This window comes from Salminus brasiliensis, chromosome 10 (genome assembly GCF_030463535.1).
Source record: "Salminus brasiliensis chromosome 10, fSalBra1.hap2, whole genome shotgun sequence".
Classification (NCBI taxonomy): domain Eukaryota; kingdom Metazoa; phylum Chordata; class Actinopteri; order Characiformes; family Bryconidae; genus Salminus; species Salminus brasiliensis.
Genome location: NC_132887.1, coordinates 31,406,285 through 31,875,775, shown reverse-complemented (window position 1 = coordinate 31,875,775; position 469,491 = coordinate 31,406,285). Strand labels below are relative to the sequence as shown.

Here is a 469,491-nt window from a genome sequence, read left to right as displayed (position 1 = left end):
AGGACCTCTATTCCAGGCTCCTTAGCACGTTCAATGGATGGCGCCTTTTTGAACACCACCTGTTCCCTTCCCAGCAATTTCCATTAGTGCAGCAAGCACTGCACATGCACCTTTCATGAATGTTTTGTGGAACCTAGAGGAATCCTATTTTTTCGGCGGGCCAAATGAAAGCCGAATGAAGATGTCAGAAGGCAAGTTCTATGATTCATGGCTGCTACAAAACACAGGCTGCACATTCTGCAGTAGATCTACAGGCTTAGGACTGTCTAACCACAAGTCAGAAATCCCAAGCACGATGATCTGTTACAAATGATCTTTTCCTAAAAAAAACAATGATTTGATTATTTGACTATTTATCATTTTCATTCATTATGCCTTCAGCTTATGAAGACTGGGAGAAGACGTTTTGGCCTTTTGGTGTTGAAGTTCGGGTGGCTTCTGCATTGGTAGAAGTCCCCCCTCTGATATGTGGAGTCAGGAATGATAGATGGTAGGTTAGAGATGGAATTTATATAGAACGTTAGATTAGGGATGAGGACCTTCAGGCATGTTTCTCCTCCCAAAATTCAATTATATCATATCCACTTAAAAAACAGCTGCCAGCAAAACTGGTTAACGATGTAAGTTTTTACCATCTCTCAAGCCTCTCAAGTATCTGTTTTTTATTTCGTGGAGAACAGTTGCAGATGTACCACAACAAAAACACACAGGTAAATGCAGCAAGGACTTCTGCAGTTACCGGGAAATGCTGTGTATGCTTCACGCCTATGCCCTTGACCTTCCTATTTAATTGTGAGGGTGTGTGGTGGGCTTGGTCAGACTGATCACACCTAGTCACCAGTTTGATGTCCTGCAGTAAAGCATTGATTTTCCCAAGGCTTCTTTGCCTAAAGACCTCTTTGAAAAGCAACCAATTTTCAACTTACTTTTTAGGTACTGTTCATTTTTAGGCCACAAGACTCTCATTTCTTCTGCTTTATGATACAGGTGAATGATAGGGCTCGTGTCCCAGTGCTAGATTAATGCTGTTCTATGTTTTATTCTTCTTTTTTTTGCCTCTTTCTTGTTAATCTGGCGCTATAGCCTCGAAACTGTAGCGACTGTAGTTCCATCACTTCTCCGCTTTCTCTTTCTCTGTTCAGCCAATTCTCTTATCTCACCTAGTTTCATTACTCTAGCAAACCTGGTAGTTCAACTTATCAGCCCAAAACATCTGCACCACAGAGGCACAGAGGAAAGAGAGCCTCCAGAGAGCACTGTGAAATAATGTATCTTGAATTACAGGACACTGTGTTATTAATCACTGTGTTATTAATCAGCACCCCCCCCCCTTTTCACACACACACACACACACACTACAGTTTCCGACGAATGACTTCTTTAAAGAGGAATAGAAGAGTTGTCTTTGTTTAATCTTCGCCTTCCAGCAATATTCTTCAACAATGATCTGAAATATGACAATTATGTACTGTCTATATTTTTGTACAGGGGGCTACAGCACACAAATGTAAGATCTTCCCACAATCCCAGAATGTACAATTTAGGATTAGCTGGAAGATAATCCTTGTCACAAAAACTGTAGAGCGCCTCATAGCTCACGTCAGAACGTCTGGACAAGCATTTCATAATGATGGACTGCTTGGATTTTTACCGTCTCACAAGAACAAATTGCTTTGTGATAAGAATAGAGAAGCTGTTTACTCAAATGGCAATGGCGCTGTAGGCGTTTACATAATCAAAATGAGAAATGATTCTCAGTGGAGAAGAATACACAATCCTTCTAGCCACTGGAAGCAAATTAGGCATACTAATTCTGTCCACTTAATATAACTGAATTGATACGGCACTCATCCATACTGCACTGCCCTCTGTGCTGTCACTTTAAACACTTCTTGGTGCAATGATAATAAAAGTCTCTGAACCACCAACACAGTTAGTCTGTAACACCCGGAACCACAGTTAGAGTGAACACAAAGGACGAATACAGGCCGATTCTCAGTTTGCGCTCTTGCCTGTACTTGTGTTCCTGTGTTGTTGTGAAATGTCTTCAGTTGAAACCCAAGTACTGTTCCATTCACAATTCTCGTTCCGCCCGTTCTATGACGTGACGACCCCACAATGCATAACACAAAACACATCTCCACCAGAACTGATTACTGCGGTGTGTTTTATTTGCAAAACAGAAACCAAGTAAGAGTTTTAGTCCTGTCCGAATGCACCATGTTAGCCATTGTTTCTGACCAAAAAAATAACCTTGTTATATTAATCCTGTCCGAATCGTCATGTGGGTATATATTATATCATATTCTGTGTAATTCGTCAAGCATTTCTTCAAGTATTGAGGTGCTCGAGGTGACATTGGCACAGACACCTTGCTCGTTCAAGCCTGTGGCAAACCTCAAGTACAACACAAGTACAAATCCAGAAGGTGAGCCAAAGGACTCCTCAGAGGTGAGACACTCAAGTTAAATTCATTGTGTAGCACAGCCTAGAAGCGACACACATATTATGAACTACTACTTTACTTCTACTTTAGCAGTGGTCATAGGATGCTTTTTTAGAGGTGGCGGCAATGCGGAAGCAACCACTCTTATCAGTCATTTATGCCGTGATTTCTAATCAGTCACACATTTTACAGACATCCTGTTGAAAAATGATATTACTCCACCTCCCCATGCAAAACTAATCCTGTCCGAATAGGGCTAAACACTTGCAAAGCTTCAACTATGCCTCGAATCACATATACACCCAATAGCTACTCTAGCTCATCCTAAAGGTGTGCAATTGTGTGCCAGCTCTCTAGAAAACACAATTCTATTGCTGTTTGGACCCGTGCTTGGCATTGGACATGGCGACATAGGCTCAGGTGAAGTTGGTCCAGATTGCTGTATTGGCAACGCTTTTACGGAGAAGTGTGCGCAACTGAATGCCAGTAGGCCTTTATTCTGTAAAAACCTGTCCAGGCACAACCGATGAAAATTAGCGCATTAGCAAACTGACATGGAAACTGAAATGTTGATTAATGTGCGCTGTTCCTGGTAAATAAATAAATAAATAAAATAAATGCAGAGACGATCAGTTTGTGCTGCTTTAGCCCAGAATCATGTGAATACTAAGTACTCAACCACCATGCTGTCCACCAGCATGCTTTTTTTTTTCATGGCAGACCAATATTCTGGAAATTCTGGTAGTTGATTTACTTTAATCAGAGCTTGCTCCTACCCATATCTTACTAAACGATCGTCAAATCTCAGACAGGAGGGAGCTCTGCCAAGCATTTAATACCCATTTTGCAGCTGCTGAAAGCTTATTTGACAATGCAAATACCAACATCCCCCCTAATGTAATACATACACTCACTGCCTTAAGCCATGGTCTCTTTACAGTTTACTCTTTGTCTTCTCATCTAGTAGCTAAAGCCCTCAACACCATCAAGACTTCTAAAAAAGGTTGGAGCCCTTTTGTTCTGAAGCTTGCGACCTCAGTCATTTTTACTCTCTATTGTATCAAGAAGAATTCCCAGATCTTAAAAGTTTAGGCTGATATAAAAATGATCATGCTTAGCCAAAAGACATTTCTCTATGCAAATTCAATCCCTTTAGATTACCAATCTGGTTTTAAAGAAAAGCATAGCACAGTTTCTGCCACTACAGTCATTCTAGATTCTAGATCTAGATTCTCTTCACTTCCATAGATAGAAAGAAACATCTTTATTAAAGCAGTCATCTTTATTAATCTCTCTAAAGCTGATCATCTAAAGTTGATCATCCCCTACTTTTAAAAAAAGAAACAAAAAAATCAGCTTTGACCATAATCCAATTAACTGGATCAACAATTACCTCTCTGATAACAACGCCTGGCTCTGGAACAAAGTTAATCCGAACTACTACCAATCACCAAGGGTGACCCTCAAGGATCAATTGTTGGACTAATGTAGTTACTGACATTGTCGCCTCCATTGTTGACTGTAAAATAAATTAATATTTTGAAGTCTCAATTCTGTACTGCTCTGCTGGCCGCATTTATGGTGGATAAATATTATTTTAATTTATGCTGTTTTGTAGATCATCTGACTTTGAATATTTTAGCACCATGTTAACAAGCTTACAGTTAAACAGTCAGAAACTCCTGAAAGTGTCCTGTATCGAAACCCAAAACACACAAGGAAAATAAATATTGAAGCAGCACTTGTCTGCTCTGGGTTATGGCGATGTGATATACAGACATGCATCAGCAACTACACTTAAACGTAAAGTTAAAACTCTATATATCACTCTGTTTTAAGATTACTGGTGACCCCTACGGTACACATCACTGTCACTGTCACTGGCTTCTTTTTATCTTTAAAGCAGTTATAGGCCACCATAGGCTACCATATATCACAACAATGCTCAATGAAAATAGCACAACTTACCAGACTCGCGTCAGTTACTGGATCACCTTTCATGAACTGGGAAAATCAGCTTTTAGCTACAGTGCACCAATGAGCTGAAATGTACTATCCCAATCTAATCCCCTCCACACAGCCTGCAACCGTTATATTTCATTTTAGTTCATATTTTATATGATTTTGTTTTTATCTATTTTATTTTAGCTATTTTTAATGACTGCTTAGCTATGTTATTTAATATGCATGTTTTTGCTCTTTTTTACTGTTAAATTTTTGCTACATTTGTACTGGGTTTTTTTTTTTTTTTGGTTTATGGTTAAATTGAAAGATTTCTACTCTTATAATCTACAATATTCTACTCTATAATGGGTCCTAATTGTTTTACATCTTACTTGCTTAATGTTTTCTATGTGTGCGTCCATCTGGAAGAATTAGTGCAGTGCAAATTGGCCGAGGGGCACGAATTGGGTAAAGATAGTGCTGGGTCTGCGGTTGTAGTGTTGCTGCCCTCACCTGCTAACTCGATCTCCCTACTCCTTGCTGGCTAACAGTCTAATGCTAGCACTGAGTTAGCATGTTCAGCCAGTGTAGCTCAGCGGGCAGCAGATGCAAATTGTGTAGCGACATTCTCTTTCTCTATTTCTCTCTCTCCTGCCGCTGTCTGTAGAGCTGTACTACTTAAGGGCCCACAGGATCACATGGTCCACAGGCTTGCCAGTTTGCTCTTGTTCACTCTGCAAAAACACCTGCATAGTGCAGAAAAGCTTACATTCCATGTTATGTTGAATCCCATTCTCATGCTGCAACATTGTAAAATGCTGTTAACAGTACAACTGCTTTGTAAAAACACGGACATGGACAAGCATAGCAATGCAGCTTATGCATTTTGTCTGGGACATTTCTGTGTTCCAACTCCCTGCTTTGCCCCTGACTGTGATATTGGACTGTGTTTTTGCATTTGGTGCCTGTTCTCAATAAAGCCTGCCTATGGATCCTGCAAAACTGCTTGGCTCTGCGTTGTTACAGAATGTTTTGCTACGCCCTGATCCATGACAAGACTTCTGTAAACTCACTAATTTCTCCAGTTCAAAGAATGCCATTGTTGACTCCTCCCCCCAAACAGCATGACCAGTCAACTTCATAAATCTATTCAACTCAGTCAAATATAAAGTATGTCTTTATTATTACACCCAAACCGTGTTTAAATGTGTATAACATGATTATACTGACTATAATCAATATAATAAATATAATATAATGTTAATAATGTTAGCTGCACATACACACACAACAACATGTCATCTGAAAACTATATTAATGCCACATTCTTCTTTTTCTCTTTTTTTATGTGTCAACATTTATTTTGTTATATTAATAGGCACTACATATTTTTACATAATGTAACAAATAACAGCACCAATAGAAAGTCAAATAAAAAAATAATCTAAACATAAATAATGAAAATAATAAATATTATATGTGTGGGCATCCTTTCTTGCAATTCAAGGAAATTGCTTTATAGGGCTCCACTTGGCCATCTTTGTTTATCTTTTAGATCTCCTTAGCTCTGTTTCTGTGTACTTATTACATGCAATATTTATAATAGTGTTATTGTGGTTTTTTTAATGTGTTGCTGCTACTTGGCCAGGGCCAGAGTACCTCATTTTGTTCCCTTTCATGTACAACTATATTTAGTGTGTTATTATGTTTGCATATGTCACGTAGCATGTGTATATATATTATAAGGTAAACTGCGCCAATAAACAGTATGCTTTAGAACTGCAGTAGATGTTAACTTACTCAAATATGCATGTGCATGTTTGATATGCAAACTTCTGCACTAGACTGCACAGATATTATTATTATAGAATTATTTTGATATATACATACAAAGGTATTGTATACATTTTATATTTGTTTCATAGTACAGTTTACAATTATTATTCCGCTGTCATGTCTATAGAACAAATGGATCCCTTCCCTTGCTCCCGGAGAGTGAGCAGAACCTGGCTTTTAGCTGTAGCTGGCTGAACCAGTGCAGGCCACCGACAGAAGCTCTTTGTGAGCATGTCAGGTGTTTGCGAGTTCACATAGTACTTTAGTTTTGGATGTTTTGGGAAACAATAATTTATTAACAGACATTCTTACTAGTTAATAAAATGCTTAGCATTACAAAGCTTTTGGGAAACTCACCCCATGTCAGATATACAAGGATTTTCACACATATAATCTCATAAGGAAAAGAGAGTGAGAAGAGGACAGCAGTGTTTGTGACATCAACAGGGCATTATGAATATATGGTTATGTTTTAAGGTTTGGTCTCTGAACACAGAGCCGGGCCAAGGCATACTTGAATTATGCGGCTGCTTAGGGCACCAATGCCACCAGCCCACCACCGCACCCCCTGAAGAGCACCAAGATGATGAAAAAATGGTATTTCACAGGTAAACACGATTTTATATTATTTTTTCTATAGTTGGCACACCAATACTAGTTTAATCAATTCCTGCTGTTGGCTGCTGACACTGTGGCATATTGCAGCATATCTCTCTCTCTTGGCAAATCGCTCTTAGAAAATAATAATTTTTTTTTTAATACCAGCTGCCGCTTTAGGCTTCCTTTTTTGTTTTCTTTTTTCTTGCCCAGGGAAAAGGGGAATTAAGCAATATGCAGAAGTGGTCGGAGTTAGGAGACCTGTCGATAAGAGCTGCCTTCCTCACACTTTTGCACATCTATTCAAAATTTTAAGAAAAATGAAATTAAACTGGTTAACTTGTTAACTGTAAATGCAGTGTCTTCTCTGATGATGTTACTGAACACGTATACACCACTCTGTATTTAAAAGTGAAATGAGAACATTTTTGTGAGTTTGATACCCCTGTGAGGTAAAAAAGCAATAGCCAGAATGACACCGATATGATGTAAGCTAATTATGAATAATGCTATTGATGGTGGGTACGTTACACACACAGTGTGCCCTGTGGAATGATGAAGCATCTGGTGCTGAGGTGGTGTCTCTCTGATGTCCCGGCTGTGGATTAATGGATAAGCATAGCGAGAAGCTGGGAAGCTGCAATTCCCAACCTGTCCACCAGAGGTCTTTGTACCCTGAATATTGAACTGCTACCCTGGGAATGACTCGTTCGCACACACCTGTCTCTCATGTCCCTCATGAGAGGAGTGCTCACTCCACGCACCTTGTGAAGTCTTGTTTAACTAGCATTTCTCTCAGATTTCTTTTTTTGTCTCCGTTGTTTTTTTACTTAGATATTTCATTTTTGGACTTTGTGTCCTTTTGTCCTGCACTTTACATTTCACAGTCTTTTCTGGTCTCAGATGTTTTTGTCCTCGACTTTGATATTGGACTGTGTTCTTGCCTTTGTTGCCAGTTCTAAATAAAGCCTCATGGATCCTGGAAACCTGCCTGACTCTACACTGTTGCAGTTTATGTTGGCACGTCCTAAAGCAACCAGCACTTCACCCAGCACATCCTAAAGCAACCAGCACTTCACCCAGCACACCCTAAAGCAACCGGCACCAGACACATTCTCAAGCTGCCGGTACCTTATCTGTCACTTTTATTGCCACCGGCACTTCACCTGGCACATCCTAAAAGCGCTGGCATTTTATTCTATACATCTTAGAGCAGTCGGCAGTTCACCCAGCACACTCTAAAGCAGTTGGCACTTCACCCAGAACATTTTAAAGCAGTCGGCACTTCATCTCGCACATCTTAAAGCAGCATCTACCTCAAAGTAATCAGAGGAGCCCCCAGCTGACCCTTCACAGTTCAAAGAAGTTTTTGCTCAATAAACCGTAGCTGCCAGGATCTGTTGGAGGACTTATTTTGTGGTTTGGCCTCTGCGTTTTGGAGATTTCAGAAGGTAAGATGTTTCAGTCACTTTATTTCTTATGAACTTCTTAACAAACATGGTTTAGGCTATAGTTTAGGCTTATAACACTTAGCTTAAGCAGGTATTAACCTGTCTGGCTAAATTTGTACCTATATTTGAGTGATGTATAGCATTGTTGTTGTTTTTTTTGTGTCGGAAGACACACTGAACACATTCAACACTGTTACTTATTGAGCATTGAGTGCATGGTTTATGTTACATAGTTAGAGTAGAGTGGTTGTAAGTAGAATTATGTACAATGTATGCAGTTTTGAATATTGTAAAAAATAATGAACAAAGCCTTGTGGTCTGATTGGGCCTGGACACAGGCTGGAGGCAGAGGGTGTTGAGCAAAAATCTAGCACCGAAGGGGACTTTATTGAAATGTCTGGCCACCAACAGCAGGGAAACAGCTTTAGCAAAGCAGAGAGAAGAATGAGGGGCAGTCTGGTTAAGGAGAGGGTTGCAGGGCCGTGTTCTCCTGGTAGATGTTGTCCGTGGGTTCAGCGAAAGCACATATGTCGCCTTTGAGCTGCGAGTGAGTGCCATCAGGTAAGTTCATTAGCGCGAGCCAGCCATGCGTGGTTTGTCGGTCCCGCCCTCTGGCCGCGTAGCTTGCTGGGCAATTCACAACAGAGGTGCTGAACAGTAAGTCTTGGCCTGCAGCACCATGGACAGCGCAGGCATTCCGGGAAGCCGGCCCCCTCGGCCACAGCCTAAATACAACACTTTACACACTATGGAATTTCAGATCTATGGACAGAAGTAAAGAAAGGGAAACGGTAATCTAAATATTAGTTTGTAGCCAAAGCCATTTCTTCCTTGAACCTGTGGAAGCCTTCTTTCTTTGCTGGATCAAGAAGGATTCCTCGATTGACAAATAGAAGACATTTAAGAACAGTCACCTGTTAGGTGAGCAATAATTTAAGAAGTTTTTTACTGTAAAGAATTTCTCTACAGTATGTATTCCAAAGTAATTTGGCATAACGGATTTAAATTTTAAGATATATTATCTTTAGGAGCTCAGAAATACAGGTGCTGTGAATGTCTACTGTTGAGGTATTTTCTGTCCAGCTATGTCCAGCCTTAAGAAATTATTTAAATAATGGCCTCTGTCAGTCTCTGTCAGGTAGTGGGGAAGGCATTATGAATGACTTTAAATGTGGTTTAATTTACAATTAACAAGAAGGTCAACATTTTTCCCCTGTCCTCTAGAAGCTCTATTTGTGACCTAACAAACTCTCAATCTTTCATTATATTGTTAATAGGTCTAGAATTACTTGCAACATTTGTAGGTGAGATCTTTTAACGCTAGGATTTAAGACTTTAAGTAAAATTTATTTGTATAGCGCTTTTTACAACTGTTGTTGTCAGAAATAGCTTTATATAATTAGTAATTATTAAAAGACAGAAAAAAAGAAAAAGAAATGGGAACATGGAAAATCGAAGACCCCCAGTGAGAAATCCAACGGCGACAGTGGCAAACTCCCTCAGAGCTGGAGGAAGAAACTCATAAGGGGGACCCATCCTCCTCTGGTCAGAACTATTTATAAATTATTGGTAAAACTTATCAAACCACCTATACTGTTGAACTGATCATATGTACAATATATTTATAATAATCATGGTGTAGTTTAACTTATAGTTAACTTATATAGTCATGGCAGTGATGGTTAGAGTAATGCGAGTAATGATAGTTAATAGTGGTAATATAAAAAGTGGCAGATAGTTAAGAATCCATTTAGGTTTGAACATGGTGATTAGGCAGGTAGCAGTGTTAGGACCGTTAGGTGGCAGCTGGTCTGATGCAGGTAGAGATGGCCCCAGTCTTCCAGCAGGTCGGGCTGGATGAGTGGGTGACCATTTACTCTGAGAAGGTAAAGAGACAGAGAACCCCTGGACCAGCAACCTTTATCTAAGGGGAAACATTAAATTCCAAAAGCTAAACTAAACAGATTAACTTTTCAGCTTAGATTTAAAGATTGTGACTGTGTCTGAGTCCCGAACATTATCTGGAAGGTTATTCCAGAGTTGGGGGGCTTTATAAGAAAAGACTCTTCCCCCTGCTGAGGTTTTCTGAATTTTGAAAAAAACTACTAAGAAGCCTGCACCCTAAGATCTTCTGAACATGTGCAGAAATATTTGAGTCGTTCCTTTTTGTTTCAACCTTATTTAATTGGAAAAGTCTTTGCTTCAATGTCAATTTTATGCAGTTCATACATTGACACATCAAATCTACAGTATAGGACAGTTACCCAGGAAAAGAACCTATATCTGCATGTCGTCTGCTAAATAAACAATGATGTTGTCCTGTTGAAAGCATTTACATGGTCCAAGGATTAATCCTTATGTTTGAAAAATCTCCAAGACAGCCAGCTGAAGTGCCAGGTGAAAGCTAGCATGAGTCTTCCAAATCACATAAAGCCAGCCAACTGCTTCCTTTCAAACTGTCACTAATATGAAACGTCATTGGACAGCTAAAAGCATTTGGCTAGCATTGGCCAGTGATGATCTCTTGAATTCCCAGCCTTGACATCACTAGGAACTCACAATGTTCACAATGACAGTCAATGTTTAGCTTGCTCTGCCACCTAAACATTTTACACTTTGACATAATTGAATATTGAAATAGAAAAGGCTAATTGTACAACTTCACAAGATGTAGCAGAGGTAAAAAAACAAATGATGAATAAAATCATAATCAGCACATATGAGTAATGAATCATTGTACATTTACTTTATGTATTATTTTTGTTCATTCATCCTTTTTTTCTTCTTCTTTCTCCTCTATTTTCTTTTCATTTTTTATTTGAATTGCAGTATCATTGTTAAAATTGTGGAAAGGTTTGTAATGTGAAAATCCTATAAATAAATGTATATGTAAAAAAAAAAAAAAATTGTTCACGTCTACCAGAGATTATAACAGTGTACTTTTTTAGCCTACTAGCTCCTCCCTATATTCACACTTATATTTTCCACCTGTTTGACCTAAATATCAGCAAATGTTCTCCAAAGTCTCAAAGTTTGCTCACTATCATCAGAGAGCTGCTCAGGTTCATGGAGTTGTGTAATAGGGAAGGCCTAGCTTAGCCACCCTATTTGGATGCAGCTAAATTGAAGGGGAAAATGCTCTCATCCAATCATATCCTCAGATGTCAGATGGCTTTCAGAAGGACCATAAAAGAGAGTGAGGTGCTCTGAAGAGAAGGAGAAATCAAGGAGGGCGCATCGTCTGAGGAGTATTTATTATAAACACTGCCTGGAGAGCACCTTTGAGTCAAGAACACTCTTTAGTCATTTTCACTCCCAGCATGTACGCTCATCGCCGCCATCGTCGGGTCCAGCTCTCAGAATTAAGTACTCCTCATGGACTCTATTTTGGTACGCACACACACACACACACACACACACACACACAAAGATGTACAATGCAGTCATATGCCTACTATAAACAGCTATGTGTATGAATATACAAGCAAGTTGTAATGCTGCATGATATGGTATAATATTTTTTTTGTTTACAATTAGTACATTTATATAAGATTCTTAGCCTTTTGGTTTGGATGTCATTTTCCCTACCCTTTTTATTATTTTTTTTTAATACACATGAATGAAAATGCAGTTCTTTCAGAAATTTGTTGAGAAGGACCTGAGTTGACTTTTAAAAGCAATTCTTGCCTGAAAGCAAGGCTTTATTCTCAAGCTGTGAAACCCGCCAGCCGTGTTCCTTCAGTTACGTCTTTCGACAACAATTCGGATGTGAATTTCCTGTAGACAGGACAGATTTTTGCCACTGCTGGTAGAAAGTTGTGACCTTAAGTTCTGATACACCTTCAGCTAAAAATTCAGCTACTTCCTTTGCACAATGACCTTTTCAAACTATAAATCCTGCTGCACACCGCCATCTGCAGGTGCCTGAGGTTACTATGACTTTAAATGCGCAAGATGACTCATTTTTGGTCTGGGGAGCTTATTTGTGCCATTTAACACTAAGCCTTATTACACACTAAGGTGTGTTACTCAGTAACTACAGGGACTTCTGTACAAACTGGTGGGGCTAATCCTTTTTAAAATGCATCCGACATCTGGTTCCAGCCACTACCATTTATAACTATTCTGTCTTGGAATGTTTTTTCTGGAATGGCACATTCTACATTAAATTACACTCAATTACTGTAATTGCATCTTCTCATAACACAGGAATTAGAAAAATCATTTCTTTGCATAATCTTTGGGTCACTGTACAGTATTTGATCCTACTTCCCCAATTATATTTTACCACATGGCTAGTGACATTATTTTCCCTCCAGTAAAACCTAATAAAAGAAGGAGTGAAGTTTATTTATATAGCACTTTTCACAATGCATGAGATCTGGGTTCAAGTTCCAAGTCAGCAAGCACATGGCAATAGTGGCAAAGAAAAACCAAACCAAAATTTAAAAGGGGGAAAAGGGGAAGCTTTATAAAACAAAGAAATAATGAATGGAAACAGTAATGAAAAATGAAAAAAGAAATAAGAGAACTGAGCCTAATAATACACAAAAGACAACCAGTGATTCATGTTTAAAGCCTTATCAGAGGAATGAAAATTAGATCTACGAATGCCATGCTGACTTCTTAAACAGCCTATGGCCCGCCATTACTGAATAATATGTCTTTGTGTGTAATAAGCTTTACTGTGTTAAGGGGTTAATATGCATATGTAAAGTACACGGTATAATTAGTAGTAACAGTTGTACTCTTTGCAGGGATCAGTTCTATCATAGATATGAGTGGAGCATGCTGGTGGGTTTTTCTGGCTTAGCCAGAGGTACATGCAGATAACTCCATAGCAGTCATGTTAGACCTGGGGGACAGGCAGCAGGGACACCCAATCAACGTCAATCTCATGCTCGGATCAACTCAGACAGGAGGGTGGTTGAGCTTGTCAAAAAGAAACACACAGACAGTGAGACTGGTCCAGTGCGGATAGTGACTCTGGCAGGCCTTGCTATAACAGCCGAATTAGAGGGAGAGCCAGAGGGAAAAACAGGCTTGAGGATTTCCTGAGACATCAACGCCTCTTTGCCACACCTTTAACAACTGAGTGAACGCATGAGAATGAGAGCAGCAGGACGACAGAACCAACATGTCAGTTAACCAGAAATCTGTGAACCCCAAGATTTGTACCCTTTATCTAAAGGGGAGGCTTGGTACCAAAGGCTTGTAAGTAAGGTAAGTAAGTTCTCAGCCTAGACATAAAAACTGAGATCTACATCTGAGTCACAAACAATGACTGGAATATCATTTCCAAAACTGTGGAGCTTTGTACGTCTTCCCCCTGACAGTTCATAAGAGGAGATGAAGTACGGATCTGACATCAGCCAATGTAGTTTGATAATACTTAACCACCAGTAGTAACACAAATTGTGAATACTAGAGGTCCTAGAATAGAACCTACTGGGATGCCGTATTTGAGCATTGTGTAGATGCTGCATCATTTACAAAGTCACAGTGATCTCTCAGGTATGAGCTGACTCAGGACTGGGCCAATCCTGTGATCTCAACCAGCAAAATGGTGTGTCTATAGTGTTATCTATCTATCTATCTATCTATCTATCTATCTATAGGACTTGGGAAGAACCTCCTTCTCATCCTATCTGTATTGGCTCTGGTTTTGCAAAAGCATTTGCATTTCCCTGACTGCAGACTGCAACAGAGGGTGAATAGATGGATGCCCTCTTATGATGTTCCTAGCCTTGTTCCAGCACTGCTTGCTGCACATGGACTGCAGGTCAAGAAGTTCAACCTGAATGATAGGCACAGCTAAACGCACCACCCATCTGGAGAGTCTGTCTGTCCTGCTTGGTGCTGTTCCCGAATCAGGCTCCCCATAAGGATGCTTCAGATGGGGCAGGTGTAAAAGTTTCACAGAACCTTGGAGGGCAGTCTGAAGTCTCTTTTGTTTGTTTTGTAAGTACTTGGGTATGAAGGGACAATTTGACCTTGCTCTGTAAATGGATAGCTCATGTGGATCCAGTTTAGGTTTCCTGATCCACAGGTTTTGGTCTATAGTCAACACAGAGAGGAGTTTAGTATTGCTAAAAGAGGCTTGAATATTTTGGGCAACATTTCCTCGAGTAAGCTTATAGGAACTGGATAAGGAAGAAAGTGTGGTTTCAAAAATGTTAGTTTAATACAATAAAGGTTTCTTATATTTAAAAAAAAGTCCTGCTACTGCTAAATGGAATGATGGGCTGGTCCCTGAGCATCAGGATTATATCTGGATGAGGCCAAGGCACATATAAAGACAAGTGTAAACACACCCAAGATGCATTTAAATCAGATAGAATACAAATTTGATCACTCAAACCACTTCAGGAGGTGGTCTGAGACGCATTGGAGCCACATGTTATAGCAGAGTAAACTCACCTGTCCCTCCAAGACACATTCGACAACCAAAACTCCTTCCAGTACAACTGAAACACCAGTAATAATTAATCTTATGTATTGTGTGGCGCACCCCTGAGGAAAGGAGTGTGTCCACCATGACCAGGTAGGCAACACAAACACAGACCTCAAGACTCACCAACCTTTATTTGACTCACCAGCCCCAATGTTTTACCACGTTTCGCCCTCTCCCATGTAGGGCTGAGCAGGCCCTTATATGTCGTCACCTGGGCAGTGTAGGTTGGGTCTCTCCCACCTCCTCACAGCCACAATTGTTACTAGGCTGCAGACTGGAACATTTCTAGCTTTCAGACTAATTGTTTTTACAGCCTGGATGTGATCAGTGGATCTACCAAGTGATTGTGGCCTGAGGGGGTGGCCTTGTGTTAAGCAGAGTAATCCCCACCTCTTTAAGATTAAACTTGATCATTTCTGACTGCTGCGCATGAATGCCATTAGCACCTTACATTTACATTTACATTTATGGCATTTAGCTGACGCTCTTATCCAGAGCGACTTACAAGGTTACTGGTATTACAGAGGTGGGCCAGTGTAGTGTTAGGAGTCTTGCCCAAGGACTCTTATTGGTGTAGCGCAGCATAGTCACCCAGACCAGGAATCGAACCCCAGTCTCCCACATGGTGTGGTAGCTCAGTGGCAGGTAGTGGTGTTATCTGTTGCGCCACACCAACCACACCGCACCTTCATGCACAACTATCCTAGGAGAGAGAGAGAGACTTGTTGTCAATCTATTAAAGTGTCTTAATCACAACAATATTGTGTAATTATTTTTGATAAAATGCTAGCTAACACGTCCTTGGATTTCTGGGTGGGTGAACTAATAAAAGTGTGTTTTGCCTAATAAACTGGCTATTATCTTAGACTATCTCAGAGTAGTTTTGAGAACACAGCAAAGCTCATACAAAGAAGCTCTAATAGAAAAATGGTAAAGCTAAATGGATAAGATAAATGGATGATCAGTCATTGGTCTGGATTAAGCGTAGAGCTAAGAGAGGAGCAGCTGTGTGTGTGTGAGCGAGAGAGAGATGAGGGAGGAGTAAGACAATGAAAGTTAGTTATGAGATTTAATCCATATTTAAGCATAAATAAAGTGTAATCTACCCTCTGAGCTCAACAGAACATTAAACCACTAATACCTCACTAGGCTTTGTAAAGAGAGTGACCTATGGAAGGACGTTGGGGCCAGATTTGGTTAGATGATAAAATTGTTTTAAAAAAGGTTAATGCCTTTGAGTTTGTAGTATAGATTTCAGTGCCAAAGAGCAGCTATACTCCCGCCAGGCAATTTTAACAGTGTGTGTGTTCAAACACACACGGCCTTTGTCCTTTCTCTTTCTGATGAATGCACTGACCTTGGATAAGATTTCTCACAGCTTCTACAAACCATTAAAAGCTACTTCAGCTGATATACAGTACCATGGGTACTGTATATCATTCACACTCTGCTCTCATCCACTACTGTACATTACTCAAACTCTCCTAAAGCCTTTGGGACCACAGCGCCATCTAGTGGAATTCTATCACCATGGAAGGACACTTACAAGAGCTGTATTAGAGTCCCTTTATAGCAAGTCCCTTTATTTTTCTGTTCATATCCAGGCCTTTGCTTGAATGCCTCCATCATTTTTGTTTGATATTTCTGTTTACCTTTTTTTTATTATTTTTTTAATTAGTTTTCTTTAATTGTACTTGTTTCCTTGTTTTCAGATAAGCTTTGTTATTTTTTTCCATTTTATACTTTAACTTTTATTTCCTGTTTTGTTTTGTTTTTTTTTAATTGCATAGTCCACGGAAAGAACAGCTCTTCTGACAGTAGTTTGCTGTAGGCTGACAGGTTTAGCTAGCAGCATCATATCAAAGGATCGTGCTGCAGAATTTGCTGAGTCATGCAGCAAAACCTCCAGCATGCTCTTCATATGCTAATGGGAAAAGTATTACCTGTTCTGCATTTTTTGCTTCAGACCATGTGCTTTAGAGACACAACACACCTTCTTACACCTTGGTTTCAAAGATTAGCAAAGTGGAATTGGATCAGAAGGAAAACGGCCCAAAGAATTGATTTCAAGGAATCTCAAAAAATATCAAAAGCACTGATATTACAGTGATGTTGACTCTGTAATGATGACAATATGTGTATGTTTTTTTTCCTAAGCAATTGACCAGGCCTTATATGATTTACAACCTGAAAGAATGAAAGCCTGACTGACCTGAAGCTTTTCTCTGTGACCACAGTGACACCTGGTGGAGGTCTACGATCATGGCAGCTGTATAAAAGACCAGTGAATTTATAGCAATGTTTACATGCATCATAGCCATAATTGGGGTGAATGTGATTTCATCAAGTAAGACATGTTCCAGAATCAGGATCCTTCCATTCCATTTTACCAATTGCTGCCATGTGATGTCCTTTACTGCCAAGTGTCTGCCAAGTTTATACTGAGCTGCTGGGAAACTCCCTCCAGAACACTCTGGTTGGTTTCTTTCCGCACTGCTAAGCTATTCTGGAGGCATTAGTAGACTTTCACTCCCTTTTCTTACTATTTCAGATAAACTGTATGTAGAACATAATCGTACAGTTTCATAATATGGCTTTAGCACGTGTATTAGGGAGCCCAAAAAAAAGCAGTGCCCTTGACCAGAGCCTTGTCTGTGTTTACACTGACCTTATGTTAGTCACTTAATCAGATAGGCCTCAACGGCCCTCATCTCCATCTGTTTGGCTTGAAAAGCATGCTGGATTCCAGTGTGCGCTGTCACAACCCAAGCTCAGTGCAAATTGACCCTCGCCTGCTCGACCTCCCTGCTCCTCGCTGGCCAGCAGGCTAACACTAGCCCTGAGTGAGCATGTTTAGCCAGTGTAGATATACTGTAAGTGTGTGACTTTGGGTAGCCTTTTGGGCCTTGACTGTTAGTTTATCTGCCTCAAAACGAGAGCCAGCGACATCAACTAGCTGTAAGACATCCTGAGCTTTTCAGCTTAACTTGTACAGCAAAACACGACTGTACTGCATTGGTTAATTAAGAGACTTGGTTAATTAAGTAGTTAGTGGAATCCAGTGTGTTGAGAGAAGGAAAAGCAACAGATGTGCAAGGCAGGGTGCCTCTGCATTGTGGAGCAGGTGTCTTGCTGGTTAGCTAACGTAAGCTACTCTACACTGAACCACCCTCCCGCCTCACTGGCCACACCTGCCACATACAAAAGCTAATGGTAGCGCCTTAACGTTTTGTGAGCATCTGCCGGCAGCACAGATTGCTACTGTCTACATGATCCTCGTCCCCTGTACGGTTTGCACTGCCCATGCGAATCGGGTAGCGACATTCACCCTGCGTTGCTGTGGGCGAGAAACTATTCTGTGCCACCAGAAAAACTTCACAACCAAAAACATGCTAAAACAAGAGTTTACCTTAAAAATACTGGTAAAAATAGAGGGAATTAGCACACACAAAGCTGTCCACCTGAATAATGCCTTTAACTGCTTGACTGACAAGAATAGCTGAGAAAATTAAAGCTTTGGGTGAACCTCTTTTAGAGCAATATATGTAATACTGGTTAGCAGCAGTTAGCCATGACCTAAGCGCAGGTAGTGACTGATAAACTCATTATAAGCTCATCTCAAATAACTTACACTCTACTATTCGCACATATCACTTCTCTATGAAGAAGCTAAATAGCTCCTATTTTGGTAAAATGCTAATGTCCCCCTAGACGCAGGAGTCTGATACCAGCACTGGCCAAACCCCACTGAATCTGTAAAGAAATGCTGATGTTGATGTTAAGTTCCTTTGAGCAGCATGTTGCTCATCACTTTTTAGAAGTAAAATTGCTCAGCAAAAAGGGCCTAAAAAGTTGAGCAAGTCTACCAGCTTAGGCGGGATGAGGCAAATATACATTTACCAGATATGCTGTGGTTGTATGAGCAGTTCATTTATATTCATATTAAATATTTTGTCAGACCCGTGACCTGTGGCTAAAAAAAAGAATCTAGCCCCATAGCCAGACCCTGAACACACCCCTGGCCTCCACATCTGGAGAGACAGAGACAGCTGCCATGAACATACAGGTAAAGGTGCACGTATTTGTCACTGTACAGTGTACACTGTACAGTGAAATGTGTCCTCCGCATTTAACCCATCTGGTAGTGAACACACACACACACACACACACACACACACACACACACACCCAGAGCGGTGGGCAGCCAACTTCAGCCCCCGGGGAGCAGAGAGGGTAAAGGGCCTTGCTCAAGGGCCCAACAGCGGCAGCTTGCCGAGCCCGGGAATCGAACCCACAACGCTGTTATCGATAACCCGGCACTCTAACCGCTGAGCCACCACTGCCCCTACGCCACTACGCCATAGTCATATACGGATGGCTTTGGGGTTTTTTAATTGTACTATTTGCAGAAAAGGGGTAGTTAGTTATGGTTAGTAGATTGCAGCAGCCAGCCCTCTCTGATGGCCAAAACAAGCACAATGCGAATGGCACAGTTAAAAACAGGGACATTTCAGATGGCATGCTATAAACAAAAGGAACTGTCCCTAGAAAACAGGGATCATTAACACAACAACAAGCCCTACAAGCTTACCAAGCTGGGCCATTTTATGAATTATGAATTATAAGACAGAGCATTGTTTAGTTACTACTTCCTTAATCAGCTTATACTAATATTATGTGTTTTGTAGCTACTAGTCTGCTAAGCTAACTAGGCCAATGTTGGCTGGCTGGCTGAATTAGCTTGTTAGGCTAAAAAGGTTCAGCTTTGTGCTACTAACCTGCTAAGTTAGGTAGTGTGATGGTAGCTGGCTGGCCAAAAATAGGTTATTTAGAGGTTACATATCTGTTCACACCCTTAGCCTGATACTTGGTTGATGCACCTTTGGCAGCAATTACAGCTTCAAGGTGTCTTGGGAAAGTTGATACAATCTTGGCACACTTGTTTCTGGACATTTTCCCATTTACTTGGCATATTCTTGTGTGAGATCCCTCAGGTTGGATGGGGAGCCTTGGAACACAGCCATTTTTAGCTCTTACCACAGATGTTCAATTGGATTCAGGTCTGGGCTTTGGCTGGGCCATTTAAGGACATTCATAGACTTTCTCCAAAGAGCCACTCTCTTATTCTCTTGGCTATGTACTTCGGGCTGTTGTCATGATAATAGGCAAAACCTTCGCTCCAGTTTGAGGTCCAGAGCGGTCTGTGGAAGGTTTTCTTCAAGGATCTCGGTTTACTAAGCTGTATTCATCTTTCTGCCTATCAGTACTACTCGCCACGGTCCCGCTGCTGCAAAACATCCCCACATCATGATGCTGGCCAAGACCCGTTTTCCCTCAATTGCTCAGTTTGGCAGGGTGGCCAGATCTAAGAAGATTCTTGTTGGTCCAAACTTCCCCAATTAACAAAAGATGGTGACCACTGAATTTACCATAGGTGGACTCCAATTAAGTTGTAGAAACATCTCAGGCAGTATCAGTGAAACCAGAATGCACCTCCGCTCACTTTTTGGTGTAATCCACACGTGAGTAGAATTTTTATAAATTCACAATGTCTAGTAACCTGCTTCCACTGTCATTGTGGGCTACCCTGTGTAGACTTTTGTGACACAAAATGAACTCAGTCTATTGTAGAATCCGTCTGTAACTTAATAAAACCTGGAGAAAGTGAAAGGGGTGTGCAGACTGTCTGGCTTGACTGTAGCCATGAACAGCCTTTACCTTTACCTTTATCCCAACTCAGTACCCAGGTAATTCAGACACGGGAGCACCCAGAAACACTGGTGTCCATCCACCCCACCATTCACAAACCTGAGCGATTGCGTGTGACAGCTCTAGCATCTCAGTTTACCACAATTTCCTGTGTTCATGAATCTTATGAGAAACATGAATTACCAAATGCTAAACTAAACAGATGTGTTTTCAGCCTGGACATGAAGATTGAGACTGTGTCTGAGCCCCAAACATTATCTGGGAGGTTATTCCAGGGGGCTTTACAAGAAAAGGCTAATCTCCGTGCTGAGGCTTTCTATATATTGGGAACTAGTACGAAGCCAGCACCCTGTGATCTAAGCAATCGTGATGGTTCATCATAGGAAATGAGATCTCGCAGGTATTCTGGAGTGAGGCTTTGTCTGCCAATAGTAGAATTGTATAATTAATACGGAATTTAACTGGAAGCCAATGCATTGCAGCATTTTGAACACTGAGTTGAAATTTACTGGAGTTTACAGAATAGCTGGATAACAGTGCATTGCAATAGTTCAGCTTTGTGGTAATAAAAGCACATACTCATTTTTCTGCATCAGGCAGGGATATGGTATTTCTTAGCTTGGCAATGTTCCAAACATGTAGAAAAAAAGATGTTCTAGTAATATTAAGAGGTTTGATTACAACTAGGAAGACTTCCTTTAGTAGGTTTGAAGGAATTGCATAGAGCGTGCAGGTTGTATAATTTGAATTATTTTCTCTGGTTCTAGCTGTGAAAGTGGGTAAAATGCTTACAGCCTTTCTTCTTCAACAGGTTTTGCACTAAATCAGCCACACCAGGTGACAGACAAGTTGGATTTAATAGTGAGGGTTGGATTTGTTGTCTAATATATTTTTTTTTTACAGAAAATGTCCATAAAACCATAGCTGGTGAATATAGCTGGAACCTGAGGTTTGGTTCATATTATTGATAGGTATTTTTGAATCTGTTAGTTAATCTACCAAGGTCCACTGGGTTCGATGGAGAGTAGACTGAGGTCAATAAGTCTAGGAGGTTTTCAATAAGTTGCATTGCCGTAAGTGGTGTTATTGAACGCTTCAGACAATATTGTGGGAGTATGCATACATTTTGACCTCATATGAACCTCATATGAAATTAGATAATGGGCACAGACTACTGATCTTTTAGGAAGAATATTTAGGTTATGGATGCTACCACCAAGGGTCAAAATTAAACCAGGGAATGGTTGCAGTTTTGTGTAGGCCCCATTATGTTTTGGGTAATGCAGACAGACTCCAAGACCAATGCAAATGCCTTTCTTAAAGAGTCATCTGCCTTTTTAAAATGAACATTAAAATCTCCTACAATTATTACTTTATCACTGCAGCAAAATCTATCACAAAATTCTTTCAAAATTGAGTAGGGGCCTGGAGGTCTATGAATACTGATGAATAAGAATGTGTTCATATGTTAGATTGTGTTCTTGTGTTAGGTTACACATACTCAACCTCCTCTGCCTGATGATCTTGGGCAGTGTAAAAAAATTATAATCTGCATGGGGTGGCTTCATTCAGTGCTGAATACTGAGAGAATATCTAAGTTTGCAGACTGACTAAAAGACTATGGGCTATGCTGCATGAAAGTAAGGGTACCCATAAGACCAGGCTTGCAACCAAACTTTAAGCAATTGTCCATGAAGCCCACTTGTTTTTCCAAACACTACTGTAAGCCTCAGCGCAGCACATCACTGGGATGGGGCCAGAGCTTGTTGCAGCATCGGACATTGTCTCAGTTCAATCACCTCCTTATTATCACCCTTAGTCACTTCAGACTGTCGCAAACTAATATTGTTGGCCCCTACATAAATGACTATGCTCGAATATCGCAGCACCGTCTGCTTCCCCCATGTAAAAAAATACATAGAACTAATAACCACAAGACCAATGCAGAAGTAAGCTGAGCATGCTGCAATAACAAACTAACTAATGGATATAAGCTGGTATTATGAGTATTATTATATTGGTATATTAATGTGCGCCTCCTCCAGCAGTAATGATGTAAGAAGACGCATTTCAAATGCCAGGCAACAGCTATGCATTTTGGTAATCCTTCGTGATCAGATCATACACAGATCATACTTTTTAAATGGTTTATTTCTTCTCCCATTTTAACATCCAATATTATTTCTGCCAGTATGTTTAACATGAGGTATGGCTCATCCTTGACACAGAAGTCCAGCTTTCACTTTTTGTGAAAGTATCATCACATGCATGTTATTACCTAAAAGGCCGCAAAATATGTGCCGATCAGCCCATCAATCTACAGTGCTGGGCCTACGCCAAAGTTCCCCCTGGCAGTTTTGTGTACTTGTGAGCTGGTTCATGTGCTTTCGTTTAGTGAAGTCAAGTAAGATTTATTTGTATAGCACTTTTTACAACTGTTGTTGTCACAAAGCAGCTTTACATAATCAGTAATTAGTAACAGATAGGAAAAAGGAAAAATAAATAACATAAAAAGACATGAAAAATCTAAGACCCCCAGTGAGCAAGCCAACTGCAAGGGAATATCAAGGTATATTTGTAAATATCAAGAACTAGAGTTAACATCATGAGAACACTGACAACTGTCTGTCCCACAGAAATACCATGTGTTTGCACACCCACAGTCTTAACGCTTGGAAGAGAGTGTTAACTTCTGTTTCGGTCAGTAACAGTTCGGTTACATAAGCTAACAGAAGCTCACAGTGGCTAAAAATGAGTAGGGACTTGGAGGGACAACTACCAAGGCCAAGGCCAAGGATGCTCTTTGGGACCCCCAGCCATGGAACAGCTGTGGCATCATTATAGATCAAACCTGCAAACCCCTGAGGATTGGGCCAACGTTAAGGCTGCTGCACCACTCAGGAGCCCAAAACTACAGTTTTCATATTTGTTTTTTGATGCTCTCAGTCTGAAGAGTTTAACACTAACATGTTCATGGCCATCTTGAATTGATTGTTTTTGCAAGGTCATAAAATGTATTGCATATATTTATCTATTCAGTCTATAGAAATTTAGCCCTGCCCATTTATCAGGTTCATACACTTTAACCAATTTCAAATTCAAGGACTTTCCATGACTTTTCAAGTACCAAAAAACTATTTCCAGGACAAAAAATGTTCCCATAATATGTTTACAGGAATGTTTAGTCCACGCTAGTAGTTAACATAATGCATGTTCATAATACCACGGCCAAAACTGTGCATGGTCATATACAGTGGGGAGAACAAGTATTTGATACACTGCTGATTTGTCAGGTTTTCCCACTTGCAAAGCATGTAAAAGACTGTAATTTTTATCATAGGTACTCTTCAACTGTGAGTGATGGAATCTAAAACAAAAATCCAGAAAAATACATTGTATGATTTTTAAATAATTAATTTCCATTTTATTGTGGGAAATAAGTATTTGATCATCTATCAACCAGTAAGAATTTTGGCTCTCACAGACATGTTACTTTTTCTTTAAGAAGCCCTCCTGTTCTCCACTCATTACCTGTATTAACTGCACCTGTTTGAACTCGTTACCTGTATAAAAGACACCTGTCCACACACTCAGTCAGACTCCAGCATCTCCACAATGCCCAAGACCAGAGAGCTTTGTAAGGACATCAGGGATAAAATTGTAGACCTGCACAAGGTTGGGATGGGCTACAGGACAATAGGCAAGCAGCTTGGTGAGAAGGCAACAACTGTTGGTGCAATTATTAGAAAATGGAAGAAATGCAAAATAACGGATAATCTCCCTCGGTCTGGGGCGCCATGCAAGATCTCACCTCGTGGAGCATCAATGATCTTGAGGAAGGTGAGGAATGAGCCCAGAATTACATGGCAGGACCTGGTCAATGACCTGAATAGAGCTGGGACCACAGTCTCAAAGAAAACAATCAGTAACACTCTACGCCGTCAAGGATTAAAATCCTGCAGTGCACGCAAGGTGCCCTTCCTCAAGCCAACGCATGTCAAAGCCCGTCTGAAGTTTGCAAATGACCATCTGAATGATCCAGAGGAGGAATGGGAGAAGGTCATGTGGTCTGATGAGACAAAAATAGAACTTTTTGGTTTAAACTCCACTCGTCATGTTTGGAGGAAGAAGAATGATGAGTACAACCCCAAGAACACCATCCCAACCGTGAAGCATGGCGGTGGAAACATCATTCTTTGGGGATGCTTTTCTGCAAAGGGGACAGGACGACTGCACCGTATTGTGGGAAGGATGGATGGGGCCATGTATCGTGAGATTTTGGCCAACAACCTCCTTCCCTCAGTAAGAGCACTGAAGATGGGTCGTGGCTGGGTCTTCCAGCATGATAACGACCCAAAACACACAGCCAGGGCAACTAAAGAGTGGCTCCGTAGGAAACATCTTAAGGTCCTGGAGAGGCCTAGCCAGTCTCCAGACCTGAATCCAATAGAAATTCTTTGGAGGGAGCTTAAAGTCCGTGTGGCCCAGCGACAGCCACGAAACCTGAAGGCTCTGGAGGAGATCTGTATGGAGGAGTGGGCCAAAATCCCTGCTGCAGTGTGTGCAAACCTTGTCAAGAACTACAGGAAACATCTCATCTCTGTAATTGCAAACAAAGGTTTCTGTACCAAATATTAAGTTTCTTTTTCTGGTGTATCAAATACTTATTTCCCACAATAAAATGGAAATTAATTATTTAAAAATCATACAATGTATTTTTCTGGATTTTTGTTTTAGATTCCATCACTCACAGTTGAAGAGTACCTATGATAAAAATTACAGTCTTCTACATGCTTTGCAAGTGGGAAAACCTGAAAAATCAGCAGTGTATCAAATACTTGTTCTCCCCACTGTAAAATATGGGCATCGATTGGTCATGTGAAAAATTATGCTACTACAAAAGATTGTTATATTTTTATATTATAATATAAAATGACAACAGGAGCTCATTACAATATGTTCCATGACTTTTAAATACTTTTTTCAATTTTGTTATTTTTCAAGGACTATTCAGTACTGGATTTTAGCATGTTTATTTTCAATGACTTTCCAGGGTTTCCAGGACCCGTATGAACCCGAATTCATGCTGAAGTTCTAAAAGATGCTTCAGCTTGGCTCGTTAAGGCATAAAACAGAATGTGGAAATGATCATGTAAAATAATTTGAAATGATCTCTGGAACATTATCCCACACATACATTTCTAAAAGAAAAACTTCCAGGGTTCAAAATTAATGATGTGCACAAAGACAGTTATTTCGGTCCTTCTGTTCTGTGGCATGAATGACATGGACTCTGCTGTTCGTCAGCAAGTGCAGTTTGTAAATCAGACCAGTAAGAGCAGAACTGGGGCCCAGGCAAGGATCCAGAACCACTAAGCGCTTGAGATGGGCCATCTGTGCAAGATGCAGAAACTCTGTCTCAGGAACATTGTGGTGCCTAGGAGAACAAGAGCATTAACAATTTAGTGACATAATTTAGTAACACACAAGCCAGTCTTGAGGTCTATTGCTTGTAACAGAAAATGGCATCTGACCTTATTTTCAGGGTCTGAACTTTGGGGAAAAGCTGAGGAACCTCTGCTAAAAGGTTTTGCCTTTCACGGCAGCAGAGGTCCAAGTGAAGGCACAAGAGATCAGGGAGTTGTTGCGCCATCTCCCTCACAGCCTTCAACTCTGCCACCACTCCTTTGAGGGACAAGCTGTGCACTGTCCTAGGTACTGAGTTTGAATAGGCCCCAAGCGGATGTCCCCCTGTTTAAAAAAAGTAAAAGAAATATCAGGTCAGATTAATCACTCTCACTCATTCTCCCTAAAAGCCATTTATGCAATATCTGAAGTTTAATGGGACGTTTGGAGATTTGGATTCCAGCCATCCCAGTGAAACAGATTAGTTCATATAGCATCTTGTGGCAATTATTTACTTTTACTGCTTGCCATTGCCATGTGGAAACAATGGCCCTTTAAATTGTGTGCCTGATTACAATATAGTAATATATATATTTTTCTTTTTCTATTACACAACTGATCACATTTTGTTTTTCCATGATGAAGCTTGCCATGTGAAGGCCTGCCAACTCTGAAAGTGTGTGTATAATTCAATATTTGTTTAAAACAAACTATGGGTAAAAAATAAAATATGAAATATGTGCAAGATGGTTCTTTGCAGACTGCGATTTCATTGGTGGCCATAACTACAACATATCTGTTGTATTTACTAAAGCCACCAGTGAATCTACATGTGTCCTGAGTAAAAAGTAATGTTGATGTAAAAAAAAAAATCTGTTTTTGTAAAGACTTGTAAAGGTTTGCCTCACAACACCTAGTTTGTACCCCTCCCCCATGAACAGATTTAGAAACATTTATTTAGATTTAGATAAAAATAGATTTAGGTTTTTAGATTTAGAAAACATCTTATTCCCAAAACCTCCTCAGACCTGTGGTAAAACACTGCCCTCAGCATCAGGCAGTGTATTCATAACCGTGTGCTGTAATAACAGTAGAGCTACTGTATGACAGCTTTTAATGAAACACTTCAGCCCACTGTCACCACTACTGTGAACAATTGTGGGGAGTCTAAATATCATACAAGAAACTGTGCATGACTTAGCAATGTAATTATATCATATTTTTAATCTGTAGAATGAAGCATGTTTACTGCACATCATTTCATTTTTAATGCAAACTGTTTGTGAGAGCAAAAAAAAGAAAAAGGGTTGAATTTTTTTTTGTGTCTATATTGATTTTTCATTGGATCTTCCTCATAACTCAGACAACAACAATGGAACTTTGCACAGCACTGAATAATAAAGAAAATTTAGGTTAACCCTAAAAAGGGGGAATAGAGTATACTGAAATTTGAAATACTGTTTATTATAAATACTAAATGAGCAATCCCATTAAAAGCACACACTGTTTTTTCCCCTACTGTTTAATTTTAAGAGCCATTTGTGCAGAAATCTGGTTCATTCCAAATATCAGTATCAGCTTTAAACAGCTTTATATACAGCACATACTGCTGTGTGCTGTTGTGTTCATACTCACGAGAGATGCTGAGCTCTGAGAGGAGTGGAAGTGTTGACATCCATGTTTTGAGGTGACACAGGCATGACTCTGGAGCCCAATCTCTATACTGAACCGTCAGACCTTTAAGGCAGGAAAAGCTCTGAAGGGCTACCGGAGAGAGGATGGGGTCCATGTAGTTCAGCAACTCAAGACTGGTCAGGCCTAGAGTATCACACTTCAGCTCTCCTGTGTTCAGAGAAACTTGATTAGGTCCTTCTCACATTATGAGTTTCCTCATATTTACCACCTAACCCCCTACTAAATAAAACCTATCATCCTATGATCATGTCAATTCTATGTGACTACATATACATGTGATTAATGCTGTATTCGTGTGCTAGTCTGTCAAGTGCCTTGTTGTCGGAGGGTCATAAAAATGGCGGCTAATGCAGTGTTACCCCTTAACGCTCCAAGGCTTATTACACACTAAGGCACAGGGACTTCTGTACAAACAGGTAGGACTACTCTTTGGTAATAACACTTTCGTATAATAACACTACAGTATTAAAGACAACCTCCTCTAACTCCACTCCCACAGTGCTTTGCGACCTGTGGGAAACACTAAACAGCAAGCGTTGACATGCTTTTCAGAAATTAATTTAATTAATCTTTTTTATATTATTTTTTATTTCACTGGCTGTTTGGCAGCTAGATATTTCATTCCTATTCTAAAAAATGTCCCCATGGATTATTTTCATTAACACATTTCCAAAATGCTTATGTACATCTGTTAGGTACATCCAGCAATTACACATTGTGGAGTTTATTTGATGGGAGCACAAGCTTTTTTGCAGGATTGTGTAACTTTTGGATTTTAGAAATCCTTTGAGCTACCAGATCGGGGTGCCTACTTTGCATAAAAAAAGTGTTCCCAGATAAATCTTTGTGTCTGGAGTCATGGCTCATGGTCTAGTGTTCTACATTTTGGTATACTACCACTGCTCTCACACAAAGAAAAACCAGGTGTGTCATAGTTTTCATTGTACTTAGGCAAGTGATGAGCATAGTGGTGGCGTAGCATCTCACATACCCTGGCGGCTCAGTTAGAGCTCCGGACTATTGATGACAGGGTTGTGGGTTCAATACCTGGGCTCGGCAAGCTGCCACTGTGGGGCCCTGGAGCAAGGCCCTTCACCTGCTCTGCTCCCCAGGCGCAGCAACAATGGCTGCCCACCGCTCCGGGCATGTGTGTTCACTGTCCACTGTGTGTGTGCGTGATGACTAGTGGGTATGTGTGTGGTCACTTCACAGATGGGTTAATTCCATCTGTGTCCAATACAAATGGTGAGGGTCTTGTCTTGTCTTGCTATACATCGTGGACCCCTAGGAAGAAACTTGGCCTCTAGAGTTTATGCCGGTTTTGTGTGATCACGTGATAAAATGTAAAACTTTATTTCACCATATCACAGATCAGATATGTTAAAAGTGTAAAAATGAACGAACTGTGATACAAAAGTAATTTTAATATCACAAAGTAGAAACGTACACGTGTGCGTGAGAGTCCTGTGTTTTCTCTGTAAGGGCGACTCTTATACTTACCAGGTTGCCAGTTTGCTTTAGTAGGACAGAAGTAATCACTGGGCAGAGGTTCCTGCATCGTTGGCATTTTTAAGGACAGGCGCTTTAGGTTTGGCAGACAACGTAATAATTTGTGAAGAGCTGCCTTAGGAATTGGTTTATTACTTTCATGGTAATAAAACGATGTGAGGTTAGTGAGCTGGGACACAGCATTAGTAACGTCCGCTCCAGGGGCGCAAACGACCTCACAGAAACTGATGTGTGTGAGCTGGAGCAGTGGTGTTAGTGACCCCACCAGGTTTGGACATCGACAGTGGCGAATTTCGAGCCGCTTCAGCTTCTTAAATTGACCGAGTCCCTCAAAAGCTGCTGGATCACAACACATGCGAATAGTGAGCGAGTCCAGCCAGGGTAAACGACGCGCAAGCTCAGTCCACTCCCTCATGCCGCCTGCCTTTAACATCACAGCCGAGCTAATCTTCCGCTTGCCGAGAGTTCTCCAGAAATGAGACTTGTACGAGGTCATCTTTTCTAGACACACCGTGCTGTTCCTCCACATCGCGGGCCGGTCTATCAGCCTCTTGAAAAGTCTGCAGCTCGTGCGAACGCTGAGTTTGTCAGCAGGGGAGAGGAGCTCAAACACACAGAGCCAGACTTCCTCCGGTAGCCCAACATCTACCATTATCTTTTCCAGCTGATTAACTGTAGCTACGCTAGATAAACATGTACATGTCAGTATCTCCACGTGTGATATTCTCTTCCAGTAGATTACTAACACAGCCAGCAACCTACACACACACACACACACACACACACACACACACACGCTACTAGTAAATAGGCATGTACAACTCGTGAAGGATTCGTTCTAGTGAGCCGGCTCTTTTTAGTAACTAGATCCGTTTAACCGATTCACACTAAACCTTGTGTAGCATCTACGCAGTACTGTACGTCTGCACTATGTGAAGGTTGAATTCCATTTTTCAGACCATGTCAGACCTTTAACTTAAAATCGTATACTACGTGCTAACATATTAAGACCAAACTCTCTGCTTCTGTTTTGATTGCTTAAAAACGACTCGAAGGAGTCGGTTCAGTAGAACCGAGTCGTCAAAATCTACTTCCTGGCGGACATGACGCCATTAGCCCGTGTTTGGAAAATTCAAAAGACCCGCTCGCTGCTCGGAGTCGAGTCTGAAGTTGCTGTTGCTGCTTGGAAGAGCTATGTAAGTTTTTCCCTCAGACAATAACAGCTAATCTGATACGTTTATCTTGCGATACATCAATTATATATGGCGATATTGGTTATTTATAGAACGCGTGTGTTAGGGCGTACTGGTTGGTTTTAGTGCTAGGTTGTTAGCTGGCTAGCCATCTAGCGCTAACTGACTAGTTAGCTAACAACCTAACGCTAGCACTAAACTTGACCAGTACGCCATACACACGCGTTCTATAAATAACCAATATCGCCATATATAATCGCCAATATATAATAGATTGAGAACCTGGATGCTTAACGGCGTTACTGGACAGGCAGGTTTCCAGTGTGCTGTTATTGTGTGGCCTTGTTGTTCCCTTATGTAGCTAGCTAATTGCGTTCCCTATATAATTGACTCGAGTGACACTGTAAGTTAATATACTAGCTAGCTAGTTAACGTCTGCTAACTTTTAGATGTTCCGTAGCTAGCTAGTATAGAAGCTAGCTCGCCTAGCTAGCGCTAGTTATGCTAAAATGTTTAATGGGCGATTGGCTAACTGACTAAAGCCGAGGAGTTAGCTATAACGTTAGCTAGCTAGCGTCTCCCACTACTTCTTAGTAAGAAATACCCTAGATGTATACAAATTGCAGGCTATTACAGGGATATCTTAAATTACATCCAGGCCAACAGGTTGCTTAGGAGCAAGTGAAAGCATGTCATGCAAAACCCTTAATGGAAGTTTTGGGGGTTTCCATTCATTGTGAAATTTGGCACAATCTAAAGAACAGACAGATTCCATTTTTGTCAAAAAGAAAAGCAAAACTGGAGATACAAGGTTTTAGTACGACAGCAATGAAATATTTTGTCCTGTTTGGTCTAATGTTAGTCAGCTTAATTTGACCTGTTTTGAAGCTCTTAGGTTGTCTAGTTTGGTATGCACTAACTGTAATCTAGATTGTACATGGGGGCAGTGGTGGCTTAGCGGTGAGAGCACCGGGCTATTGATGACAGGGTTGTGGGTTTGGTACCCGGGCTTGTGTGTGTGTGTGTGTGTGTTAACTGCACAAATGGATTAAAGACAGGCAAAATATCTTGTGTCTAACACAAATGGTGAATATGGTTGTTTTTTTCTTTTCTTAACCCTTATTCTACTTCTTCTGTTCCCAGACTCCTGGCATGCTGATGAATCGCACTAAATGATCAGGTCTGGCTGCTTTGCTTCCAAACCAATGTATCATTCATCAGCTGAATATCACACAGTTCCAGAGCGCCGTGAACTTTATCATGGCACTCCTGGACGACAGACTTCAAGGATTGCTCATGCCGCCCATTCTTCTGAAATTGCTGTGGCTTCAGACAGAAGAACTGAACTTCAGGCTCCAATGGTGCTAAACTCAACGGTGCAGCATGCAGCTGAGTTGGGGCCGCATGTTCCCTGTGAGCTGAGCAGCATCAACTCCACGGCGGTAGATCACCCACTTCCTGAGCACCAATCAGCTGTTCCTGCACTGAAACAGCTCACTGACACACCAGCCAAGGTGTTTGCCAGGCTGAAAGCAAAAGTTCAACAACAGAATTTCGAGGAGTGCAGAGAGGATGCACCAAACGGACAGATGGACTCCTTACACCTAAGGATGGAGCAGTCACTGGCTGAAGATGCCATGCAGGAAGATCAAGAAACATATGTGCTCACACTTTCACCTCCCGAGTCCACAAACATGGCATGGCAAGTAGGAGACCCATCACCACCTGAAGAACCTGCTGCAAATGTAGGAGGACAAGGACAAAGGAGTGATGCTGTTTTGTTTCATGGTTAGTTGTTTTACATTCCAAATCCCAGACTGTTGTTCTTTGCTCATAAGCAGACAGGTTGTATAAACAAGCCATTTGCCTAAATTGCCTTTGTTGCTGTTGTTTCCTCAGAGCCAGTCATTTTGTTAGAGAGACTTCCCACTGAAAATGTTTTTACACCAAAGAAAGTGCAGCAGAAGAAGCATGGAGCAAGTCGTGGCAGGAATTTGAAGGATATACAAACTGGTAAGCATATGATAATTACTTTATTTTTATTATGCTTTACTTTTTAAGTAAGTGTAGTCAATTGGCATGTTTTTTTCTGAGCATATAAGGGATATCCGTGAAACATGAAGACCAACACACCTCCTGCTTCCTTAAAGAAGCATTAGTCCAAATTCAAAAATTAGGGATGTCCCTTGGGCCAGAGTATCGCAATGCTGACTCTTAGATAATCTAAACTTTAAAATGACTGTTTTTAAAAACTATAGTGTTTATATTTTTTGTAGTCTGGCTGGCCTGCATAAACAGTGTCTGTGTGGTGGTACACACTTTAAATAATACACTTTAAATATTTAAATAATATCTGTTGCTGTTTGTGGATTACTTGTGTAGGACTGAACAAGCTGTGATTTGTTTTTGTAAGGTGTGCGCATTAAACAGCAGAAAATAGACAAACAATTTATAGAGGAGTGGTTTAAATCATTATTTTCTGGCATATTAACTGACAAAACTCTTAACTGCAGGCACATTTACAATAAAACTCTGCGCTAAGCTGAAGTCTTACCCAAACATTCTGTTCCATTTGCCACCTGCAGCAGTGAGGAACTTTATTTATTAAAAACTACAGTAAACATTGTTCATTTGGGATTTTGTGTGTGAACAACACAAAGAGCTTTATTTTAACTGATAAGTGTAGTGAGGTTAGTGAACCAAAATCAGGCTTCTATTTCTAACACTCCATTCCCCCTTAAATAGTGCAGCAGTTATTGTATACATTTCATCAGCAGATTTAAGGTGGAACTGAAAGCTTAAGCAAGAGGACAACTTCTGCCTTGTGTTGGCTGCTAACTACTTAGAACATCACAAAGAAATACTCATTAATGTCTACGGTGGTTTTCGATGTCCTCACGGCATCGGAAAGTCGTGTGTGTGTATGTATGTATGTGTATGTGTGTGTATATATATATATATATATATATATATATATATGCGCATATATGCAAATCAAGAAGGCTGGCTGTACAGTTATGAAGGATATAAGTGTCTTATTGTTCCTGAATTAAAAACTCGCATTTCCGAATTGTTTTCTCAAAGCTCAGTGTATTGTCTGTATTGCTGTTTACGGCACTTGATTTTGTGAGATTTTACTGTCTAGGAAAGTGTGTAGCAATTACTAAGTGGTTTTGTATTTTTTTCTTTTTCTTTTCAGAGCCTTACGTTTTGTTGGAGCGCTTGTCTGCTGAAGAGTCATCAGTTCCGATGGGAAGGATGAAGCAGATGCATGTTAGGACTTGTCTCAGTAATTCACAACATATTGGAAGTAAAGGTACTTTTTTCCCTCCTTGTCTAGAGTAAAGAATAAGAACTTATTCCTCAGATGCCTTCCGTTATTCTTATCAGTCTTGTTGAATTGTAGGCTGTCATGGTGTATTTGGTGACGCGAGCATAAGGGATGATCTGGAAGATGGAATTGAGGAGAAAGAAAATTGTACAGTGGATGTGACCCACACCGTAACTGCAAACAGCCAGGCAGTGCCACAAAGACCAGAGCATACGGCCGGTAGACCTGGTGGCCCTTTAGAACCACCCCCTCAGGGCTTTCCTAATGTGCTGGATGATTCTCTTCTACAGCATTCTCCTCGTATCTCAATACCTCGAAAGCAAGCTGCAGTCTTTAAGTCAAAGCCACAAAATAGAATGGAAGAAATGGAAGAAGTGCCGGATGCAAGGGCCAGCGTAAGTAGAGATTATTGACTGCTTGTTTGATTTGACTAGTCAGTCAGCATTTCTAAACCTAAGCAGACTTGGTAAAGTGTTGGGAATGTTTAAAATTTGTAATGCAATTCTTCAAAATATGAAAACAAGGGTTTAATAATAAAAATAATAATGGTGAAGAAAGCACTTTATTTTTATGGTCCTCTGTGGAGGTTAGATACTCTAGTTGTCTTTATGCATTATGCAATAATTGGTGTTGGGCTCACCCCCTCCCTCCTAAGCTCCCACTGCAGTTGGTGGTATTTAATTAATGTTCTCCATACTGTTGTATAACAAAAGCTTACTCCTGTGGGCAGCTATAAATATGAATTGACAAGCTAAACTATACAGTACTGGCATTTGAAGCGAAGGCAGTATATGGACTGCAGTAGAGTAGTATTACAGGATTTTACACAAACATGACTAGGGTTGCCCAGTGTGACCCAGTTTGAGGTCTTGAGCTCCACCAAAAATACATAGTGCAGCAGCCAGGCGTGTCTGGCCTGGAGTAAAGATAACCCAGGTGGCATTCTCCATATTACAAGTCAGTCATCAAAATGCGTAGTCAGATTGCAACTAAATATTTATTAAACTCAACTGAGTTTCATCCCTAAACCTAATACCAGCCTTAATTCAGCTGAAAACTAACACCTAATCCTACATGTGACTCCATAACACTTGTTAATCAAATGGATTTGATTCAATAGTTTATTCAGCGTTTGTAATATATTGAGGACCATTAAAATGTGAGTGTGAGCATAATGATGACAATAAGTAGCTGTTTCCTACTTTCTTCCTTGTAGTCCATAATTCTTTGTCTCTATTCTGATTTTTAGGTGAAGGGGATTCATTTACGAGAATGGGTCTTGAAGTTGCAACAAAACAAAGACCTTGTTGTTGATGGTGTTCGTGTGTAAGTTTATTTATTTCATAAAAGATAATCAAAAAAATCTGGTGTGAATCTAAAAATCTGGAATGAAAAACACGTACAACACTCCTAATATTTTAGCCATCAGGCAGAATCCTGGTTGGACATTTCACCACTCTTCTTGGCAGCATCAATAGAATAGTTACTTACTAGTTACTACTTCTTACAGGAGATTTTACTTTTGTTGATTTCCTGGCAGGTCAACATATTCATGATAGAGTTGAGGTAGGGTTGGGCAGTATGACCAAACATGTGTATCACTAATTTGTTTTTGTTTTTTTAAACACAGTGCACTTCACACTGTATCGTGGATTGTTTTTGTTTTATTTATTGCATGACTGGGACAAGGTTCATAGCTCATTCTGTTTTTCAAGAGTGCATAGAATATACAATAATTTTAAAAATCTACATCATGAAATTGAAAGACTTTTTTTTTCGCAATACATGATTTTTATAAATTACTATTCAGATACTCTATTGTACTGAGTACAGTGATTTTTTTTTTATTTATTTATTTTTTTTTTTATTCAACATCTGCTGCACTTAATCTAATTAAACCAGTCTAATTACACTGTTATAATGTAATAAAACCTGCAGCTGATCAGTGTTTATTAGAAAAGCATATCACAATACAATAAAATATTGTCATATTACCCAGCTCTAATATAAAGAAACTAGTATGCATTAAACAATTATAGTTACAGTTCCCATGTTTCGTAATGCTGTAGAATTAAAACTGTTTGGCATCCCACCCAGGGAGAGAGGGTGAGAGCGAGAGAGCAGCAGAGAAGCAGAGAGTGCAATAGTGAGTTGTTGGATAAAGCTCTGTTTGTGTACTACGTGATTGTGGCTAAAGTGTCACACATACTCTGCTGGTTGGCGACCTCCCCCAAAGTATGTGGTGTTCAAGTGTAGAATTTGTATTTTGTAGCCATTCATGAGAACCTTTATGCAGACCAGGGAGGTGTTGATGCTAGTAATAGAGGTAATCATTAGACTGAGGGGAGAAAAAACAAAACACATTGTAAGAGGAAACTAACTTTAGATGTGTCTTGGAACATTCTTAAAACCAGAATAATGCATCTGAGAACCCAGCAACACAAAAAGGCCTCATTTAGTTAACTTATTAACATTCTCGAGAAGGTAGGTCCCGAAGTCCACAAAAAAGATGGCTTCATAAAAAGCAAACAGTTGGTTTACTTTTAGATGCAAGTCATTTGTAATGCTCAAGAACAGAAGGGTCAGATGTTCTGGAACAAGGTTTCCGTAGCTTTCCACCATCTATCAAATATGGTGGAAGCTTTGTCATGGGCATGTATGCCTGCCATTGAAACCAGTGAATCTTGATATGGTTATTGTTAAAAGCAGTAAAAGAAATTCTATTTACTTGTACTCATGTTCAGCCAAATACTGTGAGACTGAAGTTTTTGCTTTGTAGTGCAGATGAATAATAACCCAAAACTCAACCCTGAATCTTTCTGAGACAAAGGAATGGAATGTTCTTAAACAGCACAATAAGTTGCCTGACCTCAGCCCAGTTGAATCTTTATTACACTGAAAGCAAAACTGAAAGGAGGAAGACCCTAAAGCAAATGACAGCTTTGGATTGAAACAGTAAAACCTCTTGAGGCATGAAATCCCTTGAATTAAAAGTACCTCTTTGTGTGTTTGTCCAAGTCTCTGACGGTACAGGACCTAAACTGCCTAAAAAGCTCCTAAACTGTTGAGACATTGTTTTTGTTAAACTTATTAAATTAAAGTTGAAAGGCTGTACTTCAACCACATTTCATTTGAAATCAATTGAGGTGGGGGACAGAGGCAAAATTGTGAAAATGGTTACAGTCCAAATGCTTATGGACCTGACTATATGCATGTGTCACTTTGTTTCTGTTCTGTTTTCCATAGAGACAACAAGATACCTTGGCACAGCAGCTGCATCACTGAAAGAATTTCAAGTAATGTGGTTAAGACTGCATCTGGCAGTACCTATGTTCTTATTGGCAAGATGTCACACAACCACAATTCCCGTAAGCACACCAGTAATTCTATCCAGGTTCTCCCTTATTATTATTTGCAAATTCTGCTTAAGTGCTTTCTTAACCTAACGCAAATGATTTCTGTTTCCCCCACAGAATTTCCTTTGTGGTTTTTGAAAAAGTTTATTTTTGGGTTTCCAGAAATGTGGAAGGAACACTTGAATACATTTTTAGCAGACCAAGGAAGGTATGTTTGAAGATATAATTTTGACTTATGTCTTGAATTATATAATGTTGATTTAAGCTTTGTCTGTCCATCTATTTTGTGAGTGTGTATTTATAACTGCAGTGATTAAAAAATGTCTAATTCATTTTTAGATTCAGAAAAACTCAGAAGAGGAACACCTCTGCACCTTGTGAGCAGTCAAAGAAATTGCCCTCAAAGAAACAGATTTCCAGACAACCTAAGCCTAAGGACCCTGTAACTCGTGAGTCTCCTGAATGGAAGAATGCACATTAATCTTTCATAATAGTTTAGCCAAGATGTTTGCATGTTTAACAGTTGCATCTGTAACACGGAAGAGAGTTTAATGTAAACATAAAAATTGCCTGGTCGAAATTTTAAATTGCAAAATGGTTAAAGTAATGAATCAATTTAAGGCGCATGTTTTTAATGTATTTCCATATTGCAGCTTCTGTTAGCCCTGCTGACAGTGCCCAGCCTCACAGTGCAACGGTTTCCCGCAGTGGCAGGCTTATCAAGCCTCCTCTTGAGTACTGGAGAGGAGGCAGGATAATTATAGACTCGGACATGAATGTTACTATCCATGAGGATTACGCGTCAACCTCCATTTTGTTCACGGTAGAGGATTGTTGTCCATTTAGATTTTTCACATTGGAGAAATTTATAAGCAGATTGTTTAAGCTCTGTGTTTCCTCTAATTTTATCATTGTGTTTTTAAGCCTAGAAGAAAAACGGTTGTAATTGCAAAGTCACAAAAAAATTTGAAAGACCAGGCAAGTGTGTCTAAACCTCCAGCTGAAGGTACGTATGCTGTAAAATGCAGCATTTCTTTTTGTAATTAATCAGATGGCTTTTATTTTTCTCAATTGTGTGTGTCCTGTGTTACAGACACTCAAAATGTCAGTGAAGAAGAAATGATTGCACCAAGAAGACGGGTCAGACAACGCAAGTCGTCTCAAAAGAGGCTTCAGGGGACCAAAGCGTTAGAAAGTGGTTCTCAAAAGTCTCAGGATTCTGCCTCCAGTTCTGACTCTGCTCCTCACCGTGCCACAAAACAACCCCCTACTCAACCGACACAGCCTGAGAGACTCTATTTGAGGAGAGGGCGGTCGTATTCTCGAGGGAAAACCTCTACTGGCTCAGAGTGTGAGGTGTCTGAGGTTGACCCAGGAACACTGGGCTCTATGCTGGTCCCAAATGCTCGGTCCTCGCCGGAAGATGGTACTTTTGCACTCCATGGCTCTGAAAGGGCCCAAAAGACCAGGCCTATTCGGAGGCCTCTGAAAAGAGCACTTCGGAGTGAGTCATTTTCAGTTGCATGTTCGAACTCTGATGAGACAAGTTCACCTAACACGCTTTCCAGAGTCCCGAATAGTGCGGAGTCAAATGATGTGTTCACTCCTCCTGACCCACCAAAGGCACGCAGAAAGAAAGGTTTAACAACCCGTAAAACCAAACCGCTTCCACCTGCAACTCCTTCTTCTGAGGCAGAGGATTCTGATTTCCTTATTGAGCAAGAAAAGAATCGAAATCTGAAAAAATATCCACTGAGAGAAAGAAGAGTTCCCCAGAAATATGATAGTTACATCTTGAAAGCAGACCGTGTCTCTTCCCACCTGGAAATACGAGACCAAAAGAAGGCACAACGCATGCCAAAGAAGACGAGACGAAGAAATGTTTTGGGAGCATCTGAAAAGGAAGCCAATGAACTGACCTCTCCAGAGAACACGCATTCTGAGCAGTCAAATGAGGTGGAGTATACTCAGTCGGCTGTGCCAGAAAACTCTGATAAGAAACAAAAAACATCAAAGAGGGGCAAAGCATGTGACAAAAACAAACACAGTGAGAGTGAACAAACTGCAGCAGATGGGAAATGGACAGAGAAAGAACTTCAAAAACTTCATGAGTAAGCCATCCTGTATTTACACACACAGCTGTGAGAAACTTCTAAAATAGCCTGAACATGGTTCATAATTTCATTTATTACAGTGAACAAAACAAAAAAGAGATTTATTTTAACTGATAAGAACTGATAAGAGACTGTTCACTAAAAATGATTTTGCTAGTGTTTCTTAACAGCATGTCTTATCAAAGTTGTAGAGCTGTATTATTAAAAGAAACTATTGAATTTGTCAGCAGCATGGCACTTGGAGAAGTGTGTGTCTGTGTGTGTGTGTTCGTGTGTGTCAGTCAGCACTTCTCTACAGAATTCTCTACATCACAAATTTGTGAATTGTCATTGGCCAGGTGTATACATGTAGGCAACCCTGCTAACTACATTGTTTGGATATATATTGAGAAGATTACCAAGATGTCAATGTGTATCTTTTTGCCCAGGGCTGTTACTTCATTACCCAAGCACAAGAGTGGATACTGGGTAAATGTTGCATTGGTTGTTGGCACCCGGTCAGCTGAGGAGTGCCAGGAACAGTATACTGCACATTACCAAACTCGTGGGAGACCAAGAGGAAAGCAAAAGGAAAAGGCTTCCAAATCACATGAGCCAGGTAATTATTTTTTTGACTGCACCTCTATTATACATATTCCAATTATAAAGTAGGTTTAGGGTTTATTCAAATAATTTGTAAACGTATTTGGACTTCTAATACCATATGTGAGATGTTACAAATGTATCTCTTCTTACAGGAAAGGAAGCAGCAAAGATTACTGCCAAGGTTGGAACACTTAAGAGGAGAAAACAGATGTGGGAGTTCTTGGATCACATGCCAAAAGATGACCATGATGATGTCTTCACTGGCTCACCAATGCGCAGTAAACAAATTAAGGTAAAAACCTCCGCTCTTATTTATATTTTACTGTCCTTTTTCACCCTCATTTTTAGTCATTTTACCACTATCAAACTATACCACCAGTGCTGGGAGGGTGAAAGATAGCATGTCTTAAATAAGAACCCATGTCCCTCTGAACTGCGGCTAATGCACAATCAATGGACAGCTTAATGTGATTAGGGAGAGCACTAACTGTCAGTTTTGTTACATGAGCTGGCAGAGCGAGGCTAGTTGTGCTCTCTGGTACTCCAGATTCCCAGGTCTGATTGATTTCTAATTAAAACATTTAAAGTATCACTATTGATCTTTCTTTCTTTCAGTCTATCAGTATAACCTGATACAGACTAGATCTGTACTTCCCAAACCATCCTAAAAGTATTCTTAAAGAAAACTTGACTGTGTTGAGGTGTGAAATATTGGTTTGTCGTATCCCAGCTCATTCTACTGATTAAGAACCTAACAAAGGCATCCTCAGGTTTTCAACACTTCCTGGAAAAAGCTGTCCCCAAATGTTTTAGATTAGAAACCAAATACAATTACAATAAAGAAGAACATAAGGAAGTTTGTCTGATTGTTCCCTTTCAGCCTGAAGTTATTAAATGACCCACATCAAGTACACTGTTCTTCAATGTATAGAACTGACAATTATTCAGATTCTGAGCTACTAGAAGTGACTTACTGGATGAGTGAAGACCATGCTTAACGCGAGTGTACATATTCATATTCTTATGATGTGTAATGTCTGAAACGTATTGTAAATGTTTATGTCCCTAAGAACCCTTTACACTTTCCAGTAGTAGTAAAAGTAATTGTTCTGTTTCTTTTCACTTCTTTTGGAATTGAGTTTGTGTTAGCGTTTGGTCCAGTTAAACAATTAGTCTTCCACCGCCTGAATTTTCAGTAAAAGTAAAGCCAGAGAAGCCTTCTATAGTGCTGGCGATATTGTCAGTAAAATACTTTTTTGATTGTGATTACTCATTACCAGTACTCCCTTAAGGACAACTGTGCTGAAATGCGCCGGTGTGCTGGAAAGTTACAAAAATGTATGTAACTTGCATGCTTTTGATAAGAAGAAGCTTAAGATTTATTAATTGATTTTGTTTCTGTGTTTTGTTTATTTAACATTGCAGTTGCCTGTGTGGTCTACAAATGGAGATGAGCCAGACTTCAACCAGCTACCAAATCCCCAGACCCCTAGCTCGGGCACATTTGGTGCAAATTCAGTAAAAACACCTCAGTGTTTGCACATTACTCCAGGGATGTTGGGGTCTGTCAATAGGTACAATCTTTAGTTGTAGATAATCATTGAACATTTGTTAGCAATAGGTGTCAAGTAAATTGAATGTTGCCCAGAAAAAGTTAACCTTTTTGCGTCACTGGTTATATAAATAAAATACTTGCTGACTGTAAATAAGGACTCACAGAAATGCCAAATTTCTAATGTGTGTCTTAATCTTGTATAAAGAGTTTCTTTTGATCCAAACAACATTCAACATGCATAGTCTATCTGCATAAAGAGGTGTGTTAGAAATATGTCTAGTTTCTCCTGTTTTTTTATTGTTTTTGTTTAAGGCACAACAATGATAAGTATATCTACCAACTACAGAAGATAAAAAGACAAGGCAACCAAGGCAGAAAAGCTAGCCCGAAGGTATGTATGACTTTCAAAAGTACCAGTCTCCGTTGTCCTTTTTGATAAAAAAACAAACAAAAAAAAAAACACAACATTGATGACGTTGATTTGTTCTGTGTTTGTTGGAGTAACTATTTAAACCAAAAAAATACTTTTTACTATTATTACTAATATTTGTATTTATTTTTTTAATAAATAAAAGGAGAAGTTTACGCCAGTTCCATCAGTGAGAAAAACCAAGAAGAGATGTGTCGGTAGGTGAACCGTTACAAAGCAAAACCATCTACTGTTGGCTGTGAATGAAATGAAATCATTTGTGCTTAGAATTTCTCATTAACAATCTTTCAGCTTAATGCATACTAAAATGCATTGCCAGTCACATTACTCGGCAACAGATGTTAACAAACACTAGATGTTCAGCCGACATTATTTCATTTATGTATTTTTCTTATTTTTATTTTATTTTTAATACAATTTCTTTTCTTTTTTTTGCTGGCTAACTTGTTCCACAGTTTGAGATCAACACTGTTTCAACTGGAACAGTGGGTGGAGCCTTTGTTTATAAAGTGTTATCTTCAATCATAAAAACACAACTGTTATTGCCATAAAAAAAAAAGAAATCCAAAGCAAATCAACTTAATGATGCTGTAGCCACCACCACTATCTAAAACGGTCTCGCCTTAATGTTCATGTAGCCTATCAGCTGCCTGGAAGTGGGAATCACTTAAAGCAACAATGTGTTAAAATAACAGCTTCAAAATTATTTTGATGGTACACTGACTTGTAATTGAGAGGTCAGAACGCTGCACTATAAAAGACTTAAACAGGACACTTCTTGTGAGAACTGCTTAATGCTGCATATTTGTGTAAAATCCTGTAATCGTACTCTACCGCCTCATCCACATGCTTCTTTCAATTTGGATGCTGATTCTGTATCTCAGCATGTATGAACATGTGCCATGAGTGGGAACTCAGTTTATTACTGCAGTGTGAAATTACTTTTACCTGTAGGGGGAGCCGAAGAGCAACAAATACCAATTCTCCATAATGCTGTTTTAAGCTGTGTAACAATTCTTCAGAATGCACTTCTCTACTCCAGTAATCGATCAGAGATCAGTGGATTCCTTAAAGTACTCAAACTGGACCTATTGATTCTGGATCCCGTGGTCTATTGGCTGAATACTTTACACTTGTCTGAAGCTAAAATGCGCTGTGATGTTTACCCTTACTCTGCTTCATCCATGCAGGCTGCCCTGTCAAAGTTTCCACAAAGGGTTTCCTGGAAAATCCTTTCATTTAGAGACTAGTTTTCCAGTCATTGAGACATGAGCAAAAACATAAGATTCAAAATAAGTGTAAAACTGGGCTATTAAGCCAGTACATAATATATATTTTAGTCACTGATTTAATCTGATGTTATGTTAAATTAGCAGTATGCGATTATGCTCTTGGTAAAGTGTAATTAACTTTTAAATTACTGCTATAAATCCAAAGAACCGGCAGCTGAAAAAAGCATGTGGACTGACGAGGTACTAGTCATACTACAGGATAGGTTTTGCAGCAAAAAGTTTCATGCAGGTTCACTAAAGTTACACAGCAGGTGTATTTGGACTGGGGAGGCATTGACAACGATGCCATTGTCCCTATAACGAGGTACAGAAATGAGTGAGGCTGGTATAATAAGCAGAATTGTTACATACTGTTGCTTTAACTGTTGGAAGACATGCTTATATTGAGGTTTTGGAAAACCTTTTGGGTAGAGTCTTTGCTAAGTCACTTAATTTAGTTAATGTGGAGAATAGTTGTCTAAGCAATCGGCCCAAACTTAAGATTGTCCTCCTTTCTTTTTTTTCAGCTGAAGATGATAACTTCGTTGTGTGGAATATGCTGTCTGACAAAGATCTTCCATCAACAAGAGGCGATGAGGAGGACGAGGAGGATGATTATTTCATGGAAGAATACTAGGAAAAATCTATATACTCAGATGTGATCTCATTGGTCTCACAGTCCGCTATTCCTGCAGTTCCGGAAGTGTTTTGGATATTATTTATAAAAAAAAAAAGTCAAAATAATGCAGCTGTAAAGTTTGAGTTTGTTCCTGTAAATCAGATAACTGTACATATTTAAGTGAAACAGTTTTAAAGCCCTTTTTTAATTTTTGATGTCTTTTGGATTTGTTTACTAAATCTATTACGTTTTAAATTTCTGTTCAAAAAAGGTTCAAATTTCATAATTGTGAATAATGTTAATAAAAATAAACAAGATATAAAAGATATGTCCTCTGCTGCATTGTTTGATTTCTTTTTAGGCAAACCTATTTTATTTGGATGTAATGTTATTGATTTCTTTATTTATTTTGGAGAAGTAGTGAACACAGCCTCTGTAGCTAATCAAACAAAAAATAATAATTATGTACAGTTACTCTGCCTTTTATTATGCCAGAATCATCAGTGTGGCCTGTGCAAATGTATTGGCACTTTTTAGGCAATTATCATTATTTTTTTATAAAATAAATAAATGGTTTCAGGCCTTTATTAGTAAATCAGGACTGAGGCATGTCACTAGTTGTAACTGGAATTGCAGTTGGAATCTTCCATGTTACCTCTAACTAGTTATGTGTGAAAGACTGTTCATTTATTAAGGAAAATGCAAAAACCCAGTTATTTTATCAGTCCACAGCACTTCTAGGTGTTTTCATTATATGACTTCTATAAAGTTTTTTTTTTTTTTTTTTTTTCTACAAACACCACACTCTTGAGTTGCATGTCTACAGTTTCCCTGAACTGCTATTCCTCAATAGCAGTACACACTGTTAAAAACAAATTTTCTTTTACTTTTCACTTTGTATTTGTTTAAACAGAAAACTTCTATAATTAAAAAAAATAATAAAAAAATCTTAGGATAGTTGACCCTGAGAATTTTCCCACTGTGGGACTAATCAAGGATGATCTTATCTTAAAAAAGTAGCATGCAAGAATGTTTTTCTAAAAAGCTAGATCTATGTGGTTGTTGGAGGAAAATGTGCAAAACAAGGTGATTTAGGGTGGTCTGTGGTAGCATGTATGGTAGTAATTGTAGATAACAGTTTAGTGGAAAGAGAATTTACAAAAATAAAATATATTTTACTAAGGATTTTTAAGGCTGAAACATGGTGGTGTTACCTAGTGACCACTGGATATAGGTGAGGTAGAAGCTAAAACTTGGTGGTTAACCAGAGATACTACAGTGCATTTGGGGTAAACACATACCATGAGGAAGTGATTATAGACATTGTGCCTCTTTTGTGTCCTCTTGTGCAAAAATGACATTGTTGACTGTGGATCAATCAGACACATCACAAAAATGTTAAACAAGCTGAGTATTAAATGAAAAGAAATGCATTTTATAGTCAGGTCCACCTAATGCACAGTGGTTATTTTAAGAAACCACCTCAGAAATGACATTTGAGACCCTTAAAACTCACAGCCCAAATCTGCTTACGTGTAACAGTTTGTCATTTGAAAAAGTAAATAAGAAAGAAAAATCTGCAAATAAGCAAACACTTAAAAAAAAATAATTAAAAAAAAAATGAGCGAAAGGATTTGGGGAAAGAATCTGCAAATAAGCAAAAAAATAGGAAACAAATTAAGGAAAGGAATCTCAAATATTAGTGAATACATTTTACATCAATTGTAAAAAAAAACAAAAAAAAAAAAACAAATAAGACTTAAATCTGCAAATAAGCAAAAATATTAGGAAAATAATTAACAAAACAAATCTTCAAAAATGGGTGAAAAAAATCTGCAAATAAGCCAAAAAAGCTGAGCTTTTGCATCAGTTAGGGTTAGGGCGACGATGCAGGAACTCTGATAGCTCCACAATGCGCCCCAAATACTCCCACTTTACACAACACCTCTGCCCAGTTCACACCAGCTTCTGATCCACTGACACTCATTAACCAAAAACTAGTCGTGAAGGACGTCGATGAAGGTCGTCAAATAGCTTGACCGGCAGCGGCAGGAATCAACAAGCTAACCTCATCTCCTACGGTGGAGTTTAAGGGAATCCCTTCCTTATTTTTTCCAGAGGATTCCCCTCACATACAACCCGAGACAGGAAGCAGGGTTCCCCCTGGTGGACACGCTGGATCTGAAGGGTTTCCGTGGCTCGCAGTCTGTAGGGGTCTGTCTCCTCTCTCAGTTTGAGAGATACTGTCGCCTGAAGCATATGCTGTCTTCGTCTGTCGTGTTTGGTGGGATTACGAAACCAGAAGAAGTGCAGATATCTCGTCCCACAAGAGAATAGCAAACATATACGGCAAGTAATACACAAGTAAACGTTGCTGTGTTTGTGTTTAAATTCCAGAAAGAGGGAGTTAGTTAGTTAGCTAGTTGGCTAACTCTTAGTGCTAGCTATTAGCATTCTCCAACATATCTGTGGACCTGGGATGAGGGACGCCAGCTAGCTCTCTTGACACGGGTCGTGTAAAGTATGGACACTATTAGTTAACTTATACGTGCAACTGCCTTCATATTAAAACATATTGTTACTTAACTGGCTTGTTTAATTGAATGTAGCTACAATTACCTGATATGCTAAAACAACAGAGCCGCAACTTTCTTCTTAGCGAGCTAACCAACCAACCAGCTAGCTAGCTAAGCTGCAGTGTGGGCGTCTGAGGACGTATTAGCTACACAGTTCAGGTGTCTGACCAGCGAGAGATCCCCTAGCTAGTCTCCACTGTGTTTGACATTCGTCCCCTAGTATGTTGGGATTTATTCGTAGGCATCTTAGCTAGGGCTAGCTATATATTTCTATGTGTGGTGTGGTTTAACACAACAACGCAACCTAACGTCGTGTCGTGTTAAAATTCAGACAGGTGCCCACAGTAACGGGGTCAGAGACCTAGCTAGCTAACATAGCTGCTGGACTGCTGCAGTTCAACCAGATGAGCAGCCAAGTGGCTACTGCGCTTTCCTTTTTTCTAAGATTCCTCCTAAGGAGTTGCATGTTGTCTGTGGAAGCTTGTTTTCTCCAGTGTATTCACAGTGAGAAGCCTTCTTGTCCTTGAGGGTAAACGTTAGGGACGGTGCCGTTAGGGACGGTGCCGGTAGGGACGGTGCCGGTAGGGACGGTGCCGGTAGGGACGGTGCCGGTAGGGACGGTTGGTGGGTAGAATGTAGATATCTAGGTGGACCGTGTGCTCGTCTCTATCGCTGCTGTTGCTGTTGCAGAGAGGGGAAGGCAGCTTTGCAGACTGCATTATTCATAGCTGTGTCAGATAAGTTTACTTGTTGGCTGTTCAGATGGATGTTGTCCCTCACAACCACAACCACAACCACAGTTTCATGTTTGGTTTAATCTGAAAGGGTTTAAACTAGGGATGCACCTATATCGCCTACTTTTTCCACTTCCGATACCAGGTTTGCAAGTATCTGCCCATACTGAGTACCGATACCAACTCTGACTTAAATACTCAGTAGATGGCTATTCTGATATTTATATTTGTATTTTATATTTGTTTCTTTTCCCAAATAAGATATAATAAGCTTGAAATTACGGGGCAGTGGTGGCTCAGCGGTTAGAGCACCGGGATATCGATAACAGGGTTGTGGGTTCAATTCCCGGGCTCGGCAAGCTGCCACTGTTGGGCCCTTGAGCAAGGCTCTCTGCTCCCTCTCTGCTCCCCGGGCGCTGGAGTTGGCTGCCCACTGCTCTGGGTGTGTGTGTGTGTACTCACTGCCCCTAACACGTGTGTGAGTGTGTGTTCACTACCAGATGGGTTAAATGCGGAGGACACATTTCGCTGTACACTGTACAGTGACAAATACGTGCACCTTTACCTTTACTTTACCTTTATAACAGCATTTACTGGTGGAGGAACTGCACATTTCAAAAGTATTAGAGTTATGAACAAATTTTAATTGCCACAACGCAGAAACATGTGCAAGTAAGGAAGCATAATCTTACTAGCTAAGCTTTTTAATCAGTGTTTAAATTCACATTTCAGTGCTTATGCAGCAATTTCACCTTCAAGTCCACGTCTCTGTGTAAAAAGCTACCAAATCTTAAACTAGCTGCTTAAACTTAACTTTTGGTTTCAGAACCAAACAAAAACACCACATGAAACCAAAAAGTGCTGTAAATGTTAAAGTGTCTGTTTGATGGTATTAACTATTTATGACTGTCTTTTACTGGTTGTTTAAATGTTTGTTTTCATAACAAAGTATGTGAACAAAAAATGTAGGGTGTCCGTAAGTTTCATGGTATCAGTGCTCTCTACTGCCGATACATGTTTAAGCACGATAATATTGTTGCACATGCGTCCTGTGCATCTTTGCTACAACAACTGAAATGCAGGGTGCGTTTCCAGCACCTGAAAGTGGCCTCAGGGCACGCATTACACCTTACAACCCATAGGTGAGGTTAAATGCAATAGACTGGGGTCCTTAAAAATTCTGACAAAATGATGGAGAAACACATTTAATTCAGTTGAATAAGTGTCTAAAACATTTATTTTTGTCAGATTTATTTTTAAACAGAGAGTTAAAGAACTGCCAGTAAAATGATTCTGCTAACCATGGATCTCCAAAATTGCAGCTTCACTGTTTTTATTTTTTTGTTTGTTTGTTTGTTTTTGGGGTTTTTTTTTAATGAAAGTGGAAAGTTGAGTTCTGAATATTGCTTCAACGTTTTGCCCCCTAGATGTCTCAATTTCCTGATGCTTACACAATCCTTCCATATCATTCGCCGCATCACTTTCCGCTGATCTCTTTCAGGAACGATGCAGTGAGCGCTGGTGCCAGGAGCATTGACTCAGCAGGTCTGAGGTCCTTTGGAGAGCTGTAGCGGGAAGGAGGATGGAGCAGGCCCACAGTCTGCTGCTGAATGAGGATGCCTGCGGCCGCCTAGGGGAGCACCAGAGGGCCGAGTTTGTTTTTGAATGGCTGCGATTTCTGAAGAAGCTGCTTCCTGCCGCAGACAGGGTGAGTGGAGAATGGGCAGCTTGCTGAGACAATGAGTGTGCTGTTGGACAGAAATGCAGAGTCTCTCATTCTCTCTCAGACACACAGAGATGAGACGGGGCCACCTGTTTTGCTGCCAGACCCCCCCCCCCTTCTCTTCCCTGAGCAAGACTTCTATCAATCTGGCTCTGTCTGTCTGTTTAGACCGAGAATGGGTTTACTTGAGCAGCATCTTTTGTCATGCTTTTGTAATGTAATGCAGTTTGTTTTAATGGGAGCTTTGTTTGTAGCTTTGTGTCTCATCAGGACTGATGATGTGATGTTAATAGTATATCTTTTGTTGGGATATGAACTAAAACTGAGTAGTCAACAGAACTGGATTTAGGGCGGTGATGTATTTGTAAATATTTGTGTACAAGAGTTTGGGCTTTTAGCCAAATAACACATTTTGATTGTGTGATTGAAATGTAGTCAACAGTCTCCATAGCTAATCAGACATACAAGCACAATGCACAGTTACTCTGTCTTTCATAACATAAATAAAGAAACCTAAACATCAGTCTGGCCTGTGCAAACCTTTAAAGACCCTGACCTCTCTAAAGGCTCAGATTTCCAATTGTAATTAGTAGCAAAGTTTCAAAGGCATAACACAGCAGCATGAGCACCTGAAAAGAAATCACACAGGCACTATACTAGACTAAGGACCCCCCCACAAGCAGCAATTTAGAGTTTAAGACTTCTACCCAGTGCAGATGCAGACAGTGTAGCACTGGACCGTCCGCATTGCTCAATGTTCATACCTCCTGCACCACTGACCCTGGCGATCACGTACTTCTGCTCTACTGACTGTTAAATTAGTTTGCATTCAAAATATAGACCTTATTTACAGTTTTGTCCAAATAAAATAAATTAACAAAAAATCAATAGAAAGTTGAGGGTCAAAAAAAAGAAAGGTGTAGTTGAGTCAATAGTGGTGCTTTGATCTATAATCTACATAGAGGAGTTATAAAAGGAAGCCTTACCTGTGAGATTGTCAAGTTCAACACACTCTCTGGTTGAAAGCGCATCATTAAAAGATTATCAGGATTGTCACCTGGTATTGGGTCGAGTTTAGAGTTAGAGGTTAGAGCAAGTGTTGGGTCTAGCATTAGGTAAAATAAAGTGAATCTTTAACCATAAACGCTTAAATTGGAGGTATTGTAATTTGTAAATTAACCTAATTTTCTATGCAGTAGTTGGTTGGTTAGAGTTTTCACCAGCCCCTGCCTGATTACACACTGATACCAGGAAACCTTAAGAAAAATGAAGGCCCAAGTAACTAAAAAATTATTTGCCGTGTTGCTACAGTTCATTAGAGTGGCAATGTGCTTATTTATCAAGTTGCATACAGTTAAAAATCCACTGACAATCTTGTTGTTCATTGTGTCCTTATAAAATGCCTCATTTCAGTATGTGTAATTGTGAAAGTATGAGATTAACATAAGAAATAATAGAAAATGACACTACTCATGCATGCAACAGTCCTACTAGAGGGAATTTGTAATGTCACACATTCTTAGTTCTTATTATTAATCTGTACCCTGATATAAACAACTGTTTAACACTGTTGACTCTATTTTCAGTCGTATTGCACCGTGCTTTTGCTGTATGGTCTGGATACAGAAAATGTCACGCTACACACACTCATATCTTGTGAATGTCAGGTTTTATTCTTTTTAGTTGGAAGTTTATTGCTGACAGGTTGTTTAAGCGCTGACTAACAGGGAGGCTTTGCATTCACTGCTTAAATCTACGCTTTACAGCTTCATACATCTTCAGAGTCAGAGCAGTTTGTATATTTTGTTTTTGCAAAGACAGCTCTAATGAATAGGGGTGAGGAGTAAGAGGATGAGTGTATTGTTTATATAGTTATATATATTATATAGTTTATTTATAGTAATGAATGTCAGTTTCAATTACTTTACTATTTCTGTAAAAATACTATGTATGTATGTATGACAGGCGGATGTGAGGAAGAACCAGAAGCAGCTAGCCGAGCAGCTCACAGCTATTCTAACAGGTTCTCCTGGTCCATCCACACGCTGGCTGTTGGCTCACTGTCTGGCTCTGCTGTACAGAGTGGGCGACTCATTCACCTCCAGCCTCACTGTGGACCGCTGCAATGACATAATTCGCAGCAAGGATGACTCGCCCAGCTTCCTGCCCACTCGACTGTGAGTTGTGTCAGAAATCAACTTCGCCACACTCAGACCTTGCTGTCCTATGCACACGTTGGACAATTGTTGGTACCCCTTGGTTAATGAAAGAAAAACCCACAGTGGTCACAGAAATAACTTGAATCTGACAAAAGTAATAATAAATAAAAATGCTATAAAATGACCAATGAAAGACATTGTTTTTCAATCATACTTCAACAGAATTCTTTTAAAAATTAAACTTATGAAACAGGCCTTGACAGAAATGATGGTACCCTTAACTTAATATTTTGTTGCACAACCTTTTGAGGCAATCACTGCAATCAAATGATTTCTGTAACTGTCATTAAGACTTCTGCACCTCTCAGCAGGTATTTTGGCCCACTCCTCATGAGCAGACTGCTCCAGTTGTCTCAGGTTTGAAGGGTGCCTTTTCCAGACAGCATGTTTCAGCTCCTTCCAAAGATGCTCAATAGGATTTAGGTCAGGGCTCATAAAAGGCCACTTCAGAATAGTCCAATGTTTCCCTCTTAGCCATCCTTGGGTGTTTTTAGCTGTGTGTTTTGGGTCATTATCATCAATAGTGGTGATATTAATAGTGGCAGACAGCCACGAGTCCATCTAGGTTTCAACACGGCCACCAAACAGGCAGCAGCGGCAGGCGGGAGAGCCGCCGGTCCGCCATGGGTGGTGGCGGGTGGGGAGGCCAGCTGGCCGGACTGGTAGGTGGCAGCTGGTTTGACGCAGGTAGAGGGGACCTCAGCGGGCAATCTTCCAGCAGGTCGGGCTGGGTGGCCATTTACTCGGAGAAGGTAAAAAGAGAAAGAGAAAGTTAGTTCTGGGAGGAATTTTATGGAGGGCGGAGAATGTTGAGCATCAGCATCAGAGTATGTCTGACGACTCCGGCAGGTCTGATTATAACAGCCCAATTAAAAGGAGAGAGCCAGAAGGTAACACAGACACGGGAGCACCCTGAGAACACCAGCATCTATCTGCTCCACCGTCAACAAACCTGAGTGATCGCGTGTAAGCAGCGAGACGACAGCTCCAGCATCTCAGTGTACGACAATTCCCTGGGTCCGCGAACCCCTGGACCTTCAACTTTTATCTAAGAAACGTTAATTACCAAAAGCTAAACTAAACATATAAGTTTTCAGCTTTGATTTAAAGATTAAGACTGTTTGAGTCCCAAACATTATCTGGAAGGTTATTCCAGAGTTGAGGGGCTTTATAAGAAAAGGCTCTTCCCCCTGCTGAGGTTTTCTGAATTTTGGGCATGAGTAAGAGGCCAGCACCCTGAGATCTAAGTAGTCTCACTAAACCAGGAATGATGGAAGCATCAGCCAAGTCTAACATTAAGTCAGATAGTTTATATCTAGTGTCTTTTGAACAAGGAGAACCTCGGTTTTGTCACTGTTGAGGAGAAGAAAGTTATGTGACATCCAGAGTTTTATATCCTTTACACAGTCCTCCATTTTCTGTAGTCTAAATTTATCGTCAGGTTTGGCTGATATATAGAGCTGTGTGTCATCTGCATAGAAATGGAAATTAACGCCATGTCTGCTTATAACTGAGCCCAGTGGTAACATGTATAATGTAAATAATAGCGGTCCTAAAATTGAGCCTTGCGGAACTCCATATCTTACTTCTGCGTAGTTTGAAGATAAATCTTTTATCTTTACGAATTGATAGCGTCCCGTTAGATATGATTGGTCCCTGTGATTCCAACCATTTTCTCTAATATTTCAAGTAATATAGTATGATCTATTGTATCAAAGGCTGCACTAAGGTCTAGTAGGACTCTTACTACTCTACTATTATAACTTTGTCGCTGCACACTGCCAAGTCTGCAGCAAAATTACTAAATTCTTTTAAAAATTCAGAATAGGGCCCTGGAGGCCTATAAATATTAAACAGTGTGAATGCATTTTTATTTGTGGCTGGGTTTAAAATATTGATGTAGAGAATCTCAAAAGAAGTGAAGGTGTTAGTGTTTTTGAATAATCTCTAGTGTATTCTGGTAGATTATGCATACTCCACCTCCTCTGCCTGATAATCTAGGGCTATGTATATATTTATATCCTGTGGGGGTGGATTCATTTAGTGCTATATATTGATCAGGTCTAATCCAGGTTTCAGTGAGGCAGAAAACGTCTAGTTTCTGATCACATATAATTTCATTTACGATCACTGCATTCGAGGTTAGTGATCTAATGTTAAGTAGGCCGAGCTTTAGGTCTGAGGTGCTGCTGTTTTCATTTGATTGCGAGAATTTAACACTGATTAAATTATTAAAACAAGCTGATCTAGATGTTCTATGTTTGGGTTTAATTCGGGGCACAGACACAGTCTCAATATGGTGAAACCTGGGTGACTCCTCAAAGCAGCTCGCAGACGGTCGGTTTAGCCTATCTGTCTGCGGCCTGGTCCTGGCTCTGGATGGTCAATATATATAGGCCCACTGACTGATTACAAGATTGTAGACACCTATGATGCTAAATAGTGGACACACATTGATTTAACATGTCCCTTTGGTCACATTATTTTCAGGGGTACCATAATTTTTGTCCAGACCTGTTTCATGAGGTTTTTTTTTTTATAATTCTGTTGAAGCATGGTTCAAAATTAATGTTGGATTTTCATTTGTTCATTTTATTGGATTTTAGATTACCTGTGTAATTCAGTAGCATTAATAAGTAAACGGTGCTGTTGTCTTACAGGGCAGCTGTGGCCTGTCTGGGAGCTATGTATGAGCAGCTGGGACGTCTCCTCATCAGCTCATTTAAAGAGACAGTGGCAAATCTTCTGAAATCCTTGAAAAGTGCAGAGGTAAGAATTGAACAGAGATTCTGGGCCTAGTTTCTGAGTAAATTCCCTTATTTCTTCCTTTCCTGCTGTGAGTTGAGTGTTTACCCAAAGTGATGATTTACAGCTTTGACAATTGCAATATATTAATTCTGTTTTTTTAAGTCTTCTCTGATGTCTAATGTCCCATTCTGTGTCTGAAGTATCTGAAGTCTGAAGTGTCTTGTCTTTTTTACAGCATATTTTGTCACAAAGCAGCTTTATAGAAATCTAGGTTTTCTAGAAAATAGGTTTGAAGGAGCACTCATTGTATAGATGATCCAGGAAACAATGGTTAAATGGTCTCTTAGAAGACTGGTCTTAGGGGTGCTGTAGCGAGGTCTGTCAAGTCGTTGCTGGTCAAATTCGGATTTAGGGGACCTGTGCTGAGGGCAGCCATAAAGGAATTGACTAGGAGTAGCTGAGAGATCTAGTCAGTGGTTGTGGATAAGAAGGGCTGGGGTGGGGGATGGGCAGGGTGTTACTGCAGGTGTGGTATGTGGGGAGATATGGAGGGTGGTGAGATTATGCTGTGTAGCATTATCAAAGTTGTGATTAATCTCACAAAGTTCTGTGAAGTAAGCTTTGAGGAGAGTGGGTCTGAGACGCCAGACTTCACTGTTAATCCTTTCGGAGGAAGATGTGGGCTTAATTCAGCAAAACATTGACATAGGGAGGTGCCTACCTGATGACCTGATAGTGACTGATTAAGTGTAGGGGTGAAGGGAAGATTATATGTCACTTTAACATGTTTGTGTAAACTCGCTGATTGGATAACAGACACAGCAACCTTAAGTATTAGGTGTAGGATCTTTCGTTATTTTGTGAATTGTTTAACAGCAAAAGCTAAATGTGTGACAATAGAAAATGTTGCTGATTGAATCATAAACGGACACAGCAACATAGGAGGGGAGGTGACTACCTGATGGAGCTTGAGAGTAGTGGGTGATTAGTGAATGGTGGTAAGGGATGAGCTTGGCCCTATGTGTTACCCTAATTTTTAGGTGGAACATTTTGTCTGTAATATTTCTCCTGGAAGATCTGGAGTGCTGCTGGTTAGATCTATACCAGGTACTATGACAACCCAGTAGTTAAAGTGGAACAGTTGCATTTGGCTATTTAATTAGTATCAGAAGGTGGTTTGCCTGAGTAAGTACAGCATTTACTGTCAAAACCCTTTTACAAGTAATCTCCTTACAAACTTACAACAGACAGGCAGCCCTTGACCAACCAGAAATACAGAACCAGCCACAGTGTCTAGAGATGTGTGTGTTGCCAGATTCAGTGTAAAGCAACTGGGGAAAAAAACAAATAATTTGAACTGAAGTTCTTGTTGGAAGACAGAAGAGAAAAGGTAGCAACATGAATGAGAACCACAGTTTGTGAAGGAAAGTATTTGTTTGTGTAGTCATGGGAGCCCTCTTTCCCCTAAATCTGTGATGGCTGTAATTAAATACAACCGTATGTCAAGATCAAACTGCACAGTAGTGTCTTTCACAAAGGTCACCATGTCTGATTAGTCAGTCATGGAGCCATCATTTTATTGTCGTGTCTTGGTCGCAACAATAAAATGGACTTGGACTTACAGCATAATTTGACACCAACCAGTCATCGTTTACAGTCTTGTGTAACTTCATAGTTCGTTGGGGAGCAGAAATTGCCAGTCATGACTACAGAAGCCTTCATTGGCTGGGGTGGGGGGGAGGGGGTGACATTAGCAGACCTGTTGCTGGGTGTTGTGAAGAGGACAATATGGGCTGTCTTACTTTAAGCAGTGGTGTTAACATGTTACGAGCATAGTCAACTGTATATTTGGAAATTAACCACTTTCTACTGTGGCTACAACAGATTCCCAGTAGCAGGAATGCTGTTTCAATTACTGGGAATAATGGCATAACCAGCTACTCATCGTGTTGCTGATGTTCCTTCACTGTTTCTTGTCTGTAATGCTGTGACTGCGGGTTCAGACGTGCAAACATACCAGTCCTTCTTGATTTAAGACATGATTTTATTAGGGCTTTCAAATAGCACAAGAAGTATAGACTGCAAAATGTCCTGATTTTTGTTCTGCTTAGGGCTGCTTAGAGAGCTGAAACATTGGTCAAGGCTATTAATCAGCATGTACAAGGAGTACAGTAGGAAGTTAAAGCCAGATTTTTCCAGAATTTCTCCCAGTGCTTAATTTGTTTATTAAGCAATAGATTATGACTTGTCTGTGAAGTAAATCTGCTTTTGATTGTGTGTTTCCAGTCTCAGGGACGCCATGAAATCATGCTGTGTATAGAAAAGATTCTGAAGGGTTTGGGGGTGAGCGCAGTGCCCTGTCACAGAGACATCTACAAAGCCACACGTGCCTGCCTAACTGATCGTTCTATGGCTGTTCGCTGTGCTGCCGCAAAGGTTTTATTCCAATCCACTGCCTCTAAACATATTTATATCCATGTATTTATTACTATTGATTGATTGTATTTTGCGTGTTTGGTAGCTTTGAGTGACGTGTGCTGTGCATGTGTTCTCAGTGCCTGTTGGAGCTGCAGAGAGAAGCAGTGTTCCTGTGGTCCACAGAGCTGGAGAATGTGGCCTCACTCTGTTTTAGAGCCTTTGAGGGCTCCAACTATGACGTTCGTGTTTGTGTTTCCAAGCTGCTGGGCGCCTTGTTAGCCTCTGCACTTGAACCCAAACAAGCCATAGGTAGGCTGAGCTTATTTAATAATGTTGGCTGAACTAATTAAGTATTCACTGAATTTACTGAAAGTGTTTTACAGGCAACCTGATAACCTGGACTATGGAAATATGGAGCATCTTAGAAGTCAAGTCAAGTCAAGTCAAATTTATTTGTATAGCGCTTTTTACAACTGTTGTCGTCACAAAGCAGCTTTACATAATTAGTACTTAATAAAGGACAGAGACAGAGAAGAAAGAAGGAATAACATGAAGGGTCAAAGACCCCCGTGAGCAAGCCAATGGCGACAGTGGCAAGGAAAAACTCCCTCAGAGCTGGAGGAAGAAACCTTGGGAGGAACCAAGACTCACAAGGGGGACCCGACCCATCCTCCTCTGGCCAGACTATTTTAAACGATGATAATGATAAAAATTACCAAAGCAGATACAACAGAAATTTGATAGTGGTGATATTAATAGTGTCAGACAGGCACGAGTCCATCTAGGTTTCGGCACGGCCACCAAACAGGCAGCAGCGGCAGGCGGGTGAGCCATGGGTGGTGGCGGGTTGGGGGGGACCCGCTGGCCGGACTGGTAGGTGGCAGCTGGTTAGATGCAGGTAGAGGGGACCTCAGCGGGCAATCTTCCTGCAGGTCGGGCTGGGTGGCCATTTACTCGAAGAAGGTAAAGAGAGAAAAGTTAGTTCTAAGAGAAATTTTATGGAGTGCAGAGAATGTTGAGAATCAGCATCTGGGTATGTCTGACGACTCCGGCAGGTGTGATTATCACAGCATAATTAAAAGGAGAGAGCCAGAAGGTAACACGGACACGGGCGTACCCTGAGAACACCAGCATCTATCTGCTCCACCGTCAACAAACCTGAGTGATCACGTGTAAGCAGCGAGACGACAGCTCCAGCATCTCAGGGTACTACAATTCCCTGGGTCCGTGAACCCCTGGACCTGCAGCCCTTATCTAAGAAACATTAATTACCAAAAGCTAAACTAAACATAGAAGTTTTCAGCTTAGATTTAAAGATTGAGACTGTGTCTGAGTCCCGAACATTATCTGGAAGGTTATTTCAGAGCTGGGGGGCTTTATAAGAAAAGGCTCTTCCCCCTGCTGAGGTTTTCTGAATTTTGGGCACGAGTAAGAGGCCAACACCCTGAGATCTAAGTAGTCTTGATGGTTCGTAATATACTATAAGATCCTGCAGGTACTCAGGAGCGAGGCCATGTAGGGCCTTATATGTTAATAGAAGAATTTTGTATTCAATATGGAATTTAACTGGGAGCCAATGAAGTGCTGATAGAACTGGACTGATATGGTCAAATTTTCTAGTTTTAGTAAGGACCCTGGCTGCAGCATTTTGCACCAGCTGAAGTTTATTGAGGTTCCTGCTGGAACAACCTGACAGTAGTGCGTTACAATAATCTAGCCTTGGTAATAAAAGCGTGTACTAGCTTTTCTGCATCTTGTAGTGATAAGGAGTTTCTTAGTTTGGAGATGTTCCTAAGCTGCATAAAGGCTGTCCTACTAATATTAGCTATATGTTGCTCAAATGATAAATCTGAGTCGAATGTGATGCCAAGATTTTTATCTGCTAAACCAGGAATGATGGAAGCATCAGCCAAGTCTAACATTAAGTCAGATAGTTTATATCTAGTGTCTTTTGAACAAGGAGAACCTCGGTTTTGTCACTGTTGAGGAGAAGAAAGTTATGTGACATCCAGAGTTTTATATCCTTTACACAGTCCTCCATTTTCTGTAGTCTAAATTTATCGTCAGGTTTGGCTGATATATAGAGCTGTGTGTCATCTGCATAGAAATGGAAATTAACGCCATGTCTGCTTATAACTGAGCCCAGTGGTAACATGTATAATGTAAATAATAGTGGTCCTAAAATTGAGCCTTGCGGAACTCCATATCTTCTGCGTAGTTTGAAGATAAATCTTTTATCTTTACAAATTGAAAGCGTCCCGTTAGATATGATTGGAACCATGATAGGGCTGTCCCTGTGATTCCAACCATTTTCTCTAATCTTTCTAGTAATATAGAATGATCTATTGTATCAAAGGCTGCACTAAGGTCTAGTAGGACTAATAAAGATACGTAGCCTTGATCAGAGGCAAGAAGGAGATCATTCGTAATCTTCACTTGGGCTGTCTCTGTGCTGTGATTGGGTCTAAATCCAGACTGGAATTTCTCATACATGTAATTTTTACTCCGGTATAAGCAGAGTTGTTGGGCCACAGCTTTTTCTAATATCTTTGATAAGAATGTTAAGTTTGAGATGGGTCTATAATTAGATAATATGCTAGGATCAAGATTTGGTTTCTTGATAAAAGGTTTTATAACTGCTATTTTAAGGGTTTGGGGTACATGCCCAAGGCTAAGGGATGAATTTACAATTATTAAAAGAGGTCCGATTATAATTGGGAGAATTTCTTTTAGCAATTTAGAGGGAATCGGGTAGAGTGTACATGTTGTACAATTAGCTGTGGATATAATTTTTTCTAGTTCAGGCTGTGGAAGTGGGTAGAAGGCTTCCAGCCTTTGTTCTACAACTAAGTTATGTTCTAAAGCAACTACATCAGGTGACGGCCATGTTTGATTTAATAAGCAGGGTTGGATCTGTTGTCTAATATTTTCTATTTTATTATTAAAATAGTCCATAAAAACATGACTGGTTAAAGATGTTGGAATCTGGGGTTGAGTATCTGCCTGGCTTTTAGTAAGTTTAGAGATCTCATTAAAAAGAACTCTGGGATTGTTTTTGTTTTTCTCGATCAGCGAGGCCAGATACACTGAGCGAGCTTTAATGAGTGCCTTTCTATATTGACTTAGGCTTTCCTTCCACGCAGAGTTGAACACCTCTAGTTTGGTCGTCCGCCATTAACGCTCTAGTTTCCGCACTGTTTGTTTTAAGGTACGAGTATGATCACTGTACCACGGTGCGAGCCTTTTTTGCCTCATCATTTTATTTTTAAATGGTGCTACTTTGTCTAAGGTTGATCGAAGGGTATTCTCTAGATCGTTTGTTAATTTAACTAGCTCCGTTTGGTCTGACAGAGTGTAAGCTAAGGTCGATAGGGGTCATTGGTCATTGGTGTTATTGTGCGCTTTAGGCAGTGTTGGTTAGATGTAGCTCAAAGGAGATTAGATAATGGTCTGATATTACTGAGCTTTGAGGTAGAATATTTAGCTGATCAATGCGAACACCCAGGGTCAGGACTAAATCTAGGGTATGATTACAGTAATGTGTGGGTCCAGTTATGTTTTGTATAATGCCAACAGAATCTAAAATTGATACAAACACCTTTGTTAATGGATCGTCTGCTTTTTCAAAGTGAATATTAAAGTCTCCTACTATTATAACTTTGTTGCTGCACACTGCCAAGTCTGCAGCAAAATTACTAAATTCTTTTAAAAATTCAGAGTAGGGCCCTGGAAGCCGCCTTCTGCAGTCTAAATTTCAAAAGAATCACAGCACAAACGCCCCTTTATTATGTCGTCCTTCCACTGTCCTGCTTTCAGTCTTATTTGAGTACTTGGCAGCAATTAAATAGATTGAGAGTTATGCAGACCAAACAGCCCTAGCTGCTGTCAGCTATGGTGTGATGAGCACTTGAGCCACTTTTGTTTAGTATTTGTATGCTCTAAATTTTTCATCAGCATGACTTGAACTATCTTTATTGTGCTGATGACACTCTTATTTTTACATTTCATCTACGCTTAAAATTGTTAGGATGTATATATAAATCTCCCTTTCAACATCCAAAGAATTTGACCCTTCCTTTCTAGAAAAGCAACCTAGGCACTTGTTCAGTCTCATCATTTCAAGACTTGATTACTGCAACTCCCCTCTGGCTGGTCTCTCTTTACGCACCATCAGTCCCCTGCAATTAATGCAGAATGCAGCAGCCATGTAGCTGCGTTCTCTTCACTGGCTTCCTGTAGCTGCTGCCCGCATCAGATTCAAAACCCTGACGCTGGCCTACAAAGCCAAGAATGGACCAGCCCCTCCATACTTGATGGCAATGGTCAAAAGCCGATCAGTACCAATAGCCCTTCGAGTTTCAAGTTCAGCTCTGCTTGACACACCACCCCTTAAGATCCACGATCCACGGAAAACAAGTGTACAAGCTTTTTTCTGTCCTGGCATCGAAGTGGGGGAACAAATAAATGTGTGTGTATATATATATATATATATATATATATATATATATATATATATATATATATATATATATTTGTTTATTGGTTTTGTTGCATTTCTACTTTTCTCCATTCAAGGACATTTGTTCATGTTAGATTGTATGTTTGTAGGTGCTGAGCATTTCATATGTTTTCTGAAACATTAATATGATTAATATTATTGACACCATGATACTTATTTATATGCAAGTATCCCACATGGTATCTCATATTTTCCTTCCTGCCTTTGTTTCCCCCTCCAGCTCCCAGGCCAGGCTCCAAGCGAAGCTGCCTGGAGGAGGTGATGGAACTGGTGTCTGGCGGTTTCCTGCGAGGTTGTTCAGGCTTCCTGCGAGCCAGTGGGGACATACTGAAGGGCACAAGCTCTGTCAGCCGAGACGTGCGCGTGGGCATCACACAGGTCAATCACTGTTCATGAAATGTCCTTAACCCTCATATAGATTTAGAACAAAATACAAATGAGACACTTTAACTATCTTTCTTCATAAGATATTATAATAAATACATTACTTATAAAAGTATCAGTGAATGAATGGGAATCAAAGAGTGTACTGTTTTCTTGTTATTTGTAAGAGGTTTGGCTTGCTTGCAATGTTGTAATACACTAACTGAAAGCAACTATACATTTTAAGGAAAAACAGTAAGCAAAAATTTCAAAATTTAAATTGATACATCAGAATGTTGTATCTTATGTCAGTGTTTCTCAACCCTGGTGATTTCTCAGCTTCTAACACACATGATTTGACAAATTGGCCCTTTAATTAGACCTTTCAGAGTTGCAGGGGGTGTGTAAAAGCAGGGAATCCACTAAATTGTGCAAAAAAGGGTCCCTCCGGGACCAGGGTTGAGAAGCTACATTATGCTGTATTGATCGTAACAACTGCATTATTGGTGTGTTTTTTTGTTTTGTATTGTTTTTTTAGCATAAATACTTTATGCCAACTTATAATACATTAGTCCACAGCCAGTTTTATAAATTTAAAAAAAATTTCTTCTTCCTTTAGGCATGTGTGGTATTCATTTCCACTCTTGGTGGGGCATGGCTAGAGGCAAATTTCTCCTCTCTTCTGTCTCTCCTCATGGAGCTGGTGTCTCACACTCGAGCTAGCCAAAGCCTAGTCGACGCCATCTGCTGCCGACGCTGTGTTTCCTTCATCCTGCGAGCCTCTGTGGGCAGCCTTCTGGGAGAGAAGGCTCAGATAGCAGCTGCTAAGGAGATCTGCCAGGCCATCAGTAAACAAAAGAAGGCTTTAGGTGAGTGTCACTACAAAACAAATGTTCATTTTTTAATGTATTTTTTAAAGAATAATAGAAAGACAAATGAAGGGACAATAGTTGGATTTTGTCTTGTGTGGTTAATAGCAGATAAACTTGAAGTGTTCAAATAAATATGCTAGATTTATGGGGCAGTTTCAAATTAAAGGCCAAAGCAAATGGCTGTAATTTTGTTGTATGCTTGTTTCTATCAGACATGGCATTGTATGAGGGGAACGTGGAGACTCGGGTGAGCAGCGTAGATGTGGGAACCAGTCAGCATGTGCTGGTGTGTGCCCTGCTGGAGCTGGGCAGTGTGCTTCAAGACCTTTGCTCCAGTGCTGCCCCACTACTGCATGACTCCAGCATAGGTCTGTCACACATGCTGCAGGACACAATCATAAAATATTTCCTCTTAGAAACATGACGATCTACTTTTATGTAAAAATGAAAAAGGAACAAAAATGCTTTGTTATTCTATTTATAATAATATTATACTACATATTCAGTATTTCATGTATGGGTTGCCTAGCTGGGAACCAGAAAGTGTTGTCCTCTGGTTCCACCTTGGCCTCCTATATCAATGCACACCAGGGTCAGTGAGAGACCAGTAAGGTTTAAACTTGGGCCCCATCTGTGTTGTACTTCATATGGAGCCTGGATGTGTCCCATGTGAGATTACATGGGCTTTAAACATGGGCCCCATTTAGGAAGCCCAACTGGGTCCCAGTGAAAACGTGTATGTACAAACCAGCTCAGAGCCCATGCCCACCTGGAACCCACCCAACACCCACATTAGCAAGTTGGCTGGGATTGCAGTTTATGGCAATAGTGATAAATATTCAATTGCCTAGCCCTACTGAGATGATGTGGTTTTCTGCAGTGCTTTTGGTGCATGATCAGACTTCTGAGGTCTGAATAGGGACAAGCAAAGGCTTCAGAATATCTGGGATATTTTAGGCAGTGAGGCAAATTTCATCTGCGTGTCTCTGTTAGTGACCCCAAAAATGACTGTCATTTTTTTAAAAGAGGGGACAGCTGGGAATACTAATGAATAAGTGGGTCAAAGGAGGGGAGACAGACCAATGTAAACAGAGCCATGTACTATAAGACACATGGCAGACCAAGACAAAACAAGTACAGCTAGACTGGGAAAGAAGCAGAACAGGGAGGTGAAAACCAAACAAAGGACATACACGAGGTAAAGGCTGACAAGAACATAGCAAGTGAAATTGGATACATCCACTATAATTTAGTGAATTTACAAAATGAAACCATGAAAAGTTGCCTACATGTCATTATTTTGAATTTGCACAATAATGTTCAGTCGTGTTTGTACTGATATTGATGATTAGGTTTGGAGAGGCTAAAATAGTGGGTGTGACTGAAATGGCTCCCATGTTACATTTTCGGGTACTGTTGAGTATGTTGGCCATTTTCCCCTCAAGTATCGTAAAGTGGAATTCAGGCATAATTCTGAAGGCCATATACTATAAATTACAAGTTCATTGTGAGGGGATTAAACATCTGAGCTCACTACATCAGCTGAATGTGGACCATTATATATTATGAGTCTCCTTACTGAGCAACAGATCTGACGCTAGACTTCTCGATTTCTAAGCAACATAACGGTCAAAGATTATTCCATGACTTTATTCCAATATTTACTGATTTCAGAATTCATGTGTGTACCGAACTTTAACAGCTCAGGGTCTTTTGATCAGTGTTTTTATGCAACTTCTGTCTCACAGAAAGATGAATAAGGTAACTGGGTTTGGATAAGTACACCTGTGTCAAGAGGTACCGAATGCCATAAAGCATCTTTCTGTATTCCTAATGGAGGTCAAGTGAAGTCAAGTCAAATTTATTGTATAGCGCTTTATACAACTGTTGTCACAAAGCAGCTTTACATAATTACTAATTAGTGAAAGACCGAGACAAAAAAGAAATAATGTAAGAAGACATGAAGCATCAAAGACCCCAGTGAGCAGCCAACAGTGACAGTGGCAAGGAAAAACTCCTTCAGAGCTGGAGGAAGAAACCTTGGGAGAAACCAAGACTCACGAGGGGGACCCATCCTCCTCTGGTCAGAAGTATTTAAACATTATTGATAAAAGATCATAATTATAATATATTAATCATTGTGTAGGTAGTTAATAGTGGTGATGTTTATAGTGGCAGATAGTTAAGAGTCCATTTAGGTTTTAGCATGGTCATTAGACAGGTAGCAGTGGTTGCAGGGTGTGCCGCTGGTCTGGTATGGGTGGTAGTGAGTGGGGGGCAGGTACGCAGGTAGAGGGGACCACAGCGGGCAGTCTTCCAGCAGGTCGGGCCGGCCATTTACTCGGAGAAGGTAAAACTGTAACAGCCTCAAGGAGAAGAGCCAGAAGGTAACACAGACACAGGAGCGCCCTGAAACGCTAGCGTCCATCTGCTCCAGCGTCCACAAACCTGAGTGATCGTGTGCAAGCAGCGAGACGACAGCTCCAGACTCTCAGTGTGCTAAAATTCCCTGTGTCGAACCCCTGGACCAGCAACCTCTATCTAAGGGGAAACATTAATTACCAAAAGCTAAACTAAACAGATGAGTTTTCAGCTTAGATTTAAAGATTGTGTCTAAGCCCCAAACATTATCTGGAAGGTTATTCCAGAGTTGGGGGGGCTTTACAAGAAAAGGCTCTTCCCCCTGCTGAGAATTTCTGAATTTTTGGAACTACTAGGAAGCCAGCACCCTGAGATCTAAGTAATCTTGATGGTTCGGACTATGTAATAAGATCCCGCAGGTACTCAGGAGCGAGGGCATGTAGGGCTTTATATGTTAATAGAAGCATTTTGTATTCAATACGAAATTTAACCAGGAGCCAATGAAGTGCTGATAGAACTGGACTGATATGGTCAAATTTTCTAGTTTTAGTATGGCTGCAGCATGTTCAATCAGCTGAAGTTTATTGAGGTTCCTGCTGGAACAACCTGACAAAAGTGCATTACAGTAATCTAGCCTTGAGGTAATAAAAGCGTGTACTACCTTTTCTGCAACCTGTAGAGATGTGGAGTTTCTTAGTTTGTCAGTGTTCCTAAGCTGCATAAAGCCTGTCCTAATATTAGCTATATGCTCAAATGATCGATCTGAATCGAATATGATGCCAGGATTTTTAGCTGCTAGACTGGGAATAATGGAAACATCAGTCTAACAATAAGTTTATTTCTAGTGTCTTTTGGACATAAAAGGAGAACCTCGGTTTTGTCACTGTTAAGAAGAAGGAAGGTATGTGAAATTATGTGGGATAGTTTTAAATCCTTTACACAGTCCTCCATTTTCTGTAATCTAAATGTATTGTCAGGTTTGGCTGATATAGAGCAGTGTTTCATCTGCATAACAATGGAAATTAACTGCGTCCAGTGGTAACATGAATAATGTAAATAATAGCGGTCCTAAAATTGAGCCTTGCGGAACTCCATATCTTACTTCTGTGTAATTTGAAGATAAATCTTTAATCTTTACAAACTGATAGCGTCACGTTATATAGGATTTGAACTACGATAGGGCTGTTCCTGTGATTCCAAACATTTTCTCTAATCTTTTTATTAATATAGTATGATCTATTGTATCAAAGGCTGCACTAAAGTCTAGTAGGGCTAATAAAGATACATAGCCTTGATCAGAGGCAAGAAGGAGATCATTTGTAATCTTCACTAGGGCTGTCTCTGTGCTGTGATTGAGTCTGAATCCAGATTGGAATTTCTCATATATGTCATTTTTACTCAGGTATAAGCAAAGTTGTTGGGCCACAGCTTTTTCTAATATCTTGGATATAAATGTTAAGTTTGAGATGGGTCTGTAATTAGACAATACACTAGGATGAAGATTTGGTTTCTTGATTAAAGGTTTTATGACTGCTAATTTAAGGGTTTTGGAGACATGCCCTAAGCTAAGGAATGAATTTACAATTGTTAAAAGAGGTCTGAGTATAATTGGGAGTATTTCTTTTAGAAGTTCTTTTAGAGGTGTCTTAGTGTGGTCAGGATGATGGATTGCTAAGCGAGCTTGCAGCACTGTTTAACATTATCAGCTATTTTCCTATTACCAGCTTGCTAAATAAGTAGAGCATTTTAATGGACCATTAATCTAAGCCATCAACGTCCCCAGAATGAGGCAGAGGTTTCCAGACTTTTCCATCTTGAAACACTATAGTATATTATCTTTTTCTATATAATCTTTTTAATATCTTCACAGTAGTAGTCTGTTTTGAGGCATAATGCTTTTGGTTTAACAGTTTTCTTTTTCTGGTTACCACTGTGGTTTTTTTTTGTTGTTCTTACCATGTATAAAAACAAGGCACGATGATTAACTATATTGTTTAATAAGCATTTTGCTTATTCTCTCTCTTTCAGGGATGTTGGACACTGTGCTTTCTGTGCTTCTTCACTCCAGCGTATCAGCCCGCCTGGCCGCAGCTTGGTGCTTGCGCTGTGTGGCCGTGGCAATACCCGCTCAAGTAGCATTATTGCTGGACCGCTGTTTAGAAAGACTTAATGCACTGAAGTCCTGTCCTGAGGCTGTGGCTGGGTACAGCGCTGCCATTGCTGCCCTGCTTGGTGCTGTACAGCACTGCCCACTGGGTATACCGCATGCCAAAGGCAAGGTATGAAATTTGAACTCCATGTATAGTATTATATTAAACAGTGTTTCTGTATCAATTGGACCTTTTATGTTTATTGTGATCGTGCACTGATGTAATCAGGAGAATGGATCTTTCACCGCCATTAATACAGATTCTTGCATAATGCTCCTTTAATAGCTTGAGTACTTTGAAACAGGTTGTGATGGGCCTTGCCGAAGATCTTCTACGTTCTGCTTCCCAGAACAGTCGGATATCTATCCAGCGAACTCAGGGAGGCTGGCTCCTACTCAGTGCTCTAACTACCTTGGGTAAACACAAACTGCACACCCACTGTCAGAACATATGTGGAATTTATGGAAGCAATTTTGAACAAGTAACATATTTTTAGTACATACTACAAACCGACTACCAAACTACCAAAATGCAACAGTTAATATAACTAATAACTGTATGGAGGCTAAGACTCTGTCTGAAGCCTAATAAATGCTGCCTACTTTGGCAGTATTTGAAAGCAGGAAGGTACTTCGGGTTGTTTGAAATTAATACTTGTAGCTACACCAACCTTTTACGGATAAGATTAGACATTGCTGGTTCTCTTGGACTGCGCTGTATATCACTGTCAGCTCCAAAGTTGCTTCTGTAGAACAGGACCATTTGAGATTTGCTGAATGGACAGTGCATTGATGTATTGTCCGATTTAATTTAATATATTTTAATATATATAATATATTTTATTTCTTTTTAATATGTTAATCACCCTGGTGAGAAAAGCAGTTTGCTCAGTAGAAATGAATGGTATGTGTGTGTGTATATGGCATCATGTTTCCTTGCTCAGAGTTGTGATTTAAAACTTTTTTATTAGGACCCACTGTAGTGGAGCATCACCTGTCCAGAATGCTGCTGTTATGGAAATGTGCCTTCCCTCAGTCAGTTAAGGAGCTGGACAGCGAACTGAGACGTGGAGACTCTTTTACCTGGCAGGTGACTTTGGAGGGCCGCTCAGGAGCGCTGTGTGGTAAGTTTTGTTTTTTAGTAGGCCAAAGAACTTCGTCTAAAATTGATCGCGCCTGGCAAGCAATGACAAATGCCCTTCTAGGACTCTGGTTGCATATTAAGCATGCTGTGGCCTCTTCTTAACAACATAGCCTACAATTAGTGATAGCTGTGACCAAAATTACTGAGTGAGAATCCTATAAAATAACTGAGTAGGGTACAATAACGACCAACACTTGCGTTATGTTCGACCCCTAACGCCTGGCCCTACCTATTAAAATGACACCGGACTGCCCATAACATGATGCACTACAATTTTTAAAAAACTTTTTTTTTTTTTTAAAAAGGAAACGTGTTTTTGTGTTTCCTGCAGCAATGAAGAACTTTGTGGTGAACTGCAGAGACCTCCTCAGTGATGATGTAATTTGTCGACTGCTTCCTCTCCTTTCCTGTGCTGTGGCTCTGCTTACTCAGTGAGTGAAACTAGATTACCAGACCCAAATGAGAAGAAAATGAGACATGTATACACATAGGATAACAACTGTGTAGGTGCTAGTTAACTTTTATCTTATTACTGAATAAGAATTTTCTTTTTTGTGTCATTTTCCTTTCTTGTATTAAAGGTTGCCTTCTCTGGTCAAATCTTATGGGAACCAGCTCAAAAATGCCGGCACTGTTTTTCAGTTGAGAGTGTATGAGATTCTTGCACTATTGCCACCCAAGAGTTATGAAGGTATGAGCTGTAAAGCTGTTGTGTTATTATGCATTGCTGCATGGTGCTGAATACTATGCATTTCTAAAGGAGGACTGGCATACACAATCAACTGACTGACCATGTATTTGGCTGGAGTCCTCATTAGTCATGTTAATGACTACAAAACTGAATCAATACTTTATTGTTCAGCATCTTTATTGTAATTTGGAAATGTCAGGCATGATTATAAAAGTGTTCTGGTTCTGTTGCCACAGAAAATTTTGGAACAGTGCTGAAACTGCTGCTGAATGACTTGACTGGCCCAGAAAACATGGCATGTGCTGAGCTATACTTGTTACCCCCTCTGTGCCACAATCAGGACCTGGCTCTGATTGGTCCTGCTCTTCAGGACATGGACCAGCACTACATCGAGGAGCAGGTCAGCTTTTGTCCTCAAATTGTCACCTAATGGTTGTTGTGAGCATTTTTGAAATTTCTGTATACATTTGCCAAACACTTGATGTTGAACACTGTACTAATACTGGGTGGGACCACAAGAAGTTGTAAACATGTCTTTGAGAGACTGCTCCATGATTATACGATTGTCACGGAGTTCTTGCTGATTTTTTCTGACTTTCATGCTATGAATCTCCCATTCTACCACATTCCAAAATTGTTATGGATTCAGGTGACTGGAAAGGCCACTGAAAAACACTGGACATATTTGTCATGTTCATAAAATCAGTTTAAGACTACTTTTGCTTTGTTACATTACCATGATTGTAGTAACTTTTAGAAGATGGTCATGAAGGCCCAAAGTGTGCCAAAAACATTTCCCACAGCTTTCACCACCTCCAACAGCCTGGACTGTTGCCACAATACAGGTTGGGTCTATAGATTTATACTGTTGCTGCCAAATTCTGACCCTGCTATCTGTGTGCCTACTCAAAAATCTTGATTCATCAGATCATGCTACATGTGTCCAATAGTTAACTGTCCTGTCTTGGTGAGCCTGTACCCTCTGCAGCCTCAGCTTTCAGTTTTTGGCTGACTGAAGGGAAACCTGTTGTATTGTGTTTTTTACATTTAGGTGCATTAGAGCTAGGTAAACACTAAAAAGTGCAGTCCACGATTGGGAAATGCAATTATTCAAGTCTAGCACATTTTATTTTTTTGTGTCACATTGATCTTTCTGAATGCTAGACTCCTAAGTCATATTGCAGTAAAATTGTGTCCATCCACAGCTACATGGAGGCAGTATAGGAGGAGGAAGTTTAGAGTACGACCCTTTCACCATCTTTGAGAAGGATCAGGAGGTTCCTGCACCCCTTCCACCAGCTGCTGCCCTCACCTCTGCTGCAGTCCAGCTGTTTGGGGTCATTTTCCCCCATCTGGCCATCCAACAGAGGTATTGGGCAAACCAATGTTGCGTCACAACAACAAATGAAGCTTACATCCAAGTGGACACTGCATGGTATCAAACCTAAGTGTAATCTGATGTGTATTGGGTGATATGATGGTTTATTAGGTGTATTTCTATTTAAATGTATGTGTGAATACCATATTTTAGTGCCAATAAGTCTGTTTAAAGTTAGTTTTTTTCTTAAAATTTCTGTGGCTACTGCACCTTTCCTTCCACGATGTACATTTGGCTTCTTTCACAGACTTTGCATGATAATAAGAACAGTAATTTTCCTTCAAACTCTACAGTGTGTTATACATTCGTACAACGCCTCTCTAAGACGAGTCAAATTCAGTTTAATAGTTAAGCTTCGTGCTTAGTGCCACTCACTCACACTGAGGGTGTTTTTTATGGAAAAAAGTCAAAGGAAATAAGTACCACTGTTTTTGCAGTTTAACAGCTAGTCCCAAGTTCTGTTTTACAATGGCACTTATAACCATCTTGTGTCTTAGGGCTCAGGTACTGGAGCAGTTCTGTGAGTGCGTGAGGCAGCTGAAAGGTACTCGGCAGCTGATAGTCCACATCCATGTGACTGCTGCTTTTTGCTGCACTTTGAAGGTAAGCGATTGTTGCATACAAACGCCTGCTGAATAGTTTCAAACTCATTTTATCTAGAACCTTTCCAGTCCCAGTTGGCCTGTTTGATAACTCTGAAGACATGTAGACCTAAAGGTTGTACCACAGTAATTACTTAACCTTTTATTATGGATCCTTATATAACCATGATCTTGTATGACGTTCACCAGGTTTTTGACCTAAAAAGACAAACACAACTGCAACATTTTTAGTGAATGTTAATGCTCGGTTACTTTATATTTGGTCAACTTCTTCAGACACTGCTGCTTTGACCAAGCAAACCTGGATAGCAAATGTGCCTGAAAAAAGATTCTCTCCGAAAACCATTCCTTTGACTCTGCTGCTCTGTCCGCTAAAGGTGTGTGATTTCAGGAACACGGGCTGTGCTGTGGTGTTTAGCGTATTGGCTAACTTATCTTAAAATAACACCAGTTGAAGTGGTTTAGCTAGTCTCGTAAATGGGAAAAAAAGAAACATTTGTGCTACTTGTGCAACATACAGCCCCCATTTACCACCTCTAGTAATACTGCATACCGCGGTAATACTTTTGAGAAGGTATGACTATATGAAAAAAAAAAAAAGTGTTGTGTGTGTGTGGGTTTTTTTTTTTTGTTTTGTTTTGTTTTTTGTTTTGTGCCTTTTAGTTCATGCACATGCGGTCTGGGTACGTCTGTGCACCAGCTTCAAGAGTGATATTTTATTTTATTTTATTTTATTTATTTATTTAATAGCTAAATAAACCTTAATTGGATTGTTTAAGCAAGTTCTCGTTCTCTTTGTTTCGCTAGAATTTGACATTGGGTCATGAAACATTGGGTCCAGAGGAGGTGCAGAAGCCAAGTCTCTCTCTCCTGATTGGGGCACTGGAGAGTTCGAACCGTCTGCTGCGCTGTGTAGCTGCTGAGGGTCTAGCCCGACTAGCACAGGTCCTTAATGACCCCAATTTCACAGTCTCCTTAGCGCTGATGAGCTTTGACCGGTGAGTGTCTTCTGCCCGAAAGTTTACATTGACAGTTTGCAGACTTCAGTCTTGTGTTCTTGTCTGACATTTTCATAAACTCAACAGTTTCTGGCGTGATTGCTTAAAAAAAGGACAATCCTTATATAACACAGGTGCCCAGTCATTTCCTCAAATGACCAATGTTGCTGCAAATTCCAACAAGCCAGAGCACACCTTATTCCAAACAGGTGTCTTCGCGTTCAATGATCATATGCCTTCACACTGGCCCATTTAACAGGAGGGCCCTTTACACAATCAGTTTAATAAAGTTATGTTATAAACAAACAGGTGATTTATATATTCTTTAAAGCCTGAACCATCAAATAACTTTTTCTGTCTTTAAAACTGGAGTGTTTGACTTTCTGACCAATTATAAAAAAAAAAAACTCTTTGTGCAAGTGCATGTGTGACTTTTATTGTGTATCATATTTGATCCAGAATGTATTGCTAATTGCAGATATTTTTGATCTGAAACACAGAACACAAAATTATGTAACCCTGTATACCTTGAGTTGCTTTGAAAAAAACTTGTATAATCCACCAGGGATTTGTTTTATTGCGTATGTCATTTATTAATATATTTAATATTATTCATATATTTTTATTGTTTACGTATTATTTATGAATTGTGTTCTGTAACATCACCCTTATGTTAGAGGTGTGAAAATGTGAAACCATTACTCCTTCCATGTACCCTAATGCCAGATTGAAGACAGCAAGGGATGCCATCACACGCACAGGCCATTCCCTGGCTCTGGGTGCACTGTACCGCTACTTGGGAGGCATCAGCTCCCCCCAGCACCTCACTGCTTGTGTAGGGGTCCTCTTCACACTTTCCCAGGACAACACATCACCAGAAGTCCAGGTAGGGCACCAGACCCTGTTAGATTATAGATAATTTAGATAAGTTATTTAGATAAGTTATTTTCCAATGGGGTCTGTCAAAAAGTCATACACTGTGTTCAGAGGATATTGTCTTTCCTGTAGATGTGGTCTCTTCATTCTTTATCCGCTGTGGTGGACCTGGCAGGGCCTCTCTATCGCAGTCACGTGGAGGCCAGCTTGACTTTGGTGCTGAGGCTGCTTCTCATGACGCCCCACACACATGTGGAGGTGCAGCAGAGCCTTGGACGCTGCCTCAATGCTCTCATCACATCTCTGGGGCCTGACCTACAAGGTTCTCACCGCCATGCATTCTTCCACTTTCTCCTTTAGTGCAACGCACCAAGCCTTTCTGACATTCGCCACATGTAATCTATTTCAGCATCTGTAATGTACAGCAAGTGAAATGTGTTGTATTATGATTGAGACTAGGCTCTTGTATCTTCTCCTAACTTCTCTTAACTTTTACTCCACACATGTCACAAAATCACAGTGTTCATCACTTTGTTCATACTTGGAAGCAAGTATTACTTTTGTACAATCTTCAGGTTAAAAACTATTTGCCATCAGCGGCCGGAGTGCAAATTAGCAGTGACTGTTTACACTTTGCAAATTAGCAGTGGCTGTTTACACTTTGCCTTAACATTTGTTTTTGGTGATAGAATCATGTTCAGATTTCTCCTGATCACATGAAATACCAGGTGTAAACACGTCCAAGATGCTGTGTGTTCCCTTGTAGTTTAATAGGGAGAATAGTGTCTCTATTGTTGCTACTCCGGGCCCGGCACACTTTTAACTGCACTGTGTGTGTGTGTGTGTGCGCATGCGCAGTGGGGACAAAAAGGAAGTTCTCCCACTTAGAAAGATGAGAGCTCTGTAATTTCCATCATAGGTACACTTCAACTATGAGAGACAAAATGAGAAAAAAAAATCCAGGAAATCACATTGTAGGATTTAAAAAGAATTCATTTGTAAATTATGGTGGTTAATTAAGTATTTGGTCAGTAACAAAAGCAACTCAATACTTTGTAACATAACCTTTGTTGGCAATGACAGAGGTCAAAAGTTTCCAGTACAGGTTTGCACACACTGTAGCTGGTATTTTGTCCCATTCCTCCATGCAGATCTCCTCTAGAACAATGATGTTTTGGGGCTGTCGCTGGGCCGAGTGGTATGTTTGAGATTATTGTCATGCTGGAAGACCCAGCCATGTGCTCTCACTGATGAAAGAAGGAATTTGCTTACAACCTCACGATACATGGCCCCGTTCATTCTTCCCTTAACACAGATTAGTCGTCCTGTCCCCTTTGCAGAAAAATGGCCCCAAAACATGATGTTTCCATCCCCCATGCTTCACAGTAGGTATGTTGTTCTTGGGATGCAACTCAGCATTCTTCTTCCTCCAAACACAACAAGTTAAATTTTTACCAAAAAGTTCTATTTTGGTTTCATTTGATCACATGATATTCTCCCAATCCTCTTCTGGCTTATCTATATGCTCTCTGGCAAACTTCAGACGAGTCTGGACATGTATTGGCTTAAGCAGGGGGATACGCCTGGCACTGCAGAATTTGAGTCAGTCTCGGCGTAGTGTGTTACTGATGGTAGCCTTTGTTACTTTGGTCCCAGCTTTCTGCAGGTCATTCATCAGGTCCCTCTAATTCTGGGATTTTTGTTCACCGTTCTCATGATCATTTTGACGCCACAGGATGAGATCTTGTGTGGGGCCCCAGATCGAGGGAGACTATCAATGGTCTTCCATTTTCTTGCTCCCACAGTTGATTTATTCACACCAGCTTGTTTGCCTATTGTAGATTTACTCGTCCAAGCCTGGTGCAGGTCTACAATTTTCTTCCTGGTGTCCTTCGACAGCTCTTTGGTCTTGGCCATGGTTAAGTTTGGAGTCTATTTGAGGCTGTGGACCATTTGAGGACCAGCTCTGTGTGTTCTTAAAGCTCCTGCTGCAGCGAGAAAATTATTCGGTATCTACACTGGACGATTAAGAAACAGTTTCTGTGTGAAATACTGCCACACCCTAGATGCACACGGGCGTTTTTCTTTGTAGCTGCAGCTTACGCGCCAGATAAATGTTTGCTTTTTGTGGGCTTGGCCATCTTTGTGAGGCATTGACGCACGTTATGCAAATTGGCATAATTTAGTAATCGATTATGTCAATTACGTGGACGCATCACCCCAGCCCTATTCTAAGGGGGCCCAAAAGCAGGAAATAACAATTCCTACCATCTATTGTTCCACCTCATTGTTGAATCTCCTACCACTCCTAAAAAAAACATTCCCCCTCTTTCAGAGCCAGGTGTAAACAGAGTCATGGTGGAAGATATTTATTTATTTATTTATTTTTCTTTCCCTTCCTTAGCCATATATACACAATTCATCATAGTCACTGATTATTGTCTCAAAGCAGAAATATCATTGTTGAGTAGGTTGACATTGCACTGACTTCAAATCTTCAAACTCGCCAAAACAAGCACCTTATGCTGTATCTGACGCATACACTGTAATAACGTGATTCTAAATCCGACCCTGTTGTTTTGTGTTCTTTACAGGTGAGGGTCCAGGTGTTTGTGTGGTGAGGAATTCGTGTTTAGTGGGCTGTGCAGTGATGCAGGATAGTCCAGACTGTCTGGTGCAGGCCCAGGCCATTACCTGCCTGCAGCAGCTGCACATGTTTTCACCTCGCCACGTCAACCTGGCTACCCTGGTGCCCAGCCTCTGCGTAAGTACACACTGCGTACGCTCCACAAAGCTGTCTGTCTGTCAAATTGCACACTTACTCACATGGACATACAGCACATGCCGATAATCCTGAAACATGCACAGAAGTGCTCTTTTGTTTAAACTTGTTATAGCAACTACCATGTTTACTTTAAGTGTTGGCTCATTAGGTGTTAGAAAGTACTAGTATTATTGATTGGCAGTGTTACTGCACTGATTCAGACTTAACCAGAGTGGAGTTCTTCCATTCAGCTAGAGTTTTCATGACCATGCTGTTTTCTACTCTCTCGTGCAGGAGATCTTGTTGGATTATTCTGTGTTGGTAGGTCACCCCCCCAGCCAGGCTGCAGTTTGTTTGCTCATTCTCTCTCTCTCTCTCTCTCTCTCTCTCTCTCTCTCTCTCTCTCTCTCTCTCTCTCTCTCTCTCTCTCTCTCTCTCTCTCTCTCTCTCTCTCTCTCTCTCTCTCTCTCTGTCTTTGGCTGTGTCTCTTTCTTTCTCTTCTTGTGTTCACAGTATTCCTAATGCAGACTAACCCAAAACAGGCCCTCTGGTTTTGAGCATGAGCTGTCACAACCTCTCACTTCAGGGCTAATGCCAGGGATTAATTTGGTTAAACAACCAAACCAGTCTTCTGTATCCTACTTAAACCAGCACTATGTCTACTTGGCTGGTTGTAATATGTTATTATAAGCAACTTGGTTGAGAACATGTTGCTTACGCAAGTTGTTCTACACTCTTCCTAGCTGGTAATACCGAGGGATGTTTGTAAGAATCCTTTAATTTCAGAAAAGTAACCCTCCCAACACAGCCGAATGTGGCGTTAAGTGTCTGGCACAATGACGAGTGGTATATCTCTGGGCATTCCTGACTCAATGCCTGTGAAGGCCTAGGCGTTATACACTGTACTTTAACTGCAGTGTTTATTATACCAGCGTTAGGACTGTGCCCTCGGTAGTCTAAGATTGTCAGTCTGTAAAGGTGTATGACCATGTGTTCAGCTCACAGTATGATGTCCGGCAGAGCAAGTACTCACTGCTATATAATGCAGTGTTAAAAAAATAAATAAAAAATTTATTAGGTTGTCCTATGCTTATTATTATGGCTATTTAACTATACGGTTATTGGTAATATTATTTGGATGTAGAAACAAACCTTGGCAGTAGCCCTGCTCCCTTACTTACACTTTCCCTCTCTGTACAGAAATTGGATTTGTTGGGGATCGGTTGAGTCTCACAGGATTAACTGCATCTTGGCTGCCACTTAAGTGCTGGCCGTGGTAGACTACTGCCACTCCTGTTTTTTTTTTTCTGTGTGTTTCTGTATATCTCTATCATTGTTAGCGCTCACTTGAGGCCTTGCTGTTCATAATATAAAATGCACAGTAATGCTTTTTTTCTCAAATGATCTTTGTTTCTGTCTCTGTTTATCTACGCATGCACGCAGGTAAATCTGTGCAGCTTGTACCTGTCCCTGCGGCGGGCAGTGGTGGCATGTTTGCGGCAGCTGGCTCAGCGTGAAACTGTGGAGGTGTCTGAGCATGCTGTGGCCCTGGTAAAGGAGCTGCCTCGCAGAGACAACACGCAACTGGGTGAGTCAACATCCCCACCAATACTGTCACTTTTGTCGTATCATCGCTTCCGTGGCCCTGCTTCCTGTTACTGTAGTGCTTCTTTAGTACTCCTTTTTTCTTTTTAATGAGGGTCCTTGTTTTGTATTTTAGTTTTTGTGCTGAGATCCACTTATTATACTTGTCAGTGTACACACAATTAATTTTTGCCTCTCTTTATCGCTTAGAATTATACAGACTGTTTTTTTTGTTACTGTGCTTGTAAGACTGTTATGTTATATAATGTGTTTTGGCTTGGCTTTACTGTGTTTCAATCAGAAAGTACTTCTTATAAAAATACAATAAACGAGAGTGCTAAACTGCTGTAAGCCAAATTGGAAGATTTATAGAAATCACAAAAAACTAAAGCAACATTATGTAGCATTTTTACTTTAAAATAGTGGGTTCAGAATCATTGTGATGCTCCATTTATTTGTAATGGGGGAAAATGTTGTCCCGGTCATTCTTACACCAGGTTCAGCACGCTGCTAACTGCACTATGAAACTTTGGTGAGACGAGCAGGACCAAGAAAGTCATATTAACATAGAATCCTATAATTTTACTCTACCACGACAGGCCTCCTTCACTTTCAGTGACTCTCAATAGAGCTTGTCTGTTTGTGCAGTCTCAAAGGGCAAATTACACATCCCATCTGTAGGCAGAGCTCAAGAGCAGAAAATGTTTGCATAGCGTTGCTTTAAAAGGGCTGTTTTGCAGTTAGTTACAGTGCTTTGCAAAAGTATTCGAACTTTTGGCCCCACCTCAACCTTTTGCCAAATTTCAGGCTTCAAACATAAATATATGAAAATCTTCCTTGCTAAACAGCTCGAGCCCAGTGAGGTTGGATGGAGAGCATTTGTGAAGTGTGAGTTTTCAGCTCTTTACACAGATTCTTGATTGGATTCAGGTCTGGACTTTGACTTGGCCATTCTAACACCTGGATACGTTTATTTGTGAACCATTCCATTGTAGATTTTGCTTTATGTTTTGGATCATTGTCTTGTTGGAAGATAAATCGTCCCAGTCTCAGGTCTTTTGCAGACTCCCAACAGGTTTTCTTCCAGAATAGTCCTGTATTTGGCTCCATCCATCTTCCCATCAATTTTAACCACCTTCCTTGTCCCTGCTGAAGAAAAGCAGGCCCAAACCATGATGCTGCCACCACCATGTTGGACAGTGGGGATGGTGTGTTCAGGGTGATGAGCTGTGTTGCTTTTACGCCAAACATAACGTTTTGCATTGTGGCCAAAAAGTTCGATTTTGGTTTCATCTGACCAGAGCACCTTCTTCCACATGTTTGGTGTGTCTCCCAGGTGGCTTGTGGCAAACTTTAAACAAGACTTTTTATGGATATCTTTGAGAAATGGCTTTCTTTTTGCCACTCCATATAGGCCAGATTTGTGCAGTGGACGACTGATTGTTGTTCTATGGACAGTCTCCCACCTCGGCTGTATATCTCTGCAGTTCATCCAGAGTGATCATGGGCCTCTTGGCTGCATCTCTGATCAGTCTTCTCCTTGTTTGAGCTGAAAGTTTAGAGGGACGGCCGGGTCTTGGTAGATTTGCAGTGGTCTGATACTCCTTCCATTTCAATATGATCGCTTGCAAAGTGCTCCTTGAGATGTTTAAAGCTTGGGAAATGTGTTTTTGTATCCAAATCTGGCTTTAAACTTCTCCACAACAGTATCTTGGACCTGCCTGGTGTGTTCCTTGGTCTTCATGATGCTATCTGCGCTTTAAACAGAACTCTAAGACTATCACAGAGCAGGTGCATTTATACGGAGACTTGATTACACACCGGTGGATTCTATTTATCATCATCAGTCATTTAGGTCAACATTGGATCATTCAGAGATCCTCACTGAACTTCTGGAGTGAATTTGCTGCACTGAAAGTAGAGGGGTCGAATAATATTGCACGCCCCACTTTTCAGTTTTTTTATTTCTAAAAAAAGTTTAAAATATCCAATAAATTTCGTTCCACTTCATGATTGTGTCCCACTTGTTGATTCTTCACAAAAAATTACAATTTCATATCTTTATGTTTGAAGCCTGAAATGTGGAAAAAGGTTGAAAAGTTCAAGGGGGCCAAATACCTTTGCAAGGCACTGTAGTTTCCAGTTATGGACTGTATGGGCTGCGGAGTGAGTGAGAGGTTTGAAACTTTACCAGTGTTTGATCTCGTAGAGAATAATAACATAATCAATAAGAGAAGACAAGATAATTGTCCTCAGCATACATGTTGAACCTGATTGTTTTGATATTTTATCTGGCTCTTGCAGATGTGACTATCAAAGAGGTTGGTCTAGAGGGAGCTCTATTCAGCCTGCTGGATCGGGAGTCAGACCCCCGGCTCCGGCGAGATATCAAGGACACGCTGGTCCACATGATGAGTTCCGCTGCCGAGAGTGAGCTGGCCCACTGGCTGAAGCTCTGCAAGGATGTGCTATCCGCCTCCTCAGGTGAGTTCTATTTTTAACAAAACTGAAAATTCAGCAATTATTGTGTTTGTGGTAAATACAACACATGAACATGCATACACAAAAATACTACGTACTCCAAACACCTGCCATGCTGTATCAAACATAAAAAACAGCATTATGTAGTCTTTAAATCAGTATAATGCTCCACTGGCTTGTTGTAGGATGAATAGTGTCTCCATCATTGCCACTTTGTCATTTGGCATGCCGACTTCTGTGATATATAACTTTGGTAACTCAGGACTTGCGAGAGTTACGTAAACAATGTAACCAAAGTCATATTCATTTCAAATCTCTTAGCTAATGTATGTTTAAAGCATGTCCATTAGGGGTGTCTTAAGATGTAAATTCCACTTCCTGACTGTAGGAGGAGCCCAGGAGCAAGAAATGCCAATTTTTGCATACTGCTGCTTTAAAGCTCTAAAATCATACACACTTTCAGATAGAATTTGTGCTCAGCCAACAGGTGAGTAATCCACCTGTAACAAAGCACAGTACTATGCAGAATCTGCATTTGACACTGTCCCTTTAATGGACAAAGGTCCATTAAAAAGTGTACTTAACATGTTAATTTACAAGCACATTAACCATGGCATTTGAAAATGCCTTTGAAAATGCCTCTCATCCGACCATGATGTGTATCACGGGGGGTCTTTGATCCTTCATGTTATTTCTTCTTTCTTCTCTGTCTCTGTCCTTTATTAAGTACTAATTATGTAAAGCTGCTTTGTGATGACAACAGTTGTAAAAAGCGCTATACAAATAAATCTGACTTGACTTGACTATTGGGTGCTTGTCTTCCTTCAAGACTCTGCAGCAGTGTCCCTAGTGGAGACTAATCAGGAAGAGTATACTGATGACTGCTCAGCCTTCCATGCCAAGCGTGAACACAGTGGACCTTTCAACAACCTGCGCTGGTCCACACGTGTGTTTGCAGTTGAGTGTGTGTGCCGCATCATAGTACAATGTGAGAACGGAGATCCAGCTCACTTTGACATGGTACTGGCTCAGGAGCAGCGTTTGCACGAGTCCACAGGTCAGAGGCCGTTCTGCCTGAAAAAGCTTTGGGTTATACAAATTCTCCTTGAGTCTTTGTCTCTGTTCAGGACATTTTCATAGATATTCTGTCTTGTTTAATAAACTTATTCTGTCTTGTTTTTGCTCTTTGTAGTGAGACCATTCTAGTTAATGTTACTATAAATTGATGTTACTATCTCAAACCTGCCACTGTCTGTCACACTCATCTACATCTCTTGCTTCCTAGATTTCCTGGTTCTTCATTTGGCCAATTTGGTGCGCATGGCTTTCATGTCAGCTACAGACCACAGCGAGCAGCTTCGGCTAGCTGGCTTACAGATGCTGTTGGTGATCATTCGCAAATTTGCCAGCATTCCTGAGCCTGAGTTTCCTGGGCACGTCATTCTTGAACAGTACCAGGCCAATGTAAGAGTTCAGGTTCAATACGTATGACAAATTGAGCAGTTAACACTGCAAGTGGGTTTAGCCCATGATGTATCTGGCTTTGATTCAGCGATCATGAGCGAGAGTGAGAGCAAATCTAGATTAGTTAGTGGTTAGATCACCAGGACCCAGATGGGGCACCCCTGCTCTAAAATATGCAGTGAAGTAGTGCTTTAGGTCTAGGATTGAAAGAAACTTGTGGAGTATGAGAGCTTGTTTGTTATTTTTGGATTCAGCAGAGAGAGAGGGAGCGTGCACATAAGAGAACAGTCTTTGCTACATTATATCAGGTTGTGTGTGTGCTTACTTAACACTGCCTTTGTCTAGCTTGACAAAACTAATTAGTTATTAGATGTTTATTGTACACCTGACACTTAACTTGCCTTTTAATTATAGAGGGTATTCATGTGACCTCACAGGTAGTGGGAGTTGCCTACTGAGTGGCAAAAGACTCAGTGGTAGCATTAGCGTTCAGTGTGAATGCTGCTAAAACACAAAGACATCAAAAATGAGACAGCTGTTGTGCGATTGACTGTACAAATTCAGTAAGAATTCTGAGCTATCCTTTTACAGACTTCAAAAAGTAAAGACAAACTGGAATCCAGGCACTGAAACGTGTAGTAGCGCACTGTTTGGTGAATTAAACAACATTGTTTGATAAAATAGGAAAGCAAGTAAACCTGGATATAGCATTAAACTAAATGTGCCTGAAAACAGTGGAAAACGCTCCTGAGACCCATTCACTCTCAGATATGAGGCTTAATCCTCTAAACGAGTGTAATTTGAGCCTCAGTCAGCTCGACGTTCCTGGCTACACAATTGGTTCTTTGGTAAATAGATTGATGGCTGTCAAATCCAACTACCTCTAACTTGAGCAGATAATGGCTTGTTTCATTCCCGGTTTGGTCGTTTCCAGCCAAAGCAGCCCTGTTGCAGAATGTTTTGTCACTCAGTCCGATTAAAGGGGGTGTGTTCCAGCTGGAATGTGAAAGCAATATATACCCTCTATTAAAAATAGAAATCTTTGCTGCAGGTTAGTTGTTCATCTTTTATAACTTGAATTTAGAGCTAATTTAAGTGTTTGTTTTATTCTTGTTACCTTTGCATATTATCTTGAAAGTATGTTATACTTACAGACTTTTTCATTTGAAGGTGGGAGCTGCTCTCAGACCTGCCTTTAGTGCAGATGCCCCTCCTGATGTCACAGCTAAAGCCTGTCAGGTGTGGCCCTTTAATTCAGCTTACATGGTTCATGGTACATGGTGTTTTTGTTCTCTGTTTTAAGTTTGTCTCCCCTTGACTAATTGACACACTGCTGAGCAGAAAGCTCACAGTTCACTAATGGTGTAATGGAATGTAAGCGAGCTCAAATGCAACTGTATGCTATGTGGCTGTCATTTGAAAAGGATAATCTTAAATTCACTTGGCAAACATGACACTCCACTTAGGTCTCCTTAAGCTTGCGCTTTTTTTTTTTTTTTTTTTTTTTTTTTTTAAAGATAAGTTGAATTCACTTGGGGTCTATTTGACCTACTTTTTCAGGCTAAGCTTTAGCTGTTTACCACAGTCCTTAAAAGAGCTCTTTCACAGGTTGCCTCGGGAGCACTGAGTTTATTTTTGTTGCGGTTGCTTTGATTGCTGTGCAGGTTTGCAGTGCATGGATCTCCAGTGGGGTCGTCAGTGATCTCCGGGACCTAAGGAGGGTACACCAGCTCCTGGCATCCTCGCTGGTCAAGGTTCAGGCGGGGCGAGATGTACCCAGCTCCCTCTATAATGAGAGCGCTTTCACCATGGAGACGCTGGCTGTGCTCAAAGCCTGGGCAGAGGTGAGGAGAACTTGGGGTTTTGTTGGTGCTTCATTCCCTGACCTACATTCTAGCCTGGTAGGAACAAGCCTGAGTCTTGTGAGTTTTCACTACAATCTCTGTGTATCGAATCTGGTGCTCTCCCACTAGCTAGATGGGCCTAGACTGCATGTAGGTTCCAAAAGCTCCAGCCTGTTTTGCATTCCTCTTTCTATGCCCTGTGTTTATGCCTTCATTTATATCAACTGACCCCAAAACCAGAACAATTTCTTGGTCATATTAAAATGGTTTGTATAGGTGTGGTAGTGTGGGTTGTGTGGACAAGCGCTTGGCATACAGCGATTTGGTGGTGATTTGGTGGTAAAAAAGCTTCCCTCAAAACCAGGTATGGAGTTCCAAAAGATGTAGTGCTTATTTATTGCCCCCAAATTCGACAAACACAAAACAAACAGCCATCAGCTATATACACTATATACACACTTCAGATTGGAGGTACGTCCGTCTCTGTACACACCCTCAACACAGCCTCTTCACTCCTAATCATCGGGCCGGCGCTACAGGAGTGCAGGACAGTCCAAGACAGCCAGACTGTTTATGCAACAGTTTATGCATGCATATATATATATACACACAGTTGAAACCAGAAGTTTACATACACTATATAAAACGACATACCATTTTTGTTTCTTTTTCTTTCTTTTTTTTCACAAATTGTCTGACAATTTAGAATAAACTTTTCCTGTTTTAAATCAATTAGATTACCAAAATTATTTCTATTTGCTAAATGACAGAATAATAAGAGAGGGAGATTTTTTTAAGGCTCATCCTTAATGCAATTTCCAGAGGACTGAAGGTGCCCCTTCATCTGTACAAACAACTATACGCAAGTACAAACAAGATGGGAATGTCCAGCCATCATATTGCTCAGGAAGGAGACTGATTCTGTGTCCCAGAGATGAACGTGCTTTGGTCCGAAATGTGCATATCAACCCAAGAACAAAAGCAAAAGACCTTGTGAAGATGCTGGCTGAAGCTAGTAAGGCATGTGCGAGCAAGGCAGCCTACAAACATGGCTCAGTTACACCAGTTCCCTCATTCCACCTCTCATTATTCTGGCATTTAGCAAATGGAAAAAATATAGTATACTTATTAGATATTTGTAAGATTGGCGGTAAATGGAGGAACTGCAAAATAAGAATTTAATTGTACAGTGTACTGCTCGTTTTTACTGTGCACATGACAACAAACTCTTGAATCTTGGTAGAACGCTACCACTGGTTTAGAAGGTTAGAAGGTTTACTCAGCCTCAAACCTTAAAAGTCTCTGGAGTATAAGTACTCGGCCAACAATGTTCTGTTCTTTTGAGACACACTAAGCCCCTTGGTTCTTCAAAGCCCTCCCTTCTGTCCATTCACCATTCTACCCCTTATATAGTCAACTTTTAGGTTATATCCTGTGCTAAACAGATGGGTTAATCTGGTATTGTTAAAGCTGTAAAATTCATTTAATCCACTTTAAGGCTGTCAGACATTGTTAAATAGTGACATTCTCTTGTTTGTTTGTTTATTAGTTTCTAGTTTAGGACTATCATCACTGCAGCTTAAATTTGAAAATTAAATGCAAGTAAAAGCTGCTGTGCTAAGGCAAGTTTATTTGATTACAGCCAGCTTACCTGTGCTGTTTAGACTGTAATGCAGAAATGTAAAGCAATTTCTGAATTGTTCATACAGTTTACACACTTCTGCTGTTAGCAAGATAGTTGGTAATATGCTAAATACAAGGTTGTAGACAGCGATAACAGCATTCCAACGGTTTGTTCAGGTCAGGTCGAATAGATCAGTGTATATGAAAATTTATCCAAGTAACAGGCTCTGGCATCCATGCTCTGTATAGTGTCCTCTTGTTTTTCTTCAACTTGTGAGGTTGCGTCAGTGCTACTGATGACAATACAGTGTGTGCAGAATTATTAGGCAAGTTGTATTTGAGAGGATTCTTTTTATTATTGAACAACAACTATGTTCTCAATCAATCTTAGGAGGATATCTGTTTGTGCAGGTATGCCTTGTCTATTACGCAAATATGTTTAGACAAGCCCCTCTGCATTTTTTTATTTTTTTTGTGTATATAAAATGTGGAATTATTTGTAACCTATACTTTTTCATTTAGATTTTTAACGTTTTGCTTACTGACTGTTTTTTATTACTCCCTCAATGAGCCTTGTTTTCATTGTCAGGCACAGTCACATGAAATGTTGCATAAAAAAATTGATGCCACATAAATGCTCATAAATGCACATAAATACAGACATTGCCCACAAAAATTATTCAGATTTACTCTTCCCTTTTTAATGCTTTGCAGATGATTGTGATCCAGCAAAACTATCCTTGCCTGGTCATGTTTATTTTGTTCCAGGTGTATATTGTGGCGGTGGAGAGCACCAAGCAGAAGGAGACTCCCATTGGGCGGCACCAGGAGCAGCATCAAGAACAGTGCGAGGATCCTGAAGCTGCTGGACCAGCAGGAGACGGACTACTGAAGCTGGTGCAGGGTGACTTGGCAACACTGAGCCGCCTGTGGCTAGCTGCACTGCAGGACTATGCGCTGCTAACGCTGCCTTCAGCCTATGCCAGCCAGCTTCCCAACACAGGTGCTAACAAAGAACATGGCAGAACATGGCAAAAGAAGCATTTGCTGGCAGATGTGAAAAAACCAATTTGACCAGATGTTACACCCAGAAGACATTGGTTATGTTCTTAGGTTTTGTGAGGATAAGAGTGATGAGAATAATACATGCTCTGTGTGTCTCAGGGGGCTCATTCTATACTGCAGAGACAGTGGAAGAGGCGCGTCCACACTACTTTGTCGCCTGGGCTCCAATCCTGCATGCCACTGCTCTCTGGCTCAACAGCACAGAGTTCATCATGGTGGATGAGGGACCCGCAAATCTCTCCAGGCCTGTAACCCCCACCTCCATGGGTCAGTCCACCACTTTGGCCAGCATCAAGTCCCCGGAGGACATAAACACTGAACGTCTTAACCTCATTCTGGGTGAGGAGCTTGTTCAGGTTGTTGTTGACAACCTAAATACAAAGAAATATTGAGTATTGACTTTAGCTCCATTTCAGAGTTGTTATTATTATTATTGTTATTGTTATTGTTATTGTTATAATTTAGCTTTATTTTATTTATCACGAACATCATACACTACACAACTACTAGTGAAATGCTTTGATAACTGTACGGACAAATAAAACCATAAGGATCAGTAGATTAAAATAAACTAAAAAAAAATAAAAATATATACAGATGTGCTAGTACACCCCCTTTATTTCTATGTCTGTATGGACATTTGGTGTTTTTTATCAATATTGAGAGATGGAGGTAATTAACTAAACCAATAAAAATGCAGAAATGTCCTTAAGATAAGATAAAATAATCCTTTATTAGTCCCACAGTGGAGAAATTCAGTGTCGCAGCAGAAAGGGATAGCAAGACACTCAGTTACAAAAATGTAGATAAATAAATTACACTTTACACACAATATAAATAAGAAATAAAAAAGCAATAACAATATTATTTACAGCCTTATTGCACATGACTCCTAATTGCACATGTGGGGGCTCCCTGCACTCCAAAGGACCTCAATCTCCTCAGTAGGTAGAGTCTGCTCTGGCCTTTCTTTTAGAGTGCAGCAGTGTTGACTGACCAGTCCAGTTTGATGAACACCTAGGTATTTATAAGAGTCCACACTCTCTACCTGTGGAAATCCACCACCTGTTCTTTGGTCTTTCCTGCATTTATCTGAAGGTGGTTCTGCAGACACCAGTCCACAAAGTCCTGAATATGTTCTCTGTACTCGCTGTCCTCCGTTCCTTGAGAGGCTTCTGTGCTACTGACCACCATATCAGAGACACAGTCCCGTGCCCTCACATACTGTGGTCGGTTGGTGAGGTAGTCCAGTATCCAGTTCGACAGGTGACTGTACACTCCACTATGTCCCAGCTTGTCCTTTAGGAGCCCTGGCTGTATGGTGTTAAAAGCACTGGAGATTTCACTGGAGATCTCACTCCAGGTGAGAAAGAGCTCTGTGTAGAAGATGGATAACCGCATCATCCACCCCGACACAAGGCTGGTAGGCAAACTGAAGAGGGTCCATGGATGGGCTCACCAGAGGGCGAATGTGGTTAAGGACCAGCCTCTCCAGTGACTTCATCAGATGAGAAGTCAGTGCCACCGGCCTGTAGGTCGTTTGGGTGCTGTGTTTTTGGCACAGGTACCACACAAGATGTTTTCCACAGCTGTGGTACTCTTCCCAATTTCAGGCTCATGTTGAACATATGCTCAACTACCCTGCACAGCTGATCTGCGCAGGACTTGAGGAGCCTGGCACTGAATCCATCAGAACCTGTAGCTTTCTTTGTCTTGATCTTTCTCAGCTCATTTCTCACCTGGGTTGTTGTGAAGGACAGGTTGGAGCAGGGGGGCTGGGTGCTGGAATGTGTGAATGGGAGGTTGGTGCTGCCAGACGATGAGCCAGTGGGGGAAGACTGTGAGCTAAACGTTGTGAGAGAGGGGGGAGGACAGCATGATGGTAGTGCTGCTGAGTGGGGATACAGCAGGTGTCTGTGTAGAGGGGGAGGGCTAGGTGATTGATCAAATCTGTTGAAAAATAGATTGAGATCATTCACCCACTTTTGGTCCCCCACCACCTGGGAGTTGGACTTTGTGTGGCCAGAAATGGTTTGAAGGCCTTTCCACACTCCCCTGACGTTGTTCTGCTGCAACTGTTCCTACAGCTTCTTCCTGTAGCTGGCTTTTCCCTCCCTGATCTTCCTTCTCAGTTCCCTCTGCACAGCTTTCAGCTCATCCTTATCATGAGATCTGAAGACCCTCTTTTTGTCTTTTAGGAGAGCTTTTATATCTGGATTAATCTATGGCTTGTTGTTGGAAAAACACCGAACAGTCTTGGTGGGGACAGTGTTCTCCACACAGAAGTTGACACAGTCTGTAATGCAGTGAGTGAGATTGTCAATGTCCTCCCCATTAGGATCACACAGTTCTTCCTACACCAGTGTTTGGAAGCCCTTCAGAGCCTCTTCAGACTCCTTAGACTATTTCTTCACTGTACGGGTGACAGCTGGTCCTCTATGTACAATGGGTTTGTACACAGGCAGAAGATGAACCAGATTGTGATCAGATCTTCCAAGGGGAGGGAGAGGAGATGAATTGTATGCCTCCTTTGTGTTGGCAAAAACAGGTCCAGTATTTTCATGTCTCTGGTGTGGCAGGTTACATACTGGGAAACGGTGGACAGAGAAACATGAATTGAAGTCTCCAGAGATAAGAAGGAGGGCCTGCGGGTGCTGTGTCTGCAGCCTGCACACAGCTGAGTGCAGGACATCACAAGCCGAGTCAGCGTTAGCAGGGGGGGGGGTATGCAGCTATCATAATAACAGATAGTATGTAATTATGTCATAGAAATGCATTTTCTTATGAGAAAAAAGTTATATATCCTAATAACTAATTTCCTTCCTTGGCTGAAATAGCTTCAGTTAGACATTTTCTATAATGATCTACCAATCTCTGACATCAACTGGGAGAAAGTGTTTCCCACTAATCCGTGCAGAATACTTTGAGCTGTGTGACATTTCAGCTTTAGTTTGTAAACAGATGGTCTCACATTTTCCTCCATAAAGAATTCCTAGTGGAGTCTATGTTGGAGAGCTCTCAAGGCCATACTGCAGAAAAGCAGCCCCAAGCTATGTCCACCTCCATGCATTACAGTTGATATGGGTTCATATGCTCAAATGCTATGTCTGGTTTACGCAAAACATGTCTTTTGTTACTGCATCCAATGCAAATTTGTTCCTGGTTTTGCTCTAGGTGTTCTCTGGAAACGGTTGTCCTCCTTGCACACCTCCTATGATAATCAGTGATCCTGCTATGACATTCAAGGATTGTTGGAGACGTCTTTATGAATTTTATGGTCTACTGTTGGACTGAACTTGTTAGGATGGTCTGACCTAGCGTTTGAAATAGTAAAAAAATGTGGGGATATCCTGACTTTTTCCTTAGTAATAGTATTTTTTATTGATAACATTTTACAAATGCATTTGATGACTTTAGTTAAATGTGGTAAGTTATGCATATATATGCTTGTATTCATGTTGGACTTTGTCCAACTTACAGATTCAGGGCCTGAATGGCCTGTGGTGAAAAAGCTCATCCTCTCTGTGTTTGCTTTCAGTGAAAGTACTTCCCTGACTACCTTATTATGATTGTTATTGTTGTTGTTATTATTATTATTATTGTTGTTAATGGCTCTGTTAATTAATGTTCTCTGCCTTCACATATGTAGGTATCAGTGTAGAGTTCCTGTGCTCACCCCACTCTCAGAACCAAATGGAGAACATCACCTCATGTCTTTACGCCCTGCAGGCCTTACTTGATGTGCCTTGGCCCCGTTCAAAAGTGGGCAATGACCAGGTACGGTGCCCTGTTTTGTTTCTTGTATCTGTCTACTTTTTCATAGTTCTCAGTCTGACAGTCAGAGTCTGTCTGTCTGTAGGCACTGAGCGTGGAGCTTCTCAGTGTGCTGCACAGGCTGATCGTGACACGGGAATCCCCAGGGATTCAGCTAGCTGTGCTAGAGCTGGTGCGGCAAGTGGTGTGCGCGGCTCAGGAGCATGTCAAAGAGAAACGGCACAGTGCAGAAGGTAAGGCCTGAGCACATAAACAGGCACTAAGAAAGGTCAATACATGGCTGGATTTAATCACATCAAGTGAAAGTATTTTGCTGTATGGTTTATTGGCTTATTTGTGTTGTTGCTTGTGTACTTGCTTGCGATTTTAGATCTGCAGATAACTGAACACCCTCTGTACATTACAGAAAATAAAATTGAGGAAAAAAGGAGCTGTTTGGCCAGGAATGCCAACACTAGCTTATAGTAACCCTCAATTAGCTTGTAAGACCTTTATATGACAACCTTGGCTCTGTCTGTTCTGTCCAGTGGATGACGGTGCTGCTGAGAAGGAGACGGTGCCAGAGTTCGGAGAGGGTCGAGACACAGGTGGACTAGTCCCTGGGAAGTCTCTTGTTTTTGGAGCTCTGGAGCTTTGTCTCTGTACCCTGGTCCGAAAGTTACCACAGCTCAGTCCACGGCTGTCGGGCAGCCCCAATGGGCAAGGAGGCATGCCCTGGTCCCTCAACGACAATGACTGCAGGCTAGTCACTTCTGCTTTGGGGATCCTCTCGGAGTTGCCTTCCATCTGCTCGCCTGAGGGTAAGAGAGATATCTAGATTACGATATTACAGTTTAAAGGTGCCATACAATTTTAGATCCATTCAAATAGTTTGTTAAGTAAAAGAATTAAGCTAATTAAAAGCTATATTGACAATATGTGTGGTTTAATTTTGTATGGTCATTTTTAATATTAAATTAGAACTAAAGTATCCAATATCATAAGTTCTAAGTTCATAAGTTAAGTGCTAAAATCACCAATAAAAGTAAATGATAATTATGGTAGTCTCCTATTTTACTTCAACAAATTTCACTGTGCTGCACCATCTAGGTAGATAGCAGAAAGGATGAACAGATAATACAGCATTTCCTTCAACAACCATAACCCAGATTGCTCCTATAGTGCATGTGATATAGTATAGTATAAGTGTAAATATTACACTTAAAATGTGGCGCCCTCTATGAATGTAGTTTAGTTTTCAGTGTGTATTCTGGTTATTTGGTGGTTATGAATGTGTTATGGAGAGTCACTACTGTTTTATCAGGTAGCGTGTCCGTGTTGCCTACGGTGTTGTATCTGCTGTTGGGGGTGCTAAAAGAAGTGGTGAAGGACTCTGGTTCTACAAGCAGAGGAGTGCTGGTGTCCGGAGCTCTGCAGGCACTGCGAAATGTCTTGTCATCTCCCATGAGCAGAGCTGAGAAGAGTCGTGCTGCTTGGGTCGAGCTGCTGCGATCTGCTCTCAGTACGCTGCTGGAGAGCTGGGATACAGGTAGTGTGCACACGCTCATCTCTGCATCTATTCTGATCACAAATAAAAAGTATAGATATTCTGTACTGTAAAAACACATGTACATTGGTGTAAACTTTGCCAGCTACTAATATATATTTAATCCATGTTTTAAATGCTAAATATGACTTAACTCTTCTAGACAGACAACTGTTTGAGAGAAAACAGATTGAAAAAAAAATACTGAGCCTTAGATCTGTTGTTTGTCTTTCCTAGATAAGACAGTGGCTGTTGTAGATGAGGTCACCTTGTTGACAGCACTCACCATCTTCCTGCTGTCTGCCAGTGCTGAGGTCACCACTGTCGAGCCACTGCAGTCACTCTGCGTCAGCAAATTCCAAGCCAGTCTTGAGTCCAAAGACCCCATGGTGAGGAAGAGAGTATTGCTACAGAACACAGCAGAGAATATAGCATTTCATCAAATAAGGGAAAGCAAAGACTTGAGATTTATTTAACTAAAGTTAATAAGTGTGTGTGTGTAACTTAATATATATTTTTAATATACAGCTTGTATAATAACACATTATGTGTAAACAGTTTACACATTTTGTTCCCTTTTGGACCCTCGATGTGACTGTTCCCTCTATAGGTGCTGAGTAGGAGTTACCAGTTGTTGGCGTCAGTGTTTCAGGGTCCAACAGCAGTAGCCGGGCCATTTATCCAGGCACTGGGTAAACCGCTAATGGCTCATTTGCAGCAAGTGGAGAAGAGTCGCCCTCAGACAGCTGCTGAGCTCCAGGCAGTGCAGGATGGAGTCCGAGCAATGGAAGCACTGGTGCTTGCTGCGGAGGAAACTCACCGTCAGTATTTCTCAAAGTGTTTGACTTTAGTTAAGTTAGTTATGTGGATTTGCCCTATGCAGGTCTGTTTTTGAGGGTACCTTGAGTTTATCTACAGTGATCATCTGGGCCTGTAGAGGCTAAACTCTCTTAGGTGTTTAGCCTCTACTGGCTGAGACGCTCTATTACCTTATCTATATTTAACATGTAATATTTGTTTGCAAATAAGCCCAAAATTCTTAAGTATTCAACTGTATATTCTAAAAAATAAAAACTTTTTTATATAATTTAAATTTCTAAACTTTAGACTAAACTCTGTGACCACTTAAAAGCATTGACTTCAAATTGCATAGTCAAAAAGTCAAAGACTAGATGCATTTACATAGTAGTTGTCTATATTCTATATTGCAATATAATAAAGTTGGACGGTTTTGATGTATACACTATAGGAACAAAAGTATTGGGACACCTGCTTATTTATTGTTTCTTCCAAAAATGATGGAGCGGCATCGTTCCAGAGAACACAGTTCCACTGTTCCACAGCTCAATGCTGGAGACTTTAAACCCTTCCAGGCCCTAGACCCCTGGGCATGATGCCAATAGGTTAATTTTTGTCTGCTCCAAAGTGTCCTGTTCTATCTGCAATACTTCTCAACAGAGACAGGATGAGCTGTTGCACATCTGTGTCAGCAATGGGAGCAACCTAAAGTAGCAGAATGTGTTTCGTTAGAAGTATCCACAAACATTAGGACATATAATCTGTCGTGGTATAGTGAATTGATTATTTTTACATTTTTAGGACTCCAAATAGAAACTGAAAAGGAAACAGTGAACACATGTTTGTATTTTACTATGTGTGTTCGTGTGGCTGCGTGTGTGCCAGCCAACCGTCGCTACAGCCAAGCGTCTGTGATGCATACATTTGCGCTTAATTTACTTTAGTTTCAGCTTGACCGTATGAGCCGTATTAACTGATGTTAACACTCATAAGGATGCACAGCACAGCCGTCAAATATTAGTTCTAGCGGCATGTAACATGCTGGACGTCACAGAAGAGAATAAATTTTTTTTACAGACGTGTATGTTAATGCCTTTTTTATGCAGGACATCATAGTCAGACACACTGGGAATACATTTAAGTGAATATATAAATGGATTCCAGCCAAAGTATATCCAGATGTAATTCAGACATGAAACACATGTTTATGCATGGTGTGAAAAGCTCCTTGTGTACTTGTGATCTTTTCAGAGAGCAGAAACTGGGTCACATAGATAGCAAGTTGGCCTTAGAAGAGGGTTTACGGTGACCATTGAGACGAAAATGAAGGAACAAATATATTTATTTAAATCATTTCAACACACCACTAAACTTCCGCTTAAACTAAGAATAGGGTGCTGCTAAAAACGTTCTGATCTGAAATATGGTGAACCTAGACAAAGAGCGTCCAATTAAGCAAATGATGCAAAAGCATTATCGTTTTTATTTATTGAGCAAAATTATCCACCACTACATATCTTTGTTTGTGAAGAAGTGTGCTTTCAGTAACTGGTGTGAGCCCATTGAACAGTAATGACTGCCAAATGTTTCTGAGCAGATTGGAGGAAATTTGGCCCATTTCTCCTTACAAAACTGCTTTAACTCTGCTGAGCTTCTTGCATGAACTGCTCGGTTTAGGTCCATCTACAGCATTTCAAATGATTTAAAGTCTGGACAACTTTTTCATTCCAAAATATTGAATTTCACCTGCATGAACCATTTCTTTGTAGACTTACTTATGTGCTTAGGTTCACGGTTTGTTGCGTGCCCCACTTACAATTAAGCTTCAGTTCACACACGGCCCCACGAACCGCACAGATGTCTTTGTGAATTTAAGGGCCAATACAGTTATTGGAAGCATCCTTGGAGACTCCAGTGCTGAAATTCCTTTATTTGTATGTCATCTGCCTTACGCTGGATTGGTGGAGGCCAAATGCTTTGATAAATGATAATGATTTGGTAAACTTTGAAAATTATTAGAAATCTACTTTGTTTGAGCCATTTTCACTTCAGCACACAGGTTTATGGAATACCAGACTTTTGATTGTGAAAAACACAAGTTTATGTTCTGGAAACTGGCCTGCTAATCTCATCTTTTAGGCGTGTTAAGTCCTTACCCTCCTAGTGTCGGGAGCATTGCCAGTGCTGGGGGAGATAAATACAAGCGAGTTAATTGGCAGTAATAGAGAAAATTTCAACAACCAGATTAACAGGAAAAAAGGCCAGAAAAGAAAACCAAACAGATTAGTACTGTTCTCTCTATGTGCAGTGGAGAGGAGGGAGACAAGGACATTATTGTTACCATAGCAACACCATGCAAATATAATCTTTGAGTGCTCCGCATGTGGACACTTCGTATGACTGCGTGCACCAAACCATGATGCCTGTACCTTGACTGTTCATACGTACCAAGTGTTTTATATGACCCTGAACATTGCTGCTGTCTCATGGTACAGGTCCCCAGTTGGTGGCTGTCCTATTACCCATCCTGGTCTCCTTCTTGCTGGACGAGAACACTCTGGGCTCAGCGTCTGTGGCTTCCCGCTCTCTACACGAGTCTGCTCTGAGAGACCTGATGCGGCTTGGGCCCCAGCATTCCAGTGTCTTCAAAGCGCTCATGGCTTCTGCTCCCCACATGAAGGCCCGGCTAGAGGCAGCCATCAAGGGCAACCAGGAGAGTGTGAGAGCCAAATCTACACCAGCTCATGTCCCTAGCAAAAATGCCCCCAGCATCCAACTCAAGACCAACTTCCTGTGAATCTTAAAATGTTTTTAGAAAAATTTGAAGTAATCCTGCTTCTTAGACGGTGGGTTGTTCTGATGTTAGTATTGATTTTAAAACGGCATTAACCTCTGTGAGGAACTTTTAATCAGGATACCGTTAGTGAAGGTTTTGTTTTAATACACTGTGACTTTTTTTTTCTTTACTATTTTACTTCTCACCTGCAGATAAACTTCAGATGTCGTTCATATTTATCATAATGTAAATTGTAATATCTGAATACCTCAGTAATGTTCTCAGTCTGGCAAATAGCAACTGGTTGTGAGAAGACTGGTGTGCTTGCTTTTACCCAGTATTTCCTAATCTTGCTCCTGGAGGACGTCAGCATTTTAAATTGTAGTGGTTTTAGTGTACACTGTTGTATTATGCCTGGAGCACATGGGTTTCATGTTCAGTGTGCCATAGCAGGGAAAAACACTTAAACAGTGCAATGCAGGACCAAGATTAAGAAATGCTGTTCCAGTTCATGTAGACACATGTATCATTTATAGTCTTGTGGCACCTTAGTATCAACTTTCAGCTAAAGCCTGATTCATAACCACACATTTTCATATCACTACAGAACTAACTACTCCTCTGGGAGCTCATTTGCCAGCATTCTTTGGAATTACACCACTGCATTTTTTTAAAGCAGTACTAATACAGTTCTGTGCATTTTCAGCACAAACTAATTCCTCTTTAAATGCATGGACATACTACAGCCTGGAATCACTGCACTGTATTGATACAATGCACTGTATTGCTCCATTTACAGCTCCCTTTGTAAAAGCTACTGCACTAACACTTGCACTGCAACCTCCATGTAGTCAGGCGTGGTGTTGCGCTATTCCTTCAACTCTTTAGTGACGCATCGACAACGGATTACTCTTCATAGGTTTTAACATTTTGCACTGCTGGTTGTTGACTAGAATGTAAAGGATAAAATGATAAAAGTGATTTAAGGTTGTTTTAATCTTACAATTGCTTCTGATGACCGTCTTATTTAGACAGTTGAGGCAGAGCTGAGGTGGGGAAGCTGAGGTGCTTTTCCTGCTCAAATGCACACCTCTCCTGTTAACAGGTTTATTTGTTGTGTTGGAGCAGGGAAGTTGCACAGCAAACTACGCTCCCCTCAGATCGCCACCCCTGCCTTAGATGGTACAGAATCCAGGCTTTACTAATCAATCTGATGAATTGTAACTGACCCATAAGGGGGTGAATTAATACTGTATTTGTAACCATACCACATTTTGTATCCTGTAAAATGAACCGAAACATGGTACAACATTAACGGTTATTTTCTGATGACATGTTTGGAAGTATAAAGCAAATTTTCTGTCAATATTAAAACAGTTAATCAATGTTTGTTTGTATCTTGGTTTCTTGCTTGCCGTTTTTATATATCTGAAATAACTACACATTACATCACATTCAAAATGAATTACAGATCAGTACAGCACAAAAATCTCAGTTCAGACCTGAAGAGCAAGCTGACCACTATGGCCCAGCCATGCCACTTTGCCATCCGTGGTCGGAGTCCGAGAGCGCTCAATTGGCCGTGGTCTCTCCGGGTGGGTAGATGGCGCTTTCTCTCCTCATTACTCTTAAGCAATGTTAGCTGGTGCAGTGCAGCTTGGGACCTGGCTCTGTCCTCCAAGTATGTTGACTACCCGACAATGTAACATCGGGCGCAGTTTGAAAGAGGTGGTGGCTGATTTCACATGACTTCCTTACCTTTCTACTGTCAGGAGCATTCCTTGTGCTAGGGAAAGCTACAGATGGGTTAATTCAATAGGCAAGATTCAATAAACAAATTAAAAAGATCTGACAGTGTTTCTCATATTGTACCTCCACTGTTCAGCGTTCGTTGGAGAGTTAGAATGTAAATACAAATTTACAAGTGAAAATTTACAAATGTCATTGAGTAAATTAATATTCAAACAGTGCAAATACTGTGTATCTCTTAGTGTAGCTCAACACACACAGCCACAATTAGGGGGAAGACTGCTGACTTGTCCGTTGACACCCTAAAGAAGGTCATTGCAGAAAGGCTGGCTGTTTGTAGAGTGCTATAAACAAAAACTTGGTGGGAAAAAGGAGCATGAGCAACAGGAATGACTGCAGCCTTGAGAGGATTGTCAAGAAAAGTCTAATTAAGGATTTGGACTGAGACTAGATTCAGTGCATCAGGAGCCACCACACACAGATGTCTCTAAGAAAGGGACTACAACTGCTGCTTTCCCAATATCAACCCACTCCTGAACCAGAGACAGGGTCAGAAGAACTGTACTGTTGCTCAGTTGCTTAAAGTCCTCTTTTCAGATGAATGTAATGTTTACATTTTATTTGGAAATTAAGTTCCTAGAGTCTGGATGAAGAGTGGAAAGGCACAAAACCCAAAGTGGCTGAGGTCCAGTGTGAAGGTGTGAGGCTGCCATGTTATCTGCTGGTGTTGGCCCACTGTATTTTATCAAATTTAAAGTCTACCAGGATATTTTAGAGCACTTCAGGCTTCAAGACAACCATATATACCATTTGTGACAGACACAGATGGAATTTGGCTTCCGCTTTTATCCCATCCGTGCAGAGAACACACAGTGGACAGTGAGCCCACGTGCCCGGAGCGGTGGGCAGCCATTGCTGTGGTGCCCGGGGAGCAGACAGGGTAAAGGGCCTTGCTCAAAGACCCGACAGTGGCAGTGACTTTTTCAGCAGCACTTGGTGCCTGTCCACAGTGCCAAAATGACTACCAATAGTTTACAAACCTCGACCTAACAATACAGACAAGTTAAAAGCCACCATGAAAGCCACCGTGGGCTTCAACTGTTCATTTGTTTTCTTTCACTATTGTCCGGAATGAATTGTACAGATAAATTGCAGAACCACTAGGCATCCCTGCAGTGTCTCATCAATCCTGAAGCCACTGAACATCTGGCTTAAAAATCCAACCAAACTAGCGTCAGCGCTTAAAACAGACTGTTCCCAAAAGTCCAACCCAATGCAGCTGTAGTTAAAAAAAAAAAAGTTTTCCACCTTCGACATACACCATTAGTCGAATAAAGTGAGAGCAGCAAAATCTCAGATTACCTCAGCAAATCAGCCATTTGCCCTTATCCTGATGTCACATTTAATGTTTTAGATCAAATATATTTTTTTATATAATAAATAATATAGGTTCTATAAAGGCTATATAAATATAAAGACTCTGGATGTCAGACACCAGTAATAAAAATAATGATATGCGTGCTTGTCAGGCTAGGAACTCTAACCTACCATTTGGGGGGATGTAATGCTACATCAGCATTTAGTTAAAGTTTAAATAAAATAAAAATGGATAGATAAACTATTTTTCTGAAACTGACATTCATGTTCACTACTGAGAAGCTGAACCAATTGATTTTTTAAAACAAACACGGTAAATTAATTTCAGTATTTACATGATGTATTTATTTATATAATATTACACGTTTCTGGTGTGTTGAATATTTCTTCTAGATCTTCTGTGTTAAATGATAATGTGATGTGTTTTTAATGTGCAAATATTTCCTTCTCTCTCGTTGTTATAGAAACGATCCGTTCAATGAATCAAAAACCCCAATCAAGACATCATTGATTCAGAACACAATTCTGTTCAAGGAGAGTCTGATGTTACGGCGGCAGCATATTCGGAATACATAAACCAGTCTGCAAAGATAAAGATGAATGAAGATGAATTTGGAAGTTGATATTAATAAATTACTATTGTGGTATTATATTGCGTGTCTATATAAAAGTTACATTGCAAAAAAAACCTTAAAGTCCAGTTTTATTAGAACAGGGTCACTTAAAACACAGCCAGGCGTCGATAACGTGTAGGTGTTAAAAAACAAGAAGTTTGATTCATTAGCACGTGTGAATCGGTTCGACCGATTTAATAAAAAAGAACCGGTTCAGACGTACTACTCGTTTAGAAGACGGGACAGCGCTAGTTTCCCCCGACGGCTCTCCATTTCAGTCCGAGTCGCCTCCGCCGTTCACTGTGACCTCTACGCGTGTATATAAAAGAGAGGGGATGAAGAATCAGTAGCTGTTGTTGTAGTTTGTCAGTTGCTGCGTTCGTGGGGTAAATTAACAACTCGTATTCTTCGTCTTCTTCTCGGCGGCTGGGGAAAGACGAGAGGTGAGTGTTGTATCCTCTCAGTTGTGAGGCCGCAGGTTTCCTGAGTTTTCGCTGACAGAAGCGCCGAGGCCTCCGGCTTCGCGCAGAACTTCGTGCTCCGGGATCTCTTAGTAAACACAAGGCCGAGTTTGGTCGACTTCAGCGTTAACTCAGACTTAGGGCTGTTGTCACCTTTGTCGATTAAGGTATATTAGACCTTGGTCACTAGTTGTATGTGTTTATATCGGAGTTTGTTGGGCTGGTTTCTCCGTGGTGTCGGTTAGTTTATTTAGCTAGCACTAACAAGCTCGTTAACGTTAGCTAATCCTACCAGTCAACGCTAGCTAGCGGCGCCCGGGTAGCTAGCTAGCACCTTCGTCGAAATTAAACGACTTGAACAGTTTGTCGAAGGACAAACGACTGTATCTATTTCAGCTGAACGACTGGCAGATTTGTGTAGAACTAAATATATATATTTATGTAAAAATATATATCTAAAACGGCGGTCCGTGTTGCCGCAAAGGAATGCCTGGTTAGCTAGCTAGTGCTAGCATTAGCTAGCAAAGGCCGGACCGGCGTCGAGTTCTATTAGTACTGACTGCTAGCGCTGTGTGGTTATGGGTATATTTATCGGATTAAAGACGGGTTTTCTCGACTTTTTTCAGTTTTATGCACTACATGAGCCGCTGAACTTTAGAATGGTATAAAACATGTTTTATTATTAACAACGGTGTTTGTGGCTCGCTAGCTGCCATGGCTGTATCAAGTGACAACCGTTTGTTTGTCTGAACTGGCAGTTATCGGTACTGACACTGTAGCGCTGTTAACTTCGCGATCTTAGCTGCGTTGGTCCGTGCTGGCTGGGTTGTTTTTTAGTAATAGACTCCTTATTCACATTTCTGTAACTAGCGATCACAACATATCGGTCTCAAAGAATGTAGCTAGCTAACTAGCTAGCTAGCTAGCTAAAAGCTTAACGATCATGACTGTGGGTCTAGCTTATTCGCACTCTCACTGGAAGTAACTTCATAGCACTAGGCTAGATAAACGAAATAAAGTTGCTCGACAGTGCCGACCTGTTTATAACTAGCTAACGTTGGCTAATGTTATCTGATCACACACTAGCTAGCTAAACAGTGTGACCTAATTTTAGGTGGTTGCATATTTTGCACGTTATTAACGACAGCTTTTCCCATCGGTCAAGCTCGGGGGTGTTTTAGGACTGTAGAAATAGTCTAGCGCCTTGGGTTTTGTGGCCGGTTTATTTAACACATCGTGGCACGTTAAGCTGGTATCATGATGACAGCGGCTGCAATCAAGTGTCTGCTTGAGTCATCGAGTTGGAGGAGGATTACAAAGGCCAGTCTGTTCACTTGACTTGGACTTTAAGTGCTTTTAAGTAACTTGGCTTCGAATGACAGTTTTTTTTTTTTTACGTTTCTAAAGTAATGTACATGTCAAGTTTTAAACGTTTAACAGCTAAGGGTATGGTAAGTTAGTCTTGCTTTCTGAGTACTGTTCTCACCCACGTGAGCTCTGCCCACTGTCTTGCGGGTAAATTTTATTAGATCTTTGACACTCCTGTAGGCTTGGTGTTTTTGAAACGATCTGATGGATTTCAATCTTGTTTTTAAAAATATATTTATTTTATGCTGTTATTCAAGATGACATTCAGTTATTATTTAACTCTTCGTGAGCTTTCACATAGATGAATAAAACAGTAAAAAAATAAGATTTCATGCAGTTAAAATGTCAGGGGTAGATCAGTGTAATGTAAAGAATGAGATTCTTAATGGTTTGTTTTTTTTGATGCCTTCCTAGGATAAAACTTAGAAAAGTTGTTGTTTTAATAAAGAGGTATGTAGTCAGTTTTGTAATTTAACAATCCTGCCAGTGACAGCCATTCATACTTCAGCAGGAAACCTTGTCCATAAGCTTCACTCAGGCTACTTAAACTACTCTACAAACACGCAGGGTTAAATACACAGCAGACAGAACCTCAGTTTGTGTGCTGTTGGGTTAGATTACATGTTTGGATTGGATTAATTGGATAGTATTAATAAAACAAAGAAATAATGAGACTTGTGTTGTGCCCTTCACTTGCCCAAGGTTGCTTTACAATTGCAAGGGGGGAAAGAAAAATCCCATAAGTATCCCATCCAGCCTTTTTCTGCTTCTGGTCCCATACTGCCAAATTGGTGGCTATATACTGTCTGTATTTCATAGTTTTAGGATAGTCTTCTATCTTGTTGAGTTTTATTTGACTTGTTTTTTTGTTTTTGTAAAGAAATATTGGTGAGTAACTTCCCTTCAGTTGTTGCTGTTTGTCAGATCTCATTTTACTTAAGAGTAAGTCAGTGTAGAATAAATGTCAGACCACATTTATGATTAAAGCTGGGGATTCCTAGTGTTCCAAAGTTTAAAATTTGATAAGATCCTTAACATTACTATGATAATTGTCCTTTTTAACATACTTCACAGCATCTCAAATGAAATCTAATTAGTATTCTCATGCTGTCCATGCAGCAAGTTGGAAAGCTACGTTCCAAGTTGTGAAACTTTGAAAGTCTGTGAAACTATGCAAGCGTGTATCACAATCACAATAATTACTTTATTCAGAGCTCTGTTAAACATTGGCCTGCTCCAAAGTCTCTTGGAAGAACTATTCCAGCTACCACATCTTAGAACACCACATAGAACAATGTGAGAAAAGGACCAGGCTGGTTGTTTACATAGTAATAACTTGATTTCCCCAATATGGTTCAGTGTCCAGGATTGTAGCTTTGTTTTCACCACTAACAATATACTGACTCAGTTGTTAGAACTCCGAATGTCCTTCCTGCTGGCAGGTAATTTGTTGATAAGTGGATGTCTGTTGTCTGTGTCTAAGAGGATGGTGGCTCTACCTCCAGCCTGTATATAGCTTCCAGGCTCTAACAAAGGGAATCTTTTTTTTTTTTTTTTTGCCCCCACCCCCCTCATTTAAACACTGCTTTCCCTGTTGATCTGTTTTTACTGTCATGTGTTGTATTTCCTCAGAATCTACTGTTCAAGTGAGAATGTGATTATTAAGTGAAGACTGTGATTTAGCTTGGTTAGAATGTCTTGTGGGAACATGGTAATAATAATGTTGTTGTTAATAATAATAATAATCAATTTTAAACTATCTTTGTCACTTTCCTTTAAGGTGAAGACTTCATGAGCCAACAGGAGGACCAGTGACTGCCCCCATTCTTTTCTCTTTTATTACTGGCGGATGCTGTGACTGGGTACCAGGTGGACAGGGTAGCAGCGCGTCATGGCGGACGTGGACCCGGACACACTGCTGGAGTGGCTGCAGATGGGGCAGGGCGATGAGCGTGACATGCAGCTCATCGCCTTGGAGCAGCTCTGCATGCTACTACTCATGTCAGATAATGTTGACCGCTGCTTTGAAACGTGAGTCTTGTACTTTTGGATAAGTGTATGGTTTGTAAAATGTTGGAGAGTGTAGTTTGACTTGTGGATTGAGTTGGGTTTCTCAATGCACATATGGCTCTCTGCCTGTCCATTATTCTCATTTATGCGGTGTCCCCAGGTGTCCTCCACGGACATTTCTCCCAGCCTTGTGTAAGATCTTCTTGGATGAAAGTGCCCCCGACAACGTTCTGGAGGTGACTGCCCGGGCAATCACCTACTATCTGGATGTGTCTGCTGAGTGCACGCGCAGGATTGTTGGTGTGGATGGGGCCATCAAGGCACTCTGTAACCGACTGGTAGTGGTTGAACTCAACAATAGGACCAGCAGAGACTTGGCTGAGCAGTGTGTAAAGGTACTTTCTCTCTCTGCTAGTAGATTATTTTGTGTGTGTGCATTCAATCCAACGAGTGACTGCCCAGACAGTGAAAAGTATGTCTCCAATGTCCACCAATTATGGAGGTCTGTAAACATATTTAGTAATTGCATGTCTTCTCATTTTTGACATCACGGGTGGGCAATGTGGCAAACCTATCTGAAGTATGCAATTCAATATGTACCATTAATGACAGATTTAAGTGTTGTAGAACTAAAGTTAAAACTCTGTAAGCAGCAGAATCCTAAGGATTGTTAATCCAATCATAATCCATGTTCAGTAGAGCAGATCTGTGCTGGGTTATGGGTGACTGTGGACCTGTGGTGAAAAGAAGGATTATTTTTAATACCCAAGTTTGACTCCCTGTGATTTCCTTGCTTCTCAGGTACTTGAGCTGATCTGTACGCGGGAGTCTGGTGCTGTGTTTGAGGCTGGAGGGCTGAACTGTGTGCTGAGCTTCATTAGGGACAGCGGGCACCTAGTGCATAAGGACACTCTGCACTCTGCGATGGCTGTGGTCTCTCGGCTGTGCAGTAAGATGGAGCCGCAGGACTCCTCCCTGGAGACCTGTGTGGAGTCCCTTTCCAGCCTGCTTAAGCACGAAGACCACCAGGTAATGTCTGCAATTGTTAAATGTGGTTCAGGACGTGGCATTGTTCATTACCAAGTCAATTTAAATAGTGAATATAAAATAACTGTGAATAACTTAATATGCTGAATTTGCTTCACAATTCAAAATTAAGGTTTCAGTAAAGCAACACTGAATACTGAGAATAGATCTTTTGACCTACCTTTTGTAAGTGATCATTTAACATATGATTTGTTGTTCCAGGTTTCAGATGGAGCCCTGCGGTGCTTTGCCTCGCTGGCAGACCGCTTCACTCGACGTGGGGTAGACCCAGCTCCATTGGCCAAGCATGGGCTCACAGAGGAGCTATTGTCCCGCATGGCTGCAGCAGGAGGCACAGCTACTGGACCCTCCTCCACCTGTAAACCTGGCCGAACCTCTACTGGAGCTGCTCCCTCTGCTGCTGACTCCAAACTCAGTAACCAAGTGTCCACTATTGTCAGCCTGCTTTCCACGCTGTGCAGGGGCTCGCCACTGGTCACTCATGTAAGTGACACTGTACAGACTTGTCAGAAACCCTGTATGTAGAACATGTAGTAGTGAGTAGTGAGGAAAGCTTTGTTTGCAAATCCATTGTAGATAGTTTCATTTTTGGCTAAAAAATGCTTTAACTAGTATACTTGTCTGTCCTGCCTATGTGTGGGGAAAACACTACTGCTAGACTTTCAATAGAAATTTTGTTTTCTGGTTGTATTCTAAATGATTGAGAATAATTTGCAAGTTTAAATTTATTGTATATTAGAATAAATACTAAAGCTGTTAGAAATGTCTTTTCTAAATCTGGTGCTGAAATAAACCACTGTCTTTCCTCAGGATCTGCTGCGCTCAGAGCTGCCTGATTCCATGGAGAGTGCCCTACAAGGTGATGAGCGTTGTGTGCTGGACACTATGCGGCTGGTGGATCTTCTGCTGGTGCTGCTGTTTGAGGGCCGCAAGGCACTGCCCAAGTCCACTGCTGGCTCCACTGGCCGCATCCCAGGCTTGCGGCGTCTTGACAGTTCCGGCGAGCGATCTCACCGACAGCTCATCGACTGTATCCGCAGCAAAGACACCGATGCACTCATCGATGCTATTGACACCGGAGGTGAGTTTTTTTTTTTTTTTTTTTTTTTTGGGTACTCTGAGGAAGCACATTCTTCTGCACATTGAACTGATGACTATGTGCAGAAGTGTTCATTGTAGGTGGTTAAATATGTCTGGGCCATGTTAATGGTTGGTTATTTTTTTGAGACTCTTTCTTGCTATTTATTTTGTCTATTTATTTTGTTTCTATTGTCTTAGCATTTGAAGTGAATTTTATGGATGATGTAGGACAGACACTTTTGAATTGGGCCTCTGCTTTTGGCACACAAGAAATGGTGAGTTGTTTTGTGTCCTTTAATTTCTGCATGTTGTAATGTTCCTTAAAGCATCTATATTTAATATATTTAATTGAAATCTTAGGAGGTGTGTTTTCAGTTAATGAAGCAATGCAGAGTGAAGCTGTTTGTGTCTGTCGTACACAAACAGCTTTATCTGGCATGACTAGTTCTTTTACTAGGATACCATGTAGTGTTTGTGCAAAGAGCAATGCCAACTGGTAAAACTCTGATTAGGCCCAATGTGTGAAAGGAGCTTTAGTAAAGGTTGCACAAGGTTAAGAAGTAAAATAAAAATGACTAAGGTCACCATGGTGCATGTTATGAATGCCATATTTAATCAGGCTCAATAAATAAAGACCTTATAAAAGTGCTGCTGAACTTTAATTTCCTCAAGCATTCCGCAGCTTTTTAAAAAGTTTTTAATGTGTGCTGTCTCTTCTCTGGTTATATCTGTCTGTGCTCTTGCCTGTGCTTTAGGTGGAGTTTTTGTGTGAGAGAGGTGCTGATGTTAACAGGGGTCAGAGGTCATCCTCATTGCATTATGCTGCCTGTTTTGGACGACCACAAGTAGCCAAGGTAAAAGGAGCTGTCCTTGTTGCACCTGCTTCTAAATATTTCATCTCATGCCGTTTGATATCTGATTTGTGATGTCATTCCCTTCCCCCGTTGTAGACTTTACTCCGCCATGGAGCAAACCCTGACCTAAGGGATGAAGATGGTAAAACTCCACTGGACAAAGCCAGGGAAAGGGGGCACAGTGAGGTTGTTGCAATCCTGCAGTCTCCTGGTGAGTTCCAGTACTATATTTATGCATTGTAAAGGTTTTATTTTTGCTTCATGGGCCTTCGTCGTTTCCTACCCTGATGTAAAAAAAAAAAAAAAAAAAAAACACACACATGACCTTTCATTACAGGAGATTGGATGTGTCCTGTGAACAAGGGGGATGACAAGAAAAAGAAGGATGTCAATAAGGAAGAAGAGGAGGGTAGTGAACCAAAAGGAGACCCTGAGATGGCTCCCATCTATCTGAAGAGACTGCTTCCAGTATTTGCACAAACGTTTCAGCAAACCATGCTGCCTTCAATAAGGTTAATGGTTTTACACAGCTTTGTTGCACTCTAATGAAGGTCTGGCTTAACTGAGCTGGTGTTATGGTTGTGTTTAATGCATGTGGTACTACATTTGGAAAGTTACAGCATTGTGACTGATTGCTTACATGGTCACTGGTTCAGTTGTTACAAAGACTTTGAGCACATCTAATCATAAAACATGGTTACTTGTGGTCAAAATACCAAAGCTTTGTTTCTCTTAATTGCAGGAAAGCTAGTTTAGCTCTGATTAGGAAGATGGTTCACTACAGTTCTGAAGTGCTGCTTAAGGAAGTGTGTGACTCGGATGCTGGACACAACCTGCCCACCGTCCTAGTGGAGATCACTGCTACCGTGCTGGATCAGGAGGTCAGTGCTCATTGTGGCTTATCCTGTCTGTTTTTGCTTATTGCTCTGATTTTAAGCTACGTCTATGTGTTTAGCCTTTTTGCCAAACTTGGTCATAGTCTCAATGTCCTTTCACAGTACAGATGTTCTGTAGTCATGTCTTTGGAATGTGTAGGCCATGTATATGTGAATTGAGCCAAGATTCCCTTCTTTCCCTCACAGGATGACGATGATGGTCACTTGCTGGCCCTGCAGATCATTAGAGATCTGGTTGATAAGGGTGGGGATGTGTTCTTGGACCAGCTGGCTAGATTGGGTGTTATCAATAAAGTTTCCACTTTGGCAGGACCCACCTCAGATGATGAGAATGAAGAGGAAACCAAACCAGAGAAGGTCAATATTAACTTTTGTGTAATTGTTTTGCATTATTCAGTTAGAGAAATTACATCAAATGCACAACTGCATGTTTTGGTCAATGTGTGATTTCAGTTCTGAGTGTGAAATTTCCTTTTGGTTTTTACATATAGAAAAATACATGCCTGTTATTTCAGGAGGATGAACCCCAGGAGGATGCTAAAGAGATTCAGCAGGGCAAGCCCTACCACTGGCGGGACTGGTCAATCATCAGGGGCAGGGATTGCCTTTATATCTGGAGTGACGCTGCTGCACTGGAGCTCTCCAATGGCAGCAATGGCTGGTTTCGCTTTATCCTGGATGGCAAATTGGCCACCATGTACTCCAGTGGCAGTCCAGAGGGCGGGTCTGATAGTTCAGGTAAGCTCTCCTTTCTGCTATTGTGTGAATAAATGAATTGCTGTGACTGAGCAGGACATACCCTGTGTAGCTCTGCTTGCTTGACAGTTCTCTTGTTGTTGTTTATGATTCAACAAAATGGTGGAAGTGGACTTTTTCCATACTAGACTTGGTTCACAAACCTAGTACTATTACTTTGTAATTGCACGTGCATGTGTATTTGCTTCCACCAGAGAGCCGCAGTGAGTTTCTGGAAAAGCTCCAGCGTGCCAGAAGTCAGGTGAAACCAGTCACAGCAAGCCAACCTGTCCTTTCAACACTAGGACCTACAAAACTCACAGTAGGAAACTGGTCCCTTACGTGCCTGAAGGAGGGTGAAATTGCCATTCATAACTCTGATGGGCAACAGGCCACCATCTTGAAAGAGGATCTGCCAGGCTTTGTGTTTGAATCCAACCGCGGCACCAAGCACTCCTTCACTGCTGAGACGTCACTAGGTGAGGTGCACAGTGAAATATGCAATTGTTTTGTTTGGGTTGTATGTGGGTAGTGTAGCTGTAGTGTGAGCTGTAGGGTAACTGTTTCTTTACTATTTCAGGGTCAGAGTTTGTTACTGGCTGGACTGGAAAACGTGGAAGAAAGCTTAAGTCCAAATTGGAAAAAACAAAACAAAAGGTGTCTGTTTTCTTGCTTGTTTGTATATTCATGATTTTGAGGTGTTTAGGATGCAAGTTTGAAGCTTTTGTAACTTTTAGTAAGCATGTTCTTTTGGCTTTTTAAAGACCGCATTGCCCTGACTACGTTTACATGCACACAAAGTAGCCTGACCTGTGTAACTCCTTCATTCACTCACTGTTCCTGCCCAACCCTCATCGGTCAAATTTTAAGGCTCATTCTCTCCGCAAAAGTGTCACTTTAGCCTTTGTATGATTTGTGTTCCTGTCATGCTGCTGTCCAATTTTTCCTTCCTCCCATTGTGCTGCAAGTGGCCACTTAAACAACTCTGTTGTGAGTTTGTTAAAACAGTACTGAAACAGGACCTTTGTTTGGTAGGAAAGCCTGTCTACACATGCTGCTACTAGTTTAAACATACAAAATAATGCACACCCATCATGGACTACATCCAGTAGTCTGACTTGCTCTTTGTCACTTGTGGTGCGCCATCTAGTATGCTTGGGATAATTTGGGGTGGTGATCATCCAACAAGAGAATGGGACTCTGGAGCAATCAAATCCTCACTGCAGTGCCCTAAAATCTAGTAGAGGTTTAGAACCAGGTAGTAGAACCAGGCTTTCCCTGGTTAGTAGAGACAGTTACTCCAACAGAAGCAGGATAAACTAATTTGCCTTTGGTTATCCACAGCCTAGTTGATCAGTGGTTTCCCATGTCAGTGACGGGTGTTCATACCAGTTTCTCTTTTTCAATAAACACAAGTTCTCATGTTACTCATAGTGAAAAATACTTAGCTTTTCATACAAAAGAAAATGGGCAGTTGGCACAAAATAAAAATAATGTGTAAAATAACACTAGCATACCACTGTTGCCTTTTTTGTGCTGATTGTCGTGAGAGTGCAGGGTAGTACTTTGAACTGTATTGCAGATTAATAAAGATTAATATTATTTATTTGGTCGCAGCAACTGGTAGAAAATGTCCTGTGTCCATTTCAAATGCAGTGGTGTATGAGATGACTCTCTTTTCGCTGACTTTTATTCTCTCTTTCCCTTGGTAGGTGAAAACTATGGCCAGAGACTTGTATGATGACCATTTTAAAGCTGTGGAAAGTATGCCCCGAGGTGTAGTTGTCACATTGAGGAACATTGCCACTCAGCTGGAGTCTGCCTGGGAGCTGCATACTAACAGACAAGTATAAAGACCTTCTCACACTGCACTTAAACCATTTCTTTTTAATTGACAAACGTTGAGATGTAAAAGAATTCTGCTTATTACAGCATTTATGGAACTCTTTTGCTCTTACAGTGTATAGAGGGTGAAAATACGTGGCGTGACCTCATGAAGACAGCTTTAGAAAATTTGATTGTGGTTCTCAAGGACGAGAATACAATCTCTCCCTATGAAATGTGCAGCAGTGGCCTTGTGCAAGCACTTTTTACTGTTCTTAATAATGTAAGTGACTTTAAATTGTTGTAGTCCTTCTGTTTTGTGTGCTTTTTGTGTTAGTAACAGTCTTTTGTCTTAACAGAGTGTGGAACTTGACATGAAGCATGATTGTAAGCCATTGATGGAAAGAATAAATGTGTTTAAGACTGCATTCAGTGAAAATGAAGACGATGAAAGGTAGGAGGTCTCTTTTTAACAAAAACACCTTTTTATTTATTTGACGTCCCCAATTTCTTTTACATGTCTCTTAATTTTGTTTTCTAGCCGACCCGCAGTTGCCTTAATCCGTAAACTGATCGCAGTCCTGGAGTCAATAGAACGGCTACCTCTTCACTTGTATGATACGCCTGGCTCAACATACAACTTGCAGGTATACCTCTTTGCCAAAATCATGGTTTAACATTTAAATAGTAGAACATGCAAAAGTTCTTGTTTATGTATTTAGTGTGTTGTGAAACAAGATCTAGAATACACTTTTTGATTTTTGCCTGTCAGATTCTGACCAGGAGGCTACGTTTTCGGTTGGAACGTGCTCCAGGGGAGACAGCTCTGATTGATCGGACTGGCAGGATGCTGAAGATGGAACCTCTGGCTACCGTCGAGTCACTGGAGCAATACCTGCTGAAAATGGTGATTTGTTGGCTTTTTTTTCTTGTCTCTCCTTTACTCTTTTCATAGTCAGTGTAATTTATTGTGCAGTTTTGTTCATAACTGTAACTGTTCATCCCCCAGGTGGCGAAGCAGTGGTATGACTTCGACAGGTCCTCCTTCATTTTTGTTAGGAAGCTGCGTGAAGGTCAAAGCTTCACTTTCCGACACCAGCATGATTTTGATGAGAATGGTATTGTGTACTGGATTGGCACGAATGCAAAGTGAGTCTCTCTTTCTGAATCCTCTCTAGCAGGCTGTGCTCTACTTTCTCTGTCATCAGAATTAATGCTGTGAGAATTTTGTATAGAATTATGGTATGTCATCTTTTTTTTTTGGTGTACTACTGATCTGTACCTAGGACTGCATATGAGTGGGTGAACCCTGCTGCTTATGGCCTGGTTGTGGTGACCTCCTCTGAGGGCAGAAATCTGCCCTATGGTCGGCTGGAGGACATCCTGAGCAGAGACAGCTCTGCCCTCAACTGCCACACCAATGATGACAAAAATGCCTGGTTTGCTGTAGACCTGGGCCTGTGGGTCATCCCCTCAGCCTACACCCTTCGCCATGCCCGTGGCTATGGCCGTTCTGCCCTCCGCAACTGGGTATTCCAAGTGTCCAAAGATGGCCAAAACTGGATGACCCTCTACACCCACGTGGATGATGGCAGCCTTAACGAACCTGGGTATGTCTCCTGTCCTTGTTCACAATCTTAGGCTCCCTACATACCTAGTTTTTGCCTGAACTTGATGAACCGTTGTAATCGCCATGTTGGTTACATCTCCATCTACTGACCGGCATCTGATGACAAGCATTTGTGGGCTTTGTGCTTTAGGTCTACTGCTACATGGCCTCTGGACCCACCAAAAGATGAGAAGCAAGGGTGGAGACACATTCGAATAAAGCAGATGGGGAAGAATGCCAGTGGGCAAACTCACTACCTTTCCCTGTCTGGACTGGAGATATATGGCACTGTCAATGGGGTGTGTGAAGATCAACTTGGTAAGGAAAGGCTATAAATCATAATAGTTTTGTTTATAATGAAGTTGAAAGACCCATGCCATGGACTGCTCAGTGATGTTAGGGTAGCACCATTGTACAGAAGTACCATGAGATGAGGGGGGAAGATTACAATGTATGGGCTTGTGCCTCAACGCAACTCCAAACTCGCTTTTAACCTGGAGGAATATTACTCTTTGGAGGTGGACAAGGGTCACCTAAAGCTAGTTTGCTTTTTAATGAATCAGTCTGTGTGTTTAGGTAAAGCGGTGAAGGAAGCAGAAGCCAATCTGCGCAGACAGAGGAGGCTCTTCCGCTCTCAGGTGATGAAATACATAGTTCCTGGGGCCCGGGTGGTGCGTGGCATTGACTGGAAGTGGAGGGACCAGGATGGTAACCCTACTGGAGAGGGCACTGTGACTGGAGAAGCCCACAATGGTGAGCGGTCACTTGTAATGCCTTCTTGACGGTGCATGGGAATCCCAATGTCTTTGCCTTTCATATAAACCCCTTAGTAATCTCTGTAGTTGTAAACAAATGCATGTCAAAATGCTTGCACTTGACTATTCTTTAGGTACTTGTAGCAGACTGGGCAGTATTTTAAGAAACAATTTGGAATGTGCTTATGTATTTTGGAGTCAGCAGTGTCATTTTTTTTGGTGTGTTTGTGTGGTTTTGTTTATTTATTTATTATTTTTTTTTAATCAAACAAATTGTGAACATCAAGTGCATTTGCATGTGTTGTGGAGCTTTGAGTAAATTTCCTATTAATAAATGTGAGGGGGGATAGCTATGTATTTACTGACTATATATATATATATTACATCTTTGAATTTACCTGATGATAGTCTATATATGTAGCTGAATTGGCTCCAGAATCTGTTTTTCCAGCCTGGCCAAGAGGAGGCCTGCCTTTTACACCAGCCCTTTTTCTTAAGCTGTCCTAAAATAACTAGACTGGTACAGATATGAATGAACTCGTCTGAATCAAATTTTCTTCCTGTGTGACTTCCTTCTGTGGTGCTTTCTTTCTTGCTTCTGTCCCACATTAACAACTTTTTATTAAAAACAGTTATTCTGCCTTTTTAAAGACCTCCTGAGGAATTAGATTGCTATTCCGTTCTACTATCTTAAGACTGTCATTGCATACTTTTTATGTTTTGAATAGTTTGCTATTTTGAAGTGCAACCCTCCCCCCCCTCCCCCCCAACTTAACAGGTAACATGTCTTTATCCTACTTGAATAATCTACTTTGTCACTCTTGAATTCTTTTGGGCAGCCATGTTTCAGTGTGTAAAATACCCTTTTAACCCAACTGTCTCCATCAATTAAGCCAAGCGCATGTTGATGTCACAATTTGCAAGCTCTCAATGGACTCCATTGCAAGTGTATTTTACATTTGACAAATATATTCTTTAGTTTCTTTCCTCAAGTGGCTTATTAGCTTGGCATTTGCAAAATCTATTGCTTTTATTTATTTTTGTCATTTTCTGTGCCTCATTCCTACTCCACTGCTTCACCTGGACCAGAACCTTTTTGTTTTTATTTATTTGTATTTGTTTTTGGTTCTTTTGGAATGAGACATTTTAGGCTCTATCTACATTTCTCCATGTAGTTTTCTGCTGCTCTTTGAAGGGGGGAAATTGGTCTGTATGGCGTCTCTGGTCCAGCGTCGAGCAATGCTGCTGTCTGACTTGCTGCTGTCTTTCTCCGCTCTCTTGCTGGGTCTCACTCGTTCATATCCCCCCTTCCTTCCCCTCCTCTTCCAGGCTGGATTGATGTTACCTGGGATGCCGGTGGTTCAAACTCGTACCGTATGGGTGCAGAAGGGAAGTTTGACCTCAAGCTTGCGCCAGGGTACGACCCTGAGTCAGCGCCATCACCCAAACCTGTCTCATCCACTGTTACAGGCACACCGCAGTCCTGGAGCAGCCTGGTGAAAAATAACTGTCCGGACAAGGGCGGCTCGTCCTCGGCGGCGGGGGCCAGCTCCTCCAGCCGGAAGGGTAGTAGCAGCTCGGTGTGGAGTGTGGCCAGCAGCAGTGATATCAGCCTGAGCTCTGCACGTGTGGAGCGCAGGGTGGAGGGCCTTTTGGAGCAGGGGGTTGGTGTCAGCGGAGGAGCGCCAGGGGCAGAGGGTCAAGAGCCAGTCGTAGTGCTTTCCTCCGCCGAGGCTGGTTCTGGCTCCAGCACCAGTACACTCACCGCCGAGGCAGGAAGCGAAAGCGCAGATCGCAAAACACCAGCACCTGACGGGACCCTGCGTCAGTCTGCCGAGTCAGCTGCCATGTCTATGGGACTGGTTAGCGTCAGCTCGCCTGATGTCAGCTCAGTATCTGAGTCGTCCAGCAAGGATGCAGCATCCCAGAGACCCCTGTGTTCAGCCACCAGCGCGCGGCTATCGGTCAGCTCTCTCCTGGCGGCTGGAGCCCCCATGAGTTCCAGCGCTAGTGTGCCCAACCTGTCATCACGTGAAGCCAGCTTGATGGAGTCATTTGTGCGGCGGGCACCAAACATGTCCCGCACCAATGCCACCAACAACATGAACTTGAGCCGTAGCAGTAGCGACAATAACACCAACACACTGGGCCGCAATGTCATGGGGACTGCCAGTGAGTACCTTTTTGCTCTCCAGTCCACCGTGAGTTTAATTAGGGGTAGAAATAGGATTTTAAGCTTGAGTGAAATACATGACATTTAATGATGGAGATCATTATGCAATCACCTTATTGCACTTGATGCGCTATAGATGTAGTTTTACTCTAGACAGTAGACCTAGGAGTTTTTTCAAGGGGAATGACTGAAGACGAGCTTGCTTCACTCTGGGCAATAAAATGAGTAACAGGAATGTGGCTTTGTACCTGCAGCTTGGGTAGCTGGCAAAGCTAACTGGCTTCTCCATCAGACTCTGCAAGCTACTAACTCTAGTTCTGTTAGTACCAAGCAGTATTTGGCTACTATATTTTAGTAAGGTGTAGTGCTTGTAAAGCAACGCTTCCTCAAAGGAAACTATATAATAATGGTGTTGTGATATGAGGGCTCCGTTTAGTCTTTTGAAAACAGTAGGAAGTGGCGTGGGTTTGATTTGTCATATTGGACACTAAATCCTTGCTACTCAGTGCTACTACAGCGTTCAATGTTTGTCCCAGCCCTCAGTTTGCTGGTCCTCAACTCAGAACGGGACCCACTGTAATCAGCTGTTAGACTGCGTGGTTTGATCAATTATCTATACACACTGACTGGAGCCCTCAGTAGAGTTACTTGAGCGCTCATGACTTTTATTTGGCAAGCAATACATGTCGAGAATTCAAAATCATACTGGAAATGTGTTTTACGCATGTTTAGAGTGCGCTTTTGTTAACTTGCTTCTTTTTCTTTTGGAGACTAATAGCATTTTTGGTTGTGTTTTTGTTTGCAGCCTCTCCTCTCATGGGTGCACAGAGCTTTCCTAACCTTACAACTACTGGTACCACCTCAACTGTTACAATGTCCACCTCCATAGTAACCAGCAGCAATAATGTAGCCACGGCAACTACAGGTTTGTCCGTCGGCCAGTTGCTCAGTAACACGCTGACGACCAGCCTGACCTCAACATCTAGCGAGAGCGACACAGGTCAGGAGGCTGAGTTTTCCCTCTATGGTAGGCCATGCTAGATTTATTTACCTACCGAAACCGGTCTTCCCTTCTCCCTACCTGTATCCTCCTAATCAGCGCTAAACTTAATTCATTTTTTGGTCCCTGCCTATTAATCCTCATTCTGATGGTTACACCATTACTAATCTTGTGTGGTCTTGTTCTGCACATTGCAGACTCTTTTGAACATTAGAGTTGTGGTGTAAAATGCTTTTATCCTGTGTTTTCTTTCTTTTTTTTATTATTTATTATTATTTATTTTTATATTATTTTTTTTTATTTTCTTCCTCAGACTTCTTGGATAGCTGCCGGGCAAACACGTTGCTCGCTGAATTGGACGATGAAGAAGACTTGCCTGAGCCAGATGACGACGACGACGAGAATGAGGATGACAATCAGGAGGACCAGGAGTATGAGGAAGTTCTGGTACGGTCCAGGGTCAACCTTGGTTACCACGTTCATATTCATAGGGTAAAACCTGTTGTAGTTTCAATAACAGTACAGTGCCACTCTTTAGTTGTTGAGTTTAGATTTTTTTTTTTTTTTTTTCCCCTTCCTGTCCCTTTTGTGGTAATCACAATTCAGCGTTTTGTTTTTGTTCATTTTTCATAGATTTTTACAGTGCGTTTTTTTTTTTTTTTTTTATTTATTTTTTTATTATATTGAATGCTGTTTTCTGTTAGCCTGTTTTGTATAAAAGCATGCTTGTGGTTAAATGGGGAAAAAAGCCTGTGTTGCATGTACATTTATTGAGGCGTAATGCTGTACATAAATGCTGTGGTACTCAATGGTGACCTGGCAGGAGGAAGAGGAATATGAAACCAAAGGCGGCAGGCGCAGGACCTGGGATGATGACTTTGTGCTGAAGCGACAGTTCTCCGCTCTAGTGCCTGCATTTGACCCCAGACCTGGGCGGACCAATGTTCAGCAAACCACTGACCTGGAGATCCCTACCCCAGGTTATTCACTTTGCATCTCCTATACTGCTGAATTGCAGCTTTTATTAGTTGTTGGGTGTTTTCTTCCCTGTATAAAATTTACTTTCACTTCTTGACAAGGCTTTTGCCAAGCTTAAGCTCAAGCATGCTTAGGTTTTGGTCAAAGCACAATACACCTGTTGTATGCAAAATGGCAAAAATATTATGATGTGGGTTATTTGATTCTTGCAGGAACCCCTCGCTCAGAAGTACAAGAGGAGGTGGAGTGTGCACCCTCCCCTCACTTGGCTCTCATCCTGAAGGTGGCAGGGCTGGGAACCACACGGGAAGTAGAACTACCTCTCTCCAACTACAAGTCCACCATCTTTTACTACGTCCAAAAGCTGCTTCAGCTCTCTTGTAACGGCAGCATCAAATCTGACAAGCTTCGACGCATCTGGGAGCCCACATACACGTGAGTGGGGTGTTTTTTGAAATAATATACAGCGGTGTTTTGTTTGTGGATCTTTTTTGAGATTCTACTATTTTTATCAGGCATCTTGTACTCCAGCCATGTTTCTTGTGTTATAGGATAATGTACAGAGAGCTGAAGGACTCTGACAAAGAGAAAGAAAGTGGAAAGATGGTAAGATTTTACCTGCTCTTTTCTTCTTCCTCACCCAGTCTTTATCTATCTCTTTCAGTCACTCTTTTCAGCCCAGCTCATTATAATCCTGCCTGTGATTTTTATTTTTTTTTCTGTGGCTGTTCACAATGTGTAAGTGCTCCTCCTCAATAGACTGTCAGCGTCACTAACCTTAAAGCTAGGAGCTTTTGTGGGAGGGAGGTGGGGGATGACCCTGGTGGTTAATCTTGATAATTGCACGGGCCTCTTAGTAGTTAATCCTATTGTAATGCATGTGTACTGCGTGAGACTTTACAATCAGGAAAGACCAACATTTGGTTCTTCCTGTTGTAGGGTTGCTGGTCTGTAGAGCATGTGGAACAGTACCTTGGCACAGATGAATTACCAAAGAATGACTTGATAACCTACATGCAGAAGAATGCAGACTCAACTTTCCTGCGCCACTGGAAATTAACCGGCACTAATAAAAGTATTAGGAAAAACAGAAATTGTTCGCAGCTCATAGCTGCATACAAGGTATAGAATGGCATCGGATGTACTTGTATCTCTATACATCTTTATTTATCTTTTTTTTTTTTTTTTTTTTTTTTTTTTTCCCAATTTTTTCAAAACTATTTATTTATTGTTCCCCTCTTCTTGGTTTGTCACTTGTGTAGCCACCTTTTAAGATGGTTGTATTTGTCGTCTTGTAACTTTTAATGCCTAATGTGTTTGAATATCGTATCATGCTAGACATAAACTGGCCTCATTTGTGAGTAGTTTGTGGTGTGTTTTGTTTTGTTTTTTTGTTTTTGTTTTCTCATAAAGCATTTTTTAATTTATTTTTTGTGAGAATGCAGTAACTGCTTTGTACAGTATGTTATCCCCGGTTTAGTGTATGGTAGAAAAATAACAGGCTGGGGAGGGAGAACCGTGGCTTTCACACCTTAATTTTGTCCCCATTCGGCTTTCACAGGATTTCTGCGAGCGAGGCTGCAGGTCGACGGGACTTGGCTCAGGCTCCTTGTCGGCCACTCAGAGCTGTGACATTCTGAGCGGAACACGGGAGCAGGCACAGGCCAAGGCTGGCTCGGGTCAGAGCGCCTGTGGCGTGGAGGACGTCCTGCAGCTCCTACGCATCCTCTTCATCATTGGTGGAGAGCCTTTAGCCGGTCGCACGCTACAAGAAGGTAGGCTGTTATCCCCCAGATACACAGCAATACTGTGCTTAGTGGTGTCATTTTGTGTGGTCATTAGGGTGGTTTCATTTATTGCTATTCTTTTTTTTTTTTTTTTTTAAGAAGGCATGAACGCTTTTAGAATTGTGTTCTGTCAATGTGTTGAACATAAAATTAAAATTGAATGTTGATCAGGCTTTAGGGGAAAAAATTAATCATTTTTTTCTTGCCTAGATATTGATGATCTACAGTTCAATGCATCTCCTGAAGAGTTCACCAGCAAAAAAATTACAACCAAAATTCTGCAGCAGATTGAGGTAGTTATTCTCTGTATTAATTTGAAATCCTTTTAGTTTTAACTCACTTGACTTGGACAATAAAGTATGTTTTTCATGATTATTAGTCTTGCTGAATTGCTGAATGTTCCTTACCTAGCATAAAATGTTTTATATATTAAGCTCCTATGTGGCATTACTTTTTTTTTTTTATACCTTGAAACCTAACTAGATAACTAGTCACTTTTTTTTCTTGTAATAATACTGCGCAGGAGTGTTGCTATTCTTTGTCATTTACTGTAATGTGGTGTGATGTTTTTGTGCCTTTAGGAGCCACTGGCTTTGGCTAGTGGAGCTCTCCCAGACTGGTGTGAACAGTTAACCAGCAAGTGTCCTTTCCTCATCCCCTTTGAAACCCGGCAGCTTTTCTTTACCTGCACTGCATTTGGAGCCTCCAGGTCTGTGATCTCTTGGTTACAGTATCGTAGTAAGTTATATCATGAGATCTTGGCCAAATTACAAGCCAAGGTCTACCTTGCACGTTGTCTCATCACCTGGATCAGCTGGAATTTGACACCTTTTATCTGATTTTTAATTTTGTGTTAAGCAGCATAATAAAGGATTTGTGTCTGTTGCATGTGTCTAGGGCAATAGTCTGGCTCCAGAACCGGAGAGAGGCCACTATGGAGCGTTCGCGGCCATCCACTACAGTGCGGCGGGATGACCCTGGCGAGTTTCGGGTGGGCCGCCTCAAACATGAGCGTGTAAAGGTGCCACGTGGAGAGACCATGATGGAGTGGGCTGAGAGTGTCATGCAGATCCATGCTGACAGAAAGTCTGTGTTGGAGGTAAAATCTCTTGAAGTAACCACAGTTTTCTTTGAAAGAGTGTTTTATATTGCACTGTACATTAGTTTACAGTATTTGTCAGGAGGAAACCACATCGTTTAGTTTGTTTGCCAAGACTGCAAAATATTACCTGTTGTCCATCTGCAGGTGGAGTTCCAGGGAGAGGAGGGCACTGGTTTGGGGCCCACACTAGAGTTTTATGCCCTTGTAGCTGCTGAGTTCCAAAGGACGTCACTGGGCATTTGGCTCTGTGACGATGACTTCCCAGATGACGAGTCGCGTCAGGCAAGTGCCTGTTTCTGAATACTTTTTTTTTTTAAGAGAAGTTTAGTCATCTGTGGATAGTCTACTAAAGATCATGTGGATGTATAAATCATTGTGTGTTTTGTATGTTTCTCAGGTGGATCTAGGAGGAGGTCTGAAACCCCCTGGCTATTACGTACAACGCTCCTGCGGCCTTTTCCCTGCCCCGTTCCCCCAGGACAATGACGAATTGGAGCGCATTACCAAACTGTTCCTCTTTCTGGGCATCTTCCTGGCCAAGTGCATCCAGGACAACAGGCTTGTGGACTTGCCCATCTCCCAGCCCTTTTTCAAGCTGCTGTGTATGGGAGACATTAAGAGTAACATGAGTAAGCTCCTGTATCAGAACAATGGGGACTTGGACCACCGCTTCTCTGAGATCCAGTTGGAGGCCTCCACAGAGGAGGGTCAAGACACTTATTCGATGGGCAGCTTTGATGAGGACTCGAAATCTGAGTTCATTCTTGACCCGCCAAAGCCCAAACCCCCTGCCTGGTACCACGGCATCCTGACCTGGGAGGATTTTGAACTTGTGAACCCTCACAGAGCACGGTTCCTGAAAGAGGTGAAGGATCTGGCAGTAAAGAGGAGGCAAATCCTAGGCAATAAGAGCCTTTCAGAGGATGAGAAGAACACTCGACTACAGGATCTAATGCTGAAGAACCCTATGGGCTCTGGCCCCCCACTCAGTGTAGAAGATCTGGGGTGGGCAACTAATTCCTGCAAACATATAACATGATATAATATTGACTTGGCATTTTTATTTTTGTCTCAATCATTTTCACACTCATGAATTGCTTCTTTTTGTATTTAGGTTAAATTTCCAGTTCTGTCCTTCATCCAAAGTACATGGCTTCTCAGCGGTGGACCTTAAGTCCAATGGAGATGATGAGGTAAGAAACTGAGCTAGTGGTTTGGGTTTGTTTATCCAATTTTACAAATTGTGCATATATATTGTGCAAATAATATGCACAGCATATATAGACAGTATAATAGATGTATCACTGGCTGTTTTTAAAGGGGCACAGTAGAGGTTATCTAGAACCAGTTTGTCTGATTTGTTGTAAAAATTGGAAACTGACTGTTTTTCTGGCCAGATAAAGTGTATCCACATAGAATTGATGACCCCTCACTAAGATAAATAAGGTCACTCAGAGTTGTTTGATGTGCAGTTTAACCCTTTTACTGAAGTAATTTGACAAGAAGTTACAATGTTAACATTTATTTTTATTTGTTTCCTACATTACCAGTAAATTGGCATATCTAAATGTTATTTTACATTCTGAATGTACCTCCCTGCCACAAATGGATTATAAAAAGACAGTGTTATAATTAGGCTTTTGACCTAAAGTGTATGAGCTACAGAGTGTTTAGACTGTACCTCCAAGTTGTAACAGAAAATGACTATGAAATGGTTAAAGTAGGGATGTCCCAATCAAGGTTTATTTTTTATTTTAATTTATTTATTTTTTTAACCCCCATTTTATGAGTCTCTTAATGCTGGCTATCGGCTGTTACCAACCCAGTCTTTGTGTTTCTAGAAGTAATACAGTCCCACAACTTAGGTTGTGAGACCAAAACGGAAAAATAGTTCATGTCAGAAGAGAATGATTTTTAACCAAACAAACTTTTTTTTTAGCTGCTTTTCTGTGTACCGTTTGTTAGCAGAGTCATGTTTACAGCACACCTTTTAGGCTAAGTTTTCCTCTTTCCCAAGCTTTCCATTCCAATAATGCAGCAGTTGCGTTCTACTGTTGAAATGCACACAATGTAATTGTGGCACTATTTAAGGTGGAATGGAGAGCTTCAATTGGAACCAGCTTTAGCTTTTCTTTTGGCTACTAAATGGTAATGTCACCGCACTGATCAGTTCAAATAAAGCTGTCTAGGATGAAGTTTGTCTGCAGCAGCTGAGGATCATGTCTATTAATGGCACCTAAATGATGCCAGATGGCACTCTGCTTCAGCAAACTTAAGGACTGAAGGTGGATTGGAACCTTAATTGCTGAGACCCGATCCATTAAAAATGCCTGGAACGTCATTCAGAGAGTCACTGGAATAGAATATTGGGACATTTCTAATCTAGGAAACTTTGTATCACTACTGTGAAAAATTCTGACTAAGAGTATTTCATATTAAACTGCTAGGGTTTATGTTTATACCATAAGCGCTTAATTATTAAATGGATGGACTTTCTCTCGCTGACATTTGACAGGCTCAAGATTCAATCGTGTGTGTGTGTGTGTGTGTGTGTGTGTGTGTGTGTGTGTGTGTGTGTGTGTGTGTGTGTGTGTGTGTGTTAATATGTATATAAATATCAGATGGTTACCATGGACAATGCAGAGGAATATGTGGAGCTGATGTTTGACTTCTGTATGCACACCGGAATCCAGAAGCAAATGGAGGCCTTTAGAGGTAAGATCATGGTGTGAAATCCTTCAATCCCTGAAGCTATTTGATGTATGGTGCGGCCTTTGTCCTGTTCAGCTGTTTTGGTTTTGAATAAGAGCTGGGGGGGGGGTGTGAAGCAGTCAGCTAACCTCAAATCAGTGCAGATTTAGTCATTTTTGTAGCTGAACACATGATCTCTGGTACACCTATACAGTATAGGTGTACAGTAACTGACTAGTCCAATAATTGTTATTGATCTGCAAGGAAATGGAAAGTGACCACAATGGCATAGTTTTCACTAGAATTATTTGGCATGTCTGTGTCAGAAAGGTCTTGTTTTCCAATTATAGGGCACTGAGGATCTTGTACAGAAATACTTGCATAAAGGGCTCTAAACTAATTGTTTAAATGTTTAATTTATTTGCATCAGTCACCATAAACCTAAACAAAATCTTTTGTATTGGTCATTTTGCTTTCACTTTCTTATGATCCACACAGGCTGTCATAACTGTTCTGAAGCACCATTTGCATACCAGTTTACCATAACCTGCACTGCTAGTGAGACCTACTCCCTAACAGTGCGGTTTATGGTAAACTGGAACAGTGCCAACTATATTTTATCTGTACGGGGGTTTCATGGAAGGTGGGGTTATTACCGCAGTGATTCCAGCACCTTTTACCTTCTGTAAAATGAGCCATAAACTTTAGGTTTTATGCCAGTGGCATGTTGGTAATTCTTCAGTTCAGCTTTTTTTGTTTTTTGCAAGTGTTTCTCAAGTGTGGATTAAATTAGTATTATTAATCCCAAATACTAGTCACTATTATAAAATGCATATGTTTGCATGTTTTATTATCGTATGTTTATTTCGACATGTTTATCTTGGTATTGTGACACTAGTGGTAATTTTAGCTGCGAATTACCAATTCAATGCAAAAGAATTTAGGCTAAACGTTTCTGCTTGTTTGACCATTCTATTCTCTATTTTAAAAGCAGCCATAATCTGCAAAGTATCTCAACATGCACAGTAGCTTTTACTGTCAAGAATTCGCGTATTCAGAGGGTTTTTGTGTCATGTTGTGCACTTTGGAGTCGATGCAGCGTTTTGTCTTAATATTTTATTGACCCAGCAATCCTCACAATCCACAACATGACCAAGATCAAAGGTCATGGAATCACTAAAGGAAACTGGTGGGATCCCTGTAATGATCCATTACAACTGCATCTTATGTCTCCGTAGCTTCTCATTTTATCACCAATGAGTGGCAGATATGGCTAAGCTGGTAAAGAATGAAGCAGAGCTAAGGAAAGGCACTAAGAAAGAACTGGGTAAATTCATACATGTGAAATGCTATGCGCACACATTAAACCTGGTGCTGACATTGCCCACTGTGCTCATGGTTTTTCCATCGCAGCCCTACTGTCAAACCTTCCAGTTGTCTAATTACAGATATTGGAAGTAAATGTGTTTTGGATCATCAGATAACTTGCTTTTAAAGGTCCAAGTAGAATCACACAGACTTTTTATCGCAGAATAGCCTTCTGAATCGCAATCGACTCCTGAGGTGCCAAGATAGTCCCACCCTTAATAGTAAAAAAAATGAGCTGGTAAACAGGAACACATTTAATGAAAACCTTTTCTTAAATAGTCTTTATTTATCATGGGTTTTCCCCCTTTTGAATTACAAATTGCAAAAATGGGATTTTAAAACTAAACCATTCTCTGATGCATGGTGATCTAAAGTAGTGGTATTGAGGGAGGTGGGGGCTGGTGTGTGTTACTGGGTTGAGAATAGCTTATGGACCAAAACTATCAATCTATTAGTGGTCCTGTGGTCAGAAATTAACCACTGATAAAGTCTACAGGTTAGCTTACATGCATCATTCATGGTGGGGGGAAAAAAAGATGAGATATAGTCTGTAACCGCACGCCTGGCAGGTAGCCTTTATCAACACAGTAAGCATGTTAAAGTGGACAGTAAGTGTTTAAAAGCCCCAGCAGCAGTGCTGTTCCTGATGGTCTTGCCTGGTGGAGGTTACACTCTTGTTGGCCCAGTAACTGGATGATCATCATTTTTCATTATGCGTTACATGGAATAATTGGTTCTTTTCCTTCTCCTTTTTCTCTTGTCAGTTTGTAAAGTGTCCCTAAAAGTGTTGGCTTGTTGCATTAATAAATAAGTGTGTTGTCTGGTTCTGGTGCAGAGGGCTTCAATAGGGTGTTCCCTATGGAGAAACTGAGCTCCTTCAGTCATAAAGAGGTCCAGATGATCCTGTGTGGGAACCAGTCTCCATCCTGGACAGCCGAGGACATTGTCAACTACACCGAGCCCAAACTGGGATACACTCGGGACAGGTGTGCAGTCCATCTAAATGAGGATTTTTATTCTCTTATGAAGACTTTCCTTGTTTAACATTAGTTTCCTACTTCTGATTAATGGCCCCTTTTTCTTTGTAGTATTTATTGCATTGTTAAGCAACCCTGAGATTGTGAAAGATGATTATCAATAATAATTAATAATAACAGTTATTATTATTATTATTAGAGTCCTAGTAACATTTGCCAGCGTAACCTGAATAAAGCCCAGTTAGTAAATGCTCAGTTAGACATTTTAAAATTTCAAACCTAAATGAAAGACCTTTAACTGATTCTCTTTGCCATTTTTATTATAGTCCTGGGTTCCTACGTTTTGTGCGAGTTCTATGTGGAATGTCCTCAGATGAGAGGAAGGCCTTCCTCCAGTTCACAACAGGCTGCTCAACACTGCCTCCTGGTGGACTAGCCAACTTGCACCCTCGTCTCACAATAGTCCGCAAGGTATGTAGCCTGATGTCTTCAGTTTCAGTTAACTTGGACTGCAATTATCAGATCAGGGTTTATATATATATATATATATATATATATATATATATATATATATATATATATATATATATATATATATATATATATATATATATATATATATATTAATCAAACTATTTTTTTTAACTTTTACTAAACTCCTTGTCTTTTCACATCTAGGTGGATGCAACAGATGCCAGCTATCCCTCTGTAAACACATGCGTGCACTACCTGAAGTTACCAGAGTATTCCTCTGAGGAGATAATGCGAGAGCGCCTTCTCGCTGCAACCATGGAAAAGGGCTTCCACCTCAACTGAGCATGCTCACCCTGCACCACTGACCAACTCCCTGAACTGATGAAGCCTGTTGTGTTTTGTTGCAGAAAAAAGAAAAAAAAAAATACAAAAGCTGTGCTCGTCAATGAAATCTCCCCCTCCTCTATACAGTCCACACATTTACACCCATAACCAAAAAGGAGTCCCATTCTCAGCTCACTAGCTACTGAAACAGATTTAGGGCCATGCCCCTGCCTATCTTGCCACAGACTCCTCATTGCCTCTTCATGGGGCACTGCACTGCTTTAAGGGCTCGAGCCACAGGTAGCCAAGGGCAGTTTCTCCTCATGTCCTGCGTTTACTCTCCTAGCCCGGCTCAGAGCATCTATGTAAAGTTCAGTATAGGCTTTCCTTTCAAATTCCGGCGTAGCACCATCTCTGGCCCTGGTTTTCCTGATAGGGGGGCACAAGCACCTGCTTCTGTAGAGCTAACTGTAGAGTGTTTGGGTATTTCCAGGTTTTAAGTTTTACTAGTGCCTGCATTATTTGAAGTATTAGGACCCCCCCCCCCCCCCCCTCTTATCTTTCAGCATACAATCATGCACAGGTTTTCTTTTTATTTTCCTCCCTCCTTTGTTACTGTGTATGTTTCAGTTGTTCATCACCCCACTAAAAGGATAAACGTCCCTGAGTGCATTTGTGTAATTTTACAATAAAGCTATAGAGACAAAAAAAAAAACACTGGTTCTATGTGCTAGGCACATTTAAAAAGAAAAAAAGAAAGAAAAAAGCAAGCTATGCTTCTCATTGTATTTTCTTTGTATATTATAAACATTTATTTAACTCAAGTTGCAGTTTGAAGTAAACAAATATTTTCAAATGTGTATGCTCCAAAATAATCATTAAAATGTTTGCAAAGTATGAATTAGATCGGTTTGTTCTTCTGTTTGTGTTGGTTGGTTGGTTTATTTATTTATTTATTTATTTAAAGACTGGTATGAGCATGTGTTTAGAGATTGTTTTTGTTGATGTTTATTATTCCACAGCTTATTTCTGCCTTAAAGCAACTCCCACAGACCAAACCGTAAGGTGTGGAGACATGATGTGGTCAACTGGTAGTTCTCCTTCCTGCTACTCGGGTGCATGATGCCCTCAAGATGGTGTTAAAGAGCATGTAACCTAGTTTTTTTTTTTTTTGTTTGTTTTTGTTTTTCCCTTCTTAAGAGCTTGTAGGCAAAACATTTTAATATTTTGTTTTTTAAATTCTTGGAAAATGTCTGATTGCATCATATTTGGTCTTGCTGCACACCTTTTAGAGTTTGTAGGCAAATAATCACAATGGTGATTTTCTGTGATATCATCACATTGGTCAAAAAGAAAGACATTCCTGTACCAGAGTTATAACATTTTTGGTCAGTGAAATTAGAGAGCCTACTTTTCATTGAGTCACAGGAATTTACAGACACATTCTTGTCCCCACCCCCAATACTGGCCTTGTATAGTAACTTGATGGCAAATTCTAGGACCTTTTGCCAGTTTGCCCTGAATATAATCAGTAAATCATACCTAGTGTCAAGCAGGTAAACAACTCAGGCATATGATGTTTAAAAGTAACTGCTTTATATCCTGTAATGTAAACACCCATGTTATCTGTCTGTACAAGCATGCGTCCATGTCTTGCTTTACAACTTTAAAAATATATAAAAGAAATCACTGGCAAAAACATGGCAAAAAGACAAGTGTTTTAAAGGCCTTCATCCATATAATCAAGACCACGTTCAATATGAATAAAAAAAATAACTTAAAACAATCATTAGGTTCAAATAATCCCAACATCTTTATAGGAAGTAGATGTTTTAGTCAGCTTTCTGCCATCTTGTCCAAAGCCAGTAGTGGTGCCAGGATTCGGTTCCTGTTGGTCTCCACCACATGTCCATTCAGGATCATCTCGTCAAGAATAATGTGCACCTTCTCCAAATTGAACATTATCTGATACTGAATTAAGAAATAATTAACAGTTGTTACAAAACTACAAATGATGAGATGTCCAAATATTAGTTCTGGATACCCCACAATTAACATGTTTCAGAGACACAACTGATTCACCTTAGATTGCTTTGTGGACTACGGTTCCAAAATGATATATGCAAATATATGTAAATATAAAAGGTATTTTTGGGGGGAGGGGGGGTTAACATAGGTAAAGCGCCCTTCTCAAGCAGTGTATGTTTCAGACAAAAAAAATGCTGGCAAAAATGTTTGTTTTGTAACATCCCATTCTCTTATTCTCTGTTACTAGAGTAAACTTACTCATATTAAATAATTGGATTCAAGAGAAAACAGCATCTACAAAATTTCATAGGAATTATTATGATTGTGAGTTAGTGAATTATAAGGTAATATCTATAACCAGATTCACAGTATGAAGATAAATCAGGCATGTTTATTTGTATTTATCACAACAATATTCTGTGATCATTTATGATTAATCACAAGTTAAGATTTTTTTACATTAAATAACTTAAACAACAGCACTAATACGTTACTAGGCCCTATAAAGAGAGTGACCTACGAGAGAAAGTTGGGGCCAAACCTGGTAAAATAATTAATGATCATTTTTCTGAGATCAGTTAACATAGCAATGCTGAACATGAGCAACACAAAACTACTACACTTACATTTCTAAGAGTTAAAGGGGCTAAATACAACCCCAATAGTGACATGGATGCTTTAACCAAGGGAAGTGGTCACTGTTGCATTGATAAAGACATATTTAGAGAGACATTTGAGTCAGAACTGATGTAGTTATCCAACAACTGACATGACTAGTGACCAAACTAGTGATGTTGTGAGATAAAAGTTAAATGCCACAAAATTTTAAAGGATACATCCAGTTCACTCTGCAAAGAAAACAGAGAACGCCGTCAGTGGGGTGACATGGTGGACAAACGTAGGCTCATTAAAGGCTTTTTTCTCTTTAGCATCAGCTTCAACTTACCACCCGGCTAAAATACTTGTCGAGCACCTCAATAAAGTTGTGGACAAGCTCGTAAATGGAGAGTTCATTCTGTGCAGTACATAAAATACATTCATGTGAATGACACGAATGAATGATCGTCACTAACAGTGTAATGGTCTGTAAAGTGGTTTCATCTGTATTACATGAAGAACTCACTTCATTGTCGGTGATGCCGACTACAATAAAAAGAGCTGCATACTGACGATACACCAGTTTGTAATCCTTGTACTCCACAAATGAGCACTGGAAAAGAAGGACACGAGAGAAAACAATCACCAGATGAAACAACATCAGCTTAAAGCCCCCCAGAACTCCAGGTAAGTGCACAAGTCAGCACTTCGCAAACTGTTTGGAGGTTTCTGTTTTGTCTCTGCAATTTTTGTCAAATCACATCACATTTGGTCTTTGGATGCACATCTTGAGTTTGACACAACAACATCCTTGCACTCTTCCAATCAACAACAGGTTACATCTGATTAGCAGCAATAACTGCAAATGCATGTTTTCTTAATTAGTTTCACAACACCAATGGACGACTCCTGGCCCTCCCCTCCCATCAGAGCTGCTTTAGCTCAGGGGTCCAGTCACAAAAACATTTTAACAGGGGTAGATCGAGACTTGATAGAGACTGGATAGAGAAAAGCTCTTATTTTTAATCTTTGTGAGGTTGGTTTGCTTGTGTGCTTTGGATCACCGTCTTGTTGCATGGCCCAATGATGCTTCAGCATTAGCTCACAGACAGGTGACCTGATATTCTCCACCATGCTTCATGGTTGGTATGAGGTTCACACTTTTAAATGCAGAACACTTTCATTTCACAGCACACAACTCTAGTCTGAACTAGTATGAGGCCTTTATATGCAAAGTTCCAAGATCCTCCCATGTATGTGTGGCTTTTTCAATCTGTGCCTTTAAAAGTACTATCTATTGACACCCAATAGCCACTGGGCCTTGCCTAAATAATGAACACTTGGTTTATCCAGTTATTAACATCTTCAACAGCCAACATAACGTTTAATTGTTTGCAATAATTGCATTGTGATTATCATAATCACTAGGGATTTTAAGAAACAGGGTAGTGGCCTTCTGAATTTGCTGGTATTTAACTACACACATTTTTCACTCTACCAGTTAAATGTTTCCCATGCCACTGGCTGCAACACAAGCCTATAGCATGATCAATGTCCAAAGTCCATGCTTAACAGTGGGAGAAGTGTTCCTTTAATGAAATTCCTTTGAAATGAAATACCTTTGCTGATTTCTGGTGAGCATGCAAGAGGGTTTTCTTCTGAAGACGCACTTTCCTGACATTAACTTGTCCTGCACCATTTCTGTTACCTGACTTTTCTTAATTACATTATGAACTGAGTAAAACAACTACCTGAAAACACTGTTCTTTATCTTTATACAGCCTTCTTCTGCTTTGTGGGCATCAGTTAGTGGAGTCTATGGCTGCTGCTATGGCTGCGCCGATGCTTGAGGAGCTCTGAAATCTGCATCAGCTGAGCTAATGGTGGCTGTAAACTAGCTAGAGCCATAGCAAGCGAATTAAAGTCTGAGCCCTTGGTAGAAAAAATGAGCTCAAATCTCTTGTGTCAATACTTTTGCATTATGCTACTTTTCTGGCAAATTAAAATGAAACAAAACAACAATTATACTCCAATGTTACTAAAAATATTAAAACGGATGTTTAAACTTTAACTTTTGGAGAATACTTCATCCTTTACTCACGTAACTACTTAACAGCGATAGGAATTTTGACCAAAATCTGCCTCCTGATGGAGCATCTTCTTATTAATGTTTAAGGAGATGTGGGGCTTTAGTGGTGCTTCAAGTTAGCTAGTCAACATTAAAAGTGATATTAAATGAAAAACTAAACATATAGAAATGTTTAACTTATACATGTGCATTTCATAGTAGGTTTGAGAGAACAATGTATGTACATGTGAGAGTTCAGTGGTGCACTGTGGGCAGGAACCTCACCGGTGGGTGCATGTGTGGAACACTAAGAAACCGGTCCAGCCCTGAATGCTTGATTTGTTACAGTGTATGCGTTTTGCTGGCATGGTTTGTGTCCATTTCACCCTATGCTCTGCATTTTTTTATACATATTTATAGCTATTTTTGGCTGGGCTGTAGGTTATTGCACATCTAATATGAAAACAGTGATTTCTGCATGTCTAGGATGCCCTGCTATATTTTTAGTCATCATCCAATACATTGTATGGCTAATTCTGCTTCATTGTAATACTGGTTACAAACAGTTTGTGTTTAATATTATTTACTACACTGTATTGTATATTATAGACTCCGATATACACTCAGATCAGCCATAACATTAATACTGCCTGCCTAATCTTGAATGGGTCACCCTTGTGCCGCCACAACAGATCCAACCATTCATAGCATGAACTCCACAACACTGCTGAAAGTGTCCTGTAGTATCGGACACCAAGATGTTAGCAGCAGATCCTTAAAGTCCTATAAGTTGTTAGGTGGGGCCTCCATGACCATCAGTGAGTCTTGGGCGGCCATGACCATGTCCAATGACCTGGGTGCCCTAGGTCCCCTTTTTTGGAGCATTTCAGGTAGGCACTGACCACTGCACAAGACCTGCCTGATTCTGTTTTGAGATGACCCAGTCATCTAGCCGTCACAGTCTGGCTCTTGTCAAAGTGGTTCAGATTTTTATGCTTGCCTATTTGTCCTCCTTTTAATACATCACCTTTAAGAACTGACTGCTCACCTGCTGCCAAACACATCCCACTTCTTGACTGATGCCACTGTAAATGTTGATAATCAAGAGTTTTCACTTCACCGGTACTAATGTTATGGCCAATTGGTGTATATGAGAATCATTATAGCAGTAGTCGTCTTTGCCACGCAATTATGTTCATTATAATATACAATAAAAATGAAAAATGAGAAAGAAAAAGCATGAGACTTACCTCCTCTTTTTTGCGGAAAAGACAGCCCTTGACAACATCTGCCTCCAAAGCGGCCCTCTTTCCTATGTCTACATGCTCGTAGTACTTTGACAGGCGGGTCTGCCCCTGTTTATTGACCATCAGAAGGAACTTGATCATGGTCACTGGGGAAGGTGCCCACCACTAAAAATAACTGGAATTAGAAAGAAACAAAGAAGATAGACCGTTAATGCAGCTGTAACCTTTACACTTTTCATGTGTTTTTTTTTTGGTAATGTACCCAATTTACTGATTTAGCCTCGGTATGTATGTGGTTTTTAATGCCACAATTAATTATGATTTTATTGTTATTGTGTCTAGGAACACAGTCTTGTTTTTACGACTGTGTAACTGTCTGCGCAGGCGCAGTGGCGTTGCTGTGTTCTGTGTTCGGCCGATAGAGAGCAGGGCTGGGTGAGCCTCCCGTCATGCAGCGCGAGCTGAATCCCCCTGTCGCCCGCAGTGAGGAGACTCTCATCCAGGGAGCGGACTAATGGCGGCCGGCGGAGCCGTGCGCTCACTCTGAGCCCGCAACACACACTGCGTCCACCGCCACGGACCAATCCATACAAGCCCGTACTGGGGCGAGCGGTTTTTATCGACGGCGAAGGGGGCGGGGGATCGGCGAGAGCGCACTTGTGGTTCTGCGGCGACTTATAGCTGGACATTGCTATTTTTAAAAAAAAATGGATGAACACCCCGGCGGAGGAGGAGCAGGAGGAGGAATGGCCACCGCCAGACAGCAGCAAGCGCCGCAGCAGGGGAACCATAACGCCGTTAATCCCCCGATCGGACCCGGTGGGACGGCGCCCGCGGTCCAGCAACAGGACGAAATGCCGCGGCCGCAGCAGTACACGATCCCGGGAATCCTGCACTACATTCAGCACGAGTGGGCCCGATTCGAGATGGAGAGGGCGCACTGGGAAGTGGAGCGGGCCGAGCTGCAGGTATCGGTTTAGCACTCGTGCTAGCGAGATTTGCTAATACGTTAGCTTTAGCCGGCTAAGTGAGCTCATGTTCAGCTGTGGAGAACAAGGCTCGCCCTGTAGCGAGAACCGCCGCAATCGAGTCGTGTCATGGTTCTGCGAGAAATACAGACGTAGTTATTATCTGGTCAACTTTCCCTGCTAACTGGGTCAGGAGTGAAGAGCGCCGGAGTCGAACCGAGCGATGCAGTTTATTAGTGATTATTTCCACGGAGAAATGCGTGACCGTGTTCTTTTTGCGCACCTTACCCACGCGTGGAACTACCGTGTGGGATCTTCCCGTTGGCGTGCTGTTCTTCTGAGCCGATACCGTTCGCCCTCCGCTGTGGAAACCCAGAGGAAACCGCTCCTCACGCAGCCCAGCTGACTTTGTCAACTAATCTCCCGTTCAGCCATTTTGTTGTGGTCATCATGGCGTCGGCGTGGTTCAGATCTCTTTTTTTTTTTTATTATTAAGCTAAAGCCCGTTAGCTATTCGTTGCGGGGGCTTCACGCCATTTTTACCGGTTTAGAACATTAGGAACAGGCTGATCTGGACTTATCGGGATCAGAGCAGCAGACTGATTGACACTCATTCAAAATCTCGACCAGATGAAGTGTTGTGTCGTTGATAGCTGGGTTATAGCTAGCTAGCATGTTAGCCGCCGTGCTTCACACTGCTAACATGCTAACGTCTGCGCTGGAGAGGACTTTCTACAAACCAGTGAAGTGTTTAGTTGCCTTAAGATGATGTAAAAAACAAACAAAAAAAAAACCTTAATACAATGAAACAATTATGGCTGGTTAATTTCTTAATTTCACAGGATTTGTGGCAGCGAGCTAGCTAGCTAGCTAGCTAGCTTCAGGGCTGTCGGTGTTGTGTTTCGGTGCTGTCTGAAGCGAATGGCTTCATGGTAGCTAGTTTTTGCTGTGATGTCCAGCGAACACGTAAGCACTGCTACATTTAAGCCACATTTAAAATCAGAAACACCACGATAGAAAGTCATGCAGTTAACCAGTTTCGTCAAACTCAACCGTTTTACTATAAGATCTATTAAGACGCTGTCCAGGAATAGCTGTCTGCTGTCATTGTAAGAGACCGTCCCCTTTTGACAGACAGACAAACCTTTCCCAAACCACCCATAGCTAACTCCCATAGCCACTTCACAACCCGGAGGCACAGTGATGCTACAGTGCAGGCTGGTCTGCCTCTCTGTGACAGGTAAAGGTGGATGTTCAGGGTTTTGTGTGAATGAGAGGTATGAGAAGGTGCTGAACGCATGTGACAGGAGGTAGTGATGTAATGCAGTGTACACACAATACCCAGCTCTGTAGGATCAAGCTGAGGAGGATGTAAGGTTGTCACCACCTCTGTGTGGACTTGTTCTCCGACGAATACCTTCAGGATGACGCCCATCCTAGCCTAACCCTGGTCCGCAGACTCCATTAGGTTTGGCTCAGCATGAGCTGTTTTAACGTCCCCAATGCTTCACTCCTTTGGAATGAATGGTCAGTTCAGGGAAGGCCGTCAGCCCCTAATTTAAAGATAGAAGTTAATAAAGTGGCAGGTCTTTGAAGGGTTATGATCAGGTTCAGGCATATGCTCCTTGCATTGTGTTTATGTATGACAGAGAGAGAGAGAAGACTATACAGGCCTAATGGATTTGGGGCTGCCCTAATATTATCGCAATGGGTGGCTCGTCATCAGGCAGGAAGCGATGCGAAGACCATCTTATATGGCTGTTCTGTTTTTTCAAGAGCAGAGCTGCTTGCTGAGGCATCCTTGGAAGTAACACCAACGATGCCACTGACTTGATATCTGGGTTAGATCAAGGTTTGTAGGTCATGGCAGCAAAGTGAGCTACTGATTCTTCTGCTCCGACCAAAGAGACAAAATGACCCAGCTCTGTTTGATTGTTCACACTGTAGATGCATCATGAGGATGACACTTGGATATCCCTGTTGGGACGATGACCTGTCATTAGCCAGACTTTGATTTAACCAGAGATGCAAACTGTATGAACATCAAAATTAACCTCAAAGTACACAATCTATGTGTCAAGGTTGTTTGGCCCATTATTTTATATACAAGTTGTCCTGAGTTTATTAGGCCATGATGAGCCCGTGGGCACTTGTACTGCAATTGAAAAAGGATTACAGGATGTTTAGCTTTAAGAAGGTTCAGGACTTGTGTTTGGTGTCCAGTCAAGACAGAGGACAGCCCTTACTAAAGGAGGTCGCATTAAGGGACTCCTTTAGTAACTCCTAGTTTGTAAAGTACTGTTGTGAAACTTAGATGACACATTTTCACACAATTTCCTGCACATCCTTAGTGTTAAATTCTTAATGTTAAAGATTTCACAGTGACGCAGCCTGCCAAAGAAATGCTGATGGGCTAGCATGAATAAATTAGGACTAGCTCACTGAGATTTGAACAGTCTCCGAAGCTGCGTTTAAACTGGTTGGTAGGAATTGGGTTTTAAGGTTAGGAAGGCCTATGGAATCAGTGGATTGCCTGTGTAAGTTCATCACATGCAGATTAGCCCGCTAAGGATGCTGCTAGTTCCCTATGATTACTGAAACTAGTCGCCACATTCGAGGTCGGGCCTAATTCCCTGTAAGGTATCAGTAGTGGTTTATCTCAGTCATTTTGTTTATTTAGGGATGAGACATGTACAGACCTGAAAACCTAAGCCCTTCTCTGACATGCCTGACTGTAGTAGGGGGCTGGTGTGGGGAGCTGTTGTTGATGAATGATCGGATACTTAACAAGAATGTGCTCTTGACTCACATTAGATATCACAGTGCGCCTAAATCCAGGCCGTGGTTTCGGTACACAGTAGGGATGGAACGGTGCGTTTACAAATCAGCCCATCGCAATGATGAAGTGTGACTGTGTGCGTTGTGGGAATGTGACTGCATCATGTGGTTTTGTTAATTCTGTCTAATGCAGTTTTCATAGTTGGAACACCAACCATTTGCAAACAACCAGCATCAGTAAACCATCCTTTTAAGCTTGTTCATGTTCTGCAGCACACTGTCCCTTCCTACCAGCTCTAGTCTGGATATAGCCATTATTTCTCATATTTTACACTTCGTTCAGAGTATTTATAAAAAAAAAAAAAAAAAAAAGCTGAAAAGTTTTAATTTAGCAGTCATTAAGTATATCATCTGTTGAAAAAGATCTCCAAAATGACATCTCTACAGGAGAAGGCAAAAACCCTCGTAACTTTCAATCCCTTGTATGATCCGAGTAGCTTAATGCTGAGTATCTGTGGAATAGGTCTGATCTTTGTGTTTCTTTAAATAGTACAGTCATGCCATGTAGAGACAGTGAGCTGCTAATTAACACTGAAGTACAGTCACCTATATATATATATACACACACTGTGACAGTTTAGGCTGATTATTTTTTTTGGTAGCTGACTATCTCTAACAAGAGGTGTGTGTGTGTGTGTGTGTGTGTGTGTGTGTGTGTGTGTGTGTGTGTGTGTGTGTGTGTGTGTGTGTGTGTGTGTGTGTGTGTGTGTGTGTATCTGCCCCTTCCTAGTATGGGTCATGGTCCTGAGACTACCCCCATGAACAGGGTGCCAGTCTATCGCAGGGTACCTCTCACACGCAGGCCACTTAGCCCAGCCAATTCACATCCAGTTATTTTTGGGAGGTGAGAGGAAACCAAAGTACCCGGAGAAAACCCGGCGTGGAAACAGGAAGAACACGTCAAACTCCCCACAGACATTGACCGGAGCGGGGTACCCACAACCCCAGGCCCCCTGGAACCGCACTGTGCTTCACTTAAAATCTCACATTCTACTATGATCTATGATGAAACCGTTTTGTTAGCTTACTGCGGCAGGCTGTGAGTAATGTCTGTGAATACCAGGCTTGTTCAAGTATATTCAGGCGATATCTGATCCATTAAAATACTGCTTTATAAAATAAAGCTTTCTCTTCTGGTCAAATTGAAGCAGTTAGTTGTGTGGTAAAAGACTCATGGACACCAACCTTCAATGAAAGCCCAGCTACAAACTGAAAACTCAACAACTAACCAAAGCGTGAGTCTAAAGTTAGCAGTAATAAGACTTTTAACAATTATTAAAATAAATAAAAAGATCAGAGAAGAATCAGAGAAGCCCTGAATTTCGTACTGAATATGCTTTAATACAGTCAATTAGTAGTCCCACAACAAATGAGTTGAGGACATTCTAAAAACACCAGAGCTGACTAAAAGGATGTTTCTTAAAGTACATCAGTAGTGACAGATTCTTAAAACTACTATTCAGGAACTATTCTGTACAGACTAGTGGATTGTCAGTATTGAATGGTAGGCTTTTATGTTAACTGCTACTGCTAAAATGATATTAAACAAAATAGTAAGAAAATGATTATATTAACCTATAATGTTGCACCGATGCCAGTAAGTAGCAGCAATGGATAGCACTAATACCATAAAGCTTATGGACACCCTATTTTTATGCTGTGGCAGTTTTAATTTTTTCATAGCGATGAAACTTATCTTATTTGAGAAAAGATTAAAAAAAAAGTGTAATACTATAAATATCAGGCTTTATATCCATCGGTATCGGTGCATCTTTTATAATAACCATTATAAATAAAACTATTATAAAAAGGCATAAAGATGATAAACAGACACAATGTAGTCAGGTTTTTTGTGTTTTTTCATGGAGATTTAAAGCTGGAAAAAAACGAATGATGTGTTTTCAGTTTTAGGATGCTTTGGTTAAGATGCCTCACCTCCCCCCCACCCCCTGTACAAAGCGCTGTCTAACACATCAGTCCAAAAAAGGCCATAGTTGTTCACGTGCAGTATATTCATGCTCCTCAACCCATGACCCAGTCTCGTTCTCATTTACTTATCCTTACAAATCACACTTTCACAAGCATCACACTCATTCATTTTTGCCTTCCATCTCCATTTCTAACCCTGTTCCCATATGTCTGTCCCATAGATCTAAATGCAGATTCCTATTTAAGGACTGTCCAGATGAGCGCTTTTGGTTGTGCCTTGTTGTTGTCTCTGTTCTAATAATGGACGTTGATCATTTCCTCTCACGTTGATAATTTCCTCTTACCATGTTGATGCCTAATCCTGAGCACTTTTTGTGGATCCAGCTGAAGCACTTTAATGGAAATGTAAAAGCTCTACCTCATCATATTCCTAAGTGCTTGGCAGTGAATTTCTTCTTTGAGGAGAGAGGAGGGGGTGGTTGATGGTCAGTCTGTTTTATGAGTAGCTCCTGCTCTCTGTCCTGTCATATTTGTAGTATTGACAGTGAAGATCCCTGTAAGACGCTTTCCTTTTTTTCAAATGATCTGTTGGATTTCCTCTTGCATAAAAGCAAACCCAGAAATGAGATTTTTCAGTGTTGGAGACCCTCTGAGCACTCTCAGAAAGGAACGTCATGAGCCATTTATTTCTGCACCTTTCTGGGCCCTGTGCTTTACCGACGCAGTCCAAGAGCTTGCTCTGTGAATCCCCGTTATCTGACAGCTGTATGAAGCAATGCGTCATGCATTGGCGAGGGTTATTCTTACCTCAACTTCTGAGTCCTGCTTCTATGCAAGACTCTAGATTTGGGCACTGACCTCACCAGATTTTCTCTGGGCTGATAATTAGGACTCTCTCAATGGAGTGAATCACACAGTGTTTGTGTGTGTGAAGAATCAGAGGGTTCAGCACTAAATGGCAATGCTGGTGTGCTTCTACAGAATCCTCTTGTGCTTGGAACATGAGGGTTGTTTTAGCCTTAAGTAAAGTGGTAGATATCTAAGATCATAGTTGAGGCCACAGTTGTGTCTTGTATAGCATGGGCTTTGGTGTGTCAGGCTGTACACGGGCAAAAGACAAGAGCAAACAGCTGTGTCTGTGAAGCGACTCCTGTCCAAGTACGTCATGGCTGTGCTCGTTACTCTTGACTTGTCACTAACCCCTCTGTACTTTATGGTTGTAGTCCTGAGTGTGATATTTATCCGAATTTTCTGTGTAGGAAATATGAAATCAGTGACGTTATGGTGTTGAGAATTAGGTATCTAGTTATTTTACAAGGGTTAGAAAAGCATTAGTGATTTCTTCATTTACACTGTTAAAAGTATAAGATCCTTTGGAGGCTCTTCAGTCTAAAACTGTGGAGGAACCTCTTATGGTTCTTTGAAGAAGAAAAAGGTTTCCTAAAGGTTCGTCAAAGCACCATAAGAGGTTCCTCCACAGTTTCAAACTGAAAAACCTCCAAAAGTTCCTCAAAGATGTAAAAATGTACTAATGCTTTTCTAATCCCTTTAGCTTGAGGAGGTCTGTAAGAGATGGTATGTTTTAACATTCGCTTAAATACAAAAATAATATCGTGAAGTTGTATTGATAAATGGGAAGGGTTTTGTCTTTCTTCCCTCGAAGGACATCTTATATGAAAACTAGAGAAGGAGAGAAATCCTTTGCACACGTGTGTGTGTGTGTGTGTGTGTGTGTGTGTGTGTGTGTGTGTGTGTGTGTGTGTGTGTGTGTGTAATTACACTGAGACAGTGTACTGAAAAAGATCTTTTTAGGCTGAGAAGGTGTGTAAAAGAGGGTTTGTTTTAACATTCGCTCAAATACAAAATAATACCATGCAGTTGTATTGAAAAATGGGAAGGGTTTTGTCTTTCTTCCCTCGATGGACGTCTTGCACTGAGCTGCAGGTTCAGTCGAAAGTATACAAGTGTATGCAAGAACTCGATTAGGAAAGTCCCAATACCAGAAACTTAGTAGTCAGTCCCAGTACCACTGAAATTGGGATTGAGTTCTTCTCTCTTTAAGTAAAAATTTACTTTCATTTACAACAAAACAATATTGTGCCAAATCAAATTAACTTTATGGAAATATTTATTAATTAGGAAAAAAAGCAAATAGCCTATATATACTAACAAGCCAAATTAGGATCATTATAAAAAAATAAATCGGAAAGTCTGTGTTCTGAAACCCACTAAGCCTGTTATGGCACAGCATGTTAACAGTGGTGCCCAGCCCAGACATTAAACACAGACAGGTAAACTTGTTTATTAGGTAACCGTGAAGTGCGACCTGTCCATCAATAGTTATACATCAGTAACCGCTGTCTTGTATAAAGTATAAAAAATATAGTTCCCTATCTCCTTCTTCCCCACGTATATGCATGTTGTGCTGACTCGTACTGTGTCAGCTGTGGTACTTTCCTTTCGGTACCGTAGAAAACCAGTACCGTCATGTTTTTAGAATGTTGGTATCAATTTGGTACCGAAGTATCAGTTCTCATGACATCCCTACACATGCTAAACGTCTGCAGAGATCATCATCCTCATCATCAAGACCCAGAGCTGACCTCTAAACTCTCTAACCTTTAAACTGCATGTTGTGCGAAACTGCTCGACCCAGAACTAGCCAAAATGTATGGGATGCAGCGGTTAGTCAACAGTAGTGTCCGACCTTAAAATCAAACTGGTAAACCTGAACAGCATCGGCATATAACCATAAAGTGCAGCCTAACGATTGCTAGTAACTGCTTCCTTGTGTGAAGGCTCAGTGGTGTTCTGACCAGCGAACTGAACCACGCTTTAAATGGGGGCAGGATGACGTAATACAGCATTACGATCATGTTTACTTTACACCCTAAAATGTTAATTTTCTGAATGTTCTGGTTTGAACCCTGCTTCCTAGTGCACTGCACAGTGTACTCATTCACGAAACGTGCAGTTACGTTCACGGGTACCAGAAGTATAATTCGAATTTTAAAAAGAACTGACGGTACTGCTTTCTTACTCAGCACTGCTTGAGACATGGTCTGTGTAGTGACTCAGAAGACCAGGTGGACCACCAGTGCAGTTACAGGGGGGTCTCAGGAAGGTCTGTTTAGTGAATTCGCACCACTGTGTTGTTCTTCGCTTGAAGTGTACTGCTGCCTTTACTGTATCGTCATGATGTTTGAGAGATGTGAGGTGTTCCTCCTGTTTAAGAAACTATGAGCAGTAGAGCTGTGTGGTGTATCGGTAAGAGTTTACCATGGTAGTAAAATTTTCAGATAGTTTACCAACTTTTGATGTCTGAGGAAAATGAGTTGCACTTGCTTTCTGTTGCATTTATTGAGCATCACTTTTAAAGCAGGCAGAAATGAGTCGGGATGTTTGGTCTTAATCGAAGTTTAGTCCAATGCAGTGGTTTCTGTTGGACACCGGTCATATACTGTAACTTTAGCTGAGTTACAGTATATGTGCAAAAGGGTCACAATGTCTTTTTCTGAGCTCGATGTGGATATTGTCAGTATTGCTACAACACTGATCTACCACATGTTTCATGTAAAGAGAGCAGAATTAATTCTGGTTACGTGTCTTGAATGCAGTATGTGAATGACACTGATTTTGAACATTTACGATCTCTTTATTAAAAGATTTAGTTTAGATCTCTTTATATCATCTTTAGTAAATCTGTTTAAACGACGGAGTTGACTGACGTGGTTCAAATTGATATTTCTGTTTCTTCCTCAAGACAGGGACCTGCATTAGAGCTGGGCAATATGACATAATTATTATAAATATTGTTATTGTGGTACACTATATGCTTTTATGAGTGTGTCCTGAATATTGTTATTACCTGCACGTTTCATGACAGAGTGTAATCAGTCTACTTTAATTCAATGGAGTGAAGCATATTTTGAGAACAAATCACGGTACTCTGTATGAAAGTTTGTATGAAAAGACAAAATCACTTTAGAAGGTTCCTCTGCAGTTTCAAACTGAAGAACCTCAAGGATCTTATACTTTTAACGGAGCACCTGGCCTCACAACCCAAACCCATCAGTATTCACAGTATTAATCTGTTTTGTATCTTTTAAGTGAAGAATTGAGGATGTAGAGGCAGCCTATTGCTGCAGCCCTCTCGGCCTTTTACGTCTTTGACTTGACCAGCTAAACAGACTTGGTTCTCTTAAGTGACCAGAAGCCAAATTTTCAGGGGGTAGTGTGGTTATCTATAAATACCCCTCCTCTTTGCCCACCCCCTCACACCAGTTAGCCTTCAAGAGGGCTCGAGTTGCACAGCTGCTGTCTCTCAATAATGTTAAAGTGTGAGGGAGGGCTCTAGGCCTTTGGGTCATTGCCCACTTGCTCTGCCATGTGCTGCTTAACCTTTACATTTTCACAAACAAAGTTTTATATCCATGGTCAGAATTTAATTAGAGCGCTCCGCCCTTTTAATTTTCAATAAGCCGTCCGATTTGGCGTAAAAAAAAAAAGAAAGAAATGGAGAGAACTTTTCCTCATTCATCTTAACTCCACATCTGGGTTTTTAGCATAAAGATCAACCGTCTGCTAAAGATCACCAGTGATGGCCACCCTGGAGGGAGTGGTCAGTAGGTGTTTTGATTGCCAGAATGAAGAATTTAATTTGATGCATTTTTCAATGCATCAAAAATGAAAGTCACTCTAGCCACAAGCTAATGCACTAGCCCCAAGCTAACACACTAGCTATGCAGGTCCTGGCTGTTGAGTTATCCTTTGCTTAATAACTTTTTTTTTCTGTCTTGCAGGCTCGAATAGCATTCCTCCAAGGAGAGAGAAAGGGTCAAGAAAATTTAAAAAACGACCTCGTTAGAAGAATAAAAATGTTAGAATATGCATTAAAGCAAGAAAGGTATGTAGTGATTGCAATATTAACATACACATATACACATTTAAAAAATCATTTCAGCACACTCTATGGATAAGTTTTGGTGTATTTGTTTGTTGCTTGTGTGCACAAACTGAATGGTCTGTGTTCATTCTCTGCAGAGCAAAATACCATAAATTAAAATATGGCACAGAACTAAATCAAGGTGAAGTCAAAATGCCCAGCTTCGAATCAGGTAAGTGCATTTATTTGTTTGTTTGTTTATTAATTTATTTGGTGTAAATGAGTGACTTAAATAAATAATAAAAATAAAAAAAATACTAGCACAGTGTACAAGTTGTTTCACATTATTATTGATCTTCATCCCAGAAGATACCAAAGACACAGAGGTGCCCGCTGTACCACAGAACAGTCAGTTAACCTGGAAACAAGGCCGGCAACTCCTAAGACAGTGAGTTTTGTCAAAAGCTTTTTTCTGAATTGTGTGGTGTGCATGTCGTTGTGGTGTGCTCAGATTTACACAAAGAAAATCAACAAAAAGTAATTTGCCCAGGGGTGCTCCAACCTTGGCATAAGACTGGTCAAGATTTTTTGTTGACTGTAGCAGTTTTTTGCTACATGCTGTGATATTAACTCTAGTCTGCAATGTTTACTCTTTCTGAGGAGCTGAAATTTCCTGCACAATTTTTAAATCTCTCCATACCTCCTACAAACGCAGACAACTGGGCCTGTCACGATACTTATGTTATGGACTTATCTTACAATATACGGACATGACCTCAGTATTGCCCATTGTAGTTACTTGCTTGTATTTTAGCCAGATGCGCTTTTGTGTTCTCTTGTCCGCTCTCTGTCAGAGGCAAGGACGAGTCTGTGTGCAGATAGCGACATCTATCTTTTGCGTTCAGTAAGCAATACATTAACATTGGCTCCTCCATACACTCCCCCCCCCTCCATCCTTCCCTCATACATCAGCTTGCATGTAAACCATGGGTTAACTGCCAAAGCTTAACCCTAATAGTGTAGAATACAGTTTTACTCAAGCAGTACACTGACATGACTTGTTTGAGACAAAAAGGGTCCTAATAAACAACAAGCGGGCCACAATGTGCACTACAAAGGGAATAGGGAGTGATTTGAGATGGAGCCCTGGTAGAGTAAATGCTTTGTATGCTGTTTTTTGGAACCGTCTTTCCCGGGACAGTGACTGGTTACGCTACATTGCCACCACGCCACTAATGCCGAAATTGCAATTAGAAACCTGTATATGTCTGTAGGTGTACTTGTTCAGTTTTAGACTTGGTGAAATAATTTTCAGTTTGTGTATCAATTATTATTATTTAATATTATTATTATTTATTTTTAAAATATATATTTTTATTAACTTGTCAGCGTTTAGCAATACTGCGATGAAGCTGATAACCGTGATTTTAATTTGCCTCAATAATTCAGCTACATTATTACATTATCACCCAAGTTTATGCTGTTGAATGTGTTATATATAGATAATTGGTCCCAGGTAATGTTTCTTTTAGTAATTTCAGCTTTTCTGTCTTTGCCAGATATCTTCAAGAAGTAGGTTACACAGACACAATATTGGACGTGCGGTCGCAACGAGTGCGGTCCTTACTAGGGTTGTCTGGCTCAGAGCAGAATGGCTCAGTGGAAACTAAGAACCTGGAGCAGATCCTTAATGGAGGAGAGTCTCCAGCCAAAAGAAAGGGACAAGAGATGAAAAGGTACAAGTACTAACCCAAACACAAACAAACTGTTGCTAATTGCAGACTTATGCAATGTATTAGTTCTGATGTGTCTCTTTGCTTGCCTTACAGGAATCCAGGAGATGTCCTGGAGACATTTAATTTCTTAGAAAATGCTGATGATAGTGATGAAGAGGAGGATGAAGAGGGGGATTTGATGGAAGATATTTCAAACAGGACTGACAAACAAAGAATAAAGAAACATAAAATGAAGGTGAGCATCAGGAGAGGATTGTCATGTGTCTGAAATCTATCTGCCTGTATCGACCTGTACAGAGAATGCTAGCATTCTTCCCAAAAGGTTTGAAGCAAACTGCCTATATATTTGAGCAGCTGTTGAGCACTAAGGCTATGTTCAGGCTGATTTTTGGCATCCGGATTGATTTGTGATAGTCTGGACAGCCAAAAACCACATGAAATCCACATTTGGAGGTGATTTCGAATGCGAGTCTCTATTGCGTCACTCACAATAGGACAGACAGCGTCCACATCAAATCCAGAGGGACTTCCATCACCCCTGTTTCTTCTGCAAAAGCAATGACCTTATATGAGGAGACCGGCCACAGTTTGGAATAACTGTTTATGGATGAATTCCCGCCCTTCAGCTTTCTGGTTACGCTGTGAGCAGTGGAGGGTTGAAGTGCTAGTGGAAATCTGCCCAAGCTTATTAGTTAAAAAAATCGTGTTTTTGTGCGTTTTTGAGCCTAAGATTTTTGCCGAAGTTTTTGAAACAGTAATCTGACCTTCATTTTCCAGTATCTTGGTCTCTCTCCTCGTTCATAGAAATAGGAGTATGGTCTTCAGTGACTGGAAAAACTGCTCGGCAAAGATGGCAGCCAAGGAACAGACTTGCCTGTAAGGACTTTGATGTGCCTATTCTGTTAACACAGCAACCCATGCAGGACACGCAAATTCGATCTGGTCACTTGCGAATTACCATGTGGGCAGTCCTCTCACCAGATCTGATGTGAGGAACAAATCGGATTTGCCTGCAGTCTGAACTAGCCCAATAATCAGGCAAGGCAGTTGACTCCATTGGCTGGCTAGCACCATGCGGTGTCATCAGTGGCAGAGGAAACACTGGCCACTGCACTTGTCGAAACATAACTGAGCTCCTCAGGAAATATGCACAGGCACTCAAATGTTTGGGCATCCCCAAACCCAGACGTTCCACCGTTCCTGTTAACTGTTATAATGCAAATAGAGAAAACTGATCATTAAAAATAGATGTCTTCTTATAGCCTTTCTTCTGCTTTCAGAGTGCTAGACATAATACACCAATCTTTTGGTTTTAAGCAGAATAAGAGGGCAGAGCCCAGTAACCTGAATGAGCCAGCATGTCGACTTTGTTTAAAAAGAGTGGTTTGATTTATGTATTTTATGATTAAAGTTTTTCCCATTACTGTTCTCAATTTTTGAATTATCAAAAGTTAATAGCTCTTTAAAAAGGCGTTAACCTCCAAAAAAAGGTTATTGTGACTGGGCTTTGACCATCATGAAAAGCATGTTTCATCTTTACCGTTATGTCTTTTGGAAAGCAGTTCATCCTCTTCTTACTTAACTATTCACAAAGATGGACATTTTGATTAGGGGGTTCCCACTTTTATAAGCCACTGTTTAGAAGACCCTTATTGCCTCAGTTTTAGCACAAAACTAATTTTTTTTAATTTTTTCTTGTTTCCTTTCTCAAGTCTTAATGCACTGGCTTTTGTCTGTTATGCAAAACTCATTGCTGGTTTTATTTTACATCTAGACACAGCAGTCAGTAGTCCTGTGAGCTGTAGCATGAGTGAATGCCTCACAGTAGTATTTACTGCTCAACAGGGAAAACCGGTGATATACATTCTTAAATTTAGTTTAATGTTGTTGGAGGTTTATTTATATTTATTTATTTATTTATTTAAAGTGCACAGGTTACAAAAAATGGCTCAAAAATTGAGTTCTGAACGAGCTCTGATATGAAAGAAGGCCCAAGTAATGTTGCATTCTCAATACCTGCTACTTGTGTTTTTTGCCCTTTTTAGATTGTGATTGACTTTCATGGACAAATGAAATGTTGATGTCAATGCCTTCTTTTCAATCAGTTGCTCATCACTGCATCACTGGTCACTGCTTTAACTTGGAGCTTTTTAAAATGACCATAATGTCCTGCACTCACCCACTGCTGTCTAAAACGCTGTGAAAATGAAGTGCTTACTGTTGATCTAGCTTCTGAAATACTTGTTTGTGGCCCTTTTTTTTTAATTTTTTTTTTTAAATTGGTGAAATCACCCTTTTGGTATGACAATGATGTCATTCATATAACAGAAGTACTGTTTGTCATGTCTCTAGATAAATCTTGTGACTCTGCACTGCTTTATTGGGTTTTGCTAGTTGTATTATCATATTTGTAGATTATATTACTATTTGTTTGTTACACACTGTGTTGAGGTACCAAAACATTGCTTTGATCTAATGTAAAAACTCTTGGTCGTCTCAGGTGGGAAATGAAGGTTTGGCATCAGATCTCCCAGATGATCCAGACACCGAAGAAGTGCTGAAGGAATTTGATTTCCTGGTGAACGCAGAAGACGGTGAGGGTGCAGGAGAGGCACGGAGTTCAGGAGACGGCACAGAGTGGGGTAAAAGCGCTGGCCTCCTCTTCATACCCCCGCTTTAATGTTGTCCACTACCCAACTTACCACCACACTGGTCTGCTTTTAGTTTCTTACACTAGGCCTGTTATTTCAGGGACTTGCACTTCAGGACTTCTTGTGTCTTATGTGTATATTCCTGGCTACACCCTGGCCCTCCCAGCAGAATCGCATGCAGGCACTCACTGCATCAGCATTCCTCTGGAGCCTTGCCGTATTCACAGCCTGTTGCATACCATGTTGGCTGACCAGAGTCAGGTCAAATCGACACTTGCTTTCTTGACGAAATTGCACACTCTGATTTGGCTATTAGCCATTTAATATGAGGCTTGGAACACTTTGTGACTTTTATGGGTTCTTGACATTTATCAGATCGTTAGACCCTATCTTTAAACGGATGGTGCTGGTGTCAGAACAGCTTAAGAGGCAAAATAACACAAAACACGTGTCCTAACAGTTCTGGGTACCTCTACCCTAAACTTTGTGCTCTTTTACGAACCTGGTCAAGGCCTGAGCCAAGTTTGTTCCACACCCTCTGAGGAGACACCCTTGTGGAAGACCCGGCTATTTGATTAGGAATGTGATTAGGAATTTGTCACCTGTTGGTCTGACACTTAAACTTCAGCCAGCCCTTTCAGTTCGCCTAATATGATCGAGTGTTTCAGTTCTACCCCTTGACCTGCTAGTAGTCCTGAAATCGGTGGGAGGTGGTCCAGGTCCATGGCTTTGAAACACTTCAACCAGCTGAAGAAATATGCTGGGCATTAGACATCGCAATACTTCATGCCATGCTACTGTGTGCAGATAGGGTCAGACCACATGGATAAACTCTTTCATAAGAACAAGAGTTGGGCTCCTTTCATTAGTGTCTGGACAGTTAGGATCTTAGTTCATGAGCCAGCCTTGCATGGTCTCCACAGTCAGTACATGAAGGTTGTACAGCTCAGTGAAGAGCATGATCTGTGGCACTCCTTGCTCTGTCCTTGTTATGTCAATGCACCCTCCCTGCAATGGTGTGAATACTTCACACTAATGTAAAATAATGGTTGATGAAAACAAGCATTCAGGAATGCAGGGGCTGCTCTGTCAACAGAGGCGTTCTCGTTGAGCCTATCTGGATGCATAGCGACTGGTACCTTATTATGAGGAACTTTCAGTTTAGTCATGTTACATGAGTGCAAGTAGGTGGATGTAGCCTTAGTAGTCTTGCCCAAAGACATTTGTTGGTGCGGTGTGGTGAAGTAAACAGGAAGGACTGTTCCTACCCTAAACCAACTATCATGGTTGGCGGTGCCAAATGTTTCACTGTGTAGCAGTGCTTGGTTGCTGCATGTTGACCTGACTCCTCCCATGCAGAGAGCTCAGTGGTGCTACCTGATATGTTGTCCAGTGTTCTTGTTCTCAACTTGCGGTTCGTAAGAACAGAATAGGGTTAGAATGTGGTTCTGTAAAGTCCAGCTGCATCAAGAGCATCCACATTTTTGCACCGCCCATGACAAATGATACTTTGAAACAGGAAAAATATTGTCCAATCATATTCTGGAATTTTTTACATCAAGTTGCAGTAAAGAACGTGAATACCTTATTACGTTATTGGGAATTTATTTCTCTTAGCTAGATCATATATATGTAATAATAATAGTTTGTAAAAAAAAAATTGTTAGGAGAGCATAATTTTGTTACATTTCCTAATAATTCAGTAATCCCAGAACTATGTTAAGTTTATTCAGCAGAACACCTTGCACAATTCCCAGGAAATTACTGGGAGGCACATATTTAAAACAGAAGCCACTAAGTTCTTAGGAAATGTGGCAATGTCTAGAATACAGCCAGGGAACTGCGAGAACACATTACCAAATGACGCCGATCTTGAATATTCTTAGTAAAGGCTTGACTATCTGAATGTTTTTGTGTGACAAAGGCTTCTGTGTAGAAAAATATTGACTGTTATGAAAGCCAGTCTCTGAGATCCTATGCGCTAAACTGTTGTCTTTTCTCTGATGCTTAGCTGAACCTCTGCCCTTCCCCTCTGGAGGGGGAAAGTCCTTTATCATGGGCTCGGATGATGTGCTGGAAAGCGTGTTGGGCCTAGGAGACCTCGCTGACTTGACTGTGTCCAACGATGAGGCTGATTACAGCTATGATGTAAGTGGGCCAGCATGCTTTGCATGTATGACAGTGAGTCCCATATTTTGTTTTCAGTTTGTTAAAAAATTCATATGGATTGTAGTCTCCCTTCTTCTTACACAATATTTCATCACAATTATCAGCTATAACTGGGTAAAAGTCAATACGTCTGTGAGGTGGGATGGGTCTACATTCGCCTTATGTTCTTCGGCACATCATCGGATATTTAGTTTAAAACTCCCTCCCTTGAAAGCAAGCTGCTCAGGAAAGATGGTGAATGCGACTAACAGGCAAACTAACAAAGAGTGAGCTAACCACTTGATCGGTGAACTGGCTTAAACAGCAGCCATAGACAGCTGGTCACCAAGGTCTGTGCTGTGCCTTTTCAACATGTCAGTAATGAGGGCCCTGCTTCACCACAGAGACAGGTAAAGCATTATCTAAGGCATTGGCTGTGGGAACAAAATCATGAGCATGGACGAGCTTGAAGCATGCTTTGTGTCCAAGGTAGCATCCCTGTGATTTACTTTGCCTGTTTTTCCCCAAAAGCCTAGCATGCCAAGCTAGACTAATGGGCAAAGATCTGATGATTGAAGCAGCAATCCTTCTTCCATCAGATTCTGCAGAATGTTTGCAGAAGCCCACTTCCTGAGGGTGCTACCATGAGTTGGTACAACCAGTGCAATGCTCAGAGCATCAGGAAATAAGTGCAGCATTGTAAAAGGGTAGCTGAAAAGCTTGGCATGAAGATGTGCCCAGAACAGGTTTAGTGCTTATTTGCAAAGAACCCCATCCTGAGAGGGTCTGCGCTTTACTGGATTGACGCGTAGAACAGTGGTTTCTCTTACCTGCCCTCTGAGATATCCCACCTTCACCTGACCCAGACATCCACCATGACACATACAGGCCACACCTTACCATACAACAGTTTTTAGTCTTCCATGATTGAGAAGTGCTGTAAGGCAGTAGCTACATCTCTCTGGAAGCTCAGCACCCATTATACCTACTCATGGCCTGGCAGGTGTTGGACGAGGCGTATGTGGTCACAGACTTGAGCTTACGGCCTTACAGGTGTGCAGTTCAGGCATCCAAAACAACCATAACCATAAAGATGTTGCGTTGGCTCTGTTTATCCAGCTTGTCCCAAAAGGAGAAAACAGCTGCTGGATGTAGACAGCTGCAGCTGGTGCCTGTTGAAAGGCCAAAGGCCTTTTTAGCCCACCATGTAGAAGGGGTTTGAGGAAAGGAATAAGGAAGCTGATGCACCTTCAGTACTGAATTCACAACACTGCTCTGCCAACATATGGTTAAGAAAGCCTTCACCCAAGGCTAAAAAGCTTGGGCTATAAAGCATTTTTCACCCAGTGTGAAAAATAAAAGGGTGCCACCTAATGCACCACTTAGAGAAAGGAGAGACAGGAGCACTGGACCTCTCCCTGTTTACAGGAAACTGTTCTTGAGCTTGTTCAAAAGGGCATGCTACCCGCCCTAAACAGTGTGCAAAGGTAGCACCCGCAGTTCACACCAAATAAAGAAAAGGAGTTACAGAAGTATGGTCAGTGCCTTGCCATGCCATAGGTCAGGTTTAGAGGTATATGCTTAGGTAGAAAATACCCGTAAATATGTCCCTTTATAAGTGACTTTCATTTTTTTTCCATGCATGTGCAACACAATTTCACCTCGAGGTGGCGCTAACTCTGCTTCTGACATTCACCACAAAAAGGGCAATATGCCTTCAAGGTAGCCCGGCATGCAAACTTTGTTCTGGTCACCAGAGGGCGCTTGAGCACAAACAAAGCTCTCCATGGGCCCTCTCTCAGGGAGGATTTAGTGTTGGTGATGGTGTTTATGTGACATCAGATCAGGGTTTTTTAGAGCTGTAATAGGGGAGAAATGGGCTCCCGTTTTCCTTCACCCTAACTTTTTGTTATAACTATCTTTTAAAGGAATAGTAATTGTCCCCTCCACAGGAGAATGTTGTTTCTCATCATGAGCCTAGAACTGAGAGACCTAATCAGATGCTTAAAAAAGTGCAAGTTCAGGATGTAAACATGTGACGCACTAATACGATTTCCTCCCAGATGATTGCGTTTCTTAGGCTGACGGACATAAACCACACATTTCCATTTATCCTGCCCACTGAGAATTTCAGATTTATTTGGTTCTTTCATTTGGTCCCATGGGGCTCAGTAAGAAAATGCGCAGAAGTGGCTGTTGCACCATCTGACTCTTGGCTTCTCAGCTACACCAAAAATGTGTGTGACTGCTTGTGGGGAATTTGACAACATAAACAGGGATGAAAATGACTTCAATCCGACCCAGAAGCATACAAGCCTGGCAGTGGAAAGAGGACAGACATTTCTCATACGCCTAATGAGTAACTGGATTCTGGATTTAATGGCATGAATCTCGATGGTTGTGTTGGGTGTGTTTGTGGTGTAGTGATTAAATCTTGACAGAAGTAACCGAACACTGAAATTCCTTTATATACAAACAGCTGTGTAATTGTCTTGGTGACGTGCATTGGACCTGTTTCCATGAAGATGCCCTGACCAAGCAAGTGATCACCACAGATGCCTCCCTTCATGGGCTGGAGTGCCAGTTCTAAGGGCAGAACAACAAATGCTGTTTAGGATCAGCTTGGAGCTCATGTCAGTGTTGCTCATATTAAATTGGTTCTTTAGTCCATGTTCGTGCCTAGCAACTCTTGCCACCTATTACTGAGAACTAGCTATGTATCTGGCATGTTGACGTGGACGTGGATTTGCTCTCCGGGGGTAACCCACGTTACGGAGACTGGAAACCCCACAGTTTATGAGAGCGGTGAGAAAAGGATGTGATTGCACACAAGTGCCTGCAAACCCTCCATGTATGTGTGTCCCCTCCATAAGATCGAATTCCCTCAACCCTGTCCGGAGTGCAGGACAAAAAAAAAGCTCTCGCTACTGTAAGATGTGTAAAACTAACCAGGCTTGTGAAGAAGCAGAGTAAGGACTCTCTAATGACTTTAAACTAAGCCACCTGATTATTACATTTAAAAACTCTTCAATAATGATGCAAAAATCCCTCTTTATTCAAGCCTGAAGCTTCCAAAGAAGGTTTAAAGACCAAGGCACTAATGCATGATGCCTTAGTCTGAGACAGTCTTCCCCAATGCAATCTGAATACCCTTATCTGGACTTCTGGACAAAGGCTAGTCCTGTGCATATTTTGTTGTTGTCTTTGTGGTTGTTTAAGTTCAGTTTACATCCAATTAAAAAGATTATATCCTTATGAATTATGAATAATTTAGTTTATTATAGTTTATGGGAACACTCCTGGCTCATTTTGTCTGCCTAATACTAGGACACAACTCCTGGCCCAAAATGGACTTGCTTTCGAATGTCACGTTCTAGATGGGTTTCTAAGGCTGGTTACATTGCAGCACACTGGTGACCTACGGTCACTTGACCTGCCATATCCAGATTTAATTTCACAGTTGTTAAAGTGCACTCTCACTTTCTATTTTTAGCTGCCAGCCAATAAGGACGCCTTCAGGAAGACATGGAATGCGAAGTATACCCTGCGCAGCCACTTTGATGGAGTGCGTGCCTTGGCCTTCCATCCTGTAGAACCAGTGCTGGTCACTGTCTCGGAAGACCACACCCTAAAGTTGTGGAACCTGCAGAAGACCGTTCCTGCCAAAAAGCAAGTAGTAGCTTCAGTAGTGCTGGATGGTGCATGATGGTGTATGAGTAAGTTTTTAGCCCGGGTAGATGAGTGAAATGTGATAAACAGTTGTTTCCCTTTACTTTGTAGAAGTGCCTCGTTTGATGTGGAGCCCATATACACATTCAGAGCACATGTGTAAGTGCTTTACTTATTAATTCAATAAAGAAACAGACATTGATTTAATCGCCAAAGGGAAAAGCATGGCAGTATATTTGCTCTTCTAGGTGTTCTGTGAAAACTACTTATTGGTTTGATGTATTTCTCATCGTAGTGGGCCTGTGCTCTCGCTGGCTGTCACTGCAAGTGGAGAGCAGTGCTTTAGCGGTGGCATTGACTCAACAATACAGTGGTGGAACATCCCCAGCTCCAACGTAGACCCTTATGACACTTACGGTAAGGACATGTCCTGATGCTTCTTGTCTCACAGCTTGAAAAGTTGAAAGTCAATAAGGGGTTTTGGTTGTTTTGGAGATAAAAGGTTTATACGTAGCAGACCATAATTATAGATAAGGATTATTTTTAATACTTTGATGCGACAACCTCTGGATTTGGTGATGTCCGGGGATTAAAAGCTTCAATCATTGAATACAGAGTTGCTTGGCCAGGCCTTTACAACAGCTGCCCTTTATTTGCTGCCCAAGGTCTGGAAACCATGGACATCACCAAATACTGACTTTCCTGTTTGTCTTTTTTGAAGTTGTCTTTGGTTAGTGAAAAGCATGCTCAGTTCAGTTGAGGTCAGGTGATCGACTCTGTCATATAACAGTGTTCCTTTTTTTTTTTTTTGCTTTAAAAAGCTCTTGGGTTGCTTAACGCCTTGTGTTTTGTGATGCTGTTATGATCCTCAAACACTGAGATTTTGAATGAATGGAGTGGTTCTTCCACTTCAGGAAGCAGCATAAGGGTGTGCTACTAATGTTCGCATCAGCAAACCTTTCTGACTAGCAAAGTCATCAGCAGTGGCGAAATCCGAAAGCATTACACTGGCTTCCACAACGTACAGAGCTGAAGGATGTGTTTTTTAGCTTCCACAATTAAGGCGCCACTTAGAAGATGAATGTGGCAAAAAATGTGACATGCTGAAATCTAATACTTGGGTAGGCAACAAATCTTGGCGCACTCTTTGTACAGTGGACCAGCAAATGTCTAACCTTAAACAAGTGGACCCCCTTTTAAAAATCACCCTGAAACAAGTTTGACCAGAAATACACATTCAATTTTTCTGTGTTCCTAATGATTGCTTTCTCTTACCCCTCTCATCTGCTCCTCTGTCCTTATGCTGAGAATTCCCATGAACAGCTTCCGAATTCAAATTCAGCACAGACCTTTAATCCGCTTTATTTCTAATGAAATAACAAGGGACTTACTCCTGTGCATTAAGCTTCTTATCAGTTAATTGTCCAGTTACTTTACAGCCTGTGAAAGTGATGGGAATACTTAAAAATTAAATGTTGTATTCATAAATGGTTAATCCAATATTTTTTGTTAAACCCCTTGAATTAAACAAAGTCTCAGTTTCAGTCATATGTTAATTTCCAATTATTTTTTTTATGTTGTGTTGGTGTACAAATGTTACCTTACAAAAATGGTTGCTGTCCATATATTTGTAGACTCGAGTGTATAGTAAAATAGTTGCAGTGTCTATAAACCTTTGTACAATGTTACAGTGTTAACAGTATCTTTAAAATGTCGTGCTCAGATCCCAGTGTTTTGGCTGGCTCATTACTTGGGCACACTGATGCTGTCTGGGGACTGGCCTACAGCGGAATCAAAAACCGACTGTTGTCCTGTTCTGCTGACGGAACTATCAAGCTGTGGGACCCTCAGGAGAAAATGCCTTGCCTCTGCACATTTAACTCAGAGAGAGGTGAGAATTGTTCCCCCTTGTTTTTACCAAATTGTCTCTTTCTCTATCTTGTATTGTAGTCCCGGGGTTCCCAAACTCCGTTCTAGGGGCCCCCTGCACAACATTGAGAATCCTTTATATGTAGTGAGTAATTTTGACTTTTTGTTTGTGCTACAGCAGCCGCAAGCTAATGTAGATTAATATACTTTTGTGTTGTGAACCTTATCTCAGGTGTCACCAAAGAAACCCACTAGCCATAAGCTCATAAAGTCTAGTATATTTGTGGAGACTGTTAGGCTTTGCAGAAGTTGTGCTTAAAGGTTCTTTTACATTCTGTGCGCTTGCACAGTGAGTCGAAAAAATCTGTAAATTGCAAAACATGAAAAGTACCTAAGAATAGGAAAACAATGTTAGGTTTGTAAGGTCTGTGTGGTGTTCTGTTTTAACTCTGGTGATTTTGTTTCCATTTTGTAGAACATGGTATTCCCACAGCAGTAGATTTTAACGGTTGCGATCCAGCGTACATGGTGGCCTCTTATAACACAGGATCTGCAGTCATCTACGATCTGGAGACCTCTCAATCTGTTGTGGAGTTCTCGGCACAGAGGGACAGCAGTAAGACCTCCTTCATACACAAAATGCCTTAGTGCTGCAGTGCTGGAACATGATTCATGTGCCTCAGTCTGCTGTACTGTTGTGCTGCTGGAGTTGTTATTGTAGCTTAACCATTGCAGCTGAAAACCCATTCCAATAATGGTCCACTACTTTAAGAGTATAGCAGAGGGTTGATGGAGCCTGATGCCTTCTATTCATTTGCAGGTCTTCCAGCTGGGAATCACATTAATAAAGTAGTGAGTCATCCAACCCTGCCGGTCACAATCACAGCTCATGAGGACAGACACATCAAATTCTTTGACAATAAATCAGGTAGGTACAGTAGCTCCTCCCCCCATCACAGTGCCAATCAATGTTCAGGTTTTCGTTCCTTTTGTTTTTCTTCTGTCAGTAAGAGAAGCATTTTGTGTGATTTGGTTTTGGTGCTTGTTCCTTTAGGTAAAGTTATTCACGCAATGGTCGCTCACTTGGATGCCGTTACCAGTCTGGCAGTGGATCCTAATGGCATCTACCTGATGTCAGGAAGTAAGTGAGGGTGTTGAGAGGTCAAGTGCAATTTCACATTGGCTGGACCACTGACTGCTCCACAGACTAAAATTACAGTGTGTGCGGACATCTGCCGGCACGTTTTATTGTTTAGACTACAGTGTTACAATACAGACATATTATCAAGTTATACTACATGGGTCACAATATATTATGCAGAAGTTTGGGCAGTATTTGTTTAGTAAACATTAAGTAACCATGGTAAATATTATCACAGGGTCACAATTACATACAGTGTAATACATACGTCCTGCGACGTCCAGACTTGGAAACCATTTTGAAAAGCAATTTATTTTATTTTTTTATTTTTATTTTTTATTTATTCGAAGCAGTGTTGCACTAAATACAGTGAACATGACTGATTATGTTCTCATGATCCCAGAATATGCAGTTGGTCACAGTCATTAATTGCTGCTGATATCTCCACCTAGAACAGTATGAAAAGGATTGTGGTGGGATGTAATTAGTCGCAATAAATAAATATATAATTATTGCCTTTCGCAGGTCATGACTGCTCTATTCGGCTGTGGAACCTGGACAGCAAGACGTGTGTACAGGAAGTCACTGCTCACAGAAAGAAGTCGGACGAGTCTATATATGACGTTGCCTTCCACCCATCCAAGGCATACATAGGGAGTGCCGGTGCGGATGCCCTGGCCAAAGTGTTTGTATAGAACTCCCCTCATGAAAGCTTGACGCGAACTCGCCCTCACAATCAGACAGCAAGAGAACGATGCGACTGGTTCACTGCCTTGCCTAATGAGAGTAGCATTTCTTACACTACATTGAAGCGGCCTCTGCTAGCCCCCCTCGCCGTTGAATGCACACGATGCGATCCCAGGTGTCAAGCGTCAGACTGTCGGCGTGACGTGGCCCGAGCCGAGTGCCCGCTTAGTTTTAATCCTTTCTTTTTCATCCAAACTAAAAACGGAAAAAAAAATGTTTAACTGTACTTTGTACTGTAAGTCAGAGCTGGAGTCACACCAGTGTTCGTCTCCTTTTGAATGGGCTTGAAATGAGCTGATGACGTGTTCTGTGGGGGTGTCCAGCCACAGGATTGGTTAACATGCTTGTTGGTAGGCTATCAGCACCCACAGCGTAGGCGAGCTGCACCAGAGGAATTAACCTCTCGGCATGGCACAGAGCCACAAGCTGACTTTTGGTCTCACAAGTTGCCCTCTTTGACATTGATGTAGCGTTATTTAAAAAAGAGAAGAAAAAGAAAAAAATACAAAAAAACACCCAGTTCAGTTCAATCAACTTCATACTTTAGCATTAGATTCATGGCATTTTGTGTAAAAAGAAAAGAAAAAAAAAAGTATAGTTTTTATAATCCTTTTTATATAAATCAAGACTGTCGTAACGGCGCTGAAGACATTTTTAAATAATAATAATCAAAAAAAAAAACAGAAGGAAAAAAGGGAGTGTGAAGATCAAACCCTCCACATCAACCCTGTCTGGCTCATCACAGCTGACTTTGCATCACTGGAAGCCCTTGAGTTGTACCCTTAGGAATGCTACTGTCTGTCGCTGTAACATTGTTTTATCACACCATGGAAATACTAAACGATAGTAGAAGCACAGTCCATTCAGCCTTGAGCGCTCTTTAGGTTATCGGCAAATAAACTGCAGCATCCTATCACTATGTGATGTTTTTGTACATCTTACTGTAACTGAGTTTATTTATCACAGGTTAGGCAACTGAACGCTATCGGCTTATTTATTTCACTGTTTCGGGGTAGTTTTAGCCTCTTTTGTAAAACGTGCAGCCTGAGGATTATTGTAAGATTGTGCTCATATGAAAATGGAACGGCAATCCAAACCAGAAAGGACGTTTTTCGTTTTAAAGATGTACCTTTATCCAGGTCTGAAACTGAGGTCTGAAGTTGCCAGATTGACTGTTTTGACGGGATAGTGCTTTGAAGCATGGGGAGAGTTTTGGTTGTTTTTTGTTTTTGTTTTTTTTGTTTGTTTTTTTGTTTTTTCCCTTTTCCTTTATTCCATTTTTATAAGTTAAGGGATCTGAATAGCTAGTTGGTGAATCACAGGCAGAGTTATTCTGTCCCTACATTTTATCCTGTAAAACCATTTTATTTTCAAACATACAATTTATGGTGTAACTAAGACCTTTTGTTTGTGTAATGCATGATTAATACATAAAGTATTTTTTCTAGTCTTCCCAAAAAAGAAGAAAAAAAGACCCTTCTGATCAGTTTGGAATTTTGATGAGTTTTGTAAGTTTTTTTTTTTTGATTTACAAACTATGGATTTGCAGATTTTAAAAATTGTACCACATAGCAAAGTACAACTGTTGAAAAGTAATGTATATAAAATGTCTATAATAAATATTAAATGGTGTACCTGTATATGCAACCCGTCTCATGTCTTGCTAATTTTTAGTGACTGTTTAGTGACGATTGTTAAGACCAATGACCAGTCACTACAACTGGGCAATATGACGATATTTTATCGTAGCGTAATGGACAGTGTTCTTTTCGAAGCATATGGAGGATGTTGTTGCTGCTTAACTGTCTGGGGGCGGTCCAATTAGGCCTTAGTGGTATGTTGAAACTGAAGGGAGGTAATTTGGTTATAGTGTCTGGGTTGGGTCAAGGCCAAAGTTGCCAAAGGATGTATAAACATTGAAAATGTTAGTGGTGGAATAAATAATAGATGTAATATTTTATTTGTAAAAAAAAATATTACCAAGAATTTAGAGCCTGTGATCATGAAGTTTGCCTGACTAAAGAATCTCCCATACACAGAGTGTACAATACAAATGACTGTTGCTCCATCAGGCAGTGTTTCAGGTAAGAGTTTAATGATCAACAACTGCTCACTGTGTAAAAATACCTTGTCCTTTATTGAAAAGCAAGTAATAAATTAAACAGAAATGTACAATCACTCTATAGCCCCTCTCAGTTCACAAGGCAGTTAAGCATGCATATAGATGAGTATACAAGAAACCCTTGATAAGTACAAGAAAGCACAATTTATGCAAAAAAAAAACCAAGTGTGATGAGAGCAGTTTAGTGCTAATAGTTCAACTGTGATCCTCAGAACCTCAGATCCACACACACGTACTATGACTGAAACACTCCCAGACATACAATATGTGATATTGCCATAGTATGATGAACGATGAAGCTAAAGAAAGAGCTGTGTGCATGTACTACAGTGTTTGTATAGTTCTGGTCCCTCTAGTACAGAGCATGTTATCTAACTCAACACAGACGTGATCTGTAGTTCTGGTGCACCTTTGGCTAAAGGCGTTCTCTCTTGGTCTCTGCACTACAGGTGGTGTGCACAAGAGGGCGCTCTAAGGACAGCTTTCTCAGCTTTGCTCTGTGTTTTTTTGGTCTCTAGTGCAAACCTTCACTCTCTTGTGCACCCATTGATGGTGGTATCAAACCATTTCTGCTCCTTTTTTTCAAACGACAGTCTCACCATTCAGATACATCAGCGTTTACAGTGATGATGATACTGATCGTATTTATGTCAAATCTCAACTTCAGAAAAGAAACAAACATTACAGTAAAGTGTATATTTCCTAAAATACAAGGACAAGGCTGCATCTCTCAAGTAATGACATTTTCCGGCCTCAAAGGAGGGTTGAGCTTGATATAATGTTGATATACGTTCTCAGACTAAGCTGTGACTTCCTTTGGATTGAGCACATCTCTAAAGCACAAAATCAACAAAATCATGCAGACTCTTTTCTCAAACGAACAATATGACAGAAGCTCTGTCCCTGCACAGAGAATAGTTCTAGATTTGAAAGGAAAAATACTACAGTTTTACTCTAGTATGTGTAGAAATAATCAAACTTCCTCTTTCTTTCTTCTTCCTTTTCTGCTTTTTCCTCTTCTGCTTTCTCCCCACCTACCTAAAAACCTTCTGACTCCTCCATCCCCTCCCCAGACACATTCTTAATTGAACTCGGTGAAGTCTCTGCAGATCCCCCGTACGATTGGTTGCTCAAACTGCTCGAGGCCGGTGAACTCCCGAGTGAAGAAGGTGTGAGTGTCTTTGGGTTCGGATGCCATGGCCCTCAGGTCTTCCATTGGAGCCCAGGCCACACCCACAGTGAACACTGTAATCCCTGTGATAGAGCAAGATTGACAGGTTTGCTAGAGCACTGTGGCAGCTATAGACATTTAAAGAACACTCAGCATTAGAAATGACAGCATACGCACTGCATAAGAGAGAGAGCTACTCTTAGAGGATATAAAGCCTAGCATTGAATCGTTCCTATTTTCTTTGAGGATGAAGGAAATAATAAAAAGCAGCACCACAGATCACCATCCAGCCAAATAAGAGCGCATAGACGTCTGTGATTCTTTACTACATGTGTGTGTGTTTCGACTTCCAGTGGATGTGGATGTAGGCATTCATCATAGGACTCCTGACTTGTGAGTAGTGCTGGGTGATACGGCCTCAAATCAGTATCATTAAACATTTTACCTTGATTACGAATAATTAATGAGCGATTATATAAGTTGCTTATTTGACTCAGTAAGTAGTGTTTTAATGGGGCAGTACATAAACACACATCGTGTGGAAAAACAGTATGAAACGTATAAACAATAAAAAATATGAAATAAGCAACATGGGCATGTCAATTAAATGTTCTGAATGTCACTTTTGGTATATTTTGGATGTTTTTTAGTGATTTTCAATTCCACTTGCATGCCAGGTCTTTCCCAATCCGACACAGTGCCACAAACAGGAAGAATGAAGGCAATGATATTCTTCCTCTGAGGGACTCGAACCACTACTACAGCACCGCTCACTTGCTGATTCTGCCAATTCTATCATGTCTGTTATAACAGATACCTGCGTTTGCTGGAATCTCGCTGAGTGAGAAGGCAGGCCTTGGCTTAAATGGCTGCACCACTCAGGATCTTATAAATCCATCCTGTCCTGCATTACTCACCTGCCTTTTGAGCAGCTATTGCTGGCCCTCTAACATCATCATAGGACTGACCATCTGTGACAATGATGAGGAACTTCTTGCCCATGCCCATGGAGCGGGGCTGGAAGAGGTTCTCCACCGCATAAGTGATGGCATCTCCGGTGGCCGTGCCACCACTCATGTATGGGATGTTCTGGATGGCCCGCAAGGCGGCGTCTTTTCTGGTATGCTCATTGAAGCCAAACTCCATCCTCTGGTCGTAGGTGAACTGGATGGCTCCGACGCGTGATCCAATGTCGGAGATGTCAAAGTTGCGAGCAATGGAGCTCAGGAGGCTGAGCACCAGTCTGAAGTTTGCATCACCGACGCTGCTGGAACCATCAATCAGGAAGCCCAGGTTTACTGAGTTATAGCATGTCTTGCTGCAGAGCAGCTGATCGATGGAGCACAGCTTCTGAGCCAGCGGCTTTACAAACTTGTTGGTGCTGAACCAACTGGGCATGGACATCGTGAAGAAACCGTTGTCTTTGCAGACAGCCTGTAAGACACATGCATAAAAGTCACAGACTACTACCAGCACCTACTTAAAGAGATACCCGAACACTCCTGTACTTTTGATTCCTAAACCGTCTCTCTGGAGAAACTTACTTTCTTCATGTAGTCCTGATCCCTTACCAAGCCCATCTCCTCAGGGATAGGTTTGGCCACAGACACCACAAACACATTAATGCCAGATTCTCTAGCCATTACTGCAGCATCCTCCAGGCTGTCAGATGGCCATCCGTCAACGAAGGCCAAAATTATCCGTGGATGCCCTCTCCGCACGCCATACTCAGGGTTAAAGAAATTCCTTACTGTGTGTAATATGGCCTTGCCTGTGTACAGAGAAACGTGATAGAGGCAATATAAAAAGAAAGCCTCTTATCTATGTATCTTTATATGCATTTACAGGTGACATGATGATGATTAGGGATGCACCAATATGGGCACTGTGGGCGAATGCCAATATCTGATGGAGTACTTGAATGAGCATTACAGATAAATTTAACATTGATTTACCGCAGAAAATTAAATACAGATATTTTAAGGTGAATCTGTTCTAATAATAGTCTTTGAAGAATTTGCATGCCTGATAACGGTATGTTTCCTACCTTCTAGTGCATCCCTAACCCATGGTCATGTGTACTGTCATGCATTGGGTTGAATGGTGTACCTGTATTGGTGTTGCCCCCTATGTAAGCGGTCTCCTTTAGGCCGAAAATCACATCTTTAGGCATGCTGTAGTTGCCTAGGTAGAACTCAATCCGTGGCGACTCGCTGGAAAGATAAACATGGTAATATTACAGACGTTGTTTTCGGGACAGCGTGAGGAGACTGCGGAAGATCAAGTTAAACAGAAAAACTTGCAATACACCTAGCTTGCACCACCCCCACACGTGGTCCGTCTGGCCCAACTTTCAGCATTGCTGCTAGTCTACCAATGAAGTTCTTCTGCAGGTTGAAGCGTCGCTGCCCTATGTGGTAACTGCTGTCCAGCAGCAGGGCAATGTCCACTTGGCAGTCTGGAACCAGATTAAAGTTACCTCCTTAAAAAGGCAAAAGGACAAAGAGCCCTATCTGGAATTGCAATGTGAATTCACAGCTGACAGAAACGAAACACACCTCTGTTCTCTGCTGCTGGAGGTTTCTTCAGGTTCTTTTTGACAGTTTTCTTCACTATGAGAAAAGAAAAGTGATCGGTATCCAGGACAGCACCATTATCTCAAATCCATTTCAGCAGAACATCTGGAGGCTCTAAGCAACGTCCTACCATCCACCACATTATCCTAAATTGTGGCCACCTCTCATGCTGCTTATTGCGAGAAATGGCCCTGTTACCTGTTCCAGGTGCCGGGATAGCAGAGCTGGTTTGGCTGGATACTTCCATAGGTGAGCTGATAGTTCCTGAGAGACAAGGAATACATTTGAATACATTTGGATCTGCTCTTTATGCAGAACGCTACAGTGCTCATCAGGTTTTGGACTGAGGAAGGACGAGCATTGGCGGTCTGCATGACTGCAATCACCAGATATAAACAGCACTGAGACCTTAACAGTCCAACAAGACAACCACTACTCAAGGTTTGTGTGTGTGTGTGTGTGTGTGTGTGTGTGTGTGTGCTGTAAAGAATGTGGAAATACATTTGGATAATTTTAAGAAGGTGAGAGTCAAGGCCATCGAGACTAATGGAGGAGCTACAAAATACAGCTACACGCTCCTTATTGTCTGCTTTTAACCACTGGATTTTCTATAGCTGTGTGAGTGATCAGTACGTAATGATTATGTTGACAGTGTATTTCAAGCTAGTACCAGATTTAGCCCAATTCTGTATGTGATCTGTATGTATGGCTGGTCTTAGCCCAGTCGCCCAGTAAGCATCTTTGCATGATATGAGTGCTGGGGCTTGAACCCGCCTGTCCTATTGCGGAGAACGTGAATGTCGCCACCTACTGGCCACCGTGAAAGATGCACTCCACCGAGACAGCGCTTGAGACTGGATGCCATGTGCGTAAGAGCTGAGGTAGTTCGTCCTGCCCGGCAGTTTCTGAATCTCCAGTGGCCCTCCAGACACCCCTATGACCCCCCTGCAAAGTGGACAGACGACTGGTTAGTATTAAGACTTAGGAAAAGCACTAACGATTGTATCAACGTGTGAATGTGTCTCAGTTTAATAGCTGTCATGGCAGCTGTGTTAGAGACCTTCTCAGGATGACTGCTAATTATTATTTTTAATTATTTATGTTTTTTTGTTGTTGTTACCTGTGCACTCCTGCGCCGCACACGCTGGAGACGGAGGCGTAGACCCCAGAGCCGAACACGGACAGTTTCCACAGGGTGCAGTTCGCCGGGCACAGAACCAGCTGAGTGGAGTCCGGAAGGTCAGCCGCGCGAGCCCCGCACGAGATGGGCGCTGGAACTGAGTGACCGGCACACAGCACACATCAGCAGAGACAGAGAGAGGGAGGACACTGTGTTTACACTGCTGCTTCATCACACCCACAGTACAACACGACAGCCATTTTTATTTTTTATATTACGGCTTTATTAGAAATGTGTAAATCGTCGCTGTCGCGCAGAAATCTCGTATTTCCAAAATTTTACAAAAAACAAAAAAATAAAATAAATAAATAATAATAATAACAATAATAATAATAATAAATAAATAAATAAATTATATATATATATTCTTTCTTCGTAAGTCTTGACATCATGTGAAATACAACTAATAAAAAATGTTACATTTATGCCAAAAAGAGCTATATCTAGTAGAAAATAGAATCAAATCTCCATAGTGTAAAGAATGACATATGGTATATTACCAGATTCAATTAAAATACTTTTGAATTTATTTCCAGTTATACAAACAAATTATTGAGCATAAATGAATATAATTAGTTTTTTAAATTTGTTTAAAAATGTGTGTGTGTGTGTGTGTGTGTGTGGTATTTTTCCCACTCATTTCCACTATTTTTGTAAAACAAAAAATTAAATAAAAATGTAGAACAGAGACAGACCACTTAATTCAGATCCAAAACTGCTGCAGGTCAGAGACAGAATGCCTGTGTCAAAAGATAAACAGAAAAACAAAAAGTAAACCAACGCATACAGAAATATCACTAAGGTTATTTATATGTATATGTATATGTATATGGTTTTAGTTCATATTAGAGCAAAGATACATGGAGCACATTGTCACACCAGCCTACCTAACACGTGAAGAGCTGCCAGCCGCACTGACATGGTTAATGAAGACATCTGCAGAGACACAGCAGGACATTCATAATGCTAGAGTAGGCACAGCTTAGAAAGCGGCCAGCAGAAAAGGCTCTGCCCTGCAGCCGCGGATTACTTAAATCTGTTTAATCATCATACAGTCATTCCTTCCTGAGCAGAAGTTATGCCTTAAAGACACATCCATCACCTCACTTTAATTTGCTTTTAATGTTCGCTTTCAGACAGCAATGAAATCAGATAGTACAGGAATAAAAACCTAATCTCCAGACACATCCATCACAAGCAACTCCTTTGGAATTGCATTCTTCAGCTAATCCCCCCACCCCAATAGGGAGTGAGAGTGAGACAGAGAGAGAGTTAGAGAAACAGATCATGAAATATTACATTTTCAGTATTAAAATGAACACCACAGGCAAACATTAAGTAAGAATGAAAGCCATCTTACAGGTGAGCTATATGAAGATGTTTCCTTAGGCTTCCAGGTTCGGAAGCTTTAGACCGAGGACAAAAAGTAATTCCTTTGTGGGTGATAGTCCAGGGTTGTCTGAAAAACGGAGACTGGTGCAAGGCCTTTAAATAACGTCCCTGAAAAACCTCGCTCATTCTTTTGGTGACGTCACAAGAGACGGCCCCTTCCAGCTTCGGCTACCTGGGAAGGGGTGCAGGAGACTGGGAGAACAGTGTAAGACTCATCTGTCCTGCCCAGACCTTCTGAGTGCACTTCAAAAAACAACTGCATTCAGAACCGTCCCTGTAGCTCAGACTGCCTGGTCACACTCTCCTACGAACTCCCCTACGAGTTTTCTCTATGTACAGTGGAGGCTGACCACTTTATTCAGATTCCAAATTGCTACAGAGATCTGGGTAAACTAATAAACAAACACATACTAACACAGAAATAAAGCTTCCAGCTCCAGTCTTTGAAAGAAAGTTGCTTTTGCTTTCCTAAAAAACCTTTGAGTGGATGGTTCCATATTTTGTAAATGAGAAGTGTGAGTGCGAAGAACCTGTTTTAAAGCTTAAAGAACCATTACTTCCCACAGCCTCCCAACTGCTCAGAGAACATTTTGTGGCACTTTTAGGAGTGTATTAAATGAGTATGCTAAAATAATAAAATACGTTAAATGATTAAACCAGTTCATGTTGGAGCAAAAACCTATAACAGCTCTAGAAAAGTTATAATAGTAAAGTAAAATAATAGCAACATAGATATTTTATTATATGCAATGAATGCATGAATAAATAGGTTCTTTAAATAGAAGTGTCCAAAGGGTGTTCTTAGTAGTCAGGATTACCCATTAAGTGAAAAGTCCCAGCATGGGCATAACTTTCAACGGTAATGATTTACTGAAGGGCAGCATTTTATAAGCCCACATGACAAATATGTAAGCCTTTCATGACGTGAACTGACATTAATCTACATAAACATTTATAAATACCTATTCCAACAAGTCTCAGGTTATGTACACTGCACGAATACCATCAACTATCTCTTATTCCATTGATTTCTTGCCGTTCAGATACAACACTACATAAGCCTTTCATGACAACTGGCATAAACCTACATAAACATTTATAAAGCCTCATTCCAGCAAGCGCTCATCATCAATAGATCTACTTGCAGGAATAAGCCTTTATAAATGTCTGTTTAGATTAATTATACTTGATTTATGTCATCTAAAAGATATGTGTCGTTTAGTTCAGACTACAGCAAGGACAGCGCACAATGGTGTCCATGGTTGGGGTCAGTAGCTGCTGGCTTGCACTGACTAAACATTGAAGGCTGAACATTGCCTCAGTGCCTCTGTATTGTTTGATTTTTTGAATAGTTCTGTTACTGAAGGTCATAGCAGGTCATGAAACCAAAGCAACTGGTGATACACACGCCTGCAGGAAGTGTGAGTAGATGCAGGGTCAGCGGCCTGAATGATGAGGTCCCAAAATAAGAAGCAGGTGTTGTGCACAGGACACGGACGGACTGTTCAAGGCTGGAGTATGAAAGCTTTACCTTGGTGGTATTCTTGCAGTGCAGATGACCTTGCTGCTGGAGGAAAAACAAATCTGATCCCTGGATAACGGCAAACTTTCTCTGTCCTAATTTTACTGTTTTACCATACAGAAAATTTTAATGTAGGATTTGTTTTTTACAGGTTGATCGTATAAGTAATACGTTTTACTTCTTACTTTTTTCATTTAGCCCCCCAAAACACCAGGAGAGTTTTCTCTATTTCTTTTTGGCAATGAATGAAGTAGCTGCTGCATTTGACTTTGATTATATCCAAAGATTATTGTTCAGTAATTTTGAGAACAACAACGAGATTAGTGGATTTTCCTGCTGGCTGCTCAGAGAATTACACTAAGTGATGGGGAAGAGGGAGGGCCGTCCTTCTCACCTAGAGAGCCAGAAAGCCAGTTGCATTGTCTTCGTCTCCTGACCATGTATGGCTGCGGCATCACTGGGGCTTATGCTCACAATCTGAATGGAGCTTTTCATAAGCTTAAACGTGTTAAAAGTATTTTTCAGTACTCGTTCACTAAAACCCCACTTTTCTGTAGTTTTCTTGCTGGTTTGTGGCCATATTCTCTCTGTTTTCTTTTTGGAGAACATATGGCATCGCTGTCCTGCAAAAACCATGTATTTCCATTTTGCATTGTTTTTCAATTTTTGACTTAATATGAATCTGGCAGCTGTTTTGTTTTGTTTTATGGGGTGGGGGCATTGACGTTGTGTCAGATTTTCTTGATGAATGGACCAGTAGAAATACTTCTAAATGACTTGGAAAAAAATATGTTTCTATTGACTTCCATTGAAAGTTAAGAAGGTTTTTTCCTTCTTCTGAAAAGTTGACATTTTAGAGACGACGTTGTGCAAAAGTTCAAACATGAGTGGTGTTTGTATTTCTGGTACAGCAAATAAAAAGCACTTCTTCTCTTTCGAAAAAGATTCTTTTTGGCTATCCTTAAGCAATGACAGCTGTCAGTACACTAAACGGGACGCTTTCCTCTTGTATTGTAATCCTCCTTTAGATCTTTCCACAGAGGAAGATACTTTGTAGATTTACACAGCTCCCGACTGAGCAAAGTTCAGGTAAAAGGGCTTTTTTATTCCAGGTGATATTTCTGTGACTATTTTTCATTGTGATTTCATATGGTTTGTCTTATCAAGTGGAAATTTCCAAGTGCAAACAGTTGCAGAGGAAAGTGATAGGCTGCTGTTTACTATGGCATCTCACAGCTTGCTGGCATGTACTGATTAAGTGCGGAGGAAGTTTGTATGGGAATGTGGCATGCAACAAGGTTCTTATTCAGAGAGACAGATGAAGAGCACTCAAAGAGCGATACCTGATCCATCTGTTATGGCCTGTGTAGAACAACTGCTCATTGTAGCAACCGGGAAGCCTCCCAGTTTCTCAATTAATGAATATTTCACAGCACAGAGAGTCTGGGGCTAAAGTGGTCTCCGACAACAAAGTTCTTGTGAAGGCTGTGACGGCCGTGCATGGACTGTGTGTGTGTGGTACACTGCGATCCTATAAAATGCTTTGTAAGATCCTTCCTTTTTTTCATGCACCTACAAGCTACTTACTCCCGGAGTTAATTGACTGTGTTACAAAACTCTGGACTGGCACAGGGTGGGTTGGCACATAAGTTTGCCTTGGGGGTGGTCTTTTCTTTTGGTACTGTGAGCTGTGTTTGTCTAACAGTCATGGAAGGGATATATCTGGCACCTCACCTTTTTTGGCACTCTTTGTTTCAATTTCAGCAGTCATTAACCATCATTAAGATATGTGATATGATGTTTAATTAGGTGAGTTAGAGGTTTAATGTGATTGGATAAGTTATGATTAGCCTAACCTTCTTTTGCTTTAACAGATAATTTGATCACTGAGATGTAAACAAAGTCATTAAGCATGGTTAACTTATTCTTTAATGCTAATTGGTAGCAGTGGTTGTTCTGTTTACAACCCCCAAATATAGCCATTTTATACAATCTGGCACATTTCACATCAAACCACTCTAGTTGATTTTAAACATTTTAATAAATCAGTAATACTGAAATTGTGAACAATTGGTGGAATTCCCATAAAGGAGTGAATTTTGCCCTAATGTTCCAGGAAGAGTGTGAAATCCCAGGGGAATTGAATGACTTTATGTAATGTTCCCATTGAGGCAGGTGATGGTCATATGGAGAAATTGGCTTGAGGCTGAAGCCTGTGAGCTGCGTGTGTTTGGCCAGATGAGAGGCTGAGTTTAAGGAGACGTGACACACTTGTTTTGGCCCAGGCCAAAGCTGCACTGTCACATGTTGCACAATGTGAGACTTCATGGGAGATCCACTGCTTTCTGCGAAGGAATGCAGGAACTACCGCTCCACTCCATATAAATAGCGGTAGGCGTCCAACACTTCGATGGATGTCTCATTTAGGCTACCGTCTTCACCTATGCAAATATTAGCCCTGGCTAATGCACCACAGACTGGAGCCCAGATTTGTCGGAGAGGATGAGGAATCTATTTTCCCAAAATAAAAGTTACATTTCACTCTGCATCGAAATCCATTAGCCAGGATATACTGTATTTCACCATTACCATAAAAGAGTTTAGATATTGTGTCTGCTTTTCTGGATGAGAGGGCTCCGTATGCCCTGTGTCCCACATGCGAAAATCCGCAGAGCAAGAAAGAAAAATAAAAAATGTGGGAGGACAGAAGATGAGTAGATGGGTCTAAAGAATACGAATTTGCTCTTCAAAAAGCTGAGCTTCGTTCAGGAGAGGATCTGGAGAGGCCGTCTTGATTTGCGGGTACTTGCTGTGTTTGTGTACCAGGCTTTTGACAGCCCAGCTTCGATTTGTCACCGGTGGAGGCCTCCTAATTTGTTACTGTGTGCCTGTCCTTCTTCATTATGGCCAGTAAAATGTTCAGCGGCTTACCTGCAATGGAAACTCCAGTTAAATTTGGTACGCTGTGTTATTTTTCAGGATGGTGTTACGTAAGGACTTTTGAACAATAATGTCTAAAAGGATTTAATGACTCGCCCCTGAAATAAGCACAGAGAAAGATTGCAAGTCATGTCATCCCCCCAATTAATGTCTTAGAGGATTATTCACACATGATACATTTGTTCTGTTCCATTCTGTTTGAACCGCAACCTGTTCCCAACTCAGTTTGGGGCCCCGATCTGGTTTGGAGTGTGGAATATGACGCACACTTGACGCATGTGCAGTTCAACGGCAGCCTTATAGAGCCTTACATCAGATACAGATCTCCTGTCTGACTGTCTAACTGTAATTACCTTCTGTTTACCTCTTTGTCAGTTCGCATTATACAGCCACCTAATAATTCATAAACCTGCATGTATTCCTTTGTATTCTACTTTATTTTCCATCGTTTTATGACTGGATAATCTGCTTTGTTGAGCCTCAGTGCTTGAGCAGCGTAATTTCCCACAATGTTCAGCACAGGGCAAAGGAAGGACATTTCCCACATTAGCAGGAGAGGGTCACAGAGGGCCACGTTCTTACAACACTGCCCCCTCATTAATGCTGCTGTCAGAAGGGCTGCACAAAAGCCAACATCCAGCTGCACTAAAAAGCTTTAATAACTGCTCTGCATTTCTCTACATAATATTGGAGAAAAACACCTTAATAAGTCCACCAAAATATTAATTTTGAAATATGAAAATAATGAAAACCTTTAATTAAACACAAAAAATGAAAACATTCAGTTTTACATGCAGTTTAAGAAATGATCAAATAAAGAAGAGACAGATTTCAGATGAACAGCAGTTATTTCTTTTAAGGAGGATTATTATTATAACATATAATTAAAAATGGATCCGCTAGTAATTTTCAGCATTTTGTGCATTTAAGCCCAGGCGATTAGCTTATATTCCAGTTGGCCAAGTGTACCTAGGCATTGTCAGTCAACTAAAATTCTGTCCATTTATTTAGTTTACTCATATATTAAGTTATTGCTTTTTTATATATATACAAGATTGGATCCACTAGCTACAGTTATCATACACTCTTCATAGACAGGAGGGTCATGGCGATACTGGGCTTTTTATTGACCTACATTTACATTTACATTAAAGGCATTTAGCAGATGTCTTTATACAGAGTAGTTTGCAAAAGTGATTCACTGATTACTTAGACAATACCCTTAGCTAGTTTTTATAGACTAGGATCCAAAAGATACCTCTAAGATTAGATACTATTAAACACAAAAGTCAGTATGGAGACCGTAATACTCAACACTACACTTCATCCAAGTAGAAATGGGTCTTCAATCAGCATTTGAAGACAGCGAGCGACTCTGCTGTTCGGACACCCAGGGGAAGTTCGTTCCACCACTTTGGTGCCAGGACAGAAAAAAGCCTGGACACTTGTTTTCCGTGGATCTTAATGGATGATGGGTCAAGCCGAGTCATATTTGTAGCTCGAAAGGCTCTTGGTACTGATCTGATGCTTTTAACCATTACCATCAAGTCCGGAGGGGCTGGTCCATTTTTGGCTTTATAGGCCAGCGTCAGAGTTTTAAATCTGATGTAGGCAGCAGCTACAGGAAGCCAGTGAAGAGAACGAAGCAGAGGAGTTATATGGTTTAACATTGTTGAAACTTTCCCAAAATCCAGTCAGAGAAAGTTGTGAATGTCTCTTAGAGCCATTTCTGTACAACATTAGTTTCCAGGATAATCAGTACAAGTTATTGGGAGGTGTTGCCCATTTGCCAAGGTCTAGAAGAATAACCAAACTGTCGCCTTCTGCTGAGAAATAAAATAGTTTTGGATGGACAGAAACATTCCAAGAACTTTCAAGACACAGGACTTTCATGAACAGGATGCTGCTGGAACGCCAGTGTCCCTGTCTAAAGACAAACAAGTTTTTTACTCCATGGACTAAGCAGCTTCCACCCAAAAAAAAAACACACTAAAGTGTGCAGCCTTCTGGAGATAAGTGTTATGGTCAGATGAGACAGCAATTATGCGAGAGGTGTGTTTAGAGGAGTGAGGCAGGAATACTGTACCTACTGTTAAACATGGCGGTGGTAGCATCATGCTCTGGGGCTTCTTTGCTTCCAGTGGAACTGCTATGTTGCACAAAGTGTATGTAATAACAAAGGAGCACTGCCTCAGAATTCTTTAGCATAACATCTGTGGCAACACCTGCTGGGGACCTCCACTGGTTGCTCACCCTGGAGGACTCCAGTGGAGGCAGACATTGTTGCAGTTAGTAGGGCTGAAGACCCTTCTAGCCTGGTTGCTTTGTTAACCATGGTGGATTTTGCCAATGCGGGGCTATTCTGTCTCACAGAGTCTCTGAATCTTACACGTGTCTCAGCAGCAACTCCTGGTGCTTCAGAGAACACCATTGAGCCGTCACCTGCCTCTACGCCACCGCACAGTGCTCTGGAGGGCACCAAGATTCTGGCCCTTGGCATGGGGACTGGAGCATGTGGAACTGCTGGCATGTTGAGTAATGACTCAACATGCCAGCAGTTCCACATGCTCCAGTCCCCTTGCCACTGGTTCCAGATATTCTAGTTCCCATTCCAGTGGTTCTAGCTGCTGTTCCCTAATCCCTTCTCAGTCCCTTCTCAATTAGCTTGTCTATAAGGTTTAGCTATGACAACATATAATTTAAGCTCACATTAAATAGTATTAAAACATAGCTTTTATATTGTAGATACAATAATATAAATGTTTTTCTTTTTGTAAAACACACATTTTCACACACATTTTTTTTAAAACAATTTCAAGATACCATTCAATCAGAACTACCAGGCATGGATGTGTGTTTAATTCACAGTATAATTTTTTCACACTTAAAGTGTATATAGTTTATGAGCTTATAGGGGCTTTTGCTCTATTGTTTGTAACAGTCTTTCATTTATTTTGATGCTTTGATAAATTCTTTAGTCTTTATAAATTCTTAAAAGTCTTTATACTACAAAAGTAAATCATTTTGGTCAAAATAATCTAGGCTAATTTGAACCATGTCACATTATTAATTTACCAATGTGTTTTTAATGGACTGCCTGGTGTATCACAGTTACGCTATTTAGTAATATATTGAGAAATGCTAATGTAGTTTATAACATTTAGTATTAAACCACTGCTGCTTTCCATGATGTAACATCATTCCTGAACTGGTCCGACATTTGTGTATGTTAACACTTTGTTTAAAAAGAGTTTAAAAGAATCAGATGCCGTTGTGTTGACACATAATTAAACGCTTAATAAATAACGCATAGTTGATATAATGTAAACCACTAAAAACACGCTTTTTATCTGCTGAAAATGTGCAACTGATTATTCACATTTCTCAAAGCTTAACGTCTCTCAAAGTAACGTCTTACAATGGGACCTGAAGCAGAACAGGCAGACGTCCAGGTTATACACACCTGCTAAGGTTTATCTGTCTAGCGGCCATCCGTGTAATAAGGCTCAACTTACTGCAAAGGACAGCAGAGATTGTTTAACTAGCAAAGCTTCGGAGAGTTGGACACCTACTGTTAATGTCCGTCAAGGCCAGTATGGGATTTTGTATCCTTGGATCACGGAATAGACTCAAAGCAGATGTTTTATTATCAGTCATCCCCATTTCTTACATTAAAATGTATAAAGACAGTTAATATATACAAATATTACAGATACAACTGATCAAATAAAATAAAAAAAAGCTTACAGTTAAAAGCAAAACCCAGTCTATTCAGAGATGTGTCCCCCGTCAACAGTACAGCAACAAAAACTAATCTCACAGTCTTCCAGAGTCGCTGGATTTTCTCAGAAATGCTTGGGAGGGGACCCTCTCGTCACTTTGCCCCGGTAAGTGACTACCCTGTGTGTCCACCTGAGGTGGGCTCTCCTGTCTGTCCTCCTGAGCACTGTTTCTGGCACTTTCACTACGGCACATCTCCACCCCAGAGTCTGGGTTCTCTACTTCGTCCTCCTTGAAGTGCTCTAGACAGAGCTGCACATCATCAGGCTGGGCCACCAGTGGCACTCGTGGGGTGGCGCTCTGAGCTGAGCCAGGTCTCAGGCAGGGGAACAGAGCCTGCAGATCCTTCCGGAACTTGGAGCTCATGCCAACGTAAATGAAAGGATTGTAGAAACTTGCTGACTTGGCAAAAAGGCTAGCCAGGATACCGTTGAGCGGGGGTACTTGGTAACCCCAGGCGGACCACATGGAGATAACCGCGTATGGGGACCAGGCCAACAGGAAGGCTGCACACAGAAAGAGGGACACCTAAAAGTGGGGGGAATTAATCAGTGAAGTTCACGTTCATGAAAGGAAGCAAAATAATGAAACAATGCTGTGACAGAAGACTTGCATAAAACAAAGGTAAATGATAAAGAGATTCACAAGCCAGAGACAAGATCAGGCTGAAAAGAGGTCTCTGAAAAAGGCCTCTTACCCGTGTAATGCTGCGCTCAATTTTTCTTTGTCTCTCGCTGACTTCCCCTCCTCTGCTGGTCTTGTGGCTGGAGTTGACCATGCGGATGATGGACACATATGTGAACACTATGACTGTGATTGGCACGAAGAAGTTGAAGAAGAAAATGCCAAGGACATAAAGCTTGACTGCCATGGCGAACCTGGCCTGGGTCCAGTCAATTTCACAGGTTCCATATCTGCGGGCTACACATACACAAAGATGTCCTTTTACCAGTAGAGAACCCCTTAGGACCTTTTAGGCCATCAGAGAAGGCCTAACAATGTCTGGAATTTCAAAATACCTGTCATTTTTTGTTCAGTTTTATGAAAAGTAATATAATTTTATCAAATTTTGGTTGGAATCAAAAGGATGATCTTGAATGATCTTAAAGCGGCAAATGCAAAACGATCCTCTTGGTTTTTCATTGAGCTGTCCCATTGGTTAGGCCTTCAGGAACTGGAGTGATTTCATGCACAATGGCCCATATTTATGCCTCATAAAAAAGAACTGAAATCAACATTAGTTACAACAACAAAAAAAACACTCTACGTCAAAGGCTCTTATACTGCCTTCAAGCATGGAAATATAGCATTAACAACATCCCCTGATCCTTCAGCACATCCAGTCTTTTTTTGGCAATAATGCAAAATTAACTTACTTTCTGTGTATTAAATGAGCTACTTTTAAGTTGCAAGCAGGAAGGTCTGAAAAGGGGCTTGAAGGCAGCATTAAATATTCTAGAGGAAATTTCCCTGTTCAAACAATTATCAAGCCTCAGGAGTTAAATCAGGTGTGTTTGAGCATGGAAATCACCAAACGTGCTGGACACTGGGACACCAAGGCCATAATTGAAGAACCAGACTCTATGCTCTCTTGGCCTTGATATATCATTTGACTGTGAAAACCAGCAGTACCCTAATCTAAGTATTTAACCTCACTCAATTGTTAGACATATATATAAGAAACCTGAACTAAACTAAACAACAAATACAAATTATAAAGACATAAAACATGGATTATCATTTACAGGCTTTAAATGTCTATGTTTAATCTAGAAAGGCAAAAATGTGCCCATGTGATTTAGTGGTAGTGGTAAGCGCAAACACACTGCTAGAAATCTGCATGTATTTTTTCCCCTGATATTTACAGCTCTAACAAAAGACCTTATAGTGACATCACTGCCATTTTTTTTTTACAAAGATAAACAGTTGATTGCAGCGATCACACTTTGATAAACCAGGTCATACCTCTGTAATTGCCCCAGCCCAGGAGTGGTGCTCCCGCCCAGAACAAAGAGAAAAGCCAGACAGCAGCTATGACAAGGCCAACCCGACACTTGTTGATGTGATGAGCTGAAGGACAAGACCAAACACTTGCATCAGCAAGGCTGCACTCCAGTGTACGCTGATTTATGTACCATTTGTACAGCCAAATACGATCTGATATTTACACGAGACTGAAAACACATATCCACCAATTAATCAGAGACTTAGCTCTTGCAGAGGTTTTCAGGTTAAGACAAATTTGCAGTTTAACCGTTGACCACAAAAGGAAAAGGAAATTTGGTCATGTCTGCAATCTGAATATAAGGTTTAAGCAGGACAAATGGGCAGGGTCGGGTACCTGCTACCGAAGGACAGAGCAAGGAGGCAGGGTAAAAGAATGAAGGGAAGGTTTGGGCTATATACATGGGGAGGACCTCTAGAATAGGGTAGGTCAGTCAACACGGCTGGGCCTTAACATAGGCCTTATTGACCCCAGCCACCCTGAGCACCTGGACTAAGTGGTGGGAACTCAAAACTGTGGCGTCTGTAGGCTTGGCAGAGCTGGGGCATACCGTGCTGAGGCTGGCACCCTTTGATGTAGCGGATGATGCTGATGGCCGTCAACGTGTTGATGCTGATGAGGCCAAAGAGCAGGATCAAGAAGCCGTCCACCTGGCCAAGATACAACATCTCATGCAGCTTGACTTTATGGCTTTTCTCTGCCAGCAGAAGGCTGTAATTGCCCGAACGTGTGTCATCGCCCACTAACCAGTCCCCCGAGAAGCAAGCCAGCAAGATTAGAGGATAACTGTGCACATGCCTGTGTGCTGGAATGAGCTCAAATGATACAGCTATGGCTTCACCCCTCCCCTCATAACACTGTCAGTGTGATGACATGCTTATCAGATACTGAAGTGGAAAGGACAAGCTTCTTGAGTAAAGGTCATGCTATGATATTGCTAAGATATTAATAAATAACAACAACAGGCATAAATATATGTTTCCATATTTTTACAACTGCAAGGCTGGAAATTTCATCATTTATTACCAGTGGTGAGAACTGGAAAGGATTATATATGTATTATTTATATATTACTTTAAAGATACCCGGTGAAATATTTTTTTTTTCCAATTTTACATTGTAAGGTAAGGTAAGGTTGTAAGGTAAACAAAAACATCTATTGTTTTGACAGAGCAATACAAAAAGTCTTTTACACAGAAAATTATGCAAATTCTTTTCAAATTTTGTTATTCATTATTTTTGGCATAAAATCTGTAGGTAAAAAAATTCTGCTTACCTTACATGTCCAAAATGTCCGAACAAGGTACCCCTCATCCTTGAACACATCAAAAACTTCGAGAATTCCACGAGAATACCCAAAAATGGCAATACTAGCATCAGACACTGCAAGGTTAAGTGTTAAGAAGTCCTGCGGTTCAAGAGACTTCCACTGCTTGGTCAACATTAATATTACAACTCCATTTCCAATCCACGAGAGCCAGCCTATCAAAATGAGAGAAACCCACACATTAAAAATTCCCCGGTTTTCCAAAGAAACCCTTTGGGAAATAAATGGTTAAACAAATCAGACACTAAAACACAGTACAATCTCTGCAATATTACCCAGCAAAACCAAATACACGCCAATGGCTGTCTCTCCTCCCTCTGAAACGCGATACTTTGTAACATTTGAGAATTCGAGCAAATTCATGTTTTTGTTTTTTTTAAAAGAAATAAAGTAATGTCTGCACTCCTTAAATTAGGCTGAACTCAGGCTCCAGTTTCCACTGCGCTGGGTTTCACAATCTTGCGGTCATCTTCTTGGTAAAGACTACTGTGATGAAGCTCTGTCCGCACGTTCATCAGATGAAAGATGTGACCAGTCAAGCTGTCCGCCTACAGACACACTGCTCTTAATTGAGGAGCTAAAGCTGACCAAACTGTAACAGAACATCACACTGCATCTGAGATTACGGACAATGTGCTACTTTCCTAATCCCGTTAAGCATAGAGATCGTCTGGGACAGCGTCAGTCCCTGCCGTCAAATCACTTAAGACACTTAGCTCTGCTGTCTGACTCCTCAGATGTCAGCAAGTCTGTCAGCTACTAACATGTAAATATGTTGCTAGGACCAGGACGCTTTCTATTTATCTTCTCATAAATTTACACTCTCAAAATGCTTCTCTTCATCATCAATTTATCTATTTTTTTTATTATTAATTACTAACTGTACCCCATTTTCTACCCAATTTGGAAGGCCCAATCCCCATTCGTGTGAAGCCTGATCACTAGCAAAGCCCTCAAAACTAGGAGTATGAAGACTAGCACGTTTCGTCCACAACGCCTCTTTTCAAACTGCTGCACTTGCAGCATTGCTAGGTAGTCGCTCGGAGGAAAGCTCCCCAGCTCGGCTACAACAGCTAACAGATGCATGTGCTGACCAACATCCCACTAGAAGTGATATGAAAAGAAGGAGGTGCCATCAACCCTCCCTGAGAAAGCAAGGCCAATCGTGCCCTCTCTGATTTAAGCTGCTGATGGCAAGAAGCATGGAACCATAGTTATTTCTAACATCTAGCAAAATTAGCCAGCTGCAGCGCATATGGACCAGTGAGTGGGCAAGAAATGCACAGAAACATGGGTGAGGTTTTGTGTAAGACTGTTAAACTTTATTGTTGAGAGAGTTAACCAAGCGATTTCATTAAATAAAAGATTAGAAAGTACATGGAATATCAGCAACTCTGCTGTTAGAAGGACAATGTTGTATGAAGAGGATCTGATTGCGGATTTAAATGCTGGAAAATTGGGACCCAGGGCGTGTCCTACTTCTGACCCAGCTGGGAGAGCTGTGGAGAAATGAGAATGATGTGAACAAGCCTGTCACCAAATGTCTCGCAGACACTGAAAAGTGATTCAATTTAAATGCTTAAACAAATACAAGCAGTACAAAGTACTGCTTTACACACTGGGTAGTATTTTAGCCTTCATGCTACATAGAAAAATGATAAAGAAGGAAAGAGACATGATAAGTGTTTACTCGTTCAGAGAGTGGGAAGGAGGTAAATATACAGGTGAGGACAAAAATGGGCAAAACTGATGAAAATATTTACTGAAGGACTGACACGTTATGACTTGGTGTCAGCTTTGTTAAGACAAAGTGCGCTAAGAAAGATTTGCTTAGGAAGGCAAAAAGCATTCCAGTGCGCTTGGAGCAGTGTCGTTCCAGCGCTCTCAGTCAGTGGCACTTAATTTTGAATGCGTTTAGTCCATGAATTTGAGATATTTTTGTTACTCGTCATCCTCAGCTCAACTGTGACGCAAACTGACACGAGTACAGCCATACATACAGCCAGTGTGTAGTGGTGCAGTCTTCTACATGCTAAGAGAGATACCTGTTTAATGAACTGTGCCGCACTGAACAGCTCACTACAGCCGTACAGCACTTTCTTCCCCTGTTTGGCCTGCAAAAAAACCCAAACCAAAAAATCATCACCTTTATCAATCATTGGTAACAACAAAGTCATTTAGCACTTTAAGAGCATACCTTTGCGTAATCAACAAGATTCTGGTATTCTATATAGTTGCCTCCACCAACGACAAACACAATAGCCTGTAAAATAATGCACAGATTTCATAACTCATAGACAACTCCTAGAACTGTTTACATTTTTAATCACTGTTCTCTATTATGTAGAACCTCAGTATGGGGTTTGTACATGGTTCTGCATCTTAAAGAATCTTAAAAATCTCCTGTTCAATACTGTGTAGACCCTTTTATATTTATTATTTACACTTTTCTTTTAGGAAAACAAATTGGCCGTAGCCATTCGACATCAGTGCCATTCCAAAAAGCAGGATTTAGGCCTCTTTATTATCCGTTGAGCAGCAGGGCCTAATCCAGAGCTCAGGACAGAGAACAGAAGGCCTTCTGCACTACCTGAGCGCAGATTAACATTCAGCCACTCCCAGATCACAGTAGCCATGCGCCAAAATCACACACACACACACACACACACACACACACACACACACACACACACACATAAAAGAGAGCAAGCAAAATTGTTAACTTTGAAAAGTACTCTGCTTTGATTAAAGAGACACAGATCATGGAAAAAAAGAAACCTCTTTTGATGCTATACAGTTCCAAATGTAGGAGTCCAGGTTAGACACCAGAGGGCAAACTCAAGCCCATGACTGTGTTTATTCTTCATGATGAATGAAGTCCATAAGTATTTGGTCAGTGACATAATTTTTGTATTTTGTTATTGTTATTACTATACCACCACAATGAATATAAAATAAAGCCTAATATGTGATTGACGTGTAGACTTTTAACTTTTAAAATATTGCACTAATTATTTATGAATTACAGATATATATGTTTCCTCCATTTTACGGTAACAGGACAATTACTTTTAACAAATTTAAATATAAGGATTCATTTTAATACTTGGATGCGAATCCATGGCAGTCAATGACAATGGAAACCCTGCATATCATCAAACAGAGTTTCCACCCTTGAGGTTCTTTGCCAGGCGTTTACTGCAGTCACCCTCAGTTGCTGCGTGTTTGTGCCTTTAGTTTGGTCTTCAGTAAGTAAAAAGCAGCTTAATTAGGTAATTTAAGAACATGCAATTTCTTTGCATTAAGAAGCTTTTGGGTAGCTTTTGCAGTATGTTTATTAAAAAAAACAAAAAAAAAACAAAACACCAGTGTCTTTGTTTCATTGGCAGGCATACATGCCCATGCCATAACACAGCCTCCACCATTTTTGACAGTTGATGTGGAAGGGTTCAGATTATGAGCACTTTATTTTGATCTCCAATTCGGTTTAGATGCCCTAAACACTGGGCAGATCTGGGCAGGCTTTTTGTTTTTATTGTTTTCTATGAGTCTGATCTGACCTTTTTGTTCTTGGATGTTATGCTTGGTTACGGCAACAGAACACACCTGGCCATGAAACTGCTTGCCAGTTATTTGTTCAATTACTTTTGAGCCAGTGAAAATGGAGGAACTGTGTAAAATAAATAAATAAATAAATAAAAAAGAAAGAAAGAAAAAGAAAAGGCCTTTAGTTTCCAAACACACAGAACAATGACCACTCATATAAATGTTTACATTTTGTAAGCAGTCCTGTTCATGGTAGTGAACCTCCATATGTGGTTTGATGAGGCAACAGGCCACATGTGGTCATAAAACTGCTTGGCAGTTATTTGTCCAATTACTTCTGGACTAGTAAAATGGAGGGACTGTGTAAAAAAGTTCCCAAACAGTTAATGCAAAATGGACTGCAATATTTCAAATCCATTAACGTTGTGTATAGAGGCAAAATTTAGAAAAATTGGGTCACTGTCCAGATACTTATGATCGCATAACTCACGTCTTAACGTCCTAAACCTGTCCACTTTGCCCCAAGAGTAAACTATTATAGACTGTTCAAGCTTACCTCCAGAAATGGGTTCTTGTTTCTCGGAATGGAGCTGGAAAGGTAAAATAAAAAGAGGAATTAATTCATTTGTTCATTTTATGTTGGTGGTGTGTAAACACAGCTAACACAATAATAAAAATGATATCTGCGACTGGGCATATTCTGCACTGGGCATTCCAGGTTAGAGAAAGAGGAAAGTCATCTACAGTAACACAAGGAAAAAGAGAAAGCCTATAGATGGCTCTGAATCAAGTTTATTTGTGGGAGGCAGCTTCTAGTGCACAAGCTGAGGCCTGATCAACCCCAGCCGGGTTGCCTATGTGAGGGCATCTTATGTTGAAAGACCCAAAAGACCCGAAACATCCAAGGACCCCAGGTAACATCACTGCCGATGTGCCCTAGATAAGCATCAGAAGATGTTTTCATACCGTAATACTCTAAAAATATCTTGGCAGGATGCTTGCTTTCTTAACTTAAAATTTGCCTTGTATGATGTATATGTAACAAAGATATAACTGTGCTTTAAATTCCAATGGTCTTATCATAATATTGGGGGGGGGGGGGGAGAAACATGGCTTAGATAAAATATACAGATTTGACGCCAGCAAACGGAAATGGTTGTCAAAACTACCCCCAAACCCTTATACCTTTCACTGCCGCGGAGCATCTTTGGATCGAAGTACCTGTAGTCATCAGTCTCCTACAAAAACAGAGCACAGAATGAGCAACATGCAACACACAAACCAAGTAACAGCTTAAAAAAGCCACTCTCATTAGTCTGTACTAATCCTTTATCGAGAAGATTCTAATGATTCCCGGCAACCATTTGTCCAGGGGTGATGACCCACAAATAGCAGAATTCAGCAGAAAAACTCAGACACTACCGCTTGGCTTATTTACGCAATTTGAGAGAGCTGTCTCAGAAGACGGCGGACGATGGCTTTGGTCCTCCATATTCATCCTCCCTACTGGCCATGGCCAAGCCTGTCTCATCTCCCACAGGACCTCAGTCAGCTTGGCCAGGCAGGCCTGACACTCCAGCACATACTTCACCACAAGAAGAAATACTCACTGAAAGAGGAGCACCATGGGTGCTTCCAAAGGCCTAAATGCTCCAGATTTTTGTGCTATCAGTTTACTCCTTCGCTGGGCAATGGCTAACGCTAATAACAAGTCGGGAACACAGCTCTTAGAGCCCGCCACTATTGTTTTCATGGACGCTCCAGGTCGATAAAACGCGGCTCTGAGAGGACCATCTGACGAGGGGGCAGAGACTGTAGGATCTAGCTCCCTGCCTCCGCTTCCCCCCATCAACAAGAGCTGTATTGTACAGGGCTCTGTAACTCCAGTAGCTGAGAAAATGATAATATTGTTATGTCCGATTCAAGCGTATGGTCAGGGTGGGGAGGGATGCTGGGTTCGGACAGAAGCATTTCCAGTCTGTAATGAGATCTGGTAATCTTTCCACTGGAGCTTTTTGAAAGAGCAAGGTGATGAGGGTGTTTTCAGAAGTTCTTAGTGTCACAGAGTAAGAACCTAAGAGGTTAGTGGTGTGTGTATATATATATATATATATATATATATATATATATATATATATATACACACACACACACACTCACACATATACACATACACACACACACACACACACACACACGTAAAGGTTTAATTCTGGAACTCAACACCTCCTCTTATCTCTTGTAGTGTGTTACATATATTTACTACAAGAGAAATATATACAACACACTACAAGAGATAAGAGGAGGTGTTGAGTTCCAGAATTAAACCTTTACAGGGTGAGACCATAACATTAGCTGAGAATATGTCTAGGGAGTAGCGTGCTTCTAGAGAGCACGCTCTTGAAGTTTTATTTGGGAAGAGTTCCAGAAGTCTTATTACTGGAAAGGGTGTCGAGGATTCGCCACATCATATCCTTTTTGCACAATTCCACATTTATAAAAGATCAGCATCAATCATTCCCCCCACACAACCTCGGCAGTTCGAGACATTTTCAAAGGCAGATTTTCCCTTTAAAACGGTCCAAGAACAACTTGAAAAGAACCAATGTGCTAAAGGGAAATTTCTCTACCAACACAAAGCTCATGGGGTACATACACAGAGACGTTCGGAACTTGCTTGACCAAGCACACTCTGTTTAAAAGCTTCATTTCTGTTGCATGAGGATTTAAGGACAGCACAGGGTTCAAATGCACACACTTATTTCCAATCTATATAATTCTAAGCAGCAAATCAAGATACAATCCTCATTATATAATTTGTTGATTTTAGGGGGTTCAGTGGTCTAATGCTCCATCATTATGGCCAGGGGGTCGCGAGTCATTCTGCGTCATTTATTTCATCAATTCACAGCACTGGTTTCCAAGATGCCAAACTGTATTGCCTTGATATTGTTTTGCATACTTCATATGTTGACTTGAATCACAGGTAAGGTTGCCTTCTGATGACAATTCTATGCAGATGATGTTTTAAGTAAGCAACACTGCATAGGAAAACAGTGCACTACCACTCTCTGATTATTTGGCTACTTGTAACTTTAATACACTAGAGTGGAATCTTTCATTTTTGATTCCTACCTGCCTAACCAATCCTATTGAGACTTTAAAAGTCTAATGCTTTTCACATGCCACTATTCAATATTTTTGAAGTGACTAATATTTACAGAAAAAAAAATCATTTCCGCCAGCAGTTCACTTCCCAAGCTGTATTCAACTATTCTACCTAGCTCTTTTTATTTAGTCACTCTTTTGCATCCCACTAGAGTGGAGCTGGATGGTCACTTTGACACACCATGCTTGCTTTTTAAAGAAATTGGGCGGTCTGGCCAATGCAATTTTGGCATGACTGCCAACAAACCTAAACCTTTTAAATACACACAGCGAGCTCAGACTCCAGAGAGGATCATTACTACACAATTATACAGAACTTGTACGTAGAAGAAACTTTTTAAAGAGAAGCTAATGGAACTATTCCAAATCCCTGAGCTCCAGAAACCGAATACTTTAGTGTCTGCTCACTGTAAGCTCGCTCTACTCATCTCACTTCTCTTCTTCCCTCCTCCTTTCCTTCCCCCTCCTCTCCCTGTTCTCTCTCTACAGGTGTTCCCTGGTTGAGACGGTGCGCCTTAAAAGTGCAGATCAGATTGCCTGCACTGTGCCCTTTCTGAGATCCTGAAAGAGCCTCTTCACTGCTCTGTACAGGGCAAATCATGTGTCCAAAAGCAGTGCACACTCTACAAGCTAATGAAACTAGGCAGCAAAGGGATACAAAAACACAAAATGCTACAACCATGAAATGCAGAAGCTAAGTTACCCCTTTTTTCCCCAGATTCCCTTTTTTATTTATCTTTGGTAATTGCAGCCACAATTGCAGTCAAATAGAAGCAAGTTTACTATTCATTATAGTTGTCAGTTTTTGTTATCAATTCAGGTGTCTAACAACAAGAATGTCTGGAGTGTCGGAAGTGGACAGAGAAAGCTCACCGGATTTGACTTCATGTCCATCAAGTTGTCCAAGATCCGAGTAACTGGCAAATTCTACACAGGAGGAAAAAGAATGACAATTAATCAGTAATGGGAAATGCAGAACAACAAAGACGTCTAACAAGATACCACCAAGAACTTTAATGCTGCTTAGTCCTTAGGAAAAGCAATGCTTCTCTAAAAAAACAAATATATAATAATAACAACAATAATACTTTTTTTTTTTTTTTTTGCCTAACTGGTTCTCTGCACATCGAAATGATGGAAAACATTCTGCCAATGGTTCTCCATATAACCTTTTACAAATAGTCCAATAAGCGCCAAAACCAGTTCCACTATTGCTACCAGTCAATGAACTCTTTTGCAGTCCCACACATAACCCTTTTTACTTAAAGCGTAGACTGTCCTATTTTGTCCCACAGAGAAGGTAGTGGAAAAAGTACCAGTGCATTTTTTAAATCCTGGTTCTTAATATATAACAGTTTGTCTTTGCTAAACATTGCCTTTTCATTGTGAGCAAAAACAACTGCACCTAACACCACTAAGTAAGAACTACTTAGACTGGGAGAGAATTTATGTAGATGGATTTTAAGCTCACACAGTCCTCCGGACGAAGGGCAAATTTTGAGAAAGAGAAAAAAAACAGAAAAAAAAAAAAAAGAAAAGGCTTCTTAACCATCAGATTGGAGGTTGAAGAATTTGATGATGACCGTGGTTGGGATTTCATTGAAGTGTGAGTTAAGCACAGTTTTAATTATATCTTTGTTTATTGAGAAAATGCTCTGCACATTTGATGACACTGGATTTAAGAATTACAAGGAAACAATTACAGGAAAGTGAAAAAAACAAACGGTCACTGTTTTTAAAAAATTTTATTTGTAAACAGACAAATTAACAAATCTCTTGGAACCGATAATGGTCTACACGTTGCACCCTACAGATATCATCAGATGCTGGCTCTGATCTCCCCTTTAATACAGTCATACAAATTTATGCTTGTCCAGAGTAAGTAAAATAATGCTACCGATATAGATAGCAATACATTTTCTGGACATTTCTATCCTGGAGCATGAAGCAGCCAGATTCTACTCTGCTAAGGCAGCAATGATTTGCTTTTGGACAGATGCCATTAAATAGGTTAAGCCTCTGTTAACATTGCATACCATAACCCCACAACCACCAGCCTGGACTATTTACACAAGGCATGTTGGGTTCGTGGATTCAAGCTGGTGGTGCCAAATTCTGACTGCTCCATCTTTGTGCTTCAGCAGGTAAATATTGTAGGTACCTATTAGGAGATATTGATGTGATTCCCACATCATTGTGAACTGTCATTTCAGTTCTCATAGTTTATCAAAGGTTTGGACTACTTTGTGGTGAACCCTCTAAGATCATACCGATATATTTTTCTCTTAAGGGCAATCTACTTACCTCAATGATTGTGTTCTTGATATATTAAAAAAAACTTCTTAGGAAGTTATTCTTAACTTCCTAACTTCACTCATTCAATATTTTAGTTGATTATTTTTTTTCTGGCATGGCTGTTTTTTCTCTTTGGACTTTAACCAACACACACATTTATTTCAAAGTGGGCTGGATTACTGATTTATTGACTGTTAGTATTCACAAGCAAAAACAGCTGTATTCCTATCCAATTACTTGTCGTTTTAGGTTGTAGGAATTGTTTATACTGTTTATAGCCTATATGTATAAGAATCTGATCATAAATAAGACTTTTATAAATATAATTGCTATTTTTCATAAGCACTTTAATGGGACACATTCAAGTCTTAATACAACTGTTCTCTGTTATATTAGTGACTCAGTCAGAATCATTAAGTTAAAAATCTGGAAAAATGATTATGACAGTAACAATATTCAGCTGAAAGTTGGAACACCAGGTTTCAGAGATTTAGAGTTTAGTATTTTTCTTGACAGAAGTCTGGAACCGTGGGCCGAGAAAGATTAGGAACCCTTGATAAAAACAATGCCACCTACTGCGAAAGCCAATACGGCCAATCCACAAATGTATTGTCACTTCTCCTCGTTAGCAGCCGAAAGGTACTTTGGTAAGCATGCATATTTGAGGGATTGCCTCCTTGACAACTCTTCAGTCATAACAGTGGGTTTGTACTCACATGTTGTTTCAACACCAGATTCTTCACCCCTTCCATAACAAATTGCGAACCAGTGTTCATCACTCTGGAGAAAAGGCTGAGAAACAACACGAAGGGCATCTGAAATATCTGCATTTGTAAAACTTCGTTGTATCAACAAAATTATTCCTTTCGTGAAATTTTAATATTGTGTAGATTCATACCCCATTGGTTTCACTCCACTGTTGCCATAATTGGCCGGTGCAGCTGCCATCTTTGTGAAAGCCCTGGAAAATGTATTATATTAGTTGCAAAGCTGCTGTTCTTATTATTTTTCTGCTGAATTTACTGCAGTGACTATGAAATTGTAATGGAACATTATGAACTGTTTGCTGACACTGGCGAGAACTCACTTCCACTGCTTAATGTAGTTCAAGGGGGAGAGGTCACAGCCAGCGTCAATCAAAGCCTTTTTGTATTGCTCGAGGTCTCCCTGCAAAGAACAAAACGTCTGAGCCTTAAGGAAATATATACTTTTGACATTCCTACTGGAGACTAAATAACAAGGCACACTATTTACATACGTATGTAACGTCTGATCTGAGATAGATTACCAGCAATTAGTGTTCCGTCAGCACCCTTCTATATGAAGGATGTGAAGTCTACACCACATTAGCGTGGAGGACATTCTGATTTCACCAGCATCATTACTGACTCAGAAAACAAACAACAAAATGGCTGAGTTTGAGCGAATCATCAGCCAACAATAATCTGCTGCAGTCCAGAAGGACGCAGATCAAAGAAAGGACACCACAAATCGTGGACAAAGATTTCCTGTTTGACTTCAGCCGTTAGTCCTATAAACACACAATCCCCCTTTGGAGACGACATGCTTCAACCGCCTGCATTGATCAACGTGATAGGTGGAGACAGCAGGGTCCTCTGCCCACAGCACTGCTCAGAACACTTCCTCTGCTGAGAAGGACCTAAACTTTAGGGGTGATCCGTGGTCACTGCTGTGGAGGCAGCGAAGCCTGGATGCGGGCCAGTCTGGGGTCATCCACATCCCAGCTTGGTCCCTTGGCTCCATCTCCCTACCTCTGAGCAGAGGGAAGTCACACTGCCATACTTGTGGTTGGTTAAGTAACGTCCAACAGGAGAGACCTTGCCATGAGCTGAACAATCCTGCATTATCAGGCTACAAGAGTAATAATGCTTGGCCGTGGCATCAAAGGGTGTCAGTGTTCCTCAAATCTGCGCCACATGTGTCCCACAGAACAAGAAGGCTTTTGAGGACGGTCTGAGAGTATGGTTTAAGAGCACATGCAGGGTATCGCAGGATAAGTCATGCTGTGTTTGGCTTGGTGCTGTCCTACACATTGAAATCCATGCGTCTACCACTAATTAGAATAAACCACTGCATTACCGAAAGCGCACACCAGGATAGGGTACCACAAGCCACCTCCAGAATCATCAGGATGCTGCAGGCCCACAAGGTTTATTTTATTGTTCAAAGGGACAACTACCAATAGCACAGGAGATCTTTGATGGTGGGGTGGTGACAGAAGCATGCAGTCTTACCTCAGATGGGGGTTGCTGGGACGTGATGTAGTATATCAGGAAGAGTCTCATCTTATCCTCTGGGGTACCAGCTACCAACAAAAAAAAAAGTCCAACCATAAACATTTCCTGTCCAGTAACAGCTCATGGTTTATTTTAAGAGCAGAGAGGTGTCCACTGTGAGAGAGAAACATTGAAATCCAAGATCCATGCCTCTACAGAACAATGCAACTCTGTATAGTTTTTGAACTTGGCAAGCTAATGTTAATTATTATCATAGCTAATGTCCGTGGATCAGCTTGTGTACTCATCAGAAACCTATGAACCTAAAGAGCCTGGGGAGATCAAGACATGAAAGCCTCGACAAAAAACAAAACCAAAAAAAAAAAAATCCCACAATGCTGGCCAGAGAGAAAACGCATTCTGTCCTCTGTTAGCATCACAAAATGTCTTTAAAGCTGACCGCCTCTCTCCAGGGACAAGATGTATTTCAGGAGGCTAATTTTGGGGAAGAAAACTGGATGAAGAAGAAGGTGGAACAAATTCCTAGTAAGGGATGGGGGCATAAGTTACTCAAACATTTTGTTTTGTTTGATCTCCTATGATCGAATGATTCCTGGAAACTTTGCAAATGTATAGAATAGGCACACGCTTATGAGGGAGCAAAAGAGTGCAGAGTACCATTAATTGAACTTAATTGTACAGTTTATTACTCATTTTAAGAAAAACACAGCAGAACCAACAGAATTTGTCAGTGAAAGCAAAGGTAATAGAAGCCTGTACACGTATAGGTCATACAGCCTCACCATCAGGGTCACTGATAATGTCCAGAAGGGATTTGTCCATAGTGGATTTGCTCATTAGCTTCTCCTCATACTCAAAGTACACATCCAGCTTGCGAGACTGTGGGCAGACCATACAGGTCAGTCAATAGTCATGGAAAAACAGCGGGCCTTAAGAAAATCATGGAACATGCAGAGACAATGTAATTGAAAAGATGTAAAAAACTTGTTCCTATTAAAGTTTTCACCTTGATGTGGTCCAGAACTGCTGTGGCAACGTTGGTGTGGAGGTCAATCAGTCTTTTCTTCTCTAAAAGCTCAGGAAGAGAACTGTTTGGAGAGAGAAACACTTTCAAGAAAGCTGCATTTAGGAGGTCAGAACGGTTTACTTCATACATTCAGCACAGATAACATGAAAAAACACCAAGAGTATGTGTTCCCTTCTTCCTGGTCGGGATTGTGGTGGGCCTGGAGCCTACCCAGGACCATTGGGTGCAAGGCAGCCCAACAAGCGGGCAATTTAGCACAGCCAGTTCACCTACCATGAGTGTTTTTGGAAGTGGAAGGAAACCAGGGGAAACCCTCACGGACATATGAAAAAACTCACCAACTTCATAGATAGACCGGAGTGTGGATCAAACCCACAACCCCAGGCCCTTGGAGCTGTGCGACACAGCTGTGCACTACCTGTGGTGCCACAGTGCAATCGAGTATAGACTTATGTCAACAAACAACTCTAACACAACATGTTTTTGTCATGCTTGCCATTATGTTTTTAGGGTGTCTTACCTAACAGCTGAGGTAAGTTTGGCAGTGTTATCCGACAACATGCTAATGGCGCCCTCATCCTCGCCCTCTAAACCCTATGAAAACCAAAAAGTAAACAAGCTGTTTCAGAAATACATCACGTAGAAACCACTCAGCACTGGTCTTACTTGACAGAACGTGAAATTGTGATTTTCTACTTACCATGATGCTCTTGAGGCGCTTGACCTCGTCTTCTTGGGCTCTGTATGTATCCAACTCTTCCTGCACCGATTCCGCGACCTCTGGGAACGGGCTGAAAAAGTACACATAGCAACAACACTAAACTCTGGCAGGTGAAGTCCCTTTTGGACCAAAATTCATTTCAAGTTATCATTCCATTGACAAATGGGGACACCAATAAATCAGTAGACGTGATCTGAGTTCCAAAGGAACTTTGTCAAATTAAACACATTTTACTGTTATTTAAGGACTTTTGTCTTCTCCTTCTACCTTTTATTATTCTGGGTAGAAGACTCTTTAAAGTTCTTTACCAAACTAAAAAAACAACACTAAAATAATATTTCAGGCTCTATCTAGCCATGTTTTTCCACTTAAACTGAATGAAATCAGGGTTTTTTTGAAGTTCATAATCTGTTCTACCTCACAGAGCAATGAGCACTTAAAGAGCATTTAAAACATTCCATCTACCGTCTTCATGCGTCACTTAAAATCAAATGATACCGTGCAGCTTTTCTGTGCTTACGTAAGTTATTATAACATCCATTTCTGGACCCTACATCATATCAGTCCACGGAGAGATCCAAGGGTCGAAAACACTAGCTACTCACCTTCCTTTGTGCTTCTGCCAAAACTTGTCAGCAGCAGTGAGATCATAGCTTTTCTTATTCTTCTTTTTGGGTCGAGCCCCTGCGGGACTAACATCTGACCCTGGGGACTCCTCCAAACTGACCCTGTTAAGGTACAGATCCTGAAATGCACATAGGACCAAGAAAGGGAAAAATGACAAAATTACATGCAGCACAACAACATATAATAAAAGGAAGCATATGGCTGCTATTGCACACAACATTTCTGGTGACTTATCTAATGTGGTAACAGTCAAACATCCACATTAAAATTTTTTTAAAAATGTGTAGTGGGCTTGGAGAGCTTCTTTGCAGTGAGAATGGTAGCGGCATAGCGACTAAACGACTGAGTCAACTAAAATAGATTAGTTGGTGGGGGCATAACGCGTGCTTCTCACACTAACTAGGAACAGGTCGGGACGCATGTGATTCACAGGTTAAATCACCAAAGTTAAACCATAACAGTAAGAAATACTTTTTTAAATACTGCTGTTACCTTTTACAGTAACAATTCCCTCCATCTAGAAGCAGAGCCGCAGTGAAAACAGTCATATAAACGGAGTGTGTGGATCAAACTGTTATTTAGCCAGAAGGCAACATGGTCACACATCTCCAGCACTATCACTCTGGTGTGTGCATCATATTTGTGAGGTGCGGGAGTCTCATATGGAAACGGCCTGACTGTAAAAAAAAAAAGGGCGTCAACCCAGAGAAGTTACAAAGGAGGAGACTGTCACTGGGTGAAATATTAATGGGACTTCCGGTAAAACTCAACATGACGTCTGTTTACGGATGAAGTCCTGCCCTTCAGCAAATGAGCCAATCAACTTGCTTGTTCACACCACAAGCGGAAGAGGGTCGACAATGTGCTAAGATAGAAGTCACCAATACAACGGTAGCAGAAACATAAAATCCTTTTAAACTGAAAACTAAAATTACTGACTTTTATATCCGAATTATCAAATCCTTTCTGTTCGGAATAATCGATTATTTCAATCGTCGATAGTTTAATCGACTATTAAAATACAGTGCATCCGGAAAGTATTCACAGCGCTTCACTTTTTCCACATTTTGTTAGGTTACAGCCTTATTCCAAATTGTATTAAATTAATCTCTTTCCTCAAAATTCTACACAAAATACCCCATTATGACCATGTGAAAAAAGTTTTCTTGAGAGTTCTGAAAATTTATTAAAAATAAAAAACTAAGAAATCACATTTACGTAAGTATTCACAGCCTTCGCCATGAAGCTCAAAATTGAGCTCAGGTGCATCCTGTTTCCACTGATCATCCTTGAGATGTTTCTACAGCTTAAATGGAGTCCCCCTGTGGTAAATCCAGTTGATTGGACATGATTTGGAAAGGCACACACCTGTCTATATAAGGTCCCACAGTTGACTGCATGTCAGAGCGCAAACACCAAGCATGAAGTCAAAGGAATTGTCTGTAGACCTCCGAGACAAAATAGTCTCGAGGCACAAATCTGGGGAAGGATACAGAAAAATTTCTGCTGCTTTGAAGGTCCCAATGAGCACAGTGGCCTCCATCATCCGTAAATGGAAGAAGTTTGGAACCACCAGGACTCTTCCTAGAGCTGGCCGGCCATCTAAATTGAGTGATCGGGGGAGAAGGGCCTTGGTCAGGGAGGTGACCAAGAACCCGATGGTCACTCTGTCAGAGCTCCAGCGTTCCTCCGTGGAGAGAGGAGAACCTTGCAGTAGGACAACCATCTCTGCAGCAATCCACCAATCAGGCCTGTATGGCAGAGTGGCCAGGCGAAAGCCACTCCTTAGTAAAAGGCACAAGGCAGCCCGTCTGGAATTTGCCAAAAGGCACCTGAAGGACTCTCAGACCATGAGAAACAAAATTCTCTGGTCTGATGAGACAAAGATTGAACTCTTTGGTGTGAATGCCAGGCGTCATGTTTGGAGGAAACCAGGCACTGCTCATCACGAGGCCAATACCATCCCTACAGTCAAGCATGGTGGTGGCAGCATCATGCTATGGGGATGTTTTTCAGCAGCAGGAACTGCCAGACTAGTCAGGATAGAGGGAAAGATGAATGCAGCAATGTACAGAGACATCCTGGATGAAAACCTACTCCATAGCGCTCTTGACCTCAGACTGGGGCGACGGTTCATTTTTCAGCAGGACAACGATCCGAAGCACACAGCCAAGATCTCAAAGGAGTGGCTTCAGGACCACTCTGTGAATGTCCTGGAGTGGCCCAGCCAGAGCCCAGACTTGAATCCGATTGAACATCTCTGGAGAGATCTGAAAATGGCTGTGCACAGACGTCTCCCATCCAACCTGAAGGAGCTTCAGAGGTACTGCAAAGAAGAATGGGCAAAACTGCCTAAAGAGAGGTGTGCCAAGCTTGTGGCATCATATTCAAAAAGACTTGAGGCTGTAGTTGCTGCCAAGGGTGGTTCTACAAAGTATTAAGCAAAGGCTGTGAATACTTATGTAAATATGATTTCTTTGTTTTTTAATTTTAATAAATTTTCAGAACTCTCAAGAAAACTTTTTTCACATGGTCATAATGGGGTATTTTGTGTAGAATTTTGAGGAAAGAGATTAATTTAATACAATTTGGAATAAGGCTGTAACCTAACAAAATGTGGAAAAAGTGAAGCGCTGTGAATACTTTCCGGATGCACTGTAGGTGTTTGTTGATGCCCTAATAGATGGACACACATACAACGACAGATTCTCAGCCACAATACTATATTAATTATACTCAAGTCTCACCCTTGCCTCATGACATGTTGGAAAAAATCTGTGACATTCATAGTAATGACTGTCATCATAAACACGAAAGAGTAAGACAAAAGAAGCATTCCAACTGCACAATAATTTTAACAGCCCTGTGGAGAGCTAGAGGCTTACTTTAATAGGACAGAATCATTTTCAGAGGGATTCTGGAAAAATTAAGTATTTATGTTCATTGGCGCACACCAACAACTTAGTGCGTACATTCCACACTTCATGAAACCCCTTTGTCATCCATATGATAACTGCAATCATTCCATCTTTCCATACGTTGCAACTTGAAAGTTTCCATTTCACAGAAGGAAAAAGCAGATTAATACTTAGAGAAGTTGGGACCATGTCAGTATAAACAAATGCTATGGGCCCAACGATGGTCACCATGAGTTTCTTTCAGGCCTCCTTACCAGGACGTCATGAATGAGGGCTTGGTAAGTCCATGTGTGATGGAGTGGGGTGGCAAGATCCAGGTTGCGGTCGGCAAGAACAAATAGAGGCCTCTGGAAACTACGAGAAAGGGAGGGCGAGAGAGAGAGAGAGACAGAGAGAATGAAAGGAAAAAAAAAAACAACAACAAAAAAAAACAGATGATTAATCTCTCCCCCTCTGGGCTTTCTGCTCCAGCAATGAAACCAATCTCTCCTTCTGGATCATTCTTTGAGCTTCCCAGGGTTGAGCGCTGGGTACTGAGGGAGGATGGACTGGAAGGCCAGCAGGGGAAAAGATTTCTTTGTAATTTAAGTTGAAGCTCCAGTGAGCACATGGTGTACGTGGGCAAAAAGAAAAGCTAGCAGGGCTTGTGGACTTTCTTAGGGGCTTATGTCCTGGATATTAAATTCTTGTACATAAAAGTAATGGAATGAATACTTAGCAAAGATTTATAACTTAAGCTGATGTGAATGTTAATCTCGTCAGATGCTCTGTAAGTGTACAAGTGTGTGTGTGTGTGTGTGTGTGTGTGTCTCTCTCTCTCTCTCTCTCTCTCACCTGAACTGGCCAGCACCCATGGTATCTCCGGTGAACAGACTGTTGCGTGCATCTCGCAAATTCTCTCTTAGTTTCTTGTCAAGTTTCTGTAGTGTACAAATAATATGGAATTTATGACAATGCACAGAGAACTAACTACTACAAAAATAAATGCCACACTGGGGTGAGATTAGTAAAACAGTCTCTATAAGTCCTTCCTCAGGGGTAAGGAGCAGACAAAGATTCCTCAGTCTGGCTTTAATGGCGTGACAGGACAGACATGTAGCTTACCACAGCAACCATTTCCGCTGCATTCCCTCTGGGACATCGGATTATTGGGACAGCACCTAAGAAAACAGGAAATCTCACTTGCTTGCCAAAAGGAGGGCACATTAGACCTATGTGCACGTTATGCCTAAGCACACAAGAATGTACCAAAGGCTTAATTGTTCGGACATCAACAGTGTAAAAAACAAGAAACGCATTCAGCTTTTCTATGGTCAAAGTTAGATTTAGAAATTGTGTTTTGACCCCATATACATTTCTAAGAGCACTGCTAGAGTGGGCACGCATATTATATCATTTGACATATCTGAGTATATCATTTTTTTTATTCATTAGGGTCATAACACCCTTTTTAAATGCTTAGTCTTTCCAGCAAGACCTTTTCTATCAGTGTATATTAAAACTGTCTCATCTTAACCAAATAAATTAACAGCATAATAGGTTCTTAATATATGTATATATGCATAATTTCACAGATTTCTTACTAAAATTACAATCACTGAGAAACAATCAGGGGGAAATGCTGCCATCTAGTGAATGTTAAGGGTACTACCAAAAATCAAAACACATTGTGTTCAAGTACTGATTATATCAGGGTCTTCTAAATCCATTCTTGGATTTCACCTCTATATGTACAAGTGCTTACCGAGAGTAACAAAGAAGCAGAAAAGACTGTCCACAATGGTATCCATTATAGCCTCCATATCTGTATCCATGATATCTGGCTTATTGATCGCTAAAAGAGAAGCAGAGATTTTGTCACTAAAGCAACACCACATCATTTGCTCAATTACGATCAAAAGATGAAAAGTATCTCAAATATCTTTCATATATATCTTACATACATCTTATGAGGAACAAAGCTGGAAGTGGGCTCAATAAAGACCAAAATTGAGGAACACCTATTTAAATAGTGTAATAAAGTAGTTTTTACCGACCTCCTTACTGACATATAGTTAGAAGCATTTTCCATAAACATAAACAAAAGCTAACTTTGTTAGCCTGGCAGTTTGTTAGCTTGGCCAATGGCCAGTTTCTGACCCCATAACAACAGCCACAGCCATAGTCTGATGGCCAAAAAGCTCTGTTCTGGTCTCATCAGACCAATGAGTTGCCAGTGACGTTGCCTCCTTACAAGGTAAGAAGTTCTAATGAAGCTGATGGAAGTAGTGTATGTCCTTTATTATACAGAAATAAAAAACACATGTAAGTGCCATTTGTATTTTGACATTTCCCAAAAACCTTTTAAACTACCAATAATGTTATAATAGTTCATGGAGAGTCTTTTGGGCATCCCAGCATTGAAGAGTCACTTCCATCCAGAAACCACTAAGTCTACAATGACCACAATGTCCTGTTTATGCAAGACAAAAACATTTTGCAGTCATTCTCTTTTTTATTGCTAACAGACAACTCACCATGGTAAGATATCTGTTCTTTGTTTTGATTGCAGAGGACAAACATGTCATCTTCTAGTGTGATGAAGTTCAAATATTGATCAAACACCTACAGAAAGACAAAAAAATTGTACAATGATACATAATGTTAGATATCCTGCTTTACAAAATAAGTCTTCAAACGTCATCAGGCGCCTCTATGGAAGTGGTTTGCAATTTCAGTTTTAGAGTTCAGTTCTGTAGGTTTTAGGCCACAGACAAAACTTCCACAGTGGACGCCATCTTTGATCTGTTGAGACTATATGATACTAGATATTTTCTAACTTTATAGTTTTCAATCCTGACTACTAAGGAGCCCCCACAAAGCAACTAGGTGAGTGAAGCGATTAGTTCTGATGTGGACATTAATATTTTGCAGTCAGTAGTCAATATAATATACAGTGGCAATAGGGATCTGCATTGGGCAGATACCATCACCCACCCAGAAAGGAGCATCCGATTTATTTTACTGAAGACAGAAACGTAATTAATAGGTGGGAATTAAAAACAAATAAACAAACATAAAAAATATATATCATTTTAAAGCATGGCTTACTTTGGTCACCTGGTTCACAGCATTTGCTGCAAGAGCTGCACTTGCAATATCCTCCAGTTTGCTTCTGGAGATTGCAGAGATAAAGTTCAGGTAGTAGGACTCATAGAGTTGGTTCCGCAGGTCCTATAAGTTTTAACATTATTGCAGTGAGCAAAATCAACAGATGTTCTTGTTGTAGGACAATTCTAGCTTCTGAAACAGCCTGAAAAAGCTAACTGACCTAATTCTTACAGCTTTAACAATTACCTGACATATCCTGTCTATATTCTCTTCTGTGGGCATTACAAAGTAAATGGAAGGGACATCTGGAATGGGATCTCTGTCTGAATGCAATAATCTGAGAGACAAGAAAGACACATTTAAAATGCATATATACAATTAAAATCACAAAAATAACAGCAATTTTAGTACTTCAGCTCCTTACAGGTGAAGAGTGATTCCCATGTCTCTTAACTCTTTCACAGACAGAAGGGGAGAGATGATATCTTGGCCAAAGCGATCGTAAATAAGGACCTAATAAGAGAAGCAGAGAATACAAACCAAATTGGCAAACAAAAATATAATAATGAATCAATAGTTGAGATAATTAATGACTACTAATAGAGCCACTACCTTCCATACTGGTTCAGCTGTTGTATTCTTCAGGGGTGGGGCATTGAAGTTCAGCATTCGCTTCAAGGCAGCTAAAAAATTAAATAAATATCAGTCATTATTCATTAACGTCCATTCACAAAAGACATATATTGGAAAACATGTTGTATATACACTATATGGCCAAAAATATGTGACCACTCCTCCCAATTATACCTATTACTAACATAGTATGAAATTAAGCACATAGCCATTCTCTCTCCTAAGACAAACACAGGCAGTAGAATCTGTCAAACTGAAGATCTCAGTGACTGGACTCTGGAAAGGTGTTTTTTGAATTAGAAATCACACTTCACTGTCTGGATGCTAATAGACAACGCTTTCTACCTGACTGCATAGTGTCTTCAGTAAAGCTGGTGAGGGAGGAATAATAGTCTCTGGCAATTTTACAGGGTTTTACAGGGTTCCATTAGTTCCAGTGAAGGGAAAGACAACTACATGCTGGCAGCAGTTTGTGGAAGGTCTGCTCTAGCATGACTGTAACCCTGCAAATGTTTCTTAACTCCACTGAACACTTTTGGGATGAAATGCAAGGTCAGCTGCAAGTCAAGCCTGCTTGGCCAACACCAGTGCCTGCCCTCACAAATGCTCTTTTGATTAAATGGACACAAATAAAAGAATACAAAAATATATTGACTCTCTAACTAATTCAAATACATCTATTTGTTTATTAATAACATAATAATAAATAAAATAATGTTATTATTTATTATTTTTAGTTTATTTATTTTTTTAGGAAAACTACTTTGTACAAGCCTTTTCTGGGCTTCTGTACTTCCCCCTCACATTCTTTTATTTTGGTTCCCTTTCACTTTAACTACATTTCAACCCTTCCTCTCTAGAGAGGACGCCCAGGTGCTTGTTCAGTCTCTCGTCACTTCAAGACTTGACTACTGCAACTCTCTTCTGGCTGGTCTCCCTCTGCACACCATCAGACCCCTGCAACTTATCCAGAACGCAGCGCCACGAGTCGTCTTCAATGTTCCTAAATTCAGCCATGTTACTCCACTGCTGGGTTCTCTTCACTGGCTTCCTGTAGCTGCCCGCATCAGATTCAAAACCCTAATGCCTACAAAGCCAAGAACGGACCAGCCTCTCCATACTTGATGGCAATGGTCAAAAGTCGATCTGCACCAAGAGCCCTTCGAGCTTCAAGTACGGCTTGGCTCAACCTGCCATCCCTCAAAAAATCCACGGAAGACAAGCACCAAGGCTTTTTTCTGTCCTGCACCAAAGTGGTGGAACGAGCTTCCCCTGGGAGTCGCTCACTGTCTTCAAACACAGACTGAAGACCCACCTCTTCAGAGAATACTTGGGCAAATAGCAGTGTGGTCACCCTATTAATTTGTGTTTAGTAGTGTCTTAACTTAGAGGTATCTTTGAATTTTAGCCTATTCAAACTAGCTGAGGTTAATCTTAAGTAGATAGCAAAGCACTTTTGTAAGTCACTCTGGATAAGAGCGTCTGCTAAATGCCGTAAATGTAAACGTACATGTGTTTACTATACTTTCCTGTGCAAATAGTAGCCCCAGAAGTTTATCACTAACAAACTCCAAAATCACGTGAAAAGCCTTCCCAAAAAGTGAGGGAAGTTCTGTATGGAGTTGAAATGCCTATGGGTTTGCAATAAGATATAGACATATAGGTGATGGTCCAATGCCTACACACATTTATCACTGGAAACCAGAATCTATGACTAGGAGTCCTGGAATGTAGAGAGCACCTGCACAAGAATGCAGACATAAAAATGAACTCTCTAACATTTGAGCAAAAGTATTAGAAAATCTCTAAACATTTTTAGAGCACAAGACATTGACTCCAGCAGCATGATGTTAAAATGAAATATCAATCCTCCAAACAATAATACTTAATTTAATGTTTTTGTCATAAAAAAATGCTGTTAAAAAAAACAAATAAACCCCAAACCAATCATATTTACAAAAAAGCCAACAACAAATATTAACCCACTAAAATCTACCAACTGAGCCGTAAAATTGGACTTATTATATTAGATGGATTGGCTATGGACATTTAAGGGGATGTGATTTTTTTTAAAATTATTATTTATTTATTTTAAAACTGAAACATTAGATAATTTGTTCTGTTTCGATTGTGTGAGAATTTGGTGCTTTTATCCCACTGTCCTTTACACCATTGTCACCACTGTGTAGTAGGATAATTATGTGTCCTATTAAAAAATATATGAATGTACTGTGTCTTAGATTTTGTCATCTTAAGGCTGCAAAGATATTTTATTAGGCTTAATTGTTTTTTAAAGATTCATTTAAACTAAAACAGTGAACGTTTAAAGACTTGTTTAAAGCTCACCTTACAATATGCTTTTTTTAATTTATTACAGTAACCTACAACTGTTGACCATTAACAAACTGAAACTTATCCAGGGTATTATAGATTTGAAAAAACAAGTGATGTCTGTGATGTAATATATATTATGTCTAGTATGAGCACTACTGTAGCAGCTGTGCTGTGTCTCTACTATTTTATATAATATTACTTCTTGTTTCAGCAAATGTGATTTACTCCTTTAATCCTGGTGTGCTTCTGTGTACATCACAATTTATTATGTATAATATTGTTTAAAAATAAGTAAATAAAACCCCTTCATTTGATAAGTCAAAGAAATCAAGTATAACAAAAAATAGTATAAGAGCACAGAACATAGAACACTCTGGTGTCTGTCTTAACATGATTCTGACTCTGCCTTGGTTTGGGAGGAGGATAAAGAGGACTTAGAAATTTGCTCGTGACCAGACGAGTGCAAGGCCTTTCTAATTTTACTGTTTACTCTGCGAGAACACTTCATAAAGCAGAAGCAGCTCTTACACCACATCAGTTGCACTCCTGATTTAGACATTTAGATGTTAACCTGCTTTATTAATTTCACAGCGCCCTCTGATGTGGGAGAAAACAATTATGCCCAAGTTTCATCTGCCTAGTCCTCCTCCTTTAGTATTCCATCCTCAACAGCTCCAGAACAGAACATCACCATGCTTAACAGCTGGTACAGTCTTCTTGGAGTCAAATGTCTCACCTTCAGTACTCTAAACATATGACCATTAACTTTTCCTCCAGAAGGCCTTTTATATTTTTTCTGATCTAAAAGGTGTTCTCAGCTGCAAACTTTATTAAAGCTAGAAAGTGTCATGTGACGGTCAGGGTTTACTTCCAGACCCTGTCAAAGTGGCTTCACATCCCTGCACTCATGTTTGACGATGATGATTTTGGGGCACCAAGATACACTTGTGTAAATCCTCAAACATCCTTTTCAGATCTGCTCTGATTTCCATGGACTTTCCATGGACTGCACTTGTGAGTTGGTCGACCCAGTAAGTGCTGTCAAACACCCTTTTTATGAAACTTCTGGCTGTAATCAATCATGATCACCAACAGGACATTTTGAAACTTTTAGCGTCACTGAATTAATCATTCAACTACAACTTAAAGTATCTCTCTATGACATGTGTGAGTAAACCTCACAAGTGTGTATAAACCTCTGTATTAATGCTGGTGAATACAAGCTCATCAAAGCCTGAACAAGACACTATTTATAACAACGTCTGTTGCGGTTAGTAAGTGGACATTTTCTTAAAGCTGCAGCAAAGGTCAATTTAACAGAAAAGGTGTCCATCTGTCTCTCTATCTATTGATCTATTCACCTATTAGTCTGTCTGTCTGTCTGTCTGTCCACTTGTCTATCTGTCTTTCAATATATCTATCTATCTGTCTGTCTCAATCTATCTATCTATCTATCTACCTCTCTGTCTCTCAATATATCTATCTATCTATTTGTCTGTCCACCTGTCTGTCTGTCTCTCAATATATTTATCTATCTATCTGTACACCTGTCTGTCTGCAAATCTATCTATCTATCTAGCTATCTATCTGTCCACCTGTCTGTCTCTCAATATATCTATCTATCTATCTATTTGTCTGCCCACCTGTCTGTCTGTCAATATATTTATCTATCTATCTTTACATCTGTCTGTCTGTCAATATATCAATCTGTCTCAATATATCTATCTGTCTGTCTGTCCACCTGTCTGTCTCTCAATATATCTATCTATCTATTTGTCTGTCCACCTGTCTGTCTGTCTCTCAATATATTTATCTATCTATCTGTACACCTGTCTGTCTGCAAATCTATCTATCTATCTAGCTATCTATCTGTCCACCTGTCTGTCTCTCAATATATCTATCTATCTATCTATTTGTCTGCCCACCTGTCTGTCTGTCAATATATTTATCTATCTATCTTTACATCTGTCTGTCTGTCAATATATCAATCTGTCTCAATATATCTATCTGTCTGTCTGTCCACCTGTCTGTCTCTCAATATATCTATCTATCTATTTGTCTGTCCACCTGTCTGTCTGTCTCTCAATATATTTATCTATCTATCTGTACACCTGTCTGTCTGCAAATCTATCTATCTATCTAGCTATCTATCTGTCCACCTGTCTGTCTCTCAATATATCTATCTATCTATCTATTTGTCTGCCCACCTGTCTGTCTGTCAATATATTTATCTATCTATCTTTACATCTGTCTGTCTGTCAATATATCAATCTGTCTCAATATATCTATCTGTCTGTCTGTCTGTCCACCTGTCTGTCTCTCAATATATCTATCTATCTATATATCTATCTGTCTCAATATATCTATCTATCTGTCTGTCCACCTGTCTGTCTCTCAATATATCTATCTATCTATATATCTATCTGTCTCAATATATCTATCTATCTGTCTGTCCACCTGTCTGTCTCTCAATATATCTATCTATCTATTTGTCTGTCCACCTGTCTGTCTGTCTCTCCATATATCTATCTGTCTGTCCACCTGTCTGTCTGTCTCTCAATATATTTATCTATCTATCTTTACATGTCTATCTCTCAATATATCTATCTATCTATTTGTCTGCCCATCTGTCTGTCTGTCTGTCTCTCAATATATCTATCTATCTGTCCACCTGTCTGTCTGTCAATATATCTATCTATTTATCTATCTATTTGTCTGTCCACCTGTCTGTCTGTCAATATATTTATCTATCTATCTTTACATCTGTCTCAATATATCTATCTATCTATCTATCTGTCTATCCACCTGTCTGTCTCTCAATATATATATATATCTATCTATCTATATATCTATCTGTCTCAATATATCTATCTATCTATCTGTCTGTCTGCCCACCTGTCTGTCTCTCAATATATATATATCTATCTATATATCTATCTGTCTCAATATATCTATCTATCTATCTGTCTGTCTGCCCACCTGTCTGTCTCTCAATATATATATCTATCTATATATCTGTCTCAATATATCTATCTATCTGTCTGTCCACCTGTCTGTCTCTCAATATATCTATCTATCTATTTGTCTGTCCACCTGTCTGTCTCTCCATATATCTATTTATTTGTCTGTCCACCTGTCTGTCTGTCTCTCAATATATTTATCTATCTATCTTTACATCTGTCTGTCCCTCAATATATCTATCTATCTGTCCACCTGTCTGTCTCTCAATATATCTATCTATTTATCTATCTATTTGTCTGTCCACCTGTCTGTCTGTCAATATATTTATCTGTCTATCTTTACATCTGTCTGTCAGTCAATCTATCTATCTATCTATATATCTATCTATCTGTCCACCTGTCTGTCTGTCAATATATCTATCTATTTGTCTGTCCACTTGTCTGTCTCTCAATATATCTATCTATCTATCCATACACCTGTCTATCTGTCTGTCAATATATCTATCTATTTCAGGGTGAGTGATAATACGAATGTGTTTGTCAGTAACTTAGCCATGGTATAACTCAGCTGTAGCGCTAGCTCATTCACCCAATGTAGTTTACTAGCTATATGTGTGACAGACGGCAACACACTCTTTAAATCATGGACAGGTTGAATTTATGAGCAGTCTAGAAGAATATTCAGTGAATGTTTTCAGGACGAAGTATCTAGGTGAGTAAACACTGACTAGCTAATCAGTGTCGGCCTTACAAATAGTAACGACAATGCTAGCTAACCGGCTCGCTCCCAGTGTGACTTCCTAAGTGCAGTATCCGCAGCGCAGCTGAATACCTCAGAGATGAACGTCTACATTTACCCACATTTTACTGAATTAAACAGCTGGTTAATAAAAAAAATCTAAATCGTTTACAGACCTGTCTGTTTTTCCCGGATGGACGCCGCCATCTTTACTATTTATGCAGCGATGAGTCGGTGGGTGACGTGGCAGCGCAGGGAAGAAGCAGTGCGCCACCTAAAGGCAGAGACAGAGACTGCTGCTGCGCAACAGGTAGGTGCCCATTTAAACAGGTAGTGTAAAGAGAGGTACCCGGCTTTAAGTTTCAGTGGGCATCATGTGAATGTTTGTTTCTGGGTGGTTCTCTAATATACATTACACATTGAGGATGAGATGTGACTGTGGGAGCTTGTTTATACAGTTCAAATTTAGTTTAATTTTTAAACACCCCTCAAAAACCTTTTGTCCATTTTAACATACTTAAACATACAGGCTTTCATTCAATAGGAGTTCATTTTAACAATATTGGGAGATGGAGATAATATAACTAAACAACACCAATAAAAAAATATTGAAAAAAAATAAATGTAATTAATAATTTTTGTTTTGTGATGCAAGGTTAGGACACCCCCACTACTTAAAACTATATATATATATATATATATATATATATATATATATATATATATATATATATATAAAAAATTATAATCAGCTGCACCACACGAGGCCAAAAATGATGACATTGTAAGAGAGGGGTTTAAAAGAGGCCGGCCTTATTTTATCTTCAGTTTGCTCTTGATTGTTGAAGTAAGTGGTATCACCATAACACGATTCAGAGAGCTCTCTAAGGCATCCAAAAAGAAGGCAGAGGATGCACAGGTGTCTAGAAAGTGATTTGAGCTGAGGAAAATGCTGTCAAACCAACGCTGGTTGCCCAAAACATCTGTCTACTGGACGTTTTCTTCACCTAAAACAATATTTCAGAGTATTCATACATAATATGCTTTTAGCATAGGTGAGGGAAATGTAGTTGGTTTTTTATTATATACATTTAAACAGACATTTTATCCTAATTTGTAAATTATGTTTAATAGAAATGCAATTTACTTGTATGGACAGTTAGGACACATTTATCACCACTTAAAATGCGTAAACTTAAAATCAGGTGATCAGCTCATCAGCTGATTGTTGACTGGCACAATGTCAGAGATGATTTCGTAGGCGTCTGTCCTTTATGAACCCCGGACATGTAGTTTGCTTTGCTCTTTGATTGTTGAAATGAGGGGTAACACCATAACACGATCCAGAGACCTCTCTTATGCATCCAAAGAATGGCAAAGGATGCACAGGGGTCTGGAAAGGGATTTAAAAAGATCTCAGAACAATTAGAAATCAGCCGTTCCAGTTTCCACAAAATAATGTACAAGTGAAACAACCACTGACAAGTGGCAAGTTCAGCCCAAAAGCAGTCCACAAGGTGTGTAAAGAAATCTCCAACCATCCTAAAGTATAATCATGGGACCTGCAGGTAGCCTTTGCCACAGCTGATGCCAAAATACATTCAGCTACTATCAGAAATATGAAGTCTGATTTTCATGGGAAATGTGCAAGAAGGAAACCCTTGCTGTTTAAAACTCAAACTGACAAATCCGATTTCTGATGGTTGATGCTGTACTTTGACATCAACTGTGGCAAGAGTTACCTCTAGGTCCCGTGATGAGATTTTAGAACTGCGGAAGAGGCTGAACCCTTCCCAAACTACATCTGCATCTACAACCTTCTTTCTGAAGGCCTTGGAGAGCTCTTTGGATCTCACCATGTTGTTACCCCTCATTTCAACAATCAAAAAGCAAAGCAAATTACATATCCGAGGTTCATCAAAGACAGACGCCTACAAAATCATCTCTGACATTGTTCCAGTCAACAATCAGCTAATGTGCTGCACCTGATTCTAAGTTTAGGCATTTTAAGTGGTGATAAATGTGTCCTAACTGTCTATACAAGTAAATTGCATTTCTATTAAACATAATTTACAAACTGGGATAAAATGTGTTTAAATATATACAATAAATATCCTATAAGCATATTATGTATGAATACTCTGGAATATTGTTCTAGGTGAAGAAAACGTCCCATAGACAGTCATGTTTTGGGCAACCAGCGTTGGTTTAGAACTAAATATTGCATTTAAAGTGAAGAATTGTGTACATCTCCTAAAACAAGTACCAGTTATATTAATACACTACCCTAACTGCAATGTTCAGCTTTCTAACGGTCATATTTAAACAACAGCAGCAGATTAGAAATTAGAGCCGGTACAAACAGAACAGGGGAGAGCTTTAATAAATAGATGAACATAGTTTCTCAGTACATGTTTTAGACAAGGAAATATCAAGACAGAATCACTTTAGAGACAGTAAAGATCTGCAGATCAGACAAAAGCTCAGAAATATCGGTCTCAGACTCACAATGAAACTACACATAAACAGAGGTGACAAGGACAACAAGCATTGCCTAAACATATTAGATTACGTTTCATGGTCATGCAAAAACTAGTATCTCCAAACTAGTAATAATAAAAAAACAAAAAACAAATTAACTTTCAATAGAAGTCAATGGAAAATAATAAAAATAAAAAAGGAGATATAATGTTTTTGTGTAATCGTGATATGTTCAAGCAGGGACTCCATACAGTATACAGTTTCATGTATACAGTTGTATGTAAGTTTGGCCACCCATGGCATAAAGTAGAAAGCTGATGGAACATGATTAAATTTATCCCCTCCATATATTCAATTTAGCCAATTAATAGAAATTGTTTAAACTTGCATACAACTTCATATAACAGAAAAGACCAAAAGAAGCATACTTTAAACCATTCACCAAAACTCAAAAAGGAAGAACACTGAATCAGGCTTCGACTGGTCAGCACTGCATGTCAGACGTCCTGTCATGGGAAAACAACACCGACCCTCCTGTTCATGGTCTACTGATTCAGTGCTCTACAAAGCCATCCTCGCTGAGGTGCTTATTAAATGTTAGCATCTGAAAAGATCTTATAATCAGTTTGAACACTTTCATCTTTCTGGACTAACAGCAGTATTGTGAAACACTGGAGAGGCTTAAAAAGCTGGAGACTATTTACACATAGAAACAAGACATGGGATTTTATGTAGCATTTTAACTGGCATAATAATAAAAAAGGGGTGTTTATGACCCCCCATTCACTTTTATATCATCTTAAACTGAATATGCAGGAAGTAGTATTCTGCCCTGTAACCACATTCATAAGTCACAATGACAACAGACTTAAAATAGGCAGGCCTGTGGGAGAGCAAAAATCTCCATAGAGATTGCAGAAGTATATCTATATTTATATTTATTTATTCTCTTATAGTTCATTCATAACTGTTAGCTGTATTATTATTATTACTACTACTACTACTACTAATAATCTCATAATCTTTGGATACTGCTCTTGTGGGGCAGTGGTGGCTCAGCAGTTAGAGTGCCGACAACAGGGTTGTGGGTTTGATTCTCAGGAAAGGTCTCTAACAGTGTACACTGTACAGTGACAAATGCATGCACCTTTACCTTCCCATTTCTGTGTCAATTTCACAACAGTCACTAGACTACACGGCAGGAAAAATGAGAACCGGAATCCGTGGAGGAAAAGGACGTGAAACCTCCTTTCTTTCGGGAAAACTGTGTTACAGACCTTTTTCTATAGTAGTGCCAGCAGTTCAACACTGTAATTACAACAAATCGCCTTCCAACACTCCTTAATCAGAAACAATTACTCACATAGTTTGTGAGTAAGAAAATGTTAAGTTCATAACCTGTACTGACAATAATGCAAAGGCTGCCATGGTAGAGTACTCCTGTTACTCATATTCCATGAACTTACGAGTAAATTGAGCTGTACTTTTCATTACCGCTCCCACCAGAAAGACTTTACAGGAGAAACTCCTATATATTCCATACAGTCCAACATATAGGAAAAGTTTACCGATAAACTGCATTACAATGCATATTTCGGTAATCAGCACCATTACAGTCTGCATACATAGTCCAGCTCTGATCCTTAAGTTCCACAGACTTAAGAGAATTCAAAGGACCTGCATCACAGACAGCTCACACACGACATACTCCAGGTGCTTTTTGAAAAGCTCGTAGGAGGGCAGCACAGGAAGAATGAGATGGTTAGCTTCAGTCTGGCTTTGAGGAAAGGCACAAGAGGAGTCTAGTGGAGTAAAGAATGATAACAAGGGTGCAGGGCTGAAGCCAATAGCAGGAATCACATCAGTAGCAGTGGCAAATGCGAGAATGTCCTCTAGTGATGCTGCACCCTGACCATCTGCAACAACAACAACAAAAAGAAGACAATCAGATTTATTTATTTTTACTGTGCATAAACACTGCTAGGATAAAAGTGCTCTAGACTACTGACCATTTGAGGTGCCATTGTTTAAACACTGAAATCACTTGGCTATTCTATTTGCTGCATCACAGGACAAAGTGTCCAGCACAGTACCCCTATGCTAGCAATCTAGTAAAATAAAATGAACAGCTACAGGCCAAAATGCTACTTTGTTTTAGTGGGACTGTAACATTTTAGTTTAGCTCAGATTTCACAATACTATAAAACCTTTGAGATGGATAAATAATTGTATTTCTGTAGCACGTTTTAAAGTGCTTTACAGCAGAAGACCATGCTGGGCTTCATCCTTTCAGGCAAGAACAGAAAGCTGAAGCTGCAGTGGGCACAGGCTCACCAAAACTGACATTGATGACTGAAAGTGAATTAATGTATTTCTTGTAAGTTCTGCAGCATTTAAGGTGGAAGGACAAATGCCAGTAAGAGGCTGGAGAATAACTTAATTGGTGCAGTGTTTGTTTACATGAATCACCACATTCTGAATTTAAAGAAAGAAACGTTATACGGAGGTTATGTGATAATTTCCAGAAGACCAACATAATAGAACATAAAAAGAACCGTTTTAGCGAGTAACAACGAATAGACATCACAGGAATAAATGTTAAACATAGAGCACAACACAAGCAAGCGTGTGGCTGGTATGACAAAACTTTTTTGGATCAACACTGGTGTTGCTGATTTAGGGATGCACTTGTGCTGGAGAGGCTAGTGGAATTGAGGTAGGCGATGTAAACATGTTGCCAACTCTGCTTCTTTGACCAATCTTATGTCAGATGGGCCAATTTTAGTGCCGCCGAACTTAAATCCATTAGAAGAAAACTATAGAAAAATGTATCCACATATTTTCAGTTCAGAGTAAATTAATCATAAAACAACAGAAGACAATTATGCAAGTGAACAGGGGCCTTAGGTCTTTTGTCTGGTCAGAGTATAATTTTAAATGTTTCCAAACAGCAGAGCGCTTCTAAATTTTGCCTCTCTCTTACAGTCACCAACCTCAACTGAAGTATCAGAGCTAAATCTTATTTGGGTGTAAGAAGAGGGGAAAAAAACAAACAAACAAACAAACAACCCCCCCCCCCAAAAAACAAACAAAAAAAACCCCACACACCCCAAAAAATAAAAAATCTGAATCCTTAATCCGTATACTCAGGTCCAGCCCTACCATGGACACAATATGGACAAAAGTACAATCCTATAGACAAAAATAAATACCTTCACACTCATGTAGGTATTGCTTCCAGAAACCCAATGTTGTCTCTTCTCTTGCCTTCTGTTCCTCTTCCTCTGAAAAATGAGCAGTGAAAAGGGAAAACATGGCCTCGGCTGTCATCCTTTCTACTGGGTCACAGAAAAGTGGGTAGAAGCCTTCTGGACAAGCCTGGATGCGCTCAAAAACCCCTAAGGTCCTGAGGCCTTCACGGAATCTACAAAAAGGTATCAAATATGTAGTTAACATGTAGTAACAACAACATCAACAACAAAAACAACCACCCACAGTTTCCATTTTAAAAAAAAGTTTAATGATCTAACCTTTGAAGAGGCAACTGCATTCTTACAATCAGGTAGAAGTTCAGAATGTCCTCCAGAAGCATGTTTTTATCAGCCAGTTTATTGACTTCTCGCCAGCAGCCTGCAACTCGCAAATACTCTGAAGCAGCCCGCATTGCTCTCTTCAACTCAGGTAGCGAGCTCGATTCTGCTATCTGAAACAGATTAGTCTACTTTAAAGACTGTGTGACAGAACAACAAAATACCAGCAACCACAACAGCAACATCAAATCTGGGCCGTCCTTAATATTTATAGCATACACAGAGTGACTCACCATCCTGAGTTTGTGCGTTAGAGTGATTTCTCCCAGGTCTTCAATAGTGAGCTTGTAACCAGGCGGGTAATGGAACAGGCTGTAGTAGAGTGCAGAAGAGAAGAAGGCCACAGGGGGGCCTCCATGGACGAGAGAGAGGGCTAGCAAGCTGCCGATCTCAAAGTAGAGATCATCCCTCAGCGCTGCATGCAAGAACACAAGCATTAAGGAAATCCCTGTTTATTACTCGAGTAATAGGATTGCCTCTGGAGAAGCTCAGATAGAACTCAAATGTGTTTCAGTACACCAGTACAATAAACAGATTTAACATACAGTACTGTGTAAAAGTCAGAGATTGTTCATTGTTGCCTTTTTTTTTTTTTTTACTTAATACAATTTTTTCCAAATTATTACATATTTTCAAATTATTTATTAAAAATTAAAATTACATAAAAGCCTCAACAACAATGTTTTTCAGTATTTAGTGTGTATATGTATAGGGAAACATTTTCTTTGTCTTTCCTTCTTAGCATTTCTAAGCATCTAACCTCTTTAGAAGGATCCCCTGATAATGAATAATTTGTCTTAAATGAAATAAATGGGTAAAAAAAAGGATAATACATCATCAAACATATCTAAGAGAGCAACACTTTTACGAGAGTTCTCACTTTGAAGTCCAGTCACTCAACGATAATAATATTATTATTATTTCAATAATCTCACCTTGTGAATTCAGGGCCAGGTTTTTAGCCCCCTCAGGACCTTCAAAAATGCTTAAGTTCTGCAAGTCCTGCAGAAGGAGGCTGAGGAACCGGTGCTGGTTCACCATCCTGTGACTCTGTTTGCTTCTGGAGAATCTTACAGACAATGTGCGGCAAGGGTTAAAGTCATTCTGCCGCAGAGTCTGCAGGGCAGCTTCAAGTACCTGGTCATTTTTCAGCAGCACATCTGTGGTCTGCTGTGATGTTATCTGAGTAGCAAGATCCATTAAGATCTCTGCAGGACCTGCATCCACACAGCGCCTAGCATGAACAAACAGATCTGGAGATAAGACACTTGCAACATGCTGCAACTCTTTCCAAACATGTTGCTGGGGGATTATTTACTTCATTAAGTTCAACAACAAGTGTGCGAATTAAACTCCTGGCCAAAATGCTTTGACCCTGATGACCACTTGCAACGTAATTTGAAGATGGAAGGTAACTAACTGCATATCGGACACATGCTTTCTGTTAAAATATTTGCTGATTGGTTTTGGTTGCCAACACAAATGATATTGCCCACAATTATAAAGATATAGCAAAACAAAAATGAAACCATTGCATGATTTAAGATGGTACCTTTTAGAGATGAGTGAAGAGTGGAGGTTGGAAAGACATCTTTTAATTAGCCTTTTCTTCTCCTGCCTCTCTGCCAGGGGTGATTTGACATGGTTTGGCAATGTGGACACTGTAACAAGCACAGGACAGCTCAGGCAAAGTATGTGTTTCATTAATGATTAGTTTTCAAATATTTTGCTGAAATATGCTGAATAAGTCAAAGTAATTAACAGAAATCTTTTTTGCTGGTAATGCTGTGTTTCACAGACAACACATAGCATTACCATAATCTATTTCAGTTAATAAAAGTGACAGCGTAACTAAGCTTACCTGGTCCTTCAACGGCAGCTTTGCAGTCAATACAACCCCAGTTGGTCTCATAAAGCTTAAGGGAGGAACATTTTCGGTGGGTTCCTTTAGATCCACAGAACTTGCATCGAACAATCTCGAAAACCCTATAAAAGCACAGAGACATTTAACATCAGGTAACCTGTGAATACATTTACACTCTTTTGAACTAAGCATGGTTTGGCATTAGGCTGTTCTCACATTTAGTTTGTTTGCCATAGTCCACACTAGGCCTTTGGTTTGGTTGGGTTGGTTTCATACTGCAATGGCTAAAGTGCATTAAACATGCACATGGACATTTGTTGTGTGCTTTGATTGGTCAGAAATTTGGAGAGTGGATAAAGGCTCTTTCTTACAGTCCTGGTACATAAAACATATGCAATCCAGCATTTCAGAACAGATGAAACAAGGTTTATTGAAGTAGATGTAAAAGTACTCTAGGACTTGCAATTTGAGGTGCTTCACTAGACCCGTTTTTACTGTTTTTAGTTTGTATAATTAGAATTTTTGAAATTTTGTACATTTGTGTTTTTTTATACCATGCTAACTTTTTATTAACACATTTAATTAATGTTACCTTATGTTGAAAAAATCCAATAAAATCAATTTAATTTCAAATGTTTTCCACATCTTAAGCCCTATTCTGGGTCTGTTTATGTTTTAGAAAAACATCTGCAATAAAAATAAAAAAAAGTTATAAAAGCTCTTATATTTGGATGGCAGTAAAATTACCTTAGGACAAGTTAGATCTAGTACATGGTCACACGCTGGCTCTTAATTCAGTTTGGGGTGAAAGTAAAATAGCTCTCACAACACAAAACTTGATTTCATTGTCATTTTGCAATTTCAGAAGGTGCAACCAAACTTTGCCCAACTTTTATAATTTAATACAGAACATATGACATTTACGCATTTTTGTGGCTTGACTTCTAAGCTGATATGTTTAAATACATTTTTTATTGCCATCTCAATGTTGGCAGTTCCAGATATCTGAAAAACATACCAAATGAATGAGACACAGACTTGCTCAACTAACAGAAGTGAAACAGAAGTGAAACAATAGTTGGGTAAACAATTTTCTTACCCTGTCTGTGCACTGTAACCACGACCCCTTTGACAGGAACATTTCACAGCATCACAGTGCTGGTACACCTCCAACAGCTCCCCGTAAGCATTTTCCTCAAGTTCCCATGATGCATCTCTAAAAGATTGAAATGAGTTGAATTGTATAAGTAACTGTTGACATATGTTGATATTACCAAAATCTTTGGAAATCTATATACCTTTCTGGTATGTGTATTCCCATTCTGAGCATTTCTTGCTGGAACTGGTCCTTGTTGTTGCAGAGTGTACATTTGAAGAAAAACATTGCAGCACTGTGTGCCTGAAACTAGAGGAGGGATACAAATTAAGAGCATCAAAATACTAGTTTCTATACTTTTCCCATTAGAAGTAGAATCAACAGTAAATTTGTGTGTGTAAGAGTTAGAATTACCTGAACACAGTCCCTATGAAACCAGCTTCCATGGCAAGCAGGACACTTGAGCACTGAGTAGGACAGAACTGGCTCAATATGCTCCAAGCAGATGGAGCAGCACAGGGGCAAAGTGGGGCTTGAAGAGCAGCTCTGAGTGGGACGGTGCTTTTTACAAAAAGACCTGGCAAAATCATTCAATGTTAGATTAAGGTTTCTAACATTAATAACATTATTATTCCTTTTTAAAATAATGTTGAGCCACATATGAACAAATCGTTGGATCAATTATTGAATTCAAAATAATAACATTTAAATATGCTGGCTGCAAGTATTTCAACCCACACAGCGACATTTCAACACTGGGCTAAGGATGCACATTTGCATCTTGCAAAAATAATTGTCAGATTTACAGGAGGTAGTTCAGGATGCTTGTTTACTTGAAGTCCCATGGTTTTTTCTTGTTCCTCTACTAAGATTGAGGTCAGGACTTTAGGGAGAACAGTTCATTCCACTATGCAATTTTATATCTATCGGATTCTGCTTTGGCCGTTCTGCTTGGGATCACTGGCCTGCTAGAAGATGAGTAAATGCAACATTATGTAGCACTTTTACTCTAAAATAACTATAAATAACCAGAACGCAGATACCACACTATGTACCTTTGCTGGAATTGCACAAAACCTCTCACAAGCACTGTGTAAATGACGTTCATGAAAGCTTGCCATAAGACGCAAGTGGCTATTCTTCATCACATCTGGGATTTGTGTGGTACATAGGTATTAAGCATTCAAGCAATTATCACTTACTGAGTCGCATGAAGTGCAAGATAAGAAAAATCTGTTTTTGTAATCAGAATCAGCATTAAAACTCACCTGCCATTACAAAAAAACATAACAGAAACAAATGCCTGACCCAACAGGTATTCCTAAATGTACCTTTATCTCTACTTCTTCAGTATGTTCTCCAGTCTTCTTTCACCCTTTCTTTAAATTCACAGCCTAACTGATGATTCTCCAAGTGATTTTTAGGCCAGAAAATGTGGTAGTTATGTTTATGGTTCCCAGGAAGAAACCATTTATGTCAGATGTTGTTTGTTTGTCTAAACTTGGATCAAAAGGTATTTGAATACTTATTTATCCAACATATTTCAGTTATTTATTTTCTGCAAGACCGATCTGTAGTCTTTCGTCATTGTAAGCCCATAAATACAGAGCAGAAAAAGGCAGATGTGTCTGTACAATTTGTAATGTGGAAAATGGTAGTTTGTATGGTACTACGTTACCAGAGCCATAAGACTGAAGCTTCACTTTGTATTTCTATGTCTGGTAACACTTTATTTGGACAATACATTGTAGATGCCTTACATTCACCTCACCTGACATTCAACTGAATCTCTATTAAATGCAACTGAACTCTAAACTGACTGTAAATGACTGTCCATTGAATGAATAACCCTACACCCTACAATGAATAACCTTTTAGAGTTAGCTATAGTTTAAAGTTAGGTTTTAGGGTTGATTCATGATTAAGTGTTAACGTTGGGAGTAGGGTTACACTCAGTAGAAAGTCATACATTCAGCTTAGAGTTACGTAGCATTTACTAGGCATTCAGATGAATGTTAGTGAGCATCTATGACGCATCTATAAAGGACCATCTAAGTTACAATACATGTCTTAGCTGCCCATATTTCATATTTGTCAGGTTACTGTACTGGAATAACAGGCTGAGATGACAACAGCCTGTCTCAGCCTGTCACTCCAGCACAGTAGCCTGACATAAATAAAATATGGGCGTCTGAGACATAGGGTCTCCCTTTACTTGGACCTAAAGCATCTCCTGGATTCCATCAGGTAAAGAAGAAAGGACAGTCTAGCTTGGTCTAAATGCAGTCCTAACAAAATCTACTTACGGGAACAGGTCAGTGAACTGGAAGATAAACTCCTGCTCAATTCCGCAAGGCAGGTGGACCATCTGTCTACAGCTCTTGATGGAGCATCCAACTGAAGCACCTGTCTTTTTACAGCCCATGCATTTCTGCATAAAAAGGGAAAGGGCCGGGGTTATTTCTTTCACTAAAAGATACCCACACTCTACATAGCACTGAAATTGGCTTCTTCTTTGACATTAGCAATAGTGGAACTTAGATGATAAATACATCCCACATATTTAAGTACCATATTTAAGAGGTTTAACACCATTCAGAACAAAAACAATCATTAAAGGATCCTAAAGGTTCTTTGAATTACCATGGTTCTACCTCGAGACATTGCCTTTACTTGAGAACCCTCGAGAAACCTCTCGTTAACAGGACATTATGGCATCTTTAAGATGACAGAAATCATATCTGCGTTTACCAGTCTGGCAGATCTGCGGAGCTCCTGTTTAATGTCGTCCACAAGAAAGCCGTGAATGCCCTCATGGTCTTCTCCTCTTTGGAAGATCCCACTGGACATCAACTGCAACATGACACACGTTATTTATCTACCGTGACCGTTTTCACACAGCATTACTGACGTTAGTTCAGAGGAGCGCGCACACGCGCACACACACACACAGCTACTCACCAAGCAGAAATAATGGACGGTTATGTTGTGCTCTTTGAGGGTGATCTTCTCTCCATACTTGTCTGGACAGTTGTCACGTCGCTTACAGAGCTCACAAACTACAAAACACAACTCGAGCTTAAATTCCCATATTTTAATTCATTCTCATATAAAAGTAGCTAGCTGTACAATTTAGCCAATGAACAGTTAGCTAGCTAGCGTTAGCTAGTGCAGGCAAAAACACGACGTTACCGTTGTTGACGGTGTCCTCCTGTGCTTCAGCACACTTCTTCATCTTCTTCTTCATTTCTAGACAGTTACAGTCAGCGTAACTAGCTAGTATGTTGTGTGATATACTCTAAAATACGACTAAAATAACTCGCTAAAATATAAAAACATTAAAAATAGCTAATACCTAACTTTTCAACGCTTTGTCTTGCCTCACAATGAGTAGTTCGCTTACTAGCTAACCTGCACATCCTCTGTATAGCTAGCTCGCTATTAAAGCCCTCAGGTCGCTGTTGTAAGCAGAGCTTCCATCAGTGCTGTCTGGGACTAGTTTGGTTGCTGACTATCTATCTAGCTGTTGCTAAGTATCTGAGTAAGTCCACGTCGCCTTGATTTAGCTAGCCAACGTTAACCTGAGCATATTTCCTCCTCAAACGACAGCGCTCGTATCATTATCTAGCTAAGATGAAGCCGATTCCTGTAGAAAGTGAACGAAAAAATCAGTATTTCTCCAAACAAATCCAAAGGTTTCTCTCTCTCTGCTACAGAAACGAAGCCACTGTTTTCGAAATTCCCTCTGCTTGTAAAACCCACCTCCACTCACTTCTGGTTGGTTCATTCAAATAACAACAATCACAGACAGAGGGGACCTGAGGTCATGTAGCTAGCTAAATCGCAACATCCGGTTTACGTGTTTCACAGTAAAAGTCCTGCAGTCGGCGCTAATCTTGGCAGATGAAGATCTCTGAAACCGAAACAGAAAGGTGATCGACAACTCACCGTTAGATATGAGCATTTAGCTGTGTTGTCATTATCCATTAGCATTCACCCAATACAATAGATGGCTGGATTACTGAACTTTGGTTCAGACACGACTGGCTAACTTCCTGCCTCAGTATCCTGTCTGAGTAGGCAGCATGTCTTCCGTTTCAGACAGAGCCCTGGGTGTGTCCGAAACGGAATGCAGCTGCCTCGATGCCTTGCTGACTAGGTTGCATTAAGGCAGCACTACGTCATGGCGTTACAAGGATACCGACCACTACAGCCAGCTCGTGGCGTAACTAATCGTCAGACGTAAAAAGTCAAAGGTGTGTCTGAAACCTAATACATGCTGCCTACCCAGGCAGGAAGTTACCGAGTTTAATGTTTCTTTAAAATGAATGTTTATATAAAATTATGCCCGCTAAGATTCTTCCTCTTGCCGAGTTATGAAGGCTTATTTATTTTAAGTGAGTTTTGAACAAGTTATTTTCAAAATACACAGTTTAGATTACAATAAATGAAAACAACAAATCAATAAATCAATCAATGAAAACCAATAAATCAATCAGTGACTTTGGATTCCGCCTAGAGAGCGTCATAATAATGGGAGACTTTTTACAAACGTCAATCAACAACAAGGGGCAGCATTGGACACAGATTTACTAGCATTTAGCATGTAAACAAAATGCACCGGATATATAAAATAATGTAAAGCAGATGGGATGCTTCTTTCACATGTGCAAAAAAGTTATACGTTAAATATACATATCCACTGTATTATTTGTGGGGAATAATAATAAAAAAAACTTATACATAAATAAATACATATGCAATATATACATAAAACAGTTCAGCTCACGTGACCTGACAGATGTGCCTAATAATACGTAAGGTGTTTAGGCTTACTTTAAAGTGTGGATTTATCTACATCATGAGGTAAACTTCAGAGTATGTTTTGATTTATTATTATATTATATTATATTATATTATATTATATTATATTATATTATTTTATTTTAACTGCCTTTTACCAAGATTCAAAGCAGACAAGCATCAAGACTCTGTACTGGCACTCTGGAATATACTGGAATATGTCCCTTGCTGTACCCATTATACCTATCCTGTCTGTGTATTCTGTGCTTATGTACACCTAGGCATCAACACTGACCCGTAGTCTGCTTGTATGAGTTAAAAAATATGTCATCTGGAAAAGAGCATCTGGTAAGTTACCCTAAGACACGGACGTGTGGTTAGATTAGAGGGTGTAGCTGCATACAGAACCTAAAAAATCACTGGACGACTGGATGTGCCATAACCACCACACAAAATATTCCCCAGTATGGCTAGTACTGATGATATACTATGAACAACAATACATATTTCTCTCACTGTCCTAAACATGCACCTTTAACTTTGTCTGGAATTCTGTTACAGGCTTTATGTTGAACACAATGCAAAATGAATTGTTCTCATGTAAGCAAACACAGTGTGACTTTTTCATCTATTTCATGCCAAGCTGAATTACTATGATAATGGTCATGATTATGGTGTGTTTGATTCTATTTACCCGTATCGGAAAATCTGAAAGTAAAGATTTCAGTATCTGTGTATGAATGAATAGAACCATTTCAATGGTTAAATCATAACCAGCACCACAGTCAAATCATAACCGGGGAAGACTGCAACCTCCATACTGCCATCAGAAACCAGTAGATGGTGGTAAAGCACAGTAGTTCACAGTGTTCTCACTTGTCTGATGACTGAACAGCTCTACAGACGGCTGCTTCAGTAAACTGGGATTATTCTGCCTAAACACACTCAGGACGCATGCTTTAGTGGAGCATGTGAGAAGTATAGTCAGCTTTTTTTAAAGGCCTTTATTGCCTTGGAGAAATGATTTTACTTCCTTCGCTCGTCATAAATAATTAGCTTTAGTTTAGGCATGAAACACTTAATTAATAATAATCCTATTATTAATAATAATAAATATATTGTATATTAGATGTATACATGTATTATACAACATATATTATATTTTATATATCGTATTTGTAGAGTAAAGACAAGCTAGAGCTTTAACTACCAGCTAATAAATTGCTTCAGAATTTCAGAGCTTCAGAGCTTGACTGCATAGTAAAGGTGGAATTAAGCTCCATAAATATCATATATAAATGTTTTTCTTGAAAAATTTTTTTTTCTTGGTTAACTGTAGAAATGTATATTTGTATTTATAACTCTGCATATGTGTATGAGTTTCACATAAAAAAATACTTGAGCACACTTCATGAGCACACAGGAGTTGGTGGTGTGTGTAAGGATAGGATTTGACAGAGGAATATTCCCCCCTTGGCAATGAGAAGAATCTGTGTAGCACACAACATAATAGTTTCTGTCGCACTGTTGGCGGCGCTCAGACGGTGGCAGGATGCCACTGTTTTTCTGCTGGTGGTCATGCTTGCATTTGCCCAGCCAGATGTGCAAACGGGATCTAGCGTATGACCTTACGATATGCTTTATGGGTCCCAAGTCTTCCAAAAGCAATGGTTCCAAAAAGCAACAATCTGTAAAAATTAGTCAGGTGCTTCTGTTTGAAACCAAAGTTTAGACAATGGGTAAGACCAGGAGGCCGCACATGTCTAACCTAGCTCCTGGAAAAAAACCCTCCCACACAGCAAGTCTCACGGGAAAGTAAATTGAATCAGACAGAAATGTGATCATGGTGCTGGAATATCAATTATTGCAGACGATAACATTGTTAATGGATGATTCTTGATGCTTCATGAAGTCAGACAGATATACAGTATGCATAGCAGTCGTATGTCTATCATCCTGTTGACAGCACTGAATCATAGGTTATTTCTGCCAGACTGAAAGTATTTGCGGCAGCATGTTTTCAAAAGTTTGTAGACACCTGTTCATTCAGCTTCTCTTCTGAAATCAAAGGTATTAACAGGGAGTTTGTCCACCCTTCTCTGCAGTTACAGATTCTGCTCTACTGAGGCGGCGCTACAGTACATGTTGGGATTGCTGTGCAGATGTTATTGCAAGTGCTATTGTTAGTGCTAGGGAGATTTATACCCCTCTTGCTAACACTTTTCATTGTGGATAGCAAATAAGGAGGGGGTGCTTTCCTGTTGGCAGTGCTTTTTCAGGGAGATTATACTGAATTCACACCATGTGTCACTGTTGGGGGAAAAACTTGTATCTTCAAAACGATAACTTTTTAATGTAAGTCAGTGTAACAAAGTTATTACTATCAAAAGTGTCTATCGGTGCAGCTTTTCAATTGCTCAAAGGCTCATTACACATTTATTGAGTAAATTCAAGGGCTATTTTATTTTGATGTGGGGCAGTGGTGGCTCAGCGGTTAGAGCACCAGGCTGTTGATAACAGGGTTATGGGTTCGATACCTGGCCTCAACAAGCTGCCACTGTTGGGCCCTTGAGCAAGGCCTTTCACCCTCCCTGCTTCCTGGGTGCCCGCAGCAATGGCTACATGTGTGCTAACCTTCACTGTGTATGTGTGTGTTCACTGTACGGATGGGTTAAAGGCAGAGGCCAAATTCCACCTGTGTCCAACACTAATGGTGAATCTGGTTGTCTTGTCTTGTGATAGAAGTTTGTAATAACACTTTCAGCCCGCTGACGGCCCATAGACTGTTTTAGGGGTTAAAATTAAAAAACCCTTTTTATGTGGTAACAGAGAAGCTACCAGCTTTACGTTCTCTAAAAAAGGTGCTTTAATTGGTTGTTCGAGTGATGTGAGTGTGGAGAACCTTTAAAGGTCTAAAGAACTTTGACTTGATGTAAAGTCTACCAATGTAAACTTCCTTAGTCATGATCACTAACAGGACGTTAAGTTTGCTGTAGTGTAACACATCTAGCTGCTTAACGTCACCTAGCTCATCTGACTTCTTGCTCGCTTCCCATCCAGCATGGACGGTAGTCTTAGCCTAAAAAGAAACGCTGAGAGTTGTGCTGTGTGTTTAGTCCGTCTGATTTGGTTCAAAAACTGGATGTCTTTTTTGGACCACATACAACCCTGATATAGCCATGAAAAGAATTTGATGAAAATGTCATGTACAAACCCAGACTAGTCTTTCTGAATATAATCGCTGCTGTTCAAAAACTTTATATATTGATGTGTCAGAAACGCGTGAAACGTGAAACGATTTGTTTTGAAGACTGCTCTTGCAGCAGTGAAGGATCTCCGCCCAACGCAGCAGGTTTAATTTAGACTTGATTTAGAGGGATGTCTTTTTTTAGATGTCTTTTCATTGGCCTTAAAAAGATGGCTTTTAACCTTTCACTTTTCAGCCAAATATCAGCTTTGTTTAACGTCACGCAAAGTCAAGTGTCTGCAACATCTTTTCAATGAGTTTTTGCTGGGTGAGTGTGTAGCATGGGGATTTGTTAGTATGCATACTGGAATGTAGCTCTCCTGCAGGATGGTGGATGATTTAGACCATGGTTAAACAATAGAGCTAAACAATATGTTATCCCACGGGTTTCAAAGTGTTCAGAGAAATAAAGGAGTATTCTGGCTCAAAATATTATACTCTATTACATGTTTTGTGATTGCACTTAACCTTTAGTCCCAATGTATGTTTGTGCAGCTGGTCCAAGGAAATACAAGATTTGCTGACTGGCTACATTTCCATCCAAAGAATTTTTTATGACAAATGTTTCACTGCTTCAAAAAGTTACCAGAAATGTTGCATGGGATTTTATTTCCAAGATATTTACACATTTCAAGTGCATTTGAACCCTGAAACAGCCTAGGGCCCAACAGTGGGATAAAAGTGTTATTACTAACTTCTATTACAGAAGTCCCTGTAGTTACTGAGTAATACACCTTAGTGTGTAATAGACTTTTCTGCATAAAGGGATTAAACTGAATACATGCACACTTAATAGTGCACACAAATAGTGTGCCTCCAAGTGCATTCATTATTGTAGTAGGTAAATGTAGTGTGGCATTTGGGCTTTGGGATGCAAAGCAAACACAACCGGCACTATGGAGAGATATGTTGGACAGGGGAGCAGATGACCATGCTTTTAAAAGGAACACTGCCTAATTTATAGCTCTTATGTAGAAGGACGTCCAGAAAAGGCTGCAGCCGGTGTAAAAAGATAGTTGTCAAGCAGCTCAGAGATGTATGATCTCTGGCTAAAGGGCTTTGATTGAACATATTGTCCTGATCAGTAGATTATGGACACATCATGGATTTTTTGACATAGCTACATAAAATGAGAGAAAAGCTAAACAGAAGCAAGCTACTAGGCAAAAATCACTGTATTCAAAAGCATTACATTTTAGCACTTGTCGATTGCACAGAAGGTTGATGGAAACTCAGCTGCAGTTGTTTCAAAGACCTGGCGGCAGAGGGAGCAGCAAAGTGGATTAAAGCAAATAGGTGCTGGGTTGTTTGCTTCTTTTGCTTTCTGCTCAAGTAGATCCAGGAGAACTAGATCAGCGTCTCAACTTGCCTATTGTTTGACAACACTTGCAAGGGGGGGTCCTCGAATGCACTCTTGGCCCGAACTATAAGATTACAGGCCTTGCTTTTCTTCCCCAGAATAAATTTCCAGGGGGAGTCCAAACAACTCCTGCGATTTCTCCACGCACCACTCCCTCCCCCTCCAGCGGCCATTGCAGCTCTGAGCTGGCATTATGCAAGCTAATTTAGCCAATTATGCACAGGTGTGATGCTAATTCTCCTCTCGCACACTGAGCTGCTGGCAGTAAAAATAGTATAATTACACAGCTGTCCCCCTGTTTGCATCCACTGCCACTGCAACAGCCCCATGTCTCACAAAAAACACTTTTTTGTGAAAAGGCTGCCTGTAAGAATTTGCCACAACTTCCCCAACTTCGGCTCGCTTTGTTGTGTCTGTCAGGAGGTGGATATTTACAAGTACTACAAGTCTCGAACGCTGAAATGCTGACATGACGAACAATACATTAGTGTGGCATATTGTCACACATAGTAACTTACCTCAGGCTAGGATACAATGGCTCTATGAGTAATGGAAGAACAAATCGGTTGGAGTATCTTATTCATGTGTCTCTCTAGTGCTTGCTCTGCAAGCAAGACACAAACAGCCTGTAGGTAAAAGCCAAAACCACAACGCTCTACAAATATATATATTTCATGCCCCTTCTTTTTACCATCAGTGAGGAATCACATTATTAATAGAGGGCCACTACTGCAGAACATCCATTTATCTTCTTATCTGCTTGTTCCTGGTTAGGGTCACAATGTGCCCAAAGCCTTCCTGTGATCATAGGGCACAAGGCAGGAATAACCCTGGACAGGGTCTATTCCACACACACACTACTAATATGCTCTGAAATATTCATGCATTTTAATAGTGTGAAATCAAATGGTGTGCATACTGTCTGTGGCGGGGTGGTGCAAAAATGGTGCCCATGTCTGAATTGAACAGTGTTTATAAGGATTTTATGTCTGGGAAAATATGTTTTTTTGGAGGATGAACATGTCATTTATGTTGTGGGTTTTTAAAAAAAAGCTTACTTTTGATGAAAAGTTTGTGAATCCACTTTTGAAAATGTGAAAATGGCACCTGTTTTATAGAATGACTCACTTAGTAACATCCTCTTTGTTTGATATCTACAATTTATGTATCCAGCTAGGAGTCTTCAGGAGTCCTCAAGATCAACACACTCGTGGCTAATTCCACCATTGTTTTAGTTTTGCACCTCCTGTAAAGGACTGTAGCTCACTAAATATCTCACATGACGTCTTTGATTTCACGTCCTTTGGTTTCTCAGAAACGACAGGCTCCTTTTCCATCTGCATTGCCTTTAAGAATATTCTTATGAACTTCTTCGGGTATATCATGACTTAGAAAAGGCTTTGTGAATCCAGGCCCTGGTTACGCACCCTATTGTTAGGCTGTTTACCTGTGACCATCTCTAAATACAACCTTTCCACTGCTGCTTCTTCGTAGCCGAGTCTAGCATGGTGCTCCTTGGCATGGACTTGATAAAGGGCTTCCAGCTATGGTTTGATGGCACACATATGCTCCATATCATATACTCTCTGTTTCATGGTCACAAGAATCTGATCTGGGCTGTGCAAAGATTTTCATTCACACAAGGAATATTCCAGACCCTGTTGCTCTACTCAGAAGCTGTGTCACTAAGCTTTATCAGTGAGAGAGGATGTCTATGCTAACTGGAGCTTTCAGCACTGGCATGATTAAGATATTTGATGCATCACAATTGAACAAAATGCTATAATTAATACGAGGTGCTACAATCTTTTTGACAGTAGACCTGCAAATTACATGTCACCAGGTAACTCTGCATAAAGACTGACGAGACCCTACAGCATTTATTACATGTGAGTGTCATATAGATTGGCTCTGCTTCTTCAGTGTTTGATTGTCATGAACAGATGATTCTCATCCTAAAAGGCCTTCCAAACAAGGCTAACTAACTTGATGACGTCATTGTCTGGGGTCATGTAATAGAAGAGTATGATAAAGCAGTGCAAGCCCTACTTCACCGTCTGAAAAAGCTTGTTTGCAGTTAAATGAATCTAAAGCTCCGTTCACACCTGGTGTTAATATGCATCTCCGATATGTCACATCATTTCTGATGGAGGAGGGGCATGGTGCACATTAATGCTGTCAGCGCATCCTTACTTATGTTCCAGTATGGACTGATTGAGATTTTTTCATCACGTGGTCTGTTAGTCCAACTTCTGAATGACCAGGAGAGGTTCTGCATATTTCCCAGTGGTGTGCTTTGCTGTAGGGGACGCATCGCAACTTTTGCTGTTCACACTACTACAGTAATGGGGTTGTATGTGTCTCTGACCACCTCTGAATGAGGTTTGAGTGATCGGATTACAATGCATCCTCAAAAAGTTCACACTTGTTCTCTGTGCTGGCCACTTATGATCGGATCACCCGGGATGCATGTTAATATCAGGTGTGAACAGGGACTAAGTTCAATTTTAGTCACAGCAGCCTGCCTTTTTTTCAGCCACACAGTAACAGCACAAGGAATTTATCGAAACCAGGGAGTTATGTCCATCCCTATGAGCTTATGTCCAGCCCTGATGTGCCTGGATTTAGTAGAGGCTCAGAAAAACTTTACTGAGGTTGAAGATCTGCTGATCTTTGGTTTTGCCATCTATAATTTCTACAGTTTGTGTGAGAACTGTGTTCTCACAAATCCACACCCTTGGAACTGTCGCCTTAGCTTCCAGATCCTTCATTACAGTGGAGCAAAAATATTTCACAGAGGAAAATGAGGTTTTGGGCTTCGTTGAAGCATCCTGTTTGGACTTTTCTGGGGTTGCAGACTTACTAACTACGCTGCTGGCATATGTATAACTTGATAGGCTGCTCGCTTGTCATGCTTCAGTTACACAGTACAATACCGCCCCTAATCACAGAACTACTGCTGATTGTTTATCATGCCTGCTGTTGTCTACTACTGCAGCTAGTAGTCTGACCCATAACCTCCATTGCTCGCCTGCCATCTGCACCGACTGCCATACCTTGTAGAGAATTCGCTGCTGCTTCTGCTAGGGCTTTCTGTGCTGTGCACACAGGTTGTGTGTGGTTGGCCTTTCTCTTCAGCAGTGCTGGACCCACCCCTATGGCCTATTAGAAATGACCACACATGTCTAGCATAAAGGATTGGGAATTTTGTCTTCAGAGATTCTCGGTTTCTCCCTCTCAATATGAAGATTTTTTTTCGCCACTGTCATCACTGGCTTGCTCAAAAGATGCCCCGACCCTGATCCCTCTTCCGCCTGGTCCTTTGCCTTCTGCACTATGGGAGCAACTTGCAATGGACATTATAGGGCCAGCTGAGTCTGCTACCCTGGACTGTCAATATGTTTTGACCCTGATTGACTACAACAGCAAATTGCCTAATGCTGTGTTCACAGCTTCAGCTACAACACACCAGGTAATTTCCTTCCACAACTCCATCTTCACTCCCAGTGATGCTTGATAATGGTGACGGGACTCAGTTCACGTTTACTGTGCATCAGTGTATCACCCTGCTGCTGTTGGAGCCACTGAACATGTCCACCTTTTGCTGAAGAGAGCAGTTCAGTCTGCCATTCTCTAGTGTGCACAGTGAAGGACTGGAGGCAATCACCAACTTTCTCTGAGTGTGCCTAGTTACATCTCACTCTATTACAGGTGTTTCGCCTTTGTAATTGTTGCATGGCCAAAAAAATGCCTACCCGGTTGTACCTCGAGCCAGTCACTGCCAGCAACAGAGTGTGTGTTCGAAAACCAGTTCCTCTTCCAAAAGTACATCCCAAATTTGCTCAGCCAGTCAAGATCAGAAATCAGGTGGGTTCCTGTGCATATCTCTTAGCTGATGGCAGAAAATGGCACACATCTTGCCTTGCACCTGTTTCAGCTAGTGCATCAGCCAAGCCCTGACCACTTCAGCTGGGTGGTTCAATACAAAAGCTGCAAGCAGTGGTCCACCAGTTTTGTCATGATGTGTTGCATGCTCGTGTGAGACCGCTAAGCTTGAGGTTTTATGTGCACTACAATACAAGGAAACAGCAGCATTTATTTTAAGTAAGATGGAAATTTGGAAATTTGAAATCAGTCTGTCCTCATGTGATTTAACCACAAGGTGGCACTGTGGTTTGAATGTGATTTTAAACAGCAAGCCGTTACTGTGCTGTGAGAATAATCCATGTTTGGGCCAAGCTAGCCCACAAGCTAGCTAGTTACTAGTTACTAAAATCTCTTAACATCCTGGACCAGCATGATTCTTTTTGCATAAAGTTACAATGATTTGTGACTATGAAGGTACAAACAAATAATACCAATGCTGTGCTTGTTAACTGTAGTTTAGATGCTTGTTAGCTTATTAGTTAGCTTACTGACACACTCAGGGTGAAATCACACCCTCCCCTACCACCACAATATTATCACTTCTATATATTCTGTATTAGCGTTCTGTTTCCTGTGACTAAGAGTTGGGTCATTATGTGTATGGTTTGTGTCACTCAACAGGTGGCCTCCAGTCCGGGTTTGGACCTACATTAAGTGTATTGCAGACCAAGTAGAAAATCTTGGAGAGAAATCCAACAAAATCACCCCAACCCGTCTAAACTTTGATCTACTGTTGTTTTCTGATGTCCAATCATGGAGAAAGGAAAACGAAAATCAGATGACAACAATGACATCGTTGAGACTTGCAGTAGCAGCACATGCTTATTAAAAAAAGCAGGCTACAGGTAGTTCATATGATGTGTGGACGTACGGCCTAGACACTGCTCGATGATGCTTCGACCGTAAAAATGGTTCATTTATAGAGGATTGGACTGAAAATGTGTTTATTCTGCCTAAGAGAAGCTGTGCTAAACTGTAATAAAACCATGGCCATTGTGAAGCGTGGTAACCACTATGAGACCCAACATGCAAATGTGGAACAAAACTACCCACAGAACCTGGAGGTAAGAACCACCCAAATCACCAGCTTAAATCACCATATCAAGCCACAGCAGGGCAGCAGCACACAGTTACAACAGTGTCTCCACAGTGTCTCCGTTTGACCCTTTCCCCTTTTCAGTTCTCTAAACTGCAGTGTGTTTTGCAGCTACACTGCACTTTACTCCACTGCATCCGACGCTTTGCATTGCGCTTGGTGATGTAAGGCTTGGATGCTGCTGCTTGGTCATGAAACCCATTCCATGAAGCTCTCTACGCACTGCTCTTTAGCTAATCTGAAGGCCACATGAAGTGGCCTTAACCTCAACCAATGATCTTTGGCACAGAAAACACTGATAGTCAGTGATAGTCAAAAGGGTGAGGTGATTAGAAATGCTCCCATGGGATTGACCCCAACACTTAATAGAGGTTAAGGTCAAACAAAGAAAACAATCAGTCTCCTATACATTGTACACATTATAGTGTACTAATCATGTGAAATGAGGTAATGGGAACAATGAATAAGAGTCTGGTGATGACCTCCTCCTCACCCCGGAAGAGTATAAAAATGGTTGATGCTTGCCTGTCAAATCAGTTGTGTCCTAGGACAACTCAAAAAAGAATAACAGCAAGACAAATAATATGTATACATTTGCATTTCCTGAAGAAAACTGCTGTACTGTTTTTAAGTGGTTGCTTTGCTAATTTAAGTGACTGCTCTGGTATTCAATGCCATTACTATGGGGTTGCTAGTTGGTTGCTATGCTGTTGTCAAAGTGTTGCTTGTTGCTTGCTATGGTGAGCAAGGTAGATGCTAGGATGTTGCTTGGTGGTCGTTGAAAAAAAAACTTGCTATACGGAAAAAATCAAATCAAAAAGCCGGCATTCTGAATCAGACCGATGATCGCTCTGTTCCCCCAAAAAATCTGGATAAACTGTGGAAATCTGCATTTCCTCTTTATCCATGTGAAGATAACTCTGTAACATAGCCACAAAATGAATGTTGTGCTATAACAATTTACAACTTTTTGTACATAGTTAAGATGAAGGGCAAATTAGTAGGCTAATTTACCCTACAATATAGCCTAATATTCACAGTTTTAAATGTACGGAGTGGACTACACGTTTTTCACAATGCGAAAAGAAAACAAAGTCTGTTTGGATTGCCTTCCACTTGACATTAATGTTTTCTTCTCCTGTAAATGTTGCCGTTTTTTGGAGGTGCGACAGCAATAATATGTTACTAAATAATAAGTATGTCTGAGCCCATCTGGGTCAGATTAGCATACACAGTTTGATTTCCTATAGAATTTTAAAAATGACAGTTATAATGATTCAAGGCCACGAGGTACTGTTATCTTATTAGTGCAGAGTCTTTGCATGTGTAGGTTTTTAAAACTTTAGAAAAGATTCTTCCCACTTACACATTTCAGTGAACATACTGTCAAGCTGGACAGCGCAGAGCCAGACATTTATAACGAAACACTAGGTCAGGTTTTAACCTCCAGCATATTGTATAAATGAATCATGCAATCCACCGTCTTAAATCTATGCAGGATCCAGAACTCTAATGCACTCCTGCCAGCACGCCGTCCCTGAAAAAAAGGAAAAAGAAAACTCCACCTTTTGTTCCGAGTGCGAGAGCATGCACAGGGGACACCAAACCTCATCATTAAATTCTGCCACTTATGATAGCCTAAGTGAAGGCGATGTGACCATCAACCCCAATGCACAGCTCTGTCCTCAGAAAGGAAAAAGCCAGAGAAACACACACACACACAGAATAAAGCCCCGGCATGATTATCAGGCTGTGTCAGAGCTGTGAACTAGTGCCGGAAATTGATGGGCAAAGGCAGGCCGCTCCCTCAGAAGGAGTCAAATGCAGTGCTTCAGCCACCCCCCCGCCCCACCACCCCTCAGCTCTCCGTTGTTGCTTTCAATATTCGCGTTTTCTGTAGGGAATACAGGGTCAACTCCGACCTTGGCGCACATGTGCAACAGCTTTGCCGTGGCTCGTCTCATGTGGCTCAGGGAAATTGCTGTCTACACAAGCCAAATAATCCTGCCTTTTTGACCCCGGCACTTCGGCCGAGTCTAATTATCAGCTTCGGCTCCCGGCCCGCTGGGGTCTTTCCGCGACGCCTCTCCTCTCCTGGCCCCCCTGCGCTGTCACCCTCCCCAGAAAAATGAAAATTGACTTGTCTGTGGAGTGATAGAATGTGGCTGCTAATCAGAAATGTGAAAAAGACAAGGGGCAGGAGCAGACAAAAGGCAGGCACCGGAGAGCCGGCATCTATTGTGTCATTGCATTTGGGTTGTTTCCCCCTCTTTCAGACTGTCTGAAGTTGAGCTGGTGTACTCTTCACATTTACTGTCTCATTGACTTTTGAAATGTCTTTTTTTTGAGAATTGCTGGGCTGTCACGGGGGCATTTTATTTGCCTTTTTGCTCTACAATGAAATTTGAGACAGGCTTCATTGTCTCGTTTGTTTGCTTTTCATGAACCTTAGCATTCGGAATAGTTAGGAGTGAAATTAAAGGGCATTAAAAGACTGGAAGTGAGATTTAAGGCCATTACCCACAGAACGTGATGCAAATAAACAACACAAAAGTGAGGAATAATCATATTTTTTTTTTACTTTAAAACTACACACACTAGACATCCCACTTTTTTTTCCTGTCATATTGCTCGCACGATGAAAAGCAAGCAAATACGGGTGCAAAAAAGATCCCTGGTACCACAAAGCAAAGCAGCAAATGGCGACACTGAGCAGGGAAACTCAAAAAATGAATGGAACACTCTTTCAGGAGTTGACACTTTAAGGGCTTTCACTTGTATCAAACAGTAAATTTAACCTTTTAAACAGGCTATGCCTCGCCAGCGGGCTAAAAGTGTCATTACAAACCTCTATTACCAGAGAATAGCCCCACCAGTTTGTACAGAGTAATACACCTTAGTGTGTAATAAGCGTTTCTGCATCTGGGGGCTAAGATTCGTTGATGATGCAACACTGCCCTACATGGTGTGTGTTAGAGCAGGGAAGGCTTGGATCCAGAACATCTTGGTTAAGATAACTGACCTATCCGTGCTCCGCCCACATATGAAATGGCACAGTCCCATTGTAGCCATAACTACTTTTGATTTGGTTAAAAAACACTTATAATGATTCTTTGCAGAGTGTAACATTTTAAAGAATCACTACATAATGTAACCAGTTATATGAAAAAGTTTAAAATGATGTACACAATGTGCACTATATGTCCAAATGTTTGTGGACACCCCTTCTAAAGAATGCACTCAGTTACTCTGAATGCACCCATTGCTGACACAGACATGCAACACACACCCACACACAATGATGGTGCTCCATCATTCCAGATGTGCTTTTGGGATGAGTTGGGCAGTTGTGGTGGGCAATGCTCCAAAATGTCATAGAATGCCCTTTTTCCTGAACAATGGAGACAGTTACTCATACAAAAACTCATTTTTTTAATTACCCTTGATTTCAAAAAATAACTATGAAGGCAGGTGTCCCAATACGTTTGGCCATATAGTGTAGGTTCTTTGAACCTTTATGTTGATGTACATTTTAATATATATTTATTACATAAAAATACAAAATATTTTATTTAATATATACATTTTATTAATATTTACAGATGTGAACAGAGGTTTACATACACTCATCATGGGCATAAGTGTCATGGCACACATGGCATGGTAGTCCTCCTTCTTCATCATTATAGTACCAGTTCTACTGGCAGCAAAGCAGCCATAGAGTATGATGCTTCCACCATAATGCTTAACAGTTGGTACAGTGTTCTTGGGGTTATGTGCCTCACCTTCACTTCAAAAATACCTTTGGTCCTGGTAGCCAAACAAATCAATCTTTGTTAATACAATGTCTTTCAGGCAGGATTGTTCTTTAATTCTGTAAAGAAGTAGAATTATATTAAACACTCACTAAAAATAGCATATTGTCTGGTATACATGTTTCCATCATGGTTCATCATTTATGTTACTATGTCTGGGACAAAATGCTCTGGGTGGGGCTCAGAAACAGGATTGTGTGGAGGCACAGATATCAAGAAGGCTACAACAATTGTTGGCTGTACTGAAAGTTCCCAAGATTGGCCTCCATACTTCTTAAGTGGAAGGAGTCCGGAACAACCATGATTGAACTTTTTGGGCTCAATTCTTATCGTAATTTCTGGAGGAAACCAGGCACTGCTCATCACCTGCCCAATACCATCCCTACAGTGAAGCATGGTTGTGGCAGCATCATATTGTGGGGGTGAGTTTCAGCAGCTGAGACAGGATATTATTTATAATTGGAATTATTCTTAATGAAAACCTGATCAGGAGCTCTCGGAACCTCAGACTGGGCCGAAGGTTCACATTCAAACTGACCCTAAGCGCACAGCCAAGACAGCACAGGAGTGCCTTAGGAACAACTCTGTGAATGCCTGTGAGAGTCCTGGCTTGAACCCAACCGAACATCTCTGGAGAGACCTGAAAATCTGACAGAGCTTGAGAGGATCTGTAGGGAAAATGGCAGAAAATCCCTAAATTAAGGTGTCCCAACCTTGTGGCATCGTATCCAAGAAGACTGGAGACTGTGATATTTGCCAAAGATGCTTAAACTAAGTATTGAGTAAAGCGTCTGAATTCTTATGTCAATGCAATATTTTAGTTTTTCCTTTTCAATAAATCTGTTTTTCATGTTCTCAGTATGGGGTGTTGAATGCACAACGAGGGGGGGGGGGGGGGGGGGAGAGGCTCTTTTTTATTTTAGCACAAGGCCACAAAATAATATATGAAAAAAGTGAAAGGCAGAACACAACCAAGAAAACTGTGGTAATTTAAGCTTCACTACAGTGAATATGCAAATATTACACATACAGTCTACAACAACAAGTATAACAAAGAATCATTACTTACACAGCCGCTAACTAACAGAGTGAAACACACAGCAAAGCGGCAGCACAAGCCACTGTCTTACCCAATCTTTGCAACAGGCAGGTGCAACAAAAGGCTCCAAAATGTAGTCACAAAAAAGTGTAGTCATTTATAGGTGCTAGATGTGTCAGTCTCTTCTGTGTCATTGTAGTGCATAAGCATGTTTTCAGACGGGGCAGGGTAATGAATGTTCTTTCAATTTAGTAGCTGAGACTGGACGGCAAAGATAGCGTTTTCTTTACGCTTTCAGCTTCTTGAATAATACAACCCTGTCTCTGGTTTAGTCTTGTTTTCTCTGTGACCTTGTTAAAAAATGACGATTATGTCTTAACTGGAACTGGAAACTCTCGTAATTGTGTTTGGGGGGATTTAGGAAAGGGCAGTAACTTTAGCCATTGCCACTCAAGCATGACAAATCACAATGCCAATCACATAGCTTTAATGGGAATATGTTCTTTTATGTATATCTGCATATGGAATGTATTTTGTGTACCTTTTTTTGTGTTTAAAGGGAAGGAATGCAGAGACTGCCCAGGAGATACACACACATACACACACACACACACACACACACACACACACACACACACACATAGATATTTAAATTGTTTATTTGCAATATATATGTTTTTCTTTTTTCTAATGTACAGTTTTTTTTGCATTTGTAGTTATTCTAAAAGTATTTTTACTCTTTTAATACAGTATTGATTTATTGTCTTTGTGTTCATTTGCATTCTAATAATATACAGTGTTTATTTACTGAATATGTGCTTATTTACATGCATTTTAACAATATATGGAGATACAGGGTATAAACTTCTTACAGCCAAACGTGCACTTAAACATTCTATTTCTATATAGAATATTTCTATATTCTATTTCTACAGAGGTTTAGAAACACAGGTTAAAAGTACCTTTTTAATTAAGGAAAAGTTTCAATATTGCCATAGTTTATAGTTTAATTTTATTAGGTTAGATACTAGATAAATATAATGGAAAATCATATTCAAATTTTTGACATGTTTTTTATTTAGAAACAGCTAGACACGTTAATGTCTGATCCTGATCTTGTTTATCTGTCAGTTTTGTCCTTTCTCATTAAATCAATTAAGTTCTGGTTAAAGCAGTTGACAAGTTGACACATGCATAACCTAATGAATCAGAAATCTGATGGGAAAAGAAGAACAGAGCAGTTTTGTGTCTGAATAGCAGCTATCTAGAAAGTAGTAGACTTTTTAATTTCAGTATTCTGTAGTTGTAATTTTGAACTTTTCAGTCTCATTTTGTGTCACATTCTCAATTTAATATTTATAAAACCACCTTGATTGGATGTGAGTATTCTCACCTGTTTTTGTCATTTAGCTAGTGAAATGTAAAGCTAGTTAAAATCGCAAATTTTTAATATGGACAAAGTATTTTTTTTGTGGTGATGGAGTGTTAAAATATTATTCTAGACAGTCTGGGTGTAAGGCCATTAACTGTGGCAGTGATGTCAGTCAAAGCAGACCAGAATGCTTTGGTGTATTTGACAATAGGCCTTTTTGCTTCTGAGCTCCCCCTAGAGCCAGAAAGTATAATTGGTGCTTTGAACCACCCCTAAAAGTCTTGCAGTAAATGCAAGCAGTTAGATTAATTTTAATGTGCCACTGACCAGTAGAAGGGACAATAGGGTCTCTATTTTTGCCACTCCTGGCTCGGCATGGCGGCACCGACAACTTTGGTGAAGCTTGCTGGAGAGCGCTCACGAGATCTGTGTTTGAGTCATATTCATGTAAAATCCTGTAATATTACTTTACTGCGTCAGTCTACTTGATTCTTTCACTTTCATTGGCGGTTCTGTATCTGTCAGCTTGTCCAGAAATGCATGTGAAAAGGGGTGTCTCAAAGCGTTAATTACACTTTTTGACTGTAGGGGGAGCCCAGGAGCATAAAAAAATACCAATTTTCGCATACTGCTGCTTTAAATTGATACTGAGTTGTGTTAAATAAAGTGCATGAGACACTTCCCAATTTCCCTGTAACGGTAATAAATGCCATTTCACTTTCAGTTGTAAACGATATCCAAGTCTTAGTGTGACAGTTCTAATAATGCCATAAAAATGCCCTTGTTAAGACCGGCAACGTTAGGGCACAGTAGAAAAAAAGAAGTCATAAAAACTTTAATTCTGGCTTCTAAGTTTTGCATGTTTGGTTGGATGTCAGTCTATAACGACTTATTAGATTCTTGAGATAGTCTATCTCAATTACACACTTAGCACCGACAGGGGTGCTATAGCACCCCAACACCTTTACTTCCTAAAATTAAGCTCCAGATAACAACAGCAATTCTATTATAATAATATTTCCAGGAGCAGAAGAAATTGTTTTAAAATGTATTAAAGTTTGCTACCATTGTAAATATTGATTTTGCTCAAAATTTGTTATTATTATATTATTATATAATTATGTTATTATTGTGTCCCAGTTCAGCTCAACAACAAAAGGCTAACTATGTTTGGAATCCTGCAATATGTTTTATGTTTAAAATTGGTGAGAAACTAATTATAAGGAAGTGGAAGTATTTATTTTAATTCAATTATTTTTATAAATGTGTTTGTCAAAATGTTCCCGCTTTACTCCCAAGCACAAGCAATGCTCCCAACACTAGGGTAAGAACTCGATTCATGTGAAGCCAGCCACTGCCCTTTTTCAAACTGCTGCCAGTGCAACATTGCTGGTCAGCCGGCACGCTCGGAGGAAAGTTCTGGGTCCCAAGGTCTACTGCACCAGCTAACAGACCCCTGTTTCGGCCAACATCGCTTTAAGAGTGATGAGAGATAGTTCTGTTCAGCTGAAGAGAGCACAGCCAATTGTGTTCTTTCTGACTCCGGCTGCTGATGGCAAAACAATCATGACTTGGGGTTCAAACCCTGTGGCAGCGTATTAAACCGCTGAACCTCTTTATTTATTCATTATTTGGGCAACAGAGTATTTAAGCATTTGACATAAACCTGTCTGAGGTGCCCAATAAATACCAATAAATGTAAAAAAGAGGCTTTTGGATGGAAGAAACCACACAAATGTGTGACTGGTGAAGAGGCTGCTTTAATGAAGAGTACTTGTCCCCGTTTACAAAGAAAGAGGGGAAATATTGTGACATCGACCCTTCATTCATTGTTCATATTTTGTGATGGACTCTGGCTGCTGGACTGAAATGTTAGATGTGTCACCTTTCCTCATTTGTTTATTTTTTGTAAGCCTTTTGAGCATTTACAGACAGTGAGGAAAAGTGAAGCCTGGGCGCGGTGATAAAGCTAACGACGAGCCGACATGGGCCTCATCCCGTCCCAACAAAGAGACATAATAAACAGCGAGGTCACATCATGTCAAAGTATATTCTGTAGGCCTGTATGGATGGGATTGAAGATGAATGGGACTGATTGTGATTGCATAGAACTTTTACATAGACCTCATAAGCCTTCTCTATCTCTGTCTATCTGATTCTGACACAGCAGGATGAACAGCCCTCATGAAGGTCTTGAAAGAAGATAACCTCTAACAAACACAGAGAGTGTGTGTCAAGGCTGTGTTTGGTAATGTGTGTGTATGTGTGTGTGTCTTGCCCTCTCTCTTCACTCTGAGGGCAGAAGGTTCACCAAGGGGAGGAGCCTATTTCTATTACAAGCATGGCATTAGGGCTATCAGTGACCTGTGTGTTTCCCCACAGAATCCTTTTTCACAGCACACTGAAAACAAACAGAGGGTGAGACACAGAGGGAGAGAGAGAGAGAGAGAGAGCCAGAGCACTGTCAGCACCAGGTCCCCACAAGCTCCACTTCATCACTGGACAGAGGTAGTACCTTTTACCTTTTACCCTCCACTTTTATCACTACTAGAACTGTGTTGCCTTATCATTGCTCTTTATTGCTGCTCATTTAAGCCTCCATTCAGCCGCTGGTTGAGTCATGTTGAATGTACAAGAATGCTTCGAATGTATTATTGAATGGAAATGGTACGTGCCTTAGGGAGACAGAATTGCTGTGCATTATATAGAACCTGAAAAGGCAGAGTTGAACACGGATCCCGCCTGAGAGGCGCTTCAATTCAACCTCTGAACCCCCTGAACGAATGATTATGTTTGCTTCCTCACTCCTCTCTGGCTAATTAACACAACTCCAGATTGACTTTTTCCTGTTGCTCTCATGGCTCGGCTTTAAAAAAGCAAGAGCCAAAGAAAGAGTAATAACTGCAACCAACCCCCTCCCCCCCCTCTCGTTTTTCATTTTTCTTTTTTTTGCTCCTCATCGAATGCCTCATATTGCATTGCTTTGCTGAAATCTAATTTGAGAGAAAAATGGCAACCCAGCTGTTCTTTTGACAGCGAATCACCAAAACATGGGTTCTTTCAGCTCAACACCCATCCAGCAGTCCACCCTCATCTGCACATCAATGGAGCCCTTCTCTTGTCTTGAAGGCTGTAATTAAAGTAGTGCGCAGAGCTGCGGGTAATTTACCGTCCCTTTCCTGGCTCTCTCTTTTTCTCTCTCTCTCTCTCTCTCTCTCTCATGCGCAAACTCTCTCTTTCTCTCTTTCACAGTTAAAATCAGGTATCAGGGAAACGGTTACACATACACACACACTAATTCTACCAGCTACAATGCTACCCGTCTTTTGTGTTCCTTCCAGGAACGCATCAGATGTGATTCTACTAGATACGCAACAACTATTACCCAAACATGTAGAATTAATGGTCCACATATTTGTATGCAGAGGGGCAAATGAATTGTGCTGGAAACTGGTATTTGAAAATATCACATTGTTTCATAGCAACCCTCCGAAAGACTGCACTGCGATTGGTGGGGAATTTCGGTCGCTGATTAGACGGAACTGAGAGGGAGAAAAAACAAGGGTTTTTGGCCCAGAAAGAGAGAAGTACTGATCTTTAACAACATTATGCTGGAATGCAAGATGAGGAATATAAGAGTATTGCTCTGGACAGTGCATTTTGGATGGACTTTGGATGGACAGCTCGGCATGCAGCCATGAGGCAGAGAGGCAAAGGAAGAACAGTAAAGCTCAGCTGCTGGAAATAATATACTAGGTTTGTGGAAAGATCTGAGGAGAAAGCCTGTAGACTGCAGGCCAGAAAAGAAGAAGACAATTAATTTAATTGGTTCAGCTACTCAATTAGATGCTCATGTTAGCACCTGCACGTTCCCTAAAGGAACAGGAGTGAAATGCTTACCAAAGGGCAAAGGCTGCCGTCGACTAATTTCATTTTAAATGTACATTTTGGCAAGACGTTTAGCTCATATGACTAATGATGGAAATTATTTCAGCAGGGCTTAACCTGCTTAGCTGTGAGCACAGGGCAGGTGCAGGTGACTCCATGGCTGGTCTGGAGGGCAGGCAGGAGCGAAGCCCAGTCAACAATCTTATACCAACATCAATCCAGATACATGGGTGGTAAAACTTGCTTGTAGCTTCTGACCACAGCACCACTGTTGATTGGATGTGTTTGACTAAAAAAACCCTAGTGAAGCTGCTGCACTAGCTAAACTTGTACAAGGGAATCACATACTAACATGCTGAGAACGATCCTGCATCTAATTCTAATGTCTAATGTCAGTTGTGGCCAATTGTGCAGCAACACCTATATAGTAAAATGACCAATTATTGTTTATAGGTTTAGATATACCTACACTGCAGAGCATTGTTCCTCGGTATAGCAAGTGAAATCACATTTAACAGCCCAAATATCTTACATCTCTGTTATTGAGACTGTTGTAAATGATAAGATTCATTCTCTTATTTCTAGACTTTTATTTTTTATTTTTTCATTGTATCTAGAGAAAGTGTCTTATTCTATTGGCCAATCATTTAGCGCATTTATTTATAAAGTACTTGATACTTTGGTAATGAACTACATATACAGCCTTTCAAATTATTATGCAAATTGGATTTAAGTGTCATAAAGATTTTATTTGTTGTTTTTTTAGTTAAACTCATGGATGGTATTGTGTCTCTGGGCTCTTTGGATTACTGAAAGCAATCTTAGACATCTGTGATATTTAGTTTGCCAGGTGAGCAGGAAAACCACTTAAGGAGGCCATTCCACATTATTAAGCAGGCCACAGGTTTCAAGCAATATGGGATAGAACCATTTTAGAAACTTTTGGAGTATCCTCAAGCAAAGGATCTATGAGGTTGGGAGGCAGTTCACATCAGAAAAGCAGCTCTGGAAGGCTGCAAAGAAATTCAAGCAGAAACTCCCCAAAAACCCACAAGTGTAATGGATGCAAGAATTGTGAAGGTGATATTAAAGAAGGGCTCCTATGTTAACATGTAACTTGGACTGTTAAGATGTTTGAGACAACTTTTGATTTTAGTAAATGTTAATGTTGAAATTATCATTTAGAGTTTTTCTATTTTTGAAATAAATACTGTTACAGTTTTAGATACATTTACATAATAATTTGGAAAATGATGTGATCTAATACTATTTACAACAATTACATAATGAGAAATATTAGATACTTTTAGTAAATTTAAGACGATTTCACTTGCCACTTGTTTTTGCAGTGTAATGAACTGTGAATAGCTAGGCGATGATGACCTGATCTCCAAAAGGCATAAAGTAAAAGATGACTCTCAGTTTTAATAAGCTAAAGACTTTTTAAAAAATGATTTATTATTTATTTATTTATAAGCTTTGACATTTGCATAACATGGCCTTTCTTAAACAAGCCATAGCCCTAACAACCTAACCGAGGGAATGCATGTGATGCCACTGGTGGAAGGAGGCACTGCAGCAGAGTGGCAAAAAGACAGACTATCAACAGTAGAGTTCAGTGTGAATGCCGCTAACACAAAATGGTAAAAAGCTGTTGTGCAACTCACAGATTCAGCAGAAATTCAGAGCTCTCCACTTATAGACCACTAAAAGCTAAAGAGAAACGAATGGATTGCTGCAATTCTGGAATCCAGGCACCGGAACGTACAGAACGTAACGCACTAGCTCACTGTTTGGTGGTCACGCTCTGAAAACAGGTGGGGAAAAAAAACAAGTGGCATGCTAAGTTTGATTAAAAGAGGGAGCAAACAAGACCTGGATGAAGTCTAGTAAATGTGCCTGAAAGCAGGCAAAAACACTCCAAGACTATTGACTCCACTTTGTGCTCTCGAATGTGAGGCTGTACGTGTGCGACTTGAGCCACAGTTAGCTGGATGTTTGGCTGTTTTCTTTGGCTGAGATCTTGGTAAAAGTGATCTGTTTATGCCTAAACCTTTGCAAGATGCTCCTTTCCCTTTCACTCTAAACCTGTGCAAAACAGAAATAATCACTTAACACTGACACAGACATTTTGACCAGGGGTGCCCAAACTTTTGCACACCACTGTATATGTACGGTAACATACTGTAAACATGCTTTTTTACCTGTTACTATCAGAGAATCATACACTGTCAAAACCCTGAAGAATACCCTTTAAACAGGCAGTGAATTGTCTGTGTTAGTTAAAAGACAAAGCTTGCAGCTGCTGTGATTGATTTCTTTACATAATTGTATGCAATTATGCACATATTTCATCTACACTTGTTGAAGGTTGTCTCTGACCACCTCTGAATGTGTTGGAATTGCTTACCAGTGCATCCTCTGTGTTTACACCAGAACGTTTCATGGAATCAAGTAAAACCCTTCAAAAAACAAGCCCTGGACGTCTCTGCTCCACTGTGTGCACCTTGCAGCTACACCTACTGGTCATTCTTCCAGGCACATGTACTAAATAGGTGCACTTTGTATGAGTACAGTTAGGTATACTGACTGCAGCTAAGTCTAAGCTCAACTGAAATGTAAGAAGAACTATCATGTTGTACAGAGAGACTGAAGTGACTGGGTCAACTTGTGGCTGTTTGGGGGAGGCCAGACAGATTACTCAATGTTAGTAAATATGTGTTTGAGATTTCCTGTGGATTAAGTTACTGACGGCAACCTCTCTTTGCAGCAGAGAGGCTTGGATATAGAGGATGATAAAAGCAGCCTTGATGCCAGTGAGTTCTTCCAGAGCCGAGAGACATCCACTGTTCACGGAAGAAAATTGGTGACCTTTCTAAAGTCTATTAATCATAAATGCCATTTTTAACCATGAATTCTATTCTATTACTATTACACAGCTTTTAATCTAATCGAATATAGAAAGGCTATAGAAAGGCTTGTTAGACACTAAGGCATATTTCACAGTATCTACAGGGATTTTTCTGGTGGGGCTATTCTTTGGCTCTAAGCTGTTCAAGGGGTTAATTGGGATGATGCATGATGCATGCAACCATTTTTTCTTTGCGCCTGTGTCTGTGTGACCATGCCTCAGTGCCTTCTTGATGCTTCTGTACATACGTGTGTGTTTATGAATGTGCATGTTGGCTGCAGCTTCCTGAAAAAAGCCCAAAACAAAACCCATCAATTCAATTCAGGCCATTCTGGTTGAGCCTTCATGAGTAAGCAGGGCTGAAATGTCAGCCCACCCCAGCCCACCCTTAGCAGATGGCTCACTCGATCTGTTTGGCAGACTCAACCAAGCCTAGCCAGGAACCTTTCTCTACTGACCTTTTGACTTTGGGGTTGATGTAGATGCTGTGACCCCGAAACTGTCCAGTATGCCCCCTTTCCCCAAGTCCAACACCCAACCCCCAGTTCAAGTTCTTCCTGATAAATCTGCCTCAGTTTACCAACCCCGGACCCAACAGAGTATAAACCTCACACACTGCTTAAATGTGTTTTGCCACCACTGTGTCAACACCAACCCACACACATGCATGGCTGTGATATTACTGATGAATGATTTATGACAAGCACGCAGGAACAGCTCATGACTCTCAGCACTTATATAGTTTCGCGGAGCCCTTGCCAGTTTTTTTTTCTTTTTTCGCTACTGTTCCCCCCACACATGCTTGGACTGATATCACACATCATTGATATCGATATTGTAAGAGACTGCAATATGCAAATAAGCCGTGAGGAAGGAAAGCAGCCCCAGAGCATCACAGAGTCAAGAACATTTACCTTTAGGTAGGGTGTTTTTTTTAGTACATGCTGAAAAGACAGTTTGGGATTCTGTTCTGTGGAGCGATTGAACAAAACTGGAACTTTTCAGTCCTATGAATATAAAGTAAAGATAGTTTAAGAGTTGACACCAAAACAGAAAACAAATCCTTTCATTTTCAGATAGCAAAAGAGTCATGGCCCAGATTTGACTCACACAGATTTTGGCCTAAAATAAAGATTTTGTCCAAAACATTTCACGCAGTAGGTTGCATAGATGCTACATGTGGCCTAGAGTTCAAATACCATGACAAATCTATGGCTGTTACAGCATGGCAGTACACTCACTATTGCCATATCTGACCTGGAAGTGCATTGACTTGGTCGTATTTGGCCAAGAATCATCTGTTATCTAGGTAACCTCTGCATTTTTCAGTTAGCGCTTTGAAGCAGGCTGTATCTTCCGCTAATCTCAGTTACTCAGGCAATATGGATCTGATTTGGGAGTTTAAAGTCTAGATTATACAGTGCCTTTCATAATGTTTGGGGCAAATACACAACCCCCCCTGCTCCACAGTTCATCAAGCTATCAGACATGATTAAAGTTCACATTCAAGGGTATTTAAATGCATCTTAGCTCCACCATGTTGAAATCACAACACTTTCTTTTACACAGTTCCCTTCATTTCAGGACACCATAATGTATCTGGTTACTCAGGTGTGTTCCACTGCTTCATTAGTGCAGGCATAACCTACCTAGACTTGCTCCTAAGCTTCCAAATATCTTTGGATTTTGTTCACCATGAGGACAAGAGTGATGCCAATGAAAGTTAAAGAAGCTATTATGAGGCTGAGAACAAGAATAAAAGCATTGGAGATTGATTAAACCGTAAGACTATCAAAAGCAACTGTGTGGAATATCATTAGGAGGAAAGAACGCACTAGTGAGCGTATTTATAGAAAAGGGATTGGTAGTCCAAGGTTAACCTTTATCAGAGTGATGGCAGGAGCAAAGTGTGGACTGCCCACAAGCATACCACCTCATCTATTAAACATGGTGGTGGGGGGAGTCATGGCTTGGGCAAATATGGCTGTCACAAGTACTGGTGCACTTATCCTGACTGATAATGATGTTGGCTGGTAGCACAATGAATTCTGTGGTGTATAGGAACGTTATCCTCTCAGGTTTCAGTAAATGCCTCCAAATCATTGGACAGCACGTCATCTTACAGCAAGATAATGATCCCAAACATACTGCTTGGAATCATAAGTTTTACACAAGGGTGTGGAAAGTTCTTACCAGTCACCCGATTTAAATTCAATTAAGCATGGGTTCCATATTCAGAAGAGGAAATGTGGGGGGAAAATCCCTGGAACAAGCAAGGGCTAAAGATGGCTGCATTAGAGGCTTTGCAAAGCATTGCCAGAGAAGATACTCAGCACCTGGTGATGTCTATGAATCGCAGACTTCAAGCAGTCATTGCATTTAAGAAATAAATCAAGAAATCAAGCAGTCATTGCATTTTAAGAAATAAATATGGCTGCTTTAATGTACCTATTATTGCTATGTTCCGGAAGTGAGGGGTCTGTGTAATAAAGTATGGAAATCATGTATGGTCTCAAAAAAAAAATTGTTTTTGTCCCAAACATTGTGAAGGGCACTGCATATATTCGATATATGGTGGTAAAATACATTTTTCCATGGAAATTCTGGTGGTATTTGTCCAGCCACTCCACAGGACTTTTCTACCGAAGCATTCCCACATTACCTGTAGCAAGGTGTCAGCTTGTTGTTGCGCTCCTCTTGTGCATAATGAAATGGGTTCATTATTTTGAATATCCCTTACTGACCACCCAACACTGGCCACTATACCTTTCTATGCACACTTGTATGCACATCTCGGGTTTTTCAATTCAGGTACCTTTCCCAGGTCAACTGTAGATTCTCATATTTACTGTATAGCTTCCTTGCCATTACATTATAGAACCCTGCAGCTGAATGTTCTCCAGCTGAAGTCCTACCGCCGACAGCCTACCACTTTATTTCCATTCTCACTGTCCGACCCTAAGCCTCTTAACACAGCTCCTCATCTGTAAATACTTCTAAAACGATGAGGTGCCATGAACCCTAGGCTTCTTTTTCATGAACCAAGTCAAACGTGATCATCACAAACAGCTCTCCTTTTTAAAATCCACCAAATTGTTTTAGCATCAGTATTGAAACATAAGCTCTCAAACAGAATCAGGAATTAGAAGAAGCAGGAATGTGTATTTGTTTGTTGTCTTTTGGGAATATCAGTGTGACAGGTTAAAATACGAGGTCCAGAAACATGTTGCCTAGAAACTAATGGAGAGAATAACCCAACATGCATGTGTTTGTCCTGCTGCTGGTGGTAACCATTGGCAACGGTAAAAGATCTTCTCTCGTTTGGAGTAATTTATTCAAAAGATGTTTCCCTTTTTTTCTCTCTCTGTAATATGATTTCCCAATCAGAGCTTATCTGGGCAGTTGGTGCATTTAGGAAGGAATGCGTACGCGATTAACAGGCAAATATTTTGGCAGTGTGCCCAAGGGTGTATTTTCTTTTGGTTTTTATTTTTTTCGTAACTGGCCCTCCAGGAACTTTAAAGGGATTTTGTGATCTTTTTTTGCAATGAAGGTTAGTTGCAGGAAAGCCATTTGTCTCTGAAATAGGAAGAGCTGCAGTAATAATTCAAATATTTTATTATATTATATATAAAATAAATAAGTTGTAAGTTGTTATATAAATTGTTTTTAAAAACAAATAAAGGTGTTTTTTACATAATAATAAATAAATGTATTTTATTCAGAAATAAATCTAAAATAAATAAACAATAATAATATTATTAAATATTACTAAATATATTTTAAAGGTGTTTATAATAATAATAATAAATAAATATATGTGATTTACTCTGATACACTCTGATGAATTGAGACTAAATGTAAAGCCATGTAAATGTAAAGACAATACATTTAAAAAGAAAGATAAATAAAACATTTTGATTTGTTTTGATTAATTATTAAATGGCCTTTAATAAACACAAATAGTTTAATAGATTCATTTGATTCTGTGGCACCATCTCTCCATGTTTCATTCCCAGTGATTATGCATTTCCCCCCACAGTAACACGAGTGGAGAAATGCCAGATTAATGTTTATATGCTGTTTTTGATGCTTACATTTTAAATACCATGTTTATATGCTTCTTTGTGAAAAATCATTTACTCCTGTGGCAGCGCAAGTGAGCCATCACATTTCAAGGGCAAACTAAATGCAGTGCAATCTGGAGCAGAGACGACTCTTGGCTCTGTAAATGCCCCTTGAATATGGCTTCTTCTTGGTGATCCATTATACATGGGGACCAGTCTTAAGACCAGTCCCTCTGTGTGAGCCTGGCTGAGGGATATAGGGAGGAGGAGGAGGATAGGGGGAGGGAAAGGGGGGGTAAGTTGGGGGTGGTGGGGGCTTGGCGATGGAGGTTATGTTAAGTTCGCTTGACTAGCCTCCAGTCGACAAGCAATTCTCAGGATAATCTGGCTTTTGAAAATCAAGTGCCATGTGCTTACTGTATTAGCAACACTTGGATTTGCCAACCCCCCACCATCTTTGGCATGGCAGACATTTGTAATTATTTTTTTGAGGTTTGCCCATCACGCCAGTGACGATGGGTTGATATTCAAACCCAGCCTGGCACTCATCGCAATCATTAAGTTTGAAACTACAGCAAATAATTGTAAAGTTTTTAAGAATTGCACGGCAGTTCTAATTATATTGATACTGGAGTGAAAAGGGCATATTATACCACCCCCCTTTTAATAGGGTAACATCAAGTGATGGAATTTGTTGTCACATTATTTATTTTTAGGTGCCAAATCTAAGCCAACTCGTACAGTACTAAACAAAAGTCTTCTGCCCCTGAGCCAACTGTTTAAAACCATTTATCTGGGCAATAAGTATCTATTACATCAGATCATCAATTCAGTTCAGTATAATAAGAGTTAGGAGAGCACAGTTTGGGTCCAGAAATGCTCCTCAATGGCCCCAGCACTGCAGCACTGAATAACTAAACCAGACACTGGATGAAAAGATGTGGTTAAAGCTTAGGGACTTGAAAGGGTTAAATGAACACATTGACACAATAAAATCTCTACTTCCTGTATTAAAATGATCTGCATTTATGTTAATATATCTAATCTAATCTTATATTAATATTTTCTGAGCAGAAATATTTTGGTAAGCACCTCCCTGTCCAGCAGACAGGTCCTTCGGGTCAGACTCCACGTCATGTGACTTCAGTCACGCACCTGTACTCTAAACTGAAGAAGCTTTTCCAGCGCTCATTACTTGCATAAGTGTGAGAAAAAAGGCTCTGTGTCAGTCGGAGCTCCTCTAATGGGATTAGATCTTTCCTCCGGGTCGCTCTCCTCATTGTGCTGTAGTTTAGAGCGCATCTCGTTCACCTTGTTCAATTGAATTCCGCTGCATTATTAAAAGCGCCTTTCATGAAGATTAGGAAGGGCCCGGCCTCATTGTGTGTGATGTGGTTAAATTCACCTGCAAAAACCAGCCAGGCCCGCGGGGCTAATGCGACTTGACGGCAATGACTATGAGCTGCGGAGCGGGTGCGGACTCAGTGCAAACAGGGCAATTGTTTTTGTGCTCCTTTAATGGTTTCAATCGGATAGCACGCTACAGTGCGGATGCTTTCAGCAGTGAGGAACTCGCTGGTGGGAGAGTGTCTGTCCAGGCACTGTGTTAATTGCTTTAGTGAATAATGAGAGGTGTGAAATGACCATTAGGTGGGCCAGGCAATGGAAAGGAAGACGTTAGCCGAAATCTTAATGTGACTATCTATGAGTAGCAACTAGCCAGGGACAGGTGGCGTAGTGGAATAATAAGCCCACCATCTTTCATTTAGTAATACCCACGTTAATAGCTATTGTTGAATATTTCATTGGTTAAAATGTGTGGACTTTCTGGAGATACTAATAGCCTAGAGGTTAAGGGGTCAGAAGCTTTAGGGTCAGTTAGATATAGCCTGTTGCAACTGCCTAGATCAAAAAAGTCCTGAAGATTAACCATCTATTTAAAGAATACATGTTGTTGCCCCTCCCTAAAGCTGTAAACCAACCATAAAGCGGTACACTGAGACTCAATACTTGGAGAAGAACTTAGGGAAGAATTCAGGCAGTCACTTGGGGAAACTTGGCTAGCTTGGGGTTGACCCGCCTGAGATCTCCTGCACAGATGAACTTAATTTCTGACCCCTAAGTCTCCAGCTCACTTTCGTCTTCTCTGCACAAATAATACAAGTATACAACGCCATAAACTATGTGGTAGCTAACCATTCAGAAAATCTTGCATTCATGCAATCAGCAATTGGTTCTGAAATGACCCCAGAGAAGCTATAGTTGACCCACAGTCTTTAGTTCTGCTTGAGATTCACTACCTTCTGGAGTGTTTATCATGGGCAGTTATGATCATTTGTTTTCTTTATTTGTTGCATTGCTAGCTAAATTAGCATGCTGAAGTGGATTTACAGTATATAAGCATCTTAGGCTGTTAGGGATCAAAGTTTTACTAGTGTACTGTTAATTTATATTTAATAAAATTATGGTTGTTGCTGTTAAACACTGCAAGACTGCAGTAAAACTCTATATGCTCTGCAGTAACAGACTCTATTTTGTTTAATAGGTTGAAAACAAAGGGGTTAAGATCTGGAAACAACCAACATAACCTTGTCCGGTCAGGGTTATTTTTCCTGTGCTATCTCTGTAGATACAGCCAAGTGAGCTCTCCTATTGTTTAGGATGAAAGGAGCTGGACTGGAGCCCCTACGTGTCAGATTAACCACCAGCATAAATAGGAAGTGTCAGTGGAACCAACAGATCACGTTCTGATTTACAATTTGGCCAGAATAAAGTCACCCTAGGCCTTTTGGAAATGGATATGTCACTGTCTGTGAAACAGATCTGTAATCTGAACAATATTCAGTCAGTTGTTGGGAACCACAGCAACAGCTCTATGCCAGCGCTCCTTACTGAAAGTCATTGCAAAATGGCTACAAAGAAGATAAGATATATGTCATCATTTGTTACAAGCCTCAAATAAAAAATATAGCATGTGGTTTACAAGCTTTATTTATATGTTTAATGCTAAATGCTTAATGTTTAATGTTAAATTCATATGCATCAGCGTTAGCTTAGTGTTAACTATTAGAATTCCTATTGAGACACTGACATTATTGTAGAGGTGGGAGGTTTGTTCTGATTATTTTGACAGGGTTGCGACATTTATGGCCTGAAGTGAAGACCGAGTTCTTTTGGTTATAGTCTTTCATTGCATTTTAATGTATGCCTGCTTTAGTAATCAGTATGGTTCAAGGCGCAAGAGAGAAAAAGAGGGCAAACACACAGAGAGATAAAGCAAGGAGGCTTTCAAGTTGAACACACCAACTTTAATGTAAACTGGTCAGTTGATTTAGTGTATTGTTACTGTTGTTTCTCCATGTTTTCCACTTTTCACATGATGTGAATCTGGTAGTTCTTTGTACTGCTTCAGAATTTCATGATGAATGGGCAGATGCTCCAAAATGACTTCCACTGAAAGCTATACTTCTCCTTTTAATTTGCCATTTTGGAGTTTTTTTGTCTGACTGTGATGATAAACTGTGTGCACAATTATAAAAGTACAATCTTACAGTATACCTGTCAAATGTATGTAGTCAAACATTACGGACAGAACAAAGAGGATGAAATTATTTAAAAGATTAGTTAAAATATTTGGAAATTAACAAATTTTGTAATTACAAAAATAGGCCTGCTCATATTTGCTCACATTTCTGCTAAATGGACCTGACTGAAATTGGGATCCTGGATATGGCTTTGGTCGTGTTGGCACTTTGAATGCAGTGTAGCCAAGATTTAACTATGCCTTTGACCTAAAACCTAAAATGAGCTCTACTTTAACTCTAAAACATTGCAGAAACTATGTAACATTTTACAGAATGACTCAGTGTGGGGTGAAAGGTCATTGGGTTGACACATTTCCAAACTCATCACCATCACTTTTAGGAATTTTTTTTACTACTTTTTTCACTGCTCTTCTCTATAGATAGCTCAGTTGTAATGTGCATTGCAGACGAGTGGAAGCACTTAACTCGCGTGCCAATGTTTTTTTTTTTTATTCCACCAAACCTCATTTCACAAAAGCAGTTTTCACCGAGAGGCCCTCATTAATTTGCCTTCCATGATGACCTCTGTCAAGATGGCTGGCCTCCCTGTGGTAGGGGGTCCCACAGGTGGATTAATTTGTTCTGCCAGGTTCCCTGGGACCTGTGTTAATGATGGGAAGAATACGGATCAGAGCACTCACCAACTGAGAGCTGCCCAGCTCCTCTGATGACTCCGCTCGGAATTCCTGCCTGGATTAACCGACCACTACCCGACTTCCAGCCCCTTATTAGGCAGTGTTGGCCTCCCCCTGCCATGGGGGCATTCCGGGGTGAGCGGCCTGCCGAACAGTTGGGCGATGGGGTAATGGAGCATGGGTAAGCGAAGAGCGGTCCACTTCAAACCACCCCCCTTTCCATCTCCAGCCATCTACATGCCCTCCCTTTGCTTCACTAAATTGGACATGTGTTTATAATACACCACGCTCCAGAGAACAAACAGTAAAGGCTGAGGGCATGGGGACATCTTTCTTTTCACTCCTCCGTTCTGTGCTCCATTGTTGACATGAGGGTGTCTGTCAAACAGCATTTCCATCAGCACCACTGCCAAGAAGAGCATGCCCCACATCTGGGCTAGTGTGAAACTCCTCACCATCTACCAGATCTGCAGTTATCCCACAGCTTTGATCAATAGCTCAATTGTCTTGTTAAACCAATGCATGGTGTGCTATTTACAGCATTCTGGAGATACCCCATTAAACTTCAAATGATCTATTTGCACGACTATAAACAAATGACCGTTTAGAGCATCATTAAATGGACCATTTCATGGAAGCTCCCTTTTTGAATAAAAGAATATGTGTGAAATTTCAAAACACACCATTTTTTCCCCCAGTTCAGGCCCAGTAACTGGACACTACGGTGCCAAAATGATGAATGAAGGGATTTAGCTCCGCCCACTGCTGAAGTTTTCGGTCTGAAATGCAAAATAAAGTTAAATGCAGGAAAGCCAATCAAAACTGGAGTCATTTTCATATATTGCTGCTGTCCAATGAAAAACATGCATCTCTTTTTTTGTGGCAGTTTTTAATTTTCTCCATGGTTTGAACCCTGTAGCAGCTCCGGACACTGTGTAAATAGTTATGGGCTAATAAACCAATAGAAATTCTCTAAATGACTCTTATTTTACAATGACTTACATTCAAAGTTCAGAACATTTTTGCCTTCTTCTGTAAAGTAACCATTTTTCATTCTAAAGGATAAAGAGACACTGAAAACTTGCAAGTATTTTGGTACATAAAATCCCAAACCTAGAAATGAGTCAACAACAACATAAAATGTAGAATATGTGCCCACTGTTAGGACAAATATTGTGTAAGTCAACATTAGCATTTTTTGTTTTTGTATTGTTTTTTTTTATTGATATTTTATTTTTAGTTTTTGTTACCTACACCAGAATAGCCTTCTAAAACGGATAGTTTTGGCCCTAAAATCTGATTGGCTGAGCCATGTTTGAATCCATTGTAAACACATGATATACGCGCACCAGTGACCAATGTACAACATCCGAATTCCGTATCAGCATGCCACTTTTAAAGCCAGGCAGTTAGCTAGTTTGCAGCATATTACAAATGGAAACTTTTCCTGTTAGAATTTACACTGACTGCTGGAGGAATGGTTATTGTGAATATTACTCACATATGAAATTTATTAGTCAAATAAAGTATCACATTTTTTGTCACCATTTCATTCCATTCTCCCTGAACTACTTGATTTCAGGAGACAAAAATCGTGTTATAGATTGCTCAGTTAAGTCCTATAGTCCTATACTGCAAAGTAAGAGTCTTGAGTATTTCTACTCAAATAAAAAAAGCTACACTTCGACAAATCGCTGCTGCCCAATGAAAAACATATATCTCCATTTTTGATAGATGAATGGAACCAATAGAAATACTCTAAATTACTTAGAAGAAACTCTTAGTTTACATTGACTTCCATTCAGAGCATTTTCAACCTTCTCCTGTGAAGTCACATTTTGGAGATTTTTATAGGAGATAGAAAATTTACATTGGACAGTGACGATATTTTGTGACTTCACCACATTATTATATCTAAATCTTCACCTTCATGTCTTAAGAAGGCTTGGAAGATAATGTAGACAAGCAGTTGTTTTATGCAGAATTATTGTGATAAATGTACTATTGTGATCTTAATGTTAGGTTTAAAACCAAATATTGCCAAACTGGCACATTGACACCCTTCATCTGAACAAGCTCGTCCATTTCACCCACAAATATTTGCATGTGTATGCATTTTTAACTAACCGTAATGATAACTAAACTGCAATGATTGTTCAAAATGAATGGTTAAATAAAGGCAAAACAATAATAAAAAAAATGTAGCACTTGATAATATTCAGCAACACCAGCCAATGCTAGTCTTTGTCTCGGCTATTGAGCGCATCATAGAAAACCAACTGACAAAGCAGGTTATAAAGAATGTAGAGTGACTGTGTTTATCATATGATTATTATGGCGCTCTGGTTTGCTTTTCTTGGGAGTAGCATGAGTTCATGGGACAGCTGGGTTATAAACTGGGTTGCCAGACCTACTGCATTATTTAGAAGAATGAGCGTTACGGGGTTATGCACAGAGGCCGATGCACTTTGGTAAGCTGGTGCACAGACTCCGAAACCAACCGCTTGATCTGATTTTTCTTCCTGTATACAACTGAAATCTCGGCATTCCTAAATTTAGTGAATCCTTTACATGTAGTACTCGGCCATGTTCTCAGTTCTCGGTGCAACCATTCTCCCACAATTGTAAGAGAATGTGCTACAGATGCTATGGCACCAAAAACTACCAGTTACCCTGGATCATATATGGGGTTTAAAAAATAAGTCAAATAATAAACAAGAAAGGAAATGAATAGGAAATGCATTAAATGAGCGCTAATCACAAACGAAGACATTTTGCTAGACAGTGAAATGTCCACAGAGCACCGATAACTGCTCTGGCTTTGCCTCAGTGGTTATAGCGCCTTTACAGTAGCCTACCGAGCAACTCGTTGAACTTGTTAAAGGAAAGTTCACATGATGGGTGGGCTAACGCGTTCAGCGAGAAAGCCCGCTTGGCCTGGTCGGCAATTAGCTGCCACCTCCCTCCTTTTTAGGAAAACACACAGCAATTAGGAAAAACTAGTCACTTTTGCAACGTGTTAGTCGCCCTCCTTTATCCCCCCCCTCTTGATTATGAGAGTGCCACCTGACACGTAACATGTGAGGGGGATTAAAGAGACATGGAAATGTTCAGGCTGGGTTTGGAATAGTAGTACAAGTAGAAGTAGGCAGGAAATTGTTCCCTTTTTTGTGGCTCAGTTTTTTTTTTGCTTTTGTGGAAAGCTATTAGGTCGAAGAAGTGGTTGTGAGTGAGCACGCCTGGCATGTTGTCGTGCGCGTACACCCCGGGGATATGCTGTTTGTGTTGGATCATGGGAATGTGTTGATATGGTCGGTGTGGTAACAAGCAGACATCACCGAGCTGACATGGTGAGCGTCAGGGGGTGTGGAGATGCGTCCTCCTCATGTCCGACCCCTAGCAGTGGGGGTGACGGGGGAGGAGGGGGGGGGGTGTTTTGTGTGTATGTGTGTAAAGGGGCGGTGGGGGGGGTGTTGGAGGGGGTCAGTGCATGTCATCTCCTGCTCTTTCTCTCTGCCCCCCCAACCCACCCCCCCCATTTCATTCTGACCACTGGGGCTTAATACAATCTATAAACTCATCTTTCTGTTTACATACAAGCAAAACGGTACCCCCCTCTCCTCCCTCCACAATTCAGCCCATAATGTATACACACAGGGCTGGCGTTGTGTATACAATACAGCCGTATCGCTGGGAGCTGTGTGCTGTCGCGAGCGCTTTCGCGGCACACTGTCACTTTAATAAATAAAGAGAGCTCGCTCCAGTTGGCCGCTCGGCGAAGCCACATCGCGTGCAAAGGCAGCTCGCTGCGCCGCTCTGAGCCTAACGTGAACTGACATGTTACAGTAAAAGTACTTTATGAAATCAATATTAAATTCACAGCCTTTGACATCCCGGGACATCCAAGATAAAGGGGAAATAAGGCGTAGGGTAAATAGTCCTGCAGCTATGTCAGCTGCTTCAAGGAGGAAGCCGCAGGAAGACACAGGGGAGCGCGGGGGGAATTAGTGCAGTGCTAGTCATGTTTTATACCAAGGTCTTGACATCGATGAAAACATTATAAAACGGCACGCAAACTCTGACAGGAAAGAAAAAAAGGGGGGGGGGGGGGAGAATAAGAGAGAGAGGGAGAGAGAGAGAGAGAGAGAGAGAGAGAGAGAGAGAGAGAGAGAATGAAAGAGAGAGGAGGAAGCTGGCGGAGGCTAGGCTAACACTGGAAAGGGAAAGCGAGAGAGTATGTGTCAGAGAGAGAGAGAGAGAGAGAGAGAATGGATTACAGTGTAACTACATACACTATCTCAACCATCCAGAGAATTGAATTTCTTCGAAAGTCACGTGTGGCTCATTTCCTTGGTGCTATCAGAGGTGCTAAAAATAACTAGCGTCATCCTAGCATCCTATCAGAAATTTCCAAAGAAATGAAAATGACAACTTGAATACCAGCCTTCTGTGACTGTATATGCTATAGCTGTACAGTGTGAGACAGTAGTCTGTTCAACCTTGCAACCATGTAAAACGGATCTTTTTAAAAAGATTTTTACATGTTTTACCTGACCAGTAGTGGTTCACTGGTTAGAGCACTGGGTTATGACAGGGTTGATAACTAGGCTCGCCAAGCTGCCACTGTTGGGCCCCTGAGCAAGGCCCATAACACCCTCTCTGCTTCCTGTGCGCTGCAGTGGAGGCTGCCCACCACTCACTGTCCACCTTGTGTATAAGTGTGTTCACTAGTGTGTATTTCGAAGGCGAACGTCCGATTCCGTCCGTGTCCAACACAAATAGTGATTATCTTTTTGTCTTTGTCTCTTTATCTATGTCCTATTTTGTTTTTTTGTCTGATGTAATGCTGCAATTACATGTTAGTGTACATGTTAGCAACGTCATGCATTGCCAAGGCATTATTGGAATCCCTGTGACGAGGCTGCGTGCGTTAAGCAATGCTTAATCCTAAAGGTGTTGTGGCATGGATGGCTGTGGCATCATCAGAGATCGAATCAGCAATCTCCTTAAGATAGGGCCAATGATTGGACTATGTTAGTGTGTTTAAGTGTGTAATTTAGAAAAAAAAACCCATCGGATTCTTTCCAGCACTGCAGTCCACGAAACGTTGGGAAAGGTGAATTCCTGACGGAACCCCTTTTTCGGATTTGTTGTCAGTGCTCCACTGAATAGCAGGAAATACAGATTTGCCATCTAGTGTCATATTAAAAACACAGCATCGGAGTGAGTTAGCATATACAGCAGAGCTACTAAGTAGTTACTGTATTAGTATTATTAACTACAACATTCTTATTAGAAACTAATTGGTTAGCTTTTTCTTCAGCAGTTCACTTCACAGATATCAGTATAGTTTAGCTAGTGCATTTCAGGCCTAGTTTGACGGCAAATGTGAGGGGGGGGTATTTTTTTCTGTATGATTACAATATTGTTACTATAATAGTACATAACAGTGGTCCTCCAGTTGCAGTTTAATCTGGCTACTGAAAAAATGTCTCCAGAATTCTACCTGGGTTACTGGGTTATCTGTAACACTTATATAAAGTGTAGCAACTTAAATATGTTACATATGTAAATATATATAACTTGTGTTACTTTGTCTACTTTAATTTAAGAGTGATGAGAATGGATCAGTACTGCTAATTACAGTTACTCGAATCACTGATATGTGCATTCATTAAATACATATTGCTCAAGCATCTTAGAAGCTGCTTTCCACAGTTACATAAACCAATGGACAGCATTTTTAAGTAAAGTTAACAACAGTGGACAAGTGGAATAATTCTACATAATAAATCTACAGTATTACCATTATTTCAAGTTTATATAGAAGGCCTAGGCCTAGATATGGGATTGATATGCTGGTTTACTGGAATATGTGTGTCTGTGTGTGTGCGCACAGTAATAATAAATTCCTTTTTTTAATGCAGGATTTTGTTTTGATGTCTTATTTTTTCCATGATAGGCCAATTTATGTCTGAAAACTGTGTAAGCTGATGTACACATTACCCCTTAATTTATACACTATTAAGCTCTGATGACATGTTTCAAAGGTATACACAAGGTATCAACAAACTAGTGTAAGTCTGCCCACGCACAACGCATCAAAGCAGATTAGCGAACTGGAAATCCATTGCATTCAGTTGTTGCTCATTTTATGACCGCTGTGATGTCAGCCAGCTGTAGCTCAGGATATGCTATTTTTTTAGGGTTTCTACACGACCCCCCCCTCCTTCCACTTCTTGTTTATTTATTTATCCCATATATCCACGGGCTGGCATGTTGAGAAAAGCACTGAGGTGACCATAGTGTCCTACTTTGGAAGCCGATGTCTGGAGAGCGTAGAGGAGGCCTTCGCTGGCCGCCACTCTGTACGAGTTCAGCTAAGTGACTGGGGCCAGTGGAGTTTAATAGGTCATCGCCAGAAGGAGATGTGTTGTGACAAGGATGCGAGATCTGAAAGGTCAGAGGAAAGAGAGCCTGGCAGGACGACCCCACCCTGCTGTTCCTTCTGCCTTCATCAAGCCCCCCTCCCTTAAAAAACGGCTAGTCACCCTTCCCTCAGAGAGCACACAACGGATACAGGTTGCAAAAAGCTCCTTGTTATTCCAGTGAGAGGGGCAGGAGATTGCAGGTATTAAATTAAATTAAATTCTAAATTAGAGAACAAGAGAGATGTGTGACCTTCATTTCGATAGGCCTGGCCTTTTTAAAGATGCGTTTTTTCTCTACTCAGTGTACCGCAAACAATTACCTGTTGTGAACAGTAATCAGGGATGGAATAGAGTCGTTCTTCTAAGAGTTAAAACTAGGGTCCAAAACAGTCAAAAAACAATACATATACCCTATTTTAGTGATCTTTTGGCAAGCTGCCAATTTCGCACAGCAACGCTTGATTTAGGGCATGTCAGTGTGTCTTTGCTGCTGTAACGACAGGAAAAGTACACCTGGTGCGGCTCAAAAAGCACAAATGGCATGAACTAAGTCCCTTTATTAATTACGTGCCATAAACCAATCAGCGCATCACTTGCCATTCCCTTTAAGAGCCAGGGGATTGCTATTTCAATGGTGTAAAGCGGGGGTGTACACACGTTGGGCACGCGCCTGTGTTGACAATTCACTGCCAAGATAGCAATGATCGTCTGCCTAGGTTGTTTTCAGTCAGTGGTGCACCTGTGTTTTCCGTTGCCAAGATAGCAACACGCCATAAATTAACCTGAACACACCTTATTTGGAGACCACTACGTCCATCGGCGTAGATATATTCACAAGCTCTATTGCTTTTGAAACAACACGGGCGGAAGGTGTGAAAATAGACTGTTGGGAGGTGAAAGATAGCAATGAGCATCGCAACGAGCCTTTCACAGGGTGTAAGATAGGGGGATCTAGTTTCTTTCTGATGCTCCAATCATTTGTATCATGTGTCAGCATTTAAATTCATGTTTGACGAGCTGTGGGTTTTAGTGTGTACAGTTCAGCTCTTAGGAAATACAAGTCATACCCCCCCACACACCACCACCCCCCACCCGCTGGCCTGACACACATTTGAGAGCTGAGTGCTTGTTCATGCACTCACTGACGCCACAAAACACAAAGAACTCCTCAGTGCTTTCAAACAATGGCAACTCTGCAGCAAAGTTGTTTTCCTTTATTTTGATTTGCATTTCCACAGGATGAACTCGGTTCCCTATTAAGTCAGAGCCATTGTGCCAGACTAGCACAGAGAGAGAGAGAGAGAGAGAGAGAGAGAGAGAGAGAGAGCATAGGAGAGAGAGAAATAGGGAGAGAGAGAGTAAGTATGCATGATTTATGGATGATTTATGGACCTTAATCTAAGTTAGAGTGACAACAAAATTAGCAGGGATTTTTTTGGGGGGGGAATAAAGGTGCAGCTTTTCAGCAAAAACAAATTGTCTGGGTTCATTATAGCTGTACATTTATCTTTTAATAACAAATTTCATTAGAACCCTGTTAAAAAAAACATCTCCAGACCAGCTGGTGTGTTTCTATTACTATTGTAAATGCCTCATGAGTAATCTGCGCTGTAAGCCATTAACTTTTTTTTTAAAACACAATTTAATCATCTTACCAAGTTTGGCCCAACCTCTTCCCATAGGTGACTCTCTGTTTAGGGCCTAGTGACGTATTAGCGCTTTTATTTAGCGATGCAAACACAGTGTTGCTACTGTTGAGCTCAGAGGGGAGGTTACACTTTATTTATGCTGAAATATGGATTAAATCTCATGACTAATTACCTTCTCTTACCCCTAGCCAGTTTATTAGGCATACCTGTTTTACCCACATTTATTATTATTGTTATCCCGCCTAAAATTTCAAGGATGTGCTAGCTAGCATTTTAACTTATGATTAATCATAAATAATCACAGAATATTGTTGTGATTAATGTGATGAAACTTTTTTATTAGATTGACACCACTAGTTTATTCCATACCAAATACACTGTTCGTTAATTGTTTGTTATGGTTTGCTTTGTGTTCATGTCACTGACATATTTGCAATCGAACCAAAAGAGAAAAAGGTAAGGCAATGAAGCACATATAATAGAAGGCTGCATGTAGAGGTTTGCATAAGCTGGAAAATGAACTTAAAAAAATCAAACCGCTGGATACCCAAACCTGGCTTACTAAAATCCCATGGTCTTATCAGTCAAATCATTATTCCATCACATTTCCATCACATGCTGATTTGTTCACGGAAGGAGGTTAATGATAAAGCTGTAAAACTGAACGTTATTGTGGCTGCATCCCAACTCGCACACGTCTTCACTTTACTGAGGCACCTACACTAACGAATACCATTGTAATGGTGGCTAGTTGTGAAACACTGCATAGTTTGTGGTTGTGTGTGGTTTGGGACAATCATCCTGGTTGACTACTTTGATCAAACTGGTCATACTGCTGAACCAGTATGGTTCAAAATGTCATGGTCAACTGTATGGTAATTTCATAAGGGCCTTTATCATGACATAAAAAATGGCACATAAATCCAAACTGAAAATGCACATTTATATACTAACACATGTGTCTCCCTCTGAAGTAATCTTTTGCCTCCCCTAACGGATTTTGGAATAAAATAAATGGCCATTGCTGATAACGAATTGGAGCTTGGGTGTTTAAGTATGAATGATTTACCAGAAGAAAGAACAACAAATGAGTCAATTCTAATCATGCAGATTTTTTTTCATATATTTTTATATTTGGCAACCTTGACAGAGAAAACCTATTAAGAACTCCTAGGTCTCATTTACCAAGGGTTCCCCCAAAGCTCAGCACTTGGCTCACATTTAACCCTTGACTTGCATTCTGCTACAAACAAGGATGATGGCGCAAAATGCTAGCAGGCTTAAGCTAAACAGACAAGCCTACTGATCCTGCAGTGCCTGGAGGGTTCATCCACATCAAAGGGTGTACTCGTAATGATAGCAGTATCTAAACATGACTACACGTATCAAAATATATGAAAGAGCGTGCCACTTATTTAGGTTTAGTTGCAGAGCAAATGACAAGGAGTGGATACATGCTAACCATCGCAAATTCAGAGTTGGACAACGGGCCTCAGTGCTTCATTAAAGCATATCTATTTTTTTTATTAGTTTAAATTGAAAGCAGTTGTATTCCTGAGGGGACAAAATATCTGGTAGATTTGGTAGGCTTTGGTAGGAGTTTTTTGCCCATCTGAGATGTCTTAATGTATTTACGTTATATTGCCTCGGAAAGAGGATATGGCTCTGACACAAACAGAACAGCTACTGTGAGAGCTATTGCGAACATGGAGTCAAACTCAGTCTTCATCTGCTCTTTCGCTCCCTGTCAAACCAAAGAAATGCAGAATTAGAGCTGAAGAGAGGATGGTAGAGTCCTCGCTAAAACCCGGATGAACACTGGCCTGGCTTTCGTAAGGAGGCAAGAGCTCTGTGACCCGAAAGGATTTAACAGTGATGCTGAGTGGATTTCTTCTTGCTGAACAGGTAAGATCATTTATGGTGTGGGTTTTGTGGATACCTGTTTTACAGTGTAGTACAGTACGGCTGTATTACCTGTATAGCAGCTTAGCCAGTTAACTTGCTAACACTGTTTTTTGCCTCTGGTGTTTGAAAAAACTCAGAGCTCAGAGTAACTATTCTCAGACAATTTCAAGTGCTATTCTCAATGTAGCTTTGTAATCACAATCTACACAACCACCATTAGCCTGCCTTAAAAGTTCACAACCTTCAACTAAAAGTCTACATGGCTACACAGTGTGCATTTAAAGGGTTTAAAATATAAACACAGTTATTATGCTGATAAGAAAGACAACAGTATATAATTCTAATAAATCCTTTGAAGATGTTTCCATCACCAAGTTTTAACTGAGCTCTCTCTGAATACTCCACTCTGAACTGCTCTACTGACTGACTGAATGAAAACTTTAAAAGGAGACAGCAGCACAACGCATGTTAAAAAGTACTCTTCCACATGATCAGTGCAATTAGATATTCTCACCACATAAGGTAAAGGTGCATGTATTTGTCACTGTACAGTGAAATGTGTCCTCCGCATTTAACACACACAACACACGTGTGTTAGGGGCAGTGAGTACACACACACACACACACACACTCACACACACACACAGCGGTGGGCAGCCATCTCCAGCGCCCGGGGAGCAGAGAGGGTAAAGGGCCTTGCTCAACAGTGGCAGCTTGCCGAGCCCGGGAATCGAACCCACAACCCTGTCATCGATATCCTGGCGCTCTAACCGCTGAGCCACCACTGGCCCCACTGGCCCCACTGCACATCTCTAAAAGGTCTCTAAATCCCACTCCCAAAACTCGACTTTGATCTTATCATTGGCTGCTGAATTGCCAGCCCAACTCCTTAAAATAAATTACATAAATAAATAAAATGAAATAAAAACACAACCAGATTATACTGTTCAATCCTCTGATTGACTCGTAGACATGCCTAGTAGACTAGCCTGACTGTAGACTAGCCTAGATTGTTATGCTTGGACATTGGAGTGTAGTGCATAGCAGGAGTTTTTCATGTAGCTTTTTTAATGCATCTTTATCCGTGAGAATGTTGTCTGGTGTTAGCTCACGCATTCAGATATGGGTAAAGCATGGAGTGCAAATAATCAAAGAGATAGAGCTACAAGTTAAATCACAATTTTATTTACAATATTCCTGTGATGTTCAGTGCTACATTTCTCAAGGTAATCACATATTCTTTTTTAATGGAAGAAAGGTTAACAACTTATCATTTTTAAATGACATCGGCATCAGGAGTGACTGACCGTTCTCTATTTCTTTGGTTAGTAAGATTATAATTAGAGTGTCTAAAGACAAGAATGATGGCAAACTGTTCAGAAAAAAAAAACACCTGGAAACCTTAAGCTGTCAGCAGTTAGCAAGTTAGGAACATCAAGCTGATTGCTGTCTGACGATGGAGAGTGCAAATGACATACAGAAGCTTCTTTCAAACCTAAGGTGTTTTTCTCTGGCTTTTCGTTGGGTTGGGTTGGGCCTTAGCTTTGAATGTTTAAATATAGCCTGTGTATAAGTCCAACACACACCTTTTTTAGAATTGGATTCAATTCAGTACAAAAATAAATAAAAATAAGCCAAACGAATAAAAGTGAACCAAAGGAGAACATTTTATATTTTCCAACAATCAGCATTTTTTCCAGTCAGTGTTTTTTCCACCTTAAGAGATACTAGTGCATTACTACAGAATTTCAGTGCTCCAGAATGAATTCTGTAGTACTGATGTTGAGATGACTCGTTTTGGAGCAGCTTTATAATAGAATTCAGTTTGGACTGGCAGACCTCATTCTGGAAGAACTTGACATGGCTATCAATTCTAAAATCTGAATAAACTGTGCAGTGCTGAGTGAAGATCTTAGCTGGCAGATGAAGGTAAGTAACCTTTTTTGTTAACTGTCTGTGTCACTCACCAAGACAAAGTCCTCATATGTGTAACGTACTGGATAAATGTACCTCAGACAAAAGGCATGGGTTTGATTTTGACATTGGTGGTAACAAAGATGTCCACAGGGGGCCCCTGGAAGTTGAGGCTCTCTGTGCCTTTATGGTAGACTTCTGACCACAATTCCATCTCATCTAGAGCCTTTATTTATATATATGGTAGCCAACACACTCATAAAGGGTTTTTTTCTGCCAGTATGTTTCTGAGACTAATTACATACTTGTTATTATGTAAAAACCAGTATCAGAGTGAGCTCTCTGAATTTTCTGTATGATAGAACATCTTAACAAGTAAACATTCGTAAAAGCAACTCTATTCAGGGATTGACGTTTAGATGTTTAGTCTTTATTGAATATGTTAAAATATGTTGATTAAGGAACTTAATCAACTTACACACAACAAGCATAATTACCAGCATTGCTGACTCTACACATTAACTACTGAGAATTTTTTTCTCTGAGGTGATCTAAAGTAGTTCCTCAGGTCCTGCTTTTTTCCCCTGGCTACCATCCTGACTGAGCATATTACCAGATTAGGCTAATCACCAAACACACTGGTTGCCACCACTTCCGTATAATAATCCTACAGAATCGTTCCTCATTTAATATTAAAATTTACTGCACTGAATCAGTATGAGATGTGATTTTTGTGCACACAGCTGTTGGATGGTGTCTCTCAATCAGCCTACTGGCAGTTGAAAGAGCTTTGGCGCATCTTACAACTACAGCCTCTCATACGTTAGCAAGAAACATCAAAGCAATGTTAGCGAGGTGGGTTCGGGAGGCGGGACTCATAGAAAAGAACAAGATCTGTTAACCATTTTTGAACCAAATACAGTGGCTAGACACTGACGAACCATTGTATGTTCATTTACATAAAATATTGCTCAGGACAATTCACTTCTGAATCAGACATCTTGTTATAAGTTTCTTTGTATAAGTTTCCTTTGTAAAAAAACAAAAAACAACAAAAGATTTTTTTTTTTTACGGTTTATTGTTAAAAACATTCTCTCCATTTTCATCTAACTTGTCTCCATCATTAATTTCATATGTTTTGCAGTGTATATTTCTTTGGTTTTTCAACAGAGCCTTCAGAGCCACAAGATCATCCGCCATATAAAGCTGTCTGAGCTTTGCCCATGTAGTCCTCTTTAAGTGCTGAAAGGTGCCTGAACACTCTTTTCCACAGTCCCACTGTTTCTCTCTGCTATGTTGTTTGTATTCGTTGTAAAAGGCAGGGGAGGGTATGAAGTTTAAAAAAATACATCCCAAACGAAATGTTTCCAATCAAGGTTTTTGTTACATTTCCAGTATCAATCCACAATTTATCCACTAACTTAGGTAAAAGTTAAGGGCATTTATTACATATTACTACAATTAACCTTTGACTGGAAACATTGCTAGATAGCTGGAAACATAGTTTCTAAAGGAATGCACAGATTTGGGCAACTTCGGCACCTGCTGTACTTGGTTTGGAAGGCTTTCCATCATCTCAATAATTCATGAGTGCGGAAAAAAACATCATCTTCTCAACTTTTTCTAATACTACACTGGTGAATCACAGTCATAAACTTGTTCTGAACTTCTTTCCATGCTCAGCGGATGCTGCATGATGGCAGAGAACTGTGCCTTTCCTGAACAGACGTACCTTCTGCCTAGAAAGAGGAATTGTTTAAAAATACACCACCTGGAAAAAATGCCCATGCTTTATTTAGTAGGAGAGCAACAGTATGTGTACAGAACCCGTCCCAAACCATTACGGCACGGACATTATGGTGTGGTTCATGCTGTATGCGGTAGTGGACGTGCAAAGACTGATGAACGCAATGCGGAACCAAATTTCACAAGTGTGAACTTCAGCTGTACAGTGGGGAAAAAAGTATTTAGTCAGTCACCAATTGTGCAAGTTCTCCCACTTAAAAAATTGAGAGAGGCCTGTAATTGACATCATAGGTAGACCTCAACTATGAGAGACAAAATGAGAAAAAAAATTAGAAAATCACATTGACTGATTTTTAAAGAATTTATTTGCAAATAATGGTGAAAATAAGTATTTGGTCAATAACAAAAGTTCATCTCAATACTTTGTTATATATCCTTTGTTGGCAATGACAGAGGTCAAACGTTTTCTGTAAGTCTTCACAAGGTTGGCCCATTCCTCCATGCAGATCTCCTCTAGAGCAGTTTTACTATGGGGTTGAGATCTGGAGACTGGCTAGGCCACTTCAGGACCTTAAAATGCTTCTTACGAAGCCACTCCTTTGTTGCCCTGGCAGTGTGCTTGGGATCATTGTCATGCTGAAAGACCCAGCCATGTTTCATCATCAATGCCTTTGCTGATGGAAGGAGGTTTGCACTCAAAATCTCACAATACATGGCCCCATTCATTCTTTTATTTACATGGACCAGTCGTCCTAGTCCCTTTGCAGAAGCATGATGTTGCCACCCCCATGCTTCACAGTTGGTATGGTGTTCTTTGGATGCAACTCAGCATTCACTCTCTTCCAAACACAATGAGATGTGTTTGTACCAAACAGTTCTACTTTGGTTTCATCTGACCATAAGACATTCTCCCAATACTCTTCCGGAACATCCAGATGCTCTCTAGCAAACTTCAGATGCGCCTGGATATGTACTGGCTTAAGCAGGGGAACACGTCTGGCACTGCAAGATCTGAGTCCCTGGCGGCATAGTGTGTTATTGATGGTAGCCTTTGTAACGTTGGTCCCAGCTTTCTGCAGGTCATTCACTAGGTTCCCCCGTGTGGTTCAGGGATTTTTGTTTACTGTTCTTGTGATCATTTTGACCCCACGGGCTGAGATCTTGCGTGGAGCCCCTGATTGAGGGAGATTAGCAGTGGTCTTGTAGGTCTCCCATTTTCTGATTATTGCTCCCACAGTTGATTTCTTCACACCAAGCTGCTTGCCTATTGTAGATTCAGTCTTCCCAGCCTGGTGCAGGTCTACAATGTGTTTCTGGTGTCCTTCGACAGCTCTTTGGTCTTCACCATAGTGAAGTTTGGAGTGTGACTGTTCGAGGTTGTGGGCAGGTGTCTTTTATACTGTTAATGAGTTCAAACAGGTGCCATTAATACAGGTAATGAGTGGAGGACAGAGAAGCCTCTTAAAGAAGAAGTTACAGGTCTGTGACAGCCAGAAATCTTGCTTGTTTGTAGGTGACCAAATACTTTTTTTCCACCATTATTTGCAAATAAATTCTTTAAAAATCAGACAATGTGATTTTCAGAATTCTTTTTCTCATTTTGTCTCTCATAGTTGAGGTCTACCTATGATGTCAATTACAGGCCTCTCTCATTTTTTTAAGTGTGAGAACTTGCACAATTGGTGGCTGACTAAATACTTTTCCCCCCACTGTAAGCAGTTAGCAAGCTAGCAACATGCCAAGCCTAGCTCAAGCTGATTTCCGCCTGACGGTGGAGAGTACAAATGACATACAGGAGCTTCTTTCAAACCAAAGGGGTTTTCCTCTTGTCTTTTTTGGGTTGGGCTTTAGCTTTGAATGTTCAAATAAAGCCTAATTGAAACACAAATTGAAACACTCCTAATGCACATGTTTTTTTTTTGGAATCAAATAAACATATTCTTGCTTGATACTGAATTTGTTCTGATTATTCCATTAATTATGTCGTTTTATAACATTAGAGATACTTTTTAGTTCAGAAGCCAATGGTGACCTATTGCTTTTGTTTTCATTTATCAGCCCAGTCATAAAAATATGCCCAATGTGTTTACATTTTACTGCTTTATACACTACAGCCTTTACCAGCTATTCCGAGGGGACTAAATGGCACAAACGGTAAGTTGCACTTTTAAACAAATGAAAAAAGCCTTAGATTTTTTTGATGCATCCCATTGATTTCAACAGATTGGAGGCTGACATCTTGCTCATGTATGCTCAATTAAACCAATCAGTGAACTGTATGAGCCTAAACACTATGTCTTATTGCAACTTAAATGGTGTCACTTACGCTGAATAGCTACTTATTACTGTACTTGAGTGCACTGTAAACTTTATCACTATACTGCTTTGCATTTGCAGTAACTTGCACCAAATTAAGAGTAAATAACGGAAATTAAAATTGTGTACTGTGGGGGATCTGGGTGATCCAGAGGACTAAAGGGGCATCGTGTGCGATTGGGGGGGGGGTTACGGGTTACGTACGGGTTGGGTAATTGGCAGTCCAAATTGGGGAGAAAATGGGGGAAAATCAGAAAAACATGCAGTTCTCTTTACTGGCTCCCTCAGTCTCTTACAGTACCCAACCTTGGCACTTGGTAATTGGCCAGAGAGCTGAATCTCCACTGTTAAACCAGCCGGGGGATGATGAAGTCATCCTTACATTTCACATGAATGGTAAGTTACACAAAGCCAAAGTCACTAGCTAGTTCACACAGCACACACAGAACACTGCAGTGTAAACCTGTAGAGTTAACTAAACTGACCCAGTATATCTGCTGTAGCTTATTTCCGGCCTTTTACACTTTTAAAGGTGGCTTTACAATAACATTATGAAAACAGTATTTACATTCAAAATTATATAAAATATGGTGAAATCCTGGATCCAGTAATTAACGTGGGGAAGTGTACATTTTGACAGTGCCACCAGGGATCAGTGTCAGTCCTTGTCCACATACCGCAGACACAGACACCTCAACAGTGCTTCCTCAGCAATCATAAAGCATGTAATTATAGAAGAGGAACATAGTAAATGTGTTTTGAGCAAATCAGTAGCTAAATGTTGATTTATGAATATACAAGAAGTTTATTGTGTATCTGAACCCTGTATAACACTTATTTTATTTAATTTAGTTATTATGTATAAATGATAATAAAATTCCCTAATAGCAGAAAAATAGATCATCATTTAATTATCTTATGTATGTAAAGTCCACTCTTAGCACCTTGTTAGACTATAAAAGAAAAACAACAACTGACAACAACTGACTACAACTTTTAATGAATATTGTCAATGTCCAGCAAAAAACATGTATCTCAATTTTTGTTCAATATTTGACATAATTTGAATCTGGCAGTTGTTTTTTTATATAATGAATGGACCAATAGAAATGCTCCAAAATGTCTTGGGATAAAATCTTTTTACACTGACTTCCGTTGCAAGTTAAGGTTTTTCCTTTCCTCCTGTAAAGTTGACATTTTGGAGATTTGTAGAAGGTTTTTGTGTGACAGCGATGATATACTATATTTTGTTGTCTGCAGTAAGAATCAAACAATGTATGTGAGACATGACAGAGATTAATTAAAATAAATGTTTTTATTATAGTATATTTAGACTACATTCCTTATGGGAGTAATAATAGAGTAATGGCAAAACTTTAGTGGATGCCACTGTTCATCTTCTGGCTTCTACTTCCATTAAGTCACGAGCTACTAACAGCCCATAAAGGCATGGCATTATACTCACTTCATTGCTGAATAGTTTAGGTGGAGAAGCCTGTGCCTTTTTTGACTCTTATTAGCACTATACCTCGCTCTCTCTCACTCACTCTCTTTCTCTATCTTTCTCTCTCTCTCTCTGCTTGCCTCTCCTCCTCACTATGTGTGTATGTGTGTGGAGTGATAGACAGCTTGTTACCCTCAACCTGAGGCGCCGCCTCGTTAACACAGCCCTTCGGAAAATATGGACATAATGAAAGAACCTGGCAACACATCGCACTCACTCTATTAGCCTCTCAGTTTCCTCTCTGGGAAACTGCTCAGGGCCTCCATTCAGCAGCGGGCCCGAACAAAGGGGCCGATTCTTCTCAGCGGCAGACAGGGCCCACGGACAGCTGGGTAGGAAATGTCACATGGTGTGCAGAATGCCCATTATCAGACACCCTCATTTGTTCCCTGGGCCCTCCAACCCCTTGTCAATCTCCCCCGTTCCCCTCTTTCCCCTGCCGCCACACACACAACCCGATACCGAATTGACAAATTGAGCCTTGCGTCTGTGACAGAATATAATAAATTCGAGAAAAGGGGGTGGGTGGGATGGTGTAGGGGAGGGGGGGCATCAGGTCTGCTCCATTCGGCCCAATCTAATTGGTTTCGGCATCAAAGATGTCAGTCAACGCACGGTTCCCCTTTTTAGGCAGTTTCTCTCCATCTCCCTCATTATGCCAATGGCTCCCATTATAGGAGCCATCAGTCCTGCTGCACTGTGGGATTGTGGTGGAGGTCATAATTAGCGATTTCATTTGACAGAGCATTTCTGTCCCCATTTAACTCTTAACACCCTCGAGCCATTCTTCGCACAAGTAGCCGTCTCAGACCTTGCCGACTGCTGCACCTGGTCTCTGGTCCAGGCCGTCACACTTTCTCTATTGTCTTCGGTGTGCCATGTGTGTGTCGATAGCCCAAGGGGTCGGCTTATACTGTCAAAACTCTTCGTCAGTCCAGGCAAACAAAGCCCGCTATGTGGCTGACACATTCACGTTTTAATTACTACTTGGCTATTATGCTTAAAGTTGGTTAATTAAGATGCTCGTTCAAGTCCCTTCTGTACCTACACAAAAAACTAATCTTAAGAATACTGGATGAAGGCTCATATGTCGCATAATGTGATAAGTGAAAAACACTGCAATTAGGGTTTGTTCATTACCTCACTAGATAATATTTGAGTCATCATGCATCCAACTCTCATGTAACTACTTGGTCCCTGCACAGCTCTGTGCAGTTATTAGGAAGACTATTCTAACGTATATGGGGTAGAGACTTCTTTTGCTCTCAAAAGCCTTAATTCTTTACGTTATGGAATTCTGGTCCATGTTTACATGATTGCATCACTCAACTGCTGCATGTTGTTCGCTACACTTTCAGGCTGCGTCTCTGCCATTCTATTACATCCCAAAAGTGTTCTATTAGATTCAGATCAGTTGACTGGAAAGGCCATTGAAGAACACTGAACTCAATGTCATGTTCATGAAAACAGTTGGAGACAACTTTTGCTTTGTCACATGATGCTGGAAATAGCTGTTAGAAGAAGAGAGGGTGAATTGTGGCTATGAATGGATGCCAACTTGGTCAGCAACAATTCTCAAATAGGCTGTGGTATGCAAGCAATGATTGGCTGGTATAAACGCGCCCAAAGTGTGCCCAGAAAACATTCCCCACACTATTGCACCATGTCCACTAGCATCAGCTTTCTGTTCTAAACAAGGTTTAATGTGTTTCGCATTCTGTACTTTTCTTTTCACCACAACGTAAAGAGGGGTTCTCTGAGTTACCATATTCTTTCTGTCTGGATCTCAGTACCATGAACTCCTAGGAGATCAGCATTTGCCTGTCTGGCACCAACAATCATGCCACACATTACCCGAAGCTGCAGCTGAATGCAACAGTAAAATGAACTGACAGACGTCACAGCAACAGGTTAACATATTTGCCATACATCATTCAAGAAAAAAATGGGGCTATGAATCTTTGTTGATTTTGACTGATCTTATTGCAGTGTTTAACAATATCCTCCTAGAAAAGCTAGAAAATCTGGCTGTGATCACAGGAATAGCCCCATCTGACTGACCACTGTAACGTTGAAATGGTGAAGTGTCTGTACATACAAGTAAAATATGACATCCCACAAGGTTCAATTTTAGGACCCCTACACAATATATAGTGTGTGGCAGGTATAAAACATTTGCCTGCTCTCAAGACACGAAAATAAATATATCAGAAAGGGTTTCTTTGCACGTTGCCATAGAACAGAGAACAACCCAATTATGCAGAGTTTAACTCCATCCTAACACACCTGATCTAAGTAATAAAGGCCTTCACAGGCATCTGAGTATTAGTACTGCATCAGAACTTTCCTGGGTGACAGAGCTCCAGAACCAGGATTGGGCACCCCTGATATAGAAGCACCACTTTTGCAATGGATGGTTCTTTAGAGAAACGTTTTGTTAACGAGGTACATGATATTGCCAAAAGTACTGGGACACCTGCTTTTGTTGGAGTGCCTGTCTCTACTGTCCATGGAAGGCTTTCCACTGGAATGTGTGAATGTGTGAGAATTTGATTGCATTCAGCAACAAGAGTGTTAGTGAGGTCAAGATATTAGATGATCACCACCCCACCTCATCCCCACACTCCCAACTTATCCCAAAAGTATTGAATGGAGCACACCATCATTCCAGCAAGCACAGCTCCACTACTCCACAGCTCAATGCTGGGGGGATTTATACCCTTCTAGCCCACGTCTGGTGTTAGACATGGTGCCAATAGGTTCATGTTTATCTACTCTAGAGAGTCCTATTCTATTAGATATACTTCTCTACATGGACTACACAAGCTGTGTGTGTGTGTTCCTCTGCACATCTGTATCAGCAATGGGTGCAACTCAAGGTAGCTGAATGCATTCATTAGAAGGGGTGTCCACAAACATTTGGAGATATAGTGCATGTGAGTGTGAAGATGCTTAATGTAATGTAGTGTCATCTAATGTAATATCTCTAGGAACCCTTATATAAAGTAGAAAACATATATTTTAAGGTTCTTTAAGCTTTTAAAAATGTTTTTTTTTTAACATGATTCTTTTGATTTTTCTGGCTAAAGGTGTCTGTGTAAGAGAACTTGCAAGCAAACAGACAGTCACAGTTGAAGATGCAGCAACACGGATCGCTATGGTCTGCTAGCTAACTAACATCCAGCTTAATATGCTACTTCATTGGCAAAGCAGTAAGCTAGCTAGGGCCTAGGAAGCTTTAGAAAGCACCTGCACTCTCAAATACTCTGGAGATGCGCATGGTCCATCGTGCTCATCTTCTTGCCTGCTACTTCATATTAACTGCTCACAAATCACCTGACACCACATAAACCTGCTGTGTGTACCAACGGTTTGAGCAGAGTGATTGTAAAGCCTAGATTACTACCACTTCTATAATTCCCTTAACAGTCACTGCACGCCCACTTGCCCCTCAGTCATGTGCTATGAATAGAAACAATAACATACCTATCAGAGCTGGATTAGGATACAATAATTAGTCACATGGCTAGTGTCCCTTTATGCAATTTTGCCCAAATAGCTCAACTGTATAACAGTACAGTATATGATACAGAGCCATCCAGCCATCCAGAAAATACTTTTCCCCCCCAAATGAACCACTATTAGGTTCCTGGGTTCATAAACACACACCTGGACCAGGAAACCGTCATCTTAACATCTCATACTTGGTGCTTTCACAGTCAACTCCTCTGACTTCGTGGCTACATGATCTCATGTAACGCAGGCTAATTTGGCCTGTAGCTAAACAAACAGGCACACAAAAGGCAGACAAACAAAGTCTTCAGTGTTACAACTTCAAACTAGCCCCGATTGCTCCTAGCAACAGCTCTATTAGCCAAAGTTTACACACATATAAAAAAGGTTACACTCACATAGTAGCATACAAACTTCCCCTGCGTGTTATGCTTGTCTGGGGGGAAACAGGAATTGATTGGCAGGTCGTGTGGCTGTGCTCAAATTTGTCTATGCTGTTAGAGTTGCCACCTGCTGTTGCAGCACTGCTCAAGCTCCTGCCTCACACAGCTACGCATTCACAGCAATGACGGAAAACATCAATAAATAAATAACCGAGACAAATAAATCCATAGAAACACTCATTTGACTGCTCAATGAAAGGCTTTGTGAAAGTAATGCGCTGTGGATGCATTTCAAATGTAAATTACGGTATTCTGACACATTCGGCTTTCCATCTTTTCCGTCTTCAATTAGCTGCTGGTTCTGCAGGCTCACAGCTGGACTTTTGTTCGCCCGCTATGTTCGCCCTCTTTTCCCCCAGCTCTCTCGCTCCGTTTTTTCTCTTCTCCCCCTCCCCCTTTTTTTGGTTTTCAGACGACATTAATGCGGCGGGCTGCGAGATAGCGAGACGCCGGCCTTGTGGTTCTTGCGGCGGCACTTCAACAGCACCCAGCCATCCAAACACTATGACATCAATTGGCTCAATCAAGTTCCCCTTCCACATTGGCCTTGTTTGCCTTGCCTGGGTTGGATGTGAGGGAGAGCATGGACTGTTACGCCAGCTCGTAATGTGCTCCTTCCTGCTCTTCCTGTCATCCTCAGCTGGCCACGGTCAAAAAGCCTGGCTGTCTGAGGTTAATTCTCAAGTGATGTGACAGCTATTCGCTGTGCCCTGTTGCTTAAGTCACATCTGATTCAAATCTCTTTTCGGAGGCCTTAAACCAAGTGAAGAGTGTTCCCAAAAATACCATGATTATAAATATGCAATTTACTAATGACAGTACATGACCTGTGTGCAATGTAATCCCCTCAAAATCCACTAAAACACTGAAATAGTTCTGTTTGAAATTCTGTAGCTGAGTCTAAGCGGTGTTTTCTGAATGGTAGTAATTAATGGAATTTTTGAAAATCAAGTCTATTGCACCCTGTGCTAAACCCAAAGCTTGGGCCTGATTTTTGTCCTATGAACATTTTCCTCATGAATGCCACTGAATCCTCTGAATTATGAGATCACTAAAGATGAAAATTTTGCTATCATGCAAGTCAACACTGCACTGAACTGTCATTATAAAACTGGCAACTTCAACAAAATTAGTGTATTTTAAGAAGCAGTTCGTTTTCTCCATCATTTGAACCCTGTAGCTGTACACTATGTAAATAATATTGGACGAATAGACCAATTGAAAAAAAATATTATTTTACATTGACTTCCATTCAAGGTTTAGAACATATGTGCCCTCTTTTCTATAGAGTCACCAATTTGGACAGTGACAATATGTCAGGAGTGTTAGACTTGTAGCATGGATGTACTACTTGTGGTATTTCGAGTGGTGACCCTATAATTCAGAGGATTTAGTGGCATTCGGCAAACTTTTATACAAGTATTGCTTCAGTGTTCAGTTTTCCCATTGTTTTTAGGAAATCATTTTCCAGGATTCTTTAGAGCGTTTTCAAAGAAAAAATTTTAGAATGCCTTTGCCACCCTCCTTAACTTTAAACTCCACAATGCAACCCGCTACTGATTGAATGAAAGACAGGAACACACTCTGCAAGCCACTGTATTTCTCCACCACTTTGCTTTTCTTTCTTTCTTTCTTTCTTTCTTTCTCCCTCTCTCTATCTGTTTGTGTTGACCTGTTGATATCATTTTACTCCATAAAGTTCCTATTTTTGTCTTCTCACTGTTTCTTTTCATACGTATGTAATGCTGAAACTATTTTTTGTAAGTAACTTGTAAGTAAATCTCAAGAGTTTAAGCCTCGAATCATGGTCATGTTTCTCATGTCATTCTTTAGGACAGGCCGATTTTCTTACAGTTCAAAGTTTGATCTCCGTCTTGCAGTTGGTAAACTACCCAACACTACTTCGGCCATTATCCAGATCGTATCATTATACGGTTGCACAAATGAACCCACTGTGGTTGAGAATAAGCTCCCACATAATTTAGCATTTAAATGTGACAAATGTGCCGGGTTCATGTGTAGCTCTTGCTCTGATCCTGGTCCTGGGAAGGAGGACTTTTGCACTGCTAAGAACATAAGCCAATGAAAGGGTGTTAAGATATGCCTCTTAGAAGTAATACTTTAATTCCGTTTTATCCAGCAGTCACAAGAACTACTGGCTGACTGTACTGTGAGAGCCTTTGGACCCAAAAGCCTGTTTAAGCTGTGTTTACAAACTCGGGAAAGGTCATGTTCTGTTGCCAGCCTGTTGCACTGAAAGAAATGACCCGTACTATACATAGGCATCATGCTGGTTTAGGATAAGGGCACCTGCAACAGTTGCACTGCTTGTCTGTATGTTTATGCTGTAGGTCACAGCGGCAAGGAATACGAAAAGAAATGACTCTTGTCCTTGTGCTGTAAGTCACTCAAGGGAACTGACTGCTACTGATGTTGACCGTCCAATGACCCGTTGCACCAATCCTTATAGCTCTAGCTCAGTTACCAGAAGGATGCAACGAAGCTGCAGTTCACACTGGCCCACAAAGCCTGTTGCCCCAGCAGTGTCCATCTGTGTCTCCCAAAACTCCCTGTAAGACATGTACTGCAGTGGTGCGTTCAGATGCTCAGTGGTGCATTCAAATTGTTATGCCATCGAAAAAGACATCCTAGCTGGTTCATGTTGCAGCCAGTAAATATTTACTGTCAGTGTCATAATTATTTGGACGGTGACACAATTTTTCAAAATAGTGCATTAACTGTTCAGGAATGACAGGAATTGCAGTTATGTTCACAGTGTTCCTCTATTTTCACAGTCTCCACATTAATTGGACATTTAACTGATGAACTGATGTTTCATGGCCAGGTGTGGCCTGGTACCTCATTATTCCCTTATAAATTAGGGAGATAAAAGATCTTTAGTTAATGCCAAGTGTTTAATTTGCATTTAGTAGCTGTTCATGGAAGCTGTCCACATGTGGTCCAAAGAGGTTCACATGTATTTTAGATGAAGAAGCACGTGGGCCAATGTGGTAATATTTGTAACATTGGTAATATCACAGGATTTTACACAAATATGACTCTGAATATATGTTTATGCAGGATTACACGGTTCTTGCAAGTGGTCTTGTGAAGCTCCATCAGAGTTACAAAGTCACACAGGGCAGTAGCAGCGTTCCGGGTTTGGAGTGGCAATGAGAGATGCCACTGTTATTTATAGTATAAATGCTATGTAATGTAGCTTTTATATATAATTATTATATAATGCTGCTGTTCAATGAAAAACATGTATCTTCATTTTTTTCTGTTTTTAGTTTTCACTTGAAATAAAAGTTTTTTACATTGATTTTTTTTTTCATTTTTAAATCCACTGAGGTGGTGTACAAAATCGTGTCACTGTCCAAATACACAATTCTGTATGTGCTGGAATGGACCAATGTGGTGGTCGAAAGGAGCTGGCTGGTGATCTTGGGAAACATATAGAATTTGCCTGAGTTTCCCACCTATATTTACAACTCTGTTGACCCTTTGAGTACAACCCCCTTATGGTAAACATGGAAATCCATGACATCACATGTTTACAAGGATACAGGAATTCATCACAATTTCTTTTGGGACACTAAATGGCCTTTATTGCGACATTCTTTTCGGACCTATCTTGCACACTTTTTTATGATTGGAAATATTTTAGTTTAGTTGCAAAACCCATTTCAGGGATATTTGATGATTCCTCGTAATTTTAGTAAAGAATAGAAATGTGTTTTTATTACAACTACATTAATTTTAGCCAAAATAGTTGTGAAGCGGTAGAGGTTTTTCGAATGAAACTTGTAAATGTAAATGTTTGGCCATCGTGTAAAGCTTGACTTCCTTAACATCTTAACTCTCCATCTTAACTCTCCTTTTTACACACTAAGGTGTATTACTCAATAATTACAGGGACTTCTGTACAAACTGGTTGGGCTATTTTCTGGTAACAGATGTCCATATTTCTTCGGCCCGCCAGCGTGCCACAGGCTGTTTCAGGGGTTAAACAAACTGAGTAAAATTAACAGCAAAAATGCTGGTAGTGCTGGCTTTTTTTAATACCACACAAAACAAAAAGATGTAAAAAATGAATGATCAGCCCTGGCAAGTTCAGTCAAATGTGCGGTAATATAAAGTATCTTGCAGAGGGTGCGTCTTGAGATGGGAGTGTCTTGTATTGATAGTGTCCTACAGAGGGTATGTTTTATTGTGGGTGTGCCCTCTAGTGGGCATGTCTCGTGGTCCTGCAGTAGTAGGAGTTTCCCTTTGTCTAGGCTCATAAAAGCTTAAACTGAGAGGTTTTGCATTGCATTAATAGGTTGATGCTCTGTTTCTGTGAAAGCTGAGGTCCCTGAGAATCATTTGAGGTCAGAAATATATAGACAGGCCTAGCCAATCAAATCAGGTAGTTACTTTTTAAAATGCTAAAGGAATTACAGACCAGCAAGGTGTAATGGGATTTGTTGATACTGTAACAGTAATGGTATCTGTGAGCCACTTTTAAGCAAGAGATAAATAATTGTCCAAAAATATCATTTTTTAAAAAAGAGCTTGACCTTTTTGACCTATGATGCATGTGTCTGAGTATACTTTACAGATTCCACCCCAACATCACATCCTCAGCAACACAGTATTTCACTGCTGTCCAATGAAAACCATGTATCTTAGTTTTTATGTATCTGTAGTTTTCTCCATGGTTTGAACCCTGTAGCTGCTCTGTACACTGTGTAGATAATTGTGGATGATAGACCAATAGAAATGCTCTAAATTACTTTAGAGTAAATCATAAATGTTGAATAAATGTTTTATTTTACATTGACTTTCATTCAAAGTTAAGATGATTTTTGTCTTCTCCTGTACATAAATAAAACTACAGTCCATAAACAATTTTGTGAGTGAAAAACTTCTCGTTCTACAAATGTGAGCATAACGTCGTCCTTACAGCAGACATACTGCTGTGGCTCCTCTGAGGATTGTTGACCTGTGGGTCTGCTAGTAGGCGAACATCTTCCCTCCACATATGGATATCCACTGATAAACTGATGTCATGTAAAAACGGTCACAGGTAAATTAAATAGGCTGTAGATGGAGCTGTATGCGGACCGCTGACAATGACTTCACTTTTCTGCTGTTTTTTCAAAATCCAGTCGATTTTATTACGACTTGCAACAGGCAGGCTCAAGGGGATGTCCTCGTAACCTCGTACACAAACAATATCACACATTCTTATTCGTTTTTTTATGTATTTATTGTGTAAGATTTTTTTTTTGTTATGAATGAATTAATTAGCAAAAACATAAAAACACAGTTGTAGTTGCCAGGCACAGGGATCTTTATTGTGTTATAAGTGCTGTAGATTGATTTATTTTATTACAGATGTTTTTTTTACTTACATGTCTTTGTAAATGTGATATCATTGAGACATAAACAACACCCTTTTACTATCCAGACAATAAAGTGCAGCTCTTGTAGAACCTACAGAATTACAGAACTATGTGCCATGTGTTTAACGTACTGTACACATGAATACACAGCATTACCCACTTTCAGCACTACCCACTTACATTTATGCAAAAAGAAGTGAGAGATGTTCTTGCCAGTTTCATGTTTACTGATATCCATTATTATTATTATTATTATTATATTTATTATTATTATTATTATTATTATTATTATTATTATTATTATTATCAGACCATAAGTGTCAAATCTAGTGTTTAAACCACTGAACAGTCATGAGGTCTCAAAGGCAGGGTTTAATCTTGGTCAGTAAGACGCGGTGCACAGCGCCCCCTAGCAGTCAGTCACAGCGTCGTAGACCGTGTGCTCAAAAGGCTCCCGTCAATACGTTTACCTCAAAAATCTGAACTCAGCCCCCCCATCAAACCCACAGTTGTTAATGTATACCCCCGAAGACGTTCTCCTCTCACTCTCTAGAACATGATCTTCATCAAATGAGTTCCTCAGACTAGCCGCCAGGTCCTTCCGTTGTGGTCAGTCTCATTCACAAATTAGTTTACCTCCACACAAACCCTCTCGTTCAGCGAGCTGTGAGCTTAGCCTCCCCAGCCCCCTACACCGCTGCTGTATCTGGCGGCTCCTGTAGATGGCAGTGCTAAACTAAGATTGGCGCGGTGGGCCTCGTTTTTTGACACGGCCTGTGTCATCCCCCAGTCTGCTATCCGCGCAAAAAAAAGAAACTAATTAAACGAAGATTCTTTTTGAAACCGTATCTCTTGACACATTAATGTATCATCAAAATATTTTTCTCTCATTAATCTGACTTGTTTGTGGTAGTGCTTACTAATACCTTGTGTTGTTAATATGACTGGAAGAGAGGCGTTTTTGAATTCAGTATGATATACAGGGGGTGGCGGCAAAAACCAAACAGCACCCCATCAGCACACTCTGCCTGTTTATGTGTTTTTGGCAAATAAGGAGAAAAAGGGAAGCGTGCAACACAGAGGACAAGCTTTAACAATGCTAATTCAGCACACTGTCTGGCTGACCTCCTCACCCTTCAACAGGGCCTCATGGTATGAGCCTGTGGCCTGCGGAACCGCAAAATATTCACTCCTCAGGATTTCTGGGGGGACTGATTTTTTATTTCTTTTTTGGCCCAGCTGTCGGTGAATCCCGCTTCTCTTTCTCCCTTTTTGGAGCTGCGAGTCGGGATTTAGCCATTGTCTTTCTTACTTCCATTATATCATCCAGCCGCCAACCGCAGTGCCAGTAGCTGTAGGGCAGAAAATATGGGGTGTTAAAGAGAGAGAGAGAGAGAGAGCGAGAGAGAGAGCAATGAAAGATGGTGGCTGCTATGAGAGGGCAGAAAGGAAGAAAAGGAGAGGACTGGAGGGGGGAGAAGGAAAAAGAAGCAAAAAGGAGGTGGGGGTCGTGCACTGGAGAAGAATGTGAGCTTGGGCCAACTTGGAAAAGGCGCTGGTTGATACAGAGCGAACAGGAGGCTCTCGTCTCGCCAGGCTTAGTGGATCTATAGATCGATGGCTGGTGTAACGCTTTCTGCTCTCTGTTTTGCCTCAAGTCCAACTTGACTGGCCAAACACACACACACACACACACACACATGCACGCAAACATAGAGACTCTGGTGAGTTCCCCTTCACGTGGGAAGTGTTTCCTCCGTGGTCTTGGAGGTGTGTTTTTTTATTGATAGAGATGTTTACAGATAATGATGATTGTTACAGGCTCCGAGTTAAAGGCATAAGTCTTGTATTGTATGGCAGATGGACCGTCACCATGGCAACGTGGCACAACATCCTCTGCGCTCACTGAGCAAGACTGCAGTCTGCAAGGTCACGGAGACGTGGGACGATGATTACACACACACTTACACACACACACACACACACACACACACACCAAACACAGACACAAGACTCGGCAAAGGTCCGTCTCTTTCCTCAGACATCCTCGTTTCCTGGGCTTTGGCTGTAGTGTTGCTTTTTTTCCCTTTTCAGTTTTTTTTTCTTTTTCCTTTACGCCATTGTTTGTCGCACTCGCTCCGATGACACGTTCACAGTTGCCGCGTCTCATTTGCATGTTTTAAACAGTTGTCTGAGCACTCCGAAACAAACTGTGATTTGATGGACAGTTGTTTGTCCACATTAGAGAAACAACACAGCTTGTTTTGCGTCGTCTCCATCGTCTCATCGAGGTGTCTCGGATGCCGCAGAAAGGCGACAGAATGCTACCAAACATTTAAAGCAACACTATGTAGCTTTTATACCTGAGAATAACAGCTTCCAAAGCATGCCGAGGCTTCACTGACCTGTATTGGGGAGAATAGTGTCTCTATCAATGCTATCATATTTGTGTACAAGCCTCTTATACTACTCTGCAGTGTCAGTCCACATGCTTCTTTCACTTCAGAGGATGGGTCTGTATTTTGCAGCTTGTCCAGAAATGCATGTGTGCAAAGCATGTCCTTTAGTGGTGGGTCAAAGACAGGGGGAGCCCAGAGCAAGAAATATCAAAGCTGCGTTAATGTAGTCGCACAAAGTGAATGTGTGGTCTGGAGCTTTGTCCATTTACCCAAATCACAGCGAGCAGGTCAAAGCTGGAGAGGCCTGTCAGTAGTGTGGGCCTGCCCCCTCTCCCTCCCCTTACTCTCAATGGCACCAGAAGTGTGGCTTTCTAATTGCATGCTAACCTTGTATAAAAGACAATTGGGGGGACAATACAGCAGCCAGCACAAATATGTATGCATGTTTGTGCATTTCAGTGTGTGTGTGTGTGTGTGTGTGTGTGTGTGTGTGTGTGTGTGTGTGCGTGCATGTGTGCTGTGGCGAAGCAGAAAGCCCACTGTGCTAAATGACCTGTGACTGAAGTCTTCCATGTCAAACCTCCTGATTCCCACTGTGGCCCAACGTCACAGAGCACACACACCCTCACTCACACACACACACACACACACACACACACACACACACACACACACAAATAAAGCCATCCTCTTACTGATGCCTCAGCCTGGGCCTGTGGCAACACACACACACACACACACACACACAGAAAGCAAACTGCTGGCAGTTGATGTTTTTTTTTAACCTTCTGTCAGAATTTTTCTGCAACCCAGATGCAGGGCTTTTTTTTCTAAGCTAATCTGCAGTAGTGATATCATGCAGATAACTTCATTAATAACTTTGAAAACATCAAGAACAATAAGTACAATGCACACACCACTTACAGTAAACGCACACTCAAATGGATGCTATTTGTATTTTTGCATTTATTTAAATTATAGATATAAATAAATAAATAAAATGCATTTATTAATAAAATAATTTCTATTGTAACTATTAAAATTATTATCACATTGTCTGTCTCCTACCGGTATTTTTTAATTGTATTTATTTATTGCACACAAAGTAATGTGACGGGGTAGGGACTTCTGTGTAAGATATGGCCCCCAGATGTTCATAAATGACCCAGCCCTGATATCATTATGTGTGTTGATGCCTGTTTGTATACCCCCTTTCTTTGCACACTGACTGACAATGATTTTGGGCTTCAGGAACCCTACCAAACAGATCCACATGCTCACAGTATTTAGATGAATAGACAGAAAGTGTAATTAGGTAAACTCCACTGCCTAAACCTTTATAAGGCTGACAGGATTCATAAAAAAAAAAAATACCCACAGACTTTCATTCATTGCCTCTCCGTCTATGTCGTTGCCAAATTCTAATTTATTAAGGTACGCTTCATTCAACTGTAACGTGTATGTTTTTTTCCCCCCAGCATATCCACTCCCCTATTCTCCTGCCATCTGTTAAGTCACAAGGGAATGGGGAAAAGTTGGGAATTAGCAAGTTTCCACATGTTGCGGGTGCAAGTGGCACAATTTTTAATTACACCTGGACTCGGCTAATCCGAAATACTTAATATAACAAATGGCAAATCAGCTCCTGGCTGCTCCCTCGATAATTGGGACTCGGTGTGCTCTGAGTTTCTTTAGCGTCTGCTCCATTAATTAACTCCACAACGAGCCCCCGCTACAATATGTTCCGTATTTGTTCCGAGAGATTCCCCTGGTGGTGCTGGTGAAAGGTGGGAAAGCTTGAGATGGTGAGGCTCAAACCTGAGCTTCTATAGCTAACACTTTGTCTTGGCTAGCTTACTTAAGACTACAAGGACTGTGGATTAGCAGAGCGCGGTCGGGTAACACGAGGAACGTAGAAGACTCGCTGATGGAGCTCTGTAGTATACACACTATTACACACTACCATCCTATACTGTACTGTTCTGTGCTATACTCTACTATACCATACTGCTATACACTGTATTCATATGCAGGGCTACACTAAAGGAAATGCCCATACTTCATCCTTGCAATAAACAAAATCCCCTCCATAACCCCACCTAACCATAGATAACCATAACCACTACCCTATCACCTCCATGGATTCACACTATTTGATGTGTACAGTGTACACAGTGTACACTACATTATCATTTGTACTTCTAATGATGTATGGGGTAGTGTCTAATATTGCAGTATGCAGATTTGGATGTGGCCTTAGTCTCAATAGTGTCTCAAAGCAGTGCACCATCACTAGTAGTACATAATTAATGTATTAATTAATTATCATCAATCATTAGTACAGTGTACGACTATACATTTTTCTAGGGGATGGTTATGAACTACGTCTACTACCATTCTAAATTATACAGTGCACCACAATTAGTGGACACATTTGTAGAGAAATGACCCCCTTTAAACTGCTACCTCCCTTCCCATCCCCTTTGGGTTAAAGATTTGTAAAAGCTGTATTTTATTGCGATCCAGTGAGAAGTATTCCTCAACTGCATTAGTGGCATTTAGCTGCATGTTAGCAAATACAATGCTGCTAGTTGTGCTTTCTGAACCTGCTTAACTCTCTTCCTTCTCCTTTCCTTGTCTCCTCCCTTAATCTCACGTCACATTTGACGTCTTTCTCACTCTTTGTACACCTCAGAGTGCTTCTTCTACTCCAAATAATTCAAACGCCCTTTCTATACCTTTCAAATACTTAGCAAACATGCTACAGTAGGCTAATCACTACTTACAAGATACACGTCATTATTTCAGCTCAGGGTGCCTCAGCTCTCGGGCCTATTGATTAGATAGGCTGGTATAAAGGGCCGCAGTGAAAAGGTATGAGGAACCAACTAAGCCAAACACACTCAGTCAGTGAAACAGTGCGTCCAGCTGTCATTTATGTGCCGGTTGGACAGACGTCAGCCTACAACCCAATCGCACGACATGAACAATGAGGCCTGGCTGCAGAACCACACCAGATCACAGGTAGCCTTTTCGGAACAGGGCTTGCGTTGACCCAGGCATTAAATGACGACGGCTAGTTATTGTGCTTGAGAACTGTGTTGAGGATTTTATGACTTAAGGCCTTGCACAGGCAGGAGGAATTCGTTTTTTTAAATGGTCAGTCAATGAACTTAAGTTTGTGCTCGCTGTACTTCAGAAAATAATGTGCCTCCCTTTGGGAAATGTTAGCAGCAGGTTAGCAAAATATTAAAAGATTGGTCCCTAGGGGATCAATGAGAATTTTATCGAAAGCTTAAGGCTGTGCTTGAAACAAAAAAATGATTTGTGCCGTGGGAATAGAACATTGTATTTCATTCTGAAAGGGAACAAAGAACAGGCAAGAACTTTTGGAAAATGGTCTAGAGAGAGAAAAAAAAAAGAAAATTAACCTTCCTCAAACACACATGCACATGCACACCTTAATGGTCAGCCTAGTTGCTCAGGCATGGGATGGTCTGTTCCATCATATTTGAAGATAAAATAAAACTACTAAGCAATTTCAGAATTTTATCATGTGTATTTTTCTCTCTGACCGTCTTTGTCTACTTTTTGATCTTTATCCCTCTCCCATTCTCTATTACTTACCATTCCTTCCTTCTTTCACTCTCTGTCGTTCATGCAGGCGCACACTCACATGCGCAGGCGCACGTACACACGCACACATGCACACGCACACACACAGTGAGACACCTACAATAATTACCCAGGTCTGCAGTACAGAGTGTCCTTCTATCTGCCAATCATGCCTACACTAATGGCCTCTCCTCCCCTCCTCTGGAGTCTCTACCTTTTTTTTTATTAATTTCAGCTTACCCATTCTCTTTCATTCTCCCTCTAAGAGGATTGTGCAGAGGAGCCTGTTGTACGCCCACGCGCGCACACACACACACATACACACAAATCTGCTCTCCCCTCCTTCACGTGTCACAATGAGAGATAATGATTTCGAGGCAGGATTTGGAAAATGAATGGCTTTACATTCCGTAAACACATTAAAATGAGTTGTACGTGTGTACGTGTGTGTATGTGTGTGTGTGTAAAACAGAGAGTGGTGTGAAAGAGAGGTATTGGGAAGAAAGGAGAGCATGAGGGAGGGAACACAGAGCTGCGGTGTGTTTGAATGCATTACAAGGGTTTGTTTTTTCACAGCCATCCCTGGCGGTTCCAGTGTTGCGCCAGGGAGGTTCCTTCAACTCTAAATACAACCAAACAAACTGCATCTAATGCGATGCTGAACATGATGTGAGGAGAACAAAGCCTCATCCTGTACAACGTATCAGAGAAAGAGAACAGAAGACCCTTTAAGATAAGAGCTATGTGACTGCCCCCTTACATGATGTTAATGTGTAGGGCTGTCAGAATACCAGAATGTTCAGTACTAATACCTAATACTAATAAGTTTAGGATACATAGTTACTAAACACAACTACAGGGAAATAAATAAATAAACAAATAAACAAACAAACCAAAATAACTAAACAAATAAAAGTGAAAAATGTATAATGTTTTATCACTTAAACATCATGTTTATTATTTTTATTCAAACCCATCGACCAGAGTCAATATGCAACATCATCATCGTGGTGCTACAACCTCGATGAAGCAGGTTCTTCAGGGGTTCTTTAGTGAGGACATACAACCACGTTCTATATATATACAACCACGACAACTCAAACTCAAAAAACCATTTGAATGCTTGATTAAATAGTTCTTCTCTATGGACAATCTTTTTAAAATTTTTGGTTGATAGAACATTACATGAACGTTATGAGCAATTTTGGAGAAAATCTTAGAACGTTCAATCTGTCAGTTTTCCAATTCTTTTTTTTTTGTTTACATTTAATTATAGTCATAATTATTCTCAAAGTTAAATTTAAGCTTTTCAGTGTAGATACATGCCACAATTCCTAAGTTTGGAAAATGTCACATTCATTAAATATTATTTATCAGTGTGACATTCAATGCAATTCATTTTATTTATATAGTGCTTTTCACAACAAAAGCCAAAGGCGACAGTGGCAAGGAAAACCTTGAGAGGAACCAAGACTCAAAAGAGGAACCTATCTTCTTCTGGTCGACACCGGATAGCACAACAGATAACAGAACAACAAGAATTAAAACAAAAGTGAATAAAAGGCTGTGGCAGATGTGACATCTAGCCATAAATGATGAACATGTGAGAGAAATGTAAAAGTCCATGTAGGTGAATAGTCATATTTGATATTTGATCCAGAGCAAGACAGAATAGCAGAGGGCAGCAGAATAGCAGAGGGCAGCAGGGTAGTGGAGAGTCAGGGCTGGCAGTACCGGGACAGAACAGTTGGAACAGGGCATCTCAGTACATGGAAAAGAGAGAGAGAAAACAGAAAGGAAGGAAAAACAAAGGGGTTAGGAGGAGGAGCGCAGCAAAATTGAGGGTTTTTTACAGTGGGGGAAAGCTGACCCAGAGGGTAGGCACCAGCACCCAACCACAAATAGACTTGCACCACCACTGATATCCACTGTATGTGACATATCAGTGGAATTATATGTGATATCTCATATGTGACAGCAGAATAAGGTATTGGTTTTATTAAGGATTTTTATTATATTTTATAATTTTGGAAAAGCTACTTTAGCTGTTTCCATAATGTTTTTGTCTTACTGGGAATGCTGTGTGAAAAATGTTCTAATAACAATGTGATGCAAACCATCATCTATCTTTCCTGAAACCCTTCAAAAACATTGCTGAAAGTTCTTATAAGGTTCTCTGCTAACTGGAATTAAGTCTGAGTTCTACCCCCTGCCGCTAACCTCAACTTCAACATTTGTAATTGTCCAGATTAAATGTATGACTGTCCTTATGTCTCCAGAGTCTTCTGGTGGAAATGCATTTAGAAGAGAATGCTGGTGCTCCAAACAGCTGCCACAAAATAGCCCCTCCAGCACCTGACAACACTTCAGTCGTTACTCCACTCTTTGTTTTGCTGCATGAAAACCAGTCTTGTGTTATGGTAGTCTGACAGTTTACGGTAGGATGTCCTTAGAAACCATTTGCAACAGCATTTCAATTTCTATCATCATGTTCTAACCAGATAAAGAGCCACAGAAAAGGAAAGTTGATTTGCTGACGTCCAACTTCAGGCTCTTTTCACCTTGAAGTAATCAATCTGAAGAAAGCACCACAGCCAAGCAGACATCAAGCAGACACTCTTATACAGAGCTCATCTGTCCACAATATCTGTAGCTAGTGCAAACAGGCAAGGGTCCAAAGATACCTCTCAGCTTAGATACAGTCAAATAAAACAAGACAAGACAACCATGTTTACCATTTGTGTTGGACACAGATGGAATTTGGCGTCCACTTTTATCCCATCCGTGCAGTGAACACACACATACACACCAGTAAAACACACACAGTGGATAGTGAGCACAAGTGCCCGGAGCAGTGGGCAGCCATTGCTGCGGTGCCTGGGGAGCATAAAGGGTGAAGGGTCTTGCTCAAGGGCCCAACAGAGGCAGCTTGTCTGGGTATCAAACCCACAACCCTGTCATCAATAGCCCAGAGCTTTAACTGCTGCCCCACTAAAGTGCAATGTGTTGGCAGGGAAATACAAAAGTCAATACAGATCTGGGTACAGACGATGCACAATAGTCAGCTATACAGCTGGATGCAAACACTGCATTCTTTCTAAAAATGATATCAATGTCAAAGAAATAAGCCCTTTAACTGCATCCAACCACAAGCCTTTATTCTCGCAGGATTAGTGCTGAATTAAGTACTCTAAAAATAGATGGGTCTTCAGTCCATTGATGAGCTGGACTCAGTGTTCACTTACAGTCTTTAAACTTCTCTTTCTGAAAGATAATGAGGATATCCAGGATAAACCAAAGCCAGATGCTTCCAGCTGGCTCATTTGAGGTAATATGGTGCTTTTTTCTTTTAATGTAATTGTATTGTAATGTAATGTTTTTATAAAATAATTATAGTTACCAACAACCAATGCCACCAATGCTAATAAGACATCATTAATGAAAAGTATGAACATGCCTACTGTCCTTGCACATAATCTGAATAAATGATTAACGCTTAATTAACAGCTGTGGTCAGGATGATATTAGAATGAAGCCTTATAGTAAACCATGTGTGAGTGAGAAGTAATTTTGTGTGGTGTGAGTTTTTCCAAGTTAACAAGTCATCTTCTTGCATTGCCATATGCATAATTTGTGAATTTTGACAGAAACAGAGCCGATCTTTCTTGAGATTCACCCAGAAAAATACTTTTGTTAGTGCTGCTTAGTGTGAATAACATAAGTAATGACATACGTGTCATTTTAAAGCATAACTTAAAGTGAGTTAAACACAACTAGGCATTTGAAAGAAAACAACAATGGAAACTCATAGTCCTTCACATACATTCAAAAGCTTACATTTTTGGATATTTAAATATTTAAACATAATTTGCTTTTTGGAAGAATTGTGCATAAATACTGAAAATGGCCCAAACCCACTCCTCATTTCCAATACAGATAGACATTTCAGATAGAGTATTTCATTACAACTACTGAGTTTTAAACTGAACTGTTTTTAATGAACACATTTCACTTTCACTTAGGCTGTCATACTGAAGCTACTCAAACACTCTACCTTACCACAGAATTACCTGAATGTACACTTCAACCTTAAAACCATATTTATTTATTAATGTATTAATTTAGATTCATTTATATTAATAGCAGGTAGAGTGTGTGTATTTGCCAAAACAGTGCCACTAGTGGATGGGAGCTGTAGTGTAAGTTGTAAAATATGTACAAAACAACTTTTTTATGAGTTTTATGAGAATTTTATGAGATCTTGTTTCAATACCAATATGCCATTGCTACTTTAAATTGCTGCATTATCACCACTTTATTATTTACACACTCAAAACCATACAATTTTATACACACAAATAAATCATACAAACACATCCTAAGGCTTTAAGTTGTTCAATACATACAAAATAATTTATAACTGAATAACTGAGATATTCTTTAGTTATGGGTGTGAAAAATAGAAGTCAGGACCCACTGGCTGGTCCTTATTATTTATATATTTAATATGTCCTCTGCTGATTCTATTCGGTATGAATTTAATTAATTTTAAATAATAAAGATGTAATACTGAAACCTGTCAGGAATCATAGGAGCACACTTGAGAATTGCCTTTTGAAGACACCTCCTAAAACATTGTTATAACATCATTTCATACAACCGGTATCCGTAATTTAAAAAAAAACAAACATGTACTGGCAGTTTACTACCTGGATTTTTTCACCTTCTTTCATCAATTAAAACAGACTTTTTCATAAAATGACATGATTTTCTTAGACTTTCTTCACTAATTAAACAGATATTTTCTGTAAATTAACAGCTTTTTTACAGAATGTATCCTGTCAATTTACAGTCTTACATTATCAATTAAATGAATGTTTCTGTAAATTAATGCTTTAAAAAGTAAGGTCTTGTTTGAAAATCATTTATACTCTTGGATTATAAGAGTAGCAATGCGGTGGTGTTTCAGAATTGCTCATGATAAGCCCCTCATAACAGACCTGTGTTAAAAACTTCACAAACCTGCTGGTGATTCCAGATTTCTTCACTTCTATAACTTTGCATTCATTCCTGTTAAATACTGAATAGTAATTCTTACTCATAAAAGCCTTGTGTGGTGAATAAGTGTTGAGGAACAAGGTTTCACTTGACTCCACTGTGATGTTGTGACAGTGAGGTTTATGAGTCTCTAACAGTGCATGTAAATAAGGGGGAAAAGTGCTAGTGCCAGATTACACTGAAACTGTTGGGAAATCTGCCATTAATCCTCATTTCTAAATGAACAAACTTGCCACCATGCTGCTATTTGTTCTCAACACCAGGGTAGTTGTTGCGAATCTGGCCCCACACATCTAACAAAGGACTGAAAACTAGTGATGATTACTGAATTTTTATTTACATATAACTACCTCAGACTTTTCATTTAACAAGCATTTGAGACTTATTAAGTATTAAGTATTTGATAATTATACTGCAAGTGTATTCAGTACTATTTTCACAAAATGTAGTTAATGTGAAATAAACAGATGAAGACCTCTGTCAGAAATGCATTCTATCAACATACAATAAATGGGACATTTTTTTTAAAGAAGAGCCTACCCTACCTCCCCCTTTCCTAAGTTAAATAGTTTGAACTCCTCCCTCCTGGAAGTGGTTAAAAATATATGTTGCAAGGCTTTCATGTTTAGAAACTTAATTTCCATATTCCCTGTTATGAACAAATTGCTGCATTTTTAACAAGCTCTAGTATTATTGTTATTTCATTTAGCACCGTAAAATTCATATTGTTTAATTTAGTCTCTGGTTTCATTGTGAATAGGTTATTGCTTTCAGAGACCTTATACAGTTATCCCCAACATTTTTATATTAGCTAAACTGCTTAAATCCATATTATTTACTTAAAACAAAATAGATACAAAAAGGGTTATTTAGGGGTTCTGTAGTGAAGGCAAATGGTTCTATAGACCCACAATGTCTATAGATAAAGCAAGGCCAATTGTGCTCTCTCTGACTGTGGCTGCTGATGGCAAGCAGCATGACCCAGGATTCAAACAAGCAGTACTCGGACCAAAGCAGCAGTGCCTTAGTCCACTGGACCACTCTGAAGGAAGAACCATTTGAATGTGTAGGTAATACTTAATGTCTTAAAATTGGTGGGAATGCCTTGTAGCTGTTCTATATTAAAACATATATAAAAAATACTAACAAGGCTTACACTATCATTAAGATAAAGTCTTTTTCAGAACTACATAGCCATTTTGCTTACAGTGTAGGCTAAATGAAATGGCTTTGTGGAAAGGTTTGCATGTTTAGTTTCCAAATATTTTTTTTCCCAAGGAAGCTGGCTCCAAATCTATAAAGCTGGCTCCAAACATATCACACACTAAGGGAGAAGGTTGGCCTTGTTACTCTCTGTGCATACAAATTCAAATTAGAAATGCTCTTCGCTACACCTTCAAAGCTTCTTCCTTTTTAAAGCCTGGCCTGTGCTTGGACATTCTTCCTTTAATGATTTTCCTTTACTGACACCAGTACACTTTAGGCAAGGCAAGGCAAGGCAAGGCATGTTTATTTGTGTAGCTCATTTCAAACATAGAGGTCACTCAAAGTGCTTTACATATATACAAAAATACAAAGACATCACACTGTAAGAAATGAGAAATCTAGAAGTGGCAGAATAATAGGAGATGAAATAAATATGACTAAACCAGATCTAAAAAAAGAAGATAGTTGACAAAATCCAATTAAGATCATAAAGTAAACATAAAGCAGTAGATCTGAAAGAGCAGTGTTATTTTAAACTGAGCTGAAAACCTGTTAAAATAAGAACATTTTCAAAATGGTCCGGAGTTATAGCACTGTGTCAACTGGTAACATTTAACAGCAGTGCAAAGTAGTATCTTGCTGTCAACTGTAATCTACCTTAAACTGTTATGTGGTGGCAACATCTAACACATGGCATGATGCATTCAGTAATGATGGAATGGGTCATTGCTGAATTAAATATTAACAATTGCCATCCAACACCTGCATTATAAGGACAAAAGTATTGGGACGCCTGCTCAAAAAGTTGAAGTCTGGAACACCGTTCCACTGCTCCACAGCTCAATTCCTGACAGTACTTCTCTACAGGAGCTAAACAAACTGTGCCTAGATCCAGTACAAGGCCTGTGCTGACCAACATCACACTAGGCGTGATGTGGGGAGGAAGTGCCATCAACCCACTCTGACATAGTAAGGCCAATTGTGCTCTCTCTGACCCCGGCTGCTGATGGCAACATGACTCGGGTAGCGCGTTAGTCCACCGGACACCTAAAAGCCCTTGAGATAAATATTTTGTATGTCATTTTTGCAGTTAACAAATCCTCTACAGAGAACAGAGTTCTGCACATGCATATGTTTTTTCCCCCTACTAGACCCTGCTCTAATGTTTGAATGTATTTTTACATTCCTTTACATTGACTTATTTAAACCTTTAAAAGGTTCTTTACACATACATCTCTTTCCCTATGGAGCTCAAAGTGGTTCCTCTATGGCCTCACTCTAAGAAACCTTTGTAGCAGCTTTATTTTTAAGAGTGTTGGCTGTGTTGCTTTCTTTGTTGTTCAATTGCTGGTTGTGAGTGCACTACAGCCAATTTCTAGCTACCCTAAAGGTGGCAAGTTATTCAGCTGAAACGAGCAGAAGAGGCTCATCTTATTGTCAGGGAAGAAAAGCTTTGCTCTTTGCTAAAAACCTTCTCGCAGTCTTGTGCATTTTTAGCATGCGGAGCTCCAGCCAAAATATGGAGCCAACTACCTTTCAGAAACACAGGTGTGCCGACTGCCGTTTAGTACATGATGCACTTAGCTTCCTTCGTAAGTCTTTGTACAGCCAAGACATGCTCCTCAAATTTACATTTTTTGCATTTAGCTGACGCTCTTCTCCAGAGCGGCTTACAAGGTTACTCATATTACAAAGGTAGGCCAATGTAGTGTTAGGAGTCTTGCCCATGGACTCTTATTGGTGTAGCGCAGCATAGTCCCAGACTGGGAATCGAACCCCAGTCTCCAGCATGGTGTGGTAGGTCAGTAGCAGGTAGTGGTGTTATCTGTGTTATCTTGTGCCACACCAACCACTACAACCACTTTTCAAAGGGATTCAAATAATCGCCTCAAAGGGAAGTTGGACACATACCAGCGCTGCAGCTCGACCTAGCCGAGATCTGGAGCTGCTTGCTACAAATGAGTGCGTGAACACACTCTACTACTGCATATGAATATTCCTCGATGGGCTGCGCGCTTTCATATGCATGAATAAATGCATGGGCATCTGGAAGACTCTGCGAAAGTATGCTTGTGTGAGAGCGCGCCCCTATGTGAGAACATGACAGCAAACACACTTAATGTAACAGAAAAGCACGACACACACACCCTCTCTCTCACACATACAGACACACGCGCACATCTCCAGCCTCACCGCTGTAAGAGATGTGGGCTGTCGCCTGCGAGATGTATGTTACCCACACATCGTCAATGTAGCACCACTTTATTGGTAAACAAGAAAACTCAGTTTGGTCAATAAATGATCTGTGGGCGTGCTGCTTCCCTTAAGAAAACCTTGGCGTGCCCCTCTAGGAGTGCCCTGCTGTGTGGTTTTAAGGGGAAAGGGGAAAAAAACAACACACAAATGCTCCTTAATGAGCCTCTTCTCATGGTGAAGCATTTTTAGACATTTTGCAGCCAAATGTCTTTTGTTATTTACCACAGCTATTTTCATGCACGCCTGGCGTCGGAGTGGTAAAATAACAGTAATTGCTGGATCGTTTGCAGGTTGTTTAGCTTGTGTACCGAGCCAGATGAGATGAGCTAATGAGCACAGCTTCCAGCGGCAATTAGTGAGGCAGTCGTGTACATCACAGATGATTTGCAATTAACTGGCTACATATTATATATTGTATGTGCCAGGAGGCTCTGGTGCTGCTTTCAGAAAGGGGGAGGGGGCGGGTGGACACGTAGAGTGGGGTCAAGGGGAGCTGGGCCAAAATGGTGCCAGAATATGCGCACATCCACCTCCTGGAAAACCCTCTGGTTCAGTGCGAAGAAAAGCGATTTGCTTCAGAGGGACCGTCTCTTCAGATTTGCAGATGCTTGTGATGGGCAGCGTGTTCATACTGAAGTGCTGCCTGCTTGCACTACATATCCACAGCACTGGCAATGTGTTAATGGGTTTGGGATAAAAAAAAATAAATCAACCCCCTTTCTGCACTCGAGCTACGAGGCTAATGTAGCTTACGATGCTAAGGCATGGAAGCTTGTACTCCAGGTTGTACCCCCTCAGTAGTCTTACTGCTAAAATAGTAGCAACCAGCCTGAGCTTTGGCCACATACTGTAAGCAGTAGAGTGTGTGGTAATATCTGGCTGTGTCATGACTAGCATGTTTGCTTGTAGCCATTAAGTTAGCCTAGGGCTAACATAACAACTTGTTGGTAGATTGGGATGCTATAAAACACAGCTTTTGGCTTTTGTGTGTTTATACATAAATAATGCATGAACACATACATCATCAATGAAAGCTACTGGTGTAAGGACTTTTATTTTGGTGTGTAAACCAGTACGTGTTAGCTGCATTAGCTCAATAGCTGTAGTGCACAACTAAACAACCATGCTTTGGCAGAATAACTGTATTATTATTTTTTTCAGTGTTACTGAGAGTAATGACACAGTTTAAAGGTCCATATCATACATTATATTATATTATATTATAATGTGGTTTATTTGAGTGAATACCAAATACAATACAATATATTTGAACATAGTTATTTTTAATGTTTCTTGTGGAGCAGGATGTTTTTTGTTATTGTGTCTTTAACGCTGATATATGTAAATCTGATTGGAGGATTAAGCCCTTGTTATACAGTGTGAAAGGGTGGGGCTAAGCTGAATAAATCTAGAATGGGCTGTTTTTGCATTTTGAGTACAGATTTGGACAGTATATCACAGGGAGTCAACTTGTTCATTGGTAGGTATGATATGGATCCTTTAAGTGTTTTGGTATCCTAAAGATTAAGTGTATTGATCTGTGACAAGCAGTGCTCAAAGTGAGCTGGCAGTCAGCAAGTTCGCAGTACCGGAATATCAACATTTACCTTTTTTGCCTGTACCGACACTTCTTACAAGCTGGTACTCTTTTCTGACCTCTCTCTGCCCCTATCAGGTTGTGGACAGTTCATAACTATGCCACATGAACTGCATTTCCCAGGGGGCACTGCACGATGCTCACTCGTTCCAGTTCTGACGACAGGTCCAGTACAAGACAAGTAATGCTGAAGCTGTTCAAGTCAAGTTACAGTGATACTGCAAAGTACTAAGATATGGTCCATGGCTGGCTGCTCAGAATAAGCGGGGGCCAAGGCTGTCAACTAAGTGCAAAGAGTGTTTACACACACACACACACACACACACACACACATAACAGTACACACATATCAGTACAATATGTAAGCTATACAGAGCTTAAAAGTATTAAAGGAAAATATTCAAATGTTTTCTTGGTGCCTCATAAAAATGTGGTGTCTCCATATTTGCTATTTAGTTTGAATGTAGTTTGAATCTTTGTTCTTTACTTTGTGTCAAAATTTAATCATGAATGGACTAATAGAAACACTCACAAATTAGAATTTGAATAAAACATTTTTACATTGACTTCAATGGAAAGTAAAAAAGATTTTTTTTTCTTCTGTAAAGTTGCTGTTTTGGTGTTTTTTCATGACAGTGACAATATGATGAAATGTGAATCATAAAAAAAGTGTTGTGATGCATATGCTATTTACTACAGAATATATAAAAGTAGTGGTGGCTCAGCATTTGAAGCCAGGGTTGTGGGTTCGATACCCGGGCATGGCAAGCTGCCACGATTGGGCCCTTGAGCAAGCCCCCTCACCCTCTCTGCTCCCTAGGCGCAGCAGCAATGGCTGCCCACCGCTCTAGGCATGTGTGCTCACTGTCACTGTGTATGTCTTTACACACTAGTGTATATGTGTGTGGCCAAATTCCATCTGTGTCCAACACTAATGGTCAATATGGTTGTCTTGTCTTGGGAGATTATGTTTTGCAGTACTGTACTGATTTTCTGTATTGGTTTTTAATAATATTTGTGGCAAACAGTGGTTTATTTTGTGTTGTGTTTTAACCTTGACCACTAGATAGCAGTGTTGTACTCTGTCTTCAGATCCCACTGACTGCATAATTTGATGCGTATGATGGCATGTTTTTTTTATAGTATGACGATTTTCAAAAACTGCTATAAATCCTTGCTTACAGTATCTCAGTATATTGCAATACTCTGAATCGTAACCCATGTATCATGACAGTCCTGGAAGACATTTAGAATGTAATACTAGATTTTGCTTACCGAAAAATACACACGCCAACATGTGAATAAATGGAGTATCAGCCCTTTTTTAGGAATAGTGAAATATGAGGTGACATAATGCAAATATGTGCAACGTTTTTATGTTAATGTGCTCAGGCATAGAACAAAATGTAAGCATACGAGGAGGAAGCATGCACTCTGTGTGTGCCGAAACACAGTGAATACAACACGGCTGAAGTGAGAGAGGAGGAAGATTGCTTTGGAAGCTTTATTCTTGTGTGACATCACACAGCAGCTTCTGTGATATTCGGTAAGACTGTCAGGTCCTCTGACAGACACGGCAGATGGCTGTGTATGTGTGTGAGTGTGTGTGAGTGTGGATAATACCATTGTTGTTACACTCGAGGATAGCAGCAGCTTTGATGCTGCTTAGCTGCTGAAATTCGAATGACAAAAACACAAGAGAAACGCAAGGAAACAGAACAACCTGCAGTGTCGATTTTCATAATGAACGAATTTCTTTGGGTTAAAACAAACATCCAGGGCACGCCCATGTCACAGTTTTATTTAAGGACCCGACTACAGATGAAAATGGGAAAAAATGCTCCATTCAGTCTTTGCTCTTTGCTTTTTTTTTTTTTTTGAAAGCCTTTGTTAATCAGACCTTTAGGCAGTACTTGAATGGGTGACTGTAGTAAACCTCACACCTTCACGAGCTCCGCCTCGAAGTGATAGCCCCTCCCCATGTAAGCACACAGCACATGATGCCATGTTCTCACATGCTAATTTGTTTAGCAGCTTTTTGCAGCTCTTTGCTGATATCTCAGACAACCAAACTGTCATGTAACAGGGGGAGAGTGGGCAAAAACTAGCGCGGGGTGAAGTGCAACACTGACCTATTATGTAGTTAAACACCTAAACATGCTTCTGGTCATCTTCTCGTGTTTCCATAGCAGCGTCATTTTGTGAATTTTGACAGCAGTCAGGACAGATTTACCCTGAAGTCACAGAATTCATTGGTGTATTACCCACCCGACGAGGTGTCTCTAACACAGCCTAATTTTTAAGCATATAAATAACTCACAGTGAGAGCAACCCAGGCAAAAGTACAGCCTCCACATAGCAGGGTTAATTGAATGCGGTGTTACAACTAAGCCTTGTAATAAAAACAATATGAGAAGCCCAATATGTGCCCACATATACATTCACACCCTATCTGATGATTTATTCCAGTATAGCTTTTTTTAACATCTGTTGTGCTAGCCGGTGTCAACCAGAGGAGGATGGGTTCCCCTTTTGAATCTTGGTTCCTCTCAAGGTTGCTTCCTCTTGATCTGAGGAAGCTTTTTCTTGCCACAAAATGACACTTGTAATGACTCAGAATTATTCAACCCCTTTGTGGCAAGCATCTGTGGTACCTAGCGCTTAGTATGTTATGACCTGCTGTAAACATGATGCATATCTAAGCCCAATCCTCATGAGCAGTGGCCTCCAGTTCACTTATGTTCTTGGATTTGTGTGCTTCAACCACCTTCTTCAAATCCCACCAAAGATCTTCTATGGAGTTCAAGTCAGGAGACTGACGGCCACTCCAGAATCACTGCCATGCTTCACTGTAAGCAGGGTGTATGCTTCACCATATGCTTCACTCCTTATCCGCCAGACACACCACTGATCCAAACATACCTGAAAAGTTCCAGTTTTGTGTCATCGCTTCACAGAAGATTTGGATTCTGTTCTGTGGAGCGATATGGAAACAAAACGGGTTTCAGCTTTCAACTTTTCAGGTCTATGGATCAGTGGTATGTCTGGAGGAGGAAGAATGAAGCATACGTTGAAAAAAAAACACGTTGCCTACAGTGAAGTATGGTGGTGGCTCAGTGATGCTCTGGGGCTGCTTTTCTTTATCTGGCACTGGAAACCGGCAGTGTGTGGAGGGCAAGATGAATTTAATGAAATCCTAGGAGAAATCATTATGCCTTCTGAGAGGAAGCTGAAACTTGGGTGTCATTGAACCTTCCAACATGACAAGCATACCTCACCACCATGTCCACCATGACTCGGTTTCAGAAGAAGTCCTGGAGTCCTGGAGATTCTGAAGTGCTTACCGCAGCGGCCCGGCTTGAACCCCATAGCAAACCTTTGATGGGGTTTAAAGAAGGCAGTTGCAGCAAGCAAACCCAAAATAATAGTGAACTGGATGTCACTGCCCATAAGAAAAGGGCTAAGATTCCTCAGGAACGCTGTGAGATACTGGCGTCTGGCTATGCATCACGTTTTCATCTTTTTCAACAGGTCATAACAGCAAAAGGGTTATATAGTGCTTACTTACGTAGGGGTTGAATAAATCTGAGGAAGTACTTCCACACACTTCCACACTCACAAATAGAAGGGGCCAGGAGCCAATGGGAAAGGTGTGAGTTTTACTCATGGTTGCACTGCCCAAACATAAAGCACACCCTAAAGATCACCATATTTCATTAAACCAGCTCAGTTCTCTCAGTCATCATGATGACTTTTTTGATCTTACACATGGACTGTGCATCTCAACCATTGATTTTGGAGTTAGTTTGGTTTAATCACCCCACATTTCTGCAGTTTTTAATCTATGTTAATTTACTTATTACATTATGGAGTGCAGTTAGGTTTTACAGTGCACAGTAGTTCCGTTAAAGTTAAACGTATTGTTAATATGATAACCATGTGGACTCTAAGCACAATTTTAGTAATTCAAAGATAACCTGCAGATTACATGCCAAGAAAGTACACTTTAAATACGGTCAAAAATAAAATTTATTTAATTTGATGTGACAGTTTAACCCCTTAAAAAGCCTATGGAGTCCCTGTAGTTACTGAGTAATACACCTTAGTGTGCAATGAGCCTTGTTGTGTTAAGGGATTAATGGGCAGTTGTTGAAGTAGGAAATATGCTCTTCTCTTCTAAAAAAAATCTTCTGAGTGAAACTCATTCACATAAGAGTACTTCCTAAGTTGTTTTAGAGCATACTTTAAAAAAAGCCAATCTTAGAAAAACCTATGTATTGTGTATTGAAGAAATAATACAGACAATTCAATTAAATAATTTAAGTACAGCATACTTCAGTATGTGAAGAAATACACTAAAGAAAAACATACATTTCAAACAATACACTTCAGTTGACATTACAGTTCAATATAGCTCTGTTAAAGCCCTGGTTTACTATGTTTACAAGTACATGTATCCTCTATCAACACAAGTATAATTTAACATGTATTATTACATACATTTTATGGAAATATAGAGAAATGTTTTTGATATGTATTTATTTATAAGTATATTAAATAAAAAAAATACTTTTAGTACCCTTTACCAAATTCCAATATACTTTTAGTGTTACCCCCTTAAAACTCCAAGCCTTATTACACACTAAGGTGTATTACTAATAACTACAGGGACGTCTGTACAAACTGGTGGGACTATTCTTTGGTTTTTTAATAATGTTTTTGCCTCGCCGTCAGATCATAGGCTACTTAAGGGGTTAAGTATACTCCCTTTTCACAAGGATTATCACTAACTAAGACTAAATCTTTCTTAGTTATCTACTGTTCCTCTGCTACATTCTTTCACCCCTTAGCGCTCCAAGGATTATCCCACGCTAAGGTGTATTACTCAGTAACTACAGGGACTTCTGTACAAACTGCTGGGGCTATTCTTTGGTAATAGAAGTTTGTAACAACGCCAGTGGAAATAGGCAGTTTAAGGGGTTAACAGCTCAGCCAGATCTGCACCCGTGTGGCTCTCACTCACGGCTCTTGTTTGAAGCAAATGAGGCGCTAGCTGCCACTCATCGGTAATAAAATGCACAGTTAGGGTGACATAAGATTCTGTGGCAGTGATTTTACAACCTTGGTTTGGGTCTCGTTGTAGAGTGCAGGGATCGGATTTCTTCCCTTACCCTTCACTCAAGTATACTTGCGGCCCAGTATCCCACACTTAATTTTTCTATAGCTTTTCCATTGTACGGAGTAGTAAACTATTTTAATTACTGCATTTGTCTGATTTGAGATTATGGGTAAAAACGGTGTGCATAACTGTAGTTCAAAAAAGTGTTAGCTGAATCATTTTGCCAGCTAGAAAGGATGTACTGAAAGCCACCACCACGCAAGGTCAGCCCTGCCTGTGATGTGCAAAAGGGATGGTGCGTTGTGGTCCAGATGTTAAAACCCAACAAAGGATTAGTACGGCTTCATGGACAAAAGCCTGGCCTCAAAATCACTCCACAGGGTCCCTGTGAACAGCAAGCGTGCACGCAGCTCGCTCAGTACAGACAGGACAGCAAAGGCATGACAGTATGATGTGTGTACATGTATCACCACCCTATAAAAGGAACTAAAAAAAGCTCAGCAGAACTTTGATGCCGTAACTGAAAGCGATCAAATCCTCCTAATAGGTCTCTGTGGGAGTCCTTCTCAACACGCCTTGCTGTGAACTTCGAGTGAGGAGGTGTGGCTTGGAGGTTTGGTGTAAAAGTGATGCTAGTGTCTTAGGCAACAGTGTAGAGCTTAAGGGGAAGGTGGAGCTTTTCACAGCCAGTCACAGAGTCAAGACATGTTTCCAACTTATTGATGTTTGTATATCTGTGAATATAAGAGAATATCCCTTGTTTAACAACAATGTGAAACTGTAAAGCTAAACCATACTGTGCATGTGCAGTTTAGCATACCACAGGAGGATGAAGCATAACACATAAAAGATTTAATAATATAAAGAAATACATATATACACTTAATAAATCTAATATAAATAAAGAAATAAAAATACGATAGTAATTTGAAAAAGGATAATAAAAATAAAGGTTTGTCATACACGCTTGCTGTTCAAATAAAATAAAAACTATAATTGAAGCCTTCAGAATATTTAGCTTATTATTATTATTATTATTATATTATTTAAGCTGGCAAAAGACAATTTTTTTTATAAATCAGTTATTTGCGTATGTTAATTGTATATTATCATACTTTTATTAAGGAAGTTTATTGATTGATACTAGTGATACCACTATCTTTAACAATTTTACTGGTAAGTGAATATTTATTGCACCTGGCAGAACAGAACAGGTGTCGATGTTACTTTAACCAGCTGTAAAACTCACAAACAATCTCCGGCAAAAGAACTAAAAGTGTAATAATTCTATTCCATTTCTAGCTAATGGTTGCTATAGTATACAGTATTTATAACACATATGCTAGCCAACTAGTGCTGACAAAATTTCGGAACTGACTAGACAGCTGTTCAGTAAATATTTGTCCAATGCAATTAGATTTGACCCTCATTTGGTGTGGGAGTGGGTCGGGGTCACCTCACCCTAAGGGACATCTTTATAACCTAAGAAAAATACTCAGGTGCCTTTTTAAATATGACCTAACCTCTGTTTATGATGGGACCTCAGATCTTTAAGTTTTACTATTTTCCAAAAATGAGGACTGCATTTAAGCCTTCTTCCTTTCAGGAAAAAAAAAATTCTGGCTGGTTTCTTTGCACACCATCAATTGATGCAGAATGCAGTGGTACAGGCTGTCTTCAGCGTTCAGCCATGTAACTTGTAGACTTGTAAACTGTAGCCCTCCATACTTAATGGCAATGGTCAAAAGCCGATCTGCCCCAAGAGCCCTTCGAGCTTCAAGTACGGCTCAGCCTGACCTGACATCCTTTAAGATCCACGAAAGACAAGCGTCCAGGGTTTTCTCTGTCCTGGCACTGAAGTGGTGGAACAAACTTCTCCTGGGTGTCCGAACAGCAGAGTTGCTCGCTGTATTCAAACCCAGACCAAGACCCACCTCTTCAAAGAGTACTTAAAAGAAGTGTAGTGTCGAGTAGAGGTATCTTTTGGATCCTAGTTTATACTGGCTAAGGGTATTTTCTGAGTTAACAGTGAAACACATTTGTAAATTGCTCAGGATAAGAACATCTGCTAAATGCCTTAAATGAAAAATAAATATTTAAAGCATTAAAAAATAAGAAACACCTCATATCACCAAAACAGTAACTTTACAGGAGACGGAAAAAAGATCTGAGGAATTCTGATATTATCATGTTATGCCCGTGTTCCATTTTAATCTGACAGAAAGCATGATTTTGTTTTTTTGCTGGCCTGAGGCTGCTGAGAGCAGAATTAACTGCTTGTGCAGCTTGACAGACATGTCCACACATCTCTCGTCACTGTGACAAGATCTGCCGAAATGGCTCCTGGATGATACGCTTTGCGGCAAAATTCTCCCTCTTTTAATTGCACAATATTAATTGGCCCAACTCACATGTATGCACAGTTAGTGAGGTAACATGCTCACACTAAGTGGAAAAAGAAAATAAAAGGACACTCTCAGACTGTGCTTAAGTCTATGAGATCTAGTGGAAAAAACTCCAGATATATAAACATGCTGGCATCAGAGCATCAGCATATATTTATACAGTAATGATTTAAAATATTGCAGATTTTGTGCTGTATCGCTTTCATACACACCAGTAGCAGAGAGCAGCATAGGATGGATAGCATGGAAACTAGCCTGGATTTGTACAGAATTCACACAGGTATTGGTACTTGCTGTCTTTGTTTGGTCATTCGGCCATTTGTTTTTACATTGTGTCAAAATGTCAGTTCTGAACTTTTTTGTGGTTTTTTTTGACATTCAGAACCTGTAATTGATGTAATCTCACCTATGGTGACAGGGTCATTGATGCATGTGGAAACTAAAGGATACTCAGTCTTTTAACAGTCTATATACATAACATTAACAGTCTAATACATAACTTATGCATAGTCTTATATATAGTCTTATACATAACTAAAGGCTATATATATAGAGAGCCTTTAGTTCCCACATGCCTCAATGACCTCATCATAGGCTAGTTGTCCCATTTTTTCTGTTTCCAACACAGAAATGACTGTTCAATTGTATGCCTAATATATCCCACCTTTTGTCAGGTGCCACTGTAAAGAGATAATCAAATTCATTCACTTCCCCTGTCAGAGGTGTTATGGATAACGTCGGAGTGATGTGTATGTGTGTGTGTATGTATACAGTAGTATACAGTGTACAGTGTATGTATATATATATATATATATATATATACACATACTATATATTAGTATTAATATTATACTATATATTAATATTAATAACTATATATATATAGTTATTAACAAACTAGTATTTCAACAATAATGACCTCAACTTACATAGCCAAGAAAATTAAATGTGTAAGGTTGTACTCTCCACTAGATTAACAGTGCACTGAATCCTGCAGTTTAAAGATACTTTTAAACATCTTGACATCTGTACATTCTTCATAAGTTGCATTGCATAAGATGCATTTTGATACTTTCATTTCAGTACTGATAATGCTGAAGACTACAACATGCAAACCACCTTCTAACAAATCCCAGTATATTTCTGTGTGCTGTAAGCCTGTTATCTGGCCTCAGACCTTCCTGGGTGTTTCTGTGGGAGTCTGGGTGAATAAAGGCATTACGTGATACAGAACGAATAAACAAATATGACCAAAGTCTTATGCAGGCAAGTCTTTAACTATGTCCTATTTAACATTCACCAGAAAATTTTTTCTAATGCATTACAAGACATATCGCAACAGCAGTATCTGCTAATATAAACACAGTGTTGTATTATGTTCATATTGTGCAGCCCTCCCCTCTCATGACTGGCCCTTCTTAAGCTCTAAAGCAAACAGAGATGTTGTGTCCTACATAAACAACTCCCACGCACGTCCAACGAAGAGCACAGGATGCCGGCGGCACCCGGAGAGGCCTCCGGGCCCGGGTGTTCAATTTACAGGTTTGAAACTGTAGATTAATGCGGTCTCCCGGGAGTCTATTATCAAGTCTGCTCATCCATGCAACAGTGACCGCCATCCAGTCTAATTCTAGCCACACCCCGTTTCCCAATTAAGCCTGTCCCTGGCGATGGCCTGCTGGGGTCGGCCCCCACGATAACGAGAGTGGTGACAACTGAGTCATTAGCGGCCCATGAACTCCACAACCAGTGAGAAGAGCCATTAGGGGACAGCATTGGTTGCCTTTAAGTCCCCACTGAACATACACTCTGCCTCTGCGGTCCCTGGCCGCCTCAGCGAGCCAATTAAAGTTGTTATTGGGAGACGCAAAATAATTAAAGGTGCTCTCTGTTGTTTTTTATTTGGGGTGCGCCGGGAGCCGCCCGTGGCAGTGTTGCAATATGTTTTCTGATGTTTGCTATTCAATTTCCCAGTTAAGTATCAAAAATAAGAGCAGGCCAGCATAATGAAGAAACGGCTTCCACAGGCAGCAGTGATGTAACCAACGCGTGGCCTGTTTCCATTCTACCCTGGCCATGTTCTGCTGTGATGAGAGTGGAGGGGTAAATTCTAAACATAGCGTTCATTGTTTAATATCTTGGCCAGTGAAGAATGTAGCTATGTTTCACATCCATACTCTGTAAACTGTAAACACATATGGTTAAATTAAGCAAGTGAGAACATAAGTCAGCTGTAGAGTCGTGTATACAAGGGAGCCACCAGTGTAAATATTAGAATTTATAGGCTAAGGCTTAATTGGTAGAACTTCCATTCACTATGTTGTTCATAGTCACGCCTCATATTGTATCCTGCATTTGAAAACACTTATGGGTCCAATCAAATTAGGTCTAATCATCAAAGAGGTAATTACAGTATTCTTTAAATGTCTTTGCCCTGCCATCCTAAAAAGTAATGTAGAAATGTTGTAAAACATTTCACGGATTTAGCTGCGTTCCCATTTGTATCTGGCAAACTGGCATGAAGTTAAACCCTGGCCTTCCAAATTAGGAATGTGCCACGTCTACAGTGCAATTAGTTTTCAGAGGGAAATTGCTGTTCTTTCTTCTGTAGGATGCCGTCAATTTCACCTACATTGTTTGCTTTAAAATGGCACAGTAAACTTTGCCTGTACAGATGCAATTTTATGGTTGATCTTTGGAGGGCTTTATGGGCAAAATCATTTAGTGCTACCAAGATTTCATCAGTTAATTCCCAGAGCCTTAAATTAAGTGTTCCAGCAGTGCCAAACATTACCATGTGACTGAATGCACCCCCCATACACACACACACACACACACACACACACACACACACACACACACTGCTCTTAGGAAAACACACCTTATAAAGCTATGAAGATCATCAGAGTGAAAACAATGCATCACAGTGTTTATTAATTTGTCATTCATTTATAAAAAATGTGTCATGCAAAGAAAACTTTGGATGATCACAGCTTTTAATTAGAGCTTCTCGATGTGTCTTTCTAATCTGAGCAACAGATCCTACAAGAGTGAATTCTCACTTGTCTATGTTTCTGAGGAGTGGAATTAGATACACAGAACAGAAAGGAAGAATCAGTAGAACGCAGTAAGTCTGTAGCTGCTGTCATGCAGATATTTCCTAGATTAGCTCCTAGTAAACACATATAGTTCCTAATTAGATACTTTCAGACAAAAGAAAGAAAATATATATTCCATTACTCCATGACTTCCTGCCATCATGCAGTCAGTTATGCAAACATTTGTTTAAACATTATACATTTATAGTAGTACTGTTACTGTCATCAGTAGAACTACTATTTATGTTGTTGAAGCAACATGTACTTGTAAAAACAGTCCTGTTTTGCAAATACATAGTTTATAATATAATGGTTGAATACTGGATGTAGTAAATCGGATCAGCACAGTGATTTATCAATCTCTTCATGCTTTTACAGAGCTCAGTAACACTGAGATAAATGACTGATCAGCACAGTGATTCATCAGTCTACTCATGCTTTAGTAGAGCTCAATAACACTGAGATAAATGACTGGTCAGCACAGTGATTTATCAGTCTACTCATGCTTTAGCAGAGCTCAGTAACACTGAGATAAATAACTGATCAGCACAGTGATTTATCAGTCTACTCATGCTTTAGCAGAGCTCAGTAACACTGAGATAAATGACTGATCAGCACAGTGATTTATCAGTCTACTCAGGTTTTAAGAGAGCTCAGTAACACTGAGATAATAACTGATCAACAGACTGTTCATGCCTTAGCTTTTTTTTTTCATGCCTTAGCGTTCATGGCTAAGTTTTTTTTAAACAATCTGTCTATCATGCTGATTTTATAATCAAAAATTATGTTTTGTGTTTTTGATTTATTTATTGTGTGTTTTACAATATTATACAAATGCAAATATTCTAATTTCTACATCATTTCTGTTTTGTGAATACATTAGTATTCTATTTGACATTTGCATCCAGGATTTCATTTTATACTGTGAAATCCATCCTTCCTTTCTCTTGTGCAATACAGCTAGTATCACTGGCTGCCACACAACCCCAAGGATTGACAGATCCCTTATGCTTCCCAGTTGGCATGGCGTTCTTGCTGTTCTTTTTTTCTCCAAACATGTCTGTGCTGATTGTGACAAAAGAATCCACCTTACTTATCTAGATGTTCTGTCGTGCAATTCACACGTTGATCTATTTATTTGTCTATTCATCTCTCTAACATAAATACCATATATCAGTCCGTCAACCAGTTTTTGAACTACCCTGATTTCAGTTAACTCCTAGTCAGTTAAGACATATTATATATAATATAACTATTATTATTACTACTATTAATAATAGTGTGGTGATTTCAACAGCGCATGGCGACGGCAGCAGCTGTCTATCTCTGCTCATTGTCTCATGTCCTACCTATTTTGCACTGAAGATGTAACAGTGTTTCCTTGTAATGTACAACCCTGTATTAGTAAAATCACAATAAAGTTGAATTGAATTGAATTAGTTATGTTGTACACTGTAAAATGTGGTTTGTCCGTATTAATTGAACAACAATTTCTTCATGTGGTAACAAGCAATTGAACTGCAATGGAACTAAACTGTGGGCAACATACTTATCATACTTTACATTAACAAACTAGCAATCTTAACATTGCTAAAACACATCTAATCAAAGTTTGTAAAACATGCTAAACAATGTTTTTTGATTTCACAGCCAACACGCTCAAGGAGAAACAATTAGATTCTGCAAAAACATGGTCAGAGATTTTTCTTTCAGCAGCCCAGTCAAGCATTGGACCATAGACAGCCTGAATCTGTTCAGACCCTACCCAAAACACTTTACTTCACACTTCAATCAGGGTACTGGCATTACTGCAGGCAGCATATATGCATCCCATTGTTCTTTGAATTTCACCCAGCAAACTATGGTATTATAAACAGGACCTTTTTGTTGAGTCTTCAGAGGTGTCATTGCAGAAAGTGTGTTTTCACCATGGGGATTTTAAGCTTTGCCAACAGCACAGCCATCATATCAAACACAAGCGGACAAAGACGGTCTGTTCCAAGAAAGTCCTCCATTTTGTTCTAGGCCTCAACATGATGTTTTCACAGGACCCTTTTACTGACATAAAGATCCACCTTGACAAAAAGGCGTCCGTTTTTCATGTCCAGTGCAGTAAGGTATTTTTAATGCCTACATAATGTTGCCCCTATTGTGATGTGCCGCATATTAAATCTACTCTTTTGTACCTTATTATTAGATTTAAATCAATCTGAATCTTAATACCAGCATAAACATCAAGCTCAGATATCTTAACCACTTTTATATATATATATATATATATATATATATATATATATATATATATATATGTATACACACCTTTCCGCTGTTACCTCACTCATCTGCACCCTCATATTCTCTTTGTCTTTGATTGAGTCTTTGGAGTAGACAATCAGATGTAAACAAAAGAGTGGATGAATGAATGAGAGGATGCCTGTCGAGGATGTATGATGGCTGAAGGAGGCCCATGAAAAATTGATGAGTGGCTCTTGTGCAGCGTTGGCAGTGCATCAGTCATGCTCACTTCCCTTTGATGCGCCCACCTTATGATAGCTGCTGCGCGTTGCCTCTGTTTCCTAAGACACATCATATATTAGCATCATATTAGTGGGCTTGATTTTTCCGCTGCCTGTTGCTGGAAGAGGAGGGCTCTGTTTGAGAGACGAGCTACAAAAGCACCAAGATGAAGCACCCGTCTTATTAAACATTCGTCATGCTGCTAACATGGTCTTGAGTGATTCACTTTTGGTGGTGACCCGTCTGTGCTTTGCCCACGTTCTAGCAACTGTTGTGAAGTTGGACAAGCTTTACTGAATACTGGAAAGATTCCCTTTCAGTCTAATTATTTAGCTTGGAGTTATGGTTTGCTACACAGTGTTGACTTAGCGAGCTAGATATCTTAACTGAAACTGGTCTGTATGGAAAAGACCAGAAAGAATTTTTCAGCATACTACCATTAAGCAATTATGGCCTGGCGATTTAGAACGTATAGGGTGCCCAAAAACAAAAGTACAGACAAAAAACAAAGTAACAGACATTTTTTTCAAGAGGTGTTCAACCTTTTTTTATGTCACTGTATGTTTAACCATCCTATGATCCAATGTGGACAGTTACAACCAGGGTTAAGGTTGCTTTACCTCTCCTAAATGAACTGAAAAGCCACCTTGCCTGACATTAGACTTCACTTAACTACAATAGTTCTAGCGCAGAGCTCTGTCTCCTTAAAGAGACTGTATTGGATTAATTGCTGAGACTTATTCAAGCTTCATGAGCTATTGGTACTTTCACAAGAATTAAATGACAGACCTCATCTTAGTCTTGTCCACCCCTCAGAGTTTGGTGGGACTGTGAGTGCAGAAATAAAATCAAAGCCCTGAGAGTACATGTTTGCTGCTAATCAGCATGAAAAATCAAGCTGCCTAACGAATGGCCACACCTCATCTCATTTCCTTCTGGCCACCTGGGACTTCCCAATTCATGCCAGTATTCCAGGGCATTGCTGGACCTGTGATTCTGAGAAAGGCCACAAAAGGCAGAAGTTGATTTACACCAGTCGCGCTATAGTAATGCACCAATTAACCGATAATGCTAGTGAGAGGCATTTACACAGGCCTTTATTAGAAAAGAAAACACTTTTTAGCACTGCATATTCACTAGGATGATGCTATGATGTATAATTCAGGCACTCTGCACAACACTGCATAGACTAAGATGCTGCCACAGTGTCTGTCAAAAAAGGCCCAGTTGCGTCTGTCTCAATCCTAATGAATATAGATGTTTGCCATGTTAGTCAGATCAGTGGTGAGAATCCAGTGGGAGCTGAGTTAATTGCTGTGAGAGGGACCCTAACACAGTTGAAAAGACACTTAAAAGAGAGAATGAGGGGTAGAAAGAGAAAGAGCGCGAGAGAGAGAGACGAGAGACAGACAGACAGACAGGAGAAGGCTGCTTAACTGAAAACTGTCATTTCTGACAAGTCCCTAATCATTTCTTTTCCATTTCGACCAGTTACCAAAACTCTCTCCCACTTATTACGTAAATTGCAATTAGAAGTCATCATGACATGCAGCAGGGGGTCCTGACCTGTAATAACTCCTAGCACAGAGAAACCTTATTATCCATCAAAGGGCTGCTTTGGCACATGCCAGTGCCTGACTGCGTTTTTTTTTCTTGCCTGTGTGACATGCGAGGATAATCTTTTGACTTCACGTCTTCGGTAATTTGGATTGATTTAAAGAAGGTTATTTTTACAGGCTTATGAGTGGAATAATTTTAGCCGCCTTTGTCAAGCCAGAAATTGCATGTCATTAAGAATACTTTGGGGCACTAAGGCGCAAAATGATGTCGCACAGGGTTAGACAAGTGTGCTGTGCGCTGTTGTAAACAATGCAGCCGGAAGAAAATGCAGCATTGCTGTCGATCCCCGTATTTTACGAAAAGGGGCAGAAAGCACAGGAATCGACCTGAAGATCGAGAGACGTTACAGAACAAACAACGACTCATTTGGGGGGAAAAAAACACCAGCAAAACTAAATAAACTGTTGAGAGTGTTCAAACAGATTCAGTTTACTTCTTTTTTTACTTATATTGTTTTGTGCTTCCTCCCTCAGATGTAATATCTTCATATTGAACATGTGTTTGGTACTGCACTACAGGGAGGCCTAAAGTGCTGCATCAAAGACCAGGGCTACTTAGCTACTTAGCCTGCATATTAGTTCCAACCCCTGATCTACCAAACCAGATCCATCTAATTAAAGAGTTCAGGAGGAAAGAGTTCAGGAAATTAAGTAGCAGTTTGCGGAAAAGATGAAATTCAGACTTCACACTTCAACCGCCACTACATGTGTTGTACACATGGCTGCTGGTCTGTTACTGCAGTGCTACTGTGATCTCTACAGCAATATTTTCTGTGTTAAAGACTAACCAGATCTCTAGTCTTCTAATGATGCATCTTAAAGGTAGGAAAAAACATTTGAAAAACTGCAAGCACTTTAATGCGGATACTTGAGGGAAGGCTCAGATGCTCAGATGGCTGGTGCAGAAGAAAGTAGGATAACTAACCTTAATGCATTAAGGCAATTATCATGTCCATGTTTATGAACTACATCTATGACTACAATGGTCCTGATCGTTGTATGACGTTAACTGATGAGGAAAAGGGCCGGGATGTATGTTAGATGAACTGAACAGTTGGTCCTCATAACTGATGTTTTTGGATATGCAAGGAATGGCCAGACTTGTAAGAAAAGTGGCAAATCCTTGTGACCAGGTGACTGGGTCAGAGCGTCTCCAACACAGCAAGGGCTGCAGGGTGCTCTTGGTCAATACTGGTGAGTATCTACAAACAGCGGTCTAAAGAGGGAAAAACACCACAAACTGGTGACAGAATTTTAGGAAGACTCATAGATGTGCAAAGGCAAAGCTATGCTGTCTAGGCTGAACTGACGGAATGGCTGCTGTGGCAATTCACAGAATAATTCAATGATGGTTATGTGTCACAGCACGGTGCATCACACCCTGCTCTGTATGAGGTTGTAAAGCTGAAGACCAGTTCTGAGTGCCCATGCTAACCCCTGTCCACTGTCAAAAGCTCCTGCAATGGACACAGAAGCCTTGGAACTAGACCTTGGAGCAATGGAAGTAGGTGGTCTGGGTTTTTTTTTACATTACACAGACATCCAGGTACACGTTTTCGGGTTATCTGTGTAATAGGCTGGAACAACAAGTCTCATCCATGGTGGTTCTACCTTACAGGTTAAAGGACTTAAACGATCTGCAGCTAAAGTCTAGGTGTCAGATACCACAGGGCACTGTCAGAGGTCTTGTAGAGTGAGCTGTTTTGGTGGCATATGGGTCTGGTTACAAATAGTTTATTGATCAAGACTTGTCATTAACCCTTTATTTCCCCTCAGTTCCTGTCTGTGTTTAGTGTTTTCTCTACTCTTTGCTCACGAGTACCCTGTTCAGTTCACAAAAGATGCTCGTTGGTTTGCTGTTGCTATGGGTACCAGTCAATGGGCCCTGATCTTATGCACACATGTGATGGGCTAAGCTAGTTAGCACGCTCTATTTAACTCCTTTAGATAGCTGTTGTTGCTGGTCCAGTGCGGTGAATGAGTGAAATCCGGAGCGGCGACTGTAGAAAACTTTAGCAGTGGTCAAATTCATCCTGAGGTCGTTTTGGAGTGGAACGAGGGGTTGTTCAAAATGTGTTAAAAATGGCAAGTGTGGCATAAGAGCGTGAGATTCGAGCTAATTGTGTGTGTCTCATGGCCAGTGGGTGAGAGCTGGTGGCCCTGTTTAACTACAGTTAAAGTTTTGGAAGGCCAAGGTAGCATTTCACTCATTAAAGCAACACTATGGAAAAAAATCCCTTAAAACAATAGCTCTAATGATAATGTGATGCTCCACTGACTTGTAATGCTGTTGCACCTTGGCACTCGGCATGCTGCTCTACCACCTCAGTCCACATACTTTCAGTGGGTCTGTATCGCTCAGCTGCTCCAGAAAAACATGTCATTTGGTGGTGTCTCAAAGCGCCTATTACACTTCCTGCCTGTAGGGGGAGGCCAGGAGCAAGAAATGCCAGCAGTTTAAAGTGTTGCTTTAACTAAAATAACCAAACTAACAGTGCAATGTACCTACCAAACAACTTAACACATCCACTTAGTAACTCTTCCCATTAAATCAGAATTTGAATGGCTACCCACACTCAAAACGTACCTTTTAGCAGGCTGTTATGCCTAGTAAAATGAAACTGGACTCATTTCACTTGAGTAAAGCTGAGAGTCTTCCCCTATGAGTTGTAGCAGAGTCCAGCACTATTGCAATACAGGAATCAGCGATAAACACAAAGGCAGTCTACTGAAAGTGTATGCTTAACAGTTGCCATGTCAACAGGTACTCTACATCACACATATGCAAATTTGTGTAGAACCCCGGATGTACCTTTCGCAGACTTGTTAGTGCGTGAGCGCACAGACGTGAGTCTGCGTTTTGAAAAGAGACCCAGGTTGCAGCGGGCGTGGGAGGAGCGGCCTCAGCTGGTCCGTCTCCCCTAGCAACCGCGAGTCTTCCAGCCCTCCTGTTGACAGCATGCCGGCACACATGCTGACGCGGGAGCACAGTTGGCCCACTCGAGCCCGGTCAAACTGAGTTATTTACATCTTAATATGTAAAGTTGCAATTCAAATAAAAGCCACTTGCTCTAATGGGGCACTCAGTTCAGCCTGGGGGAAAATAGATCAATTTATAGCAAGCTAACCCACGCTGAGATTTCCCCTTGTTACTCAACCGTAGCTTAATATACGTAAGCAAAACACAGTTTACTACAGCAGAAAAGTAGACAAATCGCAATCACAGACGCTCCTAATAATACTAAAGTAAATTATTTAGACTGTTTACTCTTAAAGGTCTTAACTGGCTATCACAAATGTATCAAACAGCCCATGGATATCCTGGTACAGTCCTTTACAGAGTGAATTCAGGTATGATTGGACACCCGGTGACACCTGGTGACACATGTGAAAGCTTTGGGGCTGCTTTGCGCCCTCTGGCACAGGAAACCTGCATCTTGTGGAAGGGCAAGATCAATTTAATTAAGTATCAGGAAATCCTAACAAAACAAGACACGACCACTCTCCGCTCAACATCAACGGCTCATTTGTGGAGATTGTTAAGAGCACCAAGTTCCTTGGTGTCCACTTAGCGAAGAACCTCACCTGGTCCCTGAACGTCTCTACAGCGTCTCTAGAAGATGAGAAAGGCCCGTCTCCCTCCACCCATCCTCACCCTCTTCTATAGAGGAACCATAGAGAGCATCCTGAGCAGCTGCATCACTGCCTGGTTTGGGACCTGCACAGCCTCTGACTGCAAGACCCTCCAACGCATTGTGAGGACAGCTGAGAGGATCATCAGAGTCTCTCTCCCCTCCATCATGGACATTTACACTACCTGCTGCATCCGCAAAGCAACCAGCATTGTGGATGACTCCACCCACCCTTCACACAGACTGTTCTCCCTCCTGCCATCAGGAAGAAGGTACAACAGCATCCGGTCCAACACGACCAGACTCTGCAATAGCTTCTTCCCCCAAGCCATCAGACTTCTCAACTCCAGAGACTGAACTACATGAGAGATGTTTTTTTCTGTTCGATGCACTCTCTCTCTCTCTCTCTCTCTCTTTCTCCAACCATTTACCCCAGACAATATGGGAAGCATTTTTGCACAAAGCATTTTGCACAAATAACTACTACCTAACTGGACTCAATATTTATTGCACATTGCATAATTTGCACACTACCACTAAATTATTTATTATTCTTTGTCTGTATTGTGTTGTATTGTCTGTCTGCACTTGTATCGTGTTGCACTTGTGTTCTGTATGCACTGTGTTTATGTTGCACCATGGTCCTGGAGGAACGTTGTTTCGTTTCACTGTGTACTCTGTATATAGTTGAAATGACAATAAAAACCCACTTAACTTGACCACTTGACGTTTCCAAAACGTTCAGAGAAGAGAACACTGCTTTTTACAAACAAGGAAGAGGCAAAGCTCACAAGTTCAATGTTAAAAGAACACTAGCTTGGCTACCGGGATGTGGCAGAAGCTTTCGCTGGCAGCCACCAGATTCTTGAGGGTGTCAGGTTGTCAAAAACCCTTTAATGACTGCAAAAGACCTGCAGCAAGATTTGGTGGGTTTGCACAGCAAGGCGCATGCTAAGAGCTGACGGTCTCCATGGCTGTACACCTCTACTGACCCAAAAGCAGAAGAAAGGTTGGCTGACTGACCAGATTTGGGATTCTGTTCTGTGGAGCGATGTGGAAACAAAACGGGAACGTTTCAGGTCTATGTATCAGTGGTGTGCCTGGAGGAGGAAGAATGAAGCATACGCTGAAAAGAACACTTACAGTGCCTACAGTGAAACATGGCGGTGGCTCAGTAATGCACTGAAAACCTGCAGCGTGTGGAAGGGCAAGATGGATTCAGTCAACTATCAGGAAATCCAAGGAAAAAACATCATGCCTTCTGTGGGGAAGCTTAGGCGTCACTGGACCTTTCAACAGGACAATGGTCCAAAGCATACCTCAAAGTCTACCAAGGCTTGGTTTTAGAAGAACTTCAGGAAGATTCTGGACTGGACGTCAGAGTCGCCTGACTTGAACCTCGTGGAAAATCTTTGGTAGGATTTGAAGTAGGTGGTTGCAGCATGCAAAACCCAAGAATATTAGTGAACTGGAGATCATTGCCCATGAGGAAAGGGCTAAGATTCCTCAGGAACACTGTCAGAAGTTGGTGTCTGAGGTTACAACAGCAAAAGGATACTCTACTAAGTAATATACCCAAGAGGTTGAATAATTCTGAGACTGCAGTCAGTATTAAAAGTGGTATTTTGTGTTGAATTTGGAGAAAGAACGTGTTCTATGGGTAGATATTTAAATGGGTCTTGATTGATTGGTTTATTGATGAACGTTTGTACATCTTGCTAATGAACCATGGAGGTTCAATATGTTTGATTCTAACTGTATGGTATAGTAATGGTACAGTGTGTTTTACGGTAATGTGGGACAGTGTTGTATAGTAATGGTACAGTGTGTTTTACGGTAATGTGGAACAGTGTGTTGTATAGTAATGGTACAGTGTGTTTTACGGTAATGTGGAACAGTGTGTTGTATAGTAATGGTACAGTGTGTTTTATGGTAATGTGGAACAGTGTGTTGTATAGTAATGGTACAGTGTGTTTTATGGTAATGTGGGACAGTGTGCTGTATAGTAATGGTACAGTGTGTTTTACGATAATGTGGGACAGTGTGTTGTATAGTATTGGTACAGTGTGTTTTACGGTAATGTGGGACAGTGTGTTGTATAGTAATGGTACAGTGTGTTTTACAAAGTTGTGATAATAAACCATTCAAATAACTGTAATAATAGTATCAAATAAAATAAAAATGTAGTTTGCTAATACATGACCATGATATTATAGTACAAGCTATTGTGTAGTAATACGGTACTGTGTGCTTGGTCATACGTTTGAATTGTAAGTTAATAGTTGTTTGCCATATACACTAATCAGCCATAACATTAAGACCACTCAAGTGAACAACTGATTATCTCTTTACAGTGGCACCAGTCAAGGGGTGGGATATATTAGGCAGCAAGCGAACAGTGGGTTATTGTTTTCCTATAAGCTAGAAAAGCAAGAAAAATGGGTAAGAAGTGTAAGACTCTAAGAAGGGTCAACCTGTGATGAACAGATGCAGTTTGATAGACAGACATTCCTGGTACGCAGTGGTCAAAAGTGGTCCAAGGAGGGACAGACTGTGAACCAGGCTCACTGATGCACCTGATGCAGTCTGGTCAGATCCCACAAAAGAGCTACTGTAGCATAAACTGCTAAAAGTTAATGCTGGCTGTGTTTTGTGGAGGCGTTTTGGCGGGACAAGGGGGAACTACACAATATTTGGCAGGTGGTTTTAATGTTATGGCTGTATGTGTTTTATAGTAATATACAGGCCTCGAATAACACGCACAAAATTAGCACCAAAATACTTTTTCTAACTTTAAGTTAAGTTAAGCCTGCTTAATTAAACTGGAACTGAAACTGGAAAAACCATGTTGATAAAAGTGTCTCTTAAAACTTATTATAGGCTATCCTGGATGCGACAGGCCTACAGTAAAACACGTTAAAAAAAATCAAGCCTAAAAAAATACTTTTAATGGACGGAAATCAGGCTGTATAGACATGAAGCATAAGTCTCAGCGTTAGGCACCTCGCTCTGATAACCGGAACAAGCAGGAGGCGGTGTCTATCAGAGCCCAACATTAAACATATCTGACGTCTATGGCTCCATCATCATCGCTTCTCAATGACCAAAAAAAGCCGCTTTGCTTCCCAGAGCTTCTAAATGCAGTCCGATTTATTCGCTATATTTTCCCTCGCGTCATTTTACCTCTAAGGACATCGTTGGGCATTTTTGTTGGGCGAGTCGAAGTTTTTTTTTTCTGCGAGAAGCGGAGCGCGTTTGACCGAGCCTGAGAGCAGACTGACCGCTGTCCAGCCGTGACCGCTCGGGGATTCATATGAGTGTCCCTCCGGTGATCCGGGCGCCCAGCCCCGTCCCGGGCTCCCAGGGCGTCTCCTTCCACATCCAAATCGGGTTGAGCCGGGAGCCGGTGCTGCTCGACTCGGGAGACTTCAGTCTAGCGCAGGTCCGAGAAATGGCGTGCTCCATCGTGGACCAGAAGGTAACAAACTCAGTGTACTCACTCACACCTCATGTTCGCCGTGTTCTCGTTACACGAGAAAGTAGACCAAGCGTAAAGGGGTAAGTGAATAAGGACGGGTACGAAATGTTGAGTGAACTTTTTGTCCCCCCCCTCCCCCCCTCCTCAAGTGTGGACGAACCGCTCGTCGTGATGCCGGTTAGCAACGAACCGCCATTGGAAAACGGGTCTCTCCACGGATGCTGGCGGCTTTTACACACCGAGCTGTTGCTCGGCTTGAGAAATTCAGACGCCAAGATGGAGATTCACGGTTTCCGTGCGTCTCTTTTGTACGTTTAAAACGTTGTACAGGGTAAAACTGAACCTCCGTAGTGAGAAGTTCGGCTGCCAGGCTGACAGGAACTACGTGAACTGTCACTCACAGTGGAGGGTACTTTTTATGGCCGCTGTAGGGTAACTTTACTTTTTTCGATAGACTGAAAGCTCCCAAAACATAGAAGAAGAGTTAGTGAGTTTAGTGCGGTCAAACTTGATCTTACTGTGTGTGTGTGAGTGTGAGGCAGGCTACACTTACAGCTGGTAAAGTCACTGCTGACGACACGTTCTGACGTGCGACCACTGAAGTGCTGAGGTTGGCCTGCAGTGCTGACACTCACACACACACACACACACACACACACTACAGTGTTCTCCTGTGACTCAGTAAGCCAGTGTTCCCCTCATTGACGAAATCCCATGAAACTTTGCGTCACAAGACGACCAGGTTTTGCAGTGGAGGTCTTTAGATGTACACCAAAATAGTATAAGAGCAGAACTGCCACAAACACACACACACACACACCTACACACACACTGCACAACCAGTGAAAATGTATAAGTCACCATGATTCTGAATCCCTCTATTCAGTCTGAAGCAGTGCTCTCACCTTAGCACACAGCAGGCATACACACTGTACAGACCGTACATTCAAGAGGCTGCTTTATTGGACACTGTGTTCAGATATGTTGGCTCAAGAGTTCCCTGTATGGCTTTTTTTGTCTTTTTGCATCATTATTTGCATCATTTATTTTTAAAAGTATGTGTGTATTATATAAAATAAGACCTTCTGTTGTTGTGGTACCCTCCCCATCCCCACAAAGGCTGTACACCCCCTTCTTTTTGTATAGACTTTATTATTTATTTATAGAAACAACTGAATTCATGTCCATTTATGTCCAGTGACTGTAGAAACGATGTTAAATAAAAATCACTGTACTGATTTTTATTTACACTGAATATCTGAATAATAGTGTTTAAGAATCTGCCGCTACTGATGTATTCAGTCTGTGATCACATGTATCGTAATAAATATCATATATTGTGAGAAATGTCTTTAAATATCATGATGTAGTGTTTTTACCATAACGCCCAGCCCTACCAAATAGCTTTGTATGTCCATTTGTCATAAAATGTCAAGTAAGGCCTTGTTGAGAGTAGCCAACAAGCTGTTAAAATTGGTTTTGAACTTGACTTTAAATCACATACATTTTTACATTTTAATTATTATTATTATTTTTTAAATAGTCGTCTTATTCACAGCTTTTAAATGTCTGCTGTGTGCTAGTGTCTGAAAACACAGTTACGGAAAAGTGTTCCTTAGTCAGGGAAATGGTTCTGCATAGGACCACGAGAACTCAAAGGACGATTTGAATGCTTAACTGTTTGTTCAAATGGCTAACCTCTAAACTAGTGAAACCTGACTAATGTTAGCTGCTCCTCGTCAAGATTTGCTGGACATGCTGATAAGAGGGCTCACTATCAGCTCACTGTCACTAATGTCACAATACATGACCAATAAGTTTACAACAGGCTGAGAAATTCAAGGCATGGATAGTGGTGAGGCGTATTCACCGCTGGATTATTAGAGACTGACATGTCTGGTTTGTGAACAGTTGAAGTCACATATTTACGATATCGCATGAGCCGATACTCGTACATTTATAAACTGTAGAAACTGGGGCTACATGTGCCTGAAATAAAATACCCATGTCAGCCACATGTTAACGTGGTGGTAGGACGGTAATCTGTGGAGAACTGGGTGTCCTGTGCTTTATAACGAACCAGTTCTTAAATATCTTATGTCATATAATTTTGAGAAGTCTAGCAGTCAAGCTAAACTCAGCACAAAACGCTGGCTGCCTCAATGGCGTCCCGCCTCTCCGCCTCTGCTGATGTTTATAATACGGTATGACGCCTGAAAAACGTCAACTTAAAGGGTGTCTATGTTTACTTTCTTGGCTTTGCTAAAGACTCTGAACTTCTTTTTTCTCCAACAGGAAATCAACAACTTAAGCTTTAAGTGACGGCACTGAAGTCCGCATTTCCGCTGTACTCCCTCTGTGTAGCGATGCTTAGTTTTGCAGAAGTATTCGGTGTGGTTTTAGAAGTATATGTGTTAGATTGCAACACAGTGTTTTGGTAATCAAAATAATCCAAAGCTGAATAAGGAACACCTTTTTTTCTATTTTCCAGGCGTGAGGCTGTCAGCTTGTGTTTTGGAGCAATAGGAGGATGTGTTTAATATATTGAAAGAAAGGGAGAGGGGGGTAAGAACAACAGATTTAACCTTAACTCCTCTAACACCTTGTAGACACATTCTCAGATTTGGAGGGTCTTGGGAGTATAAGTGCTCAGAGCTCTTATCACTTCGAATAGTCAGATGTGAGATGTTGATGTGTGTGCATGAAAATGATGGCGACAGTGTTGTACAGACAGACTCTGAAAATGGTGTTTCATTGTCAGTGTGTGTGTGTGTTGTGTGTGTGTGTGCATTAATTGTTTTTCCTCTCAAGCTGTAATAGACCTTACATGGATGTGTACTTTCCAATGGAAGGTCACAGACGCTGGTTTCTCTCTTTTCACTGTGGACCACAGCCAGGTGGTTAAGACTAAGATTAAGGAGGAAACAAAGTAATCCAGAGTGTTTTTGTGTAAAATGCTCTGTTCTAAAGAAACTTACCGGCCCCGATTTCTTTACAGTAGTGGTGACGGGAACCAGGGTTCACAATGTCTAGCCATAATAATTCCATTTCATTTATTTATTGCTCTCCAAAACCACGGGTAATTCTACATGTGTGTGCTGATCTTTATAGGTAATGTAATGTAATCCTGAAAAAAAGCACAGTTTCAACTTTACATGCACTAAATGTTTGGGCAACCCTGGTCAAAATGTCTGTAACTTTGAATAGCTTAGTGAGAAAAACATAAGGCATACATTTAAGGATTATATTTCTTTAATATTTTAAGTATCTTAATTCTTCACCTTTTTTTTCCCCAAACACACCTTCGCTTATTGCAAGTCCACTAGACTTGTTCCCAAAATGCATCAGGCTTGTTTAGATGAACTTTGTAGTGAAGGTCACTGCACAGTAGAATAGTGCACCACCACTTCAGAGTGTGCTGAATCTTCCTAAAAGGTATTTTGCAATCAAACCTTGTTTTTTTGATCTTCCAGACCTCACGTTACCTGACATTTCTTAATCACATTACCAACTAAAAACACTTTGCTATCTTCTTATAGCCTTCTCCTTCTCTGTGGGCATGTACTGTGTTCATTTGTAGAGAGCTGGGCAGATGCTTAGAGGAGCCTATGGCTTCTGATTGTCTGGACAAGGTTTAAAAAGCAGACTACTTATAAAGTTTTGCAATTTGTATAACCTGGCCTTTCCTAATGGTGTTTGTCAACCAGTCATATCTCTAACAAGCTAATTAAGGGATTTAACTGCATGCCCTTTGGAGATCAGTTCATCTTCTACTCACGTTTCTATCCACAGTAACAGAAATTCTGTCCGGTGGTGCCCAGACTTTTAAAGGGGCCCTAAAACGGGAAAACAGTGCAGTGACCTAAGAATTGACTCCTTAATCAAGAGATCTGGAGTTCGATAGTTCTAGTAACATCATTGCCCCTCTGTTCAGCGGCTACATTTCGCCATCTTTCCAACTTTCAAACCATACTAAAGAGCAGATTTTGTGGAGGTTATGTGAGTGATCTCAGTATGCATTCAAAGACCAAAGGTTTGCTGAGCATTGTAAACCAATATCTCAACTCTTGAGAAACTCTGTGGTAGGAGCCAGAGCCTCCCTCTGAGATGTGGAGCCAGGAATGACAGATGACAGAGGAGGAACAGGGAGGTGGAGGGTTATGCATGGACAAGGTAGAGATGGAATTTAGAGGATGTTAGATTAGGGAGGAAGAGCTTCAGGCATGTTCCCCCTCTCAAAATGTAGTTACTTCATCACTCTATGTGTTGTTTATTCTAAAAAAATGACAAAGACAGAATTCCCCTACTAGATGGTTGCCATTTGTGGCACTGTGATGGTGTCATATGGTTGCACTGGACTCAGTCCTACAGCAAATAATACAATCAAAAACTGTTTTCTCTTGGGTAATTTCTGGCTCTAGCTAAAACTGGAAGAGCTGAATGAGTTATATGCACAGTCATTTATCAAACTGCGACAGAAATGGCAGCCTACTAGTAGAGGTTTGACCTGATTCATACAGTGCGTTTCTAACAGTTTTGGACATGTACATCATACTGAACATTATACGTCTTAACAATCAGGGTTCCCTTTAAGACATTTGGCATTGTCGTCACACTGCGCACCCATTGGGTTACACCTGTCTTCAGCTTTGCTATAGTGATACGTGTGTCACAGCGTGGAACTGCAAACTTGATGGGTGATAATGGTGCGTGAAACAGATGAATAAAAAACTAGCCATTACACTGTTCATCCCAGCCTTGAGTCCCCTTGCAGTGTCACACTAGAACATGTATGTGTACCGAGCACAGTAACTATACGATATAATCAGAGGCAATGATAAACGTCCTTCAACACTCTCCTGCTTTTTGCTGTAGCCGCAGAGCTGAGCTTTAGTCAGCTGCAAAACTGTTGCCCGCTAATTCGACATGGCACAATGCAAGGCCCGAGTAGACGGCTAAGCTAAGGTGCACTCAAGTGCTATAGAAATCTCAGTTGAACCTCAACAAACCAGGAGATTTGAGCTGCTTGTGAGAGTGGTGCATGCTCTCCTGGAGAGCTGGGATTGCTGGGATACTGGATGGCAGTGGTCAGTATAATAGGATGTCTGTTTCTGTTTCTGCTGAGGCTTGTTGAAATATTGTATAGACAGTGTTACAGTAACTGTTACAGTTAGAAGAGGTGGCATTGGTTTCTAGCATTGTTAGAGGGCCCTGTAAAGCCCTCAAAGTTCAAATATTAGTACTGTGTTGTTTAAATCTGAAAAATAACTTCTTTGCATTAAAATTATTATAATAATTTCTTTGCATAGGTTGAGCAGTTGTTATTGAGCAGTTGCCATTTCTGCAAACAAATGCTCTAAATTGTATTTGGAATTTAGGGGAAATGTTGTCCAACACAAACGCTAATTTCCCTAAACAAATTGCCTATAAATAGTAAAAGCAGAGAAATTGAAAATGAAGGGTGGTCTCAATTGTTTTTACGGAGCTGTATAGCTAGCCAAGCTATAAGGCTACTCAAATAACATAGGGTTGCTAGTCATGCATGAGAGTGGTTTGGCAAAATGCTGAATGTAAAATAGTCATGGAATAAAAAGAATAGTATCATGCAAAGGTGAACAAACACTGTGGCTGCAGTGTCCTTTCTCTCTTTTTGTTTGATTGAAAGAAGAACTGTTAATGACATTAGTCATCAAGTGTGAAAAAGAATTTCTAGTCCTGGTCCTGAAATACCCCTCATCCTCCACAGGTTTTCCTGGATTAGATGGACACTGTTAAAGGAACTTTTAGGGGATTTTCGATTTGAAAGGTGGAGGAACCTCTTAAGGTGCTTGAAGAAAAGGTTCCTTGAAGGTTCCTCAAAGCACTCACCTCAGGATGGTCCTCCACTACTTTTAACAGTGTATAAAAGCAGGAAAATAACAAAATGTACAGGGCAGAAGTTCTTCAGGTCCAGGTTAGGAACCACAGTGTTCGTTTCGTAATCTATCTGATAGAAGCTTTATAGTAGATAGAAATTACACACGATACACAATGATATTGAATTCAAATCGGATATTGCTTTAGAAACATTGATCAATGTTATACAGGGCCTAGTTTTACAAATGCTTTCCCAAAGGTTTCGAGATCATCACAACTTGTAGAGAGAGGGCACGCATATTAGAAATAGTATCCCAGGTCAATAGAGAGGAACACAAAGTTATTGCATTATATTTGTGCATTGCACGCATTAATTAACAACCACTGCACGGTTTAACCTACTACACGTCTACTCCAGGTTAACTGTATGAGCTTTTGTGAGTTCTCTGAGAGTTCATGTAAGTTTAAAGAATTTAAAGGCCGCTTATTCATGATAGGTTTCTCAAGGACAGCAGCCCTCTGTATGTATGAATAGGTGTCATTATGTTGAGAGTTATCAGCCAAGGCTTTAATGCAGTGGAAAAAATGGGTTCAGTGAACATGTGTGCAGCACATTTCGTACTTCTGCCAAATGAAAAAAAAAATCACACTGGTTCACAGTGATCATAAACTGCTTTAGCCAATGTCCCCAAACTCACATTATTAGATAAAGTACTTCATAAGCCTGTCAACAAGAGACTAGCCTCAAAATCGCCATTAAACCAAGATAATCCCTTGTCTTTGAGTGAGTCGAGACACTTGGCATACGAGTGTGTTAAAAAATCGCCAGACATTACAGGGCATGTAGGTGCAGTTATGCAAACATTTTCTCAGAACCAGTCCATGCTATTATGTTCTAGACAGTTGCATAACTAGAATCATTTAGGACCGCAGGAAACATTTAATAAGGTTTGTCAATGGATTTTGCAAATGAGAAGTGTGAATGTTAAGATCCTGTTTTAGGGTTAAAGAACTTCCATATAATGTAACGGTTCTAGGAAGAGCTAGGTTGGTATAGAAGCTGATCTTACATTGTGTGTGTGTGTGTGTGATTTTTTTAAGGTTAAAAGGGTTCATCACACCCACACATCCGGTTTGTCAAACATATTTGAGAGGATTCTTCTATGGCAACGCTCAGGAACTCTATGAGACTTTTAGACCACACCACACCGTTCACACCTAGTCACTTCATGTGACTAGCGCCTGGATTGTATCCTGATAAGGTATTAGCCACATGCATTTACACTAGGCAGTCAAATGCGCTGATCCAAATCTAAATGCTGTGTGGGATGCTTGCAGTGGGCGGAGTTTTGGTTATCAAATGTGTCCTGGAGAGACGGATGCGTTTACACTGCTATGACTCAAATGTGTCTCAGATCACCTCCTGGTTTCTGTGTTTTGAGTGTTCAGATTTGAATAGTTTAAATGCAACTCACACTTAATCCTGATATCGAAGATGCCTGTTGTGTCTGAAGTGACCAGGCATCACAGTGTCCTATTTTTAGGAGAGTATGGGAATAAAATGCATATTTTAGAAATGTTGTCATGTTGTGATGGTTCCTTTTGAAAATTGTGGTGGAGGAGTGAGTAGCAGTATGAGTAAGAGGGAGGTGAACAGGCACCAGGGCTGTTGTGTAGCATTGATGAAAGCTAACTAATGAAGTTATGTTGTTGGAAAATTGAAACTATCTGGATCTATTGGTAAATAGATTTTTAGTAAAGATTTTAGGGCCTAGTCTTCACACTGATAGTGCAGTAAAGTCTTTCCTAATGAAAAAACTGACCTTTCATGCGAAAACAAAATCATAATAAAAGGTTTTCATAAGGATAACCATTTCCATTTATTTGGTTTTTTTTAAATACTTGTATATTAGATTGAACGAAATTAGATATATAGATAGTTTTATAGATCTATAACATTTTTACAGTATTTTATAATCATGCACTCGCCACAAGCTACAAGGTTAGCCCTGAGCTAATATAAAAAGCAAGTGTGATATTTTTTGGACATCAATGTTTTAAAAACCGCACATTAACAACCCACTCCAGCATGTCCACCCTCCTCTCGCCTCCTGGTCATTAGACTGATCATTAGATATCATTAGAATATCGTACATACTGTACGATACCTTTACCTGCCCGTATTGTCTTTAGCCTCATGATGCTGTTTTGGACAAGCTACTCACTATAACCTAGAACAAGACGAAAATGAGGATGATGATGAGGATGATGATGATGGACACTCATGAAGAGCAGCAACCGGCCAATTCAGAAAGCATTCTGTCTGCCGTCAAGCAGCCAACCATGATCTGACCTAATCAGTGGTGGTGGCTCCAGAAGTGAAAGCTCTCTCAAGCATCTTCTTTCTCACATTGACAAAAGTCCTTAGTGCTATCAAGGGGCTGCCTAATAGACTGTGAATCCATTAGTGCTCGGGATTATCAGGTTTAATTAAAGTGATGGCGCCTTTGTTTCAAGTTTGCACCTTTTTGCATTACCACTCGTGCAAGTGTTCTTATTAATCAGTGGGGCTGCTGTGCTCCTCACGCTAAGCGCTAACCACTCCCATTGCTCAGCCCGTGCGCACGGCTGGCGGATGAGCAGAGCACTCTGCGGCTCCGGAGTTTAGTTGCGCTCCCCTGACAGGTCTTTTCACGTCACTCCGGCGCCTCTGACATGCGTTTGAATTGTGCCATCTTTGTCTGAAGGCCGAGCCTTGATGACAAAGATTTGGCGCTGACAGAGCCTCTTCGTTCTCTCCATTCACATAAAAGAGAGCCATGTCCTACCATTAACCATTGTGAACAGCTTAAATGGACCGTGTCTCATACAACGCATTGCCCTCGTCTCTGCAAGATGTATGTATTAAAGAAAATTATACATTCACATTGACAGAGATATTAGATGTGAATTAGCGATATTAGCTTATATGGTCATCTTTCTAACACTGGTCTTTCTGAGCCAGTTGGAGAGTGGTCCCTCTAGTTGCTTGGCAACTGATTATGATTGCCTGTGAAGTACTCATCTGAGTGCCATTATGGTGACGAGAGCAGTGTGCGGTAGGGCCACGCACTCACGCACACACACGCGCATGCACGCACACAGGCAGAAGATGATGACTAAACAGAGGCCATTTTTTTACTTTTACAGAGCAGCTGTTCTGTAGAGCATTCAAAGAGCTCCCTCCATTAGCATGAGAGACATGATAGTCTGTGTATATATATGTGTGCCATGCGTGTGTGTGTTTGTGTGCACACATATATACGCAGGACTCATCCATCCCATAGGATCATGGCCCCATTCACCCAACCGGCACTCATCATCGGGTCGGTGCTCTAAACGCCCTGGTTTGGTGGGTTGGTGGGAACATGGCTGAACCTGGTGTGTGTGTGTTTCTAATGCCATGTATGCGGCAGTTTAGGGCTATTCAAAGACCATTAGTCATCAAAGACAGCGGCTCAGCTTCCCCTCTCTGCCTCCATTCAGCGACACGAAGATGAAAGACTCCGAGAAGAACAGGGAGGGCCAACAAACGAGGGATCTTTTAATTACTATCAGAAACAAAGCAAACATTGCCTGTTTCAGGACCCGATATGGCCAAAAATACACAGCGGCTTTCTCAGTGTTAATGCGCTTCGCAGAGAGGTTACCTCATTTTCATTGGTGTTTAGGCAGAGCCCGCAAGACGCAATTATCTCTTGGCGAGAAACGTGCCGAGGCCTCTCAGGTCCAGACACGGAGCCACAGTGTTTCCGTGCCGAGCTTTTGTCTCACGAATGCCTCTGGACACCTGCTGAATAGATTGTCCAATTGCATAAAGACGAACAAACAAGAATATCGCGCCTGTTGGAGACGTGTGCGAAAGTAATTGGATTTTCTGAAGTGACAAAAGAGCTTCCATCAGTCAAACATGCAGGAGCAGTGAAATAGCAGCATGTATTCTACATGTTTAAGGATAATTGTGTGGATTTATTATTTGCCTGCCTTGCACACTATTTTTTTTGTTTTTTGTTTTTTAGTTCCGTCACATCGAAACAAAGTCGCCCAACTTCCTTCCCGTGCCTTAGCACCCGCATGCACAAGTCTAAACTCGGCATTCATTTTAACGATTGTTACACCACATACTGTGCAGAGGAGTCCAATAAAGCTCATCATCAGCAAAATATCAGAATTACAGTCAATTTAGAGGCGTACCACCTGCTAAGCCTGTCATGTAATTTTAATGATCCGCAATAGCACCTCAAAGCCCAGTAGAACCTGTGCCACAGTCTAGCGTGAGTGCACTGTGCCAGGGTTTAGTTAGTGGGCATGCTGGCGCCGAGGAGGAGAGCTGCAAAACACTCACTAATAAAGTGTGAACATACAGCTATTAAGGTGACAATGAGAATCTTAGCAGGCCTAAAAGAGTGCTTTAATTAGATACAGTGTGTAGTCTTGCCTTAAATGAGAAGCACTTTCTTCATCCAGGTTGTCCCTCTCTGTATTAACGACATGGTAATGTATTCGAGCAGCATCTCTCCATGGGGTTGGAGATTGGCACTTTTAAGACTGATTGACCCAACAGAAATGTTGATGTTTGTTGGGTGGGTATATTTACTCTGCAGAAACCTGTAAACTCTATAAATACCATGGAAAATTAGCAGAAATCGCAATCAGTAAATTATCAAGCTTTTGTTTGTGCTAATTAGGTGATACTCACAGATACTCATGCATACTGTTTCACCATTTGAGTATATACTATAAGAATAGTGAAATCACTACCTGACTATTTGTTACATTGCGTAATGTAGAGACAAAGAAATCAGACTAACAATCATGTATTCGCGAGTGTATACAGTATCCTCTGCAAGTACTGCAAGGTCTATAGTTTGTCTGCATGCTGAAGACATTTGGGTTTATTTCCTGAGTTTTACATCTGGACGTTTTCATGGACGTTATATCAGTCGGCATATATATATATCAGGCCGATATTTGCCATTTTTTAATACATCGGCATCGGCCAATATCTGTGTTTAGTAGCGCAACGTTAAAGTCAGGCACGTCTGTGGGCAGTCCCATGTTATTGGTGAAAGATGGGTAGAGTGAGGAGGACTCAGGGGCTGCAGTTGAGTTCAAATGAAAGCACATTCATTTTTTATATTGTTCTGTAATGTTTGCATCACTCACAAATGAGGGTTTTGCTGCTCTTATTTGCACTAAAAGAGATTTTTGATGCTGCTAAATCAAGTGCACTAAAATGTTTTTATTCACATTTGGTTACTTGATGACTTTGTTTTATATGAAAATGCAGAAAGTTGTGTTTGCACTACTATTATGTTTAATATTTATTTTAACTGATTTTTATTTAGAAAGGTGATTCAATAAATGGTGAAGTTCAGAAATGTTGTACATCCACTTGTTATTATTAATGGGGCATTTTAGCAAGCGAGTAAAGTTGACAGCATGGCTGGTGCTCATATATTTAGAGCAACTTACATTTGAATCATGTTATACAGGTGGTGCCACCAGATGCAAAACAGTCATCAGCAGTAAGAATTGGAAAACTGATTGCAAAAGTTTGGGAACAGAGATTTATAGAATGACAAGACTTGGCACCCCTGCCAAAGTAGTGAAAAGGCCAAAAACATCAGAGAAAAAAAGCTGAGACTGGTCTGTCGTCTCATATTCATTTTTCGATTTCAAACCCAAGCGTCTGAGATCAAAACAATTTTCTTTGTCAGTCGATTACTTAGAGGAAACTGTACAAATTTCACTTTGCTACTACGAAACACAAGCACCTTAACACAGAACAGCTTATCCCACACTAAGGTGTATTACTTAGTAACTACAGGGACTTCTGTACAAACTGGTGGGGCTATTCTTTGGTAATAGAAGTTTGTAATAATACTTTCGGCCCTAGGCTGTTTAAGGGGGTTAATGTGAGCTATATTTCTAAGGGCATGGCTGAGATGGCAGGTATACAGTCATACGGTTTCCTTTTTGACTTACTACTCAAGGTGATTTTAGCCCAGTCCAGAAGTCCAAAAATAGTGATTGCATAAAGAGAAAAGACCTAGTCCACATCAGTGTTCAACACTGTACTGGTATGTTAGCTCATTAGCTCGTATGAAGAGCCAGTGTTTTAGAAAACCTACTAATGCTTACTGGCTATTTAAAAAAAAAATCATATGGAGTTCTAACATCAGTGCTACCTAAAAAGTAAGCCTGCAGGCTTTTGGTTATTTATTGCTTGTTGTTGTTGCTTTCTCCTTCCCTGCAGCTGTCTGTTCATTAACGTTAACTCTATAATTGAATATCAAAATTAGTTGGAATGCACATCAACTGGCCTGGGCAGGCACAGAGCTTAGAGCATATCTGTTTGCTTTTTCTGTTAGGCCCTGAATGTGGCCCCATGCCTGCCATTGGCAAAACGTTCAGACTTTTTTGGCCTCATGGGCGCAGAGGGGGGCAGAAAAACAAAAGCACAATGCTGCAACAGTATTGACCAGTGGTTGCCACTGCACAGCTAGCACCTGCTAGCCTGCAGACTGCACATCGCTAGAAACGACTCTGATTGGTTTATGATGTGTGTGCCATGGCCTGCTCTGTGTGGGCACAAGGCCAGAAGAGTAAGACTAGCTGAGGGAAGAGAGTCGATCACAGGTTTCATTAATTTTCTGGACTGGAAAAGGACCTAACTGCTTTAAAGGAAGAAGTATCCAAGGGAACACTTTATGATACACTACACAGACAATACAAAGACATGCTCCTAAAAACAGAAATGACAATCATTAATGATGCTGTTTGGAGCTCGTCAATGAGGTTCTACCGACAGATGTTCTGAGCTTGTATTCTAGCACACTGAATTTAAGATGAGGGGACAGTGCAGCCTGTTATCTTCAGTTTAGGAGTTTCTGTATGGGGTGAAGCATGCAGTTTCAAATTTCAGGGACCCATTAATAATTCAGGAGTTGGGGGATCAGTTGTTTCTTAACCATCGTTAGTTCATTACCTAGCTAACAAAAGGTCTAGATACTGTCTGTCTGTCTCTTTTTAATAAGGACTACAGAAGTGTCAATGATGGTAAAACACTTTTCAGTGTTACACTTTCACCATAAAGTCAAAAATAATAAACTGTAAGAATCCGTGACATAGGAAAGGATATATAAGAGGTGTCAAAAGCACCTGGCTCAACTTGTTAATTGTAAACAACCTGGCAGATGATGGAAAACCACAGCAGCAGAAAACAAGATCTGGAACACGGTTCAGGCACAAAACCCAGTGCATGAAACTTCACTATGCAAGAGGACAAAGATAGAACATAAATTACTAAAGCAACTATGTTGTTTCAGGGCCAAAAAGTATAATGTTCTTCACTGTTCCAATCTGAACTCCACTGAGCCTGTATTTCACACATATACTGAAGACTGAAGGCTGCTGAAACAATTAGTACCAGAAAAAGGCTTTCTCATGACCACATGAGAAAAGGCTGCATTACAGCTGCTCTGTCAGGCCTGTAATGCAGCCTTTTCTCATGTGGTCATGTGGGTTTGGACATAAAGTAGTCACTGATATTGACTGCATAGGGTCAAAAAGGGCTAAACAGTCAACGTTTATTCAAGAACATACTAATATGTTCAGTAGAGCTGCAACAAATGACTGTTTTGATAGATGATTCTGATTATGAATCGCTAAATTACCAAATTACTCCTATATAGCTTTTAAATTTATCTGGAATTTAGTTGTTTTATGTATTTGCTAGCTAACAATAAGGGGGGAAAAATGTACGTATTCAGAAATGCATTTTAAAGTTTTAATTAACTTTTCTGCTAAAATAAAATATCAATACAATTCCAATAAAATATAAGATTAAGTAAATCCATTTTTCCTTAATCATAATTTTTTGAGATCAGCAACAAAGAAAAAGGGAAACAAAAGTGAGATACTAGTTTTAGCTTTCCATTTGAAAGTATTTTGTGTTTCTGCTACATTTAGTGACTTTTATTTTGACATGGTCTGGCCAGAACCACAGCAGCAAAACTGTATTCCACACCATTGTAGTTAAACTTTGGCTTTTAATCTGCGGTCCCCATGCGCCCAAAACCATTCCTAGTTAGTGTGAGAAACACACGTGATGACTTCACCAACTAATCGACTAATAAATTGTAATGAATCGACTATTAAAGTTTTAGTTAATGTATGCTGCGTTCCATTTGAACTCGGATGTAGTGCAAATCACATTTCAGACTCGGAAAGTAACCCTGATTAGCAATCCTGATTTTAAAATCCAATATGGCCACAACGCACAACAGTAATAAAAGCAGTAGTATTATACTGTTTTTTTAGCACTTCTATTTATTTGTGTCACATTAAATTACAGTGCACACAGTATATGTCCACATGTGGATGTGATTCCATGATGTTTGGATGTGCAAAATATTGTATAATGCGTTGTTATCCACTAGTATCATTGTATCAACAACTAACAATGCTAACCTGGGGCATATTTGGGAAGATTCACCTCTGAACTCTTTAGCTAACTGTTTTTTTTTTTTAATGTCTTGAAATAATGTACAATTAATGGAATGTTTAATTGGAGCACGATCAACCCGGGTGTGACTCTTCAATTCAGCTGCATTGTTAAGTGTGACAAATACGTGCACCTTTACCTTTACATCATTCCCAGCTCCCACATTCAACTTCCGCAGTAAATTGAAAGCCTAAGTCGATTAGTTGCTCAATTTCCTATGGTCATTTGAAATGGTTGAATGTGTCTAAAAAGTCAGTTTCTTTTCCAAGCTCTTAATTGTGCTCTGGACCTCCACCGTTCTTTGCAATGGTGTAAAGGAAAGGAATTTTCGGCGGTCCTCCAAAGAACCATTTTTAAGAACCTTCAGGTCGCACAGAGTTTCTATAAAATTTATAAAAGGTTTCTCCTAGAGCGGCATGTTCGAAAACAGGAACCATTTAAGAGCCGTTTTTGTTTTTGAGAATGTAGATGTAGCTAAATACCATTGAGCAGAAGCTAACATTGCTCAGTTTAACTGTGTGTTGGAATACAGAGACAAAACAACATGAATGATGTCCCAGTCCAGTTACTGTGGACTGCATGTGGATATAAATGTCTAAATGTTTCTGTGTTAGTTAGAAAGCCAAAGCCATTCAGTGTGCCAGACAGCTCCACTTGTCCTCTCAGCTGGTTCTCCTTTAAAAGCATTTCAGCGATGGAGGTGTGCTGTATGATCAGAGAGGAGATTGACTAGAGCAGAGGAGGCGGGAGTGGGCCCTGCTGAACTAATTACTCAGGCGTCTTTGTGCTGTTTTCATTGTGTACAGAGATTCCCCTCTGAGTGACATGTTTGTGTTGGGGAAAATTGGTTTGTTGCTTGAATGAAACTTTATCGTAGCCCACAGACACCACTCAGAGCAAACGCTACATTTCACAAGCCTTAGTGAAAGTAACCGGTTTATAATTGTAGCTGCTGAAAACATCTATTGCAGATCCCTGTTGGGTAGAGTAGGGGTGAAAGCACTGATTAATATTTTGTCCATTGATTAAAAACTGTCAAGTGACATCCCGGCTTAAAACTAAATGTTTAATTGATGAAGATATGGGCTATTCTGAACCATAGATAGTAGATTGTAGCATACATTTGACAGAATTCATCCTTTTTGTTCATTGGTGTTCTTTCACATCAATGCCCAGAATGCCTTAATCAAGTACAGTGCCATAAAAAACTGTTTGCTCCTTGAATCTGTGAATTTGTGCTCAACTTTCACATCAAATTTAGTTTGATTCTCTAGTGGATTGTAGTAGCATATAGATAAAGTCTGGCAGGAAAATGAGCACAAAGGTTTGGTACCTATTTCATGCCCTTGGTGTGCAAAGGCATCAATTATGCAATTGTCAGATGTGACACAGGGTTTACCCTGGAAAACAATGCAGCTGAATTGAAGAGTTAATCGGGATCAGTAATCAGTAACCGGCATGAGTGAGACAGTCTACAACCAGCCTTCGTTTAGGCCAGCCCTGTCCAATCTAAATCTAACGTTGGGCCTTTAAATCAGAATGAACATGGCAACACAAACAAAATGTCCAATCAAGGACATTATGCCACAAAGAACATCATCCTGAAGACATCCGATACTGTGCAAATGGAAGAGGTTTGGAACAGTAGTCAACATTCCCAAGAGTGGACACCCTCCCAAATCTCTCCAAGAGCAAGTAACAAAATCCTCCAGGAAGTGACACAACCCCCTCCCCAAAACAACACCTACAACAACACAGGAACTGCATACCCTTACTAGGATTAGCTAAGGTCAGTAGTGTTCATGACTCAATAAACAGAACAATACTGGGCAAGAATGGAATCGGCAGAAGAATAGCATGGCGGAAACCACTGCTAACAAACACCTACATCATCTCCATGGTCTCCAGAATGTGTTATGGACAGATCATTCTAAAGTGGAGCTTTTTTACTGACATGGTCCCTCAATAAAAAAACCTCATAAAGCATGATAGTGGTAGTGTGATGGTTTGGAGAAGATTTGCTGCATTAGGACGTGGACATCCTGGCACTTTTCTGGAAACTATAAATTCTGCACTGTATTAGAGACTTGGAGACTAAATTAGAGACTAAATAATTGTTACGACATTATATGCCATAGAGCCATTGGAAATCTCTTTGGAACTTCTAGCCTAGTCGCTGATCTATAGGCTAGCAGATTAAAACCAAGCCCATGGTGACATTTGTGTCACAGACCCTTTAAAAGTTAGGTTATGCTTGAGACAAAACCAGCTGATTTTAAAAGTGTATGTTTTGCTTCTACAAAATGATGAAATACAAGTTCTGACTTTGTTGACATTGTGAAATCTGTATTTTAATGTTAAATTCTTTAAAGAAGAAGTCATGTGACCTCTATCACAATAAGAAAAAACGCTAATGAGCTGCTGAGTTAATTTAACTGATTCATTTAGTTAGTCAATATTCTCTATATATGTGTGTGTGTGTGTGTGTGTGTGATTAACATATGTAAGTAACACATCCCTCATAATCTCAAAATGAAGCATCCAGTGCTAACTGACAACCGTTTGTGCATAGCTGCGCAGAGCTGCTAATCAGCACATATTGATGGGTAGCACAAATCAACAGATCTGTCGTAGCTCGACGGAACACCCTGGAAATAGGTAGGCTTGCATCATCAATTTTCAAAATGCAAATCCAAAATTAAAAAAAAAAATGTGTAGTGTGCACTACCCTTTGGAGTACCATTACCCTGCAGTACAACGCTCTGAAATGAGTATTTCCCCTAAAAGTGAAGCCTGTGTTTCACTTTCAGAATTTCTTTTTGCTTTTGCTATGAACATTATGACCAGTAATAAATATAGAATTGTAGAAATTTGTAGTTGTGCAACCTTTCTATTGTCCACACAGTGGGCTTCAACTTCAGGGACTTCCTTTCTCATCTGAGTGAATTACAACATCTGCTTATTATACAAAGGTGCTGAAATTTTTCCTAATTGCTAGATAGGTCCCCAAAAGGGGATTCTCCTTATCTACTACTGCATTGCTTCAGGATCCAAGTAGGCAACAGGTGTGCCGATGTTTAGATTTGTCATTTTGCCTGGGGTGCCTTTAAACAGCAAAACCCAAATTAAATCAAACCGTCTATGTCTGTAAATCCAGTGTCATTGAGTCCCTGGTCTGACTCTTCAGGGATGGCATCCTTAGTTATTAAATAATGCTGATTTCCCGATCTGAGATGACCAAATGCTAATAGCTATATTGGCACTGGTGTGTAAAGTGTAGTATTGCTGCACCCCAACTGGGAAAAGTTCATTAGACCATTTTTCACATGTTTGGTACCTGCGGCACAGTGTTACCCATAGCTACTTTATCTGATTAAACCTTAAATTTCACGCCTCTGTGTGATTTCATGTCAGGCCTGTGTGCATCAGATTGACATGGAGCTGTGTTTCCTCCAGGCATAAGGGTGAAGTGTTTCCACACCTGTAGAACCTGCCAGCTCAGGGAGAGGTTCCACACATCCTGCCACGGGACACTATCAGCATTGAGACACACTGTCATCATTGTCCTGTGATGGTAAAGCTGTAGAGAAAGATTTTTTAGATGTATCCTTTTTATTTCATCTAAAAATAACTCACTTCCTGTTATGTCACACAAAGAATGAGTAATGCTGTTACACTGGAGAGGGATTATTTGTCTGTGCTGACAACATCAAGCTTACATTTTTAGGGACTACCTAAAGCCCACCTTACAACCTGTTCATATGCTGACTCGCTTCTCAGGTCATGTGACATCAGCACATTGTTCCACTGATGATCTAAACAGAGGAAATGAGAAATGCTTTCAGCTTATTTTAGGCTGGTTTTGGCCCCTGGCCCGCCTCTGTATAATGTCCTGTGTACTTCATGTCCTATTCTTTCGCTAAGTGAGATATAATATGTGACAAAGTGACAAGCCCCAGATTTCCTTCCTGATTCAGTCTTTGCTGACTGTGTGTAAGCCATCTATGGGCTTTATGCCTGTAGGTAGAAGATGAAAGCTCATAGTTGCGTGGGCTACTAGACATCATGCTGTTATACATTAGCTGAATCTCTCTGATACCTTGCTCAGCCAGATCTCCTCAGCCTCTCATACTTTGCATTAAAAAAGTCCCTTCCAACGCCATTGGGAAAACTAGCATGATTATAAATATTTGCATTGACCGCAGTATTGACTGCATTTAGGAACATCTAATTTTTTGACTAAAGAAGCTCTTGGGTTGCTCTTTTGCAGTATGTATGGGTCATTATCCCTTTGTACTGGGAAGCACCTTCTTCTCAGGTTTGCAGCATTTGACTGGAGCTACTTTTAGCAGGAAGCCGGTGACCATACATAACACTACCTCTATCGTATTTGACAGCGGATGTGATGTGCTTTGAATCATGAACGTTTCCTTTTCTTCTCTATACTCAAGTTAAACTTGGTTCCAAAGAATCTTCTGCCAGACCTGGACTTCACTAAATGTTGTGAAGGGTTTCGGTTCTTCACCGAGGAAAAACAGACCATTTTTACAGTGTAAACAATCATTAATTGCAAAGGATCTGCAGTGAATGAAGCAACAGCCCACTGACTTCCATTATATGTGCATTTGGAGTCAGCAGATGTTCCGTGTTTTTTTTCCCCTTTTTCTCATTTTTAGCTCCCCCTTGTACTAGCAATGCTTCCGACACTAGGAGGTTATGGACTTAACACATGTCTTCTCAGATACATACAAAGCCAGCAAGCCTGTTTTTCAATTGCCGGCCAAGGTCGCCAGGTCTCCAGTTCCACCGCACCAGCTAACAGAAGCCTGTGCCGGCCAACGTCATTTCAGAATAATGAGTGGAGAGAGCACAGCCAATTGTGCACTCTCAGACTCCAGCCACAGTTCTGAGTACAAGGAAGCATGTTGAATGTTCTTGTCGTTTTATTCATCAACAGCATGCGGCACAAGGGCAGATTTGGGTAGCCCTTACGAGGAATATCCATTCATCCTCGGACAGTTCTTATGGCCCCCTGAAACACAGCAAGTCGAATTCAGCAGTTGAGCAGCTAAAATGAGTGTCGCAGACATTCCGTGAATGGCGTAAGATGGGTGCTTGGATGGAGGGATTGTGGAGTGCAGCACACGGGGAGAGAGTGGCGAGGCGTGGGCGAGCGAGGGTCTGCAGTTAAAGCGGAATAGATGATTCACTCCTCTCTCCTCAGGAGCTTTCAGAATGCTCTCTCTCTTTTTCTCCTTTCTCTCTCTCTCTCTCTCTCTCTCTCTCTCTCTCTCCTGCCCTCCCCTGCATCAGCACACCTGCCTCTTTCAGATGCGCTCGTTCCACCTTGACAACCGGCTTCAGCAACCAGTTGTTTAAAGGGAAGACAACGTCCAAAGTGATGTCCCTCGCGCCTGGCTAGTCTGTCATCCACAAAAACACTGGTGGAGAGAGGAGAGGCAGAAAGAGGGTAGAAAATGACAGTCCTGAAAGAGCAGCCTGCTACGGGTCCTCAGAGGAAGTAACATGACAGTTATTATAAGATTCCTGAGCTCGGAGCCGGGCATCTTCCAAGGGGTTAATGACAAGGATTGGTGCGTGTCACTCCCGGCTCTGACGGCTCCGCCGTGCAGCAGATACACACTCATCCATTTGTCTCAAATAAATGAATAGTGCTCAATCAGGAAAGAGCCTTGGGTTCCTGCTGCCATGACAACCCACACTGTTACAGTGGGGCTGCTGTCATGGTGACCTCCGAAAGCGCACTTGCCTCTGTGTATCTTTATTGTGAGGAACTCATTAGAGATAGACGGGGTAGGGGGGCGGGGGAACATGCTATTAACCAGGGAAAAAAAGGGAGGGGGGGGCGGTGTGCACAAATGCTCTTGCCTGTCAGTGGTGTGGGTTTGAATCATATAAAAACATGTAAATACTGGAGATCGTTCAGAAGGTATTATCATCAATAGAACGAGACCTGTGTTTGGATTAGCCATTTGGAGCTTCCTTCTTGCCTTGACACAACATAGCGTACTTGATTTGAGGTTATTGGAGCCTGTTGGGATGGCAACAGAGTCTTGCAGTGCACTTGCAGTGGTTTGCTTTGAAAACAGCAGATCTCTACTGGAAGGTTTGTTCTGCAGCAAAGTGAAGTACTGGCACCACACTTTCAGGGTTTTGAGACGCTTTTTTTTTGCCCAGTAGAGGTTTGGTGGTGGTCAGTTACAATCCTCCACAACTGTGTTCAACAATTGTTTACAAAAGTAATACAGTATAAAGTTTGAGAAATGACTACTTTACTAAAAACCTTGCCCTTCGACCTGTTCATTGTTCAACATCCATTTAAGGTGGATGACCAGCAGCAGGTTTTTTTTTTTAATTATTATTATCTGATTTTCCTCCCCAATTTGGATTGCCAATTACCCAACCCGTACGGAACCCCCCCCATTGCATGCACTGCCCCCACCACCAGTGCATGTGCAGTCAAGCAACTGAAGCAACGTCACCGGGCAACCAACGTGCCTGGAGGGAAGCACCGCATGCCCACCCAAACGCACCAGCCTGCAGACGGATTATGCAGCAACGGCCAGCACTACACTGAAGCGATGTTGGGGGAGAGCGCCATCTACCCACCCTGGAAAGAGCTCTCTCAGGGCCTCAGCTGGCAATTCGAACCAGCGACCCTCTGATCATGGTGACAGCACCTTAGTCCGTTGGACCACTTAAGGTTAGAGCACTGGGCTATTGATCACAGGGTTGTGGGTTTGATACCTGGGCCACTGTTGGGCAACTAGCCCTTAAGCAAGACCCTTCAACCTTCACCAAAGCGGAGGTGTCCTAGTTGTCTTGTCTTGTCTAGTGTTGTAGTCAAGACCATTAAACGGCTGCCCAGTGCTCAATGTCACTGTGTGTGTTTGATCACTGGTGTGTGTGTGTTTACTGCACGGACAGGTTCAAGACGGAGGCCAAATTCCATCTGTGCCCAACACTAATGTGAAAAATGCTTGTCTTGTCTTGTGTTGTAGTCAAGACCGTTAAAGGCGAGACCAGGTCAGACCTTTACACATGAGAACTTAATTGCACCAGTTTTGCGGATGTTCCTTTAGTTCCTTTACTAAGCCCTTGGTTACACTAGTTAGTCTCAACTGTCTCTGTTTGGTTTAGCCTGTAAAAACATGTCCATTGGTAGTTACTGACCGAGAAGAGCAGTGGTGTGTTTTCTCTCATTAGCCAGTATGTGTGTAGGTTGTATCTTAAGCATGTAGGTGGTATTTGATGTTTTGATTTTATACTTAGTATTAGTTCACACACACACACACACCATAAAGGCCTATACATGAAAATAACGGCATTGACTGCAATGGCATTATTGGGATTTCAGTGATTTTGAACTGTTCTTTTTCTTAAGCTATTTTTCGGAAGTCAATACAGGGTCAGTACAACATGCTGTGATATTAAAACGACATCCACTTTTATTCATCAGACAACTTTTTCTTTTTGTTCAGCTTACTGCATGGTCTCTTTTACTGCACGTGATACAGAATGTTAACCCCTTAAGCTCTGTGACTTTAACTGCACCCTAGGGATTACTTATCGGTAACTACACACAAAGCATTGCAAACTATCTGAGTTGAGTTGTTCATTAACTGTATGTATTAACCCAAGCCTGTTTACTGTAGCATGTGAAAATCAACGACACATTTTTCAAAATATGAGTATAAGCAACAGATTATGCATTAGTATGATCTTATGTTATATTTATAAATACACTATAGTGTCAGTTTATGTGATACAAGTAGAGACAGGCTCAGGCTTGGGAACAGTCTCTGCAGTATTAGTCTCTTTATTTATAATCAGAATTCTATTCAGCTCTTTGTTCCAGGCAAAACTGTGTGTTTTATTGTGTTATTTTACTATATGTGTGATAGCTACACTTTTAAAATTCCCATTTGCAGATGGCTGCTGACTTTATTGATTAACATCATGAACATGTGTGGCAGTTTGCAGGTGCAGAGCCTCACAATTAGAAACTGTAAGAAACTGCCACACAGTCTAGACTGGAGCAGAATAGGACAGCCTATGACAATGTGACATTCTAATATATAGATCTTTACTTTATGCACCACTACTAGGTTTTATAAGACATGCAGTCATTGCACATCTCCAACTCATGCCTCACATCTCAGGAGGTGCATGCCTCACATCTCACATCTCACATCTCAAGATGACTTTGAACGCACCTTTCCCAGTTTTTGCTTGTGCAGTAGTGGTAAATAAGATCAGAGCAGTATTGCGTTTTCTTACAGTGTTATAATAATGAAGAGTCCAAATACTCACTGGCGCATGGTACCTAAACGACCTACTGAGCAATTATTGAGCGGATATGAGGTTTCTTGGTTTGCAGTATGTAAATAGACCCAATAATAGGCCCAGTATGAGCGTCTTTTGTGAATGGCGCAGGTCTGAATAGCCGTTCCATGCAGGCCTTCTCTGCAGTGCCACTCTACCTCAGCCCAGCAGCGATCAATACAGAATGAGGCTAGCAGGCCGTTTCCCCCGCGGCCTACACGGGTCAGTCAATATGTTGCTCTCTTCTTTGACATTGAATTGATTGCGAGACTGTTGTTCCTAAAACTGTTTAGGAAGTGCCGAAAAAACAGAAATAAATAAAGAAGGTTTTGGGGCATGATTGGTGTGTGATACAGGCTGTTTTGGGTTTTTTTGAGGAATGAACTGCTTTGGTACCTGTTGTTTTCTCTGTTAGCTGAGGTAGTCTCAGAGCTGGAAATTCTGGCACAAGTAGATGAATTAGGACCATCTTCTTTGATTGTTATAATGGCAAGAAATGGACATTTGCAGCCATTTATCAATTACAATTGCTTGATAAAAAAATAAAAACAACAACAATTAACTATTTGCTTCTTTGCGGAATTGGCAGTATATAAATCTTCAGTTTGCACGATGATCATGAGAAACAGAGCCTGGTCAACATACACATATTTTTCTTTGGTTCACTCATGTTTGTTTGGTTCACATTGTTTTTTTTTAAATCTTTTTAAAAGCTTGTTTACCATTTCTAGTAAAGACTTTTTAACCTGCCACATCAAAATAGTTTGTTGTTGTTAAGTTAAACTTATGTGTTTATTTGTTATTGATTTAATATTGGAAATGTCTGAAATGGGTGTGAAAATGAGATAATAATAATAAAAAAATCTTCAATTAATTAGACTGTCAGAAGAAGTGGTAGTTAATTACTAATGTAACCGATAGCGACAGCCCTAATTGCAGCCATTAACTCTCTGTGTCTAATAATAGATTTTTTGAAGTTTGTCAGCCATGGTACAAATGCATATGAAGAGGATGTGAGCAAGTATTTAGACAATATAGACAGTTTAGAGAATATAAGAACATGGGAACTTTTAATAAATCTGGCCTAAGCAATAGTGCACAACTTTCAACAAACACTTCTACCAACTGACTAACGCAGGTTCGTTTTTATGTACAGTTCCCAGAGTGTGGATTCTATGGGATGTATGACAAGATCCTGCTTTTCCGTCATGATCCAACCTCCGAAAACATCCTGCAGCTGGTCAAATGTGCATCTGACATCATGGAGGGAGATCTGGTGGAGGTGGTGCTGTCAGGTAAAACACAAGCAACAAATACAAGCAACAACAAGTCTGCTCTGTGTCTTCTTAAAGCTTCTAAGCTTTGTTGTTCTAGGATTTATTACACATAAAATATAAGAAAACTGTGCAAATCTGGGTCTGACAATGACAACCATTATAGAAGCAACAATACGTCCAAATGTTTGTGGACACACCTTCATATTAGTGAATTCAGCTGCATTAAGGTGCACCAGCTGGTGGCACGTGTGTTCCAATGTACACACAGGGTTTGTATAATCTCTGTCCAAAAGCATTGCCAATAGAATGGGATGCTGTGGAGGAACTGCACATGAGCCTAAGGTCCAAGCATATATATATATATATATATATATATATATAACACAAATATAAGGCCCTCCAGTATTGGGCTGTGGAGCAGTGTTCTCTGGAGTTGTTCCATCCAGTCGTTTTAGGATGAGTTAGAGTGGCGGTGGATTCAATTTCCTGGCCAGGCAAACCCACCACACTACGTAAATAAGAGTTCTTGGACAAGACTCCTAACTCTACATTCTCCTGCCCATGTAACAGGATTTCAATGTAAGATGTAGTAAATGTCAAATTAAAATCTAGACCTAATTGACCAACATTTGTACCTTATCGGTTTATACCTTAAGATTCCAAAACAGTGATTTTTTGTGTGTAAGGTCCAATCCCATCACCTCTTACACTGAACAAAACTGATAAAAATGAATGTATGTATTGTTGATTTTGCACCATGGTTATATTTTCATCTGCCTAATATTGTGCCTCCCTTGTGCCACCTAAACACCTCTGACCTGGCAAGGCATGGACTCCACAAGACATCTGAAGGCGTCCTGTGGTATCTGCCACCAAGATGTTAGCAGCAGATCCTTTAAGTCCCATAGGTTGTGAGGTGGGCCTCAACCCTGTTGCCGCTTCACCGGTTATCCATCTTTTTGGGACCACTGCATACAGAGAACACCCCACAAGACATTTTGCCATTTTGGAGAAGCTTAGACCCAGTCGTCTAGCCATCACAGTTTGGCTGTTGTCAAAGTCATTTAGATCCAACCAGCACTAAATTATTATAGCATTAAATATATTCATGGTGTCTACAGCCTTGCAACCACTAAATAAAAAAATATTCATATATGTATTAATGTATCTTATCAGGGGGCACTTAAATTATTTGTAAGTAGTGGTAGTGCCAGGTAAGATGACCTCAAATCAGTATCATGATTAATTTCACCTCGATTGCGATTATTAACGTTTTATTATATAAGCTAATCAAGTTTAGTTGGCTCTTGTTTTCATCCATGATGCTTGCTTATCACAGACCGGATGGGCGGAGTCATTTAAAGGTACTATATATAAACACACAATGGGGAAAGTACTAACAGAACAAAAAAAAGTTGACATATGCAAGATTACGATGATCAGAGGTTCCAAATGTCAGGTTTGAGGATTTTTTTGGAGTAGCTTAGCTTTAGGTTGCTCATGTTTTTTTAATTGACAATGACAGTTTCAGTCACTGAGGTGGCACACAGCAACACTGCACATTTTTTGGCTGTTCCCCCTCTCTTTTTTTTGTTTGGCGTGTGGGAAACTTGACGCCCATCCAAGTTTGGCTGCCGTAACCGGTGCGAAAGCTGGAGCTGTTTCACTCAGGAGGAGGAAGCAGTGGAGGTATCACGTTTGACACTGCTAAAGTGTTTCTACAAACGCTTGGCAGGCCCTTTTCCCTCCTTACCTACTCCTCCCCTTCGCTGCGGTCTGACAGGTAATTGAGTGGAGTCTGTTCTGAGGAGATAAAGAGGGACTGACACCTCCTCCTCCTGTGTGTGTGTGTGTGCGTGTGTGTGTGTGTGTGTGTGTGTGTGTGTGATTGTTGGAGGGGGGATCAGGTGATTAACGCGCCCAGATGCACACAGTTTCAAAGATGAGCCTCTGGGAGTGACACTCCTCAAACAGCACACCCGGCAGCTGATCTCACTGTAAAACAACATAATAGAGCGTCATGACCGCCACAAAGTTAGATCAGTGGTTATTAATTATGACTCCCCCCCGAGAGAGCCAAGTCAGCCAGAATCATTTATAATGATTGTCTCGTCACTTTCCTGAGGGTATAATTTTTCTAACAAGCAACGCAAAAGTTGGATTCTGTTGAACTCAGAAAGCTGTTGCACTTCTCCTGCTGCTGCACTGATACAGCCTTGCAGCCTCTTCACAATACAGTACACTGTACACATACTGTACACTGACACTTTTTATTGTTGATTTTAATAAATTGCTTAAAAATAATTGTATATCAATGATTGTATTTAGGTGTAACTTATCTAACGTGTCCTTTATGGTCTAGAAGCTTCGATGATCATCTCTTTAGCTCATTCAAATCTGCCTTAAGAGTAGTAGCCCAGCAAAAATACATCAACAGGTGGTCATCTTTCTGAAAATTGTATTTTGTAACATAAACAAATTATTGATAACAAAATTATGATTTTCATTATTACACACACACACACACACACCAGAGAACACGCCAGAGAACACTGAACTGACTGATCTGTATGAACAGGCCCAAAGTGTGCCAAAATACATTTCCCACACCATTACACCACCTCCACCAGCCTGGACGGTTGACATAAGGCAGGTTGGGTCCACGGATTCCAGAGATTTATCAGTGCAGGCCATGCTTTTAATTCAGTCTTTAATTGTCCAGTTTTGGTGAGCCTGTGCCCACTGCAGCATCAGCTTTTTGTTCTTGGCTGACTGAAGTGTGTTCCCGACCTGGTCTTCTGCCTCAGGGTTTGATGTGTAATGCATTTTGTGGTATTTCGAATGACCATAGCCTTTCTGTAAGCTCAAACAAGTGGCAATGGCCATTCTCCATGGACCAATGTCATTAACAAGGTGTTTGCGACTGCAGAACTGTTGCTCGCTAGATGGTGTTTCTTTATTTTTTACCACTGTTCTGAGTAAACTCTAAAGAGAGTGAGAGACTGAGAGTGCTCAGAAGTTCTAGCAATATTCAGGCCAGCCTGTCTGGCACCAACAGTCATGCCATGCTTAATACTTCCAGAACGTTAGAATCTGTGGTGGAGGAAGAACTCTTTGGAGTTTTGGACTGAAGTTCGGGTGGCTTCTGCTTTGTGGCTTGCTTTGTGGTAGAAAGTCAGTCTCCCCCGATATTTGGAGCCAAGAATGGTAGATAGACAATATAAGTGTGAGGAGGCGGGGTGGTGGGGGGATTGCGCAGACTTTTGTCATAGACAAGTGAACAAGGTAGAGATGGAATTAATTACATTAAATCCAATTACATTAGGAAGGAGGGTCTTCAGGCACCTTCCGCCTCCCAAATTTGAGTTATTTCAAAACTCCAAAAAGTTGTAAAATTATGAAAACAAACAATTAATTAATTAATTACCACAAATCCATAAAGCACTAAATATAATACATATTGTGTGGGATATGAATCCTTTAAAAGGCTGATACAGCTGTTTGTTTGCCTCTGCACTGAAGCATGGGTAAAAACCCCACTTTAGGTAGCTGTGCAAGCTTTAGTACTGACACAATATATAACAACTTACATAACCCCCCCCCCCTCTACTAGTTCAGTCACAGCTAGTTCCTACTGCGCTGTTCCTTTCCCCATCACGTAGCAGCTTAATGTGGGAATGTGAAAGCTGTGCATGTGTGTGAATCTTGTCACCACATTACCGAACACCTGAATATTGTTACTGTTGTGAGCAAACCTTGTATCCTGTACCGGTTCACTCTGCAGTTAATCAGTGGCTAAAAAGACTTCTGTATCATTAATCCTTGTAACACCAACTCATTCAGAGTGGTCTGGTGTGAAAACACTCCAGTCTATAGAAGCTTACTGAGTCAGAATTGTTCACAGCAGTGGTGAAGGGAAGAGGAGTTTACTTCCTCTAAAAAGCTACAAGCTGCCCGGTTGGAGTTTCTGCCAAACAGAGGACCTTGTGTGCAATGTCAAAGCCCCCACCCAACGTGGAAAGGGCAAAGTGAATTATAAACTTTTTTTTTATTGTTTTATGTTTTATTTAATTGATAATTGTATCACAATTTTCATTGCCTTAGGATTGTGTCTATTATCAGTGGAAACGTGTAAGAAATGGTTTCTTAATTTTGTTGTGCTGTCCAGGTCCTTTTTCCCTTTAGCTTCATAACAGCTAAAAAAAGTCCTTTTCTGATCTGATAATCTGGCTTTTAATGCAAAGGATGCCGATTGGAATTCTCGCTGATCCATCTTGTGCCATGTTACGCGCACTAAATATAATACATATTGTGTGGGATATGAATCCTTTAAAAGGCCGATGCAGCTGCTTTTTTTGCCTCTGCACTGAAGCATGGGTAAAAACCCCACTTTATGGAGCTGTGCAAGCTTTAGTACTGACACAATATATACTATAATATACCCCACTAGTTCAGTCACAGCTAGTTCCTTAATGCTGATCCATCTTGTGCCATGTTACGCGCACACCAAAGATGGCCTGGGTGCTGCACGTCCACACTTCCGAGGTCCACTTTTAGCATTCCATCAACATTATGCTATCAATTAACGTTGAGAAAATCAATTTTTGACATGTGAATGTATTCAAAATTGTCCACATTTGTATCAGGATTCATCTAAAAATCCTGACTTCCCCCAAATCTAATTTTCCCTCACCCTACTGCCCGATAATACTGTTTTGAGAAAACATGCTGTATTTTTTGGGGGGCTTTTCTTGGAGGATGGCAAGGTATATACAAGGTATAATGAGACAGAATCATTGCCAAAGAAGTATGTATTTCATTTTTAGGATTTACCACTTGTTTTACCATCAACAAAGACATTAGGTTACAGCAGACAGTAGGTTCACCGGTGGTTTTCATTATAAAACAAATGGTACATTTGTGTCGCAAAACATTGTGACCCCTGGTTCCTACAATTAAAAAAAAAAAGATTTTTTGATACCAACTGTATATTTATCGTGGAGTGTTTTACCTGAGTCATTATTTCACTGAAGCCCCGAAAGGTTTACTAGACTATGGGACTATGGTTTTAGGCTACTCACCTCTCATTGGCATGTCGTGGTCGGAGAGTTTCCTCAGACAGAAAATGTATTCTCATAGAAGGCCACAAATAGCAAGAGTGATTTAGTATCTCTTTATTTGGATGGTACATTGTAGATGCCTCATGGTTGCTCACCTGACATTCAACTGAATGTCTGTTAACCCATTAAACAGCCTATGGCTCGCCTCGTCTATTGCAGAACAACAGCCCAACCAGTTTGTACAGACGCCCCTGTAGTTACTGTGCAATACACCTTAGCGTAGGCTTATTACACTTAATAAAAATGTAATAAGCCTTGGGGTGTTAAGGGATTAAATGCAACTAAAACTCTAAGTTGAATGTAAATTGCCCTTTTAAGGTTAGGTTAAGGCTCAGGGTTAGATTTAAGGTTAAGGTTGGGGTTAGATGTAGGTATTCATTTACATTTAACTTAGAGCTCAGTTGCATTTAATAAAAATTCAGCTGAATGTCAGTTAAATGTCAGGTGAGCATCTATGAGGCACCTATAATGGGCCATTCATGTAAAGTGATACCCATGTTTTTACAGGGATTTTATGGCTTTAATGTTGTAGGAAAGACTGTAGTTGTGGTCCTGTACCCTGTTTAAAGTATACACATCCATGCATGGTACTATATCTTTTATTCCTTTTTTTTGCATTCACAATACTAAAGAATTGTGAAATTATATTACATTATTATATTATATTACATTTTAAATAAATATTAAAATGTCAAACATCAGTTCTGCTTTTCACACACAATTGTAATAAAAACATGCATGCTGAGTGAAACTTTTGGAAGTAGCAGGAAGAAGCGCCGTAATTCAGGCATGGATCTCTTTCCGTCTGCTTAATCACAGATGGACCGAAAGGTTTTTTTTTTTTTGCTCCAGTGAGCTCGTCAATACATGTCAGCTCCTTCATTATAGCCCTCAGAGTGATTTCTACTGGCAGCATCCTTTGACAATATTAGCTCTCGAGCCACAAACAGACTGAAATATGATTATTCCTTCCATTGGTGAACTAAGTGAACCTGACTGAAGCAAACGTAACAATGCACAAGTTCAGTGCAGGTCCCCAAAGTGCCAAGCCTCTGACACTCACACCTACTGTACATCAGCATCCACATAATTGCGGTGGATGCTATAGAGGGAAAGAGCTCTGAGTGACCTTGTGTCTTTTGAAGGAGTAAAGAGCATAATGGTGGTGCTCTTGCTGAATGAGTCACTGCTCCATTAGCCCTCACATTTGAGGGAGGATCCATTTTTTTCTCTGGCTCGCTTGCATCTTTCACGTCATACCAGCTTATAACACGCCAACGTTTTCCCTATTTATGTCTTTATTTTGTCACAAACCACCTAAAAAGACTCATACATATTATAATTTCCACAAGCAGCGCAACAAACTCGGAAAATGGAAGGCATTTGTGTTTGGGAATGCACACACACACACACACACACACACACAGAGACACACACTCGCACACACAAGTATTTACGTTAAGTCAGCACAGGGTGCATTTTCCGTGCCACCCTCATTTCACTGAAGCATTTAATGACAGTTTACAGGTAGTTCAAACTTGCAAACATATCTTGGCCTTTAAACAAAAGGCAAAACAATAATTTGAATGAATTGAAGCAATTTAGCGGGAGAATGGCTAATCAGAATGTATTCTACTTGAGCGGGCTGTGGGGAAGCCATGTTGGAGAGGAGGCGACGGGCGCATGCTGCAGCAAGCAGTCCTCCCGCTGGGTTCGCCACTCAGCCGCTATTGGTTCCACCGACATGTAGCCAACAAGAGCCAATCAAAACACTCCATCCGTCTCTCCAAAAAGCCACTCTTTCATAGCACAATTTACAAATATAAATAAAGCTGGGTTTGTTTTGGTGGAGTTTTGACTCTGTTTTAGACTTTGGAGCAGTTTCACTTTTTCCTTTTTTTTATTTTATTTTTTAAATTTTTTTATTTTGTCAGGGTTCTATGGGTCCCAGTGAGGAAAATACAAAATACAAATACAAAAAAATACAAATAATAATAAAAATTACCTTTAATTAAACAAACTAAACAAAAAAAATGCTTTAATCACTACTGCTATGTCTTAGCCACATTGGTGCTGTGATGTTAATAGCACAGTGGGGTCCAAAAGTCTGAAACCACACTGAACATCTGGGATTTTATACTTAACCCCTTAACACTTCAAGGCTTATTGCACACTAAGGAGCATTACTCAGTAACTACAGGAACTTCTGTACAAAATGGTGGGACCATTCTCTGGTAATAGACGTTTGTAATAACACTCGAAATATGCTTAAAGGTAATAATAAACAATAAAAATAGAAAAGTTTCACTGTTAAATGGAAAAGAAACTCAAGATTCTGCACTATTTGTAGGTAGATTTTAGCAAATTTGTGACACTGACCATGTAAACCAATTACAAAAGGTCAAATGTTCTCTTTCATTAAAGCTTGTGTACAGATTGAGTAGAATAATCAACTAATCAGAAGCTTTTACACAAACCTGTTGAGTCTGTAGCATGGTTATTTAACCAAAATACTAAGACAATCTGAAATTGATGTTTTTATATATTCTATTTTCTTTTCATTTTCACTTTTATGTTATTCTATTTTCAAAGAATAGCCCTACCAGTTTGTACAGAAGTCCCTGTAGTTACTGAGTAATACACCTTAGTGTGCAGTAAGCCTTGGAATGTTAAGTATAAAATCCAGACTTTCAGACTTTTGGACCCCCCTGTGCTATTAACATCACATTATCAATGTGGCTAAGATGTAGCAGTAGCGACTAAACAAGCTATTGTTTAAAATTTGTTTAGTTTTGTTCATTAAAGATTATATGGTATATAGACATTTTTATATCCACTGTTTTCTATTCTATGCGTGTACAAGACCAAAAAGAAAACTAAAAAGAAAGCTGATGCCTAATTCACTTCAGAGAGACAGATCGATGCCACCAAGCTTCAAATTGGCTTCTCTGTGAGACTTTTGCTGCATTCAGATGGCCCAAATGAAAACCCTTAATTAATTTGCGACTGACCATCAGCCCCTCTTGGGGAGCCGCTAATCTCCAGCCCATTTAACCCCGACAGACACGCACCCTGCTCCTGTTGGGAAAGGGAGTCCGGGCCATGGAAAGCCGGCCGCCCGGGGTCCAGTGCAGGCAGCGGCAGCAGCAGCGCCAGTCTGGCCTCTGACAGCTCGGCTTTGGCCAGGACTCCCGTCCATCTGCCCCTCCAAAGATGCACTTCCCCGGAGGGGGCCCCGCGTGGAGAGGCACGATCGAATAAAAATATATCTCCCTCTGCACCACTTGTTTGCCTTTTTTTCTCTCAAAATCTCATGGCGTGTTTATTCATAACGGCAGGGATTTTGAGAGCCGAATTCCCTCGTGAAGGTGAAAGTCCAAATGATGTGATAGGCAGCAGGGTGAGCAAAAATTGAGTGAGATTTTTTTTTTTTTTTTTTTTTTTTTTTTTTGGAGATATTTTTTTTCATACATTTTTAAGGCCAGATATTATCATAATACACAATTATGATAAAATTGTTTACAATCTTTTTTTTCTCTGTAGAACTTTAACCATCTTAAAGCAGAGATGTCATTAGGATCTTATGAACCGGTCCCTCTTACCAAATTACTTTTAGTAAATAAAAAAGTTTAATGCTATGTCTTATAACCATGATATAATTAAGTTTTAGATATAAATGGTCCAATAAAGATGTTAGAAGGCTACCCAACCCTCGCTGTCTTCATGTAAGAAATGCAGTGGCATAATTGATGTCTACAAGTGGCTTGGTTTTAATATCTACTTTCTGTTTGCATTAAAACTAGCTTCTGCTACAGTGGAGGACTTTCAGATCAGACCTCACTCCTTATTTGTCCACTCCTACCGTGCCCCTGCCTTCTGTGACCACTGTGGAGAGATGCTGTGGGGTCTGGTTAGGCAGGGACTCAAGTGTGAAGGTAAGTAACCTTGTGTACTCTACCTAGAAAAATGGTCGAAGTTGCATAACACCAACTGTACCCTACATGCTGTCATTAATCATTAACAGTAATTACCATTTTTGGCTTTTCAGTGCCTGCATGCACACTAGGTACTGCCTTGTATAACTGGACTTGTTCTGTTCTTTTCTTATTGTTTCATGAATTAAGGATGTGGGTTGAACTACCACAAGCGGTGTGCCTTTAAGATCCCAAACAACTGCAGTGGTGTTCGGAAACGGCGGTTGTCCAATGTGTCCCTCACTGGCCTGACCAACACTCGCTCTGTGTCTGCTGAACCTTCGCCAAGCACCTCTGATGAGGCCTTACTGGTGAGTGTTGGAGTTTTTGAACTAGACATCATAAACACAAATTTACAGATGGGAACAAAAAATAGGTACCTCAAAAAAAGAATTACTTCATTACATGATGCTGATTACTATTTATTTTGCTTAAGCTCATTTACTAGTGAAAGGAACCATTCTTATGCTGAGTGAACATCCCATCCTGCAAGTGGTCAGCAGTTTGGAATTTGGTCACCTTTCTCTTTGAATAGGTCATTGAAAATGTCCAAGTGAACCAGTGCGTATAAACTAATGGTGCTCTTTCTTTTGTTCCATGTGTCTATTTTGCTCAGTCTCCTGTCAGTCCAAGCATGGAGGTAAGTAGTCCTTTTGTAGTGCTCATTACGTAATCATTTTATAACAAAATAGGGGAGAACAGAGCATAACCTAACCTATTAATAATGTTGTTATTAATTAAGCAACCCACGTCCCTCATACAAAAAACAATGTATGCTTAATGTCTATAACCACTTCAGCTGAAAGCAGAATAACTGCAAACTAGGTTTGGGCAATATGACGGTATTTTATCACATAAAAAAATAACACTGTGCTACATCTTGTAATCATGATACACAATATATTTTTATGAGTATGTGTCAATATTGTCATTACTTAAATTGCGTGTTTCATTACAAAGTGTAATTAGGTCTGTTTATTTGGATGGAGTATAAAACAATAACAATTAATATACTAGATAGTAGTTTTTAAAATATGCAGCTACTGGTGAATTTTGTATAATGATAGCGATAAATATTGTGTATCATAAAAATATATATATATTATAATATATATATATATATATTTATATTATATTATAGATTTTTTTTTAAGTTAGCTGTTAGTTGCAACAGTCACTAATACATAAATATGATGTGGTTGTGTGACAAAGCTAATTTATTATTTTGTTGCATCATTAAAAACAAGCTTTTTTTAACTCATGCGGATTTGAACTGCTTTACAACTAATCCCACTGTGTGTACTTTAGCCTTGCTAGCTGTACTTTAGCTTGGCTAGCTGTTCTGAAACCTGGCTAGGTGTGCTTTAGCTTGGCTAGCCGTACTTTAGCCTGGTCAGCTCTCTCTGTGAGTCATTTTAGAATAATGTTGTAAATTCTATTAATTACATTCACAAAGATAAAATAATGAAATAAAACGAATCTTGACTGCTCACGAAATTCACAAATGACGCTGCTGTCGCAATATAAGAGGATGAACAAAAGCATGTTATACTCGAAAGGTTCATGTCACCCTGTGTTTACTAGTACCCCGCTCTGTGTTACACTAAAGTAACAAGGTTTAAACAGGCCTTAGGTACATCATCTGTGCTTCTAATGTGACAGTGATATCGGGCACATGCTACCATCAAACCAGGTACCTAATATAAGGTCTCTCGAGTTCGAGGCTGTACATATTGTGGCATGTTGGTGAAAAGCCTGCCGAAAATCGTTGAACTTGTCAAAGGTGTTCTGCTGTTTTTTGTTGCAGCCACCATGCTGCAAGCCTCAAATCCCTTTTTCCCAAAGGTTGAGACATTTTATACTGACACCAGAAATGCTGTGATACACACTTGAGTTTGTTTAAAGGAAACTGTTAATCGCCTGTTGACTGCAAAAACCAACATCTGCCGACTGCACCCAGTTTACCTCACGCAAGACAGATTAGAGCAAATGAGGCACGCCTGCATTTTTGCTGATTTGAGTAGAAATTTGCTTTATGCTAAATCTATCACTGTCACATCTACATCTGGCCAGGGCCTTTTCAACCACAGGTTTGTTGCTTTTTGTAGTGCATTTTACTAAATGCCATCATGTCTCAGAAATGTGAAAATAAAAAAAATGCTATACATTAGTGGGTCACAAACAGACGCTGTTGAAGTTGCGTCATTGTTACCCTAAATTACAAATCAAGACTTTGCCGTCCCACAAATCTGTTACATCAGCTGTTTTGCTAGTTGAAAGGCATCAGAACCGTCATTCCCATGTTATCTCCTCTCGTATTTACACACATGACTGGGCTGGAGATTGAACGTTTAGAATACAGACTGCTGCCAGAATTCTCTACAAAAGTGTGAAGGACCTTTTTAAAATTTCCAAATAATGTAAAAGTTGTGACCAGGTGAGGATGCTTTATACCTCAATGTTTTTACGCGCCACTCACACTTTTGGATTGTTCACTGCTGGCTTAAACCTGGTGCACTTTAATGCTATAACTCTCTGGTTCGACCACATCCCAGAGGTGTTCTACTGGATTCAGATGCGGTGACTGGGATAGTCACTAAAGAACACTGAACACATTGTCATGTTCATGAAATCAGTTTGAGATCAGGTTGGATTCAGGGGTTCATGCTTTTATCACCACATTCATCAAAATTCATCAGACTTTAATTGTCCAGTTTTTGGTGAGACTGTGCAGACTGCAGCCTCAGCTTTCTGTTCTTGGCTCACAGAAGGAGAAGCCAACATAGTCTTCTGCTGTTGTAGAGCATCCTTCTCATGCATTTCTGATTAAGTGGTTTTCAGTATGACAATATTTACTGTAGTCTTTCTGTCAGCTCAGACCAGTCTGGCCATTCGCCATTGACCTCTCATATCAACAAGGGGTTTCTGTCTGCAGAACCGCCACTCACTGGATGTTGTTTTTTATTACACTATTCTGAGTAAAGTCTAGATACTGCTGTGCTCGAGAAGACCAGAAGATTACCAATTTGATGGTTAATATAAACATTACTAGAAGATACTAGCCAGTATCTGCATGGTTATATGCATTGCACTGGCACCACACGATTGGCGGATTAGACAATTGCCTGTAGGTGTACAGGTCTTCTTATTAATATGCTCAAAGAGACAAATTAATTAAACTTCACTTGACTTAAATTCTTAGAAAAGCTCATCAGTTGGTATTGAACCATTAGGTCAAGTAATCTACAAGTTCAGAATTATAGACATGGCTTTTTAGTGAACCAGAAAAGAGATTCATTTGTAGCATCATTCTTGTTGTATAGCTGAGGCCTGAATGAACAATGTACAATATTGGGAGCAAAATTAGGACAGAGCAGACAGGCTACTTTTTCAGAAATGTGAGTAAATGTAGCAGCATTTTTATGCCCCCCGGGAGGTTATCATACATTATAAAATAATTTGGAGTTTGTATTATAGATAAACGTACTGACTCAAATATTTTGACGGTGTTGATAGGAACCAAGGGTGCTATTTGTGGGTGCTAATTTGCCTTAAAATGCCCTGCAAGAGTAGTCCTACCATGAGCGCACATTAAAAACACATTTTAAATGTGCCAAAATCTCCAATTTGGTGTAAAACAATGTCTCCGGCATCAGACTAAATTTTCCTAACTTTGGATCCTGTCACCTCTTTAAACAGCTCCAAACTTAGTATGTTTCGTTAGAGCAGTGCATTTTACAGCAGACCACTCTGACTGACTTTGTTTATATCCTAAAGTTTGAATTCTACGTGAATTTTCAAAGAAAAAACAGTTTTATAGGCATGAGTAATGTAGAGTTTTCCATCTTTCTGTGTAAATGGCAACATGCACACCTTGGACAAGAATAAACTGGAGTTGTCAGACAGGCCAGCAGAGTGATTGGCAGAAGCCAAAAGCTCAGGCAAAGCAAAACGGATACAAGAACATGAAACACCCCCTCCATAACACTCTGCGTGTATTTATATAATGGACATGGCTGCTTTCTGCATTACATGATCTTTCATCCCAAAGTGTTCAGTATTATTACCTTAGCCTTTGGTGGACCTGAAGAAGTGTACAAACCTGCTGTAGATAGGTGTGTTTGTCAACATGTGAATTTCATAGATGTTTGTGGCAAGATGGGAAGCGATAAGCTTAGTGGGTTTCCCAAACTTGGAGTAATAAAGGTCTTGTAAGTTCATCTCCTTTTCTCCATTAAGCTACTTAAGGCCACTGGCCATGTGTACAACACGAAGACAAGGAGACTATCGATTGCCTGCTTTCTTTAGAGTGCAGTGAGCAGTTGATTTGGCACACCTGCGTGATGTCAGGTCTATTCTCAACAGGTGGTAAGACATCTGCACATCTGCCAATCAGCGGCACATTAAAAAACAGCTTGATGCGAAACTCGTTGTTCTGAGTTTGATGCAAATCTGCCACAATCTGATTTTTCATAGACAAACATTCTTGTTTGCTTCTTCAAGAATGTAGTCACGTTCACGTGACTGGAGATGTTTTACACCTGTCTGAAATCCAAATGAACCATTTGAGAAAGCGGTGTTTTACGTAGCTTGGAAAGTACAGCATGTACATGTGTGGTAAACCGGCCTAGTGTATGCCATAGGTGTTTGTTCAACACTGACAATTTCAAGAAACCATTCAAACAAATGCATGCGTGGCCAAAGGCTACAGACTACAGTAAATTGCAGCAATGCACTTGCTGATTTCTCTGCCATGGAAACAGAACATGGTTTACTCAAGGAGCAGCATTGGCTGATCTTGCTTCTGCAGTCTTTCATTCGCTTCTTCCCCGCAGAAGAGCCAGGCGGACGTATTCCCCGGAAGAGGGCGTTCTAACTCACAGTCCTACATTGGGCGTCCCATCGAGCTCGACAAGATCCTGCTGTCCAAAGTCAAGGTGCCGCACACGTTCGTCATCCACTCCTACACACGCCCCACTGTCTGCCAACACTGCAAGAAGCTCCTCAAGGGCCTGTTCCGCCAGGGCCTGCAGTGCAAAGGTATGAGTTCACACTTCCCTTTTTAAACCTGGGTCCACATGGCTGTTTGCTTACTTTATGTGCACTTGAAAGGTCTTGCTATTACTCACCACAAGCGTAACACACCCGTTGGCAGCGTGTTTTACCTTGTACAATGCTGTACAAAGACAGCGAGTCAGTCGTTTCTGATGCTGCTTGTATGCACATTGCCCACATTGCACAGCAAGTCCCTCGTAGCTGATGTATCACTAGTAGTGTTCCATTTTTACAGTGTGTCCCTTTTTCAAACCCATAAGCCATGTTAGCACAGGAGCTACTCATTTAAAATACAGGCTTATTATTTTGCTTAAAGCTTTTGTGTGGCCTGGACACCCAAAGTGTTGTAAAGGAAATTCAGTACTGAGGTGTGTTAAAAGCTGTACTGATCTTTATAAGTATTCAATGTCCACAAGGTAGGGGAGTGCTATACAGCGATAGGCAAGTGTTTACAGCTTGCAGTTTCTACAGTAGGGAGTGTTATTAAGAACTGGGCAGACCTGGGAGAGTGCTACAACTCTCAGAGAGAACTGATCATATGCTATAAATACAGACAATTAAAAACACTAATATAACTGCCAAGTACCTGCAAAAAGGTTTCGCCAGAGTGGCGGTGCCCCATTCCACTGTGCACAATCTTTATGAAAGAGTCATAGAACAAAAACCTACTTGCAAACTCACAAAACTCAACATTAATGTGAAGTATGCTATAGAATGTCTAGAAAAGCCAGGTGAGTTTTTGTGCTATGATACATTTGGAGAAACTGCAGTTCATAAAAGCAACATCTTGCATCCTGTAGAGCACGGAAAAACAAGAGTGGCAAACAGAGGTGGAACAAACGACTGGTAGGATGCATCTGGATGCCTAGTTTTGATCATTGACAGTGGCTTCCATTAAAAGCAAGGGTATCACTTTACTTGAATGGTCCATTGTAGATGCTCACCTGACATTCAGCTTACATTCATCTGCATTTAATATGTTAATGAGTTAAATGTGGATGATTGTTTGTTGGACCCTACATCTAACATTAATCTTACCCTTGAATCAACCCCAAATTCTAACCCTGACATTAATCTTACCCTTGAATCAACCCAAAATCGTAACCCTAACCTTAACCTAAACCTTAAATCTAACCCTAAAAGGTTAGGTTCAGGGTAACATTCAATAGACAATCATTTACATTCAACTGTGAGTTCAGCTGAAGGTTAGTTGAATGTCAGGTGAGCATCTATGAAACTTTTGTTATAGACATCCAAGCGTTACCAAAGAAAGTTTGGTAGTTTGGACCATGCCATCAGCATATGATGATTTGGGAGAAGTCTGTAAGAGAGTGGGGGTGAGGAGTTTTGGGCTGGAGTTTGGGTGGCTTTTGTCTTATGGTAGGAGCTAGTTCCCCCTCTGATATGTGGAGCCAGCAGTAAACAGGAAAGAGACGGGGTGATGGGGGGGATTGTGCAGACACGTGAACAACGTAGAGATAGAATTTAAAGGACACTAGAATAGGGAGGAGGGACTTAAGGAATGCTCCGCCTCCCAAAATGTAGCTATTTTATCACTCCACCAAATGAAAGACCTGTAGAACAGATTAAGAGACATATTGATGACGGAGTTTCAAACATTAATTTTTTCAGCGTTAATAATAATGCTTCACACCCCTACTATGTGTAGTCACGAAAGTGGGAATTGGAAGTCTAAAGCCACCCTTGGTCCTTGCAGTTGAAGGGGTTAATGATGTGCAGTGTTAATGTTTCTGTGTATGTGGATACAGAAAGGGCAGCAGTGTAGCTGTGCTGCTGTGATATAAGGTATGCAGAGTCTCAGGCATTAGAGTGCTGTCAGCTGGCTGGCAGAAACAGCTTTAATGTGCTTCTGCAATGTGCGAGGTCTCAGCCTGTCAGCCAATAGCATAACACTCGCTCATGTCAGTGTGCCAGGTCTCTATCTCTCTCTCTCTCTCTCTCTCCTCCCCACTTTGCCACAATTTTCTCATCTCCCTTTTTCTCCTCACACCGTTTCAGATTGCAAATTCAACTGCCACAAACGATGTGCACCCAAAGTGCCAAACAACTGCCTTGGAGAGGTGTCGAGAAACGGAGGCAAGTCTAACTTTAGCATCGCTGTGTGCTTCTTAATGTCACCATCAACGATGCTGCATTTTCTCACCAAAAACAACAATATTTATCCCTCGGAGCATTTAAAATACCGCCTTGGTCTGTACACACTCAGCTCAGCTCAAATGTTCAGCCACACTGAAATCAACAGCTAAATTAATTTAGGTGCAAAACTGTGGTCTGGAGCATTTATATTTAGAGCTGGATTATTAAATACATACAGTGAGCAATAGAGCAGAGAGAGTTCAAGAGGGCTACAATTAATGACACTTTTCATTCAGTTTAAATCAAACTGTTTATTTTGCTTCTCTCCTGTTTTCTTTATTCTCTTCTCTCCTCTTCTCTCCTCTCCTCTCCTCTTCTCTCCTCTTCTCTCCTCTTCTCTTCTCTTCTCTCCTCTCCTCTCCTCTCCTCTTCTTTCCTGTTCTTTTCTCTCCTCTTCTCTCCTCTCCTCTTCTCTCCTCTTTTCTTCTCTCCTCTCCTCTTCTCTCCTCTTCTTTCCTGTTCTTTTCTCTCCTCTTTTCTTCTCTCCTCTCCTCTCCTCTCCTCTTCTCTCCTCTCCTCTCCTCTCCTCTTCTCTCCTCTTTTCTTCTCTCCTCTCCTCTTCTTTCCTCTTCTTTCCTGTTCTCTTCTCTCCTCTTTTCTTCTCTCCTCTTCTCTCCTCTTCTCTTCTCTCCACTTCTCTCCTCTTCTCTCCTCTTCTCTTCTCTCCACTTCTTTCCTGTTCTCTCATCTTCTTTCCTGTTCTCTTCTCTTCTGTTCTCTTCTCTCATCTTCTCTTCTGTTCTCTTCTCTCCACTTCTCTTCTGTTCTCTCATCTCCTTTTCCTTTCTCTCCTCTACTTTTCTCTCCTGTTCTCTTCTCTCCTCTTCTCTTCTCTTCTCTCCTCTTCTGTTCTCCTCTCTCATCTTTTCTTCTATTCTCTCCTCTTCTCTCCTCTTCTCTTCTGTTCTCTTCTCTTCTCTTTTCTCCTATTCTCTTCTTTCCTGTTTTCTCCTCTCATCTTCTCTCCTGTTCTCTTCTCTCCTCTTCTCTTCTGTTCTCTTCTCTCCTCTTTTCTCCTATTCTCTTCTTTCCTGTTTTCTCCTCTCATCTTCTCTCCTGTTCTCTTCTCTCCACTTCTCTCCTCTTCTCTCCACTTCTCTCCTCTTCTCTCCTCTTCTTTCCTGTTATCTTCTCTTCTCTCCTCTTCTGTTCTCTTCTCTCCTCTTTTCTCCTATTCTCTTCTTTCCTGTTTTCTCCTCTCATCTTCTCTCCTGTTCTCTTCTCTCCACTTCTTTCCTGTTCTCTTCTCTCCTCTTCTCTCCTCTTCTCTTCTCTCCACTTCTCTCCTCTTCTCTTCTCTCCACTTCTTTCCTCTTCTCTCCTCTTCTTTCCTGTTCTCTTCTCTCCTCTTCTCTTCTCTCATCTTCTCTTCTGTTCTCTTCTCTCATCTTCTCTTCTGTTGTCTTCTCTCCACTTCTCTTCTGTTCTCTCATCTCCTTTTCCTTTCTCTCCTCTACTTTTCTCTCCTGTTCTCTTCTCTCCTTTTCTCTTCTTTTCTGTTCTCTTTTTTCCTCTCCTCTTCTCTTCTCTCCTCTTCTCTTCTCCCCTGTTCTCTTCTCTTCTTTCCTTTCCTCTCCTCTTCACTTCTCTCCTCTTCTCTTCTCTCCTCTTCTCTCCTCTTCTCTTTTGTTCTCTTCTCTTCTCTCCTCTCCTCTTCTCTTCTCTTCTCCACTGTTCTCTACTCTCCTTTCCTTCTGTTCTTGTCTGTTCTCCTCTCTTCTGTTCTCTTTTCTCTTCTTCTGTTCTCTTCTTGTCTGTTCTGTTGTATTCTGTTCTAGACCTGTTGAGTCCTGGTGCTGAGTCAGACGTGGTGATGGAGGAAGGCTGTGATGATCATGATGGAGAGAGGAACAGTCCCCTTATAGATGAGATGGAGGAGTCACTAGTGTCTGATCCTACAGCACTGCTGGACGTAGGCCATGGTGAACTACTGGACTTCCATGATCCAGATCCTGATGAGTCCAACAGAATTATTAGGTAGATTATGCTATTAACTTACCGCCAGTGCATCATCCTTAATGTACCTATTGATCATGGTCATAATCAAGTAATCTACGGAGGAATTTGAATTACAAATACTGATGACTTTGAGTCAAAAATGTAAGAAATATGCATCATCAAATCACTATATAGGTGATATTAAAAGTAAGTAAGTAAGTGTCCAAAAACTGCCAAAAAATGTGTGGAAGTTTCTTGTGCCTTATCTTGTTTTATAAGTGACTTATCAATCTGTTTGAAAGCCCGTGTACCAGCAACAACATCCCGCTTATGCGAGTGGTCCAGTCAGTCAAGCACACCAAGAGGAAAAGCAGTAATGTCATGAAGGAGGGCTGGCTTGTGCACTTCAATAGCAAGGACACACTGGTGAGAGCTATGCCCCCTTTGGTTAGTATAATATAAAAATAGCTGCTTGCACTAGTTACAAGATTAAAAACTTGGGAACCGGTTCAAACATTTAAACAAACAGTAAAAGCCAGTCGTAAATAGTTATTACCATTAAACAGACATTTAATGAACTTTTACAGCACTTTCTGATTCCATGTGGTTTGAGTTTATTTTAAGCAGCTTGTTTAAGGATGCATAAGCACTTTTTCTGAACTTAAATTTAAACACTGATTAAAATGCTGTTCTTTCAAGCTTTTTATATCTTATTTGGGAAAAGATACAAAAAAGTGAAACACTATAAATGTTAGGATTTATAGCCATCCATCGGGTATTTAAGTCAGGGTTAGTTTCGGTATCGGGACTCAGTACTGGAAAATTTGGTATCGATATTGGTGCCGCAAAAAAAGTGGCATCGCTGCATCCCTAATAATAACCAAATGACTGTACTGTTTTCTTATTTGGCACCAGCGCAAGAGGCATTATTGGCGATTGGACAGCAAGTGCATTACTTTGTTCCAGAATGACACTGGGAGCAAATACTATAAGGTAAGCCCAAGCAAACACTCAGGTAGTATGTAAATTAGAGATTTTTTATTATTTCACACATACAAATTATTTGCTTAAGCAAGTAATTCGTTATGTTTAATCAACTGAAAGCTTGGAAATCACAAAAACTGAAGCTGAGCTAAAAATGAAATTATACACAACAATTGTGATAATAAATGCATATTATCCATTACAAAAAATATGCAAAAAATACATTATATATGCATATATACACATACATCTCCCCCACCCCCCATTTTTTGTCCTACAGGAAATTCCCTTATCTGAAGTTTTGTCTTTGGAGCCAGCTAAGACCTTCAATCTGCTTCCTGAAGGTGCCAACCCTCACTGCTTTGAGATTGCTACCACGTCATTGGTGTACTACGTAGGAGAAAACCTTTCTCGATTGGACGACTGCTCCTCGGGCCATGGCAGCAGCATGCTGGTCAGCGGAGCAGGACAGGATGTGGCCCGCATGTGGGAGATGGCCATCCAGCATGCCCTCATGCCAGTCATTTCAAAGGGCATGGCACACAGCGGCCGGCACAGCCACCACAGTATGACGTTTACACTCCAATCCAGTGGGCCTGTTCCATTTTTTCAATATAATATCATAAACGTATTACATCTTAAGCCTTATTCAGTCATTACATTGAAGACATTCAAGTTATGGAGGATGAGTCATTTAAAGGGTAAACTAATTACACCATCTCATGCTAGTTTATGTGAGTTTAGCAGCCTTTGTTACCATTGTTTATAAAAGTGAGTTGTCTCTTATAAAAGTGAGTTATTTAAAGTAAGTGTTATAGAAGCTGTGTCATCCAGAAGCTGCTTTATTGGAAAATCACTTTTTACAGAAATACATTGACCTCTCCGCTCACCTTCAAAACTAAAGGTGCAATAAGTAAACTCATATTCCATGAGCTTGTTAACCTTTGGCACAATAAAAAAGACATGTAAGCGAACAGGATTTAAGATATATATCAAGTTTTAGTAGTGTCTGACTGTGCCTGACATCTTAAAAATTTAAATTTTATATAAAAATATAATATAATACATTTTATTAAGAATATAGTATAAAATGTTACTATATTTTCTCATATAACATTTTAAATAAGAATATAGTATGATTATACTATATTCAAATATACCATGTCAGTGTTTTGATTCTAACTCCCTCAACAAAGAATGAATAATTTAATAATATATTATGTTAACATGCATTTATTTAAGAATATGAATAATTTTAAACATATTCACTAAGCTGCCATGTAATTTGTCATGGAAAAGCAATGTTTCTTTGTCCTGTAAAACAAAAAAAAATATCTGTGAGTTTACAAAAGCCAGCACATTAACAAATGACCATCTATTCGGACCACAGCGAAATAGCTCCACCTATTCACACTGAAGTTGTAAGGAGTGGTTCAGCCAGGAATGCTTTTTGAATGAGTCGCAGTACAACAGTCTGTTTAATTCTAAGTGATAAAAAAGAGGTCAATCAATTATGTAAACATAGAAACAAACAGACAAACCTTATAAACGAACCTTAAGGAAATAAATAAAAATAAAATTCCAAGAAAAATGTAAGGTAAGGGCCCTTTAAAGGACCACGATTACTTTAACATAGAATGGAGCATATTTCTGAATTTCTCTGTCATAACATCCAAGTGCAAGGAAGACATTTCTTACAGGTCCTGAGAGACTGCAAAGCTATTTGTATTTCTAGGTTGGATAAGAAGCACGACCTGCCTTTCCTTGCTGTAGTGGTTTATTTTCAGGCGTAAGTGAGTCAGTTTTTATGCATGGAATCTGCCCTTTCTCCACTGGAGGGAAAGCAGGTGATTTATCCATGTTACACCCACGATCAAAGCTGAACAGAAGAGAGAGTACTGAAACTCCTCATTCAGACACCATGCATGAAAGAATCCATAAGAACCTTAGGGATGTTGATCTGGTTTTCAAAAGCAGAATCATGTTTGTTTTCTTCACAAACAGAAGATGTCTCCATCAGCATCTCCGTGTCCAACTGCCAGATTCAGGAGAATGTGGTAAACATACACTTATCTTTTCCTGTTTCCATATTTCGTGTTGATCATGGCAGCTATTAAAACAAAGGAATCAGAGGAGGAAACAGAGGAATGAAAAACATGTCAGCTCTTTTTAATGTTTGAGGATTAATCTTTAATCTATGGATTTACTAAAATATTTGGACTGTATGAGTAAATAAATTGCACTGTGCCCTTAAAAAGTGGTTCTTTAAGGTTTCTCTGCTGAAAAGGCTCTGAAGTACAGTTCCTTTTTTAATCTTTATCATAAAGACTTAGCATCAGAGTTAGAGTTGTGGTCCTACATAGGCCTGTATGTTTCATAAATGTATAATAATTAAACAATGATATATATTATCATTATGAAATATCATATGCTAATATGCTGTTTTAAACACAAAAGCCAGAGCTTTTTGTCTTGTTCTTGTTCCTGTTAGAAGCCTGTATTTCTTTGTCTGAGAAATCTGTTGGCTTGCCCATACCTGTAGCCTTGAGTTTCAGTGTGATATAAACACTCAATGCCTCTATTGGAGATTATTTTGATTACCTGCCTGGCCATGGGGTTGCCATAGTTACCCGAGCTTCTTTTATAGAGTCCTAGCGGGATGCAGTAATATCTCTCTGTGCGACTGCTCTTAATTCAGCCACTGTAACTGTGCAAAACCCACAGACCAGACAAAACCCTACACATTTATCGAGCAGTTCTGAATCCTAGGAATGTTCTGTTGTCGTTTATTAGTCACATTTTCCTTCTTCTCTTATAGGACATAAGCACAGTGTATCAGATATTCCCTGATGAAGTCCTTGGATCTGGACAATTTGGCATTGTCTATGGGGGTAATGAAAGAGTGCATTTACTGTACTGTGGTAATTACAAGAGGTGTAGCGATGCATCTCGGCATCGTGCGGTTGCAGTGGGAAAACAAAACTGTACAATATCTAATGCAGTTTGATTGTATGACCACCAGTACAACCAGACCACCAGTACACCAATCAGCAACCCACCATAATCCACCACAACCATAGCCTCAATAGTAGATTATGCCACAACTAAACGTCCATCATTTTCTTTGGTCAAATTGTCTTAAAACCAAATACTATGAATTCATTGGAATTGTGGGCTGAGTGTATCGTTACACCCCTAATGTTTATTATTCGTTACAAAGACTTCCCTTTCAGAACAGCTTGTTTGAATGCCACCAATTTGTGTTGCGCTTAGTGTTGTTGTATTACGTATGTCTAATGCTTTACATGTCTGTACAGTCCTCACTCATACATAATAACCCTCTCTTTGTGGTTTGTGCACTGTAGGTAAGCACAGAAAAACAGGTAGAGATGTAGCAATCAAGATTATAGACAAGCTACGCTTCCCCACCAAACAGGAGAGCCAGCTGCGCAACGAGGTTGCCATCCTTCAGGTGAACCAACACGAACTGATACGCAGAATACACTTTTAAGGCTGTGATGTGGTGATGACTCAGTATCAGCCTGGAAGACTACACATAACAGTGATGTGGAACGAACGAATTGTTGAATTTTAGAGATTTGCAGAACCTGTCTGTCATTCGTAGAACCTTCATCACCCTGGGGTTGTGAACCTTGAGTGCATGTTCGAGACGCCAGAGCGCGTGTTTGTTGTCATGGAGAAGCTCCATGGTGACATGCTGGAGATGATACTGTCTAGTGAGAAGGGGAGGCTGCCGGAGCGCATCACCAAGTTCCTCGTCACACAGGTAAGCCTCTCAGACACAGCCACTAGCCGGACGCACTTGACCTCGGCGTGACTCTTGTCAGACCGCATACGCACAAGTGAACAGCCTCTCGCTCTGTGATGAACACTGATAGGTGCATGAAGCTTTCAATGCACTCGATTTCTTCTGCTTTCCATCATTTCAGCGTGCAACACACCAGCATGCCGCATTTTTAACACTACACACGTGCAACACTACACGCGCTTGCGGCTAAATAGCCGATATGCGTCTAATCTTGTAACATTGAGTGTAATGTGTGATGTTCCTCACCAAAGCCCCCTGTTTCCTTCTGTTTGCTTAGATCCTTGTTGCGCTTCGCCATCTTCACTTCAAAAACATTGTGCACTGTGACCTTAAACCCGAGAACGTCCTGCTGGCGTCTGCCGACTCCTTCCCTCAAGTGAGTGAACACACTGACAGCAAACTGCGGCCATTAAAAAGAGCGGGAATAAAGGGAGGAAACGGTAAAATCAACATGAACTAATCTGCTTGTACAAAAGCAAAAGAATCACAATAGGAGATGGTAATTGCAGTTTATTCTGTTTGGCATGCAGCGTGTCTGTGTCTGTGTGTGTGTGCGAGTGTGTATGTGTGAATGTGTATGCCTCTCCGCAATGAAAGACTACTAAATTATCTCCCCATTGTTTCAGCCGTCTACCATGCAAAGCTCGCTCTGGAAGCGCTCAAGCAGAACGATGACTCATTGTGTTTGGGCACCGGCAAACCTCTCGGAGGAATACTAACCAAATCGCATTCGCGTTATTTACCACAAATATTTTTCCCAGAACATACACGAAGGTGGAGGCACAAGTAGAATAGCTGTCATCGGAACTGAACTGCAGAGATTTCAGCATTGCGTCAGGGGTTCAACGATGAACCCTCCAAATGCTGCTCTTTCCTCTGTGCGCGTAAATGTTTTAAAAGTGAAGGGGGTAGATCAGCGGGAGAGCGCACTGTAACCACTTTTAACTGCGCGATAATTTCATTCGAGTTCAGTGCAGTCTCTGGCAACTGCTCATTATGGTGTCTGTTGTGGAGAGGGGGGTTTGGAGGGAGGGGAGGGGGGAATAATGGATGTTATTTGTTGCGCCCCAGTCAAGTAAAAGAACTGTCTACTTTCTGTGTCAGGCTCCTGCTTAACGCTCACTGATCACTCATTGTCTTCCGCAGGTGAAGCTGTGCGATTTTGGCTTCGCCCGGATCATCGGAGAGAAATCGTTCAGGCGCTCGGTGGTGGGCACCCCAGCATACCTGGCCCCGGAGGTGTTGAGAAACAAGGGCTACAACCGCTCCCTGGACATGTGGTCCGTGGGAGTCATCATCTATGTCAGCCTCAGCGGGACCTTCCCATTCAATGAGGACGAGGACATCCACGACCAGATCCAGAACGCTGCCTTCATGTACCCACCCAACCCATGGAAGAAGGTGACCCCAGAAGGTAGGTTTCCAGTCAGGATGTGTCTCTTGTGTCTGTGGCTAAGAGGGGACTATAAAACCACCACAGGGAAATGAATGCTGGTGTTCTAAGCCAGGTGAAAAAGAATCAGGATGTTACACATATGAGGTGAATGCACACTTGTGCGACATGGGATGTTCTAAACAGCCTGGGCAAGTACTTCGAGATAAGATATTCCTAATTTAGTGGAAAATACAGGCATTTTGAAAAAGACTGAATGCTTAAGTAAACACAGCTAACCTGAGCATTTTAGTGTATAGAGCATCTCTAAAAAAATCTCTAAAGACTCCCAAGTTTATTTGCCTTAGAAGAAACATTGAACTCCTAAAAAACCTTCCATATCTACGATCCATTTGGTAAGTGGCCTTCACATACTGTAAATGTTCTTTACCAACTATGAATGCTTAAAAAAATGTTTTTTAAAAAGGTAGGAGTGGAAAAAAACTTAAATAAATTACACCGGACTGTAATGGTGAAGCACAACCAGTTCTTTTGAAGAGAACCAGGCAAACATGTGTATGTACCCAGAAAGATGTTCAGTATTGTAGTAATGAATGAATGCAGAATGCAGGTGACCTAAATACCTCCTACATATTGGTAAGGTGATTAAAAAAAGACTTAGGGTCAGCTCAATTATCCAGATTACAAAGCTCTCTGTGACACACAGAAAGTGTGAGTGCCCGTTGAGGATTCCAGAGAGGCAAATTACACGAGACAGTGATTGGATTGGATCACACCTTTCTAGTTATGGTACATCCTCTGTACCTCCAATTAAACTGGGTTAGTATTGGTGAACCAAAATGAGAGGTGGTAGAAAAGCAGATTTTTTGGAAACACATACTATAAAGGTGCCAAAATGGTAGAAGAACCACTTTTGGTTCTCTGACGATGGTTATTTAAAGAACATATTTTTAAATAAACCATTTTAAAGAACCTGTGCATTATTCATATTACACACAATGCTCTTATATATAAACTACACAACTGGTATAGAACATTTACATTATGTGAAGGTTCCTTTAACATTTTGAAAATGTTCTATGGTCTCACAAATGTTTTGTAAACATGGTTCTTTAGGCAACTGTCAGTGGGATATTCTATGGTATTGCTTGAAGAACCCTTTTATTAAGGGTTCGGCATAACATTCAAAGGCTTGTCCTTTTCACTCAAACTCCATTGGAACATTGGTTAATAATGAAGAGAACCGAAGTTCTTGCCATGGCACCTTGAGAAGGGCATATTAGCAGAATCTCAGCATTAATGACAATGTCTACCTAGTGCCTTTCTATGGAGAGCCATGTAGAAGCACTGAGAAGTAACAATTATGGTAATTTTATGCAAATCAACCTGTTAGCTGTACCAGTTCACCCTAGTAGTAAATACCTGCGTTAGCTAGATATTCTAACCATTTTAATCCCTTTACAGCAGCGTAACTGGTGCGATAGCAATTAACCTGTAAAATAACAGGCACAGTGGAACAGTGGTGTATGTGTGTGACTTTGATCCCAGTCCTCCTGCTGGGTAGCAATAATATCATCATACTAGAACGAATCCATCCGCACCCGACCAGTTAGATCGGTTTCACCATATTCCTGGTACAAACCTCAGTGGAAGGTGGAAGTGGTCTTTCAGGGCGTCTTCCACAGCATAGAGCCAAGTAGGTGGAGCTGAAAGCATACTGTTGTGCTAAAGTGCTCTGCAAATGGGAACCATTCCATTCTAACATAACAAGTCCTTTTCAGCTATTTGACTCACGTATAGCAAGTCTCTCAACTACCAAACAGTTATTTAGCTCCAGGGATAAAGTCTGAGTCAGGGCTGCTTTGTATTTGCTTGGTGGATCTTGAAAAAAAAATCAGAACTTTATTAAGAAAGTTTGGTAATTTATCCTTTACACTTGACCGTTGCGGTCTGTATGAACGGACTTTTCCTGCTGTTATATCAGCTCAACTGCTTTATTTAAAGATGCCCACTGTTTTTCTTGTAGAATTTCCTGAGGAAACTTTGCCAACTCCACAGGCTTTGTGTTTAAACAGCACAAATTAATTACATACCAGTTGTTTTTCTATTTATGTACTAGTTTGCATCAAATCCTTTTTCGCGGTAATAGGATTTTGTTCCTTAAGCTGTGGTAATTGATTTAGTTTCTGTTTTCAGTTTGTAATAATAGGACTGAGCATGCCTCAACTAAATGTTTGAAAATATTAGCTTCACTCCTATGGTGAGAACACAGTATGAGGTCCTTTTATTCATACTACATATTCATATATGTTCAGTTGTGTAGTACATACATTTTAATGATATATATATAAAGCCTTTCGGTTGTGTTTATAACACAGAAGGGCCATTTGGAGTCTCTTGTCTATTCTAGTCTAGTCTCTAATGTCTGCTCTTAACTAGCTAAAGTCATAGAACATGCCCAGATGCTATGCATATACTGACCTCAACAGTGTCCTCTGAAAGGGAGAGGCAGCAGATGAGCGGGAAGCAAAGGCAAAAGGGGGGAGGAAAGAGGAAGAAAGGAGAGAGCAGGAGGAAAGGGTGAGGGTCTAAGAAAGACACCCGCGAGAGTGCGCTCCATTTTTTGTCATGGCCCATTCATTCATGTGAGTAACGCCCGCCGATCGCTATGTCTAAAGCGCAGAGGGGAGGCTCAAGGTTAAGAACCCTCGGCGGCTCTCAGAGCTCTATGACCCCTTAAATAATGTTAACATGATGTTGGTTTTGCTCATTATCCCCCTGAGCTGCAAATCCTTCAGCTTTCCCACCACGACCTGGCCACTGACAGCCTGCTTTGTTGTTCCAGCAATTGACCTCATTAATAACCTGCTGCAAGTCAAAATGAGGAAGCGCTACAGCGTGGACAAGTCCCTCAGCCATCCATGGCTACAGGTCAGCCCCTGCTTTCTTTCTGCATGGCCCGTGGGGCAAAGAAGAGCTTTTAGCAAATGCATGACCACAGCTTTTAGCTTTTGTTCTGCCTTTGTCAGGTGATAGGAGCTGTCATGTGACCAAAAAAAGGCTTGCTTGCTTGTTTATCGACTTGGAAGTCATGTTTTGTAATAGTACAGCCCACTGCAATGTAAACAAAGTCACGTCTATGTGCATGTAAGGTAAAGAGCAGCTGTGATTTTTGGACAAATTAAGTCCACAGTTCACTTGTTTGACATTTAACATGATTCCATGAGAAAGCAGTTTTTTATACTGTTCATCGTCGCCGTCCAATGAAAAACATGTATCTCCAAAATGGCAACTTTACAGGAGGAGTAAAAAACCTTCTTAACTTTCAATTGAAGTTAGTGTAAAAAATATTTAGATCAAAGTAATTTTAGAGCATTTCTATTGGTCCATTCATCCTGAATTCTTCGCACAATGTAAAGAGCAGCTACAGGGTTCAAACGATGGAGAGAACTCAAAACAGACAAAAATGGAGAGACATGGTTTTTATTGGACAGCAGCAAACAATGCAGAAATAGGTAAATATATATATATAGTATTTGATCTATTTTACTTGGTAGAAAATTGACTGTTAAGCTGATTTAAGACCAGATTCATCATTTGTAAAGGTCTGTTAAACCATACCACGATAATGGTCTGCACTTGGTGCCACATCCATGACATCTTTGCAGAACTCCAGATGATATCTGGGTACTGAAACATGGGATTATTTTCTAAAGTATTGGCACTGTCCTTTGAAGGCAAAGAATGCATTTCTGCTTTTTTTAATGACAGTTTATCGCTGTTACATTAAAAAAAAAGTTTTCTTCTCATAAATGTTTTAAATTATTATCGCATTGGGCAGATTCAGATTTGACGGTTTGATGGTTCAAACTGATATTTGATGATGTGGTTATTAAACTCCAGAAGAGCAGACCCTGGACTATTACACTAAAATATCTGCATCTTACTAATTTTGCTGCATTCAGAACCCTATAAAAGTTACTGTCTGCATTCTCCATTGTTATAAACGCTTGTTAATTAGCATTAGCCTTGGCAGACGTCTGCTTGAAAATGTCGGATATTGGCATTGGCCAACAATTCCCTGCTTAACACTGCATTGTCTAAATGCAAGCAACAAGTTGATAAACTTGATAAACGCATGTTATGAGGTTGCATGCGTGGTTGTGTATTTAGCATAAATGTTTAGCATGGCAGCATATGATGCATGGAAATGCTTTTTTGGTTGGGATCAGTAGCCCATAACGATATGCTCTGGTGGCATGCATTTGACAGGACTACCAGATGTGGCTGGACCTGCGGAATCTGGAGTGTAAGATGCAGGAGCGGTACATCACTCACGAAAGTGACGACATGCGCTGGGAGCATTTTGCAGAGCAAAACGGCCTGCAGTACCCCGCCCACCTCGTCAACCCCCATGCTGACGTCAGCGAAGAGGCGGAGTCTGAAGATGCTATAATGTGCACTCTCAGCGATAGAGTCAGTGTGCTGTAAATTGCTGCCTGTCCCTTTAAGAGCACAACACAAGCCAACTGCACACTCCCTAAGCAGCACTTGAGTCACAAGCGTAAAAAAACAGGGCCATACACAACCGTACATCGTAAACACAGTTAGATTCCACTGCCATCCCCAAACAGCTTTACTGAACTTACTGAACACTTGGTGCCTAAAGAGCATAGCTGAACCACATTCCCATCCACAGCTATTCCCATGCACATTTTTGTTCACACTGAACAAGGCACACTGAACAAGTCACAATAAAGACAAATACTACTTAACTAAGAATTTATATATATATATATATATATATATATATATTCAGGGAACAAAAGAAGAGACAAATTGTGTTGTGTGTATTTTTACATTGACAGGGCTCTACAGAGTAAGTGGAACCGTAGCAGCAGCAGTATTATTACCTGTATGATTTCAGTAACTACCATAATGTATGACTGATCTGTGCTGGATAAGACAAAAGCCAACTACACTGAACCTGCCGTTGTAATTAGTCGGAGACCACCGCAATGCTGTGGTGACCGATTCCTTAGAGAAAACAGCTATTATGAAAGAGTATAAAAGCAGAAGGTCCTTGCAGCTTTTGTGGTCTTGTGTGGTACCATGGTGCATATGAGCATATTTTGTGGGTATGTGTGTATGTATGTATGTGTGTGTGTGTGTGTGTGTGTGTGTGTGTGTATTTTTGGGGAAATAGGGGCTCTGTGCAAGTCAACCAGCCTGAAAACTAACACTGCCTGCAGAGATGTTTTTTTCTGTCGCTAACTCCAGAATCAGTTGGAATAAAAAACCTAAGACGATCAGGTTTTGCTTATTACGTGGTGTGTGCGTCATAGATTTCCAATGGGCTTCTTCTTAGTAATGGTTTTTAGTAATGCTCGCTCACTCTGCAATGCTGCACCCACAGACAGATCAAGCAAATTGTGTTTAGATGGAATTTTGGGAGTTGGCCTTTTTTTTCTTTGTAAGTTTTTACCACATTTTACACTGTACAATTTGTCCAGCAGGCCTATTGATGAAACAACGACGGGAAAATATAGAATCGGAATAGGGCTACAGCAGCCGGTCTTTATCATTCAGTTCTATTTACTGGAGCCGCATGCCTGCTCAGCAGCAGCTCGCTAAAATGACATAAAAAGGGTGCAGACAAATAACAGAGCTGGAAGATGAGAGCCAAAGTGGTAAAAAAAAAAAAAAAAAAAAAGAACGAGTGTGGAAACTGAAAAAATCAATCATACACCAACAAAAAAAAATCTTTCCTTTATTCAAAAATATATGGACAAATATATCTTCAATTAAAATCATAGCGCTGCTGTCCAATGAAAGACATGTATGCCCATTTTTGTCCATGTTTGTCCTGGGCGAATGGACCAATAGAAATGCTCTACATTACTTGGAATAAGCTTTTATTTTACATGGACTTCCATTCAAAGTTCTGATCATTTTGCATTCTGTATATTCACCGTTCTGAAGACACGTGTTTTTCACTGGACAGAGAAGATAACTAACTGTTTGTAGTGGTGGTGAATTGAACCAGATGTGTGAAGTGTTTATTGTTCCATCTTCCCCATCTTCTCACTGTTTTACCATCATAGGCGTTACATGTACCCTCAAAACACACCTCCAGGTTCACTGGTTTCGGACCGTGAATAAACTGGATGTGTTTGTGTTGTAGACGTTGGCCACCCCTGGTGTCCATCACCAGCAACACTGTACAGAAGCTGGAGTGGGTTGTGTTTCCACATAAGAGCATCATGAATGACTTTGTTTGCAACTCTACCACAAAACTGAGGAACATTTGAGTAAAGACCCTGAGATGTGTTGATGTAGCGCAGTTTGCCATTGAGTGAGAATGATGGAATGTGCCTCATACCAAGGTGCTCATCTCCACTGGCCATCTAGTCAGTCTACACTTGCTGGACGAGGCTGATTGAAGCTGGCGTTGTTTGGAATGTTTTGTTCAAGGCAGGCGGTCTCATTCAGGCAGCCCCTCGGTCGGCAGATGGCGCTCCACACTTATGAAGCTCAGTGTGAACTGACTCAGCGTGGCCAGCAGAACCGTGTGGACGGAGCTGTTTTAGTGTTCCGCCATAAAGAAACTATAAAAATAGCAGAATACAACAGATTGAGGGTTCAAAGCAGCGAAAGTCTTTTTTTATGTTTAAAAACGTTTTATTATAAATATATATTTTTTACATTTTGGAACTACAGATGAGAGATGATGAAATGTCCAGAACCCCGTTTAAAAGTGATCAATCTCAGGAGCTTCTCTCTGAACCTGCTGACCTGCTCTACAGTTTCTGAATGAGGAACGGCCTCAGAGCTCGTTTACGACATGCTGTACAGACCCCCTTTACTTCATCACCACTCACCGACTTTCACCTGCTTTACTTGTGTTAGCTAGCCTACTTTGTCCATCAACACACGCACACACACACTGGCTACACACACACACCTGTCAAAACAACACAAAGTTGAGCGCGCGGCGCTCGGGGACACATCATGACACTCAGCATCATGAAAGGGAAGAAATGGGGGCCTTGAGCGAAGTCTTTTCTTCCCGGGTTCCTCATTTTACACCGTTTGAGTTGCAATCATTCAAACCTGCAGCTCCCAGCAAAGCGGCCTGTCTGAATCATGCCATCAGCCGCGACAAACCCGAGCAGATGACGACCAGCAAATATTCAGCCTGAAAGAAACGGGGGGATCTTCTACAGATGGACTGTCTGTCGAGTTACCCACGCTATGAGTAGGAACCTTTTTTTTTTGTCTTCATTGAAATTCTCTGGTTGAAACTCCACCCCATCGCGCGCACACACACACACACACACACACACACACACACGCAAATACAAATACACGCATTCAAACGGGAGGCATCTGGCTGTATAACCTACTGACATATATAAAGACATTTTATTTACCTGAATAATAATAATGATAATAATAATAATAATAATACAAATGATGATAAAATAATAACAATAATGCACACTGTGCATTTTTGAGTGATTAAAAAACAATTACATATACAATATATATATATATAATATATATATAATTATTAAATATTATATATTTATTCATTATTATAGTTTATTATTACATCGTGCGATAAAGTGGCTGTAAGTCGGTTTAGACATAATTAAATTAAAAATTGAACATTGGCCCATGGAAAAAAACTGCCATCGCCGAATCGCGCAAAATCGTAGTTGTAGTTAATCGGGTTGACGGTTTTGAAAAATGAAAAAGCTTCTCGTTGATAATAATTACTCTGATTGACGGGAAGTTACAGATATTTTAAATAATCAAAATGTCAGTTTTCTCTAAAACAATCACTAAGACAAAAGATAAGTTTGTCTTAATTAATCTTTCAATATTAGTTTTCTTGTTCAAACGCGAACGAAACCCCTGAGGTGAGAGCAGAGCGCCGCTCCCTGCAGCAGGTGGGGGTCGCGGGTGGTGGGGGGCTGCTGCTGTCTTACTGTACAGTTTCAGACAAATCTGAGCTTCTTCAGCCCCCAAAACAAATCCATACAAACACAAACAGCTTAAAGACGAGTTAAGCGGCGAGCTGCCACTCCACAGCAGGGCTGGTGTGAACATGTTCACTGGGACAAAATTCAGGCAGAGCTGGAAACACTAAACTGACACAATCCGTAGATTAGCACACGATTAGGAGAAGCCGTGTGTTATGTATGAGTTTATACAATTTCATTACATTACTTTTTGCTTGGCGGTTTATTAATTATATTTCTTTAATCTGCGTGTCTGATATTTATTTCTAAATAAATGTATTTATTTCTTTTATTTATATATTATATATTTGTGTGTGTATAGATAGATAGATAACTGTTGGTGTACATATTTTAATGTGATATGTATGGTATGTATGTGTGTGTTCAGTACTCTTCGCTCGCTTGTCTATGTTGATCCAGAACCGCTGTGTTTTATTCGGAGGACTGGGTGCTGGGTGAATTCTGTGTAAATGAGGATTGACACCTCTGTCCGTCAGCAGCCGCTCTGGTGATGAAGAAGCAGGTTGGGCTCTGAAAGCTGTTCACTCTCTTACCTGCTGATCGTCTGCGCTCAGCGTTTCACCAACAAACAAACAAACCTGCTTCACTTTCACACAGTCGGAACAATCTGAACGTCTCCGGTTCCGCGTCTCGAAACACCTTCCCGAACCTGCCGACGGCTTTAAGATCAGTCTGAGACTGGAGATTTCCTTCAGTTAACATTTCACATGAGTAGATGTGTAATCTGCCGCCACCTTTCATGAGTCTTTCAATCAGGGAAACTGCTGTATTTCATATGATGTATTTCAATTTTAATGGCTTATAACATTGTTTGAATTTTAGTACAGTTTCCCCTCATTTTCACAGACTGTGTTTGTCGTACGTCTTTACGCCCTTAATGAGAGTAGAGTTTACTGCTTGGCTTTGCTAAACGACCCCTCGAGTCGTGAGGACACGGGTTTCTAACACGCAGGAGCAGCTTGGCGTTAAGAGGCGGTATGTGTTGGTCTCTACCCGTATTCCGACAAGCCCCGCCCCCCGACACCGGGGCCCATCCCGGACTGCTTGTGGTATGAACTACTAGCCAATCCCAGCACTGGAGGCGTGTCGTCGCCAGCCAATGACAACGCAGGAGTCGTGGTCCGTCGAACCAATTGCAGCTCAGCAGGCGAAACTCGGCCGAAAACGGGTGGGGAAAGCGTCGAGAGTCTGGCAGGTCTGGGTGTTAAGACGGAGCACCTGCAGCGTGTAGCCGAACATCTACTGACACACACTCAAAACAAGCAGCGGCAGTGTTCAGGTTGCTGTTGAGGCGTGACGAAAACAGCAGCAAAACGTAATCAAGGCAGACCACCAGTTTATATTTCAGACTCAGTTACTGGGGGTAGTTAACCAACCAACACACTGAGATCAGTTATTTATAATTTAGCGTATGTATACTTATTTACATATTTATAACACTGGCATAAATATTTACAAAATATTTTATTGCAATACCAATTTTACCAGAAACTGCTTAAACCAAAAATCAAGAGTTTAATCAGTACCCCAGTTTCATTATGCACTTGAGTATGCACAATGGCTTGTTTTAGGTGTGTGTTTACATTTTTACATTATTGGCATTAAGCTAATCCTCCTATCCAGAGCGAATTTCAGAATTTTCAGAAGTCCTCATCGAGTCCAAAGATACCTCTAAGCTTCAATAGTATTAAATAAAAAATGCAGTACAGACACAAAAGATGTACAATACCCAACAGCTAGATACAACACTGTACTCTTGCTCAGAAAAATATGAATGTCATAGAAATCAGACATTTACCTGCAATATATATACCATAAACATAACATTATATATATAATATATGACACGTAAATTCTATGACATGTATATATATATATTGTGATAAACCCTGGGGGAGGGGGGTCACTGGACCGCAGGTAGGGTAATCTGAGCGGCCATTGCACGCCTTTGTCAATGACAGAGAAGAAGGTAGAGAAAATGCTGATAATGATAATTATTACAATGATGATTCCAAGCAATGTATGTGGCCCAGGCTCTACTGTCGACTCCGGACACCTTAGAGTGTACCTAAGCTTAATACCTAATGTGTTGTGAGGGCTGTTAAACATGCTCAGAAGCGGGGCTGAATGAGCCCTAGCCCCATTAGCCTGTTCATGGTGATCCTGTGGAACAGGGGGAGGGGTAATGCGGTAGTAGAAGTCCCTTTCTGTGTTTGAACTCTACACATTCCTTCACACCCTCAGCCCATTGGTCACTGAGTCACTCCACCGAGCAGCAGTGAGCTGTTCATGTATGCTATATATGCTAACTTTTGGATTTTCACCATTTTAGTAGCTGCCATCTCAGAGGTAACAACTTAAACTTAAGAAAATATGTTTGTGCTCTCCTCGTTTAGCCCACGGAGGAAGCCGCTCAAGTTCACAAATTGGACTAGCTAAATATTGTGATAACCTTTTCCATCCTAATTTGTGGTGCAGCCCCACACATATGCTAGGATCAACATCAATTACCATGCAACATTTCAAGTGCACGGTTCACAAAATGTCAGGGAGTTGTAGTTGAAGTGAATGTAGGGTCCTCACTTTTGGGAGGTTTTTGGGTGGGGGGTGGGGGGGCACATTTCCTAACAACAAAGCATGAAGGGCAAGATTCTCAGCTAACCCACTTGTGCCACTCTGCTAAAACCACATATTACTGTTCTCAGTGCCCGTAACAGCTTACTGAACAGTCAGCCAGCCTCCAGGGTTCCTCTTGCCGAAGTTTGAGCTGGCCACTGATTCTGTTCCAAATCTGTTTACACTCCTGTGCTTTTGTTGGTTATCGCAGGCGGAGCTGTTTGGGCAACAATGCAACTAAGAGGCTCACAGACTTTCAGCACTGGTGGCTCTCTCGGCTGTGTGAAGCTTCTTGTCTGGCTTAAGGGTGGACAAGGAAATCCAAAAATGCTCCTTTCTTATTCTTCCTTAATTAGGTCATTCTGGGTCACAAGTTGTTGCTGCTTGAACTGCTGAGGAGCCCCTCTATAAATTCTGGCACTGGACTTGACTTGCACGCAAAGGGGCTTGAAGCAGAAGTGGAAGGTTGCTTGGGTCCACTTCCACCCTGTGACCCCCACTCCTCCCTTATTCCCCCATATGGACCCCTCCCCCTCGCCCAAAACCAGTGGATGGCAGACAGGGTATGAGATGGCAGATAGGGTACACTCTGCTGGAGGGGGCGAGAATGTGTGTGTGTGGATTCTCCGCATGTTTTCCTGTTATGTGCTGGAGATTAGTGGGATTACAAGCTTGGCAGAGGGTGGCAGTGCGGAGATTAGGAGCCTTCCTCCACACAGCAGGGCAATTTTTAGTGGAGCTTCAGTGAGCACCCCGTCAGCGCACACTCAGAGCAAGACACAGATATTTCAGTTATGCAATTAGAAAGTGAGTGAGCTGCCACTCCTGAGCACGTCGCTGTCGGATGCTGAATTGTTGCTGGAAACTCTAGGCTGCTTAAGTACAGTAGTTTAGTCCCTTGCACGCTACATGTATCTAGGTCACCCATTGCTGACCTTGCACTTCCGCCCCTGCTTTAAAGGGGCGCACTGGCCAACATAATAATAATAAAAAAGAACCATTTTTGACATGTATTGTAAACACAGCTCATAAGTTCCAGTGGTGCCACAGTAATCTCAATAAAGAGATTTCCTCATTTATACAGACTGGGAAAACTTCTTATGATGTATCTTGAATGGAGGAGGAATCAAATTTCATTGGGGCTATGGTTTCTTTATTATTTGTGGAAACACAGACACACGTACACACCCTTTTTGACACTACATACTTTAAAAGTTTCTTTAATAAATTTAATACACTGTATTTTGTAAGATCATAAAGATACACTTTTAAACCAGGAAAAGAACCATTTACACATTTAAATAGTGTGATTAGGTCTTATGCTTCTGAATATAACAATATATTATATATTTTACGTGTAACTATAAATAACATTATATAACATATTCAGTTTGTAACTACGTATAACAGTATATAACAGTATATAACATTCTTTATGTAGCTACATATAACAGTATATGATATATCCTTTATGTAACTATATATATATATCATCAACTATATATATATATAATATACTTTACATGAAACTACATTTAACAGTATATAACATTCTTTATGTAACTATATATAATTTATTCAATTTGTAACTATATATAACAATATATAATATTCTATATGTAACTACGTATAACCATATATAATATATTCTTTATGTAACTATATATAACAGTATATAATATATTCTATATGTAACAATATGAGTATATAATATATTCGATATGCAACTATATATATATATATATATATATATATATATATATAACATTCCTCATGTAACTATAAATAACAGTATATAATATATTTTATATGTTACTATAAATGACATTATATAACATTCTATTTGTAACTATATATAACAACTATATATCTATACATGTACGTATATTTAACAGTAAATAATATATTATATATGTAACTATAAATAACAATACATAATGCCTTCTATATGTAACTACATATAACAGTGTAAAATATCTTCTATATATATATATATATATATATATATATATATATATATAACAGTCACTAAGTAAACCCTGAAGAATCACATTTTTGTAAGTCATACCTCTTAAATCTCACATTGTGAAGATGTTTTTTAATTTGCTGATTGAATACTATTAAATAATCATTTTTACTTTTTACATTTGGTATTTACATTGACATTTGATTTCTTACTGAAGGTACACAGTAAAAGTACAGTATCCTTTCCATAGAAGCCTGTGTTTTTATCTGCTAAAGCATATCCTAAAAGTCATGCTAAAATACACACATGTCTAACAAAGAATCCAAACTGTAGTGGCAAGCAGTCAGAGTAAACCTGTTTCCATCAAACTCGATCCTTCATAGCCTCTTTCAGTAACAAAACCAAGCTAGCACACAACATTAGCTCTATTATGTTGGGTAATTCAGGCACATGCCCTTACAGGTACACCACACAGCAAACACAATCTTGATGTGTCCCCATGAAACAGATCACAAGATCAGGACATGAACATATCCTTGTATCCAGCAGATGATTAGCCACTGCCTTTTGTGGTTATTGTAGTGAGTTGGCAGAAGCAAAGGTGCTATAAGTAGATATTCATTTTTATCTAAGTGTGTGCAGTCTTTATGTAACGACAGACAGATATTCAGCCCCCCCATGTCAATTTAATATCAGAGTTCAGGGTCTAAAACTCTATTCCCCCCCACCCCCACCCCGCACTTAAAAGAGTGTCCTGGCTTCTGAAGGAAGTGTTTCATTGCTATCTTCTTCTCAGCACAATTTTCTCAGTGCCCTATTGTTTTGTCACTCACTGTCCACGGCTAAAATAACGTACCTGACAGCAATCCAACCACTCAGACAAAGGAGAGAAAAATATGTTCTAACTACAAAAAGCTCCCACAGCGCTACTGAGTTTTACCTCCCTAAACCCAGCAACCTGCTCCAACCTGGCCCATGTTAATTTCCCAATGCGGAGGCATCCGTTTAGAAACTGCACTCTTAATGGACAACATGTTTATCAAATAAGCATCTTTTGCCTCAAAGGCTTTTGCTGTTTTTGAGCTGTTTGCAATCAAGCTTTATATCACAGCACATGACATGCAGGTTATCTACAGACATTCATGTGAAATGTAAAATGCTGAACAGTGTTCAGGATCAGGGTCAGGGTAAGGGTTAGATTAGAGTGAAGTTTGGGTGTGATGTAAGTTAGGTATACCTGTTCCCCCTTTTTTACACTGTAGTGAAGGTAAACAGGGTATTGAAAAACCAGGGTGGGAATGCAATAGCGAAAGCACATTAATTAATACACTTGATTCAAAGGTGTAGCTTCGCGATTTTCACATGGATAAAAAATAAAAGCACATCCACACAAAATTGCCCAAAGTTAAGTCAGCTGAAAGACAAACTGCATCTGTGTAAAGTGATTTACACTTTTAAATGAAGCGACTTGATGCAATTCCAGTGTACCAGACAGCATGCTAGAGGAAACAGTCTTCAATTTTCTCCTAAAATGCTTTCCGAACTTAAAAAGCCTATTTACACTGTTTTTGTTTACTTAACACATGTAAATGCGAATCTTTACACTCTAAAAATGCTGGTTTATTTTTCTACCCAAACGCTAAGCTCTCTCTGGATCACTCCTTTACCCAGTAAGGGTACATAAAGTGAAGGCCTACCTAAGTAGGCAGAGGACAAGGACAAAGAGGAGCTCTGGAAATGGCACATTTTAAAGGTACGTGATTTTTCATAATTAATGATGAACAAATGATCCGAAAATAAAACCAATGCTGAATTTCATTTATTTAGGTTACATGTTATCTATGGTGCACGTTAGCTAGTTGCTTACCTACCTATCTAGCTAACGTTAGTAACACTGACTAATTTAGCTCTAGTGGCTTCACTGAAACTGAAACTCTTCAAGCGAGAGAAGAGAAATTTCCCCCATTTTCCACAAAAATGAACACATTCTAGTTTATACTACTAGGCAAAGCTTTTTTAAGGAAACTGAAATGACTTTAGCTTCTTATACTCCAGCTTTAGGTCGACATGTCTCAGTCCACCTTAAATGGCGCAGCAGCTCCACATGTTTAAGGTGGAACGGACTATTCTCACAGGCGCTGGCGAGTACGATGACAACATGAGAGTAAACTAAGTAGCTAAGAAGCACGTGTTTAGGGAGAGATTTCCGAGAGAAAATTAAAAGATAGATTTTTCTTAACCTAAGACAGACCAGACTAAACTTATCTGCAGTGTTATGGGCACTGCACATTTCCCCCTTTTTTTTGTCTTCTTCGTTTTGATTTTCAGTGCTGTATTTTGCCAACTCCGCAGGCTTTCGGGTAACTGGTGAACTCTTATACATAAATGACATCATAAATTAAATGATAAGTCGAAAACAAATGTAAAGAAAATGTCTCAAATGAATGAAAACAAAAACAGTAGCAGTGATATAAGTAATGCTAGTCATGTAAAATAGAATTGTTGTTATATTATAAAATAATTATTATAATTATATTATCATTTGTATTTATTATCATAATTGCTATAATATGCGGTCCTAAGTGGTTGATATGCTGTTTGATAAACAGTTACTATGGTAATCCCGGTTCTAAAGTGTCCCAGGTTTCTGCAAGGTGTTGCCAGGCGTTTGCTAGAGTGTTGCTGGGTAGTTATTATTATTATTATTATTATTATTATACAATATCAACGGTGCCAGTGGGACTAGGTACGGCCCGTGGAGGCCAGTGTGGCTCTTCAGTTATGAAGCTGGTTAAGTGATCGTTCTGTTCTGTGAAGTGACGTGAAGTGAGGGGAGTGGGTCAGGAAGCCAGACCTCACTTGTAAAGCCTCCTGGAGGTGTCGTGGGCTTAATTCAGCAAAACACTGACAAAGGGAGGTGCCCACCTGATGACCCCTGTGAAGAGCTTGCAGGGTAGGAGGTGATTAGAATATGGGTGAAGGAAACGGGCTGGGCCCTGTGTATAACCCTAATTAATAGCTGCAGGATTTTGTCATTTTCCTGTATAGTATTTCCACATAGATCGGTGAAATACACTGATCAACTGATCAATTAACCCAGCTTGTGCAAATAACTGGCAGTGTAAAATAATCAGCCTGTGTTCTGCCCAGTATTCACCCATCACACACACTGTAAGAGGATCTTAGGGAAATAAATAAAATACGATTAACGTATAAGGTATGAACCATATAGTGTTTACAAGTATTACTTTAGAACTCATATTAGTACAGAGGCATCTTATCCGTTTATGTATTTATTTATTAATTTATTATTCCGGATCCGCGAAAGTGCGTCCAGTGTGGATCGCCCCTGTGCGCCCTAATGAAGTGGATGTGTGTCATCTGATTGGCTGCATTAGGGCTCGTGCAGGTGTCTCCGTGTTTTAATAGGAGAATATGAAGAGTAACGGCACGCGCTCGGCCTCGAGCTCCAGTTCACGCGGTGTCGGGCTCGAGCGCGGCCCTTGCTGCCGTCACCATGGCGACCGTAATGATTTCCAAGACGGGAAAGAAGAGAATTAGAGTGAGGCTTTAATAAGAGCGCTTATGATAAACCAATGTTCTCAGGGCCGAAGAGAGGAGACTTCTTAGTGTCCTCAGATTTGAACGTCATTTCAATGGAAGGGAGAAGAAAAGAGCTAACTGCCCATTAGCGAGCCCCTCCGAGGATAGCTCCAATTGATAGGGACAGGATATAATGAAGTTCGCTGATTTGTTTTTTCCTCTGCTTCTTCTTTTTCTTCTTCTTCTGCACCTTCTTCAACTCTCTGTTTTTTCTCTGGTCGTAGCCATAGGCCTAAGGATATTACAACTGGGGCCTGTTCTTACGATCGGACTTTTTGTTGTGCATAATAATTATTAAGTTAGGTAGCTATAGGGACACTGTAAAAAATGCTGTAAAAAACGAGACGATAATACTTTTTATCCTATTATTCTTAGAAAAGTGCCTCTCTACTGTAAAATTAATTTTACATTTTACCAATACATTTTTGGCTGTAAATGAACAGCCAATTTTAACAGTACTATCCCATTAGTCTGAAAAGCAGCTCATTGTAAGGACCACGTGATTTGGAGAGGCGGCAGTAGTCTCAGTTAGCAAGAAAGAGCAGGTGCCTCGAGTATAAACCATTTTCATCCACGTTATCATTTAAATGATTTGTTTTATTTTGTTTCTAAGATTATATACATTTCATTTGTATCATTTTTAAGATTAGTTAAGTTATTTATTTTCTGGTGTTTTAGCACACTCTACTCAACTAGCTGTTGAAGACAGGACTGTGTTAGAGCTGAGTTTATGCAGTTTATGGAAACTCGAATTACAGTTTTGTTTGAGAAAATGTTTGTCAGAAGCAATGTTTCTGAAGTCAACTGTGTTATTTTAAATGACATTTATTGACATTTTATTATAAGTTAAGCTACAATTAGCCTGTATTTACAGATACAGATAGTCCCATAACAACGGCCTTCCCCAATATCGGCAACTTGTGGGCCATTTGTGTATTGGTGGTCCCAACTTAATCACCTTATTACTCGGACCCCGTTACGGAACAGGAAAAGTGGTTATTTTCACAATTTCTATATAAAAACCGTAAAGCACTGTTTTCTTATAGATTGGCATAACTACGTTGGGAAATATGTGACCACAGTACAATATATCACTTCAAACACAGTTACACTCTCCCACTTCCCTCTCTCTCCCAGCCCTCCCCCCTCCCCCCAGCCATAATGCTGATATATCCACCCATTTGATGCAAAAAAACTCTGTGGTTGCTATTGCTAATTCTGAGCCTAGTCTGTATTTTAGATCTGTGCTGTGTGTTTTTTTTTTATTATTACGGATGTGCATTTTCCACCCCTGCCTGTCTAAGTGTTTACCCCTGCCTGCCTTTATAACAGTTATAAAAACCCTAATCAAGCCACTCTGCACGTGCAGCCTGCCTCAACTTCTTCATAACAGTTTATAATTAGAAACACTTGACTTTATGTAATTTATTAACAGTCATTTATCAAGTTATTTTCAGAAATAATGTAACATTTTACTTTAATAACTGATGATACCTGTCTGTGCCACAATATGATAGAAAATCTAAAGATTGAAAGAATACCAGTTGTTTGAACTTTGGCTGCTTTACTGTTTTAACAATACCCTGTACATTTATACATTGTCTAAAACAGCATTTTACTGTACATTTTGCAGCAGTAAGATACTGTGATAACTTCCTGGCAACCCTGATGCCAGTTCTTTACCGTCTCCTAGAGTATTTTTTTTACAGTGTAGGATAATCTGATAAAATCAGAATACTATTGGAAATTTAGAACCAGGTCAGAAAATCATGTTCCCCATAACAATCTACAGGTAAGATATGTTGTTATCCCAGATCACAGCCTAATTCAGCATATCAGATTTGACACTTTTAGAACACTTCAATACAACTTTAAGCTGAGGGCCTGTAAAACCTTAAAAAAGATTAAAATAAATTTATATAAATAAAACACTATCTAAATAAACATTAATATGCTAATTTCTATTTCAAAGCACATTGAAATTTATTAGAAAAAAAGGGAGGTGGGTGGTTCATGACATTCTGACATTTGTGACAAGGTGTGGGAACGACTGCCCCCCCCTCCCTTCGTAACCCATCATGATAACATGCAGATGTTCTCCACGATGTCCTGCTTGACGGACAGGGTTTCTATTTCTGAAAAAGAAAGCTCGCACACTGTCATCTCTCCCTGATGCCTCTTTCTGTGTGTTTTGATAGGTTTTTATACGTTGCAGTGCTCCTCTGCCAGAGGGAATGACTGGCTGTACATACTTTGGTATTACCAAAGGTCAGGGCTGGGTGGGTGGGGGTGGGGATGGCAAGCAGAAAAACGGTCATGTAGCAAGCAGGAAAGGTTAATTGAAAGGGAGAACTTATTTTTGGTTTGGAAATATCACTGCTGTACATAGACAGCAACTTTAATTGTCTTTGCCTTCTTGGCTCAGGCTCACAAGGTTGTCACGCCGATCTAGGATGCTCTTGTCTCTTGGGAGCCCAGCCTGTGACCAGGTGTCCCTTCAAAAAGAGCGCTCAATACCTTCACGCACTTTTCTTTTCCTAGCTGAATTTGTGGCAACCTGAGCAACGCTCCCCCTTAATGGAGGTGTCAAGCACTCGCCGGGAGGGGGAGGAGAGAGAGGGGAGCAAAGTTTATCTTCCCCCTCAATGGCCGTGAAAGCAGCTGAAGATGAAAGGTGCTATTTGGTTAGGTGAACAAACCGTGGCCTGAATAGAGCACTCTCCTCTGCTATGTCCCACCCTAATGGGGAATCTGGGCTCTCTCATGCTTCACACATGCATACAGTAAGTAGGCACTGAATGAGCCAAAACAGCTAGCTTTCTCCTAAAATAAGATTGTCTGGTTCAAGTTACAACCCTGGGAAGTACATCAAATGCAAGGGCTATAAAGGTACAAATCACATGCTGTTTTAGCAAAAATGGACTATTGAGTATTTCTAAGACTATGTATTGGCAATGGTATTTTTAAAAGGTATTCAGAATCTTATCTTATTGTTTAATTTCATAAAAATAATTTTGTTCATTATGGTATTTATGAACTGAGCTGGTGAAAGTCTTCTGTTATGCTCCAAAAAGTTTGCCTACTCATCAGATCACTTTTTGCAGTTTTATAATTTACTTATAATCCACTAAGTTATTAATTATCTGAAAACTTACAATAGTTAATGGCAACCATCATTAAAACAGTTTCCCTTACATTCTCCATGTTAACCATGCAAGCGTGAGGTACAACCTACAAAGTAGTAGAGCATTTTTTTGTGGTAAGTTCCAAGACCATTTCACTAAATGATACTGAACAGGTTCTAGGTAATAATTAGGTAAGTGTGTGGTTCACACTCCACAGTGCTGTGTAATTCTGGTGGGTAAAATAGGGATAAGTGCCAACACAATCAAACTAAACTACGCTGAAATTCCAAACAGGTTCTAGATATTCAGCTAATAGAGGAAATAAACATGGCCAGAGTCACTGTGGTCATGCCCACTGAGTGACATAGTTAGCGTTCAGTGTGAATGCTACTAACACAATAATGGGAAAGAACTGCTGTGAAATTGACTGTACAAACAGATTCAGCAGGAATTCAGAGCTATCATTTTATAGAGTGCTGAAATCTTTAGAAAAGAGAAGCAAATGGATTGCGCTCTGAAAACAGGTGGGAAACTAATAAGCCCACCATAGTTGTGAATTTAACAACATGCTAAGTTCAAGTAAAAGGCAGAACAAGCAACTCTGGATGAACCAGTCTACTAAATTAGCCTGAAAGCAGTTGAAAACACCTAGGACCATTCAGTTGACTCTGTTCTGTTAGTTATGAGGTATATGTGATTCAAGCCTCAGGCAGCAGAACGTTTTACATACACAACGTTATCCATGGACAATTGGTTGTTTGGTCATTTGTTTGGAATCACTGTCAAGACCACACTGCCTTAACTTATAATTGATTGTTTCATTCCCAGTTTGAGCACTTTCTCTAATAAACATCCATGGTGCAGAATATTTTGCCACTCAGTCTGATAAAAGGGGCTGTGTTCCAGCAGAAATGTGATGTTATTGCATACCCTCTATAAAGGACATAGCGAAATATTTCATCAATATATAATCATTTGGAGTGACAGGGTGGTAACCATTGACATATTCACAGAAATGTTTCTTGGAGCAGGAAAGTAAATCTGAAAAACAGTAAATGGTAAAGTTTTCCTTTACAGCCCAGAAGTTTGGTTTCTAGGCAGTAGACAAATTCTTACTGGATATGACCCCATATAACTATAATACTTTGAGGTGTTTCCAGCTTATCTTGTACCTAAACATGTGACAATGGAATTTTGTACTAATGACCATGATAATTATCATTTATGAGTTGATTTATTCAGCCTTTTGTTAATGTAATAACCAGAACATGTTTGAAAATGTATTGTAGGTTAGTTCTGTATTACAGTTCTATAATGTATATAATTTGAGCAACTATAATCCATCTTTTATGATATGACTATGCACACATTCTACAGAATTTAGGGCAAAATGCAGAACACATGACAGTGCAAACCATCATCATTTAATGTCAGCATTTCAAATATATCAGAAGCTCTTTTTAGAGACCTTGCAGCTAGTAAAAACTTCAGTGCTGGTGAGGTAAAGTGCCTCATCCTCTTACCCAGAAAATGTAAAACTGCATCATAGACACAAAATTAAAAATACAAGTTGTGATGCACTACTGTACTTTAGTATAAGTTCATTGGCAAGCATGATCATAAATCATAAGAAAAAGACACCAGATTAGCTGGATTAGGATTCTCTTCCACTACGAAGGCGTAGAGGCTGTATTTTGTACCGTATATAAAAAGAAGATGCAAACACTAGCAAATATTAAGGTAGATACTTTTCTTGCCACACTGCCAAAGCAAAAGTAGCCTGGACTGTTTATATAAAACACATTCTTTTTCCGCCAAGTGTCACAAATAGTTTGCATCGTTGACATTCGTCTTGGCATAAAGACTCTCATTAGAAAGTCACATGAAGTGAGCCTCAGCGGTTCCCGCTCCAAGTGCTCTAAGCAGTGTCACATGGTTCAGAGAGATCTGCTGTTCACGCAGTCTTACTGAGGGGGGGGGGCTTTACCTATGTTTCAACATATCAAACACCTTTTCAACCTGCTGCTGTGACAGCTCCCCTGGCTGGTGCCCGAACCGCAATGACTGCTGCTGTATCTGTGTATAAACAGGATTCTTTGGGAAGTAAATATTTGTTTCTAAGCAGATGTTATTATACACCAGTAACTCGAGCGTTATAAGCATTTATGTACAGTGGAGCTGAAGTGCATTCTACTGATGCTACTGATGCAAAAAGATAGATTGGTGGAAACAGTAAATTGATATGTATATAGATAGATAGATAGATAGACATAGATATAAACATAGATCAATAGATAGACAGACAGATAGATAGACAGATATACAGATAAATAGTCAGATGGGTAGACAGACAGACAGACAGACAGATAGATAGATAGATAGATAGATAGACAGACAGACAGATAGATAGATATAAACATAGATCAGTAGATAGGCAGACAGATATACAGATAAATAGTCAGATGGGTAGACAGATAGCTAGATCAATAGATAGGTAGATTTATATATTTATATTTAGACTTTTATATATCAATGTATTCAATGATTCATTTGATATATATTTTCTCATTTTGAAGATACAAGTTTTTGCTGCAAAATGACAGCTGTACAGGAGAAAGAGAATACCTTCTGAACTTTCAGTGGAAGTGAAAGTAAAGCAATGTTTCATTTAAAATAATTTGGAGCATTTCAGTTGGCATGATAAAAAGTGAAAAGTGGATACAAGGTTTTGTGTGTTTGTGTGACATCAGCAATAAGCTCCATGGACAAAAAACAGTCACCTTGCGTGTAATTTGGTGGTAGTAATTTCAGACAGACAGATGGCATTGTACAACAACGATCAGCCTATAAATACCTGCAGGGTGTGAAGAGACTCATAGATTGAGAGAAGGTGGTACAGTGCAGTGAATGTCTCGTTGGATTTGTGGAAAATTAGTCACAGAGCCAATGTTATTGATTGGCAAAAAGTAGTGATTGCATTTAGGTGTGCCAAAGTCTATAGTGTGAGGGAAGTAGCTGAATTTGCAGTTGTATGAAAGCGCATTGTCATACGGGTCTAAAGGCAGTGGCAAAAATCCCAGTCTACAGGAAAGAATCATCAGAATTGTGGCCAAAAGATAAAACTGACAGACAGGGACTATCGGCGGCTTTCACAGCTTGCGAATAAATATGCAGATCTTTGCAGATTGTTCTTTCAGAGATGTTGTGAAGGACCTGCGTTGACTGACTGCTAGAAGCAATTCTTGCCTGAAAGGGAAGCGATTTTCATTCAAAAGCTGTCCATCAGTTTCATCTTTCAGACATAATTCAGCTGAGAATTTTCTACAAACTGGGATTTGTGCCACTGCTGGTAGACCCGTATGGCCATACGTCTTAATACATCTGCAAATGCAGCTACTTCCTTCCCACTATCTGCTTTGCGGCCCATTTTCCACACATCCAACAAGACATTCGCTGCACTATACCACCTCTTTTCACTCTATGAATGCTGTCACACACCCCATAGGTATTTATAGCAAGATCACCCCTGTGCAATTCCATCTGCAGAAGCCTTAAGTTACCACCACCTTAAACACACAAAGATTGACTGCCTTTTTGCCTGGGGAGTAAACCTGCTTTTAGCACATGAAGTATATGTCTTATAGTTTGGACTGATGAGTGTAGAAATTATCAGTTTAACAGTTTTATAGGATTTTGATGAAAAACATTCCTTTCACACTACACTGTAGCTACATTACACTAAATGTGTGCATGTCTGTTAGAGTTTTACTCTCTCTCACCCTGGCATACAACTAAATACACACACACACACACGCACACACACACACACACAGACACACACAGACACTACTTATGACATTTGACATCTCCTTGACTTGTCATGTCACTTAGTTTCTGACTGTTTACAAATATTCTAATGGCCAGCACTGTCTGGTCCAGCGCTGTTTATATCAGAGATCTAACAACATTAATCTCTACTCATGAAAGGAATCGGAACAGACAGGCTGCCTAGAAGAAAGAGTAAACAAACCCCACGACAGCCTGAGCCTTCACCAAGAGGACAGAAGACAAGAGGTGCCCTTCATCCAGCTCCTCTACCCTGCAGCACTCCATGTACCCACTGTAAGTTAACGAAGCTCTAAATAAATGTAATCATGTGTTTTTCATAAGGTCAGATGTTTGTAGAACTGTGGGGCAGGTTTATAGTTACAAATCCTACATTGTAATAGTATGCTTAATAGTACTTGAACAGGTTGACCTGTTAACACAACCTTAACACAAATCACCATCATGGTTAATATTACAAATACCTGCTACTGAATCAAATCTCTGCTAAATCAAACATTGCTAGTTTTGTAAACTCGTTGTCGCATTAATATAGAAGTAAATTGGTTGTGGCATCTGAACAGCTTCTAATTCGGCTAGCACTAGTGCACAAAACCTACACTCACGTTGAAGCCAGTTGCTAGTTACGTGTGGGGTAGAGGTTCATTGAAGTTCTTTCCCACTAGGTTCACAGTGGAAAGGACACACTGTTTACAGTGTCCTTTCCACTTATATGTATTGGTAAATCTTCCACGCTGGGTCGCTTTCATTCTCAGTAAGTGTGCCTTTATAAGCAGTATTTGTCCTTTCTGTTAATGGTAACATTCTGTTAATAAGATTCTGTACACGTCTCGTTCATAGAAAATATGATAAATTCTTTAAGAGTGGTTATTCTATGACATCACCCCAAAGAACCCTGGTTGGCACATTTATTTGTAAAACCGTACATAGATGGAGCACCTGTCACGTTAAAGTTGCCCTTAGCTGCTCACATTGTTTTAGGTTGTTTTAGGTCGACTTCCTGGATCCAAGAATAGCCATTATACCACATTTCACTCCTGTTTCCATCTATGAATATTTTAGAGCTTGGACCTAGACTTGTGGCTGATTGTTTATTGTTATGCACTCTTTGTCGTTGTTTGTTGTATATGTAATAAGCTGGGTGAGTGTTGATAGCTGCTAACTAGGATTGCTTTAATATTCTATATGTGTGTGTAGTTAACCAAAAAACAGCCGTACTGCATTACCCTTTAAAGATGTTTTACTGAGCCTTTTACTGAGACTTTTATATGTCAGCGACCTCTGCTCTGTATTGTACAGTAAGACTGACAGAGCCAAACTTTGTAGTCTGATTAGAAGGATATATGCTAATGCGATTTTGTGTTTTTGTGACACAATATGGAGGCTAAGGGTAGTTCGCTTGTTTGCTTGTTTACAACATACTACTGTCACTTTTAGTTTGAAAAAAAAATGGGGAAAATTTAATTTTCTATGACAAGGGCCCTTTAAAGAGTGAACCAATAGCAGCAATTTCATTCTACACTTTCTTTTAAATGGCCCTACACATCACATACTTTTTGCATCAATACATTCTGTAAAATTGCAAGTCCAAGACAGGTTGGCTTGGTTACAATATTCAACCCAATACACATACTGTATACCAGAAAGCGTGAAAGAGACAAATGTGAAAAAAACTCTTGCCTCAACGTATTATTTAAAAATGACACCTGCAACTCGATACATACATGCTCATTTTATTAAGAGTAGACCAATAGAAATGGTCAAAATGTACAGTTCATATGTGTTTTAATGGTAGCAATTATGCTCTTGTGGCCTCCCAGCCATGGATGGGTGGACATCCTCAGGGATCGAACCTGCAATCTCCTGATGGCATAGCCAAAGTTTAGATGGCTGATGGCTCGTGAGTTAACTGTGTTAACTGTGGCCTCTTCTAAGCTTCATTCATTATTAGCAAGTATTCATTTCAACTGAACTGTGGTTGGCATGTATTCACTGCACATGCTTCATTGCAAGTGCCAATTTACTTACAATTTTACATTCTATCCTTATGTGATGTTCTCTTTAATCCATTTTCCAATGTCTGCATGACGATTTATGAACACTAAAACCGTGCTTAGTGTGCAGTCTTGATTAGTGTCAGAAGTTTCAGTATAAAGACAACAAAAAGAGGTAGTGCTTTATAACTTGATTGCAGAAGCGTGGGCACAATGATGGTTTGTTTTCTAAAGTATCACTGGAATTTCTAACAGATTGCAGATAAGGGGAGCAGGCACAAACAATACAGCTATAACAACTCAGCAGCACACGTCAGCTTTTAATAGTGAACATTAAAACAACAGAAAGGTCGCCTGACTGAGAAATAGAGCAAATTACACAAAACAAAAGAAAACTTACGTCTATGGTGCTTAATTTATTAACATGATAGCACTGTACCGATACTCATTTCAATGAATAATATTTAGATCTGTGCACTATTCTGCCTCTATATCAATACACCTCTGTTCTAAAACATGGCCAATCCGAGCCTTTCTTGTGTGGCACATTTCAATTTCGAAATGAACTCCAAGGAGGCTGGTATACGTTGCCCTTCTGCTCCATTTGTGTTTGTGTTCCACACCTGACTGTAACTCCATTTTGGAACAAACAGGTATTTACGTTTCACATTAACCTGATGGGCACTGCAGTGTTTGTACCCTGGGAAAGACCCATCTCCCCCGGGGGGCTTGCAGGGCCAATCTGGTGGTGTTGTTCCTAACCCTGGGGAACCTGGTCCTTATTGTGCCCACGGTGAGAAAGGTAATCCGGACGGATAGCCTCCATGAATCAGTGCCACATTGAGTGTCTCAGCCCTCTTATTATCCACCACCACATTCGGAACCCCCAGGGGGCCCCCAGCACCCGGGCCCGAGCCTAACCACATACAGTCGCTCATTACCAATCTGCCAGCCGGGGCCTGGCTGGGCCAGAGTGCCTGCTCTCACACAGGTAAGGGGCCTCGGCTCCTTTCTCCACCTCCATACAATGTCGGCAGGCTCCGGGGTGAGCAGGAACAGCATGCCTTTCAGAAGCGCCGCAGGTGTCACCATTCGCCGAGCCCACCAGCAGGCCCCTCCCCTTCCATTTGCTGTCAAGCAACAGAGAGGCTGATGGCGAAAGGAAGGAGGAGAAGGTGGGGACGGGTGGGGAGGGGGTGTGGGTTAGTTGAACTGGGAGAGCCTGGAATAATGGCATGGTAAGTGTTTGCCTTCCTCCCACATATTCCCTCATGAGCCACAATCTGAGAGTGACTGATACTGGTGGGAGAGTTTGGGCCAAACCACACTCGCCCAATTAGGCTTTCTTTCCCACCGCCAAGGATGGGTTGTCATAGCAGAAAAGCATTATTTTTTTTTTTTTGGGAAACGCACGTAAAGCCTTGCGGCAAAGTAGAACTAGTGGATTTCCGCACATTTTTGACCAATGTTTTGACGTATGTCTCATTTGGTAATGTTAAAATTTTATGGCGCACCTCAATTATGAGCTCAATTTTTCAGCGAGTGGTGAACGATCGGCGCAATAATTACACTTGCAATATAATGGTAGAAGAAGGCAGGGCCGTGGTACCTGGTCGTTTTTAATTTCCCCATAAGGTGATAGACCAATCTTGCAGACAGAATGGTCCCTGTGCCCTGATTACCGACTAGAAGCAAAAACACATCTGCACGTTATTATTTCAGAACAATGTAATTCTCGCTCCGAGTTCCCAGAAAACAGAGCAAATGGGCATTCACAACAATGGTGATCTGTCAATAATAATTACATGCGTGCCTGTACATAATAACCCATTCGTGGGTGAGAACAGAAATAGTTTACCATTTAAGAGCCAGTGGATGAACACCGTAAACGGAATGTCAGCAACAGAGATAAATGATTTAGTCAGAGTCTGAAGCAAAGCATTATGAAGACGGCAATTGAGCCTTTAAGCTGTTGCAGAAGAAGAAGAAATGAAGCTCATTCAAGCTTTGGACTCAAAATAAAAATGACACACAGTGTACTACCTATGCAGTGTATTTCTAATGGTATTCGGGCGAAGTGTAGTGCCGAGTATTACGGACGGATCTTTTGGATTCTAGTCAATACAAACTAGCTAAGGGTATTTTTCTGAGTAATCAGTGAAGCACTTCTGTAAGTCGCTCTGGATAAGATGCCTTAAATGTAAATGTAATGTATTTATCGAGCCTTAGAAAAAGGTGAGTTTGCTCATTTTTTAAAATGTCCGCATAGTTGTGTTAATACAATTGTGATTCAGAGTGGTTTGATGTGAAATAGTTCACTATAAATAAACTTACAGCCCCTGGTTTCTTTACAGTGGCGGTGATTATTACACAACTACGCAATTATAGGCATTCAATTTACCATGCAAAATGACCAGTGAATATATGAAATGTTAACAATTGTAAAATAATGGTAAAAATAATGGACTCTTTACCAGTGAATGAGTTCTAAAATGTGCTTTTGGCCAAAAACCTTATCTCAAAATAAGGTGTCAGGCATCATTATTGCTGTGTATTATAACCACTCTGTGTGGTAGCTTTTAGAGATAATAGCCACCTCAGATGTGTGGTTCCCATTACTGACTCCACAACCATGCTTTTTTTTTTTAACCATCAAACCACTCTATATGACTTCCATCTTAAACAATTCAGCAAGAAGACATTTGTAGAATATCCCTTTAAATTCTTCCACAACACAAATTCCAACCATTACGTTTCCCACACAGATACTCAGGGACTGCAAAGCAGTTTGTTTTGGAGTCAGGTTTGTTTCCAAACACATGCCATTGTATGGCTGAAACCTGACACCGACATGCCAGGTGATGAAATAAGGGGGTTTCTACAACTGCCACTAATCCCATTTGTGCAGTCCCAAAGCTGAGCTTACCTGCACAGCACCACCTCATTGTGCACAGGCCTGTACCTCACCTGCGCTACAGGCATATGTTTTTTTTTTTGTTTTTTTTTTTAGTGGCCCTGCTGCTAGTCCCATGCTCCCGTAAGCAGCAGCTTTAATGCCTCTCCCATACCAGCTTGGATTACTCAGCAGGACCTAAAGTTGGACATTTCAGTTGGAAAAAAGCTTTCAGCGGTTCATCTGAAGATGTCAGAACACACATACGCACATTCAGATGCACTCATGTTATATGGATAAGATCAGACTGAGTAGAACTCGGTAAAGTACTGAGTTTAAATTACACCAGCCAGCGAAAAGTGTAAGACTGAGCCAAGTGAACACTATGATCCCCCCCCCCTTTAGACACAAGTGCGGCTTTATAATTATAACACTTCATGAAAGGTGATTACACAAACTGTCCAGGAATCCCCATTAACTCTGACCAGATGTCAATGGCCAGCATGCCTGGTCACTTGAATCAAAGGAGATTAAGGTTATCTGCTGCCTTCCCTTTTTCTCAGAGATGTAAGCCTATAATCAGCCACAAAGTTCCATGATTCAACATACTCTCACACTTTTCACCTCAGTGTATGGCTGGAGCTGTATGTTGTTGGGTTCTTACATTTTTTGGAACCTTATACTCTAAAGGCTGTGTATGGAATGGATTGGATGAGTTACTTTATTGCTTTACATAGCTAAGTAGCATACCATCGCTGTCCAGTGAAATTGTGTCTCCAAAATGGTGACTTTACAGGAGAAGGCAAAAATGCTTCTTTGAACAGAGGTTAATGTAATAAAAAGAGTTTATTCCAGGTCATTTAGAGCATTTCTATTGGTCTATTCATCCAGTAGTATTCTCAGAAAAGTAAAAACGAACAAAACTGGAGATACACTGGTTTTCCATCGAACAGCAGCGATATATGTAGGGCTTTGGAAATTATGCAATGAACACAGTGACATATGTAGAAACATGTAAACTGCTACTTTTTCTAAACAAATAAACACTTACTGCTCAGATAAGGAGCCTAAAACCTTTGGTCTATTATCTCTTGCATTTCTCCCAAACTTGCAAGGTTAACAAATATGACAAATATAAATAAGTATCTGTAAACAATACAAATTCTGACATGTGACTGATACACTATATGGTGCACTCTTCCTTTAGTAGCGTGTAGTGTATCAGCATTGCAGCAGTACAGTACTTCAGCCTACAGCTACTCCTATTACCTCCTGTGTGACAGAAGATATGGCCCCCTCAGAAATCGCATAGGTACTAATTGAGATACTGCATGTCGGAGGTGTAGAGTTAATACATGTCCTCCTGCGCAGACTCTGTGGTCTCAGGGGTCTGTGAAAGTTAAATGCGCCTTTCAAAATTTGGAACACACCTAAACTAAACACTACATAGCAAAAAAAAGAGAAAAAATGAGGCAGAAGAACCAAGAGCCTTTCCACTCTTTCACTATGCAGCATTAGAGCATCTGCATATGCAGTCCGATTTGTGTTGGGGCAAAACAAGCGTCTGAATTCCTTGACTGACAGATGGCTGTCAAATCAGATGAGAGTGATAAGCATCTTGCTGTTTTGAAAAACAACAACTTCCTCTTCACAGCGCTCCAACCCATGACCTCTAACCTGACTCTCGTTCTGTTTTCTTGCCCCATTGGGGGGTGGGGACTGCACACAGGTGCAGGACAAAGAGGGTCACACAGGGTGTAACAAGTGGCCGCCGTCTGATTCCTGCCCCAAATCGCAAGCTAAAGCAGGAAGGATCCGAGTCTGCCTGGGTCCTTTTGTCCCTGCGGTCTGTGACCTACGCTGAAAACAAGGGGAAGAAGGGCTGAGGATGGGAAATAACAGTTATGCAAGAGGGGGAATCCTAATTTAATTAGCCACCTATTCGGCAAGATTTGAATGACGACGGAGGAAGTGACTACACCAGTCTACCTTTGTGTATTTGTAGTTTGATCTAAAGAAATTAGTTGTTTTACTATATTAATATTTAAGATTAATTTCTTACTTATGTCTTATGTTAATTATTCATTTATTCTTTTGACTGATTTTGTGTTTCTGAGTGAATCATGAATCTATTTTCCCTTGTAGTTTATTCTTGTAAAGAAGAATTTAATAGGTTGACTGATGCAGCTCCGGCGGAAATGCTGTCGCCCTTGAACAGAAACAGAAATGCTACTTAAGCCAGACTTAACAAAACGAGGTTAGCTTGCGTGGAAGCTAGCTGGGCTCACAGTAAGCTTTATCCACACTCCCAGGCATTATGAAGAGAGCCTCTATTACTATTTCATAAGTCTCCATGCCTTTTGACAACTGACATATTTAATATGTAAACACCTGTGACATCACCTTGGTCATTAATGCTTAAATGAGTGCTGAACAAGTCACATACATAGACTATTAAGTAAATTCTAAATATAGGCTAATGTGAGGTGAAGCGTGGCTAGCTTTGCACTCATCTGTCGTGTGATGCGCTCGAGTCTCTACCTTGGCTGGCTTCTAATTAAATACCTTCCTCACACAGAGGAGTGCGTGTCAAGGCGTGTGGCTTATTTATTTATTTATTTATTTATTCATTCCTTGTATTTATTTTTTATTTAAACATATCCAAACCATTTTAGATCGGCGAGCCATACTCCAACCAACCACATCCAAGCAAATAACAATAATTATTTCACTCTTTCAAACCCCAGGGATTATTTGTACTTATAGACCTAGAGGTGTAATGAATAATAGCAGTTTACTAGTGGAAGGAGGGCCCTCTCTCTCACCGGAGAGAAGGAGAATGAATTAATAGGCAACACACCACTCAGCACAGTGCGTGGTAGAGGAACAGCATGATTACAGTATGCTATCAAGAAAATTAGTTGTTTCATTTGAGCATATCCCCAGCATGCCGAAGCAACATAACAACTTGCTTTTGTTTACAGAATGCTTCATTATGTAAAGACAAGCTCAAGATTCCAAACACCTGCTACTACCAAATCACATATTCAATTATTGTGCTTGCTCAAGATCATCCAAATATTTTGTCCACTTACCCGAGAACAAAAACAGTACTAAAGTGATTATGGCTGTGGAGTCGAGTTTCTGTTCCAGAGAGGCTGAGCTAAAGAGAGGGCAGCCGCAGAGCTTTTTTCCCCGACCGACTTCGCCTGTATCCACAGGTCACCCGCTGGGGTTAGAGGCCGTAACCCCTGGTCATTATTCAATCCGTAAAGTACTTTGATAAGTAACGCGACACTTCGTAGACAGGGTTTTTTTAGATCATTTTCCCCAACAAAATGCCGTGATTAAGTTACTCCTTGACATTTTGATAGAGACACTTTTGTAGTGAAGACGACAGTCTTCCAACCATCTGTTTTTTAATCGCTTCTTGTGAACCAATTATCTTTCCAGTAGCACGTCAGTGTATTCATCTAAACCTGTCAAACTGTTTTTGTTTGTTTGTTTGTTTGTTTGTTTATGTTTCCCTGCAAGCTTCAACTTTGAATTAATCACTTTTTGATGATGTAAACGTTCAAACTGTCCTTGCTTCACAGTAGTTCTGTGATTACAGTGGCCTCTGTTTGATGACTTTGAGTAGTGTCAATGGCAAAGCAAACTATGGCTGAAAAACGGGCCACAACGGAGTGAACGTTTAGGCAGTGAGTGCGGCTTGTTACTGTGCCATTATTGTGGCTACTGACACTTTTGCAGAGGAGGTGGCTGGTGGCTGGTCAGGTGAGGAACACACGAGGCGCAGTGGAAAACAATCATGCCGTTCTCTACGGGAGACTGACTAATCGGCGCACAATGTGTGCTCGAACAAGCTCCTGGGCCACTTAGGGCAAAGGTCAGTCAAGTAGGGTCATCAACGTAGTGAATATTTTTGAAGACTACATATAGCTGGCGTGCTCAGGCGTCTCTTTTTTTTCCTTCTTTTTTTTTTGGATGCCGCTATTGTGTGCAGGTGGAGGAGAACCATTGAGTTGTGCCAGGGTTTGCCTTGTGTGCCGTGACTGACAGGAGGCCTGCGGAAATGGGTGTGGATTGAACGAAGGTTCTGCAATGGGAAATCCACTCAAGATCTGAATTGCCTTCTCCACTCCAATCAGCTTGGTGCAAGTTAAATGAAGTGCCTTTTCCTCCTCTCCCCCACCCCCACCCCCCCTATCCCCTTCATCCTTCACACTTCCCATCTGCAGAAAGAGCCTATGCAGGAGGCTGACAGCGGTACAATCAGTTTGCCATTCACCACTGGCCCTATTTTAACTTTGTGTGGAAATGGCATTGGTTGTTAACACCGACCTTAGCAATTAGACCAAGGAGAAATATTTGAAATGGTCAGAGGGTCTGAATGGAGCCAGGCAAGTGTTTTCCAAGGGAGATTGGTTAAAAAAACAACATAAAATAAAGATGTGTAAACATCACATTTCTCTTCTCTACACTTCTTTAACGCTACAATCAGAGTTCTGTCATACAATCTTCATTTTAAGGTGGCACTCGAATAAATGCTCTGTCCGGCAAAGCCAGAGCAAGTTCTGTTCCTTCGCAAAAAACAAACCCTATACCACAGAGGGCCTTTCTATTCACACAGAACGTGTGACATGACCGCGATGAGGGATTTGTGTCGGAGCCCACGGCTAAAGCCGCAAGCGAGTATTAGGAGATGTACCATGTGCTATTTTAACAAATACGTGCCATCGAATGCACACACAAACACATGCAAATGCATTGACGTTTACAATAGCCAATAACTTGTGCTCAGCTTTAGGAACAGGAGGTGCTGACTGAAGTATTTTGTTTAAATGAATTGGTGCTATGAAAAAACAGATGCAGCAATTAGGAGTCCCATTGCCGTACACCGGAGACATGACAAGAGTGCATGACAGTGGCTTTCACCCTCACACCCCCTTGTCTTCAACATGAGTCCTCTAACAATTCCTGTCAGGAACACTCTTTGAGAAGTGCTTGCACCAGACAATGGCTCTTCACCCTTATTTTGTGCTCTAAGTAGTGCTGCAGAATGCTGGAAATAGCTGAAAACAGGCCGTAATGTGAGAAAGACGGGCAGCCATTGTGGGAAGTGTGAAAACCAGAAGGACCCTTTTCAGAGCCTCGCCTGAAAGTGCTATGAAGACCTTTAGTCCTTTGCTCTCCCTGAATCCCCAATTAGACAAACATTAACATCAATTAAGCCTTTATAGGACACAGGTTCCATATAATTACCTTAATGGGTTGACGCTTTCTTTAGCGGCAATTTCTTAAACAAACTTGAGCCTTTGTGCGACGGGCTAAGAAAATTTTCAGCGGGGAGTATTTGCTTTTGTCAGGCTTTCTAAAGAGACAGCCGAATTGTTCTATTTAACAACAAACACCTTCAGAGAGGAGCCCCAAGCAGGCCCAGTTCCCACCACATCTGACTCAAACGGTCCAAGCTGATTATCCAGCGCAGACAAAAAAAAAGAAGAAGAAAAAAATCTGACCAGCCAGGAGAGCGAGGACACATGGAGTGAGGGGCAGCGCACAAAAGGGCCCAATGAGCCTAGCCCAGCCGAGAAAGAGCCCCTCCGCTTGAATTAGCTCTCTATTTAAACGTCCCATAGAGCCAGATCCGTTCCCTGTCTTAGAAACAAAAGGAGAAAAATGAGAAAAACAGGATCTCGCTTCGTAAAAACAAGGCAAATTCATGCCAGCAAACCGTAAAGGAGGCACTGTTAATTAAACGTGGACGCTGGTGCATTCTCCTTCCTATCCTGCTACCTTCTTTTTTTTATTTTTTTGGTATTACATTTAGGCAGTGACCATAAAACACAAAGAATACACAGATTTGTCATGTGCTCCAGTCATGCACTCGTGGAACTACTACTACTACTAGTAGTAGAAGAAGGAATCTTCTCTTTGAAAACTTTTTTAAATGAAGACTCTATGAGCAATGCCATAGGAGAACCATATTTGTGAAAGAGATGTGTGAAGAACCTTTTAAAGGCTTAAAAAATCATAAATGTTGTTGATGTAAAAAAGGGAAGCAAAGTTGGTTCTTCGATTGCTATGTTTAAAGAATTTTTTAGCACCTTCATGTTTTGTGATTGTATAGAAAATGGAGAGAAGGATGGATGGTCGGAGATACCAATATGTTAGCCCCAAAATTAGTAATGAAAAGTGTGCTTTTCTATTTCTGACGTAATTTGGATGGGATATTTTTAGAGGAGGGGTGGTGTGTCATCAATTTTTATTACATTTCATGCAGTATAATCAGTACTTTACTCGCTTGAATCTGTTGAAAGTATTGGTTGATGCATTTGCATGTATATCTATCTGTATAGATTGCATATATACACTGTATCAATTTACAATTTTATATTTTAATATGATTTTTTGTAATAACATTAGCATCTCTGACCTCTACATGTGCCTGTTGCTCATAACTACAATTTGTGAACGCCGTCTGGACTGCAGGATAGTTTCGTAGAAAGTCTAAAGTCTAAAGGAAACAGTTAATAGGACATGACATGACCACTAGTTTTCCCCTATCAGTGAAGCAGTTGCCTGGTAGTACTGAAAGAAGCATGTTTTTACACTCTATGCACAGTATTAGCCAGCACATACAGCTTAGGCCTACATTTCATCACTACATATGAATTGAAGTCATAATTCAGCAGAACTGACTCACATGGGGAGTGGCCTCTAGAGGGCAATGGTTCCATAGCCCTCTCTGTTTGCTCACACCAGCAGCACATGTACCTGCCCCTAATGTAAAACAGGCACCAAAAACATGTGCTCTGTAGAATTTAAAACCAGCCTGTGCACAGTCCTGTCTAAATGCAGAAGAAATCTTTGGTTAGCCTGATAAAAAAATCACCAAGGTCTAGAATAATCATAAGAATAGACCATGTAAACCTTGCTAATGAGCACTGATTCACTACTTCACCTCAAGTCTTACAAAAGTCACAGTCCAGAGGGTGGTATTGTTATTTGTCTCACACCCTTACTGTTGACGCAAATTGCTGAATGAAAGATAAAGCCGCTATAAATATGAAAATAATAAAAAAGGTCTTAAAGCTACCATTAAGAACAGAATACAAGAAACAGCATACAAAAATCCGAGGAGGAGGGACTGGTTACTTAGTAATAGCACAATATATCTCTGTATTTTAGCACAAAAAACCCACCTTACCAAAATTATTATGTGGTACAAAGTAATGTGCTTGCCATTCAAAGTGTCTCACAAAACTAGACATGCTGCTGAGGTGTGTAAGTGGCGGTGTGGCAGACCAATAAACAGGAGTGAGGACAACGTTTGAGCAACATTACAGGGCCAATTAACCCTCCCTGCTGTGGTTAAGCGGTGTTATAATGACAATACTGACACTTATTTGTGGCTAAACCTTTAACACACAATTTATTTTGATATTACTGCTCTGTAAAAATGTATATCATTCTAAAGACTACGACTTTTTCATTGGATTTAATTTACCTTTATTGTGATTATACTAATACAGGGTTGTACAGTACAAGCGAACACTGTTAGGCTAAGTCTCAGAATAGGTAGGCCATGATACAACAGACAAAAATACGAGACAAGGTGCATAGACAATAAGTACAAAAACAATAAATACAATAATTGGTGATTAAGGTCCACACTAAGTTACTATACTAATAGAAAATTAAATGAATATGAAGAGCAGTGATTTGCTGAGCATGTAAATGGAAGACAGGGAGTTCAGGAGCATCACGTATGTAAACATAAACTTAAATAAATACATCAGAAATTGCGGCACATTTTATTGAAATTGTTGAAATTATTGAAATCAACTAAGAGTGAAATGAGAGAGATTTGTTATGATTTCAGACATTTTCATTAATGTGCATGATCAGATCAAATTATTTGTATTATATACTACATTAAAATTGGACAGTAATATTATGGAATTCATGGTTCCAGATTGATACAATAAAAAAATGTCATGAAAAACAACAAAAAATTCTTCAAAAATTCTTTCCCCAAATTTTTAGCAAATCCAAAACTTTGAAGTTAAATACAAATTCCATAATTATATTACCCAAACCTCCTTTTACATTGTCTTTTGGCTTTCTGCTACGCTAATACAACCAGCGTATAAAGAAACAAGGAGCGAGAGACCTCTGCAGCATTAAAACTTCAGCCCTTTCAGTGATTTCATGCAGTCGCTTTACCAACACGAACTCCTTCTCTTGCACTAATAAGTTATTGCAGCCTCTTTTCAGAGGACTATCAGTGGCATTTGGTCAAAGTCACGTAGTAATTAATTTAAATGTAGATTACATTACTGACTTGAATAGGCTCGACATAGTGGTGCTGGCCGTACTAGGGTAGGTGAATTGACAGTTCAATTGGAAAACCCAGCATGATCTGTCTAATGACTCCCAAGAAATATTTCAGCCCTTTGTTGAAGTAGTTTTGTAATTGATCACCAACAGTCAGGTTTCCTAATAACCAAACTTACTCTTTTCCTGGCGGTAAATAACGTTTTTGAGCAGGGTAATAAATTCTTCATAATTACCTGCTGCTGCATTCTCTTCCGCTAATGTGGATGAATTCTTAACTGGATTTGATATGCCCTTTCACTCTAATTAGTAAGACGAGAATTAAAATAAGTGTCGTTATTACTTCTTGTTCATTCACTGAACGTTTAGTGCCCAGATAATTCTATCTTGAGAATAATTAGGCAGTTAACTAGCTTTATCTAATGGATTTTTCTGGCTGCATTTGTCATGCTGCTACTGCGAGCGTGTCTGCTCTCTCCCCCACAGGGAAGAGTCGTTCTTCAGCTGAACCAACAATATCAGCTCTGGTGCAAGCACTAAGTCACAGCTTGTCCACACAGAACCGTGCTATACCAGGCTGTGGTATTACTTTACCAACAGTGTTAGGCTGTACCCGCGAATACGAACGCATCTGGATTCTGAACACTTTCCTCCAGGTTCAGAAATCTCTCCTTCATGCCCTTATTTGCAGTCCTTCTCTTCTCCTGGGTAGTACACAGAGCGATAATAGCCATCACCTTTAAAAGTCATGCGCGTGTGAGTCTTAATCTTTGAGAGCAGTAAAGTGGCTACATGTCCTACAAATGTGCCGAGGTGATTTTTATCTGGGAGAAGAATGCCACTTGTGTTCAGCCACTAAAGCAGTGACTGAGACTGGAATTACATGGAGAAGCGATCCCCTTTTCTGCAGCTTGGCTTCTATACCAACCATAACATGACAGCAAACCCACATATAGATGGTTATTTGGACTATATATATATATATATATATATATATATATATATATATATATATATATATATATATATATATATATATATTCACATGTGGATAGAAAGTTGTGTTAACACATTTGAAAGGTACATATATTTTTGTCTAGCATGGTTCCTAGACATGATTTATTTTCTTATAATTAATAGGTTGCTATGTTAAATAGGTATATTCAGAGTTCCCTCTTATAAATGGCAGAAGCAAAGCCAAAAACATTGTCCTACAAAATATTTTTTAGGAAAGGCAACAGTTTTCTATACATTTCCAAACAATCAAAGAACCGTCGGAATGCATAAAGGTTCTTTCTTTCTTTATGCATGGAGCGTATAGGTCTTCTCTATGCAAGGAACCATATAAGGAACTATGTATGCATTCAAGTGCTTAAAATTCGTTGTTTAGAACTGTATATGTATTTTTTTTTATTCACAGTTTTAAAGGTCTTACAGGTCTTGTATGTCTTATATATGTTTGACTGTTCTGATTCTTCAGAGAACCTTATTTGGCACCATAAATAAATCAATTTTTGAGTCTTTTAAAACAACACCAATGATACTTTGGGCAAAGGCAGTAGAAGAACCATGTTTGAAAATAAGCTTTGTGAGTGTTAGGAACTAAACAGGAACAGGTCTCAACACGAACACTAAAAAGGTTCTCACACACTCTCATCTCATGTAAAAGAGCTGCTCTGCAAGTAACCGTCCATCGAAGGGTGTTTAAGGGCACTAAAATCAGTTGTTACCTTTCTGGCAAAATAAATTTGTTTTAGCTGCTTTCACAGCAAAGCGCACCGACGTGTACCTGAAGTAAAATACTATTTTTTACCCGTGTTCTTTCCCTCAAATCAAAACAAGATGATTGATGTTGCCTCATTCTGTCAGTGACCGAGTTAGTCAGCGACATAAATAAAGCTTGTAAACGGCTCCAGTCCACATTTTGATCAACTAAATAAACACATTAGCACAATCTGTCAGAGTCCTCAAATAGTCATGATGGCTGACTTGCCAAAAAGAGCAGGGTTTTTTTTTTTTTGCAGAGTATCAGCCTTTCTTCTTTAGGAAGTGTTCAAACATGGCACCTCTCTATCTCCATTCGCACCCTCTCCTCCTCATCACCTGAACTGTCTGAGGCCTGTCAATCTGGAGCCGTGGGAGGATATGAAAGACGGCTTTGAGTTGTGGCGGCGTTGATGGGGAAGGGTTGCAGAAAAGCACACCAGTGGTGCCAGCAAGAGAAATGGTGCGGATTCCTCATCTCTCCCGCCCCCCCACCCCCTCCCACCCCAACCCCGCTATCAGCACCCAGGGCACTGCGAGGCTCTTTTTTAAAAAGGAGCAGATTGACTCCCTCTGCCCCCCTCTCGAATGAAACCCCAACCCTGAGCAGATGTCAGAGGAGAGAGCCAGAGATGGGACTCTGGGCCGGCCGCGAGGTGTGAGGCTTTGTCACAGGTCCGCCGCTAACGGACTAGGCACAGCGGGGAATTTTAGCACATCCATTGGATATCTGTGGTCCCTTCAGAAATGGATGGAAGGGCTTTGGAGTGAATGTGTGCGTGCGTATGTGTGTATATGTGTGTGTGTGTGTGTGTGTGTGTGTGTGTGGGGGTGGGGGGGGGGGGTGGGGCAGGGGATGGTCAATGTGAGAACCCCACTGGCTGCATTTAGCCAGTGTTTACAGATGTATCCTGTGCTGCAGAAGAGTCGTTTGCCTCATGTCAAGACTATGACCAGTTTCAGGATTCGCCCGCCCGCTGCTGTGATGGAGGGACTCGGAGAGTTAAGCAGAGGTTAAGAAAATGATCTGCCTTTTTTTTCTTCTTTTTTTGCAAAGGAGGGCAAACCTGAAGGGCTGGTGCTTAAAGGTTATAAGCTTGCGAATAAACAAACCTCGGCAAGTACCCCCCCCTCCTTGAGCAGCTGGCTTGCACCACTTCAAACATTCCAGCCTTGCCAAAACTTACGCCAGCTCACATATCCTTAAGAAAATAAAGCTCTAACGTATTTATCAAAATAGTCGCAGTGTTAATCACAACTGAAGCTCCTTATTTGAGCATGTGTTACTATTCTGACCTCTCCAGAGCTGATGATGGGGGGGCCTTAAAGACACAATCCTACATTTCAATATGGCAGCCTGAAGTGCTTAATTTTGTAAGCTGATATGAGAGGCCAGGAGAGTGTTATTTCTTATGTGGTCTAAAAGGATATAAACGCTGTCATGAATAAGAGGTTTGTGGGTATGATACAGAACTAAATAGATCATAAATTAGGAGTGCATTATCTGATCTGCCAGTGAGACTAAGACTACAACATTCGCTCCACTTGGATATCCTGGAAGCATTGGATATAGTAGATGAACAAAGTGCAAAGATTAAAAAAAGAATAAATAATCAGCATGAATATTTTTATGTTTTAAGCCAGGACTTTATGGAAGAGGCATTTCTAATTTTCATAGGATGACCACCCAACCAAAGAAAACAAATAACAGTACCATATATTGAATTCTAAAAATAACCAATAAATAATGCAGAGCAGCCAAGACTGGTGTAATTTGCTCCCTCTTTTTCACACTACAGAGTACACAGGCAGCAGCATTTTGTCCCAGTTGCAGATGTGATTAGGATGACTTGCTCAACCCAATATACAACAAGTTACAGTAATCTAGTAAAGAGGAGATAAAAGTATGCTCTAATTTTCTTTTTTATTTTCGGAACATTCCTGAGTTGGAAACGGCAACCTCAAACCACTGCTGATTTCTGTTGTTCAAATTAAAGCTTTGAGTCAAAAAAAAGAATGACTCACCAAATGATTTCCCCCCCAAAATGCTGGTAATTGGGGGGGTTGGGCACAAACAGAACAACAGTCTTATTATTAGACTTTTATATTATTAGCCATCAATATTTTAATATCCATTAGACAGTCCTGTATTGTCTTCAGGTACTCTAAAGTCTTCAGGTATATATATATATATATATATATATATATATATATATATATATATATATATAAATCAGAGATACATACAACTGCATATTGTCAGTATAGCAACAGAATGGATATGTTATGCTTCTGAATACTTTTCCCCAGTGGTAACACATTTATATAGAAACATAGGAACAGCCAAGGGCCCTGATTTATTTCCCATATATATGTGTTACCAAATTATTCTGAAAAATATGTATTACTAAATTATTCAAAATAAAATAGGGCCCAAAATAAAAACCCAAAGAATCTAAAGTAAATAAAGAGCAATAAAGAAATAAAGTTACCATCCCTAACTGAAAAGGATCTAGTCTGAAGATATGAAATACACTACTTTAGTGCTGTTTTATTACTACCTGCAAAATTTTTCAGGCACTCGGTACATATGGTTTTATCCGCAGTTTCAAAAGTAGAACCAAAGTCGCCCCACTCTCAGCATCTACTACAAGCAACGAATTATTAGTCACATCTAAGACAGCAACTCAGTACTATGACCAGACAGAAATACTTCACAAATATGATTAGTTTTTAAGAACCTGACAAGTTGAGCAGAGGCCATTTTTAATTAATTGCTTTGAGAACCTTAGGTTTCGGATTATCCTTCTTTAAAATAGGCTGACCACTGCACTGTTAGGTACTGTACCTGTAACCAAAGATGAGATATCAAAATCCAAAACACTGTTACTAGCAGCCTCAAAAGATTCCTTAAAAAACTTGAAGGAATACTATTTATGGGAGAGCAAGCTAGTATCATCAAGGCTGAAAGGCATTAAATCTACAGTACATTGCACATGTATGAATAGTAAGCAGTATGAGAGTTTCAGGCATTTCTGACTGTATCTCTGTAGTACAACAAATGGAGTTGCTGTGTTTATTTATGTGTATTTATGTGTATGAGTGCCTCTGAGTGTGTGTATGTGTGTGTGTGTGTGTGTTCCTCATGGAATAACGTACCCCCTGAGGTGATCTATGTCAGACAATACCTATCCATATCCCTTTTCTGGCACAAGTAGAAGCCCAGATGGTTTAGTATTCACTTCTCTGCCAAGCAGATGGACCTACAATGTATTTCAGAGGTTTCGGTTCTATATGCTCGCATCTTGCAAGAAGGGAAACCTCCTAAAACATTTAAAGACTGATCTTTGGCCACCCAGCAAGCCTATAGACCTTGGTGTTCCTTCTCACATGTAAAACCACAAATGCCAGGAAGGTTTGCGCTTGCGCAGTTGGTGTTTTATGCCTTGCTCATATCCTTAAGCTTATAATGTAACTTCAAGTGCAGCATCGACGTGCATCATTGACACCAAATGGACAGAATACCTTTAGCCATGGTGGAACTACTGAAAGAGAGCGAGGCAAACGTTTGTTTTTTTGCTACACAATTTGAAAACGATTTTAAGTGTAATTAAGTATAATAATAAGAAAACTGCATATTAAATCAAATCATGTTTATTGTCATGTCACATTACACGGGTATAAAGGTGAGTAAAAAAACTTGTGCATCGTCCCCCACAGTAATAAAAAAGAACACAGATATTTACAAAACAGAAACACTGAGTATTTACACGTTAACTTATACTGTACATATCCACACATTATACACACTATTCATACACCATACATACTCTTTATTTGCAATATTGCACATGTGAACTTTGTTTCCAGTATGAACATGACATGACATATAGACATGAACATGTCTATAAACAGTTAAGATGAAAGTGATGTAAGTGCAAATGTTACTCCTCTGAAAGTTGTTAACTGCGTAAGACTGAAAGGCTGATGGTACTAGTCACTAAAAGGTCGAGTTAACTGATGCAAACAGTTAATTTAGTTCAATTCTATAATATTTGAAGAACATGAGATTCCCTCAGATGAACTATGTGCATTAAAATAAATATAAAAATTGTCAAATCAAAAAGTGTCAAAAAAATATCAGAACCATACCATTTACACATAGTTTATTTACATGACATCTGTAGTACGTTTTTTTGATTAACCCTTTAAATAGCCTATGGCCTGTCGGCGGGCCAAAAGTGTTATGACTTCTATTACCAAAGAATAGCCCCACCAGTTTGTACAGAAGTCCTCATAGTTTCTGAATAATACACTTTAGTGTGTAATAAGCCTTGGAGTGTTAAGGGTGCATAGGTTCTGAATAGTTGTTTAGCTGTTTTAAATATACATGGGCTTTTCTCTTTGTTTATCAAGTTGGTTACTGAAAAACACAATGTAGATAATATTACAAAATTGTGAGAAATTCTGTCTGTTGATGTCAAAATGTACAAATTATGTATTTACGGCAATCCAAAAGGTGGCCGAAAGCATGGCCAAACTTAGAACTGTTCAACTACATGAAATGTCAGTGTTAATTGTTTGTGTAGTGATAGTACACTTCAATTAAATTACTGCAAGAAACACATTGCACACAGACTACATCTTGCCCAGTCTACAGACTAGCTGGTTTCAGTGTTTCAATCATGTTTTGGTCTCACCAAGTGTAAACACTGGCCAAAATGGTGTAAACACTTTGTTTTTTAAGTAAGTGGACAGCCTTGGTCTAATTGGGCACTGCTGATGGACAAGCTCCGAATGTAGAAACTTGAGAGAATCAGTGAGGGTTTTCTTCCTCCTTTCATTCAGACATTGTGAGCAGTTGAGGCAAAGTTTTCTGTTGCGAGAGTCAGAATGATACATAATCCTAATAAATGAAACTGCTTTGAAATGGATTATTTCCTGCAGCCCACTTAAAAGGCCATACGTCATTTTTGACCACTTCTCTGCTGTTTTATTTTGATAAGGACATAATTAGGCCATAGTGACAGATTTTTTTAACGACTTAAGTGAGTGATATATTGAGTACACCCACTTCAGGACGCAGCAGTTCAACTTCTTCATAATGAAAGCATGACAAGTTAAAAGCACAAACTAGAGTCTCCAACACTGACAGCCTTTTTAACTAAAGTGAGTTTAAATTCTCTTCTGCTGCATTTTCCAAACTAGAGTCTCTGCACTGGAATTTGAGCCAATTGAAAGATCAAATTGTAAAAGTGTATTTAACCAATTAATGTATTTTGATTTTTCGTAATATATTAAGGGTCAGTGCTTGAATGTACTTGTGACTTTCTTACATCTTGCCACGGTTGCCAAACTGTAGTGAAGAGTATCTAATTGTCTTCTGTCTTCCATAGCTATACATGGCATACCTGGAGAGGACCCAAAATTCCATTGGTATTCCATTGAAATTCCACCCGTGCGCAGCTGATTGGTGTTTTTACTTGGTGAGCCACACAGACGTTGGTCTAGGTAAAGTAAAAAAAAAAGAAAATCTCAAAGGCTAATCCAAGATCAGGCCAAACAGTTTTATTCTTTTAGACTAACTTGACTAAAATTGAGCCACTAATATTTCTGGAGGGAATGCTGCAATATTTGATGGCGTCATGTTAGAATTACTGCAGACATGCAAACATTCAACTCATGGTCAGTGGAATTAGCATCACTAACTGTCATCTGATCATGAATATTGTATCACGTACTTTAGCTCACGCTTGTACATGTTGGGTAAATTATGGCTTCGGTTTGAAAGTGTCTGGGGCCACCGTCTCAATAACTTATTTTTCAAAGAATCATGTCATGTTTTTCACCCCTCTAAACACGCCACAGCTCAGTAAATTAGAACAGGAGATTTAGCTCTCACTGCATTTCTAAAGAGAGAGTTGACGGGTCAGTGGGCTCTCTGCTCTAACCTCTTGAAGGCAGGCATCAGGCACTGTGTAATTAGATGGCTGTAATTACCACTATGCCATTTCAAATGTCCAGCGTTAGGCATTATTATCAAAAAGCAACAAACACCCAGAGAGGTCACTATGCAATTACTAAAAGTGAAGATTTTTAGCGCCGTGCTTTTAATGACAGGGACAATTAGAACTTTTTTTTTCTTTTTTTTCTTTTTTTTAATCCAGGATTTGGTCAGTTATTTTTATTATTACTGTGTGTCTGCAGCTGTATGAGCGCTCTGGGGAAATCGGCATGTGGTGTTTTCTGTTTCAGAAGTTTTAGATATTTTAAAGGTCTAAAAGGTTAGAAACATTACATAGTACTGTACACATGCCATATCCATTTGCACGACTAGCCGCAGAGTTGGCTCTGAGTGTAGTATCCCCATTAGCAACCAACAAAGAGCTACGTTTTCAGGCTCCAAATTGTTTGTTATATTGTTTACAAACACTGGAGTCAAAATCCTCCTACTTTGGCTCCAGATACAGTATAACAGTTGTACTTGGCAAAGGAGGAGAGTAAAATGTGCTCATATGTAACAGCGAACATCTTGTAGACTGTATAACAATCTTATATGAAAATCATTTTTAAAAAATCACTTTAAAAAAGGCTGTTGTAGCAAAGAAGTGCATAGCTACTAGTTTACCACTGTTAACCCAAAGCTGCATTACGTTGTTAATTTCAAATAGACTTGCTTTTGTTGTTTTTTGGACATTTCTGATTGACATACAAATAGATAAAACAGATGAATGCTGGATTTCAAGATGCTCCTACTACTGTTTTTAGTCCTGCAATGTATATTTCTTCATATCAATCTGAAGCAAGTATGTATTAGATACCCACATCAGCCCCATAATAATTGTCAAAACTAACATGCCTAACATGAACCAAACATGTCTTCGCTGAACCACGGCTTTAATGCCTAAATATTCTGTTAATCGGATAGATACAACACATAAAAATTGGTCAAACAGCTACATTTGGATCTCTCAAGTACGTCACATGTATTGTAATTTCAGCACCCAAACTGTGAACTGGTTTTGCAGTGTTTGTGCCATTCAGATTGCTTTACAATCGTCTGTCGAACAATGATTCATAGTCTTAGTTTGCTTTGACTCATGGCAGACAAAGCAACAATGCAAAGTAGTCTGCTGTTAGCATACGGGAGAATTTGCATGATTCCATTCAAGAACTCATCATTTTCATTGACAAATCAGCATTTAGGTGATGTATTAGTTGTGCTGCTTCTTTTGTATGTCTTTCACCTTGTTTGTACACTTAAACATTGTTTGTTACCACCCTCCTCACACAGCAAAATTCTGGCAGTTAGTCTTAATTACAATAGATGGCATTCTGGTAGATACAGGTCAAGCTTGGATTCTACATTCTACAGTAATTAGCTGCTATGTGCAGAACATACTGGAAAGGTGAGTGAGCTGCTGCTGGCTTTAAAATTGCCACTATATTTAATATATTTTATATTTAATGTACACTATATGGATAAGAATATTGGGACCCTTATACATTATACCTATAAGACCTTTTATGGCAACCAATGATGGTCTCCACTATGCAGGTACTGTCAATTTATTTCTGAGTTGCTGTGGTTCCACTTTTTTAAAAAAAGTGAGCTCTTTAGACCATCCTTTCACTAATGTTTGTAAAGAAAAATTTCTGTTCATGTAGTATAGTGTAATGTAAATGTTCCTGACACAAATGCACATTATGATGTAAATATAACTATGTTTTGTAAATAAAGTATTATCAGGAATTATGACAATAAAGTGCTGTAAATGTAATAATGTATGGTAAAACAAAGGTACAGTTTACTTATAAAAAATTCTCTGGATTATTGCTACTATTAATGACAGTATTAGTTCTGTAAATAAACAACACCATACTGGAGAAACAGCTTGCAGTAAATTAATATAATGAAAATAGTTTATTACTATAGTTTATTGCTATAATTTACTGCAAGGTACTGTTTTTGATTTACTACAAATGCATTGCAATTGGTTCATGGCAGTTTATGCTGTGGGAAAACATTGTAAATTTACAGCCGTACCATTCATACATTTTCTGCTACTTTTAAGAAAACAGGCAGCTGTCACTGAAGCGACCACATAGCTTTGCCTTCACCTTTGCGTCTTCTTTCAGAAGTGATGTATGAATGAACTCCTGCGCCTGATGCCAGCTATGACTTCCTCATCAAACCTCCGGTTCAGCACACACATCAGCACCCTGCTGTACCATTGTGGCCCGAATTCTCATCACCACACTGGGCATTCCTTCCACGTTTGTGCAGGCACAATGGTAGCCCAGCATGTTTTCTCCCCAATTCTTCCAGGTCTTCCTTTCCCCAGTCCTGCATATTTTCTTTGATGCAAGCTATCATCTCCAGCAGTTTGTGTGAGTACTCCGTGGAATCCTATAGTCGGCATATAGTAGGCATGATGTCGCCCATCTGTTGTCACACCTCAGGTTTCTACGAATAACCTGGACTGCTGATGGAGATCTTGTGCATCTGGATTCATGAGAGCTCAAAAATATTACCTGCTGTCTTCATCTTTTGGAAATGGGGCCTTGTCGCCTTTAGAGGGTGGGTTCTGAATGGAGCTTCAGCTTTTCTTTGTCTAAGATAGAGTTGCTGCCATGCATGCAGTTCAATTGCAGGCTTGGAGAGGGACTCTGTGGGAATTAGCAGCAGGAACAACACTCCAGGCCCTCAGATAATGGACTTGGTGAATGTCCACCATCTGGTGTTTGTTTAATACACAGAGAAGGTCAAATGGCCTACAATCCTTTTCTACTCTCCTGCATTCATGCCTTGGATTGGGGCAAATCATTGATTTTACTCCTCTACCGGATGATCTTTGTGTGCCGGAGCTCAGTATGACAATGACAACAACCTTATTGCTTAAAACAGCACTCAGTGGGACTGAAACAACCTGAATTCAGTCTGGGAAGTTATTGCCTGGTGGTGTCCTTTTGGTTTTATTGAAGCCTTCTCTGAGACCCTCTCTGATTCTGGTACCTTTGTCTAGAGTGGAAGTAGTAGAATTTTGGCTGTGGTCTCACCCACTATAAGCCTGGTGTTTAGATCCACCCAATTAAAAATGTGTATACCGTGACAAATAAGTAATTCATTGGCAGCATTTCCACCTTCATGATGCTGTTAATTAAATTGCATTGATGTAATCCAAATATACATGATAATACTGTGTTGTTGTTTTACAGAAGTTAACTGTACTGTTTTAATGGAATAGGACTGTTCGTAGATAGGGCCAGGGCTAGGGCCAGGCTAGAAGCCACCTAGCGATGTACTGTAATTCTTATTTTCAGAGTAATTCTGTTTACTGCTGACAAAAAGATTTGAGAAAATATTACATGTCAAATTTCAATAAATATAGCAATTGTCCACGTGTATAACAAAACACGTTGTTATAAGTTACACACATTTAAATACGTCAAAGCATATCTTCCTAAGCAGGCATAACATATAGTATTTGTACTGTAAATTTACAGCAGCTCTTACAGTGTTTTTACCCCTATTTTTTTAGACCGTCAACCGTGATAACCATTGGTTTCGTCGATGATCGCATTAGAGCTTTGTGTATTTTTAGCTTCGTGCTGTGGCTTGCTGTGTTAAATGACTGAATGGACATTCATTGGACCTCTCAGTTTTATTCATGAGGCTCTCAGTTGCATCATGTACCCAGGCGTGTTTGGCCTTGTCCTCATTGGAGGAAGTTACACATGCTAATGATCTGTAAGTGCTAGACTGGAGAGTAAACCATGACTAACAGTAGGGCTGAGAGAGAAAAGGACACGTGCAGAGTCTCATTTGGCAACAAGGCAGCCTTTCTTCTCAAATGTGCAGCAACCAAATCCACTTAATTAACACAAAGTGGACAGCAAGGACAAGGTTGAATAAGGCAGAATATAGGCAGGACTTGTGTACAGCATACTTATGTTAAGACTGTAATCGAACCGTTTGCCAGGTCGTGTTTTATACACATAAAGCATCTAAAGAAGATTGGACTGGAGCTTTTTCCATATGTACTCACAAATCAAAGAAATTAAATCTAATTACTAATGTAATTTTTATTTCAATCTTATTTTTTATTTTTGCCTGCAACTATAGCACAGGACTTGAAATGGATGACATGGAAATACCATGATAAAAACAATAAAAACAAGTTTGCTAGCAGCTTAAATGAGATCCCAGTGTGTGTGTGTTGGGGGGTGGGGGGTGGCTTCTAGCCTGGCCCTAAGCTGCTTCACAGCACTGACCTCCTCAGGAGGGAAACAATGGCACTCATTAAGACGGGCAGAGTTTCTCATAAGCACACAATGCCTAAAGCCCCACCTTTAGGGTCCAGTCTAAGTCAGTAGCAAAATAAAGTGGCAAAATCATTTAAGCTTCCTTAATGAACTGTTAATGGATCGGGTGTCTGTTTTTATGCATGTTGCTGCGTAACAGTGTGCTGAAGGTCAAACTTTTTAAAGTAATAGCAGTTGTTGCATGCATTTAAAATGCAAGCAAATTAGAACTGACGCTATGAAGACAAGGCCTATTTGTTAACATTTTCAGTGAGAAGACGGTCATGTTGGCTAGCACCGTATGAACCCAGACAGAAGTAGACTGCAAATATCTATTGTTTCATATAATTGCATGAATGATTGCCTGAAGTATGTATACCTTAATATATCACTGGATAATTGACCTGTAGTTTGTTTGAATGCTTCCCGATATTGGCAAGCAGTGCAGCCAGTGAAAGTTTTTTTTATTCTATTTAGTTATTTATTTATTTATTTATTTTTTGACTGAGCAGACCTAAACAGTTAGTGGTAAATGAACTAAAATGTATCACTCATAGTGTTGATTTAACACTGGCACATTTGCTGTGTATTGATATTGATATTGTTTTGGAAAAGCATTGTGGGACAAAGATTATTATAATATGTAAAGGGAACTTTCAGAACTGTAGCAGTTGATTTTTACTCAATGATGCTTTGGGAAGCTCAATGATGCTTTCTGTGACTGAAATATTGTCCATTCCCAGAGACGGTTTCGGACTAAGAACACTTCAGCTAGAAAACCTGAAAGTGATCGTAGCCGTCTTATCTGTCCGTTTGCCTTCAGTTCAGTCCCTACTGCAACTACCAGCTTCATTTATGCGTTGCCCAGTCTATCAGAGTGTGAGAGAGTAAATAATCGAGCAGCCCGGTCATTCTTGAGCTACAGCCATATCTGAACCACCACATTTATAACGGAATCTTAAAGATCATACATTTATTTATTGATTGAAATTTGTTGTGTTACTGAGGACCAAAACATGACTCCTACTAGACTCCTAGAAGAAAAGTGCAATTCTGTATGTAATTAAAATCAAAAGAATTTAAGTACTCTCTTTTTTGGGATCCATAATTAAGAATATCCACTTGGGGACAAATAAATCAAATTGTTAAAAAGCTAGCTGTTTTTATTTATTCATTCATTTATTTATTTATTTATTTGCTGAAACTGTGGCACAGGACTTGAAATGCCATAATAAAAACAATACTTTGATAATTATTGATAAATGTGAGCCTAGTGTGTGTATTGGTGTTTCTAGCCCTATGAGAAAATTTTCTGTAGCACTGAAATCTATTCACACATAAGAAGAAATTCTGGCTGAATTGTACCCAGCGCCTTATTTAACGTCCACAAGTATGTTTTTTTCCCAAATAGTTTTTATAGTGACGTTTTAACCCTTCACTCTTACCATATATATTGTTAGGGCTGAGAACCGAAATAGAAATCAGTTCCATAAAATAAAATTATTATTATTGTTGTTGTTGTTGTTATTATTATTATTATTGTTGTTAATAATAATAAGTCAAGTCAAGTCAAGTGGGTTTATTGTCATTTCAACTACATACAGAGTACACAGTGAAACGAAACAACGTTCCTCCAGGACCATGGTGCAACATAGACAGTGCATACAAGACACAAGTGCAACACAAACAAACAAGTGTGGACAGACAACACAACACAGCACAGACAGAGGATAATAAATAATGACGGTAGTGTGCAAGTTGTGCAATGTGCAATAAATAGAGTCCAGTGAGGTAGTAAAGTTATTAGTGCAAATGCTTGTGCAAAAAATGCTTCCCATGTTATCTGGGGTAAATGGTTGGAAAGAGAGAGAGAGGGAGAGTGTACATGTACCAGAAAGATATCAGTTCAATAATAAGAAGAAGAAGAAGAAGAAGAAGAAAAATATGAAAAATTGCAAAACTAATTCATAAGGTACTTACTGAAAGACCTGTGGTTTTCATTGGAGTCAACACAGCACTAAAACTAATACACAAGAACTAATTGGTATATATACACACACACAAACACACACACAAGCACATTTCATTGGGGTCAACACACCACTCCACCATGTGTTTAGAAAACCAGTACACAAGGGCTGATAGGTACTATGTATATATGGCTAATACGTAAGATACTGAATTCCAGAGACCCGTGGTTCAAGTTTTCATTGGGGTCAACACAGCACTACATATCTATATACCACAGTACATTGTTTAAGAAATGCACAGAATGTTCCACAATTCTTCCAACACCCTACAATTTCTGAGATGAAAATTGTAATTAACATATAGACCAGGCAAGGATTTGTAACATATTGTTAATTTGATATGCTTGGAGAAGGAGATATTAGCCAACTTGAAATGTGAATGAATGTGCACTATAGAAACAGTGATGGAATTTGATTAGAGTTTGGAGGTTAATGTTGTCCCACTGGGAGGAATTATTTGAAAGAGAGGAGGAATTATTTTAAAAAGACATACCATAATGGAGAACGTGGATTAGTGGAAATGCAAAAGATTGCTGTAATTCAAAGTCTTTGGCAACATCTTAAATTCGCTGCTTGCTCCAATTTCCAACCTTCAAAGAAAAGCTTGACTAGAGTGAGAACCAGTGCACCACTTTTCACCACAGGTAGCGATATAATGCAGCTCATGATTAATTTTAATTAAACACATTTTGGAAAATGATATTGAATGTTTGAACCCCTGGTGCTTTAATTACTTTATTGCCTCTCAGCTCAAACTCTGAAACGTTCTGGCTGGATGATGTATTGGAATATATCCTAAAAAAAAAAAAAAACTTCACAGCTGGCATGCAGGGGGCTTCCTCTGGCTTCTATAGTTCATTTACTATTAGAGTAAATGAACTACAAGACAGCAGAAACACGTAAATTGATACCGCTGCAAACGCTAATTTGCAACCAGACTAAAAACTGTTAAACTCCTAGTTAATTTAATGAGGGCCTGAGACCAAAAAGTGGTGGAGCGCCTGATGGCACATTGTCATTTTCTCAAGCCCAAAATAAGCATTCTTCTTGGTGTACATAAACAGAAGTATGAAACCTTTGGGAAAAAAGGGTCCCTCAGTTTAGCTAGTGTTCTTTAGCCTAGCTTCCATTACACCTTGATGACAGGTGGAGAAAAGGAGACATCCTCAGCCTCATGCAAACTCTAGGGTTAAGTCACATTTCAAGTGAGGTTGAGGGCGGAAAGTAGTCGGCCCTCTGAAAGCTTAAGTTTGCCCTAATGGCCTGACAAATGCCAGGATTATTGGCTGTGTAGAGAGACAAACAGCAGCTACAAAGAGTTTGGTCTTAAGCCTCTTGAATATCCTCCACCAAAACAAGACAGTTCCAACAAGGCCATTATCCTGCCTTTGTTTATGGGCAGAGGAGTCGAAACTATTCAATGGGAGGATTACCCCCACTTGTGCAGTTCTAAGAGAGATGAATTGATAAGTTCCTGTTGGGGTTAAAGCAGGTGCATGCTGCTATGTGGAGCTATAAGGTGGAAGCTGTCCTGTGAGGGTCTGCGAGGAAGTCCTCTCACTATGAGAGCTTTGTGTAGGTGGAGTCACAGATGTATGTCATCCAACTGCAGCATGCTGCATGATGTTGTGAAGAGTGAGGCACAAAACTAATGCGGGGCAAAGTGGAAAACATTTAAAAGAGGTTGAGCACGTCCAAGCTAAAAAAAAAAATTCTCCTCTAATACACTCGCAATGTTTTATGTATACAGTTATATGCAATATTTGGGCACCCCTGGTGAACTTACGTGTTGGATTTTTAATGAACATATTGAGGAAAATAATTTCTACAAGTATTATAAAATATTTTAAATGCCACATTTTATTGTAGTTTTTATTTATTAGTTCATTAATTTATTATTATTATTATTATTATTACACACACATCAACACACATATACATATTTAGGAGCATATGAAAAGCATGGCCTTTGCAGGGGTGAAGTGGACGAAGCTACGGGGACCTCAGGATTTTATTATATTCACATATGTTCATTTAAATGCTTGAAAAATGTTACAGACAGTGCAACACTTCCCTATGGGTCACTCAAACAGTGCATCAGCATGGATCCAAAGATGTTTCCTGAAGCCAGTCCGTGCCGCTCTAAAAAGGCCTGGGGCAATAGGACCAAGAACTGATAAGATCTTCATACCTGGCTAGAGCTGAAGGAGCAGTCACTAGTTAGACAAAGAATGCAATCCATCAACCCTTGCTCCATGCCTGCCACGGAAGGCAAAAAAAGAGAGTCCAAACAGACAGGTTTCTCAGGGTGCCTCTTGAAGGCCAATTAGACTGACTTGCACTTAATACTTGCACTTATGAGATGTCTTTCCTTCATATTTTCTCCAGAGGCATCATTTTGTTTTGCCTCTGGCTTCTGTATTCACAGCCCTTAAAGTAATAGTTCACTTAAAAAAAATGCTAATGTGGCTAACAGTAAATCAAAGCAAGTTCTGATCAAGTGAGCATGATTTAATTTGCATTATGCTAACCGGCCTTATTCATATTTAATTCATTATTAGCCATGTTAACATTTTGCGTAAAGTACTAATTTCAGAAATAACTATATATTTCTTATCATTTATTTAACCCTGAAAAGATCTTTTTTGCAGGAGCTTCCTGGCCAAGGTGGGCAGCATAAATCTTTAAATAAATGCATAAATGGCAACTTTAGCCTGTCTAAAGTCGGTAGACCTTTCAAAACAATTATTCTGTGTGTTGTTATAGGACTGGCACATAGAAAAGCATTTAATTTATAGGCTTTCCCACAGCCCAACTGCAAATAGAACTCTAAACCTGTCTTGGAAAAAGGCTTGCAGTTTTTGTTACCATACCTCTCTCTCAAATGTTGGCAGTATTGGCTCAAATAAACCCATTAAAACACTTTGTAAGGAATGTTTCACCACAAGCCAATATAGGATGTCTCCTGTGTCAGCTATTCTAACCCTCAAAGCCAAGAGACACAGACAGAGATTGAATGTATCGATCGGCTTAAATAGCCCTGTCTTTAATAAATACTACATTATGACTGCGAGGTTCTGCCAGCGTGTTGGCTGATGAAGGCATGCCTCTCAAAGTCGGTAATCAGAGGAAGTTCGGGGGAAAGATAATCTTTCGCTCTTTGCATCCTCAGAGACGCAGGCCAGGCAATCAGGGGGATAGCGGTGATTGCTCGGGTTGCACTTGTGAAATCACAGCCCGCATTGGCCCCGGACCTGAAGGAGATATTAAAACCAACCTCTCCTAAGATTCTCTTTTCAAGTAAATACTGATTGGGGCCTCCATAAACCAGCTACGACCCTCCTCGCATCAGACAGCTACAGGATTCTCACATACGTTCTCCACTGCTCACAACAATAGGAGTCATTTATTGTACTTCAGATCCAAATGTATAGTAACTGATAATGATGCTTTCTATATTTCCGCTCTGCAGGACAATACAAATACAAAAAAAAAAAAACCTTGGTTGCTGTCGGATGAAACTGAATCTGTGTGATGTAAATTGCAGCAGAGCATAAATTGCATAGATGCATGGTGAAACTTACATTGTATATTGTGATCACGGAGAAAAAGTGGGAAGCGTGTGGGAGGAAAAGCGTTGAAGGCCTGTTCTGAGATGGGGCTGTGCAAGGACTTCACACGGGCAGAGAGAGAGAGAGAGAAAAAAAGACAATAAACAAATAACTATCCCTTGATGGCCTGAAATCAGATGCTAAGTGAGGCCATTTGGGACAAAGCTGACAAATGTAGTCAAGACTCTCAGCGAGCATCCCAGCCTTGCCTATTTTCTTCTGACCCAAGCCCCCAAAAAGCCTTTCCCTGTTTCATACTCCTATGATTGAATTCAATAGGATCATGTGTCCCAAAGAAAAGGCAATTAGTAGATGACACTGAAATGGTAAAAGAAACAAGCTTTAAACACGTCAGAAGACAGCTGTCTAGATATTACTAATCGCCGGAGCAAACTGCGCCCGATTAAAGTTTAATGTGGCTTTTAAGGGAGTTTTTTTCCCCCTTGCTTATCAGTGCGATAGGATCCAAGGGAAAATATTGTTATTGATTCCATCATTCTAGATGTAACCGATCCTTTAAGTAATTTCTCTGGGTTCCTGTGTGTCAGTTTTTAAGTGTCTGCTTGGGTTGGATCGCTGAAGCCAGCCGTTCATTTAGAATTCAGAGCCTAATGCACAAAGTGTTCCCGATACACTTTCAGTCACATCTGTTGAAAGACAACACACTTATTCCATTGGAGGCCCGAGCAAAACATTGACTGCAGTTCAAGTTGGGGCAGCTGAATTATGAAAATTAAGTGCTGTTGGGAGGTATCTTAATTGATCGTTCCAAGAGAGTCTGTTTTAAAATATTGATCCCATACCACTACATCTTAAAAGATGGACAAAAAAACACATTCACACACACACACACACACACACACACACACAGTGTTGAGTTAATAGTTTGAAGCCCACCGCTGGGTTTCTCTGTAGTTTTCATAACAAATATTCATAACAAGCATTAGCTTGATTTTATTTTTAAGAAACAAAATTCATTTTCATTTTCAATTTCATTTTGTAGTTGCTCAATTATATGATATTCAATATAGTATATTGTCAAATAAACATGAAACTGTTTTTTTTTAAGTATAGTTTAGTTAATGTTAATAAACGTGACTTTTTTTGGCACCTTGGGCCGAATTTTTTCTACATGTGAAATAAGTGCAAGTGATCCGTGGCCCTCTTTTCGAGACTGTGGCGATATACAATAGCCTCGCTCAGGAACGGAGGTGTAGGCTAATTTGTCCATCTCCTGCAGTAACCCTCTACTGCTGTAAGAGAAGAAAGACCACATTCAAACCTCAACTGGATTAGGCAGGCCAAAAAGAGCAGGATGTTGAAAGAATGGGAAGCTTTTGTTACTCTCCCTTTCAGATCATATACGGTTTTGATTAAAGAACAGTGGTTTTAATGCATATTGGTCGATCCAAATCCAATCTGAACTTTTTAGACATTAACGTACAAACCGACAACAGTAACCCGAGCTTAAGTAGTACATCTTTGGCACATTAAGGGTACTTCAAGAAAGGAAACCAAAGACAGAAAATATAGGTTCAGGTTTCAGGCTGCAGCCAGTGTGAAAATATCCTCAATTTGATCAAAAATTTATAATGCAACTTTCCAGGTCTTAAATTTCCTTCAACTGCACTTGAAATGGGCACTTGTTTCCCCATTATGGCTTTTTTAATCTACTTACGTCCGAATTGTCTTGCTTAAAGATCCCTTCACCGTACTGGGCGTTCGATAGCTGAGGTATGTGTTCTTTAGCCAGGCCCTGATGAAATAACACAACAGTTTACATATTTCTGAACCCAAGCTGAGGGCCGATTGAAAAATCGATATCGACAATCAAATTTCCCTGAAAATATATACACACACAAGTCTGCTTCGAGGTGACTAAAACGAGGCAAATTTGGTTTCAGGAGACAGGAAGAGAGTCGGGACTAAGAAGACCAGATCAGGCGGTAAATGGCTACTCATCGCGACCAGCAACGAAACCCATCCATCCCCAGAGACATTTAGAGAAGGGCGAGAGAGGCAAGCGATGGGGAAGGAAGAATATGCGTTGCTCTCTCTTCTTCGCAGCTGGCATTAATTATTCAGCCAAAGGGAGGGATCGGCTTACATTAGCCATCTTGTTTCTTGTGCCTTTAATGACAGTTGTTGTAAACATACATAGACAAACACCATGCCTGAGTCTGCGCAGACCTTCTCTCCCGCCTCAGTGACAGAAATATTTTAATTCCTTTAACGGACAGATTTCCCCGGGCTCTTGAGGGGGTCATCGATTTCCCTCAGCGAGGTGACTTTCGCCTCCAGGACTCCTCTTCGTTGGCTGGCCCACTCTCTCCCTTTCTTTCTCCCCCTTCTGAACCCACGCTCTTATCGCCTCCTCAGCTCTCCGTCAACCCTTTGAAGCTCCTGTGTGTGTTTTCACAGGTTTGCTAAGAGCTGAAGGTCCTTCGTGGACCACTATTTTCCGTCGGGCGCAAAAGTCAGGGGTGGTGAGTGACAGGTAAGTGTTTGTGTGCACCCGCCTGAATTTGCAAGGTCAAGGGGAGACATTTGGCCCCGACTGAGGACTAAAGCCCCGGTATTCAAAACATTTACCCGTTCATGTTTAAGAGATGTCCTGCTAAATAAATGATGAATGTTTACATTAAAGCTTAAGTATCTGCCTTTTCACAAGGAAGGGGAAAAAACATTCAGTCTCGGATGAGCACCCGTGACTATAGGGGTAACGTGGGCCTGACCTGCATCGCTTGGAATGCACAGTGAAAAACAGCTTCCTGAAAATGTGTGCAGGTAGCTTTTCTTTCCCTGGGCCTAATCTGGCCTTGAGGCCTTTTCCAAGAGATTGTGTAGAGGGAGACGTATGTTTTACTTGCTATCTACACCTTCAGTTTCCCCTAAGCTTTAATTCTTAATGCTTATTTCAAGATTGGGAGTTGATACAGGACATTTGAGACATCGAAGATATTCATCTTGTCTGCTGCACACTTGTGTAATGCTGACCAGTGGACCGAAAATTCTTCCACGTGATCTGAAATAGGACAGGTGCATCGACTAATTACATCGAACCTGACTGTTTTGCTGTTTTCTGTAGTACAAATTCCTAATCCTAAACTCCTAAACCCTAATCGTAACACTGTAACACTATCAACAGATAGTTTGTTGTAGTTGCTCCATAGGCGGATACACTGCACTGCAATGTCAATACTGCTACCTAATAAATCCTCCCACTCTACTAGCTGTTACCATCCTTATGCTATACACACCAGTGAAGCAGGGTTGCCAGCTTTATCTTGGTTGTCTCAGTTTGGGCAGTTGCATAACTCTTGCGAATGCAGCTCGTCGTGGTAGGCCTCAGGTGGCCTTATTTGGCTCTGAGAATGCTGACGAGAAGCAAGGGAGAACCTTTCAGCCTGATGGTTTGCGCAGCACTCGAGGTGGGCTGTCTGTCAGCGGCAAGGGCTTGGGCCGCCGCTTCGCAAATGGGAGCACTGAGGCCGCTTTGTCCCGATCTGCCCGTTCGCACTCAAGCAGACCAGAGGAATGTCAGGTCTCGGAGGTGAGATTGTGTGGATAGCTTCAGTCGATCACTTCAGGAAGTCCCCATGTGTTAAAGTGAGCCTCGGAGGCACCTTGAAGCGGCTTAAGCAAATTGTTATATTGATACATGATGAAAACCGGGGGACCTGGCAATCCCTCTTTAATCCTATAATGCAACGCTGCCGCTGTGGATTGGTTATCGGCCAGTTCTCCGATGTCACTCGCCGAGGCGTATCTGTGTGACCTGACATGGTGACCGCGATCGCTGGCTGCCTATTCAACTTGACTCACTGGCTCAGATCTAGAGTTTCCCTTTCTCACTCTCCCCTCTCTCTTTCTCACTCACTCACTCTCTCTCCTCTCTCCTCCCTCCCTCGCTCGCACTCTCTCTCTCTCTCTCTCTTTTTCTCCCAGAGATCAGACACTTATGTTACACGCCACACATCTTAGATTGGTTTGTGTTGTGTGCACGTTTCAGTGGCTCCTGAGGTAAAGGGAAAAGTGAGCCTGAAATTATCTGGCATTATTCAAAGGCCTTGTCAACTAGCGGCACGCTAATTTTGCTCCCCACTATTCTCTGACCTGAGACCAGGAGCTAAGTGGCATCCGTATGTCCATTAGCCGCCGGAGTGTGGCTCCCTTCTCGCACACAGCCCTTTTTTTTATAATTAGTCTTCCCTGCTAAATGCCAGAGTCTGCAACAACGTACCCATCGCGATGGGGGCATTTGGCAGCATATGCTAACTCCTAAACAACACTGATATGGCTAAGTGTTTCAGGAAGCGGAGCCCTGGTTCCAAAGGGTTACGTAATGGAGCCGGATCCTTCATTAAAGGCTTCCTGCTCCGCATGCCGGGAGGGCCCCCAGGTCCCCTGGCTCCTTGCGTCGCCACACGCGCTGCCCACATGCAAAACAAATATTAATTTTGCCCCAGCACAAACAATAACAAAAGCAGATGTCAGTCAAACACGCCTGAGCGCGCCGACAACACAGAGCCCGGGGGAGGATTGGCTGGGCGGGACAGAAGAGGGCGGGATCTGCAGAGGTTTGGTTGTGTGTGGGCGGGAGTGTGTGTGTGTTTTTGGGGGGGGGGGGGGGGTGGATTCCAGAGTGAGAGAGAGAGTGAGAGAGCCATGCAGCCTACTTCTGCTGTTCGCTCTCTCCACCATTAGATGGAGCGCTTGCTGTCAACGGCTTTGGCTACTTGCAGGGTCTGCGTTCCAGGCTCACACATCTCCATGCTTCACACAGATAAGGCTGATTAGATAATTAGTATCACCACTGATTATGGTCACAGTCATCAGGCTGGCCCATATGACAATCTACAGATATGAAAGGAATATCATCAGACTTGGGGAACTCGCTGTATACTGTGATTTGTAGTCTGGCTGGATAAAAGATTTTGATTTCTTTGTCATTTGTAGCTTCTGCTAAGGTTAACCCTTGCAGGACGCACTGCGCTGAGTCACATACGTGTTTCTCCTGTAATCCCTCAGTTTGTGGAGGGATTATGTGGGATTTAACATAGTGAGCAAACAAACAATGCAAACAAAGGCTGCAAACCGGAAAAGTGTTACACAGCGTGTCATACTATCTCCCTTCTCTCTCTCTCTCTCTCTCTCTCTCTCTCTCTCTCTCTCTTGCTCTCTCTCTCTGACATGTGGTGGGAGGGTAGTGAGTGTGTCTCAGCTCAAAGAACAATAGAGTGAATTGTCTATGAGAAATGTATCTCTGGCCTTTTTCACTGTACACAAACTCATGGCTTGCTTTTCTTTCCTTCTTCTTGTGTGCTTCCCGTCTCTCGTAAGTGTTGGCTGCACATAACTGGGCCGAGATCTTGTTCTTGACGTGCGCTTGAGTTAGCTCAGACTGAGAATTTGTCACTAATGCCCCCCCCTCCTCTTGGAAGAAAAAGCCTGCAGGATTGCGAGCTTGCGGATGGATTTCTGAGGTGTTGATTCAGAGAGTGGGGACTCTCTGCACCCAAGCTTGACAAAATATTTTGGTAGGAAAGAAGTCATTATCAGCACAAGTGATGGGCAGACAACAGCACTTCCATCGATCAGTAGGGGGATGAGGTGATCTGTCCATGCTTGCAAGAAACTCTGCTGGGCACCACTCTCACAGATTTTCTTCTCTCTCTCTCTCTCTCTCTCTCTCTCCCGAGCTCTCTATCTCTCCAACCAAGAGGTGGCCTGTGAAACAAAAAAACATCACTCCCACCCTCGTCGCCCCTCTCCAAAACAGCTCACAGACCCCCCCCCCCCCCCCCCCCTCCACCACCACCACCACCCCCTCCATCCCCCAATTCTTCCTTGTCAGGGCAAGGGTACAAGCTTCTCAGGCTTTGTGCAATTAAACACTCCATCTGTCTGAGAAGCCTTCGTCCTCCCAGCGCTTTCACAGTCTTTTCTAATTGCAATTCTTATTAGAAATCAAGCGCTACACGGAAGACACAATGCATGCAATTTCAAAGTCCCTCCTCTGGAAAAAAGAAAAAAAAAACATGCTAATTGATGATTAATCCATAAGCTGCTAATCTGCATAATTCTCGTCATCCCTTTGGGACGCCATTTTTCGCCTGATTATTAAGCGTAGCAGCAGCTCACGCTGATATGTTCACATTAAAGGTGGGTCATACTCATATACATACAAGCCTACTCCTACACATACACATATATATATATTTATATATATATATATATATATATATATAATATGTGACAATGTTTCCCCCGAGCACAAAGAGCATGCTTCTTTTGATGTGTCGTCTTGAGGCGAAGTGTGAATTGAGGAAGCCTGTGAGCCAGATGGGACTGGAAGATCAGGTTACCTGTTATAGCTGCGCATCTGCCCTGGCAGTCAATCTCACTGACGTCTGTGACAGGTCGATGGAGCCCGCGCAGGAAGAGCTAATGTAAGGGAAGGGAAGAGCGAATTGGGACGGGCCGCTCTCGAACCTGCTACAACCCCCCCTCACTCCTCCAGACGCCCCCCACCCCCCCTCCCCCTTCTCCTCAGTCTTCTGTGCCATCTCTTGGGTCTTTCGATGAACTGGACAGTTTAGTCAAGCTGCCTGATTGGGCTGAATCTGGCGTGGGGGGGTGGGGTATGTGGTGGTGAGACGCTTTTTGCGGGTGGCTACAAAGGGACAAACGCAGAGCTCAGTTACACAGAGGCCAGCGCCGTGGCACCCAGTCGATACAAAATAGATTTGGAGAAGTGTCTTACATAAGTTTTTGAAATGTCACGCACTGCACCGACCCTCTTTTTGTCTGTAAACACGGTCTGGTGTATTATAACAGATTCCTTTCAAGAATTGCCCCTGGGAGAACAGGACCTTATCCACCGTGCTACCATTTGGCTGTCTTCCCAACAGCACCAAAACAGCCTTGTGTCTTTTCAAAACTGTTGTTCTTCCTCCCCCCCACTGTATTATGCTGCTGCGCTCGCAGTAATGGAGAGCAGCCGAATGAGTTCAACGGAAGAACAATAGCAGACGCAATACTTTTACGATTAACTCAGGAGCAGCGCTAGATAAATTCCTCTCCATCTGCACAGCCAGGTGTCATGAGACAAAGTAGAAGAATTGTCCTCAAAGCATTTCATCCGTCACCCACACAAAGGCTAGAGGCTGCTTCGTGCGCTCTCCACATCTCGAAGAAGAAAGGGGGGCCCCTAACCTGATACCGGGCCTTACTCTGCTATTTTTGATATTCCAATCCTTATAAGTGATTCGAAAGTGGATTGTGCCCCCAGACAGTCAGAAACATTCCTGTCAGCTACTTTAACAGCAAATAGATAGCCTGATGAATTATGCATAAGGCAATTTTCTCTCAGTCAGTGAGTCATCAATCACAAGGTTGCTGAGGACCCCAGAATCGGCCGGCCCAGCCGCATTCGCAGCTACTATTATTGGGGGAAATGGTTGCCATTTACGAAGCCCTTCACCTCAGATAGCTGCAGTGAGAAGGAATTCCAGTCCTGCTGGTGTCCTCCATAGCTCTCACATGTCATCTCTGGGCCAGTATGTGCTGACCAGTGTTCAGTGTTCTGTTGCTTTACTGTGTTTTTGGTGCTTTTAAAAAAAATAAAAATTAATAAAAGGCACAAATTTCCCAGCACGTGATGGTTCCTTTCTTCAAACAAAAGTGTATTTTCATGAGGAAAATCAATGCAAATATTTGCACATTTGGTCTCTTTTTTGTTGCTAACAGGGACGCGTGGCTGAAAAGACCCTCTTCAGAGCAGCAATTTGATCCATGATTGCATGCATTTACCCATGTAATTGAAATAATGAGAGATGATTGCTTTGAGCTATTAGTCATAAGTTCCTGATCTTTTTGTTTAATCCTGGCATCAGCTGTCAGTGTGCTGGTAGGAGCTTTGGGGAAGATACATTGAGGATATCATTTGCATCACCTCAGACTGTAATTTTATTTTCTCTCTCTCTCTCTCCCTCTCGCTCTCTCTCTCACTCTCTCACACTCTCTTTCTTTCTCCTTCTCCTTCTGTCTCCCCCCAGCTGATGCATACTCCTGATTCTATACAACTCTCCCAGGAACAGAAGAGCTTTCGCGTTGTTTTGATGGGAACAAAGAGAGACGGAGCCCAAATACGCAAGCCGGTAGCAGCCTGGATGCTGTCAGCCGTAAGCAAAATAAAAGCCTTGGCATCGCAGGTGTGGGAGAAGAATATGTTAATTCCTAATGTTCTTGCGGAGGCTAGCCTTACCCGACCGAGCGACACTTTACCAGAGCCCTTATACGTCACCCTTTTGATGACACGCCCTCAGTGTGTTTTACAAATGAACTATTAATTCCCCATTGTATTAGGACCAGCTGTCTGTGACTATCAAAATAACAAAGGAAAAAGGAGCAGGAGGAGGGGGGGACACAAAATGGAACTGCAATTAATTACAATCATTATCTACATGACAAATCAAAAGGTGTCAAGCTGTTTTCTAAATATTACCGTGCAGCCAGTGTTTGATTATGATTTTGACACAAGAAAATGCAGCAGGTATCATAAACATCTGGTAATTACACAGAGACAAAACATTTGCAGTGTTTATATCAGCTGTGCAAAGCAGACTTGTTTAATTGACTTGTTTTATTGTTTAGACTCTGCTTTGTTTGATTAAAAAAAACATGTAAACTCGAATGTGTATGTATCAAAGAAATAATGCTGCGTACGTACTGTCTGTGTTTTGATTTTCACTAGTAAACGAAAGAATATTCTTAGAACGGCATGAAAACACACTCCTAAGCACAGCAATGGAATCAATTTCATCATGCTATCATGCTATCAAGCACCATCTTGCATTGTTGCAAGATGTACATAGAATGTACATAACCAGAACGTACATAATCATATTTTATATGGGTCTTCAGACCAAGTTCCTGCAGACCTGCCGACACAGCCAATTCAAGGATATGTCATGTGTGTTCTGCGCCATCTAAAAGTGTCATTCATCTCATGTTGAATGACAGTTGTACGTCTTTTGTTGAACGCTTGAAAGGTGCGAGTTACATGTGCTACTAGTAGATAGCTTAAAGCAAGATTTGCTGTCAGTTTGGGTGCTGGTGTCCACCACTGTTCAGCCATTTCCCTGCTCGTACACACCTGATTCAATTAATCCTGATTCAGTTAATTATTAGGTTTAGTGGGTGTGTTTGTCTGTAGGATCCCTACCTAAAAAGGAGACTGTTATATTTGTAAAAAGGTAAAGGTGCACGTATTTGTCACTGTGCACTGTACAGCGAAATGGGTCCTCCGCATTTAACCCATCTGTGGTAGTGAACACACTTACACTAGTGAGCTAGGGCTAGGGGCAGTGAGTACACACACACACACACACACACACACACAGGTGGGCAGCCAACTCCAGCGCCCGGGGAGCAGAGAGGGTAAAGAGCCTTGCTCAAGGGCCCAACAGTGGCAGCTTGCCGAGCCCGGGAATCGAACCCACAACCCTGTTATCGATAACCCGGTGCTCTAACCGCTGAGCTACCACTGCCCCTTACGTTAGAGCACAGGTCCAATACTATGATGATATTTTCATATTATGAAATTGGTAAAATTTTTAGTCTTGTGTTGCTATTGTCAGACATTGTGTTATGATGTCATGTGGTAGCACAGGGCATTGCCCTGGGTAATACCACAATCTAGCTAAAGCTGGAAATGCAAAATTACATATTTGAGCTAAACTTAATATTTAGGTCATTATTCTTCGCTTAGTATACAGGTTATTTGATGCTCAACAAAAAAAGGCCACCTACTAGTAAGATTAGTTTTTCTGTTTTTTAAATAAATAAAGCAAATTGCTTGATTTACAAAGCTTATTTACAACTGCAGTATAACACTTAACAGTCAGGGTTTATCTAATGTAGCAGTAACCTGTAAACATCAGAGATTTTTGAGGCCTTTCAGATGTCACCACTGTCTTTTCTGGGTTCTACAAGGTTTTCAGTAGCTTTGTTCTGTGGATTTGAGCATTCTTTAAAACCGCTGGTATTTTTCCAGGGGGGCAATAGAGCATTAGCCAGACAGAACATTTCTGTCCTCTGATGAGTACTTGTACATGTCCCCTACCCCTTTTTACCCTATCCACATGAGTGAGACTGACACCCGGTTCTTTCCCCAAAGGTAGCAGGTATTAGTAAAGGATCTCTACATATTACCCTGTAGGCTTTCCTTTTAAGAGCATCGTCATCAGATGCTTCTCCTTTTCAGTTGAACCTTTCATCCACAGCACCAGTGCTAACTATTAAGGTAGCCTGCCCCTGTGCTCAAGAAATGACTTGACACACATTAGGGACTGTATGTCTTTGCAAATTTGGGAGACCCATCTCTTGAGTTGTGGAGCGGGACAGTTGTGAACTCTGAAAGGGTTAGTCACTGTTTTGTGCTGGGCTTCTGTTTGGGTGGGGGGTCAGATGGCTGAATTGTACTCAGAAGCTTGAACCACTGCAAGACCATCACTACCACCCAGCTCCTGGTCATTTTTTTACCACATAAAACAGCATGACAGTGAGTGTAGCTAGTCTTGCGCACCAGCCAAATAAGCCAGGTCATCTTAAAAAGTCTCCCAATGTACCAAATCTTTCTGACTTCCAACAGCTGAGTGTGTTGTGTATGTGTGTGTGTTTTTCCTTTTTTTGGCTGAGCAGAATGTGAGATCTATAGCAGGGCACAGGAGAGTAGAGTCCACAGTGGCTCGGCTGAACCGTGGCATTGCAGGTGGCCCTCGGCATGCTTTTTACACAGCAGTACAAGCCATTTTAGAGGCGCCGTCTTCCCTCAGCCACAATTTCTGCACTGGGAGCATTTCAGCAAGGAGTGAGAGGGATCTCACTGTTATCGCCTAACACTCAAGCCCGCCGTAATTAAATAGAAATGCAAAAGCACAAAGCAATTTTGGCCCCAGCAAAAGCTGGAAAGATCCCCCGCCATCCCCACCACCAGCACCCCCCTCCTCTCTAACAGTTAGAATTTAATTGGACCATATCAATTTATTTTACATTTTAAAATGTCATGGCTTCATAAGAACTAACCAAATTTGCATCCTGCACAGAATGTTATTGCAAGCAAGCGAAATAAATATATAAATCTAAATGCCAGTGTAAATGCCAAGTATTTTCGAAAGCTGCTAAAGTAGGCTCATAAAAGCACTGCAGCCTCTCTCTCCTGTGTCCGCTCGTCATAAAGTTTTGCCAAGTGCTTTCGGTGCAAGCAGTCGAGTTGGCTTAAAAGGATAGCAAACTGTGTCACGCCATTGTTACTGTTTTGACATCTGTTTTCAAACTCAAAGAATTACTCAAGCGCACGAGCAAGGAACGACAACATTGACACGCCGCCAGGGAGGACAAGGGACCACCAATCTGTCTGGTAACAAATGCGGAAATATTACCAAAAACCCCACACTCGGAATGATCCAAGGTCATCACATGCCAGGATGGTCACTTCACTCGCTCGCCACTAATGAGCTGCAAATTTACTGCAGGAACGTGGATGAGATTTTTTCGCCTCATATGTTTTTGCTTTGCCATTATCGCATATTGACATTAACTTGTGTTTAAAGACGGCGAATCCCTCTGTTCCACACAGCACTAATTAAGATAATGACAGGAGAAAGTGACCTAACATAATATCACACAGAACATGCCTTGTTAAGGCTGCTTCTAAGTGAAAGGGCAGGCTTTCTTATTTTTATTTATTCTTTTTTTTTTGCTCCTATGATTAGAGCATGACAGAGGAGATGGCTGGAGTCTGGCAGATGAGTGAGGCTCCTCTTCTGCCCTGTCGTGCCTCAGCCACATGGACCTTTTCTGTAGCCTGGCTCTACTGTGCTCTCTTTCTCTTTCTCTCCATCCCTCTCTCACTCCTTCCCTCCATCTGGTCAGAGAATCTGCGACTAGGAAGGGTCTTCCCCTGCTCCCTCGGTTTATCTGGTGACAATACAAGCAGAGCCAGCTGACCATGCTCTGAACCTTGCCAGAATCCTCTTCACTTTTAGTCTTTTCGCCACAAATGCATTGTTCAGCATGGCTGCTGCTTCACATTTCTGTGTTCCTTTCTCTAATGGCTAATGGCTGCAGGAAGTATTGCAGATATCATCGTAACAGCCACCGCATCTTTATCTTCTCCCCTCATGTCTCGGGGTGGTGTCAGTGCAATGTCAGGGCCTAGTCCAGCCTAATTCCACTTAGTCCCTACAAGCTCTCTCTCCGTTAAGTGGGTTTAGCCTGACAGATACACTGGCTGCCATAACTTCTTCCTCTACCTGAGCAGACCACGACAGAAACCTGTCTGAGAAAAAAATAAAACAAAACAAAACACAGCCTGTTCAATGAGGCCTTGAATTCCAAAACAATTTATCACCAGATTAAATATCCCAGAAGAAGAGAAGGGCTTGTCCATGGGCTGTTTGTAATTCAATGCAGCAGCAACATTGTCAAGTGCCAAGGCTGAACTAAGAGACCTATTACTCCTCCATGACAAGCCTAGCCTCCAGGCACCTCCAGAAAGCCTCTTGTTTCGTGGAAAAAGTACCCTCGTTGTAAAACTGTTGTCTGAGAGTATTTAAAGTCATTATTGCACATTATTTACAAAACACCCTATCGGCGGGCTTGACATTTGACCAGCCATCTCACCCGTTGCGTACAGCGGCGGTGTCCAGGTCCTCCTGAAAAAAAGCCCTGTGGAATGTGTGCAAACTTTGGGGCGAAGTTTGGGTCATCATGTAGCACTCTGAAAATGAAGACATGCTAACAGAGAGATAAGAGGGAACAGGAGATCACCCTCTCCCACATTCCATACCTGCACCTTCCAGAGAGGAACGACCTTGCTGACACATGATGGATTACTTCGGCATGTCCAGCTCTAGAGCTATCTAGCACTATCTGGTTTTTAATAGAATATAATAAGTAAAAGACAACCATGGAAATGAGTCAGTACAACTTCATTTCCACTATTATATCCAGCTTCTACTAGCTTTTGTTTGCTGTTATCAGCATTTCATTTAATCAAGTGTTTCTTTAAGCAGAAGATACTGTAGTATTACATTTGTTTTATTTGATGTCCTTGTTGAATTGATGAGAATTAATGCAGACAAGACAGACAATATTAATTATGGCATATGAATACTTCGTTTGTGATGATTAGAAATTACTGTAGTAGTTTATTTTTTAAGACCCCAAACTGCGCTCTGATTTACCTTGCACAAAAAAAACAAAACAAAACACAACGTATCCAACAAGAACGAAAGTCTACATATTTTAGATTTTATGTTTCTTTTTTATACAGCAATAACAACATGGTAGCACACAGAAAGCACGCTCAACATCCTGATATACTTTATTTTGTGAAGAGTGAACATGCATGTGCCATAACTCCTTTGGCAGGCAGATTTAATCCAGTAAAAGAGGCTACGGAAAGCCAAAAAAACACCAGCCTATGACTAAAAATTAACCAACAATTCGACCCAACCAATATCACCAAAATGTGTTCATGCTGCACTTTTGCATGCCTTCACGCAAAATTATATCACATATGAGGACCACACCCTCCGTGGTAAAGTAGCTAGTGGTGTTGACATGACAGATCTGTCTTTGCCTGTCACTGCCTCTGTAGGTGAATCTGCTAATGCTGCATGTGTCAGACTTAAGATTCTTGTCAGTTTTGTGTCACTGAAGGGCTCTGCAACTTTTTCATTTGTCAGGCACATTAATTGTATTAGTTTTCACATCCACTATGTTTGTAATGAAGTCTAACTTCCATCACAATTTGCAGTGCAAATTCTTTAGGGCATTTGCAATAAAGTTTTAGAGAAGGAGTGTCCAAATATTTTGTCTTAAGGGTATTAGGTTCATTGTTTGTTAAAAAGACAAACAGTGAACAAGTACGGAACGTAGGCATTTCTAAAAATTGAAAATGTAATATGTGTTTTATAACATTACACTATATTTTCTTACAAAAATAATGTTTGAAAAGGAATAATATAGCTGGAAAAGGCAATACATGGGGTCTAAGCACTGTCAGAACATTGAGGCCTCCTGTATGGGGACTTTCAGAAGACACGTAGCTGAAAACAATATGAACATGTTTTGAGATATTTTTAGATGTTTTACAGAGATTAACCTTTTGATGTTGATGTATTGGGCTTGGTGTACATACACAGGCATGATATTAGACACTACATACAAACACTACATACAAAAACACACTCTTTCAAACATACAAATCCTCAGAGCACACGTATGCTTCGTCCGAGCATTACTTGAAACAATTATGCCCAGTTTGGCCCCAGTTAGAAAATGCATGAATGGGTTTTAGTCAGCTGAGCAAAAAAAATAAAATCTGTCTGGCCTTTTTGCCATTGAAATGATCTGGGTATCAGAAGTGTATCAGAACGTTTCTTTGTCTTTATTTTTCATCTTGGGTTTTTCAGAGATAATATATGTAAACATGTACACATGCTGACCTTTTTAACCAATGTAATATGAAGCAGACTAAAAGCAAAGAAGTGAAAATATATGACAAATACTGCTATTTCTGAGAGAAAAAAGCTTTAATTAAATTTGTGTTGAGCTGTCAGAGATCTACCAAATGGTTGATTGGCAGACGGCAGCCATACTGATTTGAAATGTCAACATTTGTTTAATAATTCCTATTAAACAAGTTGCTGTGGATAATTTAGTCCCAGTTTAAAGTCCCATGATTCAAATCAAATTTGGTCTGCTTTGTCAAGATTTTATGATGAACAGGTATGTTAAATTTGGTAACAAAACAGGCCAAAAAAGCGTTTGTCAATTGGATTGAGTAAACCTGTTTACTGTTTTTTCTATATTTATTTAATCAGATCAAATTTATTTGTATTGCCATTTTTGTTGCTAATGTTTTTACAAAGCAGCTTTACAGAAATCCAGTAATTGACAAAAGATCAACAACATTTTAAAAAAAATTATTTACTTTCAGGGTCTACAGATTATTTTAAGATCAATTTCAACATGATTAGATGAAAACCTAGGACTTGTTTGTAAAGTGCTTTTTTAAACACAATTGGGCAATAAGTAACACAATGCATCTTTTAGATCCATGTAATTTCACACATGAGAAACATATGAGTAATGAAAATATGAGAATGAGAAATGCTTGTTTTTCTTTTTGGAAGAAGTAGCAGCACTCCTCAAGTGGCCAATTTACTGTATATTGCATTGTCTATTGATATTTGATTATCTAATGCCAACCACAATTACTGTAATATTAAGTTATCTTTATACTGTCTCTTATAGTTTAGCTTAAAGTAGCAGCATGCAGAATTTCAGCTTGATCGGATATGTGGTCGCTAAGAAACAGTTCATAGCATTTATACTGACCTCTATGGATATTGATGTACACGGCATTAAAGGTTTGTTAAAATTAGATATGACATATTATGTCAATTTGTCATAAGTAAGTTTAGTATATTATGCACATTAGCAAACAGTGAAACTGCCAAACTCTGCCAAAGTTAGGTTTAGTTTCAGTAGAATCAACCACTAAGAGAATTGCTGCTCTGGGCCTTATGGTTTAGGAGTTACACAGCCAGATGTATTGCCCTTAGCCATCTCACCCCCCTCAAGGCCCATCCAATGTTGACCACCTGAGTTGCATTGGGAGTTACATGACTCCATAGAACCCTTGAAGGTTGGACAGCCAGGTTCTACAGAGTTTGATTGACTTTGTCCGGTTTTAACACAACATTGAATAACTTGGTTACAATGGCCTTCAGTATGGCATCCAATAGTGGATTATGTGTGGTATCTGTTCTGAGAATGATTTGTCAGTCCTCTGTGTATAGCCTTAACTTAAGCTAGTTAACAATAGACTGAATTATGCACCTAGCCAAAATAGAATGGGAAAGCAAGACAACGTCTGCGCGAGATGTCTGTCTCCAGTGCAAATAATTAGCTCCTCAGGCTGAAGGCTCCGAAAGCTGTTACAAAAGAGACCACAAGGTCCCTAATGAATGGGCGCCTTTGTTTTGGCCATGTTTAAATATGAGTATGACAAAGCGACACAAATGACTCAGTCTTGTGCTGCTTTTTTGTAATTGTTTCAAAGACATGTTTAGCGACAATGCACAATTTGTGTCAGGCTGCTGTGAGTGGGGAAGAAGCAGCTCAAACATACACTGCATCCACGATATCCATCTGTTTAGAATGAGTTTGGGGATTTAAGAAGCAGTCAGTCATAATATTTGGCTATCTCAGACCTCTTTCACTGGGAGGCCTCCCCAGTCCGTCCTGGGAATCGACCCTCCATTTGCCACTACAAATAAACTTTGGACTCGTTCACCAAGTCCAGTGACAATGGGGTGTAAACTGTTGTCATCGCTTTAATAGGGAGATTTGCCTCCATACTCTCTAATGAAAACACTCTTTGACTGGAGCCAGCCGAGCACATTATCAGGAAAAACAAACAGGGAGGGAAACAGAGAACCTCCTTTGTTCCACGCAAAGGTGAGGATGAGAAAAAAAATCCTGCTTTAGGAGATGAAGGACCGCGGTCACAGAACACACTCGACGCACCTGTTAGTCCTTCTCTCTTTTATCCCGATCACCTCCACACCAACAATGCTGCTCTAAGCAAGGGAACACCACCCATTATTTGCTCGTCAATGGTGTTCTCTCCACAAGACTGCATAAATGCTATTAGCACCTTTTGCGTAATTATATCCTCTCAGGTGTCATTTAAGACCTTGACTTGACACGTTTTCAGGTCTCCTCGTCATGTTTTGTATGGACTAACCCCTACGCTGGGCCACAAGGTGGGGGCGAGGCGTAAATTTGAAGAGAAGTTGACGTTTCTATGTGTTTGAAGGCGTGTTGTAATCTGCACTGGGCCTACGAGCATGTGAACACACACTCACACACACACACACATACACAGAGAACTTGATCTCAGTCCTTGTTACTGTCTTTGTTTCCTTCTCTCTGACAAAGAGGCCCAACAAACCTGCAGAGAGACAATGTAAACAAGTGACTGATGGCTTCTAATAATGAATGTAAGGGGCTATTGTTCTTGGTGGAGTTTTTGCTCCATGTAAAGATTTAATGTCAGGCCTCAGGCTAGCTACCTAATGCTTGTCTCACCTTTCCTTATAAACATCAAAGAAAAGCTGTCTTCAAAAGTCACAATAAAGCCCACAGCTAGAGCTCCCGACTTGCAGGATGCCCATTCTACAGACACCCACCCATGTCATTCCGCCGCTGGGCGGACATTTTAGACGGCTGGGGATGCCCTTGCGTGGCTTGTCTGAGACACAGACTGCTAAGAGGAGCAGGGTTGCTGAAACCGGCTTGAGGAGGGGAAGAAAGGGGTTGTGTGTTTGTTGATGCAAGCAGAGCTCGTCTTTTGTGGTGGTAATTGGCCTGAGTACACACATACACACACACACTCGCACAAACACACACACACACACACACATACACTCTTTCAGGGACTGTGTGAATACAGTTGTATGTTTGGATTGCACTTTGTTTGTCTGGTTTGTAATTGCTTGTATGTGTAAGGATCTCAAGAAAATATCAAAACACGGAACTCATTTGGGAGTAGCAGGTTCCAGCACGATTTTTTGGATAACAACAGCATAGCACTGGTGCACTAACTAGATCTGGCCTGTTCCTAATATTGCATGCTTTGTAAATGTCTTAATTTGGCTTCCTTTGCACTTGGACATATTTCTTGTCAGTTAGAGCTGAATTATAACCCCTACAAATGCTAGCATTTGTGTTCCTGATGGCTAAATAAAAATAGCAACTGTAGATACTGTATGTATGTGTAAGAGTACATCAGTGTACTCTTGTAAGTGGAAGTTTTAGAAAGATGGTTTTAACTGTTTATGAAGGCCCTCCCCATTCTTGACATGTGTGAGGGTGCATAAATGGTGTCAAGGTAGAAGCAGAGGTCGCTAGAGGTTACCTCTAATCTGTGCTATGGACAGCAGTTGGCGGTGGGGGCTACCTGTGTCCATGGCAACCAGTGATAAGAATCATTACTAGGGTCACTGGTTACTACGGAAACCTGTGAGGCTGTCAGTGGGTGCGGTGGTGGGTGGGGAGGGGGTGTTTGGGAGCGATTGATCAGATCGCTGGTTGGGGAGAACAATATGTCCCATGAGAAGACATGGCTCGAGGATGCCTGTAGCGGGGTCGTGCACTGTCGCAGGTGAGGCTTCTAACTTCTTGGAAAGAATGGCAAAATCCTTTGCTAAGAAAGGCTCAGCAAGTAGTACACTCGACACCAGTGCTTGTGGTGGTCCATACCTGTCCAGGCATGCAGATGACAAAAGGGCTGTGGATGGTGGCTCTGCAGCAGCCCTGAAAGAGAGGTTCCTGCAGTGAAACTAAAATGAGACACAGCTTGGGAAGGAGCCTAAATTGAGCCCAGTGGGCAAAGACTGACGTAAGACGACCGTGGACGTTCATTTTTGGGGTCAGCATGGCCTGACTTAAATAGGCTCATTACAATAAAAGTCATTGTTGTGCTATTTACACAGATTCTAGTTAAACAGGTAAGTTATCATGATGGACTCAAAATTAAGCAAAATTTGACAAAGTCTTGAAAAATTCTGGAGTGGCTGTCACAGTCATCTGACTTGAACCCCATGGAAAATCTCTGGTGGGATTTGAAGAAGGCCTTTGCAGCACACAAACCCAAGAACATTAATGAACTGGAGGCCATTGCCAATGAGGAATGGGCTAAGATTCCTCATGAACGCTGCTAGAAGCTGGTGTCTGGCTGTGCATCATGTTTGCAGGAGGTCATGACAGCAAAAGGGTGCAAACAGTTGAAATTTCTGCTAATAAACCTAATTTTCAATGGGTGTTGAATAATTCCTATGGACATTTGACAAAATTGACTAAGGGTCAGCAACAATGTCCTGGAAGACAGAGAACCTAGTGCCCAAAGTATTCCACTGCCTTTGAAACAACAAACTACAATATACTTCTAATTGGTCTCTTTGCAACTGGCGTTAAGTCTCTCTGTTGTGGTATGCATCTAATTTTGATACTCTTTTGCAAGATGTCCCCTAGGGATCAGTGCTTAGACCTCTCATTTTTGTTATTTATATGCTGCCTCTTGGGCAAATCATCCATTGTCATGGTCTCAATTTTTAATCCTATGCAGATGACACCCAGATATATGTAAAAACCCTCACACCTCATTATGCCTCTGTGACATTGAGCAGTGGATGAATTCTTATTTACTAAAAAACATCAAAACTACTTCACATTGATCTAAATTGGTCCCGGGTTAAAGTTACCTGGATAAAGTTTCTGTTAAAGCTTTTTGTGTAGCTCACAGCCAAGTGCTGGTTAAAAAAAAACTTTTTTTTCACCTCGGTAATATCACACATCTGTGCCCTTTACTAAGCATGAAAGATGCTGGAAAACTTATTAATGCATTACCTAATTACAATTTCTGTAGATTATTTAAATTCTATCTTTATTAACATTCCAGGAAAAAAAAAAACATTTTCAATGTGTTTGAAATTCCACTGCTTGTGTTCTAATTTACTGCAAAAAATCAACTACCATCGCCCCAGCTCTCCAATAGCTCCCTAATTTTCTGACTTGTGGTGTCACATGTTTTTTTTTTCCTTTATCTGTATTTATCTGTATTTAGCTTTTCCTATTTTGGTGTGTTTCTACAATGTACTGTATATGACCACTTGATTGCTAAGTGTCATTGGGTATGAGAGGTAGTATATGTAAATGTATTATTATTATTATTATTAGTAGTAGTAGTAGTAGTAGTATTCTGTCACTGATAATATTGGCAAAAATAATGTTGTTGCATGATGGTTTATTAAAAAAAACATTTTAATTTGTAATATAAAGAAAGCAATTTAGAGTACGATGTGAAATGTTGCATGGTCAGGAAACTTGCTGACTGATTTCCTTCACAGAAGTGGCGATAGGAACTATGGCTGTGGTGTCTGCAACGCAAATATAACCATTTCATGTATTGTCCAAAACAACCAGTGAAACTGTGAATGTCTTTATTCGTACATGCCTTCTGTTTCTAAATGTAAAATTCAATGTTGAATCTTCACATACCTCTTCGCCCTAAAAGGACGTTAAGCTATCTGTCATAAAACAATGCCTCAGGCATCAGGCAGTGTTTTTATAACCATGTCATGTAATAACCTTCCATCAGGTAGCTTTTATACGCCTCTTCAGACAGCTGGTTCCATTCACCACCACTGTGAACAATTCTGACTGCAGGTTTCTCTACAATTCACACCAAAACCACTCTAATTTAATTTTTAAAAATCTGTAGAATTGCTTTTCAAACGCACACTATAATTTCATGTATTGTTAGTTTGTAGTTTGTTATAAATAAATATGAATTCTTATAATTCCATTTTTTATTTTTATTTATAGTGGCAGTTAGGTTTTTAACTATACTATTTCCGTATTGTTATTTATATATATATATATATATATATTTTTTTTTTTTTTACCTTTTTATTCATTTTTTAATTCATTTTTCCTATCGCCCCTAAATGTTCAGAAATTACCCTGCAGTAAATCGTAAAGTTTAGAGCAATCTCTAAATGTGTTTAGGTCTCTTTTTCTTTTTTACAGTTTTTTTTACAGTGTTAACAGTTCTCTTACTGAAAGGCAGTCAAGCAAACCAGTCCATATTAACAGTCTGCTGCTTGCTTTCATTCCTTGCTAGCTATGTTAGCACTTTTGGGTGAACTATTCCTTTAATTTAGCCCTAGTTGAAGGATGAAGTAGCGGCCCTCCGTCAGTGCTCTCCCTTAGTGCTTCCACACACACTGTTCTCTTCAGAAACTGACAGCACTGCAGTGGCGCGGCCTTTGTCAAGGTGCAGAGCGGCAATCAAACAGCACAGACCTTTTTTCCCCCTCTCTCTATCTCGATTAATTTGATCCTTAAATGGATTTTGCAGTGACACAGACCTTGCAAAGTTACCATGGTGACTGAATCCACGGCTCAGCATCTCGTCAGTAAAAAGCCCTGCTGACTGACAGCCGGTGAATACTACTGGAAGAATGTGAGCGAGAAATATGCACATTAGAATATGCACATAGCATTTACCCCGTGACAGCTCCCTGATGTGTTAAACCACAATTTCCCTCCAGTTGGGAAAGAAACTGGCAATGTTTTTAAAACACGCACCTTCCAAACTAGCCGTCTGCGCGACGAAAAAATGTTTAAAGCCAGCTAAGTCCATGTTTAGTATAACTTGTCTTTGCGAGGAGAAATTGATTTTTTTTTTTGCTTCCTCCATCTACGTGCTGGAGCCTGCACGCAGCACAGACACGGTCAAAGATGGCATTGTCAAAAGTAAGGGTCCACCATATTTTTGAGAGGACACTGTGTGTTGACTCATCAACAGCAATGCTCAGCCAGATCGTGAGCATAGCCTTCTTTCAACATTTCAGCAGTCGTTTTCCTGCCGCAGCTGCTTTGTGAGTCATGAATTCCTATTGTGTTTGTTAAGGGGGAATTCCACCAATGTTGCTCATTTCTGTATAATTAAAAGGTTATGATGTAAACAAAGTCATTCAGAGTGGGTCGGGGTGTAATGCTGTGCTCTAGAGGAACTTACAGTGTCAGAACGGTTCACAGTGTAGTAAATGAAACCAGACATGTGAAGACTTTAATGCCTTTGAAAGCTTCCTCACCTTTTACCATCATCAACATTACACGTAAATCTCAGAAGGCATGTGTGGATCCTCTGGTGGTTTTGGATACTATTTAAAAGGTTGTATTTGCACTGAAGTATTTGCCCTGTTCCATGCCTGGTTCCTATCACCACCATAAAGCTGAATGAGCATGTTTGCATCTCAACAGTTTAATAATGCAGAAAAGTAGCTTAATCTGTGGAATTCTCCTTCAATTGGCAACTTCTTCAGACACAGTTTCCACGAAAAACAGACAATCACATGGACAGGTGGTCTCTTCCAGTAGATGCAGGCTCAAAGCTGTCAAATCCAAAGGTATCTTGATGAATCTGCTTCACCAGCAGTGCCTGTGGCCACGTAGGAGAAATGGCCCCCCGTCCACTGCCATCTTGTCTTTTTCCTGTGGGACAAAGCCTGTTGTACCTTCGAGGGTGATTCGGCGTGTATCAGGTTTCAGCCCATGTTCTCTCCCACCCATTTGTAAAGCCAAAGATCATTAGCCTCTTAGATTACTTTCCCTTAAGCTACTTTTTCCCCTAAGAGCCCACTCCTCTTCTCTCTCTCCTCTGCCCTAAACAAATTAATAAATACTGTGAACGAGGGGCCGTCCTGCACCTTCCAGGAGTGTTTATTTTCATTCAATAACGGGGGGTTTGCTCCTAGGGTCCTCTCACTCTCAGGCAGGCTTTTAAATCCGTCTAGGTAGGACTTGCAGGAATGCCACCCACATATAAGGAAACAATATCAGGGGAGAAAGCCTTGCTTGACATGAGAAGAACGTTGGCTTCCAGAATGGTGTGAGAGGTATAGTTGCCTGCATAGTGTTCATTACAGGTCACGTAATGGAGACTTGCTGGATGCTTCATGAACATATGGTCAAGCAAAGTACATCATGCAACGTGTTTTTTATTAAACAGGCTTTAGTAAGTTTTATTATCATTTTTAATATGTAATACTCTATGTAACTGGCATCGTACTGAAGAGTAGAATAACAATGAACAGTATTTGAGTTTACCATGCATTTCTGTAAACATCAACTGTCTGTACTGTGGTGCACGCAATCTGCTAGCATGGGTGTCTACTGCATAAAATCTGCTATGCAAGGCTTGTTGTTTCCCAGAAAGAGCAGTCATTGGATTGTTGGGGCCATGGTGGAACCATTTGTATGTATTGACCAAGCCTGTGCCAGTCCTGGGATCAAGTAGATCCCGTGAGTAGTGCCAAGGCAGGTCAAGTAGTTTCCACAAGGAGTGCCAAGCCAGGTGCTAAAGATTAGTGTCGCCAGCACTCCCTGTACCTTGAAGAGCCTGTGTTTTATTTGCAAACAGAACTGCACTAAGACTCATTCAACACAAACAGTTGGAAAGTGTTCAGTAATCCGGAGTGGAATTTTATGTTTATGTTCTGAGCCAGATTTCTGGGCTGCTACGGCACAGGGAGAAACTGCAAAATGATTTTCCTCTTCAAAACAAAATGGGAGGACAGATGATGGGTGTGAACAGCCTTTGGCTGCACAATGCTAAATGCGTGCAAGTGAGAGATTTGGCGGGAATTCATGGCTTGCAACCACCAAATGATGATACAGAATATGAAATTCTGAGCGTGTTATGCCTCCTCAAAACCTAATCTGCATTCGTTAAGTGGCACCCCAAAAAAACTGCAGCCTGAAAATTTCCTTAGGTGGAAATCATGCTACGAAAGCTGCCAAAACCTTACCTACATCTTTGCATGCTATGCCTTCCAAAGTCTCAACTATTACCAGTCTGTAGTATAGACACTCGTATAGAACTTCATCTTGCGGTTGCTGATGCAGGGTTGATGCTCTGTTCTCTAGGGGAAGACAAGAAGACAGGTGGCCTCCTCAAATCAGATACTGTATTTACAAGACAGGCCTGTGGGATTCAGACCAGGCTTTGACTGTCTATTAGGAGGTTAATAATGAGAAGCCTGTTGTGTTCTCCTGAGGCCAGAGCATCTTCCTCTTGGGGTGCAGATAGTGCTGATTTGTGGTGTTGAAGGCAAGGTTGGTGCACTGTGCCTAATCAATGCTTTTTATTGCCTGTTTTGAATATGTGTATACATTTTGAAATATTAAATTTAATATTAATTTATTTAATATAACCCCTTAATGTAGAAAGGTTTCTTACACACAACAGTGTATTATTCAGTATCTACATGGACTTCTGTACAAACTGGTGGGCCAATTCTCTGGTAATAGAAGTCTGTAATACCAGTTTCGGGCCTCCAGCAGGCCATAGTCTTTTTAATGAGTTAACCTGTGGGGAAAAAAACACACAACATTAGAAAAAATATAAATTCAACAGTAGTTGAGATAAGCTACATCTTGATGACTCCAGCCAATGCAATTATTGAACTAATTCATTCATTAAACAAGGAATAATTGATAACTACCTTTCTGAAGGCAATGTGTAGGGAAGTTCAGCTTTTAAAATATAATTTGAATCAATATTTATATTCATAAATCTTTTGTACCCTATTCTTACAAACAATCAACGATGCACTGAATGTGACAATGCATCCGGTGAACTGGCATTGAATTTATTATATCTTAAGCATTTCCATTACCAACACTGAAGTTTGCATGTACCCAGCAACCCATTCCAGCCCAGTCATGTCATGAACCACTCTACTCATTAATAGAATATTCAACATGCTGGAACACGAACTTGATTAGTCATCATTTCTTCGTCCTTCAATTTCTGTTCAAAATATTTAAACAAAAACGTATTTATTGCGAGAATATCGAATCAAGGACCCAGTATTGTGAATCGAATCAAATTGTGGGCTGAATGAATCATCTCAAAATAATACATGCTTATACATTGCTTATTATTTCTTCATATTGTTATTATTTCTATGCTCCTTGATTATATGTTCTGTGTCCCGAATATATGTTAATGCTATTGCCTTACCTTGAACAGCTACATGGCTGGGTTCCAGCTGAGCTGCAGATGAAGTTGTCAAGAGAGCTGAGCATAGATTTGTCACGGGAGCTGCACCTGAGCATGGATTTGTCATCAGTATACATGGTTTTGTAGACGTTTTTTTCTTCTAGTCCACTGGTGGTTTTTGGTGCTTGGCCCTGATTTGAGAAAGGTCTATTATACTATGTGTAAAAGAGGGATATGTGGGATTTACCGTCATGGTCTCGCTAATGAGCACGGGAGGAACAGAAAAGGGAGAACCATAGATACAGCCACTGCCCTCAAGCCATTTTCAGGGGATAGAGGGAAAGAAGGAGGGAGGGAAGGGGAGCTCCCCCCTTGAAGGAAGTGTGCTTTCGTCTCAATAGATCCACCCTTGGCTCTCCTTGTTCTTTCATCAAGGCTCTTGGTGGACAGGCTCAGATCTTGGATGCTCTGTGTCCCTGAATGACAAAGTCCCTCTCGCTCTCACAAAACCAACAAAGCCCCCAGCCATCCTCCCTTAACCCCTCCTGACCCCAGACAATGTAAGTAAGGAAATGGTCACACATTCACCGGACCAGACCTTCTCTTGTGGGGGTCAAGCCCTCTTAAGCCACTCATTTCCCCAGTGTTAACAGCAATTAACTTGTAATGAACCGATTTACAAACAAAACCAATTAATCGTATAGGAAGCGTCCTATCTGAGCGCAAAAGGTCTCTGAGTTTCGATCACACCAGCACCCGACCCCTTTGCCTGCGCTCTTGGCTGAAGAAAGGAATCTGCAGGCTGTAGACGAGTGTAAATTAGTTTTCCCCCCTTCGCTCTCCTAGTTGCCTCAAAGAGCCGACAGAACACCTTTCACCACACTCCACATATAATGAGGCAGGCTACACAAAGCTCGGCAAAGTCTGCATAGACGCCGTATGGCATATGAATCATGAAAACATATCATCTTTATGAATCGGAACTGCTTTGCGAACGTGATAACTAATTCTCGAGCAAAATATGTGCATGTTTGTCACGCTTGCATTTTATTGCTGTTGAACTGTTAAATTCACATTTTGTGTATCAACAACAACAGCAAAGCATAAACAAACCGTTACCCTTACATATTGGCTTAGCATAAATCTGTATCATTAAACCATTTAAGGACGGTAGACTCATAAGACATTCTCAGATCCTATTCGTACCAGTTCTTAATTGCATATAAGCAATCAATTAGCGTGAGAACTGAAACTGTAGTCAGTTGTTGGAAATGAGTGCTTGAAATGAGTGAATATTTAATGCAATATGCTCTAAGGTATCTGTGAAACTTTTAAAGCAATTTCATGTTAGCAAACAAAGCAGAGTTTTTTGTCATTAGAAAAACAGCAACAGTATGTAGAATTTTAGCTTAAATAACAACTTCAAAATCATTGTGATGCTCTACTGGTGTGGGGTAATAAAAATAGCACTGCTATCGTTGCTACTCCAGGCTCGACATGGTGGAAACTGTACTATGTAAGTCCGGTGAAAAGTTTAACACTGCATAACCCGAGTCGTATTCACATAATGTCCTGTATTATTACTTTAAGTCCACATGCTTCTTTCACTTTCAGTGATGGTTACATATCTCTCAGGTAGTAAAATGCATGTGAAAAGCTTTTCCTTACTGCTGGCTCAAAATGCTTATTCTACATGCTGACCGTAGGTGGAGCCCAAGGAGCAAGAAATAACAATTCTCGCATAATACTGCTTCAATGCACCATAATCTCTATTGCTGCTTCTACAGTATGCTACTACAACTAAAAGACCATCTTGAATTATGTTAATTAAATGAATTAAATGCAGTAAGAAACAAAATCCCACTAGTTAAATGAACTTAATATTTCCATTTCAAGAACAGTGGGGATAAGCACGGTACAAACTAACATAGGATAAAATGTTATTATGTAGTTAAACAGCTCCAAATAAAACCTATTTCCTTCAGAATTGTTTTTCAGATTTGTAAAAGTCACAGAACTCACAGTAAATTATTCCCCACTTATTTCAGTCCCACTTTTTGTGGCTGTAATGTAGCATCATTGTGAAGCATGTGACCAACTCACAGTGAAAGCTAGCCAGGCTAAAGTACAGGGTTAGTTGTAATGCAGTGTTAATACTAAGCCTTCCTAGAGACATATGTACTGCAAATACTATGTGAATATCATGTTTGACACTGAATATTTTTACTTTCATATTTATTTTACTGCAGATATTTAAATTCAGCATTTAGACTTGGAAGTTTGTGATTGAGCTGTATTGCATTAATTGTGTTACTACTTACTTACTTATTTTTTTTAGAGGCTTTAGCAGCAGCCCTCTTTTAGTTAACCTTGCCTATTAAAGTAGGTTGTTACTTTGTTAATTGCAGAATGTTCATTGTTGATGATGGAAATGATATGTTTCAATTTGTAGCAGATCTGATTAGCTTTCTAGCATTTTTGCTCAAATACTTTTGTTGCATAAATCTGGTAACTCTAGTAATAATAATAAAAAACTCATTTTGGATAATTTCTATTCGATTCAAATTATATAAAGAAATGAACAGTATAAATTGATTTTGCAGTGATATACACTGTTAAATATATACTATCCTTCAAGAACTTTTGGGGGTTCTTCAGTTTGAAACCATGGAGTAATCTTTTAAAGGTGCTTTGAGGAACCTTCAAGGAACCTATAAAATGTATTTAATATTTTCCTTTTCCAAGGAACTTATTTAATCTTTGTTAAAGGGTTTCTCAAAACACCTTAACAAAACACCAAACGTTCCTCAAGAATCTTATACTTTTAACAGTGTATAACATAGCTCACACAGAAGTTCCTCAAAGCAATAGCAAATGTGTACAGACAAGCTAATCTTTTTTTTTTTTTTTTTTTTTTACATCTGTTTATCAGTTAAGTTCATAGTTGGTTGAGATAAATCACAGTGCCTTGTACGTATGCACACTCACATTATCACATTCATTTCATATTAATGTAGAATTTTTCAGCTTTGCACATTGCTGATGATGTCCTCTCCAAATGTGTCTTCTCAGCTAGTTGCTGCACCTGTATTTTTTTTTGCACCAGCTAAATTTGAGTGACAAGACTTATTGTTGTACAAAGTGACCTGAGGGTTAATGCGCTGCAGTAGAAAAATATGAGGAGTATGGTGTCTGCACAGAGATACAATGAGAGGTAAATGCTGTGATTCTGTGAGAACTGATGTTAGGACATAGGGTGTAAGTCAGGTGCTACATTGACTGATTTTGTTGTAATCTCATTATTATATATATATTTTGTGACAAATATTTTATCAGATGCAGCTGTTATTATAGATCAGGTTAATATTAGCAAAGACTTTTTTTTGTTTTTAAAAATAGATTTTTTGTCATGTCCAGTTCCTACTCAATAGCTAGAACGTCCCCTGTCACATGACACCACCAGTGCTGGAAGGGTGAATGCTAGAATATGCTTCCTTCAAGTCACATGAGGCCAGACTGTCACTAATGTTACGTCATTAGACAGCTGAAGATGCTTGGGCGAGAATGCCAACTGCCAGTTCTGTTAGGGTTTAGAAAAACTTCAATTGGAAAAGAACCTTTACAAAGAACCAAACATTTACAAGGTTTGTCACATCTTTAAAAGATTTTTCAGACTGACAGATGTGTCTTTTTTAACGATTCTTTGGGAAATTAAAAGTAGTTATTTTGTGGTGTCAGAATCTAGGTTAAATTTATAAAATTAATATTTTTCTGTATTAAATTTCCTAACTTTTGTTTAGGAAATTAACAAATTATGTAATTTGACTGTGGTGCTTTTTTTGCATCCAACTATACTCCACATAACTGTAATTCTAACTACACTATTAAACTGGCTTACTCCTAAGTGGCCTATCTTCCAAGATAAGTACACTCAACACACCCAATCTTATCAAAGACAGCAATCACACACCTAAAGATCCCTGCAGACATTAGTCAGTGGGTCTTTCTTTTTTTTTCTTTAGTAAGTAAAAAGTTTCTCAATTAGCTTGAGATCAGGTGAGTTCTTCAAATATTTAAGATTTTTTTTTCTTAGCATTCTGTACTGTGTATCCATCTGTACTGTGAAGTGCCATCCTATCAGTTTTGCAGCATTTGATTGAATATGTGGGGAAAGTAATAACATTGCAATTCATTCTGCTACTTCCACAATGTAAAGTCATATCATCAAGAAACACAAGTGACCCAGTTCCACTGGCAGCCATGCATGCCCATGCCATAACAGTACCTCCCCCATGTTTGACTGTTGGTGTGGTCTGCATCAGACCATGAACCTTTTATTTCCTTTTACATACTTGAGGTAATCCTAGATGTCTATAATTTTTGTTAAAGTTTTTATTTTTGTGTTACTGGTCGTTTAAAATAATTCCTCTGACTCTGAGAGCGTTCTTGACTTCACTAGATGTTGTAAAAGGGTTTTCTTCACCAAGGATAGAATTAATCACTCATCTACCTTAGTTGTCTTCCATGGTCTTCTTAATGACTTTTTGGAGCACATGTCGAGAATTCCCATGCCACAACCTGGCCATGAAACTCAGTTTCAGGTAATCGTCCAATTACTTTTGAACCTGTGAAAATGCACTATATAAAATGGCTGTGATTCATAAACAGTTAATGCAGTGTTTTTGTTAAACCCATTGGAATAAAGCAATCAGATCTAGACAGCTTCGTTTTAAATCCAGTATGATTGTGTACCAATAAGATCAAAAAAAAAAAAAAAAGAAAAAGATTATATGATTAAAAGTGTACCCCAATAATTTTGGGAACATTTGCAAGATATTTAGTTCAAATGTTATGATTCACACAAAAAACATCTGTCCACTGGTGGCGCTGTTTTGCCAATCAAGTTAAGCATAAGGGTTAGGTTAAGTTTAGGTTAGGTTGAAGCTTTATGATAGAACATCTAAACAAGTAAACATTCAGCATTGAAAAAACAGCACTGTTCAGGGATTGACTTTTAGAAGTTTAGTCTATACTGAATTCAAGAATGTTTACTAGTTTTTACTAACTTTTTTTTTTGTTAAGTTAAATTCGACTAATGTCAAACAAACACATTGATGCATGCCGTATGAACAGTGAGATATGTGCCTATTCAAAGCTCATAAACGAACCACTGTACATCAGCAGCCTAACATCTGTCACAATTCTATATCTCTATATGAATATATCACTAAGTTGGTATTCGACTTTACCTGTGACCCTGCCTCTCTATCTGAGGTACTGTACAACATGGTCAGGGATGTTTATGTCACTTGACAAATTGATACATTGATGAATTCCCTATGAACAGAGAGCAGAAGTGTTTATGGTAAATTATTGTTGACTTTACACTTTAGCAACTGATAATTTCTTTGACTTACACATTGACTTGATCTGAAATAGTTTCGAATGTCCACATTTTTTACTTTGGTTGCTATCCTGACTGAGCATGTCACTAAATAAGGCTAATTGTCACACACATTTAGGGTTGCCACCAGTTCCTTATAGAATCGTCCCTTGTTTAATAATACAATGCACTGCCTTACTGAATGATGTTTGAGCACACAACTGTTGTATAGTGTCTCTTACCACAGCTTCCTATACATTAGTAAGGAATGGCAAAGGCAATCCTGTTAGCAATGTGGGTTAGGGGAGTGAGACAAGATGTGTTAACTGTCTGAGCAGCAAACAGAGTAGTTACAGACTGATGGACTATTGCATTTATTTTTTTTATTAATAATATTGCTAGGGACAATTCAGTGGTCACTGGTTATTGATAGAGACATATTCCTAGCGTTCCAATTCTACAGGTTGAGGTTAAAATTTAAGCTTTAAGTTAAGTAGGTTTAGTTCAGGTTTAGGTTGAGGTTTAAGTTCAGGACATAGAATTTCACTGCTTTGTAATATTCTCTGTTCAAATCATTTGATTTCTATATGTATGAGTTGCGTCTGTAATTCATGCATATGTATGAGAGTCTGTCTATATTTAGTACACATTCTACAAATCTTGAAATGGTCTTCTAGTCACATATTTACAAATTCCTCTTGAGTCCAGGCTGTGTGTACAGAGGAAAAAGAGAACAAAAATGGTGGTCTGACTGTATTTATATATACATAAACACACACACACACACACACACACACACACAACACATAATGGCAGGCATGGGCTAGAATTGTATGAAGACTCCAGCATTGAGCTGTGAAGCAGTGGAACTGTGTTCTTTAGGATGATGGTGCTCCATCCAATACGACTGGGACGGGTTAAGGAGATGGGGATGAGGTGGGCTGGTGAACATTCAACATCCTGACCTGTTTTCATTGCTGAATGCAATCAAATCATTACAGCAATGCTCCAAAATCATCATGTCATGCAAAAATCTTCAAAATGGAAGATTTACAAAAGAAGTCAATGGGAGTGTAATAAAATATTTTTCCATGCAGTGTTGGACAATTTTTGTTGGTTTATTCATCACTTAATTTTGACAGACATAACAAACCACTGTCCTAATGTTAAATCAAATTATTAAAACTTTCTGTGCTGTTTAAGATGGATTAAGATATTCATTCAGCTTCAACACGCCAAAAAAACAGGTAGCAACCAGAGAAAGTATGGAATGGTCATTACATATTCCACAGTCTATATTAGTCTTAGATTTTAGATTCTTAGATTTTTTTTTCTCTTTCATGAGAGCTTAAACACCCATTTAACTCGAACTATAATGATTTTACAGAAGATTTTCCTAACATATTATTAATAACTGGATTTATATAAAAGGTTGTGCTACATACACACAGATTTCTCTGTTAAACAATACACGAAATAGTCTCTTTTGTTTGTTTATACATTTTTAAACTTTTGGAAACAAACAAAAATAACACAAACAAATAATAATAATACAAACATCCTAAGAATCAGGAACTGTGCATCCAAGAAAACCATGTATAAATGAATTTTTTTAAGAGCACTCCTGAGAACAATCCTGATTTCGAGAAGTCAACAGAACCTATAGTCTCTTCTCTGAGTAACTTTCACTAGCACTTTTCACAAGGACCTTGTAGATGTTGGTACTACAGTTCTGAAAGCTACCTTATTTTTTAAATAAAAGGGTGTAAATTAAATTCTGTCATTTGTTAGAAAACTTTCCCAAACATCTTGGGGTAAGAGTTTCTGAACAGCTAGCTAACAGTTTCGTTCCTGTCATTCGAGTGTGTGTGCACACACAAGGGACTGTTATTTTCAGAGCAGAAAAAAATGTGTGCAAATATTAAAAATGGAAAACAGCACACACACACATACACACTCCTCTTCCCAGCTCCCACGGGGGCAGGGTGATATTGGGCACACTACTCTAGTGTCAATTTATGCAGCCCATGCTTCTGTTGCCTCCATTCATTAAGGGTGCTTCATGCTGCCGAAATACTGTGCTAAGAGTGATGGAGCAATAGCAAACAGCAAAAGAAAAACTTTAATTACCAATATCCTAATGCATGATGCAATGAGACAGCGAAAGGAAGTAAACATTTCGTATATGATGGCTAAAATTGTTGTTGTCAGCTGTCTTCTGAAGTAAAACTGTGTTTTTCAAGATTTCAATACTCTGTTGATCTTGGCATGGCAATAAAGGATTAGAAATTGGACTGGTCTGAAAAAAAGAGTACAATTCACTTGTGTGCTAAATGGCAGTGCTCTAATGATGCTGATCAATGCATTTGTTTTCTGATTATGAAGAGCAATAAGGTATAAGGTCGGTAACATAAAGTTATAACATTTCTGTAATTCAAAGTGACATCCATTGTGAATAGAACAAATTAGAGGGAATACAAAAACTAGCCATGTCCCCTCATTATTTCATGACAAATCAAGCACATAAAATGTCTGGAGTTGATTCCATGTGTTCAATTTGCCTTTAGTAGCTGTTCATAGAAATATATGGTCCAAATAGGCAAGCCTGGCATCATTAGGCTAAAAACAATAACAAGATTTGAATCATTAAAAAAAGGAATACAGTGGCACACTCAGCAACACCAATGCCTAGAAGACCACAGAAGACAACTTAAGTAGATGATCACAGATTTTTTTTATTGGTGAAAAGGCCAGATTAGACTGCTGGAAAACATTAAAAAGTGTCTAACCTGTTCTGAAACAAGATTGTTTTTAAACAGATGAAACCAAAATTACACTCAGTATGGAGAGTTATAATTAAGGGTTGAGATCTGAAACATCATCATCTGTCAAACATGGCGGAGGCATTGTAATTGTTGTTATTGTTATGCATGGCTGCCAATAGAACTGGGTCACTAGCCAAATGCTGCAAACTTGTACAGATAGATAATGACAAATTGAATTTTCTCAAATGGTTGACACAGTTTAGTATGGTTTTTACTTACTGAGGAAAGCAAAAATACCCACAAACAAGCAGCAACTGGAGTGGCTTCAATGAATGCCTGGCAAAGCATCTTAAGGGAGGAAACTCTGCATTTGGTGATGTCTGTAGATTACATGTAGCAAGAATATGCATCAAAGTATGGAAAATTATTTCTTATGTTTGTAATTATGTTTGTTAGTCCAAATGCTATAAGCCTGTGAACCTACATGTAAAAATCTGTAATTTTTAAATTGTTAATTAAATATTTTAATTAATCTCATCGATTAAAACTGAATGTCTACACTTCAATCACATCTTGATTGCTTTACATCCGCTGAGATATATAAAAATGGGTCACTATTTAAATACTAATCAACCTGACTAACTACATATGTAAATATATTTTGCATAAACATGCCAATGATGTTAAATTAAGCAAAAAATATTGTAGTGATTTTTCAAAATGTGTTCTCTGTAAACAATGTTAACTTATTTTAACTCAGAAAGCTCTATGAATATAAGACATTCTATGTATATTCTATTTGACCATGGGTCAACCAGGGCCCAGTACAGGAACATGCAAACGTTTGGGCACCCTTAGTCAAAATTTCTGTTGGTGTGAAAAGTTAAGTGAGCAGAAGATAAACTGATTTCCCAAAAGCAAGAATAAACATTCTTTAGTTTTTTGTTGTTGTTGTTTTTTTTTTTTTTTTACAATTGTAGAGTAAAAAAGAAAAGGAAAATGAGAAACGTACAAATGTTCCAGGACTTTTAATAACTTGTAGGGTTATTGCTTGTTCACAATCATCATTAGAAAAGGCCAGATGATGCCAACAATCAGCAGCCATGGGTGCCTCTGACCAGCTGCCTAGCATTCTGAAAATAATGAATGACTACAAAGCAGGAAAAGACTATAAAAAAGTTAGCAAAAAAAATAATAATGTAATTAAGAAATGGGCATTAACATAGGTGGTGGAAGATAAGTTGAGGTCTGGAAGACCTAGACATTTTAAAAAAAATTGCTTGAAATGCAAAACCCCTGTTTGACTGAAAAAGAACTTCAGGAAGGTTTAGCAGATGCTGGAGTGCTTCTGCACTATTATAATCTACAGCAACAGATTTGTGGACAAATCATCAGAAGAAAGACACAAAATCCAGTGTCAGAGGCTTTAAAAAAAGAAAAAAAACTACCAGTTTGATGCATTTCATTGATAAGAACTTGTGTCAAAGTGTCAAAATATAACATTTACGCACCCGCCCAAGTAACAATTGTTTTTGTAATGTCATAAAAACTGGTTACATTTATTTAACCAACTACTGTTTAGCTCTGCCCAGTTCTGCTTAATTTAGAATGAATGTTTCAACCTGGGCTGCTTTTTAAATAAGGCACAATACATGGCAACCAACCAGAAACAAGGTTGTTTACAAATATCATTCTCAAAGGCACAGAAATAACCTGCTTCATTTTAAGGAATAGAGAGGTTGAAAAATGATCATGTAAAAACGGATTGTGGTTTTTGTTGTTATATTAGCACACAAATATTATGAAAACAATGAAATGTGTGATATGGACCCTTACTAGTGCCACAATAAGCTTTATTTCTCTTTCTAATAAAGAAGCAGGGCTCTACAAAGACAGTTATAAAAAATGAAAAAAAATAAGATTTCCTTCCTTGTTAAAATGCAAGTGTTCATAAACACCAAAAGAAAATCCCTGTTGTATGAAAACATTTTCTTTGACATTTGGTCTTGTGCTCTGTTTGGCTGAAATCCCTCACTGGCAAAATGCTTTCTAGAAGTTTCTTTCTGTAAGAATCAGAGTCATGCCATCATAATTGCAAGTAATTGCCCAAATACTTCACTTCCCTGATTTCAGAATAGTCTGTGACTTCACTCCCCCCTGACCTTTTTTCCTCAGTCATTAGCTTATCACTGGTAACAATGTTTTCCAGTGTTTGGTATCATCCTTCTCCTCTTGCTTGATGAATTCCCCACCAGAGACTTGAGAGGGGGTGGTTGGCGGCTAGCTTACAGCGCCAAAGACCCAATCCCTCAGCTTCCCCCAAGCCTGTTCTTCTCCATCAACAGCCACTCGTTCAAATAATTAGAGAGTAATATCTCACTTTACCTCCCTCTTCTCTTCTGAGCCTCCTTCCCCTGGCCCAATGCCTCGGGGCCTAGCATGTCAGCTCTAAGCACAGATTTCTGCCTCGCTCCAGGTGCGCCCTATGAATCCGTTCTTGCACACTGTTTATGCTAAAAGTGCACAGTGAGGAGAGGACATTTAGCAACACTCGTCGGAGGCCCCTTTTGTGATGCTTATGCTCAGAAAGGGCCCCTCTTCTGGACAGACGCTGGCGTTTAGGCAACTGAGTCATCTGACCAGGCACCTGAAATCTAAGCTTTGGCCAAAGATGTAATGGCCAAGTGAGTTCCTACTCCTTCATTCCTTGTGAGAGAAATATGGCATGATGATACTGTACTCACAAAAAGGACTGCACAGACTTTGTATGTTTCAGATGTGACCATCATTTCTGCATTTGCACATGAATCCCAAAACCCTGTGTAAACTGTCTGTTGGCAGAATTTTTGATTATTGCATGTACATTGTTTTCTAATTATTGTAAATAAAGCACTGAAATACCTATATTACATTTTTATAGATGGAAATGACAATTAATGCATTTGCAAAACCCTTCATATTAAATCAATAAGATCATCAACAAAAGTTGATACACAAAACTAAATAGATAAAGGCTTATTCCAACAAGGGTCTGATGTCATTAATCAGTGTCATTTGATCCCAGAAATTGTTTTACAAATATACTTGTTGGAACAAGCCTTTATATAAATTATATAGGTTAATGTCAGTTTCATGAAAGGCCCATTTAGGAGTCATGCAGCTATATGAATTGTGCCCTACAGTAAAGTGTTACCCTTTATGCATTAAAGAACGTTGAAAAGTATAAGATCCTTGAGGGACATTTGTAGGTTTTTTAATTTAAAACTCTGGAGGAACCTCTTATGGTTCTTTGAGGAACCTTCAAAAAGGCCCCTTAAGAGGCTCTGTTTCAAACAGAAGAACCTCCAACATTTCCTCAAGGATCTTATACGTTTAACAGTGTACCTTGCTATTGATTAAACCCATACAGAGACCATATCTTTGTGATGTTTGTCCCATGAACACTCTGAACATGTCACCTTCTGGTCCTTGATTACTCGACATGACTTTAATGCTTGGTAAATACTGCACAATTAGCATTTCCAATGACATTGTTGATGAACATGCATTTCCCAATCATTTTAGGTCATCTAAAGTCAGGTAAAATCACTTTCTTGTTTTCTCTTTGCATACATTTCGGAACCACTCTCAGCAATACACACGTCATTGTGAATGGAGGTCCAGAAATACAAAAGCAGAACGCAACACAGAGAGTGAGGGAGAGCATGTTAAAGAGTCCTCCAGCTGGGCTCTGTCTTCTTGTTGGTCTATCGTCTCCAATCACTCCCACAATCAGAAGATCCAGAAGGCTCCCATTCCTCACTCTCTTACACTGAACATCTGGCTCCCAAAGCTGTGCTTCATACTTACACATCCACTGGGCCCATTAACTTTACATCTGGCTACAACATGACATATTTGTTACAATGAAAAATAAATTTGACACGTATTTCATACAACATTGATACATCTGAGCAATAGAAGTCAGGGTTTTAGAGTTTATCATACATGGAGAGTTGTGATATAGTGAGCCATGGAATATGGCAATATCATGTTAAACTGGAGATTATACTGTGAAGACTGAGTAAAATGTTGCATTGATGATTCCCAGTAACTTTAATATTCAACAAAATATGCATTATTGCCTATTTGTGGATTCTTCTGAGTGATTAAAACATTCAGGAATCGTTGACCTCTAATAAGTATTAGCTGTGTTGTATATAACAGGGCAAGCATCATTGAAATCATACAAGAATGCATTATGAATTCCATAGATTCCCTGCTGCAATAGCTATATATAGAAAACTATAAACAATCACTCTGAAACACTAAGCGAAAAATCTGTGCCACTTAACAAAGTCTTCAAGTGTTCAGTGACTGCTGTTGTCCTAATAGTTGTAAGCTAATTTTACTGCCAGATAACAGCGCACTATTTCATATTGGTGACTTCTGAAACACTATAAAAGGACATCTTTCAACAGTTGAAAGACATTCTCATCTAGCTCGTGCAATTCGTGGCAGCTTTAAAGGCTGAAATGGTGCTAATGTATGCCCTCTCTCGTTCCTGCTCTGTGTGAAGGCTATAAAACGGAGTGTAACAAAGTGAAATGTCTTTAATGGCGCTCTCAAATAACAAAACATATTCCTCATACAATAGATCCTCCAAGTACATCTGAATTAAGAATAATACCTGAAATTACTCTCCCCAGAAAAAGACTCTCCTGTCTGCATTAGGAGATTGGCATGAAAGGGGACTAAAGCTACTGGAATAACTCGTGTTTTTGCAATCATGCCTATCTCCCAGAGCTACTGAATTATGTGCATCACGAACACTGGCAAATGTCTCCAATCTGTTGCAGAATGTTCAGGATGCGTGAAACATACATTTCCTTTGTGCTGTTTTGCGCAAAAATGTACCCCCTGAATCTTCTGCATTACACTCAGCAAATCACCTTTTGGTCTTTGATTTTTCGCCATGGTTTAATACTTGGTAAATGATGAAAACTAAACGTTGTGGGTTGGCATTATGGGCTTACATGTATTTCTTAAGTTGGCATTGTGGGTTTATGTGTATTTTCTTGAGCTGGCATTGTGGGCTTACATGTATTTTCTTAAGATGGCATTGTGGGCTTACATATATTTTCTGGTCAGTAAAGCATCATTAGTGCACCATTTTTTGTTTATCTTTTCTCTCAGCATTATTTAAATTACTATTTGCATGGGGGCCCATGAAGACAATGTCAATATCAAGGAAGGTTTTTTGAACATCTAGTTTTCATACCTATTTTCTTCTTATAATTACCAGTAAAGTGCAAAAGAAAAAAGAAAAAGAAAATAAATAAAATACTGGTTTATCAAAGGAAGGTCTTGCTCTCCTCTGAATTGAATTTTCAGTTGGGTGCTTTTTACTAGCCATTTCCTTCTTCAGCTGTGAGCTGTTGATTTTAAGCTATTTATGCATCTAAATCGGCTTCCACTTTGACACAGCCAGGTTAAGCCTTTGTTTAGTGCTGGACAGTCTATACTAGTATGGTCATGGTGATGTGAAGGTTAGGTTTTAGCAGTACTGACTGATAACAGAGATTATATCCATGATAACATACTCTTCTATAATGAACACCATCCCTGATCCCAAGCAGTATTTATTTATTCATTTATTTATTCTCTTCTGTTTTGTGCACTTTACACATCCAGGATCTGACAGCTAGAATGTGTGTCACTGGTGAGGTGCTACAGAATGTTTTTAAAAAGCAATTGCAAAAACACACAAAAACAAGAACCAAAATGTAAGTTTCAAGAAATCAGTTTTTTTTTTAATCTAAAAAGGATTTGGTGCATTTTTAAGAAAAGTTATTTTGGGTTTGGAAGACATTCTTTTAGCACAGATTACCAATGCCAGTACTCAGGAACATCATTTGGCTCAATTATACTGACAAATCTGGGAAATATTATGATAATGCATGATATTAGTACCTCTCAGCTCTATGTCAGGTTTCACTTTATACAACATTTTGGTTTCGCAATGTAAAGTTGTCAGGTACGAGAAAATCACTTCATATTGTTTGAAATAAACAGTTCAAAAACATGTAAACAAACTAAAGAGAACATTTTCTGTCTAGACACTTTTCTGTTTTCTTTTTGGTTTGTTTACCATACTATGAAAGTTTCCATGTGATGTCATTTAGGAGAAAAACAGAAGAATCCGTGTGCAGTACAATCAAGACAAGCTTCTTCCTTTTAGAGTACCAGAGTACCAGATCTTTATTCATTCAAACATAACAACAAACATCATTTCACACCATGATACTTTGACATGTTTAAAAAATATCATGATACTGAATTTTTACAGCACCACCCAGCTCTACGTACTTCAGTACTAACAGACACACGTTGTTTAAAACTGTCCCGTATCCCATATATTAAAAACAGCTCAAGCTAATGCAGGAAATCTGTGTCACTCATTACGTTTATCAAACACTTTTGAGGCTGCTTATTTAGGTTGTGGTGTAACATGCTTTTGACTGCAAATAGGTCAAGAGTTGCATGACTGAGCATGTGTGGTCCATTTCACCATGCAACTTCAGAGCTTGAAACCACAGCCATATTAGTATTATATATCATGGGGCTGTGCTCGAACCTAATAAAGCATAAATTAGCACCCTTTTCCCCTGGCTGCACGGCTTTACCTCTGCTGTGCTTGGCATGGCTTGGGAGGTGATGGCAAAGTGGGCTTAGCAGCTGTTGCTGTGAGTGGAGGTGTTCTGTAACCAACACTTGGGTCTCAAGCCAACACTTTAGTCTCAGTGTATTACATGTGTTTAAGTTGGTGAAAAGGCTAACGATAACTCAAGACTGCTGTCAATGTGTAGTTACATGCAGATGTCAACTGTGATCAGTTTTATGTCATGTTTTCAGTGTTTTTAACTCATTTGATCTGCATTCATAGTTTTTTTTCATCAGTTATTGTACAATTTTCATTCTAACGCTATCAGATGGGAGAACATCTGAAGAAAACAAATAAAGGTTCATGTAGCAGACAGCAATTAGGTATTTGTTAACTGATACATGTTAAATGCTAAAAAGGTGTAGCAGTATGTCACCTTTTCCTGTGTTAAATTGATTACCTACTTAGAAACCAAGTATATTTTGTTTAGATCTGAACTCCAAAGATCCACCAGGTTCTGGGCCTGGAGGCCCATTTTGTCTCTGTTGTTTGAAATGTAAAGCATCCAGTCTCTGGCATGATATTTCTTTGTATAAAAAACACACTTTTTTACATAATTCTTTGTAATATGATGCATGGTCTCGACTGACTTGAGAAAAATGTTTTGAAAGACACCTCAAAGGACCTCTTTCCCACTGGTAGTAAGGAAAATGAAACCTTCCTTATCATTTCTTTGCTTTCCCTAGAAAATTGTTTCTTGTCATGAACATAAATCATCATCTTTTCAGGAAAGGAATCACATTGCAGCGTTTGCTTCTACAGTATCAGCAACACCTCCAGAATGTCAGGTGCATATTAATCTGTCAAGAGTTGTGTTGAAGGTCACTTAATTACTCTCTAATATGTGTTTCAGTGGCAGACCGACACATGCAAACTATTCTTACTGATGTTATTCCATTAGTGGTCTTGAGGGCCCACCCTCTGCTAAATGCCCCTAACTGTGACCTTGAGCTAAGCATGCACATACACACACACACACACACACACACACACACATACATATGTAGAAGAGACAAAGAATTAATCAGATGTGTTTAGGGTTATTGAGGGGTCATTTGAAGAGGAACATGTAAGAATAAAAATAAGTGAGTAGCAGTTGTTGAAGCATTCAAACTAAATATACTACTACTATACTACTACACAAACTAATATAGCATGTGTGTGTATGTTTGTGTTTAGTATGAATGCTTCAACAACTGCTACTCATTTTTTTCCTTCTAACATGTTCCTCTTCAAATGACCCCACAATAACCCTAAACACATTTGATTAATTCTTTGTCTCTTCTACACACAGATTACTCGTCTGAAAACACACACACACTCCCGAGCTTTGTGTTGGAGCACATCTGTTTTGAATAAAGTCGTCTACTGTGGCCTGCTCCTCACCGTGGAGAGACTATCCAGTCAAATCCAAGTCCAATTTTCAGCATGACACCCTGAGATATCGCTTACCGGGTTTTAGTGGTGCAGCGGCGGCTCGTTGTGGCCAGCAGGTTGACATATGAGAGCGTTCCTGCCGGAGCTGGGCGCAGGTGAAAGCAGCGGATTAAGATAATGAGGCGAGTGAGCTCGAGTGTGTGTGTATGTGTGTATAAGCTCTACACATCCACAACACACCCCAAAGTGAGTGAACAAGCACGTGAGGACCATGGCGACTTGATCAGAAGCACGAGATGCACTCACCTTTCCTGCTGAATGCAGAGTTGAGGGTTCCAGAAGAAAACGATGGTTGACTACATGGTAGTCACTGCTGAATGCATTAGATTTAAGGTAACACGGCCTATAGTTCAGTCTTACCCAACGAACGTGATGTCAGGGAGACCCACAGCTGTGGTCCGTATTCCATCAGTTTGGTCCAGACAATACAGATTCCTTGTCAAAGCAGACCACTTTTAAACGTATTCGGGGATGCAGGAAATATTCACAAACATTTTTACATTTTGCGCATGTTTTAAAAACGGACAAATCTCCACTGAATATTTCTACATTTAAGAGTGTGTGATTTCTGTGGCCGTTTGGATTTAATTTACATACCTTTTAATTTACGTTTAATTAACCTTATTGTTTAAGTTTATATGTCCATAGTACTATACGTATTAAACACCCCCCCCCCCAAATACGATGTCCTGTTTATATTTACAAATATGTTCACTACTGCCTATTTTTAAATGCTCTGATTAATCACACTGATTACATTTCACCGAAGATCAAGAGTTTGTGAATTCGTGGCAGCACATTTTCTTGGTCGTCTGTCTGTCTGTAAATTGTTAATTTTAAATGTATTAAACTGCAAGTAAAATATTTTGGCGATTCTTTGCATTGTGTTGTTTATTATTCGTTTGATTATGGATTACTTTAACATAATTACTGCTTATCAGTGATAAGCTGTTCAATTTAAATGTAATCTTACTCATAATACATCATATTATTTACGCTTCGGCGTGCTGTTTTTATTGGCATGTTTCTTACAATTTGTAAAGAGAAGATGAGTTAGCTTAGAATACGAAATACATGAGACAATCTGCACTCAATAAACTCCTTATTCAGAATAATGAAGCGACCTGTAAAGTTAGCCAGCAGTAATACAATTATTACACGGAGATCATTAATGTCTTATTAAAATACTTTAATTTTCAACTCTAAATTGACAAATACTATGACCATACCAATAACCATTGAGCCACCAGTGGGATAATGGAAACTGACAAATACAACTTCAGCAAGCCAATTGTATCACTCACCAACAGCTCAGGGAAAAAAAACTTTACAATATTGCTGTTATTTAAAATAAATCGCACATTAAAGCAGTAAAGCTATTTTTATAGAAGTTTATGTACCAATTCCTGTCAGACATAGTCAGACTAGTTCCTCAGATGCTGTTAATTGTTGTATTCGACTTCTTCAGGCGTTGTAAGTTAATGATGATAGTCAGCCTGTTGGCTGTGTTGTTACTGTGAGCTAGTCAATAACGCAGCTGATAAACCCATAAACCCTAATAGTTAAATAAGCGCCAATTTTGAATATAAATCAAAAATACTTTTGCTGGGAAAGTGTTGCTTTTGTTTGTTAGCTTTGGTGGAATGTTTGGTGGGATACTAGTGTGGCCAACTCTTTGAGGCTAACGTTAGCTGGTGAGCTGATGGTATTAATTCAGTAAGCGGTTGGGTTGGTGTCTTTACAATGCTGTGTCAGAGCACTAAGGTTTAAGCACAACAGTAAACCAAGATATTCATGTAAATGTTATTTGTTAGCATAACAACTGACTATGGCCTATTTGAATAAAAAAAATAAATTACCCACCATGCTAATAACCCGCACTGTGCGGTTAACCAGTGGTGCTACAGACCTACAGACTCCTGAGAGAAAGAGAGGTGAAGTCATATTAAATTTAGAAACGAACAGTTGTGTTCATAAATAAAGCACAAATAAAGTTGTTATATAGGCACCAGTGACCACACCCGGCAATATTGGGCTTAAATATTGTATGTTATGATAAAGCAGTCATATCTCTGAAATGTCAGCATCTCACCTGCATTTAAACTGCCATCATATTCTCATCTAGCCTAGCTTAATATTTCATGCACTCGGCTCACATTGGACCATCGTTCATTGCCGTATTTGGGCCGGAACTTTGCTAAATTTGTAAAGGATGTCTAAGCCTAGAGGTGGTGAAAAAATATATTTATTAAAATGTAATTTAAACCTTGTTAAGACTGTGTAAGAGCCCGGCTACTGTGACAAACGCACACACATACGCTTAAAAAGGCTTTTAGGCATGTCTGCTTAGTGAGCAACAAGGTCATGTTCACACTGACACACTAGATCCGATTTATTTGCAAGTCAGACTAGAATCTGATTTAATTAAATTTGAAAACCGAAAAAACTATTTGAAATTTCATAATTTCATGATGAAATCCATTTTCCTTTGTCAAGTCGACAGTGACATTGGTCATGCCATTTTTAGGCACCGTCAAAATATAAAAAGGGGTTTATATCTGCATCATCGTGGTACTCCAGCCAACATCTTAATAGCTCGATTGATCTACAGTCATGCTGAACATCAGTGGTAAAGACGGAATCTGACAGAATAGCCCTTTCTCTTGTTGAGTTCGCCATTGTATGTCTGGTTCCCATAGGATGTGGCTGAACCTGTGTTGTTAAACGTCTCAATTTTATGCACAACTGTAATCCTAACAAACGCCTCATACACACTCACAGTCGCAGCTGGCGCAACCTTATCTTGTCCATGGTCTCTTTTTTAAGCGCATGTGCGTCTTTAAATGAACCTGTGACACGCTGATCGGCTCTCATTTTTATTTATGTATTATTTTATCACAGAGATCAGCCGTCGGCGGATGACCGCTCATGTTTAGTTAGGGCCTCTGTCCCTCGTTTCCCCGGTTCGCGCCAATCACGGTAGAAGCCACAACTCGGTGAGTGAGTGTGGGATTGAGGGGTGGCGGGTAAAAGGAGCGCGTTGCCATGGCAGCTGCGGCCGCAGGAGAGCCGCTGATTGGTTGAGGGTGGGGGAGAGAAAAAAGCGCGTCAACAATTGCCCTGTTGCAGTGCGCGAGGAGCCACTGGGTCGCGCGCAGCCCCGGAAGGCCGCGCGCCTCTCCCGAGCGCCCCATGCTGTTTAATAATATCCATGGGGGGGGGGGGGGGGGCTGCGGATTGATCTCGGGCTCCATGGCCAAAGACCCTCGTTTTTAGACTGGGAGTGGGTGTGTGTGTGTGTGTGGGGGGGTCATTCCATTTTCTCGCCCAGCAAAAAGTTCTCCAAACGAAAACGACCGCAATTAGCACACAAAAGGACAGCCCCCCGCATCTGTCTGGGGGAGAGTTGTGGCAAAAGAAATAGTTTAGGCTGCAAAAACAGCGCGAGAGAAGCGAACATAGTTCAAAGGCGGGTGGAGAAATAACGTTAATGTCTTCTTATCGAATCGCCCATTGTCGAATTGACAGAGCGGCCAGGAGACGAACTCGATCAGTTTAGGCACTCTTTTCATTGTGCGATGATTATTTCTGGAGGGAGTTGGAGGTAAGGAAAGTCGAAAGCAAGACGGTTGGTTAATATCAACTGTATTGAGTGGCTGTCTCCAGGCTACACAATTGCTCCGAAAAATTGTCGCAAATATCCTTTCATGAAACGCTGACGATGAAAACAGACAGAATATGTCCCCAGACTCCCTCCCAACCCCCCCAACCCCCCTCCACGTTCATTTCTAATCTTTGCACCTTATAAACAAAGACGGGAGGACTTTTCCTTTGTGTGCAGACAAGTGCGACTTATTTGCCGTACACCTCGTCTCTGTCTGAACACTCCTGGATGAAACTGTGAATTTGCTGTCATCGGTCTAATCACGGTGGCATTGATTTTTTTCTTTCTTCTTCTTCTCTCCCTTTCTTCCCTTTCAGGCGCTGAAGCCATGTCTGCCCTAATAGCTGCACACGTGAAATTGACTGTGGTCTGACCACGACAGTCTGCTGATGTGGTTTGTGAGAAAGCGAGAGAGCTAGAGAGAGTGAGGGAGGGGAGGGGGGGGGGGGTAGAAAAGCAACAAAAAAGCAAACATGTGAATGATAATTGCTGTAAACAGCTTTGGGCCTAACTGTGGGTCAACGCGCCAAACTGCGCGGGTGGGGTAATTAAGAGCGGTGCTAAATAAGTAAACAGGTGCATAAATGGATTTGTTTTAAGACACGAGCTGTGTGATCGATAGGGTCTTGCATTACTGTACGGCTAATCATTGATGGCGCTTTGCGATGAAGAATTGATCCCCCCCAACTCATAGAACCGGAGCGGCGCGGCGGGGCTGCTGTTTGTTTAGTCAACTCCCATGAATCCAAGTAGATAATTGGTGTGTGAAATTGGTGGCAGGGGCAGCTCGGGCTCCGCGTGTCCGCCCAGCTGGGGGAGGCCAGGCGGCGACTGCATTCTTTTATTTCCTCTGATTTTTATGAAGCCATCGCAGCACGGGCGAAAGAGAAAGAGAGAGAGAGAGAGAGAGAGAGAGAGAGAGAGAGAGAGAGGGATAGGCACTTCTTATTTGTTGCTCTTTCAGGTGTGAGCGCAGGGGAGTGAGAGAGCTGCACTGCAAGGCTGCAATAGAGTAGCTCCTGTCACGAGTGTTTAGGGCAGCGGCGGATGTGGGCTTGAAAGTTGTTACTCAAGAATAAAAATACGATTAATGTTTACTGTTTATTGACAGCTAAATTAAATAACCAACGTTAAGGCTGACGTCTAAAAAGAGTTACATTTTTGTCGCTTGTTTCCTCTGTGGCATATGGTGTTTACCAAGAACGCAGCAAAACCTCTCATTATCTCATTGAGAGGCTGTATCTCCCCTATTCCTCTGTGTGCTCGAATGAGACATGTGTTGTTTACTTTGTTCGGTGTAGACACACACTAAAAGACACCTTGAAGCGGACATCTCTGGAGATGTGTCCACTGGGAGTCGAGCCTTTGGGTGTGCAAAAAGCAAAAGCCTCCGTGGCACATGGGCGAATACGCGTAATGGGCACAAACACACACACACACACAGAGATACGCTTGATGTTCGTTTCCTCCATGGTAAATAATCACAAGAAATCTTTTCTCATTAAAGTAGCTGTTGTAACATTGATGCTTTGGGTCCCCCCTCTGTGTGTATGTGTGTGTGTAGCAGTGGAACAGGCTCGGTGAAGGGCTCCCTTGAGCTCTCACGCTGCAACACACACAAACACACGCAGAAAAGATACTATTTAGGCATCAGTCTCACTTGTCAGCAAACTGGGAGAACTGTTGGAAAACATTGCGAATAACCCAGGAGCCCTAATAGTAGTTCACAGATTTCACCCTTCATTAAAAAAAAAAAAAACATTTGCAGACATAAAATAATGCACATTTTCCTTCTTGCAAAGGCCACACATACAATAAAAAACACGGTGCTCTAATTCCGAGAGTAATGGAATCGTGCTAACGTGCATTTGTAAGTACATTGAACGTCTAATAGTAAGACGCCAGCCGAGTTACTACCGCCTTTAAGTGACGGCACCACATTTTTGCTATGTATAACAGAAAGAGTATATCCCAACAAACAGGCTTTTATTAACCATTATTTATTAAACGTGGTATTTTATCCATGTTTAACAGAAGCTGGAGTGTAAGTTAGGTTGACTAGAAATGACAGAACCGTAAGGGAAAGATTTCGACATGTTGTAAAAGGTTGCAAAACAGCGTTCCCGGTGTCTTTATGCACAATGCCTCTGTTTTCTTTTTCCCTTTCTCGTACTGACAGCAATTTAATCAAACTGTGACTTCATGCCCTACTATTTGCAAATTGTATAGCACCTCTAAAACATAAAGGCAAAACATTTCACAAACAAGTTACATGGACCTTGATTACGACTGTAAACATTCTCAGCGTGAGTGAGGAGCGCATCACGGGGTGGATTCAGGCTACTGCAGCACACACTGCCAGACATGCAGGAGGAAGACAATGACAAATTTAAGACTGTTATTTCTCTCTTTTGCTTCATGCACATCTCTCTCTCTCTCTCTCTCTCTCTCTCTCTCTCTCTCTCTCTCTCTCTCTCTCTCTCTTTCTCCCCCCTCCCTCTCTCTTCCATCCTTTTGGCACCGAAGAGGAATAGTGACGATGGAACAACACAAGCAGATGCTACATGGTTCATAATAGCAAGGCACGAGAAGAAACGATTTGCAACGTTGGCGTGATTCAACGTGGCTTTAAAAATAGTGGTTCTACTAATGCTATTGGTGCTCAAGATACGGAGCAAATCAAAGAATGCAATCTTAACAAGGTATCTAGACGTAACCCGCGTATTTCGGAATTGAATACAAGGGCATGTTTTTAAATAAGTAAATCATTTGGAACCAACTGGGGATTAAAAATGTTGACAAGCAGGTGTTTGGTTGCAGAATATAGAAAGAATGCAAAAGGTAACAGTGAGCCAAAAAATCACTGATTTTCGAGTTTTGACATAATCCACACTGTCTCGTCTTGTGTAGAATGAATTCGTGTTTTGGATCCTGACTCTAGAAAGCTTTTCATGAAAGGTTATGAAGGTTTAAGTGTCAACGCACAGAATTTTTTGAGTTACAAAAATTCCATTTAATACAAATTCAAATGAAATAGTACATTAAGGGGGGATATCAAGAAATGTAACGATTATTTACAACAAACGTCTACCTCCCACAGCATGGCAAAAGTGAGCTTTCCTTCACCGCGCTGGAATAGTAAAAACAGTAAAAACATTTATTTCTAAACGTATTTATTGTAATAAATTGTATTTAACAACAATGAAACCACACATATCACACATTTCTGTTATTATCGTGTATAATGGTGAATTAATCGTTGTATATCATGTATAGTGAAATGTGTGTGTTTGTATTTTACTGTAAAAAACAACAAAAATTACATTACATTTAGGCTTTCACGTACACGTTTTCATTTTCAAGATGTTCCTAGTATTGAACATTTAAACTTTTATACCGAGAATCCCACAACGCAGAAGACTAGTACTGGTTATTGTTTTTATCAATGGATTTTTCGAGGGGTTTTATAGATCCTTCAAAACTAACTTTCAGTTAAAGTCCAACAAAGTGTTCCAATTTAGTCTTGAACTGGAACGATAATTCTTCTAAATAAATGCAACCATATCTGTCTGAGGTTGTTCAGATGATTATTTTAATGTTAAATAACGTTAAATAAAAAAATAATTATGGTCATTGAATTCCTGCGGACTAAAAAAGAAAACATCTAGGACATACGTGGTTGTCAGAACACACATAGGAAGCAAGAGGTTTGTTATTGAGTTGAGTTGTTTAGAGTGTAAATCTAATGTAAAATATAATCTATTTACACTGATTATATTCCACTGTATTTTGTAGAAGATCACTGGTATGTATGTAAGTACTAGAATTAAAATTAGGACTGGTGACATTCTTTCACAGTAATGAGAAATGTAACTGCTTGTTGTTGTTGTTGTTGTTGTTGTTGTTGTTGTTTTTGTAGCCGCTGCCACTGCAGTTGTTTGCTTGTTTATTTGTGTCTAGCGTGTGAACAGTTGGGAAGCAGTTACAAACCTAAGGACTTAGACGATTATATATACAAACATTATAAAATACAGTTAACACCCAACGTCTGATATATATATATATATATATATATATATATATATATGTATATATACATATATATATATATATATATATATATATATATATATATACATATATGTGTGTGTGTGTGTGTTTCACATAACATAATCATCTATCAAATTAGACAAACAAGTGTGACCTAATCTCTCTCCCTCTTTCCCTCTCTGTTTCCTTTTTTTCTCCCTCCCTGTCTCTTTCACTCCTTGAAGTGCAATCACTCTGACAGGGATGAATGGTGAAAACTATTCAGTGTGTCACGGGCTTGTGCACCAAGCATTAGAGGGACAGGGCTTAGGTCAGTAGGAGGGCACCCCAGACACCCTCACTTCCACACAACTCGAAGGCCAGGACTCCTCACCGCAGACAGGGTTACTCTCTCTTTTTCTACACACTCATTCTTGCTGTGAATTATTGGAATATCTGCGTCTTGCACCTAAACAACCATCTTTCCTTGCAAGCGCACATTCCTCTAATCCAGGCACACATACCGCCGGGCACACACAGCGTTTATGGATTTTTGTTTGATTCTGTTAATAATTACGCCTGAAGGTTCTATATGTTCTGTGACAACAGTGAAACGAGAGAGCAAATAAGTTATAAGCAAATAAGAGTTTTTCCTTGTAATTTAATTGCCATCTAACCAGGCATTTAAGCATGCAAATGGTTCTTTGAGTTGTAATGGTTTCATGAACAGAACCCCCGACTTTACTAAAGAACCCTTATAGAACCCCCCTTATGTGTGTATATATATTTTTTTTTCATTGACTCGGCTTCAAAGCGTTTGGCCCTTTAATGTCAGCCATTTTTGCCGCTCCGCAACTTCAACCTACCCTGCTTTCCATTTACCCCTAATACCTTTCTATAACCTGGGAAAACTCCCAGAGAACAGTTCCTCTTTTTGCAGCGGTGCCCTGGATGGAGGAGGGGTTACGGGGACCAGCGTAACATGATGCAGCACTCAACTTAGGGTTAAGTGCTTTGCTCAGGTGCACAACGGTAGTTCTATACACCGGGACCCTCTCGTTGCCCATTCATTCTCTTTGGTGCCCCATTGGGAGACTGAGGCCCGTCGGCCTCTGGTCTGTGCTCGGTAGCCCATTTAGCTGCAAACTAGCCATCCTACCTAGACACGTTGACTCCCTCAGGATTAATCGCCTTGCCTCTGAATCCATACCACTGAACGTCCAGCTCGTTCATGCTTTATTCCTCAAATCGAAGTTCACTTGTCAGTTCGAGCACCATTGCTGTTTGCACAACCTTGCTTTTAGTTTCAAGTGCCTAGCCTGGAATCAACTGCAAAAATGCATACATTTGAACACATTGTCTTGTGTAGTGGGTGGATTTGAAAAGCTTGGCTTGTTTGTTGAGAGATTAGTGAGTCTGGTTGAGGCACCTGTTTATGTCAGCCTAAAAAGTGCCTCTCTTTCCAAAAGCTGATGCACTGACAAACCCCTGTCTTCTATCTTTGAACTGACAACATCTTCACCATTTAACTCAACGCTACCGATTTCCAGTGAGCTGCTTCACAGGTGTAACAGTGGGCTTTGGGATTGTCCTTCCATGGTGTAGTACATTTGCATGCCAGCTGCAAATAATGGTACCACAATGGGTTCTTTGAGCAAAGTTGTAGAAAAAACACTTAGAGGTTTATAAAGTCTTCACATAATGGCTTTATATGAGTTTAAGGGGTCTTCGTAGATTTTATTCAACTCTAAAAAGGTTCTTCACGTTCACACATTTCACTTACAAAGATGGTTCTGTAAAGAAGCATCCATTGTAGGATTTTAGAGAACCAAATTGGTTCTGCTGTAGCATCGAGCAAATCGTTTTTAGCACATTCGAAAGAGCTTGCTGAAGAAGCTTTGTTGCCGTATTTATACCACTGCTGTCAAAAGTAAAAAAAAAAAAAAAGAGAGAAATCGGTAAAAACGTATGTTTTATAAGTGGAACATGTCGACTATCATTGAAAAGTATAATGAATCATGCATAATGAGTAATTTAGATAATTATGGACAGCAGTCATTGGTCTATTGTCTTCATTAGTCCTGTATGATAATTAATCACCTCCAGTCGTGTATATGTGAGCGAACAGTATTTGGTTTAATAGGTGAAGTTTGAATATACTGTCCAGATCTGTCAAATGCCTTTCGTTTCTATAAATATCATATATATGTATACCTGGAATCTCCAACATTTTGTCAAGCTAAATTATACCAGTGTTCCTCGCTGTTTCACTGCATCAACAAGTTGAACATGTCAGAAGAATAAAATTCTCGTTCGTTTCCAGGAGCGTTGCAAATATTATGCCGCGAACAAATGGCCAACATTTGCTTCTGACAATGCATTATTTACAGAGGAATATGTGATTAGCCTCTTTGGCAAAAGGCACCTCGCTTCCCTGCCTTGGCTGCTGGCTGTCTGTCAGCAGCCCCGTGTGGGGAACACGGCTGATAAAGCGCTGGATGGCGGAATCTCCGCCACCACTGGAGAAGGGAACAGCCCTACAAGATCTGAAACTAATCTTGATATGTTGTACAAGCGAGCTCAAGGAGTTGGACCTGCTAAATAATACAGGCGCTTTTAGCAGATCCATGTTTATGAAAAGTCGACTGGTGCGCCATAATGGGAGTAATTAGTTTTTATCTCGAGTTGGGTGTTATTGGACCCTGCCCCCGGCCGAATGAAAACTTTTTATTTACCCAGCCAGACTGAACGGTAAAGACAACTGGAGGGTGTTATTTTCGGAAGGGGTGGCGGCATGCCGCTCCAGAGATTGTGGACGTTCAGGTACAACGCCGTGTTTATGTAGCACTCCCCCCAAAACGTGTATCAAAGCTAGGATCCGTGGAAATAAAAGAAATGTCAAACAAAACAAGCATTAGACGGCATAAAATAAAGTATGGACAAGGGAAACAGGTGAGGCTTTGTTTAGGTGCCTGAGGTAGATCAATATCTCGGCTTGCAGGCCAGGAATCTTGCCCGTTTTCCTCCAGCACTCTGCAGATCAGCTTACGGCTTGTAGACAGACTGTCGCCTATACTACACTGACAGACAACCTGCCTCACCCCAACAGTACGGAATCGGAAAAAATATCTCCATTCTTCTGCTGGGGGACTAAAAAGCAGGTGAAAGTAGCCCAGCTTTTAAGAGATGGTGTTTTAGCTTGTCTTGGGGAGGGGGTGGTTGGGGAGGGGGCGAGATAAATAAGGGGCCTGAGCGTAAGCTTGTATTGTGTGTAAAAGAGACAACATGATATAATGTAGAGCAAGATTTGTGAAGGGTTGGGTTCAAACTGATGTGTCTGCAAAAAATCGTCACTGAAACCGTGCATAGTCTACAATAATCATGACGTGCCTCTACCCAAATGAACGATCTAAGAGGTCATCTTTGCAGGTTAATGTCATGCACGAACGTTGGTTGTTTGTGCCATTTTTGCAGTTATTGCTTGAATAATTGTCTTTTTCTAAAAGTCACAGTTCAATCACCCAGTTACGTTTCTCATTGCACCAACAATATCTACAGCAACAACAATAATAGCAATAATGATATCAATAATAATGATAAAAATAACGATAATACCAGCATTATTATTAATAATAATACAATCAAATAATAATGGTAACAACAATAATAACAACAATGATAACAATGATGTTATCATTGTTATCATTATTATTATTATTATTATTATTATTATTATTATTATTAGTGTTGTCATTGTTGTTGCTGGTATTATTATTATTATTATTATTATTATTATTATTATTATTATTATTTGGTGTTGTTGTTGTTGTTGTTGTTGCTGTTATTGTACTCATTATTATTCCCTATGGCTATAATGTTAGCTGCTATTGCTGCTCCCAACAGTAGAGGTTAGACTCTAATAACAATGGAAGTAATGATAGGAAATTCATTATAGCGCACCACTGACTGAAAGTGACATGAATATATAAAATAAGCTCCAGGGGCGTCCATATGTTCACAATAAAAAAAAAAACACTAGTGAAGACTCAGATGAAGGAGTACTCGATGTAGTCTGCGTACTGTGTAAATGCAGTACGATATTAACAATAATATAAAGGAACTTTATGTCGTTTTAAGACGAAATACGCGAGAAGCGGCTTATCGAGTCGCTGTGGAGAACATGGGCTAATTTACAGAGAAATGATTATCAGAAGCAAGCCGCGGGCACGCTGTAATAGTTTCCTGTCGTATGATAGTGGCTAGAGGGAATTCATCCCAGTCGGCAGGCTTCTGTGTCGGCCTGTTGGTGATCCCGTTTCGGAGAGGCGAGCCGCGCTGGGAGTGTGACATGTGATAGCAGCAGAGCCGTGATTCTGCACACTGCCTCACAGCTGAGCAGCTCCAGAGAGATGCCAGAGGCAGCAAAGCAGAGCCGAGACACTGCTGAGTGAAGATGAGCCTACTGGCGAGCATATAGCTAATAATACCGATCAAACAACAAATAAATAAATACATTAACACCCAGTGTGTTCACTTTTTAATCTACACTAGTAAAGCTATATAATATAGTGATAAAGTATATGATTGCATTCGGTCTCGTTCTCGGGTAAGGTTAGAAAGTCGCGCATATGTACGTCTAGAATGAAGTTCAGACGCATGGGTTTTTATTTCACAGCTGGAATAAATAGATTATTTAAGGCCTGCGAAAGAGCAGAGTGGACTGCGGGCAACGCGCGCTCAGGTCTTTGCGTGTCGTCAATGCTAAACAGTGTTTGTCGTTTAAATAAACACATTTACACCATGCAGGCCCACAGGAATGATTCATGGTGTGGATAAAGAATCTCGCCTTCCGAACTGAGGGGGTCTGCAGTTAACCCCCAGACCTCAGGCTCCACGGGCTACAGATCATCAGAGCCTCAAAGCTCGGAGTCAGGGCTGGGTTGTGATTGGCATGTCTGAGAGTGATGGCGGTTATTTTTATAGAGACACAGAACGGCTGCTTTCCTATACGATATCAGAGAGATAGAGAGAGAGAGAGAGAGAGAGAGAGGCATATATAATGGGACTTATTTACAAGAGCAGCGCAAAATATGATTTTAATAATCTTAATTTACCGTTAATAAACCGTTCTAAGTATTACAAAGTAAACGGATGTCACATTAAAACCGTTAGGTGGCCTCTGTGTTTTATTGTGGACCATACATCATAATGATCAGGCCTGTGTTGCAGGTGCTTTGACGAACACTGTGGTTATGTTTGTATGGGTCCATTAAGTTCTGCTATTCTCACACAAACAAGTTCTAAAGTTAGATGTAAAAGCTCAGTGAAGTCGACTTTATAATACTTATTTATACTCCCTTGCCGACGGGGGAGCCTAAACATATATGTTGGGAGTTGGGATTTTATTTTAGGAGCTCGAGAAAACGGTGTGTGTGATCGTTGGGCTCAGTGAGAGAGAGGGTCTGAATGGGACTGACTCCACTTTGTACTTAAACAACCTCACTTTGTCAGGCTACAAATTGTTTGTTTAACTTGACAGGTCGATACTTTACACACTCTCATTAAAATATTTTTCACGTCCTGTCACGTGTTTTTCAAACCGGTCACTAATTTAAACTCATTTAATACAACTATACACACTACAGAAACCAGCGACCTCCATCTCTATCTAACTACTGCAGGTTCTGCACAGTGTGGAGATCTTCCGTCAAGAACAGCAGTTCACATTACATAGCTAATAAATATAATGAATTTGAGCTATAATTAGCTGTAGCGCAGCGAATAGAAATGATATAATAACACACACGTTTGACCAGCGACACGTTATGTGTTATGTTATAGCTTATATAGGTACTTCATAATGGTAAATTAAATGGATATAAACATTACAACAATAATGATCAGTAACAACAATCATATTAACAACAATCATATTAACAACAATAATAATCATCAATATTATTATTATTATTATTATTATTATTATTATTATTATTGTTATTATTATTATGCTACTTTAATCATAATGACAATGTATTATTTGTTCTTTATTATTGTAATATTGATAGTTTATTTTAAATATTATTATTGCTGTTGTTGTTATGTGACTGAGTGACCCTGCAACTTTACAGACTAATATCGGTAAAGAACAGGTGCAATTTTCCACTTTTTAAAATAGAAGAGCTACCAATGGTTCTTTCAGCGAAGACCTATTTTTGGTTCCACAATAGTAAAAGCGATCTGTTAGTGTGAAGAACCTGATACATTCGTAAAAAATCTTTACATCAAGAAAATGTCATTTTAACATTTACAATTTCCTTCACACCAACGCGTCTCTTTCACAAATCTGGTTCTTTCGTTTAAATAATCCCTTGAAGCACCATTATTTTTACAGTGTATTTAATCTATTAATGCATGAATGTTTGTTTGTTTATTTGTCTGTTTTTCCACAGTGTAGATGATTGTAAAAGTAACTTCAGCAGCTGCCGAGTGTGTGTGTGTGTGTGTGTGTGTGTGTGTTGTGCTGGAGGAGGAGGTCTGTGCAGTTCTGCGTTATTCTAGCGCCCTCACTCTGCCCGGCTCAGATTACACTGAGAGAGGAAACGGCCATTTACCATTTAGAGGGATTTCAATGGTTTACAAAAGTTCTCAACTTGGATAAACGACTCTGATATATATATCCCTCTGAGGAACCGATCATTTTACATTCGTTTTTTTCCCTTTACTTGCCCTTTGAAAAAGAAAACTTTAGGTGACTGTAGCTGAAGACCATTCTTACATGTTGTAGTATTTCCTTTTTTTTTGTAATATGTGACCCTATAACCGAAATATTGACCAAAATATGGTGAAGGACGGTTTGGTGTGCACTTGAGCACAAAAAGCCTCGAGTACATGAAACTATTATTTACTGAGTACAACTTTTTTACTGCATTGCAGTGCATTCACATGATAAATACCAAATACCAAATAAACACCAAATAAAATAAATAAATAAATACGAATAACTTCGAAGCTTTCTATCTGACCTTCACTGAACCCCAGGGGCCATGGTCGCACGAGAATGTCAAAGTGTTAACTGTAAATGAATGAATAAATAGATAATTTGAAAAATAAATGAATAAACAATTAAATGGACGTTATATTGTACAGTTTTATGCAAACGCGTTGTTGATTTTGTGAGGTTATAAGAAGTTATAATAAGACGTTTTCATATTCTGCAAATTCTAAACATCAGTACTGTTCAGTAGCTCAATTTAACACATTGCAAAAAATGTGTGTAAAATGCAGTCACATTAAATACGTTGTATTTATGTTATTTTAATTGATAAATTCTGAAATAATTTGGGAATTGCGTCTAAATGTGCAGAAAATATTTACATTTAAGTTTATGTCCCTGTAGAGGATTTGTTCAAACTCACTTTCACTTTTGCATGACACTGAATAAACAACGAGGCCCATATGCACCACTAATTCCTTTTTAACAAATGAATCAATACTCAAAAGCTGACACTCTGCATCAGAGCAATCAACGTTATACTGTATAGAACACAGCATATTATATTGCATAAAACAGATGTTAGTTAATCGTCAGTTACTTGGCACGTCTCCAGTAGTGCACAGTACGTAGGCTACAAAATAGTAAAACATAGCTTTTGTTTATTTAAAAGTGACTAATATCAAATATCTATATGTTTATCTTATTTAATTCACCACGATAAACTAAAGCCCTGCTTCGAACACCAGTACTCCCACCACTGCACTTATTTGGATTTGTTGGACTGTCTGCATTGACTGGGCTCTGTGTGGTGAGAGCATGTTGCCACTCTGCTTTCCCTCTGCCTCGAGGGAAGAAAGGGAAACCACGCCTTCAGCCTAACGCTGGACCCAGTAGGCACGTTTGATTAAAAAGAAGCAGGGATAATAATAATAATAATAATAATAATAATAATGTAGTTCTATACAAAACAGACCGGCCTTTCCCTGTGCTCCGCATTACTACAGCTCCCACAACTCAATCGCAAACCAGCGCTGCTTTATTGTTCTGAGAGTGATCGAGGCCTAGTCTGTGGTTCAGGTACATTGATTGCTCGTGGCTGCAGACAGAGAGGCAGAGGCTAATTAAAACGCAGAGTATTCAGGCCTGCCATCACTGCACCAGCATCAGCACCCTGTAGGCATTATATTTATGTAGGCTCTGTGCAGCCCTTAAGAAAATGGCCCGGCCAATGTAAAGGTGCTGCCCTTGTTTTTTTCTGACACGACGAGCGCTCACCGCATTAACCAAAGTGTAGCTAACACTTCTATAGAACTACCAGTCAACTCACGGTAACCACCTAATTAAGATGGTAAAGTTTTCTGACAAGCAGCATGTGAAAATATTGAACATTCACACAGCCATCCGCTCCACATTCCTGCAGATATACCCATTTCGAATTGGCTCAGTTTTTCAGGCGTTTCATTTTTCATTGAATTTGTTAATTAATTGTTCTATTTTATTTTATGTCATATAATAATATTAGTAATAATAATAATAATAGTAATAATATTTATTATTATTATTATTATTATTATATTCATAATAATAACAATAATGACAATAATAATAATAAAAGAAGAAGAAATGATAAATAAGCAGGTAACGACCCCCTAAAGCCTGTTTGTATTTCAATGCCTGTGATCACGTGTGATTATAATTCTTTTATGAACATTTCTGGTTACATTTTTGCCATTCAGAAAATATTGTCAAATTTAACCCCTTCTACCTCACTCTTTGTTCTTCCGAGTGGTCACCCCGTTTAACATTTGAGTGATAACATCTTGCAAGCAGATATTGGGTTCCACCGGCCTTTTGTGAAAAGCAGTGAGGTTATTGCATTACAGCCGGTCACATTTAACACGATGCCTCTTTAAGAAATGAACAAATTACTGGACTTAAAGTGATGAAAGCTCGGTTCTTGCTCCGTTTCATTGCAA

At 40.4% G+C, this 469,491-nt stretch overlaps 11 protein-coding genes across 21 annotated transcripts; 5 read left to right on the top strand and 6 right to left on the bottom strand.

Annotated features, from left to right (window-relative positions):
• Positions 1-25,384: 25,384 nt before the first annotated feature.
• On the bottom strand, positions 25,385-29,804 carry LOC140564846 (uncharacterized). Its single transcript, XM_072690511.1, has 4 exons — positions 29,039-29,804; positions 27,479-27,685; positions 25,972-26,188; positions 25,385-25,874 (listed from the first exon to the last, which is right to left on the bottom strand). The coding sequence occupies exons 1-4, from the start codon at positions 29,697-29,699 to the stop codon at positions 25,667-25,669; spliced, it is 1,293 nt and encodes a 430-aa protein (XP_072546612.1). The 5' UTR covers positions 29,700-29,804; the 3' UTR covers positions 25,385-25,666.
• A 361-nt stretch (positions 29,805-30,165) lies between these two features.
• mis18bp1 (MIS18 binding protein 1) lies at positions 30,166-43,787 on the top strand. The gene is made up of 18 exons (XM_072689828.1): positions 30,166-30,243; positions 31,384-32,028; positions 32,140-32,253; positions 33,440-33,556; positions 33,647-33,966; positions 34,821-34,897; positions 36,818-36,939; positions 37,045-37,135; positions 37,267-37,376; positions 37,581-37,750; positions 37,852-37,933; positions 38,021-39,038; positions 39,470-39,639; positions 39,779-39,918; positions 41,052-41,200; positions 41,494-41,572; positions 41,757-41,808; positions 43,410-43,787. The coding sequence occupies exons 2-18, from the start codon at positions 31,413-31,415 to the stop codon at positions 43,517-43,519; spliced, it is 3,537 nt and encodes a 1,178-aa protein (XP_072545929.1). The 5' UTR covers positions 30,166-30,243; positions 31,384-31,412; the 3' UTR covers positions 43,520-43,787.
• A 1,955-nt stretch (positions 43,788-45,742) lies between these two features.
• heatr5a (HEAT repeat containing 5a) lies at positions 45,743-94,956 on the top strand. 3 transcript variants are annotated; one of them, XM_072689823.1, is made up of 37 exons: positions 45,743-45,850; positions 48,313-48,519; positions 50,500-50,711; positions 53,414-53,522; positions 55,788-55,937; positions 56,057-56,228; positions 60,659-60,816; positions 61,421-61,670; positions 61,886-62,041; positions 66,063-66,313; positions 66,489-66,600; positions 67,155-67,307; positions 67,659-67,758; positions 67,909-68,018; positions 68,255-68,418; positions 69,224-69,387; positions 69,894-69,999; positions 70,806-70,996; positions 71,723-71,882; positions 72,005-72,194; positions 74,467-74,636; positions 74,931-74,957; positions 76,080-76,224; positions 78,525-78,704; positions 79,531-79,758; positions 79,987-80,165; positions 81,336-81,404; positions 81,830-82,009; positions 84,401-84,635; positions 84,797-85,036; positions 88,347-88,474; positions 88,557-88,704; positions 88,999-89,271; positions 89,775-89,999; positions 90,234-90,385; positions 90,607-90,817; positions 93,290-94,956. In XM_072689823.1, exons 2-37 carry the CDS (start codon positions 48,394-48,396, stop codon positions 93,589-93,591), a joined length of 6,126 nt encoding a protein of 2,041 aa, XP_072545924.1. In that variant the 5' UTR covers positions 45,743-45,850; positions 48,313-48,393; the 3' UTR covers positions 93,592-94,956. The 3 variants fall into 3 exon arrangements, with proteins under 3 accessions (XP_072545924.1, XP_072545928.1, XP_072545927.1); XM_072689827.1 differs by lacking the exon at positions 74,931-74,957; XM_072689826.1 differs by lacking the exon at positions 45,743-45,850 and having other exon boundaries at positions 46,452-48,519.
• A 2,571-nt stretch (positions 94,957-97,527) lies between these two features.
• On the top strand, positions 97,528-123,720 carry hectd1 (HECT domain containing 1). Of its 6 annotated transcripts, none has more exons than XM_072689821.1 (42): positions 97,528-97,753; positions 100,920-101,170; positions 101,310-101,544; positions 101,951-102,178; positions 102,398-102,679; positions 103,007-103,277; positions 103,475-103,551; positions 104,032-104,130; positions 104,227-104,341; positions 104,468-104,642; positions 104,873-105,011; positions 105,213-105,383; positions 105,542-105,764; positions 105,977-106,240; positions 106,342-106,418; positions 107,474-107,608; positions 107,722-107,868; positions 107,945-108,039; positions 108,127-108,232; positions 108,358-108,492; positions 108,595-108,734; positions 108,872-109,195; positions 109,346-109,512; positions 109,771-109,947; positions 111,420-112,121; positions 112,928-113,149; positions 113,436-113,614; positions 113,946-114,102; positions 114,313-114,535; positions 114,652-114,706; positions 115,040-115,222; positions 115,662-115,875; positions 116,098-116,180; positions 116,469-116,596; positions 116,785-116,986; positions 117,134-117,271; positions 117,387-117,994; positions 118,104-118,182; positions 119,611-119,704; positions 121,884-122,034; positions 122,352-122,496; positions 122,704-123,720. In XM_072689821.1, the coding sequence occupies exons 2-42, from the start codon at positions 101,031-101,033 to the stop codon at positions 122,839-122,841; spliced, it is 7,623 nt and encodes a 2,540-aa protein (XP_072545922.1). In that variant the 5' UTR covers positions 97,528-97,753; positions 100,920-101,030; the 3' UTR covers positions 122,842-123,720. The 6 variants fall into 6 exon arrangements, with proteins under 6 accessions (XP_072545922.1, XP_072545919.1, XP_072545921.1 ...); XM_072689818.1 differs by having other exon boundaries at positions 111,279-112,121; XM_072689820.1 differs by having other exon boundaries at positions 105,518-105,764.
• Positions 123,721-124,397: 677 nt separating this feature from the next.
• Positions 124,398-130,289, bottom strand: ap4s1 (adaptor related protein complex 4 subunit sigma 1). 2 transcript variants are annotated; one of them, XM_072689815.1, is made up of 6 exons: positions 130,015-130,289; positions 128,767-128,938; positions 125,975-126,061; positions 125,798-125,866; positions 125,688-125,699; positions 124,398-124,788 (listed from the first exon to the last, which is right to left on the bottom strand). In XM_072689815.1, the coding sequence occupies exons 2-6, from the start codon at positions 128,902-128,904 to the stop codon at positions 124,660-124,662; spliced, it is 435 nt and encodes a 144-aa protein (XP_072545916.1). In that variant the 5' UTR covers positions 128,905-128,938; positions 130,015-130,289; the 3' UTR covers positions 124,398-124,659. The 2 variants fall into 2 exon arrangements, with proteins under 2 accessions (XP_072545916.1, XP_072545917.1); XM_072689816.1 differs by having other exon boundaries at positions 130,020-130,289.
• Positions 129,220-154,976, top strand: strn3 (striatin, calmodulin binding protein 3). The gene is made up of 16 exons (XM_072689813.1): positions 129,220-129,731; positions 139,301-139,404; positions 139,542-139,615; positions 139,750-139,831; positions 140,943-141,119; positions 141,213-141,354; positions 143,620-143,761; positions 145,782-145,918; positions 149,412-149,587; positions 149,699-149,746; positions 149,883-150,004; positions 151,311-151,478; positions 151,932-152,072; positions 152,277-152,384; positions 152,511-152,597; positions 153,123-154,976. Exons 1-16 carry the CDS (start codon positions 129,471-129,473, stop codon positions 153,290-153,292), a joined length of 2,139 nt encoding a protein of 712 aa, XP_072545914.1. The 5' UTR covers positions 129,220-129,470; the 3' UTR covers positions 153,293-154,976.
• Positions 154,977-155,462: 486 nt separating this feature from the next.
• coch (coagulation factor C homolog, cochlin (Limulus polyphemus)) lies at positions 155,463-161,877 on the bottom strand. The gene is made up of 12 exons (XM_072689812.1): positions 161,754-161,877; positions 161,281-161,329; positions 161,089-161,133; positions 160,334-160,490; positions 160,025-160,158; positions 159,412-159,477; positions 159,196-159,249; positions 158,948-159,095; positions 158,747-158,850; positions 158,182-158,408; positions 157,555-158,071; positions 155,463-156,720 (listed from the first exon to the last, which is right to left on the bottom strand). The coding sequence occupies exons 2-12, from the start codon at positions 161,327-161,329 to the stop codon at positions 156,548-156,550; spliced, it is 1,674 nt and encodes a 557-aa protein (XP_072545913.1). The 5' UTR covers positions 161,754-161,877; the 3' UTR covers positions 155,463-156,547.
• An 8,186-nt stretch (positions 161,878-170,063) lies between these two features.
• On the bottom strand, positions 170,064-173,722 carry opn6b (opsin 6, group member b). Its single transcript, XM_072690510.1, has 6 exons — positions 173,635-173,722; positions 173,309-173,514; positions 172,583-172,682; positions 171,993-172,097; positions 170,725-170,948; positions 170,064-170,555 (listed from the first exon to the last, which is right to left on the bottom strand). Exons 1-6 carry the CDS (start codon positions 173,720-173,722, stop codon positions 170,064-170,066), a joined length of 1,215 nt encoding a protein of 404 aa, XP_072546611.1.
• Positions 173,723-174,654: 932 nt separating this feature from the next.
• On the bottom strand, positions 174,655-466,973 carry scfd1 (sec1 family domain containing 1). Of its 2 annotated transcripts, none has more exons than XM_072689832.1 (25): positions 466,955-466,973; positions 193,622-193,694; positions 193,434-193,522; positions 193,256-193,346; positions 193,010-193,132; positions 192,436-192,523; positions 191,664-191,753; positions 191,024-191,079; positions 190,754-190,839; positions 190,174-190,273; positions 186,980-187,119; positions 186,354-186,444; positions 186,174-186,247; positions 185,633-185,714; positions 185,409-185,505; positions 184,624-184,694; positions 183,456-183,535; positions 183,267-183,329; positions 183,085-183,160; positions 180,947-181,000; positions 178,091-178,143; positions 177,462-177,495; positions 175,557-175,622; positions 175,405-175,473; positions 174,655-174,858 (listed from the first exon to the last, which is right to left on the bottom strand). In XM_072689832.1, the coding sequence occupies exons 2-25, from the start codon at positions 193,676-193,678 to the stop codon at positions 174,835-174,837; spliced, it is 1,854 nt and encodes a 617-aa protein (XP_072545933.1). In that variant the 5' UTR covers positions 193,679-193,694; positions 466,955-466,973; the 3' UTR covers positions 174,655-174,834. The 2 variants fall into 2 exon arrangements, with proteins under 2 accessions (XP_072545933.1, XP_072545932.1); XM_072689831.1 differs by lacking the exon at positions 466,955-466,973 and adding an exon at positions 199,852-199,942 and having other exon boundaries at positions 193,622-193,692.
• g2e3 (G2/M-phase specific E3 ubiquitin protein ligase) lies at positions 202,886-211,963 on the bottom strand. The gene is made up of 14 exons (XM_072690509.1): positions 211,899-211,963; positions 211,668-211,765; positions 211,458-211,559; positions 211,013-211,137; positions 209,121-209,283; positions 208,909-209,015; positions 208,710-208,826; positions 207,608-207,732; positions 207,299-207,407; positions 206,682-206,980; positions 205,980-206,161; positions 205,687-205,859; positions 205,369-205,580; positions 202,886-204,072 (listed from the first exon to the last, which is right to left on the bottom strand). The coding sequence occupies exons 1-14, from the start codon at positions 211,951-211,953 to the stop codon at positions 203,825-203,827; spliced, it is 2,115 nt and encodes a 704-aa protein (XP_072546610.1). The 5' UTR covers positions 211,954-211,963; the 3' UTR covers positions 202,886-203,824.
• prkd1 (protein kinase D1) lies at positions 308,816-363,064 on the top strand. 2 transcript variants are annotated; one of them, XM_072689811.1, is made up of 19 exons: positions 308,816-309,261; positions 333,168-333,306; positions 342,212-342,343; positions 342,533-342,693; positions 342,999-343,022; positions 347,218-347,422; positions 349,457-349,534; positions 351,373-351,571; positions 351,835-351,958; positions 352,448-352,525; positions 352,797-353,082; positions 354,524-354,573; positions 355,335-355,407; positions 355,882-355,988; positions 356,142-356,303; positions 356,623-356,721; positions 357,492-357,759; positions 360,584-360,669; positions 362,011-363,064. In XM_072689811.1, exons 1-19 carry the CDS (start codon positions 309,097-309,099, stop codon positions 362,227-362,229), a joined length of 2,655 nt encoding a protein of 884 aa, XP_072545912.1. In that variant the 5' UTR covers positions 308,816-309,096; the 3' UTR covers positions 362,230-363,064. The 2 variants fall into 2 exon arrangements, with proteins under 2 accessions (XP_072545912.1, XP_072545911.1); XM_072689810.1 differs by having other exon boundaries at positions 354,521-354,573.
• Positions 466,974-469,491: the final 2,518 nt, after the last annotated feature.

Excerpts from the sequence above, each read along its gene's own strand:
- LOC140564846 (XM_072690511.1), bottom strand. The coding sequence starts at position 29,699 with ATGGTAGATGTTGGGCTACCGGAGGAAGTCTGGCTCTGTGTGTTTGAG. Across the intron at positions 26,189-27,478 it reads CTCAGAGCTCAGCATCTCTC|GGGGACATCCGCTTGGGGCC; the intron begins GTGAGTATGAAC and ends TTTTTTAAACAG. Across the intron at positions 25,875-25,971 it reads GTTCAGACCCTGAAAATAAG|GCACCACAATGTTCCTGAGA; the intron begins GTCAGATGCCAT and ends TTGTTCTCCTAG.
- mis18bp1 (XM_072689828.1), top strand. The coding sequence starts at position 31,413 with ATGATCAGGTCTGGCTGCTTTGCTTCCAAACCAATGTATCATTCATCA. Across the intron at positions 32,029-32,139 it reads TGATGCTGTTTTGTTTCATG|AGCCAGTCATTTTGTTAGAG; the intron begins GTTAGTTGTTTT and ends TTGTTTCCTCAG. Across the intron at positions 37,751-37,851 it reads CAACCTCCATTTTGTTCACG|CCTAGAAGAAAAACGGTTGT; the intron begins GTAGAGGATTGT and ends TGTGTTTTTAAG.
- heatr5a (XM_072689823.1), top strand. The coding sequence starts at position 48,394 with ATGGAGCAGGCCCACAGTCTGCTGCTGAATGAGGATGCCTGCGGCCGC. Across the intron at positions 48,520-50,499 it reads TGCTTCCTGCCGCAGACAGG|GCGGATGTGAGGAAGAACCA; the intron begins GTGAGTGGAGAA and ends TATGTATGACAG. Across the intron at positions 68,419-69,223 it reads AGCACTACATCGAGGAGCAG|CTACATGGAGGCAGTATAGG; the intron begins GTCAGCTTTTGT and ends GTCCATCCACAG.
- hectd1 (XM_072689817.1), top strand. The coding sequence starts at position 101,031 with ATGGCGGACGTGGACCCGGACACACTGCTGGAGTGGCTGCAGATGGGG. Across the intron at positions 104,643-104,872 it reads ACCATGCTGCCTTCAATAAG|GAAAGCTAGTTTAGCTCTGA; the intron begins GTTAATGGTTTT and ends TCTTAATTGCAG. Across the intron at positions 122,497-122,703 it reads GTCTCACAATAGTCCGCAAG|GTGGATGCAACAGATGCCAG; the intron begins GTATGTAGCCTG and ends TTTCACATCTAG.
- ap4s1 (XM_072689815.1), bottom strand. The coding sequence starts at position 128,904 with ATGATCAAGTTCCTTCTGATGGTCAATAAACAGGGGCAGACCCGCCTG. Across the intron at positions 126,062-128,766 it reads TTTTCCGCAAAAAAGAGGAG|TGCTCATTTGTGGAGTACAA; the intron begins GTAAGTCTCATG and ends CTTCTTTTCCAG. Across the intron at positions 125,867-125,974 it reads TCGGCATCACCGACAATGAA|AATGAACTCTCCATTTACGA; the intron begins GTGAGTTCTTCA and ends TGTACTGCACAG.
- strn3 (XM_072689813.1), top strand. The coding sequence starts at position 129,471 with ATGGATGAACACCCCGGCGGAGGAGGAGCAGGAGGAGGAATGGCCACC. Across the intron at positions 129,732-139,300 it reads TGGAGCGGGCCGAGCTGCAG|GCTCGAATAGCATTCCTCCA; the intron begins GTATCGGTTTAG and ends TCTGTCTTGCAG. Across the intron at positions 150,005-151,310 it reads AGACCCTTATGACACTTACG|ATCCCAGTGTTTTGGCTGGC; the intron begins GTAAGGACATGT and ends TGTCGTGCTCAG.
- coch (XM_072689812.1), bottom strand. The coding sequence starts at position 161,329 with ATGTCTTCATTAACCATGTCAGTGCGGCTGGCAGCTCTTCACGTGTTA. Across the intron at positions 158,409-158,746 it reads AGGGGGCAACACCAATACAG|GCAAGGCCATATTACACACA; the intron begins GTACACCATTCA and ends CTCTGTACACAG. Across the intron at positions 158,072-158,181 it reads ATCAGGACTACATGAAGAAA|GCTGTCTGCAAAGACAACGG; the intron begins GTAAGTTTCTCC and ends TGTGTCTTACAG.
- opn6b (XM_072690510.1), bottom strand. The coding sequence starts at position 173,722 with ATGAATTTGCTCGAATTCTCAAATGTTACAAAGTATCGCGTTTCAGAG. Across the intron at positions 172,098-172,582 it reads AGGGTGCCAGCCTCAGCACG|CTCATCACATCAACAAGTGT; the intron begins GTATGCCCCAGC and ends CTTGTCCTTCAG. Across the intron at positions 170,556-170,724 it reads TTGAGCGCAGCATTACACGG|GTGTCCCTCTTTCTGTGTGC; the intron begins GTAAGAGGCCTT and ends CCCCACTTTTAG.
- scfd1 (XM_072689831.1), bottom strand. The coding sequence starts at position 199,882 with ATGGCGGCGTCCATCCGGGAAAAACAGACAG. Across the intron at positions 192,524-193,009 it reads CTGTGAACCAGGTGACCAAA|GTGTTTGATCAATATTTGAA; the intron begins GTAAGCCATGCT and ends GTCTTTCTGTAG. Across the intron at positions 183,161-183,266 it reads AGTGGAGTGAAACCAATGGG|CCTTTTCTCCAGAGTGATGA; the intron begins GTATGAATCTAC and ends GTTGTTTCTCAG.
- g2e3 (XM_072690509.1), bottom strand. The coding sequence starts at position 211,953 with ATGAAGAAGAAGATGAAGAAGTGTGCTGAAGCACAGGAGGACACCGTC. Across the intron at positions 211,766-211,898 it reads GGAGGACACCGTCAACAACG|TTTGTGAGCTCTGTAAGCGA; the intron begins GTAACGTCGTGT and ends TGTGTTTTGTAG. Across the intron at positions 208,827-208,908 it reads GGAATACACATACCAGAAAG|AGATGCATCATGGGAACTTG; the intron begins GTATATAGATTT and ends TCAATCTTTTAG.
- prkd1 (XM_072689810.1), top strand. The coding sequence starts at position 309,097 with ATGAGTGTCCCTCCGGTGATCCGGGCGCCCAGCCCCGTCCCGGGCTCC. Across the intron at positions 333,307-342,211 it reads GGTGGAGGTGGTGCTGTCAG|CTTCTGCTACAGTGGAGGAC; the intron begins GTAAAACACAAG and ends CATTAAAACTAG. Across the intron at positions 342,694-342,998 it reads CCTCTGATGAGGCCTTACTG|TCTCCTGTCAGTCCAAGCAT; the intron begins GTGAGTGTTGGA and ends TATTTTGCTCAG.